The sequence below is a fragment of the Dysidea avara genome, chromosome 3 (assembly GCF_963678975.1).
Source record: "Dysidea avara chromosome 3, odDysAvar1.4, whole genome shotgun sequence".
Lineage (NCBI taxonomy): Eukaryota > Metazoa > Porifera > Demospongiae > Dictyoceratida > Dysideidae > Dysidea > Dysidea avara.
Window position 1 is genome coordinate 30033441 of NC_089274.1, and position 576716 is coordinate 30610156.

At 37.6% G+C, this 576716-nt stretch overlaps 21 protein-coding genes and 13 long non-coding RNA genes across 62 annotated transcripts; 17 read left to right on the forward strand and 17 right to left on the reverse strand.

Moving 5' to 3' along the window:
• Window positions 1-1052: 1052 nt before the first annotated feature.
• On the forward strand, window positions 1053-30853 carry LOC136250651 (exosome complex component RRP41-like). Its single transcript, XM_066042877.1, has 8 exons — window positions 1053-1186; window positions 7124-7160; window positions 7347-7486; window positions 11348-11454; window positions 16795-16910; window positions 17090-17206; window positions 17427-17512; window positions 30619-30853. The coding sequence occupies exons 2-8, from the start codon at window positions 7139-7141 to the stop codon at window positions 30754-30756; spliced, it is 726 nt and encodes a 241-aa protein (XP_065898949.1). The 5' UTR covers window positions 1053-1186; window positions 7124-7138; the 3' UTR covers window positions 30757-30853.
• On the forward strand, window positions 23464-28130 carry LOC136250653 (uncharacterized). 2 transcript variants are annotated; one of them, XR_010698615.1, is made up of 3 exons: window positions 23464-23934; window positions 23981-24073; window positions 24562-24687. It is a non-coding gene; the product is annotated as an uncharacterized lncRNA (long non-coding RNA). The 2 variants fall into 2 exon arrangements; XR_010698614.1 differs by lacking the exon at window positions 24562-24687 and adding an exon at window positions 27536-28130 and having other exon boundaries at window positions 23468-23934.
• A 2891-nt stretch (window positions 30854-33744) lies between the features above and the next one.
• On the reverse strand, window positions 33745-53835 carry LOC136250654 (uncharacterized). The gene is made up of 9 exons (XM_066042879.1): window positions 53677-53835; window positions 53428-53541; window positions 48695-48856; window positions 48479-48639; window positions 47692-47788; window positions 46088-46188; window positions 34144-34310; window positions 33953-34093; window positions 33745-33900 (listed from the first exon to the last, which is right to left on the reverse strand). Exons 1-9 carry the CDS (start codon window positions 53752-53754, stop codon window positions 33809-33811), a joined length of 1113 nt encoding a protein of 370 aa, XP_065898951.1. The 5' UTR covers window positions 53755-53835; the 3' UTR covers window positions 33745-33808.
• Window positions 38752-40681, forward strand: LOC136250655 (uncharacterized). Its single transcript, XM_066042880.1, has 8 exons — window positions 38752-39029; window positions 39080-39194; window positions 39240-39370; window positions 39436-39636; window positions 39696-39875; window positions 39933-40080; window positions 40129-40503; window positions 40565-40681. The coding sequence occupies exons 4-8, from the start codon at window positions 39494-39496 to the stop codon at window positions 40667-40669; spliced, it is 951 nt and encodes a 316-aa protein (XP_065898952.1). The 5' UTR covers window positions 38752-39029; window positions 39080-39194; window positions 39240-39370; window positions 39436-39493; the 3' UTR covers window positions 40670-40681.
• LOC136250656 (uncharacterized) lies at window positions 40721-43155 on the forward strand. Of its 2 annotated transcripts, XM_066042881.1 has the most exons (8): window positions 40721-40852; window positions 40905-41020; window positions 41065-41204; window positions 41261-41483; window positions 41719-41880; window positions 41935-42050; window positions 42100-42156; window positions 42208-43155. In XM_066042881.1, exons 1-6 carry the CDS (start codon window positions 40845-40847, stop codon window positions 42009-42011), a joined length of 726 nt encoding a protein of 241 aa, XP_065898953.1. In that variant the 5' UTR covers window positions 40721-40844; the 3' UTR covers window positions 42012-42050; window positions 42100-42156; window positions 42208-43155. The 2 variants fall into 2 exon arrangements, with proteins under 2 accessions (XP_065898953.1, XP_065898954.1); XM_066042882.1 differs by lacking the exons at window positions 41935-42050; window positions 42100-42156; window positions 42208-43155 and adding an exon at window positions 41634-41663 and having other exon boundaries at window positions 41261-41575; window positions 41719-41858.
• A 426-nt stretch (window positions 53836-54261) lies between the features above and the next one.
• Window positions 54262-56505, forward strand: LOC136250659 (WSCD family member CG9164-like). The gene is made up of 3 exons (XM_066042886.1): window positions 54262-54434; window positions 55375-56008; window positions 56058-56505. The coding sequence occupies exons 1-3, from the start codon at window positions 54402-54404 to the stop codon at window positions 56411-56413; spliced, it is 1023 nt and encodes a 340-aa protein (XP_065898958.1). The 5' UTR covers window positions 54262-54401; the 3' UTR covers window positions 56414-56505.
• LOC136250657 (histone PARylation factor 1-like) lies at window positions 56415-66318 on the reverse strand. 3 transcript variants are annotated; one of them, XM_066042885.1, is made up of 8 exons: window positions 66189-66318; window positions 65946-66055; window positions 63187-63253; window positions 62998-63126; window positions 59963-60143; window positions 59289-59387; window positions 58805-59031; window positions 56415-56808 (listed from the first exon to the last, which is right to left on the reverse strand). In XM_066042885.1, exons 2-8 carry the CDS (start codon window positions 66051-66053, stop codon window positions 56528-56530), a joined length of 1092 nt encoding a protein of 363 aa, XP_065898957.1. In that variant the 5' UTR covers window positions 66054-66055; window positions 66189-66318; the 3' UTR covers window positions 56415-56527. The 3 variants fall into 3 exon arrangements, with proteins under 3 accessions (XP_065898957.1, XP_065898955.1, XP_065898956.1); XM_066042883.1 differs by lacking the exon at window positions 66189-66318 and adding an exon at window positions 66111-66149; XM_066042884.1 differs by lacking the exon at window positions 66189-66318 and having other exon boundaries at window positions 65946-66105.
• Window positions 66204-78297, forward strand: LOC136250660 (5-demethoxyubiquinone hydroxylase, mitochondrial-like). Of its 2 annotated transcripts, XM_066042887.1 has the most exons (7): window positions 66204-66477; window positions 68922-69036; window positions 69496-69580; window positions 73607-73658; window positions 73760-73828; window positions 77432-77553; window positions 78089-78297. In XM_066042887.1, coding segments are annotated over exons 1-7 (648 nt in total). In that variant the 5' UTR covers window positions 66204-66273; the 3' UTR covers window positions 78090-78297. The 2 variants fall into 2 exon arrangements, with proteins under 2 accessions (XP_065898959.1, XP_065898960.1); XM_066042888.1 differs by lacking the exon at window positions 77432-77553 and having other exon boundaries at window positions 66205-66477.
• Window positions 78298-81478: 3181 nt separating this feature from the next.
• Window positions 81479-83871, forward strand: LOC136250661 (uncharacterized). The gene is made up of 3 exons (XR_010698617.1): window positions 81479-81618; window positions 83327-83442; window positions 83814-83871. It is a non-coding gene; the product is annotated as an uncharacterized lncRNA (long non-coding RNA).
• A 518-nt stretch (window positions 83872-84389) lies between these two features.
• On the reverse strand, window positions 84390-87157 carry LOC136251899 (uncharacterized). Its single transcript, XR_010699252.1, has 3 exons — window positions 86956-87157; window positions 84973-85041; window positions 84390-84584 (listed from the first exon to the last, which is right to left on the reverse strand). It is a non-coding gene; the product is annotated as an uncharacterized lncRNA (long non-coding RNA).
• A 494-nt stretch (window positions 87158-87651) lies between these two features.
• LOC136250662 (uncharacterized) lies at window positions 87652-114987 on the forward strand. The gene is made up of 7 exons (XM_066042889.1): window positions 87652-87776; window positions 96593-96741; window positions 107463-107555; window positions 107713-107782; window positions 107869-108004; window positions 110272-110338; window positions 114754-114987. The coding sequence occupies exons 2-7, from the start codon at window positions 96628-96630 to the stop codon at window positions 114784-114786; spliced, it is 513 nt and encodes a 170-aa protein (XP_065898961.1). The 5' UTR covers window positions 87652-87776; window positions 96593-96627; the 3' UTR covers window positions 114787-114987.
• Window positions 91867-92736, reverse strand: LOC136248456 (THAP domain-containing protein 2-like). The gene has a single exon (XM_066040237.1). The coding sequence runs from the start codon at window positions 92734-92736 to the stop codon at window positions 91867-91869; it is 870 nt and encodes a 289-aa protein (XP_065896309.1).
• Window positions 114988-118089: 3102 nt separating the features above from the next.
• LOC136250664 (PHD finger protein 10-like) lies at window positions 118090-128492 on the forward strand. Of its 6 annotated transcripts, XR_010698621.1 has the most exons (12): window positions 118090-118384; window positions 118793-118944; window positions 119703-119795; window positions 121028-121144; window positions 121267-121370; window positions 122580-122808; window positions 122860-122910; window positions 124297-124411; window positions 124965-125077; window positions 125124-125206; window positions 127446-127521; window positions 128355-128400. XR_010698621.1 is itself a non-coding variant. In XM_066042892.1 (11 exons), exons 1-11 carry the CDS (start codon window positions 118180-118182, stop codon window positions 128393-128395), a joined length of 1296 nt encoding a protein of 431 aa, XP_065898964.1. In that variant the 5' UTR covers window positions 118090-118179; the 3' UTR covers window positions 128396-128492. The 6 variants fall into 6 exon arrangements, 3 of the variants coding, with proteins under 3 accessions (XP_065898964.1, XP_065898965.1, XP_065898966.1); XR_010698622.1 differs by lacking the exon at window positions 127446-127521 and having other exon boundaries at window positions 125124-125232; window positions 128355-128457; XR_010698620.1 differs by lacking the exon at window positions 128355-128400 and having other exon boundaries at window positions 125124-125232; window positions 127446-127523.
• A 209-nt stretch (window positions 128493-128701) lies between these two features.
• LOC136250663 (adenylate cyclase type 8-like) lies at window positions 128702-164722 on the forward strand. Of its 3 annotated transcripts, XM_066042891.1 has the most exons (26): window positions 128702-129412; window positions 129833-129982; window positions 132540-132652; window positions 133530-133641; window positions 135058-135185; window positions 135557-135715; window positions 136647-136794; window positions 137143-137256; window positions 138313-138353; window positions 138418-138474; window positions 139470-139533; window positions 142685-142785; window positions 142835-142913; window positions 142964-143083; window positions 143619-143699; window positions 145354-145538; window positions 145600-145681; window positions 146912-146953; window positions 147405-147518; window positions 151268-151414; window positions 151494-151592; window positions 152490-152607; window positions 152837-152961; window positions 153110-153185; window positions 154718-154754; window positions 164472-164708. In XM_066042891.1, exons 1-26 carry the CDS (start codon window positions 128702-128704, stop codon window positions 164539-164541), a joined length of 3273 nt encoding a protein of 1090 aa, XP_065898963.1. In that variant the 3' UTR covers window positions 164542-164708. The 3 variants fall into 3 exon arrangements, 2 of the variants coding, with proteins under 2 accessions (XP_065898963.1, XP_065898962.1); XM_066042890.1 differs by lacking the exon at window positions 154718-154754 and having other exon boundaries at window positions 164472-164722; XR_010698618.1 differs by lacking the exons at window positions 153110-153185; window positions 154718-154754; window positions 164472-164708 and having other exon boundaries at window positions 152504-152607.
• Window positions 163100-164060, reverse strand: LOC136250668 (uncharacterized). Its single transcript, XR_010698627.1, has 3 exons — window positions 163849-164060; window positions 163604-163693; window positions 163100-163407 (listed from the first exon to the last, which is right to left on the reverse strand). It is a non-coding gene; the product is annotated as an uncharacterized lncRNA (long non-coding RNA).
• On the reverse strand, window positions 164380-166867 carry LOC136250666 (uncharacterized). Of its 3 annotated transcripts, XR_010698624.1 has the most exons (9): window positions 165760-166866; window positions 165570-165708; window positions 165413-165522; window positions 165132-165183; window positions 165000-165068; window positions 164910-164951; window positions 164723-164851; window positions 164629-164666; window positions 164380-164577 (listed from the first exon to the last, which is right to left on the reverse strand). It is a non-coding gene; the product is annotated as an uncharacterized lncRNA (long non-coding RNA). The 3 variants fall into 3 exon arrangements; XR_010698625.1 differs by having other exon boundaries at window positions 164910-164946; window positions 165570-166867; XR_010698623.1 differs by having other exon boundaries at window positions 165570-166866.
• Window positions 165801-169982, forward strand: LOC136250667 (uncharacterized). The gene is made up of 3 exons (XR_010698626.1): window positions 165801-165959; window positions 169358-169499; window positions 169799-169982. It is a non-coding gene; the product is annotated as an uncharacterized lncRNA (long non-coding RNA).
• Window positions 169983-175476: 5494 nt separating this feature from the next.
• On the reverse strand, window positions 175477-176329 carry LOC136248458 (uncharacterized). Its single transcript, XM_066040238.1, has 2 exons — window positions 175683-176329; window positions 175477-175483 (listed from the first exon to the last, which is right to left on the reverse strand). The coding sequence occupies exons 1-2, from the start codon at window positions 176327-176329 to the stop codon at window positions 175477-175479; spliced, it is 654 nt and encodes a 217-aa protein (XP_065896310.1).
• A 23406-nt stretch (window positions 176330-199735) lies between these two features.
• Window positions 199736-201134, reverse strand: LOC136250669 (uncharacterized). Of its 3 annotated transcripts, none has more exons than XR_010698630.1 (8): window positions 200890-201134; window positions 200611-200836; window positions 200461-200564; window positions 200315-200408; window positions 200202-200254; window positions 200003-200152; window positions 199910-199957; window positions 199736-199855 (listed from the first exon to the last, which is right to left on the reverse strand). It is a non-coding gene; the product is annotated as an uncharacterized lncRNA (long non-coding RNA). The 3 variants fall into 3 exon arrangements; XR_010698631.1 differs by having other exon boundaries at window positions 200461-200559; window positions 200609-200836; XR_010698628.1 differs by having other exon boundaries at window positions 200461-200836.
• LOC136250671 (uncharacterized) lies at window positions 200717-204684 on the forward strand. Its single transcript, XR_010698634.1, has 4 exons — window positions 200717-201241; window positions 201291-201403; window positions 204120-204159; window positions 204217-204684. It is a non-coding gene; the product is annotated as an uncharacterized lncRNA (long non-coding RNA).
• Window positions 204685-206764: 2080 nt separating this feature from the next.
• On the reverse strand, window positions 206765-208989 carry LOC136250670 (uncharacterized). Of its 2 annotated transcripts, none has more exons than XR_010698632.1 (9): window positions 208277-208986; window positions 207949-208025; window positions 207666-207895; window positions 207510-207621; window positions 207363-207457; window positions 207250-207302; window positions 207053-207200; window positions 206956-207003; window positions 206765-206889 (listed from the first exon to the last, which is right to left on the reverse strand). It is a non-coding gene; the product is annotated as an uncharacterized lncRNA (long non-coding RNA). The 2 variants fall into 2 exon arrangements; XR_010698633.1 differs by having other exon boundaries at window positions 206779-206901; window positions 208277-208989.
• A 5155-nt stretch (window positions 208990-214144) lies between these two features.
• On the forward strand, window positions 214145-287212 carry LOC136250672 (rap guanine nucleotide exchange factor 4-like). Of its 9 annotated transcripts, none has more exons than XR_010698635.1 (35): window positions 214145-214279; window positions 214328-214379; window positions 214763-214853; window positions 215144-215235; window positions 217913-217980; window positions 219891-219966; window positions 226426-226489; window positions 226751-226812; window positions 232410-232638; window positions 233797-234022; window positions 237890-237974; window positions 238131-238194; window positions 238286-238362; window positions 238410-238477; window positions 239920-240072; window positions 240127-240206; window positions 245068-245144; window positions 246623-246690; window positions 248683-248764; window positions 249133-249221; window positions 250022-250085; window positions 251230-251293; window positions 251991-252140; window positions 252985-253082; window positions 253165-253284; window positions 256836-256922; window positions 256981-257072; window positions 266330-266420; window positions 266468-266518; window positions 268994-269033; window positions 271216-271263; window positions 271737-271801; window positions 277793-277835; window positions 279079-279133; window positions 286900-286954. XR_010698635.1 is itself a non-coding variant. In XM_066042895.1 (35 exons), exons 1-35 carry the CDS (start codon window positions 214224-214226, stop codon window positions 287076-287078), a joined length of 3009 nt encoding a protein of 1002 aa, XP_065898967.1. In that variant the 5' UTR covers window positions 214145-214223; the 3' UTR covers window positions 287079-287212. The 9 variants fall into 9 exon arrangements, 8 of the variants coding, with proteins under 8 accessions (XP_065898967.1, XP_065898968.1, XP_065898969.1 ...); XM_066042895.1 differs by lacking the exon at window positions 277793-277835 and adding an exon at window positions 287009-287212; XM_066042897.1 differs by lacking the exon at window positions 277793-277835 and adding an exon at window positions 287009-287212 and having other exon boundaries at window positions 214191-214279; window positions 215155-215235.
• On the reverse strand, window positions 233104-246990 carry LOC136250675 (uncharacterized). 2 transcript variants are annotated; one of them, XR_010698638.1, is made up of 4 exons: window positions 246583-246990; window positions 239907-240052; window positions 237303-237391; window positions 233104-233283 (listed from the first exon to the last, which is right to left on the reverse strand). It is a non-coding gene; the product is annotated as an uncharacterized lncRNA (long non-coding RNA). The 2 variants fall into 2 exon arrangements; XR_010698637.1 differs by lacking the exon at window positions 246583-246990 and having other exon boundaries at window positions 239907-240367.
• On the reverse strand, window positions 241451-244790 carry LOC136250674 (uncharacterized). The gene has a single exon (XM_066042903.1). The coding sequence runs from the start codon at window positions 244124-244126 to the stop codon at window positions 242042-242044; it is 2085 nt and encodes a 694-aa protein (XP_065898975.1). The 5' UTR covers window positions 244127-244790; the 3' UTR covers window positions 241451-242041.
• A 6706-nt stretch (window positions 287213-293918) lies between the features above and the next one.
• Window positions 293919-313006, reverse strand: LOC136250677 (uncharacterized). Its single transcript, XM_066042904.1, has 3 exons — window positions 311031-313006; window positions 303009-303628; window positions 293919-294473 (listed from the first exon to the last, which is right to left on the reverse strand). The coding sequence occupies exons 1-3, from the start codon at window positions 312917-312919 to the stop codon at window positions 294067-294069; spliced, it is 2916 nt and encodes a 971-aa protein (XP_065898976.1). The 5' UTR covers window positions 312920-313006; the 3' UTR covers window positions 293919-294066.
• Window positions 312983-373871, forward strand: LOC136250678 (trinucleotide repeat-containing gene 18 protein-like). 2 transcript variants are annotated; one of them, XM_066042905.1, is made up of 7 exons: window positions 312983-313123; window positions 314301-315127; window positions 345242-345298; window positions 346943-346987; window positions 350065-350158; window positions 368209-368267; window positions 373385-373871. In XM_066042905.1, exons 2-7 carry the CDS (start codon window positions 314309-314311, stop codon window positions 373667-373669), a joined length of 1359 nt encoding a protein of 452 aa, XP_065898977.1. In that variant the 5' UTR covers window positions 312983-313123; window positions 314301-314308; the 3' UTR covers window positions 373670-373871. The 2 variants fall into 2 exon arrangements, with proteins under 2 accessions (XP_065898977.1, XP_065898978.1); XM_066042906.1 differs by lacking the exon at window positions 345242-345298.
• An 826-nt stretch (window positions 373872-374697) lies between these two features.
• LOC136250681 (ubiquitin-fold modifier-conjugating enzyme 1-like) lies at window positions 374698-436289 on the reverse strand. The gene is made up of 7 exons (XM_066042910.1): window positions 436193-436289; window positions 436016-436138; window positions 420709-420776; window positions 410704-410767; window positions 403640-403716; window positions 382504-382594; window positions 374698-374912 (listed from the first exon to the last, which is right to left on the reverse strand). Exons 2-7 carry the CDS (start codon window positions 436136-436138, stop codon window positions 374829-374831), a joined length of 507 nt encoding a protein of 168 aa, XP_065898982.1. The 5' UTR covers window positions 436193-436289; the 3' UTR covers window positions 374698-374828.
• Window positions 423277-430676, reverse strand: LOC136250679 (uncharacterized). Its single transcript, XM_066042908.1, has 4 exons — window positions 424727-430676; window positions 424609-424671; window positions 424506-424556; window positions 423277-424146 (listed from the first exon to the last, which is right to left on the reverse strand). Exons 1-4 carry the CDS (start codon window positions 424872-424874, stop codon window positions 424052-424054), a joined length of 357 nt encoding a protein of 118 aa, XP_065898980.1. The 5' UTR covers window positions 424875-430676; the 3' UTR covers window positions 423277-424051.
• A 60-nt stretch (window positions 436290-436349) lies between the features above and the next one.
• On the forward strand, window positions 436350-466877 carry LOC136250680 (protein disulfide-isomerase 2-like). The gene is made up of 11 exons (XM_066042909.1): window positions 436350-436601; window positions 436649-436846; window positions 445889-446160; window positions 446255-446359; window positions 453627-453752; window positions 455678-455755; window positions 455814-455939; window positions 456105-456225; window positions 457955-458133; window positions 466364-466529; window positions 466726-466877. Exons 1-11 carry the CDS (start codon window positions 436445-436447, stop codon window positions 466749-466751), a joined length of 1554 nt encoding a protein of 517 aa, XP_065898981.1. The 5' UTR covers window positions 436350-436444; the 3' UTR covers window positions 466752-466877.
• A 4413-nt stretch (window positions 466878-471290) lies between these two features.
• On the forward strand, window positions 471291-473022 carry LOC136250682 (uncharacterized). The gene is made up of 2 exons (XR_010698640.1): window positions 471291-471688; window positions 472676-473022. It is a non-coding gene; the product is annotated as an uncharacterized lncRNA (long non-coding RNA).
• A 4589-nt stretch (window positions 473023-477611) lies between these two features.
• On the reverse strand, window positions 477612-487831 carry LOC136248459 (uncharacterized). The gene is made up of 6 exons (XM_066040239.1): window positions 487795-487831; window positions 486881-487016; window positions 480041-480105; window positions 479498-479573; window positions 477816-477862; window positions 477612-477766 (listed from the first exon to the last, which is right to left on the reverse strand). Exons 1-5 carry the CDS (start codon window positions 487829-487831, stop codon window positions 477829-477831), a joined length of 348 nt encoding a protein of 115 aa, XP_065896311.1. The 3' UTR covers window positions 477612-477766; window positions 477816-477828.
• Window positions 487832-496134: 8303 nt separating this feature from the next.
• On the reverse strand, window positions 496135-496414 carry LOC136250683 (uncharacterized). The gene is made up of 2 exons (XR_010698641.1): window positions 496320-496414; window positions 496135-496262 (listed from the first exon to the last, which is right to left on the reverse strand). It is a non-coding gene; the product is annotated as an uncharacterized lncRNA (long non-coding RNA).
• Window positions 496415-506861: 10447 nt separating this feature from the next.
• Window positions 506862-528539, reverse strand: LOC136250685 (uncharacterized). Its single transcript, XR_010698642.1, has 3 exons — window positions 528384-528539; window positions 507218-507274; window positions 506862-507158 (listed from the first exon to the last, which is right to left on the reverse strand). It is a non-coding gene; the product is annotated as an uncharacterized lncRNA (long non-coding RNA).
• On the forward strand, window positions 528528-530113 carry LOC136250684 (G2/mitotic-specific cyclin-B-like). Of its 2 annotated transcripts, none has more exons than XM_066042911.1 (7): window positions 528528-528688; window positions 528741-528842; window positions 528896-529099; window positions 529151-529312; window positions 529359-529595; window positions 529646-529786; window positions 529840-530113. In XM_066042911.1, the coding sequence occupies exons 1-7, from the start codon at window positions 528659-528661 to the stop codon at window positions 530044-530046; spliced, it is 1083 nt and encodes a 360-aa protein (XP_065898983.1). In that variant the 5' UTR covers window positions 528528-528658; the 3' UTR covers window positions 530047-530113. The 2 variants fall into 2 exon arrangements, with proteins under 2 accessions (XP_065898983.1, XP_065898984.1); XM_066042912.1 differs by having other exon boundaries at window positions 528899-529099.
• Window positions 530114-576716: the final 46603 nt, after the last annotated feature.

The following is a 576716-nucleotide window of genomic DNA, read 5'->3' on the forward strand; positions in this document are numbered from 1 at the left end:
GATTTACTTCAAATTTAGTCAGATTTCAAGGGATTACAGCGTACACAAGGAAATTTTGACGTAAGAAAAATATAACGAATTCACATTTCAGCAGATTTGATGTGACGAAAATCAAGAAATTGTAGACAAAATCTGTACTTTTATTAAAGGAGCTTATAAACATTTGACGAATTTAAATTTGACGAATTAGGTCACATAAACTTAATTATTAATTTCTCATCCTCCTGCACTCAAAATACCAGTGCGGGAGGGTGGATTTTTATTTTATTTTTTACTAACTAGATAGCTGAATTAGCTAGCTAAAATGACTCAGAATGTAGTTTTCTTAGACCGGTCTAGCAAGGTACCAGCCAACTTTAAAAGGTGCTGGATGGCTGAACTAAGCAGTGTTGGGCAAGTTACTTTGTAAAAGTAACTAGTTACATATTACATATTACTTGCAACTGAACTATTTAGTTACAGTTACATATTACCCATAAAATAAAGTAACTGTAATAATATTACATATTATATTACTTTGTGTCCACAGCTTTAAGCTGTCACGTATGAAGCTACCACCTTATCACGTGACATGATTGCGTTGTTGGACAATATGCAAATTTTAGTTATAAGTAAGAAGCTGGTGAATAAGCTTCATTCAGTAGGCCTCGTTACTTCGTTGTGGCTAGCCGTTACTCAGAGGATAACTAACGAGATTAGTAACTTCGTTACTTGTAGTAATAATATTACGTAATATTAGACCCGTTACAGTAACTATATTACTTAGGTAACGCGTTACATTTGTAAGTAAAGTAGCTTGCGTTATATTACCTGTTTTTATAGCGTATTTCGTTATATTACTTTGTTACCACAAAAGTAATAATATTACGTAACGCGTTACTCCCAACACTGGAACTAAGCCACCAGTGGTGCAAAAAATCCTTGATGAGGTAAGGAAAACAGCGGTGCGAGCGGGGATGAGAAACCAATAATTAAGTTTATGCGGATTCGTCAAAAGAATTATGACGTCAAAATTTCCTTGCGCACGGTAGGCCAGGTCACTATAAGCGCCTGTTCTAGATATATTCTAATCGATAAGCGCCGTGGGAGCACGCGAAACTCGACGCGAGGCTAGGGTTCAAGCAGAAATACTGAGAACACCAAGGAGCTCGAGAATACATTCAGAGTGTTTTGCAATAATCTGAAAGTAAGTTGTAGGGAACTGTTAATCGAGGTGTGTACATCGAAACTTAGGCCATAGATTATATCTATGATTATATTACCGTACGCAAGGAAATTTTTACGTCAAAAAACTTTGACAAATTCAGACTTCAGCAGATTTGACGAATAAAATGTTGACGAAAATCAAGAAATTGTAGGCAAAACCTGTACTTTTTAAGGGCGCTTATAAACATTTGACGAATTTAAATTTGACGAATTAAACCAATTCGTCAAAATTTTTTGACGTAAAAATTTCCTTGCGTACGGTATGCTTTAATAGGCCACTCCAAATACCGACACTGCACTGACCGGACAGTTTTTGAAGCCAGTATTTCCCTGGCACAACCATAAGAAGCATGCTTAAGCTTATACAGTGGAACTCCTCTAAGACGGACACCATTGGGGAAATGAATTATGTCCTTTATATGGAGGTGATCCTAACCCATACCCTAACTCTAATCCTACTAACCCGGTTTCCTAACCTAACCTAATCCAACATGATTGTGTTTTATCGTTGATCTGAGGGGACCTTTTTCTAAATTTTAATGCACGAGACTAGACCAAGTGGTGGTCATGGTACCATGTGAACCAGTTTAATGTAAGTGATCATGATGTTATTGAGCATGGGTTAGCAATGTTGCTAAAAATAAAATTTTCGCGGATTTGCAAACACTTTCAAAATGTATTAGACTATATGGAGGTCTAAATATTTCGAGGGTAAAGTTTTCGCTGATAACACCCAAAACCACAAAATCAGCGAAAATTTCCCCCCTCGAAATATTTAGGCTATATGGTACTTTTTTGATTGTGGGTTTTTAATTTTCTGTCTCGTCTTGACCCACTGTAAGAGCTATTTTGTGGCCTTGACCGTTGACTTAGAGTTTGACCACGGTCGCATATCGACCTACAGCAAGAGCCTGAGTGACACCCCCTTGAAGCTGCTTGATTGTGCTGCTGACACGTGAGTTGACACTGAGCCTGTACAGAATGCAAGAACAACTGGAAAATAATGGAAGAATACAGAAGTTGGAGCTGACAGTAACCAGATGCAAGCGGTGGACGGGAAGCAGAGTGGAGTGGTCTTGTTTGCCATCCTATGGTTGTATAATGATTTGCTCTGTTGAATATTTCCCAAACCTTGGATAAAGTTGCAGCAAGACCAGAAGAGAGGTGGAATCTGCCAGCTGTTTTCTCGGAAGTTTCACCACAATACCATACATGGGGGATTGTAATAAAAACCAGCTTGTCAGCTAGCAAGTGATGTTGCAACTGGGTAGCACACATAAAATAACAGTAGCTTTTTTGTCTGCTTGACGACCAAAATTGGACCCATAATTTTTCATTCATTCCATATTTTAGCTATATATATAACATCAGTATCAAGTGTTCTATGAGGATATTTCGAACAGCTCTACAGGTTATATAGAGTGCTTATGTTCAATACGGTGATACCAAGCCCATCCACCACAGTTTTGGCCATCAGTTGTTAGCAGTTTACGCGGATTGGCTAATTTTATGAGCCCATTGTAATATGATACAGGTACTGTAAATTAAACATCCTAATGGTTTTTTTCTCTATGGCCACTCATAGTGACTCAGACTAGTTTCCCATCCTGATGTTTTCAATATTTGGTGCAGGCGGGAGGCTTTATTAGATGTGACTGCTTTATTAAAGTATGTTGATCTTGAGAGGATTTTAAGGTCATGAAACTGTAAGCTAACCCTAGCTAGGACCATTCATTCTAACAATGCAAAATGGAGCCACAGGAAGTGGTTTTGGAAAAAAATGACATGCAATATGGATGCCCAGGCGTGAAGCAGGCGGAGAGATGGGAAACTACAGTCCCGTTTGGAGTGGGCCTATACTAGAATGCATAATGGATTGGAAACACAATATATATTTATGGTTATGGGCTTGATACAGTCATGTAGATTATAGAAATGCAGAAATTCCAGTTGTTTGTAATGCTGATTGCAGGGTTTATGTTATAGTAAGACACTCCAAAGTAGCATCTTCAAAGTATCAAACGGTACAGTCGTACCGTTTAAGTAAGGATCCAGGTGAAATTTTTACGTGCCGCCTAAAATTCCGCCTTTAAAAATCATCCTAGAGACATTTTACGTGACGAAAATCACCTTTGCGGAATAGTACTAGTCCATATCATGAATCACGATAGTGGGTTCATAGTATGGATCGCCCATGTTTTTTGCAAAAATCCTAATAGAACGCACACCTAAAAACCACCTTGAAAAGCATCCTTCAATCCTAAACAACCCTCTGGTGGTTCTTTGCAATGAGTATAGGTCCACTAGTAAGTATCAAGTGAAAAGGAAACAGTACATGTATTTCATACAATACTGAAATTTGCCATTTTGTTCATATTATTATTATTATTCATAATATTATTCTTTCACAGGCATAGCGAAGTTTACAAGGAGAAACCTGGGATAAAAGGTAGTAAAGCTTGCTGAATGGATCATTGTGCGTGTCCATGACCTATTTTTGATTTCGTTTTCGGATGGAAACAGCCCTAACTGGGCCATTTCTTTTTGCCAAAATGCCATTACGCTCGAGAAGCCATACAGGACCGCACTCAAAGTTACGTTTTTTTAGTGTTGACGGTGTTACTATGCAGAATGCAAAATTGCACTGTCTTCTTCATAATCCATTACTGGATTAATAAAAGGTACACAAACTAGACGAATAAAAATTGGAAATTTTAAAATGGGAATAGGGATCGCTGAAAAAAGCCACAAAACAAGAAGGGATTGCTGGGGTGGTAATACAAACCACAAATCCCTATTTTGACTCTTTGTTGGTCGTAATGTATACCACAAATCCCCATTTTGACTCACTTCAAAATGACAGAGCATGTAACTAAAGATTTATGACAGAGAGTCAAAATAGGGATTTCTGGTTTGCATTACCACCCCAGCGATCCCTTCTTGTTTTGTGGCTTTTTCAGTGATCCCTATTCCCATTTTAAAATTTCCAATTTTTAATTCATCTTAATATATACAACAGCATACAGCAAAACACTTGCAGGTAGCCGTATAAATTTTTTTTTAAATCACCATAACTCGAATTTTAGCCTCACTGCCTCACTGCCGGACGGCTAGAGGCCAAACGAAGCAGCGCATAGTCACCATTTTACATCACAATAATAAACTCACCAGTGGGATGTGCCTTTTGGGGTTCCGATGAGTGTAGGTCCTCGGCGCCTTGTCTTTTCTTTTATCTTCAATCAGGCTGCTTGTCTTCTTCATCCACCGAAACCATATTGAGGTGTTAATTTTCTGTATCAGTGTTTTCTTTCAGCAACATATTTAGATGCCACAGAATTATTTCAGAACTGGATTTCAGAAGTGGCGCTACTATGAGAGGTACACTTGCTAGATATGGTACACTTGCTAGATATGGTACACTTGCTAGATATCTGCAACTTCACAATTGGGATCCGGTTCGTGATAGGTTTGTGACCACGCCCACAAAATAAATATATAGGTGAACTAATAGCAAAGAGTACTTAGACCCAACCTCTTAACAATCTAGCTAGCTATGTACTTAACAATAAACAAGATCGCCTCAGGTCTAGCTAGCTGCACACCCCTTGGCTGATTCAAGATATAGAGTCTAATACAACAGTCACTCTAATACAACAGTCATGTATGATAAAATTACATGGTTATGGTAGACATACACTGTAGTTATTTTTATAAGAAAAAGAAGCAAGCACAATATAAAATTAGTATTACTGTTCTAAAGGAGACAGGTACCCCCCAGCAACAGCAAGGTCAACGGCTGCATGGAGGCACACAGGCGCGCTTGGATCTAGAACGTGGTCCCCTGATACGCATCACTGAACAGTGCAGCAAGGAGAACTCCAAACTACAGCCCATAGCCACAGTATGGGGAACTCCACTTCTCACTGAGCAAATGGGCAAGGTGTTTATAAGTGATAGTAGCTATCTGCCTTTACCATACCTACAGATGTGGAAAATACAAGTGGACTTATACAAGTTACATTGTAGCTAGCTGTGCCACAACAAAAAAAACTAAACAAACTAGTATTTAAAAAATTGTTAATTTAAAAATGAAGTAGGGATCTATGCAAAAAAGTAGTGAAACAAGAGATGAATGATGGTGTTACAGCATAGCTCAGTGGGAAGTCCCTACTTTGGCATTGAACAAAGTAATAATAGCTAATGTGCCAAAGTAGGGACTTTCCCACTGAGCTATGCTGTAACACCATCATTCATCTCTTGTTTCACTACTTTTTTTTGCATAGATACCTACTTTATTAACAATTTTTAAAATATAAACATCTGAAGAGAAGGTGTTAGAATGATGCAATGAAAACCGAGGCGGATGTTTTAGAAAATGGTCTGCCAGCAGTGAAAAGGACATCGTAGCTATGCTTTGTGCCATTGCTAGTAACGGTGTCACGCACAAGGCTGCATGGGAAGGCTAACGTACTTTCCTCTCAAGGCTTAGTTGCTGAAACAGCACTTTTATTGGTGATACACACTGCTATCAACAAGAATTGCATCAGTTTGAGTAAGAGAAATCTGTGAAATTAGTGACAGTAGCTACTGTAAGGTTGTATCGTGATTGGTGTAGCTACCAGACACTTGACTAGATGTCGGAGTATCCTTGCAACTAGCCTCATGTAAACGAAATGAAAGTGGAGAAAGACAGCTAGCAAAATTACTGTATAATGGTGCTGGCTTGTCATGTTGCGGGGCAACTCAGCGCATTTTCTAGGAAAGTAAGACACCAATACCTGCCTTGGAACTCCACAGTGCATTTTCTAGGAAAGTAAGACACTAATACCTGCCTTGGAACTCCAGTTAACCCTCCAGCACTGGAAAAGGGTGGTGAAGAACATGCTGGTTTGGTTGTGCTATTGTTTTGTTGACAATATTTCAGCGGTTAACAATAAATTCTTGGTGTGGATTGAGGTGTGGTTAACTAATTAATTGATGTGGTTAGCCGCGAGTCTCTTAGTACTAAGAGTCTTGTGGAGGAGCCTCTATGTGAATAAGAAACTTCCATTTTAATTAAACTTCAAAGCATTGCTAACATACCATTTTCTAAGAATCGTTAACTTATTGATTCAGATATTTATTGATTTGTGAATTGGATTGAACTTATCAGGGACCCTATCAAGTTTGTCTGAGACTAATGCCAAAGCGAAGCCTATTACTGAACCTGATAGCGACATGATTGATATGATCACGTACCCCACACTAATTTTTTAAACACAAACTCACCTTCAGCTGTGTGAAACAACTAACCATCAGTCAAGCCCGTAGCCATAAAATAAATTGTGTTTCTGATTCATGATGTTTGTGCTTCCAATCCATTATGTACGTATCTATGGTCGCATTGTTCAACAATATGGCTGACAAAAATGGTTGTTAAGGAGATGAAAAAGCCATGTATATCTATGCAGCTAGTGAATGAATGCTTGAGTACATGCATTTAAATTGTTTTGACTTTAGAGAAGGTTGGTCTTGCTCCTCATGATAATTATAATAATCTCAAAAGATTCTGAAACTAATTCAACATTGATACTTCAGACCTATGCCAAGGCCTGATTTTGTATGTGCTTTGCAAACCTCTACACAAGCCTCCGAACACTAGTCTCGACACATAACCAGACCACTTTTTTTTTCTTTTGTGTGGGGGTACTGAGGAAAAAAGGATCTGGTATATTGTCACAGCCTTAAACTTAGACCTGTCAAAATGCATCACTCACTCACTCACTCACACACGCACGCACACACACACACACACACACACACACACACACACCACACACACACCACACACACACACACCACACACACCACACACACACACACACACCTTGTTGTTGTTTTCCGTGTATGTATTCACGATGTTTTCTTACTATGTTAGGGAAGGTGATATGTTATGGATTATCTTTCAGCTGAAGGTAATTTATATTAATTGTATGAAGAGTTTGTGGTACGAGCTCTCTTGAGCATGTAGTGTGTCATTGTGTATGTATATGTGCTAGCTTACACAGCAACAATTATGTATTTTAAAATTGTTGTTACATGCAGTATATTCAAATACCTCAGACCAGAAAAATACATTTAACTTGCTAATGTCTTTGTAGGATTACGACTTGATGGTCGCCGTCCACATGAACTACGTAGGATTGAGTGCTCAATGGGTCTGCTAACACAAGCAGACGGTTCTGCTTATCTGGAGCAAGGAAATACAAAAGTATTGGCCACAGTCTATGGTCCTCATGATGTGAGTTCATTCCTTGGGCTGTGTGTTTCTTAGGCAGATTATTACTCTGGGAATATTATTTTCTTTATAACTATTATTGTATCAGTGACTGTTAGTGCAGTATTAGAAGTACAGGTACTCTTACAGTAGGAGTACTGTAGGTGTGCAAGTATTCACTTGGCTGGTTGGGTGTAGGATGTAGAGACATGTGCATGACACACACAATTCTCCCCAAACTATTGCAGTTAGTGGACTGCAGGTGCATGCTCCACAACCAAGCAGCAAGGCACATGCCAGTAAAAGAGTCGGGAAAGAAGAAACAAACCTCAGACTACAAACCTCAGACTCCACTTCCTACAACCAACCAAGTGAACACACATGAGGTTTTATGTTAAACCAGCCAGTATGAGAGAAATATAGGCTAGGCAGGTATTATATGTTTTACTCTGAAATAGTACTACATTCTCTTAGCTGTACAGGTGCTTTAACAGCTGAAAACTACAGAGCAGGCCTTGAATACTACCATTAATTGCTTACCATATAGAGTAAAATGTCAGCAATGGAAAACATTACCAAAGTTGGTGAATTGTGCTACTATTCGCCAAAGTTTTACCACATGAGAAGAATCGTTGTGTGTTGTGTTCATCAGAATGGATGTACAGGTATCCTATTCCAGTTTCGTTGTCATCCACATTGTCATCTTCACGACTGACCCAGCTGATTCAAATGGTCCAGTCGGTCAGCAAAAGCTGCTGAACATATGGTTAATGCCAAACTGAGTTAGCTACAACAGTGAAGTGCCACACATGGTCATTCAACTTCTATCTCACAGGGTCAACAGCAATACAAGGTAGGAAATGAACTGCTTAACACAGAGTAATAGCTTCACTGAATTAGAAATGCACTCTGTATCATGACAAGTTCCTCTCTCAAAAGTAACCATAATATGCCTTAGAAAATGGTATGTTAGCAATGCTTTGAAGTTTGATTAAAATAGAAGTTTCTTATTCATGAAGAGACTCCACCACAAGTCTCTCGGTACTAAGAGACTCGCGGCTAACCACATTAGTAAATTAGTTGTCCACACCAAGAATTTATTGTTAGCTAACCGCTGAAATATTGTCAACAAAACAATAGCACAACTAAACCAGCATTTTCTTCACCACCCTTTTCCGGTGCCGGAGGGTTAACTGGAGTGCCAAGGCAGGTATTGATGTCTTACTTTCCTAGAAAATGGGCTGCGTTGCCATGCGACACGACAAGCCAGCGCCATTATACAGTAATTTTGCTAGCTGTCTTTCTCCACTTTGACTTCGTTTACACAAGGCACAGTGATGCCAATCTACTAATTCTCTCTCGTGGTATAGACTTGCCTTGAATAGTTGCAAGGATACTCCGGCGTCTAGTCAAGCATCTGGTAGCTACACCGTGCAATCATGATACAACCTTACAGTAGCTACTGTCGCTAATTTTTCACAGATTTTTCTTACTCAAACTGATGCAGTTCTTGTTGATAGCAGCGTGTATCACCAACAAAAGTGCCATTTCATCGACTAAGCCTTGAGCGAGAGGAAAATAAATTAGCCTTCCCATGCAGCCTTGTGCACGACACTGTCACTAGCAATGGCGCAAGGCATGGCTACGATGTCCTTTTCACTGCTGGCAGACCATTTTCTAAAACAGTAATACATCCACTTCGGTTTTCATTGCGTCATTCTAACACCTCCTCCTCAGACATTTATACTTTGAAGATGCTAGTTTGGAGCATGTTACTTTAACATAAATCCGACCGACTACTGTGCACAATTAAATTTACAGAGTTCAGATTCTCAGTATTACATTTCAGTTTTGCTAAAAAGTCACAACATTTGCTTTATTACTTTTAGTGATTAGCATAGTGGAGCATTTGCCAAAGCCAATGTTGGCTTTTTAATTTCACAAAGTTTTACACTACCAATGTTTTGCACTAAAAGAGTATCTATTTGATTTGAGAAAGGATGTGTGTCCGTTCACATACATACAAACTTATATATGTAAGTATGCTACACTTTGCTGAAACGGATTTATCAACCACTCTAATAGATTGAAGTTTTGTGTAAATGTGTGTTCATAGTGTAGTTTTTTGTAAACAAGTTGGATGTTATGCTACTGCTTAAAAACCAGGCGCCCATGCAGTTAATGCTACTGTATCCCATTCTGACTAAATAGGCAATTGATCAACCATGTATATAATTTAGCTTATATTCATGCTATTAATCCAGCTAGATAATTAGATTTGTAAATTATATTTCGTAATTCATTAATTTTGTAATTTGGTAATTATGTTGCTATGCACTGCTAAGGGAGCGTAACTCTAACAAATCACTTTAAACCACTATTATGCTCAGAAGTATCTTCTCAGCTGTTTTATAGTGTACCTTTTGTGTTTTCTCATGTAGATTGTTTTGAGGAAGCTTTGAGGCTGCCCTTCATTTTCGTTCACGTGCTAGTACGAGACATGCCCCCTTTCACTTCGAAGGGATTCATTATTTCTGTTAGTATGTGGAGCCAGATACATTGTTTTTTGGTTGTTTTATGCCCAAATAGCCCGTTGTGAATCATAATGTCTTCAGAAACTCACTTTACCCATTTTTGAAGCTGGCATGAATAAACCGCCTCATAGTGAAAGCTTACCTACTGGGAAGATTTATACTGGTTCTGTGCACCACATTATGAAGGCTGCTTTTGACACAAAACTGTTTGCTTGTGTGGGCAAAATGACACGAACTCTCCCTCTCACGCACTCACTCACACACACACACACACACACACACACACACACACACACACACACACACACACACACACACACACACACACACACACACACACACACACACACACACACACACACACACACACACATACACACACCCACCCACCCACACACGCACACAAACACACGCATACACACACACACACGCACACACACAAACACACGCATACACACACGCACACGCACAAACACACACATGCACACGCACACTTTTTCCAAAACAATTACAGTAACCAGGCGCACACCCCACATGCAGGGAAGGGTGGGGCGTGCACCTGGTTAAAAGAAAATGTGGCCATCCACAGTGATTGAACCACTTTGCTCTCAAGTCGCCAACTCTATAAATTGTACCCATAAATGTGGCCAGATTTGCAGAAAGGTACCTTTTTCACACACAAATTTTGACTCAATTTTTGAATTTTGAAGCTTCATAATTATTTATTGATCATGGCATATAATTGCCTGAAATTTTCTATGAGTGTAGATATAGTATCTGGCTGCATTTTGATACTAAGAACAAGTTAATAAGTATAAGGAGTCAAGTGTTGCATCATTTAGTTTGCTGGTGTCTTTTGTCACAACTTGTAATGAAAGTTACATTATAAGTTGAAATACTGTAAAGATAAAGTAGTTCATTCAGGGGTTAAGTACACTCCCCCTTCCCAGGTTAGCTATTTTTCCCTCTACAGTAGGTTTATGCCTTGACACATAGTTAAAGAGAAAATGTCACAGCAAAATTATGCTTTTCATGTTATGGAAATTTTTAGTGCAATTGTGATGGTGAGTGCAGTGATCGGTTGTTCTTACCCATGTATATTCCATGCACAGGTATCTAGTAATCACATGCAGTGCATATAAGAACTGATTTCTAAAGCACTGTCCATCTTCAGAATCACTGCTTTTCCATTCTATAGCCAGCTAAGATTTTATACAAATTTCAGAAGAATATAAAATTGTTGCAATTTTACTATTCTTGTGTAGTATTTTTTTTGGTGTACTGTATGTCTTGGCTTACTTTTGTACTGGTACATGTGTTCATGTGTGTAAATGATTTTTTTTTTTTGTAGGTCAGTCAGAAGTTTAAAGTGGTCCACAACAAATGTGTCATCAATTGCCAAGTTAGTGCAGCAACTTTTAGTTCAAATGAAAGGAAGGGAAGACCCAAGGGTGACAGGTATGTGATATGTTGACTATATAGCCCCTGTATAGAGCCATATGATTAAAATTATTGGCTTCACTAGTGTGATTAAAATGGAGTAGGATTCATTCATATAATTATCCACTGGAACCCTATTCATTTATGTAGTGTAAATTAGTTAACTATTCTGGTATAGCACAACTCTGATGCTCTATTAGAATATGTGGCTGTGACTGCTCTATTAGAGTATCTAAGTGAGCTATGCAATAGATGAAGGCCTGAAGGGTGTGTTTGCCATATCTTGTGTTCTACAGCAAAAACTTTGTTTGCAGCTATGGTAGATCATAGGGATGTGGTCACTGTGATAATATTATCTAATCCGAAACAGTCAAGCTGTAAAAAAACAGTGCGGCCCTCAAAAAGGCTATGGTGAAGAAAGATGTGAAATCCAAGGTGGCGGCCAAGAAATGGCTGTGATGGTAGGTTAATGATAAAAATTTTAACAACGACAATTGAGGTGAATTTTTGTGCCGCTTGGTCTTGGCAAAAAATTCACCTAAATTGCTGTTATTAAAATTTTTACCATTAACCTACCATCACAGCCATTTCTTGGCTGCCACCTTGGATTTCACATCTTTTTTCACCATAGCCTTTTTGAGGGCAGCACTGTTTTTTTACAGCTTGGCTGTTTTGGATTAGATTTCATTTCTTTTGGTATTTGTATACCACAAAGCCGGCCTATGGCCGGCTTTGGGACTTTTTTAACCTGTCTTTTTTTCTTTACCACAGGAAGAAGAAAAGATGAAGCAGATGTACTTTAAATATTTATCAGTAAATGTACAAATTACAGGGGGTGTATACGTATATATAATACATATATTTATTACAGAACTCTCCATGGTGGTTTCTTTGCAACTGAACACTTTACAAGGTGACTTCTTCTTGCTGCCCTCTCTACAGGGTGAATTGTTGGTAGCTGAACAATCTACAAGGTAACTTCTTCTAGCTGATCTCTCTACAGGGTGATTTGTTTGTAGCTGAACTATCTACAAGGTAACTTCTTCTAGCTGATCTCTCTACAGGGTGATTTGTTTGTAGCTGAACTCTCTACAGGCGATTTCTTTGCAGCTGAACTCTCTACATGATGGTTTCTTTGTAGCTGAATTCTCCACAAGGTAACTTCTTCTAGCTGATCTCTCTACAGGGAGATTTGTTTGTAGCTTAACTCTCTACAGGTGATTTGTTTGCAGCTGAACTCTCTACATGATGGTTCTTTGTAGCTGAACTCTCTACAAGGTAACTTCTTCTAGCTGATCTTTCTACAGGGAGATTTGTTTGCAGCTGAACTCTCTACATGATGGTTTCTTTGTAACTGAACTCTTTACAAAGTGACTTCTTCTAGCTGATCTTTCTAGAGGGTGATTTGTTTGTAGCTGAATTCTCTACAAGGAAACTTCTTTTAGCTTATCTCTCTACAGGGAGATTTGTTTGTAGCTGAACTCTCTACAGGTGATTTGTTTGCAGCTGAACTCTCTACATGATGGTTTCTTTGTAGCTGAACTCTCTACAAGGTAATTTCTTTTAGCTGATGTCTCTACAAGGTCACTAGTTTGTAGCTGAACTCTCTACATGATGATTTCTTTGTAACTGAACTCTCTACAAGGTGACTCCTTCTAGCTGATCTTTCTACAGGGTGATTTGTTTGTAGCTGAACCCTCTACAAGGAAACTTCTTCTAGCTGATCTCTCTACAGGGAGATTTGTTTGTAGCTGAACTCTATACAGGTGATTTGTTTGCAGCTGAACTCTCTACATGACAGTTTCTTTGTAGCTGAACTCTCTACAAGGTAACTTCTTCTATTGATCTCTCTACAGGGAGATTTGTTTGTAGCTGAACTCTCTCTGTAGGTGATTTGTTTGCAGCTGAACTCTCTACATGATGGTTTCTTTGTAACTGAACTCTCCACAAGGTAACTTCTTCTAGCTGATCTTTCTACAGGGTGATTTTTTTGTAGCTGAACTCTCTACAAGGAAACTTCTTCTAGCTGATCTCTCTACAGGGAGATTTGTTTGTAGCTGAACTCTCTACAGGTGATTTGTTTGCAGCTGAACTCTCTACATGATGGTTTCTTTGTAACTGAACTCTCTACAAGGTGACTTCTTCTAGCTGATCTTTCTACAGGGAGATTTGTTTGTAGCTGAACTCTCTACAGGTGATTTGTTTGCAGCTGAACTCTCTACATGTTGGTTTCTTTGTAGTAGAACTCTCTACAAGGTAACTGATGTCTCTACAAGGTCACTAGTTTGTTGCTGAACTCTCTATATGGTGGTTTCTTTGTAACCGAACTCTCTACAAGGTGACTTCTTCTAGCTGATCTTTCTAGAGGGTGATTTGTTTGTAGCTGAACTCTCTACAAGGAAACTTCTTCTAGCTGATCTCTCTACAGGGAGATTTGTTTGTAACTGAACTCTCTACAGGTGATTTGTTTGCAGCTAAACTCTCTACATGATGGTTTCTTTGAAGCTGAACTCTCCACAAGGTAACTTCTTCTAGCTGATCTCTCTACAGGGAGATTTGTTGTAGCTGAACTCTCTACAAGGAAACTTCTTCTAGCTGATCTCTCTACAGGGAGATTTGTTTGTAACTGAACTCTCTACAGGTGATTTGTTTGCAGCTGAACTCTCTACATGATGGTTTCTTTGAAGCTGAACTCTCCACAAGGTAACTTCTTCTAGCTGAACTCTCTACAGGTGATTTGTTTGCAGCTGAACTCTCTACATGATGGTTTCTTTGTAGCTGATCTCTCTACAAGGTAATTTATTTTAGCTGATGTCTCTACAAGGTCACTAGTTTGTAGCTGAACTCTCTACATGATGGTTTCTTTGTAACTGAACTCTCTACAAGGTGACTCCTTCTAGCTGATCTTTCTACAGGGTGATTTGTTTGTAGCTGAGCTCTCTACAAGGAAATTTCTTCTAGCTGATCTCTTTACAGGGAGATTTGTTTGTAGCTGAACTCTCTACAGGTGTTTTGTTTGTAGCTGAACTCTCTACATGATGGTTTCTTTGTAGCTGAACTCTCTACAAGGTAATTTATTTTAGCTGATGTCTCTACAAGGTCACTAGTTTGTAGCTGAACTCTCTACATGATGGTTTCTTTGTAACTGAACTCTCTACAAGGTGACTCCTTCTAGCTGATCTTTCTACAGGGTGATTTGTTTGTAGCTGAGCTCTCTACAAGGAAACTTCTTCTAGCTGATCTCTCTACAGGGAGATTTGTTTGTAGCTGAACTCTTTACAGGTGTTTTGTTTGCAGCTGAACTCTCTACATGATGGTTTCTTTGTAGCTGAACTCTCTACAAGGTAATTTCTTCTAGCTGATCTTTCTACTGGGTGATTTGTTTGTAGCTGAACTCTCTACAAGGGAACTTCGTCTAGCTGATCTCTCTATAGGGAGATTTGCTTGTAGCTGAACTCTCTACATGTGATTTGTTTGCAGCTGAACTCTCTACATGATAGTTTCTCTGTAGCTGAACTCTCTATAAGGTAACTTCTTTTAGCTGATGTCTCTACAAGGTCACTAGTTTGTAGCTGAACTTTCTACATGATGATTTCTTTGTAACTGAACTCTCTGCAAGGTGACTTCTTCTAGCTGATCTCTCTACAGGGTGATATGTTTGTAGCTGAACCCTCTACAAGGAAACTTCTTCTAGCTGATCTCTCTACAGGGAGATTTGTTTGTAGCTGAACTCTCTACAGGTGATTTGTTTGCAGCTAAACTCTCTACATGATGGTTTCTTTGTAGCTGAACTCTCTATAAGGTAACTTCTTCTATTGATCTCTCTACAGGGCGATTTGTTTGTAGTTGAACTCTCTACATGGTAGTTTCTTTGTAGCTGAACTCTACAAGGTGATTTCTTCTAGCTGAACTATCCCTTTCCATAGTTGCATGAACTCCCTATAAGGTAAATTTTTCTAGCTGATCTCTCTACAGGGTGAATTGTTTGTAGCTGATCTCTCTACAGGGTGACTTGTTTCTAGCTGATCTCTATACAGTTTACTTGTTTCTAGCTGATCTCTTGAATTATCTTCAGGCTGACTGCTCTATTAGGATGACTGCTCTATTAGAGTATCTCGATCTCGCACTTGCTGCACCAAGTTGGATTTCGTGTTATAACTCCGTGGCTTTAAGTCAGATTCTTCTACACCATTGAAGAACCTTTCTAAGATGATTACTCCTTCTATACAGCGATTTTCAAAGCATTCCCCCTAGCGGTTTATCTGGTAGGCGTGGCAAGTAGTCGTTTTCTATTAGCTAATCTTGATTGCATAATTGTTACACACTGTTGGTTTTTTCGTTGTATCTTCCTGGTTTTTAGCTCGATTTCTTTCAAACCACAAAAGGTTTGAGGTTCAATAGTTAACCTATTCACCCAGCTTCTTCCCATATGTGGTTTACCCTGTAGGCGTGACAACATATTGGTGTTATTTTTCTTGAATAGTCGATCATAACTCTTTTCCTGTTTATTGTATCCTAGCCAAAGTTGGTACAGATATGCGCCCCTTTTGTGTGCCAAATTTCAAGGCAATCGGATATTATAGCGTTCACGTTTTATAGCAGTTTTTGTAAGTGTGCGAAAAGAGGAAGAAAAATAAGAAGAAAAAAATGAAGAAACTAAGCCAATTTTTGAAGTTGCATATCTCGGGAACGCTTGAAGCGATTTCGCTCTAATTTGGAATGTGGAGTGCTGAAGGTGGAGGGAGTGTCCACAGCAAAAATCGTCTTGTTTCATCAAGGCAGCACAGAGCTACGGAGGTGCGAAAATTGCGTTTTCTTTCTTCCTGTCAATATACTCACGGGTGTTGCGCGCCGGCTTCTTGGGCCGCACGACACACTACCGTGTGTCTTGATAATCATTTTTAAGGACGTGGCAGTGGATTCTGATTGTTTAAGGGTGTGGTCAAAACATGATAGTTTTATAAGTGCAGCTACTGGTATCTACCCCCTTTTACAGTACCATACACTGTAAGTGTTTTTAATACTGGATTTGATTTTACAGGTGCAGATGCACAAAGACTCTTTCTTAAAATATTTCCATTATATTTCTATGATGGTTTATTACAGCAACATTCTGGAGGGTACCTTTCAATTAACCCTGCCAAACAGTACTATCATACTGTTTGATGCAGGAATGATGCTGTGCATTATATTCATGTATACTGTGTTTATCCCTTAAGCTAGAAGTGCTTCATTTCCAAAACACTTTCAAAATAATTTTAATCTTCTACCAAAGAGTCTTGTGTGCACAAAATGTTTGTATCACTATGAAGTACATATGGTATGCATCTTTAATACATTCCTATGTACATTGTATAGACGATCAACAGAATTTTCCAATGCTATAAAACAAACATTTGAAGCAGCAGTACTTGTAGAATTGTTTCCAAGATCACAGATTGATATTTATGTTCAGATACTTCAGTCTGATGGAGGTACAGATGTATAATATAGTTGAAGTACATGTATTTTAAATACATTTTTGATATGTATGTGTTTATTTGATTCTTTGTCATGTTGGCTACCTGAGCTTCCATCATTGAATAAAAGCACCATGGTATACTGTATGGACTGCTCTATAGTTAAAATTAACCATTAAGTTTCTCCCTTTTAGGATACAGGTCTACATGTATAAATGCAGCAACACTAGCATTCATCAATGCTGGGATACCAATGAAGGACTATGTGTGTGCATGCAGTGCTAGTTTTGTTGAGGAACAGTCTATTCTTGGTATGTGTAGTAGAGTGAAACCTATCTTTTCTGGTTGCAGTTGGCTATGCATGTATTAAATAGGTCAGCATTGTACACAAAATGACACCAAGGTTTTTACAAGTGGCTGTGTGGGCACAGGTGATCTCTAAGTTATTGTTATGTAGCTGGGACCTGAATAGGCAGGTTTCACTGAATGTATGAGTAAACACTGCATGTATACCTGATCATTTCCATTCAGATATTAACCAATCAGAAGAAAACTGTGGTGGTCCAGACCTTACAGTCGCTACATTGCCTAAATCAGGAAAGATAGTATTTTTACAGGTACAGGGATGTATGTACAACACATGCAATTGAATGTACTGTAGTGTACATTAATTTGGAAAGTGAACAAAGATTTTCTTGCTTGGACAACGATCACAGTAAATACGATTATCTGGTTTAAAACTATACAGATGATATTAGCATCATGGGGCAAGCCTATGTGCTTGAAGTGTCTTATTTATTTTTTAAATTTATTTATTTATTAAGTCTTTACAGCACAAGTACTGAAGGTCTGTAGGACACCTGGTCCTACAACAAATAAGCCACCCTGTAGAGAGTTCATGCAGCTACTAAAATTGAGAGAACAGCTAGAAACAAGTCACCCTGTAGATAGATCAGTTACCCTGTAGAGAAAGTTGTTACAAAAAGTATGTTTGAAAAAGTGGAGAAAGGATTATATAATAAATGCATACATAAATCCATGTGACTGATTTTGTTATGCATGCAGTGAATCAGAAGGCAGCTGACAGTCATTATTACCCTGTAGCACCGTTTTTGCTTAGCAATGAATATTGTTATATACAAGGGGGTGGCACTCCAATATATCTTGTACTCCGATCTAAAAAATAAGCATTGACCCTTGACTTTCATGGAGTGACTCCGAAAGTGTCAATCATGATATATACAACCCTGTACCATGAAGCCACCTAACTTTAAAGGCAAATTTAGGGTACATATCTTATAATCCCTGGCTGGCCTTTAACCATGGCTGGCTATGGTTACAATGTACCATAGCCTTGAGTACCGCCAATTTCTTTATATATAAAAAAGTCAAGCCAAAATTCATTGTGGGAATTTATTATTGGTCATGTGATGAAAACTATGCGTCTGATTTTGCATCCTGCACTCAGACTGAACCCTTATGAAAATTTTATTAAGCTGCACACATGCAAGTGCTGTTATTTTGTATGTATACTTGTGCTTGTGTGCGCATAGTAGTATTTGGTCCAATTGCACACATGCATTTCCATAACTGTTGCATGTAAATGCTTGCATGTGTGCAACTTGTGAGCAGTTTAGCAACTGAGCGACTGCATGCATGCAGCTTGCTAATGCTAGCTATTTATTAAATTTCTTTTAAATTTGTAATTCACATATACAAAAGAAAAAAAAATTGTTGGTGACAGCTTGTCAAATTGCTCTTCTCCCCAACTCAAAGACTGTTGTACCGTGGTTATTTTGGACTCTACTAACGGTACCTGCCAAGGTTATAACATTATATCGTCAGGACTGTTGTTTTTGTGCGTGTTTTTACCAGGACATAGAGCATTAATTAGAGTGATTAATGGCTGCTCTTAAGTTGAAATGCAACGTCTCCCCCAAATAAGGATAATAAAAAACACAAAGATGAGGATTGTGTCATTGTTGTAAGCCAGCTACTGATAACGTGATGGAGTGCGTTTGGTGTGAAGCTTGACTTCATGCGAGCTGCGTCAAGTTAAGCGAGGAACAACGTGTCTTAATTGGTAATGTTTCCTTTCTGTACCCCTTGTCTTCAAGCACTCCCTTTAGCTTTCCAGTCCTATGAAGGTTTTTACTTGTGGATTCAAGGATCTCAACTATTGAGAAATCTATCAGTAAGATGCAAACCTCTGCACTTCAGGGCCTGAAAGCTCAGTTAACAACTCTCCAGACGATTACCTCTAACCTCACAACAAAGGTCAAGTACCTGTGTACTCAGAACACTACTCTTCAGGATCAGATACAGGCAGCTTCATAACTAAGTCGACTTCATGTTCAAGTGGCTTTGAGGCAACTAAGTCTACATTTGATGTAGCTGATGAAATAGTTGATTGTGATCGATGTAAAAGAAACTAGTATTTTAAAAATTGTTAATTTAAAAATGAAGTAGGGATCTATGCAATAAAAAGTAGTGAAACAATAGACGAATGATGGTATTACAGCATAGCTCGGTGGGAAGTCCCTACTTTGGCAATGAACAAAATAACAATAGTTAATGTGCCAAAGTAGGGACTTTCCCACTGAGCTATGCTGTAACACCATCATTCATCTCTTGTTTCACTACTTTTTATTGCATAGATCCCTACTTCATTTTTAAATTAACAATTTTAAAATACTAGTTTGTTTAGTTTTTTGTTGTGGCACAGTTAGCTACAATATAACTTGTATTAGTCCACTTTTCCACATCTGTAGGTATGGGAAAGGCAGATACCATCACTTATAAACATCTTGCCCATTTGCTCAGTGAGAAGTGGAGTTCCCCCTATTCTGTGGTTATGGGCAGGCTTCGCTGTAGTTTGAGGTTCTCCTTGCTGCGCTCTTCAGTAATGAGTATCTGGGATCGCATTCTAGGTGCAAGTGTCCCTGTGTGCCTCCAGCTGTCAACCTTGCTGTTGCTGAGGGGTACCTGTCTTCTTTAGAACAATATTATACTAATATTATATTGTGCTTGCTTCTTTTTCTTATAATAATAATTATGTCTTCCAGAACAACGTAACTTGTAACTTCTATCATACATGACTGTTGTATTAGAGTGACTGTTGTATTATAGTATATCTCGAGTCAGCCAAGGGGTGTGCAGCTAACTAGACCAACAAGGAGTGAGGTGATCTTGTTTATTGTTAACTAAACAAATAGATTGTTAAGAGGTCGGGCCTTAATACTCTTTCGCGATTATCTTTATTTGGGGGAGCGTGGTCGCAATACTATCGCGAACGGGATCCCAATTGTGAAGTTGCAGATATCTAGCAAGTGAAACTCTTATAGTAGCGCCGGGACTGAAGCGCTTCTGAAATCCAGCTCTGAAATAATTCTGTAGCGTCTAAATATGCTGCTGAAAGAAAGCATTGATACGGAAAATTAACGCCTCTATATGGTTTCGTTGGATGAAGAAGAAGACAAGTAGCCTGATTGAAGATAAAAGAAAAGACAAGGCGCAGAGGGCCTATACTCGTCAGAACCCTAAAAGGCACATCCCACTGGTGAGTTTGTTATTTTGGCATAAAATGGTGGCCACGCACTGCTTCGTTTGGCCTCTAGCCTTGCGACTGTGGTGTGGCAGTGAGACTAAAATTTGAGTTTTGTTGATTTTTTAAAATTCTATATCCGGTCACCTGTTAGTGTTTTGTTATATTTAATGCCGTAGTATGTATTATATGGACTAGTACTATTCCGTAACAGTGATTTTCGTTGTGTAAAATGTCTCTAGGGTGATTTTTGGAGGTGTAATTTTGGGTGGCGTGAAAGTTTCACTGCAATCCCTACTTAAACGGTACAGTTGTTTGATGTTATTGTCTACAACCTTCCAGAGGAATCTAACCTAGCTGCAGATAAAGCCAAATTTATTGAAATATGTAAAGCAGTTAGGGATAATGACATCAGTATTGAGAAGTTATTCCGCCTTGGTTGGAAAATAAAAATAGACACCATCCCTTATTGGTCAGATTTGATTATGAGACTAAGCAAAGTATCCTGTCAGCTGCTCCACGTTTACGCTCAACTAATGAATTTAAGCAAGTGTACATTGTAACTGATATGACTAAGCTGGAAAGGGAAAGACACAAAAAGGTTGTTACAGAACTCAAAAGAAGATCAAGTGGTGAGATTAATCTTATTATACGTAATGGAAACATAGTGTCTTGTTGTCCTCGCACTGAGCCAAAACAAAACAGTACACACTTCAGCTCAAACACCCAAAACACCTATGGGTGGATCAAATCAAGTCTTCCTGACAACCTTTCCTGTGACATTGAGGGGCTTAATATACTATACACAAATATTGACCAATTTTTAAATAAAAGAGATGATCTGATATTATACTAATCACTGAAATTTTACCAAAACTTCACTGTAATACATTAACCTCTGCTCGATTTTCCCTCAATGGCTACTCTCCTATTTTTAATTTTGATCCAGATGCTACTCATTCATCTTCTGTTCGTGGTGTGGGTATTTATGTTTCTGAGAAGTTGTCCTTCAGTGAAGTCCATTTTGATAGTTTTAATATTGTTGAGAATACAGTATGTGGATTTAAGTAGCTCTTAGAGGTCACAACTCACTGCTGGTGGGCTGCATTTATCGCAGTCCATCATCTCTGACACACACCAAAGTACCATCAACTTATGTAACCTGTTGTTATCACTCCAAGGATACTCTCATGTTCTCATTTGGGATGAATTCAATTACCCCAATATCAACTGGTCATCATTATCATGTAGTACATCATACGTACTCATGAATGTTTTTAGATGCAATTCACAACAACATGTAACAGAACCAATTCACTATAGACCAAACACTAATGCTAATGTTTTAGACTTAGTTTTTACTAATGAGGAAGCTATGATAAATACCATAAATTATCTCCCTGTTATTGGTTGTAGTGATCATGTGTGTCTTCAATTCGAATTATTATGTTACTCTACTCATACTAAAGCAAGCTTATCTAGATGTAATTTACACCAAGCTGACTTTGATAAGATGAGAAATTTGATTGAAGAAGTCAACTGGAAAGACATTTTGTCACCCCACTCTGCTTGGAAATTATTTGCAAAAAAATTCTCAGATATTCTTGACGATTGTGTTCCTCAAGGTGTACCTAGAAGGAAATCGTGTATTTTTATGAACCAAAAGGCCCTTAATTTAAGATTAAGAAACAGGAAATGCAAAGTGTGGAATAAGTACATCCATAGGAATTCTCATGACGATTACTTACATACGTTACTCTCAAGTAAGAAATGAACTACGAAACTTGACAAGACGTTCACATTCTAATTATGAAAACAAGTTAGTCTCTTGAGCTAAAGAAAATCCTAGGCAGCTTTGGAAATATATTAACTCCCAACTAAAAGTATACCCATCAATTGACTCTCTTCATGCTCCTGACAATGCAATTTCACATTCAGATAGTGAGAAGTGTAACTTGCTAAACAATTATTTTGCTAGTTTTTTTACCAATGAAGATCTCCATGCCTTCATTCTACATGCCCCAGGTTGTAGATCCACTTAGTGACATAGAATTTACACCACAAGAAGTATATGTTAAGTTGTCTATGCTCAATCCAACTAAAGCATAAGGACCAGATGGTTGGCCAATATTGTCATTGAAGGAATGTGGACAACAGCTAAGCGTGCCACTATCAATTTTGTTTAACAAATCTTTCAACTCTTCTACTTAGTGGTGTGCCTCAAGGCTCTGTGCTCGGTCTCCTGTTGTTTAATATTTATGTCAACAACATACCCATCCAAGTCAACAGTTCTGTCTTACAATTTGCTGACGACTACAGGATGCTCATGATTTTCAGCAGTTACAAGATGACTTGTGGCTACTACAACATCTCTAAATGCTTCTTACTGCATCTTGGTCCACCACACAAGTATGGTGAGTACAATATTCAGGATACAATAATATCTTCTAGTGATACAATCAATGATCTTGGTGTACTCATTCATGACAACCTTAAATTTCATTCCCATGCCACATCTGCGATCTCCAAAGCTATTCACACACTAGCTACTGTATTATTCAGAAGACCTTTCATTTCACATGTTTGTTACTCTTTACAAGTCTTTGGTAAGACTAGTGATTGAGTATGGTAACACCATCTGGGGGGCACACTACTTTCTTGGCCAACCAAACATTGAAAAAATCCAGCGTAGAGCTACTAGGACACTTGCTGGCTTGCAAGACATTCCTTATACAGAACGTCTATGTATATTGGGCTTACCTTCATTGCAATATCGTCGACTAAGAAGTGATATGATATTATTATACCGTCTTGTTAACAATGATATTGGCATTAATTTTTCTGACTTCTTTACCATCTCCTCAGTCACTTCTACTAGAACAAACTATATAAACCCCATGCTACCACCAAGGCAAGATGTCACTTTTTTCAATAAGATCTGGCCATTTTATGTAGTTATGGCACAGTCTCTCAATGTATTTAAGAACCAGCTTGATGATTTCTTCTCTGATCAAATGACTCAAATTGATTTTTAATCATTTTGTGCTAACTTTAGTATCACAGGCTTTTGCCTTCTTTCCTTTTTACACACAATTATACAACCAAGTACTAAAGATAATACGAAATGTGGTTAAAATTACGTCATTAATAATGAAATAAATAAACAAACAATAAATAATGTTTAAGAAAACTACAAGGCCTAAGGCTTCGCACTCAGCGGGAATAGAATCCATGTTGTATGAAGAGACAATCGTATAATGGGCGGGTGTTTTCGTGGAGGTGATAGAAACGTACGACAATTCTATTTAACGCCGATCAAAACAGTTAGCACGTGATGCATGCCCACTATTATGGACCAGGCAGATTCTAGACAAGCGAGTTACTGTTCATTTGTGTTTGAAAGTGGGCAACAGCGACTATTTCGATTGGAAGACGAGTGGTTGCTACTCCTGCTTAATAAACAACATGATTGGAAGTTGCTACTAATCGCTGGAGGTTAGTTTGTGTTGGTTACAATGCTCTGATAGTCTTGTTTCTTTAGTCTCGAGTAATTAGGCTACCTTCACTCGTGTATGGGATGGGAGAAAGCCTCACCTGGCAGGCCATTGTGCGAAGAAGGTGCAGTTTCCAGCTGGTAAGTTTGTGTGATGATGCATAGCTCTCCATCTGAAGCCTCACATCTCCATGGTTGGATAATCACTGATTGTAATTGCATACTAATACATCCCTTATGTATATGTGCCAGTCAAATTCCTCTAGAATTGTATTACTGTGCATCTTTTCTACCTGCACACACTGTGTTGGCCATGCACTGTTTGTACATGCCCTATTTTTAGGTTGTCCCGTTGGTGATTGTACTTGGTTGTATTTGCCCTGGGCCTAGTTATACAACCAAGTACTAAGAATAATACGAAATGCGGTTAAAATTATGTAATAAATAATAATGAATAAATAAATAATGTTTGAGAAAACTACAAGGCCTAGAGACATGAACTAAGCGGGGATAGATTCGCCTGTGAATGAAGGCACAACCGTATAATAAGTATGCCTGTTTGTGCTGATGACTTGACCGTACGTGTAATTCTATATAATGCCCAGCACTACGCCCTTGCTTAATTACAGATTGCGCGAAGGAGAAGATTATTAAACATCCGTGTAGTGATAGCAGGAGAGCCAGAGGCCATTTTACACGTAAACAACAAGATTACAAGTAAGTTTAAATGTTTGTAACTGTGTATTTTGTATGCAGGATATGCGCTCCAGTGAACAACCCATGAACCAGCTGGAATACCAGCTGATTCGCTCATAAACAACCAGCTGATGCACTCACTCATGAACAACAAGGTAATGAGTAATGTAATACTTGTAGTTGTATTATACATCTTCATCCTTCATCTGGCTTGCTAGTAGCTGGAATTATTTTCCACCTGGCTAGTACTAGCTACTCTACTGTGCCGGAGTCAGTAATAAACAAGAAGATGTATTGCTGCATATACAACAATGTGTAACTATCTCCAGTATGTTGTGCATACATAATATTATAGACTGATCACTGTGCCAACTAGTGCCAATGCCACACTGCTGATATACTTGCACATCACCAGTGGCCTCCAGAGGCTATAGTTACAATAGAGTCTGTTGTGCCATATTGACTTGATTGGGATCATTTGCTAATTGTGCCATCACCATGTCCCTTGTTCTGCATAGCCTCACTTCACTGCTGAGTCATTTTCAGAGACAAGTCACACCTATAATATAACTACTTTCAACATAGCTAATTTAACTTGGTTTTTGTGTCAGTTGTGTTTTAGTATTGTGGTTTTCTGATGCCAGATAAACTCCTTTGACTGTGTATGTATGCATATGTACCATTTCCTGTGCATCTTTTCTACATGATCTACACACACTGTGTTGGCCATGCACTGTTTGTACATACCCCATTAGTAGGATGTCCCGTTGGTGATTTTACTTGGTTGTATTTGCCCCGGGCCTAGTAACTATACAACCAAGTACTAAGAATAATACGAAATGAGGTTAAAATTACATCATTAATAGTGAATGAATAAATAAATAATGTTTGAGAAAACTACGAGGCCTAGAGACATGAACTAAGCGGGAATAGATTCGCCTGTGAATGAAGGCACAACCGTATAATAAGTACGCCTGTTCGTGCTGACGACCTTACCGTATGTAATTCTATATAACGCCCAGCACCACACCCTTATTTAATTACAGATTGCGCGAAGGAGAAGATTAGTAAACGTCCGCGGAGTGACTACAGCAGAGCCAGAGGCCACCTTACACGTAAATAAAAACATTACAAATATGCATAATATTATAGACTGTGATCACTGTGCCAATGCCACACCGCTGATATACTGGCACATTACCAGTGGCCTCTAGATACAACAGAGTCTGTTGTGCCGTATTGGCTTGATTGGGATCAATTGCTAATTGTGCCTTCACCATGTCCCTTGTTCTGCATAGCCTCACTTCACTGCTGAGTCATCTTTGACAGAGACACATCACACCTACAATATATAGCTACTTTCAATATAGTTAACTTAGCTTGGGTTTTGTGTAGGTTGTGTTTTAGTATTGTGGTTTTCTGATGCCAGTTAAACTCCCTTGCCTGTGTATGTATGCATATGTATCATTTTCACCGGTACACACACACTGCTCTGAGTGCTGCCTATGGCACTGTTTATACTTGCCTAATGGGTAGGTTGCAGTGTTGGTGTATGTACTTGGTTGTATGTGACGCGGTCCTAGTAATTATACAACCAAGTACTAAGAATAATACGAAATGCGGTAAAATTACGTCATTAAATTAATAATGAATGAAATAAATAAATAATAATAAATAATGTTTGAGAAAACTACGAGGCCTAGAGACATGAACTAAGCGGGGATAGATTCGCCTGTGAATGAAGGCACAACCGTATAATAAGTACGCCTGTTCGTGCTGATGACTTTACCGTACGTGTAATTCTATATAACGCCCGGCACCACGCCCTTGTTTAATTACAGATTACTCGAAGGAGAAGATTAGTAAACATCCGAGATTACTGGTAAACAACAACATTACAAGTATGTTTAAATGTTTGTAACTGTGTATTTTGTGTGCAGGATATGCGCTCCAGGCGTCATGCAGTGAACAACCAGCTGATGACCAGTTGGGATACCAGCTGATACGTTCATAAACAACCAACTGGAACAACAAGGTAATGAGTAATGTAATACTTGTACTGGTAATTGTATTATACATCTTCATCCTTCATCTGGCTTGCTAGCGGCTGGAATTATTTTCCACTCGGCTCGGCTTAACTTCTACTCTACTGTGAGTCTGTAATAGCTCAAGAAGCCGATGCAGTGCTGCATATACAACAATGTGTAACTATCTCCTGTATGTTGTGCATGGCTGTATGCATAATATTATAGACTGTAATCACTGTGCCAATGCCACACCGCTGATATACTGGTACATCACCAGTGGCCTCTAGTTACAACAGAGTCTGTTGTGCCATATTGGCTTGATTGGGATCAATTGCTAATTGTGCGCCTTCATCATATCCCTTATTCTGCATAGCCTCACTTCACTGCTGAGTCATCTTCAGAGACACGTCACACCTACAATATATAGTTACTTTCAATATATCTAACTTAACTTGGTTTTTGTGTAGGTTGTGTTTTAGTATTGTGGTTTTCTGATGCCAGTTAAACTCCCTTGCCTGTGTACGTATGCATATGCATCATTTCCACCGGTACACACACACTGCTCTGAGTGCTGCCTATGGCACTGTTTATACTTGCCCAATGGGTAGGTTGCAACGTTGGTGTATGTACTTGGTTGTATGTGACGCAGTCCTAGTAATAATAATAATAATAATATATGCAATACAAAACTACAGTCAGTTACAACAAACTGTTTGTTTGGTCCCCACTGCGCACAGCAGTTTCATAGTGATGACCTCTTGTTGAGCTTTGTCCAAAAGCAAAATGTAGAAATTGATACAGGTCCAAATATGTATATACTTTCTTGCTTCTTGTTTTGTCTGTTTTCAGTCTTTTAGATTTACTCCCTTGCTTTTTACAGAGAGCAGAGAAGCCACAATGAACAGTAGCAGTAGTATTTTAGCAATGTTTCTCCACCTGTGATGCATGACTTTCAAGGAAACTTTCAAGGAGACTCAAGATGATTTTCAAGGAGACTCAAGATGACTTTCAAGGTGACTCAAGACGACTTTCAAGGAGACTCAAGACAACTTTCAAGGAGACTCAAGATGACTTTCAAGGAGACTCAAGACGACTTTCAAGACGACTTTCAAGACGACTTTCAAGGAGACTCAAGACGACTTTCAAGGAGACTCAAGACGCCAACCTCAGCTGTACTTGTAATGCCATGTACTGCTACAACAGGTTTTCTTGTAGAACACCACATCCCACTAATAAAGACTACTTTATACAGGTTGTCAATAGTAGCAAACAGTTTGGGCGCAATTGTTAAACAAATGTTTGTTTTCATCTGATTGGCTATTTTACTGTACAGTGGAACCTCGGGCGGTCTGGTACATACTACTGTCCGTATCTCAGAAATGTCCGTATCTAAGAATAGCATGCTATTATGCTAAAGTGACTAATTTAAAAACAAATATTGCTGTTATTGCTATCAGTTAGTGCTATGCAGTTTAGTGGGCAGAGGGGGGGGGGGGGGAGTCACTCCAGAGCATTCATGGTCACTTCCCTGGGCTGTAAAAATGCATTAACACCTAGCAACCAAGTGGTAGTTATTATTAGTAGAATATACAAGTCACTGAACAGGTAAACAGCCACCTTTAGGCTCCCTCCTTGTGCTTTTATCTAAACCAAACTTCATTATGGTCAATAAACTACAAGCCACATGACCAATTTGGGCTGTTCAGACAATGGAGGTGTCTGGATAATAGAGGTCCGGATAATAGAGGTCTGGATAATAGAGGTTCCACTGTATACTGCATGTATGCAGAAAGAGAGCAGACTGCATGTGTGTAATTTGCGAGCAAGCCAACCCCTTAATAAAGCAGATGATTGCAAAACAATAGCACAACTTTGCACATACATTTTGCATGCATACAGTTACATAGCAAAAAAAGTAGCAAGTTATTTTGCTATCATATTGCACGTATACAATTTGCTTTCATACAATAGCATATTCACGCTATCCTTTTACTCATATATTGCAAGTGTGCATTTTGTTCTCATGCAATATCAATGCATTGTGTTCTTTTGCTTGCATATTGCATGCGTGCAGTTTGCTTTCATGACAAAACACTTCCCTTATGAAAAGTTTGTGTGCAACTTGGTATGCAGTTTGCAATTACACGCATGCAGCGCTCTTATGATCACCCTTGCCATCCTATGAGTTGAGAAACATTGGTTTAAGGTGAAAACTAGTGTTATAGCATATTCACAAGTGGTTAGCCACATTTTTGAATACAGACCATGCCCACTTTTTGAGTAACACAAGATAAACACACTACAGCAAAGCTTGTATAATTAATTTTATTATTGACAGGCAGTGTTGGGAGTAACGCGTTACGTAATATTATTACTTTTGTGGCAACTAAGTAATATAACGAAATATGCTATAAAAACGGGTAATGTAACTCAAGTTACTTTACTTACAAATGTAACGCGTTACCTAAGTAATATACAGTAGTTACTGTAACGAGTATAATATTACATAATATTATTACTACAAGTAACGAAGTTACTAATCTCGTTAGTTATCCTCTCAGTAATGCCTAGCCACAACGAAGTAACGAAGCCTACTGATTGAAACTTATTCACCAGCTTCTTACTTAAAACCAAGATTTGCACATTGTCCAACAACACAATCATGTCACGTGATAAAGTGGTAGTTTCACACGTGACAGCTTAAGGCTGTGGGCACAAAGTAATATAATATGTAATATTATTATAGTTACTTTATTTTATGAGTAATATGTAACTGTAACTAAATAGTTCAGTTGCAAGTAATAATATGTAATATGTAACTAGTTACTTTTACAAAGTAACTTGCCCAACACTGTTGACAGGAGTAAGAATTGTGATATTGTATTTGTATCTTACATGTAATATCATAATAAAATGTTACAATTATTGAATGCATTTTTACACTGATAATTACAGTGAATGATATGGTTATAAACAGTCATAGCTATAGCTAATTCCGTCAATAATTTCAAGCTCACAATTAAGTCCCATTTAGTGATTGTGTAAGCAATATCCATTTTTCTTTTATTCTGCAATCTGGCAGCCTCGCTAAGGTTGGCTTGAGCCATTGCCCTTGCAATTGATGCATGTTCTGTCAAGTTACTGGCTGTCTACATGACCTCTAATGCCATTACTCACTTTTGCAAAATTGGTTGCCGCGTGATCCTTGAAGGTCAAAGCGCGAATATTGGTCATGCCTTCAATAAAGGCCGGTCTATAATGTCGCATCGAGCAGGGCTTACCATTAAACTTACGGCAAACTTTACATTTTAGCATGGTCACATGTTCCCGATCACCAGACGCTGTTTCAAACCGCAATCATTGTATCGTCTGAAGACTTTTTTTCATTTCAGACACCAACTTCTCCACCGTTTTCTACCACACGCTTCTTAGTGCTTCTGCAACCATTGCTAGCAGTATCTTCACTGGATCTCCTTTGTCTGGATAAATAGAAACTTATTCAGACATTCTGTGTATTGTCTGGATAATGTCCGGTTGTCGAACGTTATTTCGAGCACTGGCTGTAACACGGCTTTTATCTGATATGTATGCCTTCAGCCCTTGGCATACATATCAGGCAAAGCCTCATGCCCATGTTACGAGTATTACATAGAGTTATGCCAATATAGTGAAACCTCACTGCTAGGGCCAGTTTTGGGACCTAAAGGTACGATGGGGTGTCTTTGTAAATGATAATAATATTATCATGAAGCATATCATTTTTTTGGGACCTACATGTACTAAAGGTATTGGCTGCTCATTGCAAATGAATATTCCATGTACCTCATCATGACTGGTTCCCACCCTTCCACCTAGTGTGTGAGTTCTCATGATACAACTGCACTCATGCTTACATACAATTTCACTATAAATATCTTTTCTCTTTTATAATGCAAAGTTTACAAATTGCATGAAATTTTACAGATGGATTCACGACTTCATTCTGACAATTTAAAGCAAATAATTGATGAAACAGTGAAAGGGTGTCGTTCTATCCATGTCATTTTAGACCAGAAGATCAAAAAACATTTGGACCAAGTGGTATCATCGTTTATCACCTAACTGTCTCACTATATCTTATGTGCATACTGTACAGACATACTGATTGTATAAACGATTTCTTAAGTATTCACTGAAAAATATAATGTTAGATTCTTTATTTCATGAACCATGAATCAGTACTGGATCACAGCTGTGATCCCAGCATATAACATCATCTCTTGGCTACCTCTTGGAAATGGAGAAATAAAACCAGAGTTGCTGTAGTGTGAAATGGTATGATTAGCACACCATTTTCATGCAACGGTACGAATTGGTGAGGATTGTCAAGTGTTACTACCATTAAAGTTACATGAGGGTAACAGCATACTTTCAGTACTTTTGATACATGTACTAGATAATAGTAGTTGATAGCCTCATTGAAATATGTATATAGTTCATATTCCCTTTTCTGGGTATACCACTTTAAGCATGAGGTGTACTAACCCTGTGCAAGTGTTAATTGGTTGAAGGGTTGTGTAGAACGAGAAAGGTTGATGGCTTGTTTTGCTCTACTATTCATTGTTATCCTTACTACAGTCAGTAAGGTAACAACACTTCACTGTTCTGATCAACAACTACCAGCTAGTGGTGATGATGACCTCCAACAAGTCACTACCCTATAATATTGCCTGGTTGATAACTGTACCATCATGATGATTGATACTGGAGAGACTGTCTATACTACTGATAGTCTGACTGTTACTACTCCTACAGATGCCACACGTGATTGTTAAACCAGAAGACAAGCTACCTTGTTTCACACCTACTACTTCAGATCATGGTATCAACAGTAAATTCATAGGATCAATGGTGTTAGCTACACTGATAATGATAGTGAGTGGATGCAATGCAGTTGTTCATCTGGTATAATGCTGTACAGGTCTTCTGTAATCATATATAAAAGACACTAGTTATTCTTATCTGGTGATACCAGAGTCTGTGAAGCATTCACATCACATGTACAGTATAAACATGTAGTTTTGTCATACAGAACTGAATATTATTTTATTCAGTGTGATTGCTCTGTCATACAAGATGATTCCAAGTCTACAATGATTATAACAATATATTATTAATGTTATGGAATGTGTTCATGTGTCCTATTTATATTTAATGGCTTGAAATAATCTCAAATCAGGATTTCTGATCCATCAAAAATATCTTTGGGAAATGAATTCCATTATGTAGGGGAAAAGTAATCAGTTTTAGCAAAACAGCTTGGGATATTATAGGTCGAGTGCACTGTTATCTGGTGATTGGATGGTAAAGTATGATTTGAGCTGTATAGAGTTTGGTATTCCATCAGTGCAAGAGGCTTGTACTCATCAGTTTTCAATTTGACCTGTCATTTCATAATACCACACCTACTTCAAATTAGCAGTATAACAGTTTACAAGTCCTGTTTATAGGTTAGGCAACTCAAAGGCTGCTACACAAGTAGCTGTCAGACCTACAGTGCTGGACACTAGAATAACAATACAATACTATGGAAGAACTGTGTGACAAGGTTAGGTCAAACACATACTGAGTGGTCAAGTTATAGTTGGTTATATCGTAGTCATAAATTAATTGGATGTGTGTGAAAGCCTGTTTTGTCAAACTTTAAGTCACCTAGCTATTTAATAATTAGCATATTGTGTATGTTTTCATGCACTTTTTTAGCAGAGCTTTTTAGCGATCCCTATTTCTAAATTTTAAACTTTTTTGGGTAACACGTCACCGAGCTAAGAGTTCTTAATCAGTATTTGCTATGTGGCTCTTCAAAGGAACTTGCTTATAATAAAGACTTAAAGCTGTCTGTGGATCAAGTCACCTAGTGTAGGATTTTTGTCTGCATTAAATCTGCTTCAAAGGCTTCTAGCAAGTCCCTAGTGGGATAGTAATCAACATACACGTATGTGACTGGGTTTGCAAAAAGGGGTCTTCCACACACATCCAATTTACGAACTTGACAATCCATAACATCAGATTGGAAAAAGCTAATGACTTGAAATTTGGACAGCAGTAAGTACCAACATAGCTTGATGGATGGAGAAAATTTCAGCTTTATACATGTTACTTAAATACTAAGTTATGGTCTTCCATAGAAGTGGAAGACCCCTTATCCGGTCTCACATTAAGCAAATACAAGACTCCATACTCAATTGCCATGGAAACTCACAGTGGCAAACTGAATCTAGACATGCTAGCAGTTATACCTAGGCTGCACAGCATTGGCCACACAGCTATAGTCACACTTCCACTGAGACCATAGTCCGTCACCATACATACTATAGCATATTTATGCTGAGAGCTGACACCCCACCTGATGACGCTGTTAAAAGTAAGAAGAAACAGTGTGTGCAGAATAGCTATAACACAATGGCATGTCAAGAATGCTTTGATATTTGCAAAGTATGCAGGGTTTTTTTCTAGTAAGACACCTGTAAACAGGTGGAACCTAGTAAGACACCTAGCCACAAATTTCAACTAACAAATTGCATACTTTGTGGGTTCATAACAAAATTCCAGTCACCACAGGCCATTGTCTAAATTACTAAGACATGCATTGCTAGGATTCTTCAGTGGATAAACACCCCTCAGGAATGATGTAATAATCACCTCAGCTCCACCTAGGTGATTATTACATCATTCCTTCAGGTTGTTTATTCACTGAAGACTCCTAGCAATGCATGTCTTACCTATACTTGTCAAGCAAAACACTAACCTGTGTCCGCAAATCTCCTATCCCCATTGGAAACGGAAGGCTCTAAACTTCAGATCTTGATGCTCTACAATATTAATAATTAATATCTACATTATTTTTCCACAACTGATTTCTTCCATAATTTTTACAAAAATTTTGGTGATTGACTGTTCTATCAGAGTATTGAAAATTACACAGTGTACTCTCTCTGGATCTTCCCTTCAGGATTGAATGTACATATAGCAAGTTTTAATTCTATAAATTGTTGCATTGCATATACCAGAGGTACCTACTTTGGTGCTGTCAAACTCCTGCTGTAGGAATTCATTAAAATCTTTATCATTATTCTCAAGTTATACATACATGCATGATGCATACTACGCATATTTAAGGTTCTGAAAATACAGTTATCCTGTTAGTAACGGGAGTGCTTTTCAGTATTTCAGTAATTCTTCCATCGTACAAGCCAAAAATTCCACCTGTGTTTAGTAAATAGTGCAATTACAGAAACAAACACTAAGGACATTATACCTGTGTGTATGTGAAGTATTCTCTTCCCTTTAAATCTTGTTGGGTTCTTTTTGAGCTCCCCAAGTAGCCCCTGTACTCCCTTTAAAGTATATGTGGGATCAAGCACAATGCCAGTAGAAGATGCTATTTCTATTAGCTGCCCTGAGCACACATTTATCAGTGAAAAATTTAAAGACTGTAAAATACCATACTTAAGTCTTTATCAGTAGTAAGGCCATATCCTTGTCCTTTGTACCCATCCACAACATCCAATATGTCAGTTGACTTCACCTTGTCTCCCATTCCAATTGCTTCCAAAGTATCACCAACATGATCATAGAAGTAGTTAGCATTATCACAAACAGCCACTGCATGTATTCTGAAGAAGAGAAATGCTAAAACATAAGAGGGAGTTTCCAACAGATAAAATTTACACACACTCATATAACAAGAACAAGGGGAATTTGATTAGGGATCATAGTAGGGAAACAAGGGAGGTTGTCTACACTGGAAGACATAGGATATTTAATCCCTACTTCAGTCCATATACCCATACCTGACATAGGTATTAAATGTCCACTAGTATACTGTATGTATATCTTTGGGTGTAGGCGACCTCCCTTTGTTTCACTACTTGTTATTTCTATGACCCCCTAATCAAATTTAAAATTCCAAAATTTCCTTATTCTTGTTGGTTTACTTACTACTATAAACATATAGTGCAAAAAGAATGGTGTCAGACTTACTGTTTTTGTCTAAATGGGCACCCCAACGATCAATTACTAAAAAATGCCAAGTAGCCATTATACTTTGTTTTCAGTTATGTTCAACCCGTTACACAGAACACTATGAGAAGTACCTCTGCAATCAATCCAAGAAAACTCAAGTGAATCAATACCTTGAGCTGTAAGCAAAAAGAAATGGGACACAGAAGGACAAAGGTACAGGGGTGTAATCCATGATGGGCACATTATTATACTGTGGTATGCCAAAAGGTACTTGTCGGAGTGAAGAATAAAAAAATAATAAAAATTAAACCTGTAGCCTTAGAGCAACATTTGTCAGTCAGTCGGTCAGTAGAAATTTCCAATAATAAAAAAGTAGAGTAGCGACCTATTATGAGGCATAACAATAAATGCCAATAAACATGTTAATATACAAATTGAATTTACACCAAAGTACTTCTTTGCACTTGCTAAACCATTGAACACACTCTAATAGAGCAGTCCAAAAGTTTTATATTAGCATCTATCTCACCAGGGACCTGCACTGAAAGCCTATCAACTAGCTAGGCATATACACAGACTAATCAACACTGAAAATTACTTCCTTGAAACCATAAGCATTTTAAAACATTCAACTACATTGTATTAAAGATCCATTTGATACTCTAGTGCCTGTATAATAGTTTGAGAAGCTGCACCTACAGCCTCAAGATAATAAGTCGGGTATGTACAGTATGCAATACGCTTGTCAGGCTGGAGTGAGCAAACCACTATAAACAGTCATGGAGCTTCCTCACAGAGCATGCACATGCAGCCATTCCAGTGTGAGAACTGATAGTGACTGTATATACTGTATGCAGTTGCACCTGCAGTTTAAAGATAAGAAATCATACAGGTACTGTATATTATACTGTATGCATTAGTTAACTAAATACTTTTCTAAAGTTTTTCATCTTCAACATGGTTTAAACTTCAAACAATAACAGTACAGCATGTGATAGCCAAATGTAAAACCTACAAGGGATAAAAGTATTCCATACTGTTACACTGTATGAATGCATAAAGCTTTGTTAGAGTATTTAGCAGATGGATCTATATTTTCAGTCAACTTGCACATGCATACTGACACACTCATCTTTACCAGCATTTCTGTGGTCATGGTGACATAATTCATTGTAATTGCTAAGCAACTGCAGCTGTTGGCTATGTTTCGGGCTCGCACACTTACACACAATGTTCTCCCCTGATGTAACAAAAATGAAACAAATTTGAATGTGGTCAACGGTGCGCATGCTCGAATGTGAGAACCAGCAATTTGTTTTCATTTGCATATGTATCCTCATGCGATCCAATAGAAATTGATTTATACGTGAACAGATGATATTGTGTTATTAACTATTCGTCTTCTACATCATCCAAGAAGTCTAGTCACAAGGCCAAGCCTGATAGATACTGGCAATTACGACTTTGCCGTTTTGCGGCAGGAGAGAAGTTTGGCAGAGGCGAGAGACCTAAGAACTCAAAGTGACACAAAGCTGAGTCTTGTCTTGCCCATGGAGCTGTGACCAGAACAACGTGTACTTGCGGCTATCATTATTGTCAACTCGTGAGTAGAGACAGAGTGCAGCAGTTAATTAGCTTCATTGCATGCTAATTAGCCACAGTGCAATATTTGCAAATTTATTTTAATAAACACAATAAACAGGTTAATTAGCTGATTGAGTGTGACAATCAATTGTATTTCAGGAGCAATCTGCTACACCATCATCTTCCTCTCTTGTTGCAGAGGCCATTGGTCATGATGCGGGTCATGGTGGCCCTGTGACACAGGTAATCACTGATGAGTTGTGCTGCTGGCTCTTGTTGCTGTATAATTTGTTTCATAGGAATCGATCAAATTGCTTTGGCAAAGCCATGAAGCTTTGCAAGGTCAATTAGTGCAGCAGGTGTGTACACTGAGTAGAAAATAACATACACATTAAAAAACATCATTCTGTCAATGTAGCCGTCTATTAATCCTACTGTGCAGTTTGCTGCTCTTTCCCACACACCAGCTGTTTCTACTAACAGCAATATCATTGTGGTGAGTGTAAGGATATTTGTTCAAATTGTGTGCTATAAGCACTTATATTATGATTATTCCCTTGTAATTAATCACAATTATAAGTAACATAATTATAATATGCTGGTTATAAAATGTCACTTTTTGGCCTTATTCCTTTTAATTTAAAACACTTTATATAGCTTGTACTAAATCACTAAATGTTTATGTATAAAGACACAAAATATTAATGTTTAGGTGTGTTCTGGGCCATACAAGAAATCAAATAATGAACAAATGTCAACTGATCATAAGGTTAGCTGCCATTCACATGCCAAGGCTTATGTTCTGGCTATCTGACTAGAGTACCAGTCATTTGTATACTACTGTTGTAGCAGTCACCACGGTTGTCACAACAGTGACCACTGCTATCACGGCAACAACCACTATTGCTGTGACACCATTAGTGAGTAAATAAAAACCTATCTAGACATTGTTGTATGCAATATTATAATAGATTCAACCTAGCAGGCAACAGATGGCTGTTCCAGAGCTTAATGCTTCTGCACTTCCTGTAAGTACATGGTTGAATATGTAGTTGTGTTGCAATAGTCTCCTTCCTTGGAAATAAAGAAGATTTACAGGCCCAGCATGCCTGTACATCAGTCCTCTGTTGTTGGCTCCTCCTATGACATGTATGTCACTGCAGTCACACAGACTGGAACTGCTGCTCCACCTCAGTTGTCCACTATGTCTCACTTAGTGTTATCCTCATTGTCCTGTCCCTCTCTCACATCATTGTGTACAGGATCTACCATCTTACCTCTCATATGCCATCAGCAGCACTACAATCCAACACCATCTGGTAAACATTTGCAATAATTGTGCTGAAAGTGTTGGGTGATGCTTTTGTATAGGCTCCCTCGTCTATTTCTATTGCCACCACAGACCAGTCAGCTGCTTCAACAGCTCCCACTACAGCTGAGGTATGATAACAATTGTTGAAGCATGAAATAATGGATACTATCACAGGGAACTTCATTACTGGTGTCAACTTCACCTTCCACAGCTGTTGGAAATTATACACCAGCAACTGATAAGGTATTGAATAAATACATCCCACCTATTCCACATGGCTTACAGTACATTAAAATAGCTCTCCTTTTAAACTGTGACCGATCGAGGAACTTCCAGAGGATAGGTTGCCTTTAAAATGGAAGAATATGATGCTGAAGACAGAACAGCAGTGGATAGGGATGGAAGTATTCTGTGAAAAGTATAAGATCAGTGACACTGCTGCAATGAAGCTGTGGTGAGATCCACCAAAACCTAACATCACACAAAGCCAGCCAAACCCTGAGTTCTATGTCTTGCATAAGTGCCACGTAGAAAATGGAGTTTTGACTTCAAGTGCCCATGTTGCTATCAGTCCCTTGGGTAAGAAATACATTGTCCTTAACACTGTTCATGTAGGTTTATGTATGCAGCACAAAGGGTATTTACAAGAAAACTCTGAGGGAGGTGCTTGACTTTTTTGAGTCCTATTATTTAGCAACTGAAGGACTAAGTTGCAAGCATTGCAAAAAGGCACTTCAGTCTTGGGATTTGCAGTATGTCTTGCTAAAATTATTAAAATGACTGATGTTGGTACCCAATAATAAAAAAATTTTGAAACAGCTTCCGGAATCCTACAAGAAGCAGTTTCCTGCCATACTCACATACTGTGACAGAAGAGTGGTGTCTCTTTTAAGGGGTCATACACTTGGTAATAGCCCCACTGCACTTCACAATGCAGTACTGGAACTGCACACCGATGAGTGGTTGCATAAACAACTTCATTACCTTGAAGACTGTAGACGAGTACATAATGAAGTAAACATGCATTGCTAGTTTGTTTCCTCTTGCGATGTCATAGTGATGGAAAGACAAAGCTTTTGAAGCAATCAGCTCCTGAGTTTGAAGCAGTGGTTAAGATGCCCCAAGTACCATGTGATTGGTGTGTTCCTTAATTACGGCCATATAAAGATAGTACATAATCATGTGTACATTTAAACATCTGCTTTGGCATGCATGGCTGGATGATGTCTGTGTATGCCAGGGACATTCTCAGCAGGCTACCTCAGATTCTTGCCACCTGTACTGGAGTTTTTGGAAAGGTTTTAAAGATAGACTCCACTAAGAAGGTGTGTAAGAAGCTGCAGGGAATGGCTGCTGAGAGTGCTGCCTGGTGTACCAATGTTGGAAACGAGCGAGGGGAAGTGCTAATCTCTGTGCTAACAGAATCAGAAGGACTGGAAGGACTTCGTCCAATGGCAATTGGGATAATAGAGAGGTTGCATAGACAAATAAATTGCATATACCACTTACAGTTTTTTTGCTCAGATACAAGAGGGCCAAGCAATATCCCCCACTGGTAATGTACACAGACCGAGACTGCTGCTGTGTTGCTGGTAGGGCAAAGTGTGCACAACTGTTTAAGGAGTGGGATCATCTCCAAGTATGCAGTTATTGACATATGCATTACTGCTATTTTACCTCAAAGGTACGACTGGACATATGGCATTTCATGCGAAGGCTTGCTCGTGGCTGCACTTCCGAATCGCACCCTCTGTATGGAGAGTTTATGTCCCGATTGTCATGAGCTATTTTTGAATGGGATGAGACTGATTATTGGTGAGCATTTATAATAACACATACACTGTGTAGGAGTTATCTCTTGTATAATTGTGACATTGCAGTCGTCTGTGTGATGCTAAGAAAGGGTATCTGCAGGAAAAGGGAGTGAGCAACCCCTCCATGAATGCCATAGAAAAGGCCATTACTAAGGAGGAAAGGGCACAACATTGCCGAAGGGGAATAGAAGAGACCATAAAAGCCATTGAGGAGTTGGTGTTACAGTTCACCTCAGTCACAGATAACCTCACTGTTCCACTGCTCAGGTATATACAGTGACTTCTATTGTGTTCATCATTTCACTTACTTTTGCTTTTTCATGCAGTAAACTCATAGTAGACATTTCGAAAGTTGAAAAGAAGCATGTCGCATGCATCCAAGATCCAGATGGGCTGCCCTTGTATACTGTCACAGGTTATAGCACAAAGGGTGGGATGAAGTTGCCAGTCTTTCGTTGCTCACGAGGGACAACATCATTGGAATCATTTCACCTCCACCTGGCAAGGTATGTACACAAAATTTTGTACATGTACTGTACAGTAGCAGTTAGTTGCTCTATTAGATTTATCCCAGGCTCTTCAGCAAGTAATGTACACTTTCAAGCATTCTTTCTGGAGGGTTTGTCCAGATGGAACCAGGCAAGGGCACTGGCAGCAGTACAGCATCAAAACAATAGTTTACGAACATTTGACCTTGACTTAGCCTGCAAGGTTTGAACATTATTTTAGGGTATTGAATTACATCATTGTATACATTAGGTAAATAAACTACACCAGTCACATTTCCACACAATGTTGCTCCCACGTCATCATGCACCAACCAAACACAATGATATCGAGTTCTTTGGGGTGGCCTACTTAGTTAAGCAAACTGGCAGTGATCTCTTGCTTTCAGAGGAAACATTGTTCCCACAAAAGAAGAATCGTGCTGTTAGCAATGCTACTGAAGAAGAGAGTGATGGAAGTGACATTGAAGACAACGTCACTTCTGATGAAGGCTATGTAGATGGGAGTATGGAAGTCCCTGCTACTTCAGACGATCCACTGAAGTTTGATGAGGGAGCAGCCTGTTTGGAGGAAGAACATGAGGCAGAAGATGAGGAAGAAGAAGACAATGAGGAAGAATCTGAAGAGGTAAATCACATAAAGCTATATACTATCCATTTAATTACTGTAATACAGATGCTCTAATAAGGTCAATGAGGCCAGTACCTGCACTACCTCAGATGCCACTAATGACCCCAGAGGGATACCAGGTTGGGAGAAAGTTGCTCAATTATCCTGGCACTTCTTGAAATGACTGGGATTGCTGCACAAATGAGGTAGTTGAACAACTACAACGTTTGTATCATTCCCTCAATCCATATGACAAGAAAGCTACTGAAGCGTTGTTGAAGTCACAGCAGCATTTGAGGGGCAGATTTTGTAGCAGGAAACATGTTACTGAGAGCTCATGGCATATCACTGAACAGAAAATGAGGAGGTATACTGATTAAATTTTACTCAGCAGTGTTTATTTAAGTAAAATTTCATAGGGCATTACTTGCTGGAGTGTCTATCCCACTTCCACCTGCCAAGAGCAGAATTGTAGAGGCAATTTGCTGCTTGCTCAGTTTGAAGTACCAGTCTTCACAGATGACTTCTGGTGCAGGTATGTCATGTCAAAAAAGCTCTAGAGGGAGTCTGTTATGGCAGGTGGGAAGTTGAGAATCTACCAACACCAGTCCACACTAATCCTAAAGGAATACAGGTCCATCCGTGCTAGAGTTTATAACTCACCACAATTGCTAGAGGGAACAAACCTGGCTTTGTATCATGTCAACCAGAATGGCTTGGTAAATGAGTATTTTAGACAAGGAGAGGTATAACCAATGTTTTATGCGGTACACAGCAAAAGTGGTTAAAAGGTCAAACAAGGAAGAAGGAAATTGTCACTCTTATGCAGGGTCTGAAATTGACAGTGCCATCTCTGTGCTCTTCTAAAAATCTCCCTCCTGTTCAAGACCAACCATCCTCTTCTCCTCCTCCTCCAGAACCACACCATCAAATCACTGAGCCAGAGGATACCACAGGGCAGGCTAGGAAAAGAACCATTTCTAGCTCTGGCACACTAGGTAATTCTCAAGTCATGTATCGTAAGTTGAGCTATGAGGAAGCTGCCTCAATTTCTTCCTTTGCTAGTTCTTCTGACTCTGCTAATGATTTGGTGAGCCACTCCAAGTGGTTTAAGAGAATATATATAATATAATTGTACATTTCTATAGGGACTGCAAGAGGAAGTTGTGGAACATACTGTACGTGTTTTGTTGTGTAGTTTATTTGTGCACGCATTGTTATTTCCAATCTTAGGAACTGTGAGTCGTACGCAAGAGTGGCGCATACAAAGGAAGCAAAGACTGAAAGCTGCTGCTACTGCTGGATTGGATGTAGATAATCTTCCTCCACCACCAAGGAAAAGGCAAAAGCAGCACAAAACCCATAAGTGTAGCAAATTTCATAAAACTTTGAATGGTGAGTAGTGCTAAATGTACATTTTTGTTACACTGGTATGTTGATTATTATTAGCAAAGACTGGTCATAGTCAATTCCATGGTGCTTGGTACTGCCCTGCTGTGGACTCAGCTATACCAATAAATGAGTGAAAGGATAAGCAGAAGAAGCAGCATCAGCAAAAGCAACAGGTACGTACAATAAATACAGCAGTTACAACAACAACATCCTCAATTACAGCAGCGGCAGAAACAACTACAACAGCAGCAAAATCAATTACAGCAACCACAACAACAGGTATAAAGATAACAGCATTAACAATTACAACTAAAGTATCAACAATTTTAGCAGGTACATACAACAGCAGCAACAAAAACAACAGCAGCCACAGTTACAACTGCAGAAACAGCTGCCACAGCAGCAAAAACAATTACAGCAGTCCCAACAGCAGCAGAAGCAGCAACAGTTACAGTTACAGCAGATTCAGCAACAACTACAACAGAAGCAATTACAGCAACCTCAACAAAGACAACAGCTAAAGCACCAATTACAACAGCTACTACAACAACAACTACAGCAGCTGAAACATTATTACAGCAGCAGAAACAACCACAGCAGCAGCAGCAGCAACAACAACAAAAACAACAACAACAACAGCAGAAACAACAACAGTTGGTACAGCAACCTCAACAGCAACTGCATGCAGGCACAACAACAACAATCACAGCAACCACTACATCTACAACAGCAATTGAGGCAATTACAGCAGTCACAATTATTGCAACAGAAGCAGCCACAGCAGCAAAAACAATGGGAACAATTACCACAACTTCAACAAAACAGCACCAATTACAACAGCTGCAGAAACAGCAAAAACAATACCAATCTCAGCAGCCACAGCACTATGGCCAGCAGCAGCAGCAACAGTAGCACCAACAACAGCAGCATCAGCAACCACATCAACAGCAGCACCAGCTGTTGCAGCAACAACAACAACAATCTCAACAGCAGCAGCAGCACCAGCAACAACAACAATTACAACAACCTTGCAACAACAACAGGCTCAACAGCAGCTGCAGGGACCACAACCTCAACATCAACTGCAGCCACAAAGACAACAACAGCAACATTTTCAGTTGTTGCAGCTTGTGCAAGCTGTGCAAGCTGTGCAGCAACAACTACAGCAGAAAAAAACAGGCCTAGGAATACAACCAACACCATGCATACATGCAGTAAAAGTAAGGTATTGCTCACTTGATATAATTATATTTGACTAGCAAACATAAAGTTATTACATCAACACACATGTTTACTATAAAATGTGAACATGTGCGTCAGCACACATAATAGCCAGGGTCAGTATGTATTGCATATCAGATATATTACTATAGATAGTTATATATCTGATGTTTTATAGCTACTGTACATATAAAATACATACTGACTCTGGCTATTATGTGTGCTGATGTATTGATAAAGATATTGAATATGTACCATCAATGTTATGGGACTGTCTCACTTTCTCAGTGGAGCAAAGCCTTACCATGGATGGGATCTTGGTGGACTAACTAGTGTGGCTGAAACTAAAATCCTTATGATGATATGATGGCATGTAGCTGTACCATATAGTGCTTGCTGTGGCCTGAGTACATTGACCATCCTTGTAACTAGTTATGTGATCTGCAGCTGGTCTAATAAAAGTATGTGGTCTAAGCCTTTCCAAATGATCATGACATGGGTTAATGGTCACCTCACACCATATCTAGTGAATAGTGAATATATAGTAGCTTTATCAGTTTGAAATTAAATAATAATGCCAATAAAGACATGTTACATTACTTGGATATTGGTCTGGAAAAGGCTTTAACACTGTCCTGCTTGTTGGACCCTGTTGCATAATGGTCTCTGTTATTAATTTTACCTTGAATGGTGCAGTGGTTAACCAATATGCATAGGCTTCACTTATAATTGATGTACTTCAGTTATTAGTAATTCGGCATAATAATACAATGATGCACATTGTACAGAAAACATTGTTATTATATACAGTGATTAGGTATACACAACGTAGCTATTAGCCAGCATAGTAATAGATGACTATAGCTAGACTATATATGTGCGCGATTGTGGAAGCATCACAATTACTCCTAACCCCAGGTACGTTTTACTCTATGATGGGAAATCAAATATAACGTATGCTTCATTGGACTCATGGACACAAGTATAATAGCTATATATATCATTAAGTACGGTAGTACTTAATGGTAGGGATCGTCAAGGTTCACGATTTCCCGCCAAAAAATTACGCACCAAAAGCAGACTTGCAAAACTATCTCGGCGATTCAGCAGTATTGTATTACAAAAGTGAAGCACGATTTCGCCTTCAAAACGACACGAAATGCATCCTATGAGTTTCCACGAATTTTAAAAAAAATTCTATCTGATCGAATTTTCTAGTGACTGACTCCCTAACTGATGCCTTCAGCCAGGCCTAGTGGGAAGATGGCAACAGCTACAGTCCTACTTCTTGCATGAAAACGGCTCGCTTTGCCTATAGATTAAACCTTTCCTACACCGATAGAAATACAATCCTTGCGCTAGGGTCTTACCTTTCATCGTTCTTTAATGTCGCCATCGTCCTGGATTCACTACAGGTAGTGTTAATAACTCCACAAATGGCTTCAATGTACGGCGCTGTCCGCTTCAATAAGAGTGCTCGCTAAATAGAGTAATCATAATCTTCGCGGTAAAATATTCGAATACACACGGTTGAAAGTTCGAAGTTGATTTTGAGCAGGAAGAGCGAGCTGTTCACAATCGGGAAGCTTTGTACGTGTAAGTGAATATATTTAGCGACTTATATCTTTTGTTTCTGGCAAAGTTAACCGGCAAAATTAATATTGCTTGCGTTTGTAAACGTATTTCTTTGCTGTAAACAACGTATCTACCTCAAGTATTTGAGCGATATTAGAAATAATTCGTAGCAAAATAGCGTTAGCTAAGGGTATTGTGGTTATTATTGCTTTGTGTGTTTTCTCTGAGGCAATATTGGGTGCGGCAATGCCTTCGAAGGAAGCGGCGCGGAAGAGTAGAAAGAAGAAGAATAACAGGGCGTACTATGAAGCTCATACAGAGTCTATACTCTTAGAGAGAAAGAACAAGTACAGCAGTGAATGCCGATCACAGCGTCATGCTAATGAGTACTACAAAAATGTAACAGCGTCGCGTGAGAAATCAGCTGAAGCCACCAAAACATCATTTAACAAAGATTTGGCAAAGTCTCGCATTGAGTCAGCGGAAAGGCAAAGGGAATACTACCATCAAGACTTGGAAAAGTAACTTTAGTGTCCTGTGTAATAGAAACTGCATGCACATAAAAGATAAGATTCATGCAATGTTTGTAAAAAGTACACAAACAAGTGGAACAAAAAATTAGGAATTTTCAATATGAGTAGGGATCAAAGTAATAAAAAGTACTGAAACAAGAGAGATTATCTACCACCTGAAGTCATGCTAGTACACACGTAATCCCTACTTCAGTGCCATTATATCTTAAATCTTGGTAACTGAAGTAGCAATTACGTGTGTACTAGCATGACTTCAGGTGGTAGATAATCTCTCTTGTTTCAGTACTTTTTATTACTTTGATCCCTACTCATATTGAAAATTCCTAATTTTTTGTTCCATATATATACGAATATAACAAATTATCGATATCGATAATTTATCAATAGCTGAAGCTTATTATTACTGATTGTGGGATTGATCTTTCACTCCATTTTCCCCCCCGGTTTTCTCTCTTTTTTCCCCCGGTGGGGAGAAAACTTTTGATAGCTTTTTCTTTTAGCCACTACTATTCAAAACCTGACTAGTACAAGGTACGTAGGCAATGTGCAGTATTTGTTTAGGGTAAGGCCTACCAAATTCAATGGCTGGATTAAAAGCAAGCCTTCATGGCTAATATATCCAGGTATTGTGACCCTCATTAATACAGTAAGACCAGTACTTCATGATTGAGGCCATAATATTTCTTTTCACTACTAAGACCAGCACTTCATGATTGAGCTAGCCACAACATTTCTTTTCACTACTGAGGCTTTCACTACACAGGGTGGTCATCAAGTGCAATAATGTAGATTAACACATGATAAATGTATGATTTTAAAATAAACCAAAAGTAATAGAATGTGATGTTTCTGACACAATACAGTCACACACTATTACGTACTTTAACTTGGAACCAGTGAGATAATTAGCAATGCTCAGTCCTGAAGCTGTTCCCCCACTTCCAGTAGCAAACACAATATCATCATACTGCTCGGCTACTCCCTGTATATGAAAAGTACATAGTAACACATCATAGTAAATGGCAAGAAACTGCATTTTCTATTTCATGAAAATCGCACGAGACTTGCCAGAGGTATACCAATCTGTAAAATATTAAAAGTTGAATGTAGGATCATGTAACCAAACTTGTAAAGGGGATGGCTAAACCAATTTAACTTGAATAAAAAGATATTCCATTTTCTTCTGGGCTAAACTAAGCTACTGTATATTTTTCAGTTTACATTGAAGTACTGGCTTCCTGCCTACCAAACAAACCAACTGTTTATATGTTTATTGTAACTTAAGTAAACAGTTACGATTAAATCTTGTTCAAGTCATAAACAAGAAGTTATAGCACAACAGGGTGCGTACAAGGTAGTATGCTTGCCTATCCTCCGCCATGCACTTATAAATGGATAAGTGATACTTGAAGACAATGTCTGTGTCTGGAAGTGAGACTGTTGGTTGCTTTGTAAAAAAATATGTTAATCTTAAACAATAGACAAGGTTCCTAAGTCAATAAAGTAGGATTATTAATCACAATCTTTTGTGAACTGTACCAAACATTAGGTATGAAAAAATAAATGTTGCATGTGTATTTTAATATATGTATGCTAACTACTTAAGGCATCGTTGTCTAAATCGCATGATGCAGTACCTGGGACCTTCCTAAGCACCTCAGTTACATCAGAGTAGCTTACAATACTGTATATATCATACATTATATCTTCTTATACAGTACGAAAAAATAGCACTCTTTTCTCCATATGGTGTATGTTTTACAGTATGTTAGAGTTAAAGCACCGCCATGCGTGTGTATGGAAAATACAGTACGAGGGTGTGTGTCGAGAGGCTAATACAGCAAGAGGCTTCGCCTCGTGCTGTATTTGCCTTGAGACACCCCCCGAGTACTGTATGTTTCGTACACACAAGCAAGGTGGTGCTTTAAGTGTTATATTATACTTCCTGGTCACGTCTGGCTTGGAGCAATTTTCTCTAGTACTCAAACCGCTGCGATTTTCGGTGATAAGGATATCAGTAAGTGTTCATATAATCTATTTCTAGTTGTAGAACGAACTAATAGGATTAGTTTGGCTAGTTTTAGCGATTTACAATGTCACACACGTGATCAATCGTGCTGTCTTAGTGGAGTTGTGTTTAAAAGCTTCGTGATCAGACGATTAGTAAGTGTTTATACAATCTATTCCTAGTTGTAGAACGAACTTGTAGGATTAGTTTGGCTGGTTTTAGCAAATTACAGTGTGTTGTTTACATTACATTCCTTAAATAAATTATCTGCATAACTGTACTGTATTTGCCCAAGTGTACTGTATTTTCCCAAGTGTACCATATTTTCCCAAGTGTACCGTATTTGCCCAATTAGCTGCATAACTGTACTGTATGAGTATACAGTACAGTTATGCAGTTGATTAGTACTCTATGGACAATACAATACGTGGCATCGCCTTGATCCTCCCACGCAAAGTACAATATATATGTATTTACCTGATCTAGTAGTTCTCTGAATGCTTCAATATAACCCCACATTCCTGTCAGATTAGAGCCTCCTACAGGCATATTATATGGTTTCTGTCCACTTGATCTGATAACAAATAACCATTCTCAGATAAAATGCATTGGTGATTTTCATCAATTACACACACAAAACACTCACATATTATGTAAGTACAGCAATTAACAAATACCAGCAATCAATATTTTGGTAAAAGATACCACTGAAATTTGCAGCTGGGACGCAATTTAATAAGAAATTACTAACTAGAAAGAATTCATAGAATGTAACAATGGATACGGTGGTAGAATGTCGTGTAAGTCACGGTGAACGAATAAAGCTGGTGTGCCATATTGTGGTATAATCACATGGACAGGAAGAAAGAAAACTAATAGCCCACCAAGTAGGACAGATCACACATCAAATTCAGTCGACACCACTCCAACCATTTCCAATATATGGGTGGCCAAAGCTTTTTTCCATCATTTTTGAGAGCCATTATTCTTTTTGCATACCTTGCAAAACTTACAATATTTGAATGGTTTCAAATTAGTATTGATGTAAACCAGGTGCACCACTTTTCCACACTATATATTACTATTCAGCCATTTCTTTAATTTCACTACTTTATATCTGACACTTTGTTGAAGATGGCGGCACCACAGCTTGGCTGTCGAGGAATGGATTTGGGTACACATGAAATTACATACAAAACTAGCACATTTTGGCACTTTATATAGAAATGTCATGTAGTACATAACAACCACAACTGTATGTAACCTTAATTTATCAGCATAGGTAGACATTTTATCCTTTAAACCTGCTACATAGCCAAGTTCATTTGTTTTTCCTTCGTAAGACAATGGTGGCACTAGAAAAACATTAGCTCCTACCAATCTGTCCAATAGCAAGTTACCATTACACTGTGCTTTTGATGGGTCCTATGAAATAAAGGTCATGTAATACTATCTATACTTCAATTGCTTAATTATGTACCAGATTTCCTGGACACCGCAAAAACAGGTGGCTATCTAGGCCAATCTGTCTGCTAGCCACTGCCGCTGCTCTGCAAAAGTTGGACTGTAGACCTCCACATGTAACCACACAATTACATCCTGTCTGAACTGCTTCAGCCAAAAGAAACTCCAATTTGCGTACCTACATCCATCCATACATATGTGAAAATTAAAAAAAAAATGTAATGGAAATAATATATTATGGTCACAGCTGATACCAAAATTACATGTATTTAGAATATCAGCTTTGGATAAATATAGTATTGTCAGGAATTGTGTTTCAAGGATAATATGCAGCATACCCTTACCCGGAAAAATCTGTAACCATATTTGTCAAAAAAATAAAGCAAATCGCAAGTGTATTATGTGTAACACATGAAATTAGGTTGTGCATCCATATGGTGAATACACAGTGAAGTTGAATTAAAGTTGCCATGCCGATCACGTGATTAGGGGAATTAAAACTAGACTAAGGGCATGTAATGCAGCAAATACCTGTTGTCTTCTACTGTAATCCATCTGCAGCGCTAATGTGCAAACAAATAGCTTGCCTCTTGGGAGTTTACATGTTCTAGCATTATATAGTTCCTGTTCCCCTCACTCCTAACCTCCTAGTAGCTTCTTGTCAATTTTCTAAGTTACTGTACATTTGTTTCTTTTGCCTTTGGCTCTGTGTTCCTATCCCCTTCAGTTCTGTCCTGCTCTGTTCTTGCCCTTCTCCGGAGTTCTTATTCCTGGCGCTAAATATATCAGGTGGGTTCAGCAAGTTTGTGTTGCTTGGCATCTATGTTTTACAATGGATGTCACTCCAGAAACTCAGCTTTCCTTCATAGCACATTGTTTAGAATAGTTCAACACGTACATCACACGCATCTGACGTTATTACTATTGATATAGCAATAGGACTTCAAAGTAACTGTGTTTCCATAAATTAACATTATATTATGCTTCAAAATTTTGGTCTGTTTGCCTACTTACTGAATTATAACATTAGTTTTTAGCTATAGGCATGAATGGATACATTATTTGGGGGTAGAGGAAACCCCCATCTTACTACTACCAAAGGGTCTGCATTATGACGTAGTGTAGGGCTGCAATCACCATTCCATGTAATGTGAAGTAGCTGTGCTCAAAAGACCTGTTTACGAACTTGCAATAATGACAATGATTTTCATCACTGTACAGCAAGTATAACATGCTAGAAATTTCTATTAATAAACTCATCGGTGCCAGCTTGATGGTGATTAATGTGCAGCAAATCCTGGATCACTCGATGCTATGGTTTGGGAGTTAGCTGGACCTTGGACAGACAGAAAACTTTATATAGTAGGCAGCAATGATGTTTAACCAGGAAGACCCAAGGCTGTTCTGTAGCTGTGTACTGTATACAGCCGAGTAGGCTGGAGCAATTGGAGTAAAGTTACTTATTCAGTAGCGGTCATTTGAGCCTAGAACCTTACAAATGCCTAGCCACTGGCCTACTACTGCTTATATATAATTATATATATATATTAGCAAAAGTCAGCTCACTAATTTTGTCCAGTGTGCGGAAGTGCATGACAGTTCCTATTTGAGTTCCTTGTATTGAGCTCTAGTTCCTGTTAGTATGCTCAAGATTTAGTCCAAATTTAACTTCATAGCAACTAGATAGACTATATACATACAGGCTATAACTGCGGCAATGGACAAAGCAGAAGTTTCCAGAGGTCAAAGCACATTGATAAAAAGTACTGAAACAAGCTGGAGTAGTGCACGATATTACATCACAGTAAAACAATAAGAAGTGTTATATCCCTACTGTGCATTTCCATTATGGTATCTTGAGCACAGTAGGGATATAAACACTTCTTATTGTTTTACTGTGATTTAATATCGTACACTACTCCAGCTTGTTTCAGTGCTTTTTATCGAAGTGCTATGGCCCTTACTCTAGTTGAAAATTCCAAATTTTTCTGTGTACTTGTTTGTTAACTTTATTTTGTAAATAATTGTTATGACTGGTGAACACATGCATACCGCATCTGAAATGGTGCCGCGCACCCCAGCTATATCAATTATTGTCTGAAGTGAAGTATCCATTACGCTTCGTTGTCAGCTATGTTCAACCCATTACACAGCATTTCGGATCAAGAACTGTTCGAAAAACACCTCTGCAATCCATGCATACCAAAAGAAAGAAATGGTGCCACGTGTCCCAGTTATATCAATTATCTGAAAAGTGAAGTATCCATTATGCTTTGTTGCTGGCTATGTTCAATCCGTTACACAGCAGTACGAATCAAGAACTGTTCGAAAAGCACCTCTGCAATCAAAATAGCCACTACGAAAAATACAAGACGATTTCCATTATGAAGGGAAGCCATCACATGCTACCGCCTAATCGATACTTTTCGCTGTCAGCAAAGATGAATGGGACACAAAGGAGGACACTGGTAAGTCCATGAAGAATGCATTGTACGTACTGCAGTATGCCAAAAGGCACCTCTCGAGCCGAACAGTGAAAAAATTAAGCCCGTAGCCTTAGCTGTTATCGAGTTACACTTGTCTGAAGGAATCAGTCAGTTACTTAGTCAGTAGAAAATTCCGCATAATAAAAATTCCATAGCAACTTGTTGAAAGTGTTTCGGGCCGATCTGAAGGCATGTTTGTGCTTAGTTTTACCTAACCAATACTGCATGCCTCATCATCATCAGGGATAATTGAGGCTGGTTTTTCGGTGATGTTATTTTGTGGGCCACACCTACTCCTTTGTGGTCCCTACTATACGGTACTATCATACTGTATGATATATATATATATATATATATAATATCTGTACTGGTGTTTTTGTAATAACATTCATTGGTAAGCAATACCATTCGTGGTTGATATGACATCACAAACTAGTAGTTCCGCCACAGGGTGGTAAGTTAGTTATCATTGGGTGATGATTTATGGCACAGTAACAGAGACACTCTGTCTATAGTATGGTAGTTATCACCTAGTGCCGCACTTTGACACTCCTACACACTGGGATCTAAAATTCAATTATTCATATGGTAATACTGTTTAAGTATGGAAACCTAAAATGTCACCTTGAGACATCTTAAATCACCTTTACTGAATATTAGACTACAACAAGTTTGATACTGAAATTTGATTGGCTGAAAACGTGGTCTCTAAATCCCGTAGTGCCACGTTCTGAGGCGATACGAAACACAGCAATTATGCGCCTGTAACATTGACAACGTTGGGCATTTAAATGGCTAGTAACAGCCGTACTGGGTAGCAACAGCCATGCTGAATTAGAGGGAGGTGTAGAGAGATTGTTTTTAGTAATTGACGATGATACATTTCTTGTTTACAAGCAGTTGTCAACTCAAGGTACAATAACGAGTTGTAGTATAAATATAACGAGTTGTAGTATAAATAAGCTAGATGTCAAGAACCAATGGGTCTATGAATCCTGAGGGTCTTAGTAGCGCCCGAGTGTAGCGAGGGTGCTACTAAGGGCCTGAGGGTTTTCTAAATTCTGTAAAACCCTGGTTCTTGATGTTTAACTGTTATATATTAGCCGAATACAGCATTAAAAACAAGAAAATACTTCCACCCTTTCAATCCAAAGGGATACACCATGCCTATGAGGTCTGTAATGTTGTTTTTTAGTTGCTAAACACATCTCTCTATACATGTATTAATAACAGAAATAAGGCCACATAAACTTAATTATTAGTTTCTCATCCTCCTGTACTCAAAGTAGCAGTGCGGGAGGGTGGAATTTTATTTTATTTTTTACTGACCAAATAGCTGAATTAGCTAGCTAAAATGACTCAGAATGCAGTTTTCTTAAGACTGCTCTAGCAAGGTAGCAACTTTAGAAGGTGCTGGATAGCTGCACTCAGCCACCAGTGGTCTTACTGAGGTAAGAAAAATGGCTATGCAGGTGGGGATGAGAAACTAATAAATAAGTTTACTGTATATGTGACTGAATTTGACAAAACCCGGCTTCGACGCACAAAACTTCGTTAGGAGATATGGCGATTTTAAGTAATCATTGTGTAATAACTTCCCAGTGCCTACAGCTGTGCAAACAAAATTTGCACCAAGTATGCATCTATTTACTAGCTATCACTGAGTGGGTGTATACATTTCTGATACCCAAAATTAGCCCTGTTTTGGGCAGCTTTTCTCGAGTGGGTAATAATATCACAGGTGATAGTAATAGGGTGGAAGGGTGGGGGTGGATGGTGGTCTTAATATACGGGTATAAAATGGAGTAAGAAGACGATTGGAATCCAGAGGCCAAGTTTGGGCTCTCCATGGCCCTCAAATCACTCCAAATTGACCGAGAACACTATTGGTGAGCTCTCTGTGAAGTCCCAGCTCACTACACACCATTATCACAAAGCCATGGCCATTCAATGGCGCCAATCTCCCACTCGTGGCTTTGACAGGGTCGGAAGAAAGCTGCCACAGAAACCAGACTTGCCAGTCCTGAAGGAAGTACAGTGTGGAATGTGATAGTGTATTAGGCCAGCAATCCATTTCTGGTAAAAACGTAAGTTTGATTTTGTGTGTGTGGAAGCCTTGTTATGTGAAATCCGGTCACATATGGACTAATGAAATTTCAAGCAGTAGGGTGAATCGAAGTGATGCAGGCAGGGATGAAAAACAATCGAGTTTGCCTGGCCTAACAATACTAGTGCATTGTTTTATTAAAGTACATGTATAAACCTTATTTCCACTCAGAGTGCATCCAGTCAGGTCATCTCGTTTAATAGATACAGAAAAGCCATCAGGAACTCCATGCAATCTCCAAGGGTGAATGGGAGTTGGTCTAAGTGCGAGCTACAGAAATGAAAATGACACAATAACTGAATAACCTCGACAATAACCCGAACAATAACCCGAACAATAACCCGAACAATAACCCGGCGCTGTTTAATGCTCGTAAATACAATTCATGTTACTGCAAAATCCTACCTTAAGATAAGTGGATGGAACTTTGTTTAAACATGTAGTCCAATCAGGAGCAACGTATTTTTGCAGCAACGCTGACATTATTTAAGATAGGCACTGGCACCATAGATACTAGAATACATAAGGGCACGTGGGCACTGGTAGGACAATGAAAATAATCGAAACCCACAATTACAATAGTTAGGTAAGCTTAATATTTCAAGTACGCAATGCCTCGTGTTACTCACGTGGCCAGCCAAAATGGTAAGTCTTACTTTGTTGTTTTATGTGAAGAACTAACGGGTAACTGTGGTTTCGTCCTCGGGATGCGTTACTAGTTTACTAGTCTCGCGGCGCCCGACCCTAAAAAGTCGGGCGCCGCGACTTTTTAGGGTCGGGCGCCGCGAGACTACTAGTTTACTTACTATATAACGGAACTGTTCCGTTCCGTATAATAATGAACCCCATCAAAATGTGCGGAATTGGTGTTGTGTTATGGCCCTTATGGGGCTTCATAAAATATCCCATATATCCGCACAAACTGTGAACACATGATTATATTTGTGAGGGGGGCTCAGGTATGCGTATGGGCGCGTGATGGGTGGGTCCATAACAATATAGTATCCGTGTAATAACCGGAAGCTTCACCATGGCGGATTTAAGGGGACGAATGCAGGTGTCATACTAAAAGTCGCGCGGTTTAAGTAGCACTCGCAGCAGGAAGCAAGGTTCGGGATTTGTGATCTGATATGATTCTGTGTTCACTTCGAGTCATGGTGTCGGTAAGTTTTCTAAACGTTTGTATCTGCTTGCTGTGTGCTCGAGTAGTATGGCGAATGTCGTACCCAGTCCACAAGGTACCCTCTGGTCTGGCCGGTCTGTTGCGAGACTAGCCATGGGCAGGGTGCCCGGATGAATGTGTGACTATTAATACAGATCCGTTGTATCAGTCTTGACATATCTACACATTCTACTATCCATGTTCGTAGTATGCAGGCCAGCATTGAACAATTAAAATAGTACATTGTACAGTTCATCATTACTCTATAGCTGCTGTGTGTAACTGTTGGTGTAGATCTTGAAGAGTGCAGATTACGAGGTTTCAAGTTCATTTGTGCAAGTATCAATGAAAATTAATGTTGTCAAAGTAGTAAGTAACTCAGTCAACTATGGTGTAGTTCAACTGTCACACAGTAACAGAGTTTCTGCATCTGTACATGTGTTATACAACATGACAGCTGTGTGTAGGAACTGGGAACTAGGATGTAATAGATTCAAGGTGGTTTATTGTCTTCGTTACATACCTAGCCATCAGATACTCCATAGAACTCGCATCAAAATTCTCCATTCATAGATTTTAAGAAACTATAAATCTTTGGTGGTCTATTTCATTCACGATGGGATAGCTTGGTGGATAGTTTACAAGTAATGAAGTGATAATCTCTCTTCAGTGGTCTAAAATTTTTAAAAAAAACCTCTACTATGCAATAGTTGATTTAGTAGTGCTTTATTAATTAAACCTTGCCCTGAGTGGTGGATTTTCAGTATTTCATCATGCATCAAGTAACTATTATACTAAACTGCCATCACTAACCAAGTATGTATATTCTAATGATGCCATACTTGATTCCATAATGTGTTTTCGTCCTCCCACTTAGCAGTTCTATAGGCAGTGTATGTATACAGTCATGCTACACTTACTGTAGTTCTGTTCTTTTGTAGGCCAATGCAATCCAAAAGGCGGCCTACTTAATGGCTGCTTTGACTACTTTTTTTTTGGTTTACAAGTTTCTAAATGTTTCTAATATCTATATTTTTAATTCTGAATTGGACTTATTGAGGGAAGACCAATATATTAATGGTACTAGTTTTTTATTTGGACAACCTTCTGGAATGTCGTTTGTGAATTGTGTACCTGGAATTTTAACCAAATTGGCTGCTGGGAAATTTGGCCAGAGCTTATCACAATCAAAATGTAAACAATTAAAAGACATGCGATTTATTAATGATTCTGAAACAGTTGCACTGGTCAGCTTTCCAGGTTCTGGAAACACTTGGACCAGGCTGCTTTTAGAACAAGTAACTGGAATATTTACTGGATCGGTATACTGCGATCGTGAGCTAAAACAGGAAGAATTTCTTGGAGAGTCTGTGGCCAGTGGAAATGTGATAGTGGTCAAGACACACATACCAGGAAAGGGATATCCCACAATGCACCGCCGTGCCATCAATCCAACCAACTTAAAAGGGGCTATCTTCATCACAAGAAATCCATTAGACTGTCTAGTGTCCGAGTGGAATGGACAGAATTTACATAAACACAGGCATACTGCTGGTGTTGGAAAAGATTACTTTGGTGAGAGATGTACAATATTAGATAAATGTATATTATTGTATCCACATAGGTAATAATTATGATTGGAATCAGTTTGTTATAACTAGAATGGAAGTATTTTATGCACTGTATCATTATTGGTTGGTTGATGTTGACATCCCTGTGTTGGTTATCAAGTATGAAGATATGCTTGAGGATGTTTCAGGCAATCTGAGAAGGATGCTTGATTTTCTTAAGGTACGTTATTCAGAAGAGGAATTCTCTTGTGTGGAACATAACGAGATGAAAAAATTTTATCGTCACAAACACCATACTGACTCTGCTGACCTCTTCACAGAAATTCAGCGTCAGATTGTGCTAAACCGTTTACGATTAGTGGAGCCACTAATGAACATGTATAATGTAACTTATAAAGACCTTCTGTAATAAAGTACCGCATGCTTTTGTGTTGTGTTCATGATTGTGTGGAAATGTAATAAAAATTTACACTGTATATAACAAGCTCAAGTACCAATACACTGATCATACATACATTCAACATTAGTCCTTTTTTCTTTTAATCAAGTGCTGCTTGATTATTTTAGCAAACACAGGTCTGTTCAGTAGTTCATATGCAAGGGGTAATAAATTTACTATTATTTTGTGAAACTGGTCGCTGTGACAAAACAGGTCAATGCCAAGCTCTAGTCCCATCCCATAATCGCACTCATCATTTGCAAACTGAACAAAAGACAGCATTTCTTCCAGTGGTTCAGAAGCTGTAGCCTTTTCTTCCTTTGACTTTGAAGACACTATTTTATCCAACACAGCTTTTAGTTCACCTACAGTACATGTTTCAATATATGAAATAACAGAATTTCCTACTTGACTACTAGAATATAACTATTAAAATATTTCCTTAAATCCATCAGGAAACATGGACTGCATGCAGGCTTTGGGAAGAAAAAAAACCCAGACGTTAAGGTATATTGGGTACTTCAGTATAACTGTTGTACTGCAAAAAACATACCTATACTGTTATTCAATGGATTTGACACATTTGTGTAAAAGATAAAATTGCACACTACACTGTATACAGTAGGTAGAATCCCTAATCAAAAACACCCACATAGTGGGTAAAATAATTTCAATCAAATCAGAATCCAATCTGTATACTCGTAGGGTAGTTTGGGTGTAACTAATCACTGGCCTGGACTAACATATTTTTGGTTTTTACGCATTCTGAGGTTGGTTTTACGAGTCTTGCTAGCTAAGGGCCATCAGAAGACTTGCAGTTTGGTTCTAAAATGATGAGTGTGAGGAGTGGAGTAAGCAAAAACTGACTTCTCACTACTCATTTTTGCTACTTATGATACACTGTATACTTGAACTAAATAGCTCAGACCCCTGGGACACAACCTATCCTTCCTAAGACAATCTAATTGTAGCTAAATTTGTTCCTACATGAAATATACAAGTAGAGTTTTTCTGCTGCTATCATGATTAGTTCTTACATGACTGTGCTAGTTGATGTACTATAATATGTGACCAAATTTATTAGCATTGTACAAGCTTGCTACTATCTCCAAGACGTTATCGTTGGTTAACCATAACCCTGCAGCATACTGATAAGGAGTATAGGTATATGTACTGTAGAAGAACATAATAGAGGTGAAATCACTAGAAGTCAGTAGACTGCAAGTTTTCTGAAGGCCCTTGGCTAGCAGGACTCAATAAAACCAACCTCAGAATGTGTAAAAACCAAAAATAGGTCAGTCCAGTAGTCCAGTCCAGTGATTAGTTACACCCGGGTAGTTTCCCTAAAAATTTATCTTGAAGACTGACATGGTGAGAAAAGCATTGATACATGTATACTTGTTTACAGCATTACGGTGGAGTATAAACAGTGGACCCTATCTGGTAATTATAAATTCTAATTTATAAAACATCATGTGATGGAGAAAAGTGGATTGGCCATGTACAGTATGACTACAGTACATACTTTGAATTGGAGACAAGTATAAAATGTATAAAGTATATAATATTCAGGGGTTAATCTAGGGGGGGGGGGGTGGGGGGGGCACAGGCCCCCTCTGGGTTAGCTATTGCCCCCCCTAGGTTTATACCTATAGCCTTGAGAAATGGAAAGGTTTAATTGATCCCAAAGTTGTATAATCTAATGGTCAATATTCAATGGCATCACAGTAAAATTTCACCAAAATTGAGTATATTTACACCTAAATTTTCAAAATTTTCCTGGGGGAGCATGCCCCCAGACCCCCCTAGAATCCGAAGCGACTTACTTCGCCCCCTCTAGGTTTATATTCTGGGTTGAGCCCTGATATTCCAAGAAGAGTTGGATCTCCGTGGGTCCCGGGTCCTTGGTTCCCAAGTCAGCTGTTTATATACACCTGGAATTTTATGTAGCAGTAGTAATATTGTGTTTCTACCAATTTGTTAACTGCATGCTCATAAGGGGATAGGGGCTACAATCCTTTTTCTATTGCATAGACCAAGCAAAGTATAAAGTTTAATTTGTTTTCTTTTCCTCAATATTGATGTGATCAGCAGTCATGTAATGAAAATCACAACAATGGTGTATTAAGGAAAACCAAATTCTTTGAGCAGGAGGAATCTTTCATTTTAGATGATGGCCTATCTACAATTGTCAACACTGAAAAGTATGTACAAGTACTGTAATTGATCAATAGGGGTAGAGAGTAATGCTGATGATGAGAAACATGTATAGGAATCATTTGCTTGATACCAAACTGGACCCATGTACTGTATGACAGGAAATTTATGTCTTGCACACAACACGCACATCACAAAACATACCATTTGTCATTGGTAGTGGTCTATAGCCAACATCATTCTGATCAACAGGCACTACTATCCCAATCTTGTTGAAAGATTTTGCCACAACTTGTTTATTCCTTGTCTTGAAATTCTTTGATTCAACTAGGTTGTAACTAAGCTCCTTACATTTTGCTTGCAGTTTAGTGTTCAGTTCTTTGAGTTTAGAATTTGTGGACACTGTCTTCAACTTCTTTGAAATCTGAAGTCTGTATAGATGATTAAAAAGTTATATGTACTTATAGGCACTGTAGCTGTAGCACTTGATGTAGTGTATTGTGTGTGTGTGCGTGTGTATGTGTGTGTGTGTGTATTGTGTGTGTGTGTGTGTATTGTGTGTGTGTGTGTATTGTGCGTGCGTGTGCGTGTGTGTATTGTGCGTGCGTGCATGCGTGTGTGTGTGTGTAGACACTGTACATTGATGTCGTTCAATGTGTTGCTCTTATTGTACTATAAAATCACATACCCAACTGTTGCAAATATGTTATCTCCTTCTGCTTTGAGGACACATGATTCTTTGGAGTTATTAGAAACCAAAAATGTCGGTAAATCATCAGGATTATCCCTACAGACAGACACATATCATGACACTAATCATAGAGAAGAGGAGAATATCTAGCACAGAGCCACTGCAAATCAATCTGTTGGGATTCACTGTAATGGTGAAAGTACTTTTAAACCCATTAGTCCAGTGGAATCCTTTGAATGGTGAAAATGGAAACCCTTACAATACTTCAACAGAATCACTTGAAGCATGACTAGACACTTTTCTGTCCTCAATGAACTTTATCCACAATGACAATTACAAGCGCAGGTGCCTATGGAGAAATTGTTTTGGTCAATCATAGATCAGTTTACATAGAGGAGATATTGAGCTCTAAGAAACAGGTATGGTTACAACAACGAAACAAATGAATTATTGTATTGCATGTGCTGGATAATTTTCGAGACAATTAAGCTCATTTGCAATGGTTATAGTTATTTTATATCCATTTCTGTTGGCTACTGGTTGATACCTTGCTTCATAACCGAAACATGATTGATCAAAACAATTTATCCATACCCCAAATAACACAGCCATCTTGTGCTTGTGACGTCACCATAACATGCAAGATACAATGTCCAGTTATGTTAACTGACCTGTAATATGATATGTGATATCCATTTTTGGGAATGTTTTCAAGGACAGTGAGAACTTCTGGAGTGTCATAAAAGTATCGTGACTCTACCACACAATCTTCCCATGAAGCTGTGCTCAGGTAACCAGCAAGTACACAATAAGGTCCAACTAATTTAAGCCCAATAGTGTCCTTCAAGGCTTCTGCAATCAATAAGGCATGACACTCAATAGAAAGTACATGACTGTAATCAACAAAAAATTAAAGTGATTACACTGTATGTACAGTTGCATAGAATCATGTGACACACATTACCATTACAGAAGTTATACAACTCTGTTGAAGCTCCAGATGTACAAATTCCGTATATACTGCATTTATTACCTTAGTTCAAAAAACCAATGCAGCCAAACTCAATGCTTGAAAACAATGTTTAAGCCTTTATTTTCAAAATCAATTGTGACACCACTCAAGTGTTGATACTATTGAAGGTGCGACATTTAACCAAGGAAAATACGGTAGTAATAATGTAGTTTTCATAAGGCTTCAACAATGTTATGCAAGTAATCACTGTAGCAAGTCTTAAATATAATCATTACTGTGATTGACTGTTGAATTTTGGATGCGCAAGCAGTAGTAAATACAGGTAAGCTGCAATTGTGCAGAAGCCAATCTTCAATACTTGCCTTTTTTAAAAAGCTGTTTTAAATCTGAATTAACGCATGAACTAAAGACCTGATAAGAAAGTAGCTCCACACAATCGTAGATAATCAGTCTAACAGCAAATCCAGAGGAAATATTCGCTCTGAAACACTAAACTTAGAACTCACACTATACACATCCCAGAGACTTTCTGTTTGTTGTACAGGCTAGAGAACAAAATGCTTCACTGATTTCTGTTAGCACAAGGCGCTCTATGGCAATAGCTTGCTTGTTTCAGGCCTTGCAAATTTCATAATGAAGCTATACAAAATTGTTCCAAGCCACCTTTGTTTGCTGTCTACAGCACATTGAATGCAGTGGTGTACAGGCTATACACTCTACCTGTATATACGTAGTTCTGCCAAAAACTACAAATTTTAATACAAACCCAAAGGTCCTGAGTTCAATTCAATTCCATTTCCTACTCATGGGAACTGTTTTTCTTCTCACTGACACCTTTTTGTGACATAATTTTTTCACACAGTAGATAATCATGATACTGTACTTGCTCACCAGTTTTCAACAGGTCTTATTATCATACTGTATGTTGACTCACCATATCAAACGTAGCATTGAATTGACGGAGTGTTAACAAAAGTAATACTACATGATTGTTGTACATTGCTCATAAACCACATGGACAAGGTTATATCACCATTGCCCACATGGTATTATGTTTAGAAACTGAAGGAGCCTTGCCCAACCTGCATGATAGCTAGCGTAGGTACTGCTGTTGTTGCCCAAAATTTGTCAGTAACTATGGCTCTTATGATACACAGTGTTCATGCTGAAACCAAATACTGAATCATCTTCAAATGTTGCCAGTGTACTCTTACAACTGTGAGATGCTTACCAGCTGATCATGGCCATACAAGTTGTATTATAATCTGGACCACATATCCATGATACCAATGTATTATATTCACAAAACTATGTAAGTGGAGTCCTCCATGCAAAAACAGTTTGGCCATATAAGAAAAGGGCATGTACATGAAAGTAAAAGTAACTGACAACTGAAACAACTGATATCCGAAGCAGCCATGTTAACATCCCTAACATTTGACTATTGAAAAAGGCTGCTTAAGTATGGTACTGCTCAATTGCAACGTTGTCTCGCAAGAGTATGAGCAATTTAAAAAATCACTAATTAAAGGGCATGGCACCCATGAGTATATGGGTGGTATCGTATACTAGCTAATAAAGTTAAAAATAATTAATTAGGAATTCAGCAAGACATCGGTCACGTGAGAACACGAACACACACCCATGATGTAGACTACGAGCTCTTTTGGTTGCCAGTTACAGCAGCTTTATTCCATGGATATGCCCTATACACTGCATATAACCAAATTCTCATACCACAATAGAGGAGGTTGTCATCAAACATGTCAGGATCTCAAAGAAAAATTCAACCCATTCAACTGTTAACAAAATAGTCTAAACTATACAAGTACACCCCCTGTATAAGGAATAATTAGAAATTTTAGGGATCATACAGTACATACAGTGTAAATTAAAAGTAGTGAAATAACGTGGTTCATGAAGATATACTAGCGGACATTAAATCCTTACTTCTACTGTATCTAACCCCATGACTGAACTAGGGATTACAGTCAGTCTCCATCATGTGTAGCATTGTTTCATTAATTTTATTTCCCTAAAATTCCTAACTTTTGTTTACTATTTTGCAACATTTCATTTTCAGCTACAGTATTTGAATATTCAACCTGTTAGTCAGCATTACAAACAAAGATGAACTTCTGTGGTCACAAATGAAAACACAAACAATCTCTGTTAAAATGTAGGGAAGCCATTGCACAATGCTACCATGAATTGACACCTTGCACTGTCAGCAAATGGAACACAAAAGAGGACACAGGTACAGTAAGTCCATAAAGTATGCATTTACTATATGTACAGCAGTATGCCAAAAGGTACCTCTCGAGCAGAAGCAACGTCAACAGGCCAATTATGCTTGTCTGAAGGCATCAGTCAGTCAGACAGTCAGTAGAAAATTCCACTAAATAATTTTTCTTAGCAACCTATTGGAAGCGTTTTACATTTAGGTTGTACTGAAGACACTTTTGGGCTGGTTTTAGCTTTCTGGCCAAAAAAATCCCAAACTGTTAATATGATAGCATATCCTGTACCAGAGTCCTGTTTCTTTCACGTGCCACATTTGGTTACTAAGGCAATACTTCATTGGATTATGATGCATGACCAACCTCTGAGTTTCATACGACAGCATATACAGGTAGCTGTCAATTACAATGCAATGATCAGAACAAATAACAGGATCAATTGATGCTAAACAAAAATGCATAGTACACAATGACTGCCTACACATTAATGTACCTTCAGGAGCAACAGGATTCAAAACTTTACAGAAGTCCCAAAAATCATAAAAATCCTGAGGCATATCAACCAAAAATTTCTCTTTAATGCTACTTCGAGGGTCTGTAACCTTTCCACCATCACTGGTACCTATAAATGATCATACCACGGTGATGTACGTAGTACAACCAAAAGAAGTACACATTTCACCTTTTGGAATAAGTTTTGTTTGAGTCTCTGATGGATCAGTAGGTAGAGTGGACTGTTTAAGTTTCACCTGTAAGTAGATTTAGATCTTAGTACTAAAAGTATATTAAAATCAAATGTGAAGTAGGGTTCCAACAATAAAATTAATCGATTAATAGTAATGAATGAAGTAAGAGATGTGTATAATTTTTTTTAACCAGCCCTAATAGCACTCCCTTCCATCCACACGTCTCTATGGAAAACAAGCTAGAAGAAAAACATAAAAAGGGAAAAAGAAAGAATTTACCTACAGAAGACACCTAAAAGAATCTACAAAATCCCAGGAAATGTTAGTGAACTGGTAGATGCCCCTCTGCGATGGCGAGATCTATTGCCAGCGGCACACCACGACGCTTAGAGTGTGATCGAGAACCACGGATGCAGAAACGAAGCAAGGAGAACCCCAAACTGCAACGGAGCCAGCCCATCACCACTGAATATGGGGAACCCCACTTCTCACTAAGCAATTGAGCCAAATGTTTATACACTGTAGGTGGTAGTGGCTGCATTCCCCATTCCACCGGAGGAAGAAAAAACTAATCGGGTAAAGCTGCCATGCTCCTACTTCACGTATACGCTCTTCATAAGCATGACACTTCTCAGCCTCATGCCTACGAAAAGTGGCAGCCAAGGTGGTGGACCGATTGGAAGCTGCAAAAGGATTAAAAATGTGAACATCAAAAAAAGGTGCGATGATGTAAGCACTTCCAAAAACCAGATGCTCTGATATACACCCTGGCATTATCATCAAGCACAGCTGAACGGTGATGCATAACCTCACCAAACAGGGTAAGTGAGGCTCCACCTGGACATCATGGCACGCTTCCATCATCCAACTAGCAGTCAAATATCATACTTCATTATGCCGGATAATTGGAAAAGCACCATGTGGGCAGCTAAGGGTGTGAGAATCCTTACCACACGCAGAGTGCGATGGTAACAATGATGGTGTAAAGCCATAGCGCAAACTGACGGCATCAATGAATTCACCTTTATGAAGGGATACGTACATCCTGTACACCTGAAGATATACTAGTGGACATTAAATTCCTACTTCAGTCTATACCCATGACTGAATTAGGGGTTAAATGTCTACTACTGCAGTATCCTTTATACTTGTTTGTTTACTTTTAAAAACATTATTGTAACTGGTGAACCCACGCATATGTATTAGAATGGTACTAGCTGCAGGCTTATTGTTTCACCTGAACGTGTACCCTAAATATCAATTACTGAAATAGTGAAATGGCACTAGGAGCAGCAGTCAATCAGTCACAATGGAACATGCCATTAATGATCAGAGCACACAATAGCTACAATAATATAAGCCGTGGTTACGCTATAGAAAATTAAACCAGTGAAACCACGGAGTGTGATAGATGACTTTGATACACCTTGTGTTACAGGTTGTATATACAGTACAAGAGTGACAAGCTAATGGAGTACAACTACTACTACTACATCAAGAGTCAGTTTCTCATTGCATGTGATGTCACAACATCACGATTATTTATAGTACGTATCAACATCACGGTGTTCAGAGACAATCCCACAGTCGATATAATCTCCCAGCCCTAATTGAGGTACTTGCAAATAGAATTGGAATAGCATGTTGTGGTGATATTATAGTCAGTGTATGCTCCATTATAGTAATTTCTGTTTATTCACTGCATGCCTCTGCTGTGTTGTTTACCTATTGTACAACAAAGTGTGGTCATTTTCCCTTATACCCAGAAGGTAAACTGGACATTAATATCAGCAATATGTAACTCACGTTCTATGTGCGTTCTGTTAGAGTCTTGCACTCATGATCAAAGACCTTGTAATAGCGCACAGAATGTGTCCTGCTTGTAAAAAGTGTCTTCTGAAAGTTTGAGAAAAAATGCAAACTGGATGGTTTTTGCTCAGCGGTCACATATATAAGTGAACTCTTCCAAGGTCATTACTAAGCTAAATGCTGTCCTATTACATCACTGGTTAATTTTTAAATATACAGTAGATATTTCATCTCCATAGTAACTACAATCGGCACCACTTTTATCGATTATTATTCTGTAAGTTGGCCATATTATATTGTTGTGTAACTGTTATATTTCAAACCACTTACCAGGTTTATATATGTTAATGCTAACCTCATATGATGTCCATCCACTATGGTTTTGTCCATTTGTTGTGTGCAGAACACATGCAGTAGTTAGTCCCAACCCTTACAAATGTGCACAACAATATGGCTGACCAAAAATTGTTGTTAACTTATGGATATGCAAGTACAGTACAAGTGCAAATAATTATAATTATAGAGTTAATTAGGCTGTTATGAAGATGGAATACTCCATTGCTTTTTAGTAACTGGTGTATATGTTGTACCATTTTTAGTAGCTGTGCTCAGAGAGAGACATCTTATTTTGTTAAGACACAACATAAGTACAGGGTCTAGACTCCATGCACTGGATGAACAGTACAGGATCCCTGGCAAGACTTACACTATTAAAGTACTATACAATAATAATTATAGCATGAAGAAAGTTCAGTTTAGGCAAACCGATAGATCCCAGTCGGGAGAGGATCTAGAATTAAAAATCCTGTATGAGCAGAAGACAGCAATGCGAGCGGCCTGCTCCAAAAGGGATTGTATAGCTGTATAGTCTTCTTTGTCACTTAACAAGCATTGGCAAAACTTTACTATGTTGGATATTTCGCCAGTTATAACACAAAAAGCATACCTTACTCTCTTCGTCAGCTTTAGATGGATGATAGTAACTTTTCAGGTGGTCTGGGTTCTTTCTATAACATTCAGCTCCATACTTGCAAACTGGTCTCTTGGTGGCCATTACTAAATAACACAAATTTGATAAAACATACAAACTCGAGGCTTTATAGCATCTTACTAAGTAGTCTCGTGCCCAGACCCCACCCACTGCGTTTGAATAACGCAGTGGGTGGGGTCTGGGCACGAGACTACTTACTAAGCGCAAGTTTATTTCCGATGCACTCTATTTAGAATAAATAAACAGCGCATTATTTAGAATTATCTAGACGTTTGACTGATCAATGGCAGCAGCTTTCGCACAGAGACATCTGGCATCACGTAGTTGTCAGCTTTGGAGTTTGGCAAAGTTTTCGTCTCAGTCGAGGCCAGATGAAATGACAGATCGTATAATTAGGGTGGATCACGCGGGCGAATATGGTGCTGATAGAATATACGCTGGTCAATTAGCTGTGTTACAGAGCACCAGCATCGGCCCAACCATACACGTAAGTGTTATTTGTTGTCAGTTTTGTAATTTTTATTGTGTTCAGTTGATCTTGCTTGTATATTGCGTGTTTTAATAGCTAGCAAGGAAGAAAGGCTGTTCAACTTTACAACAACTTCTCATATTTTTAAACAGTATTCATGAACACTGTAAAATTCAAACAGATGTAATATACTTAGACTTTGCAAAAGCATTTGACAGAGTTCCCCACAATGAATTACTTTTAAAACTCTGGAAAATCGGTATCACTGGCAATCTTTGGTGGTGGTTTAGATCTTACCTCAACAACAGACAGCAATGCGTTCGCCTTAATGGTTCATATTCCACCTTCTTACCAGTCCTATCAGGTGTGCCTCAAGGGAGTATTCTAGGACCACTTTTATTTCTTATCTACATCAATGACTTATTTTTATCTGTCCGTTCCTCTAATGCTCTCTCCTTTGCAGATGACACAAAATGCTATAAACAAATTCTTGAACATCTAGACTCCATACAACTTCAACAAGACCTTGATTCAATGGCAAACTGGTCTAGAGATTGGAACCAATTTTTTAATACCGGCAAGTTTATACATCTATCATTTAATACAAAATTCCCCACATCCTACTTCATAGACGACACTATAATCAAAACTAGTAGTACTCACCGTGACCTCGGTGTCATTTTATCAACCGATTTATCTTGGAAAAATCATTATAACCATATATCAGCTAAAGCCTATAGAACCCTTGGACTACTGAGACGTACCTTCAGCCACTCAGTTGACATTCCAACCAAGAAAACTTTGTATTTAGCATTAGTTCGATCACAATTACTTTACTGTTCTCCTTTATGGCACCCCTACCTTATTTGCGACATCTCTGCTTTAGAAAGAATCCAACGCCGGGCAACCAAATTTATTCTAAATGACTATGTAACCGATTACAAAACACGTCTTATCAAACTTAACATACTACCACTGATGTACACCTATGATCTTTATGATATACTTTTCTTCGTAAAATCAATCCAGCATCCATGTAATCATTTCAATATCAGTAACTATGTCAACTTTTGCTGCAATCCTACCAGATCCTCCACCAGTAACAAGCTTCAACACAATTTTACATCATCCAACAAACAAAGTAACTTCTACTTTAACAGATTACCAAGAATCTACAACAGTCTACCAGTACTTGACTTAAATCAACCTTTTTCCACCATTAAATCACAGTTACTCAAGATCTTCTGGCAGCATTTTACAAACAATTTTAACTCTGACAATCCTCACAGTATGCACTTTGTTTGCCCTTGTAGTACCTGCTCCAAGTCTCCTCGCCCACCAAACTTCAGCAGTAATTAATTTTTTTTTTCTTCTCGCTCTCTCTTAAAATAAGTACTTAGCTATATAAGTAAGTTTATTATTAAATACACATGTAAGTTTTAAAATTATAGGATAGTTCAACTATATACCAAAATGTAAATGTATGTAATAACCTTAGCCAGCTAACTTAATTTCATTGTAATTTTATACATTCAATTGTAAATGTAAGTTGTACGTATACTTTTTCTGGCTGTGGGCACCAGTTGCCCACAGACCATTAATGCAGGCCTTGCCTGCATTAAAAAGCAGTTAAAAAAAAAAAAAAAAAAAATAGAACGGCTCTAGCCAATTGTGTGGAGCTAAAACAATAAGTCAAATGTGTACTAGAATGGCTATTACTAGGCCTTTGCTATGGTTGCATTAAGTACACTGCAACATGAACCATTAAAAAAATTATTTTGTTATGCATGAGCCTCAAAAGAGGGTGTTGTGTGTGCATGTATAAAGTGCATCTAAAATATCTACAGTCTAAGTTGCTGTCAGACCTTAAGCTTCAGTCAGTGCTGGTCACTGTAAAGCAATAACATTTAGTGAAAGATACTGAAATTCAGCTATAAAATTGAGATGAAAGGTATAAAAGCTGTATGTGGAACCAGGAACCAAGAAGCTACCTTTTATTGTGAAACTAAATAGAATACTATATATAACTATCAAGTAATGTGAAATTGACCGGTAATATATGCATTTGAACCATGTACACACACACACGCACACACAGACAACAAACACACATTGCTGCTGAATCAGCCTGCTAGCATTGTCAGTTCTTTGTATACATTGTTTAACAAGTATGCTTTTCCTGCCGTGTAGGGGAAATATTAGGAGTTACTCAATTACCCTTATTGACTAACCCATCTGTACCACATTAGGACATATACATGTCATAAATATGCACAAACAGATTGAATTAGCATATTTTGAACGCTATGTATACCCATGGAAAAATATCTTGCAGAAAAGGGACATTTTCAGTGCAAGATCCTTGCAATATATATATATTTTATGGGTATATTGTACAATTACACAACCTGGTGATGTAAATATACATGTGTTTTTTTTGCTTCTGGTTCCATGTTAAACAGCATATGTGGGACCAAGAAAGAGACCATTTAAAAGTGTTTTCAAAATTAATGGTAGACAGAAGAGTTCGTCCAACTGTGTTACTTCCCATCTGGAATGTTGCAGGTTATGCGCTAGGTATGTATTCTTAGCCATGTTTACCATAGATATGTATATGCGTACAACAAGCATATGTATGACTGAACATTGTTGCTATATGATTACAGTACTTATATTCGATTCACATGCAGCAACTGACAGCAGGCTTTACGATTACAATATTATAACATAAAATAGTAGTACAATGTACAGAAAGCATAGAAAGCTCTACTAGTCTAGCTACTATTCCTGCAATTAATAACTTTTATTATTGTGATTGTGCGTGTTGTGTGTGTGCGTGTGCGTGTGTGTGATGCAGAATTCATGTACATGTATATGTATACTGCTGAAGGAGACCATGCACAATTGGGTATATATAGCTCCTGTTGCCTATATTATCTAGCTTCTCCATGTATGTTAATAACCTTTGCTACACATATATACACACACACTGTAATCACTGAGAATAGCTTGCATAGTGATTCTTTTTCTGTGTAGGAGTTGGCTCTGCATTAATTGGGAAAGAAGCTGCAATGGCTTGTACTGTTGCTGTTGAATCAGTAATAGTGGAACATTATAACAAGTTAGCATTCATAAAAGTTTGGGTATCTAATTATAAATATAAGTAGATTTATATTCAATGCATATGGGAAAGGGGTCAACAAGTGCTGTGCTTTGTGTTAACTGACTTATTACCCCATGCCAGTACCTCATTTGTAAATCTCAGTGCATGATTTGAAGTTAACGTATAAGACTAAACCTCGAAACTAGCCATGTTAAATGCATAAGGAGAGGCAGACTGGATATTCGTAAGATAGAATGGCCATGATGTACTGTATATTTGTGCTACTGAAGCTGCTTGAATTATGTAGAGAACATCAATATCACTAAATCGGCTTTACGTGCTGTGATTCACACTGGGATCAAGACACACAGTAGTGTGTTGTACGGCCCAAGAAGCTGGCATGCACCACCCGTGAGTATATTGACAAGAAGAAAGAAAATGTGATTTTCACTCATATGTAGCTGATCTCTTATCTGATTGAAGCCAAATTTGCTACAGAAGTACCCTCATGGTAGGGGAGGTCTACATACCATATTTGAAGAAATCGCCCCACTGTTCCCAAGATATATATGAGTGGCCAAAGTTTCAGGGTTTATTTTACTTCTTTTCGCACACTTTGCAAATCTGCCATAAAATATAAATGTGTACTCTGATCAAGCTAAAATTTGGCACACTTAAAGGGCTCATTAGAGCGAACCTCGGTACCAAGTTTGGTGGGAATCCAATAAAAAATCACAGAGTTATGACCGATTATTCACCTAAAATAAAGTCGAACTTCTGTCATGCCCACAGGGTAAACCCCTTGAAGGAATGAGCTGAAAATTGCTATGTAGATGGAGTAAGGATCATAGGAGTGCCTTTTTTTCATTTGAAAGAAATCAAGTTAGAAACCATTGAGATATGACACAAAATCGAACTTGTGCATAAAAAAACTATTATTTTTCATGCCTACCAAGCAAACCACGAAAAAGAGTGACCTGAAAACCAGCGTGTAGATGGAACTATCACCATTAAGTCCTTGCAATAGTATAGAAGAATCGGAGTAAAAGCCACTGAGTTATAATACAAACTACGTATAACATGTGCACAATCAAGATACTCTAATAGTGCAGTCACTCTATTAGAGCATTCGAATTGTTATTAAGTTACTCTATTAGAGCGTCCAGCTTTGTAACAAGTCACTGTGTAGAGAGTTAAGCTATGCAACAAGTCACCCAGTAGAGAGTTCAGCTAAAACAAGTTACCCAATAGAGTATTCAGATACAAAAAGTCACAGATTGAAGTCACCTGTAGAGAGTTCAGCTACAAATGGGTCACCCTGTAGAGAATTCAGCTATAAATAGGTCACCCAGTAGAGAGTTCAACTAGATTATGTCACCCTGCAGAGAGCTCCCTACAAACAAATCAATCTGTGGATAATTCAGCTACAAACGTATAGAGATCAGCCATCACCTGCAGAATTCACTTACAAACAGGTCAACCTGTAGAGAATTCAGTTACAAACAAATCACCCTGTGGAGAGTTCTGCTTCAAATTAACCACCCTGTAGAGAATTCAGCAACAACAAAATCACTTTGTGCCACAAACAAATCACTATGTAGAGAGTTTAGCTACAACAAGTCACCCTGCAGAGAGTCAAGTTACAAACAAGTCATCTTCTAACTAGAGTTCAGCTCCAACAAATCACCCTATAGAGAATCTAACTACATTGGAAGTCACTCTGTAAGAGAGTTCAGCTACAACAAGTTACCTTGTAGTTGTAGGGATTTCTGCTATAAACCAGCCGACCTGCTTGTAGATGTAATAATACAGTATTCTTTTTTTTTTTAAATGCATCGTTATATATAAGCAGAATACTATTTAAGAATTCCTTTCTTGATGTCCTCCTTCTTTCTGCAGTAAAGAAAAAAAAGACAAATATAAGAAGCTCCAAAGCTGGCCACAGGCCTGCTTTGGAGAATACAAAAGTGATATCTACACACAAAAAAACCAAGCTGTGAAAAAAGTTGCGGCTCCCAAAAAGCCAGGGTGAAAAACGATGTGAAATTCAAGGTGGTGGCCAAGAAGTGGCTTGGTAGGTTAATGGAAAAAAATTTAATAACGACAATTCAGGTAAATTTTGGTGCTGTTTTTGTATAGATATTAGTAGTAACTTGTAGTGCTCCTTACTGTAAATTTCCAACATCAACTCCCAATTTTAAAATTTTATGTCCAGTGATAGAATGTGTTATTAACTTAAAATTTTAGGATATGTAATTATGCAAGTATAAGGAATTTTAAGTTCAATTAGGGATCATAGAAAAAAGTAGGGAAAAAGATAGACTGAATTAGTGATTAATTGTCCACTAGTATATCTGCAGGTGTGGGCAACCTCTCTTATTTCCCTACTTTTTTCCTATGTTCCCTAAAATGCCTAATTTTTTCTTTGCTTTTGACTGGTAAACCCATTCATACCACATCAAAAGAGAAAGAATGGCACCAGAGTTAATGTGTTTTGTCTGAATGCACACCCCAACTATCAATTCTGACTCAATACTGAAGTGGCCATTATGCTTCACTTTCAGCTATGTTCAGCCCGTTAAAACACAACGTTACAAACAAAGAACATTAGGAGAAGCACCTCTGTAATCAATCCAGTCACCATGAAAAATACGGACAATTTGCGAGTCCCAACTAGCAATTACTGACTCAAAAGTGTAGTGGCCATTACACTTCACTTTTAGCTGTGTTTAGCCTGTTACACAATGTCCTTGCTACAGGTATAGACAACCTCAGCTCTCTTGTTTCACTATTATTTAGCCATTCCCTTGTTTCACTAATGATTTTCTTTAATTCTTAATCCAACTTAAATTCCTGGTATAACTATTAAATACAAGTACACAAAAAAATTAGAATCTTCAACTAGAGTAGAGACCATAGCACATAGATAAAAAGTACTGAAACAAGTTGGAGTAGTGCATGATATTAAATCACAGTAAAACAATAAGAAGTGTTATATCCCTACTGTGCTCAAGATACCATAACGGAAATGCAAAGTAGGGATATAACACTTCTTATTGTTTTACTGTGATTTAATGTCATGGACTACTCCGGTACTTTTTATTGATGTGCTATGATCCCTACTCTAGTTGAACATTCCAAAGTATTTTGTGTACCTGTTTGTTAACTTTTTTTGCAAATAATTATTATGACTGGTGAACCCATGCATACTGCATCTGAAAATGGTGCCGCGCGCCCCAGCTAAATCAATTATCGTCTGAAAAGTGAAGTATCCATTACGCTTTATTGTCAGCTATGTTCAACCTGTTACACAGCATTTCGAATCAAAAACTGTTCGAAAAGTACCTCTGCAATCCTCGCATACTGAAAGAAAGAAATGGCGATGTGCATCCCAGTTATATCAATTATCATCTGAATAGTGAAGTATCCATTACGCTTCGTTGTTGGCTATGTTCAACCCGTTACACAGCAGTACGAATCCCAAACTGTTCGAAAAGCACCTCTGCAATCAAAACAGCCACTATGAAAAATATGGACGATTTTTCCATTGCGAAGGGAAGCCATCATGTGCTACCGCTAAATTGACACTTTTCGCTGTTAGCAAATATGAATAGGACACAAAGGAGGACACTGGTAAGTCCATGAAGAATGAATTGTGTGTACTGCGGTATGCCAAAAGGCACCTCTCGGGCTGAAGTGACGCCAAACAGTGAAAAAATCAAGCCCGTAGCCTTAGTCGTTATTGAGTTATGCTTGTCTGAAGGCATCAGTCGATTACTTACAGTAGTCAGTCACTCAGTCAGTAGAAAATTCCATTAAATAAATTATTTTTATTTCGTAGCAACTTGTTGACAGCGTTTCAGGTCGATCTGAAGGCTTGTTTGGGCTTAGTTTTACCTAACCAATACTGCCTCATCATCGTCAGGGAAAATTGAGGCTGGTTTTTGGGTGATGTTATTTTGTGGGCCACGCCTACTCCTTTGTGGTCCCTACTATACAGTACTATTGTACTGTATGATAAATGTTTTTTGCATATTTTTGTAGTCAACTTAGAGAATTACTTCATTGTCAACCTAAAGATTCAGAATTAATGGAAGTTAGTTACATTTGTCATTGTGGATGTGAAACACAATGCAGTCCCATTGCTTACTGTATGGAATTTAATCACATGGAATCTTGCGAATGTATATATTTTAGGTAATAAAGAAATGTCGAGATGATGAGGAAGAACATCATGACAAAGGCTTAGAGTATGATGCTGAGCAGGTACATGGTTGCAGTGATACTGTACACATATAACATCATACAGTATGGTGGTATCAAGAGTATCATGAACCACGATAGTGGGTTCATAATAGGGATCGCCCATGTTTTTTGCAAAAATCCTAATAGAACGCACACCTAAAAACCACCTTGAAAAACATCCTTCAACTCAAAACAACCCTCTGGTGGTTCTTTGCAATGAGTATAGGTCCACTAGTAAGTATCAAGTGAAAAGGAAACAGTATGTGTATTTCAGACAAAACTGAAATATGCCCGTTTGTTCATATTATTATTATTATTCATAATATTATTATTATTATTCTTATTCTTCTTCTTTCACAGGCATAGTGAAGTTTACAAGGAGAATCCTGGGATAAAAAGTAGCAAGGCTTGCTGAATGTATCATTGTGCGTGTGCATGACCTATTTTTGATTTCGTTTTCGGATGGAAACAGCCCAAAATGCCATTACGCTCGAGAAGCCATACACGATTGTGCTCAGAGTTAAGTTTTTTGATGTGCGCTACTTGTGGCTAATAGAATCTGTCTTTATTAAACTCAGTATAGGCCAGGAAGCTTAATCTGGGCTGATGACTTTGTTGCAAGGTGGTTTATTTCACTCCGTGATTATTGTACGTGGGCAGGTTATCCAGATTAAATACTCTAATAGAGCAGTCATGTAAATACTCTAATAATGCAGTCAAGTGTATAACAACAATCCTTGCACTGAATTTGACAGTTATTAAAGGCATCAGTAATGTAAATTGTAGCTCATATTGGGAGATTCTCAGTCTGTATGCACATTGCAATTTGATCAGTTTCATGTTTGTACTGAAACGTTGATGGCGTTACTATGCAGAATGCAAAATTACACTATTCACAACAGTCTTCATTATCAATCAAAGAAATCCATGTTAATTTGTACACATGATATTGTAGTCAATAGCATGAGAAGATATTGCTGAGGAGATGATATGTTCCAACAACTAGCAGCAAATACTAGTCAATGATATAGGTCTATAGTCGATGGATTAGTATGCTGGCCTTTCTTGTGTACTAGTGTTACATATGCCCTCTTCCAGTCTGAAGGGAGTTCACCCTGATGTATAATGCAGTCAAGTGCATGTATAACAACAATCCTTGCACTGAATTTGACAGCTATTAAAGGCACCAGTAATGTAAATTGTAGCTCATATTAGGAGACTCTCAGTCTGTATGCACATTGCAATTTGATCAGTTTCATGTGTGTACTGAAATGTTGATGGTGTTACTATGCAGAATGCAAAATTACACTATTCACCACAGTCTTCTTCATAATCCATTACTGGATTAATAAAAGTACACAAACTAGATGAATAAAAAATTGGAAATTTTAAAATGGGAATAGGGATCGCTGAAAAAAGCCACAAAACAAGAAGGGATCGCTGGGGTGGTAATGTAAACCACAAATCCCTATTTTGACTCACTTCAAAATGACAGAGCATGTAACTAAAGATTTATGACAGAGAGTCAAAATAGGGATTTGTGGTTTACATTACCACCCCAGCGATCCCTTCTTGTTTTGTGGCTTTTTTCAGTGATCCCTATTCCCATTTTAAATTTCCAATTTTTTATTCATCTTAAATACAGTACTCCCTTGATTATTCGACTCCCTTTGGACCAATGCATGTTCAGATAATCAAAAAGTTCAGATAGTCAAAACCAATTCATTTATACAATACACAGAGCTCTGTTCAAATACTTTAATAGAACATACATCTTAGACAAAATACTCTAATAGAGCAGTCCTATTGTTCAGATAACCAAGTGTTCAGATAATAGAGGTTTGGATATCAAGGGAGCACTGTAATAAACCAAGAGTATTGAACAGCATATTACCCTGTGATTAATGATTGCATAGAATAACAGATATTTCAGTTGTTTCTTTATCCAAAATGGCAATATGAAAAGCGTACATGGCAATGGGTCTTTGTTCACCAGTTTTTCTTGTTATTCAACCTTCTGGTGGTTCTTTGCAATGAGGATAGTAAGTATTAGGTAAAAAGAAACATTATAAGTATATTTGAGACAAAACTGAAATTTGCCATTTTGTTTATCATGAACCACGGACATCGCCTATGTTTTTTTGCCAACATCCTAATAGAAGACTCACCTAAAGACCACCTTAGAAAACTCCCCAACTACAAAAGAGGCCTTAGAATAAATTTGGAAGAGGTACTGTATCATACAGTACAGTGCACTGTATTTTAGGAATCATGGAGGTTTGGGTTTTACTGGCCAAAAAACCAGCTTCACAATACCATCCTGGCACCTTGGCAGAATTGGTTAGGTATAACTGAGCCCAAACTACCTTCAGTACAACCCTAGATTCTTCCAATAGATTGCTATAATTATTTTTTTTAAATCATTCAATGGGATTTTCTACTGACTGACTAACTAACTGCTTGCCTGCCTGGTGTCTCTTCATAATGATTAAGGATATGAGCTTGATTTTTTCAGTGTTCAATGTCGCTTCACCCCGACAGGTAGGGCTGCACCGATTCCACTTTTTACCAATACTTCAAATACCAAGTACTCAGCTGGGAAGTATCTGCAAGTACAAATATCGATACCAAGTACCTTAAAGTAGCTACTTCATAGTGCACACATTTATTATATAGTGCATTTCTTGGTATTCTTGTGCACGTTTTCAGTATGGTTCATGTTTATAATGAAGTAACCAATCAAGATTCACAAAGAAGGAAGTCACTGAAATGCAAACCAGTGGATATTCCAGTATTCTTCTGGAGAAGTGTAGATAATATCATAATGGTGCTTACAAAAACAAAATATTCTAATACTGAAACAGTCACTTTTACCTGATTGCTCTATAAGAGTTATTGACTGTTCTATTAGAGTATATCGATCCTTTTCTCAGTAAAGCGTTTTCACACATAGGTTTCAGCGTAGATCAGTAATTTTGCTGGTAGTTAGGTATTAGTGTTATAGCTACTTGATGTTTTTAGGCGTCCACTGTGCTAGTAAAATAAGCAAGTACAAATTAAACGAACGTTATTTTATTCTCGCACTTGATAAGAATTGGTATCTGCAATAATATCATGGTCGATTCCGATACTTCATGAAAACAGCAGTATTGGCCCGATTCCGATACCGATACTAGAATCGGTGCAGCCCTACTGACAGGTGCCTTTTGGCATACCGCAGTATGTGCAATGCACGCATCATGGACTGACCTTTCTGTTCTTTTTCTTTTGCTAACGGCACAAGTTGATTCTTGGTAGCTCTATAGCTTCTCTACATGTGAAAATGGGAATTGTCCGTATTTTCCATAATGACTGGACTGATTGTGGAAGCACTTCTCCTATTGTTCTTTGTTTGTAAAGCTGTGAAGCTGGCTGAACATAGCTGAAAAGTGAAGCATAATGGCCACTTCACTTGTCAGTAAATTGATAGTTGGGGTGTGCGTTAAGTCAAAAACAATACCTCTGGCACCATCCTGTGTTTTCATGTAGTATGCACAGTTTCATCAATCATAATAATATTACAAAAAGGTCAACAAACAAGTTGACTTGTTTGTTGACTTGAAATGTACCACTTTTTTTCTTCAGGCCTACAAGAAAATCTGGGCACTTTTGGGGCATATCCTTCCTTCCAATGTCTTTGATAAAGGAGTGGACTGCCATAATTTCAGCCAGTTGTGGTTATATCACTACAGCGTAGCTAGAAAATGGTATGCATAAAATCGTTTGGTCTTTGGAGAGGGGAGGTTCTATAAAATGGTTAGGGACCTCTGGAGAGGTTCTCTAAATGATTAGATTAGAGACCTCCTATATAGCAGATAGATATCCAGTTGAGGTAGTCACCACACATTAATGATGACATAGAGGAATAGCACATCAGTGAACTTTCTTTTAATGTGGAAAGTGATTGTTGCTTCAGCTTTACATATGTTTTACTCAACCCATAATCTATCTACTAGTATAAATACACCCCCAGCATTTCTAAGTCAGTTAGAGACCATCCACTCAGATCTTTGGGTTTTAAAATCACGAAGATCCTCGTGGTGGGTCTCTAACTATAACACAGTTGTAACAATGCGAGATTTTGCATTTATAGCCCAGCTATTGTTCCATTGTTTATTATAGCTGAAGGCATAGAATTTATCGCCACAAAATGGTAGCCAAAAATATGATTGTATCTGTATGCAACTGTATATACATGTATGGGTATTCATGTTAATTTGTGTTCATTTCTTTTGTGTGCAGACCCCAAACTACTGGTTGTTTACAAGTATCATCAAAGTTGGTTGTTATGGAGCAATTTGGCTATCTGAAAGAATTTAACTATATCATGCATACAAATAACTCTAGCTACCTTTTAATTATCCACATGTATTGATAATAGCAAGATCATAGTGGTATGCTGTCAGTCACTTTGTGTATAATTCTTGATAAATTAAAGTACACTAAATGTATCTCAGAAGAACATGCCAGTGACAAAATGTAATGGTGTACAATGGCGGATCCAGGATGGGGCATTTGGGGCAAATGCCCCCTCCCCTCATCTTGTGGAGGAGCCAGCCATACTTCTGAGTCTGATTAGAATACTAAACTTTATGTCAGGCCAAGATCAGTTTATAAAACTTGTGAGAATATGCACATTTTACTAGCATTTATTACAAATTCACCTGAAACCAAGTCAAACTAGCTGTGAAATCGAAAATCATCATCCAGCACCTTCGTGTGTACTAAGCGCCTCTAATAGTCTAAAATTAATTATCGTGTTGATGTTGGTTACATTCAGAGCCTTTTAAACAGCTTTTAAGACTTCACAACCATCTGCAAAGGCCAAAATGACAAAAATCAACAGACCTGGACACTGCTAAGAGGTGATTATTTGCTGTTTCAAAAATGCAGCAACTAACAAGGCTCTCCACAAATTAGCCTGTTTGTGCCCCTCCCCTTGCCAGCTCCTGGATCCGCCCCTGGTGTAATAGTTAGCTAAAACCCCAATAGACCATGCATCTTAACAGCAACCCGGTACATTATTATGTGCTTCTTTTAGCTATAGTGATGCTTACTTGATTATTAGCAAGCACTCTTCAAATAACTCATACCCCAATTGAAACTCCCTGTGTTCTGTGGTTATGGGCTGGCTCCATTATAGTTTGGCCAGGGTTCTCCTTGCTTTGGAGGGGAAGGTGCCCACTGGAGCTTGACAGCTGCTTGAGGCATACAGGGATGCCTGGATCAAGAACATGCACAATCCCCTGATGCACATTATTGAAGAACAATAGTTGCATGTGATTGTTTTTAGGGACTGGTTGGGGGGGGGGGGCAATGCTAATGGTTGAGGGAAATTTGTAACGCTGACTAGTCTTGCGTGGCCAGACCGCTTTTTTCTCTTAGTCATTGGGTAGGGAGAAAAAAGGGTCTGGAACAGTAGTACTAGTCTCGCGTGCCCAGACCCACTCTTCGCGGCGCTCATCGACACTCCGTAATTATAAGCGCCTAGCTGCGAGAGGGTCTGGTTCGAATAGCAAACAACTTATAATTATCAATCGATGAGCGCCGCGAAGAGTGGAAACACCTGGTTAACTTTCATCACGCCACGTCATATTGCGGACTGGTGGCTTACTGTCAACAGAGAAAGGAATTTGCGGGAATTTGCTAACAACCCGCAAAGTGACGTGGCGTGATGAAAGTTAACCAGGTTTCGTTATCACCCTGAAAAAGCTCAGGGTGTCAGAACAACTTTGCTATTCGAACTATACCAGATCCTCTCGCAGCTAGGCGCTTATAATTGTGTATGCTGGCGGTCCATGCGGTGTTTTTGTAGGTCTGTGTAGGCTCTGTAGGTTTAGCTGCTTTTTTTTCCTGCTTTTTGTCATTTATAAATTAAATTAGGTTTAACTTCTAGCTAGAGATCGGGGAGGATGGGAGTGCCATTAGGGCCGGAATAAAAAATAAATAAATTTTTTTTAAAAACTTATAATTATTAATCGATAAGTGCCGCGCGAAGAGTGGGTCTGGCCACGCGAGACTATAGTATGTTCACGTTGAGCTGAACCCTGAAAAACAGCTAAAAATTAAAAGTGGATTTTTTCTCAACAGAGTTAACATTTCTGCCAACCAGATGATTATTGGTAACAGTAAAGGTGTCAACAACAGACATGTACGGTTTGGCTCCATTACAAGTTCGGGAAAGGGCTAGGGACCCGCCGATTATGCTCATAATTTTACCTATTATGTAGTCTCGCGGCGCCCGACCCTAAAAAGAGGGTCTGGTGAAACTCTGTACAAAAAGTTTGAGCTCTGGAATGTTTATTGGATGACGTTCACGTGTTACGTAAGTGCAATATTTACGTCACCAACATCCAATCAACCAGATCCGCTTACAGCATCACCAAACTAATGGCGCTACTTTATTTGTTCAACACTGAAACAAACTCAACAGAATTGTATGGCCGTTTTCTCAACGATTTTAAGCGGCAAAGTCACCGGATGTAATTAACCGTAAGCCGCGAATCTTTTGAAATGTACGCATTACATAATCAATTTGAAATGGAGCGATCTGATTGGAGCTTCCAACATTCCGGCAGCGCCAAACTTTTTGTACACAGTTTCACCAGACCCTCTTTTTAGGGTCGGGCGCCGCGAGACTACCTATTATGCTATGCTGCACTGCTCAAAAATTCACCTATTATGCTTAAATTAATGCTCAATATTTACCTATTATGCTCGATTATGCTCAATGTCCATGCCTTAGTTCATATGCTTTGCTACTAGTTTAACACTGTATAGAAAGAAAAAAATGAGTGGCTGGAACACAAATAATAAATTCTTGCTGCATGCCTGCATGTAAGAGAAAAGATCGATATACTCTAATAGAACAGTCAGTTTGATGATTGTTCTATTAGAGTTACTGACTGCTCTATTGGAGTATATCGATCTTATTTTGCAATTGTCATTTTTCCAGCAAGAATTTACACTATCGTACAAATATTTAACCTATTATGCTGGCATTATGCTCAATGCTTTTAGGTACCTATTATGCTCAAAATTATGCCAGCATTATCGGCGGGTCCCTAGAAAGGGCTCTAATGGACACTGTACTTATATGGCTTCTCCATAGGAAATGTATTGTGAAAATTTTGATTGGCCGTAAATATTATGTCAAACATTTGAACAAGATTTTGAAATATTTTTAGCGGATCAAGCAGTACTACAAATGAGCCAAATTTCAAGATAGTGTGTAATTGCATCCATGAGTTATTAAATGTTTTTGAGGATTCAGCTCAACGTGAACATACTATACCAATCCGGCTATCGTTTTGTTCACCCATGTTGAGTCCATAAGCGCCTCAGGTGCTTTTATAAAAATAATCAGATATTAATGTGCGTCTATAAATAATAACTGCTTTAGACTCTATTTCACATTACACTCAGATTACTTACCTCATCCACGGCTGTTTCTGCTGTAGGCTTGGCAAAAGCGGCTGGTTTTCTTACGATAATACTAGCGCCATGGCAACTATACGTCCTTACGTGACAAAATAATCGCGCTCGTTAAATCACTACACGTGAACAACGCATAGCGATTGGACAAACCGGATTTTGAGCATGTGTTATATTGTGCGTGAAGGCGTGGAGTATATTAGAAAACAAGGTGGAGTATATGAGATTTATTACCCACCCAAAACAGCCTAAATAGAGTCTAAAGATCGATAATACGAGACACACAGACACAAGCTTGGACACAAAAGAGAAGATATATTCAACTTTCAGGATGTGAGGTACGTTATACAGTGAAACCCCTGTGTAATACACAGGGGTTTCACTGTATAACTAACCAAAAAATATGTAAATGGCAGCTCCCACAAGGAGTGACTATACTTCTGCAACTGGTTTAACTTGTTAGTATCCATGGTAACGAAGCTTTGGTGCGGTAAAGCAGTATCCAAAAGTTATTGTCTTAACCCTAATACAAAGTAGTCAGGATAAATTACCTGCAGCATTCTAACATTTGCGCTAGTCCTTTAAGGAGGTAAATAGTTGTTGGAAGTCTTCCAATTTCCCTAAGCAGTTTCTGTGGTGTGTGTGGCCACAGCACTTTTTTTTCTTTGTCATTGAGTTGGGTAGTATCTGGTACAGTTCAAACCTCATACACACTTGCATTCGTACACTACTCAGCTTATATTATTGTGTAATAGAAAGCAATATGATGAGCAGCAGTCACTGAGAGTAAGAATAATTTGTTGTTTTTTTCTCCCATGAAACAAGCATGAGTTATGTGCATTTGATTACGTTGCGGTATAACATAACTTTATCATTGCTGTTTCTAAGCTTCTTGCTTAATAGCATTGATGTATACAACTGTACCTTGATGAATGCCCCAGTTCATGGTGAATAGAATGACACAAGTCCCAACTCTATAGCCTATTGTACTCAAGACTTGTGATCGATTAAACAAAGTGCCTGTAAATTTCTGTACAAGTCGATTGTTTTGCCCTTCTTGATGTCTATTGCTACAACTCCGAAATTACTTACCGGATAATGCTGAAACTAACAGCCCATTGGTTTTCCAACTAAAAAAGTCAGAAATCCAAGAAAATGCAGACAAGTCAATTTTTTGCTCAGCGGGTCACTTATTGTCTACTATCCTCCAAGATTAAAATATGCTAGGAGCTGATTATAATAATTCCATTCCCTAATGTTTTTGCACTAACTTATGTAAACTATCTGTATGTTGTAATGCTATATATGGTAATGCTACATATGGTACTGTAGCACCATAAACAATTATTACTTTTGAAAGAAGTATTAAAGAAATGCTGGCTAAAAATGTGCTGGGTGTTACCTTAATTAAATACAGTTGGCATGCATTGAATGAACCTCACTAATAGGGCCATGTGGCTAGGGATATATTATGGCCTCAGCAATGGAGCAGTATGTCCCATACACATTAACGTATGCAAGGAAATTTTGATGTCAGAAAAATTTGATGAATCGACAAATTCATATGTTTATAAGCACCTTTAAAAGTACAGGTTTTGTCTACAATTTCTTGATTTTCGTCAATATTTTATTCGTCAAATCTGCTGAAGTGTGAATTCGTCAAATTTTTCTTACATCAAAATTTCCTTGCATACGGTAGCTATGTTCGGAGGTGGCCACTATATCAAAGTAGTCTTATTAAACACATGGCTTCTAAGTGAGGTGTTATGAAGTATAAGCAACTACAGTGGAACCTCTCTAAAAGGACCTCCGTATAAAGGGCACTGAACATTCAGTCTCTTGATAGTGTACAGTTGATAGTGTACAGTTTTAGAATGTCCCTTTACAAGCCTCTACCAATACAATCATACCCCTGAAAACACAACTCCCAATATAGTTTCCACACAGGGATTATTCACCACCAGATCCCCATAATAAAATGTGCCTATTGGAAGCTAAGCATTGTAGATATCTAGATACATAATATTATTTATTTCATCATTGCAGATGGATTTTGTACTTACAACCATAATACCATCTACTTGGAACCAGGGATGACGTCTTTCGTTTGTAATAATTACATACTGAAAACTTCCACAGATGTCCCTGCTCTGAGTCACCAGGTAGGGATGACTGTGCTAGCACAGTAGCCAAAGACTTTGCTTTGTGTGTGTGTGCGATATTTATGTGATATGATAGTGTACAGTACTGTAGTTGTGTCCACATTAGGTCTTATGTAACATGTGACCTGTACTGAACTCAAGACTATATTACTTAATCGTGTTGTAGTTATTAGGTTTTGTATGACATTATTAATGGTTACCACTTGTATATATAGTATCTATTAGTTAGTTGTCATGTGGTTGTGTTATCAGTTTTATTTGTTACTATTAAAAGTTATTATTGCATGTGATAAGTCAAGGGACTAGTTAACTAAGTACTAGAGGGTACATTACACGACCAATCCCCTAATTATATTCCAATATGTTTACAGATTTAGTTTACTACATCAAGTTGCTGGGTGTCAATAGCAGACACTACCATATGACACATACACAGACTATAACTACTGGACTTCAATGAGTCAACCTAATTTATGAACAGGTTACTGTGATCAAGTCTATAATTATGCAGAAGTTACAAATGAAGCAGCTCACACTTCATGTTATATAATAATGCTTACAATTCCCATTAAATATTTCTCTAGGTCTACACAGGAAGTGTCTTGATGATAACCACAAGGTCTTTACATAATATACCGCTTACAGGATATGCATGTTATCTACTGATAATCCAGCTTTCTTTGTACTGCAACTGGTCCTTTAGAGTTGTAGCTTTTTTGTTTTCCCTATAAAGTTTTTGAGCCCAGCTTCATGTACCACACACAGTACATGGTGTCCATTAGCAAGAACCTTCATACACTTGAAATCATCTTTAACACTTTGCAAGTAACTCAGTTTAGTTTAGTGCTTACTCCATACCCTATGGTCTATGATATAAGTTATGTCCATGTGTAGGTAACATCTTCTGTGTAAGCTGGACCAGAAAGGAATTAAGAACAACAATCGTGTAACCATCAAAATAATAATGTATCTCACAATAATTGTATAAAGAAATGATGTAACTAAAACAACTAAACTTCATCCCTCAGTAAAGTGTACCTAAATACAATTTCATAAATGTACTCTTGGGAGGAGGAGCCGTCTGTCTGCTAGCATCATTACTGCTCACGGCTGTGTCACTTCATCCAGTGGTCATGTATAGGCTATGGAGTAGAGTGTATAATAGAGTAGTGGTCACATGGCAGCATGTTTATAATAATGTGTGAATATCACATGTGCCTTGTGGCGCTTATGATCATGAGCTCCTGATACAGTGAAACCTGAACACATGCATAATCGACATTGTTTCCTAATAAGACTTTGTAAGTTGATGAGCTAACCATCCTGACGTTTTTTTAGCTTTAATTGATCTAGTGTGTGGTATTCATAAAATTAGGGTGAGAGATTTCACTCTGCAAGTTGCCCTTTGTAATGTTTTGGCGATAGTCAGACTTACTGAGTGTTACTAAACTGGGAATGGAGTGTAATATTGCCCACTCACTAACTATATTCACACCATTATAATGACCTGTACTATGACCCTGTACTTACCCTATCACTCACATCAACTTCACGATGAATCTGTGTAATTTACCAGAGTGAAGGTCAGCTAACATCATACTGCGAACAATATATGTACACATACAATAATGTAACTGCATCATAACTGGCAAAGCCGTTTTTCATTACCAGTGCATGCAAACACATGCTGTTACAAACAGCCATACTGTACAACCAAACACTCGAGACACAAAACAGACAATGTGTTTGAAACTGTCAATAGTAATCGACGGTAAAATCCTAATTTTGATGAAATAAAACAGAATACTATAAACTAATTTGCAGTATGTACGTGAAGACAGTTCCGTACAATGGTGACACCACTGAGGATAATACTCCTTATAGATCCACTAGGGAGAAGGAATTTCACTATTTTTACATCACTATTTTTACAAGTAACAATAATGATCAACATGTCATATTGAAGTACTCATGTCAAAGCACAATAAAATTTCACAAATCAAACTCCACAGCCTTCGTGATGTTATTGTTAGGTAACAAATGTATCACATGAGCTGGCTAACATGGATCTTGTGACCTTAATTTCAATACCAACATTCTAAACAATATCTGAGCACTTGCAGTATTTATTTCAGCATTAAAAATAATTTTCTTTTGGAACATGAGGTTCATGTTTGACGACCTGAATGAAGAACAAAAAGTGTATCGTTCAAGTTGAGTACGTAACTAATCAAATCATTATTTTCTTGTCTTCAGACTAGTTTGTTAATTTACTGAAATTAATTAAGGCTGGCAAAAGTAATTTCTGCCAGACCCTCAACACATTTACTTTCATACATACTGCACTGTATGTGGACTTAGTTCGTAGTCCCTTGTATGTTGTGCTGTAAAGCCTATAATAATAATAATAATGTTCTCAGCACATTAGAGGGTATACTGTATGTACGTATACATGCACACATGAACACCGCTGTTTACATTGCTGATCACCAAAAATTGAAACGATTAGGGCGTACGCTCCAAGCAAGAACAGGAAGTACAAGTACAATTTAAAGTACCACATATGCTTGTATGTACAAAAAATACAGCACTTGAGTGTGTCTCGAGGCAAATACAGCGCTCGATTATGCCTCATCTCTTGACATGTCCCCTTATGCTGTATTTTCCATACACACATGTAGCACTGCTTTAACTGTAACACCCACTCACGATATCCTCAAAGCATGCAGCATTTATAGCCCATGTGTTTAAACTCTATTGTAACAAAACTGCAACAACAAAAATACAACATTCAGCTAACCTGTCTATCACTAAAGAACTTATAACCAATTCAATAAATTCCAAATGCAACTTTTAGCATAGATTATAATTATGATATACATACTCCATGCTTTTAGTCACATTAATTTGTAAATACATATGCATGCTTGTAATTAGAAACACAAATGGCTGCTGTTCATCACATTGCTTTCTACTACACAATAATATAAGCTGAGTAGTGTACGAATACAAGAGTGCATGAGGTTTGAACTGTACCAGATACTACTCAACTTAATGACAAAGAGAAAAAGGCTTCACACACCACAGAGGCTGCTTAGGGCAATTGGAAGACTTCCAACTACCATTTATGGTTTAGCACCCTCCACAAAGACACACGCAAAAGTTAGAATACTGCAGGTAATTTATCCTCTAACTACTTTGTATCTCCAAATACTCATCTTGTGGCACGTCAATTGGAATCACCCAGAGTGCGGCGTATGTATATAGCTAGCATGATAACATTAAAGTGTGTACGTGTCATTGATGACCTTAAGAATCATTGCCTGCTCTATAGTGCCAAACTCATAGACATTACAACACTTCTTTTACCCAAACCTCTAAGTTGACCACACCTGTAAGCCAAGGCATATTGTGCAAGTTAAACTATGACTTTAATTCCTGTCACAGCATTCAAATAATGCACCCAGGGTAAAGTACCGTGCAGTACACGTTTCGTACAAAAAAGTAACATACGTCACATCCTGAGAGTTGAGTATATCTTCTCTCTTGTGTCCAAGCTTGTGCCTGTGTGTCTCGTAATATCGATCTTCATAGGCGCACTGTAATCTCTGATTAATTATTTTTATAAAAGCGCCTGAGGCGCTTATTGACTCAACATGGGTGAACAAAACGATAGCCTTCGAATCCCACACTCGTCTTGGCACTCCCCGGATAATTGGGGGGTGTTAACCAAAGAAATGTGATGTGTTTTCAACTAGTAGCCGCTTGCGTCAATCAATTACAAGCGCGTATTTATAAACCTATCAGCATCTAAAGCTGCCTTTGAGGCGATAATAGATTGTAGTTGGTTTATTGTTGTGCTGTAGCATTCTTGTTACAATGGAGTTTAAGCGCATGGGTTGCATATTATGATGTAGCCTCGTGACGTGTCTAGACGATTGTGGGATTCGAACTGTTCCAGACCCTTTTTTCTCCCTACCCAATGACAAAGAGAAAAAAAAGCGGTCTGCACGCGAGACTAAACGTTGACCACTTCAGTTCTTTTTATACTGGCTTTAAGTTTTTGTTTTTTCCCTACTTGGGGGCATTTTATTGCCTTTTCCGTGGTCGTGTGTGTCCGAGGACTCACTAGTTAGCTATTTATTTATTTTGTAACATAACTTATGAAAGTTGGAGCACCGCCTATGGCGGGCGGCGCCAGACTAATGCTTATTTTGTTCATGTGGTGTGGCACGTGATGATAGGAAAATTAAAGGTTTATGATTGTGGTGCGGCTGTACCGGCCGTTCTAGGACAGCTCGGACACAGGAACTTATTCGTTGTGACACAGAGTGGTACGCTAACTAACTGTACATGTTTATGTTGATGAAACTAGTTGTGTCCTCTCGGGCCAGACCGCCTTTTTTTTCTCCTTTTGTTAGCGATTCCGGGAGAATTTTAAAATTAATGGAAATAATTTTTATTTAGCATAGCCTTGTGTAGTACTCCTGAGGATCTCATAAACACTTAGTTTTTAAAAATACATGATAAGATGGTGGAGTTGTTCTATAAGGTAAGTGCGGCTAATTCCGGACACTTAGATCGTTCTCAACAATGGTACAATCCCTGGATCTATAATTTGGTGTGCTAATGCAGTGTCATATGGCCTATCTACAAACCAAAATTGAAGCGAATCCATTATTCCACCTTGAAGTTTGACAAGTATTTGTAACGCAATCACGGGTAGTTTTGTTCAAAAACTTTGAAAATGTTTATCTAACCGGGCAGCCCAAGCTCATATTTTTGATGTTCAAAGATTTATATGAAGGCCATACTCTCACCTAATTGCATACTAAAAATCACAAGAAACCATGCAGCACAGGCGGAGTGGCAGTCAATTTTTCAGCAGCTGCTCGGTTGAAATACAAAGAAAACATTTGCGAATTACGTAAACTTTTGAAATACGCACTGCTGCTTTCTCCCAAAGGGTATGAACTTTCTACTTGATTTATAAGCTGCAGATGAGTGGTACTTTAGTCTCCATACTTCAAAGAGGATTGGTATAACCTGTGGAAGGCGCTACTTGCTTGTTATTAGAAGTGTCCGGAATTAGCCGCATGTTGCATTTTTACACGCTATTAAATTTCGGCTCATAACTCCTCAGCAGTTGATTGTATCGAAACGAAATTTGTACTGCAGATGCACCATAAGATAGGCTTTAAAACGATTCCTAGAGTTTGTCTTAACTCGTTGTGAGTGCAGTGTTGCAGCGATTTTACTAAAGAGTGTCTGGAATTACCCTCATTTACCTTACCATATGCATATTTTGTACCGTACACGTATGGTATAGGCATATGCGTATGGTACGTACCATATGCAAATATGCCTTTTCTCAGTGTCTTCTAGCCTTACCATCACCTAGCTACAATGGGCTATCTTTACAAGCATTTCTAGCTGAGTAAACTTAGAACACAACATAATCTTCTTAGCTGTAACTATAAATTTATTCATCAGCACATACATGCATTTTATCCTTGCCATGTCCATGCATTTCCCACTATATAGTCCTATACTGATGTACCTAAATCTTATGTACATGATCTAACGTTGTCTGCAGAACTCCACATGAATGGTACTGTGTATGCTACTTTATAGCTATAGAGCTTATTCAGGGGGTGTGTCTGTAGAGGTTGAACGCGCAGTGCCTGACTCATTCTAAGTGCCACCAGCCATTTTGAGTGGGATAACGAATGAGTGTGTAAGAAGTCGATTATGGCTGAAAGCGTGACTAGTACCACAGCTCAGTATTCTAAATACTACGAAGAAATAGATAGAGATGCAAAGCCAAGATATGAAGAAAAGATTAGGATGATTGGACTCGTAGATCCTTATTGTCGCTTGGAAGGAAATGCTAACTGCTTTAATAGTAGCCGTTTCTCAACTGTTGAATGGTACGAATGGCCTGAAGTCACGTATGCAGACGTTTTCAACTATTTAATCAATACGACAAGCTACTGCACTTGCTAAAGGCGTACAGAAGTATGGAGGCATTTAATTTCCTCGTCAATGGATGGGTAACTAACATACTGGTTGTATCTTGCAATGCCAGTAGACCAAAGTTTTTCATATTGATGGCGCTGGTTGAGCATTCTCAGCATCTAACTGTTCCAGCAGTCAAGGTTTGGGTTGCTACCAAGAATGATGGTAAAGTTATGTGTGCACATTGCTCCTGTATGGCTGACTTGGGAGAAGCCTGTTCTCACATAGCTGCATTGTTGTTTGCAGCACAAACTAATACAGAGCTAAAGGGGCAGTTTGCATGCATATCACTTCCTTGTTCGTGGTTGCCATCATCCTTTCGTTCAGTACCATTTGCAGAAATTGCAAAAATTGATTTTTCATCTGCTTCACAGAAGCGCAAACGGTTGATGAAAAATGGTGAAGTTGATGGTTCTTCTGCTAGTGATGAGTTACAACAGCAAATGAAGAGGAGATCAATTGTGTCCAAGCCAAGTGAAGAAGATAAGCATGCTTTTATTGAGGAATTGTCACAATCTGGTGGTAGTCCTGTTATTTTGTCACTGATTGCTCACTATAATGAGGCATACGTATGAAGCAGGAAAGGTGATGAAGCAGGAAAGGTGATGAAGCCACTCACAGAACTCCACTCAGCTGAAACTATGAAGCTGTCATATCCAGAATTGCTTCAGAAGTGTGAGGAAGTTTTTGAAACAGTATCATTTTCATTTAGCCAGGCCCAGAAAGTGGAGGAGATGACCAGAACGCAGGCAGATTCATGACAATGGTATCATCAACGAGCGGGTCGTGTAACAGCTCTAAGTTGAGACAAGTCTTGCATACAGACAGCTCACAACCATCATTTTCTCTGATCACATCGATTTGTTATCCAGAAACTTACAAGGCAATGCCAGTGGCTTGTAAGTATGGTTGTGAGCACGAGAGTATAGCAAGGGAGAAATATGTTGAGTTGCTTGGCAAGAGCCACAATGACTTCTTTGTTATCAAGTCAGGCCTCATTTTACATCCATCATTCCCCTTTTTTGGTGCTACACCAGATGGGATAGTTAATTGCTCGTGCCATGGACCTGGTGTTTTAGAGATCAAATGCCCATTTCGTTGCAAAGAAGCTGAGGCAGCTACTCAAGCATCATTCTGTTTGGAAGAAGATAATGATAGTCTCCAGTTGAAGGAAGACCACACATATTATTACCAGGTTCAGTTCCAAATGAAAATATGTCAGGTAGATTATGCTGACTTTGTTGTGTGGAAGGAAAAAGATCTCTTTGTACAAAGGATTACAATAGAAAAAGAGTTTATTGATGATGCCATGAAAAGGGCAGAACCATTTGTGAAGCAGGGAATATTGCCAGAGCTTGTAGGAAAGTGGTTCACCAGGCAAAAAAACAAGCTTAAATGAAGAACAAATTGCCCAATAGCCTGATGTTTCAACTGAACAGGTGTGGTGCTACTGTAAGAAAGGTGAAGAGTATGGAGCCATGATAGGTTGTGACAACAAACACTGTCCCATAGAGTGGTTCCATTTCTCATGCATTCAAATGGACCCAAGTCGTGCACCTAAAGGAAAGTGGTATTGCCCGGAATGCAACACTTCTAAAAAAGGAAAGGGAAAAAAGGTTGTATACAAGGAAGTATCACATAGAACTGATTAATTATTAGAATAACTAACTGTATAAATTTGTAATTATTATTAGTTGCATGTATTAATCAAATGGTACAACTGAATCACAGCAGTTACACAAAGCACAACAAACAGTAACTATTTTGTCTATAAATGACACACCATCATCTTCACTACTAGCTACGATGCTTATTGGAAGAGTTGCATGTAAAATTGAAAATTTCTGTCTTATAACACCAATAACTCGTTCAACATGTATACGTACATGTGATAGTTGACGGGCCTTTTCTATCTCCACTTTGCTGAGCTGACTCTTGCCTTTTGTGAACGGTGGGATACAAACCTCTGCACAGTATAGTCCAGCGGAATCTTGAATAGTGAACCCTCTGTCTGCTAAGATTATGTCACCAGGCAAAAGTTTTTTAAGTAAACCACAGTTTTCTGTGAAGTGAACATCAGATACCCTTCCTCCCCATCCTTTGGAGATAAATGCTACAGATCCTTGGGGCCATTTAAAAACTTGACTGTATTGTGTTTCTTATAATTCGAGTACGTTTGTGCTCTAGCTAGTAAGGATGATGGTCGCTCAATAAACACCTCAAAACAATCAATGATTATAACACATTTTCTAAAATGCTTTCGAAAATCATTAGGCATAGTTTTCATGAGCTCTGGACGTTCTGGCCAATGAACCAGAAACGATGTTCTGGTGTACAGGATATCTACCCACTTATGAATATACCTTGAAACATTAGCTTGACTGATTCCAAACCTGTAAGCCAGAGCTACACCTGTAGGTCTCCAACATTTAACCGCAACTTAACTAGTGTTATCAGGTACTGCTGAAATAATGGACAATCTGCTGACTCAGGTGATTCCTTTGCAGCCAAGTTGTAAATGGCTTTCAACACTGCAAAATTCGGCAATCCAGTAAAGTATTTAACTTTTTTAGCATCATCTTTCATTGTTTCTTCACTTAATACTTGCTTTGACAGAGCAGCTACCTTCTCTTCAAGTTTCTTTTTCTCCTTGGTAACTTCTGACAATTGTTGTTCCAAACCAGTACATTTTGATACCAGCTCTTCATTAGTTTCCTTCAGCACTTCATTAGCTGCTTTCAACTCTTCCAATTGTCTGGCCATTTCAGCAGCATGCTGCTCCTCCAACTCCTTTGTTTGTCTCATCTGCTCAGTTCTTCTCTGCTCCATTTCAGCCTCGTATCTTTCTCTCTGTATTTCCTCTAAGCGCTTTCTTTCTGCTTCTTTCTCCCGTTTGTCTGGCTCTTGCATCCTTTCCCTCTCTCTACTTTCCTTAGCTAACTTTTGCCTGGATGCTTCCTCATTCCTTCTCTTCTTTGTCCCCTTTCGTCTATGGTAATCGGATGCTCTGCTTTTCATTTTCCATTTCATAGGGGTTGATACATGGTTGAAAATCGATGGGACGAAGTCTATATCAAGGGGATCATCGCTCTTTGTTCCACTGATAAAATGTCGACCGCATAGCCAAGTGTGCTCATTGGGCATCCAGTTCTTCCGGTTCACTGCAGCAATCCATCGCCTCCTTCGATGTGCATCTACAGGAAAACGGTGAAAACTAACACCACAGCCTTTAGTATAGGGTAAAGAACAATCAACAGCGCAACAACTCTTTGGCATTCTCGACAACCAATACACTCATCTGTTCCCACTCAAAATGGTGTCGACAAAATACGAGGCGCTTCGAGAGATAATTACCACGCCCCCTGAATAAGCTCTATATATATCTGAAGCATGCATGCAGATGGTCTTATATACACAATTATATAAGTGTGGATAACTGACAATTTACAGCACAACTGGGTAAATAAGCAAGGAGAGCAATTACAACGTGTATGGTATAGCTAGTAAGTTCTAACTGAATTATACATATGCTGCTTGTGCAAAGCTAACAACATAAGAAATGAACTTCGTAAGTGTCATCAGTTGTGCAACATGGCCCCTCACTGTCTTCGTATCTTTATCTACTATATACACTCCTCTTCTTTTGAGGATCCAATTTCTTGTTTACATACTTTTCTTGTTTATACATACTGTAAATAGTACCACCACTCACATTCATCACACTGGACCTACAGCACAAATTATTGTGGATGTTGTTAACTTGAGTACATTCAGATAAGAGTATAGCTAAACATATTGTCGTCCCATCCACAAGCATGACAGTAAGTGAGTGGCTACAATACATGCACTTAACAATTAAACAATACTATAGTTAATATACATTTGTTACTAAATTATTCATTAGAACTCATAAACTCACCATAAAATCTCTGCCATGTTATGTTTTCCTACTTCATCTCAGCTGAGTAGGCAATGCGCATGCCACCTCATTCAATAGCAAAGATTTAGCAAACTATACAGTTTAAAAAGAATTTATTGCACATGCAATTAATTACTATGTACATCAGTCTTAGAGTATAGCAAATGCTAAGCTACAGCCAGATTTACATTAATTTGCAAACTGGAACATTGCTTTTTCTACAGTTATATCTCTTTGCTACCTCCCTCAATGTTATTGTATCAGCATTAATTCTCCAGGTCTTCCTCTGTTTGAGCAATCATTACATTGTACTTCTCAAGCTCATCTGATTGAAATTGTCTGCTCAACACTCCTTTAGTGCCACCAGGCATAAATATCCATTTTTAAGTGGAAGTGTACTAACAAATTAAAGCTAAACAATAGATTATATAGCAACAATAGATTATATAGCAACAATAGAATAAAACATTTACTGAATGAAATAATATACATATAATACATATGCCTAAAAAAAATAACATGTCACTTATATCATGCGAGATCAGTATCATGCCATCAATATTCTTTTATTTCAAGGAATGAGAGAGAACCATCATTATTAAATGAGGAAACATGTAAATACATTACAGTGTGATGAGCCCTCAGTCTCATGCGACCACAGCCAGACCCCTAAAAGATATCTGTGTGGGCACGGCAAGGTCAAACAAACAAACAAACAAAATAACCCTAAACCTACATACAAAAATAGAAATTTGTTACATTATTACACATAAACTACACTGTCCACTCACTGCAATGCCTGGCCAAGAAAATTTTCTGTGAGCAGGATATGCACGCCTTAGCAGCATCGTCTAAAGTCTGTCGAATAGAAGACTTGGTGGTGGTTGAAGGGTGGATGGAATCAGCAAAATTCTTGAAATTCTAAATACAGCTGGGTTGATAGTGTCCTAGCACACTAATTTCAGCTGTTTTGTAATAGTTATCGATCCTCAAACGATCAAATTCTGCAAGTAGCTGTAAGTACTCTGTCTTATTTGCTTCCTAGATCTAGCTGCTTCAATGTGATGTTCAGAGTCCAAGGGACAAGTCAGTTCCAGTAAAGCTACAGAAGATGCTTCAGAATTGTAAACAACAATATCTGGTCTGTAAGAAGTGATCAACAGGTTTGATGGTGTATATACTGTAGTTGCTTGAGGACCTTCACTAGCTTGCAATCCTGGTAGGTCAGCATACACATGGATACATGAATAACTGACAGACGTGTCCACAAGTCTACAGGCAAGAAGATGAAGAACCTGGTCATGTCGATATGTGTAGCGCTGTTGAGTAAAGCAAAATACATCTCAGCTCTAGAGAATAGAATAGCTAATCAGATCAAAATATGCATGATTGCTCTATATATCATAGATAATATATACCTTACCATTAATAGAATATCTCGATCTTCACTGAACAGAAACCGCTAAGCGTTACTAGCCCTTTCCCCGCCCTCCCTCTTCCCCGAAAAGAAATGAAAGCAGAGCGCCATCCGGCATACCGTATAGCGAGTTATTTTCGAAACAGAAATTTTCGTACAAGAAGCAAAATATGAATTTCGAAAGATTTTAATTTTGAAGAGTGCATATTTCGAAGTCCGGATGGATTTCAAATAAACGGAAAATCGTGTCATAAATTATGAAGATACGTAAATGTTTGCCAAAAACTGACTTACTGATGGAATAATTCCCATTCCTGTGCACTGGAGAGAAGACTGAGGGAGTCTTGGGTGGAGTGAACTCACTGGCACGATCACGCTCGATCATAGCTAGCTCATAGTATCCTAATCACCACAGATTGTAGAGCAGACGGCATCAATTCCCATTCTGGATCACCTGTTTTCTGGTTATTGGTACAGTAATGATACAGTTTACCCATTATCATCAGCAATACTGAGCTAAAACTCGAGGAATACACGAATGAATCACCAAAAGTTATACGGTTGCTTTCACTTGTGGGAATTTATTTTCGAAAAACAACCGGACATGGGAATTTATTTTCGAAGAGAAGGGCCTCTTCGAAATATCCGAAAATAAAAACCTTTCGAAAATTGCCAGCTATACGGTAGTCAATAGGTACGGCAGTGCAAAAACTTTCTGTTTGATATTATATGCATACCAGGTTAGCTATACTCAGATGGTATGATTTTCCGTACCATACACGTATATGCATATGGTATGTACCATACGCGTATGGTATAATATACGCATATGGTATAGAACAGAGTTATAAGTAATTTTGTCCTTTAACATAGGCAAAATTTTCTCCGTATCTTTCCGTTGAAAAAGGTCCCAAAAATGGCACAATTGAACAAATGCTTATAACTGAGCTTTGCAATAACATTTTGAAATTCTGTTTTCTGTTATAAATACCTTAATACATGGACCACAGTGTAACCTTACTTGTAAGACCCTCTGAATAAAGGTCACCTCCATAGAAAGCCACTAAATAGTTGCATGCATTTAGCATCTTGCGGATGGCAAAACAACATACACATGGTGAAGTGCAACCACTCTATTCCAGTCATCTCCACTCAAAATACAATGTGCATGCAAAGCAAGGAGTTGTACTGTTGATTTATAGCTGCTTATATGATTATTTTGTCTCTTAATGTACAGCTCCTTGACAGCTACAAAAATGGTGCATCAGAGATGAGCCATTTGTGGTGCAAATTTGCTGACTTTTAGCATAGTAATATTGAAAACTACATGGACAAAAATGCTCACCTTGGTGTAACTAACATGTGCTGGGTCGTTTCTTGCAAAAAGAACATAACATTGTGGTGGCTATATTGCAAAATAATCTTATAATTGGCATAAAACTCCACACAAACATATTTGTAGCAGGAAACTAACTGCACTATCATATTCCTTGCCCCCAGAAACCCTAGAAATGATCCAATTGTTTGATCAATTGCTCGTATGGCAGTGAAATGATTGTGCCAACTCTCCAATGGAAGATTCACAGAGAAAATTTTATGCAAAATTTACAGAATTCCGGAATCGCTACTTTTGTGTGTGGGTGGGTAAAAAAGAGGTCTGACTAGAACTAAAGTGGTAGTAGGTTATTGGGTCCTCGCTTTGTAAAGCGTTTACAGCATACTCTAGACTCCTGATCTCTTGTATTAAATTGTCAAATTATGACGTTATCATAATCATCATTGTGTACAATCTCCAGGTCTTGGGTGGACATACTTCATCTTGAACTTGTAGATGGCTAGTAGAATGAATGATAATCCTTGGAATGAAGACAGTTCATTATCAGGAATCTCCCTGGGAAAACCACAAGATGTTTTGACAACACTGAGAAATTGTGGATTGAAAATTGTAAGTGACAATAAGAAATGTTGCATTGTATTTATGCAGCCTGGTACACTACGTATCAGTACGGTGAGGCCTCATTAATAGCTAGGGGTCCAAAATATGAGGTCTATGTAATGAATTTAATTGTTCTATGTATTGACTACTGTAAGTACATTTTAGCTAGCTGTGTTTGGGACCAAGAAGATGTGGCATCAGTGGCAACTACATGACAAGGTGGCTGCTACACTATATTACACATGCTGATGGAGCTTTTCTGTCTCCATAGTTAATAACAATTTCCTGTTGGCCACGTATTGTTGAATAATACTATTTAATAAACACCATGACGTTTATTACTTTACAGTAGTTCTTTCAAATTTGACCAGATGCTCGAAAACAATGTTGAAGCCCTTATTTTCAAAACTGATTGTTATATGTAATAATTTTAATATTTGTACATACAGTGCAGCAAGAGTAAATAGCAAGCATACTGTATGGGAATCGGGCTATCCATTGCACATTGTTTTACCAATGCTGCTGAAGTATCTACAACAATTTGGCGTGGTAAAGAGTTCCATAACCTTCACATTGATATCAGGAAGTACTTGTGGGTGAATCCGTATTGCAGGACATTTCAGCTAGTCAGAACATATGGTTAGATAATAGTTAGACACCAAGACCAAGAGAACTAAGTGATTTAGTAATCACAATGGTTTGATGCTATAGCGTTCCAGCGCAGCAATGGCACTACTAGCGTCCTGAGGGGTTACTTGCAGAACACAAAGAAGACGAGTGCTGCAGTATGAGTAATAAATGAAAATAATACTGCCTAGAATAATTAAAGAATAGCTAATCAGCAGTTCATGTTGGCAAAGTTACTGCTTAGGTAATGTATAAAACTGAGTTGTTCAACATAGTGATGCATACAATGCTGAGATATGAAAAAGGATCAAAGTACTGTAGTGAGTCTTTTGTACCATTATTAATAATTAGACTAGTAAAACCCATTTAAAGATTTACTTAAATTACTTAGTCATCTGTGTGCCCTCAAACAATTTTGTGCAATTATAATTCTTGGCACCTTTCCATGGCTTACTCCATCATTGTGCGCATCACAACAACTATTTGCTTAACAGCACTGCACTAACTTTCGTGGGCATGAATCGCTGAGTAGCTACTATTACTTATTCTTGGGAGTAACAGTGAAACTTTTTCTTTCATCTTCGCTTATTGATAATGCTGCAATACTTGCCTTCTCTGTGTTCTGCAAAATGGTTCTGGATAAATACAGTAGTAGACTAAACGCTTCTGACCCTAGGTTCACAGTGTTACCCTGGTTACCATGCCAAATAATTATTTTTTCTGGTGCCATTTTCCACTTCAGGACAAGAAGTTAAGAAAGTGTTCTATTCTTCTCGTTTGCTCCCATGCCGTGGACCAAGTAGTTGATGTGGGGGTGGGGGGGAGGGAGGGTAGTCTCACGGAGCCAGACCCTATTCTTAAGCGCCTACTCCGCAGCCAGACTCTATTTCTCCGCATGGCGCTTTTCAATTGGGTATTTATAAGCGCCTGCTCCGAAAGGTATAGCTACATAATACAGTACTACTACTTTCACCTTGCCTTACCAGCTACATCTGCCATTTTCTCTGCAAGCTTTCTGGAGGCGAGACTGCATATTCATGTGACACATCAGCTCACACCTCAGACATGATTACGCTCATTCCAAGCAAATTAAAAAAGTAATAGCTCTCTGGTTGTAGAGTTTGAATATGCTGAAACCTTACCTACTGTATAGCTGAGGACGAAGCCAACTGTGGTCATCCACACCTCTTCTATAAGTGGTTTAGGGCAATTAACGCTCACCTACCCAGAGGTGGTTTGCCAGCAGAACTTTTCTATTGTAGAGTCCCCAGACCCTTTTGGAGCAGGTGCTTATAATTTCCAATCAACAAGTACACAAAAAAAATTTTCAACTAGAGTAGGGACCATAGCACATCAATAAAACGAACTGAATCTAAACAATAGGAAGTGTTATGTCTTATTGATTTACTGTGATTTAATATCAAGGACTTTTTACTCCAGCTTGTTTCCGATGTGCTGTAGTCCCTACTCTAGTTGAAAATTCCAATTTTTTGTGTACTTGTTTGTTAACTTTTTAAACCAGGTACATGCCCACAGCTGGCCGAAGGTCAGCTGTGGGCGCATGCCTGGTTTTACTGAAATTGTTTTCGTAAAAACGTGTGTGTGTGTACCTATCTATGCTTGTCCGTACGCACCCACATGAGCAAAATTGTTATAGTAATGGCAAAAGCAGCTTTTACGTAAGAAGTAAAGCGAAATGAAGTCTGTATTAACTTACGCAAAGGTAAAGTTTGCTCTGAGGTGGTTTCTTTTCGGTGGTCTGAAATACGGGTGTAGCGACTCTCCTCAGACTTTGTGAATTACCTTCTCTTCAGGTTTTACAGGCGTTTAACAATTGGGAAACAACAGTGCAGGCCTCGTAGACTACCAGGAATAACCTATCCCTTCGGTTGGAAAGGGGGCGTACCCCTGACGTACATGTACGCGAATGAAAATGAAGAGCAGCTTTGAGGCTTTGTCGATAGAATTTGTGGGAAAAAACATGATAGTCAACTATAAAACAGTTTAGAAGATACTGTACTTCTGTGTTGTTAAAAGCGGTTTGTTTATGCATTATTGCACAACTTGATAAAATAATAATACACATTATAGTTGGTTAATTCCAGATGAGTTAGCTAGCTGCATGGCGCCTGGTTTTTAGAAGTAGCACAACATCAACTTGTTTTGTAAATAATACTTATCATGACTGGTGAACTCATGTATACCGCAAAAGAAATGGCACTGCATGCCTCAGCTATATCTGTTATTGTCTGAAAAGTGAAGTATCCATTACGCTTCGTTGTCAGCTATTTTCAACCCGTTACACAGCAGCAGTATGGATCAAGAACTGTTCGAATAGCACCTCTGCAATCTACTGTAAGTAGCCACTATAAAAAATACAGACGATTTCTGTTATGAAGGGAAGCCATCACGTGCTACTGCCAAATTGATACTTTTTGCTGTCAGCAAAGATGAATGGGACACAAAGGAGGACACTGGTAAGTCCATGAAGAATGCATTGTACGTCCAAAAGGCATCTCTCGGATCGAAGCGACGTCGAACGGCAAAAAATCAAGCCATAGCCTTGGCCGTTATTGAGTTACGCTTGTCTGAAGTCAGTAGAAAATTCCATTTAATAATTTAAAAGAAAAATTCCATAACAACTTGTTGAAAGCGTTTTGGGTTGATCTGAAGACTTGTTTGGGCTTAGTTTTACCTAACCAATACTGCATGCCTCATCATCATCAGGGATAATTGAAGCTGGTCTTTGGGTGATGGTTTTCATGGGTCACACCCACTCCTTTGTGGTCCCTACTATGCAGTACTATCATACTGTATGATACACTGTAAGTGCTATGTGGAGAAATAAGGTACAGTGTATGGCTACACAAGACTGGGGCTGACAAGAGTATAGAATCTCTGGAAGCAGGGGGTCAGGAGGGCACAGCCCCCAAAAGCTGCAGCCATTTAACCTTTTACAATGTCTCAAAGTTTACCTTACTGTATACAGTAGGTACAATTTGAAGCATTTCAACAACAGACCTTCAGTGCTGGTCACTGTAAAGCTTCAATAGCAATAACAATAACAACTAAAACACCAAAGTTTTAGTCAAAAGTATTTGAAACAGGCTATTTGCAGTTAATAAAAGCTCTTTTGGCTATGTTGATTACAGGGTTAATAAATATACAGCATTTATAAGCAATGCAAAATAGCCTTTAGACACTTGGGAACACTTGATGCAGTGGTACGATTCCCACTGTTGACAAAAAAAGATTTTCATTTTTAAAGCTGTACTGTATTAGTGAAGTGTTTTAACTGCTCTGTTAGGGTATTTGAGGGAGTATGTAAATCTTTTTCGTGGTTTTCAGCCCCAATTCAAGAAGAATTTCAGCGAGATATCATTCTGAGGGGGGTTTCAGCCCCCTAGACCCTCCACCACCTATGCCATGGACCCATGGCTATAGAGGTATTTTAAACCATTTATACAGGGGGTGTATGTACTTAGTCTGGATAAGTTAAATCGCTTAGGCACCGTTAGCCCTTTTTTCGAATAGCTACTGTACTCTTCAGCAAAGCTAACCCCTCAACATGTTTAGTAAAATAATAGCGTTATAACAGTTGTGAAGGTTTGGGCTTTTATGGCCAAAAATATCCCCCCAAAACCAGACTCACCATACCTTCATGGCGCCTTGGCAGTATTGGTGAGGTATAGGCAAGCCCAAAAGTGACCTACAGGGTGGCCAAAAGCATCTCTGATAAGTTGCTATGGAATTTATTTAATTTAACAGAATTTGCTGACTGACTGACTGCCTGCCTGCCTGATGCTTCAGACAAGTGTACCCTGTAACTCGACAACCAATAGACTTACTTACTGTAGACTCTCAAAAGTAGGACATGTTAAGCTGGCACACTGTATGTATGGTACGTATATCTGTCCCCTTCACAAAATACTGCTCCTTCACATCTTCGCTAGCTCCCAATGTGACTTTTTGCATACAAGACCTGTAATCTCTCCACTGTCAGCATTTTCAGAGTTACACTTAGTTTTCTATCCATCATTGCTTGAAGAGGGAGCAATGTGTACCACTTGGAAGTACTCATGTACTTTTAGGATTACCTTGCCAGATGCTGCTACAATTGTCTGATTAGCATCGATCCAATTAATGCTCCCCACCTACAGTATCTACTGTAAGTCATCTTGGTGTTTTATCCCACTAGGAACCTGCAAAGGAGGCTACTGAAAGCCTGTGTAGCAGGGAGAAACTTGATACTAAAACTCCGTGTGCAATTCAACCCGTCAATTGATATGTACCAAAGTTACGGTGAAACTAGTATACTAGACAGATGCTAAAAGCATTGTGGGGCGAGCCTGATCTATAGCTAAAAGACTTGTATAGCTAGCTATACACATTAGGGATGCAACAATACAGGTAAACACCCTAATTGTGTATTGTCCTTATTGCATTCCACACTGTGACCTTCTCGTAAAGTAACACTGAGAAACGAAGAATAATAAAGAAGAAATTGTGTAGTCTCTTAATACACAGTTCTTTGATAAACTTAATGTGTTACAAATTAAAGATACATGCATTTAACACCCATCAACAGTCCTATTTTACCCGGCAGCACCTTGCTTCCCTTTGTTCATCAGATTCTGTTCCACGTGTACGCCGATCTTGCTGTCTTCTGGTAAGCCTTTGGTGTTCATCCACGTTCTCGCGTCTAATTCTTTCATATTGTCTTCGCCTAGCCAACCTACAGTAGTATTTTCGAAAGGCACAGGTAGCAAGCTGCACTTAGTGCATGTACCGGCTATTTGCGTTTACAAACCTTGCTTGTCTTTCCTCCTCGGTTTCTCTCTCTCTTCTGAACCTATCGCGCTCCCTTCTTCTTCTGAGTCTTTCTTCTCTCTCTTCTGCACTTTCAACACTCGCCATGGTCACATCGCGCCACGTGCAATAAAAGTGACCACTGTAAATTTTTGGAAACTGAATGTGACGGTCCCGACTACCAACAGTGTGGGACTTTCCGTGTTCTTTGCGTAAACGTTTGGGAATGCGACGATCGTACGGTCCAATGGACTACTAACAGTGTGGGACTTTCCGTGTACTTTGCGTAAACGTTTGGGAACGCGACGATCGTACGGTCCAATGGACTACTAACAGTGTGGGACTTTCCGTGTTCTTTGCGTAAACGTTTGGGAACGCAAAAGTCGTACGACGGTCCAATGGACTACTAACAGTGTGGGACTTTCCGTGTTCTTTGCGTAAACGTTTGGGAACGCGACGATCGTACGGTCGAATCGAGTACTGCAATTGTGGGACTCGCTCAGGCTCGCCCCAATTACTGTATGTAGGCCCTGATATAGAGCTTACAGGTCCTTTACCATACTGTTTACTTAAGTAAGCATATATACAGTGTATATACCGTGCACAACAAACAACCAAAACGACTTGATAAGAGTGGAACTTCTATTGTATATACTGGACCCAGAACATTTTGCTGAGTTTACTTTTTTAGTGGTGTCCACTGTACAGTATAATATTTGTACAAGCGTGAGGAAAAATTAAGGATCAAAAAAGTAGGGACGGACCAAATTGAGGATTAGACGTTCACTAGTATATCTGCAGGTGTAAGCAACCTCTTTAGTTTTCCTTTTTTTTATGATACCTAATTGAACTCAAAATTCCTAATTTTTGTTTGTTTACTTTTAACACAATGTACAGTATGTCTGGTATGCCTTTGGCACTTATAAGGTCCTGGTTCAGCCCATTACACAGTGCTATAAATGAAGAAGCTCTAGTAGGAGAAACGTGTCTGCACTTTATCCAGTCATCACGAAAAAATATGGATGATTCGCATGCCCCAACTCTCAATTACTGATTCGAAAGTGAAGTGACCATTATGCTTTGCTTTCACCTATTTTCAGCCTGTCACACAGCATTACAAGCAGAAGCACTTCTGCAACGGAAAATACCTGTTTGCAAACACAGGGAAGCCATGCATTGCACTACCACAAATCAACACCTTGGGTTGTTGACAAAAAGAAATGGGACACAAAGGTACAAGTACCGTAAGTCCATAATGCATACATTGTATGTACTGCGGTATGGCAAAAGGCAAGTCTCGGGACGAAGCAATGTCGAACAGTGAAAAAAATCAAGCTCGTAGCCTTAGCCATTATTAAGTTTCGCTTTCCTGAAGGCATCAGGCGGGCAGTTAATCAGTAGAAAATTCCATTGAATAAAATCTTTTGGTGATTTCATAAAATCTATTAGAAGCATTTAGGGTTATACTGAAGGCACTTTTGGGCTTGATGCTTACCGATATTGCCAAGTTTGGATGATATTTTGGCCAGAAAAACTCAAACCTCCATGATCCCTAATATACAGTACTACCATACTGTGTGATGGAGCCAGATGTGTTGGGACCGCAATCATGTCTTTATGGTAGAGGTTTCTTCTATTGTGTCCTTAATTTGAAGTGTTTATTCAGAAACCTTCCACTAACTTGCAAAGTTTTTGTCATGCAATGCTTAATAGATAATATGGTAGGATAATCAAGGGAGGTTCCGTACAAAATGGCACTAAAAGGGGTTCATTTCCTACACTACTATAGGGGAGATTTAGCGCCACAAGCACTAAATCTTCCCTACAGTAATGTAGGAGATGAATTATGCTCAACATTAAATCTTCCCTACATTAGTGTAGGAACTATATTGTGCTCCAGGCACTAAATCTTCCCTACATTAGTGTAGGAGATGAATTGTGCTCAACACTAAATCTTCCCTACGTTAGTGTAGGAACTATATTGTGCTCCAGGCACTAAATCTTCCCTACATTAGTGTAGGAGCTATATTGTGCTCCAGGCACTAAATCTTCCATACATTAGTGTAGGAACTATATTGTGCTCAGGCACTAAATTCTATTGAAGTGATCATAGTGAATTGTTGCTGTTTTAGTTGCAATACTTCAACTGCTTGTACTTTATTTTCCATACAACCTCATAACAGCCTTCTACCTTTGATGCTAAGGCAGTAGTACCCTTTGATTCCTGGTATAACATATTGTAAACATGTGACTATGGGTTATAGTAGTTTACTTAGTTTTAAAAATGAGAGTTTAGTACTTCTTGTAAGTATGCATATTTATTACTATAGCAACTTCTTTGCATATAGGTCTGCTTCTTTCTTGGATACATAATTTAATGTTACATGGAATCCCATGGTTGATTCTTGCTATGCGTATATACATACAAATATAAATGAGTTGCACTTATGGACCTTATCCATGATGTCACAAGACACATAAAGGCCAACATAGTTGGGACAGCAGGATTACGGTTACATAGAAACCATTTAAATTAACTAATACAAATTAGCATTTCATGAAATACTAATTACATAATAATTGTAATTACTGCAAAATATGAAATGGTTACTAAGGAAACCTCAACTTGCAATATACTGTAGTTAAACCCACAAATGCATGAAGAGAAGTATAGCTTGGTTAACGTGTTTTCAAAGAAAACTATTCAGCCCTGGTTTTCATACACATACTAGCTGGACACGCCCTCAATTCCAACTCAAAGTGCTACGCTATTCCTAGTAACTCAGGAAGCTGGTAGTGTAGTTTTGTCATTTTTAAACACCCATAGAACCCACAACAAAACGTTCACAAAGTTTTAGAAAGCTGCCATGCCTAAACTGCCTTAGAGCAAGAGCAAAACTTACCTGACTATATAGGCGCTTAATACCATACACTGGGAAACTTTGACGAAGGGAAACTTTGACGAATCAAAGTGAATTCGTCAAAATTTATTTCGTCAACATAAAATAAGTGCCCAGGTTCTTATTGGTGATTTCAAACAATTCGTCAAAGTTTATTTCGCCAACTTTGCCTAAGAGCAGATTCATCAAATTTTACCCTCGTCAAAGTTTGCCGGTGTAGTTCTTATGCTGCCTCCATTTCTAACACATAGACTGCTTTTGACACAAAACCATTAGCTCACATGGGTGCAGACAGACACACATGTACACGCATGTATGTTTCTTTCTGGAAACAATTATAGTAAACCAGGCGTGCGCCCTTGACAGCCTGCAGTGCCAGGTGCACGCCTGCAAATTGCATGGGGAACAGTAGGGAAGAACAATCACACCTTGGGCCAAGATGGCAAGCTCTAACCAACAGATATGGTAATTATAACAAAAATCATAATCAGTCGAAAGGCACCTAGACATTTTTATTGCAATATGTATCTGCTGGTATAGGCTGTAGCTATAATTGTTTAAATAATTTCTTCCATACATGCATGCATAAAGTTATAGACTTGAGCAAAAAAAAAATCAAGCAAGTTATGAATATAAAGCGGTTGTATCCCAGTAACATATTTTAATTACCACCCAAGTCTGAGACTATGGGTGATAACCTACGATAATACCCTCAAATAAATTCAATTGAGTTATTGTACCAAAACCTTTAGGCAAAATAATCAATATAATCAATATTTTTGATTTAGTCTAGATGCGCCAGTTAGGAAAGAGAGATTTTAATTTCCAATGGTGATGGGGTATTCGAGACTTCTTGCTTTGTGATGGAAACGGGGAAAAACATTTAGTCTCAAAACATTGCATCAGGTGTTTTCGCATTTCTTTTTGATCATAACAAAGAGTGGCGGGGTCGTCTCCAAACATTAGTGATACGCAAAATGCAATTGCAAAGCAGCCACAGTCTTTGTTTCCCTTTTGAAGTTGAACTTGTGGAATTTTCACAATCCAGTTCCCATATAATGAATGCAGTTGTTCGGCAAGAGTTGAGTTGATGCTTTTAGGTTGAAGAGAATCGTACAAATAAACTACGTTATCTCTGATGTGCGATAATGCCCAATGCTCACAAAAGTGGTGAAAAAAGAAAGACTTCTCTTCTGCTTCTTTTATCAATTCTGGTCGTGCATTGTTTAATATTCGTATGCAGCATGAAGCTGCACGCTAGCAACTGACCAAGGTAGGAGACTGAGTAGCAATGCACTACCTGCTTTTATATGCAACGCTGGGCATACTTGTAAGACTAGCTTTAAAACCAGTACAACTGGATAGTCGACTGGTATTACCAATTGTAAAATACCAACACCTTTCAAGGAGTAAACAGGACACAGAGAAATATTTTTAGCTCTAAACAAGGTGGAGTGTTAATAATGAAGTATTATTTTATGAAGTATTATTTTATGCCTACAACAATGTAGGGAATAATTAGTGCTTCTTTGAACAATATTTTGTCTACTACATTGTAGGGAACATTTAGTGCACCTTAGCACTAAATCTTTCCTACATATAAGGGCAAGAAATAATATTTGAGTATAGTGCTTTATCCCACATGTATTATAGGGAAGATTTAGTGCTTAGTGGCACTAAATCTTACCCATATATATAGGAACAAAAGTGCATTTAGTGCCATTTTATCTGGACCCCAAAAAGAAGTTTACCAACTGATAAGATCGTATTTGTTGAGTTTATTACAGTTGTATAAACTATGTACATGTATTCTGCCATAGTGGATGGATGGTCAAACTAGTGTTATATATGCATATGGTATTGTTCTAATACACATACTGTATGTACAAATGTAAAAAAAATTGAGTGGGACTATTAGACCAAAAGTACGACATGGTCTCAATAGTGTGGTGGTCTTGTTATTGAAGTAGCTGTATATGTACAGTTCATTGAAGATTTTCTTTTTGTTTCCTCTCCTGTACATGTGGTATTGAACTAGTGACACAATGGTGCCATTGCCACTATAGTTTTTAATACTGTACGTAGCACATGTAATTTTGTGTGATTACATGTTCTATAGACAGTACAGTGAAACTGACCACCTATTAGATCAAAACTGTGGTGAGGTGCCTTATTAATGATGTCAGCAAGTATATAATAGCCATTTTTGAAGGTGGCTGCTACAGAATAATGAGGTGGTCTTATTAAAGAAGTTGCCACAAATTGAGGTTTATAGCAAATCAAAAACTTGCCAGCACTTACTGTAATTGGGACACAACTTTACCCCATCACAAGGATCCTTACTATTGGAGTCTACTGTGCAAATATTCATTTATACTTGTTGTTGTACAATAGAGTGGCCCTAAAGATGATGTGAAAGAATTACCTTCTGTAAAATTGATTTATTCTTTAGAAAAACTTCATAGTACTTATGAAGATCTAAACAAGGTTGGTACGTATTATAGTCTTACTGTACAGTGTATGTATAGTATTCTGAAAGAATGGCTAGTTATGTCTGTATTGTTTGTACATGTATGGTTGTAAATGTTTGTACAGAATAGTATTTTGTGTTTTCATTGTGTGACATGTCTCTGTGCTTATTTAGGCCACTTGTGAGCTTAACAGACATACGCTGCAAAGAAAATACGACACCTTCATTGATGTCAGTGTATTAGGTCAGTAACTGCATATACAACCCTTACTGTTAATAGTAATCAGCTACTCCCTTCAGTATCATGATACTACAAGCATTCCTTTACAGATGAACAGCTAAGGACATTGGAAAATTTGCTAGAGCATTTTGTGACATTGATAAAACAGAAAGATTTACTATTGCAAAGACTAAGAAATCCAATGAGTGGTAGTCCATACCTGTTAATTGAAGCTGCTTTCCAAAGGTACATACAGTAAAGCATTTGCGATTTTATTAATTATCTGATATTTGCTCAAAGCTGATAGCTGATCTGTTACAGCATTCCTCGTCGATATTGCTTTCTGCCCCAACTGATAAGTGCAGTGGCCATTATGTTTCGTCTCCGACCAATATGAATGAAGAGCAGTATGAAAAATGTCTCTGCAATCACTTCAGAAAATACGGATATTATTGTAGCTGCCACCTGACCACAGCCACACGGAAGCTGTATTGCGATACCGCAAATTGACACTTTGCGTTGGCAGTGAAAAGAACTGGGACAAAAAAGACAACGATAAGTCTGCAATGCGTGTATAACAGTATTGTACGTACTGCAGTTGACATCTTGGGATGAAGCGACATCAAACACAGTCAAAAAATCAAGCCTGTAGTCCAATGCATTGCCGAGTTATGCTTGTCTGAGGGCATCAGTTAGTTGCTTGCTTACAGGGTACTTGCTTGCTTCCTTCTTTCCTTCCTTCCTTCCTTCCTTCCTTCCTTCCTTCCTTCCTTCCTTCCTTCCTTCCTTCCTTCTTTCCTTCCTTCCTTCCTTCCTTCCTTCTTTCCTTCCTTCCTCACCTGCTTGCTTACTTGCTTGCTTACTTACTTGCTTGATTACTTGCTTACTTACTTACTTGCTTGATTACTTACTTACTTACTTACTTACTTACTTACTTACTTACTTACTTACTTACTTACTTACTTACTTACTTACTTACTTACTTACTTACTTACTTACTTACTTACTTACTTACTAGGGACCCGCCGATTATGCTGGCATAATTATGAGCATAATACAGGTGCTTGAAAGCATTGAGCATAATGCTAGCATAATAAGAAGAATATTTCAACCATACTACAAATCCTTGATGGTCAAACTACAGTACGTATCACAGAAAAAGATCGATATACTCTAATAATAGAACAGTCAATAACTCTAATAGAACAACCAGGCACCTGACTGTTGTATATCGATCTTTTCTGTCACATGCAGTTTTGAAGAGCAAAGATGTGCTTCAGTCACTTATTATGTGCCCATAACTGCAAATAACATGGGAAATGAGGCATAAAGCTTGAGCATAATTTGAGCACAATAGGTAAATATTTTGAACAGTGCAGCATAGCATAATAGGTAAAATTTTGAGCATAATAGGCGGGTGCCTATTACTTACTAACTTACTAACTTACTCACTTACTGTTCTTACTCACTCACTTTGTTGGTTACATATAGTTAGTTAAAATAGGGAATTTTTAAAATTCCATAGAAACTTGTTGGGCCGTTCTGAAGGTATTTTTGGGCTTCATTGTGTTTAACCAATACTGCCAAGCTGTTCTGAAGGAAAGCTGAAGCTGTTTTTTGAAGGCAAAGATAGCCCAAGACACCATGGTCCCTAATATACTACTGTATAGCTGGTAATTTTCAAAAGGGTTTTATTTTCGGATATTTCGAAGAGGCCCTTCTCTTCAAAAATAAATTCCCACATCCGGTTGTTTTCGAAAATAAATTCCCACAAGTGAAAGCAATCGTCCAACTTTTGACGATTCGTTTGTGTATTCCTCTAGTTTTAGCTCAGTATTGCTGATGATAATGGGTAAACTGTATCATTACTGTACCAATAACCAGAAAACAGGTGATCCAGAATGGGAATTGATGCCGTCTGCTCTAGAATCTATAGTAGGATAGCTAGCTATGATCGAGCGTGGTCGTGCCAGTGAATTCACTCCACCCGAGACTCCCTCAGTCTTCTCTCCAGTCTCCAGTGCACAGGAATGGGGATTATTCCATCAGTAAGTCAGTTTTCGGCAAACATTCACGCATCTTCATAATTTGTGACACAAATTTCCGTTTGTTTGAAATCCATCCAGACTTCAAAATATGCACTCTTCAAAATTAAAATCTTTTGAAATTCAGATTTTGCTTCTTGTGTGAAAATTTCTGTTTCGAAAATAACCCGCTATATGGTATACGGTAGCAGTACCACTGATATACATACTAGTATATTAATTTTAAAATGAAGTAGGGATCCAAGTGTTTTAAAGAGAGTAAAGCAAGAGATGAATGATGGAATTATGACATTCCATTAGTATATCCGAAGTGTAGGCAACCGCTCTTGTTCCACTACTCTCCCTTGTTTCACTACTATTTTTTATTCTTTGATCCCTAATTTTTCCTTCTACTTGTATATATTACTAGTGAGTATACAGTATGTATTATATATACAGTGTATAGTTGGTGTCTGTATCTTGTTATAGGAATTTATCAGTTGTACTATCATCGTCTGCTGATTTTGTAAACAACCTTTCCCACTATTTGGCATTGGTAAGTAGAAATAAGTTCAGTGTATACAGGGAGGACTGTAAGATCTTCACATGCTGCAAGTCGTATCATTCATACAGTATGGTAGTTACTGTACCTTTGTAGTAGGGATCATGAAGGTTTACCAAAAATGTTGTCCAAAACAAGTATTGGTTAGAACGCATGGTCAATCCCATAAATGTCTTCATAGTGACCCCAAACCCTTCAAACAAGTTTCTATAACTTGACTACGGATAAGGCTATGGTTTGATTTCTTCATGTCTCTTTGGCCGGAGACATGCCAACTGCAGCTATAATGCATGCATCATAGACTTACTGTAGTTACCTTTGTCCTCCTTTGTGTCTATTTCTTTCTTCGCTAGGACCACTACTGTGTAGGAGTTGATTAGCAGTAATATGCCAGTGCTTTAGTGATGCACCAATTAATCAGTAGACAATTGGAAATTGGTTTATCAGCCAGATTTCAGCAATATGTAGGTATTGGTAATTATTAGCCAATTATTTAGTCAATCTGACCCAATGTTATTGTTTCCATAACAATAAGACAAAACTAAAGTTTAAAAATGGCAATTTTGCACAATAGATGTGAAAACATGAACATCAGATCGTGGCCCTTATGTGAATTTCAATATTGGCTAATCGGATAATCAGCAAAATCTCTTATCAATGCATCACTACAGTACTTTAAATTTTGTTGTTTGATGTAATTGATTGCAGAGGCACTTATGCTGTTTTTCATTTGTAGTACTGTATAAAACAAAGCGAAATGGCCACTTTGTGTATCAGAAATTGATAGTTGGGGTGCCTGTTCAGTCATACGATAATATAGTGTGTAATCACACACATTTGAGTACAATTAGGGAATGATTATGCTGTATGAGTAATGGTCAAAATTGCATGAGGCAAAATTAGGGAATAATTGTACACCTGTACAAGTATCAATCAAAATTTCACAAGACAAAAGCTATGTGCAATTTTGACTGTTACTTGTACAATTATTCCCTAAGTGCACGAGAATATGTGTGATTGCCTACTAATCACACAGTGACCATCCTTCATGCTTTGTAGTGCACGTGTATCCTGCTATGTATGTTTGGTATATGACATTATATCAAGAGTACATAATAATAGAAGAGGGTACTCTTGATAATAATAGAAGAGTCCCTACTCTATTATTATGTACTCTTGATTGTATACAGTAGCATCTTTCAATTTAATATTTCTCAGTTATGTTGTTCCAATACTCACCTATACTGTGCAGTAGTTCCTTAACTAACAAACATTATGCATATACAGTACATGTACACATAACAATTGGTAGCAGTTTGATGTATTGTATGCATATATTTTTGCAATTGCTTTGAGAGTTTTGCACAGTAGTGCTTCATTTGAACTCTTAACAACTTTTCTCACAAATTTTTTTATATCTTGGTGACTGTTCTATTAGAGTATCTTAATATCGCTTGTTTTACATATCATAGCATGGATCTTTTGTGATTTGAAAGTACTGTACCAGGAGTATTAATGAAGGAGATACAGTATAAAGCAAAAGCCAAACATGTGTGCATGCCAATTTTTAAGTTGTTTCTTACCCTGCAGTGGTGGAAAAATCACACTTGCATTTTTGAAAGTTGCTTATAACTTTGTACCACTTCTACTAAAGTATGTTCACGTTGAGCTGAATCCTCAAAAACGTTTAATAACTCATGGATGCAATTACACATGATCTTGAAATTTGGTTCATTTGTAATACTGTTTCACCTGCTAAAAAATATTTCAAAATCTTTTTGTTCAAATGTTTGACATAATATTTACAGCCAATCAAAAATTTTGCAATACATTTTCTATTGGGAAGCCATATAAGTACAGTGTCCATTACAGCCTTTTCCCGAACTTGTAATGAAGCCAAACCGTATGTGTCTGTTGTTGACACCTTTGCTGTTGCCAATAATCATCTGGTTGGCTGAAACGTTAACTCTGTTGAGAAAGAATCCCCTTTTAATTTTTAGCTGTTTTTCAGGATTCAGCTCAACATGAACATACTATAATCTGTGTATGAATTGGATGATGAATGCACTATAGTACGCTCTTTATATTAACCCTTTGGCCCCTAACGCCACTATAGTTCTTAAAAACGAAAGTTATTTTACGAAAAATACGCGTTTTGACATACAAACTTGGGCCCTTGTTACTCCATACAGGGATCACCTATTCCTTTGTGGTTTGCATTAAACTACTCATGAAGAATAGATCTACAACATCATATAACTTTTACTAACCTTATTTATTCCGTTTCTCCTTTGTGTCTGGTAGTATAGTTGTAACTATTGTCTTAAAAATGGCTGAAATTTCTTTCAACGCAGATTCACCTTACATCATACTTGATTGTGCTACAATGCTCGGATAAAGCTAAGGATAATATCCGTTAACCGCAGAGTAGCGTGGTCCAAACCGTATATTCATAGGATATTTCGTTTACAAGATATATGCGTTTGAGCGCATGCGTGTAACAAGAGCCACTATAGTGGCTTTCATGTTTAACAGAACTTTTTTTTTTATTAACTTAGGGGCCAAAGAGATAATAATTATTAATTAATGTTTGTAAGTAGCGTGAAAAGAAAACTACTGTAATGGAAGAAGAGGAATAGAAAATAAGATGAAATTTGAAGGCACATATTGCAAAGATGGCTGAACTGATATAGCTCCAATTTGATATGGAAGATTTCCCACCCCAAATATTAAAGTATCTCAAGTCAGCCTACCAACTTGAAGGTGTGTGGTCACAAATACAGCTAGCGTAAAAGGGGTGTGGTCATCGTGGTCTTGATTGATAGATCGATAATATGTAGAATAAAGAATGGGTGTGATCTTCGGTGACCTATCGTGAAGATACAAGTAGCTATCTAGTACCGGTGGTACCTCCGTACAGTAGCGTAGTCTTAAGCACCTTAAATAATTTTATGGCGTCTATTATGCTACTTAAAGAAAGTGTTGATATGGAAAATTAACGTCTCGATGTGGTTTTGTTGGATGAAGAAGAAGACAAGCAGCCTGATTGAAGATAAAAGAAAAGTGCAGAGGGCACACACTCTTCGCAACCCAAAAAGGCAAGTGAGTTTGTTATTGTGGCATAAAATGGTGGCCGTGCACTGCTTCATTTGGCCTCTAGGCTTGCGAATGTGGTGAGTGAGTGAGTGAGTGAGTGGGTGGGTGGGTGGGTGGGTGGGTGAGTGAGGCAGACGAAATAGAGTTTTGACGATTTAAAAAAAATTATATCTGGCTGCCAGTAAGTGTTTTCTTGTTTTTAACGCTACATTTGATGTTAGATGGACTAATATTATTCCGTAAAAGTGATTTTCGTAACGTAAGACGTTTCTAAGCTGGTTTTTAAAAGGTGGCATTTTTGGTGGCGCATGTCATTTCTGGGGATCCCTACTTAAACAGTACTACTGTACTGTTTGATAGCATTGTTTGATTCATATAAAATGCACACTTGCCTGTTGTGCACTCAGATACATTGGCTTTCCTTGGCCGCACAGCATACTACCATAGGTAGGTCAAGTCACTAGCAAAGTCTATGACCAAGTCTGCGTGTGGGCCATGTGGTGCACCACTGGCTGTCCCCTGTATCTATGACCAAGTCCGTGTGTAGTTGGGTGATTGGGCCATCTTCCCAAGGTGTAATGGCACCAATTAGTGACTTCTTTGGCCACACAACACACACTACTGTTTGTCTTGATAGTTGATAATAAACTTGGTTGTCATAACACATCTGAGGAGTAAAGCAACTCATTAGAAATTGTTTTCCTGCAATTATACTGTAAATTTGAAGAGTACAAGGGGTACATACAGTTGTATGATTACAGAATTTGCTGGTATGGCACTTAAAGTTGAACAAGTGTAAGAAATTTTACATTTGAGTATACATTTGAGTATTGTAGGAATAATAGAAATAAAAAAAATAATAAAACAAGGGTGGTCATCTGCAGCCATACTAGCAGACATTCACTGTAAATCACATACAGTCTGTTATTAGTATATGACTGAAAGAAAACGATTAATAGTATAGCTGCATTCAATTCCCCAACTACACCTGTAGTTTCCTCTATATCCTAACAGCTTTCTTCTGTCCTGAAAGAGGTTATCTACACCTACTCATGGTCTGCTTGATATGTCCACCCTCAGCCATCAGGCCTGCAGCCCTCGTGCTTTGGGTGGACGTATCAGGCAGACCAGTCGTGCCCATGTTACAACTATATAACAGCCTTAAATGTTTTAGTTTTGTCATATTTCTAAAGATATGAGCTGTATTTCTCCATTTTCAGTATAGTACTTGTGGCCTTGAATTCTGTTGAGTCATTTTCACTTTTATATTATTTACATGTTGTTTACTGGTATTTATTTCTTTATTTTTGCAGATTAGAAATGGAGAATCTCGTTTGAAATATTAATGTCAGTGGCATTCCTTGGTGCACCTGTACATGTCTACTTGTGGAATCCTCTGTACATGATGAATCTATCAAGTCGTTCAGTTTTTCTTTTACAAATCAAATTGCACTTATGTATTTGCAAAGAATGTTGTGTTTATGCACAGTACCACTACTTATACATGTCATTGTTGTATATATATAAACTAGCATATATAGCCTAAATATTTTGAGGGGAAATATTGTTGGGGTTGAGCAGTCGTGGATTTGCTAACAAGCCCAAATGAAATGGTGGTCTAAAATTTTTATTGTTAACACCCAAAACCTGAAAGTTTTCCCTCAAAATATATAGGGTTATATAGTACCAAGTAATAAATGTGGACTCTTGACAGTACTGATAAGCTGTTTATTTATCTAAATTCTTTCTTTGTGTCGGTTACTTGACAGCCAGAGCATGTATCATGTATTGAGGTACTTTAGCAAATTCAGTGCTCATCGTGTGGCAACTCCTAAGATCGCTACTACAGTACATGCTTTTACGTGAGTCTTTAACCACACTAGTGCTACAGTGCTACATTCCTGTCAAAACCACAATCAGCTGTGTTGCATGTTAATTCCAAAAGTTATTAACCAACCTGAATTCAATCTCCACTTTTTCAACTCACTGAGCCCTCTTTGGGCACTGTTTTGCATAAGCAAACAATATGCATAGCTATATATATATATTATATAGTATATATAATTTTATGTTTTCACAAGTGTGTTGTTTAGGTAAACTTTGTGTTAATGCAATACGTCTGCATCAAGGTCTTCTGTATTAGTCTATTAGAACATAGACACTGGCAATATAGATGATGCTGCTGCCCAGCAGTGTATCCTATCCTCAGAGTGGATATCATGTAAAGAGTAGCTGGATCCAGTTACTTCATCTGTTTATCTTTTTCATACGTGACAACATATGGCCTTGCCATTTTTACACAGGCTTTTAGGTCATGCTTGCGGTCAGTTCATCATTTATGATGGCTGTTTTCTGTTTAGAGTAGTGAATATGATATTGGGTAGCTAACAACTCTCAGTTTGTGGTTTGTACTGTGATTTTAATGCTTGCATGCCGTAATATAAATTAGGCAGTTGCTATTCGCACAGTCACGTGTGAATAGAATAAAGCTATTCGCACGGTCACATGCAAATAGCACAGAGCTATTCATACATTACCGTGCCAGTATTTATTCTAGGATTTCTTATTTGGGGGGGGGGGGGGGGGGGGGGGGGTGACCAGGTGAAAACCTACATATAGTTGTCCAAGTTCACAATTATGTTAAAAAGTTGAAATAATAAGCTGTTTAGTCATTTAAGGCTGTGTCATCAGTGTTGATTTTGATTTTAGTGTGATTCTATGGTTGGTAGAGCTTGATGCATGGATGTAGTAGTGATGACATAATGATGTAATATTTTTATATGCTATGTATGCTATTAGTAGTCTGTTGAATAAAAAGTTTGTGTGAGATCATGTATTGACCATTATTGTATGATACCACCAATCACTAGCAAATTAAAAGATCTGTATGGGTGGATGTCTTCCAAGAAACTTAGGCTATATTTGAAATTGAATATTAGGGTATTTTTGTGATTATGATGGAAATTTTTTAAAAATCAGGCTTTCTGAGATTAATCAGTGGGTATATTTGCTGGCTGTGCATGCCAGGGGACACCCATTTTGACAGCTATTTAGAAAAAACTAAGAAACTTGGGCTCTCAGGTATTGAATAGCTATCACGTCAGTAGGAATTTTTGTTGGTTATATATGTACCCTAGGAGACTTTTAAAAATTAGATGATCTGATACTAAATCTGAGAGCATTTTAAGATTGTGTTTGCAATTTTTAACCTGGGAAAATATTAAAACACTCTGAGATTGAATCTGAGAGCATTTTGATAAGTTTTGGGTGTCATTTAAAAAATAAGCTTAACCTTAAGTGTCACTCACAATTTTAGGGGGTGAATCTGAAATTTTAGGGGGAGAAAGTTTCCCCCCTAACAGCCCTAGAATAAACACTACCGTGCGAATAGCCTTGCTCAGAGCTATTCACACGGTTACTAAGGGAAGACATGCAGATGCAGTTGGCATGTGTGTACACATAGATCCTTTACTATGGCATACATCTTCAGGGTGTGTACGTGCATGCGGGAAGTATGATGGATGCGTCACCAAATTTGGTCATGTGAGTCCAAGGACACACCATGCATGCACATCATTTCTCTGCTGTGGACTGCTAGCTGTGGGTTGTGTACTTACATATTATAGCTAACCATCGTAAAACATGCAAGCATGCAAATGTCTCTATGTTAGACACACCTATATAGCTACCAAACTGCATGGTAAAATGCATGAAGTTCATAATCAGTTAGTCAGAGTTTATAACCTGATATGGTAAAATTAATAAGTAGAGATTTAAAAAATAGCACACACTGTAAAGTAGCAGATTAATTAGATCAAAATAATCCAATAGGAGTCATGCAGTCTGAGTCAAAAACATCGCCAAATGCATCCTCACATCCCTTAGTTACAAAACCACATTTCTCCAACAGCATTCATTCTCTTGGCCTCTTCCAACGCAAGAGCGATGCCATTCTACAGTAAATAAAGAAATTTATCATTAGCATACAAGCATAGACAAGGTTGAATTTTACCTTAATTCCATCACATACATCACTTTCATTGTTTCTCCAGTAGAACAAGTAGAATCCCCTTGTTTAGTTATCGAACTGTGGCTAGGGGGTCTACAACTCTGAGGAATCATGACAATGGACAGAATTCGATTCTAAAATTGGAAAAATTTCTGTAATACGACAAGCAGGAGTCAGCACCAGGATTCACTGGGCATTAATTGTCAAATCAAGACAATTGAGCCTATAACACTGCTTGAAGTATCTTAGTTTACTACAGTGGTATATCCCCAGTATATGGAACAGTTAATTGTTTGTTATTTTAGTAGTTTTTCAGTAAACCCGCATCACTGATGTTTTACTGAGAGTTTAAAACTTAGTAAAATAATTATGTTCCATATACTTAAGTTTACTGACACTTTACTATCAGTATAACTACAGTAAGGCATCTTAACAAATTAGTAAACTAAGAACCTTCAAGCAGTGTAATGTGATAGAAAAAAATGACACACACCAGGGGCAGATCCATGCAGACTTTTGGAAAGGGATCAAAATGGCATGCTACACAAAGAAAGAAAAATCCCGCTCAAAGCCACGTGTAGTTTTCGGAGATAAATGAACGGTGTACCATCCGTAAAATAATAACATCACGTGACTGGCGTGCGAATAGCCACTCCGTATTGGCACATCAAAAATTAATTTTAAAATAGCGAGATACGGTTTACCAGACGCATAGACATAAACGTTTTCAATGACATTATACAGTAAGACACCACGAGGAGACGGAACAGAAGAAACGGAGGAAGAGGATTTGTCAGTATCTAACAGTTATTTTCCAGCTTCTAAGCTGTTCGAGTATTGTTGGCCATTGTCTGATCCTGAAGCAGAGTGTTTTATGCTGCAAGAACATGTTAGCGAGTTTCTAGAACTTCGAGCATTTCAAAGAAAATACCCAGGTTAATTTATTTTGTGTGCGTTTAAGTAGATTCTGCAAAACCTGGCTCATGTATATTTGTTACCTTGCACCTATGCTTACACTAAATCCTTTTACATATCAGTCCAGGTATCTAGTTTAGTTTTGAATGAACTAGTGTAAAAGCACTTACAGCAGTACCACCATATAATCTAAATATTTTGAGGAAATTTTTTGCAGATTTCGAGGTTTTGGAATATTTAGACCTTAACCTAAAGCAGTTTGACTGCTCAACCCTGAAAATTTTGTCCCTCAAAATATTTGGGCTATATAGGGTAACTACACTGTACTTCAAAATATTGGCTGCAGTGATGGCCAAATGATTAAGCTATTTGAGGTCCTCTTGCATTAGTTTAAATAAATGCTATAGCTATCTGCAATTGTTCTGCAGATATACAGCGGAGAACATTAGATTATGAAGAACGTAAATATCTTGTGGAAATGGGCTATGTTACTGAAACGCAGAGTAATCTTGGCTTGCTAGCTGTCAAGTCTGATGATGTTATGGCTGTAATGCAAGAAGAGTTTCCTGCAAAGTACAAAGTGAGCTTACAGAAGGAATGCACACTAATGACATCAAGGCTATGCTCACTTTGATGAAAGTGACTTGCTGTTTGAAGTAGGGCTGAGCGATACTGCCATTTTAGTATCACGATCGATACTGAAGCCACTATTCACGATACTGAATAGTTCACAATACTTATGAATAAGTCAATCATAGCTGCTGCTACATACTGTATTGCTCAGCATTCCTGCAGGAAGTCCTTATAGGTGATAGTAAACTAGCCACTATCATTCTTGTTTACAGTAACAATTATTGTAACACATGCTTTGAGGTTATGTTGTGGTGTTCACACCTCTCTGCAGGGAAAACCAGGTGGGTGGACTTTATCACTTACAAGGATTCTTAGCCTAGTACAGTATAACAAATGGATTTTTAATGACAGTAATGTACAGGCATGGTATCACGATAGTTAATAACAAAATATTGCGATATCGATACTTTCAAAATATCGCGATATATCGCTAAAACGGTAGTATCGCTCAGCCCTAGTTTGAAGTGAAACCACTTTCCCAGGATACATCTCAATGTATATATACTGGTGTAAATTCCTTTGATCTGAGGTGAAAGTGGTATTACATATGAAATTAAGTTTAAATGAGTTACACAGTACATGTATTACAGTATTAAAGAAATTTAAGCTATTTGATTTTTGTCAGGTCTGAACTATGCAGCTACCAACACAGCTGATCTGTAAAACATGTGTATGTACTATACCACACATACTGTATCTTGTTAGGAATACACTGAGCATCTTAATCAGAAGTACTTAGATGTTGCAGTACAGCAAAATTCTGAGCTATCCAAGCAGATATCTCTTTCCCAAGAGGAGGTAATGTGTGTTTTTTTTTTGTATATTTTGTACACCTGTAGTAGCACATATTGCTGTATTAAAGTTGGTAATTTTGACGTACAACTGTATGCTGTATAATCTGCCACAGTGATTTTTCGAGAAATCCAACCCAGAGGTGGCAATTCAAGGTATTCTACCATCAAAGGGGGGATCAGCTAGGTGGGGTCTGAGCATGATTCCCAGGGTTTTTTTTTAAATTGGCATCACAAGATAGAATCTGGAAGCAAGTTTCAATAAGGTTAACCCATGCATAAACATTTATACATAAACATTCATACATGGTTTCCCATGGGAGTCTGAGGGCATTCCCACATGAAGGAAAACAGGTAGTATGAGATTGAATTTGAAAGTAATTTCAACAAAACTAAATCGCTAAAGTTTTGATAGGAAAAGTAGACGAGCATGCACAACCATTTAAACATGCTTCACCAGGGTGGTGCATCAGTAGGGTGGGAAATCAATAAGAGCGGCAAAGAAAAACAATCTGATGGTAACTTCATCCAAAATACTGTATACGTACAAATTTTCAAGGCACATAATTTTCACAGATTAACAAAGATTTTCATGGTTTTGTTTTCTAGGATCACTCATTTCTTCTATTAAAAAGCATAGAGCTCCTATTAACCCTGATAATAGTTAATTTTCACAGATGAAAATTTTGCAGCAGCCAAGTAACTACAAAATCTGCAAAAATTGTGTCCCTCAAAATTTGTACGTATTCAGTACAAGTGTACTGAACTGCCAATACTGCAAACAAATACACTTCAGCAGGCTTTTATATAGTCGAGAGTCTAATTCACTTAGACACATGTGGATATAATCAAAAACTAATTACCTTCAATACTGTTATAGAATTCATCCTTCTGTTAGTGTTGTAAATTTTGTTCTATCTTGTGATAGTAGCAGGAAGTGAGACAGAAGGGCAGTTAATTCCAGCAAGAGGGAGCAAAATTCCCCTCCTTTCTCTCCCCCCCTTTCCTCCCCTAAAAACTGTGCCATAAAGTATGAATATAGTATTAAGTGTTAGTGTATGTTTTAATTCTTTACATATTTCTTATGAGTACATTTTGCTGTTTGTAATGTATGTATGTACGTACATTAAATTTGGTGTACTGTAATTTTTACCATATGTTAGTAAGTTATCGTTACAAGCTGTGCTTACATAGGACAATTTCATATTGCACATTTTCTCTTTGTATATATGACCACAGTTTTTAAAAGATACTGATTATAAAACTGCAGTTAGAAATGCTGTGCAGCAAGTATCTGAATACAATGGCAAATTACTAAACAACCGGTGGACTAATTACTATGACGGACAAACTAGGGTATGTACAGCAAGCATTGATTATAACGTTTGATCAGTGAGGTGTACACTACAGTACATACTACAATGTAGTGGAAGTTGTAAGCTGCACTGCACATGATGCTTTATTCTCTATTATAATAGATAATTCATCAACCAGTAAGAAATCCTGTTGATAAAGGTTGTAAGGTAAAGTGTCGATATCCTGTTGCTCTTATACCAGGACAGTACCAAGAAATGTATAGAAAGTGAGTTTCCACTTTGTTAACATTTTTCTAAGGCAAAAAATGAGTGCTTGGAATGAGCATGTATCATAAGAAATTTTGGTGAAAGAAAAATTTGATGAATTTGAGTTAAATTTTAATTTGTCAACATGCTGCATGTCCATAAATGCCCCTAAAAGTATGTGATTAGATTTAATATTTAATTCATCAATACTGATGAAGTGCAGATTCATCAAATTTTCCTTTCATCAAAATCTTTTGTTGTACGATAGTACAGATTATTAGCACTGGTACTTGCCCCGTGATGCAGAAGTTGCCCTAGTGAATATGTTATATACATTCAAGTAGGATGATAGATTGCAACTGGTGCCTATGAATGCCCACGTGCAGAACTTTATTTGCCTATAGTTTTTCATATACTTAACTAAGAAAAACAACTAAGCTTTAAACTTTCTAAATGTATAGAGTATCAGTCTGTTCATGATCAGATTTTTATCGTGTTCTGTAAGTTAGCACCTGGCTTGAAGAGCACTACAAACCCAATCATGACTGATGAAGAGACCTACTATAGTCTTGCTTAAGGATGGCTGATAATTCTGTACAAATGTAGTTGTCCGCAAATTGAGAGGTGAGTGTGTAATGGTTTAATGATGAAACTCTCCACCTTTTTCGTGTAAAGCAACATCTCTATCGCAAAATGAAACACACTAATTCTGATGCAAATACTCTGCCCTATGGACCAGCACAAAAGTCAAGTCATTGTGACCAATACAGGGGCATGGGGGACTGGTACCTTTATTAAAGGAATCAGGATTGACCATCAAGTGCAATTCCATCTACACCAATCAGCAGACATGAAGGCAACCTGTAGTTGCTGTATGTACATGCTGAAGAACCCAAGTTATCAACATACATGACTACCTGCACGAAGGAGTACTTATAAATATACAATGTTAGAAGGTCATTCATGATTACTTATATTGTTGATGATGAACTGTACCTGCTGCATGATGACTCTATGCAATACTTGGATGTGGGAACAAACTCCATACAAAGTTTTAACAATTCATTTTCATCCAAATATCATTATACAATCACATGCAAGGATTTTTTTTATATGCACTAAGTATGGTGCTGTGAACTAGCATGTGCAAGTATGCATTTTTGCATGTTTCAGTGCACATACTGTATCTCAAGTGTTTCACATACTGTTACATTGTGTTTGTACTGTAGGTATACTACAGCAGAGTTGAGATGCTTACCCATTAATACAGTACTGGATAAGCCACAAACTCAGTCAGCCAGTGTGATTATATCCTCTAACTCAGCACATTGTACTACTGCTACTACTACTACTACTACTACTATTGCTACCAATAGCAAAGCCACTACTGCTACTACCACTGTTGCAAGTCATAAGCTTGATATTAATCAGAGGTTAATAACTACAGATGCCACTAAGGTACAGTGTATGTACAATATTTTAGTGTGTTTTAATCTTTGTGTGTTGTAGAAGTTCAATGAATCTGATACCCCTGTTAGGAAGAGACCAGGTTTACCTAAAGTACAGTCTGTATATGTATGTATGTATGTACATGAAAACAAATACCTTATATTATGTACTGTTTGTATGTATGCATGAATGCATGTATGTGCTTGTCTTATTTAGCGGTGTTGGGGTTGTTGTGGTTCCGTGACCCCTCTCCGTGAGACCTGGACAGTCCTCCTGCGGATTACTAGCCCTGCCTCAGGAGGATTTGCCTCAATCACCTGAGTAGTGCTTAGGCATCCCAGTGCTGATTTTCTGGGTGACTAATTGTTTTGCATGGCTGCTGTAGGCTTTGGCTTTGCTTTGTTATGTTATGTTATGTATGTATGTATGTACCTGTATGTATGTATGTACCTGTATGTATGCATGTATGTATGTATGTATGTATGTATGTATGTATGTATGTATGTATGTATGTATGTATGTATGTATGTATGTATGTATGTATGTATGTATGTATGTATGTATGTATGTATGTATGTATGTATGTATGTATGTATGTACAGTAGAACCTCAGTTATCCAGACCCCACTTATCCAGATTCTCAGTTAACCGAACTACGGAAATGACTGCTCTATTAGAGTAGTGATTGTTCTATTAGGGTAGTTGATAATTTGTAAGGTTATTTATGCAGTTTCAGAGATATGGACTTTTCAGACCTATGGACCACCCCTGGTCCCAAGAGGTTCGGATAACTGAGTGTGTGTATGTATGTACGTATGTATTTATGTATGTACATGTGTATGTATGTATGCAACACTTTCACACCTTAGATCAAAGGAACCGCTTGGCTACATTTTGTGTGTAGCCCAGATACAAAATGTATATCTGGTCAGCAATTATATAGACATTAAGGTCACATGTGGGGATCGATTTAATGCTCACACTATTAGTATGCATTACCTGGATTTTGCCATGAAAAACACTCAGATGGAGAGAGTTTTGTTATCCTTGCTATCCTATAAATTGAGAAACATTGGGCTAAGGTGAGAACTAGTGCTGTAGCTTATTCACCAAGCGTTTCTGCACGTTTCTATTCTACAAGCAAGCTTACCTATCTAGGCCTTTAGTAAACTCTGCAATTATTCCATAAACGATTTGATAGCACTAAACAAAACATTAAACTCGCATAACCGAAATTCTCTGTGATATCTCTAGTTCATCATAACTGAACATAACCAGCTGCTGACCCATAATTGAAATTTTTAGACATGCATATATAATACTGTATATCCGGTGGTTACACTCATTTAACTGTAACATGGGGCATTTGGTTGCCCACAGGCCTGTGACCATTAGACTGTCGGGCGTACATATAGGCAAAGCCCTTATGCTGATGTCACAACTATTCCATGTATGTGTATATGCTTTGTAGTTTAAGTATGTATTTGTTTGTTTTAGACATTATCTTCAATAAAAAGGCTGCGTGCAACACTTTGTCATATTTGTTATAAAACATCTAATTTAAAAGGTCTTCCTGAAGCTTTATTGCACTGCTCTAAATGTGCCAATGGAGGTTTGTATGTACATATTTATGTACAGTACATGTGTGTATTACCCACGTGTACGTTGTATAAGTACTGTATAGCATTCAAGTTACAATTCAAAGCTTATCAGTTACAGTAGGCCACTTCAGCTAAATCTTTTTGTTTCTCAGGACCTAATGACCCTTTGTTTTTTGGTACAAAATATTCAGTCGTCACATTTTCAGTAGAGGTGTCCATCACAATGTGAAGATTTTACCATATAGCAGGCTATTGATGAGTGACACAGCAATATGGTTGACATGCAGATCATTTTTCAGGTATTTTTATTATTGGGGACCTATCAACCCGTACTTAGCTAAGTTTGGTCTAAGAAACCTAAGATTCAGTTAAAATTGTTACATAACTCAGTAATTTTAATATACTTACACTGGTTTACTATTTGACAGGTTGTATAGGTATCTTAGTAAGTATATTACACTAACAGTGCTTTTACACAAAACAATTATCTATACATGTATACCATGCAATATACAGGTGTATGTAGTTGTACAGTATTTTACTGTAGGTGTGTCTGTACTGTAGTGCATCCATCATGTCTGCAAATGAGTTTGAAGACGGCTAAGGCAGCTAAACATTACAACTGGCAGTGCTTGGAATGTAAAACATGCTCTATTTGTGAGGACCCTGGAGAAGAGGTCAGATTTAATTTAATTAAGGTTAACTAGTTGAATAAGGTTACAGCGACTATTCCAAATTGACTACTACTCAATGCTTGAAAACGATGTTTAAGCCCACATTGATTGTGACACCAGCTACTATTAAAGGTGTGGCATTTAACCAAGGAAATACGGTAATAGGCTATTTATATACAGTAGCAAATGTGTATAATACACTATATACAAGTGCGGAATCTACATTATATAAACAGAAAGCATTACTTGTTAATATGGTCATATTGTACAAGATCTGTGAAATATAGCTACTATTTTATGTAGACGAGTTGCATTAGCTTTTACAGTTACTGACAGTTTCATTTAGTGTTGCTTTGCCCACCCACTCGGTAAACCATAAATTACCCCTGCTGACAAGTGTTAACATCATAACATAACCTCAAAGCATGTGTAAACATGTGATTGTAATAACTGTTATTGTAAGACAGGATGTTGATGGTCACTTTGGTACCACCCTAAGGCTCAACAGGCATGTTTAGTACCATAATGTCTGCAAATTTACAATCAGACAATAACTGGTCAATATCCAATTATTCACCTTCCAATAACCGGTTTTAGTAAACTCTGCAGGTTCACAGCACTAGTTACATTGAATGGTTAGTTCCGTTATTGTCTGTATTTATCATACAATATGGTAGTACTGTACAGTAGGGATCATGGAAGTTTGGATTTCTTGCCCTTCAATATCACCAAAATACAGCCTTCACTTTTCCTTCAAAACAGCTTGGCGGTATTGATTAAACATAATCAAGCCTGAAAGTGCCTTCAGAGTGACCCAAAACCTAACTCTACTTAACTCTGACTAACTGTTTCCTTCAGCCAAGCTATTGCTAATACTATGGACTTGTGTTCAATGTCGCTTTGGCCTGAGATGAGCTGGGAGATAATTTAGATAAAAAGATTAGCTAGATATCTGTAAGATAATGAATTTGCTTATCAAGATAAAACAATATTGGTGGTTCCCTAGACTCTGGGCTTCAAACTGACATAATCCTCTTGGACCTATCCAAAGTGTTTGACAAAATCCGCTTATAGTAAATTTTCGTATCTATTGTAAATCAACCACAGTCAGATGAAAACTTGTGGAAAGGTGTCTAACTAGTTGGGGAAGTGCCGAAGTGATAAAAATTTTGACTTAACAAGTACTACGTGACTTTATGTCAACAAATATGTAAAACTGTGTTTACAAAACTGTCTTATGGTGTCACATCATTATTGAGACAATATCGACTATCGGGATAAAATGGTTGTCACTTATCGAGATATAGGTTTTACCATTATCGCACAGCCCTAGTGGAGTTATCTTTGTCCTCCGTTTTGTCCTATTTCTTTCTCGAAGGTGTTGATTTGTGGTAGAGTGCAAGCTGGCTTTTACAAGAATCTTCCATAATTTCCATAGTGAGTGGATTGATTTGTTCTTAGTTTGTAACACTGTACATATATGATGGATGAAAATGAAAATGAGGCAGAATAGCCATTCACTTTCCAGTAATTGATAATCGGAGTACATTTACAGTAATCACAGCAGTTTCCGTAGTGACTGGATTGATTGCAGAGGCGCTTCTTGCATTGCTCTTTGTTTGTAGTGCTGTATAACGGATGGAACAAAGCTGGAAACAAAGCAAAATGGCAACAACACTTTCCAGTAATTGATATAGTTGGGGCATGCATTCAGTCAGATCGGAGCCATTCTTTCACTATAACAAAAATAAGTTAACACACTAGTACAATTAGCAATTAAGAATGTAGTAGTAAGAGGTAGCAAAACAAGTTATATGTAGTAATGGTATTACAACATAGCTATGTAGGAAAATCCTACTTTGACATTGAGCAGATGGCGGTGCAACATGCCAATGTAGGGATTTTCCCACATATCTATGTTGTAATACATTTATCACTGGAACCCTAATTCATTCTTATATTAACAATTTTTTTAAATTGTACCAATGCATCAAGATGCTGTATATATGTACATGTAAATGAAATCCAACTGCTATCCTCCTTTCTATTATGAATGGCATGATTTACATAAACTTCAGTTCACGTACATACATATCGTATGGATGGTGGCATCATTGCTTGCTATATATAGTGAACATGCTTGTTTTACAACTGTAGTGCTTTAGAATAAAAACAAATATAACGTGCAAATGTAATTAACTCAAATGTTTGTAGTAATATTAAGTTGCGGAGGCTATATATCAAGGAAAATGTAACACAAAAATTGCTATGAATGATTAGAAACTATCCTGTTACTATCCAGATAGTAAATTATTATCCAGATAATGTGGTTATCTGTTTCAGCCTTAATACCTACAATGTACATGTGTAGGATAAGATGATGTGCTGTGATACATGTGATAGAGGTTATCATTCATTTTGTGTTGGCCTAAAAGAAATTCCTTCAGGTGAGATATTTTTACATTACAGCAGTTTGTTTGTCTAGTTATCTATCCTATCCTATCTATCTATCTATCTATCTATCTATCTATCTATCTATCTATCTATCTATCTATCTATCTATCTATCTATCTATCTATCTATCTATCTATCTATCTATCTATCTATCTATCTATCTATCTATCTATCATCTATCTGTCTACTTGTTACAGTATGTCAGCAGTAGTCAATTAACTAGGGGAGTATATAAATCATCCCATGATAATGTATAATTTGTTTGATTGCAATACAAAAGGTTATACAGAAATGAATGAATCTAATTATCTTCATGTACTTGTGGGAAGCAGGGCTCTGTGATATACCTATAATTAGTCATCCCGAGGTACTAATAGAGCCACTATACGTACAATATATGGAGACCTAAAACTGAAACTGTGATACTGAAATATTGAAAGTACTGAATATATAGTAGTAATATGATGTTGTGTCATTAAAATATTCGGCATGCTTACAGTATGTGCAAAAAAAAGTTTGCCTTTCCACTTACTACAGTAAATACCTCTTAGACCAATATTGTTTTTATTTATGGGCAGTACTTGTATTTAGTAATACCATACCAAGGTATTATTTTAACTATATACCAAATAAAGATTTTCAGCAATACTGCAGAGCCTGGCCCCTTGTGGGAAGTGCAACAGCAAGGTAGCTTCCATTTGTGGCATGGTAAGAAAAGTTTGTACTATTATCAATTCTAGGGCCATGTACATGACTTACTGCAATGTGTTACTTTTATTGAATGTGATTTTGTAGTATGCACTGTATGTCTTAATTCTTGTTTCAGGTCATTGGTTATGTTCACTGTGCACCTCAAGTGATAATTAAAGATTTACATATAACTTCAACTACATAGATATTATATAAGGGACAATGACATTTACAGTAATATACAATGTGACTTTGTATACTTTTACAAACTCATTCCTACTCACATTAAAATGTCTTTGAATACCCTGTGCTTACATTTTGTAGCATTTCACCATGCACTTATAACTACAGTTAAGCAACAGTATTTCTTTGTGATCATTTACCGAATTTTGGTATGTTGCACCATTCCTTGCTCAAGTATCCTAGACCTTGAGTATTTAAAGCCACTGTTTGTATCAAGTATACCATTTGAAGTGAAGTGGTATGATCAGGATGAAGTTCTTTAAGCCTAGATCATCTAGAGTGTCGCCGATGGCTGTGTCATCACCTTCTGTCACCATTTCTGAACAAAGTGATAGCAGATATAAGTCCAAGTTTAGTCTGTCAACCACATGGGTGAAAGTGAAGGAGTTATTTACTACCCTGGTCAATGATAAGCAACAAATATCAAGATCAGAGTTTGAAAGGGCGTTTCAAGATTGGATTGTTCCACAGATGCAAACAAAAAGCATATTTTTTCTTTTGCTCAGTGTCCTATGTGTTTCATTTGGCTTTTCAGTATTTGTCAGAGGGGATGATAAGATGTTTGATGACATAACTGAATTGAGCTTTTCGCTATCCCTGTCAGTGATGCCATATATCTTTTCTTGCAGTGGCTTTATTTTTCTTGTAATTCCATTTTTTCCTCAAGTTGTTGAACAACAGGAGCATTATGTGATAGCATTCCTATGGTTAATAGGAATGGTGTTTGTGCCTGCTGGAAGCATTCTAGTGAATGTCAGCGAGTATGGTGCTAGTAACATGGTTTCACTGCTGTTGTATGCGCATGTGCTGTCACTTACTCTTCTGTACTATCATCAAGGGATTGTTAAAACATTGTTAGCTTCAGGAGGTGCCTTCATTTTTGTTATCATCTGCAACTCATTCATTACTGTTGGCTTACAGTATCACCTATCTGAAACATTACAGTGGCAGGTACATGATACACATGTGTTGTATGTAAGAAGTAATAATACCCATATACATCTGTATGTAACTAGTGTGTGACACTTGATCATTCATTATATGCAAGTAACAGTCATTGCATGAAAAGTGCTAAACATAATGTACAGTATAGTGCAACGGGGGAATTTTGACAGTTCATCAATTTCATACTATCACCAGAATGGTAAGGCTTTATATGTGACCAAATTTTGGAGACTCACCCTTATTGTTGATACACATGTGTTGTATGTAAGAAGTAATAATACCCATATATATCTGTATGTAGCTAGTGTGTGACACTTGATCATTCATTATAATATGGCAAACTTGTTATAAACTAAACCTGCTACTAATACGCTGTCTTTACTTTTATTCTTCAACTAAATTATCATCAGCCATTTCTTTCTTTAGATACTCACAGATATTTTTATTCACTCATCATTCTCAGTTGTCAATTTGATTATTCACTTTTTGAAGAAGAGGCAACAAGCCCGGGCTAACAAAGAGTATGATGAAGCTACAGCAATACAAGATGATATTCAAAAACAAGTTAACAATCAGGTATGCATGTATTGTATTGTATTAACAGGGATTGTAGATGTGCTTGTCATGCCTTTTTCAACCAGGCACTAAAATTGACTTCCATATCTGTAAGTCTGTCCACACACCCACATAAGCAAACAAGCTTTAAGCTATAGAATATAATAATAATAAAACATTTGTTTAATGAACAACAGCTGTTTACAAACTGTGTTGAAAGTTAGCTTTCCTATAAGCAGATTTTGTCATGTTTGCTTAAAGGGAGTATGGCCCACAACTGAAACCACTTAAAAAGGGCTTGCATAATGACTAAATACCAGGCCTTGTAAGCTACCATGTATAGCATACCATGATAGACCAACTAAACAGCTATTAAGACACTGTACTACATTTGTGATTTAAAGTGGTTTGTTCAAGGTATACTTCCTTAGCAATACATATTTCATGAATTACAAAATACATTCAATTCAAGTTTAAGGTGCCCAGTTTTAGAAGCTGCTATGATATTGACGTACTAGGCCATAAAACTCTATCTTTGTATGCACATGAGTACAAGCTTACATTTAGTGACTTGTTTTTCTGTATGTCTAGTGTATATTCACATAACATTTTATCATGTACGTATGTAATAGTTGTAGCACGGGCATGAGGGCATACATAGCCCGAATGCCCTATGTTACAGCCAATATGTAACACTTATTAGGCTGATAGCCTGTACAGGCGATCAATCATCCAAGCCAATACGAGTGCAGCCACTGGATGTATTATATATGTATACCTAAAATTTTCGATTATGGGTCAGCAGCTGGTTACGTTTGGTTATGATAAACGGACATATCCAGAAATATCATGGAGAATTTTGGTTTTGCGAGTTTATTGTTTTTTATAAGTGCTATTGAATTGTTTATGGAAAAAGGACAGAGTTCACTAAAGGCCTAGACAGGTAAGCTTGCTTGTAGAGTGGTTACTCCGTGCAGAGTAGTAGCTTTGTGGTGGGGGCGTGTCCGTATTCGAAAATGTGCAAAAATGATCAATAAATAAGCAATAGTGCTAGTTTTCACCTTAGCCCAATGTTTTTCAACTCATAGGATGGTGAGGATAACAAAATGTTCTCCATCTGAGTAGTTTTCATGACAAAATCCAAGCCGTGCATCCTAATCACGTGAGTATTAATTGATCCCCACAATCGATTTTGGCCTCGATGTCTATATAATCACTGCCCAATTGTAGCCTGGGCAGCTCCTTTGATCTGAGGTGTGAAAGTGATACATTTTATAGTCATAACATGGGCATGAGTGGTCTGCCTGATATGTCCACCCTCGGGCCTGCAGCCCTCGTACTTTGGGTGGACATATTAGACAGACCATGAGTGGCTGTATTACAACTATTATGTAACACTTCTATTGCAGGCTAATAGCCTACCAGGTGATTAACCACTCATGCCAATATGAGTGTAACCACTGGATTCATAATACAGTATGATAGTACTGTATACAGCCCCTGTAGGTGTGAGAGTAGCCCTTGAAAAACATCACCCACAAACCAGCCTGATGACAACGAGGCAATATTGGTTAGGTAAAACTAAGCCAAAACAAGCCTCCAGATTGAACCAAAACACTTTCAACAAGTTGCTATGGATTTTTTTAAAATTATTAAATGGAATTTTCTGCTGACTGACTGAGTAACTGACTGAGTAACTGACTGATTTTGTCACTGTTCGACGTTTCTTCAGCCAGACACGTGCTTTTGACATACCACAGTACATACAATGCATTCTTCACAGATTTGCTAGTGTCCTCCTTTGCGTCCCATTATCTTTGCTGACAGCAAAAAGTGTTGATTTGGCGGTAGTGCATATGATGGCTTGAATGTCGTAGCAGAAATCGTTCATATTTTTCATGGTGGCTACTTTGATTGCAGAGGTGCTCTTCGAACAGTTCTTGATTCGTAGTGTTGTTTAACGGGTTGGACATAGCTGACAACAAAGTGTAATGGATACTTCATTTTTCAGATGATAATTAGTAGCTGGGGTGCGCGGCACCATTTCTTTCTTTTGATGCTGCATGCGTGGGTTCACCAGCCATAATAATTTTTAAAAAGGTAAACAAGCACACAAGAAGATTTACTAGAGTAGGGACCATAGCACATCGATAAAAAGTACTGAAACAAGCTGGAGTAGTGCACGATATTAAATCACAGTAAAACAATAAGAAGTGTTATATCCCTACTGTGCTCAAGATGCACAGTAGGGATATAACACTTTTTATTGTTTTATTGTGATTTAATATCGTGCACTACTCCAGCTTGTTTCAGTACTTTTTATCGATGTGCTATGGTCCCTACTCTAGTTGAAAATTCCAAATTTTTCTGTGTACTTGTAAAATAATACCGTAATCACAGGGTAATCACAGGGTTATAATATGGGATAATATCAGATATGTATAACCTAAAATCCTTTGATCTGCCCACGCAAAGTGCTACATACTGTTTTACTGCACATTTTATTTGTACGTGTGTGTGTGTGTGCTTGCTGAGAAAATGTATCGATTCATTTGTGTGTCACGTTTATATCATCTAGGATAGATTGCTAAACTCCATCTTACCCAGACAATATGCTGAGAAAATAAAGTACACTGAAATTACTGCTGGACAGTTCAGATCTCTTCACATGGAGCAATTTGAGGATGTTAGGTTTGTGGCATATCTGTATGTAAGGCATAGTAGACAAATTGCATAATAACCAGAGGAGGTACGACACACTTTAAGCGCTATCCATGTTAATTGCATGTTTCTACTTCTAAACTGATGCTTACTCTGGCTTTACGGGAGTATGGAGACCTTGAATACAATTTCCAGTGCTATCTCTTCCATTGTTTCCGTTTGTGTTCCATTTCGTACGGTGAGCTCTTCAATCACGTGATGACGTCTCCAATCGCCCTGTATATATATATATATATTAAAATCAAACCGGTGGGGTTCAGTGGGGTTCACTGCACCATTAAATTACGTATAAGAAAAGCTTTCAATTGGCACCAAGATTTCAATGAAACTGTTCTAAAGTTGATTTTTAATTGCTCTGCACAAATCTTATATGCGCTTACGTGAGTGTGTCGTACCTTCTCTGCATAATAACTATTAAGACATGAATAACAAGTGTTGACCCTAGACCAGAATTATGCATTGTTGTGATTGAGTAAAAAAGTTCACATAATTGTATAGGTCATGAGATTTGCAAATTACAATTTTAAGTTTGTGATATTCCTAAGTCTTATAAGTATATGTAAAGGTTACTCCTTCTGGGCAATCACATACATAATGTATAGGAAACCACAATCTTATCTCATGACCTATATATGCTATCTTTCAGATCATGAAGCAGTTACCTTAAACATTCACTCCTACAAAAGTGCAAAATTCAGGTTGCTATGGGCAATAGTTATTGTTTTCAGTACGTCTTATCATGCAATTCGTACAAGTGCATATATATATTAATTATAAGAGTACATGTACTGCTGTGCAATGCACGTGTGTACTCTTGTATACCTTATTTATTTATTTATTTATTTAGCATCCTCTTTGCTGACATAAAAGGGTTTACTGCTCTGTCATCAAATTGCACTGCACAAGAACTTGTTCACACTCTTGATGAATTGTTCTCACAGTTTGATAGAGTTGCAGAGGTGAGCATTACATTGGTGAATAAGTACTGTGGGGTACATGTATGCAGAATACAGTGTATGTGTAGTATTATACATTATGATAGATACAGGGGACACCAGGTGGAGCACCATATGGCCTACACACAGACTTGGGCATAAGCTTTGTTAGTGACTTGACCTAGCTAACCTACCAAAAGAAAGCTGTTAGGATAAGGGAGGAAACTGGCTGCTCCTAGTGGGCCCCTGATGCTAGCACCACCTGCAGGCACCACTTGCTTGTAGGTGGTCTCCTTTTGGGGCACTGATTGGGTTGTATTTTTAGCAATTTTGAAATACATCGCAATGTACGTACATGTACATTATGATACATTTCAATAAACATTGTTAATAAAAAAGTTAAGAGAAAAGTACAGGTTATGAGGTACATGTACATACAGGTACAGTATGTCCACCTGTGACTCCTGGATTAACAAGCCAATGTTATAATGGCTGGACAGTTTTGGCCTGTAATAGAAGTCGAGCAGAAATATTGCATTTTAGTACATCTATATTCAGAATTATGGTGGAATGTAAGAGTGTATTGATATTGGTTTAATTATTCCTAACCATTACAATTCCACTGTGAGGTCATGGATTATAGGTATTTCTTCCATCAAGTTCACTAATGATGATTGAGCTGCACCTGTAATTACATGAGTTTGGTAAATGTGATAGATTTTAAAACTAACTAGTGAACTTTTAGTTTGACAAATTATACATGTGCACTCTGAAAAGAAATTGCACACTGCAAACAGAAATGTACACATACACAGATACTGTATCTGTATGCTATAGGTAAATGTGTATGTAGGAGAAATGGCTATATAGATTTCAAGTAATCTTATATACTTGTCAATATATTTCTTTTTACCTTGCAACTGCTCTGCACTACCCTTTTTTTAAAGTGATGAAAAATGCATTGTAGAGACTAGTTACACAAGTCTCAGGGGCGGTGGAGCAGGCCAAAGAATGAAGGGGCCAGGCCAGCTGTAAGCTGAAGACCAAAAAAAAAGGTAACTATCTGTTGACAAAAATAGCTGCCCTCCACCAACTATATCTCCTTATTTATTACTACACATACATAGCTATGTAGCTAAGTACATCTCCACCGCTTATGACAAGTCTTATTATTCATTTAGATGCATTTTATTTTGTGAATAACAGGTATTGGAGTGAACTGCACAAAATGATGGTTGTTTTGCTACTATTCTAGAATTATATTATCTATTATTGACTTTTGGTGTGATTAATTCCTGCAATGTGGAGCATTAAATTCTAATCTGGCATTTCCAGCAGAAATCATCAAACAAAATTAAAATCACATATAGCCATTTTTACACACATGTACATAGCATGTTATGTTATGTGTTCTTTAGCTCTATATGAATTTTTTGTTAGTTGAATTCTTGTGTTCGGATCAAAATTCTTGGTGACTGTTACTTCTGTGTAAGTGGATTACCTGAAAAGAGAAGAGATCATGCTGTGTGCTGTATTGAAGTTGGCCTGGAGATGATGGGCATAATCAAGTAAGATCTATGTATACACACATTTATTAATTTGTACATCCAATGGGATTGCTGGCTGTGGTTGACAGAGATAAATAGTGTGAGCTCTGATTCCATACCAGTTATTAAAGCATTAGAAGTCAATATAGTTGAGTTTAGGTTGAATGCAGAATCTCAGCTACTGCATGTGCTGCTTGGCACATTGGATCATCTCATTTCTGAGTCTAGGAGTTTTTCTGTATTCAACACAAATTTTAGAGTCAATATTCTGACTCCGTCCATTTACAGGCATTAGCCTTGAATTAGTTAACAATTTAAATAGAAGGTGTTTGCATAAAGCTTCACATGAACACTGTACTTCACTGCCATGTAAAAAAATGTTTTATTTCTAGAGCTGTTTCAGCAATGGCAGGTGTGGATTTGAACATGAGAGTTGGAATACATTCTGGATCAGTATTGTGTGGTTTGGTGGGATTAAGCAAGTGGCAGTTTGATGTTTGGTCTAACGATGTTACCTTGGCTAACAACATGGAATCGGCTGGAGTACCAGGGCAAGTTGCTTTTTTGGGTAGATTGCTGTACTGGCATACATAACAAAACACAACACCAGAACATTGCATGGAAGTGACATATATCAAGTGTTACAGTTTTGTAAGGATCTTACACAACTCCAGTTCAAGTCCCAGTTCAAATCCTAGGGGATTTCTTCCTTCCTTTGTCCCATTTTCTGTTTCACCTTGTTGGTAGTTACTGTAGGTTAAGTCTCTAGCTCCTGTTTGTTAGGTTTCAGGGGGTAGGTAATCCAAGCTGCAGCACACTTTGCTGTCAAACCTTCAGTGCTGGCCACTGTAAGGCTCTAATAGCAATAACAACCAACAATCATGGTTCTATCCCAGAAAAAGTTCTTGGAAATCTTGCAAGATGTATTAATGTATTACTGTAATTTTTCTCATTCATTACATGCATGTATAGTACTGTACATTATCCAGGGTATTTAGAAACCTTCATTACAGCTCAAACGCAACATCGTCTCACGAGAGTGTGAATGATTGACAAACTCGCTAATTAAAGTATGTGGCACATGTTTTGCTTGCAAGTATTACGGGTAATTTGCGAGTTTTTTAATCGCTCGCACCTTTGTGAGACGACGTTGCATTTGAGCAGTACCATAGTATCTCAATTTTAACCAAAGTGTTTAAGGTATTGTTTAGAATATGACATAGATAATATAGAGTTCCTTCGAAGTCTTAGTATTAAACCATCACTTCAAATTCAAATTAAAAAAAAAAATACAGGCATGTCCTATATTCTTTGGTACTGTAGACCCCAGTTTGGGGCCTAAGTCTCAAATGTTGCAGGTAATGTGTAAAATTTGGTGTAATATCCAAGGAGGTTTACTGAAACCCCTAGAACCCTCTAGGCATGCAGTTACACTTGTGCTGTAGTGAGTTTTTAACACTATGTACGTATTTGTATATGTAGCCGTGTACATATTTCAAAAGCTACCATTAATTCCTTGAAACAACTCAATGTCATTGGTACTAAGTACTTGGTAGAAGATGGCTATGGAATGAAAAGAAGTGAATACCTAGCTGAAAGAGGCATAGACACCTATTTCATCACAAGGAATGTAAGCTACATAATTTTGTCAGGTACACTATATGTAATCAGTACATCCTAACTATTTTCTCTAAATGACTTAATTTCCATGAAAGGTTTCTTTGTTTGGTTATTTTAAAAAAGGAGTTAACAGTGTGTAATGGTTGGTGATGAAATATTTATTGGCATTGTGAGCACCCTTTTTCTCATTATAAAATTTAACTATATACATCAACTATTTTTGCTTAACACAGCATTGAATATAACACAATTTAAAACGAAGCATGGTAACCTGGGGGATTGATCCACTGTAAGACCAGAAACATCAAATTAAAGGGCTTATAGTTGATGTTGCTGTTTTACTGTTCTTGTACTGTAGGATTATGAAAGTGAAATATTTCAAAATATTGACGAAGATTCAGGGATTATTTCTCTTGGAAGACAAACTGCAGAAATAGACAAATCTAGACAAGACATTGAAGAAATGGACAAAGTTCGTGCAGCACGTACAGTGTGTACGTATATGTGTATCTACCACTTTAGCATGGATGTTCAAACTCACATGTTTCCTGGGAAATATCATGGAAACGTGGTTTGTTCATCGCTTTGATTCTCAACCAGTTCAAAGATACAATACACTTTGGCTCATTACATTAATCGACATGAAACATTTAATTGTGGGTTTGGGTTTACAGGTTTGGCTAGGCTCAATGTAGTTGCTGAATTTTGACTATTTGATACTATACATGATCAGTAAAATAATCATTTGGATGCAAATTTCTACCCACCATGTGTCAGCCATTGAACAGACCATGGAACATTTACATCTAGGACAACTACTTATTGTCCTAAGTACTTAACTTAATATATTGACTTACTTACTGTCTCTATAACTGATGAGTTAGTTGGCTTAATGTAGTACAAAATGGTAAAACTAAAACTCTAGATCCCACATGTACAATCCAATTTTTCTGGCGTTGTCTATAAAAAAGGCATAATGATGTACATCATGTATGAATAATGTTCTGAAGGCTATTATATTAGCTCACACTTTAAAAACCACCATTGATCATCAGATACTGATCTATAAATTAAACTCTGTAGTTCTTATGCTCTTTCACCTATCAGATGAATGTGCTTATATATATATGTACCACTTTCACACCTCAGATCAAAGGAAAGCCAGTGCACATATATCACATATTGCACTGGCTCAAAATGTTAACGAGATATACGCACTGCCTTAACGAGATATACGCACTGATTTTGCTTGCCAATTAGGTGAGTCTGCATGCTAAAGTAGAACATTTTAATTATACCACGGGCATTCATGCTTTGCCTGTATATATGCACTCATGCCCGTGGTTTAACTATTACATATATCACTTATATACACCCTTAGCCCTCAGGCCTATGGCCCTCGTGTTTCAGGTGTATATATCAGCAAAATCTCTTGCAGCCTTGGTATAATGTATACTCACGCTGCCCATGTAATTCAGCTATAGAAGTACATACAGTGTGTATTATATAAGTATTTATTTCTTTATAGGACCGTTTAAATTTGATTTCATCAGCTTCAAACAGAGAAGTGTATGTATAAATAACTATGATCATATCATACAGTTCATGTTGTTGTTGATCGTGATTTGTTTAGACTTGATAATGTTGTGAAAAGCATTGGACGGTTTGCTAATGTTTCAGAAGCAAACAGGTCAGTCTTTTGAGCAGTGAAAATGTACACTAAACCTAAATATGCACATGCACGTATACATTTATATACAAGTATACTGCATTTCTGTGCATACCGTTGTGGCATAATGTATTTTGATATTATTATGTCAGTTTCCAGTATGTAGATGTAGTAGAGGCAATTCTTTACATGTACATGTATATATATATGGACTCTTTCATGATAAGATGAAAATGCAAAAGGCCAATTTTATTTAAATGCCAAGACCAAATTTTTGGTCTGCCAGCCTGCCTGACCATAGTTACAAGGCTAGAGGCCAGCATACACCCACCATTTTCATGCCACAATAGCAAACTCATGTGTGACATGTTCCTTTTCTGTTCCAGCAAGTATCTACCTTCTGTATTATGCCTTTCCTTTTATCTTCTACATGGTTGTCTTCTTCACACAAGGAAACCATACTGAGGCATTAATTTTCTGCATCAACATTTTGCTACTGTAAGACAGTAGTTATGTGTGATTGCACTTATAAAACTACAACCATAAATGATCAGAACATACTGTCACCACATCCCTTAATGATCCTGCAACCAGCTGCAGTTTTACAACAAGACATGCCAACCATACTCCTTTTGTATTGTGTGGCTCACTTGAGATTAGTAACAGTTTGTGTGGGGGCAACAAGTAAATCGCTTCCACTTGAACCATCTGGCACGCAATGAAATAAATGGTGAGATCAAAATACTCTAATAAACCAGATCCAGATAGATATGTGCTGCGATATAAGAAAATAGTAAATATGAAGCTGGGTTCATTGATAAATACTAGAGTTATGAATACTAGCAACATAGCGTTCTTTGGCATTGAACAGACATATCCCAATGTAGGGATTTTCCTACATTGCTATGCATGCTATAATAGTTATAATCATTCATATATCTTGTATCACTACTTTTCATCACTGGAACTTCATTTTTAGATTAATAATTTTTATAGTGTATTTATATTTTCCTTAGGTTCATGAAGGAGAGCACCAGTAGACTGAGCATGCAATACAAAAACAAGCAAAATGAAGCGAAGGTTGGGTATTTTAGTTATTGTGGTGTATATTCAAATTGCTAATATAGTAGAGGTGTGCAATGACAAATTTAGACATACGTATCTCGATATTTCCTTTTGAACTTATCTCGATTATCTAACATATCTAGATAATTGAAACAAGTATTTTTTAGTTAACTATAAAATAATGTAACTAGTGAAGTGAGCAAATTACAATTTGGAGAGTCTAAAAATTAGTTTTAACACTGTGCCCAAATGGTGGGAGAGTTGGAGATGTCTACACCATCAGATATATTCTTTGGTGTACAAGTAATTTACGGAAGTTTATTATTATTATCTAGATGAATAAACCTATCATCCTTATCTCGATAAGTCTTATGATATCTCAATAATTGGATATATCTAGATAATTGCACACCTCTATAATATAGTAGAATGATGCTTTAGCACAAAATTCAATGGTACCAGAATATGTATGTTAGAGCATAGTGCCCTTTGTATCATGTATATACCAAAACAGCCAAGCTGTGAAAAAGTGCCCCCCTCCCCCCACCTCCCCAAAAAAATATTGGGTGAAAAGTTGTGAAACCAATTGTGACAGCCAAGAAATGGCTGTAATGATGTTGATGTCAATTACAACTTTAGTCGTTTTGGTATAGACATCACCTTTTTTATATGTGTAACATCCCAAAGCTGGTTTTGGGGCTTACTTTACCTATCTCGGTTTGTTTTCTACAGGAATAGCAGAATGGGACAGGGTAGAGAGCCAATTTTTTTTTGTATTTTAGTGATTATTTATAATTATGTATAGTGTACTTATGATATGAACATTCTATATATATATATATTTGGATGAGTCTTCTATTATAGAGTGACTGTTGTATTACAGTATCTCAATTATACCTTATTACACACATTAGGCTTTTGCATTATACAGTAGAACTGTAGCTCTTACTCTGTTAGTTGTGGCCACAAGTTGCTTACAATTTCAAGGTAATCACATATCATGTTTGCGTTTTACAAGTACACAAAATAATGGAATTTTCAACTAGAGTAGGGATCATAGCACATCAATTAAAAGTACTGAAACAAGCTGGAGTAGTGCACAATATTATATCACAGTAAAACAATAAAAAGTGTTATATACCGAAAGAAAGAAATGGTGCCACGTGCTCACTACGCTTCGTCGTCGGCTATGTTCAACCCGTTACACGAATCAAGAACTGTTTGAAAAGCACCTCTGCAATCAAAGTAGCCACTATGAAAAATGCGGATGATTTCTGTTACGAACAGAAGCCATCACGTGCTACCACCAAGTCAACACTTTTCGCTGTCAGCAAAGATGAATGGGATACAAAGGAGGACACTGGTAAGTCCGTGAATATGCATTGTACATACTGCAGTATGCCAAAGGCACCTCTAGGGCCGAAGTGACGTCAAACAGTGAAAAAATCATGCCCGTAGCCTTAGCCATTATCATTATTGAGTTACGCTTGTCTGAAGGCATCAGTCAGTCAGAGAAAATTCCATTAGATAATTTAAAAAATAAATCCCATAACAACTTGTTGAAAGGATTTCAGGTCGATCTGAAGGAAGACTTGTTTGGGTTTTAGTTTTGCCTAACCAATACTGCCTCATCGTTGTCAGGGAAGATTGAGGCTGGTTTTTGGGTGATGTTATTTCGTTTGCCACACCTACTTCTTTGTGGTCCCTACTATACACTATGATAGATGGAAGTGGGAAAAATAAGAATTAGAATTAAGGCAACTTTTGGTGATTTGTTTCTCTGAAATGCCTGAAGTAATTATGCTCAAATTTGGTGTGTGGACTACTGAAGGTGAAGGACATTTCCATAGCAAAAAAGCCAAAAATTGTCTTATTTCATAAAGGTAGTATAGAGCTATGTATACATAATTTTTTTTTAATTTTCTTACTGTTAATAGCACACTAGTGTGTAGTGTGTTGGCATCTTGAGCCACATGCACGCTAGAGAGTGTCTTGATGTATAATGTTGTTCTTACAGTAGCTGTATAGCTTGTATGTTTTATTTGGTAACTATGGTACATAATTATAATTAAACACACAAATTCACATCATACCTTTAACAAACACAGAAAATCAATATATTGCACTGCAAAGCTCATTGTCATACACACGTATGGTACATATAAATATGTGGTATTTAGAGTTGTGGTCTATATTATAAAAGGAAAATTGCTGTACATCTGTCTGCATTCCATTTGAGTTCACGAACTTTTCTCACCAGTTGCTGCATATAATGAGGTGGTTTTGTGCCAAATAAAGTACTCTTCATATCTCTTTTAAATGAAGCCTCTAAGTAATGGTTAGAAACCTACCACAAGGATTTTCATGATTTTAAAAGCATGAGGTGAAGCCTAGGTTTTTAAAGCCACGAATATCTGAGTGGGCGGTCTCTAACTGACTTAGACAATGGTGTAGGTGTATTTATACTAGTAGAAAAACCCTTTACTGTAAGGCAGGTACACTGTATCAGTGCTGTAGGGCAGGTACTACATACTGTACATTATATTTCTTTTTGTTGTCAATAAGCTAAATGTCATGCACAATCTGAAATGGTAGCTATAACCTGCATGACAGGTACTGCTAAGATTGCACCATCACCTGTGTGGTAATACAATACTACAGTTGTTTTAGATACAGTAAGCTTGCTACACAGCTCTGCTGTTAAACTTGCTTGCCTGCATCATTGTGCTTACATCATCTCAGTGTACTTGCAGGATGGAATAAAGCAGCCTCATGTTTAAAGTGACATCACTGTGTATGCTATAAATGGTGTTGACGTTTAATGTTTGGTTCCCATTGCATTAACTTAGTATATAACATACACAATACTGCAAGTCATGCACACTGCAATACTATTGTCATGGTAGTAAGTTATAATATAGGACAGGTACTACTAGCATCATGCACATTGTTTGCACCTGCAGGCTGCCGTGTGTTACAGGTGTACACATTACTACAGTAGCCTTAGCTACATGCGGTACTACTGGAGTACCTTAAAAGTGATGCATGCTGTGAATCATGAATGGTGCTGATGTTTAATGCCTATGACTTTTTAGTTAGTGTGGAAATGGTCCTGTATGTAGAGCAAGTACCCATGCTAGTGTTACAGATTACACAATCACTGTAGTACCAAGTTCAGATGTTTGGAGAGCTGAAGTATTATGTGATTGGATTACTGATATTGGTGATGATATTTTTTGCTTCTCAGTTGTTAATACTTCCAGCCAGGTAGTGTATGTATGTACTGCTATTTACATTCATTGAAATATTATTTTAGCGCATCACTTCTCTATTTAGTTTGTACTTCTACTACACTTTCAATAGCATTATTCATAGCAATGGGAAACAAAATTAAGGTATACATGTACAGTACTTGTAGTGATGTTGGCTATATGTAATATTGCAGGTTGAAGAGACATCATATTTGAATCGAGCAACAAAAATTCTTGAGACAAGGCAATCAATCCGTTACTTGTTTTATTTGATACTTTGGGATGTGGTGTTAGTTTCTACTATTTTATCATTGGTAAATCACAGTGACTTTATATGTACAGTGTATATAGCTACATATCACAGATTTATTATAAAGCCTGTCTCATAGTGTAATGAAATGAACTGGCCGGCTATTAACTCAATAAAACCAGTGAAATATTTTCAATATTAAATTGACCTTGGATATATATATCCTGTGGTAGCTAATCAACCTTTTATAGTCATGCCTATGCATACCTCAGTACAACTATTGTAGCTGTATAATGCAGCCAATTTGTTTTATATGATCAGGAAATATGGTATAGATATATAGAGTTGTATATCTATGCTTTCACATAACCCAACGTCAATAGCATAGTACTGTTCTAGAGATTGTTGTTGACTATTTATTATATGCAGCTGAAATACTCCTGTAATAGCTTGTACAGTTATTGATTTAGTATCTATATACATAAATTCCTGTTTTTAGTAGTTATTTTTTAAGTACGTAGGTATTATCAAGACCAATAAATACCAATTATTAACTTTTGGTATTACAAAATTTACCTGTGTAATCATCACATTCATAGCTGAACTGTGTTTCTGATGGTCTGGTTATGCTTGCAAATGAACCGCTTGATCCTGATCATGATGGATGTCACTATTCTCAGGTACTCAATTGATATAATTACAATGCAAATCAGTTGTGTTATCTGGTGCACACTAAATGCACTGCTATCTTTCTTCAGAATTACTACATGTGCACTGTACCTTGACAGGCTGTAGGTAAAACCACATTCCTGTAATGCTAAGTATCCTGTAGGAAATTAATCAGCCATCTACAAAATTTTTACTTTTGTAAATGTGTATCTACACAAAAACAGCCAAGCTGTGAAAAAGGGTACATCCTTAGGTGAAAAAAGTAAAATATGCATTTTGCAGTTCATAGCAATTTTTGCTTAGTGTGCAAAAAGAATATCTAGAACCCTGAAGGAAAATATTGAAACTGGCCGCCCATGTCATGAATGGCTGGAGCAAAATTGCTGTGTAGCGTACTCTACCTGATAGACAGGTATAATGCAAAAAAATGGTGTGCGTTGAAGAAGGGACCATGGAGCTTAACATATTATAGGCATGAAAATTGTGCTTCTTTCTTCCTGTCAATATACATATCTTGGCTGCACAACACACTACCACGGATCTTAATACAATCCTTGCTTAATATATTCAGCATGTGATGCACTCCTCCTCCTTCTTCGCTACCCCCTTCAAGTCATGTGACCTCCTTACATGGAAGGGACAGACAGCAGCTAAAGCAGACAGCCATGCCACCAGTACGCACCTGGTTATTGGCAATGGTCATGGCACAGCCACACGGAAACCAGAGGACCCATTGAACTCCAGCAGTGGCGTGCGCCCTGGCATTATGACAGTCCACCAAGCTGTGCTTGTCCTAAGTGCAGACTTCAGTTGTACCCAACCTTGCGATTGTCATCAGCTTAGCCGGCTAAAAAGCTGTTGCCCGTGGGTCACCTCAGGGAAGTGCTGATCAACATGGTGTTAAAAAACACTGACCCACACACAACACAACACACACACAAGCACACACACACACACACACGCAAGCACACACACGAACGTCCACACACATGCATACACGCACCTGCATGCACTTCTTTCTTCTTCCTTCTCTGCTACTCTGTCCGGTTTGTGTGGCCTCCCTAATTGAAAGGCACAGGTGGCATTAAAAGTGGACAGTCATGCCACCAGGTTTAGTGGCAATGGTCATGATGGTACAGCCACATGGACCCATTGAACCCCAGCAGCCGCGTATGCCCTGAATGTTCGCCAAGCTGTGCCTGTCCGCAGTGCAGACTTCAGTATCCCTGGGAGGCTTGCAAAACCTCCACAGGTGCACCAGGTTGGTGCATCTCAAGTGATACTAACAGCTGGGCTTGGCACACAGTAACCCAACTTTTTGATTGTTGTCAGCATAGCCGGCTAAAAGCCATTGCCTGTGGGTCAACTCTTAGAGGTGTTGACCGACATGGTGTTAAAATAACATCACCACCCCACACACGCACACACATACATGCATGCACACACGTACTAAACATACACAACACGCACAAACACACAGAGGTCTTTTAGAAAACTGTTTTAGGAACCAAGCACTTGCTTGGGTTTAATAAAAATTGAGGTACATTTTACTATACTTATAAGAATGCATTCATACAGAGTGTATGCAAAAATGAGGTGAACTATTATAGTAATACGTACATTACTATGTACTATTAGCCCTTTTACTCTCTCTTTTTTCACTAGTACATCAGTATTCAGATTTTGATAATGGGGATATATCTGAGTTCTCCAATGACTGATATGCCTCTTTCTGGACAACTGCTACATAATTTGGTCACTTTGGCTACTGTGTATTTCCATATTCCATTTGCTCACACTGATATAGTTGCTGCTTATTTTGTGAAAGCATGTAGTATATCATTAGCAATGTAAGGGATTAGATATATCTTGTTATAATTCTCTAAATATTGCTGTTGTGTGCTTATGTAGTGGCTGTTTTGTCCGAACAGTTGTGTTGCAGTTTGCAGTCTACTTGTCTTTGCTTATCCCAACCATTTTGCTCCTTAGACAGGTACAGTTATGTATGTATATATGTATGTATGCATGTATGTATGTTGTTGTATGTACATGTATGTACATACGTACATATACATACATACATACATACTTACATGTGTATGGATGTACTGTATGTATGTGTGTATGAATGTATGTATGTATGTAGGTATGTGTTAACAGAATACCGTATGAGCAGAAATTTTGGCGTGGGATTATAATTGGTGAATTGGCGGATGCTTACAAAATCGCCAAATTAAAATCTCGCTATTAGTGTTTCTAATATTTTAACCAATTGAACAGGTGCAAGATTAAGCAAGAAGCAAGGTGGTGTATCTAGATGTACTGGAGGTCAGCCTGCAGTTATAATCAAACAATTCTACGATTGTCTGTGTAAATATCACGGATTAAGGAGGTCCTATACTATTTCGCCGGAAGTATAGTGAAGCAAAGATACCGCTTGAGGAAGATACACCTCAAGAAACACGCAGCAGAGATCATAACTAGCTGCTTGGCATGGAGAATGTTCCCAATCATTTCTTTCCTTTTGCTACACTGCCAAGGAAATTCTCTGTCCTCTGTCTTACATGAAAGTCTCTCCAGTATATGGGCCAACGAAGCAAACGTACATACATCTTTGTAAAGAGAAGCCAGCTATACAATATGCTACCACGCAGGACTCCACTTTGTATTTCATCAAATTAAACTCTTGCCAAATACAAATTATTAAGCAAACACCAAATATTTTGCTCGCCAAATTTCTGCTCATACGGTATACAGCACAACACCGCTCAAACACAACATCATCTTGCGAGAGTGCAAGCAATTAAAAGCTTACTAATTAAAGAGCATGGTACCCATTTCACTTGCAAGTATTCATCCTGTTTTGTTACTTGTGAGCGAAATGGGTGCCTCACCACCAAGTTTTTTAATCACTCACAGTCTCGCGAGATGACGTCGCATAGTAATGGTACAATGTATAATGGGTAGCTATATGTAGGTACAATGTACAATGGGTACAATGTATAGGTACAATAGGTACAAAGTATAGGTACAATAGGTACAAATTGGATGTAGGTATATACATTTTACATACACGTATGTAAAATGGTTTAAAATGTTTTCAATGTATGTATGTATGTATGTTTATGTGTGTACATATGTTAGTGCACTACTACAGTGAGTAAGAGTGTGGTGTTCATTGTAATATTCTTATTAATTTAATCTCTCTGTGATGCATCTACAGTATCAGTTTTCAAGGAGACTAAATTTTCTCTTGCGTGAAGAGGTAAGGTTTCTGTTTGTGCTGGAATAAATGTATAGAAAGATACAGTACAGCTGTGGATGTGCCAGTATATATTACTTATTTATCATCTGGGCTCTCACTAATTATCTGTAATTGCACACACACACAACACACGTAACACACACACAACACACACATCCTCCTCCTCTCCTCTGTACCACTGCCTTAAAATGGTCATGTGACCCTTCTAATGAAAGGAACAAATCCAAAAAGGTTAAAAATGAAGATGTTGGGTAGGGTCTACATTTGTGCTCCTCTGATCTTGAACCATTTCCGACACTGACTGCATTGAACTGCTCCTTGCTGTTCATTGACAGTGATGTTACTGGAGGAACTGAATCATCTAATGTGCACCTATGCACTGCAAGGCCTCCATTACTCTTAAATCATTAAATGTGTAGTCATTATTATTTTATTTCTTTTATTATCTTAGATCAGTCAACAAAGGGCAGCAATTGAAGATATTCGGTTACATAATATTATTCTGTTAGCAAATATCCTCCCTGAACATGTGTCCGAGAAATTTTTGACTGAACCAGATTCAAAGGTATGCAACATGCTAGTCTTGTTTACTATACAGTGTAAGAACACCAGTGCTGGAACTTAATTACAAATAGTCACCAGTATCTGAGTTATACAGCCCCTCTACCACAGACAGTAATTAAGCCACCTGTTTAATCAGCAAATTGTTTCCTTATAATATTTATAACTAGATCAACATAGCTGCAATAGAAAGCTAATGTACCTAATGCATATCACAAATTGAAGGGATCAGTGGGAAAAGGGGACATGTGCCATTAAATTTAGATTTTCCATTTCTAAAAATTAGAAAAGCCATGTGAATAATATTTTCACCAAGTAAACAATATACAATTTAAAAGCTCAAGACAGTCTCAAATTAATTTTTAGCAAATATTACAATATTCAAATACATGTATGTCCCAAAATTCTATTTAATGCCCACTATGTGGTCACCTAAATTTTCAAATGGCACTTGTCCCCTTTTGCTGCTGGCCCCTGTGAGAAAGATACTATGCACTGTTACATCGTTGTCGAAAATGAATCTATAAAGTGTTAGTAAAAAGCAGTTTGCTTTAAAACTGATTTCCGTGTACACATAACAGTTTGCATCTGAAAAGTCCTATTTTATTTTTATTTTGCTCATAAGTAGTAGCTACACTGTGTAACTATAACATATTGTAGACCCTGTAGTCCAATTTACTTTGTGATTAAACACTCGATTTTTTGTGTAAATTCAGGTGTAAATGATTGAGATATGGTGCCACAAAGAATCTTGATTTAGGATGTATTTGGGAACATTTATTGACATACGTACTGTACATATAAGAACTTATTTTACCAATTGGGAAGTTATACAGTAGAGTTAAATTTCATAGTAAATTACATGTTGGCCTTGGTAGCATAGATATTAGAGTACAGGGATTAGAAACTAGCGCGCGCCCTGAAACACTCCGCTGTTGGTGAATTCTTGAGGCCAAAATGGTGTCTTCTGCTCTGGACTACTTTCTACGGGCGTGGAGTATTTCATGACAATCTCTTTATGTTTTACAAGTACTAGGCAAACTCCTATTGTAAGTCTTGTTGTGAGTTTTTGCCGCCATCAATCATTTTAATCTCAGTCGACACGATTTTTTTGTGTACCTGTTGTGTTCATGGTAAGTTCACTTTCGACTGGCAAACAATGCCACAGTAACCCTAAAGTAACATAGTTTTGCATGGTGTACTTCGTTTTATTATTCCGCTTGATTAATGCCCTTTGGCAGTCTCATCTCGGTTCTTTAAAATACTACTCCATGATTTATCAACTTCAACACAAGCGCTGTTATGCGAGGAACATCTTTCAGTGGTACTGTGCAAAACTTCAAAGTATTGCGAAGACTTCAGCACTATTTCCCCAGTGGAACTAGACTTCTGTTCTTCGTAACAGGTAGACAAAAAACGGAGGTACCCATTGATGATCAAAATCGTAAATGGCGATGAAAACCACCCAAGACGATTAAACAACAGAAGCCAGAAGCATTAAAAGTCTTGTATATCAACTAAAATACCACAAGGTGGTTGAAATCAACTGTAAGACGACTAAACCACAAACTGCCATCCTGTCCGCATGGATTTAATCAATACCGAGGAGTGCTTCAACCACAATCAATGGTAGATATACACGGCGCGCGCTCGGTTGCCTATCCCTGTACTCTAATATCTATGTTGGTAGTTACTGCACCTTAAGCATAGTCCACTATATTTGTCATTCACTCCAGTATAGAATACAGGATTCATCTGAAATAAGTGGTTGCTAGCAACTGCGCAAGCAGAAATTCTCTTCTTTAATAAGAGACTGAAAGGATTATAGTATTCAGTGCACTTAGATTAAAATAGCTGTACATGGGTAATTATGGCTAGCTATAGCTGAACTATCATCCCAAACACATGTTGACTCAGTATGAAAAGAGTGAACAGTAAAAACAAAGAAATTATCTTTATGCAGAAACTGATTAAATACTACCACTGGGTGCATAAGTTACTGTAGTGAGCATGCTATCAGGGTGACTGGTCCTTAGAGTTACACTATTTCTTGATCAGTATTATGTGACAGGATTTTCCACACTCATCCGATTTCTTTGACTATAACTGCTTGTAAAACTTAACCACCCAGTATGTTATTGACCTACAGTTTTCACATAAATAACAGGTCAAAATGTAAAAGTGATAGCATACTCCATACATTGAGTTATGGTCCTTTAAATCTGGATGTGTGTGGAAGCCTGGTTTTGTAAAATCTGGTCACATATGTAAAGGCTAAACTTTACCTAAAGTATTTCTATAACAGTGACTGAAATAATTGATGGCCTATATAATGTACTTAAACTATACCTACATGTACTCCTAGCTCCCTATACTACCCTGCAACCTACAATTATATCTATTATATTGACCAACTTCCTGCCCTACATGCAGAACTTTGGTTAGGTAAAATGCTAAGCTTGAAACTTGACTGTCTGTCTGACTGACTGACTGACTGATTGATTGACTTACTGATTGATTGACTGACTGACTGACTGACTGATTTACATGTATACTTACTTACATTGTACTTATACTTACAGGATTGGTACTTACTTACTTACTTACTTACTTACTTGCTTACTTACTTACTTACTTACTAAGGCCTTTGTACAAGCATAATTGATTTTTTTTACTAGTAGGGACATTGGTTCAGCCTGACAAATGCCTTTTGGTGTATCTGCAGTACATACAACACAAGCATCATTGACTTTCCTTTATCCTCCTTTGTGTCCCAGTTCTTTTCACTGACAATAAGGTGTAAATTTACATTGTGTGATATGGCTTCCCTGTGACATGGCCATCGTGCTTATTGTCCATATTTCCATAGTGGCCGGAATTAGGCACCGGCCTATTATGCCCAAACTTTTACCTATTATGCTTTTGAGCATTGCTCAAAAATTAAGCCTATTATGCTCAAAATTATGCTTTCAAAATCAAGATTATGTTCTAGAACTGACTGTTTTATTAGAGTATATCAGCCTTTCCTGACTGCTGTATTAGAGTAAGTGACTGCTCTATTAGAGTATCTCGATCTTATTTCTGCAAAGTGTGAATAACCAACAAAGAAACGGTTTAATAAGTTATATTACGTGTTTTTAAGTATGAAATGCATTAATAATACTATTGGCAGTGAATATTTGCTTTCTTTCAGGCAAGCGTATTGCGCGTTTTAATTAAATTGTCAAACATCGTCCCTATTATGCTGGCATTATGCTTGATGCTTTTGGTCACCTATTATGCTTTAAATTATGCTGGCATAATCGGCCGGTGCCTAGCCGGAATGATTGCAAAGACACTTCTCGTACTGTTCTTCATTTGTAACACGTGTGGAATATACCTGAAAATGAAGCATAATGGCCACTTTGCTTTTTCAATAATATATAGTTGGAGCATGTGTTCAGAGACAAAATTATTTTTATGGCATGCCTGGTGACATTCGTTCTTTTGATGCAGTATGTGTGGGTTCATTAGTCATAATTATGTTCTTTAAAAAGTAAATAAACAAGCAGAAGGAAAATTAGAAATTTGTTGGAATAGGGATAAAAGAAAAGTAGTAAACAAGGGAATAGCTCTAAAGTAGTAAAACAAGAGGTTGCCTATACCTGCATCCCTGTACTTCAGTCACATGTGTTGATGCTGCAGTATGATTATCTAAATGCTACTGTAAGTGTGATGCTGACACTAAAACCATGGCATTGTTGTTACTCTTAGAAACTCTACTTTCAACACCATGAACAAGCAGGGGTAATGTTTGCTTCTATTCAAAGATTTTCAGAGTTCTACAGTGAGATGGATGTTAACAAGCAAGGCCTGGAATGCATGAGATTACTCAATGAAATATTTTGTGATTTTGATGAAGTTAGTAAAGCATTTCGTATGCACTGTATCAGTGCTTAAGAATTGGCTCTTTTACATTTATTATTATATGTACTAATAGCTCTTACATGAAGAGAAGTTCTCATCATTGGAAAAAATTAAAACCATAGGTGGAAGTTATATGGTTGCTTCTGGTCTCCACACAAATGTTTCTGTGAAGGTTTGTTACTTTCATATCTTCTGCATAATGACACATGTATATTATAAATATGTACATACTTACAAACATACATGCACGTACATTTCTAACAAAAATACTGTTCACAAGTCTCACATGCTTGACGTGTTGTGTAGGGGAGTGGTTACTATTACACACTTCCATAAACAACATTAACTGGAATGCATTTAAAATTATTTACTTTATACAGATGTATTTTTCATGTAAAATTGCATGCTTATAGCTTATAGCTTTGTGTCATCCCTGTGAATTTATCAGAGGGAACATTTAAAAACTAACAGTGTTTCAGTGAAAGTAGAACTGTTATTGAAGCTTATGCTTTACCAATCCAACCATGTTACAGATACTTTTTCTCCTTCCATTGTAAGTCCTGTACAGTATATATATTTTGTCATCATGTGTGCAAATCAATCTGATTGGCTTTAATTGCCAACATCCAACAGTGGTTACAGAATACATGTAATGTAGTGACCAAGTCTTTACTTGCTGTCCCCACACAAATGTCTATTAATACTATATACACACTGTATTTTATAACTATATACTATTAGCATTAACATCATTGCAGCCATTTCTTGGCCACCGCTTTTGATTTCACAACTTTTCTTACCCAGACTTTTTAAGGCCACACCTTTTTTCACAGCTTGGCTGTTTTTGTGCAGATAACTATATACTGTATCAGCAATGCAAGTACGGTATGCTGTACACATTAATGAGCATTAAAATAATGTGAGTGGATGAATTCAAAAAATTGTTATGGTACAAATTGTATGTAAGTAAAAAAAAAACAGCTTTTTTGATACACTGTTAAACCATTTTGCTTGTTGTTTAGTAAACTTTTACACCTGTACATGTAGAACAAAGTATTTTATACCGTAGACATCACATTATAGCAACTGGAGACATCTTGAAGATCTAACTAACTTCTCACTTGCACTGAGAGAAAGATTGGATGATATCAATCTGCATTCCTACAATGATTTTGAATTGCGAGTTGGTAAGTACCATATATTTTATATCATAGTCACTATTTTGCTACTGACAACACATAAATTAAAATGCATGATGATATGTCATGTGGCCCAAGAAGCCAGTAAGACTAGAAAAAAATTGTTATTAACCATAATAAAATTTCAACATGCAATCTGTTGTACACAAATGAAGCTCTCAGGTTAATAAGAAATAACATTGTGTTCTATGTAAGTGTTTGAATTACAACTATATAGGTATCAGTCACGGCCCACTGGTAGCAGGTGTAATTGGGGCTACGAAGCCTTTCTATGATATTTGGGGGAACACTGTAAATGTTGCAAGCAGAATGGAGAGCACTGGAATGAACAGAAAAGTTCAGGTTAATTTATTTTTAAAACAAACTGACATACATTTTTCTTAGTCTTACATTTGAACATGCATGTAATATTGGTTATACATTTGCAAGTCACTTCTGCTGTATAATAATAATACCACACGACTCAGTAATTATTCAAGTTTTGATTTAGGTTACACAGGAAACACAGGCTGTACTTGCAGCAAGAGGGTTTGCATTCACATATAGAGGGCAAGTGGCAATTAAAGGTAAAGGACATGTGATCACATACTACCTTGCTGATTGATATCTCAGTGTAAATATTGATACTGCTGCTGCAAATATTTATGTGCTTATATTTATTACACAAATAATATAATTGTGAGCAATTCATTTATACATTAAATGCTACATGTGATTGTCATGAAGCTATGGTTATTATTGTTTGCAAAGTTGTTTGTTGTAGTTATAAGACTGCTAGCAATTAATCATACAGTATGGTAGTACTGTATATTAGGGACCATGTAGAACTGGGTTTTTGGGGTTGGTTTGAAGACATTTTGGGGCTTGGCTGTGCCTAACCAATACTACCTAGTGGAAGAGGCTGGTTTTAGGGTGATATTGTTGGCTGGAAACCCTTTCAAAAAGTTTCTATGGAATTTTAAATTTTTTTCAACAGAATTTTATTCTGACTACCTGATGCCTTCAGCCAAGTATAACTCTACAATGGATATGGCTACGGGCTTGATTTTTTCACTGTTTGACATCACTTCATCCCGAGATGTGTCTTTTCATCAACCGCAGTACATACAAACACACGCATCATGGACTTGCCTTTGTCCTCCTTGTGTTCCAGTTCTTTTTGCTGACAACACCAGCAAGGTGTCGATTCGCGATAGTGTGAAGCGGTTTCCCTGTGGCTGTGTTGGTATCTCGCCTCTATTTTCCGTAGCAACTAGACTGATTGCAGAGATGCTTCTCATACTGTTCTTCGTTTGTAATGCTGTGTAATGGACTGAAATAGGTGAAAGTGAAGCATAGTGGCCACTGTTCAATCTCGAGTAGTTGAAGCTTGTAAATTGTCCAAATTTTTCGTGATGACTGGATTGATTGCAGAGGTGTTTTTCCTCATTTATAGTGCTGTATAATAGGGTGAACATAGCTGATAGTGAAGCATAATGGCTACTTTACTTTCGAGTCAGTAATTGATACCTGAGGCATGCGTTATTGTATTATTGTATTGTATTACTGCTTTACAGTGACCAGCACTGAAGGTCTGCAGCAACATGTGCTGCAGCCTTAGGATTACCTAACCTACAAGGACTTAGACTTAGTGACTTAACTTACTGACTGAAAAGGTGTAACAGAAAAGGGGCAAACATTAACTCAGACAAAACATTAACTCTGGTGCCATTCCTTCTTTTGATGTGGTATGTGTGGGTTCACCAGTCACAATAATGTTACTAAAAAGTAAACAAACAAGTATAAGGAAAATAAGGAATTTTAAGTTTGATTAGGGATCATAGAAATAAAACGTAGGGTAACAAGGGAGATTGCTTACACCTGCAGATGTACTAGTGGACATTTAATTCCTAATTCAGCCATGGGTATAGGCTGAAGTAGGGATTAACAATGTCCACTAGTGTATCTACAGGTGTATAGGTGACCTCCCTTGTTTCCCTACTTTTTATTTCTATGATCCCCAATTGAACTTAAAATTCCTAGTTTTTCCTTATGCTTGTCTTATGTAGGCACTAGTGCTTAAAATTTGCTCTTTGTTGTAATTGGTTTGATATTATAGTTTTGGAATTTGAACTTGCTATTCCGATTTGGTTAAGGTATGTTAGCAAAATCTTTTGTTGCATACTGCATGCACATATGCATTGTCAAGCAGAAAGTAGATTATACTATATTTTACTATTTTTTCATTGTATGATAAATTTTGTTTGCAAAAATTATGAATTTATGTTTTCACACATGCATTGCAACTCAGAGTTTGTAATAATAATTATTAAGAACTCATGAACTCTTTGTGCGACTAAAAATTAATATTCATTTTATTCTCTTGTTCACCCTTTAATGTTAAAGCTAGCATCAAGAGTTAATTATTAACTCTTGCTAGCATGGTATTGTTAATCTCCAAAATATCAATCAGTAGTATGGAAAATATCATTGGCTTGCTACACTAGGTCATTATAATGAGGTGGTCTCAATAAAAACTGTGTGTGTGTATTAACAATATCCTATCAAGTATCATGGTATCTGTCTTTTCAGGAATCCACTTTTGTTTGCTGTGTTTATTAACGTTTTGCCATATTTCTTCAACAAATTCAACACTGCCATTTTAAACTTTGTCAGCTACCAAGATTATGGAACTCCCTACCTCTAACTGACTTGAATTTACCCTTTGTGATAATTTAAAATCAACTCACCCAGTTTCTATGGCAAAACTTTTTTATTAACATTTGGGACAGTACTCCTCTTGTGCAAACAACACACCCTTTTTGCTAATTAAGTAGTATCAAACGGTACGGTCGTACCGTTTAAGTAGGGATCGTAGTGAATGTTTCGCGCACTGCCCAAATTCCGCCTTTAAAAATCACCCTACAGACATTGTATGCAGCAAAAACCACCTTTACGGAATAGTAGTAGTCCATATAATACATAAAACAGCAATAAATACAACAAAACACTTACAGGTGGCCAGATATAAAATTTTTTAAAATTTCCAAAAACTTTAGGCCCCTATTTGGTGATTATTAGTTTCTCATCCAGCCTTTCTAATTATTATGATGCGGGCGGGAGGGTATTACCATTATGCCATTATTTTATAATATCAACACACTGATGTACAGACCTTGTCCAAATTGTCTTTCTTTCTTTCTTACTACAAACATTTCCTTCAGCAGCTGATTCTACTTTTCGTGATCGCTAACTGTTTTTCGACAGTCAACTGAAAGCCTGCTTTGATGAAGTCGATAGAACACGATTGCAACTGGCACTGCAGCAATTTGCTAAGGAAAACAACAGTTCTCCTGACGATATATAGCGCATTGTAGCGTTAATCATTAAAAAATTATAATAGTTGGTATCACGTGTTCTTCTAAGCATGCACAGAGTAAATAATGACTTACCATGCGGTAGCTTAAGAAGGATGCGGGCGGTGGATGAGAAACTAATAATCACCAAATATGGGCCTTAGTATCACTGCCCTATGTTAAATTATTATCACGAGTTCACTCACCCCTCTCCCCTCCTTTTCAAAAAAAAACAACATACAAAAGATCAAGATGTATACTCTAAAAGAGCAGTCAGTCAATTTCTCCACAGTAATTACAATTTGCATCTGTAGCATGGACATACAGTATGTACACTTAGCTATATAGCTTGCTAGGAATTTAAATGCATTTGGTCCTTCGCATGTCATTCTATATATACAACTGAATTCATGACTGTATGTCACTGCATGATCCCTACAGCTCTTGATCAATGTACACTACTTAGAAAGCATGATTTATTAGATACTTGTGCTTAAAAGTACCCTACATCAAAATTTTCAGTCGTGATATATATATATATAAGATACCTGTAGCTTCCGGTGTTCTGTGCTTCTGCTTTACATACGTAACTACCTACTATGTTGGTCATGGTGCATCCCTCTTGCCAAACCCTGGATCCACCCCTGCTAATGGTGCACATACATTTGGACCAAGATGCCTCTGTGATTTCTGTAATATGAGCACTTTGTTATGGTCCTAGGAATGGAGGGATTTTACCGTATACAAGCATTACTTGCACTTTAGTGTGTGAAATTAATTACGTTGTACTCATGACCACTTTGAAGATCAAACCATAAATTCATGCACATACGTACTCATGCAGGAGGTAAACATATTGACCACGTTTTCATGTGCATTTGCCTGTACTGATCTTGAAAGCGTGAATGCAAAATACTTTAATTTGAAAAGCTATTTTAGTTACAGTACTATAAATCACACATTGAGGTACAAGCAAGTGTTCATAATGTAATAACTCTTGGTACAAGTAATGCATCTACTGTATACAGTGTAACTCTTCTATTCCCTGGACCATTATAAAATGAGAAACCACAGACTTGTCTTGGATCCAAATGTACATACATTTATAAAGTGAGATCATGAAAACATATCAAGGTGTCTGGGTATCCTTTTTGAGGAGGTCTGTTGTACCCATGCAGCCATGTACGTAACTTGAATAGTGTGGAGTGAGGCTATGTATGTAAGTGCAGTAGCACTATGGCGGGATGTGACTTAAAATAATTCTGAAGAGATGGTACAACATTCACGTGTTTATGGATGCATGGTGATCTCATTTAAAGTCCACCTGTTTAATAAGGACCATTTTTTGGATTTCTAGAGTTGATGCTTTGGTGCTATACATTAATATCCAATTAGAAAAGTATAAATTAACTGCATCACATAAATGGTCTTTCAATACAGGTAGTCACTAATACAGGCTGCACTGTACCTAGACACCTCCACTCTGTAAGACAAACTTGGCATGGCCTTGGTGATTATTGAAGATGTACACTCCCATACAGCAATAATAGACTACAAAATTCCACTACATACCACAACATAATTCATTATATCTCTTGAGCCCATCGTAGTCCCACCACAAAAATTTTATCACACATAGACCATGACCCATTCAGTATTCACAAAAAAATTCAAAGAATTTCAAGCAGCAATTTTCAAAATATAAAGAATTAAAGTTTTCGATACAATACTTTTGAACCATAATTGAGTAGATATCCCATAATTTAGGGATCGCTGGAAAGGTCAATCAACAGTCTTCCATCAGAGAAAATTGTGTTTAAAAATATTTTCACCATGCGAAGTTACGGTCAATTTTGTAACTGGAGGTGGAAAAATTCTTCATGGAATATTCAAAATATTTGTGGTTATACATGTAGATCAGAAACTATGGGGTGTATGGAGCTAAAAATTTGCATGAGTGATAAACAACACAGATACTACAAACACACCAAGTTTTGTCAAAATCCTAGAGGTGACCCTAAGATTTGACATGGAATGACCCATATTATAGTAAAGTAACCTACTACTCAGTTTATTGATTGTAAGTACAATAAAATGTTGGTATTTTTGAAACAGATAGGAAGATATACAGTAAGAGAATACAGCATAGCATTGGTACCTGCCCTACATGCAGGACTGTCTTACATTGAACTAATTCAACAAAGGCCAAGCATTAAACACTAGCACTGCCCATGTAACTATGCAGCTTGTATGGTGATGTCACTATTAAAGAGCATGAGGTTTCCTTATGCCATCCTGCAAGTATGTTGAAATGATGTGACAACTTTAGACTAAAAAATTCTACAATGTTACATACATTGGCATGGGAACAAAGCATTAATATTAGTGCCCTATATTGCTATGTGTACACCCTGTAGCATGATATACTCTATTAAAGTACATGATCCTTATACCATGTTTTAAGTACGTATATATGAGCATGAAGAGTTTGTTACAAGCTAAGGGAATTGTACATGCCTAACCGAAGTTCTGCATGTAGGGCTGGAAGTTGGTCAATAAAATAGATATATTATATAGGCCATCAATTGTTTCAGTTATGCTATAGAAATACTTAAGGTAAAGTTTAGCCTTTTACATATGTGACCAGATTTGACAAAATCAGGGTTCCATAGATTTATGACTATAGGAGTATGCTATCACTTTCAAATTTTGACCTGTTATTATATAATGCAATGAAAGAATTATGTGAAAATTTTAGGTCAATGACATACTGGGTGGTGTGGTTAAAGTCAAAGAATCAGATGAGTGTGGAAAATCCGGTCACATAATACTGATAATGAAATAGTGTAACTGCATAAGGACCAATCACCCTGATAGCATGCATACTCACTGCAGCAACTTCTGCATCCAGTGGTAGTATTATATAAATCAGTTTCTACATAAAAATAATTTTGCCGTCAAAGCACTGTTCGCTCTTTACATACTGAGTGAACATGTGTTTGGGATGATAGTTTAGTTATAGCTAGCCTATAATTACCCATGCACAGCAATTTTAATCTAAGTACACTAAATGCTATAATCCTTTCAGTAAATTATAGAATTTCTGCTTGCTCAATTACTAGCAAACACTTATTTCAGATGAATCCAGATTCTTTGCATTCTATACTGGACAACCATATGGACCATGCTCTCTTACCTTCATAACTACACATTGTTGTACAATGCATACCACCATGATTCAGCTGTGACTATAGGTGCTTGACCACTTTTAAGCATTTTGCACATATATATGATTGTGTTTTTTAAACATCTCAATGACACTTAATTCTCTCTTGCTATTATTGAAAGAATGAGAAAAGAAACAGTGTGAATACGAGGAAAGAGTCTGCAATATTGAGCATGAAACCCTTAATTTACACTGCTTGCTGCCATTAGCATGAGACCTATCGCTATTACCAACAATTGGTCTAGCTAGCTGACAAACCAGACAATTTGTTGACTTTGCTACAGTCTGAGTTCTCTCTGTTGTGATCAAATAATGTGTGCATGCTTGCAAGAGGGCAAGAGTTTCATGTACTATTGGCCATAGCTTGCTGATCAGTGATATAATCATATCTGTTGTGTTTAGCAGTTAGAATATAAACGTAATCATGTTCTCGCATAAGTTAAGCACCAGTATATTATTGTATTATTATATTCAATTCAAAATTTATAACTATACAGTGTGCTTTTTATACTCAACCTTAAGGTCTTGCACGAGAAAGAAGAATCATCACTATTGAGGCATGAATATAGTATACATTTATAGGTAAATAATTAATGTGATGTGTCCTCGGACTCATGCAATCTTTTATGGCAAATGCCAAAAATGGGCATGGAAAGGATACCTGTGGTTACAGATGCAGTGGTCTCTGATTATGTAATAGCAAAGCTTTTGACTCAGTACCCCATTTTAGGCTCATTGAAATGTTGAAGGTGGCAGTCTTTTGTGATAAGGCTACTACTTTTTGTGCTATATTTAAATGATATTGCCGAAGTTATCCAGTCTGAACTGGGTATTTTTGCAGATGACACAGATATTTTCAATAATTAGAAGTATATGTGATGTGTCACACAAAACTCAAGAGAGACTTGAATATAACATGCAAGAGTGGAATGGAATTTGGTTACTGAACCTTAACATGGAGAAGCTAGTGCAAAGTGATGCATTTAGGTAAAACACCCAGGTGCAAATTATACAATGGAAACTTTGGGGTCTAGTGTGGAGCTAACAAATGCAGATTCTGAGAAAGATCTAGGCATATGGATTACACCTTGCACTGTGACAAAGCTGCAGCTGGATCCTGGGAATGCTTAAAAGAACATTTACAAAATTCTCTAAAGTTAGACCACATGTACAGCTATTATTAATATTGCATCCAGCAGATTCCAGCTTTGGTGTCCATTTCTAGCCCAGACATTGCATGACACTATAAGAAAATGTACAAAGGTTGGCCATGCACTAGACACTTGTGAATGAGCTAGTCAAAACTACCTACTATGCATGATGTTGACTGCATGGTCAAGGTATAGTCTTTGCATCATGCAAGAAGACACCACATGAAACTACTCAAAAACCATCACACCTATATGCATGTATATGCCAACTCACCACCAACAACTGGTAATTTCTTCGGTGCTCTTGTTACCATAATGTGTATGTGTACTTTTAGCTTTACTGACAGCATTCTAAAGGTATGTTTGAAACCCATAATTTGTGTTATGAATACGTTTGTATATCCCATCCAAAACAACTTATATCTGTAAAAAAGTGCGTGTCCAAGTAAAGCATGCAGAGTAAACTGCGACAAAGTAATGATATCATAGTGTGACCATGTGTGAGGTATGGAAATATTAATCAGACAATGCAATATTATTGTTAAAGTATTAATGAGAACTATGTGATGCTGCTAGTTTTTAAGTGTGTGAGTATCTTCATAAATGCCACTCAAATTTGATTCTCAATAAAGCAATAGATTCTTGATATATAGCAATAAATAGTTTGCCTTTCCTTTATTCATAGCATTACCTTATACAGGAAACGCGGCCAAGCTCAAACTATTTATTGACATCAGAGAATCTATTGCTTTATTGAGAATCAAATCTGAGTGGCATTTATGAAGATGCTTACACACTTTCTTCAACTTTTCAAACACACCTTAAGTAGCCAAAGTCTAGTAGCTAAAGTCTTTGAACAGGCTGTAGGACCAGGTGTCCTACAGACCTTCAGCACTTGTGCTGTAAAGCATTAATAAATTAATTTTTTTTAAAAACACTTAAAAGCTAGCAGCATCACATGCATAGTTCTTATTAATACTTCAACGATAATATTGTATCATCTGCATGATTAATATTTCCATACCTCACACATGGCTGCACTATTATATCACTGCTTTTTGTCGCAGTTAACTCTGCTTTACTTGGGCGTGCATTTTTTGGATGGAATTAAATTTACACATTACATGAAGTTGAAGCATGGATATTATTCATGGGGGTCTGAGTGGCTCAGTGCCTCAATTTCATAATTTAATCAAGTTTAGATGATCTTACTATGTTTTTGTAAATGTCGGAATTAAGTAGCTTTTAAAAGAAAATGTAAAGGTGACTGTTCTATTAGAGTGACTGTTCTATTAGAGTGGTTGATTGCTCTATTGGAATATCTCCATCTTGTATTTACTGAATAAGTTACCCGAGCATTTAACTTGAGATTTAGTTTAGCTTGATATATAGCTATTGCTACTTATTAGTAATATTTTAGTAAACTGCAGCTGATGGACTTTTCTACTGAAATTTTGGACCTTTTGCTGACATTGAGAACCTTTTTTACTTAAATTGTGGACCTTTTCTCTAAGAAGGCGGTTCTTCAGGACTCCCTGGCTACGGGTCTGACTGCAGATGCATTAAAGTAACTTTTTAGTTGCTAGATATATGAAGTGTCCGGAAATAGTGGTCGTTGGAGTAGGTGAACTTTAGCAAGCTGAATCTGCCAGTTGGTGTACATTTCAGACTCCAAATTTTTATCATGGTACTAACATAGACTAAAGTTATATAGTCTATACTAGAGTTTAGCGGCAATCGGTTCTTTTCTTGCGGAATTATGAGCTGTTGTCTGGATATAGATTTTTTTGTCCGGTAATTGATCGTTTTTCCGGACGGACATTTGGGCTTCGTATTCCTACCTGCTTCAACCGATTGGAGTGATTTTTGGTATGTAAAGTGCCAACGCATATGTCCTCCTATGCTGCAAATATCAGGGCTATGGAACCTTTTGTTTGGTTGCTACAGGTGTCCGGATATAAATTCGTCCGGGAATCGATTAATGACTCTACATAGCGAAGGCTAAAGAGAGGGAGGGAGAAAAACTTGCTATGAGTATAGAAAAGTTTAATAATTATTAATCATATAAGTTAATGCGAGTTGCACACAGTGGAAATAGGCTGTCTTGGCCACTTTCTTACAGAAAGTATCAGTGATATGAAAGCTAGCTATTATGAACAAACTATATTCACACTGCAAAAGACTGAGTACCTGATATGAAGCAGCAGCAGCCATTGCCATTTGCCCATAATATAATGCAGGGGCGGTATAGGAGCAGGCCAAGGAGTGAGGGGACCAGGCCAACTGTAAGTTGAAGACCAAAAAAAAAAAAAGGTCGCAGCCTGCTGACAATAGCTGTGTTCTATACCATATGCGTATTTTGTACCGTACGCGTATGGTACATATACCATACGCGTATGGTACATACCATACGCTTACGGTACGATTTTCCGTACCATACGCGTACGGTATAGACATACGCGTATGGTACGTACCATATGCGTATTATGCTTTTTCTCAGTATCTTCTAGCCTTGCCATCACCTAGCTACAATGGGCTATCTTTACAAGCATTTCTAGCTGAGCAAACTTAGAACACAACACAATAATCTGTTTACTACTGAGCTGTAACTATAAATTTATTCATCAGCACACACATGCATTTTATCCTTGCCATGCCCATGCAATACCCACTATATCTCACTTTGTCTGCAGAACTTTACATAAATGGTACTGTGCATGTATGCTACTTTATACTGTAGCTATCAGAAGCATGCAGATGGTCTTATAATATACTCAATTATAAGTGTGACAATTTACAACAGAATTGGGTAAATAAGCAAGGAGAGCAATTACAACATGCATGGTAGCTAGTAAGTTCTAACTGAATTATACATAATTATACTGCTTGTGCAAAGCTAATAACTGGAAAAATGAACTTCGTAAGTGTCATCATGCAGTTGTGCAACATGGCTCCTCACTGTATTTGCATTTTTATATACTATATGTACACTCTTCTTCTTTTGAGGATCCAATTTCTTGTTTACATACTTTTCTTGTTTATACATACTGTAAATAGTATATTCATCACACTGGACCTACAGCACAAATTAATGTGGATGTTGTTAACTCAAGGAGTATACATTCAGATAGGAGTAGCTAAACACATTGTCTTCCCATCCACAAGCATGACAGTAAGTAGCGAGTAGCTATACAACGCACTTAACAATAATAAAACATTGCTACTTAATATACATTCATTACTGAACTATACATTAGAACTCATAAACTCACCATAAAATCTCTGCCATGTTATGTTTTCCTACTTCATCTCAGCAGGCAATGCACATGCTTCATTCAATAGCAAAGATTCAGCAAACAGAACTACAATTAAAAAAAATTATTGCACAATTAATTACTATGCACATCAGTCTTAGAGTATAGCATGTCTACTATTGCTATAAGCTACAGCCATGCAGATTTACATTAATTTGCAAACTAAAAACATTACTTTCTCTACAGTTATATCTCTTTGCTACCTCCCTCAATGTTATTGTATCAGCATTCTCCAGGTCTTCCTCTGTTTGAGCAATCATTATACATTGTACTTCTCGAGCTCATCTGATTAAAATTGTCTGCTCAACTGTGACACACCTTTAGTGCCACCAGGCATAAATATCCATTTTTAAGTGGAAGCTAGTGTACTAACAAATTAAAGGTAAACAATAGATTATATGTAGCAACAATAGAATAAAATATTTAATGAAATAATACACAGTAAAAACAAAGTAGTGAACGTCACTACTAATTAGTAGTGAAACCTCTGCCACAATACTCACTATTTTTGTGTAGTGACGTTCACTACTTTTTTGTAGTGAACGTCACTACAAAAAAGTAGTGAACGTCACTACTAATTGTAGTGAACGTCACTACCAACTGTAGTGAACGTCACTACTAACTGTAGTGAACGTCACTACTTGCAGTGCCATTAGTAGTGAACTTCACTACTATTTTACAGTGAACGTCACTACTTATTTGCGGTGATTTCACTACATCGCATTTGCATCCAGTTTATGTATTCATGCACCATAGAATTCCATTAAAAACAATACTGCATACAAGTAAAAATACATGTATACAAAATGTCAGTTTTTTTGTATAGGTGCATACATGTTAGTCCAGAAATTTCTTGTGAGAAGATTCTGCAGCAGCAAAGATGCATCAGATACTGATACTGTGCAGTGTATATTGCAAGTTTTCTCATTGAACTGCAAGATATAACAATATAATACAAACTATGGTAGCTAAATAAATCTTACCAGCATAGCTACAATAGAGCAGATGTACATGATTTATGCTGTGATAAAATAATTGTTGATACGTAATATGAGATAAACATATATATGCACTTACCAACTATTGCACAACTGTGCGTAAGGGATGGGTTCATGGTATAACCATCTGATATGTTAGATCAGTTCCTATTAGTAACCACAGTATAGTGGTTGCAAATTGTTTCATTTGCTAGTCTTGCAGTATTCGCTATATCAAGAAACAAAGATCGTAAACAATCTCCAATGTAATAAGCCAAAGTATTTACCTGTTTAAAACTGCTACCAATGGAAAGTCAGTATTAACTAAACTGCCAAACAACATTTTAACTGCAGAATGGTTGTTTAAAGCTACAAACCTTAAACACTTGCAGACACACAGCAGTACCCCACAGGTATACACCACTGCAATGAATATCAATCGGCTACTGCATGGAGAGAGAACCATCATTATTATAAATGAGAAAACACAATAAGTAGAGTTAGCTTACAGTATGTGCGACCTCGGTCTCATGCAACCACAATCAGATCGTAGTAAAAGATCTGCGTGGGAACGGCAAGGTAAATACAAGAACAAAACTGACAAACATGCATACATACAGAAAACAAAAAAAAAAGTGATTAGCTAGTAGTGGTAAAACCGTGAAGCTCAGGTATGTCAGAAAGCTAAAATACGTCAGTGTACACTGTGACAATCCAGTTTGTAAGCAACCGCCAGTCACACCATAAGTGTCAGTACTCCATCACTCAATTCAGTTACTATGTGCTATACCTTATGGTATATTAAAATGAAAGCCCCAAACTTCATCACCTCTCTGCTCTGGTACTACAGTGCCGGCGCCGAGAAATTGGCGGGCAGCCAACTTTGCAGGCTGGGGTAGTCTACGTGTGCAAAAGTGTAAAACAAATAATTACAATTTAAGACTTACTTTTCTGAATTGTTAACCACTTGCTAAATGCAACAGCTACTAGGTACGCAGTGCGAAGCTGCTTAGCCTACTCAGTTGACTCGAGAGACCGGGCCACTCTGCGGCCACCTGACCGCACGTCACAATTACGAAACAGTCTCTAGTCAATAGAAAACAGAAGTAAAAGAACAATTATTAGTCTTCCACTTACACGACTTCTACAGCACGTAACTAAGTGAGCAACGATGTTACCAAGTAGATGACGTCATCAATTATATGTGGCATTATTTAGAGTTTCCTTGACATGATGCTACTCGAGGTGCTACTGCTTAGTGCTATGCACTCTGTATCTGAAGATCTATACTGTTTATCGTCTGTAATCAACCGTTCCTGATTAGTCTGTTTAAAATCGTAAGTAAACAAGCTGTAACTGTAAACACACATTTAAATTAATCGGCGTTAGCCAGCCCATAGATAGTATATTCTACGTACAATATACTGTCTATGGCCAACCTTTCATAATTACGAAGGTTTTAAGATGTTATTACCAGGGCTAATAGCACTTTACACTGACAAATTACCGGTGCTTTGATTGATTACCAGGGCTCTAACCCTGGTCATCGCCATCCCTGGTATGGCTGTAGACCCTTCGCAGGTGAGCTGCTGCCATAGCAGCATCCGCCATCTTGGAGTACAACCAGTTTTGCAAACCTGATAGCATTGCTTTTCATAAGAGTAAAACAATACCTAGGGCTGCTTCTCCTGCATTCCACAGCAAAGGTTGACCATGTAGGTTAAACGTACACTCTCCCCTATGCTATCAGCAGTGTTGGGACTCGGGAGTAACACGTTACATTAGTAACGCGTTATGTAATATTACTTTTGTGGTAACTAAGTAATATAACGAAATACGCTATAAAAACGAGTAATATAACTCAAGTTACTTTGCTTACAAATGTAACGCATTACCTATGTAATATAGTTACTGTAATATTACATAATACTATTACTACAAGTAACGAAGTTACTAATCTCGTTCATTGTCCTCTGAGTAATGCCTAGCCACAACGAAGTAACGAAGCCTACTGAATGAAGCTTATTCACCAGCTTCTTACTTAAAACCAAGATTTGCACGTTTTCCAACAACGCAATCATGTCACGTGATAAAGTGGTAATTTCACACGTGACAGCTTAAGGCTGTGGACACAAAGTAATATAATATGTAATATTATTATAGTTACTTTATTTTATGAGTAATATGTAACTGTAACTAAATAGTTCAGTTGCAAGTAATATGTAACTAGTTACTTTTACAACGTAACTTGCCCAACACTGGCTATCAGGGTTGCAAATCAGGTTGTACTCCAAAATGGTGAATGTTGCTATGGCAGCAGCTCACCTGCAAAGGGTCTATATGCTACTGACATTATTTATTGATGGCCCGGGGTCAATAGTCTCTCACTATTATTATTATTATATATATATACTTGCATGGCCAGACTACTGACCTGGAAAATGAATTTATGGCATTCTTTTCTTTTCTGAACCCAATGACACATTGCGACTGTGCCAAAGTTTGTGGATGTGCAGGCATTAATTAGGATACTAGCTGCCAGTCCACTGTGCGACCTGCAACTGTGGTCAATGTCAGCCAGACCTCAATTAATATTTATGGAAAGGTTTGTCCTCACTATTGACTGATTTCATGTACTATTTATTCATGTGCTATTTTGGACATTTTGGGACCCAGAATTTTTATCCATTTTTTGCAGGTTTTCCTCTTTCAGAGGTAAAAAATGTATTAACCATAACTGTTGAGACCAAAATTTTTGTTCTTCCCTTGTTATCTAAGAGTTCTTTAAAGGGTCAGAAATACTACTGAGATCATTTTGTGATAACTTTTTTTATGGAGCTCACTCCAAAGACATCCTAAAGAGCTCACTGGTCTTGTAATGCCATTCCCAGAATATGAAGCCTCGACTTTGCAAGTGCTGGAAGATTTTCATTTCTGGTCAAGTTATTTTAATTCAGTTACTGTATAATGTGCCGGTGCCCATCCTGGTCCGGTTACTCTAGTATTCAAATCAGTAGCATGTTACAGAAAACAGGCTGTGCCAATCAGATTATGTTGTTGGTATTCACAATTTTTTTTAAGTTACCATGCATTGATACTATAGAATTATCAAGAGTTAATAATAGCTCTTGGAATTTTGTAATATGTTTTGTGAAGATGTAATGGCTGCTTGTAGTCAACAATAGGGTGTTCTTTAAAAGAACAAAAGATGGAGGTAGAGGGCCATGTAGTTGGAGCTGATGTACTCGTGATGCCTAATCAATATAAAAACTATTTTTTTGGTTGTGCTTTTTGGTTGAGTTTGTTTAACCTATAACTATGCTTACTTCGTATGGTTGTTAAACATGCCATTCTTGCTGCCATTGTGATCTCATTGTTTAATTATCTTCCATAGTTGCAACTCTGTAATGCTATAGTGAGAGTGACCAGACCCTTCCTCTTTTTGTGAAGGAGTGGGTGCTGCCAGGGTAGTACTCTTTCTAGTAGGGTATGGGTGGAATCCTTACATTGTGCGGCCCCCAGAAGTAAATTCTGAAGTCATTCTGTTTAAACAATTACTATATTCTCCATATGCTGCTGATGGGACCAATGTAAAAGGGGAACCAAACATCTATTCATCGCTTGACTACGGAGACCAGCCATTGTTCTTGTAGTATTGGTATGCTCTATTAAAGTATCTTGCACCTTCATTGTTTACTGTGAGACTGTCAACCATAGTCATATCACTAGGGTGCTTTTCAAGAGAGAATTTATAGAGAGCCATTTGGAGCATTTTGGCTTCTTGGAATGGAACCAAAGCAATGGCGGATTTAGCATGGGGAATTTCCAGAATGAGGTTCCATGGAACCCTTTGAACTCCCTGGATCTGCCCCTGTTTTTATACTTGACCAGCCGTATTTCCAGTCTGTATTGTATCACTTCCAGTAAATGCAAGTGCTGAGCAAATATTTAACATTTCAATACTGCAAGAAACAGGATGATGCTAAACCTGTTATATGCCATCGGCTTTTATTCAATTCAATTCCATGATCGCTTCTGTATGATAGCGATAACCATTCACAAATAATTGAATTATGCATATAATATGTGATTGCCTGCTGCCATGAATACTCTCACCACCAACCCTACATGAAACACTGCCAAATGATAGTGTCACTGAGACATGTACCAGCTTTCTCAGAAGCTTTAAGGGTAAACTTGGAGGTATCAAGAGTTACTTAATACTGTAGCTAATGGATCTCTAGTAATCAGATATAGCAGAGTCAATTATCCACAGTTATAATAGTGAGCGAAAACCAGCTGTTTTTGTATGGTTCTATTTTGTAGTAAAAAAGTATTGAGTATAAAAATATGCATGCTGCATAAAAAATTATGCATGTTTTAGTTTTTATGTACTGAAACAAAGCACGAATCAATAAAACCTATATAAACCATCAGATTTGCCTTTTCATGGGAGTAAGACAATCTTTATTTCATGTATATACATCAGAAGCCATGTGAGTTATGGGTGATGCGGTAAAAATTAAGTTTACCATGGTCACTTCATTGTTGGAATGGTCTTCTTCTTTGTCCACTCCTTTTGTTACTATATATAACGGAGAAGCAATAAAATAGAATCCAAGGAATGGGCGAAAATAACCGGTCTTTGCTCAGCCAATCACATACGCAAAGTCACAAAATATGTGCAATTATTTCATTTTATCTTTTCAGTTTAAAGTATTGTTTTCTATTGCAGATCTGTAATGGCCACTGCGTGATGAAAGATAAAAAAGAAGTTGGAACTTGGAAAGAAGCTGGCAAAGGATGTGTCTTCAGGGTGGCTACGTTGCATTTAAAAACATAACCAGATACTCAGCATTATTATCTTAGATGTTAAGGTACTATGATTTTAGACTATATGTGGTTTATTTACGTAGTATATACTATGTAGCGTAAAATCCTGTATATTCCTTAAAATACATTAGTGTGAAGTTTACAGTTTTTTAAGTCAGGCTAGAAGGGGATTGTATGGTCGTGTGACATAATGAGCTAGTTTGAGTGGATTCTAGAAAGACTGTCTGAGTGAATTTCCTTAGCGAGTAATTTTTTCATCCCTAATAAATACAGAACAAGGCACATTTCACAAATGTCTATGTTTCCAGATACATGTACATGATATATTGTTTTTCATTTACAGACTCGTTCTGCCCACTGCTGGATGAAAGATGCAGAAGCTGGTTAAAGATGTGTTTTTGTTACGTATGTACATTATACGTATATTTCCATTGTTAAACTTAACAGTACGTATAGTTGATGTTATATAATATTTTACATTTACCATTTTGATTACACGAATGTGAAAGTTTAGTGGTTTCATAAATGCAGGTATTTATAGCATTTACATACTAAATTTTATGAGTACAGTTTGACATCAGATTTGCCTAGTTTCCCCATGTCCAGAAAAGTAGTCAAAACTTTTTTTACTTGGCTTACTACAGCCTAGTAGAATGTCTGCAAAGACTTCATTGACGTTCCTGCAGAAGTACATATTGAACCTAATCAATGAATGAAAGTCCTTTGTGAAGTAAATCCTAGCTCCTTAGCATTGACAGCAGCATCCCATACCATATCCCCTGCAAATTTCTAAAGGTTGTCATGTGATCTTTCATGTGCAAACTCATAGTATCTTCTTATAAGCATCCTTTTCACATCAATAAATGGCTTCAGGTGGGAATCTTAATCTTCAGATCAGAAATTTATCAAATGTACTGTATAGTCCCTACCAATAGAAAATCTGAGGCTACAATACATGACTGCTGTTTTCCAGTGTTATCACATACACACACACACACCCACACTCACATATGTACAATCGGATATTTTGTTTGGTTTTGCTACATTTAGCCTATACTACTGTGAATACACAGCAAGTTTACATAGTTGTGGTGAAATATGCAGATGATACTTCTAGTGGACACTTTGTGACCATACTGTTATAAAGAGGTTGTCATTTTTCAGAGGTAACATTTTATTTAAAGAAGTCTATCAACCTGCAATTTTGGTTTATAGTCTGTTATGATACCTCAGAAACTGTCCTTTATATACCAATGTTAAATGTTACTGACAGTAACAGTGTTCTTGACAGTAACAGTGTTCTTGACATGCTGTTATATTGATGTGTAGTAAAAATTTATAATGTAGTGAAGGTCACTACTTTTTGTAGTGACCGTCACTACATTATGATTTCACTACAATGTAGTGAATTAAAATGTAGTGAAGGTCACTACTTTTTGTAGTGAACGTCACTACAGTATGATTTCACTACAACGTAGTGAATTAAAATGTAGTGAACGTCACTACTTTTTGTAGTGAACGTCACTACATTATGATTTCACTACAACGTAGTGAATTAAAATGTAGTGAACGTCACTACATTGGTAGTGACCTTCACTACTTTGATAATTCACTATGTTGTAGTGAATCTAAAAGTAGTGAACGTCACTACATAAAGTAGTGACGTTCACTACTTTGTTTTTACTGTGTATATATATATATGCCTGAAAAAATTGGCTCCATTTGCCAATGGATGCAAATTATTTAATATGGTTGCTATGTTGTAACCAATCAGAATGTATAGTATATGGATAATTATATCAAAATCTTATGTTTATATTTAGCTACAATGCTACCTCTACTGGCTTAGCGTTTATATCACTATGCATTCCAGTTATATTCATTGAAAAATCGTGAATATCAATATGCTGACACAATTCTACAGCCTAAAAGAAATCAATGTCTTTTGTCCTAAATAATGCTTTAGAAGATCAAACTTCAAATTTCAGTTTCTGAGTAAGACAAGGAGCATACTGCTCTTGTTTTATGTTGAAGGGATAATTGCATGGGCACCTTTAAACCCAAACACATTTTTACAAAGTTCATATATACAAGTATAGAGAAACCCCTAGTAGAGTTTTGGGTAATATCGCTCTATATAGCTTTTAATTATTGTACTAATCTTTGACTATCTTAGACTTCAGGAGTATTTGTAAACACATAAATATTATGTGTGGGTATTGTTCTAATTGTAGGGAAGTGTAGGCAGATCATTTATAGGCAAAACAGACTACTGTATATAATATTATTAATCAATAACTGAAAGTACACAATAACAACTAACTCTTACAACTACAGTACACAATATTAATGTTACAGGTATGCATAAATTACATTATATTACATCATGTCACATCATTACATTACATCATTAACTCTATTATAGATATGAAGGAGGAGTAGCATTTGTAATAATGGCCTAGTTTTTGAATTTTCATTGTATCAACAATGGATCATGAATCCAATAAGAAGCAATATATGTGTAGCAATAGCAGCCACAATGTACTGTGTGGAAGAAGAAACAAAAATTAAAATTTACCATACGTTGTCAGTGTGTGCAGTTGCTATGCAACAGCTAGATAATTTGTGACCGGATTTGCAAAAAAGTACCTTTTTCACAGACAAAATTTGACCCATGCATATTTTGAAATTCGGGGTTTTGTAAGTTTTTGAACATATACCTTATAATTGCCTGCATGCAATTATCCATGAGTGTACAGTAGCTATACTAGTATCTATCTGCATTTTGATACTATATAAGAGCAAGTTTATCAGTGTAAGGAGTCAAGTGTTACACCATTTTATTTGCTGGTATGTAAAATGTGTGGAAAAGGTACCTTTTCACAAATCTGGTCATTTTAACTCAACTATTCTAAAGAACGTATACAGTATACCAGCTTGTGTACTTTCAAATCAATTACACTGTGGATAAATGAAGTCATTTATTGTAAAAATGCAAGATGGAAATCCATGACAAATAAGGCAGTAGACAGCAGGATGAGGCAATAAATCAATATGTACAAAAGTCAGAAGACATCAAGAAAATAATCCACAGGTGCTTATACATAAACCATCATAATTATATGGGTGATGGCTCTATTGCATGTATTTTGTGGAACTGTCAGATGCTTTGATGAAATGAAATGTTAAACAGACAACGAGATACATTGTTATAGCTAGATATACACCAATGACTACGTATAAATCAAGACATATTATATTTAATCCCCTTCCTCTGATTTATACTTTTCAGACTTATACTGCATGTATGCAGCTAGGTGTTATCATGTTTTTCGTAAAGCTTCCAACCCAGATGATTGACCTTTATTAGTTTTGACAATGTAGAATTTCATCAGATCCTACCAGATCAGCAGGACTTAACACAATTCAAGACTGGATCTGCCAACAGTGTGATGAATTCATGATTGTTTTTATCATATATTGTCCTAAATCAAGATGTCAGTTTCACCACTTGTATATATAGTCATGCGAGATATCATGTTATTCTTTTATTTTAAGGAATGCTTTATTTTAAATAGGTTTGCATCATGCAGTAAAGTAAATTATATCTTAATCGCAGTAAAGCTAAGTTGATCTTAGCTCTAGAGAATAGAATAACTATAATCAGATTAACTTACCCTGCCATTCACTAGAATTGACACATATAAATTCAGCTTCTTTCCTTCCACTGCTATATGGAACAACTTGCAACCAGAGACTTTTGAAGCTTCATCTATATCACCGTGTTTAACAACCTTCTTATAAATGAACTGTAAAATTGTAATTAGTTGGCTGTAGCTATATATTTTGATTTTTATATTGCATTTATACTCGCTGTGCGAGGTCTTGCAATTATATAATAATAGTGATTGCTCTATTAGAGTATCTCGATCTTCACTGAACAGAAAGACTAGTTCCTCCCCCCTCCCTCTTCCCCGAACAGAAATGAAAGCAGAGTGCCATCAGGCATAGTCAATAGGTACGGCAGTGCAAAAACCTTCTGCTTGATATTATACGCATACCAGGTTAGCTATACTCAGATGGTACGATTTTCCGTACCATACGCGTATGGTTGTACCGTACGCGTATACGCATATGGTATGTACCATACGCGTATGGTACAAAATACGCATATGGTATAGAACAGCTGCATGTTCTCCACCAATTATATCTTCTTATTTATAACTACACTACATACGTAGCTATATGAAGTAACTTGCTACACTCAGCTCTGCTTCTCTGAATACTGTGACTGCTCTATTAGAGTATCTTGATTCAGTTTTTTTTGCAAACAGTGTCCCATAAAATAGGGAAGGGGAGGTGGGGTGGGGCATGCACCCGTCTCCACCGCCTGGTTTACTGAAATTATTTTCGTAAAAGTGTGTGTGTGTACCTATCTACCTATGTTTGTCCGTACGCACCCACGTGAGCAAAATCGTTTAATAACGGTAAAAGCAGCTTTTACGTAAGAAGTAAAAGTGAAATGAAGTCTGTATTAAACTTTTGCACAGGTGAACTTTGCTCTGAGGTGGTTTCTTTTCGGCGGACTGAAATACGGGTGTGGTGACTTTCCTCAGACTACCTTCCCCTTGAGGTTTTCAGGCATTTAGCAACTGAAAAACAACGGTGCAGGCCTCGTACACTGCCAGGAATAGCCTATTGCTTCGAGTTGAAAGGGGGCGTATCCCTTACGTACGCGAACGAAAATGAAGAGTAGCTTTGAGGCTTTGTCGAGAGAATTTGTGGGAAAAAACACGTTAGTCACACTATAAAACAGTTTAGAAGATAGTTTTGTGCGTAATATGTTGGTAAAAGCATAGATAATAGAGTAAAGGGATAGGAAACGCAAGCGATTTCCGGTTTGATTTCCGTTACGCGTGACTTGAAAGGACAAGACAGTTTTGTGAGAATTAGTGTTCTAAGCAGCGTAAATAGTAATCCAACAGACTACAGTAAGTATTTAGGCCTATGTGAGAGATTTTGGCAAGAGAATTCAGACCGTAGATTTTGTAACAAAGCGTATCGCATTAACCTTGATTGTTACACGCTGTGAGTGTCACACTTTCGCTCATCGTACCTACATGCCTCGTCCATACCGCTTCTTTTATAGCCGGTTCCACTTTCGAATCTTGTGGTAAGCTAGGCGTGTCACCAACACAGTCTTTTAGCGTTGCGTTGTACTGCAAGGTGGTTAAAACTTTTGGTTAAAAATGGAAGATACTTAGTCGTTTCTTCAAGCAACAGTTCCTGTGTTGCTCCGATATTTCCTCTGGTTCCCTCTGTTAAATGGTAAGGAATAGGTTAATCACAGTTAAAAGGATAGAATATATTTACGAAGAAAGTAAAGTGGTTTAAAGTAATTTTTGGGCCGTTTTTTTCACTTTCAATCTCCTTTAATTTTGCGTATAACTTCCTTGAGGGTCGGTACCACCCTATTTCCCTCGATTACTTACTTGAGTTCACTGTAGCGAAGTTTCACAGTCGTTGGTTACAAAATTCTGTCGTTACAACAATTTGTTTCTCTTTGATACAAGCGCAGCAAGCGTAACGAGTATGTTCGTGACGTACTACACGGAATTCCAATAGAAATGTACGTATTTTGTGACGTCACGTTATTGCGTTTCCTATCCCTTTACTCTATTATCTATGGTAAAAGCGGTTTATTTAACAAACGCTTCCTTAGCAGTGCATAGCAACGTAATTGAACGAATTACGAATATTTCATGAATTACGAATATTTCATGAATTACGAAATACGAGAAATAGCTAATTATATTATTGCACAACCCAAACTACCCTATTGTAAAGTAGTAATACATAGTTGGTTAATTCATAGTAGTATATACTGTCTATAGTTATTCCAGATGAGTTAGCTAGCTGCATGGCGCCTGGTTTTTAGAAGTAGCACAACATCAACTTGTTTATTTTTATTATTTTTATTTAATCAGGGAAAATAGCATCAGCCAAAAGGCTGTTTTTCAGCTATGCCCTGAGAACACATACAATATGAGTAACTTACAGTACATACATACATACACAAAACGAAGTTACAACATGCAATACAATTTCTTAAATTCTGGCACAGTTTTAGCACCATAAAGTGTTGGTGGTAATCTGTTCCAGATGGCTGTGCCCCTGTAGGCCAATGACCGTTTGCCAAAATAGTTCGAACACTGGGAACATATAACCTGTGTACGTTTCTACCAGAGCGACCAGTGACATCTACAGCAAGCGAAAAAACTCCATGTAAATAAGGAGGAGAAATCCTGTTGACAATCTTGAAAACTTGAAGAGCAGTATGAAAAGTACGCCTTTCAGTTAGAGACGATCGCAAATTAAAGTTATCAGAAGATGGTAGTGATGATGTAAATTTAGAATGAAGTCTCTCTAAATGACGAGTACCAGCAGAATTTGATGGTGACCACACAGTATCACAGTAATCTAAAATGGGTAGAATATAAGCTCGATACAATAACTGCAGAACATTAGAGGAAGCCGGCTTGACTTGATTTACAGCAAAAAGTTTCCTTCTAACTCTACTAAGAACATAATCCACATGAGCTTGCCAAGTAAGATGTTGATCCAAATATACGCCCAGATACTTGGTAGAAGAAACTTGCCTTAAAATATCACCATCCAGCATTACTGTAAGATTCAAACCTCTAGTTCTCTGATGAGAACCAATAAGCATACACAATGATTTAGATACACTCAACCTCAATCTGTTAACAACCAGCCAAGTAAAAATATTTTCTACTTCAGCCTGAAGAGTTTTTTCAACAACAGAAAGGTCACTATGGCTGAAGTGTGTCATCTGCATGCATATTGATATCATAGCGCCTGGCAAATCATTAACATAAATAGAAAAAAAGCAAGGACCCCAGAATTGAACCTTGAGGAACTCCAACTTTGATAGGCCCACCAGATGACAAACAGCCTTGAAAAGTAACTTGCTGCATTCTATTATGTAGAAAACTCCTTAACCCTTTATTATCGAATGATCATGAGTGGGCACTATCACTAAAGCCATAACAAGCCAACTTCTGCAATAAAATAGAATGGTCCACACAATCAAATGCTTTAGCCAGATCCAGAAAAATGGCACCAACATATTCACCGTGATCAATAGCACTAGAGAAAGAGTTAGAAACGTGCAAGAGAACATCATGTGTTGAATGTCCAAAACGAAAATCAGATTGTCTTTGTGAAAACAAATCATGCTTGTTGAAATAAGCAATTATCTGATCAGAAACAACCCTTTCCAATATCTTAGAAAAGACTGGTAGCACAGAAATGGAGTGAAAGTTGGACAGCGAGGAACCAGTGTGAGATTTTGGAATTGGCATTAGATTTCCAGCAGTCTGGAAAGGTGGCTGACGCAATACTCCTGTTAATTAACTTGGCCAAAAGCATAGCCATACAGACAGGGGAGGCCTTAACAAACTTTGTCGGAATGCCATCAACCCCAACCGCCTTATGACCATCCAGACGAGAGATACACTCGACTACTTCCTGAACATCAACCTCAGACAATTTCAAAGGTGACACATCAGTGTTTCTGTTAATATATGAGGTGACAGAGATATCAGAAAATGGTAAATCACTAACAGTTTTCTGAGCAACAGAGAGAAAATGCTGATTAATAAATTATCTTCACTGGTTACATCTAAATTAGTCAGGTATTGACTTTTTTGATGAGAAGACAAATGGTTAAAATGCTTCCAAAACTTTGAAGAGTTATGCTTAATATCTGACGCCAAATTAGATATATATTGTCGCTTCACTGAGCGAGTCATGGTAGTTACTTTATTGCGACAACGTCTATAGCTAGACAAAACACTAGGATCGCCAGATTTTATTGCCTGACGATGCAACCAGTCCCTTTGTCGCCTTGCAGAAATTATCTCTCGAGAATGGTTCTAAGGAGCACTAGTGCGCTTCACTCTCAATCTACATAGTGGTACCAATGCATCTAGAAAGTATTTCAAAACAATAGTAAATGCTTCAGTACAAACATTAACATCATCAACATCAAAAACAACAGACCAGGAATCATCAAGTAAAATCTTATCAAGCAATTCATTGTCAAGTTTATGGTATTGCCTAAGAGAAATAATTTTATGATCAGTAGGCATGAGGCTATTATGCTCCAAAAATTGAGCATTATGCTTTTGAGCAGTACTCAAAAAATCACCTATTATGCTTTTGAGAATTGTCCATTATTCCCAAAATTATGCCACCATAATTGGCTAATAATGCCAGTTTATTGCTGTATCAGGCAATTTTCATTGATGTTTAAGCTTCAAATGGTCTTGAATTCTTTAGCTGGTTGCTGTATTAGAGTATTTCATATCAATGTGACTGCTTTATTAGAGTAAATAATATGTTCTATTAGAGTTTCTGACTGTTCTATTAGAGTATCTCGATCTTTTTAACGGAATTGTGGGTGGGGTCTATTCTACGGAACGGAACGGAACGGAACGGAATGATAGACTAAACTTCGCAACGGGCGAATTTTTTTTTGGGCACACTTTGGACTTAGAAAATTTTCACGAAATATTTTTTTCCGGATAATGTTGTGTACGTATCCTGGATACTGACATGTTGAAGCCGATTAGTAATAGCAGGGCCAACAACGTCGTGTTCTCCGCCAGGCTGGCAGCCGCTAGAAAAGAAGGGCGAGAAAATTGAGCCAGTTTAGAAGAACTCTTTCCTTCTGCCGTTTTTTCAGAAGGACTGTTCTTACCTTGTTTCTCGCACTGGCTGCCTTGCTGGCTGCCTCATCACTATGAACTGATTTGTCAGTGGGGTCTCGCATTACCTGGCAGCACAGAGCTATTCACAGGTTGGTGAAACTGATTTATGTGAGTATGAAGCAGCTTGTGTTTTATTCTTGACACCACTGTGTGTGTGTGTCTCGTTTTTGTGCTATGTATTAAACTGTTTGTACCTCCTGCAAGGAAGAACAACTTAAGCCGATTGCATTGAGGTTAAACAATAAATCAAATGTGTGTGTGTGTGTGTGTGTGTGTCACTATAGGTGTTATGAATTCTCTCATGGAAGAACGGCTCTGTCGAATGTGTTGAGTTAAATTTTTTTTTTAAATCTGACATTAGATAACTTGTTTGTTTTTATCTGTTGTACCAGTTATAACTGAACAAGGGATGGTCACTACCTATGTGTGGTTCTGTAAAACCATCTACGACTGTGCAGATGGTCCTACTGAGTATTGGAACTATAATATTATGTTGCTGAACGTCAGTTGTGGTTTTTGTCATCTTATTAGTATTACCAAATTCTACTTTCTCAGAAAGAAATATGAAAAATTATTTGCTATTCTATTGTAGTAACAATTAAGTGACTGATATTTGTAGTGACATTAAGTCCCAATAGAAAATAACATTTCGCTACTTATAGAGATGTTCCTTGCCCTATAGAGATGCTACTGTTATATACGTTAATTCACCTATCAATGTATTACCCTACTATCCTGCCCTTGGGCATATGTGGGGATTTCAAACAGCTGAATGTCAAATGACCCATAAAAGGGCAAACCTATTGTGTCAAATCCTCACTTATCCACACAGAGATATGACAAGTTACAAGAAAAAGTATACTTGTGTGCTTAATGAATGATTATCAAAATTAATGCCCTATAGTGCGGCAACAGTTTTGTGTCAATTCTCCCTGTAAATACATTGATAGGTGTATTATAGATATTTTAATTTCATCACCACTTTATTACGTATGTGGTAACGTGGTCATGATTTTGTGTGATGTTGTGTGTATTGGGTATGATGTTCTTATTTGTAGGTGGAAACTCAGATATTGCAAGCAACTGGCTAGGGAATTCAACGTCTACTGAGGTAACCTAACACACTACAGAATGCAAAGAAATGCTTATTGGATCGAAGTCATCTCATCTTTATGCAATCACTGTGAGAATAAGGACTCATTGTTCCAACTAGTCTCCATGCCAGACGGTTTGTGTGGGGGTGGCAAATAAGCTTCTAGTCACTGTTGCACACATTCTGTGACCACTGTGGAATGTTGGCAGAGCCAATCAGATTGCCTTGCGGGCTCTATAAAACAAACACCAATTATTCAAATTCTTACTGTAATAAAGGACTGAAGTTTAACAATGCCATAGGCTTAGGATATTTGTTCCCCTTGTACAGAGCTCTTATAATCATTGGATTTGTGAAGTAGTGGAATTGTCGAGGAAGACCTTCAGCAATGTTTCAAATACATCATGACATTACCAGTACAATTTTCGCCTCAGCTTGCTCAGACGTGACTGGCACGATTCATCCTTGCCATAAAATTTACCTCAGCTTGCTCAGACGTGACTGGCACAATTCATCCTTGCCACAAAACAATAGCGTGATGTAATCTAATTGCATGTCAGTTTATTCATGGAAAGTGTACAACAGTGATCAGACTGTTTATTTCTCGCCCCCACACAAACTGTCTGGCATGTGAGAATAGTTAGGTACCTATATACAAATGTTGTATTTTTGCTGCATATTCAAGTTTTTTGTTATTCAGACAAAATAATTGTTAAATCTGCAATAATGGGTAAATATGTGGGAGCTGATGAAAACAGAAAAGAAACTCACTGTAGTTTCTAATAACTATGTTACATACTGTGCAGGAATTGTGATCCACAGATGTGATTACTGTTAACCATTTAATTGAGTGACTGACAGTCTACTTGCTGGCTAATGTATGTAGTACATAGTTCTACGTATATGACTCAACCATACAGTTAATGTACATCTTTTTTATAAAGGACAAAAATTACCAATCTTTAAGAGGTTTCATTGTAGACAAATTTGTAAATTCTCAGTGCTATCTCTTATACAGGTTATTGTACAGGAACATTTCTAATATTATTGGTAATTAGAACTGCTCCTGTAAAGTATGAGTCAAGCATATGTTGAATGACCTAGTGTATGTATGGTATAATTATGTACATATATATAAACTTATCTATTGGAACCACTATGTAACGAACCACTACGTACGTATGTAACGAACAGTTTGAGACCAACTGATGAAATCTTACTGAGAGTTTGTCCTTTAAATTGTATTCTATAGGAACCACAGAAATTTTTCTTTATAGTGGAGGGTACTTTAAGAGAGGTTCTACAGTTAGATAATCCATCAATGCTTTTTAAATTCAGGAGTAAGAGTTACATGGTGCAAGTCAAGGTTGTTGACCAACAGGAAGAATTGTATGCAAAAGAAAATGAACAAGTGGCTACAGGTATCAAAACACACATATCCAATGATTGATAAGTGGGTGTGGTTCCATGGTAGTCTACAGGCTCCCATAAGCAGGCATAGCACTTTTCTTGATGCCATGCAGACTTGTTGCATACAACAACACAAACCCAATAAGTGGGCATAATACCATAGAGGATGTGGGTGTGGCTCCATATATCACTTAAGACACCAAAAACATTCTCAAATGGTGCATGAGTACGGCTCCACATTAAGTCCCTTGAAATGCAACCCAAATGACCTGACACTAACACACTAATAGACCTTCAGTGCTGGACACTGTAAAGTGTTAATAACAATAGCACTTCAAGTTCATACATGCATAAAGAAGGACAGTAGATGTACTCTATAAAATTGACAAGGATGCATTGATGTTTATTGCGGAAATTTCGAATGACATGTGCTCTTATATTATAGCACCTGAGAACTGATACCAGTAGTATATGGGAGTAAACTTCACAACTTCATTTTTTATCCCCTTAATTCTTTAGGCTATCATTAGTTGTACAAGAGATGATATGGTGACACAATTAGTACACACATAAAGCATCCACTATAGCTGTCACAACAATGGATTAAATATATCACACCTAATACTGTAGAAGTGAATACTTGATTATCTGACCTTCGACTATCACTTACTTACAGTAGATGTGTCTGTTCTATTAGAGTATTTCGTCTAAGGCGTTCATTCCATTAGAGTAACTCTGTATAAAAATAGGATTTGATTATCTGAACATGTCTTGGTACCTAGGGGTCAGGAAGCACTGTACAAGTAATTTCTTTACAGCTGTCAGCCATGCAGGCATTATTTAGACAGTAAAGGACAATAAGTTTTCAAGCACAACTACCTTATAAATCATGGAGTAATAAAAGTACTTCTGCAAATTTACCATTGGATAAAATAGCAAATAACTTGCACTAAATCTACTACACTAACACTAATGTAGCCTTCAGGTGTGAGGATACAGCTAGCATATTGAGGTGAGCATACACTCTATGTACAGCAAAATACAATTGGCTACACTCCAGCAAAAAGAATATACCATTTTCTTAAAGAGGGTGATATCAATAACATGTAGCCATCAACAAAAATTAGTTGTGTAAAGGTGCTTTACAATACACACACTGGTGCTATTGTAATATACACCTAAATGCAAAACTTCAATCATGTCTTCTTGTTGCTGTTACCCTTGAATGCTCACAGTCAAATTGTTCATCATTAAACATAGATCAGTCATCTCACAAGATCACCATAGTGCGGACTCATTGTTCCACACCTCATTTAGACGAGAAGTAAATCATACACAATAACAATGTGAATCCACCTACAAATTAAGAACATTACACTCAATCATAGACCATCACACAAAATCATCACCACATAATAAAGTAGTGAATCATTACCTAATATAATATACCTATAATGTACATAAAAACAGCAACATTTCTGTAGTACAAGGAACATCTGAGTGGCAAATTAGGGAAAAATATTACTTTATATTGTGAATTGTGATGCAATTCAGTCTTAAACTTGAAGTCACTTGATATTACAACAATAAAATAACAAACACATAATTATCATGCTTTTGTATGTCTTCCTTTAATACTTAATAAGGTAAAGACAGATGGCTGATCAATTCAAATCACATTTTTTAATTTTTATAGTAATCTCACTTAAAATTGTCAACCATTACAACATGTTTCGGTAGTGCATTCCAATGTTCAATTATTATTTTTTAGAAAATAATTATTTCTTCACAAATTTTCATGCACTGCATGCTTGTACAATTGAATGTCAATGGGAAATGGTGGATCTGGTAAGCTGTAAGGATTGGTGCATGCATGTTACCATTCAATTTTTGATATGTGCATGGCTCTCTAAATTTTCTGTATACTAAGGTGGGTGGTTGTAATCTTTCATAACGATGAAAGTCACTAACTAGTTTTGAAGCTCTGTGTTTAAGTGATTCAACTCTGTTAATGTCACCCTAATAATGAGGCCCATAGATTACAGCAGCATAGTCGTAGAACTGAAAGTTATCTCCAATACAACAAATATCATAGCGTCCAAGGACCAAAACATCTCTTTATTAAACCCATCAAAAGCACAACTGCTTGTTCACACATATATAATACTCCTGTAAAACTATCCACGACAGCGATCAACCAAGAGATCAACACTGTGATGTTAATTTCTACTGACTTAAAAGAGGCAATCAAGTGGCTTGTATTAGCAAAACAGTAAATTAAGCTTTGTCCCCTTTTCCTGAGATGAAATCAAGGTTGATCAAATATCTTGATCACAGTCACAGATGGTTTTACAGGACCATACATAGGTAGTGAGACTAGTGACCATCCCTTGTTCAGTTATAACTGGTAAAGCAGATAAGTTAACAAATGTCAGAATTTTTTAAAATTTAAACTCAACACATTCGGCAGAGCCGTTCTTCCATGAGAGAATTCGTAACACCTATAGTGACACACAAGCACACGCACGCACAGATTTGATTTATTGTTTAAACTCAATGCAATCGGCTTAAGCTGTTCTTCCTTGCAGGAGGTACAAACAGTTATGCACCTATCAATGTCAAGCCCCACCTACCCCAGGTCGGGCAGAGGTGGGGATTTGCAAATGCGAGAATGCAAAATCCCCAACCCTGGGGACAACTTAGAGTTACGAATCCCCTACTAATTATCCCGGGAATCACAACAGTATGGAAAAGTACGGATATTCGTGTTGCAAATGCCCCTACCCTGGGGACGAGCTTGGGTGACAAATCCCCACCTGCTTCCCGACCTGGGGTAGGTGGGGCGTGACATTGATAGGTACATTACATAGCACAAAAACGAGACACACACACACACATAGTGGTGTCACAAGAATAAAACACAAGCTGCTTCACACTCACATAATCAGTTTCACCAATACCTGTGAATAGCTCTGTGCTGCCAGATAATGCGAGACGCCACTGACAAATCAGTTCATAATGATGAGGCAGCCAGCAAGGCAGCCAGTGAGAGAAACAAGGTAGAACAGTCCTTCTGAAAAAATGGCAGGAGAAACTAAGAGTTCTTCAATTTTTTCGCCCTTCTTTTCTAGCGGCTGCCAGCCTGGCTGAGAGCACGACGTTGTTGGCACTACTAACTAGTCTTGAACATGTCAGTATCCAGGATACGTACACAACATTATCCGGAAAAAATATTTCGTGAAAATTTTCTAAGTCCAAAGTGTGCCCAAAAAAAAAATTCGCACGGAAAGGAATACTTTTTCAAATTGAAGCTTGCAGCTTACCATTGCTGTACAAGTTATCGGTGGCACCATAGATACAGTATACCAACAGGGATTGGAAACGGAAGTAACTCACGTGATATCTCTGTACAAACTCTCAATATGACGTAACAGACGTGAAATACCATCCGTGACTCGAGCGCGAGTGACCGTCACCATAGATACCAGTGCAGCGCGAATTCGTTAGAAGCCACTTTTGTGCACGTTGTAGAAGAATTACAGCCTAAGCGTTGCGACAATTGGACTAATTACTGTTCTACTCGAGGGCGAAATTACCTGCGCGTGTTCTAGTACACGAGTGATTTGAAACAATCATTGACGCTCACTTCTGTGGTAAGCTTAATGTAACCCAGCAGTGCTTCTAGCAGTTGTGTTATTTTGCAAGCCTACCAGTAAGAGCAGCTAGAAAAGTGTTATGTTTTCTGGTGTTTATGTTCTATACCATATGCGTATTTTATACCATACGTGTATGGTACATACCATATGCGTATACGCGTACGGTACAACCATACGGGTATGGTACGGAAAATCATACCATCTGAGTATACAGTAGCTAACCTGGTATGCGTATAATATCAAGCAGAGGGTTTTTGCACTGCCATACCTATTGACTACCCCGGATGGCACTCTGCTTTCTTTTATTTTAGGGGAAGAGGGAGGGGAGAGACGCTAGTCTCGCTTAGCGGTTTCTGTTCAGTGAAGATCGAGATACTCTAATAGAGCAATCATATTTAGCTATTCTATTCTCTAGAGCTGAGATGTATTTAGCTTTACTGCGATTAAGATATAATTTGCTTTACTGCATGATGCAAATTAACCACCTTGTTGATATCCCAGCAAATCCATTTCTGACACCCATATCCACTCATAGTACCAGAGGTCATAATATGAGATTTATGCAACCAATGACACAGATTGATTCTTATATGTACTCCTTTTTCCCTTCGGCAATCAAAATCTGGAATGATCTACCCCAAAATGTGATTGATTCCAATGATATTGATCAGTTCAAACAAAAACTAGCTATTATTTAATTTGTATACTTGCATGTATGTATGTTGTGACCTGTGCACTATACTCTAGTAGAGGTCTGCACAGTATTACCAATAATAATAATAAACCTATTTAAAATAAAGCATTCCTTAAAATAAAAGAATATTGATGGCATGATATATTGCATGACTATATATAAGTGATGAAACTGACATCTTGATTTAGGACAATATATGATAAAAACAATCATGAATTCATCACACTGTTGGCAGATCCAGTCTTGGATTGTGTTAAGTCCTGCTGATCTGGTAAGATCTGATGGAATTCTACATAGTCAAAATTAATAAAGGTCAATCGTCTGGGTTGGAAACTTTACGAAAAACATGATAACACCTAGCTACATACAGTATGTGTAAATGCTATTGATTTGAAAATACACAAGCTAGTATACTGTATGTTCTTTAGAATAGTTGAGTTAAAATGACCGGATTTGTGAAAAGGTACCTTTTCTACACATATTACATACCAGCAAACAAAATGGTGTAACACTTGACTCCTTACACTGATAAACGTGCTCTTAGTATCAAAATGCTGGTAGATACTAGTAGCTACTGTACACTCATGGATAATTGCAGGCAATTATAAGGTATATGTTCAAAAACTTATGAAACCCCGAAGTTCAAAATATGCATGGGTAAAATTTTGTGTGTGAAAAAGGTACATTTTTGCAAATATGGTCACAAATTATCTAGTTGTTGCATAGCAACTGCACACACTGACAACATATGGTAAATTTTAATTTTTGTTTCTTCCACACAGTACATTGTGGCTGCAATTGCTACACATATATTGCTTCCTATCAGATTTGTGGTCCATTGTTTAATTGATACAATGAAAATTCAAAAACTAGGCCATTATTACATAATGCTGTGCCTCCTTTATATCTGTAATAGAGTTAATGATGTAATGTAATTATGCATATAGCTATACCTGTAAGTTATTATTGTGTTCTTTCAGTTATTGATTAATAATATTATAATTATTTATACAGTGGCCTGTTTTGCCTATAAACGGTCTGCCCAAGAGCCTACACTTCCCTACAATTAGAACAATACCCACACACATGTGTTTACAAATACACCTAAAGATAGTCAAAGATTAGTACAATAATTAAAAGCTATAGAGCGATATTACCCAAAAACTCTACTAGGGGCTTCTCTATACTTGTATATATATGAACTTTGTAAAAATGTGTTAGGGTTTAAAGGTGCCCAATTATCCTTTCAACATAAAACAAGAGCAGTATACTCCTTGCCGTACTCAGAAACTGAAATTTGAAGTTTGATCTTCTAAAGCATTATTTAGGACAAAAGACATTGATTTCTGTGAGGCTGTAGAATTGTGCCAGCATATTGATATTCACGAATTTTCAATGAATATAACAGGAATGCATAGTGATATAAACACTAAGCCAGTAGAGGTATAGCATTGTAGCTAAATATAAACAAACGATTTTGATATAATTATCCATATAAATACGCATTAAAATACTGCATTCTGATTGGTTAAAACATAGCAACCATATTAAATAATTTGCATCCATTGGCAATTTTTTCAGGCATATATATGTATATTATTTCATAAAATATTTTATTTCATTGTTGCTACATATAATCTTGTTTACCTTTAATTTGTTAGTACACTTCCACTTAAAAATGGATATTTATGCCTGGTGCATGGTGCTAAAGGATGTTGAGCAGACAATTTCAATCAGATGAGCTCAAGAAGTACAATGTAATGATTGCTCAAACAGAGGAAGACCTCACTGTTAAAATGAAGAGTAACCACAACTCTCAAGGAGTTCCCAGAGTAGGGAGGATTTAACACTCCTGGAGAGTAACCATTACTCTAAAGGAGTAACTGGGGAGTAACACATGCTCTGAAGGTGGTGTCACTTACTCTTCAGAGTAATGGTTATTCTCTTCAGAGTGTTGGCTACTCTCCATGGGGTGTTAAATCCTCCCTACAATTGGAACTCTTCAGAGTGTTGGTTACTCTTTATTTTTAACAGTGCATGCTGGAGAATGCATGCTGATACAATAACATTGAGGGAGGTAGGAAAGAGATATATAACTGTAGAGTCAGTTTGCAAACCTACATGGCTGTAGCTTATAGCAATATTAGACATGCTATACTCTATAAGACTGATGTGCATGTTAATTAACTGTGCAATAAATTTTTTAAACTGTAGTTTGCTGAATCTTTGCTATTGAATGAGGCATGTGCATTGCCTACTGAGATGAAGTAGGAAACATAACATGGCAAAGATTTTATAGCGAGTTTATGAGTTCTAATGAATAATTCAGTAATGAATGTATATTATCTAGCATTGTTTATTTGTTAAGTGTGTATATACTCACTACTTACTGTCATGCTTGTGGATGGGAAGGCAATGCATGTTTAGCTACTCTTATCTGAATGTACTCTTTAAAGTTAACAACATCCACATTAATTTTTGCTTTAGGTCCAGTGTGATGAATGTGAGTGGTGGTACTATTTACAGTATGTATAAACAAGAAAAGTACGTAAACAAGAAATTGGATCCTCAAAAGAAGAGTGTACATAGTACAGTATATCAAAGCCATGTTGCACAACTGATGACACTTACGAAGTTCATTCAGTTTTCAAATTATTAGCTTTGCACAAGCAGTATATGTATAATTCAGTTAGAACTTACTAGCTACTATGCATGTTGTAATTGCTCTCCTTGCTTATTTACCCAATTGTGTTGTAAATTGTCAGATATCCACACTTATAATTGAGTATGAAACCATGCATCTGCATGCTTGTGATAGCTATAAAGTAGCATACATGCACAGTACCATTCATTTGAAGTTCTGCAGACAAAGTGAGATAATGTACATAGGAATTAGGTACATCAGTATAGGACTATATATAGTGGGAAATGCATGAGAATGACAAGGATAAAATGCATGTGTGTGCTGATGAATAAATCTATAGTTACAGCTCAGTGGTAGGCAGATTATTATGTTGTGTTCTAAGTTTACTCAGCTAGAAATGCTTGTAAAGACAGCCCATTGTAGCTAGGTGATTGCAAGGCTAGAAGACACTGAGAAAAGGCATAATACGCATACGGTACGTACCATACGCGTATGTCTATACCGTACGCGTATGGTACGGAAAATCGTACCATACGCGTACGGTACAAAATACGCATATGGTATAGAACATTTACATCGTCAGTACCGTGTAAATAGCTTATTGAAATTACTATTCGTGTTACCATACTGGACATTTTAATAATTTTACAATTTACACTTGTGTTATTTTGGAGGACACATCAGTAACTTTGTGTACCAATATACCATGTCGTTAGTTACTATAGTACATTAGGCCACACCAAGTCAAACCTTAGTTTCTGGTCACCCGCCCGCATGGAAAACTGGAACCCCAGTTTATGAGGACTATTATTAATATTACAAGCGCTTAAGTGTACGTGACCAAGGACAGTGATTTTTAAACACTGCAAAAGATCGAGATACTCTAATAGAGCAGTCAGGCATTCTAATAGAGCAGTCACACTACCCTTAACTCTAATACTAGAATAGACATATACTACTATAACGTTTTTGACTTGTCCTTGATTAGCTATATAGCTAGCTATTAGTAATGCTTCTGTTGCCAGTAAGTAACTTCAGTACAGTATGTATGTAGCATTGATCACTAGCCTAATGATCAGATATACCATAGCTTTAAACTTTCCTAACAATTCAGATGTAGTCCTCTAATGATTAGTCTAGTAACTCTTCTAGTGGATCTAAACTTGGACTTCCTTATCACTGATCACTGATATACTGACTAGAAATCCGGTAACATTTGGTGAGCTCAAACTTCAACTTTTCCATGGTTACATAATTGCAAGTATGGTCCTAAATTAGCAAATGCATGACATCCCTTAGTTAAAACATTAACTTAGCTTTCCCACACAATCACTGAAAAACACTAGCCTGGAGCACTCAACAACTCAACTCAAAACTTTGACAGCTACTGTACTCAAGGTTTACTGTATAGAAGGCTGGAAACGCATGCATATATAGTTGGCTAAGACTTCACATTTGAAAGAGTTTCTGATGATGTGTTAATATAGTTTTGGATTATTATTAGCTAGCTAATAAATAATAATTTCCTGACATAGCTAATGAAACATTTCATTTGTAAAGCAAAAGTAGCTACATGAGCAGACCTTTCCTTAGTGTTAGCTACACATTGTTGTGCTCAGCAGTGTAGCTAGCCATCAACAATTTTCCTGGTGCATTTTGCAGAAGCATAATTAACTACTTATGCTATAAGAATGTTGGTTAAGCTTGGTTGTAAACTCAATATAAAATGGGTAAATTTAGCAAAATTAATAACATTACAGTATTACTGGTGTATATGTAAGAGTCTATGATAGTCCTGAAGTCCTGATCATCCGCCCGCCCGCATCCTTTTGTTGGCTAGGGAGTGACCAGAAACTAAGGTATGACTTGGAGTGGCCTTAGTAGAGTGTAACGTGAACATTAGATTGTTCTGAAACCAATCCTACAGGAAATGGGAGGTACAAAGATGGAATCCATACCTATACACAATATTGCTGAATAACCACTGTTAGCACTGAAGAATCTGAGAGTTGTTTACCATAAGGACAAAGAAGAACAGTGCACCGATGTGAGAAGCACAGCTCAAGACCATCAGAAACAAGTTGACATCATATTGCTTGATTTTGCTAAAGCTTTTGACACAGTTCCACACCAGCGATTACTTACGAAATTACAATACTATATGGCATTAGGAACAATACATATAACTGGATCAAAACATGGTTAACTGATCGGACACAATGTGTACTTCTTAATGGCAAATCCTCAACCTCAGTAACAGTTACATCAGGGGTACCACAAGGAACAGTACTTGGTCCTCTGATGTTCTTGTTGTATATTAATGACATTACCAGAAGTATTTTATCCCCACTACGGCTGTTTGCTGACGACTGCTTGTTTTATAGAGTAATTGATTCCCCGAATGATGCTTCCATCCTTCAGCAAGATCTTGAGACCACAACTGGAATATGCTTCAGTAGTATGGGACCCTATTTATAACAGTGATATACATAAACTTGAAAATATTCAAAGAAGAGCAGCAAGGTGGGTATTTAAAGATTACAGTAGATCCAGTTCAGTTACTTCCATGCTCCAACATCTCTCCTGGCCTGAATTTAAAACTTGACGCAAGATATCCAGACTGCAGACATTTTACAAAGTATACTTCATAACCAAATTCCCTTATCTATTCCGTTCAATTATCTCCCAATGACCAGAGAAACCAGGCAATATCACCAGTACCATTTCATACTCCCTACAACATCTACTACAGCTTACCAAAAAGTTTTTTCTCCAGAACAGCTCAAGACTGGAACTCGTTGCCACAACTCCTAATTGATTTAAATGACTCTGACTCTTTCTCAGTTAACGTTTCTAATTATTGTAGTAATGTACATGTGTGATTTTTTTTTTTGAGCGCATCAGCAGTGCTGGCTGCTCAGTAATAATAAATAAATAAATAAAATAAATAGATTCACTACCAATATCTTCTGGTAAATGATACTTCTGTGTTAATTTATTGACAACATGGCTTCAAGTTCACTATCTGAACACTTGGATTGTTCTGCACATACATATACTGGAATATAATTGTTGCTGAATGCATGGGGGGGGCTAAAGCCCCCCCCTTGGTCTGCTGAGGGGGGCTTAGCCCCCCTCAGAATGATATCACACCGAAATTATCTTTCTTGGAGTGGGGCTGAAAACCGTGATAAAGATCGAGATACTCTAATAGAGCAGTCACTCTAATAAAGTAGTCAGTGTGTAGCGAGCTATGAAAGGATTTTTATGTAGTTTATCAGCTAGAAATGGTTAGCTGGTGAGGTGGAAAGCTCTTGTCAGTTGGTTGCGACCCGGTTTTTTTTTTTTTTGGTCTCACCTTACCAAACTATAGAAATAAGTCTGGGTCAGCCCAGCCCCCCCCCCCTCATATAAACTACTTCCTCCGCCGCTGGCTAAATGTGACTTGGTAACTGGTTATATTTGTTTGTTTGCTTTTCTTCCTTTACGTTTTGTTATCTTGTGTAGTGTTGCAAAATTAATGTTAGCTATTCAGTATTTGTTGTACTATTATAGCAATGAGCATGCACATTATCAGTTGGTCACTATAGCTTTAAATTGTGTTATATATAGCTGGTACCAGCTCTGTTGAATGTGTTGTGTAGACAAGCTGGCATGAAGGGTGCATGTGGGTTGTATGAAACCGGAGTCGTTATTATTTTATTATTATTAAAGCTTTACAGTGGCCAATTGAAGGTCTGACAGCAACATGTGCTGCAGCCTTTGGATTAACCGTGCTACCAGCTGGCTGTATGGGATTTCTAAACCCTTGCAAAAACGCTTCCAAATATCAGGCAACGTGTGGAGTCTTTTACGGTGGAATTCACACCAGAGTTTCTCTTTCTTTGTGGAGGTGGACTTGTAGTACTCCCTCAAATTTTCGAATATTTCCTTACTGAAGTGACATCACTAGCTCTTCGCTGAATTCGTCAAAAGCGTCTCCGTTCGTATATGGTAGGGTCCGCAACGTGAAATTTCGACTTCCGAGAAACAACTACCAAACCAACCAAAAATGCTAGACTAGGTACCACTTAGAAAATTCCAGATTGGCGTTATTTTTCATTAACGTCTTGTCGTGCAAATCGGCGAATATGCTTACAAATCACGAGATTTTTTGCTATATCTTCAAGGAAATGTCTTTTAAAGCTACAATACGCGCTTTCAACCTTTCTTATTAACTGTACTCTAAACTAAAACCATCAGTGGCTGCATTGTCTAGAGCAATTTCCAGGCGCAGCATCGCGAAAATGAAATTTCGGACTCGAAAAAAGTTTCGATGCCACTGGAGCACACAGTAGTGATGCCAAAGTAACCCTCCCAGGTAAAACTGATCTGGCATGGGTCCAACTACTACCACACGAAATACCATCGAATTCCAAAATTGTTTGCCATCTGGGTGAGCTCGACGGCTGTCAAAATTCGTCAAAAATGCCGATTTTATTCACTTACGGGAACTTTTGCTAGCCAGATGTGCTAGTTTATTTCTCAAAAACTTACTAGACCCATAACCAGTAGCTTTCATTCTTAGGGTTGGTCTGGCAGCTCTTCTAGCGACCTCAAAAACCACCAAATGCCGATATCCACGAATTTTGCCGATGTTGACCAATTTACAATGCGTTAAAGAAATCTTGCACACCAAACGTGATGCTTTGCCTCTCTAAAGTCATGCTGCATCCTTTTTTAGTTATATTCGTCCATAGGGTCGCACTGGCGACTCTCTAATCGAGGCCAAAATCCATCAAAATGCCCATCTCACCATTTGTCATCAGTGTTAGGAAGTTTTACATGTCAAACATGTTGGTTTACCTCTCTACATCCTTGCTGGACCATTCAATCACCTTCGTCTGTGTAGGTAGCTTTCTTCAGTCTCTTGAAAACGCCAATGTATGCCAATTGGGCGCAACCATCAACACCAGTTAATGCTTAGCTATTTTGTTTCATTGGTTCCACACAAAAATGACAGGAAAACCAGCAGAAATGTAATAGAGCGCAAATGGAGTTAGTTTAGCTCTAAATATTGTACTCTGCATGTTTATACAAATGATTACCGAAATGCAAATGACGATTATCAAAAACCACAATCGAAATTTCCATTCGTGTAGAGTTCCTAAGGTGGATATTTAGAACTAGACTAACTCCAGTTGGGTTATGTAATATTTCTGCTGGATTTTCGTGGAATCAATGAAACAAAATAAGCAGTAAGTGGTGTTGATGGTTGCGCCGCGGCCCAATTAGCGTGCTCTGGCATTTTCAAAAGACTGAACTGAGAAAGGTGCCTACACAGACGAAGGTGATTGAAACGTCTAGTAAAGATTTATAGAAGCAAACCAGCATGTTTGACTTGTAAAACTTCCTAAAACTGATGACAAATGGTGAGATGGGCATTTTGATGGATTTTGGCCTCGATAAGAGAGCCGCCATTGCCACCCTATGGATGAATATAACTAAACAAGGATACAGCATGACTTTAGAGAGGCAAAGCATCACGTTTGGGTGCAAAATTTCTTTAACGCATTGTAAATTGGTCGATATCGACAAAATTCGTGGATATCAGCATTTGGTGGTTTTTGAGGTCGCTTGAAGAGCTGCCAGACCAATCCTATGAATGAAAGCTCCGGGCTATGGGTTTAGCAAGCTTTTGAGAAGTAAACTAGCACATCTGGCTAGCAAAAGTTCCCGTCAGTGAATAAAATCGGCATTTTAGATGAATTTTTGACAGCCGTCGAGCTCAGCCAGATGGCAAACAATTTTGGAATTCGATGGTAATTCGTGTGAAAGTAGTTGGACCCATGCCAGACCAGTTTTACCTGGGAGGGTTACTTTGGCATTGCTACTGTGTGCTCCAGTGGCATCGAAACTTTTTTCGAGTCTGAAATTTCATTTTCGCGATGCTGCGGCTGGAAATTGCTCCAGACATTGCAGCCACTGATGATTTTAGAGTACAGTTAGCAAGAAAGGTTGAGAGCGCGTATTGTAGCTTTAAAAGACATTTCCTTGAAGATATAGCAAAAAATCTCGTAATTTGTAAGCATATTCGTCGATTTGCACGACAAGACGTTAATGAAAAATAACGCCAATCTGGAATTTTCTAAGTGATACCTAGCCTAGCATTTGTGGTTGGTTTGGTAGTTGATTTTAGGAGGTCGAAATTTCACGTTGCGGACCCTATATATGGTGCAAAATTACTTCAAAAACTTTCTACCACTCTCCATCCGGGAAGATCACAAAACTCACCTATAAAGCTACGGACAATTCCACTCGCCACTGATTACTACTGAGTTACGGATGAAAGTTTACGTCATGCGAGACACGGATATGTTTGTGCGCGAGTCTCCGTTTCCAATCCCTGTTGGTATACTGTATCTATGGTGGCACTTCCAGCAGGTACTTAAACGCACCCCAAGAAAGATAGAACGAATTTAAGGATCGGTTGTGGGTTCTTGTTGGTTGTCATTAGTAACGAAGTACTAATTGTGGGAATAGCTGACTCAATGTGTTCATCTTCGGATGTATCAAGTAGGGAACTTAATGTATCACTTGTTGTTGCTAGTATGTGAGTTGTTTTTGCTCACTTTGACTTTAGAATGTACAGTCTGGGGCCCACACTTTTTAATCGGCATAAATCAGTATGTAGCTACACTACAACAAACAAGTATGGTGACAAGCTCACAGTCTAAGCACAATCTAAAGGAATTTTGTTCAGTGTGTGAGGAGCAAACATTCAGATACCTCAAGGAGGCTCTATTGTGTGTACAATGATTCATTAACCGAGTAGTGGACTAATGCCAGATATCTCAGCCTGAGAAGTAAGTTAAATCCAGGATGGGGTCTATTTTACAGAATGGAATGCTTTCTGGATCAAAACTTGCAGGTTGGCTAGCCGCTATCATTGCTGAAATTGCTTTTTATCAGTAGAGCCTCCAGGAAAATGGAATAGGATAATAATAAAATAATAATAGCTGTCTCATGCAGTGATTGTTCTACTACCTGATATATCAAGCAGGTCTCTTCAATTCATTTAGTGCATGACCAAGGCAAGTTTTGTTACTACAATACAGTAGCCGATTGGATGTCAGTTGTTTCTGCTGATCTTGACAAGATAAATAGTTCAGAAGACCACTCAATTTCTTCAGTTTCAGAGTATAATATGCACAGAGAAATTAACTAGAAAGTTACTGGTGACAAGAAAAGGCTAGGTGATCATGACTTTATTCAGTCTAATGAACAGATCGAATAGTATATATGGTTGATTGAGTGAGGTATCACTTGCAGAATGTTCAGACGACCAGCGATGTGATGCATGGATTCATCAAATTTTTGTTGCGGTTGGAGACATTAATAAATATCCAAAAGCAAACTGACTGTATAATGTTAATTCACTTTCTTTATATTTTCTCAATTTTGAGCCTGTATACAAATAATAAAATTTTTCTTAGTCAATAGAAATCCTAAAATAAGATAAGAGAGAAAATACATCTTTGTTTACCTATACAGTAAAACTTCAAAGGAAAATGAAGAAAACATACAGACAAATCAATTAAATTAGTACAACTATAATAAGGTGAATTACAAATTTAAATACTTAATATGAATTAGAGCCTTTAGATAATTATTGTTTCAAAGCGAAGATGGAAAAATCAAAGACTGGTGAGATCTTGGTTAATTAACAACAGTGGTTGGAGTTTAAAAGGGTGGTAACTTCTTGTTCTTGAATATGTTGCAAAGTGGAGGTACAAATCAAAATCAATTTCATTATGAAAAATTTGTATACATAAATAATCTACAGTAGTATTACTGTATTCATTTGTCCTTCATTTAAACATGCTACAACAGTGTCAGTACATTGGCAGTCTACCTTGAAATCTCAACTCTAGAGTAGATCCAACATAGAGCAGCCCGCACTGTAACAAATACGTGATCCCACTGTAATTTCATGGACCAGCTGGATTGGGAATCACTTGAAAATAGACAAACAAATTTAACTTGTTGTGTTTGAAGTGAAACGTGTGACTAGGATTCTTAGGTGGTATGTAATTAATGTGAGTGTTCCATTTCAGGTCTGACTAGATACATTGAAATTACACACACATCTTGGTCCAAATCAAGTATGCCTCGTGGCTATGGCATGGTTTCACATGAGAAGGCTTATAATTGAGGTCTGGTTGATCTTGCAAGTTTTGGCATTTAGCCTGATTCAAGGCTAGCAGTCAGACACATCCTTGAATTTGTGCAACAGAAAAATCAGCTCATTATTGAACATGGCACTAATCCACTGCACCGGCTCTTAATAACTCCATGCATACACTTCAGTGATGTTTGCAGAATATAGCCTCCTTGTGGTCTGCCAAAATATGTGCTCCTCACACACCGCACAAAATTCTTCAAGTTCTAATTCAGCTGGCTCTTTCTGTTACCAGTGTCTTCCTGCTTGCTTTATTTGTACACTTGACTTATGACTTGAAAAGCTGGCCTAGACTGTTTTCTAAAGTCAAAATAAGCAAAACAGCTCACATAAAGTGCCCTTCTTGATATATCCGCAGATGAACCATGGATGAACATCACTGATACAGCTCATCCCACAATTTTTTTTTTTCCCCGGGCTGGATGGACTGCCCTTGCCTACCACCCCCAGCACAAAGAAAGCACGTGCTGGACAACTGAATAAAAAGGACCAGAATGCTAAAAGTTTAAAAGTCCCTGTGCTCATCAATGCGGCCCATCTCAGGAGAGGCATCAGAGGAGCGATGCGAGATGGACCTACTTCCACGTATCCACAATGTAGCTGACCGAAGTAGAGAAATAGACAATGTGCATCGGATAAAAGCCAGAGTCTGACTGTAACTAGTAGAGCCGCGGCGAGATAGATGGTCAGCCAAACGACGGTAGAAAACTATTGCCTCCCTTCCCATACCTCCAGTGGTTGCAAACACAAGGGGAGTGAAGGAGGCCTGCTCAACCTCTCTGACACGGTCACCATACTCACGTTTCTTCTGTGCCTCATGACGTCGATACAAAGAGGGGACACTGGTGTTGCAGTAGCTCGGTGCATTAGGATGAAACACCCTTACGTCAAAAAAGGCACTTTGCCGCTGCCCCCAGAATCCCCTAGCATATATGTCTACCCTAGCCTCATCCTGACGGTTGGCAGTCCTAGGTGCAATGATCTCCCCAGTAAGTGGCTGTAAAGGTGGCTCAAGGGCCACATCATGACATGTCTTGGAAAGCCACTCTGCAGTGATGTTTCGCAAAGCATTGTGGCGAACAAATGTGAGGCCTCCATGTCTGCAAATCATAGCATGATCCGCAGAAAATGGGACCCCACAAACACAGTGACTGGGTATGTTCAGGAGCTTCCAGCCGTATCCAAGATGCAAGGCATCCCAAAATTCTTGCTTCATCAGATGGAATCCCTGCTCTGCTAAAGGCAATGCTGTCAGCCAGGCAGAAGCACCCGGTTCACTGTTCAGGTCTAAAACTCTTTGGGATTGTGACGAAAGATTAGATTTGATCGTAGAAGCCCTCCCCCTCAAAGTAGAGCGACGATCCTGATGAATCTGAGCCTTGATAGAACTAACGTCGGGTAGAGGGGCTAGTAGATTCTGAGCAACAATCAAAGATCTCAGAGAGTGTGTGATTTTGATAGATGCAGTAAACTGAGAATCAGCAATGTCTACAGGATTGACAATACCCAAGCCACCTAGGCGGCAGGGTAGAGAGAGCACATCACGCTCTAAGGCAGAACAAGCACCATGGCCAGTGAGGGCAGGGATCAGCTTCAAATGGATGGCATCCTCTAGAGGCTGAAACAGGGGCCCGACATTGGGGATGGTCCTCATGATGTATACCCACCGGCCTATCATCCCATGAGTGAAAGCACAAACCACAATTAATACTTCGTTACTAATGACAACCAACAAGAACCCACAATCGATCCTTTAATTCTTTTTATCTTATGTTTAATCATAGATGTACTTAGTCTGGCGCCGCCCGCCCCTTCGCATAAAGTAAGGGTCTGGTGAAATACAGATACTAAATCATTTCTAGCGCCCAGATTCGGCGCTAGCCAATTAGTGCATGCCAATGACGTTCATACAGAAATCGCCTTGGCAACACAATGCTTTTATTCGAATTGAAGTGCAATCATCTGACGTAACAAGCATTACGTGCGCTGTCTAATTGAATTCCTTTTGAATGATTAGGTATTTGTATTTCTCCAGACCCTTACTTTTGCGAAGGGGCGGGCGGCGCCAGACTAAGATGTACTATGAATCACCCACTGGAGGTGCCACTGATAACTTGTAAGGGCAGTTTCAGCAATGGTAAGCTGCAAACTTCAATTTGAGAAAGCGTTCCGTTCCGTGGTTTAGTCCATCATTCCGTTCCGTTCCTTTCCTTAGAATAGACCCCACCGAATTGTGCGATCTGCAGATTTTCCTACTGTTAAAGCTTTTTAATCACCTCAAAATGCTAGCATAATTCCTGATTCACAAACATACCTATTATGCCCGAAATTATGCTGGCATAATTGCCGCATCCCTAATGATCACAACATTGAGAGATACCACGAGCACAGAAATGAGTGAGAATAAAATGATGATCGCTACTGCCACCATGGATACTAGACTTATAATACTGCCACAAGGAATAGCAGCAGTAGCCTGAAAATAAGATGGACTATTTGTAAGAATAAGATCCAGATGTGAACTACTGGTTGTAGCTGTTACCCTAGTAGGACTTTTAAATGAAACTGATTCATAAATGAACGTAAAAGCTTAGCCTGTGGAGAACTGGTCAATGTATAGGGTCAGAATTAAAATCACCCAAAATAACCAAATGTTGAGAAAGCTTTTTCACACTCCATAGTAAGATAGTCAAAAAAAAAAAGAGATAATCTGCATGAGGGTGATCTGTAAACACAACAGTATAGCACGTTTACTACCAGGATACAACTCTACCTAAAGTGATTCCACATTTCCATCAGAGAGATCAGAGCACAACCTATGAATTATGATGTAACTAATCATAGGCGGCGGAAAGGGGGGGCTAGGGGGCTGAAGCCCCCCCTTGGTCTGCTGAGGGGGGGCTTAGTCCCCCCTCAGAATGATATCACAGCGAAATTATCTTTCTTGGAGTGGGGCTGAAAACCGTGATAAAGATCGAGATACTCTAATAGAGCAGTCACTCTAATAAAGTAGTCAGTGTGTGACGAGCTATGTAAGGATTTTTATGTAGTTTATCAGCTAGAAATGGTAGCTGGTGAGGTGGAAAGCTCTTGTCAGTTGGTTGTGACCTTTTTTTTTGGTCTCACCTTACCAAACTATAGAAATAAGTCTGGGTCAGCCCAGCCCCCCCTCATATCAACTACTTGCTCCGCCTCTGTAAACTAATTGTACAAATTAATTATTTTTTGTATTTTCCTTGCCATGCCAGTCTGCTTTATAGCTTATAGGCCTTATATATGCAGTTGCATGCATGTGACCAAGGTGTTGTAATTGTTTTGTTTTTATCACTAGCTACATCAATATTGATGGTCTTAAAAAATGCAAACAGGGTTACAAAATGAAGTTTGGATCAACAATAGTAGGCACTAGGCTGCATGGTCTATCATTCCAATATTAAGACTTGCTTTGAAAGTAGAGATAGTTGGTGCTGAAACACTTCTGCTGGCAGCAAGTTCCTGTATTTATCACTCTCAGGGTGAAAATTCAACCTTAAGGCCACATAAACTTAATTATTAGTTTCTCATCCTGCCCGCATGGCCATTTTTCCTACCTTGCAGCTCAATAAGGATTTTTTACATCACTGCACTGTTAAAACAGTTGGTTGGAAGGTTATCCCAAAACAGGGATAAAGTGGCTGACACATATAGCATACCAAATCCAGGGATAACGGTTATCCCAACTTTCAATAGTATGACCTTTATCCCATATGGGTAGGATAAAGGTTATCCCCAATTGTTATTTAGTATTTAAATAATTATTAATGTATTTCAATTACAGAAATTAAATGCTGTTCAAATAGTCAACTCCAACTTCTGAAGTGCTCGTGAGATGTTAGGACCAACATGATCTGCAGCATTGGCAAGCAATATAGTTACAGTTCTTATTCAAGCATACACTATACCTTAATATTGTAAACAGCTAACAACACTTCATATACAGTCCACAGAACCTGCCAAAACGTTATACATAACAATCTGGTACACTCTATGCTTACAATTTGTCATCGATCTGCATTGCAGCAGGGAATTCCACCTGACAGTAGGGGCATTAACAGCAAGACAGATGCTACTATAATTTTCAGGTAACAGGAATAGCTGCCGGGCAATCAATATCCATCACAGTGTGTTATCAAAAGGCAACACCACTAGAATGTCAAGTTGTATTATTAGTATCACAATTGCTGTAATACTTACATTTTGTATACAACATGATGGAGATGGAATATCAGGAGCATACACACTATAACCTGTAATAATAACATGTGAGATGACGGCAATTCTTATTCAACTATCTACCACATCCATACCTTGGCTAATTGTCAAGACTCAGTGCAGAAAGCATGTTGGTGTTGCAACAAGCAGTCAACAAGCCAGTCATTAATCAATTACCAGACACAATACCTGCATGGTGTACCTGCATGTATGTAACTGATAATAGGAATGTGTAACTAACCTGCCGGGCTGTCTCCTAGGTTACTTGGCTGCCACTGTGCACATAGCAGAACATAAGCATGCACACTACACTCAGTGGGTAGGATTGGCATGATGTCAGCTGTTCTGTAAAGGGTACATAATGGCAGCTATCCACTGTAAACACTCACACTTTGTGTAACAGCTGGCAAACTGAAGTTAGATACGTAGCTTCGTCACCTGGCTGAGTTAGGCATTAAACTCGGCATTAAAGAGATTCAAATGTCTGAAATTTCACTATTCGATGTACCAGTCATTTTGAAGCAGCCACGAGACTGCAACTTTAGCACCGTCTTGCCAGTCCGTCAGCCAGTGGTTCCACAGCACTGTAGATAAACTGTTTGCTGCACTTTCCATATCTAAATTACAATTAACTGTACACCAAGCTGAATATTGCTAGTAGAAACGTCACCTTCGTATTCTTCAGTAGGTCAGCTGTTTCAGTCAGTTGCGAACGGCCTTCCTGTTTAACGCATTGCAAAACCCTCCCGCTTAGTCAAGCTGCCTGTTCTTGTAGACACAATAACTCACAAATTTTCAAATATCTTCTTTGCCAAAACCAGTTTATTTTATGAACAAACTGAACGAACTTTCAGAGGAATTTTCAGTAATGTTCGTTACCACGGTAACTTTCGTCGTTAAGTAACGTACGTAAACGCTACGACGTCACGGGGAGTGAGTATTAAATGGAAAAATGAGGTTATTTCCTCGGTTATTTCGTTGCATCAGTGGTTGCATGCTGCCAGCGGGAGACTCTAAGCAAAGTAAGGTTATAAATACTCTAGAGCATTATCTCATCCTGTACTTTTGTAGATCAGAATCATCGAAAATGTTCAGTTGAGTATACGGGTAGTCAAGCTACCGTTCCTTAACTTCTTCTCCTACTCCATTAGTAATCTACTGTGACTAATGCAGTAAAACTAAAAGTGAGACATAAATACTATATTAGTGTTTTGTGATCATGTACAGTCGATTTCGGATTACTTTCTGCATGCAATTGAACTATTTACAATGTGATTGTTCGAACATATGAACTAATTGTTTGCAACCTAGCTCCTTTACTTGTATAACTAAATACTAGTACTATAGTATGTTCACGTTGAGCTGAATCCTCAAAAACATTTAATAACTCATGGATGCAATTACACACGATCTTGAAATTTGGCTCATTTGTAGTACCATAGATTATAGAGAGAGGGGATAGAAAACTAATTTTTACGCGCGTACTCCTCACCTACAGTTCCATTTACACCTTTTTAAAACTCTCTTATAAACGCTTGTAGAGAAAAGTTGTTTTCTTCGGGGTTTACAGCAGCACAAGGCGACTTCATAACTTGAAGCAGAGTTGCCTAATCATTGTTGTCGAGGAGTAAGCCGTGCCACAAATTCGCACTTCAAAGGGCATGAATCGTTTTGAAGTTGAACATGTTTTGCCGCTTTCAATCATAACAACCAAAGGACTCTTTCGTCGAAGTTTTAATACATTTCGGGGTGTATGGCATTCATCAGTGAATGGTTACATCTGTCAAGAATTATCCAATTCCATTCCCGTCGCTGGTAAGGTGTACCACAAGCTCGTGGGCTGGTGTAGGTGAGGAGTGCGCACGGGAATAAAGCTCGACCAGTGGATGGAACGCCTAGATACACAAGTGAGCATTACCAGAGAGTACTATAAACCATTTCGTTCCACTAGATAGCGATAAAGAATCGCGTAGGGATGATTATTTTAATGAGTCACGTGATAGTTTTCTATCCCCTCTCTCGATAATCTATGGTAGTACTGCTTGACCCACTAAAAACATTTCAAAATCTTGTTGTTTGAATGTTTGACATAATATTTACGGCCAATCAAAATTTTCACAATACATTTCCTATGGGGAAGCCATATAAGTACAAGGTCTATTACAACCCTTTCCCGAACTTATAATGGAGGCAAACTGTATGTGTCTGTTGTTGACACCTTTGCTGTTACCAATAATCATCTGGTAGGCTGAAATGTTAACTCTGTTGAGAAAAAATCCACTTTTAATTTTTAGCTGTTTTTCAGGATTCAGCTCAACGTGAACATACTATAGCACAATAGATACTCACCCCTTTACTATCAAACAATGCCAGGAGTGTACATGTAAATCTGCAAGTAAACATTCACATTATCACGTTTGCAAGTCGTGTGTGAATTGTTCAAAAGCAATCTGAAATCAACTGTGCTAGTACTACCTGAGTGTGTACTGGAGTCAGTTCTGACAGTGTTGTCACAGTGTTGCTGCAATTTGTAACCACAAACAAAGTATTTACAATAGTTGCTTATTTTAAGTTCATCAATTCCAGAGGCGTATCCAGGATATTTCCAAAGTGGCTTCCAGATTTAGCTGTGAGGTACAGAGGTCTGGGGCTGTGTTCCCAGCCACTGACAGATTTAGAAAGTGCTCAAATTTACTAGATTTTTGATTTCATGAATAGTAACTATTTCAGTTTGTACTTGGTTCCTCATGATTTGTGGCTGGTCAGGTATATATTGTAGTGACCAAATACATTTCCAATTAAAATGATTTAGGTACTTTAAATTTCAACATTTTTAACACCCTTAAACTGTGTGCGTGCGTGCGTGCGTGCGTGCGTGCGTGCGTGCGTGCGTGCGTGCGTGTGTGGCTTACTACTGATAGGCTGGAGTGCTGCACCAGTATAATGCTAGCATATTAGGTGGATGTTATGAACACTACTTATACTCTCTAATAGAGCAGTCAGTGGAAACTGCAATCGAGCACTCCAATGCATTGTCCAATGCTCCTTAAATTGATACTCTCTAATAGAACAGTCACTTTGTAGTCAATTACTCTAATTGAGCATTCACTGATTAAAACTTTCAAAGATAATTGTAAGAAATGTTTTTGAGCACATTGGGAACACTGAAGAGCATAACAGGCAAAAAGTTCATGAAATTTTACCCAGCCCTCAATCCAGGTCAGTCCATAAAACGGGTCAGATCTGGATTACCTGCCCAGGTGACCCACTGAGCCCAGACAAAATGTGACGTAGATGACCTTGTTTCAACCATGTGTGTATGTGCTGTGCACGCGTGTGTGCATGTGTGTAGTATGTAGAACTGAGCCAATAATTTACAAAACATTTGTTGATTATGTGTCATACACTGTTCCTAATCAGGGACGAAACTAGCACTTTAGTGATGCTAGTATACCCAAAGTGTCCTAATTTTAGAGGTCTAAACAACTACAAATGAAACCATTAATGGTGTCAAGGCACATTTCCTGATTTCAAGTACTGTATCGTCAATTATAGCCCGGACACTTATTATGTTCAGGCAAGTGTTTACCCTAGCCACAAGACTGGTGACTATAATTGACAAGACCAAAAATCATATTCCTTGGAATCAACTTGAGATATTCTCTTCTTGATATATTCCACATAGATTTCAAGTTTAAAGGAATGCTGTAAAATGCACTGTTTTGTACTAGGAGTTCCTGTGAAACCGGGCATTTATTTCTGTTGTACGACTCTATACTGTATCTAGCAACTACTGTGTGTATGATATAATTATATGGGACTGGCCGTAGTGCACCATTAGGAAAAATATGAGTATTATTTTATCATTAAATTTCATGATTTACTTTCTTGTTTGTTTAGCGTCAAATTATGTTCAGCCAATGTAATAGCACTGAGAGAGGTATGTGGACTATTTTGTATATTTCTTGAATTAAAATGTATATTTTCTTATTCACAGGCATTCTGAGAAATTGAAATCAAGATATTGGGCCAGGGGCTGAGGGGTGCATAAGAACTGTGAAGGAAGAGAACATTTAAGTAATATCTAACTGTCACTAGATGATAATAATACTCCATAATGTGTCTGTGGTTGGACAAAAGTTGTAATAATGTATGTGCTTATCATCTGCAAGGCAGATGGATGTGTAGACTATAACTGACCGAACATGCATGTTGTATTACAGTACATTGTCAAGCAGCATCATATTATTTACATACACAAAGTGTGGAACTCTCAAGTTGTTCGTATATAGATCACCACTAGTTCCCTTTAGGAATTGTATTTACAAAAGGTATTGCTAGTATACTAAATAGCCCTTGGTCGTTGAAATACAAACTCAAATCAAGTACAAGTAACACAAACACTAGTTATGCTATAACATTGTGATCACAAGTAATGTTGTTCATTGAATTATGCAATAATATTTCAGTTGAGTTCCTTGCTTGTGAATAGTTTTCACAACTGCTTGACACGTAGCTGATGAGTTACAAACTTTGATCAGACTCTAGAGTCAGGAATGTTCAATCCAGTTGGTAGTAACAAGCTGCTCATTGGGATTCATGCCTCATTTATCCTGCAACAATTATAAACAGTTCACCCTGCAACACTACTAATAAGTACAAGTACACAAATATTGGCTTTCGCAGATAGTGAGGAAGATAATATAACATGATATGCCTTTAGTAATGTTTGACATTGTATTTTGTACAAGCAATGCTTCCTTTTTTATCATGTCACCTTGCAGGACGTACACAGTAATTTTGAAAAGAGTTTTCTCTACAGCTAAGTGACTGTTATATTAGAGTATTATAATTACCTGACTGCTTTATTAGAGTATCTCACCAAAACAATATTCTTCAGAACAAGCATTGCTACAAACACTATTTACAAGGCAAAGGCTCCTGTTTCATGAAAGATCCCATGATTTCTGTATATCTGCGGTTTGAATTTATGTAAAGGGGTTTCCTGAAACTTGCCCCTGCCTTGGAAGTACAAAACTCATGTAACCTAGTAGATATTTTCTGTTGCATACAAGATTGTGTGTAAGAAATTAAAAGTATGCACTAGTCACTCTGAACTGCTTAGCTTTATTTCACTTTTAAACCGGCGATCATACATGTATATGCAAGGGAGTATCATGCTGGTCTGTGTTGCACAGTAATGCACACTACATTTGAACCCTTCGTATGCCTTGAGATTTTGACTCATTGTTACTAGTAGCAATATTGTGTAGTCTCAAGTCTCGTCTTGATTGTATATTGACTTTGGTAGACCATGCAGCAAGTTAGTCTTGTGCCATCCACCCCTTCACAAAAGTAAGGGTCTGCAGCTGGTGAAATACAGATACTAAATAATCTCAAAAGGAATTCAATTAGACAGTGTATATAATTGCTAGTTATGTCAGATGATTACCCTTCAAAAGCATTGCGTTGCCAAGGTGATTTGTGTGTGAACGTGATTGGCACACACTACCAAATCTGAGTGGTAGAATCATTTAGTATCTGTATTTCACTTTTTGCAAAGGAGCAGGCGGTGCCAGACTAGTCCCTGTGGCACCTCCTTATGCAATGTGTATGTACATGCATGCAAAGTTTTAATAGTTGTCCCACTCACTTTACATTAATCTAAATATTACTCCATTTTATAGCTGCCACAAAATTCACAGATGCATATCGCCAGGAGTAATATAATGTACAATTGTAAAGGACCGGTTGTATCATATTTCTACTGCTCTTAATCCTCTTACATCTGTGCCCAGTGATCCGAGGCGATCCAAGGACAGCTGGGTACCCGGGCAGCTGACAAACCACTTAGGTGTCCCGTATTTGCTGGTGTTCCACCTTATCTCTCTGTACTTTCCAGATCATTAAGTAGATAAATCGTGACACTGGTCCGCCAAAGCACCCATCCGGCAGCATAGTAACGAATCATATAATAAGCGCCGCATAAAGATGACGCGCTGCGCTTTAGATTGAAATACGTAGTAAATGCACGGAAGAAAACGGAATAAGGACATCACGAAGGTATAAACGTTATACCTGTGACGTTTTATACCAACTTGTAGGGATAACCTTCATCCCATATGGTATAACCTTCATACCAAGTCTTTTTTATACCAACAAGGTAGGGATAACCGTCATACTCCTTGGTATAACCTTCAAACTTCATTTTTAACAGTGTGGTGGCTGAATGCAGCTACTCAGCACCTTCTAAAGTTAGTACCTTGCTAGAACAGTCTAAGAAAACTGCATTCTGAGTCATTTTAGCTAGCTAATTCAGCTATCTAGTAAGTTAGTAAAAAATAAAATAAAAATCTGCCCTCCTGCATTGCTACACTGTTAAAACAGTTGGTTAGAAGGTTATCCCAAAACAGGGATAAAGTGGCTGACACATATAGCATGCCAAATCTAAGGATAACAGTTATCCCAACTCTCAATAGTATAACCATTATCCCGTATAGGTAGGATGAAGGTTATCCCTATGTTAGTATAAAGGTTATCCCCAATTGTTATTTAGTATTTAAAATAATTATTAATGTATTTCAATTACAGAAATTAAATACTGCAAATGTTGTTCAAATAGTCAACTCCAACTTCTGAAGTGCTTGTGAGATGTTAGGACCAGCATGATCTGCAGCATGATCTGCAGCATTGACAAGCAATATAGTTACACTTCTTATTCAAGCATACACCATACCTTAATATTGTAAACAGCTAACAACACTTCATATGCAGTCCACAGAACCTGCCAAAACGTTATATTTACATAACAATCTGGTACACTCTATGCTTACAATTTGTTGTCAATCTGCACTGCAGCAGGGAATTCCACCTGACAGTAGTGGCGGTAACAGCAAGACAGATGCTACTATAATTTTCAAGTAACAGGAATAGCTGCCGGGCAATCAATATCCATCACAGTGTTATCAAAAGGCAACACCACTAGAATGTCAAGTCATATTATTAGTATCACAATTGTTGTAATACTTACATTTTGTATACAACATGATGGAGATGAAATATCAGGAGCATACACACTACAACCTGTAATAATAACATGTGAGATGATGGCAATTCTTATTCAACTATCTACCACGTCCATACCTTGGCTAATTGTCAAGACTCAGTGCAGAAAAGCATGTTGGTGTTACAACAAGCAGTCAACAAGCCAGTCATTAATCAATTACCAGACACAATACCTGCATGGTGTACCTGCATGTATGTAACTGATAATAGGAATGTGTAACTAACCTGCCAGGCTGTCTCCTAGGTTACTTGGCTGCCACCGTGCACATAGCAGAATTTAACCATATCAGCATGCACACTACACTCAGTGGGTAGGATTGGCATGATGTCAGCTGTTCTGTAAAGGGTACATAATGGCATGTATCCACTGTAAACACTCACACTTTGCTGTAACAGCTGGCAAACTGAAGTTAGATACGTAGCTTCGTCACCTGGCTGAGTTAGGCATTAAACTCGGCATTAAAGAGATTCAAATGTCTGAAATTTCACTATTCGATGTACCAGTCATTTTGAAGCAGCCATGAGACTGCAACTTTAGCACCGCCTTGCCAGTCCGTCAGCCAGTGGGTTCCACAGCACTGTAGATAAACTGTTTGCTGCACTTTCCATATCTAAATTACAAATTACTGTACACCAAGTTGAATATTGCTAGTAGAAACGTCACCTTCGTATTCTTCAGTAGGTCAGCTGTTTCAGTCAGTTGCGAACGGCTGTGTACAGTTGCGAATCAAATGTGCTGTTCTATATATTGTGCATATGTACATTAAGAGTTTACGTATACAACATGTGCATTGCATGTATCTTTGTATGTATGTTGCAATTTTAGATATTGGCACCCATTCGGTTGGGAATTTATTATATAGTTATACAACGGCCACGAGTGCTCTGCCTGATATAAACGCACGAGCCTGAGGGCCGCTAGGCCCGAAGGCAAGTGCGTTTATACAGGCAGAACACGAGTGCACGTTGTATAACTGTTATGTACCACTCACCTAATAGGTGGGGAGAGTCTCACAAGGCAGCTGTAGCATTTATAAAGGCCAGGTTTCTAACATCGATTGTGGGTAACCAAGCCAGACGTTGCGATGACGTTCTCCCTGCAGTACTGCAGCCACCTGAGATATTGAAAGCTAGTACGCTATGGGTTATATCACTAACCTGCATTCGCTGTTCGACTCTCATTATGTAGTGCTCAACATGCCAGCGTGATCACTCAATCGCCATATAGACTAAGCGCCAGACTAATCGCCATAGTGATTCCCTCGAGCGAAAAAAAGTAGCTAAATAGACGTTTTAAGTAAACAAAACCCAACTACTAAACGATACTAATCTAATTCTTACTATTCACACTGGATAAACTCGAATCTGGTAGCATGACAAAACTGGTTACCACAATCGAACGTAAAGGTTAGTATTATTTAGAATATATTTGTTTTATTGAGTCATTGTCGAAGTGGACTACAGTTTAATCTGGGATAAGATGGCACCAGACTAGTAAGGTGTATAAGTACGTTTATATATATGTAGACTAGAGTTGTGGCCACCCGTGTTGGCTTTTTCGATCGCCATTGGCTGCTTGTAAACATTATACGTATTGGTGACGTTATGGCCCACAATCGACCTTTACATGTCAGGCTATAAAAGAATTCGAGTGATCTGTGAAGTGTTCTTCCACCTATTAGGTGAGGTGTCGTAGTGGTCTTCGCCACCGGCACTTGTGCTATGCTGCATAAAACCGCAGCCAGTGCAATATCTGTATATGTGACTGAATTTGACAAAACAAGGCTTCGACGCACAAAGCTTTGTTAGGAGATATGGCGATTTTAAGGAATCATTGTGTAATAACTTCCCAGTGCCTACAGCTGTGCAAACAAAATTTGCACCAATTGTTCATCTGTTCACTAGCTATCACTGAGTGGGTGTATACATTTCTGATACCCAAAATTTGCCCTGTTTTGAGCAGCTTTTTTTCGAGCGGGTAATAATATCACAGATGGTAGTAATAGGGTGGGAGGGTGGGGGTGGACGGTAGTAATAGGGTGGGAGGGTGGGGGTGGACGGTGGTCTTAATTTACGGGTATAAAATGGAGTAAGAAGACGATTGGAATCCAGAGGCCAAGTTTGGGCTCTCCATGGCCCTCAAATTACTCCAAATTGACTGAGAACACTATTGGCGAGCTCTCTGTGAAGTCCCAGCTCACTACACACCATTATCACAAAGCTATGGCCATTTAATGGTGCCAATCTCGCACTCGTGGCTTTGACAGGGTCGGAAGAAAGCTGCTACAGAAACCAGACTTGTCAGTGCTGAAGGAAGTACAGTGTGAAATATGATAGTGTATTAGACCAGCAATCCATTTCTGGTAAAATCGTAAGTTTGATTTTGTGTGTGTGGAAGCCTGGTTTTGTGAAATCCGGTCACATATTGCACTGCGGTCGGTGCATTATAACTTATAATGCACTCGTTGTGGTCTAAAAAACCGCAACTAGTGCGTTATAAGTTATAATGCACTCGCTGCGGTCTGCAGCAATGCAATATACAAATTATGGCACTGGCGGTGCCTTTGAACTGCCCACGCAGAGTGGTACATACATTTATATACTTAGCTTTGCTCAACTACTCTAATGAAGCATACACTTTTTGACAAAATACCTAATTGAGCAGTCAATTTGGTGTTCGGATAATCGAGAGTTCGGATAATCGGTGTTCGGATAATCAAGGTTCCACTGTATTAGTGTTTTGTGATCATGTACAGTCGATTTCAGATTACTTTCTGCATGTAATTGAACAATTTGCAATGTGACTGTTCGAACATATGAACTAATTGTTTGCAACCTTGCTTCTTTACTTGCGTGTGTGCATGTGTGTAGTATGTAGAATTGAGCCAGTAATTTCCTAAACATTTGTTGAGTATGTGTCATACACTGTTCCTAATCAGGGACGAAACTAGCATGTTAGTGATGCTAGTATACCCAAAGTGTCCTAATTTGAGAGGTCTAAACAACTACAAATGAAACCATTAATGGTGTCAAGGTATATGTCCTGATTTCAAGTACTGTATTGTCAATTATGGCCTGGGCACTTATTACTTTCAGGAAAGTGTTTACCCTAGCCACAAGACTGGTGACTATAATTTACAAGACCAAAAATCATATTCCTTGGGATCAACTTGAGATATTGTCTTCTTGATATATTCCACATAGATTTCAAGTTTAAAATGCTTTTGCTTCACGTTTCTGTGCTAGGAGTTCCTGTGAAACCGGGCATTTATTTCTGTTGCACGGCTCTATACCGTATCTAGCAACTACAGTGTGTATGATATAATTATATGGGACTGGCCGTAGTGCACCATTAGGAGTATTATTTTATCATTAAATTTCATGATTTACCTTCTTGTTTGTTTGGTGTCAAATTATGTTCAGCCAATGTAATAGCACTGAGAGAGGTATGTGGACTATTTCGTATATTTCTTGAATTAAAATGTATATTTTCTTATTCACAGGCATTCTGAGAAACTGAAATCATAGCATAAAAGATATATTGGGCCAGGGGCTGAGGGAAGAACTGTGAAGGAAGAGAACATTTAAGTAATATCCAACTGTCACTAGATGATAATAATGCTCCATGATGTGTTTGTGGTTGGACAAAAGTTGTGATAATGTATGTGCTTATCATCTGCAAGGAACATGGATGTGTAGACTATAATTGACCAAACATGTTATATTACAGTACATTGTCAAGCAGCATCACGATGAATTATTTACATACACCACGTGGAACTCTCAAGTTGTTTGTAGGTAACCACTAGTTCCCTTTAGGAATTATATTTACGAAAGGTATTGCTAGTATACCAAATAGTCCTTGGTCATTGAAATAAAAAATTAAGTACAAGTAACACAAACACTAGTTATGCTATAACATTGTGATCACAAGTAATGCTGTTCATTGAATTATACAATAATATTTCAGTTGAGTTCCTTGCTTGTGAATAGTTTTCACAACTGCTTGATACGTAGTTACAAACTTTGATCAGACTCTAGAGTCAGCTATGTTCAATCCAGTTGGTAGTAACCAGCTGCTCATTGGGATTCATGCCTCATTTACCCTGTAACAATTATAAACAGTTCACTATTAATATGTACAAGTACACAAATATTGGCTTTCGCAGATAGTGAGGAAGATAATATAACAGATATGCCTTTAGTAATGTTTGACATTGTTTGCACTTTGTACAAGCAATGCTTCCCTTTTATCATGTCACCTTGCAGGACGTACACAGTAATTTTGAAAGGAGTTTTCTCTGCAGCTAAGTGACTGTTATATTAGAGTATTATAATTGCCTGACTGCTTTATTAGAGTATCTCACCAAATAATACTCTTCAGAACAAGCATTGCTATTGCATGACAAACACTATTTACAAGGTGAAGGCTCCTGTTTCATGAAAGATCCCATGATTTCTGTATACCTGTGGTTTGAATTTATGTAAAGGGGTTTCCTGAAACTTGCCCCTGCCTTGGAAGTACAAAACTCATGTAACCTAGTAGATATTTTCTGTTGCATACAAGATTGTGTGTAAGAAATTAAAAGTATGCACTAGTCACTCTGAACTGCTTAGCTTTATTTCACTTTTAAACCGATCATGCATGTATATACAAGGGAGTATCATGCTGGCCTGTGTTGCACACTACATTTGAACCCTTCATATATGCCTTGAGATTTTGACTCATTGTTACTAGTAGCAATATTGTGTAGTCTCAAGTCTCGTCTTGATTGTATATCGACTTTGGTAGACCGTGCAGCAAGTTAGTTTTATGCCATCCACCCCTTCACAAAAGTAAGGGTCTGCAGCTGGTGAAATACAGATACTAAATAATTTCAAAAGGAATTCAATTAGACAGTGTATGTAATTGCTAGTTATGTCAGATGATTACCCTTCAAAAGCATTGCATTGCCAAGGTGATTTGTGTGTAAACGTGATTGATACACACAACTAAATCTGAGTGGTAGAAATCATTAAGTATCTGTATTTCACTTTTTGCAAAGGAGCAGGCGGTGCCGACTAGTCCCTGTGGCACCTCCTTGTGCAATGTGTATGTACATGCATACAAAGCTTTAATAGTTGTCCCACTCACTTTTACATTAAGGCCCCTATTGGTGATTGTTAGTTTCTCATCCACTGCCCACATCCTTCTTAAGCTACCGCATGGTAAGCCATTATTTACTCTGTGAATGCTCAGAAGAACACGTGATACCAAACTGTTACAATATTTTGTTGATGAACGCTACCATGCGCTATATATCGCCAGAACTGTTGTTTTCCTTAGCAAATTGCTGTAGTGCCAGTTGCAATTGTGTTCTATCGACTTCATCAAAGCAGGCTTTCAGTTGACTGTCGAAAAACAGTCGGTGATCACGAAAATTAGAATCAGCTGGTGAAGGAAATGCTTGTAGTGACAATTTGGACAAGGTCTGTACATCAGTGTGTTAATATTATAAATAATGGCATAATGGTAATACCCTCCCTCCCGCCCGCATCATAATAATTAAAAAGGCTGGATGAGAAACTAATAATCACCAAATAGGGGCCTAATCAAAATATTACTCCTATTTTATAGCGGCTGCCACAAAATTTCACAGATGCATATCAACAGGAGTAATGTAATGTACAATTGTAAAGGACTGGTTGTATCATATTTCTATCGCTCTTAATCCTCTTACATCTGTTCCCAGTGATCCAAGGGCAGCTGGGTACCCGGACAGCTGACAAACCACTTAGGTGTTCGTATTTACTGGTGTTTCACCGTATCTCTCTGTGCTTGAATCCATTAAGTAGACACTGGTCCGCCAAAGCACCCATGTGGCAGCATAGTAACGAATCACTGATATAATCTATGGTTCAAGTGCCGCATAAAGATTACGCGCTGCGCTTTAGATTGAAATACGTAGTAAATGCACGGAAGAAAACGGAATAAGGACATCACGAAGGTATAAACGTTATACCTTTGAAGTTTTATACCAACAAGGTAGGGATAACCGTCATACTCCATGGTATAACCTTCAAACTTCATTTTTAACAGTGTATTTTGAGTACAGGAGGATGAGAAACTAGTAGTTTATGTGGCCTAAACAGTGCATGGGTGAATTGTATAGCTAATATGCTGTTGAGACCACTGACACCTGCCTAATGGAAAATATGCACTTGCTTATTTAGCCATGAGTAGCTAAGCACCAATAAGCAAGTGCATGCATGGCTCCAGTGGACAAGTGCAACAATTGCATGCATGAAGAATTAACACTGCGGTGACTATAAGCAAGCCTCTGTGCTGCATAACTAAATGACAAGCATGCAGCCCATAAAACAGCTGAAGTGGGAAAATATAACATAACGACATCAATATAAATATTTTCATCAATTCAGTGGTAATGTACTGCATAGGGCATAGCCAGACTTAAGGTGCATCTGAGAGCATGCCTCCCAGGAAATGTTTTGAAAATAGGTTGGAAACTTGTGGTATTTTAGTCAATGAAAATAGCACAATTTTTAGGCAGCAAATTCAAGCTCAAGACCAGCTATACGGATGACATCTGGAAAATATCTCTACTGCTACTGCAATTATACCGTCTAAATGTGTTGGAGTGTCACAGTGAATGTGGATGGGAAAGCCTGAGTGCTCTATCAGCAAGGGCAGTGGAGCAGGCCAAAGAGTCCAACTTACAGCTAGCTAGGCTGAAGTTGCAATTCTAAAGTGGAACCCCCCTTTTTAAAAGTCTGGATCCGCCCCTGGTCAATCACAGGTCACAGGGTGACTAATACGCGCCTAATACGCATGCACTAATCGTTACAGTGACCGGAAGAATACTGAAAGTACGTAACCTAGTAACAGAGAGTGCCGGTGGCGGTTACAGAGAGGGGTTACAGCATAGCTTCGGTGGCACCATGATGACTACTAGTGCACTAATGAGTACACAATGGATTAGTTGTCTCGATAAAAGGTTTTCAATGGTTAAGATTCAATTCGTTTATATCTTATTGTTGCGTAGACAAGAATACAGAACTGAGGAGGATGTGGATACTGTGTTTGTGATATTCAGGGTATGCTGTATTGGTGAATGGTAGCTAGCTAAATGTTTTATTTGTCTATTTACATTATACTCACTAACTTGTTCAGGTGGGTTCAAGCTTCTTTTTTCCATGTGTTTGGTGTAAAGGTTCTATGCTCAATACTTAGCTTCAGTTTAGCTACTCCTTGCTTCACAGACCTCTTTGCAGGTCCCTAGACTGATAGTTACTAATACTGTCAGAAGTCAGTTTATTACGCATTTCAGAGTATTAAAAACAAAGTGATTTGATTGTTTAGGTGTTAGATATGCATATGTCTGCTAGATCATAGTGCTAAAGTGCTGTATTGCTACATATTCAACTGCAGTGCTGTAGAAGAATTATCCTAGTTTCTAATACACTTGTTTTATACACAGGAGCTGAAAGTGTTTGAACGTTACCCATCACCTGTTTTAATGGACATATGTCGTTATGTAGAATATGAGAGCTTACCGAGCAAAGTTACATGTAAGCGTTATAGAGTGTTGTCACATGCTGTATACTGAAGCTTGTAGCTGCTTTTTGAAGTCTGATTACTGGTGGTGTCTTTAGTCACATTTGTTTAAGCTGCACCTCGCCAGTACTATAATTATTTAGTTTATTTCTACATGCCAACAATGTGCATGACTCATGTATGTATGTCAAACTTTGCATATAAATTGTGACTGTATTATTTGTTTGATAGTAATACTATGCAATGCATGCACAGCACACATATTGATATTTATGCTGTACTGCTGTATTTCCTAATTTTTAAGTGTTTCATCAGGGTGATGTTGGAACACACTGGTATGCGGTGATTTCTGGCTCTTTAGATGTTTGCTTGGTCGATTCTGATTGTCCTGAGAAGGTACACTGCACCTCCTAAAGAGACGTGTGTGTGTGCGTGCGTGTGTGTGTGTGTGTGTGTTCCAAGCAAGGCTGGTGGTCCAATTTCATGATGTATTTCATGTTAGTGGTGTGTGTGGGACTACTGCTCTAGAAGAAGGCTGCTCTTTTTTTCTCAAGAATATTTCAAGAAATGATTAAAATTGTGGGTTGTATCTCCGTTGTTACAAATGCTTTAATAGTGGATTTGACAATCAGCAGTACTTTCCACTATGGCTTTATGAGGTAATTCTCAATCAAAGTATGGTTCTTTTAAAAATGAATTGTATGGTTTCAAAAATTTAGGTTGGCTTAATTTGGCTAGTTATGACACTGACTTCATACCAACTCAGCCATCATGGGTGTAGTTGTGGTAGTCGAGAGCCACTGTTGTCTACTAATATTAAAATCTACCTTCTAATATGGTGTTGATGATGTCCAACAGTGGCTTGAGCCATTATGGTGTTGCAGATGTAGCTGGACATCAAGACAGAGTCTCAGGGTTTTCATATTTCCTAGGTTGGCACTTCGGTATGTCAAAAGAGACTGTCAGGCTTAAGCGATGTCAAACACTGAAAAATCATATAGTCGTTATCAATTCTACTTGTCTGAAGGCAATAGTAAGTAAGTCGGTCAGGCAGTAGAATATTCCTCTAGCTACTGTAAATAACCGTTTAATTTCATACCAACGTATTGGTCATACTGAAGACACTATTCGTCGTATTGGCATTAAATATTAATTCTTAGTATTTGCTTTGTGTGTGTGTGTGTGCATGTTTATTTTTGGCATTGTATCTATAGCTGTATTTGTGTTTTGTACTCTTCTTCACAGGGCTCCACTGAAAATCAGTATTTGGTTACTGAGTGGACCCTCTGTTTAAAAATTACAATTACGATTACACTTTTGGGCATGATACTGCCAAGGTGCCATGAAGGTATTATGAAGCTGGTTTCTAGCTTACTCTGGATTGTCTGGCAGAAGTAACTACAGTAAGCCTTCAGTTATCCGAACCTCGTTTATCTGAAGTTGGAATGACTGTTCTATTAGACTATTTTGAGTACAGGTGTGTGTTCTGTTAGAGTATTTCAACAGAGCTCTGCATATACCGTATAGAGGGAAACTTTGGTTGGGGAAAATTTTGGCGAATTTGGTGATTTGCTACAAATTTGCCAAAGTTTTAGTCCACCAATTACTCGTAGCGTCTCAGATTAGTATCTTTATAGCTAAACATTGAGCTTGAATTTGCCAAAGTTTATTTCGCCAAATGCAATTTACTTTGCTATTCGCCAAAGTTTACCCCTGCCAAAGTTTCCCTCTATACAGTAAATGCAGTCCAAACATTTCACTTACCTGAGACACATTGGGGTTTGGATAACTGAGGGTCTACCGTATCGCAACAGCAATTGTAGAAAGCTCATAGTTGCTTTAAACAAGAGGCAGTGAAGCACAAAACATAATTATGTAGGTACTAGTAGCTAAACAGAATCAAGTGTTCAGTTGCAGCTATAGCTACATGTATGCTTAAGGCTAACAAACTGTCTGATCTTTAAAATGTCAACGTTACTTTTAGCCACTACATCTTAGTTTCCACTCAAATATTACAGATAAGTGGAGCTAATTCATATGCTATCTAAATGCTTAGTAATATACTAGCTATGTAGCTACAAATTATAAATAGTAACACAGCTACTTCCTCCCAAAGTCTGCACTGGGAATCAAGTAGCACACTCCATTTAGTCTTACCTGAAGAATTTGCTTCCAGCAGACTGATTGTCACACGTGTTCAAATTACTCCTATTGGGTATTGGGACTACTGTACTATTGTATCTCTCCATTCATCAAACACAAACCCTCTGTCTCTTTCTAAACCTTCTTACAACAACACTAAGTGGAGGAGTGGACCACCAAACACAACATCTTAAGTATTACACCCCCTGTACTTGATGTATCTGAGACTTCTTCAACTGCACCCTAAAACATTCTAAATCTCTTCAGCTGTAGCAGAGTCATGTGTACGCATCCTATTAACATACTCTGGGAAAACCGGCTAGTAACATTAAGCGTGCCAGCAAAACCACCTATCCACTAGTTGGATGGCAACAGAAATTGAGGTTGACACTTCTGTGTTGTCTCTAATCACTGTGGAGGTGTATTAGGGAAGTATCATTAGTAATGATGGGGAGCTGTATGCCAAGTTATCCAGGTAATTAGTCAAAGCAACTAGGATAATATTATTTGGATTCCTCCATCAGTTCATCTTTGCCAAAAAGTCTATGTCATGGTGCTCATAGGTGTGTTTGTCTTTCTACTGCAGTGGTCATCTTGTTGTAGTGGAAGTTTTGTCTGTGAAGACAAGGAGACTGGAAGTGTTTCACATTTTATAATGGGGATTTTTTAGAGGTTTCTCAATTTCAATAGTAGTTGGATCACATTTCCTCTGAACAGTTGGCTGTAGAATTTGATTAGCCTAAATAGATGTTGTTTGGAGAACTTTTAAGTGTTATGTAGACGTATTTCATGGACCCAAGTTTCAGTGGAGAGATGTAGTTATTTGAGGGATGGTCATTACAGTAGGTGTGGCAAGGCTCCTTTGTCAATGTTTGTTTGTAACTGTTTGTATGCCAATCATTGTTCATATTTACATGTTATTATTACATAGAATATCAGTATTTGTTCAATTGGAGAAGGAGATACCTTTGGAGAAAGTATTATATTTGGAGGGAAGAGGTATTCAGTAATATGATATGTACAACTTGTAGTGTTGTACTAGTATAATTTTATAGAAAAGTATCACTGTTTTGCTACTAACATGCCTGAGCGAGCCCCACACTAGTGAGTAGATGGTACGTACGTCTTGTCTAATTCATGGACGATTACAATAAAACACGAGTAACCTACAAATGCTTCCATATAGGGCTGGTACGTGCATTCATAACACAAACAATAACTGGCGTGATGTACTGACACTCCATATAAGGCTGGTACGTACGTTCATAACATGAACAATAACTAGTGTGATTTACTGATGTTCTATTAAGTCTGGTATGTATGTTCGTAACACGAACAATAACCGACATGTTGTACTAATGCTCCATACAAGGTTGGTACATATGTATTATTTTTTCGTGCATCATCTAAATGGGCGACACATGATAGAGCTGAATCACTCCCTAGGCATCGCAAAGAGATTAACAGGTTACGAATGAAAAAGAAACATCAGAAAAAGAGGAATTGAGATGAAGGGCATGCAAGAAGAAGGGACAAACAGAAATGCCAGACCAAGCAGAATTTAGAAGAGTTATGAGATATCAGCACGACAAGCACAAGAGAGATCGCTTATCTACAGAACAACCGCATTTTACAACAACAAAGAACAGTTTACAATGCCAATCCCCAACTAGATACTCAGGGTACTCTAATAGATCGTGACAGCAGTTCCATCAACACTGCACAGTTTCCACAGTTTTATCAACCAACTCTCATTGCTAAAATGACAGAATTTCATGCACATATGGATTCGTTGCAATTATGTAAATGTAAAGTGCATCAGAAATAGCTAGCTACATATGCCCTTTATATCTACAGTAAATTATCTAGCAAATTAATTATCTAGTAAATTACTAGTAATTTATCTTTTTAAATTATCTAGTAAATTACTAGCAAATTATCTTTTTCAATTTTGCACAATCTTGTTCATTCTTCTTCACCTACAAAATACCAAACACAACATAGCATATAGCTAATCTTCGACCATGCACAAGTACAATCCTGTGGAACTCAACTCACTCAGGCTCACCCCTTGATGTTGTTAACATCTGTGTAGTGGTATGCTAAGGAAATTAAAACATAATTTACTATTGTTAAAATACTGTAGTTACTTGTAGTTACTAGTATATTTGAGTTTGCTAGTTTTAGTAAATAATGAATAAAAAAATGCCATAACTCTCAAGTGATGTTGCTCCTCTAATTTAACTACATGCAAAGTTCTTATGATGCCATAGACAACAGGACAGAGACTTCCAAGCTTTTGAATAGCTGCTGTGTGATATGTGTTGATTGGTGGCTAAATATACTGTTAAGCCTGCCACGAGAAGACATTATTGAAACTCTGTACAGTAATTGAGAGCCAACTTTGTTTACCCCTACCTCATCACGTGACCATGTTCACCACAAAATTATTTCCACAAGTACATAGCCTTTAGTATCATCTGGCAATTCATCAGCTTGTAGTGGAGTTTATATCCAGGCTGTGGCAGCTTGCCCACAAATCGTTAATGCAGACTTGCTGCATTAAAATGCCTTTATAATAAATAACCAAAAGGGTTGTGATTGAGTGGAAATTTCTATTTGTAGTCTTATCACTTACTATATCATCATAAAAAAACAGTATTGATGATTTTGGCTTGTCATAAGACATGGATATGCACAATTCCCAAAATTTATTCTTGTATAGATCATTAATATTTATCTTTTATCATTGCGTGATTAAGCAAAGCTTCTCTTTAAAAGATAGTAATATAGCACCTGAAAACGTAATAATGACATGGTGTACATTAACTTGTTTATACTATATTAGCTTTTGATTCCTAGTAGGAAGATACAAACAGTACATTTTCATTTTACACATACATACATAGGTCTGCATCAGTGATTACTCTTGAGCCATGTGAATTACTGTGTGTTGAAGCAAACTACATGAAACAATTGTATGAGGTAATTATTGTTTGTACATATGGATAACATGACCATAACTAAAAGCATTGTAATTTTGTTTCTATAAATCGTCCAAATACTGGAGCCTCAGTAATGAACACCAGTTATTCAAACTTCTCTGAAAATGATTTTTTCTAGTAGAGTGGTGAATGTTCTGTGTGATGGTCAGAAACTCTTTTATGGTAATTTTCATAACACAAGTACACAAAAAATTTTGGAATTTTCAACTAGAGTAGGAACCTGACCATAGCACATCAATAAAAAGTACTGAAGTAAGCTGGAGTAGTGCATGATATTAAATCACAGTAAAACAATAGAAGTGTTATATCCCTACTGTGCTCAAGATACCATAATGGAAATGCACAGTAGGGATATAACACTTCTTATTGTTTTACTGTGATTTAATATCATGCACTACTCCAGCTTGTTTCAGTACTTTTTATCGATGTGCTATGATCTCTACTCTACTTGAAAATTCTATTTTTTTGTGTACTTGTTTGTTAACTTTTTTGTAAAATAAAATTATTATGACTGGTGAACCCACATGTACCGCATCAACAGAAAAAAATGGTGCCATGTGCCCTAGCTATCAATTGTCGTCTGAAAAGTGAAGTATCCATTACACTTCGTTGTCAGCTATGCTCAACCTGTTACACAGCATTACGGATCAAGAACTGTTCGAAAAGCACCTCTCCAATCAAAGTAGCCACTATAAAAAGTGCAAATGGTTTCCATTACTAAGGGAAGCCATCACATGCTACCACTAAACTGACACCTTTTGTTGTCAGCCAAAACACAAAGGAGGACCATGAAGAATGCATTGTACGTACTGCAGTATGCCAAAAGGCACGTGTCTGGCTGAAGCGATGTTGAACAGTGAAAAAATCAATCCTGTAGCCTTAGCCGTTATTGAGTTACGCTTGTCTGAAGGCATCAGTCAGTCAGTTGAACATTCCGTTTAAAAGAAAAAAAATTCTGTAGCAATTAATTGAAAGCATTTTGGGTCGATCTGAAAGCTTGCTTGGGCTTAGTTTTACCTAACCAATACTGTCTCATTGTCATAAAGGAAAATTAAGGCTGGTTTTGGGTGTTGTTTTTTTGTGGGCCACGCCCAAACCTTTGTGGTCTCCACTATACAGTACTATCGTACCGTATGATTTCAAAGTTATAGACTTTTTACAGTAGTTGCACTAAATGGTCCTCGGGAGTGTGATTCCACTTTATACCTGTACAGTGGTTTTGCAAAAGTAGAAAGCAAAGGCATGCGTTGTTGCATTGTAATGACATAAAGAAAAATTATAGTCCACTTCAAGCAGTTGTTTACTGTTGACATCCTTAATACAGTGTATGCATGTGCTGTAAAACAACTTTCTTTGGTAAACTAATGTAAAACTATATGTCAATAAAATTCGATCTTTCTTGTGCACATAACTCTGAATATTCACACCAGATTTGGTAAGATAATTCACATCAAAGCATCCTTAATATAATCAAATTTTATGGCAATCAAGTTATGAATTTGCATTTTATGCTGGCTTTTTGTGCAGGGTGTGTATAATGACTCAGTTGATATTTATAATGTGTCTGGAAAGCATCGTTCTTTCTTTTGATGCGGTGTGCATTGGTTCACCTGCTTCACCAGTCATATCAGTGTATCAATGTTACAAAAGGGGAAAAGTTTTGCATTCGTGTAGGGATTATAGAAATAAAAAAGGAGTGAAACAAGGAAGGTCATCTACACTTGCAGCTGCATTGCTCTCTGTTTCTATGATCCAGCTGTACTCAAATGTAATGTAAAATTTCTCATACAGTACAGTAATACTGCATATTAAGGATCATAACTTTTCTGGCCAAAAAATCACCCCAAAGCCATGCAGCCTCACAATACCTTCATGGGGCCTTAACAGTATTGGTTTGGCATAGCCAAGCCCAAAAGTGCCTTCAGTACAAGCTGAAATGCTTCCGAAAAGTTGCTACAAAGGGGGGTTTTGGTTAGGATTTTTTTCACTGTCCGACATCACTTCAGCCCAACAGGTGCCTACTGCAGTACGTACATGCATCATGGACTTACCTTTGTCCTCCATTTGACAGCTCAAGGTATTGATTCGTAATAACACAATGGCTTCCCTACATTTGTAATAGGAATCATCCATATTTTCCATGGAGTCTGGATTGATTGCAGAGGCGCTTTTCTCCTACAGTACTGTTCTTCATTTGTAGCGCTGTGTACTGATAGCTGAAAGCAAATCATAATGACTACTTCACTTTCCAGTCAGTAATTGATACGTAGCTGGGGCACGCATTCAAACAAAAACATTAACTCAGATACCATTCTTTATTATGATGTAGTATGCGTGGATTCACCAGTCATAATAATTAATGTTATTAAAGAAGTAAACAAAGAAGTATAAGGAAAACATCTGCAGGTGTAGGCGATCTCCCTTGTTTCCCTATTTTTTCTATGTTTCCTAATAGAACTTAAAATTTCTAATTTTTCCTTATCATACAGTATGGTAGTACTGTATATTAAGGATCATGAAGGTTTGGGGTTTTCTGGCCAAATATATCACTCTGAAACCAGCCTCACAATATCTTCATGGCGCCTTGGCAGTATTGGTTAGGTATAACCAAGCTCAAAAGTGCCTTCAGTACGACCTGAAACACTTCCAAAAAGTTGCTACGAAATTTTTAAAAATATATTTAGTGGAATTTTCTGCTGACTGACTGACTGACTGATATCTTCAGACAAGCATAACTCAATAATGACTAAGGATTTAGATCGCTAAAGTGATCCTGTCTTAGTCATCTTTGAGACAAAATTTCCTGACATACTGTATTAAGCAGGTGGCTGCTTTAGGTGGGTCACTCTGTACACAAATGTCACATTTGAGTATTATAGTGGCCAGGTAACCTTGTGATCTGATTAGATGGGTTTGCATACAGGCAGAAAACAACCATTTACAGTACTTCAATCTCTTATTACTTTGAAGCTGCTCCATGTAGTGTTCTTGTTTGGCCAGATGCTCTCAATAGCACCTACATAATCAAAATTAATTGTAATTCTGGAGGATTCAACTGCCAGGAGTCTAGTTCTTTTGTAAACACAAGTCTAAAATTGTTATTAGTGTGACATTAAGAACCTGCACAAATAGGATTGTGTTTTTGTGTGGTGCCTTAGATACTGTGCTGTATTCTGTACTAACTTTTGCATACCGTATGCTGGTACCGTAACTATTCACCAACCAAATGTGTGCCTTGTTTAGCAGCCACACTGTTAATAACACCTATAATGACCACATCAAGTGTCCCAATTGGCTATGCTATGTTGTAGTTCTTAAACTTATCAGTAGGTTTATAACCATAGGTAGTCAAGATGAAATTCAAGCACATTTTACACTTTTTAACCACTTATTAGTGGATATAATGCTGCAGTTTAATGCTGCAGTTACTATGGAAGCTACATATGTAACAGCTAGAGAATTGTATAACTTCTTTATGGTGGAGTGCATGCATGTGTATATATATGTACATACAGTAGTGGTTTTCACCACCATGCAGTTACTTGATTACTGCATCAGTGCATTGTGTATAATGATTGAACTTTACTGCAAGAGAGTGCATTCCTTACTTCTTGTTGCTATGATTCCCATTATGATTCTAGGATTTTATACCTGTAATTATATGTAGAGCTTCTGCATTTACAGGTATCTCAATGTAACAATCAATATCAATGTTGTTATGCAAGGATATCATATTACCTTACTCAAATATGTGGTTTTTGTTGTCAAACAGTCAGTCACATGTAGTAGTTGTAACATGGGCGCGAGTGTGTATATTTCAGGCAAATCACTCGTGCCCATGTTACAACTAATATATTCCACTTGGGTGAATCACCTGCAAGTGTACATAGAAACTGCTGGAACGCTTTGCGAGTGTATTTATATGGGACCATGTGACTTTCGATTGTGGGTAACGTCGTAAGAGCAACGACAAGGCACTGCTAAGAGGCCGAACGTAAGTGTATCGTCACGAGCATGCAGATCGCTTCGATTGTGGGTACGCAATTAAACACAGGAAGCCCAAATACGAGCTGAACAGTTCATAATGAAGCTTAAGTGCACTATAAAGTAATTGCTATACTAGTCATGAATAAACTAAAGCAGTGAATATGTTTACAGCACTATAATGGCCTAGCCAATTAAGCGCCACGCCCAGTCATTACGCGTGTGTGACATCGCACCAGGTGTCAAAACGGCAATGTAAAGATGATTCAACTACACTAAAGTACTTACTTTACTAGCCATGAATAACTAAAGTATTGAATACTATTAACACTAATGGCCATATCAATTAAGCGTTACACCGTTACACGCACTGGTACAAGTTATATCACTCCTAGGAGGGATATAACTTGTATATACTACCTCCTATTCTCGTTACTGCATTCCTGAGCACTGCTAGCAGTGCTATTATACCACTTAAACCCCAGTGCGTGGGAGTATCAAAGCGCCGCGCTGGGTTATAACTACCATACAGCTAGACAGAGCGGCGTTGCTACTGTACGATATATTAGTTATCACCCAGTGATAACTAACTTATCACCCTGTTGCGGAGCCACTCAGTCTCTTTCGTGACATCATAATAACCGCGAATGGCATTGTTTACCAATGGAACAAAGAGCCAAATAAGGAAATATTGATACAAAACACACAAATACAGCGCTTAAAACTACCTAAATCTTACAAGAAAACTGCTTATCCTTTACACAATAACACTACAAGTTACCAATACGATAGTTTAACAAATGTCAAGAATAGTACGTGACGATTTTCGCTCCAGCAATCACTCCCAACGGTCACTATGGTGAAGAACTAACTTCCTCTAGCTTCATCGTTCTATCTTGGACTACAGTAGCCACTTGTTGGTCTTTATTTTTCTCTTGCACACCATGCGACAACACTATACCAATTTCTGACGAAGGCGAGTCGTACCTGGAACCGCTGCTTCATAACACTGCCCTTCGCTACAGTTTGTAGGCAGTATGTAAGGTCTCTCTTGTAGCTACGAAGTAGAATCTCCACACAATTCGGATGAAATCTTGAGCACAGTGACAGGAACTCAAACCGGAACTTAATTTATTATCCGTAAACTTCTGCGCACTCCCGCGCACTGGGATATAAAACAGTTATATCCCGTATACTCGGATGATATCATTGTTATTACACTCGTACCGGGATATAACTATAACTTATACACCTTCTCTTCCCTTTGAAGTGAGGTGTGAAAGTGGTATACAGTATATACATTTACGGTGTGCACATTTCCAGATTAATTGTATCCTCAAATGAAAATTTAGTCTCTTCTTTTAGTAATAGTGTCAATATAATTATCAAGCCATCAAATACATGGTCGTAGGTATACAGATCATTCTAAACACATGTAAATAGTTCACTGCTGGAAACTCATTAGCAAAGTTAATATGTAGCTAGCTAGGTGATACACTGATACACCACTACTACTGTATACATACAGTATACAATAATGAAACTACATGGGCATAGCTCTCACATACAATGTGTAGGTTGTGCCCATATGATTAGCAGATTAAATGTCAATACCCACATATATATTACCATACTGTACATATATTACCATATTTATGATATGCAAGTTTTGTGTGTTTTTGATCATTTGCGCGGTCGTATTTTGATGCTATGATGTTAAATCTAATAGATTGATGGGGGTTTCTATTTTGTGTGTAAAGAACTTTATAAATGTTTTGAAACCTTACAGTAGCTAGATAGCTTTAAATATGAGCCTACTTCTTTTGGTTTTCATTTCTATGAAAAGTCATGCGTGCTGTCAGTTCAGTATGAGTACGTATACAGCAACAGCTTGGTTATTGGCTAAAGGCAAGGTAAGTAATGTTCTATTAGTAAAATAGCAAAGTTTTGTATTATAATTGTGTATGGGTTGTATACAGTTTAATACTTTACATTATGTTACTTATGCATTCTAGCCAGCTAGGTGGTATGTTTAACTATGGAGGGATTGTTCTTTGTTATTTAACTTTGATAAATTTAGTTGAACCTACTGTATTTATAAAATGTCTGTAGGGACATTTATTCTTAAAAGTTCAGTATCTTACCATAATGCAGTACATTGAACCACTAAACACTATGAAAGCCACCAAGAATGGTAAAGAGCATCTAATTTATGAGGTGTTTATTACCATGTACTCACAACAGTTGTTGTAGCTACCTGTCCTGTTCATTATATCAGAATATGACTGGCTAGGTCTGTACAGATAATCTTATATTTTTAATGTAAATCACAACCAGGACATCAATTATGTAATTTTCATATTTGTTAACATTGCTATCCTGCATGTTCATATGACTATTATACGATAGTTATATATGAATGAATAATTACATCGTTTGCGTTCTAATATTGAAGAATCACAGTGATGCCTTGAAGGGGATAATCAGTGTTGGAGTTGCTACTGATATGACAGTATCTGGTAAGATACAATATACGTAATATCAAGAGTTAGCAACTCTTGGTAATATACAAATTGTTTTGGACAGTGTAGAGTCTGTCAACTTTGAAGATTTTATTGTTACAGCACTGTCAATTGTATGTGTTATTCTTTATTAGAGTTAACAATCTTACATGAAGTATTGTAGAGTGTAATTAACATTAGCATGTAAATCAAACATTGACAGATTCATGACTATCAGTGTAGCTATACTGTGTGTAGCTAATATGTTTATTTTCACAGATCAAGCAGATGACAGTAATCGAGTTGCTACCTCAAACCTGATTCCTTCTGTGAATTTTCAGGTACTTCTGTTTTACACATCTATGCATTTTTATCTACTCTTGTTACTGACTAAGTGCCATAACATTGCATGGTTGAGTGGTGAAAAAATTTATACGTGCTTCCTTTGTGACTATAGATATTTTGTCCTTTATGGTATCAGACTTATTTCATGGTTCACTGGTAAAGGGAATACTGTGTAGTTAAGGTATTCAGCTGTGCAAATAGCTTTATCCATCTGTAGCATGTTTATTTGAAACTGTAATATAGTATTTCAACCAGTGATACCTACACTTGTCATAAATTTGAAGTGTAGGTTAGAGACCCAGCAAGAGGATTTTCATGGATTTTAAAAACTGAGGCAAAGCCGAGGTTTTTAAATCATGAAGATCTGAAAGTGTGGTCTCTCTAACCAACTTAGAAAATGGGAGCATTTTTTATATGGGCATGTGTGGAGTCATTGTGAGATGACATTTTAAAATCATCACATGGTCTTACCAACATGAGTGCAGAAGACTGAACATGTTTCGTCAATGAGTTGAAGAGAAATCGAAGCTCACACTTATCGCTGCTTCCTGAAGACGGACGCTAGTCAAGATGATCATGTCGACAAGAAACTGATCAGTTACTGCCATTACATGTGCCGTGGCATCACAGCAGTGTGACACAGGTAACAGTTGGCTTGAGTGATTACAATGATGACAAGTTATCACAAGTTGTATTTCTGGCACAACAGCAGTATTGCCAGGCTCAGTTTAGCGTGCGGACCTTCCCACATTTACAAATAATGCAAAACAACTGTTCTACAAAGAAGTTTACCTATCTAGGTCTTCGGTAACGGTTTAAATTGAAAATGAAATGTGCTTAAAACACTCTAGAAAACAGATGGGTGCTAAACAGAATTCTCTGTGATGTTTTGGCTTGCACATTTGAAAAATATATTCATTAGTGAACTTAGTATAACATACAGATTTATTGTATTTCTTTCTCAGTGCACTGTCCACTACAATAATACAACCGTGTACACTTCAAATCTTCAAGTTGGCCTTGCAGTGTCCAAGACAGTATTTCTTGCAGTTACACTATACCAGTTCTCTGAATTCTGTTGAAGCTTCAGCAAGTGTCATCCATAATGGTGTCCATTTCCATCTCTGTCCTTCTGCCAACTCCAATCCGTAGGACTTGGAAGAGACGTCTTTGCTGCTATCAGTACTTGTCCCCAAATATGGCCTGGTTGGAATGATGCATATTTCACATGCTGAAATAGAGCTGCTGTTGAAGGAAGAAGATTTTCCAGCTTTCTATTCCCATAAGAAAAGAGTTGCTTCTTTGCAGTGTTTACAGTGATCAGTTATAAAGTACAGCTGTACAAAAAAATCTATATAATATTATTTCTTTATTATATCACCCTTGTAATTGCCTCTGGAGTCTGAGAAAGGTGACCAAACAGAGTTTTTAAGCTTGGTAAAGATCTCCAAACATCCCAAACAGTTTTCTTCCCTATTCCACAAAAAGATAAGACTGTATCACAGCCTCACCTGCAAATGTATGAGCTGAAATTTTGTTGTGACCAAACGCTAACCAGATTTCACATCCCTGGTAGTGGCAATGGCAAGTACAAGCACATGTGTGTCAGTTGCATGCACCATAATCTTCTCCAGATCATATTGTCGAGCATGAGCACAATGAAGTATAATGCAATGGTCAGCTTCTTATTACGTACAAGGCTGAAAACAGACTCATATAATGTGCTGGTCAATATAATACTTTCTCCTTTTGTGGTGATGAATACTTTGACCTCAGGTGTCACAACAGATTCAATGGCTGAAGCAAGAATCTGTAAAAGCTCAGTTTTGTTGGAATTAACTCTTCCAGTTCTGAGGGATATGTGTTTTCTCTCAAATACATGCAAATGATTTTCAGTACCACAGCACTCTCTTGTATGTGCATTTAAGCTGTCAGCAGTCTACGAGTCCCACACTATGTACATCTATTACTGAAAACATCTACTGCATTCTGCAAGGGTGTTTTGTTCATGATGACTGCACTTTGATTTGCAAGGTTTTCTTAGAGACGAAGTGTCCTTTAAGGAACCGATTCCAAACTGTAGGTATTCACATTCCAGCTGTGTGAGGTCCTTTACATGTACCATAGATAATATATTGAAGCATATACTGAAACATAATGAAAGTGATTCATGACAAATATACATACAAGTGCTTCCAGGTACATCGAGATGTTTGCATCTCATGATGTTTCCATCTCATTGCAATCACATGGATTGGAAGAAGAGGACCTCTAACTTCAGACCTCGTAAAAGAATTAATTATGGGTGACTACTTTACTTTCCATGTCTGCACACCACTCATCAAATGGCTTTGCTGTCATGTTATTGGTCTCTAAATTATCCTTGTATGTAGTGAATGCTTGACTTTGTAGATGGAATAAGACTGCTGCTGTTACTTGATGAGCCCACTGGGCTCTTGAAGTGAGTGAATTACTCTGAATGACATCAGCTCTCCCCTCTGTTGTAACATTTAGCAGAAGCCATATTGGCTGCCAACCACTTTCTTCCAACTAATCACCAAGGACATTTAATAGGGCATTTCTATGTGTAGTCCAACACATACTTCTATTCACCATATGTGTTTTGGCCTAGACCATATTGTATGTATTTGCTTAGCAATGGTATATAATGGTTGAGCAAGGGTCAAGACTGGGATTCACAAGCTCAGTAGCTTTCAAGATGACATCCATTCCATGCTTTACTATGGCTTTGGAGTGTGCGTTATCAAGAAACAAAGACATCAAAGTAGAAATTGCAGGTGAACGGCGAATGGCAAATTGAAGATGTGCAAAGTAAGCTGACCACGAGACATTATCATCTTGGTCAGCTGCTCTTTCTGCAACAACCAATCAACCTCTCTCAGCCAGGAAACTTTCAGATTTAACTTTCAGGGGTAGCATTTCCAGAGTTGTAATGTGTCAATATTAATAAATTTTTGCCTAAAATTGGTAAAATCTCCATTTTGAGCAGGAAGCTCAACCATACAATACCAGTTCTTATACTTTTTGCCAGAAGTGAACATGTTTTTCGCCTATCTACACTATATTAGTAGTAGTATGGCCAAACCAAAAAGCACCTTCAGTATGACCTGAAATGCTTTCAAAAAGTTGGTACGAAGTTAAGACTTGTTTAGTGGAATTTTCTACTGCCTGACTGACTGACTGACTGACTGATGCCTTCAGACTAGCGTATCTCAATAATGGCTATAGCAACAGACTTGATTTTTTCACTGTTCAACATTGCTTCCGCCTGACAGATGCCTTTTGAACATACTGCAGTACATATAATGCATACTTTATGGACTTTTGTGTCCCATTTATCTTTGCTAACAGTGCAAGGTGTCAATTCGTAATTGCACTCCATGATGCCAGTGGCTTCTCAATGTTTAACAGTAATCATTCATTCTCTGTTGCAACTTAATTGATTGCAAAAGTCCTTCTCCTAGTGTTCTTCATTTGTAACACTGTAACAAGCTGAACATAGCTGAAAACGAAGCGTAATGGCCACTCTGCTATTTCAATAATAACCAAAAGCTGTAGCTTGCATCCTAGCACATTGGCAGTATTGGTTAGGTATAACCAAGGCAGGCAGTTAGGAAGTTCCTGCCTGCCTGCCTTCAGGTAAGTGTAATTCAATAATGGTTAAGGCTATGAGCTTGATTTTTTCACTGTTTGATGTTGCTTCATCTGAAGACATGCCTTTAGCATACCACAGTACATACAATGCATGCATCATGGACTTATCTTTGTTCTCCCTCATCTTTTACTGACAGCCCAAGTTGTCAATTTGCGGTGGTGCGATGGCTTCCCTACATTTGTAAATGTGAATCATCTGTATTTTCATTGGTGACTGGATTGATTGCAGTGCACTTCTCCTACTGTCTTTGTTTGTAACACTGTGAAGCAGGCTAAAAGCGAAGCATAATGGCCACTTCACTTTTGAGTCATAAATTGATAGCTGGGGCACACGTTCAGAAGTAATTACAACTCTGGCACCATCCTTTCTATTGATGCAGTATGTATAGGTTCACCAGTCATAATAATGTTACAAAAAAGTAAACAAGGGCAAATTACACTGTAGGAATTTTAAATTAGATTAGGGAGCATAGAAAAAAGTAGGGAAACAAGGGAAGTCGCCTATACACCTGCAGATATACTAGTGGACATACAGTATAATCCCTAATTCAGTCATGGAAGTAGAAGCTTCATAGTTGACAGTACTAACCTCATACATGTCAGCCGCCTCATGCACACCAGCCCTTGACGACATTCATTATTCAAACATGTGCAGAACCCATACAATTGCCATAGTTATACTCTTAAAGCTTTTGCTGTGCATACACGATATTAGTAATGTCCAGACTCTAATACAGGCTTAATTTCTTGTACACTACTAACTTTGCTACTTCATCCAATTGCAGAGTCCATAGTCTTAAACATGAAACATTTAAATAAAAGTACAGGAATTTTCAACTAGAGTAGGGATCATAGCACTTTTATAAAAAAGTACTGAAACAAGCAGTAGTGCACGATATTAAATCACAGTAAAACTATAAGAAGTATTATATCCCTACTTCTTATTGTTTTACTGTGATTTAATAGCTTGATTCAGTACTTTTATCGATATGCTATGGTCCCTACTCTAGTTGAAAATTCCAATTTTTTGTGTACTTGTTTGTTAACTTTTTTTGTAAACAATTATTATGACTGGTGAACCCACACATACCACATCTGAAATAGTGCCGTGCACCCTAGCTATATCAATTATCATCTGAAAAGTAAAGTATTTGTTTTCAGCTACACTGTATGTTCAACCCGTTACACAGCATTTCGAATCAAGAACTGTTCGAAAAGCACCTCTGCAATCCACACATACCGAAAGAAACAAATGGTGCGGCGTGCCCATTATGCTTCCTTGTCGGCTATGTTCAACCCATTACACAGCAGTACAAATCAAAAACTGTTCGAAAAGCACCTCTGGAATCAAAGTAGCCGCAATAAAAAAATATGAACGATTTCTGTTACGAAGGGAAGCCATCATGTGCACCACCAAATCGACACTTTTTGCTGCCAGCAAAGATGAATGGGACACAAAGGAGGACACTGGTAAGTCCACGAAAAATACATTGTACGTACTGCGGTATGCCAAAAGGTACCTTTTGGGCGGAAGTGACGTCAAACAGTGAAAAAATCATGCCCATAGCCTCAGTGGTTGTCGAGTTACGCTTGTCTGAAGGAATCAGTTAGTTACTCAGTCAGTCAGTCAGTAGAAAAATTCTGTTAGATAATTTTTTTAAATACCATTGAAAGCATTTTGGGTTGATCAGAAGGCTTGTTTGGGCTTAGTTTTGTCTAACCAATACTGCCTCGTCGTCCTCAGGGAAAACTGAGGTTGGATTTTGGGTGATGTTATTTCGTGGGTCACGCCGATTCCTTTGTGGTCCCTACTATGCAGTACTATCGTACTGTATGATTCTTCACCTTGAAGATGTATACATGCGATTGTACGTATTTATTTTATTATGGTAACTATTATAGTGCTATTCATACATAGCCTGCAAAGAGTGGTTTATGGATGGTAGGCATGACTCTGTATCAGCTAATTTGTGAGCAGTTTCCTGATCTATTGAAGACATATCAAATCAATTTGTTTACCTACAAAAATTGCAGCAGTGGTGGAGATCTAGTGGATTGGGTAGTAGAAAATTCTGCTGCTCCTAGGACCAGAACTGAAGTAGTTCGAATGTGGCAAGCTTTACTTGAAGAAAGAGTTATACACCATGGTATACGTGTATATGTATTGAATATACTTGTATTATGCTGTAACAAATATGTTTCTCAAATATACAATATAAAATACTACTAGATTGTTCTAGAACATTCTACAGTATGTGTGTTCTATTCAAAAATATGTACGTCATTAGAGCATTACAAAGGTAATCAAATTAATTCTGTAATACAATACTACATGTATTACAACTCCTCTAGTATTTCATCGAAGGTACAGATTGGCGGGATAGTACACTACTATTAAGACGTACTCACGCCAATCGTCATCATCATAATCATCATAAGTGCTATGCTAATAAAACTTGTGACAACAGGTTGCAAATTGTATGCTAGCATAAAAAGTTTGTTTTGTAAAATTGAACCTGCAACTTTTCACATTTTGCATGAAAATATCGAGATACTCTCTAACAGAGCAGTCACTGCAAAACTTAATAGACTAATAGTATACATAACTTGTAAGGAATTTAGTTTTAAAGCATTATTGCAAATAAATACAGGCACTACATATATATTACAACTTTATATAACCATAAACATGCAAGCACAAAATTATATCAGTATAAATTGGCTTTATATCGGATCAGTAGGTAGCTATTTTTCTTTACTGGTAGAGCACTAGTTTGTCATATTCATTGCATCTGTAGATAAAAAGACCAATGATTTGTGTAAAAACAAACCTCAAAGCCAGTTTATGGTTGGCTTTGGGTATATACAGTATTTAAACTGCAAAAGAAGTGAAATCCACACAAAAACAGCCAAGCTGTATTAAAAGGGTGAAAAAGCCTGGGTGAAAAAAGTTGTGAAATCGAAGGTGGCGGCCATGAAATGGCTGCAATAATGTTGATCATAATTCTTTATATTAATGCACAAAGCCATTATTAAAATTTATTATCATCCATATCATTGCAGCCATTTCGTGGCCGCCAACCTTTGATTTCACAACTTTTTTCACCAAAGCTTTTTGAAGGCCCCACCCTTTTTATACAGCTTGACTGTTTTTGCATGGATATAATGTACATAAGTATATTAGCAAAATAGCAAACAGCCTGGGACATTACATTATTTTTTACACAAAAAGTGCATACTAGAAAGACCTTTTTCTGTGTCACGTTGGCTGTTGACAAATTATTGTGATTTATTACTTTTTGTAGTCTTCAATGTTCACTCTTTCAAGGATGACCCTAGTTTGATGTACAAATTCCACAATGGTCTGAAGCAGGAAAGTTCTGAGAGCAATTCCCCAGACAATGTAGTGGAACAACGTCAACACTATTCCACTTCCTCCAGCTTTGATACAGACACAATTTTGGAAGATAGTTTTGAAATGTGGGCTAGTTTGGCCCCAGAAGCATTAGTTTCAGCCTCCTTGACTAAAAGGTAAACTTCACTACATAGCAGTGTATCTAAGAAGCATAGACACTGTTCTTTATAATCTTTGATACATGCAACAATGGTAGCAATTTGGTAGTGCGTTCTTTATGGGTTAACTTCCATTATTAAAACTTGGACCCTATTATTAGCTCTAATAATAATGATTTTGTAATTGCTGGCCACTTTGATTTTGGTACCACCCTACATCTTTCGTGTTTTTTCCTTGATAATCTATACAGTTGGTTAACTCAACCATCTCAATCTAAGTGTGTACAGAGACGTAGTCAAAACCTGGGCATCAATAATTTAAACTAGTATATTAAAAATTATAAATTAAAAAAATGAAGTAGGAATCCAAGCAATAAGAAGTAGTGAAACAAGAGATGAACGATGGTAGCTATGCTGTAATAGCTACCATCGTTCATCTCTTGTTTCACTACTTTTTATTGCTTGCCAAAATGAAGATCTTGCTGATAGAACAACTTGGTTTTTATTTGAAGCCAATAGGTGATTTCATTACAAAGTTATGATCATTTTTACTAGCTGCAAAATTTGATAAATTTACCTACCCTCAAGGTGGGAATTACCTGTAGGAAGCTAATTATGCATCAAATTTTGCAGCTAATAAAAATACTCATAACTTAAGAATGAAATCACCTATTGACTTCAAATAAAAACCAAGTTGTTTCTATCAACAAGATCTTTTGTGTGGTACCATGTTTTAAGAAGTTAATTATTGCCTCAGGGAGTTAAAGAAAAAAATGATCAATTTTTTTGTACAAAAATGGCCACCAAAAGTCAAATCAGTGATGGCACTATATCTGAAAATACATGTATTGAGGACTACTATTTGTGTGGAAAGTTTCATGGCTTTATGAAAAAGTGCACAATTTTTTGGTTGTGCCGCTATACTATACCTCAAGTCAGCCTTCCAACTTGAAGGTGTGTGGTCACTGAAATACAGCTAGTGTAAAAGGGTGTATCATCATGGTTTCAATCGATAGATCGATAATGTGTAGAATAAAGAATGGGCATGATCTTGTGACCTGTATCGTGAAAGCTATCTAGTACTGGTACCTCTGTACAGTGGTGTAGTCTAAGCACCTTAAATAATCTTGTGGCATCAATTATGCTGCTTAAAGAAAGTGTTGATATGGAAAATTAACGCCTCGATGTGGTTTCGTTGGATGAAGAAGAACAAGTAGCTTGATTGAAAATAAAAAAAGACAAGGCGTAGAGGGCACACACTCGTCGGAACCCCAAAAGGCACATCCCACTGGTGAGTTTGTTATGGTGGCTGTGCACTGCTTCATTTGGCCTCTAGGCTTGCGACTGTGGTCAGTCAGGCAGTCAGGCAGTCAGTCTAAAATTCAAGTTTTGGCCATTTTTAAAAATTATATATCCAGCCACCTGTAAGTGTTTTGCTGTATTTAATGCTGTTTTACACTGTATGTATTATATGGACTAGTACTATTCCGTAAAGGTGATTTTCGTCTCGTAAGATATCTCTAGGATGCTTTTTAAAGGCAGAGTTTTGGGCAGCATGCGAAAACAGTACGACTGTACCGTTTGATATCAAGATTGAGATACTCTAATAGAACAGTCAGAAAAATATTTAGCAATAGTGCTACTCTTACAAACTGTTAAAATTAGTCTCACATTCAATTTTAGAGTGTATAATGTAGTGTTGCAAACCAGTATGGAAAAACCGGTTATTAACTGGTATTGTCTAGGTCAAGCCAATTATTAGCTAAGAAGCTTTTAAACTGGTTTTGCCCACCCACTTGGTAAACCATAAATTACTCCTGCTGACAAGCGTTAACATCATAACATAACCTCAAAACATGTGTAAATATGTGATTGTAATAACTGTTATTGTAAGGCAGGATGTTGATGGTCACTTTGGTACCACCCTAAGGCTTCCAACAGGCATGTTGAGTACCATTATGTCTGCTAATTTACAATCAGACAATAACCAGTCAATATCCAATTATTCACCTTCTGATAACCAGTTTTAGTAAACTTTGCAGGTTCACAGCACTTGTACACTGTATAACGTTTAAAAATTTTCCTACGTGGCTTACAAAGTTTGCAATAAAATTGAAGATTGAGTTACCCTAATAGAGCAGCCACCCTAATACCCTAATACAGCAACAAATAGGTATTAATAATTATACTGTTTAGAGGGTCTAATTTTCAAAGTTCCCTGGGGGAGCATTCCTAGACCCCTTAGATTGTCATACACTGTATTTTGTATGCTATAGTGTGCTTCACACACTAAGGAATGCTTTCCCTATACTACGTAGTTACTAGCTACAATGTCATGTACAGTAGCTAGGCCCTGGAATCACCAAAATTTTAGCTACGCCCTTGAGTGTGTGCTATATTAATTATGGTGAATGATAAGAAGTTCAATTCTGTGACGTATGGGCAGAAAGTATACAGTAAAGATGTTAAAAAAACTGAATTCAAGTACTTGTTTCATTAACTCTATTTTATGAAATGAGGCTTGCAGTGTATCATATTTAAAGTTGGACTGCACTGTATATACGTACATTACAGTACTTAACCTGTAAGCATATTAACTGTCAAAAATATGATAGATAATCATGCTTTTATTGTAGATGTACACCTGCATAACGTACATAAAAGTAATTATTTACATTTGTCTATGCATACAGTAGGGGTGTGCGATAATGAAAATTTTATTATAGCGATAATGTACCTCATTATCACAATACTTGACTACACATGTTAGATACTGTAAATGTTTCTAATAAACTATCACTGTGTCACTCATTACAGTGCTCAATATAATGCCTCTTACTTGATCTGTCAAAATGACAGACCAACATGCAACATGGTCAGCCACTGGTACATGATAGTAGCAGTTTACATACAGAGTGTATTTTTAAATGCTTATTTTGATAGGTCATAATGTCAAGCCATTTTAATTTGGTTGGTCATTATGACTTTTGGGTCAGAAAATGACAGGTGACAGGCTGTTATTTTGAGCTTTGCATACAGTTATGCTTGCGTTATAGCTATATTGGAAACCAGTATCATGACAAAAAATTTAAGTGTTCATTAGAATTGTACCTGGATTTGTAACATTTCCTCATTTCAGGTTGGCCACGTGTAGTTTACAGAAATTTCCTATTATCACGATAATGCAATAATGAAAATTTTTGCAATAACGATAATGACTTTTTACGGTTATCGCACAGCACTAGCATACAGTGGTGTCTAGTAAACATCTGTGTTTAGCAATGTTGTACCAGCTTACCAGCTTCTTGGCCAAATGATGTACCATTGTGTGTTGAAACTCTTGATGCTTATAGTTGTATATTCAATCAAGCAAATATGTTCATGTACCTGTAGTGAATTACAAGTATAGAGGTCATCAATTGACATCACACTAAATATTTTCCATGTAATTACAGGTTATCTTCATAAATGTGTGAGGCATGAGTGAGTTACAAGCTGAAGAATGTTGTTGAAAATAAGAAAGCTGTGGTACATTGGTTATGTTATTTGTTGCTTAGTAATATCGCTTCACAGCAGGGCTATTAAACTCCAGTTGCTCATTGGCTTGTACCACAGAATGAACCCAGTCCCATTGTTCAATTGGCAAGTAACTCACTCAGTGTAACGATTTCTCACAAGTCTTTCTTCAATTGTGCACAATTGCAAGTTTCATTTTCTCACATGGGTGCCACTGATTTTTTCCTCAAAAACATGGTGCCTAGTAACCGTTACTAACTTAAAATGATGTAAATAGATAACCTCTATATGTTTTCAGTACAGGAGCCTCAAATTGGTTATTGTGTCACAATGTAGATTTTGAAATTATAATAATGATTTATGTATTAGCCCTGATCAGCGTACAGAAGAAGACATTGATTTCATTTATGAAGAAATGGTCAACATAAAAGCTTTCTCCCACTTTTCTCAGACAGTGAGTACCGTGATCAGTAGTTCCCCATACTTAGGTCTATTGTGTAGTATATACTATAGCATTTGGTTATATTGGTTCTTAAAATTGGAAGTTAGATGTGGTATTTTTAAATGTTCAGATGATATTCAGTAGAACTAACTGTGTGTGTATACACAGGTGAAAAGCGAACTATCCAAATGTATTATTATTGATGAGTTCAAGGAACAAACTGGTCGAATGTGTAAGTAATCTGAGTATAGTGAAACCTAGGTCACTGTACAACATTCGCCTGTCTAAACAGTACCAACTACAACTCTTGTTTCATTATCTAGTGTTTCATCAGGGAGATGAAGGTACATCATGGTATATCATATATAAAGGATCCGTTAATGTGATTGTCCATGGAAAGGTACTTCATTTTCAAAGCAATTACAAAAATATATTTTGACACCATAGGGTATAGTATGTACACTACATGAAGGTGACGAGTTTGGAAAGCTTGCATTAGTAAATAATGCTCCAAGGTACACTGTATGTACGTACATTGTATGTTCATATAGGAAACAGGTTTAATTGTCCAATAATTCACTACTTCTTTGTAAACATATACTATTATTATTATCAAAGCTTTACAGTGACCAGCAATGAAGGTCTGGCAGCAATATTCTGCCTATAGAAGTAGTTACCTGTATTGTATAGGATGCCTGTAGTCACAAAGCATCATGCTTGAATATAGCAAAGAATTGTGAGGCTAAAATTCTGTACAACACAGATTCTCAATCAATTACCAATCATACTCTGTACTGTATCGTACAGTACTGTAGTATTGTATAGTAGGGATCATGGAGGTTTGGGCTTCCTTGCCAAAAACATCACCCAAAAAATCAGCCTCAACTTTCCTTTATGACAGTCATAGTCAAGCCAGTAAGGCCACTATTTTAATTACCTGTTTTTTTTTTCCACATTTCTAGGTTGCTACACTCATGTAGTAGGTAGCTACAGTACCTAGTGCAGTATCCAATAGATCCTTATCGGATTTAAATTTTTGTGTAGTCAACCCTTTGACATTTACATTTGTAGAAGAAGTTTAACTAAATTAACTTTCATGAATGAATAGCTATAGCTACATCTGAAGTGGTCAGTTGTTGCTTTCAGTGACCATATATACCAAGTTATATAAAGTTATATAAATAATTGCTTGTAATGCATAGCAAAAATAAGCTTAGCTAGCAATGTTGTGGCAAGTTCTAGAGATAATGGGATAATGGTAATGACACACCCGCCTGCACTCCATATGGATTTTCTGAGAAAATCACCAAAGAGTGGCTTAAATGTCTTTAGAGTGACCACATCAAATCCAATATTAAAAAATAAGAGAACACCTACAGAAGGTCGAATATTGAACTTTTAAAATGCATGTAATTGCCAAATTATTTTTGGTCTGCTTGCTAGCCTGACCACAGTCACAAGGCTAGAGGATAAATAAAGTAGTGTACAGCCACCATTTCACGTCACAATAATAATGCATGTGCCTTTTCTGGCTGCGACAAGTGTCTGCCTTCTGTACTTTGCCTTTCCTTTTATCTGGTTCTCTTCTTTATGAAATCTATACTGGAGAATATAGTTTTCTGCATTGACACTTTCCTTTGAGGAATGTACTTAGACAACACTGTATTTTCACACACCAGATGCACATGGTGCATGGCTTTAGAATATATACATCATTCTATGGCTTTGTTTATAATTTGTTTACTGCTCAGGTAGCAATATGCTTTGTATTATCATATGTATCACAGACTATGTCATGCATGGTTATTTACTATATCCACAAATAGGTACCAGTATTCAATTATTAACCAAACATACAATAAATAAGCAACAATTGTAGCATGCACACATGACTAAAAAGTGTCACTGGTATCTGACATAAAGATCTGTAATCAATGCACTTACTGATTTTATATAGAGCTGCATCCATTCAACTTCGGGAAGCCCACTGTAGTTTCCTCAGGGTGGACAAAGAAGATTTTAATCGTATTTTGAAATCAGTTGAAGCAAACACAGTTAGACTTCAAGAACATGGTCATGATGTTCTTGTGCTAGAAAAAATTAATGAAAAGTAATGTGTTGTCATTATTTTGGTTGTATTATATGCATTGGTGCTATATCCCAGGTATTCTGTAGTGCTTGGAACTCCTGACAAAGTCATTGATCATTTGATAGATAAAAAAGTGGATGAAAATGAAACTGAAGGTTGTTTACTATTGCAGTGCTCATCATTTTGTAACTAGTGTCTACAGATGTCCCACACACTATGCACATTGCCAACTGTACCACATATGTATACATTACTAAGAACATGATGTGCACAGGCATTCAATTCTCTATAGCCATTTGCAAGGTGTACTGTACAGTATCAATGAGCAATAATACAAAATTAAGTACCCAAAGATAAATTACTATACAAAAGGGTGCTTCAATGCTGATTCAAAATGTGTAGTTGTATGTTGCGCCTTTCTTGATATACAGTATGCTGTCTAACATATGTATTAATACAACAGCAGTGGCAGATTTGGGTGGGTGGTTTTGATAGAAACTCCTTTTAAATTTAGCAGCTAAACAAGTTGTGTATAAAAAATCTATGTACCACCATATTTCAGTACCAAGTGAAATTGCAATAATAGATACAGCAATACTTCACCCTGCGGATATTCTAACAGAGCAGACATGAGCAATGAAAGATACAGCATAGTCACAAGTTTTGGTTTTGGTCTATGGTTAGTTTGCTTATCACAGCTAATTTAAAGCATTGAAATTTACAGTTATTATTAACTGAAAGTAGCCAAAAATTCTATCTTAGAGCTAAAATCTCAATTTTCTGGTAGTATGTCTTCAGGCACCTTTTGATTCCCTGTCCATTACATTCATGTTATTTTCAAAAACCCATTTAAAAAATCTTAGATCCACCACCGAACAACAATAACACTATTAATAACACTATTAATTAGTGACTTTCATTGCGTTTGTATAAAACTACATATGTTTTACAGTATAGAGCCTTAAGGTGGCGGTCAAGTGTCCGCCCACTCAATTAATTAAATTTCAAATATCCTGTGATTTCCAAGTTATTATCGAATTTAGTTTCGCTACCTAAATAAGCACTAAGAAAATGGGCTGTTCTGCACTGTTGTTGTAGCACATCACAAACGGCGAAGGTTCAAGAACGATTTTATAGTAGGATGAATGGCGCAACTTTATTCCATCACGCCAACCATTACGGGGCCCGTATCCTAGTACTGACTTTCTTTTCATGGTGTGTATGTTTCTGCGTATTTAGAGTTTGATTGTGAATCAGCTAAAGGTGGAAGCGAAAGGAGAGCTCGGAAACTTGGACCGAAAAACACTGCACTCACAAGTTCGGATCACTACGACAATACGCGTGCACATTCACATACCTTCGATCTTCTACAATAAAACTTTATAAACCGATTCTGACAATTGCTTTGGCAACAAAGTTGATTGGAAAATCGAAGAAGTTTCAAGAATGCATTGCGCGGAATTACGTAGTATACTGCGTCACCAACACACGTTTCTATTAAATTCGCAACCTCGTGTTCAGTGATTAACGATGGTGTTTACGACTTGAAAACGGTGGACCATTTATGGTCTGATATACTTGACGAGCAACTCTTACCTTTGATCATGAGATAAAGCATGGTTAATGCCGGCTCTTCTATTTGTTGTCTCTGTCACTTTAGTTTTGGAAGCTGGACAATGTCGGTGTATTACAACTTCACTGTTATTATTACAGGCGATACACCACTGAAACGTGTTAGTTGTGTCTCGCTGCAACTGGAAGTATACATGCTAATTCTATCTAGGTCTTTAGCTAGCATTCATAAGAAAATTTGTCTGACAATGCATCTCATGTCAACACATCTGGAAATTCTTCTCAAGGTTTATGTGATGTTTGCCAATAAAACAGGTATGAGTTACAGTATGTATAAGTATGATTTTATACAGTAATAACATAATAAGTATTCGTCGTTAAGGTTGTGTACAAAAATATAATTTATGTATTATACTGTTCAAGGTGACTCAAGGCGCCGAATTGGTTGGCAACTACTAAACACTGGATCAGCTATCTCTGGAAGTAGATATTCTCTGTAGAAGGATCTTAGTTTGGGATACACCGTTGTCCAGAGTTTTTCATCGCGTTCAATTCGCTGTAAAGATGTTCCTTGTGGTGTCCAGATAAGAAAGTCACACCAGGGTAACTGTGTAATTTCTAATTGGCCTTGCACTTGGTAATAGTAGTTGTGTGTTTTCTTTAGCATGACTTGACCATCTGTTAAAGAACTACAAAACTGGTTAACTTCCTGGCATGCGACTTCAGGCGTCATTGTTCTCCCAGAATATGGACATTTTATTTCTAATAGACCAAATCGTCTTCCTTCAGCCTGGGTAGGATCTTCAACAACACCATCAGGAGAAGCAGCCAACCACGGATGCATTGTACTTATATGGATACCAGTTCTACTGACTTGGTATGATGGACCAAACTGCTTGGTCATGTGAGTCACATACCACTGCCTTGCGGTGTCTTCATGTGATCGTCCCCATTCTAGTGCTGGAATTGTACCTGGAGGTGGTTTGTACAAGATGGTTTCTACTAGTTTTTCAAAGTTTTTACGACGTTTTATTACAGTGCCAAATGCAGATGCAGTCAGGCGAGGTCTTCTGAGCTGCTGCCATAGACTGTTGAGGGATGGATCTTGGTCCACAGTTTCTCTCGTGAGTTCAGTAGCCTGTTCCACTGTGACTTGTAAAGATGTTAGGTATTCGTTGCAGATAAGCCGCAGCTCGTCTTGACTGGAGTTGGTTGGAGTGATTGCTTCTGGCCCATAATCTTTATCAGTAATAGCTGGTGTGAGATGGTATCGCTTTTCAATTCTGGCTTTCTTGTATGCATCTGAAGACTTTCTCTGGGTGTCACGCTCATGTTTACGTTTACGACGGTTTGAAAATGTCTCAGTGATAGTTGAGCAGGATCCAAACAGGCGCTTCCAAGTGGTCTCAATCCATCCTGGACCTAAAATCATGGACAATCCTGCTGTCATGCAACGATGCTGGAATGATCCTGACTGAATTCTGTTAACTTGCTTTCCACCATCCATCTTTGCTCTGATCGACATGTAGCATTCACTCAAGTTGGTTGTGCTGTTGCTGATGAGCTGAGCTGCTTTGTTTACCAGACGGTCACCAGCTCGATCTATCTCAAAGAGAAGGTTAGGTGGCAAGTCATGCAGATTAACACTGACTGGTGTTTCTTTTGCAGCTTCTGAACACCAAGATGGATCACAATCTTTGTGGTATCCTATATAGTGCTTTGGATCTGCTCGAAGATCATTTCGTAGCTTTGTGATGTTGTTGGTTTTAGAGTGGTTCCGAATAGCACACCTTGCACCATGTGTGATTTTCATAATGACAGATTTGGTTAGACGACCTCGTCCACGGAAAGATAGAAAGTCCTTTGCTAACTGCTCTAGTCGGCCCCAAAAACACTTAACAGCGTGATTTGCACACTCCACCTTCTCAACATCTCTGCCATATGACTTAACTGTTGTTTGTATGGTGTGAAGAACAGAACTGTCTCCATCTCCAATTACTTCTGTATATCGAAGACCGTGCATACTCTCAGATTGTCTAAATCCTGTGGCAATAATATCTGATTCCATAGATGTAGATGATCCCCACCAGTTTTTAAAGCATTTGTGATCAGGTGGTTTGGTATGTTTCTTGTGTGCTATAGAACATACTGCACAATACTTGTTTTTTACACCTATGTACAGAAGCTTTTTGGTAGCAGCACCAAATATAACTCCTACTCCAGAATTCGCATTGTAGGACTGCCCGTGGGACCTTTTGGACCATCCTCCATCAACTATTACAGTAATAGCTGGTATGTCATGATGGTATTGATTGTTTTGTATTGCTAATTCTCTCTCTTCTCTTCCAGCTTCCAACATGAGTTCATTCAAGTAGTCCTCAAAAGCTGATCCCAAGAGCCTCTCGATGTCGATGAATGTTGGCTTGGATATTGAAGGAACTCCAATGGTACACATAACCTCCTCAAGGTTACTATGACCACCACCTACTGACATCTGTCCCATCACAGCAGCTGCATTAGCTTCGTAAGTAGACCTGATAGTCCCTTCTGGTGTTTGTAACTCTACTTTGTTGCAGGTCTTGAACACAATTTCCTTATTACACTTGTTGCACCTGGCAAGCAATGTACTACCAAGTCCTCTCCTATATACTTCTCTGATGAGTTCGACTGGAGATTGACAGGAGAGGGTGTGTTGTGTGATGGTATGAATGGCATCATGTAACTTTTTCAGGTTGATAATTCTACTACCAGCCAGGTGTGATGTACTTGAAGTTGGTGGTTGACCTACAGGCACCTCTGAAATTGTGCTTTTGGTAATGTGTTCAGAGCTAGTTGGTGGATACTGGCTGTGTGAGCTGTGGTCTTCGGTAGGAGTGGCACTTGTTACTACAAGAATGAATATTTTGAAATATATTTAAAGTGTATGTAAGAAATTGAATTATAATTATTTTAAAATACATTCCTTATTTAAAAGAAATTCTAGCATGGCTGTATGATACACAACGGAAGAGTCTCACCTGGAGCTTCGCTTGTGCAACACTTCGTTTTGCTCCACCTCGCATTTATAGCGTTCCTGCTAGCTGTAATAACTCGTCGCTTTGTTCGCTTTTGCCTTCGAGACGTACTACCCATTATAGAAGTATTATTTAAATAAGTCGCCGTAACTAACTGTGTTTCTTAGCGCACAAGACAACCGCTTTTTCGTTCACTTACTTTTCAAACCGAGTTATTGAGTTACGTGCGAAGAATCGTTTCCATTCATTATTATATTGGAGGGCGTGCGCTTTACCTGAGGCACTTTAGCCGCTTGACCGCCACCTTAAAATAATCTTTGCAGTACAGTAGATTGAGCCTGGAGCTATGCATACTCAGACATCACTCTAAATTACATTTTTATTAACTACTGGTGTACCATTGTGAGTCTTTCCTTTTTGTCTATTGTAGATGAATTGGAGATGGACTTCTTCTTAACCTTACCATGCTTTATTTCAACTAGTGAAGTATGTACACTGTTATTGTCAAAATATCCTTTACTGTACAATTACATCAATTAGTTAGACATTATTATAGATGCATGCTAGTCCATTAGCAAATTAAAAAAATTGAATGTTGAAAATTTAAATGATCTGTGCTCACAATTAAGCTTCTAAGAAATATAGACTCACTTCCTTGTTGAAATAATTATTAATAATGAAGCATTAGTTTACCTCTAATCAGCTATGTTGGGAAACATAGATCTTATACTCACCAGGGTGGCAGAGTATATCACCTGCAGCTGCATGTTCACCTGATTATAGACATCAGACCTGTATTACTAATTTGTGTTTACATTAATAGTATATTTATATATCAAACGGTACAGTTGTACCGGAGAGATCCCCCCCAAATGACACGCGCCGCCTAAAATTCTGCCTTCAAAAATCATCTTACAGACATCTTTTGCAATGAAAATCACTTGTACAGAATAGTATTAGTCCATCTAACATCAAATATAGCATTAAAAACAAGAAAACACTAGTAGGCGGCTGGATATAGAAATTTTAAAAACCCGTTAAAACTTGGATTTTCCAGCCTGCCTGCCTGACCACAATTGCAAGCCTAGAGGCCAAACGAAGCAGTCCACAGCCACCATTTTACACTACAATAACAAACTCACCAGTGGGATGTGCCTTTTGGGGTTCTAACGAGTTTGTGCCCTCTGTGCCTTGTCTTTCCTATTATCTGCAATCAGGCTCATCGTCTTCTTCTTGGTGTAATGAAACCATATCAATGCATTAATTTTCTCTATCAACACTTTCATTGAGCAGCATATTTAGATGCCGCAAACTTATTTAAGCACTTACACACAATTGATACCTGTAACTTCATGGTAGGTTCATGCCACACCTATTTGATTAGTTAACGTGATCTTGTTTGATTAATAACGATCAAGCACCGAGACCACATCTCTTAACAATCTATTATGATGACCCACCCTTTTTTATTGGCCTAGGTGTATTCATAATGCTAGCACAGCAGAAATATGAAATAGTGGCACACCCCCTGGCTGACTTCAGATACTCTAATACAGCAGTCACCCTAATAGAACAGTCACATATATATATAGCTGTATGCTATAACAAAAACCAAACAAACTAGTATATTAATGAAGTATAGATACAAGCAATAAAAAGTAGTGAAACAAGAGATTAATGATAGTATTACAGCATAGTTTGGTGGAAAATCCCTACTTTGGTATCGAACAAAATGATTGTTATAATATGTCAATGTAGCCACTGAGCTATGCTGTAATACCATCATTCATCTCTTGTTTCACTACTTGGATCCCTACTTCATTTTTAAATTAATAATTTTTAATATACTAGTTCACTTATATTCACACGTAAATACACTGTATGTTTAGTTGTAAATTCATATACATACATAGTACAGTAGTTGTCCCTAATATATGTACTGTACTTTGCGTATGTGAAAAGTTTTCCTTAACTCTGTGAGTGGCAAATATCAAGGTAAAGATGTCATCAAAGAGAATACAACATTGGAGCAAAAGAGAACTAGAAAAGAAAGGTTAAACATACATGCATCAGGTCATACTGTAGGTACACGTGTAACCAGCTTATAGAACTGTGCAGTATATATTGCATTCACCAGCTAAGTCATAGTATCAAACGAGCACTATTAAATATTTAGGTCAAGTGGTCCCTAGTATACTCTACTACTTGTATTGTATAGTACATGCATACATTCGTACATGCATGTAAGCCATACATACATACATACATACATACATACATACATACATACATACATACATACATACATACATACATACATACATACATACATACATACATACATACATACATACATACATACATACATACATACATACATACATACATACATACATACATACATACATACTGTACATACATACATACATACATACATACATGCATACATACATACATACATACATGCATACATACATACATACATGCATACATACATACCTACATACGTACATACGTACATACATACATACATACATGTAATAGTTGTAACACGGGCATGAGGGCATTGCCTGATATATATGCCTGACTGCCCGAGGGCCGCAAGCCCGAAGGCAGAGGGCATACATATAAGGCAAAGCCCGAATGCCTCGTGTTACAGCTACTATGTAACACTTATTAGGCTGATAGCCTGTACAGGGCAATCAATCACCCAAGCCAATACAAGTGCAGCAACTGGATGTATTATATATGCATACCTAAAATTTTCGACTATGGGTCAGCAGCTAGTACATTCTGGTTATGTCCGGCTACGATGAGTGATATATCCTAAGAATATCACGGAAAGTTTCGGTTACGCGAGTTTAATCTTTTAATCAGTGTTATAGAATTGTTTATGGAAAAAGTATGGAGTTTACTAAAGGTCTACATAGGTAAGCTTGCTGGTAGAGTAGTTACTCCATGCAGAGAGGTAGCTTCGTGATTGGGGTGTGTCTGTATTCGAAAATGTGTGGAAACGATTGGTGAATAGGCTATAGCGCTAGTTCTCACTGTAGCCCAATGCTTTTCAACTCGTAGGATGGCGAGGATAACAAAACTCTCTCCATCTGAGTGGTTTTCATGGCAAAATCCAAGTTGTGCATCCTAATCACGTGAGTATTAATCGATCCCCACAATCGATTTCAGCGTCGACGTCTATATAATCACTGCCAGGTTGTAGCCCTGTCTACATTTTGTATGTAGACTGGCTAGCTGGGCTACGTAGAAATGTAGCCCGGGCGGCTCCTTTGATCTTAGGTGTGAAAGTGTTACATACACACACACACACACACACACACACACACACACACACACACACACACACACACACACACACACACACACACACACACACACACACACAACACACACAACACACACAACACACACAACACACACACACGCACAACACACACACACAACACACAGCACACACACACACACATCCATCAAAGCCTATGGCAGCCATACAAAGCACAGCTATTGCCGCCCAGTGAACCAGCACTGGGATGCCTGTGCACCACTCAGGTGCTTGAGCCTTGTGCAGGAAAATCCTCCTGGGGCAGAGCTAGTAACCTGCAGGAGGACTGTCCAGGTCTCATGGAGAGAGGTTGTGGAACCTGAAGTTCCACAACAACTCTAAATGAAACAAGGACAGTTGGACATTTGCTTCCCCAGTAAACAGTGATCCCCAGTTGACACCAGACCACCAGGTCCCCACCACACACACACACACACACACACACACACACACACACACACACACACACACACACACACACACACACACACACACACACACACACACACACACACACACACACACACACACACACACGGCACGGTGTACAGAGGTACAGACTGTAGCCACTTATTGAAGTTTTACTGTACATGCAGACATACACTGTATACCCACTCACACATTCCTGCTTGCATGCTTAACTGTATTGGTTGCGATTTGGTTTATAATGATCAATATAAATATTGCATATATTTATATGACCTTTAGGGTTGTGAAGGGTGTTCTCAAGTGGATTGAGATAGGAAGGAAAGAGCTAGTTGCAGAATCCATCTTTATGCGATTCATTAATGTCAGTTCAAACAGTGCTGTTGATGAAATTATATGTACATGTACACTGTATGCATAGTTCAAGGAAAAGGAAAATTTACAATTCCAAGAATTTATGCATTTTCCACTATTTCAAACGTACCTATTTTCTGAGAATGAGCAATATGAGATGATCATTACTAACTTTTCATTTGCTTGTTGCAAGAAAGTGCACTGTATCTCTGAGAATCTTTTGTATAAAGCTTCATGCAATTTGTACAAGGATTTTTTTGCACTATAGTAACATACAACAAGCTAACAACTGGTAATAAAATGTGTGTACTTACGTAGCTCTGAATAATACAGAAAACACATACATGGTGAGCAGACAGTGAGTATATTTATTTATAGGAACTGTGTTCATTTATGTCTGATGACAATTTTAACGAATTGCTCTCTACCATTCAAGAAAAAGTTATCAAGTATTCACCCAGTAGAAGGTGAGAATGTCAGCATACATAGTATGTGTGTTCAGGGGCGGTTCTTGAAGATTTGCTGACTGGTTTCCATTTCCAAATCAGAAAAGTGGCCCTCTTACTTAGCTACAGGAAGTTAAAAAAATTTGCTAACACGATAATTATTTTTAGAGGCGCCTATACCTAAAGATTTGGGTGATTTCATGATAAATCAAATGTATATTTATAAGTTTAATGGTTGTAAATTGTACAATAAGTGATTGATTTAGTCAGCTGAGATTAATTTTGGCTTCAGATTTCATCAACTGTTCTATTAGAGTGTTTCGTAAAAAAGCTAACTGGTTTCCGGAAACCCCATAGAACTGCACCTGTGTGTGTTGCATGCACGTACATACTACTGTAGTACATTAAAAGCTAACTATCTACTTACAGGTGTATTTGCTATCGTAGGCACTAGTAGGTACTGTATTACATGGCTGACTAAATTACACACAGGCACATGCACACACACAAAATCACATATATACATACATTGAATTTATAATGCACCCTGTATCATGAACCATGATACCGTATAGCCTAAATAATTTTGAGGGGGAAATTTTTCACTGATTTTGTGGTTTTGGGGGTTACAAGCAAAAATTTTATCCTTAAACTCTTTAGACCTCCATATAGTCTAATAATACATTTTGGGAGTGTTTGCAAGTCTGCAAAAAAAAAATTTTTTTTTTTTATCAACATTGCTCAATTTGTCCCTTGAAATATTTATGCTATACGGTAATTACAAATCCTAATAGAACAGCACAATGCATTCTGTCTTACAGGATATCAAGCCATATGAAGGCACTTAGCACCACAGCTCAAAGCTCAATTGTGAAGATCAATAAGGTAATCAGTTTGAATGATTATTACTGTGGATCGGGAAATATTTGACAAAAAACATGTTGTAGTTGCTTTGGTCAACTACATGGACAATTTTAACTCAGGAATGTTTTGTACTAATTAACAATAGCTTAATAACTCTAACACAGCTGAGCGGAGGAATGAGCATGCTGTTAGGTGCTTATAGAGTGGCTTACTGAGTGCTGCAAAGCCTTTCTAGTGCACTATGTTGAGGTTGAGCCTAGTTCTGTTCACTTTCACTGAATAACCGATGAAGATTTCCAAAACATCAATAACCGGTGATAAATATTAAATAACTGATACCAACTATTTCACTCAAATACACACTAGCTTTTGAGTGCTGAACATACTGTACTAGTCACTGTAAGTCGGCGACTGAGTCTTAGTATAATGCATTTTGTTATGTATTAATAGTCACCAACTTAGAATTTAATGTCAATCATACAAGCACACATGCTCCATAGTGTTATATAACTATGCCTAAATGGAATTTAATTGTACCAACATTATTGGTGACCAATAAACTGGTGATTAAAATTTTGTAGGTGCACAGCTCTAGTTGAGCCAGAGTTAGCTATCTCATTCATTAAACAGCACTCAAACACTAATACCTGTAGCTCGAAATGTTCTTGTAGATGTGCACACAAGCACCCTATTTTCATTCTGCCACCACAGGGTACAGTACTTGTAACGAAGTATATTGTGTATCTATCTTGGACACATCAGACTGTGAGGGTATATTTTGAACTTTGTTGGGAAATGGTATTCTAACTCAGAGAATAACATGCTGAGTTCAGATACAGGTGATAGATATGGTTACTGCAGCCGATATTAAAAAAATTAATGTGTGTATAAGCTGTCCACTAAAAAGACATCTATTTTATTTGTGCAACAAAATTATTAAATAAAAGCCGATTCACAGTAAAATTCTAGCTGTAACGCATATAGCATAATTATGTCAATAGTGTGGGCTTCCAATTACTTATGTACATATACCTGTCTAACAGTACAAACCTTTGAGCCTCACTGTATGTATAGATTTATAGTTGTGCTTCAAATTGCTAAATAGAAATGTTAGAAAACCTACTATAGTATGTAAGCTTTTTTTTTCTGCAACTTAAATGTTTAGAGTGTCCGAGGTTCTTCAGCAAGTATTACTGTTGGCCTCCCACCCTGTGAACATAGTGACCAAGGTTGGTGTTCTGTGCTAATTTATGCATCATACATGTCTAAGAACTTACCATGAAACACAAATAAATTGCTTGGTATACATTGTGTACAACCACACTTTTATCTACAGTATACTTTCATTACTGTACCTAAGGCTTTTAAACTACTTGTGACAAATTAACAATGGTGAAAATCAGTCATGTGAGTATCATCAAACTCTGCTTCACCAGCAACAAGTTTGCATAAGCTTTAATAATGTTACCAAATTACTCTAATCAATATTTGGAGCTCATTTATATATGATTGTTGGAAATCTTAAGCATTTACAATCCCTACTATTAACAAGAGTTTGCATTACTTAGAAATATTTTTAACTGTTGTTAATATTGAAAGCACTTTTACTGTATCTTTTATCTACAGTATACTTTCATTACTGTACCTAAGGCCTTTAAACTACTTGTGACAAATTAACAATGGTGAAAATCAGTCATGTGAGTATCATCAAACTCTGCTTCAACAATAACAAGTTTGCATAAGCTTTAATAATGTTACCAAATTACTCTAATCAATATTTGGAGCTCATTTATATATGATTGTTGGAAATCTTAAGCATTTACAATCCCTACTATTAACAAGAGTTGCATTACTTAGAAATATTTTTAACTGTTGTTAATATTGAAAGCACTTTTACTGTATATATGAGTCTGTATGTTTGATCAGTAACACTCAATGTGTACACCGCGGATCATCGATCCTGCCAGTTAGTAGTTACCAGGGCCGCTTGTGCCAAGGATGTACTATACCATGTGACTAAAGAGTTGGCATTGCCCTCAACTGATTACAAACTATATGAAGTAAAGTCATCTGGAGGTATTATGCATCTGTGTATACTATCATTGAGTGTATGTAGTTGTAATAACACTTTAGTACAGTCTGTATGTGACCTGTAAGTAATACTGTATGTCCAATAGAGTACTGTACCTGTTGGTTCATGTTCACCTGAGCCCTCGTTTTTTGTTAATAAGCTTCCCTAACATTTAGTAGTTCTGTGAAGCTCTTTAAACTTATATGGGCAAGAACAAGTGAGTATGAGGCTTTAAAAAATATCCCATACAGTACTATTTAATATAGACCATATAGATGGGTTGGCAAACATGTTTACAATATAAAACATGCTTGTTCCAGTACAAAACTATTGGGAATGAACACATAATTACCTTTTTGATATACTATTTGGCAGGGGCTCAAGTGAATGCAATCTGACTATAACAGCTAATAAGTAATCTACAAGTATTTGTCTGTTAGAAGTTTAAGTATATGTCAAGAATTATGTAGCTGCATAAATGTTAGTACCACTCCTTAAGTATCTTAGCTGCCTCTGAAATAAGAGACCCTGGATATAAAGGCTTGTCTGCACACCATTATCCAATGAAACATATACAGTGTAGTACCGCTCAAACATACAGTAGCAGCATCTCGTGAGAGTGTGAGTGATTAAAAAACTTGCTAATTAAAGGGTGTGGCACCTGTTTCGCTTGCAAATATTCATCCTGAACAGAGACGACGTTGCGTTTGAGCAGTACTGTATACCTTTTCATAGTCGTACTATATGTATGTATGTGTGTGTGTAGATGTGCATAATGTACTCTGATGTACTGTATATATATACAAATGAGACTTATATCAAGGCCAATTATTATATATTCCAAAACAGAATATTATCCATTCCACGAGGCAAATGTATCCCTAGATACATCACTCAGTGTTAATGGCAGAATATTTCTTCTTCCAAGTGATTATTCTGGACGTGTGGTATGTTTTTAATAGGATATTATATATAAATACGTACAGTAATATACTTATGAAGTATTTAGTTTAATTCCTTGTTATTTAGCAAATATTGAAAGAACAAGATAATTTGAGTATACCATTTCCATTTGATAAAGAAAACTCTAAAGATATTGCATGTCATTTGATGCTGCACAGCTATGAGCTCCTAAGGAATATTTCATTTGTAAGTACATGATACAGTGTGACTGTTATTATTACAAGTAGAAGGAAGGGATTAGATGTCCACTAGTATATCTGCAGGTATAGGCAACCTCCCTTGTTTCACAGCTTTTTAGCTGTTCCCTGCTTTTTTGTTCTTTGATCCCTAATCCAGCTTTAAATTCCTAATTTTTCCTTCTACTTGTTTGTTGACTTTTTTGATAACACAATTATGACTACTGAATCCACGTGTACCACATTAAAAGAAAGAATGGCACCAGGCATTCTATAAAATAATTTTGCATCTGAATGTGTGCCCCATTAATCAATTATGCACTGAAAAGTGAAGTGGCCATTAGCTATGTTCCGCTCATTACACAGCGTTACAAACGAAGAACAGTACAAGAAACTTCTCTGCAATGAATCCAGTCGCTATGGAAAATGCAGGCGAAAAGCATGACACAGCCAGAGGGAAGCTGTATCGCGCTTATCGTAAATTGAAACCTTGCATTGTCAGCGAAAAGAACTGGAACACAAAGGAGGACAAAGGTAAGTCCATGATACGTGCATTGTACGTACTGCAGTTGGCGAAAAGGCACGTCTCGGGACGAAGTGATGTCGACCATTGAAAAAATCAAGCCCAGGGCCTTATCAACTATATTTGGCTGAAGGCATCAGTTAGTTAGAATAAAATTCTGTTAAATAGAAAAAATTTTAAAAGTCCGTAGAAACTTGTTGGAAGGGTTTGGGGTCATTCTGAAGGCATTTTTGGGCTTGGCTATGTCTAACCAATACTGCCAAGCTGTTATGAAGGAAATTTGAGGCTGGTTTTAGGGTGATATTTTTGGGCAAGAATACAGTACAGTATTATTAGCAAATGATTACAGCTTGTTATCAAACTCGATCCTTTGCAAAGATTAATGGTTTACAATAAACCATACCGAGGCAGCCCATAAAGTGTATATTAGTCATGGACCAAATTGCAGTACTCAACCCAAAGGCGGATTCAGAAATTTTGGTGACAGGTTTCCAAATTTGCATGCACAGGGGGGTCTGGGGACATGCTCGCCCACAGGATTTTTGAAAATTATGCATGCTGGGTGTTCTGAGATGAATCTGGTAACAATTTTCACTAAAACAAAAATTGATTGCTTATTGCTTTTGCTGGCACAGTATTGGGTGCATTCTAAAGAGTTAAGAGGTGGAGCCACATCAAGTTAGAAATACATATAACGGACATGGATGTCATTCTGGAGCACGCCTCAAGAAAAGTGTAAGTCCTTGAAGGTAATCCTAAGGCTGCAGCACATGTTGCTGTCAGACCTTCAGTGCTGGTCACTGTAAAGCGTTAATAATAAAATGCAAAACCCTATTTATTTATTTATTATTGATTTACCACAAGGGAAGGAACAGCTAGTACAAAAGGCACGAGGCACTGTCCAATTACAAAATTCAACAACTCAAAACAAAAGCATGACACAGTACAAACAACCAAATCAAACACTTAAATACTAAAGTCTAAAATCAAACACTTAAAAATTACAACAAAAATGTTTATAAGCAGCATGACGAAATGCAGAACAATGGTTAATTCCCAGTGTGTTGAGGGGAACTTGGTTCCAACAAAAGAAACACCACAAAAAAAAAAAAAAAAACGTGGAGGGATAAGAGTAAGCCAATGGCTATGTGTTGATATATTGTTGTCAGTGTTGGGGCAGTTACTGTATAAAAGTAACTAGTTACATATTACATATTACTGGCAACAAAACTATTTAGTTACAGTTACTGTACACATTACCCAAAAAATAAAGTACTGTAACTATAATAATATTACATATTATATTACTTTGTGTCCACAGCCTTAAGCTGTCACATGTGAAACTACCACCTTATCACATGACATGATTGCGCAATGTGCAAATCTTGGTTATAAGTAAGAAGCTGGTGAATAAGCTTCATTCAGTAGGCTTCATTACTTCGTTGTAGCAAGGCATTACTCAGTGGATTACTAACGAGAGGAGACACTGTCAGGGGGGGCAAGAAGTTTTAGTGCACAACAGTATTTATTCCACTAAGAGGATAAGAATGGAATTCTAGTACACAAGTTATATTCATTTACATAACTTTATTCAACATATAGCTGGATGAATGATGGACATGCAGTTTTTAAGACTGTAGTTGGAATTTTTTTTTTTTAATTAGACCTGCTAGGTTTGAATTTGAGAGCATTTTTGAGCACTTAGCTAACAAAGTGTATACTTTTGCAATGCATACTGCTTTTGCAATGCATACAAAGATTGGTTAGTCTATCTGAGATAAACTTGTTTGATGGTAAAGTTTATACTAAATCAAAATAAGGAGTAGCTAGTTTTGTTATGATTTGTAAAAATTGTTAATTGATGACATTAGAATTGCAACTGTTCTATTAGAGTATTGACTGCTCTATTAGAATATCTCGATCTTTTGCACAAAAATTCAAATTTATTTACCTCACTTTCTTTACAGTGTACAGTTTAGCTATAACTGTAAAGTACAGTTATAACTGTTGTCTTCTATTTGCCCATTGGCTTTCTGTACTTCTGAATACAGTGTGAATGCATGATTGTAGTTTCTGGTATCAATGTATATAGTACTGTAGGTCCAAGGGGGGCAAGAGAAGGGCCGGGGGGGACAGCACCCCCTGGCTCCCCCTCAGATCCGTCTATGAATGAGATTAGTAACTTCGTTAATTGTAGTAATAATATAATGTAATATTAGACTCGTTACAGTAACTATATTACTTAAGTAACGCATTACATATGTAAGTAAAGTAACTTGAGTTATATTACCTGTTTTTATAGCGTATTTCGTTATATTACTTAGTTACCACAAAAGTAATACATGTAATTATTATGTAACGCATTACATAAGTAACGCGTTACCCCCAACACTGATTGTTGTACGTACAATAGTTCAGAAGCGGAATGGAACCAGTATGATGAATGTCCTGAAGGATACAAACTGACAAATAGTTACACTGAATACACTTTACCAGTTTCTGTAAACCTCAAAAACACCCCCTCCCCGAAACCATTAAGTGTAGAAATCTGAAAGTTATGAATTTTAGACTCTGTATGCAATCTGGCCACTGAACCATAATGTTCAAAATTTACATTGTGGTTACTTGAATTGATATGTACATACACAACTAAGTCATAGAACAACAAAGTGAGCATCTATCCAGAAGTGTGTATAGACGATGCAGTCACCTTCTTGTGTATGTACATACAGCTGTACATGCAATAGCACATAATGTACAATACTTGAATTTATCATACGTAACATGTTGATCTAAGCCCCTTTATGTAATCTTCACAAGTAAACTCTGCTTCCTAGATGTATAGTGACACACAGACCATGTTTAGAATTATATTCTATATGCTGTAACAGGCTTTGCTATTAATAGTATGCAATGTTTACAGTAGTAGCTTAACTTTCTGTAATGTTTATCTGTGATTAACTGTGTTTATTGCCTGTTATGTACTTTGAATACAGCTAGTAGTATTGGTACAGTAATTGGTGTTCTCCCATATGCAGAGAGAAGTAATCTACAGCACCTGTGGAAAGCATAAGTTTAGCAGGATCACTTCAAACATTGATCTAATTGTACGAAAATTTAATGAAGTAAGTGCTGCAAAACTAAACCTACAGTAGTATACTAAACTTGTTGGTGTTTTTGTAGATACAATTTTGGGTCATAAGTGAAGTGTGTGGATCACCAGATGTCACTGTACGAGCTAGAATTCTGTCAAAATTTATCAAAATTGCAGCATAGTAAGCTATATTTACAATGTGTACTGTAAGTACGTATATGATGCATTCTCGTGCTCAGAAAGTATACCTGTACTTTAACCTTTTGGCCCTGAATGCCACTATAGTGACTTTGTTCTTAAAAACAAAAACTTATTTTACACAAAATACATGTTTTGACATACAAAACTTGGGTTTCTGTTACTCCATGTAGGGATCACTTATTCCTCTGTGGTTTGCATTAAATTTCTCACAAAGGATAGATCTGCAACATCATATAACTTTTACTAACCTCTTTATTCCGTCTCTCCTTTGTGACAGGTAGTATCATAATCATTGTTGTCTTAGAAATAACCAAAAATTCTTTAAAATGCAGATTCTCTTGATTGTTCTGCTACAATGATCAGATAAAGCTTAGGATAATATCCGTTAACCACAGAGTAGCGTGGTCCAAACCGTATATTCATTCGTTTACAAGTTATATGTGTTTGAATGCATGCGTGTAACAAGAGCCACTATAGTGGTGTTCGAGTTTAATATTGGAACACTTTTAAAAAATAAACTTTGGGGGCAAAAGCACAAATTTTTGTGCAAGGGTGAAACCAGATCACCAACACTATCCTGGATTACCCACTGACCTGGATAGCAATCCAGGTCAGTAGTTGAAGCATGAAGCATGTGCTTTTAAGGTTGAAGCATGTGCTAAGATTTCATTTCGGGCACTAATAATTGGTTCTATGCAAGAGCAAAAGTTAAATGTGTAGATTAGGGCTATAACCAAAATAGTAAGCTTTATTTGTTCAAAAGTGAATGTAGATGACTTATATGTAGCACTTTTCTTGCTGTATTAATGCTTCTCCAATGAGTGATCATTTAAATGTGGGTCATTCCACATCAAATCACCGAGAAATTGTGGGGTCACCTCTTGGATTTCGGTGAAACTTGGTGTGTTTGTAGTACCTATGGTGCTCATCACTCATACCAATTTTTTAGCCTCATACACTACATAGTTTCTGATTTATGACCACAAATATTTTGAATATTTCATGAAAAATGGTCCGTCTTGAGTTACAAAATCAACCGTATCTCACCACTGTGTTAATATTTTAAAATAAAATTTTTAGCAATCAAAGACTGTTAATTAATCTTTCAAGTAATCCATAAATTATGGGATATCAATTTAGTTAAGGTTCAAAAAGGCTCCATTAAAAACTTTATTCCTTAATATTTCAAAAAGTGCTGCTTCAAATTCTTTGAATTTTTTAGTAAATAATAATTACGTTATGGTCTATTGTTGGTAAAATTTTTGTGGTGGGGCCACAATGGGTTCAAGAGATATAATTAAATATGTTATGGTATGTAGTGGAATTTTGTAGTCTATTATTGCTATATGGGAGTGTACACCTCTAATAACCACTCCTAATAAGGCCATGCCAACTTTGTCTTACACAATGAAGGTGTCCAAGTACAGTGCAACCCTGTATTAGTGACCATGTGTATTGAAAGACCACCTTTGTGCTGCAATTTATTTAGTTGTATAGTTTTCAAATGCAGCCAGCTTATATAGCTTGCAAAGGCAGTACAATGACCAGCTAATGACACCACGTCATTTGTTCAATTGAGCATGTAGCAACATATCTGCTGCTTATTTTGGGTATTGTAACAATGAAGATTAAAATGTTGAGACAATAGGGACGTTGCTTTGATCTCTCACGTACAATCCATGGTATGAGAAAACTGCACTCTTTTATGCCTATCTCAGATAGCAGAGTGGAATAAAATTTTACTCGTAATCTGATGTTTTTAGGAAGAGAGAGTTGCTCTAGCAAAGAATGAAGCTTCATCAGAATCGATTGCTGGATTTGTCACTTGTTTACATGAAGAGAATCGGTGGATAGCTTGTGTGCTTGAAGTTTGCAGTGACACTAAGGAAGTGAAGCTGACATTTCTGTATCCACACGGTCCATCAAACTCGTTCAAGTACCCAGAGCCCCAGAATATCCACACTACACCAATGGATGACATTCTAATTCTTGTAGACCCAAGGACAAGAAGTGGTTGTGTGTACTCTGACAAAAAAGAAATGACTTTTGCTACCAAACAGCATCACACTGTATCACCACAGTAACAAACTTGTATTACCGGCATGCCTTTGTCACAACCTGTTTATATGCATACATTTAACTTGCAGTTAAATCAAAGAGTCTTGTGTGTCTGCAAACCTAGAATGGGCTTCAAGGTGTGCAATACTACATGGGATATCTACAGCTGTACTATAATACCACAAACACCTCTAGCTACCTATCTCATAATCCCATAGAGACCCCATGCTGAAACTTTACAACTAATAGGTGAATGTCTGACAAGAACTTTTTTTTGTATTATGAACTCTTGTTGACAAGTATCCACAAAAAATTCTAATCAGCACTTTTTGGTAGAGCAAAAGTCAAAGATTAGGAGACATGGTTAATTATCAACTTCATCAAATTAAGCTGTTAAAAATACCAAACGAAAGCTTTTTCTTTAAGCTTTAAAGTGGTGCAATTCATTTTAAAAACACCCAAGTTATGATGCTTTGAATGATCACAAGTACAGCAAAAATAGAACACTTAATTAATAAGCCATTTCTGGGAAGCCATACAAGCAATGGTTGAAGGGACACATGACCACTTGGGCTACCCACACACCAATTTAGTCCAATTCTGAGGGGGTCATGGGGTGAACTGATATGGAATTACCCATACAGTAAATCCAACTAAATAAATTGTTGCACAAAGGTGGTCTTTCAATACACATGGTCACTAATACAGGGTTGCACTGTACTTGGACACCTTCATTGTGTAAGACAAAGTTGGCATGGCCTTATTAGGAGTGGTTATTAGAGGCATACACTCCCGTATAACAACAAAATTCCACTACATACCATAGCATATTTAATTATATCTCTTGAACCCATTGTGGTCCCACTACAAAAAATTTACCAACAATAGACCATAACGTAATTATTATTTACTAAAAATTCAAAGAATTTGAAGCAGCACTTTTTGAAATATTAAGGATTAAAGTTTTTAATGGAGTCTTTTTGAACCTTGATTAAATTGATATCCCATAATTTATAGATTACTTCAAAGATTAATTAACAGTCTTTAATTGCTGAAAATTTTATCGTAAAATATTAACACAGTGGTGAGCTACGGTTGAGTTTGTAACTCAAGACGGACCAATTTTTCATGAAATATTCAAAATATTTGTGGTCATAAATCAGAAACTATGTGGTGTATGATGCTAAAAATTGGTATGGGTGATAAGCACTATAGGTACTACAAACACACCAAGTTTCGTAAAAATCCAAGAGGGGACCTACAATTTCTTGGTGATTTGACATGGAATGACCCATGTAGTAATAATTGTATACTGATTATATAAAAATGGTTATCTGCTCTGTACTTTTGAGGTGTATGCTGTTCAAATGCTGAATACTCAGTCTCTAATAGAACAGTTACGTATGTAGCTTCTGCCACACTCTAATTCCTTTTATTTCATCTTCAAAATATACTTGCTAGCAATTATCTGTTTCTGAGGATTACACTTCAAAAAGCATAGATAAATAGTGATACAGAGTGTTGACTATATAAACAAGTGTAGGCAAGACTTAAAAATGATTGGAAAATAGTTGTATCATAGATACATGTATCTGCATGCATGTGGACTACTCACGTGATTACTTGTAGTACCTTCATTCCTCAGAAGGCTCTAAACTCAAGTATGAAGAAGCAGCAGCAGTAAGGAAAACAAATAAAACCATCAGTAGACTCAAGTAATAGCCCGGGCCTCTATTTGAGATCAGGCATTTTTTTCCAAGGGTTCTGGAATAATTAAGACACGCGTTTAATCGAATGCGGCTTTTATTCAGGGAAATACGGTATGTACATTTGGTTTTGTACATGTATGCTTGTGTTGCGATTACATTTCCATTCTAGAAAGACATCAACATATGGGTCATTCCATACCAAATCAACATGAAATTGACATATGACCTCTTTGGATTTCTTTGTAATTTGCTACACATAAAGGGTCTATTGAGAAACTAAGTCACACCAAATTTCAACCCATTCTACTAATTACCTTTGGAGATATGACCACTTAAAAGTTGATTGAAAAGCTTCTTGCAACACACAAGCTAACACAAAATTCCCCATAACTTGTGAATGATGCAACGTATAAAGTTGTGGTTTGTTTTATCAAATCCAGCATTAATTGCTCTTTCTGATGATATATAGGTTTTTATGATTGCATAAAGTACAGGGTCAAACCACAAAAAAGTGATATTTTTTTTGATCTCAATTTTCAAAGAAACGGTAGTTTTAATTAGCTTCATTCTGTGTACAAGTTGTGTATATGCACACCTATCATAGGTAAAAGTTTCAAGCTGGGACTGCAATTATAGTAGTAATGATGAGACCAAAATGGTTTTATAACGTGAACTGGTTGAGATCCATGTACTATTTCTTTTTTCCTGTCTGCATAGTGTTCTGTCTTAATTGTTCAACCTTAAAGCTACATGATTAGTCTAATCTTCCAAAACAATAATTTGTAATTTCAGCCTAAGTAGTTGTATTTACTCTATACAAATCACCAAAATTTTTACTTGTTGACTTGTTGTATTGTCTACAAATCTCTTGGAAGTTCTTTACAGTTAAAGAACTTCAATGGAAATCTAAAGGCTCTGTTAGACACCACTGTTACCATCTTTTACCATTGGATACATTGTCAGTTGCATATATAAACACAGAATAGTGTGTACTATCTGCCAGTTTTCGTTTAGTAGTGTGAACATATGGCACAAAAGCACTGGATAAATAGTTGTTGCAATCCTTTTAACAACCCAAGGCACAAGAAGACAAGTTTAAGGCCAGTTTTACCTTGGATGTGTGAGAAGATTGCTACTCTCACCCTTGATCAGAAGATATGTGATGGCTGTAGAAAGAAACTTTCAGAAATGGAGACAGTACAAGAAGAATCAAGTGATGAAGACACTTATGATTATCAGGATCTGGAGAGTGTTAACAAAGGTTTATCTATCATTGGAGAATCACCAGTCATAAAAAGTAGGCTACAAAGTACACGCTACCCTAAGGAAAAGCTAACTAAGATAAAAAGTGCTTTTGTGAAGTCCATGCATATGTCTGAGGATACTGATGATGAAAGTGATATGATCAAGCAGTTAAAAGTAAAGTTCCATGAAACCCAAGAGAAGAGTGTTAAGGTACAAATTTTAACAGTTCTTCCTATGAGTTGGAGCATCAAAAAGATTGAAAGTGAATTTAAGGCTTCCAATTACATGGTTCGAAAGGCTAAAGCCTTAGTTAAATCAGGAGGTATTTTGTCCACGCCAAACCCAAATCATGGTCATGGTTTGAGTAATGAGACAATTACAATGGTTCAAAACTACTATGAGTCTGATCATATTAGTCGAGTAATCCCTGGAAAGAAAGATTGTATTTCTGTTAAAGTTGATGACAGAAGAATTTTAGTTCAAAAGAGACTATTGTTAGGAAATCTGAAAGAAGTTTACCAACAATTCAAAGATCAATTTCCAGCTGAAAAGATAGGATTTTCTAGGTTTGCTGAACTTCGCCCAAAGCATTGTGTCTTGGCTGGAGTTAGTGGAACACATGCAGTATGTGTTTGCACTATCCACCAAAACACAAAATTGATGATGGTTGCTGGTAAACTGGCAGAGCTTACAGCTGGTAGGGAGTTGCATTTACAGCATTATTACCACTGTATTGCACTAGTCATATGTAATCCTCCACAGCCTGCTTGCTACTTAAGGATTTGTCAGTTTTGCCCAGGAATCTCACAGCTCAAAGATTACCTGAATGAAGTAATGGATGACAATTACATTGACAGTATCCAGTACAAACAATGGGTGTCTGTGGAGACAATTACTAAATCAACAATCAACAACTAGAGACAATCAACACTAGAGACAATTACTAAATCAGCAGATGATTTTGTAGATTCATTTTGTGATCAGATAAAACTTTTGATACCCCATTCATTCATTGCTAAGCAGCAATCTCTGTTTCAAACAAATGTTATGTCAAGCCTGCTTCCAGGACAGTTTATAGTAATTGGCGATTTCTCAGAGAATTATTCTTTTGTGTTACAAGATGCAGCCCAAGGATTCCATTGGAACAACTCACAGGCGACAATACATCCATTTGTTGCCTATTACAGAGAATCGGGAAAGCTAGAACATATCAGTTATGTTGTTATATCTGATTGCTTACATCATGACACAATTGCTGTGCATTTATTTCAAAGGAATCTTGTACAATTTTTTCAAGAAAAATTTCTAAGCGTAGATAAAATACTTTATTTTTCAGATGGATCTGCAGCTCAATACAAAAATCGCAAAAACTTTGTGAACCTTTGCCATCACAAGGAAGATTTTGGGATACAAGCTGAATGGCATTTCTATGCTACATCACACGGCAAGGGACCGTGTGATGGAATTGGTGGTACTGTAAAATGTCTCGCTGCTAAGGCGAGTCTGCAAAGAGCATATCATTCCCAAATTATGACTCCTCGTCAGCTATTTGACTGGGCAATTGAGAACATAGAAAGGATCCATTTTAAATACTGCACAATAGATGAGTACAGACGAGAAGAGATCATCCTAGAAGAAAGGCTAAAAATAAGTAGAACTATACCTGGTACACAGAAACTTCACTGCTTTATTCCTCTAAGCAGTGTTAAAATTTTAACAAAGATGTTTTCAAATTCAAGTGTTGCTAAAGAGGAAAGAGTTACTCGTTTAAATAAGACTGAAATTGCAATTGATGACATAAAAGGATTTGTCACAGCTGTGTACGAAGGTGAATGGTGGTTGGGTTGTGTTGTTCACATAAATCAAGATGACAAAATAGTTAGTATAAACAGTTTAATTCCTCATGGTCCATCACAATCATATAAGTATCCAGTAAAAGAAAGAATTATTACAGTGTCTACTGATGACGTCCTTACAATAGTTGATCCAAGAACCAGTTCTGGAAGAATTTACACTATTTCAAAAGAGGAAACTAAGACAGTATTACAGCAGTTAAAGTATAAGTTAAAAACTTCCAATTAATTGCGGTGTCTGTATAAGTTTGTAAATATATAAAGTAGCTAATTGACTTGATAAGAGATTTAGTTCACAAATGTATGTTCTGCTTATTGTCCCAACTTGGAACTTTTTCATGAGAAAGTTGTATATGTACACAGCTTGTGTACAAAGTATGAAGGTAATTAAAACTACCGTTTCTTTGAAAATTGACATCAAAGAAAAAAACACTTTTTTGTGGTTTGACCTTCTACTTTGTACAATTATAAAAAACTATATATCAGCAGAAAGAGAAATCAATATTGAATTTGATAAAGCAAACTGTGGCTTTACACATTGAACCATTCACAAGTTATGGGAATTTTTGTGTTAGCTTGTATGTTGCAAGAAGTTTTTCAATCAACTTTTAAGTGGTCATATCTCCAAAGGTAATTAGTAGAATGGGCCAAAATTTGGTGTGACTTAGTTTCTCAATAGACCCTTTATGTGTAGCAAATTACAAAGAAATCCGAAGAGGTCATGTCAATTTCATGTTGATTTGGTATGGAATGACCCATATGTGATGCAATGCACAGTCTGGGTCATACCTACAATTTGCCGGTTGACCTGGTTTCATGCCTTTTATGTACTGTTTTCATTGTTCAGATAGATTCAGCATCCTGCTGCTTGTAAACTACACATACATCTAATATTGTGAGGTACTCAAAGGAAACGTTTTCCACAGTACACTGTATAGAGGGAAACTTTGGCAAATAGCCAGCTAAATTTGGCAAAATAAACTTTGGTCAATTTGATCTCAAACTTTAGCTATGAAGATGCTAATCTCAGGCACTACAAGTAATTGGCAGGCTAAACTTTGACAAATTTGTAGCAAATCACCAAATTTTCAAAGTTTCCCTCTATATGGACAGTAAGTATGCAGCGTACGTGTACCTACTTGAAAATATTTCGCTTATTCGACTGGTAACCAGAGTAACGGCTAGAGCTACAGTAGATAAGTCATTTAGTCTATTATTTGTCTTATACTGTAGAACACGGAGAAGAAGAGTATTACAGTATTATCAAGTACTGCAGTGTGCCTTTCGTGTTATATTTATTTATCATGTACAAAATTGCTTGAAGGCGGGTGACTAAGTGAACATGTGTAAGTGACTAAGTGAGCATGCCAGGTGACTAAGTGATTTAGTAAACCTGTAAATGAGCCATACCATAGTCTAAACATATTTAGGAAACCCCTACACAGTGTTTGTTCTGCATTTCTCTTTCACCCCACACTCATGCTCTGGCTATAATGGTACGTACTTTAAACCATAATCTAAATAAGTTAGACACCGCGACCAACAGGAACTAAGTGATTTAGTAACCCCTCAGGCCCTTAGTAGCGCCCTCGCTGCACTCGGGATGCTACAGCCTTAGGCCATCGGGTTACTATATCACTTAGTTCCCTTGGTCTTGGTGTCTAACTATTATGTACTGTATTGCAAATGATAGTGGTGATGAAATGCTTTGTATAGAAATTTGACCATAAGTACTATTTAGCGTTTGTACACTAGTACTCAAACATTGTTCCTTGTTGACTCCATACCACTCTCAAGTACTCACACTGCACAGTACACCCCTGGTACACTGTGCATTGAAATGAGCAAATAGTTAACAAATACAGTACAAAGTTGCAGGGGTGTAGTCAGGAAATTTTAGAAGGGGGTTCAAATTTGGAAGTGGAATATCTGGGAATTTCCCAGCCCCTAGGGCATACACAAAGTCTGCCCTGAGGCAGTAACATTAGAATTAGCTGTGTGTGCATCTATATAGCTGAAACCTACACTGCTGTTTATGCAGCTTATCATGTCGTGAACACCATAATCCAACTGTATTATCAATGAAACAAGCTAATCTTTAATTCCGGATAACATACTGATTCCCAACTTTAATCTTCTAGCTGTATGTGCTGAAAATTTATTGCGATTTTTAATTTCAATTTCTTTGCCACTGAAAAGGGGGGGAGGGGTTTGCCCAAACCATTCAAATCCCCCTGCCTATGCCCCTGACTTAGTGCCTATCAAGGCAGACAACATGAACTTCTTTGTGAAATATTAAACCTGGGTGATCCCTACTATGCTAAGTACATACATGTATCACAGCCATACATGTATATTTGTTGTGTATGTAGCTGTAAGGACTTCAAAGATCTCAATTCATTTTTTGCCATTGTTTTTGGCATAATGAATGGAGCTGTTTACAGACTCAAAACCACATGGGAGGTACATTACATATTTTAATATATACGTATTCATCAAGTTTACTGCAGAAAGTTCCTACAAAACTAAGAAGAAAGTTTGAATCATTTGAAACATTAACAGTAAGAATTTGCAGTGTACCAGCATGTGTTAACTTACCATTACATGAATGGGGAGGAATAATAATGAGTGGATGCTTGAATATACCCTACAAAATGTTCAGTGTAACATTTACACAAATGATGTAACCATCTCAGCAAACAACCACTTATAATTTGCACACCTGAATTTTCTCAATATCACCTACAGTGTCGGTTATCTAAGTTTCAGTATATTATGGCGAGTAGTTTTGGAATTATACTGCTAGACAGTAGGAAGAGTAAAGAAATTATTTGTACAGCGGCTATACTGGAAATCAACTACAGGTGTGTAAATTCACAACTAGCCTTTTTTATTTTAAAAATTATTTAAATGGTGGGAAACTTAACTGTTGGCTGCTTGTACAGTGGATGGTCTGGAAGGATAAGCAACCATAACTTTGATTTGGATTGGTATACAGAGTTGGGATTTGGCCATGGCAAATTAATCAAGGTATAGTGTAGTCACTTTGCACTTACACATATGAAGGTATTTATATATACTGCCTTATGAACAAACACACATGATACGCATACCATTGGTGCTACTGAAATGAAACAAAGATATTTGAACTTGCCATGAGTAGGTGAATAAGATGGCATATAGGTTTAATCAATTTTGAAACTTGAGTACAATACAGTAGCTTGATTAAAACTTGTGCATTTTTTCTATGTAGCATGCAAGCATGTACTGCCGACCCTTTTACGCCACTCGCTTTGTGATTAATCACTGTAAAAGGTCTGGTCACAACGGCATACTAAACTTGTGTACACTGCCACCATAGTGGTATCAACAATCAAATCGCAGCATTATTAAATAACTGAATATTTCGTGTGTGATGAGTGAAACCATAGATACTATTGTCCAGAGGGTATCTATGGTAACTATGCATGGTCTTACTGGAAGAGGATAAATTACGCTGTTATAAACTGTATACAAAAGCTTGACTTACACAAGACTGAAACTTGAGTAGATGAATTTTGCTTACCTCACTGCCTTCTGACCTTGAAGCGACATTCAAAACCATAATTCTAGTGGTGTCAGCATCACCATAACAAAACCCACATGATTCACACGTTAATTAAATTCCAGTTACACAAGTCTAGTATGTGGTTGTGACCAGACCCTTTTACAGTGAGTGTCACCCAACTAATCAAAAAGCAAGCAGCGTAAAAGGGTCTGCAGCACTGGACTAGGCAGGTTTTTGCTGAGACTCTCACATTTGTATGAAGTACGTATGTACAGCTGTGTTTTATTGAAGATTCTGCTATACATATGTTTTGAAATCAGGTCACTACTGCCTGATAGCAAATCCAGACCCAGATTTGTGATCCGGATTAATTAAAACTGATGTGTGAGCCAAGAGATATATTTTGAGTACTCCACTAGATTAATTTAAGTAAACAGTTAGCTATACAATAATTAAACAGGTAAATTTTACAGGGTGTATAACTGACAATCAGTCAGTGGGTATGGTTCAAAGTAAGCCTACAGAGAGTAAAACATGTTTGCTATAAATGGGTGTGTCTTCGTACCTTAAACACAGCTTACTGATAAATTAGCATAGAGCTGGGAGATAATTAGATTTCTAAATCACTAATCATAAATAAGATAATGAATTTACTTATCAAGATAATAGTAAATCTACATAATCTATTTTAATTCAATCACAATCAGATGGAAAACTTGTGGGAGGTGTCAAACTAGTTGGGGAAGTGTCAAACTAGTTGGGGAAGTGATAAATTTTTTGACTTAGCAATAACTTTATGTCAACAAATATGTAAAACTGTGTTTATAAAATAATCCTGTGGTGCATTATCAAGATAATATCAAGATAAAATGGTTGTCACTTATTGAAGTTTTACCATTATCACACAGCCCTAGTTCCATGCCTACAGGCAATCATATATTCCAGATAAGTAGGAAAAACATGATAGTGTATTATTATAGTGATAGTCAGCCACAGAGAATCCATTTTGTACTACTACAAAGTGACACTCTTTGCACTGCCAGTGATAAGAAACAGGACACGAAGGAGTGTTCATGATGCGTACATTGTACGTAATGCAGTATGCACTTTTGTTGGACTAAAACAACGTCAAAAATCAAGCCCACTGCCTTAGTCGTTATTGAGTTACATTGGTCTGAAGGCATCAGTCAACAAGTCAATCAATTAGTCAGCTGAAAACCCCACTGAAATTATTATGCAAAATTCATACCAACCTATTGGAAGCATTTTGAGTTGCACTTTTGATTATACCTGACCAATACTGTCAAGGCACCGTGAAGGTTGGTTTCTGGTCAATTTTCTATGAGAAAGTATAGATCTCCATGATCCCTACTATCTATCATACTGTGTGCTATCTGAAGCTTACTGTATGATATGAGAAATTCAATAAAAATGTGCCTGCAGTGTACAAGTAACACTTGAAAGATTTCTTTGCTTCCTTTATTATTAGGATCCATCAAGAAACCACAGGGCTATCAGAATTTACCAAGGTACAGCTGTACTTGCTGTATGTACATGTATGTATGTATGTACATATATTTGTTGATGTATGTGTTGTAAGCATATATGTAATTATATCACTGTTCAACAGTGGCGGAATCTGGTAACAGATTCCACAGCTTGAAGATGAAAGAAAGAGATGTTTTTGCAGGCAGTTGAAAATTTTCAGAAATTTTTTTTTTACTGATACCCATTGTTTGATATATGGCTGGTATAAAGTTTTGAATATAAGGGAAATTAGTTGATGGACTTAGCTTCTTGTATTCCTTGTCGCAGAATTGGCCAGTTCAATTTGCTACACACTATATAGGAACCTTGAGATGATGTAAATGAAAAATCAGCAGTTAAAGGATGTATATACAGTACATGTATGCTGAACTGTAACAAATGATTTCACATAACCAGTCATCAGCATATATCCAAAGGTTTCTACTAGTATTTTTTTAAAATTGTTTATTTAAAAATGAATTAGGGATCTATGCAATAAAAAGAAACAAGAGATGAATGATGGTATTACTGCATAGCTCGGTGGGCAAGTCCCTACTTTGGCACTGAACATAATAATTGTTATAGCTAATGTGCCAAAGTAGAGACTTTCCCACCGAGCTATACCGTGATACCATCATTCATAATCATGTTTCACTACTTTTTATTGCATAGGTCTTTTAAAACACTAGTTTGTATAGTTTTTTTTTTGTTCTAGCACAGCTAGTTACAGTGTAACTTGTGACTGTTCTATTACAATATCTGTTGTATTAGAGTGACTGTTCTAGTATCTTGAGTCAGCCAAGGGGTGTGCAGCTAGCTAAGCCAATAAAGGGTGAGATCATCTTGTTTACTGTTAGAGGTGTGGTTTCCGCACTCTATCACTATTAGTCCACCTAGATCTTTATATGATGGGTGTGGTCGCAACCTATCACAAACGGGATCCCAATCGTGAAGTTGTAGATATCTAGCTAGTATACCTATTATGACTGAGGCGCTTCTGAAATCCAGCTCTGAAATAATTCTGTGGTGTCTAAATATGCTGCCAAAAGAAAGTGTTGATACGGAAAATTAACGCCTCATTATGGTTTTGATGCCTGAAGAAGACAACCAACCTGATTGGAAAAACAAAGCGCAGAGGGCCTACACTTGTTGGAACCCCAAAAGGCACATCCCACTGGTGAGTTTGTTGCTTTGTTTGGCCTCTAGCCTTGCAACTGTGGTCAGGTATGAGGCAGTGAGAATAAAATTTGAGTTTTAATGATTTTTTAAAATTCTATATCCGGCTACCTGTAAGTGTCTGTTATATTTAATGTGGACTAGTAATATTCCATAAAAGTGATTTTAGTTGTGTAAGATGTCTCTAGGATGATTTTAAAGGTGGAATTTTGGGCGGTGTATGAAGTTTTGCCTACTTAAACAGTACTACGGTACCATTTGATATCAGCAATTATAATGAACTGAGTGGCTATCCAAATGGCAAATGTATAGCCAAACAATGGCTAATAAGTATGCAAGTAAGCAAACAAGGTTAACATCACTATAAAAGTCCCCTTGTTTGATGAAACAAGGATCATGTGGCTTTGTATGTATAAAAAAGAATTTTTTTTTGTTCCTGTTGATTTACACACTGGTATGTTTTTGTTCCTGTTAATTAACACACTGGTGTGGCTTCTTGGCACACACACTACCAGGGGCAGTGGAGAAGGGGGGTAAGGGTGACAGGGGGGATGTAGTCCCTGTGGAAAAAATATGCCCTAAAATTATCTGTAGCCTGAAATTCGAGATACTCTAATAGAGCAGTCAAGATCGAGATACTCTAATAGAGCAATCACAATATTTTTAGAGGAGCAGTGTAGCATATAGTTATAGGAGGTATAGTCTAGTTGGTGGAGGGCAACTATTGCCAGCAGGTAGTGACCTTTTTTGGTCTTTTACTTATAACTAGGTCAAGGCATCACCAAGCTAGACTCCCCCCCCCCCCCCCAAATAAAGGTGTTTCCACTGCCTCTGCACACTACACTGTACCTTGTGATCTGATACTGGAAGAAACCTTTTCACATCATTTGTTGCAACTCTGCATGCAATATATGCACTTTTCATGCACAAGCCGTAAATAGCATAATATATATTTATGATATTCTATATAAACATACATGTATGTGCAAGTGTGCTGTGTTGTTGTAGGAAAGCTAGTGCCACCTGCAATTCCTTTTATGCCTCTTCTTTTGAAAGGTAATCAATGTACATCATGTGGTTTAAGTCTATAACATAAAGAAACTTGATTGCATGCATGCTAGCCTGTATGTCAAGACAGTTAGTTTGGAGTGCTTATTATTACTATTATTGAATTGTCAACAAAATGAAATAAATAAAGGTATATAAAGGATGTGTGTGTGTGTGTGTGTGTGTGTGTGTGTGTGTGTGTGTGGGGGGGGGGGGGGGGGGGTAAACATGGAATGAAGTGGTGTTCAATACATGTATTGGCAGCACAAATATACCAAGATATATGGGGCAGTATAGCTACGTAATTATAGGAACTTAATTGAATCTTGATAACTTTTATAAAAATTGAAATAAGTATCCTAATAGACTAGCCTAGTAGAACATTCACATAACAAAAAACTGTTTGTTGTGAATCATTGCATAGCTATTACTTATTTGCTTTCATCAAGTCATTCATTATTTGCTTGTTTTGCTTACTGTAGATGCTACTTTTATCTGTGAAGGAAATGAAACTCACATAGATGGTTTGGTTAATTTTGAAAAAATGGTAATGTTGATGTACTTTAAATAGCCTTTACTTCTAACCAACATTTAATCCCAAGTTTTAATGGAACAAATATTGCATTTGCTAAATGGACTAAGACACCCTATTATTAACATTCCATAAATTTTGTGGGGGGCATTTATTCTTGCTTATGGCCATTTTACGTGCAGTATATGTATAATTGTGTAAGAGAGTTGTGACCTTTAATTAAAGCTACTACCATAGGAGGCATGAAGCCCCCCCTCGCTCTGCTGAGGGGGGCTTAGCCCCTCCTCAGAATGATATCACACCAAAATTACCCTTCTTGGAGTGGGGCTGAAAACTGTGATAAAGATCGATGTACTCTAATAGAACACTCAAATACCTAATAGAGCACTCAAAACCTTCGTGTTCCTAAAAGTAGCTTTAAAAAAATGAAAAAAGTTGCCTACAGTGGGAATTGAACCAGGTACCTCTTACTTTAAGAGTTGGTGTCTTACCACTGTATCAACTATTTCCGGGGTGACTATGGGCTATTTTGTACTGCTTATAAATGCTATATGTTCATTAACCCTGTAGTCAACAGTTAAAAGCTTTGCCACAAAAGTTTTTAACTGGCAAATAGCCTGTTTTAAATATATAGTTTAAAATGTTGGTGTTTAAATGCTTTAAATTATACCTATAAATTATTTTTGGTGAGCTTTGAGACATTGTGAAAGCTAAAATGACTACAGCTTCTGGGGGGGGGGGGGGGGGGGGGAAGCACAGACCCCCTGCTGCCAGAAACCCTATACTCCGGCAGTCCCCGCTCATACCAACTACTTCCTCTGCCACTGGCTACTACTGTCAAATGAGCAAGGTTTTTTTTGTGATATTCATTCGCTAAAGTGAGTATGTTGCAATTATTTATAAAATGCATCGATAATATGTAGTGTATCGTGTCGTGCGGCCCAAGAAGCCGGCGCGCCACACCGTGAGTATATTTACAGAAAGAAAGTAAACGCGATTTTCACACCTTTGCAGCTCTGTGATTCCTTATCCGATAGAAACCAAAGTTGCTACAGAAGTGCCGGCTAGGTAGGGGAGTCCACATTCCAAATTTGAAGAAAATTGTTCTAGCCATTTCCGAGATACGAGCAGCAAAAGTTAAGGGTTTTTTTCTTCGTTTTTTTTCTCTTCTACTTCTTTTTGCACACTTTGCAAAATCTGCCATAAAACACGAATGCATGCTCTAATTTGGCTGAAATTTGGCACACTTAAAGGGCTCATTAAGGCGAATCTCAGTACCAAGTTTGGTAGGAATCTGATGAACATCCACAGAGTTATGACCGATTATTTGCGTAAAATAAGGTCGAAGGTCTGTCATGCCCACAGGGTAAACTGCTTGAAGGAATGAGCTGAAAATTGCTATGTATATGGAGTAACTATCGTAGGAGTGCCTTTTTGTGGTTTGAAAGGAATCCAGTTAAAGGCCATCGAGATATGACACAAAACCCAACCTGTGTCACAATTACGCGATCGATTTTTATATGAATAAAGAACTATTAGTTTTCACGCCTACCAGGCAAACCGCTTAGAGCAATGAGCTGAAAATCGGTGTGTAGCTGGAATAATTATCATAGAAAGTCCTTGCAGTAGTACAGAAGAATCGGATTACAAACCACTGAGTTATGATTCCAAAGCCAACTATGTGAGATCGAGATACTCTAATAGAACAGTCACCCTAATAGAGCATTCAGCTACGTTTATAACTTACTCCATTATAGAATTATATGACAGTGCAAGTTATTCTGTAGGGAGTTCAGCTACAAACAGTTAATCTTATAGACAATTCAGCTACAAGCAAGTCACCCTGTAGAGAGTTCAGCTACAAATATGTTGCTGTAGAGATTCAGAACGTTATAAGTCTCACTGAAGAGAATTCAGCTATAAACAAGTCACCTTGTAGAGAGTTCAGCTACAACAAGTCACTCTGTAGAGAATTCAGCTACAAACAAGTCACTGCGTAAAGGGTTCAGCTACAAAAACAGCTACCCAGTAGAGAATTCATCTAGATCAGCTACAAACAAGTTACTTTATGCAATGTTCAGCTACAAGTAAGTCACTCTGTAGAGAGTTCAGCTACAAACAAGTCACTCAGTACAAACAAGTCACCGTGTAGCTGGAGAGTTCAGCAACCAATCAAAAAAACCACTCTGTAAAGAATTCAGCTATACAAACATGTTATAACTCTATAGAGAGATCAGCTAGAAACAATTAGTCATCAAGTAGAGAGGTCAGCTACAAGACATCACCTTATAGAAAGTTTAGTTACAAAGAAACCACCATGTAGAGAGTTCAGCTGCAAACATATCACCCTGTGGAGAATGCAGCTATGAACAGATCACCCTGTAGAGGGTTCAGCTAGAAAAAGTCATCCTGTAGAGAGATCAGCTAGAAGGATCACCTTGTAGAGAGTTCAACTACAAACAAATCACCCTGCAGATAGTTCAGCTACAAACAAGTCACCCTATAGAGAGATCAGCTAGAAGAAGTTACCTTGTACAGAGCTCAGCTACAAAGAAACCATCATATAAAGAGTTCAGCTGCAAACAAATCACCCTGTAGAAAGTTCAGCTACGAACAGATCATCCTGTAGAGAGATCAGCTAGAAGAAATCACCTTGTAGAGAGAGCAGCTACAAAGAAACCATCCTGTAGAGAGTTCAATTACAAACAGATAACCCTATAGAGAGTTCAGCTAGAAATAAGTCACCGTGTAGAGAGATCAGCTAGAAACAAGTCATCCAGAGATCAGCTAGAAACAAGTCATCCAGAGATCAGCTAGAAACAAGTCATCCAGAGATCAGCTAGAAACAAGTCACCCTGTAGAGAGATCAGCTACAAAGAAACCATCCTATAGAGAGTTAAATTGCAAACGGAAAACCCTATAGAGACTAGAAACGAGTCACCGTGTAGAGAGATCAGCTAGAAACAAGTCATCCAGAGATCAGCTAGAAACAAGTCAACCTGTAGAGAGATCAGCTAGAAACAAGGCACCCTGTAGAGAGATCAGCTACAAAGAAACCATCCTGTAGAGAGTTCAATCGCAAACAGAAATCCCTATAGAGAGTTCAGCTAGAAACAAGTCACCATGTAGATAGATCAGCTAGAAATAAGTCATCCAGTGGTCAGCTAGAAACAAGACACCCTGTAGAGAGATCAGCTACAAAGAAACCATCCTGTAGAGAGTTCAATTACAAACAGATAACGCTATAGAGAGTTCAATTAGAAACAAGTCACCGTGTAGAGAGATCAGCTAGAAACAAGTCATCCAGCACAGTAAAAACAAACTAGTGAAGGTCACTACTAAATGTAGTAAACGTCACTACTAATGTCTGCCACAATACTCACTATTTTTGTGTAGTGACGTTCACTACTATGTAGTGAGGGTCACTACAAAAGAGTAGTGAAGGTCACTATAAAAGTAGTGAACGTCACTACACAAAAATAATGAGTATTGTGGCAGAAATTAGTAGTGAAATTCACTACAATTTTTTTACAGCGAGAGATCAGCTAGAAACAAGTCACCCTGTAGAGAGATCAGCTACAAACAAACCATCCTGTAGAGAATTCAGCTACAATCAAGTTACACTATAGAGAAATCAGCTAGAAACAAACCATCTTGTAGAGAGTTCAGTTGCAAACAAATCACCCTGTAGAGAATTCAGCCACCCTGTAGAGAGTTCAGCTTGAACAAGTCACCTTGTAGAGAGTTCAGCTACAAAGAAATCACAATGTAGAGAGTTCAGCTGCAAACAAATCACCCTGTAGAGAGTTCAGCTAGAAACAAATCATCCTGTAGAGAGTTCAGCTAGAAACAAATCGTCCTGAAAAGAGTTCAGCTAGAAACAATGAGAGTTTCAGCTACAGTTCAGTTATGTAAGAAGTCACTTTATTAACTACAGTATGTGACAATCATCTTTCAATATTTCATCAGACAAAACCTATACACACAATTACTTCCTTTCTTCCACAATTCCTTACAAGTTAAAAAGAAGCATCAAAGCCATATGGCCAGCTTTGTGGCTTGCAATGCAAAAAGAAGTGATATCTAAACCAAAACAGCCAAGCTGTAAAAAAAAGAGTGCGGCCCCCAAGGTGAAAAAAGATGTGAAATTCAAGGTGGCGGCCAAGAAATGGCTGTGATGGTAGGTTAATGACAAACATTTTAATTACGACAATTCAGGTGAATTTGGTGCCGAATCCTAGTGGAGGAGGCAACACAAATTCACCTGAATTGTTGTAATGAAAATTTTTTCCATTAACCTACCATCACAGCCATTTCTTGGCCGCTACCTTGGATTTCACATCTTTTTTCACCTTGGGGGCCGCACTTTTTTTTTTTACAGTTTGGCTGTTTTGGTTTAGATACACTGTAATTTAAACAATGCTTTAAAAAAATAAGTTTTACATTAAACATTATCATATGGCTGTAGATGTTTTGTAGTGCATCCAAAATCTTAAAGATACCTCTATAATACTTCACTTTAATTGTAGTAACATACTTGATACACTACTACATAGTTAGAGTCACACATGACAATACTGGCTACATGCCTATAAACAAATTCACACAAGTTCTAGTATGAAGATCCTATCATAATTTGAATAGGTATCTGTGAATTTGTGTGAACAGTTTCTGAAAGTTTCTCTGCAGAATTTAACTTTTATTGTACATGCATTATGGGTTGAAGGATAGTTTTGTGTGCATATTACCCTGTAAGTCAGAACCTGTAGTGTACATGTATATGTTACTGCATCACCCCTTTCAATTGATACAATTTGCTCCTGTGACACATTCAATTTTCATGATGACTTAGGCTCATCTCATACCCTGTTTCATCAAATGTGACTGTCTCTGAAAAAATACTAAAACAGCTGCCATGAAAAATCCCAGTATTGCTTGCCAGTGTTTGACACTATGATTACCAAAAGTTTTCACATGTTTACGTCATTTTCCAAAGCATCAAATGTACAAGTAGCCAACAGCTACTGTAAGTTTCTGCCATGTAGGTTATTTCTCAAGGTTGACTATACCAAGCAAGCTGCAATAGGAAGGGCAAATGGTTGTTCTTTGGAAGTTGACCATGTGGAAATGAATTAGGCCAACTTTTGGTGTTCATGACTCAAAACTGGCTATCACGAAAGGAAGTTTACAGTACAGGTCTTTATTTATCACCTAAAGCCATCCCCAGGTTAACCAGAACTCCATCTTCTGGCTTATCTTGATTATCATGTCTCTAGCCTCCACCCCACTACTTCCACTCTCCACCCTGATGTAATAGACTTATATATAACACTAAAAGCTAACTGTTTTTTTACTTTATATGCAGTCATGATGCAGTATATACACGGTGAGAATGTCTGAATATGTATATAGTATATATATTTATATATACAGGTACTAACACTGGTACCTGCCCTACAGTGCAGCACTATTTACATTGAGTCACTTTACACTAGGTTTAATCTTGTAGCTATCTAGTGACAAAAATTCCTACACAGCAATGGAAACCCAAGTATAAAACATCACTTGTTCATACTTTAAGCATATATACTGTAGATAATATAATTATGTTTCAAGGCACACATTCAGAAAAAAATGTAGCACCGATAAGGTTCATGTACAATAAGATACCAACCAAAATGGCTGATACCAATAATATTGAAGCCTGTATTATGTAGGCTGTAGTATATTGTGCATACATAGAGTGTTTACTATACAGGTACAAATGGTGCTGGTAGCACCTGTCCTATTGTGCACACTATATATGTAAAATAATTTAAAATGCTGACAATAAAAGACATGAATTTGTACATACTGTTGCAGCATTGGTACCTGCTTCACAGTGCAGCACTTTCCGTACTGTGTATGTTACGTGCTAAGGCCTATGTGCAGAACCATCTCCACATTAACTAAGCAATGAGAATCAATCATTAAACATCAGTACCATTCATGTAACTATATGTGTAGGTGATGTAACTTTAAAGAACGTGAGCTGTGTGTATACACAAAGGTGCGAACTATAAATGTAGTGTTAGTAGTAACTGTCATGCAGTCTATACTGTACATATAATGGTACCGTTTCAGATTCTATATGACATTTGACTTTCTCACTACAAAAAGGAAGAATTTGTACATAATGCAGCATGTTAGCATCAGTATACAGTGCCCTACAGCACTGGTACCTGTCCTATGGTTCAGGGGTGTTATGCATTCAAGTAAGGTGATAGATTGTTGTGACTGATACCAGTGGATTCCTTACACGCCATTAGTTACACTATTAAATTCTGTATACTTAAGAATATCTTATTCTTATTAAAGCTTTATGGTGGCCAGCACTGAAGGTCTGACAGCAACATGTGTTGCATCCTTTGGATTACCTAACCTAACAAACTGGAACCTGAGACTTTACAATTACTTAACCTAGCTAACAATAAGATCAAACAAAAAATGGGCCAAAACACTGAAGCAATTCATGTTAGCCTACATGTATATCTAAAACAATACTACCTTGTCATCACCTCAACACCTTCCTCAGTCAAGTATAAGCTGTATTGATTGCAAACAGTGTTGAAACAGGTAAGCATGCAGTTGCCCAGTGAGTGAATAATGGTATGGCATTAAAGAACACATACATGTAGCAGAAAAAAGGTGTAACCGAAAGTAGAATGTAACCAATAAGGTTGTTGAAGCAACAAAAAAAAGTTGTAACCAAAAAGGTTGGAAGCAAAAAAAAAAAGTTGTAACCAAAACGGTCAGGTAAAAAGAAAAAAGTGCCATCATGAGAATTCAATCTGGGGACTGAACACTCACAAGTTGATACTATATAAATTTGACCAAATGTGATATGTGATTTCCTTTAGCAGGCCAGCTTAAATTGAATGGAAAGCTGTTTACTTGCGGTTTGCATGCGGTTTACAGAAAGAATTCCAGCAAGATTTAGGTTACACCCTTGCATTCAATGCACTATAAACGACGAATGACAGTAGTTGGAAACTTCATTTAAAAGTGATACAATTCTTAAATGATGAGCACTTTGTTTGATGCTAAAACTGCACTGACTCGTGCATTGGTTGATGAGATAATCGTTGGACGCCATGAAATACATGACAGACAGATGGCTTTTCAGCTTTATATGTATAATATATATATATATATATATCTCCTGTACATGTACACTTATGCTACAACTGGTTACTTTCTTTAAAACAAAATTAATTTAATAAATAAATATATGATTGTTTTTTTTTATACAGAGAATGTTGTCGGCAAAAGCAAGAACACTCAAAGATCTCAGTTGTGGAGCATTAGGTGAGGCTTTACTTCGGATATCTGGCATGTAAATTTGCAGTATGGTATAGCGGCATATCCCTCAAAATTAGCCAAATTGTGCACTTTTTCATAAAAGCATGAAACTTTCCACATAAATAGTATTCCTCATGACATGCATTTTTTATATAGTGCCATTGCAGATTTGACCTTTGGTGACCTTTATGGCCATTTTTGCCCATAAATTTGATCATTTCTGTCTTTATCTCCCTGAGGCATTAATTGACATGCTAAAACATGATACCAAAGTAAAGGTCTTGTTGAATGAAACAACTTGGTTTTTATTTGAAGTTAATACTGTAGGTACTTCGGTTTTGGAGTTACGGTTGTTTGTATTATCTCTGAAATTCTCTGAGTTTACTTGCCCTTGGGGTGTAAATTACCCATGGGGAGGCAAATTATCTCAAAATTCATCGGTAATATAAATGATCATAACTTTGGAATGAAATCACCTATTAACTTCAAATAAAAACTAAGTTGTTCTGTTCGACAAGATCTTTATATTGGTACCATGTTTTAATGAGTTAATTAATGCCTCAGGGAGATAAATACAGAAATTATCAAATTTCTTGGCAAAAATGGCCATAAAGGTCACCAAACATCAAATCTGCAATGGCACTATATCAAAAAAATTAAGTCATGGGGAGTACTACTTATGTGGAAAGTTTCATGCTTTTATGAAAAAGTGCACGATTTTTGCGTTGTGCCACTATACTAATATATGCTCTTGAGCCCACAAAAGTTCCAGATTATAGGAATTATAAAGTACTAATATTAGTACCTGTCCTACATACACAGCTGTATTATGCACTTTCTCTTTTTGCATTGTCTATGGAATGTGGCCACTACAACTACACTGTATAATAACAATAATTGTGTGTAAATAATGTCCCATCCTTCCACTAATGCAGATCACCGTAACAGAACACTCCATACAGAACAGTCTGTGTGTATATGTCCAAATTACGTATCTACAGTAAGTCCATAATGACTTGCTGTTTGCAAGCAACTACAAACAAAAATTGTCATAGAAATATTTTACATGGCAAAAATGCCTCTACTGAAATGTCTTATTGCATCTAACATCAACTCTACCGTTATAAACAAGGGATTATTCACAGAAGCACTTAATATCATTAAATGTCTAAGGTAGCCTTAGTTGGAAAATGAGAACAGAAAGCAGAATTATATGACTGTTAACGTATGATACCATCTAAGCTCAAAGGGAAAAGTGTGCTTTATATTCCATACTATGCTAAAGTGTACTAGATTTTCCATCAAAGTTTCCTTTGTATGGCAATTAGAGCATACAGGCTGTACTTTGTGTGAATGTGACACAACCATAAACACAACCCATGGAGACACTGGAATGACACCACTAATATAGCTGTCAACAACATTACCATAGCAATTTACAACAAATTAATGGCTACCCACACAAATGTTTGTAAATTCATTACAATAATTGTACCGTTCAGTCTTAAAATTTTCACTAAGTTGTCTGTTATTATAAGTCCAGCAACTTCTAGGTTAGATTCAGTGGCTTCTTCCTATTGATGCCTTCAACTTTGTCACATTGATGGTTACACTTGCAAACAATGATTAGATAGCTGTACAACATCATTCTCCTTGTCCTCCTGTGCCACTATTAAGTGAATTCTCGATCTGACGGATCACAATTTGTGTGATAATAGCTCGTGGCTTGGCAAGGATGGCTAAAAATTAGCCTTCTGCAGCTAATCACAAGTAGGCACTAGTTTCTCAGTGCCATTGTGGCATTCCGGGTTGTGATAAACTGTAATACTTGATTGCAACTCCGGATTCATACATTAAACCAATTAAAACACCGCTTACGCTCGTGCACTACAGAAAATATAGCAATGACGCAAATTATTTGTCTCTTGACCACACCCTTGTGCTATATTTCCTTATTGCAGTAGCCACGGTGCTTTAAATAGCGTATAATAAAGCTGGTTGGTTTTAAACCAAAATTCCTCTTTGCAGGATCAATCTTGTACGGCAATCAAGCAACTCTAATAGAGCAGCCATTCTACACTAAAATATTAACGGTATAGACTAGACAACTCGTGAACTCTGAAATGCTGTGAAACTAAATGCACTCAACAAAGATGAAATATTCATGAAATAGTTTAATTCATTGACAGCGCCTGTACATATATGCTGTAGATATGAAAAGCCTATCCCTCTGCCTAAGGATAAGATAAAATGTGCAGCAGCATGCTTCTCAAACTGAAGTAATTCCAATGCAGATGGTTTCGTTTAGTTTGTAAGGACTTTTTAGTCCAATCCTTTTCCATTACTAACTTTTTTCAGAGTAAGCTCAGTGACAGTTACTACAGTTCTTGTCAGAAACTTTGTGAAATGATTCTTAGGCATTTATGCTTTGCGCTGAAAGGATGACACAGACTGGTGATGTAATTACTTACAATAAACCTGTGTTAACGGTCTCCATATTAAGCGGTCACCTTTGAATAACAGCCATTGTCGCGATCCCCTATTATTTTCCCATATAAATGTATGCATTGTGGTCTGTATTAAGCAGTCATCTGTTTAATGTGTATAGCAGCCAACCAAGAGTTAACCTATGAATCACTGTACAGTGTATACACAACTTCAACTCTTGTATAGCTGATTGTATAGCTGCTGCCTTATAATGAACTGTAAGTGGTAAGGTTAGTAGCTTAATTCAACCAATAATCCAATAGTCTGGGATTGGCATGCACCATTTCATTAATCACAATTATCACACTTTCTGCCTTTCAATGAACATTATACTGTAAATTATACAAATGCAAGTACACAAAAAAAATTTAGAATTTTCAACTAGAGTAGGGACCATAGCACATTGATACAGGTTTTTGCAATTGAATTTGGCGACTTTGCAATTGAATTCGTCCCGTTTGCAATTGATTTCGTCGCTTTTGCAATTGAATTCGTCCCGTTTGCAATTGAATTCGTCCCGTTTGCAATTGAATTCGTCGGTTTTGCAATTGAATTCGTCCCGTTTGCAATTGAATTCGTCGCTTTTGCAATTGAATTAGTCGCTTTTGCAGTTAAATTCGTCCGTAACAAGAATGGCAGCTGGAACAAACACGAAAACATGATGTAGCAGCTGCTACAAGAACTTGTTCAAGTACAACAGTATAGTAAACAACTCTTTATAAGGCAATAATTCTTCCTCTACAGCCTCTCCAGCAACATTCCAAACTCTACTACGCCATTCGCGATGGTGGGTGTGGTCACTCGCGAGCAAGCTAATTAACTTGTCAGACAGCCATCAGCTTCGCATACTACCAGCTTCGCATACTACCAGCTTCAATTACCTTCTAGTGTCTCAAGTGTAACTCTCCAAGGCATAAATAGTTCATCTCTTAATGAACGGGTTGGTTTCTTGGAGCCGTTTTGTTTATGACGAATTGTAATGCAAACGCGACAAATTCTATTGCAAAACAGACTAATTCAACTGCAAAACCGACGAATTCAATTGCAAAACCGACGAATTCAATTGCAAACGGGACGAATTCAATTGCAATACCGACGAATTCAATTGCAAACGGGACGAATTCAATTGCAAACGGGACGAATTCAATTGCAAAGGCGACGAATTCAACTGCAAAAACCTGTAAAAAGTATTGAAACAAGCTGGAGTAGTGTATGATATTAAATCACAGAAAAACAATAAGAAGTATATAAAAAGTACTGAAACAAGCTGGAGTAGTGCACATTATTATTAATTATTAGTACTTGGTTATATAATTATTATTAACGCTTTACAGTGACCAGCACTGAAGGTCTGACAGCAAATTGTGCTGCAGCCTTAAATCACAGTAAAACAATAAGAAGTATTGTGCTCAAGATACCATAATGGAAATGCACAGTAGGGATATAACACTTCTTATTGTTTTTCTGTGATTTAATATCGTGCACTACTACAGCTTGTTTCAGTATTTTTATCGATGTGCTATGGTCCCTACTCTACAGTAGTTGAAAATTCCAATTTTTTTGTGTACTTGTTTGTTAACTAATAAAGTTATGATGACTGGTGAACCCACGCATACGCATTGAAAGAAATGATGCTGCTCGGCCCAACTATCAATTATTGTCTGAAAAGTGAAGTATCCATCACACTTCATTGTCAGCTTTGTCCAACCCATTACACAGCATTACGAATCAAGAACTGTTAGAAAAGCACCTCTGCAATCAAAGTAGCCACTATGAAAACTACAACGATTTCCATTACGAAGGGAAGCCATCTTGTACTACTGCCAAATCAACACCTTTTGCTGTCAGCAAAGATGAAAAGGGACACTAAGGAGGACACTGGTAAGTCCATGAAGAATGCATTGTATCTACTGGTGTCCAGCTGAAGCAACGTCAAACAGTGAAAAATCAAGCCTGTAGCCTTAACCGTTGTTGAGTTACGCGTGTCTGAAGGCATCAGTTACTCAGTCAGTCAGTCAGTCACTAGAAAATTCTGTTTAATTTTTTTTTTAATTCCATAGCAACTTGTTGAAAGCATTTCAGGTTGATCTGAAGGCTTGTTTTGGCTTAGTTTTACCTTACCAATACTGCCTCATTGTCATCAGGGAAAGGTGAGGCTGGTTTTTGGGTGATGTTTCTTTATGTGCCACGCCGAAACCTTTGTGGTCCCTACTGTACAGTACTATCATACTCTACGATAAGGAAAAATTAGGAATTTTATGTTTGATTAGGAATCATAGTAGAGAAAAAATTAAATGTTCACTAGTATATCTGCAGGTGTGGGGAACCTCCCTTGTTTCCCTACTTTTTCTATGATCCCTAATTAAATTAAAATTCCTAATTTTCCCTTATACTTGTTGTTTACTTTTTTTGTAGCGTTATTATGACAGGTGAACCTACACATACAGCATCAAAAGAACGGATGGCGCCAGAATGAATGTTTTTTGTGTGAATGTGTGCCCTAGCTATCAATTACTGACTCGAAAGTGAAGTGGCCACTGGTCAGTATGCTTCGCCACTGGTCAGAATGAAGTAGGCCACTGGTCAGAGTGCTACAAATGAAGAACAGTAGGAGAAGCGCCTCTGCAATCAATCCAGTCACAACCAAAAATACAATCGATTTGCGTGCCCCAACTATCAATTACTGACTCGAAAAGTGAAATGGCCATTTTTTACCTATTTTCAGCCCGTTACACAGCATTACAAACAAAGAACAGTATCAGAAGCACCTCTGTAATCAATTTAGTCACCACGGAAAATACAGGCAATTCCCATTTACAAACGTAGGGAAGCCATGCATCGTGTTACTGCGAATTGACACCTTAGGCAGTCAGCAAAAAGAAATGAGTCACAAAGGTAAGTCAATGATGCGTGCATTGTACATACTGCGGTATCCCAAAAAGCACATCTTGGGATAAAGCGATGTCAAACAGTGAAAAAATCAAGCCCATATCCTTAGCCATTATCGAATTATGTTTGCCTGAAGGCAGGCAGGCAGGCAGGCAGGCAGGCAGGCAGGCAGGCAGGCAGACAGAAAATTCCATATTAAGATTTTGTAACAATCTACTGGAAGCTTATAGGGTCTTACTGAAGGCACTTTTGGGCTTGGTTATACCTAACCAATACTGCCAATGCGCCAAGATGGTATAGTGAAACTGGTTATTGGGTGATATTTTTTGCCAGAAAAACCTAAACCTCCATGATCCCAAAATACTGTACTACCATACTGTATGATAATCTATATAATGTATATATCTGGCTTCATTACAGATTCTGGCTTCTTTACTTACAGTAAAAGTATTCACTGCCCATCAGCAACATTCATAACAATACAGTTGGCCTTTTTTTTCTTCTCTATAACAACCACTTGTACATGTATATAAAGGTCAAAACTTTCTGGCACTCTATTTGTATGCAACAGTAGAAGCAAACTGTTAATCTATTGCAATATATGCTCTCTACCACCCACACAAAAGGAAATTATAAAGTACTATTATTCATTGGTACCTCCATATTACACACTTTCTCTTTTATTAACCACAAGTCCTATAGTAGAGGTCCTATCATACAAGTAACATAGTTATGATATTTTACTTGGAAGAGAACAAATTAGCTACTACAGAAGATATATTAGAAGTCAGTAAAAGTTCAAGTGGAATTGCTACTGTATAGCAAGTAAAGATTTGAGCAAAACTAGCTCAATACATATATGCATGTACACTTACTGGCACACAGGTTACAAACTGCATGTTCTGTAAGTATCCACTTATGCATGCCTTTATAAACAGTTATTATAGAGTGTGATTCAATGTGCAGACAAGCTCCCATCTCTTTCACTCTAATTGATTGTCACATCTCCTAATTTGATTTTAAATTCAGTTTTGCAGACATAGTATAGTGGTGTGGCCCCCAAAATTAGCCAAAATCGTGCACTTTTTCATAATACCATGAAACTTTCCACATATATGGTACCAGCATGATGGCTTCCCTGGTGGGAATTGTCCATATTTTCTAGATTGATTGAATAGGAGCATCTCGTACTGTTCTTCATTTGTAATGCTGTGTAACAGGTTGAACAAAGCTGAAAACAAAGTGTAACGGCCACTCAGCACTTTTCAGTCATTGATTGTTGGAGTGTGCATTCAGACAAAAATCCCTACATTGGCATGTTATAACATTACTTTGAATGCCAAAGTAGGAATTTATTTTCCACACCAAGCTAGGCTGTAGCGATCACTCATCTCTACTTTTTATCACTTGGATCCCTACTTCATTAACAACAGAGACAGTATACCAAGGTACTAGTTTGTTCAGTTTTCTGTTATAGCACACAGCTTGACAAGTGTGACTAGGGTGACTGCTGTATTAGAGTATCTCAAGTTAGCCTCTAATAATCTACCAAGATTATTAGAGGCTATTCCTTATTTTCACTGTGCTATTATTATAAATACACACAGTAACGGGTGTGGTACCCAGTAATTATGTTCAGGTAAATAGATTGGTAAGAGCTCAAACCTATCGTGAAGTTACAGCCTAAAATGCCACCTTTAAAAAAATCATCCTACACAACAAAAATCACCTTTACAGATTAATAAAATTAGGCCATTCAACATCTAATAAAACAAGAAAACACTTGCAGAAATTTCCCAAACTCAAATATTTGTCAGATTCTTGACTGCTGCGCTCTATTAGAATATTTTGTACAGTGTGACTGCATTTCAATTGTTTTCATGCAGCAATGATGCATAGAAGCATTTTCATGTAAAACCCATATTTTGAGACAACCATTTTCTGTTTCCCCATTCTTACCCTTGCACCTGTCAGCCTGCCTACTTGTAAGTCAGAGCCTTAAAGAATGTGTTGGACAACCTTGCAACAATTAAAACCCACTCAGATATTGAATATTGTATCATTTATTTTAAAGCTCCAATCATTGTGCACTGTTTGCAACTTGTCTTTACACAATTCTTTTCATTGTTGTGAGAAAACCATATTAATATTTATTATTTACGCTTCCTTTACACACCATAAAGTTATCTAAATCACCAGCTAAGTTATTGTGAATAGAAGTTGATAGCCGACAAGCCGAGAGTTTTTGTTTTTCTTTATTGTGCAATTCCCCTTTTATTACAATAATGTATACAATTCTTGTGAAGGGGTGACTGAGTATCATAGCAACACTTATGTAATGCTCTTTTAAAGCAACCATTAACATCTGACAATCATACAAAAAATTATTTTGGCAGATGCAGAGATAATTTCAACTACCGTACGGACACCAGAACTGAGACAAGCTGTTAGGTTAGTATATTATTATCCAAGTATTGCACACTGTTGTTGTTAATGGTTTTACAGGAATTTAAAAGTAATTGACAATCAAAGAACATTAAATCACATGTCAAACTCTATTGAAAAAAGATATTAATATAATGTATAATGCATACTGTAATTGTGTTTTATTGGATACAGTACTTTCTGTAATTAGCTAATTACATTTTATTTTGGCTGTGCTACCTAAAGCTGCTTACAAGAGTAATATTTGAGTTTCAATGAAGCAAACCAGGTAATTTGTAAAAAAAACAACACTATATTAGGGAAAAAAACCGGTATAAAATAGACATATTAAATTACAACATATTAATTATGCATATTAAATTGTGGACTAGTAGAGTTATGGTTGCTTAGATTTTAGTATATGTGATGTTAACTACATCATATATAAATTATTGTGGGAAACTGGTCTTATCATTCATGACAGTAAATTTGATTTTTCACCATAAACACAAAACTACATGAATACACTTTCAAATTTCACTATTAAAATCAGCCATTTTTGAGTGGTCTGCTTTTCCCAAGCCCAGAGGCAAGCCATATGAGCAGTTTGGGGAGTCAACCTGGTGATGACTTTATGTGGTTGTACAGCTCCATGAATAAAGCTTTACCTGTGCTATAAATTTTGTTTCATTTTGAGACCTGAATGGCCCATAATTTGGCTTAATTCGTCCCTACGCATTCCTCTTTCATTTTGCAAATTCCTATCTGACAACCACCTCTATTGGAGCTCGAATGATACTGTCAACCTCGAGGTAAAAACAATCAAAATGGAAAATTGTTGGCTACTTTACAGTAGATGCTCACAAGGTAATGAATGGGTGTATTGTAAAACATGTGAAAAATTTATACTTATGGACACCAGAACGGAGACAAGCTGTTAGGTTAGTATATTATTATCCAAGTATTGCACACTGTTGTTGTTAATGGTTTTACAGGAATTTAAAGGTAATTGACAATCAAAGAACATTAAATCACATGTCAAACTCTATTGAAAAAAGATATTAATATAACTTGAACCATTGGTGAGCTACAACACTATGAATACTTAAAACCGGCATTTCTCAATACTTTTAGATAATTTCGATACCCAGTCACATAATTATGTCACTATTGGTTGTGATAGTTGCTGTAGTAGATATAATTCATTAGTTATTGAGTTTAAGGATGCAGTGAAACCTGTGCTACAGTATTAAGGACACCGACCAAAAGTATCCTGATTATCAAGGTGTTCTGATTTTCCAGGTTGATTTACAGTGTACATGTTAAGGGATACTTTGGGACCATTACTGAGTATCCAGATTAAGCAGGTGTCCTCATTTTCAAGTGTCCTGATTAAAGGTTCCACTGCATTGTTTGTGATTAATTTTGATGGTGAGCTAGCTAACTAGAATACTTATACTGTGCATAGGAAAATATTTGTTGATACTGTACATTGAGCAGCATGTCAGTCCTTATTGTTCATAGGAGGAAAGATAAGCTGAATATTGGTAGAAAGTAAAAGCAAGACAAACTTAATGTGTGCAGGAATTCAATGTATAGTTCTGTATAGGTAGTCAACAGCAAACTTATCCGGTAGGTACAAGAATAGTTAATGCATAAGTGATCAATCTTTAATGGTACAGTTTGTGGTGTTCTCAAGACTGCTGCTTTTTTTTAAAAGTCCCCCTGTATGTTTCCACTTGGTAATGGTTAAGACAATGTTGCACAAATCTGTCATTACCCCATAGCCAGCCAACAGCTGAGTAACTCCACTATAATAGTCCAGTTTGCATGGGCTACACCATCACACATGAGAATCACTCCCACCCACTGTTAGTGACAGACTGGTGTGACTAGGCCCCAGTTGATTATACCAGGATAATTAAAATCTAATCCAAAACAGCCAAGCTGTAAAAATAGTGTGTGGCCCTCAAAAAGGCTATGGTGAAAAAAGATGTGAAATCCAAGGTGGCGGCTAAGAAATGGTTGTGATGTAGGTTAATGGTAAAAATTTTAATAACGACAATTCAGGTGAATTTTGGTGCCGCTTGGTCTTGGCACAAAATTCACCTGAATTGTCGTTATTAAAATTTTTACCATTAATCTACCATCACAGCTATTTCTTGGCCGCAACCTTGGATTTCACATCTTTTTTCATCATAGCCTTTTTGAGGACCGCACACTTTTTTACAGCTTGGCTGTTTTGGATTAGATTTCATTTCTTTTTGTATTTGTATACCCCAAAGCCGGCCTATGGCCAGGTTTGGGGCTTTTTAAACCTATCTTTTTTCTTTACCACAGGAAAAAAAGATGAAGCAGATGTTAAATACTTTAAATTTATCAGTAAATGTACAAGTTATATATATAATACATATATTAATAACAGAACTCTCTGCATGGTGGTTTCTTTGTAACTTAACACTCTACAAGGTGACTTCTTCTAGCTGATCTCTCTACAGGGTGAATTGTTTGCAGCAGAACTATCTACAAGGTAACTTCTTCTAGCTGATCTCTCTAAGGGTGATTTGTTTGTAGCTGAATTCTGTACAGGTGATTTGTTTGCAGCTGAGCTCTTTACAGAATGATTTCTTTGTAGCTGAACTCTCTACAAGGTAGTTTCTTTGTAGCTGAAATCTCTACTAGGTGAATTATTCTAGCTGATCTTTCTACAGAGTGATTTGTTTGTAGCTGAACTCTCTACAAGGAAACTTCTTCTAACTGATCTCTGTACAGGGTGAATTGTTTGTAGCTGAACTGTCTACAAGGTAACTTCTTCTAGCTGATCTCTATTTGTTTGTAGCTGAAATCTGTACAGGTGAGTTGTTTGCAGCTGAAGTCTTTACAGAATGGTTTCTTTGTAGCTGAACTCTCTACAAGGTAACTTCTTCTAGCTAATCTTTCTACTGGGTGATTTGCTTGTAGCTGAATTATTTTCTACAGGGAGACTTGTAGGGACCCACCGATTATGCTTATAATTTTACCTATTATGCTATGCTGCACTGCTCAAATATTTACCTATTATGCTTAAATTTATGTTCAATACTTACCTATTATGCTCAAATTATGCCCAATTATTTATCCATCAGTTTTCATGCTCTGCTAATAATTTCCAGTTTATGGATAAATAATAAGTGGCTGAAGCACAAACTTACTTGTCAAAATGCATATCACAGAAAATATCGATATACTCTAATAGAACAGTCAGCTATGTGATTGTTCTATTAGAGTTACTGACTGTTCTATTAGAGTATATCGATCTTTCCGTGATAGCTATTTTGATAAGCAAGAATTCATACTATTATACAAATATTCTACCTATTATGCTAGCATTATGCTCAATGCTTTCAGATACCTATTATCCTCATAATTATGCCAGCATAATCAGCGGGTCCCTAGAGACTTGTTTGCAGCTGAAGTCTTTACAGAATGGTTTCTTTGTAGCTGAACTCTCTACAAGGTAACTTCTTCTAGTTGATCTTTCTACTGGGCGATTTGTTTGTAACTGAACTTTCTACAGGCTGATTTGTTTGTAGCTGAACTCTCTACATGGTGGTTTCTTTGTTGCTTAACTCTGTGAATTCTCTAGCTGATTTCTCTACAGGGTAATTTGTTTGTATCTGAAGTCTGTACAAGGTGCTTTTTTTGTAGGTGATCTCACTGTAGGTTGATTTGTTTGTAGCTTAACTCACTAAAGGGTGATTTACTTGTAGCTGAACCCCTTACATTGTGTCTAGTTTCTAGCTACTAGATGAACTCTCTACATGGTGGTTTCTTTGTTGCTTAACTCTGTGAATTCTTTAGCTGATTTCTCTACAGGGTGATTTGTTTGTAGCCGATCTCTCTACAAGGTGATTTGTTTGTAGCTGATCTCTCTGCAGGTTGATTTGTTTGTAGCTGAACTCTCTAAAGGGTGATTTGTTTCTACCTGATCTCTCTACTGGTTGATTTGTTTGTAGTTGAACTCTCTATAAGGTGATTGTTTGTAGTTGAACTCTCTATAAGGTGATTTGTTTGTAGCTGATCTCTCTACAGGTTGATTTGTTTGTAGCTGAACTATCTACAGGGTGATTTGTTTGTAGCCGATCTCTCTACAGGGTAATTTGTTTGTAGCTGAATTCTCTATAAGGTGATTTGTTTGTAGCTGATCTCTCTGCAGGTTGATGTGTATTAGCTGAACTCTCTACAGGGTGATTTGCTTGTAGCTGAACTCCTAACATTGTGTCTAGTTTCTAGCTGATGTCTCTACAGGGTGATTTTTTTTGTAGCTGACCTCTCTTTAGGGTGATTTGTTTGTAGCTGATCTCTCTACAAGTTGATTTGTTTGTTGCTGATCGCTCTAAAGGTTGATTTGTTTATATCTGAACTCTCTGCAAAGTGTTTTGTTTGTAGCTGATCTCTCTACAGGGTAATTTGTTTGTAGCTGAACTCTCTCCACAGTGACTTGTGTGTAGCTGAATTCTCTAGAGAGTGACTTAATTGTAGGTGAACTCTCTACAGGGTGCATGACTTGTTTATAGCTGAACTCTCCTCAGTGTGACTTGTAACGTTTAGGGACCCGCCGATTATGCTGGCATAATTTTGAGCATAATAGGTACCTAAAAGCATTGAGCATAATGCCAGCATAATAGGTTAAATATTTGTACGATAGTATAAATTCTTGCTGGAAAAATGACAAATTGCAAAATAAGATCGATATACTCTAATAGAGCAGTCAGTAACTCTAATAGAACAATCATCAAACTGACTGTTCTATAGGAGTATATCGATCTTTTCTCTTACACGCAGCAAGAATTTATTATTTGTGTTTCAGCCACTCATTTTTTTTCTTTCTATACAGCGTTAAACTAGTAGCAAAGCATATGAACTAAGGCATGAACATTGAGCATTATAGGTAAATATTGAACATTAATTTAAGCATAATAGGTGAATTTTTGAGCAGTGCAGCATAGCATAATAGGTAAAATTATGAGCATAGTCGGCGGGTCCCTAGTAATGTTCTGAATCTCTACAGTGATATATTTGTAGCTTAACTCTCCACAGAGTGATTTGCTTCTTGCTGAACTGTAACTGTTTGCAGCTGAACTCCCTACAGAATTACTTGTAATGTAATGGAATTCTATAATGGAGTAAATAAATGAGCATAATGCTCTATTAGGGTGACTGTTCTATTAGAGTATTTCGATCTTGCATTTGCTACACCGAGTTGACTTTCAAATCATAACTCAGTGGTTTGTAATCCAATTCTTCTATACTACTGCAAGGACTTTCTATGAAGATTATTCCAGTTATTCACCGATTTTCAGCTCATTGCTCTATGCGGTTTGCCTAGTAGGCGTGAAAACTAATACTTTTTTATTCATAAAAATTGATCGCGTAATTGTGACACAGGTTGGGTTTTGTGTCATATCTCCGTGGTCTTTATCTCGATTCCTTTCAAACCACCAAAGGGCACTCCTACGATGGTTACTCCATCTACATAGCAATTTTCAACTCATTCCATGAAGCGATTTACCCTGTAGGCATGACAACAAATCGATCTTGTTTTACACGAATAATCGGTCATAACTCCTGAACCATTCATCGGATTTGCACCAAATTTGATGCTAGGATTCGCCTTTGGACTCCCTTTCTGTGTGCCAAATTTCAAGGCGATCAGAGTACGCGTTTGTGTTTTATAGCAATTTTTGCAAGTATGCGAAAACACGAAGAAGGAGAATAAGAAGGAAACAAAAACGAAGAAAAAAAATCGAAACTTTGGCAGCTCGTATCTTGGAAATGGCTGGAGCGATTTCCTTCAAATTTGGAATGTAGACTCCCCTGGCTAGCAGGCAACTCTGTAGCAAATTTGGTTCCAATCGGATAAGGGATCACCGAGATACAAAGGTGTAAAAATGACAGTTTTTTTCTTCCTGTCAATATACTCACGGTGTGGCGTGCCGGCTTATTGGGCCGCACGACACACTACCGTGTGTCTTGATATACAGTAAGTAATAGGTAACCTCCAGCAAATTTTTATATAGAAACAATTTATAACACGTGTAATGCACATGCTAATGAACAAAGATCAATATTATCACCAACCCCAACAACATGCCACACAACGAAGCCAACAATTTCTTCGCCAATTATTCAGAAATAAGACAGATATACTCTAATGAGCAGTCAGGAAATATTGAAATGCTTAAACAGAACAGCCAGCTTTTAGATAAACTGCTTTGTACACTGTACAGTGATAGAAGTGATCAATACGTATAGATACCTAATGAAATGAATACAGTGAACTGTTTTGACATGATGTCCTGACTACCCACTTAATTAAACTTATTTTTGAAAGCATGAGTATAATGGGCTATTTTTTGAGGACTGCTCAATAGTAAAATAGGTAAAGGCCACTGGAATAATGTTGTCACTGTCTTTCAGGATTAGATTAATCCCTGCTCACAGACAACCACAGCATGCTCCACTGGATACAACAATGAGATGCCATATTAATTTACACAATAACATGGTCCCACACTGTCAACTCTCAAACCCAACACCTGCATAACCAAAACTCTCTTTTACTGTTGTGTACCAATACTATGTAATCTAACACTAAAATGCACACACATGTGCAACGGCCCAGGGCCAGAACAAAATCTCCTAGCAACAAAGACCAACAAAACAAGTATACATAACGGTTGCATCAAATAACATTTCAATGCACTGACTGATCCCCTATAACATAGCTATGTCTGATTTTTCCAGACATGGAATATGGCTTGAAGATGATCCAAGGCGTTGTCACAAGGATTTCACATTTCACAGGTAATGAAAAATATTAGAGTCCATTATCCACCACAAAGCCACACACGAACTCTTGGATATATACCTGTATGTTTGCATGATGCATATGTTACTAAATTATACTTTGATACAACCTGAGTTACCTGACTCATGCATTTCTTAATGCTCAAATGAGTTACACACATATTGTACTATACAGTCTACATGAAAAAGAAATACAGGAAGATATAACAACTATATTAGACATACATACATACATACATACATACATGTACTTACACATAACTAAATGCCACCTCTTGATAGTGCAAAAATTAGTTTGAGTACCTATATACTCCATCTCCTTTAGTACCCATATATGTTGTCCAGCTTTGTTTTTCCATTGGTAAGAATACTGAGAAATCTATCAAATGACCTTGGTCTGTTGGCACCATTGTTTCAATAGTCTGGACATGTAAATCAAGTACTGAATGGCTAAGTGAATACATAAAGTAAGTTGGATCACTGGTATATTGAAAAGCATAAATGAGTTCCAGTTTTCCATCATGATTTAGATCAGTCACTACTGGTGTAAGTGGTGATACTGAAGCAGGTGACAAAACATAACTGCATCTCCAACCATGCTTTGAAATGTCATCATTTTTTGGCGGTCCCATTTGGGGAGGCGAATCTTCATGGCGTTTGATAGTACTGTGACTTGATACAATTCCATAACCTGGAACTAATAGTACCATTACATGTACGTAATGAATATCAGCATTATTAAGAGTAAATTATTTCCTCTTGCTATTATTAATGTAAACTACAGTACTGGCACTAGTACTGATATTGGTAGTACAGTAGTACCGTTTAAGTAGGGATCACACCTAAAATGATGTGAACCACCTACAGTAAAATGCTACCTTTAAAAATTATCCTACAGACATCTTATGTGATGAAGGTCACCTTTACGGAATAATATTGGTCCATCTAACATCAAATAAAGCATTAAAAACAAGAAAACACTTACAAACAACCGGATGTAGAATTCAATTTTAAAAATGCCAAATTTTTGTCTACCTACCTAGGTACCTGGCCACATTTGTAAGGCTGCAGGCCAAACAAAGCAGCATACGTCCACCATTTTGTGTCACAATAACAACTCACCAGTGGCATGTGCCTTTTGAAAAGTGTGTGCCCTTTGTGCCTTGTCTTTCCTTTTATTTTCTGGCTGTTGTCTTCTTAACCATATCGCGAGGCATTAATTTTCCGTATCAACACTTTCTTTGAGCAGCATATTTAAATACCACAAAAAAGCACTTATGTTATGCCACTGTAAAAAGTACTGGACAGCCGGTAGATACCTGTAAATTCACCTTGAGACCACGCCCATTAACAATCTTGGTTAACAACAATTTAGTACAGTTAACAAGAGATGAAGGATGGTGTTACAGCATACACGTAATTTGGTGGAAAAATCCCTACTTTGGCAAAGAACATGTTAGGGATATATATTATTACGATGCAACTGTCATGTGTATATATGCGCATGCGTACCAATTGTTGTGTGACAATTATTAGAATTATGAACATGTGAACGTGAAACATGCTGTCAGAAGTAAACTGTCTATTATTTGAGATGTCGAATTGTCAACTGCCTACCCCCGACACAATCAACTGCACTGGGAATGTTTCAGAGAATTGGAAGGCATTCAAAGAAGCCTATGAAACTTTAATTTGCCATTGCCTTGCAACTAGCCTGCGAAGATAAGTTGATACAAGCAGCAACATTAAAGATGGTGATGGGTAAAGAGTGCTGGTAAATACTTTCACACTTAGAGCTCATCAACGCTGACAAGGAGATTCCCAGCAAGATTTTCGAGAAGTTTGATTATTTTGCAACTAAACAGCACGATGAAATGCCAGAGAGTGACAAAGTGATTTACACTGTTGAGCATGTGGGAGCTGTTAAACATAATCGTAAAGGATAGTTCTTTGTACCATTGTGTTTCAACCATGAGCTAGAGAGCACCACTATAAATTGTCAGCTGGACACGGGAGCTACCTGTAATGTGATAAGCCTGGAAGATGTGCGCACGATCCTACCCCATCTCTGCAACCAGAAGCCACACAGCTAAGATGCTATGACAACTCAGTCATCAGCACCTTAGGCCAGTGTACACTACAGTGGAGTTATCACAACAAGACATACCAGCTGAGCTTTAAAGTTATCGAAGGAGACCAGAAGTCACTACTCTCACGTACCACATGTATGGCATTAGGCCTATAACAGTGCATACAGTACGTAACGTTAAAAGTACAAAAATTGTTGAACAGTACGATGTGTTTAAGGGCTTAGGGTGTTTGGGTGATGAGTACCACATTGAGGTAGATTAAGTCAGTAGTACCAATACAGCATGTGCCCCGAAGGGTACCAGTGGCAATGAAAGAACATTTAAAGCAAAAGCTATCAGAACTTCCTAAACAAGGCATTATTATGAAGATGGAGGAGCCCACTTCTTGGATCAGTAACATGGTGGCAATTATGAAGCCTGGTAAACTCAGACTCCCAGAGACTTGAACAAGGCGATAAAACGACCTAAATACCAAATACCAACACTAGAAGAGATTTGGCCAACAGTGTCAAAAGCAAGGATATTTTCAGTGCTAGATGCCAAGAATGGCTTCCATCAGGTGAAGTTGGATGATGCCAGTTCTTACTTGACCACTTTTTGGACTACATTTGGTCGCTGTTGGTATCTGCACATGCCATTTGGTATATCATCAGCTCCTGAAGAATTTCAAAGGAGAATGTACACAGTATTACAAGGACTTCACGGAGTGAAAGTTATTGCTGATGACATCTTAGTTTATGGCTGTGGGGATACTGACAAAGAGTGTCAGTATGATCAGGATGCCAACCTAGAACACACCTGCTTCAGCAAGCATGAGAGCAAAATCTCAAACTCAATAAGGAAAAGGTAAAATTTCGTCTCTCAGAAGTTTCTTATATAGGACACCGCTTGACAAAAGACGGCCTCAGTCCAGACCCAGCCAAGGTGAAAGCAATCATTGATATGCCCAGACCAGACAGCAGGAAGGCAGTGGAGTGCTTTTTAGGCTGCTTGCAGTATCCCGATTTCTACCTCAACTAGCAGAAATCGCAGCCCCACTGAGACTACTAACTGAACAGTCAGCTATATTTACCTGGCAAAGTCAACAAGAACAAACATTCCGAAGACTATGATCACCAAAGCACCAGTTGTAAAATTTTATGATGCGAATGAGGAAGCTACCATAGAATGCAATGCTTCAAAAAAGGGCCTGGGTGCTACACTTTTACAAAATGGACAGCCTGTTGCCTTTGTCTCACGCTCATTGACAAAAGCAGAACAAAACTATGCACAAATAGAGAAAGAGTGTCTTGCCAGCATGGGAACGCTTTAATCAGTGTATCCATGGCCAGGAACAGACAACAGTAAACACTGATCACAGACCATTAGTACCCATTTTCAGCAAACCGATTATAATGCACCAAAGCACCTGCAGCAGATGTTCCTAAAATTGCAGAAATACACACGGAAAGTGCAGTATTGCCCTGGAAAGAAAATGTACATTGCAGACATGCTGAGTTGGGTATATTTACATGAGCAGTCATCAGCTTATAAGACTGAGTACAAGATTTTTTTCAACAACACCAAGAATCCAAACTGCACAAAGAAATCGAAGAAATAGACCCGGCGAATCATGTATGACTCAGTGAGAATGGCCTAGCAAGCCTCAGAGAGGCAAATTTTTAGGACAACACACTCAGTGAACTTCCAGTCACCAAAGACCAGAAGCTTGTGTTAGACATGCAAGAGATGTTATATTTTGGCCTGGCATGGCAAATGAAATCCGGCATCTAGCCAGCCAATGCTCCATCCCCACTTGTAATGATTACACAGCCAAACAACAAAAAGAACCTCTACAGTCACCAGAAGTACCTACTAGACCATGGGCCAGACCTGTTTACATTTGCAGGAAAGTCATATCTCATCACTGTTAGCTATTACAGCGATTTTTGGGAATTGGATGTAGTAAGTGACACTTCTAGTGAGACCACACTAAAGCTCACTTTGCCCGTTATGGCATACCCGAAAAGGTGACAACAGAGCGCAACTGTATGAAGATTTTGCTAAGCAGTGGGAATTCAAGCATGTCACCAGTTCCCCATATCACAGCCAAAGCAATGGCAAAGCTGAGTCAGCAGTGAAGATTGCCAAAGCCGTGCTGAAGAAAGGAACTCATGACAATATGGACGCGAACCTGGCAATACTGTCATGACACCAACAGAAGGAGGACATTACAGCCCAGTGCAGAAGCTGCATTCACGAAGAACATGTACACAGCTACCAACATCTAGCAAACTGCTGAAACCAAAAGTGGCAAGTGGGGTAGTCCAGTGCCGAAGATGAAAAGCTAAACAACAATATGATAAAACAGCAAAGGAACTTCCAACCCTGGAAAATGGAGAAATAGTTCACATTCAGCCAGTTAAGCACAAGGATCAGTGGAAGAAGGCCACAGTGATAAAGAAAGTTGGTGTCCGATCATATATAGTCAAAGCTGCTAATGGGCAATTGTACAGAAGAAACCGAAAGCACCTACGCCAAACCATTGAAAGACCTATAGAAACTTCCATCACAGCAGAAGCGTGTGCCGAAGATGAAATGACAATACCAATTACAACTGAATTCCAACAAGCTAACGAGAATGAATGACCAGTAGATAATAACAAACAACTTGACAATCAACCGTGTCAAGCTCAGCACCCTGAACTTGTAGTCTCTAGAGCTGGCCAAGTTTCTAAACCACCATGCCGGCTTAGGGACTACATCAAGCATTCATCAACTTAGAGAAAAGTTTAACTATTTTTGCACTGATCTTGTGATTATATAGTGATCTTGATTTTTTACTGTAAAGGGAGATGATGTACATTTTTTAAAAAAAATGTTGTAAAGGAGGGATATGTTAGGGATATCTAATCAAAAACAACCAAGCTGTAAAAAAGGTGCGGCCCCCAAAAAGGCCATGGTGAAAAAAGATGTGAAATCCAAGGTGGCGGCCAAGAAATGGCTGTGATGGTAGGTTAATGGTAAAAATTTTAATAACAACAATTCAGGTGAATTTGGTGCCAAGACCAAGCGGCACAAAATTCACTTGAATTGTTATTAAAATTTTTACCATTAACCTACCATCACAGCCATTTCTTGGCCGCCACTTTGGATTTCACATCTTTTTTCACCATGGCCTTTTTTGGGGCCGCACCTTTTTTTTACAGCTTGGCTGTTTTTGATTAGATATCACTTCTTTTTGTATTTGTATACTGCAAAGCCAGCCTATGGCTGGCTTTGGGGCTTTTTTTAACCCATGTGTTTTTTTTACCACAGGAAGAAGAAAAGAACTTACAGAAGATTTTTAATACTTCAATTATTATTGATTTTATTAGTAATTATACAAATTATATACATATATTTATTACATGCCCATTATTCCCCACAGAATATTTTTTAGCAGCTGATCTCTCTACTTGGTGACTTAAAATATAGCTGAACTATATACAGGATGGTTTCTTTGTAGCTGAACTCTCTACAAGGTGACCTCTTCTAGCTGATCTCTCTACAGGGTGATTTGTTTCCAGCTGAACTCTCTACAGATGATTTGTTTGCAGCTAAACTCTATACATGGTGCTTTCTTTGTAGCTGAACTCTCTACATGATGGTTTCTTTGTAGCTGAACTCTCTACAAGGTAACTTCTTCTAGCTGATCCCTGTACAGGGCGATTTGTTTGTTGTTGAATTCTCTACACGGTAATTTGTTTGAAGCTGAACTCTCTACATGGCGGTTTCTTTGTAGCTGAACTCTCTACAAGGTGACTTTTTCTAGCTGAACTCTATACAGAGTGATTTGTTTGCAGCTGAACTCTCTACATGATGGTTTCTTTGTAGCTGAACTCTCTATAAGGTGACCTCTTCTAGCTGAACTCTTTACATTGTGTCTAGTTTCTAGCTGATCTCTCTACAGGGTGATTTGTTTGCAGCTGAAATCTCTACAGGGTGATTTGTGTGTAGTTGATCTCTCTGCAGGTTGATTTGTTTGTAACTGATCTCTCTACAGGGCAATTTGTTTGTAGCTGAACTCTCTATAAGGTGATTTGATCTCTCTGCAGGCTGATTTGTTTGTAGCCGAACTCTCTAAAGGGTGATTTGCTTGTAGCTGAACTCCTTACATTGTGTCTAGTTTCTAGCTGATCTCTCTACAGGGTGATTTGTTTGTAGCTGATCTCTCTGCACGTTGATTTGTTTGTAGCTGAAGTCTCTACAGGGTGATTTGTTTCTAGCTGATCTCTCTACAGGGTGATTTTTTGTAGCTGATCTCTCTGCAAGTTGATTTGTTTGTAGTCAATCTCTCTACAGGGTAATCTGTTTGTAGCTGAACTGTCTATAAGGTGATTTGTTTGTAGCTGATCTCTCTGCAGGTTGATTTGTTTTAGCTGAACTCTCTACAGGGTGATTTGTTTGTAGCTGATCTCTCTGCAGGTTGATTTGTTTGTAGCTGAAGTCTCTACAGGGTGAATTGTTTGTAGCTGAACTCTCTACAGGGTGATTTTTTTTGTAGCTGACCTCTCTTCAGGGTGATTTGTTTCTAGCTGATCGCTCTACAGGTTGATTTGTTTCTAGCTGAAATCTCAACAGGGTGTATTGCTTGTAGCTGAACTCCTTACATTGTTTCTAGTTTCTAGATGATCTCTCTACAAGGTGATTTGTTTGTAGTTGATCTCTCTGCACGTTGATTTGTTGTAGCTGAACTCTCTACAGGGTGATTTGTTTCTAGCTTATCTCTCTACAAGTTGATTTGTGTGTAGCTAATCTCTCTGCAAGTTGATTTGTTTGTAGTCGATCTCTCTACAGGGTAATTTGTTTGTAGCTGAACTGTCTATAAGGTGATTTGTTTGTAGCTGATCTCTCTGCAGGTTGATTTGTTTTAGCTGAACTCTCTACAGGGTGATTTGTTTCTAGCTTATCTCTCTACTGGTTGATTTGTGTATAACTGATCTCTCTACAAGCTGATTTGTTTGTAACTGATCTCTCTGCAGGTTGATTTGTTTCTAGCTGATCTCTCTACAAGTTGATTTGTTTGTTGCTGATCACTCTAAAGATTGATTTGTTTGTAGCTGAACTCTCTGCAAAGTGTTTTGTTTGTAGCTGATCTCTCTACAGGGTAATTTGTTTGTAGCTGAACTCTCTGCACATTGACTTGTGTGTAGCTGAATTCTCTAGAGAGTGATTTAATTGTAGGTGAACTCTCTACAGGGTGCATGACTTGTTTATAGCTGAACTCTCTTCAGTGTGACTTGTAATGTTCTGAATCTCTACAGGGATATAATTGTAGCTTAACTCTCCACAGGGTGACTTGCTTCTTGCTGAACTGTAACTGTTTGCAGCTGGACTCCCTACAGAATAACTTGTAATGCAATAGAATTCTATAATGGAGTAAATAAATTAGCTGAATGTTCTATTAGGGTGACTGTTCTATTAGAGTATCTCGATCTCGCATTTGCTACACCGAGTTGGCTTTCGAATCATAACTCAGTGGTTTGTAATCCAATTCTTCTATACTACTGCAAGGACTTTCTATGAAGATTATTCCAGCTATACACCGATTTTCAGCTCATTGCTCTTAGCGGTTTGCCTAGTAGGCATAAAACTAATACTTTTTTATTACTAAAAATCGATTGCGTAATTGTGACACAGGTTGGGTTTTGTGTCATATCTCCGTGGTCTTAATCTCGATTCCTTTCAAACCACCACAAGGCACTTCTACGATGGTTACTCCATCTACATAGCAATTTTCAACTCATTCCATGAAGCGGTTTACCCTGTAGGCGTGACAACAAATCGATCTTGTTTTACGCGAATAATTGGTCAGAACTCCTGAACCACTTATCGGATTTGCACCAAATTTGATGCTAGGATTCGCTTTTGGACTTGCTTTCTGTGTGCCAAATTTCAAAGCGATCGGAGCACGCGTTTGCGTTTTATAGCAATTTTTACAAGTGTGCGAAAAGACGAAGAAGAAAAAATGAAGAAAAAAAATGAAACTTTGGCCACTCATATCTCGGAAATGGCTTGAGTGATTTCCTTCAAATTTGGAATGTAGACTCCCCTAGCTGGCGGGCAACTCTGCAGCAAATTTGGTTTCAATCAGATAAGGTATCACCGAGATACAAAAGTGTGAAAATGACGTTTTCTTTCTTCCTGTCAATATACTCACGGTGTGGCGAGCCGGCTTCTTGGGCTGCACGACACACTATCGTGTGTCTTGATACAGTCATGTGTATATGCGCATGCGTACTAATCATTGTGTGACATTTATTAGAATCATGAACATGAGAACGTGAAACAGAACAAAAATAATTGGTATAACATGCCAATGTAGGAAAATCAGAGCTATGTTGTAAAACCAACTTGTTTCACTACTTTTTATCACTTGGATCCCTACTTTATTTCTAATTTAAAACAGTATAGTGTATATAGCATACAATTATTTAGAAAATGGTATGCATAAAATGGTTTGATCTTTGGTAGATAATGAGGTTTTTAGAAACTACCAAGACTTCTGGAGAGGTTCTCTAAAACAGTTAAAGACCTCAGAAAGGTTGTCTAGAGATCTCCTATATAGCATACAGTATCTCCAGTCAAGGGAGTCACCACATAGCACACCTCACTAATGATCACTGATGTACTGAGTGGCATTGCAGATCTTACTAATAATAACTTATCTCCTATGCCTCCCAAAATAATAAAGAAGTAATTTCGTGAACAATAACTATTGCCCCTAGCAATTATGTAGGTGTGAATACCTAAAGTAACAGCATACATAACAGTTAAGAGATATGACATCTAAGTTTGTGGTTACATTATGTAAGTGATTGCCCAGCTTGCTTATCCCCTTGTTTAAACACTATTCTAAGGATCCTACTAGCTTGCAAAAATTCTAACTTCACTTTCTACTTGTACATAATTTATTATAAATATATTAATAATAAATAACAAAAGTTTAACATGATTTGAATTTTGCAAATCAGCATCTAAGCAGTCTGGTGCCATGGAACCAATATTGAAAATTAATTGGCAAACAAAATTTAGCAAATTTCCTTCAGTTTGCCAAATTTTCGACTAAACTTTAGTTTGACTAAACATTAGACACTTATGCATATGACAATATGGCTCACTTAAAATTCCAGGATAAGAAGCAGCAATGGAATTATCTATGCCATTATCATTAATATATTTTGTTAGGAAGTACAAATATGTGTTCAATTTAAGCGGTAACATATTAGACTCAAAATGACAGCTTTCGATGAAACCTTTTGGGTCAGCAATAGGATCAGGAAAGGAGGAATTGGACAGATTCCAAAATGGTTCATCAACATTCTCTAGTTTAAAATCATCAAAATCATCAGTGTAGTTGGTATCTTCATCAAATAAACCAGCCTCTCCAATTTTAGTAAACATATCTGCCGGAACTGGATCATTTGTATTATCACTCTCTGGCACAATATTGTCGCCATGATTGCTGTTTGTTTGCCTTTTTTTAATACCATCTATACTTCCTGTATTAGTTGGATTGTAAGCAAAGAACAGTACTGCATCCTGAACATGATTTTCTGACACCAATGTCACTGCAGATTGCATTGTTGCATATGATGAATTCATTGCCCATAATGCCTCTCCATTTTCCCCATCTACTATTACCACATAGGAGTAATTATAATCAGTCCATTCTCCAACATTCACACGCAAAAACATATCTGGAGTGGTGTCATTGTTATAAAATAATGGAGCAGGTATGCTATTCATAAAGAAAAGAACAATGTGACTCTTAAAACAGTTAGTTGCACAAATATACAGTATGCCTACACAAGCTAAATGTACGTACTCAGGAGCTTATGAGCCACCAAAGGCAGCTAAGGAGCATGAAACTCAGTTTCATGACAACCCAAATTATGTCACTACGTTTGCTTTTTCATGTGCAAATGGCGCTCCAGCCGTACTAATTGAAGTAGAAGTAGAGACAAATTGACCACCATCAAAGAAGAGAAAGACCTCGAGGAAGACTCAGCCAACTTCACCATTGCTATGTGTCACAGGTCACATGCAATTTCGTATATGGCTTCAAATAACAAGATTTTACTTTCCTTATATGGAAACTAATTGGCAATTGATTTGGATTGTGATGGCACCTGGTAGGCAGTGTAAGTTTCATGCTCCTTTGCCACCTTTGGCGGCTCATAAGCTCCTGATATACTGAGACAGTAAACCCCTGATATAATATGTTTTTAAAAGTCTGAATACAAAATACATCGTACAGCTCAAAACTAAAAATACTTTACTTCTCAACCACTTTCCTTCAATATACAGACCTTCAGCACTTGTGCCGTAAAGCCTTAATAAATAAATATAAATTTACCTACACTGTAGTTAACAGATCAGGTAGTTGGAGGTGCATGGGGCTACATGCCATGAGATAGTGGCTACCATTGAGAGTCCCAGCTGCTGGCAAGTTACCTGCTCCAGACTGAAAGTGAATCCCTCATAGGCAATCAGGTGGGTGGGAAAGCACAGGATTTGACAGTATTGGGTGCACTAGAGCAGTGACAAACTGGCATTCTAGGATGGAGGGGTGCAGTATAATTGCTTGGTAATTGCTTGAAAATACTATAATACTGAGAGGCATAACCATTTCTCAGTTGCAGCATGTACTGTAACCTCGACTATAATTGATAGTAGAGTTGCAACAGCCTCTGTTAACTGAGAGATTTGCACACTCCAGCAAGGTCCTTGGCTTGGCCAAATTTCATCCAAAGTAGCCTACAAACATAGGGGGTAGAAGGGGGGGTGGGCTAGAACACTCAAAATCCTTGAACAGTGGGGATTGAACTACTGACCTCTTACTTTGAAATTTGGTGTCTTGTCTTAAAGCTGTTTTGTACTGCTTTAAATGCTGTATGTTTATTAGCCCTGTAGCCAACAACTAAAAATATTGTCAAAAGAGGTTTTTATTGACTGCAAAGAGAGGTGAGGGGGGGGGCTGCTTAAATACTTTTGACTATATTATTTTTAGTTAAAATGCTTCAAATTGAATCTATAAATTAATTCTGGTGAACTTTGAGATATCGTGAAAGCTAAAATGGCTAGGGGTTGTACCCCCCCAGACCACCTGCTGCCAGAGATTCTATACCCTGGTCAGCCCACTCTCACATGAACTACTTCCTCTGCCACCGCCTACAAGCACAACAGGTTGAATGGCTTGCCTGGCCACATTAATATTAGGCTAGACCACCTCATTCATTAATGTTGTCAGGTCCTGAAGGTGGCCCTATTAACAAGGTTTCATTGTATTAATATAGTAAAAATTAAGAAAAATTAGGAATTTTAAGTTCGATAAGGGAACATAGAGAAAAAGTATGGAAACAAGGGAGGTCGCCTACACCTGCAGATATGTAATAGTGGGCATTTATTGTCCCTACTTCACTCTATACACATGACTGAATTAGAGATAAATTTACATTACAGTAGTACTGTATTTTCTCTTGTAAAAGTCTGGGCGTTTATTTCTTATAATCCATTCGCGAACTAGCTGAAAATTCTTGTTGCTTCTTGCAGCAGCTGCTGTTGACACACTTTTGACAAGTCACGGATTTCAGTAAATGTTGCTCTACAAATTATGCTACTGTAATCTTACCCTGGATTGATTACAGAGGGGCTTCTCCTTTGTTTGTAGCACTGCTGGACATAGCTAAAAGTGAAGCGTACTGCCCATCACTTTCGAGTCAGTAATTGATACCTGGGGTACGTGTTCAGACGAAAATATTAACTCTGGTGTTCTCCTTTTTTTGATGGGGTATGCATGGGTTCACCAGTCATATATTGTTACTAAAAGTATGAGGAAAAATTAGGAAATTTGTGACCGGATTTGCGAAAAGGGGTCTTCCACACACATCCAATTTACGAACTTTGGTAATTCATATCTTCGGATTAGAAAAAGGTAGTGCTTTGAAATTTGGACAGTAGTGAGTAACAACATAGGTTAATGAATGGAGAAAGTTTCAGATTTGTATCTTTCTTGAACACAAAGTTATGGTCTTCCAAGTTCATAGAATTGGATGTGTGTGGAAGACCCCTTTTCGCAAATCCAGTCACATTTAGGGATCACAGAAAAGAATAAGGAAACAAGGGAGTTGCCTACACCTGCAGATATACCATATTTCCTCGTACAAAAGCTGCATTCAAATAAATGCCTAGTCCTAAATGAAGGCCAGGGGTGCAACCTTAATACAAAAATATGGACGATTCTCTCATGCCCCAAATATCTCTGAATGACTGACTTGGAAGTGGCTACTATGTGTCACATGTATGTTCAGCCCGTTTCACAACATTTTAATCAAAGAACAGTAGGAGAAGCACTTCTGCAGTCACCAAGGAAAATACGGACGATTCCCATTTACAAACGTTGGGAAGCCATTGTGCTACTGCGAATTGACACATTGGGCTGTCAGCAAAAAGAAATGGGAAACAAAGGAGGAGGTAAGTCCATGATCCAACCACGCTAAGTAGTGTGTTAGGGTCCTGCTGTAACTCAGAAGTCTAAATTTTACAGGTAGGGGGTTCCTGAGCCCCTTGGAATCCCCCTCTCTATGCCCCTGATTGTACTTCTTAAACTGCTCATACAGACAAGTATAACTTATATCCTCTACATTCTCTCAATTGCTCTCTCTCCCTCTGTTGTTGAAATGGGCCTGAACACAAAAAAACCTTGATCAGTGAGTTTTGTGCCCATCTGGGATAAATAGGTCTCCAGTATTGCTAATGGGAGTCATGTAGGGTTACCAGTCCTACTCATCTCCTTTTCTAAGATGGTCGGTTTTGCTACCAATATCAGCTTATCCTGACAGCTCAAATGGTCTAATGTTACATTGCCAATGAATGATTCTGCTTCAGATTTGATACCATCTCCAGCATGACTGCTGTCAACATCTCTTGCTTTGATGATTCGATGGCATCCATCAAGCCTTTGAACTGATCTGCTACCATCTTCTAAGCAACCAACTAGCCCGTTAAACACAAGACACAAGGCGATTTATTGCACTAGTTATAGATACACAGGTGTGGCTGAGATTGCTATATAAGACTCAAACTCACTGTTGATCAAGTTACGCAATAGATTAAGAGACATGGTTAAATGCCAAGTTTTGTTTTCTACAGCTGAATGCAGCTACTGTAGATAGTATGGTCACCCAGAATTGATCTTTAAGGGCATGGTGGTATGTTCTAGGGATGCAACAATACAGGTAAAGACCATATTGCGTATTGCCTTAAAACATATTGCAATATATTGCTGTATTGCAATATTTGGATTAGGGCCTTTGGTGATGTTAAAGTGCTATACTTGTGTAAATAACTCATGGATTTAAGCTTCATAAGATACAGCAGATAGCATTAGTGTCATGTGGTGTACACCCACCAGTCAAAAGCTGCTTATAATGGCCAACAGTTATTAAATAGGGGTAGGTAAAAACAGTGGACCCGGGGACCAAGGACCCGTGACCAGACTCTTCTTGGAATTTTATACACTTCACAATATTCTATATACTTGTACTAGGTACCTTTGCAAGCAGTTTTGCATGACAAATCCACTTTTTCCCCCGTCACGGTATCTCACACGATGTTTACAGAAATTATAAGCGCTTCTGAGAAAAAGTGTCTGAAGCTGTAGGCCACTCACCTGTTGCATAATGAGCATACTAATACAAGTATAAGAAATTCAATGCACAGTAGGGATATTCACTTCTTATTGTTTTACAGTATTTGGACATTACGTACTACTCCAATCCAGCTTGTTTCAGTACTTTTTATTGCAGCATTATACACTGTCCCTAATCTAATTTAAAATTCCAAATTTTTTCTTATACTTGTTTGTGAAGTTTTTTTGCAAGCTCATGACCACTACATATCTGCTGAGTTACTCACAGCACTATTATACTAGATTATGACTCATACAATAACAACTGATCAGTGGGCGTGGCTCTGCATAAGCCTGCAGACAATAATGGACGTGGATTCGTGTATACTTACTGACTGATGAATGGGCGTGGCTACCATGTCTACAGACAGTAATTTACGTAAGTACACGGGCGTGGATTCGTGCATACCTATGCCCTGATGAATGGACATGGCTACCATACCATGTCTACAGACTGTAATTTACATAAGTGGGCATGGCTCACGAAAGAAGCCGAGCTACGCGATGACGTGTAGTAACACGTCCACATTTAATTCAGCACGTGGGGTCAGACCGGAATAATCTGTAAAGTTAAACTATATTTATTGACTTACACATTACTATATAGTTCGCCGTGAGTTGCTCTCTCTGATCGATATCAACAGCGAGTCATGTACGCATGTGTTTTTGGTGCACGTGTATTCGAATAGTTTGATGCAATATACACTGGTATGGAAGCCGTACTGTAATCTATTAACACTCAGTGGTAGAACCTTGACTGATGGCCATGGTAAAGAAGGATAAAAGGTAAGACAATAGTGCAAGCATTGTATGCTTATCAATATACCAAAGGTTTTTTCTTAAGCGAACTAGAAACGTTCTGCGAAAAAATTAGGGCTGTAGCTGTAGCCACTTTTCCGCTACGCTTGACTGAAGGCATCAGGCAGGCAGGCAGACAGGCAGGCAGGCAGACAGGCAGGCAGACAGGCAGGCAGAAGAAAATTCTGTTGAATATTTTTTTTCTAAATTCTGTAGCAACTTGACGCAAACGTTTCGGGTCGATCTGAAGACACTTTTGGGCTTGGTTTTACCCAACCAATACTATCATGTCGTTGTGAGGAAAAATCGTGGCAGGTTTTTGGGTTATATTATGTCACGGATCGCCCCCACACCTTCAATGTCCCTAACATACAGTACTATCGTACTGTATACTACCTTTGCAAGCAGTTTTGCATGACAAATCCACTTTTTCCCCCGTCACAGTGTCTCACACAATGTTTACAGAAATTATAAGTGCTTCTGAAAAAAAGTGTCTGAAGCTGTAGGCCACTCGCCTGTTGCATAATGAGCATACTAATATATTATTTCAACTTGCTACTAAAGTTTAGAAACATTGTGCAAACAAATATTCACAGGAAATAGCAATTACTAGCTAAGCAAGTTTCAGCTCAACATTCAACCAGACTTCATACATCATGGTGCTTTTGCACAATGTTTCTAAATTTTAGTAGCGAGTCGACATAATAGACTAGTATGCTCATTGCGCAGCAGCCAGCAGGCAAGTGGCCTATAAATGCAGTCAGCTTCAGACACTTTTTCAGAGGCGCTTATAATTTTACACATTGTGTGAGATGCCGCGACAGGGAGAAACTGGATTGGCCATGCAAGACTACTTGCAGAGGTACCTGTACAAGTATAGAATATTGTGAAGTGTACAAAATTTCAAGAAGAGTTGGGTCCCCTGGTCACGGGTCCTTGGTCCCCAGGGTCCACTGTTTTTACCTATCCATTAAATAGGTATTACAATGTAGTACTACAACCAGCACTGTTTGTTTAGGATATGTGGCTTCTAAAATATCAACAATTACATTCTGGTGACTTTGATGCCTGCCCTCCAGGAGGGTGGCAGCTGAATAGGTTAATTATCCACAAGCCACAGCTCATTACAACCCACCAATATTATGCAATATATTGCAATCAACAATATATCGTTGCCCAGCTTCAGCTATGTACAGAGGTTCTAATAGTTATTGCATGTCAACAAATCTAAACAGAAGTCACATGCAGTAATAATGGCAAATATTCTGTTTCAGTACTGAGATATGACCTGTAGTGTGACGGGGTGTAGTTTGTGCCACGTGCCCTGTTTTCGCAGGCCTGGTCACAATTATAGTTTAAAGTTCAAAATGAACCAATTTGATTGGTTGAAATCTTGTGCATGTGATTTACTTGTTATTGCTGTCGTGCAAAAACTATAGAACCTTTGTATCAGCTATGGAATAGCAAGACAGTTAACTGTCACCACTTAAGTTAGCTGACTCCATGACTATAACTTGTAGGATACATGGTTACTACAACACTACATACACATGTGCTGTATGGTTTGTACTTCATGACAAGACAAATGGTAGTTGTACAATAGAGATTATGCCAAGAGAACACAATCCTAAGATAATTAACAGACAGTACCAAGTAGACAGCTTCACCTGCATATTTTACATTCAATGTATCAATAGCTACAACCAGTTTCCCAAACATGTGCCAAAATGAAAACAAAAATAAGTCCAGTAGTCCAGTCCACCAATCCAGTCCACTAGTTCAGTCCAGTGATTGCATACAACCTTATCTCACTGTTATAGGAACTATGAATCCACTGATACAAAACAAATGGAATGACTTACATTATAACTACAAATATGCATATCATTTTGCATGCCCAAGTGATAAATTACTGGAGTTCTGTATCTATAAACACTGCGCACCAAAACTACTGTATAGCAGTATATAAGGTTATGCTCAGTTTGCATTAATGATAGGGGCATCTCCAAACTGATTTTGACATGCTTAACATGACGTTAAGGGGGGAGGGGGGTTCAGCCCATGACGTTACTAAATTTTATTAAAGCAGTTATAGTGTAAACAGCTAGGAATAGAGAAAGTGATGTAATTAAGCAGCTATACTGTTTGTAGATTATGTTTTCAGGTAAAGAATACGTTTTGCACTTCTATTGCTAATGCATTGTATTCATAGTGTGACGTTAAGGAGTGGGGGGGGGGTCTGAAGTTAGCATCATTATGACATCAAGCGTACCAAAATCAGTTTGGAGATGCCCCCTTAGAATGTCTGAAAAACTTCACTAATGAAGCCACTAATGAAGCATGTTCTATTAAAGTATACGCGACTTCTCTATTAGAGTATATCAATCTTTTCAAGAGTACCTCTGTATATCTTTCCCTGATAGATGAATGCAAGCTTTATAAATTTTTGTGCTGTGCCATACACTATTACTCACTCATTTTGTCCTGCCACACTAAATGGTGTGTTTATAGGGTCCTACTGTAAACTCAGAAATCTAAATTTTACAGAGGGGTTCCTGAACCCCTTGGAACCTTACGCCCCTGCAATACATGCAACAAAGGTAGGTGACATGACTAGTAATTGTAGTTGCTGTTACTGTATCTAAACACTTACTTGTAAGATTCACTGTATGGAATATTTCTTTCCCATTTAATCTGGCCATTTTTACCATCTAGTAGTACCACATGGCTAGCAAAAGTCTGTAGTAGTATATCCTGTATTGTGTCTCCATTCATATCTATAATCACTGGTGGAACTATTAACCCTTTACTTTCTGATTTGTACAGTTCATAAAGACATAGTTGGTACTTGTTGGGAATGGGAGGATGATGGCCATATGAAGGGCAATTATGATCAGTAACCTGGTTACTAAAATCATAAATAGTATCATCATAGTTTGGTCGGTAATTATCTACGTGAAATAGAAAGTTATTCTGACAACCATCTGCTTCAATTGGTGCAATGGCGATATTAGATTTTAATAATTCTTCGATGCTGTCTACTGTAACAGCCCATAAAGAACCAGGAATTGTTTCTCCACCAGTCCCAAATAAGACTACATTACTTTTAAGGTCAACAAAGTTAAATTTAACTGGTGACATATAACTTTCATGCCCATCTGGGACAATTATTGGATTACATAGCTTCTTGCCAGTTTTACCAGATATCACTACTATCAATGCCGGTGAGCGATCTTTTTCATTGGGTTTATAAGTTTGGTCACCACCATGAATATTAATTATATCAGTTACACCATCACCATCAAAATCTTTAATAGGTAGCGGGTAATAAAAATTATATCCTGGGAAACATGTACTTTTGTCTACCTCCCATATAGTTTCACCAGTGGTCCTATCTATGGCTTCCCACTGAGCATAGCGTCCAACAATAAAACAGTCAATCTCCTTATCATTGTTAACATCTATGCTGCATTGTACACCAAATACAGGACGCGTCAAGTTACGTAGCCAAATGATTTCACCATCATTCCCACTGACAGCCAGTACAGTAGAACCGCATACATGCTGACCAGTATCTCTCAAACAAACTTCTTCATATGTTTTAGAAGAAGTACAATAGTAAATATCTAAAGAGGAGGTATAGTGTTCATATGTATATATAATGTCATCTATTCCATCATTATTGACATCAATCACAACTGGTGTAGCTTCTGATGAAACATCAAGCTCCATATTGTGCCAATTTATTGGAACAGGATCTTCAGGTAAGTTACTAGTAGCTGGTAATACACTGGTATACGCATGTAGACTATTCTCAGATGTTGACTGAATGGTTATATCACTAGAAGTAGCCACAATATCAACAGTGACACTTGACACTTTGGTGCTATGAATGTTCAATGATTGAGTGAAACCAATACTATTAGTAGGTGCTACTGCAACCATTGGTGTAATAGGTTTATCATCAAGATTTCCGGTTGAATGGTCCACTAATGTAGTTGGTATCACATTAGTTTCAAGTAAAGCAGTGGTAATTACTATTCCTTTGGTTACTGCACTCTTCGAAGAAGTGACTTCAGTACTAGCCTCATACTGTGCACTTGATATACTCATAGGTATACTGGACGTTTCATAGGTAGTAGTATAGGTCAACGGTAATCCTGGAGCTGGTGACTTTGTGCTCAACACGATAGAGAACGCTGAAGAAATTGCAACAGCGGAAGGGTGTGATACTGGAGCAGACTGTGTGTTGTTGCCTTTCATATTGTTGAAGGAAAACCCTGACGAAGTAAACAAGTAAACAACCAAGACGATAACTAACACAACAAAAATAGTGGAGACTGCAGATACGAAAATAGCAGGGAACGAACAAATTGGTTTACTGATTGCAGGCTTACGAAGCAATTCAACTTCAATTTCGTCATCGTCAGACTTAGATTTACCCAAATTTGACAAGGGTATACTTCTCTCATTGTGATAAAGCACTTCTTCGTCCTCATCGTCTCGCTGCGAAACTGGCTTGTACTTGAAAGGGTTGAGCATGATGACAAAGGTACGCGGCAACGCCTCCTAGAACACTGAGCAACAAAATTGGAACAAACTCCACCCACTGTATATTCTAATGTTTTAACGCAATGTGGCGGGTCTTAGCGCATGCAACTGCAATTTTCAACCACTAATTATTTTTTGCGGCGCGTCGTGGAAGGAAGTTTAGTACGTTTAGCAGTGAACCGACGGCTAAAAACAGTAAGTTTACCATTACTGTTAAGCGTAACACACTAATTGTACACATATATAGGTTATAGGGGTAATATTCTACTTCCGATCTCCCACGTGTACATAGCGCCATTTTGAAAATGGCTCTTGAAACTTTTTAAAAGTACCTATTGCTGTAGGAGCCATAGATGATGTCGTATTTACTTCAAATAAATAGTCGTGAACTAGCCTAGTTCTGTAAGGGTGACACTCCAATAATGCCTGTACTCCACAGGTCAAAATTGAAGTTTTAATATAAATATTAGGACAAGCAAATCCTATGCCAGTATTGAAAACTGCAAACAGTTTGTTGGATCCCAGTCAAGTACCACTATCAGAAGCAATACTTTTTTTCCATGGTGATCAGCTTGAGTACAGTATAAAATTCTGTATTAATAAAGTGCTTTGTGTAAAAATGTACTGCTGAGTGGTTACAGATTTCACCACTAACACTTCACTGGTATTTGACAGCTCCAATAAAATGGGTCTTAGGTTCTGCACAATTAAGCTTATAATGTGATAGATTACTTTTTGATTCCTACAATTATTTAGCTATTGAACTATAATTATAGCAGATATATCCTGTATGAATAGGGGGTAGATACTGTATATACAAGAATTTAATAAATATCTGTGTTCCTGTTTGAGTGTGTTATTATTGCACCTTTTAAAATCCTTTTTGCTTTCTGTATCAGTTATATCTTACATGTGTACCTAAAGCGTTGTGTGTTATCATTTGAACTTGCAACAAAGGAACTGTCAGTGAACTACACTGTACAGTGGAGTATCACAATTAGCTATTACAAGTATCGTTGTAGGTACCAAGAGTATAATTAATTGGCTCATCATACTGTATGTGAAAGGAATCATGTATAGCTACCGATTATGATGGCACAATGTTGCCACAAAAACATCAAATATATTGAAATTTCTCTGTGAAAGTGCTCTTCAGAAAAAATATATCAAATACTCTAATAGAATAGTCAATAACTCTGATAAGAGCTTGCCATAGCAGTTGTTGCGTGCCGAAGTACAGTGTATACTGTAGTAAACACAGAAAATTACTTGATTAGCTGCTATAATGTCTCTTGTTTTACTTTTTTAGATTATGGATCCATACAATGTACTTCATTGTGTAGGAATATTGTAATATGCATATTTGTTCTAGGTTGTCCAATGAATTCAGGCAAGAACGATGATGATGTGAAAGGAGAAAAAGAAGTTGAAACTCCATTAGCTACAGTTTTGCAGATGTCTCCTAGCAGAGAAAATTATGCACGGAGGACTGCTAGTTTAAATGCTGAGGCTGCTCTAAAGTGTCTTACTGAAGCATCACGAAAAATGCGTTCTTCTCCATCGTATGTAAGTAGGAAGAGAAATTCTCAAGCTGATAGTCCAAGTGCTAAAAGATCTAAGCCCGATGTAATCACTGCTATGCCATACTCTATGTCTTCGTTTGGTGAAAATTTACCTAATACTTCCATTAGTGATAGTGAACAGCAGTCTTTGAAGCCAATAGCTACACATAGTACAGGAGATGAAGAGATTGAAAACAAGTCAGTTGTTTCATTGCCCAGTTTATCACCAGATTTTTATGTAAGGCGAACTGCTAGCTTAAATGCTACAGCATGTATGTCTGCTTTACTGAGCCCAGCTAAGAAGCCAAAACTCAGGGGCGATAGTTCTAGTAATTCTGCAGCAGTCTCTGCTGTGGAAGATAATGTTAAAATTGAACCTGTCGCAGATGCAGTTACTAAGGTTATAGAAAATCAAGACAATGCAAGTGACTCAGATGTTTTGGAGATTGTTTCTGTTGGTGGAGTAGAAGATGAAGTGCAACCTACTTTGGTAGATCCTTTGCGAGAATGCTCCACTGAAGTGAAAAAATCTCTTGTTGTACCTGTTAGTGAAGAAGCTGTTAAGAGACTAGTAGAAGAGGGTGTAGAAGTGGTTGCCAAAACAGCTCAAAGAAAACCATCCAAATTTTCAAGAAGAGTAAGGACAAAATTTAGTGCAATGTATTTAGGTATATAGATGTATTTTATGGGTTGAAATCATGTTTAAAAGAAGGGTGTATCCATTCACTGGACTGGATTACTGGACTTAAGTTTTTATTTGTTTTCTCGCCATTTATAGCCAGACTTAACCACAAGAGGTGTTTTAGAAATTGACACTATTCACCATGAAACATAAAACATGTACATCGATGCACTAAGACCTTATACTGTAGTGCAGTTTGTTATCGAAAACAATTTGCCTACTACTAGCAATGATACAAGTACTGTGCCCTGTTAACACATCTGTCTGTCTTCCCTAGTAAATTAGTGCACAATATATTATATGTTTTACACCATACAATTACATAATGTAACATAGAAATTCTGTACATTCATTTTAGCTTTGCTGGCCTTTTGGTTTATGATGTTTGTAAATAGAAACGCGTGCACAGTGTTACATTTTAAAAAGAATTGCTTCCCAAATGTGCATACTTTTAAACAGAGAGGTAAGGTTACACAAAAATGCAGTAAGTGTAACAAGAGTTCAAACCAAAGTTATATACCATTAAATATATACCCTTTGTTCCATGTGTGGTATAGTACTCTATGTATGTAATCACGTGAAATTTTAGTGGCTGAATAAGGTGCTTGAGCAAATTTTATGCGAGTCCAGTAGTCCAATCCACTGAATGGATACACCCTAAAAAGAAGTACCGTATAGCCTAAATATTTTGAGGGGGGAAATTTTTGCTGATTTCGTGGTTTTGGGGTTTACCAATGAAAATTTTATCCTTGAAATATTTAGACCTCCATATAGTCTAATACATTTTGAGTGTTTGTAATCTGCAAAAAAAATTATTTTTAGCAACATTGCTCAACCTTGAAAAATTTGCCCCTCGAAATATTTAGGCTATGTGGTATGCAATGGTTAGATTTTTATGTGACGTTGAGAATCGTGTAATGGAAATTTATAGTCTGCAGTGGAGAATTGAATATAATGTGAGTAGAGAGAACGGTGTTCATATAGTTAATAAATTATGTAAAATCAAACACTTGCTGTGCAGACCAAATCAATTATGCAAGTGTTCTGGAAAGCAAAAAAAAACAACATCTAATTAATGTACATACAATTTACATACAGATCTCTGAATCTGTGCAATGGAACGAATGGCTCTATTAGAGCATACATTGTTTCTTATAGAGTGCAAAAACTATATCATTGTTGCATTAATATTTGGATAATTAAACCCTTCACTGTTTTATCTAGTGTTAGTAGCAAACTTACAAATAGTGGTTGTGGTACTGTACGTGTTTGACATGTATTTTTCTGAAGTTTTTCAGTTGCATATATATGTGTACAATATGTATCATATGGTACGGTAGTACTGATTGTAGTAAGTGGTATTCCTAAAAATGCTCCAATTGAAATTGTCATAGAAATATTTATATAACTAAAAATATGTATGGTACCAAATCTAGCATTTATTTACAAAAGGACCGATATTGATTTTTGTTGATGTGACAAGGCTAGAATGCATTAATTACATTACCACCCTTTTACACCATAGCAGCAAGCTCATGTGTGGCAAGTGTCTTCCCTCTCCACTTTGCCATTACCAATCTTGCCAGTTGTTATCTTCTTACAAGGAAACTAATATCAACACTTTACTTAGAAGCGCATATTTATTTGCCACATATTCTTTTGTCCTCTACTGTATATCCAATGAGAGGGAGTAAATAGCTGTACTGTTAACCTTTTAGGGACCAGTGTCATACATGTACGTCCAAATATGACCTTACGTGAAAGACCGTTATCGTACATGTATGCCCTGGTGTATACAAACTAAACAAAGGGCTGTAATTCTGTAGCGATTGAAGCTACAGGATTGGAACAAAGACCATTTTATTCGTCATTAGTAGGCGATTCTTTTGTTAATATATTTTGAAAAAATACGTTAGTGAAAAGTTGTAATCTATCTAAAATTATATTATGTTTACACAACAATAAAACTAACCTTGTAGAATTTGCTCCATAACTTCCACTCTGATTGTCTGATTTACTTAGAATAAAGCTTAGAGTGCTCTCTATTTAGAGAGGAATAAAATGATATAGAAAATCACGTGATGGCACACTTTAAATAGAACAAAAGACATTTAAAAGATTGTGTAACAAAAGATACATATTGTCAATGATGTTAAGAAGTGACATGTACATTGTTGCTTCAAAATGGTAAGTTGTACACACTTGTAAATTAGATAGTGCTGTTTGTTATTGATGGGCAGGTTTTCCCATATATAATGCATTAACCTTTACTACTTTTTGGAGTTCTGTTAGCGCTACAAACTTGCTAAGTAAAAGAATGCATAATTTCATAAAATTTATGGGCTTTCAGGATAGGAACTGCGTAAATTACTGTAGTCCTTAAGAGTTTGATTAGTTTACCCTAGACAATAGAGCATGGTAACTACAGTGTATACCTTCTTAATGGTCAAGCTGCACTTTATAACAGTTGGTTATAGTGCAGCGACTATGCCCCTGTATGACTTACTGCTCAAGTTTTACTGTGTAAAACTTGCTGTATAAAACTTGGCATGGTTACCACTCCCCTTGATATTTATGTAGATTGAGATACTCTAATTTAGCAGTCACCCTAATACAACAACCATGTACAACAGTCATATAGTATGGTAGTACTGTATAGTAGGGAACATGGAGGTTTGACTGTCTTACCTAAAAATTATCTCCGAACCCCAGCTTCAGTTTTCCTTCATAACAGCTTGGCAGTATTGGTTAGACATAATCAAACCTTAAAAGCGGCCCCAAATCCTTCTGACAAGTGTCTGTGGAACTTAAAAAATTTCCTCTTTAACTAAATATTCTGCTGTGACTACATGTAACTAACTATCCTTCCAACAAGTTTCTATTGACAGTTTTCTAGTAATTGACATAATTAACTGACTGATGCCTTTCAGCTAAGCATAACTTGACCATGGTAAAGGCCACAGTTTTGTATTGTTCAACATCACCTTCGGCCCAAAATGTGTCTTTTTGTCAAAAGAGTGCAGCCCTCCAAAAGGCTATGGTGAAAAAAGATGTTAAATCCAAGGTGGGGCCAAGAAATAGCTGTGATGGTAGGTTAATGGTAAAAATTTTAATAACGACAATTCATGTGCCGCTTGCACACACTTTTTACAGCTTGGCTATTTTGTATTAGATATCAATTCTTTTTGTATTTGTATTCCCCAAAGTCGGTTATATTCCCCCCCAAAGCCGGCCTATGGCTGACTTTGGGGCCTTTTAACCTATCTTTTTTTCTTTACCACAGGGAGAAAAAAAAAGATAAAAGCAGATTTTAATACTTTAACTATTTCTGATTTCATCAGTAAATTTACATATAATACATACATTAATTGCACGCCAATTATTCCCTACAGGATAACTTGTTTGCAGCTGATCTCTCTACTGGGTGACTTAAAATGTAGCTGAACTTTCTACAGAGTGATTTGCTTGTAGCTGAACTCTCCACAGGATTCTCTTTACAGGGTGACTTGTTTCTAGCTGAGCTCTCTACAGGGCTATCTGTTTGTAGTTGAGCTCTCTACAGGGTGATTTGTTTGTAGCCGAACTCTCTACAAGGTGATTTGTTTCTAGCCGATCTCTCTACAGGATGACTTGTTTCTAGCTGATCTCTCTACAGGGTGACTTGTTTCTAGCTGATCTCTCTATAGGGTGATTTGCTTGTAACTGCACTCTCTACATTGTGTCTAGTTTCTACTGTAGCTGATCTTTTTATAAGGTGACTTGTTTCTAGCTGATCTCTCTACAGGGTTACTGTAGTTTGTCTGGTTGATCTCTTTAAAGATTGATTTGTTTTTGTAGCTGAACTCTCTACAGGTCACTGGTTTCTAGCTGATCTCTCTACAGGGTGACCTGTTTTTACTGTAGCTGAAATATCTACAGGGTGATTTGTTTGTAGCTGAATTCTCTACAGGGTGACTTGTTTCTAACTGATCTGTACATAGGGTAACTTGTTTCTAGCTGAGCTTTCTACAGGGTGGGTTCTTTGTAGCTGAACTCTCTACAAGGTGACCCCATAGAGGGGTCACCTGATCTCTCTACAGGGTGACTTGTTTCTAGCTGATCTCTCTATAGGGTGATTAGCTTGTAGCTGCACTCTCTACATTGTGTCTAGTTTCTACTGTAGCTGATCTTTTTATAAGGTGACTTGTTTCTAGCTGATCTCTCTACAGGGTTACTGTAGTTTGTCTGGTTGATCTCTTTAAAGATTGATTTGTTTTTGTAGCTGAACTCTCTACAGGTCACTGGTTTCTAGCTGATCTCTCTACAGGGTGACCTGTTTGTACTGTAGCTGAAATATCTACAGGGTGATTTGTTTGCAGCTGAATTCTCTACAGGGTGACTTGTTTCTAACTAATCTGTACATAGGGTAACTTGTTTCTAGCTGAGCTTTCTACAGGGTGGGTTCTTTGTAGCTGAACTCTCTACAAGGTGACCCCATAGAGGGGTCACCTGATCTCTCTACAGGGTGACTTGTATCTAACTGAATTCTCTATAGGGTGATCTGTTTGTAGCTGAAATTTCTTTTGTTTGCAGCTGAATTCTCTACAAGGCGACTTGTCTCTCTATAGGGTAACTTGTTTGTGGCTAAACTCTCTACAGGGTGGATTCTTTGTAGCTGAACTCTCTACAAAGTAACTTAGCTGAACTCTCTATAAAGTAACTTCTTCTAGCTGATCTCTCTACAGGGTGACTTGTTTCTCTGTGATATCTCTACAGTGTGACTTGTTTCTAGCTGAACTCACTACAGAGTGATCTGTTCGTAGCTGAAATGTCTACAGGGTGATTTGTTTGTAGTTGAACTCTACAGGGTGATTTGTTTGTTGCTGACCTTTATGCAGGGTGAGTTGTTTCTATCTGATATCACTAGGGTGATTTGTTTGTAGCTGAACTCTTTGCAGGGTGACTTGTTTGTAGCTGATCTCTCTACAGGGTGAGTTTTTTTTTTGTTGAACTCTCTACTGGGTGATTTGCTTTTAGCTGATCTCTGTACAAGATGACTTGTTTCTAGCTGAGCTCTCTACAGGGTGACTTAATTGCTTGTAGCTGAACTCTGTACAAGGTGATTTGTTTGTGGCTGAACTCTCTACAGGGTGAATTGGTTCAAACTGATCTCCCTACAGGGTGACTTGTAATGGTCTGAATCGCTAGAATGATTTATTTGTAGCTGCATGGTGACTGTTCTATTAGCCAACTGAATGCACTATTAGGGTGACTGTTCTATTAGAGTATCTGGATCTATCTTTCACTACACGTAGTTTGCTTTCAAATCATAACTGAGTGGTTTGTAATCCAATTCTTCTGTACTACTGCAAGGACCTTCTATGATGATTATTCCCACATAGCCTATAATCCTTGCTATAGTCAAGAAGACAAGGCAGCTTAGTTTCTGACGATTTTAATTTGACATCATAAAAAGGTAGCATCTGCTATTTACATCCCAGTGAAGCCATACTTCAAAGAATTTAAAGCATCGTCAATAGATGACATATAAAAGCATACTGTATGTCACAGGAAAAGGTGGTACTTAGAAGAAAAAGTAAGCAATGGGAGGAATTGAACCCTGGATCTTTGGGTTGCGTGCTAACGCTATGGCTGTTTGTTCATGGCTTTGACAGGAATGTAGCACAAGTTTTCCTCTACACCAACATTTTCAATGCCCTGTAGAGAATGAACAAAAGCACATAGCAATTTGTAACAATAACAACAAAAAATACCGAGTCTAAAAACCATCATAGAATATCATACATGACAAAAGTCACCTTTTCGGAACAGCCTTAACATCAAATACAGCATTAAAAAAACAAGAAAAACGCTTACAGGTAACCGGATATAGAATTTTGAAGAAACATCAAAACCTGTATTTTGGTCTGCCCTACCTCACTGCTTTACTGACTGCCTGTCTGACTACAGTCGCAAGGCTAGAGGCCAAATAAAGCAGCACATGGCCACCATTTAACGCTACAACAATAAACTCATGCTAGTATGTGCCTTTTGTGATTTTGACAATTGTCTGCCTTCTGCGCTTTCACCATTCCTTTTATCTTCAATTTAATAGTCATCTTCATGCCAAGAACATCATGCTAAGAAACCATACCAAGGTGTTACTGTACATGTATTTTGCAGTCGAAACGCAACCGTAATAAATTACGTTTTAAAATGCCATTTTAGTTGCAAGCGCTTCAAGATGCAGCATGATAATTATTTCTGTGCTAGTATTTACCCCTTGTTTGCACCGCCATAGTTAATACACCATGCATTATATGGCTTTGCCATTTGTTAAGTACTTAGCCCCAACAAATAGCTATCTCACAATCCCTAACAGCTGCGTGCACAAAAGAGCAAGAAGGCGTCGAAGTAGCGTGAATGAACTTGGTGAGTCGTGGATAGGTTAACTTTACTTGCAGTACAATTTTGTTTGGGCCTAGGCTTGGCTAAATAAATAGCATGAAATAGTTGAGTAAGAGTAGAACTAAATAATGATGTAGCAAAATTTTTGTTCCAACGCATGCAAATTGCTGTGGTTTAGCTACAAACGCATCTAGTAAAAAAAAACTGAATATTACACACCAACAATATAATTATTTTGCATACAAGTCTTGTAACAAATATTTATATATACTATACAGCAAGATGATGATCATCTTCACTTGTCTGGTGACTCAAACCAGGACTGTGCCCTGTGTGGAGACAATGGAAGACAAAAAGTTAAAGTATGCCACTTGGGGAGAAATGGAGCGTACTTACTTAGAAAAACACTTGGGAGCGTCCCTTGATAACAGTGCACTTGTATGCATGAAGCACTTCCTTGAGGCCAAGAGACACTGCCAAAACAGTGAACACATTCCTTCTTGGAAGAGTAAAGCCAAGTTCGCTGATCTGAGTGGTCTCCCCCTTACTGAGCGATGTAGTAATCCTAAGTGTGAGAACACTTCACCTCAAAGATTAATCTGTTTACAACAAATGACAAACTGGCTGAAATATTCCAAACTGAACATACAGAGGAACCATTTGTCCTCTGTAGATAATGTTATAACAAGGCACATGCCACAATTTGTCCCCTTTCATGCAGCTCTTGTGGAGCTTATCCAAAAACTGGTGCCACTTTTAGTCGACACAGCCCAGATGCTGTCAAGATTTCACAGCACTTGTCAAACACTTCTGGTGAAACTGTTGCTATTACCCCTAAGTGACAACATATGCTTCGATTGCTACAAAACTCATTGCTCTATCATTGAGTCTTTCAAGTCCCAACATGGCAGTGACACAATGCTACAACACTCTATTCATGAATGGGTTAGCAAGAAAACTGATAACAGTACAAACAGGCTAACTAAAGCCATCCTCGACACTGTCATATATGTTGCCAACAATTTGCTTTTGGGGAAGCTGTATTGTTACCATGGGCTAGCAAAGCATTTCTGCATGCATATGATGCTGAATATACCAGTTGTATAACATCAACACCAAGGGTTTCCATGTATCAGGGGAAAGCTGCTTATCGTTTTCTGGAAAATGGCTATTACATCAATTGATACTGTATCTTAATTTCTATATGCTGTACAAATGCATGCATATGAAATTTGGTACTATCCTTTACTGTAGGGGTATTGATATTTTAGTAAGACTTTCATGGGCCTTGTCTGCCCAAAGTACTCTGGAAGAAACTGTGGTCCTTGCACACATTACACCTACCAAACAACAATCAGATAAAGTGACAGTATTGCATGATGCTGCTTACTTGGTGAACGATTTAATCCACGAAGAGATTGACAGACAATCTACTGTTAAAAGCAGTCCTATCTCATTTGACATTGACAGTGAGTTCATACAAATAAATCCTTTATTGCTAAAATTTATCAATTCAATAACAGCAACCGTCCGTGAGCGAAAGCCTCCTGTACTGGGAAAACCAATTGATTCCAATAAACACCTGAAGAAAGAACGAATATACAACATTTTGGGCCTTTTACAGTTCTGCACAAATCCCTACCGACCGCTACCAATTCATGATCTTATAGCAGATGTGGTCGAGATTTGTGGTGGGCCAAGACAACTGTTAAGAATATTTAACAGACTGGGGTGTACTAGTTCACCCGATACTCACGATCGGTTTATCACTCAGCATGCTAGTGACCAAAGAACCAAAGGTCTTTGGAATGAATTCCCAGTGGTATTCACAGATGCTTCCATAGACAACTTTGACATGCTGCTGCTGTCTATTGTGGCAATCAGCATCGGAGTTATCACGGCACAGGTCATCCAACCTAATCCTGAACTTGAAGTACGTTGTGATAATGAAATGTGTGTGTCCACCACTGTTCTTCCATTTATGTGTAGTGAACAGCAGGAAGTACCTAATCAACCACAGTCCTCTAATCCATCAGACAATTTTGCTGCTTTATCTAAATGTACACTTCAACAGATGCCAGGCAGTTCACCACACAAGGTTGCAAAGAGACTACGGACTATCCAAGTAAAAAACTTGTCTTGTTCACTTTCCAAGGACACTACCACCTACACCACACAGCTATACACACCCATCCACTAACCATGGAAAACTCTGAGGAGAGTATAGAAGAAGAAAGTGAAAACTTGTCAATTAACTTTAAACTTTTTTCCTACATTGTGTTAAAGTATGTGGCTCACCACTGTCAGGATTTTTGCTGTACTATTAGTGACTTGAGAAGCTTTATACATGGTGATGGAAACATGATAACACCACCATCACAGGTATATTACATGGAACTGATTAATGAGAATCCTGACAGTGATGAGACCATGTGCTTAGTGGCTGAAGATCTACTGCAGAAGTTTGACATCACAGAACAGGATGGATGGGTTGTGCTAATTGGGGATGGGAAAACTTACCAGCACTTAATGAATATCATGCAGTGGCTTTACAGAAATTGATTATTAAACCAGGCGCGCGCCCACGTTTACTGAAATTGTTTTCGTAAAAGTGTGTGTGTGTGTGTACCTATCTACATATCTACCTATCTACCTATTAGGGCTGGGGGATAGTATGTGCATATCGGAATATCGGGATAGTATCACTATCGGTATCGCCTATATCGCTTGAAAATTTACTATCGGACAGTAATTAACAAGTAAAATATGGAGAAATATCTGCAAAATACTTTAAAATAATAACTTTTTGGAACAAGAATCAGCCTAAAAGGCTGTTTAATATCTTATGCAAAATACATGCATGGGTCTATCGTGAACAGTCGTGAACAGTGTCTTGATATCGTTCGGACAGTGAAAAATTCACTATCGCTCAGCCCTACTACCTATGTTTGTCCGTACGCACCCACGTGAGCAAAATTGTTTAATAATGGTAAAAGCAGCTTTTACATTAGAAGTGAAATGAAGTCTGTATTAAACTTCTGCACAGGTGAACTTTGCTCTGAGGTGGTTTCTTTTTGGCGGACTGAAATACGGGTGTGGCGACTTTCCTCAGACTACCTTCCCCTTGAGGTTTTCAGGTGTTTAGCAACTGAAAAACAACGGTGCAGGCCTCGTACACTAGGAATAGCCTATCGCTTCGAGTTGAAAGGGGGCGTATCCCTTACGTATGCAAACAAAAATGAAGAGCAGCTTTGAGGCTTTGTTGAGAGAATTTGTGGGAAAAAACACGTTAGTCACACTATAAAACAGTTTAGAAGATACTTCTGTGCGTAATATGTTGGTAAAAGCGGTTTGTTTAACAAACACTTCCTTAGCAGTGCATAGCAACATAATTGAACGAATTACGAATATTTCATGAATTACGAAATGCGAGAATTAGCTAATAATGTTATTGCACAACCCAAAACTACCCTATTGTAAAGTAGTAATACATAGTTGGTTAATTCATAGTAGCATATACTACTGTCCTACCCTATTGTAAAGTAGTAATACATAGTTGGTTAATTCATAGTAGCATATACTACTGTCTATAGATGAGTTAGCTAGCTGCATGGCACCTGGTTTTTAGAAGTAGCACAACATTAACTTGTTTTTCTGGGAGATAGGCATACGCTAAAGAATTACCAGCCAGTCTTAACGAAGGTATATTACCATGCTGGCTTAAAGGGACTAGCTAAAAGCTGTGGATTTTGAAGCACAACCTTGAAATCCCTGGAGACTTACAGTAATTTTAAAAGAACACATTGCTTTCTTTTGCAGGTATGGAAAGCTATATACCGAGGAATGTTCCACACATATACAACAAACACCAACCCATCTTACCTTGTTGAGAATATGAAATGTATTTTAACAGCAGCGATTAATAACTGTAGGTCACCACACCAGTTGATGGTACGTATTGAAGCTCTTTTACAGGATAGTGCTTCCCTTACTGATTTTAAGGAATTTGTTAATCGAATTGCACAAAGAGATGCTATCTGGCGTCTCTGGGTAAATTTTGTGCTTACCAACTGTTATTGCTACATAACATTGTATTTAGCGATATGAAGTAGCAACTGGAACTTACGGGTGTCTAGTCTTAAGGTTACGTTATAGTCACGGGCAATCATTCAAATTTTTGAATGCCTATCGATTCTTTTTGAGAAGCCCATAAAACCAGTCTAGCTGCATGAGAAGTTTTAAATGAAAGTGAAGCCCTTCATATTTAATGTTTTTATGTAGCTACAGTGTAGTTTGAGGCAGGTGGAACACTACTCTGAATTTGTTGTAGTAACACAGGTAAGCCAGCCCTACATCGCTCGGCTCCAGCTGTCACTACTATGTTTTTCCGCTGCCAAATACAGCAAAAGCTGTAGGCTCTAGTGGCATTTCTGGGGCATAGTGATACCATATATTAAATTTATTAGGTTCTGTGGAAGTGTTTTTGACGTATTTCTTCCCAGTGACTCAGATACAAGCCTTCAAAGAGCTTATTTCACTCGAAAAAAACTACTAAAAGTTCAATAAAATGTCTATACAACCAGTAACTTAAAAATCGCTTCCACAGGACCTAGATATTTTAGTTGTTTAGTCACTTGTGTTGAAATTATAAGGATTCAGTAATCTGTTAGTCTGGTTTTTGGTGGCACATTTTTATAAAACATTGCTCTATTGTGGACCACACACCCAAGAACAGTCGTTGTTCTGTAGTAAAAACAAACAAGCACAATTAGTTGTATTGCTAACACAACACAGTTGTTGAAATTATTTATCCCTGCTTGGTTTAAAGCAGGTTTTGTAATTTGTTCCGCCCACGTATTTTAAACTATTCCGTAACCTTAAGCGAATGGCTCCTCTCTTCGCTGCATTTGACTGCGATACATATGAACAGATCATCCCCACAGACCTGGCAGATCTCAAGCAATACCCAGTGAATGTACTACAATGTCTAGAAGCAGGAGGGTTTACTGTGAGCATAACAGGAAGAAAGTTCCACTCTGTTGCCTTAGATGAAGCACACGAGATGTGTATTAATAAAGATATGAAATCTGCTGTAACCCACCCTTCTGATGAATATTTGCAAAAGATATCACTGTTCTTCAACTGCCGGATCAAAGCTTTTTTCTAGAAAGGTTCAAAGAGTCTACGAATCCAAACACCATTATTGATGATAAACCTTGGGCTAAACACTGTGAAGAGAACATTCAGAAAATGTATTGTCTAATTGAAAGTAGCAAGATGGTAAGCATGCACCAGGATAGCAGAGAACTTACTAATGTGTTCAACGGACAAGTAGCTACCCCAGAGCAAGCAGCTGATATGATGAGTTTTCGAGACATTGGATTGGAAGCCTACAAACATTACATCAACACTAGACTAATACAGAGTAACATGATGAATGCACCACTTCAGCTGCTAACTATGTCCTCCATGAAAACCAGAAAGAAGAGAATGACACCCAAAGAGTTAGAAGCTAAGCAGGTAATTAAATGTTTGAGACGTCGTCTACAGTGGTGTAATGATAACCAGATGTCGTTTGATTCTGGAGAGGAACAGTACTCCGTACTACCTCGAGCTTTAACAGATGAAGATGGCTGTCCACATAAATCGAATAAAAGTCATTGGACAGACAAATTACAGCAACGTTACCAGTCAGTAGAGCAAAGCATAATAGTAAGTTTGCTACCATGGGTGCCCCAAGTTGCAATCGTCGATGTTATGTTCATTATCAACACAAGGCCACTGAGAAGAACGACAACAATCTCTGAGTACAGTAAGCTACTGTTCAATCAATATATATTGGAACACTTTAAAAACATTTAATCCTAAGATATTTGAGCAAGCCAGGTGCTACAACCATAAACAAACATCAAAATTAACATAACCTCTTTTAGATTAACTCACCAATACCCTCTGGATGGCAGGATTTTTGGAATGCCCAATCTGTAAAAGGAAAATAGTTGAAGCAATTGGCCTATACTTTTTACAGAATGGTCATGTGCTACTACAAGGCCAACAACATTTAGTATTAGCTGGATATTTTACTACTGAATATACAGCCCCCCCTGTACATGGCCATTACGTGCAGGAGCTTTGCCAGAAATAGCTTGTCTGTACACATATAATGCTCATGAGGCAGACAACAGGATATGGCGGCATGCTATTCAGACTACTGCCAATAAGATACTTGTGTGTTCTCCAGACACTGATGTGTATAACATAGGTTTAAGTATGCCCAATAACAAGGACTACATTGTACAGCTAAATGTACATCATTCCGCAGATAAGAAATACCTTATACTAAAACATTTGATATTGGCATTTCAAGGAGACCCAGACCTACAGGTATACACACTCTATCATGGGACCACCTAAGGTCAATTGTGCAATCACTGTACATCAGTACAGGATGCGATTATATTTCTTATTTTAAAGCATTTGGCAAAGCTAAAATAATAAATATTTTCACTCAGTATGCTAGTTTTATTTCTGGAACAGATGCTGGAAGCTTGCACCAAACTGATTTTATCAATCAAGACAGTATCATTTGTGCACTTGATAGGCACATGCTATTTTGAAAAGCATATTGCAGCATTTATTGCAAACTGGTTATTCTATACCTCTCCATCTGTATAGCTCTATTGACAACAGTCTACCTGCACTAGAAAGGCACAAAGTTTGGCTGCAAAGAATTCGGCAAGCTGTTTGTAACAGAATATTAAGTGAAGAGGGGAGGGTTCCAACTAGTGTTGCACCGATATGCATTTTTTTACATTTGCCGATACCGATTATTTGCCTATTCCTGTAACCGATATGCTGATATTTACCGATATTCTTCAATTCTTCAGAACAGAGGTGGAGGAGCGGAAAATCACCTAAAGTTTATGTGTATAAACTGCATTTGTAATGATAATGTAATCAATGTAATTAATTGCGTGGGAGGCCGACTTTTACAATGTTTTATACAGTTTCGCTACTATCTCCTTTCATGGAAAAAGAAGCCAAGTAATTATAAAACAGCTAAGCCAGCTTATCAAACTGTTTTTAGTGGGACTACAGAACTTTGTAAAGAGTGATCAACTAATTGCGTGGGCGGCCGATAAATATACACAGCCTATTATAGCCTTGCAACCATACTTGTGCAAACAGACAAGCCAAAACAGTTACAGCAAACCACTTACTGCTACATTCACCACCTTCTTTACTTTCACCTGTTCATTGCTGTTGATTTAACAATTGATTGTGGGTTTCGGTTAATCGGCAAATTATTTCTGCTTCGTAGCCGATACCGATACTTGTAAAATTAGCTAATATCGGTTGTTACCGATAATTCAACCGATTATTGGTGCAACACTAGTTCCAACCTATACTTCCCTATGGCGACACTGCTGCGGTCATGTTGGATCCACCAGATGTGGCAAAGATCAACATACCCTGACATGTATTCTTCTTTACCAGCCCCTGAGCAAAGTGGGTGGATCAAAGATGCAGTATTGATTGGGAAGCTGCTGATGTGATCGAAAAAATTAAAGGAACTATCAAATTCTTGACAAAAGGCTGCAGCTGTAAGAAGGAGTGTGCTACCAACAATTGTGGCTGTAGAAAAAGATCCAACTGTTGTGGACCAGGTTGTGAATGCCAGGCATGTACTAACTTACCTGTCCAGCAACCACAGGAGCTAATAGCTCCCAGAGATTACATCAGCAGTAGTAGTAGTAGTGAAGATGACGATGCTGTGACAGAGAATGATCACAACTCTGATGAGGAAATAGAAACGGAAATAGTAACAGACGAGTTTTTATATGATACTCCAATCTAGTTTTGTTTTATATTACATAATATCTCATTTAGTGCTACTTTTTAATCACTTGTAACTACTTTATGTATGTTAAATGTAATATTAATACTGTCCTGAAATAAGGAAATAATATTATACAGTAGCAGCAATAATAAACTCTTCATAATACCTTAGGACAACACAAAATGATATTACTGCATGTCACGTTCTCAAAACCACTAGAGACAGTGAAAGACAGTATCTGGAATGTCACATTGCTAAGTGCTGCTTGCCTCAAAACTAACCAAAATCTTTTTACAATGCATGAAAAAGATTACTAGGTAAGGAAATTTAACACAGGATTTGCCTCGTATCAAGGAATCCAATAAACTTGACAGTGATTTTCATATGAGTCACACATCAGCACAACATGATGGCGTGATGGACAGAGATTGAAGTGATACACTGGTGAACAACCTGAGCAGTAGTAGCAGGTGTAAATAATTCATTTAAAATAATAGAGGAATGCACATATTCATGCAATATCTGTGTGCAGGGCCGTAAGGTATGGGCGGAAATACAGCTTTCAGTGAAGTACAAAATTATTTGAGACAAGCTGTAACTTTCACATTCACATTATAGATAGTTTACACAACAGAGAAACAATAGATACAATTAAACAGTTGTTCCAGATACCTCTGGTCTAAGATGAGACAATATTCCAAGACGATGCGTTTCTTTAATATGGGGAAGTGCTTCACCGGATGAAAGTGATGTTAACAATTAGGAGGAAAAGACACAGTAACGGTTGAATACACTTTAAGGTACGCTACGGTCAACTTTCTAACTGGCAGAGCACAATACACAACCAGTACTCTAATCTTAAATCCAGGTCGATAAATGCCATTTTCGTATGTACGCGTGCCGCAACCAAGAAACTAAATTGTTGCGGTTGCATTTTGACTGTTTGCATCAACACATTCTTTGAAGGAACGTTTTCTGAAGCCATGAAACTATTTGAGGTGCTTCACGGACTGTAGCATCCTTGGTAGTATCGGGTAGCAGCTAAACTGGTCTTATAATGGGCCACATCATGATTGTGTAGAAAATCTTCAATATTAAATTACCATGTTTAATTTTTGCCATACCCTAGCTGTTTGTACCTAATTAATTTTTAAAGTTTCTACAAGATTGTATTACACAGTACATGAATAGGATAAATACACTGTAATGCTGTATAGGCTTTGTTTTCATAACCATGTCAACTAAAAGTGTGGAGCAGACTTGGATGAAACATGATCATGAATTTCTACCCTTTCCTTGCACACAACAGTTTACTTATTTAATAAGGAGAGTCATTAGAATATTATTAACTTTATTTTCATGTACTATAAATTTTTGTGTTGAAGTATCAAGACACACGATAGTGTGTCGTGCGGCCCAAGAAGCCGGTGCGCCACACCATTGTTATATTAAGAGGAAGAAAATAAACGTCATTTTCGCACCTTTGTACCTTGGTGATCCCTTATCCTATTGGATCCAAATTTGCTAGAGTTACCCACCAGCAAGGGGAGTCTACATTCCAAATTTGAAGGAAATCGTTCCAGCTATTTCCGAGATACAAGCTGCCAAAGTTTTGATTTTTTTCTTCATTTTTTAAAATTTCTTTTTCGTGTTTTTGCACACTTGCAAAATTGCTATAAAATGCAAACACATACTCCGATCGCCTTGAAATTTGGCACACAGAAAGGGAATCCAAAGGCGAATCCTAGCATCAAATTTGGTGCAAATCCAATAAATGGTTCAGGATTTATGACCCATTATTTGCGTAAAACAAGATCGATATGTTGTCACGCCTACAGGGTAAACCGCTTCATGGAATGAGTTGAAAATTGCTATGTAGATGAAGTAGCCATCGTAGGAGTGTCTTTTGGTGGTTTTGAAAAGAATCGAGATAAAGACCATGGAGATATGACACAAAACCCAACCTATGTCACAATTACGCGATCGATTTTTATGAATAAAAAGTATTATTTTTTACGCATACTACGCAAACCGCTTAGAGCAATGAGCTGAAAAACGGTGTATAGCTGGAATAATCTTCATAGAAAATCCTTGCAGTAGTACAGAAGAATCGGATTACAAACCACTTGAGTTATGATTCGAAAGCCAACTCGGTGTAGCAAATGCGAGATCGAGATACTCTAATAGAACAGTCACCCTAATAGAACATTCAGCTAGTTTATTTACTCCATTATAGAATTCTTTTACATTGCAAGTTATTCTGTATGGAGTTCAGCTGCAAACAGTTAATCTTATAGACAGTTCAGCAAGAAGACCAAGTCACCTTATAGAGAGTTCAACTACAAATATGTCGCTGCATTGATTCAGAACATTACAAGTCACACTGAAGAGAGTTCAGCTACAAATATGTCGCTGCATTGATTCAGAACATTACAAGTCACACTGAAGAGAGTTCAGCTATAAACAAGTCATGCACCCTGTAGAGAGTTCGGCTACACTCTCTAGAGAATTGCTACAAACAAGTCACTGTGGAGAGAGTTCAGCTACAACGAAACTACCCTGTAGAGAGTTCATCTATACAAACAAGTTACCCTATAGAGATCAGCTGCAAACAAGTAACCCTGTAGAGAGTTCAGCTACAGACAAGTCACTTTATAGTTTATACAATGTTCAGCTACAAGTTAGTCACTCTGAAGAAAATTCAGCTACAAACAAGTCACTCTGTAGAGAAGTTTGCTACAAATAAGTCACCATGTAGAGTGTTCAGCAACCAAAAAACCACCCTGTAAAGAGTTCAGCTATACAAACAAGTTACTCTGTAGAGAGATCAGCTAGAAACAAGAGAGAGCTCAGCTAGAAGAAGTCACCCTGTAGAGATCTCAGCTGCAAAAAAAACCCTGTAGAGAGATCAACTACAAACAAATCACCCTGCAGAGTGTTCAGCTATAAACAAATCACCCTGTAGAAAGTTCAGGTACAAACAAATCACTCTATATAGAGTTCAGCTACAAAAAAAAATCACTCTGTAGAGAGTTCAGCTACAAAGAAACTATCCTGTAGAGAGTTCAGCTACAAACAATTACCCTACAGTGAGATCAGTTTGAAACAAGAGATTTCAGCTAGAAACAAATCACCCTGTAGAGAGTTCAGCTATGAACAGATCACCCTGTAGAGAGATCAGCTATACAAGTCACCCTGTAGAGAGATCAGCTAGAATAAGTCACTGTCTAGAGAGTTCAGCTAGAAGCAAGTCACCTTGTAAAGAGTTCAGCTACAAAGAAACCATCCTGTAGAGGGTTCAGCTACAAACAAATCACCGTGCATAGAGTTCAGCTGCAAATAAATTATCCTGTAGAGAGCTCACCTACAAACAAATCACCCTGTAGAGAGTTCAGCTAGATAAAAGTCACCCTACAGAGAGATCAGGTCACCCTATAGAGAGACCAGCTAGAAAAAGTCATGCACCTTGTAGAGAGTTCAGCTACAAAGAACCCACTCTGTAGAGAGTTCAGCTAGAAACAGGTCACCTTGTAGAGAGTTCAGTGACAAAGAAACCATCCTGTAGAGAGTTCAGCTACAAACAAATCACCCTGTAGAGAGTTCAGCTGCAAGCAAATCACCCTGTAGAGAGTTCAGCTACAAACAAATCAACCATCAGCTAGAGGAAGTCACCTTGTAGAGAGATCAGCTAGGATCAAGTCACCTTGTAGAGAATTCAGTGACAAAGAAACCATCCTGTAGAGAGATCAGCTAGAAACAAATCACCGTTTAGAGAGTTCAGCTACAAACAAATCACCTTGTAGTGAGTTCAGTTACAAACAAATCACCCTGTAGAGAGATCAGCTAGAAATTAGACACAATATAGGGAATTCAGTTACAAGCAAATCACCCTTTAGAAAGTTCAGCTACTAACAAATCACCCTGTAGAGGGATCAGCTACAAACAAATCACCTTGTAGTGAGTTAAGCTACAAATAAATTACCCTGTAGAGAGATCAGCTACAAACAAAACACCTTGTAGAGACTTCAGCTCCTGTAGAGGTTTCAGTTACAAACAAATCACCCACTGTAGAGAGATCAGCTACAACCAAATCACCCTGTAGAGGGATCAGCTACAAACAAATCACCCTGTAGAGACTTCAGCTACAAAAAAAATCACCTGTAGAGAGATCAGCTAGAAGCACATTACCCTGTAGAGAAATTAGCTACAAACAAATCACCTTGTAGAGAGTTCACTTACAAACAAATCTACCTGTAGAGATATCAGTTACAAACAAATCACTCCCTGTAGAGAGATCTGATCACCATGTAGAGAGTTCCGCTAAAACAAATCACCCTGTAGAAAGTTCAGGTATAAAAAAAATCATCCTGTAGATAGTTTTGATACAAATAAATCACCCTGTAGAAAATTCAGCAAGATAAAGTCACCCTGCAGAGAGATCAGGTCACCCTATAGAGAGATCAGCTGAAGAAGTCATGCACCTTGTACAGAGTTCAGCTACAAAGAACCCACTCTGTAGAGAGTTCAGCTAGAAACAAGTTAGTAACCGTATAGAGAGATCAGCTAGAAACCAGTCATCCTGTAGAGAATTCAGCTACAAACAAATCACCCTGTAGAGATTTCAGCTACAAACAGATCATCCTGTAAATAGTTCACCCATAGATACAAGTCACCCTGTAGTAGGAGAAGTCACCTTGTAGAGAGATCAGCTAGAAACAAGTCACCTTGTAGAGACCAGCTACGTACAAAGAAACCATCCTGTAGAGAGTTCAGCTACAAACATATCACTATGTAGAGAGTTCAACTACAAACTAATCACACTGTTAGAGAGATCAGCAGAAACAAATTGCCTTGTAAAGAGATCAGCTAGAAACAATTCACCCTCTAGAGAGAATCCTGTGTAGAGTTCAACTACAAGCAAATCACCCTGTAGAGAGTTCAGCTACATTTCAAGTCCCTTAGTAGAGAGATCAGCTTCGAAAAAGTAATCCAGTTGGGAATAATAGACATGCAATAAATATATGTATATAATTTGTAAAATTACTGATAAAATCAAAAGCAGTTGAAGTATTAAAAATCTACTTTGTCTTTTAATTCTTCCTGTGGTAAAGAAAAAGAATAAGTTAAAAAAGCCGGCCATAGGTATACAAATACAAAAAGAAGTGATATCTAATCAAAAACAGCCAAGCTGTAAAAAAAGGTCTGGCCCCTAAAAGGCCATGGTGAAAAAAGATGTGAAATCCAAGGTGGCGGCCAAGAAATGGCTGTGATGGTAAGTTATGGTAAAAAATTTTAATAACAACAATTCAGGTGAATTTGGTGCCGAAACACAAATTCACATGAATTGTCGTTATTAAAATTTTTACTATTAACCTACCATCACAGCCATTTCTTGGCCGCCACCTTGGATTTCACATCTTTTTTCACCATGGCCTTTTAGGGGCCGCACTTTTTTACCAGCTTGGCTGTTTTTGATTAGATATATATATATATACTTTCACACCTCAGATCAAAGGAGCCGCTCGGGCTACATACGAGATGTAGACCGGGCTACAACTGGGCAGTGATATCAGTGTGCGAAATAACTTTTCAGACATGTCCTTTCATACTGTCAGGGCATTGTGAAATTTGAGTGAACATCAAGCAATTTGACCGGACATTTTAACTTTTACTGTTTCTCCATTCCTGTGTATCTACAGTACCACTTGAATGTTTGTTTCAAACGTTGGGGCCACCGATGTACTGTAGAGCTGATTACTTATCAAACACTCACTGATACTGACTGATAGTACAGCAATTAAAGAGTAGCTACTGCTCACATGAAAGGGCTTCTATGGAATCAATTGGGCCTTTGTAGGAAAGGAAGTCATAAGGACTTCAGTCAAGACCTTCTGCTTGCTTTGGAATGATATAGCTATATGGTCAAACTTAGCTTATACTGCTATGGCTTAGAAAATGGTATGCATAAAACCCTTTGATCTTTGGGAGATAATGAAGCCTTGTTCATTCTAGCTTAAAAACTGGTTGTGTAGGTGTTCATGAATACCACAAGTAAAAGTACTAATGGTAATCAGGCTATAATACATTTTACTACTGCAGTACAGGTGACTGATACAAGTAGGCTGGCAGAACATAGTAAACTGTTAACCTCAGTTGGGCATACCCTTGTGGTCAGTACAAGCCAAAAACACATAATTTAATTACATGTCAATACCATCATGTCTGGCCTCTGTCCTAGCTCAATCCTAACTTTGAAAGGACAGTATTTCCGGGAAAATTCAATTATGGGCTGACACCTGGTGTAATTGACAGGAAATTGTCAGGTGACCAAACGTTATTTTGCGCTCTGTGTATAGATGTTGATGCCAAAATCGATTGTGGGGATCGATTAATACTCACATGATTAGGATGTACGGCTTGGATTTCACCATGAAAACCACTCAGACGGAGAGTGTTTTGTTATCCTTGTCATCCTACGAGTTGAAAAACGTTGGGATAAGGTCAAAACTAGCTACTGTAGCTTATTCACCGATCGTTTCCGCATGTTTTCGAATATGTACACACCCCCATCACGAAGCTACCACTATGCACGGAGTAACCACCTTACAAGCAAGCTTTCCCATGTAGGCCTTTAGTAAACTCCTTCATTATTCCATAAACGATTCAATAGCACTGATTAAAACATCAAACACGCATAGCCGAAACTCTCCGTGATACCTCTAGGATATGTCTGTTCATTGTAACCAAACATAACCAGAACGTACTAGCTGCTGGCCCATAATCGAAAATTTTACGTATGCATATATAACTAAATGAATAAAACATTGAAAATATCAAATGGGGAATAAGGATCGCTGAAAAAAAACAAGAAGGGATCGCTGAAAAAAAAAAACAAGAAGGGATTGCTCGGGTGGTAACGTAAACCACAAATCTCTATTTTGACTCTGTCACAGCAATATTTTGCTACTCATTAGTTAGCTAAGTCAAAATAGGGAGTCAAAATAGGGATTTGTGGTTTACATTACCACTCCAGTGATCCCTTCTTGTTTTGTGGCTTTTTTCAGTGATCCCTATTCCCCATTTGAAATTTTCATTTTTTATTCATCTAGTTAATGTACTTTTTTCTAAATCTAGTATGCATGGATTAAATTATTAGACATCTTGGTATAGCCAACAGAGATTTATCAGAGCAAAAGATTAACCATGCAGATTGACAAATTTTATTATTTTTGTAGCTAATTTGTGTTACATGTAATAGTTATACCATGGCTGCGAGGGATTTTGCTGATATATACACCCAAAGCCCGAGGGCTGCGGGTGTATATGTCAGCAAAATCCCAAGCAGCCATGGTACAAGTGATATATATATCACTTGGGGCGCACTCACCTAATAGGTGAAAGAACTAACGAGAACTCATCCCATTTCTTTTATACAGTAGCATCTGAAGATCGATTGTGGTTTTAATAGCGTGGGCTAATAGCCATCAAAATGTTGTCCATACGTTAAAACGTCATTAATATGTTACTATGCTCTGTTAGTTTTCAACACGCAATGTTAGAAAACTTGCGATTGTGGGATGGAGTTTATATTGTTATCATTTTTGTACTAAGTTAAGCCAACTAACTTCGCTATTGGGACAGTAAGTAAGTTATTATATTAAGTTAAGTACTTAGAACTGTAAGTTACTAACCTATTTCAACGTAGCAGTAGTAGCTTTGCTGTTCCATGGTCTGTTCAAAGGCTGATACGCGGTGGGTAGAAATACACCTCCACAATCGCCCAAACAGTTATTTTGTGCCTTCATTATCCTTTAGTAACAACCAACTACTCTATCTTAGCCTATGTACTAAGCTTAGCAACCTCTACAAAACCGAGTCCCACAATACAAAGCTCTATGTCGCTCAATATAACGAGTCAAAGCGCATCGATTCTTTGAACTGGCTGGGTATCAAAGTCATTGGCAAACCGCTTTCCCATGATATTGCCCAGGCAATATGCGAGTTAAACACCGAGCGGCGTCTTTGAACGCCCACGCTAAAGTGGTATATAGACCTATACATAGCTGAAGACAGCAGCCTGACTTGTAAAAGCACTAAGGCAGATACCACACATGCATGTCTATAGCTATGTATTGTCATGATACGTACATGCATGTGAAATTATAGTCTTGGCACTCTCAGTTGTCATCATTACACTGGCATCCTTAATACTAATAGTACAAGGGCCGAAGTTGTTTCCTTGATTCCCATTTCAAACATTTCCTAAACTGATGTGTCATTGTTATGGCTAAACCTTGAAGAAAGCACTAAAATAACCCACTAACACAGTTTGAAAGGTCATGTTCAAGATGGAAATAGCGATGGAAATTTTGTGGTTCTACAGGAAATGGAATCTAGGAATAACAACTAATGAAGACACACCAGATAGCTATGTATACTGAGCTAAGTAGCTAACTGTCAAGAGACATGGAATCCTGACAAGTAAAAGTTCAATAATCTAGGTAGTAAGTTGGCTATTAATGCATCAAATGCAAGGTGTGGTCACCAGCTGTAACTTACACAAACCACTGCAGACATGTGGCACTACATGTAATTAGTTCATAAACCACAATATTCCTTCGCGTAGGGGAAGGTGCTTGGCTCAGGCCTGCAGCAATAAGATCGAAGCTATTAGTGAACACTCTAGTGTTTGTAGCCAACTTCGTGCAATGCATAAGATCTAGTGAAGTTTACTCAAGTAATGTCACAGTAGCAAGGGGGTGACACACAGGCACTCACTGTGGGTAGATCTGCGACCGTGGTCAAAGTCTTAAAGTCAAAGGTCAAGGCCACCAAAATCGTGTCAATTCAACAGTCAAGGGTAAAAGCTTCCAACCCACAATCGAAAAGTGCTGAAATATTATCGCTAAGTCACCGGTCAAAGGTCGAAAAAGGCTCTTAGTCACAGGTCAAAAATGAAATTTCGGCCGGTCAATACTTTGACGGCGGTCGCAGATCTACCTACAGCGCGTACCTACATGACACCCCCTTGAGTAGCACGTCACAACGACCCACCCACATATGCAATCACGGTATGAAAACTATCTATATATGAATAAACCTTTTTGCACAGGAAAGGCTTCCTGAGTTGTATTATGCTTTAAAATAATGGATAACAAGCTGAATATGCAAGCGAGTCCATCTTCAAGACCATTTAAGCACGTCATTGTATGGCTTCTCGTATGGAATGGCAGCTGAACAAGAAGAAAAGTGCCTGGTTTGGACTGTTCCTGCTCGAAAACGAAGCCAAAAATACCTCACAGACACCCATACTAACTCATTCAACAAGCCTTGCTACTTTTTATCTCAGAATTGTCCTTGTATAATTCATTATGTCTGTGAATATTATGATGAAGAATAATAAAGATGAATAAAAAATTGGAAATTTTAAAATGGGAATAGGGATCGCTGAAAAAAGCCATGAAACAAGAAGGGATCGCTAGGGTGGTAATGTAAACCACAAATCCCTATTTTGACTCTCTGACATAAATCATTAGTTACATGCTCTGTCATTTTGAAGTGAGTCAAAATAGGGATTTGTGGTTTACATTACCACCCCAGCGATCCCTTCTTGTTTTGTGGCTTTTCTCAGTGATCCCTATTCCCATTTTAAAATTTCCAATTTTTTATTCATCTAGTTTGTGTACTTTTTATTAATCCAGTAATGGATTATGAAGAAGACTGTTGTGAATAGTGTAATTTTGCATTCTGCATAGTAACACCGTCAACATTTCAGTACACACATGAAACTGATCAAATTGCAATGTGCATACAGACTGAGAGTCTCCTAATATGAGCTACAATTTACATTACTGGTGCCTTTAATAGTTATCAAATTCAGTGCAAGGATTGTTGTTATACACTTGACTGCATTATACATCAGGGTGAACTCCCTTCAGACTGGAAGAGGGAATATGTAACACCAGTACACAAGAAAGGCCCGCATACTAATCCATTGAACTATATAGACCTATTTCATTGACTAGTATTTGCTGCAAGTTGTTGGAACACATCATTTCCTCAGCAATGTCTTCTGACTCTATTGACTACAATATCATGTGTACAAATTAACATGGATTTCTTTGATAGATAATGAAGACTGTGGTGAATAGTGTAATTTTGCATTCTGCATAGTAATGCCGTCAACGTTTCAGTAAAAACATGAAACTGATCAAATTGCAATGTGCATACAGACTGAGAGTCTCCCAATATGAGCTACAATTTACAATTCTGGTGCCTTTAATAGCTATCAAATTCAGTGTAAGGATTGTGTTATACACTTGACTGCATTATTACAGTATTTACATGACTGCTGTATTAGAGTATTTAATCTGGATAACCCGCCCATGTACAATAATCATGGAGCGAAAAAACCACCTTGCAACAAAGTAATCAGCCCAGATTAAGCTTCCTGGCCTATACTGAGTTTAATAAAGACAGATTCTATTAGCCACAAGCAGCGCACACCAAAAAACCAAACTTTGAATGTGATCTTGTATGGCTTCCTGAGCGTAATGGCATTTTGGCAAGAAAAAACAGCCCAGTTTGGACTGTTTCCATCCAAACACGAAATCAAAAATAGGTCATGGACATGCACAATGATCCATTCAGCAAGCCTTGCTACTTTTTATCCCAGGATTCTCCTTGTAAACTTCGCTATGCCTGTGAAAGAATAATAAGAATAATATTATGAATAATTATACAACCAAGTACTAAGAATAATACGAAACGCGGTTAAAATTATGTCATTAATAATGAATTAAATAAATAATAAATAATGTTTGAGAAAACTACAAGGCCTAAGGCTTCGCACTCACCGGGAATAGAATCCATGTTGTATGAAGAGATAATTGTATAATGGGTGAATGTTTCCATGGAGGTGATAGAAACGTACGACAATTCTATTTAATGCTGATCAAAACAGCACGTGATATACCCACTACCAATCGAGCAGATTCAAGTGGATATTTACAGGAGCGAATTGCTGTGTTTGAAAGTGTTGCCAGCTGGCACACTAAGTCTCAAGTTGCCATGCCAGCTGCCAGTGGATGCGCTCGTGTATCTATGGCTGCAGGACACCTGAATAGGTTTGACATGCCAGCTGCACAAGGACAGGTATGTTTGTTTGTATTGTAATGTACATATGTCTTGTATTTTATATTTTTTTCTGGCTTACTAGGCTCTGGTTGGTTTGGTTGTCTGTTTGTACTAATGTATTGTAAAGAGCGTGGTATGTTATAAATGTTTTCTTGTATTATTGTACATTTTTCTTTTACCTAGCTTACTAGGGTCTGGTTGGCTTGACTGTCTTCCTTTATCTGGTTCACCTGGCTTGTATACTCCTACAGTATTGTGCATCTCCTGTAGGTTCTGTATGCATATACTTTGTACACATCACTGTGCCATTACCACACCAATGATGTACTGGCACTTAGCTACTGGTGGCCTTTAGTTATGATGCCACTATTGTGTTGTATCTGTCACTACTGTGACATATTGAGTTGATTTGGGGATCTTGCCTTCACCACCTAATAGCCTCACCAGGGGGCTGTCACGTTGGTGTATGTACTTGGTTGTATGTGACGCGGTCCTAGTAATAATTATACAACCAAGTACTAAGAATAATACGAAACGCGGTTAAAATTACATCATAAATAAATAAATAATTAAATAATTAATAATTAATGTTTGAGAAAACTACGAGGCCTAGAGACATAAACTAACCGGGGATAGATTCGCCTGTGAATGAAGGCACAAACGTATAATCGTCGCTCCTGTTTGTGCTGATGACTTGACCATACGTGTAATTCTATATAACGCCCAGTACCACACCCTTACATATTGCGGAAGATTAGTGATGCTCGTGCAGGAGAGCCAGAAGCCACTTGTGTAAACAAGAAGATTACAAGTAAGTTTTTATGTTTGTAACATCTCAAGTCTCCATGCCAGCTGCCAGTGGATTCATTCACGTAAATAAACAATACAAGAAAACATTAAACTGACACTGATATGCCACGCTCTTTACAATAAGCTTACAGTTACATATAAAATACAAGTAAACAAGTTTGTCTTGTGCAGCTGGCATGGCAAACTTTCTTTGTGTTGGTGTCAGGCAATTCAATACGTGCTTAATCTTTTTTGCCTTCACCTGGCGTAGCTACTAGGCTCTAGTGGCTTGGCTGTCTTCCTTTATCTGGTTCATCTGGCTTGCATACGCCTACAGCATTGTGTAGCTATCTCCTGAAAGTTGTGTATGCATAACTATAGTGTGTCACCCATCACTGTGCCATTGCTACATCACTGATGAACCTTACCTTAGCTCTAGGTGATGTTGATATACATTGCTGTATATTGGCTAATAATTTTTATCTGCATGGTGATGTTGCCTATAATGTATTGCTGCATACAATACTGCAATAATGTATAGTTCTCTCCTGTATGTTTTGTATACATATACTTTGTACACATCACTGTGCCATTTATACCACACCAATGATGTACTGGCACTTAGCTACTGGTGGCCTTTAGTTACGATGCCACTATTTGTGTTATATCTGTCACTACTGTGACATATTGAGTTGATTTGGGGATAATGCATTCACCACCTAATAGCCTCACCGGGGGGCTGTCACGTTGGTGTATGTACTTGGTTGTATGTGACTCGGTCCTAGTAATAATAATAATAATAATAATAATATGAACAAACGGGCATATTTCAGTTTTGTCTGAAATACACATACTGTTTCCTTTTCACTTGATACTTACTAGTGGACCTATACCACCAGAGGGTTGTTTTGAGTTGAAGGATACTTTTCAAGGTGGTTTTTAGGTGTGTGTTATATTAGAGTTTTTGCAAAAAAAAACTTGGGCAATCCCTATTATGAACCCACTATCGTGGTTCATGATATGAATGAATATGAAAAAAATGGCAAATTTCTGAAATACACATACTGTTTCCTTTTCACTTGATACTTGCTAGTGGACCTATACTCTAAGGCTCAAATGATTATCCGAATATTCGGATTAATATTCGTTTGCTTTGTAGCCGAATAACAAAATCAACAAACGATTATTCGCACGTGATCATTTATATGGTGACATGTGATTAGCTGTCAGTAATTAACGAAGCGAAGGCGATACTAATGAAAGTAACAAAAAGGAAAGGACTATGCCGATAAAGCGAAGAGTAGTAGGCAACCACTAATTGGTGAAAATGTACTAATTCCACTGTGAATCACCGTAAGCACAAAACTTTGTACGGATTTGTGGCTTACTCCAGGTACTTCTACTTTGTTACAATCACTTTCTATCACAGTATCGCTGTGAAAATCCTTTCAGAAAGGCCCTTTCTTGGTAAAGTTATTCATACGAAGCCACAAAGCTGTTTGTGGTTATTTGTAGGCTTCTTGGCAGTTGCCACCTTAATTACTGAATTGCAATGAAACCTTACGCCGATTATTCGACTAATTTCATTAGAGCTGAGCGAATATTCGAATACGGTAAACCAGTATTCGTTTGAGCCTTACTATACTCCTTCCAAAGAACCACCAGAGGATTGTTTTGAGCTGGAAGGATGCTTTTCAAGGTGATTTTTAGGTGAGCTAGGATTTTTACAAAAACATGGGCGATTCCTATTATGAACCCACTATCGTGGTTCATGATACATCCAGTGGCTGCACTCATATTGGCTTGGGTGATTGATCGCCCTGTACAGGCTATCAGCCTGATAAGTGTTACTTATTAGCTTTAACACTGGGAATTCGGGCTTTGCCTGATATGTATGCTCTCATGCTCGTGTTACAACTAGCTATTTAAAAATTTCTAAATTTCAAAAGGAAGTAGGGTTGAAATACATGCTACAAAAAGTAAGAAAACAAGCTCAAAAATGTTACAGTTGAAATGATCCAGCAGTAAAAAGTAAGAAAACAAGATTAGACAACTACTTGCTAAAATAGGACACACTTTAATACCTGCTATTGGCTAGCATCTTGAAATGAGACCATCAAATTAGCCAAAAGTAGGGATTAAAGTGTGATAGCGAGTAGTCGTCTAATCCTGTTTCCTTACTTTTTATCATTTCAACTGTAACATTTTTGAGCTTGTTTTCTTACTTTTTGTAGCATGTATATCAACCCCTACTTCCTTTTGAAATTTTTAATTTTTTAAATAGCTAGTGTGTTTACTTATTTTTGTCTAGCTAGCTAGCTATATTGTACTGTTTTCCACATAGATAAATATTACTTGAAACAGCTCTTTTACCTTCGTACGCAATAAGCGCCTCTAAAAATAATTATCGTTTTGTCTTTTAGAGCTATTACAACAACTGTTGAAGGCTTCAGCTGCATTTCTAATGGCCTAAATGTTGATGAATTTACAGTAAAACATCGCTGGAGAGTCCACCATTATAAGGGTGGAACCCTCACTTTTAGAAGTCTGGATTCCGAGGTGGATCCGCCCCTCAAAGACATTATTAGCTAGTTACCTCACAAAAAAGCTAAACTGGTAATTAAGACTATATAAAATAACTACCCAGTGTTAATAAATGCTAGAGACGACTCCTTGGGTACTACACACCCGTTCACCCTCATCTTAAGCACACGTATTCACACTTCGTTAAAATCACGTGGCACATGCTGCAACTATTAAGCGCCTCAACTATTAATTATCCTTTGAGAAGAACACAAAGAAGTGAATGAATGAAGAAAGCAAACAGCATGGTGCAGTGGACAGAACGTAATCGGAACAACAGATTCATGAATCCCTGTCATTACCTTGGTTGTCTGAAATTTCTGGAGCCGTACACCTAGCGCAACCGGGTCTTACAGCAGGCAGGCAGGCAGGCAGGCAGGCAGGCAGATGAAATGTAGGTTAATTTTGAAGTTTTTAAAACTCACTGTACATGGAAACATTCGACTTCGCTTCGTTTACCCAAGGTACAGCATCATTATAACAATACTAATACATTCCAGGTAGTTTTTTCAGGTAAAACTTATTGTAAGGCCGTTTTTCAAGGTGCGAAAAATCCACGAAACTATATGAGTTCTTACCAACCCCTACTATACAGTACTATCGTACTGTATGATATAGAGAAAGAGCTGGATAGTACATACATATACACTGTATGTATGCTGTATGCGATGTATTTGATGTGTTTCAAGAAATTTCACAGTTCACAAGGGATCATGCTTGGTACTAGTCTGGCAGCACCCACCCCTTTGTAATATAGAGGAAGGGTCTAATGACCGTAGTATGGTACTTGTGCAACTACCAGTATAGCAGTAATTGCCAGGCATGGAGCAAAGTACATTTAAGTAAAGTACAAGTACTTTTGAGATTTATTTAGGTATAAGTACAAGTACAGTACATATGATTTTCAAGGTTATGTACTTAAAACACAATGCAAGAGTTAAAGCAAGGGAAAGCAACAGAGTTTTGTCACTGCATGACGAGCAGATCCCTCAAGTTATATGAAACAATATGCCTGTTTGTGCTACCGCCAAGGGTTTATTGAGTGCATGTTAGGCCCTTTGTAATACATTGGTGGTATGATTTATCACCTACATCATATGACTGATCACTGTTCAGTAATAAAATACTGTATTTGCCCAAGTGTGCTGTATTTGCCCAATTAGCTGTGCATAACTCTGTATTACTCATACAGTACAGTTATGCTTCTAATTAGTACTGTATGGACAATGAAGTATGCGGCATTGCTTTGATCCTCCCGCGCAAAGTACAATATCTCTATGTAAAGGGGCGGGTGCTATCAAATGAAGTTTTCATTAATGTAAAATTTTGTTTAGGAAAATAATGGATGGTCATGGATTGGCAAGCCTATTGAAACTGTTACTATTGATGAGGTAACTTAATAATGTGGTACGCTTTTACATGTATGTCGATTTCTTCATGTGATCTATATTAAAGAGTACCAAATTGTGAATTAGTTCATGATAAATGATTGCGTAAAGTAGCATGGATATTTCAGCAATTGTTGCCTTTTAATGGTTGCTGTATTCAGCTGCTAAATCAAGTAAAGGTCATTATTGTTTGTATAGAGGAAGAAAAGAGCATAAATTGTAAGCTGTGTACAATCTTTTAAATCAGTCAATTAAAGTGTAGAGCTGGGCGGTATTGAAAAATAGCAAACAGTATACATGTACCTTCTGCATTACATATGGTAACTAGCGGTAACTAGCTACAAGGATCAGTAGCTAACACTTGAATTGGATGATATTTCAACAAAGACCACTGTCCAAGGGAACATGCTCCAGCTTTTATTGGTTTTTTTTAAACACCAAAAATTACATAGCTAATTGTGATCAATAATATCTATACAGGGGAGAGAATAATTACCTCTGTCAGTTCACTGTTGAGTGTTGATAAAGTCAAGCATTTATTCTGAGAATAGACTGAGGTGTTGCTTGCCACAGTGTGTCTTGCACTCTCTAAGTTTCTGGCCTAGCCAATCTAATGCTATATAGAGTGCCATTATAGAATATTTGCTTATTTTGTGCTGAACCTTGCTTGTCTTTTGTTGTCTGTTTCTTGTGCCCTTCTTAGCCTGTCATGTTCTCTTCTCCTTAATCTCTCCTCTCTTTCCATATTTTTCTTCAAGAAATTTTCATACAAGTGATTCAACTACCAAATGTAGGGATTTCCAGTTTCTTCAGAATTTTTTGTACTTAAGAAGTACGTACCATACTCTACTGGCAATACTAAGGTTCCCAAATAACACGAAAAGTACTACTGTATAGTAAAAAAGTTTGGCAAAAACCCATTATTGCAAAATTGACAACAACAAAAAAGTTTGGCAGATGAAGACTCACCTGAAATTATTTTGCTACCACATACTGTACCGCTCGAATGCAACATCGCTACATGTGAATGTGAGTGATTAAATGACTCTCCAATTAAGGGGCGTGGCAACCACTTTGATTGCGAGTCTTTATACCTTGCATTGAGGGATGACGACTCACAATGGAAACGGCTGCCACACCCTTTAATCAGTCTTTTAATCACTTCAGCATGTCTTTTAATCACTTGTACTTGCGCGTAACGATATTGCATTCGAGTGGTATCTACCGTACAAGTGTAAGTATCGTTTGCTGGTTCTAGTAATGTCGTTTGGATTTTCATGAACTCTTGTGCGACAATTGAAGGGAACGCTGGGAATACCCACGATACCTATCATGATACTTCGATACTCATCCTTTCAACATGGCTAATCTGTCATGTGATTGCTAAAAATAATTGGTGGATAAAACTTTGACGATTGCAATGCTATTCGCCAAATTCATCAAAGTTTTTTACTATATAGTAAGAAGACCTTTTGCCACATATGTGTTTCAAATTACTGTACCATTTCACGTACATTAATAATTACTTAAACATCCTTGTTGCTGTACTTTACGTAATCATTTTTCACTTGCTGATGCACTGTTCAATACTCTTTGTTACTATAATTTACATTTACTCTTGATACTTCAGTTTGCATTTATTTTTAGAAATCAATAAGAAAGTATTACATTGGGATGAGAAGAAAAAGTGAAGTATGTTGCACTGTATTTTACTATTATTGTATTGTTAAATGTATGCATGGCTACTATAAGAAACACTTTTGGACAATAATTATAGATATGTGTAACAGTATGCTTGTGTTGCTACAAGAATGATTCTAACTACATAGGTGTAACTCTCAGTTCATCTAAACAGTGCTATTCTGTGCCATTTCAAGACTTGATAAATCTGGTTGTTTTAGAACATTGTTTTAGCACAGTATTAACACACATGTTTACTGACAAATGGCTGACGATGCATGTATATTGATGAAAACCTAGAGGATGATGAAAATGTTGAAATTGTAGAAGAGCATGCTAATGATGGGTATTTTCCACTAGAGAAAACAAAAAGCCCTGTGTGGAGACACTGGGTTTAAAACAAAAGACAGTCAATTCGTGGAAAAGGACAAGTGGAAAAGAATGACAGTGTATTATATGCTGTGTAAGAATCCTTCGTCCTACAAAGGGAACACAACGAATTTGATGGTTCATTTGCAGTATCACCACAAAGTGGAGTTTAAAGAAGTTAGAAAAAAGATAGGAGCACTGGAGAAAAGGCAAGTACAAGTTCTGGAATGCCTGGAGTGCCTTTACAACCTCTATTGAACATTCATTTGAGCTTGCCAGCCGTATTCCAAGAAATTCAGCTAAATAGAATACCCTGACAAATTCGATTTGCTACTGTATCATGAAAGACATGCTCTCAATTAATACAGTGAATGACAATGGATTTCAATACATGTTAAACAAGTTTGAAACTCCAAATGATAGGACTGCTTTTGCTAGGTATTTTATTCCGGTTATGTATGAATGTGAAAAGGCAAAGGTTAGTAGTGCACTATTATCAGACGTGCAGTAACTACTAATCTATACTAACTGCAGATATGTTAGCCTATGAATACAAGGATTGGGAGATGTGCTGCCACTTGCTGGAAAGTGCTGAAATAATAACTCCCAACTTATCAGCTCCAACTAGCTCCAAACTTAGCAGCGGGCTTGAAGGAGGATGCACTTGAGCGATGGAAGCTACCGTTAGGGAAGCTATATACTGCTGTTTCTGATATTGCCAGAAATATTTGTCTGAATTTGGATGTCGAGCATGTTGTTTTGCCCACACCATTCAGTTGGGTGTCCAGAAGGCAATGGATTTGTCAGAGATGTCAAAGGTATAGGTGGAGCCAAAAGGTTGGTGAGTCACTTTAACAAATGTTCTGGGTAGTAAGCAACAAGATCTGAAGCATGACAAGCAGCGCTTGATCCAGAGCATTCCAACGAGATGGAACTCTACCTATTATACATACGATAGAAAGAAAATTGAAACAGCAGCAGCCTCTTTTTTTGCAGCACTGATTGAAATCCACTAGTCTGATTTTTGATACCCAGTGATGCTGAAATTATGCAGTAATAGAAGCTTTTATCTCCGTCATGCAATCCATAGTTCTATGTAATTTGTGGGGAGAAATGGGTAACCCTCTCTGGGGTTCGGACACTGATGTACAAGCTTACTGTTAAACACCTTGTACAGTACAGACATCAACTGACAGCAGATCGACAAAACAAATGAAAAGGGTATTGTGGACTGATTTTCAAAGTAGATACACAGATTTATCTGTTGCAAAAATTTTACAGAATGCTTGCTTTTAGATCCAAGGTTTAAATATTTTAGCTTTTTGTCAGAAGAAACTAAACAGAGTGTTACGCTAGCGATCAAAGAGAAAGTGACAGTTTTTGCAAGCCTAGCTGCTACCGAGGAGAAAAACAAATGGAAGTGGATCCGAAACCTGCCCCCAAAAAGAAGAGTAAATTTATGTCATTGTTAGAGGATGTGTGGGAACCAGAAGTAAGAGAGAACGTGCCTAGAAGAAAGTAAAAAATACTTGTGCATTGACAGTGATCCAGAGCAAAAGCTGGTGGAAGCAATATTCAAGTCAATTTCCTGTCTTGTCAAAACTATCTAGGTATCCCAGCAACTTCAGTTTTAAGTGAAAGACTTTTTAGTGTTGCTGGCTAGTCATGTAATCAACTCCTGTTTACTTCCAGAGCATGCAAACATGCTGCTGTTTTTGGCCCAAAATCTGAAATAAGTTTCATTACTTTGTACTTACTATCAAGTCTCAAAATTCATTATGCATGATTAAAGCTTTTGTTGTACATTGTACATAGTACAGTTGTGTGTATGTGTATTGTGTATAATATATTTCAATATATACAAAGATTGCACCTTTGCTCAGTTTAGCTGCACCTGTGTAAAAACAGAAATTTTAACATGTGTACTGTACTGTGCATACAGTGTTGAGTGGTGTGATTATTGTACCCATTATTATGATAATCGTGATAATCAACTTTATTATCATAATATTGGTTTACCCATTATTGTACAGGCCTAGTTTTGGTGGTTAACAGTGAAATTTTTATCCTTGCAGCTCCATATACATTTTGGGATGGTTTGCTAGTCCACGAAAAAATTTTATTTAGTAGCATTGCTCAACTTTGCCCCTTAAATACTTTTATAGAACTTTGTGTGGGCGAGATCAAAGAAAAAGTCTACTTTAAAATTCGTAAAGTACACATTAGGGCAAACAGTGCTTTATTGCCCACAAAGAGTGCTTTATTAAAGCATAATTGCCCACGTACTCTTAGTGCAGGCTAATAGCCTTCAGCGCTTGCACCAGTATGATTAATCACCCAAGCCAGTGTAGGCTGATAGCCCTTGCCGCACTGAGTAGTCATGCACCCCAGCTATTATGATTTCTACCACTGGATTGCTTTTATAGACATATCTAAATACTTCGATGATGGGTGGGAGAAAGTAATATTGCTGTTACATTTATTAATGTAAACGGACAAGTCCTGAAGATAACATGAAAATACTTAACCATATGTGTCTCAAGGCAAATACAGCATGAGGCTTTGCTTCGTGCTGTATTAGCCTCTCGACATGCCCCCTCGTGCTGTATTTTCCGTACACACGTGCGGCAGTGCTTTAACTATAATGTATGGTATGTACAAAAAGTGTGTTTGGCTAGACTGAGACTTTTATTTCCTTTTAATGTTAATCATCACTATAGGCTCTCTTTGTCAGAGATAATGCAACATTCTGGTCAGGAGGACATGATAAATTACCTTATGTTGGGAAGATTCTTAGCTTTTGGCAGGAAACAAGTAAGTTAATTGCTATGCATTTTATGTGCATGGTGACCATGAAAATTGCAGATACTTACTTTACATATCCATTATCCGTATAATGCACTGTAATTTTCATATATTTTGTAGTTTCCCAATATACTTACTTGGTTAATTAAATTTGTTACTATGGAACGGAGATGTAAGCTGTTACTTTAAATCCCTAGCATTTGATAACTGCATGCCCTCTATTTATCACACACAGTACTACTGTACACGGTAATACTGTATAGTAGAGATTTTCCAAAATCAAGGGTATCCACCACATTGCTACTGCAAATATCTTATGTGACATAATGCACTTTTACGGAAGAGTCTTTGTGTATCTAATTTAACCTTATATACTATACCTATTGAAAAATTAAAATTTTAAGATAAGAAACAGAGATCAATCAAAAAAAACCATGAAACAAGAAGGGATCGAGTAGATTGACATTGGTCATGGTTATATCAGGTAAGACTCTGGTAAAGTTAAAAAGAGTTGAAATAGGGATTCGTAGGTTTACCACTATTGGTGTGTTGATCCACTCCAGCTTTATCCCTTCTGGTTTTTTAGTGATCCTTTATTTCCATTTATGGATTGCAACTGGCCTTGTGTAACAGACATTCAAAGATTAACCAGAGAATAGAGTTTGTGGGAGGCATTCCGGAACCAAAACAAATTATAAGTGGATTGATTACTGATACCCACAATACATTAGAAAAGTTGGACCAATATTTTCTTGAGGACCGGAAGGCAGAATGGTATTTTGCACCTCTTAACATACCTCTGTGCTTGTTTAAAAGTCACTGTAGAATTCTCCAACCACTGTTTGTCCGCTCATTACTTGAAGATAATCTGTATTTGTATGCATGCATACATGTGACTCAGGAATGCCTCCTGAAAAACCTCTATCAGATTTTTACTAGATGAATAAAAATGGAAAATTTTAAATGAGGAATAGTGATTGCTGAAAAAAGCCTTGAAACAAGATGGGATTGCTGGGGTGGTAGTGTAAACCACAAATCCCTATTTTGACTCTCTGTCATAGATTAATTTTACATGCTCCACTCATATTGATACTAGTCAAAATAGGGATTATTATCATCCCAGTGATCCCCGTCTTGTTTCATGGCTTTTTTTTCAGCAATCCCTATTCCCCATTTACTATTTTCAATTTTATATTCATCTACTTTATGTACTTTGTTAAAAATCCAGTAATGGATTTGTTTTATTGATAATGATGATTGTTGTAGATAGAGCTTTTAATTTCTGTTCAGTGCAAGCTTTGTTGTTATCAGACACATTTGACTGCATTATTAGAGTATTTATGTGACTATACTCTTGGCTGTGTACATAAATCTTAAGCAGCTGTTGTCATACATGAGAAGAACATATACTGTACATTGTAGTCTCAGGACTCGTAGTCATTGTCGTCACATTAGCATCCTCATGCAGTGCATGCTCATAAATACACACTAATACTGAGCTACTGTAGCTACCTGTCACAATACATGCCCTTTGACAAGCATATAATTAGAAGTTAAATAGTCAGTGGTTGTACATTATACAGGTGTATTTCAGCCAAGACCGTACACAATAAGAAGAATCACATACAGTTTTTTCCAGGGGTGCAATATTTTATGCTGGATGAACATATTATTATGATTGGCTCACCGGTGCACAGTAGTACAAACGATCTGTCAAAAGCTAATATATACGTACAGTAGTTTGTGCAGAGTTTGTTGTTCATGTTAGTATTGTATCCGTTGCATAGGTATATATACTAGCTATTTAAAAAATTAAAATTTTAAAAGGAAGTAGGATTGATTATACATGGCAGAGCTTATGATAACGTCCGGACACCGGACAAAATCCGGTCAAATTGCATAGATGTCTGACCATAATGCAATTTGTCCGGACACAGTGTCCCATCAAAGCATAAAGAAGGAGCCTAAGGGCTGAGCTGGCATGCTATCAACAATAACATTCACTTGGTTGCCAGGAGATAGTATACATTCTTACAACCCAAGGGAGTGACCATAAATGTACCATTGCCAACCCACTGGTGTACTTTAACCACATAACAGCTGCAGTAAGGCATGTGATGTCTTACCACTATAATGTTTATTTGCTATGCTACAGTAGACATGTTGGGCATTCATCTCATGTCCAGTCAATTTTGGCAATTGTCCGGCCGATTTTGGTTTGTCAGGACATTGTGGCAGGACAACAGAGAATTCTTATCATAAGCTCTGACATGGTGCTACAAAAAGTAAGGAATTGTTTCTCATTTCAGCTGTAACGTATTTGAGCTTGTTTCCTTACTTTTGTAGCATGTATAATCAATCCCTACTTCCTTTTAAAATTGAAAAATTTTTAAATGGCTAGTTTGTTTACTTTTTATGTCTAGCTAGCTATATTATACTCTTTGTTTTCCACATGGTATAAATGTCACTTGAAGCAACTATCTTTTACCTCCGTAAGCAATAAGCACCTCTAAAAATAATTATCATATTTGTCTTTAAAGTTATTATAGCAACCGTTAAATGCTTCAGCTGCATTTCTAATGTCCTAAATGTTGATGATTTAACAGTAAAACATCGCTGAAGAGTCCACCATTAAGAGTTGAACCCTCGCTTTTAGAAGTCTGGATCCCTAGGTGGATCCGCCCCTCAAAGGCATTATTAGCTAGCTACCTTTCAAAAAAAGCTAAACTAGTAAGACTATTAAACGACTACCCAGCGTTAATAAATGCTAGAGACAAATCCTTGGGTACTACACCAGTTCACCCTCGTGTTACGCACACACGTACTCACACTTCATTAAAATCACGTGTTTGGGTTGTGGCACGTGCTGCAACTGTTAAGCGCTGCAATTATTAATTATCCTTTGAGAAGAACAAAGAAACTAATGAACGATTAAAGTAAACAGCATGATGCAGTGGACAGAATGTAATCAGAACAACAGATTCGTGAATTCGCCGTCATTACCTTAGCTGTCTAAAATTTCTGGAGCTGTACACCTAGTCTTACAGCAGGCAGGCAAGCAGACGAAATCTAGGTGAATTTCAAAATTTTTAAAGTTCACTGTACATTGAAACATTCAACTTTTTGCTTAGCAGTACTAATGTATTCCAGGTGGTTTTTTCGGGTAAAGCTTATTGCAAGGCTGTTTTTTAAAGTGCAAAAAATTACGAAGCCACATGATTTCTTACCAATCCCTACTTAATAAGTACTAGCGTACTACAAACAATAAGTGGCATCCACAAATAAATTATTTCACACACCACACCATATATAGCTAGTCTGTACAGTAGCTAATCTTGAATACACATACATAATTCACAACAACAAAGTCAAATACTGTGTAGCTGCAATGTCAATCATGGAATGAAGCCATAATGTTGTTTACACAATGTGGTCAGATAATTATGGCACTCACAAATAGTTTTAATTTAATTAATACTATACTGACTCCACCCAAATTTAGACTTTACGTGGAAAGGAAATGGTTTATAGAAACTATATTCATAACAATGAATAATCTCTGGTATCAGCGCATCACTTCCATTACATTAGTTTCGCGTGGCCAAATCGCTTTTTCTCAGCATGGCACTTATCAATTAGAATTATAAGCACCTGCTCGAAAAAGGGTCTGGTTCAGAATCAATATGCCAACTCGGTTTTCACACCCCAAGCTAGAGCTCGGGGTGTTTAATCAACTTTTGTCATAAAACGTATACTTCCTTTTAAATGTCAAGCCTCGTGCACACTGGAAATGCCACAAACGATTGCTGGTAGCGGTGATGAGAGACACTGAGGTTGGTTTTCTAAGGCTGAAAAGGATTACTTGCTCAGTTTACCTTTAGCCTTTTCATTTTCACAAGGAATTGATCTGTGTCCATTTCAACCATAGAAAAACAGCCTTAGTGTCGCTCATCACCACTACTGGCAATCGTTCATGGCATTTCCACTGCATGTGTGGCTTGAAATATAAAAGGAAGTATATGTTTTATGACGAAAATTGAGTAAACACCCGAGCTCTGTGAAAATGAGTTGGAATATTAATTCTGGACCAGACCCCTTTTCAAGCAGGCGCTTATAATTCTAATTGATAAGCACCATGCTGAGAATAAGCAGCCTGGCCAATCGAAACTACCATTACATCTCTGTGAGAGAGTGCTTGTATGGTTGCTTGTAGTAAATTGCGAGGTAGCTTACAGGAAGAAGTATACTCACCATGCAGAGACCATAGATTATAGATCTATGCAGAGATGCTATGCACGATCTTAGAAGTTTAAGAAGTGCTGCTACAGCCTTGAATACTTACAACAAAGCCCGAAGAAGCTCACACAATAGAATCTTGTAATTTTATTGTTATACGGTTTCTTTTATATACGGAACTGCTGCTATATTGTAATGGCAAAGAGAACTTAGAAAATTTTCGAGGTGTAAGGTGACTCGTGATCTGTGGAATAAGGGCTTACTAATAGGCCATGGGACTCAGTAAGCATGGCTATATAGTTTTTAGCATAAAAAGTGGATAACTTTTGCTGTACATGAGTGAAACAAAATAATAATTATACAACCAAATACTAAGAAGGATAAGAATTGTGGTTAAAAGTATGTCATAAATAATGAATGAGTAAATTAATAAATGTGACCAGATTTTACAGAACCGAACCAAATCGCACATCAGGCAAAATCAAACTAACACCACCAGTGGATAGCTACACTATCGTACTACAAGTTTTGACCCTCAGCACTACTCAAACTACACGAGGCTGGTTTTCACACACGTCTTTTCTGGGTGGTGTGGAGTGCTCAAATGGCGGTTTCAGGCCTTGTGAAGGACCTGGCTTGGCAAGAGTCAGTGGTTTACTGGTGGACAGCCTTATAATGTTGGCCAGACATGTTCTCTGTTGATTTTGCTACATATCAGCCACTAAGGATCCAGCACAGCCCTGTAATCTCGTGTCTGGACTCCAATTGTGGTCTGCCTCCATTTTGAGGTCTATCTCTTGCCCTCCCCGCCACCCCCCAGCCTCCACCCCTTTGTGAGCACTCGTGATACTACTTCGCTCGTCCAACTGCTCAGATTTTCTATCTTATTTGGCAGGAAACTGTACAAGCAGCTACAAGTACTGGAAGTGGCTTGAAAGATAACAGATTGATGCATCTTTTGTGTAAATTTCATACGCGTGCTTGCCATCCTTGGAGAGTTATGCTGGCTTCAATTCTTTAAAACCGTTTATCTCGGAACTTCTAGTGTGCGATTTGGATCGTTTTTCCAAAATCCAGTCACAAATAATATTCTCGAAAACTACAAGGCCTACAGACATGTACTAATTAGGGATAGATTCACCGGAACAAAGGCACAAACATATAATAATGATGCCTGTTCATGCTGGCAAGTGAAATGATACAACGATTCTATTTGACACTGATTTAAACACCTTAGCACATGACCTGCATTCCATTGCAGGTATGTGTTCACTTGCTCATTGATCAGAGAGAGATGACGGTTGCTAGAAAGATAACGGGCTGGAAAGCAGATGTACAACGGGTTAGTGTTAAATAGTCAGGTTGCATGTGTTTTATTACAGCTGATGGTTTATAGGCGACATATTAATTACCGCTAATGGTGTGTTTATGCCTGTAGGAGAAATGGCGCTTGCAAGATAGCTAATGTAAGAAGGCCGAAGTAGGTCTCTTATTAAATACTGTACAATCGAGATATTCTAATAGAACAGTCACTTTAGGGCACACACTTTGGTTCATAATAAGGATTGCCCATGTTTTTTTGCAAAAACTCTAATATACTGCACACCTAAAACCACAGCATCCTCCAACTCAAAACAACCCATTGGTTGTTATATGTAATGAGTATTGGTCCACTAGTAAGTATAAAGTGAAAAGGAAACAGAATGTGTATGTGGGACGAAATTGAAATTTGCCGTTTTGTTCATCTTCATGTTATTATTCATATTACTAGGACCGGGTCCATACAACCAACAAATGGGACAAACTAACAACAGGGCAAGGCATATATCATGTAGCTAGCACACTGTGGTCAGGAGAATAAGCTTCTCCTAGTGGTGCAATATAAACACCAGCTATTATGCAATTGCATGAGACCAGCATGGTTTTCTAAGCTGGTAAATGTAGATGTGACTGCTGCAACAAAATTAAAATTTAGAAAGTGACTGCTATATTAGGGTAAGTGACTGCTCTATTAGAGTTTAGAGTACAACAAGTTTGATACTGAAATTTGATTGGCTGAAAACGTGGTCTCTAAATCTCGTAGAGCCACGGTCATGTCCAATAGAGACCACGCTCTGAGGCGATACGAAACACGATAATTACGCGCCTGTAACATTGGCAACGCATGGGCATTTAAATGGCTAGTAACAGCCGTACTGAATTAGACGGAGGTGTAATGGGCTTGTTTGTACTAATCAACACTACATTACTTGCTTACAAGCAGCTGTCGAGGCACAACAACAGCAACAATGAGTTGTAGTCCACTCGCTGAGTCCAGTACTTCGATACATAGCACGCGCCTGTAACATTGGCAACGCATGGGCGTTTAAACGGGTGGCAACAGCCACGCTGAGGTCCCGCCATGTCGGGAGGTGTATAGGGCTTGTTTCTAGTATCTAGCCATACATTTCCTATTTACAAGCAGCTGTCAACTCAAGGTACAATAACGAGTTGTAGTCTAAATAAGTTAGACGTCAAGAACCACTGGGTTCTACGGGATTTAGAAAACCCTCAGGCCCTTAGTAGCGCCCTCGCTGCGCTCAGGCGCTACAGCCCAGGGCCTTCGAGTTTTCTAAATCCCGTAGAACCCTGGTTCTTGACGTCTAACTATTATATATTCAATCTAAGCTCATCTGCAAGATGAACACATACAACTTAGTTACTGTAGTGATTTAATTTCTTGTAGTGTAGGGTGAGCTAACCAAAAACATGGCATCATGTGAGTACTATCGTGGTTCATGATACTTTATTTTGTTTCAGTATTGACACCCAGATTTGTAAATGTATCATACAGTACTATAGTACTGTATAGCAGGGACCACAAAGGAGTAGGTGTGGCCCATGAGAAAACATCACCCAAAAACCAGCCTCACTTTTCCCAGACGACGATGAGGCAGTATTGGTTAGGCAAAACTAAGCCCAAACAAGCCTTGAGATTGACCCGAAATGCTTTCAACAAGTTGCTACAGAATTTAAAAATATATACATTTAACGGAATTTTCTGGTAACTGACTGACTGATTGAGTAAGTAACTGACTGACTGATGCCTTCAGACAAGCGTAATTCGATATCGGCTAAAGCTACGGGCTTGATTTTCTCACTGTTCGACGTCGCTTCAGCCTGAGAGGTGACTTTTGGCATACCGCAGTACATACAATGCGTTTTTCATGGACTTACCAGTGTCTTTATTTACGTCCCATTCATCTTTGCTGACAGTGAAAAGTGTCGATGTGGTGGTAGCATGTTATGGCTTCCCTTTCATAACAGAAATCATCCATATTTTTTATAGTGGCTACTTTGATTGCAGAGGTGCTTTTAGAACAGTACTTGATTTGTCCTAGGGCTGGGATGAAGCTTCGAATGTTTCATGGGTTCGAAGATTATAAGTACACTTCGAATTTTAAAAATATCCTTCGAAGCTTCGTAATGCATTCATAGTCTAAGAAAGAATTGCAAATAAACATCATTGTCTTTATGGCAGCTGTTTATTGATCTTGCGCAATTGATGTTCGTCTCTTCACGAGTGCCACTCCCACTTTTAAGCCATCGCAGTTTAGCTTGCTACCATAGTTATAGCATTAAAACACCTTATAAAGTGATAGATATTGCAGGAAAATGTCTGTTTAGCCATTAGTTGGTGTTTACCTATGCATGATTGCAGTATAGCAGACACACCATCTGCAATCAATCACGTCATTCAGTACTGCTGCTATGCACTTTCCAAATGCTTACAATCTTATTAAATAGGATTAGAAAGATACAGTAAAGCTTAAGAAGGATGCTAGTAAATACAAGAAAACCTGTAACTTGAAAGCTAACACCAAGGCTTCGAATGTTCAAACATTTTATTAGCGAATGTTCAGACATTTTATTAGCGAATGTTCGAACATTTTATTAGCGAATGTTTGAAGGTAAAGTTCACTATTTGTCCCAGCCGTAATTTGTACTGCTGTGTAATGGGTTGAACATAGCTGACAACAAAGCATAATGGATACTTCACAATAATTGATGTAACTGGGGACCATTTGTTTCTTGTGATGCAGTATGTGTGGATTGCAGGGGTGCTTTTCAAACAGTTCTTGATTCGTAATGCTGTGTAACGAGTCTAACATAGCTTACAATGAAGTGTAATGGATACTTCACTTTTCAGGCAATAATTGATAAAGTTGGGGTGCACGGCGCCATTTCTTTCACAGTATGCATGGGCTCACCAGTCATAATAATATATTACAAAAAAAGTTAACAAACAAGTACACAAAAAAAATTTGGAATTTTCAACTAGAGTACGGACCATAGCACATCGATAAAAAGTACTGAAACACCAACTGTGAACTGATGCTGTGGTTGCGCCTGCACGTAACCTAATTACTAGCTGCCATATATTGTAATGTTGCTGTAGCCAAGCCAACTAGAGCCTAGCAAGCCAGGTAGAAATACAAAATAATACAAACAAACGTACCGCTATTAATCTTTTTCCTGGTCTTGTGCAGCTGGCATGGTGAACTTCTTTCATGTTGTTGTGTTGGGCGTGGCCGCCTTAATTACTTTCCTTTACAGGGAGAGCGCATCCACTGGCAGCTGGCACGATGACTTGAGACTTGGTGTGCCAGCTGGTAACAATTCCAAAAACAAATGATCAGCAGTTCGTTCATCTATATCGCTGTTTGAATTCGCCTGGTTGATTAACTGCATTGAAGTGGGCGTCACGTACTAGCTGTTTTGATCGGCATTTAATAGAATAGTCGTACGGTTTCTATCACCTCCATGAAAACACCCGTCCATTATATGATTGTCTCTTCATACAACATGGATTCTATTCCCGGTGAGTGCGAAGCCTTAGACCTTGTAGTTTTCTCAAACATTATTTATTAATTAGTATTTATTTATTTATTCATTATTAATGACATAATTTTAACCGCATGTCGTATTATCTTTAGTACTTGGTTGTATAATTATTTTTTTCTCACAGGGCTAGAGCAAAATGTGAGTACTTTGTGGGGATAGAAACTACATAACTTTCCTTCCTATGTCTTTCTTCATGTCCATGACCAATTTACGAATGGCTCAGGGCACGAAGTGCCTGCATGCTATTTGGAATTACATGAGGAAGGTGAAGTTGAAATATCAACATGTATTTGGCACAAATACAAGGATGTGACAGCCATTTTGAAGTCTATACACGTGACAAAATAATTAAAATGACGACAAATGACAGTCCCACTATAAAAGCGCCACGCGGTCAAGTTCCATTGGTTTCTTTGTAGTTCTTGATTTACAACTTTCACAATGCAGTGACCTACAACTCTTCAGCTGGAAATTGTGCAGGTGAGCCTAAAGAGAAACTGGAGAAAATATACCAATTAGTAATTAAAAAAACAGGGTGTGGTGGGAGGGACATGTTGATATTTCAACTTCACCTTCCTCATGTAATTCTAAATAGCATGCAGGCACTTCGTGCCCTGAGCCATTCGTAAATTACATTTCGGAAGGCTCCGTTTCATATCAACATGTATGGTTTGAAGCACCATGGGATGCCAAAACACTTGTTCCAAACTTAGTTTTGTCATCCCCATCCAAATTCCTATGATAAAACTTCTGGAAGGTGCCTTCTGAGGACCAGTCTGCAGCCTCCAGTATCTGCTTAGTTGTAACACCTGCTCCAGCTGCTTTAGAACAGGCAGCTCCTCGCACAGAGTGTGACTTGAAAATGCTGATATCTATCCCAGCATCCTTCATAGTCTCCTTAAGCCACCTGGCAATTGTAGAGGAGGTCACTGGGTTGTGCTTCCCAATCCAAGAGAGGAACAAACAAGCTTTTGGCTTAGATGATTGCAAATCTCTAAATTCCTTGGTACGCTGTTCATAAGCCCTTAGTGTCACTACTGGACATAATATAGGGTCATCCTTGAAGCACGGAAAGAAAAAATCTGGTATGTGCTTAGATGGCCTGTTCTGCTTTGCTAAATGAGTTGGTCGGAATGTCACCCCATCTGACTGATAAGACCTCCAGTGTATATTCAGGTTGGACAGGTCAGCTGATCGAGAAGGTCTAGTCAAGGCTAACAACATTACAGTCTTAAGTGTTAGTTGCCTAAGGGTCAGTCCCTCATTGTTACCCAAACTCTTGAGGTAGCTAATTACTGTACCTACATCCCAAAAGGATGAATATCTAGGCATGGGTGGTGTTCGATGAAAAGCACCCTTCAATAGTCTTGCAACTGCGGGATGAGTTCCAACACTGACTCCATCCACCACTTCATGTACTGAAGATATTGCTGAGCAGTAACAATTAAGGGATTGATATTGGTAGCCCTGAGAGGAAAGGTCAGCCAGGAAGTTTATGACATCTGCTATAGGTCCTGAAAGGGGATTTCTACCCCGCTGGTGACACCAGCCAGCCCATTTAGCAAAGGATGAGCTGTAGCTGGAGTTAGTCTTGTCTCTCCATGAGGCGAGCATAAGGCCTGAAGCCTCTGAAGAAAAACCCTGTGATGAGTAGGATTGCCTGAGATAGGCCACGCGATCAGTTGGGGCACTCCCTGTTTCATGAGAAAGTCCTGACCTACTGGTGTCACTACCAGATCTGACAGGGTCGGTAGAATCAGAGGGTAATCCTCCAGGACTTCTAGCACTATTGGAAACCAAGATTGGGTTTTCCACAATGGCGTTATTAACACCAATCGAGCTGATTGTATTTTCACCTTGGTGAGGCAACGATGGATCAGGCACCAAGGTGGGTTGGCATTGCCCCGCTGTTGAGACCAATCCTGCATAAAGGCATCTGTTGCTGCTGCTTCTGGGTCTGCTTTCCAGCTGTAATGAGACCAATCCTGCATAAAGGCATCTGTTGCTGCTGCTTCTGGGTCTGCTTTCCAGCTGTAAAACAGGGGAAGTTGCTTGGTCAGGTGAGAGGCGAATAAGTCCACCTCCAGGGGCCCCAGCTTCTCCCTTATTCTCTGAAACACGCTTGGGTTCAGCATCCAATCGCAACGGTCTCGAACTAACCGAGACTCCTGGTCCGCTATGGTATTGAGGTGACCCGGGAGGTGTTCTGCAGTGAGTGTGACGTTCCTGGACATGCACCATGTCCACACTGTGATCGCTAATTGGCACAAGAGGGCGGAGGTAGTGCCTACCTTCTGGTTGATATATGTTACTGCCGTTACATTGTCCAAACGGAGAAGAATTGTTGTATTCGTCCAATTCTTCCCGAATGCTTGGAGAGCCAGAAATGCTGCCAGTAGTTCCAAGTAATTGATGTGATGTTTCCTCTCCTCTGCTGACCAAACACCTCCTGTTCGAGTCTGACCATTCAGTACTGCACCCCGGCCAGCCCTTGCTGGATACATCGGACTCTATTGTCACAGACGGGACTGTTGGTGCAATGGGGTTTGACGTTTGACACGAACTTCCTGTCCAGGGATAGCCACCAGGACAGATCGGCTCTGCTTAATGGGTTCAGCTGTACTACAGTATCGAACTTCCCATTCACCCCTTTCTGTGTGTGATTCGTCGGGTGCACAGAATTCATCAGAGACTGTAGTGCTCTGTAATGAAGGGGAGCTAATGGCAATGCTCGCATGGTAGCAGTTGCTTTGCCTACAAATTGGGCTATCTCCTTCACTGACACTGCTGTCTGGGCCAACAGTCTGCGGGAATCCTGTTGGATTTTCCTCATTTTCTCCTCGGGAATTGATAGCAACATTGACTGGGAGAGTATTTCGAAACCCAGAAACTCTAGCTTCTGGGTTGGTTCTAAAATAGATTTCTTGTGATTGACAATCAGACCTAGACTCTCGAATAGTTGGCAGATGGATGGGATTATCTGCTCTAACTGGACTCTGTCTTGATGTAGAATTAACAGGTCGTCTAGGTATATTATTAGGCGACAGCCCACCTGCCTTAGGAAGCCCACTACTGGCTTCATTAATTTGGTGAAAACCCTCGGTGCGGATGACAGGCCGAATGGTAGACAGGTGAACTTGTACCATTTCTGCTCCCATTGGAAGGTGAGAAATGATTGATGGTCTGGGTGGATTGGGACCTGCAGGTATGCATCATTTAGGTCCATTTTGGCCATCCAGTCCCCTTGCTGGAGGAGGTCTGGAAGGAGGTGAAGGCCCTCCATCTTGAAGTGCTCCATCTTCACGAATTGGTTGAGGCCCTTCAGATTTATCACTGGCCTCTGACCTCCATCCTTCTTCTCCACCAGGAATATCTGGGACACATAATTGTCTGGTGATAGATGGGTCTCCACTATTGCTCCTTTGGCCAGTAACTCTGCAACCTCTGCTGTTACTAGGGTTGCATTCTCCTTTGTGGTATGTATTTGATGTGGCATGTGGGTCTGGCATGGTGCATTTACTAAGTCCAGTTGGTAACCAGCCACACAGTTTGTACTACCCACTGATCTTGTGTCAACACTTCCCAGTTTGGTAGGAAGTGTGATACTCGCCCAGCCAATTTTTGGCAGCTTATTAACAGGTTCATGTTGTTTATGAGAGCCTGTATGTGATGTGCTTGTGAACCCTGTAACTGAATATTGGTCACAGCATTTAATGAATGATTTTGCACATGAGATAAATCGTGCACATGACTTATTAATTGTCATTTCTTTGATGACTGTTTCTGGGCAGTTTTGCTGTTGCTGGGTTGCCATCCCCTCTGCTTGTAATGGCCGCTGTAGTGGGCGCCACCCCCACGACCTTTGTATCTTTGAGAGTGGCCCTTGTGAAAATCCGAGCGAGGCTTTTCTGTGCCCAGGGTCTTAGTTAAGGCTGCAGCTGCTTCCAGCCTCTCCCTTGCCAGTGTGCCAAGGTTCTCGCCAAACAGCATAGGAGCAACATCCTTGAAGTCTCCATCTCTCACCAGGTCCTTCAGACGAGGGTTCATCTGTGTGAGTAGAGCCTTCCTGCGAGCAACCGTGTTGTGAGCGTTGGCATTGCCCAACAACCGAAGGGATGTCTGAATGGGTCCGATCACTTCGGCTGGTAACTCCAGCTCCTCTGCTCTCTCCAGAACATACACTAGCGGGTTTACCGCGTCCAGCCAAAAGTTGTGAAGTCGACTCGCAGCTCTGTCCGTACGGCGAGCTGCTACAGGAATAGTACTGCTCACTACCGGATCCAGCTCTGGGCACTTCAGCCATCGGGAATCGGGTACTCCGTACTTCTCTGCCTGCGAGGTCCTGTCAGTGTTTTTCAGTTTGGAGTTGAATGATGTCTCAATAAACGCACCAGCCTCTTCAGACATTGGAACCATGCAGCTCCTTTGAACCCTCGTTCGAATCAGTAGCGGTGCGGCGAAGGTCGACAAACTCGTCTTCCTCATCGTCATCCTCATCTCCACTGGCCCCTTCAGATACAGTTTTTCGCCTCTTGTTAGGAGGGGGGCCAGAGCCGGATACTAGGTCGCTGTTTTGCGAACCGGCATGCGAGTTACTACCACCATGTGTGGTCTCGCTCTTGAGCGTCAGGATTTCAGCCTGCATGGCCTTGACGCTTTCGCATAAACCTGCGATGGTCTTCTTTGTCTCTTCGTCCATCGAACGTATCAGCATGTGTCGACTGTCACAGCCAAAAAAAATGCCAATGAAACTTGACCGCGTGGCGCTTTTATAGTGGGACTGTCATTTGTCGTCATTTTAATTATTTTGTCACGTGTATAGACTTCAAAATGGCTGTCACATCCTTGTATTTGTGCCAAATACATGTTGATATGAAACGGAGCCTTCCAAAATGTAATTTTTAAATGCATATTACAATGATAGCACCCATTCTCAAGCAATTTTGCTTCTGTAGGTTCACTTTGCGTTAATAAGTATCCAATCTATTTATGTTAACAGGTTCATTTGGAAACCTTGTATCATTACCTATATTTAACCACAGCATATTAAGCTCCTATCAGAGCAACAATGTTATTGTGTACCACTGTATACTTAACTTAATTGTGATCACATAGCTGCACAAATCAGAAGCCATACTATTGCTGACCACAACATGCTATACACTGCCTATAGTTGGATATGTCAAAGCTGTATAGTACAAAGTACATTCAATAGTATGGAAACATTAGCTGACTACTTAATAGCTACTGTACATGGTGACTAACTTGATATACATGTTTAGTACTGTGTAATATCAAGCACCACCAGCACCTCTAAAAAGCAAAGAAACACGGGTCAAACAAGCCAGCATATTAAACACACAGAGATCTCTATTTGGACTCAAATAAACATTTATACAGAAGCATTCTCAGTGCTTACTGATTATTTTCAATACTTATCTGCCCCTATCATGAACCACGATAGTGGGTTCATAATAGGGATCGCCCATGTTTTTTGCAAAAATCCTAATAGAACGCACACCTAAAAACCACCTTGAAAAGCATCCTTCAACTCAAAACAACCCTCTGGCGATGAGTATAAGTCCACTAGTAAGTATCAAGTGAAAAGGAAACAGTATGTGTATTTCAGACAACACTGAAATTTGCCAGTTTGTTCATATTATTCTTATTATATTCATAATATTATTATTCTTTCACAGGCATAGCGAAGTTTACAAGGAGAATCTTAGGATAAAAAGTAGCAAGGCTTGCTGAATGGATCATTGTGCGTGTCCATGACCTATTTTTGATTTCGTTTTCGGATGGAAACAGCCCAAACCGGGCTGTTTCTTCTTGCCATTACGCTCGAGAAGCCATACAAGATCACGCTCAGAGTTACGTTTTTGGTGTGCGCTACTTGTGTCTAATAGAATCTGTCTTTATTAAACTCAGTATAGGCCAGGAAGCTTAATCTGGGCTGATGACTTTGTTGCAAGGTGGTTTTTTCACTCTGATTATTGTACACTGTACGTGGGCGGGTTATCCAGATTAAAATATTCTAATAGAGCAGTCATGTAAATACTCTAATAATGCAGTCAAGTGTATAACAACAATCCTTGTACTGAATTTGACAGCTATTAAAGGCACCAGTAATGTAAATTGTAGCTCATATTAGGAGACTCTCAGTCTGTATGCTCATTGCAATTTGATCAGTTTCATGTGTGTACTGAAATGTTGATGGTGTTACTATGCAGAATGCAAAATTACACTATTCACAACAGTTTTCTTCATAATCCATTACTGGATTAATAAAAAGTACATAAACTAGATGAATAAAAAATTGCAAATTTTGAAATGGGAATAGAGATCGCTGAAAAAAGCCACAGAACAAGAATGGATCGCTGGGGTGGTATTGTAAACCACAAATCCCTATTTTGACTCTCTGTCATAAATTTTTAGTTACATGCTCTGTCATTTTGAAGTGAGTCAAAATAGGGATTTATGGTTTACATTACCACCCCAGCGATCCCTTCTTGTTTTGTGGCTTTTTTCAGCGATCCCTATTCCCATTTTAAAATTTCCAATTTTTTATTCATCTATAGTGTATATAAAACTACTCATTTTCCTTAGTCTTTAGCTATACCATATCCATTGAGTCTAAATAGAGATCTCTGTGTGTTTAACATGCTGGCTTGTTTGACCCTTGTTTATTTGCTTTTTTCAGCGATCTCTATTCCCATGTTTTAATTTTTGAAAATTTTAATGCTTTCCTTCAGCAGCATATTTAAATACTACAAACTTATTTAAGCACTTACATGTACACACTTGGGGACCATAGCACACCGATAAAAAGTACTAAAACAGGCTGGAGTACTGCATGATATTATATTACAGTAAAAGCATCTGTAGCTACTCACTCTGTCTCATCTTTGGCTCGGGCACTTTTTCCTTTTCTTATAACATGGCTTTGGAAACTGCAACATCAGTTTATTGTTGTCAATTTTCAACCTCTTCCTTCTACATCGTGAAGCTACCTTGCCTGGCCCATCCAGTTTCCTGGGATTGCCCTCACTCAGCAATCTATAAATACAAAGATGAATGACAACATGTACAGAATAACTAGCTTGCCAGATTAAGGCCTATCCTACATACAACAAACATGCTCAGAAATGCGATACACCTACACAATCCTCTACGTACCTTCTTTTCCCTGTTGTATGCCTCTGCACTGAATCATCCATGATGCTCGCCAAAGAAAAAGCAACAAACTATGGTGCTTGCCAAAGAAAAGCAATCGACAAAGATCAACTAATGATAAAGTGATCACGAGATCTTGTAATTTATGGCAGGCAGTGCCAAACTGTTATGGCCATAAGGCCACAAGGTCGCCTTTTGCAATAACTCATTTTATATCACAATGTATCACACACGTATCATGGTTATCATGGCATCACTATCTCCAACCTCATTGTTCAATTGTATCACAATAATAAACTGGAACAATATACAGAGTATCTATATAAATAAAGCTGTCTGTCCGTCTGCATTCTGTCTTTGTGATGCCACTAATTTGACAACCAAAGCACGTATTAACACGGGACTTTAACGAAATTAAGCACTCATCTCCAAGTTTGTTGTTACAAATTGCTATGTGCTTTCGTTTGTTTTCTACAGAGCATTAAAGATGTTGGTGTAGAGGAAAACTTGAGCTACATTCCTGTCAAAATCACAAGCAAACAGTCAAAGTGTTAGCACATAGAACTGTAAACCCAAAGGTCCAGGGTTGCCAATGACAACTTTTTTTCTTCTTAGTGCCACCTTTTGTGACACACTTTTCATATGTCAGCTACTGGCGATGCTTACTTGACAATCTGTACACGTATCGACACAATTCACACGTGAAATGAAACACTCACCATCTGGCTATGTCGCAAAGTTTATTGCAAGTTTCTACCTGCATTCCTTTGTCACGTTGAAGGCCATAATGTAGAGAAAACTTCAGCTGCATTCCATTGCTAACCACACTATTAACAGCTCAGCTGGTAAAGAACCTCCCTGAATTTGTTGCGGTTACTGCTGTGTAGGGTGAGGGTTTGAATCCTAAACTGTTTTATATACTTTTTTGGTGCATACTTTTTCTCGTATTAATTAAGTTCATAGCATCCTGGCATTGTTGGAAAAGTATATAGTAGTACATTTGATAGGTATAGGGCAGGCATGGGCAGGCCAATTGGGTGCATGTTCATTTGTCTGTGTGTTTGTCCCGTGTGTTCTATTAGAGTAAGTGCTTTCTCTTTGTAACTCTAATTCTTTGTGATGTTAGCCACTTGCCTAAATTATAAAAACAATTATCCAGGAAGTGCACCTGTGTGTTACATGTATGTTAATTTTGCTCCAACCTTTGCTTGCAGTATGGCTACAGTAAATAGCACTGCTTCAGACATTCTTTGTTGACCACGTCATTACAGTGCCTGCATGATAGGACAGCACCACATAATTTGCGTGTCTCTTGATATTATTGGTTTAGCTTACATGTAATTCTGCTGCTTGCATGTTCACATCTTTTAACTATTTGGCTTGCATGATGATTCATGCAGAAGATATCATCATGCATGCTACTTTAGGACATGATCTTTAATGCTTCATTCCCAATGCATTGATTCATGTTATTGTGGAATATGAAATGGTCCTGCACGTAGGGCAGGTACCAATGCTAGTATGCAATAACTGATATTCTAGGACAGGAAAAGTAGCCAATGGCATTAGTACTAAATACTGTGGCAATATCAATATTGTGATAATGTTGAAATTTGGAGAATACAAGTAGTATTTTGTGGTTTTTAAGATAATAAAGAGTTATGTTACCAAGTTAAATATAAATTTTAGTGACGAAAAAGTCTAAGATTTATTGTGCAAGTGTGGCATGCCTTTAACGCAAGTGCTTTGTTTTATTATTGTAGGTGAAATGATGTGTACTGTTTACTGGTATTATCAGCCTGATGATGAAAACCTTCTGGAAGTAAGTACATGCTTGTTGTTCTTTTGTTTTGTTTGGACAGTTCCTGGAATTTTGATAACTGCATTCCAATCCATTTTTGTACCTGGCTACATAGGATAGTATATATATGTGTTGGCTAAATTTATGCCTTAGTGTGAGTATGGGGGGAGGGGTCTGGGCCAGGGAAACTTTCCCCTCAGAAGGTAAATTTGAAGAGTAAATTACTACAGTAAAACCTCACTTAGTGGCCAGGTCCAGAAAGTAAGTCCAGGTATACCTTTGCTATTACATTGATTTAATTTTTAATTTTCATTAATAAGGCCAATAGCCATGTACTGCAGATCCAAACTGGTACAATATTAAATTTCAAGGGTGCCAGCTGAGCAGGCAGTCAGTCAAGGTACAGTATCTCTGCAGAAGTTGCTGCTTCTAAGTGCCTACCGTATATGTGACTCGCTGAGCGAAACACTGACTTGTTTGCATATACTATTTGTGAGATAAATGCCATTGAATGTGCATAAATAATCTACATACATTTTAGTGTTTTTAATTGCTTCAGTAAACAGCGAAGGAGGATATAAATTGATATATTATACAAGTACACAAAAAAAATTTGAACTAGAGTAGGGACCATAACACATCAAAAAGTACTGAAGCAAGCTGGAGTAGTGCACAATGTTAAATCACTTATAAGTGTTATATCCCTACTGTGCATTTCCATTGTGGTATCTTGAGCACAGTAGGGATACTGTATAACACTTCTTAATGTTTCACTGTGATTTAATATCGTGCACTTCTCCAGCTTTTTCAGTACTTTTTATCAATGTGTTGTGGTCCCTACTCTCGTTGAAAATTCCTTTTTTTGTGTGTACTTGTTTGTTAACTTTTTTGTAAAATAAAATTATTATGACTGGTGAACCCACTCCAACTGCATCAAAAGTGAGAAATGGCGCCACACATCCCAACTATCAATTATTGTCAGAAAAGTGAAGTATCCATTGTGCTTCGTTGTCAGCTATGTTCAACCCGTTACATAGCATTACGAATCAAGAACTGTTTGAAAAGTACCTCAGCAGTCAAAGTAGCCACTATGAAAAATAGACAATTTCCATTAGGAAGAGAAGCCATCACTTGCTACTGCCAAATCGACACTTTTCGCTGTCAGCAAAGATGAATGGGACACAAAGGAGGACACTGGTAAGTCCATTAAGAATGCATTGTATGTACTGCAGTATGCCAAAAGGCACCTCTTGGGCCAAACTAATGTCGAACAGTGAGAAAATCAAGCCCGTAGCCTTAACCATTATCGAGTTATGTTTGTCTGAAGGCATCAGTCAGTCAGTCAGTCAGTCAGTCAGTCAGTCAGTCAGTCAGTCAGTCAGTCAGTCAGTCAGTCAGTCAGTCAGTCAGAAAATTCTTTTAAATAATTTTTTTAAATTCCATAGCAACTTGTTGAAAACGTTTCAGGTCGATCTTGTTTGGGCTTGGTTCTACCTAATCAATACTGCTTCATCGTCATCAGAGAAAAGGGAAGCTGGTTTTTTGGGTGATGTTTTTCATGGCACCTTTTTGGTCCCTACTATTGTACTGTATGATACCAATGGATTTGTCTCTTCTTGTAGAGTAAGAATATCTTTGTTTCGTTTCTGTACCATGAAGCAAACATGAGTTGTGTGTTTGTTTACGTTGTGGTAACTTTGTCACTGTTTCTAAGCCTTCTTGTTTGATAGCATGGATATATTTAGCTCAAAGGATGAATGCCCCAGTTCATGGTTCCAATTCTATAGTCCGTTGCACTCGACACGTATGATTTATTAAACAAGTGCCTGTAATTTTTTTTCTGTATAGGCACTGTACAAATCAATGGTTCTGCTCTTGTTGTCTATTGCTATAACTTCAAAAGCTCTTACCAGATAAGGCTGAAATTTTAAGTCATTGGTTTTTCCCTCTATACAACAAAAAAGCCATGAATTGAAGTTCAACAACATGTAAACAAGTCAGGTTTTTGCTCAGCAGGTCACACATATCAGTATTTAAGCCGGGCTTATAATAAATAAATGCCAGGTCCTATGTATGGTACAGCAGGTTGTTATTTATTGTGAGGTGCAAACTTTTAATAATAGTCTCCAGCATAAATTTCTGTGATTGTGAAATCTACAAGACATGAACGATATTTTATGCATCTGTTTGGATACTATGGTAATACAGATAGTTTACATAAAAATCTGCTCACTCAAAAATATAAGAAAATTTAGTCAGCCAGCAGACACTTTTGCAAGTTAAGCTTTGATTCACAAATTTTGCAAATAAATTCGATCTTGTACACATACCCCCACTGTGTGGTAAATGAAGGCCAGGGATTGCTATGTTCTTGTGCAAGAGTGCTATGGATTATAGTAAGGTAGCTTAGTGTCGAATTTTGAAGAAATTATTATGAAGCGGAGTAAAGTACCAATTTTGTATTTGACCATTTTTAGGAAGGGTGCCATGCCCCCATTATTATCAATCACTGCTTGTAGCAAAAATCTAAATACTGTCAACCACTGTATATTGTATAAAAAGCTGTAGCTAATAATTTGTCTGTAAAGCCCTGTCTACAGGCAGTGAGATGGTTACAGACCTGTTATTCTAGGTCTGTAAATCTTGCTGCATTTCAAATCCCACAATGAAACATGGGTGAGGATATAAATACAAATGAAACCTTTATTATAATAAGATGGTGTAGTGTGATGTGTGTAGGCAGATAAATCCATTTAACCCTTTCTTACCGAAGTTATTTCGTAAAACCACAAAAAAAACCTCAGGAAATGATATTGTATGGCTTGTGTGATCTTTGCATGATACGTGAGGACCCCACCCATTACCCATTAATTAACATGGAACACTATATACCATATGAAAGCCCTCTTTCCCTTCTACCCAAACATCTAAAAACCTTACAGGAAAACACATAACTCACACGCTTTGAAGTGAAGAAAGGCACACTGTTATTCTTCACCATAGCAGCGAAAGATGGGCGCCGCCATCTTGTTATAACCCCAGGTTGCATCATACTGTATATTTTTAGAATCCTTATCACGTGAGGAACATTTTTATTCTTAGTAGAACACACCATGATGCTCAAAGCGAAAGTTATCGAAATTTAAACAAGTACAATTGTTTTTGATGGTGTTGATAGTTCCCCATAGTCATACTTATCGCTTCGTGTTAAACTTTATTAGAAACGCCTGGGCCTACTCAACAAATTGGTGGCTATTTCAACTTTGTAGCCCCTAGGATGAAGGAGTTATGGGTCCATTTATATATAGGGCACCTGTAACACGCGTTTTTTGGCAATATATTAGCCATTCGGTAATAAAGGGTTAGTGACATATTGTATTGGAACCATTTTTGCTATTGCATTCTTCACTTTACAATATTGACTTTGTCCTGATTGCAATTGATTTGGTTGTTTTTGTAGTAGAAATTGTCACTTTAAATAGATTTGTCACCTTGGCAATTGAATTCAACCTGCCTATGGTGCTATTGCATTTGCAAGAAATTGTCATGACTGATTGTTGGTTTATAGTAGTACTGAATACAACTAATTACTACAAGTTCTTGTTAGACAACAATCGTTTCAGCTGCTACACATAGTGTTCTTGGTTAGCCAGGTAGATACTCACTAATTAGTTGTGACAAAATTTCCTGCAAATGTGACTAATTCTAATGCAATAGTGCCTAAATGCATCAAATTCAATTGCAAAAGCACAAATTCTACTGCAAAAGCAACGAATTAGATAAACAAAATGGCAAATTTCAAATTTGTCTGACCATATTTCTTTTTACTTGATCCTGATACTAGTGAACCTATTCTACTTACAAAGAACCCCCAGAACATTGTTTGGAGTTGAACGATGCTCTCCTATGTGCGTGTGTGTGTGTTCCATTAGGATTTGATGGGTAATTCTTATTATGAACCCACTGTCATGGTTCATCATATTGTATAAGAATGATGCAGTAGTTTTCAATGGCATCCATTGTTAGGATTTTTAGGAAAGTGGTTGGTCCGTATGGGTGGAGTGGCAGAAGGTTATTATTATTATTTTGCTTGTTTTGTATTATTATGTTCTGGGATTGCCGGGTTAATTTGAGGGAGATATTTTGAATGGTAAAAAGTTTCTCAGTCAATTGGTGTATTCAGTCGGGGGTTGTTTATATTTTATTATATTCCTTTTCTCTAACAATGCTTTATAATACAAGTACACAAAATATATTATATAGAATTTTTAACTAGAGCACATTGATAAAAAGTAGAGCACATTGATAAGAAGTACTGAAACAAGCTGGAGTATTGCATGATATTAAATCACAGTAAAACAATAAGAAGTGTTATATCCGTACTGCATGTGCTCTTTTTGTGTACTTGTTGTTAACTTTTTTGGATATTAAAATTATCATGACTGGTGAACCCACACATACCACATCAAAAGAATAAAAATGGCGCCGCATGCCCCAACTACCAGTTATGTCTGAAAAGTGAAGTATCCATTATGCTTCATTGTCAGGTATGTTCAATCTGTTACACAGCATTACGAATTAAGAACTAAAGCACCTCTATAATCAAAGTAGCTACTATGAAAATACAGACAATTTCCATTACGAAGGGAAGTCATCACGTACTACTGCCAAATCGACACCTTTTGCTGTCAGCCAAGATAGTAAGTCCATGAAGAATGCATTGTACATGCTGCTGTATGCCAAAAGGTACCTCTCAGGCCAAAGCGACATCAAACAGCAAAAAAATAAAGCCCTTAGCCTTAGCTGTTATTGAGTTACACTTGTCTGAAGGCATCAGTCTGTAGAAAATTCTGTTTAATATTTTTTTTAAATTCCATAGCAACTTGCGTGTTGGGTTGATCTGAAAGCTTGTTTGGACTTAGTTTTACCTAACCAATACCTAACCAATACTCCCTAATCGTTGTCCGGGAAAATTGAGGCTGGTCGTTGTCCAGGAAAATTGAGGCTGGTTTTTGGGTGATGTTTTTTTGTGGGCCATGCCTAGACCTTTGTGGTCCCTACTATATACAGTCCCTACTATACAGTACTTTCTTACTGTATGATAATGCCAGTCAATTATTACACTGTATTTTGTGTAGGATGAACTTCTGGCATCTCAACATGTGGATCATAATCCTGTGGCTGCAATCATAGAGAAATGTTATGTTTTAGGTCTAAGTAAATATTGTAGGTATAAAACTATGTTAAAACGTGATAGTGAAGGTTTTGCTACAAGAGTTACAGCTGAAAGATTCGTTTCAAAAGCAAAGAAATCACTCTATCAAAAATTACAGATTCCTGACAACTTGACGGATCCAAATCTGGTATTCTTGTGCCAGAAATCATACAATTATAAAACTGGAAAAGTCAGTGGTAGAAAATAAACTTATTTTAAGCATGATGATACACTATTACTGGCATAGGTAGTTGTTTTGTTGTTTATTGCATATTTTTAGCTACATTCAAATTAGTTATTTTATACACACAAGCAGTTATGTAGTATTGTAATGTAATTTATTGCAAGTTATTTTTAGTAAATATATACTGTATATATTGATTTATTTATATACTTATGTATGCATTGTATGTATTTATACGTCTCCTGTGTATTGTAAATATGTGCGCACAGAAGTGATGTAATGTAGACTATACTATATCAAATAAAAATACCACATGGCTAGAGACAAACTACAATAAAAGTAATCTATGCTGCTTTTTTTTGTCTTTCAAAATGTTTTCACAAACAACTTGACCCCAAAATTTTGTCCATTAAAAAGTTCCAGCCTTTTGTGTTAGAGGCTTGCAGCAAATAAATCTGCACTCATACAGTACAGGGGCTGTAGGGAAACAGGAACAAATGTATTGTGTACATTAACAAATTAAATGCAACTGAACTGTATTTACACATCTATGCAAACTGCTTGCACTATGTTGAATAATGTGTGTATGCACTAAGCTTAAAAAATAGCAGTCTCCCACTAACTGATTTAACCATATCAAAACAAAGCACATTATGTACAATTTTTTTATAGAAACCTTATTAACAAATGATTCTTTTAAAAATTAACAGCTGGAAATAAAATGCATGTGTTGTTACAATTAACCACTTGCCCATTCTTTGTTATATTATATTAACCCTTGACTGGCCAAGCAACTTTTTTTTTAATTGGTAGAAGTAGCTTTTACTATGTTGATTGTCTGGGGGATGAAAACTGATGTGGTTTGAGAACACTCTGAACAGACAACTGGAAATCACTTTAAACCAGATAAAGCACTGACACTCATGCAATATGACAAAAACATTATTCTGGTGTGCTCTCCAGCCAAATACAGCACTTGGCTTTGTGTCATGCTGTATTAGTCTCTTGCCCATGCCCTGCTATTTTTTTCCTTATTGCACTCTGTAGGCAGATTTTTGGGGAATGATCTATTAAACATGTACAAGTAATGCAGTTTCGTTACGGATGCAGTTTCGTCACGGATGCATTTTATTATTGATACAATTGTAGAAAAAGTACATCCACCGAAATTGCTGTATGGTTGCTATTTTGATGTAGTCTGTTCTTTGTGCTTTACTAAACCTTTTCCCACTAGATCAGGTACTTCAACAGCCAACCATGGACCAAGCTACAGGTGTAAAACATACATACATATATATACATTATAACACTAGAAAACAATAGTACTATACAAAAAAGCAATTACAGGTTGTATTCTAGTGTAAATAGCACACTTTAGAAGTAATCAAAGTGTTCAGCAATGAATTGTTTAACCCTTAAACCTGCATAATCCAGAAAACTGGTTAATAAATACGCATGCCTTGCATAGAGCGCTGTAACTTTCGAAGCGTCCATTCTATGGCTATGCTATTTACATCATTCTACTTCTGATGGAACAAGGATTAAATGATACCTAGGGTTTTACCCTAACGCTTAATAGTGAGGCCAAAACTAGCCGTGAAAATAACTTATCGGTAAGGAAACATGCAAACACTTTTAAAATAGTCGATAACTCGATGGTAGTTGCTCCTATTACCTTGCAACAACTTCCATTTGACTTGTGAATATTTGTATCAGGCCATATATGACTCACGTGAGTAAACCCACAATCGAAAGTAAACACGTGGCAAGAATTTTGAAACACAGACGTCATTCGTCGATGTTCATCACTTCATAACAAGTAAGCCATTGTAGTTACAGTGTTCATTTAACTTTCTCCAAGTAGCCCAGTGGACACACTTGTAATCTATGTATGCTATAAGAATTAAGTTACACCACCTAATGTCGCCATGCATGTCCATGGATTTTGGAAAAACGATCCAAATTGCACATTAGAAGTTTCGAGATAAACGGTTTTAAAGAATTGAAGCCAGCATAACTCTCCAAGGATAGCAAGCACGCGTATGAAATTTACACAAAAGATGCATCAATCTGTTACCTTTCAAGCCACTTCCAGTACTTGTAGCTGCTTGTACAGTTTCCCAACAAATAAGATAGAAAATCTGAGCAGTTGGACGAGCGAAGTAGTATCACGAGTGCTCACAAAGGGGGGGGTGGCGGGGAGGGCAAAAGATAGGCCTCAAAATGGAGGCAGACCACGATTGGAGTCCAGACACGAGATTACAGGGCTGTGCTGGCTCCTTAGTGGCTGATATGTAGCAAAATCTACAGAGAACACGTCTGGCCAACATTATAAGGCTGTCTACCAGTAAACCACTGATTCTTGCCAAGCCAGGTCCTCCACAAGGCCTGAAACCGCCATTTGGGCACTCCACACCACCCAGAAAAGACGTTTACTAAAACCAGCCTCATGTAGTTTGAGTAGTGCTGAGGGTCAAAGCTTGTGGTACGATAGTGTAGCTATCCACTGGTGGTGTTAGTTTGATTTTGCCTGATGTGCGATTTGGTTCGGTTCTGTAAAATCTGGTCACATATTGTGTAAACACGCATTTCCAAAAAGTACTGTGCGGGTTTAAGGGTTAATAATTATATTGTTGGACCTCATGAGTACCTGTAATATGCATACTTTTTTACAATCAATACTGGTTGCAGTGCTAAATCTAATGGATTTAACCCTTAAACCTGCAGAGAATTTTCGGAAATGCGTGTTTACACAATATGGGCACACATGGCGACACTAGAGATGGGGTAAGTTAATTACAGCCTACAAACACACAGATTAAAAGTGTGTTCACTGGGCTATTTGGAGAAGGTTAAATTAACACTGTAACTACAGTGGCTTGCTTGTTATGAAGCGATGAACAGTGACGAGTGGCGTCTCCGTGTTTCAAAAATCTTGCCACGTGTTTAATTTTGATTGTGGGTTTACTCACGTGAGTCATATATGGCCTGATGGAGAATTTCATGACAAATTGAGTGGAAGTTGTTGCAAGGTGATAGGAGCAACTACCATCGAGTTATCGACCATTTTATAAAGGTATGTAGAGGGTTTGCGTGTTTCCTTACCGAAAAGTTATTTTCATGTTTTGGCCTCACCATTTAGCACTAGAGTAAAACAATAGGTATCATTTTAATCCTTGTTACATCACAAGTAGAATGACGTAAATTGCAAAGCTATAGGAGTGCGGCATGCATACTTATTATCCAGTTTTCTGGACTACGCGGGTTTAAGGGTTAAGAAATTAAACAAGACAACATGACATTATACCTTTTCACAGAGAATAATAATTAAGAACTGGAATTCTTTACCCTATGAAATAGTCACATCAAGCAGGTGGTAATAGACTATCATACACCTGTAGCTGTACAATTTTTATAATTATAACTTCATTTGTGTAAATCAGCATGCTGGTGCTGGGTTACATCTCTCCACTTTTAAACTCTAATACAGCAATCAGTTACTCCAACTAATATGTAGTGCTGAGCGATAGTGGAAAAATCACCATCATGATAGATATTGAAGTACTATTCATGATAAAAATTATGATAATATCACAATAATTACGATTTGAATGATCTTCAGTCAAGTTCCAAGTATTCAATGCATGCTAAGCATAATTACCACCATCATAGATTACTATTTGCTTGGTTTTCTTGTAAGTGCATCAATTAGATAATTAATTGTGTGGGCAGCCGATATTTCTACAATTTTTGTTATTATTATAAATTTTACCACGAGGGTTAAAGCCTTGCAGCCAAACTTTTCCATGATATTGTCCCCCACCTTTGCGCTGGGTTGTTGAGTACTGCATGGAGAGGGGGGCGTCTTCCTGGCTGTCTGCACTTCCGTTGGAGCAGTATGGTTTCGCCCTTCATAAAGGTGAATTCATTGATGCCGCCTGTTTACATTATGGCTTTACGCCATCATTGCATCGCACTGTGTGTGTGATAAGGATTTTACCTTGTCTCATACCCTTAGCTGCCCACATGGTGCCTTTCCAATTATCCGGCATAATGAAGTACGAGACTTGGCTGCTAGTTTGATGACGGACGTGTGCCATGATGTCCAGGTGGAGCCTCAACCACATGCCCTGTCTGGTGAGGTTATGCATCACCGTTCAGCTGTGTTTGATGATAATGCCAGAGTGGATATTAGAGCATCTGGTTTTTGGAGGTGCTTACATCATCTCACCTTTTTTGATGTTCGTGTTTTTAATTCTTTTGCAGCTTCCAATCGGTCTACCACCTTGGCTACCACTTTTCGTAGGCATGAGGCTGAGAAGCATCGTGCTTATGAGGAGCGTATACGCGAAGTAGAACATGGCAGCTTTACCCCATTAGTTTTTTCCTCCTCCGGTGGAATGGGGAAAGCAGCCACTACCACCTATAAGCATTTGGCTCAATTACCCAGTGAGAAGTGGAGTTCCCCTCCAAAGATGATAGCTTTGTTGCTGTATGCTCAATATGTGGCTTGTCCTTTAAGCTTTGAATGGCAGAATGCTTGCCTCTGCTCCTTGAAAGGACTTTGGTGTCATGAACATCACCAGTGGAAAGGCATGCAGACCATGTACCTGCAATGCATCCATGGATACCAATGGCTCTATGTCTGAGGTTTCATTGTTATCGGCAACCGTGTGAATTTTTCTTTTCTGATTGGGAATGATTGGCAGCTTGGCAGCTGTTGCAGGCTAATTTCTACTGTGGGTAAACTGTTGCAAAATGGTTTTATGTGTGGCAAATGGAGCACCTCTGTCTAGTGTTGTATCACCAATAATTTTTTAGTTGAATCACCGATATTAGCTAATTTCACAAGTATCGGTTATGAAGTGGAAATAATTTGCCAACTAACTGAAACCCACAAACAATCACTAATGATGGCAATGAACAGGTGAAAGTAAAGAAAGCGGTGAATTCAGCAGTAAATGGGTACAACATTTACTTGCTGTAGCTGGTATATTTAACTGTTCAGGCTTGTTTGTTTGCGAAAGTATGGCTGTAAGGCTTAGTGAACTGTGTATATTTATCGGCTGGCCACACAATTAGTCCATCTCTCTTCACAAAGGGGCAGAATCCCACTAAAAACACTGTTTGATAAACTGGCTTAGTAGTTTTATTTATTATTATTTTTATTAAGGCTTTACAGCACGAGTACTGAAGGTCTGTAGGACACCTGGTCCTACAGCCTGTTTAAAGTTGTTATATAAAGTGTTTTTGAAAAGGTGGAGAAAGGAGAAAAAATCCATGACTGGACCTGGACAGTTTTATAACTACTTGGCTTCTTTTTCTGTTGTTTTTTTTTAAAATTATTATTAAGGCTTTACTACACAAGTGCTGAAGGTCTGTAGGACACCTGGTCCTACAGCCTGTTTAATGTTGCTATATAAAACATGTTTGAAAAGGTGGAGCAAGGAGAAAAAAATCCATGACTGCATGGACCTGAGAACCTGCAGCCATCCAATTAATGTTCGAATGCTTACAAGAGTCTGCCAGGAGGGCAGGACATTTTCTGGTTGTTAATTTCAAGTATATGTATCGTTAGTGACAAAACTTTCGCAAACATTGTAAAATAAAAGTAAAGCAAAAAATCGGCTGTCCAAGCAATTAATTACACTGATTACTATCTATATGCTGGGCACTCTATTGGTCTACGTATATGACCACACTGGCCCTCTAATAACATGATTTTCATTCTTACTGTACTTTCCCTCATCTCTTTAATGTGTTGCTTTAAGGATTCTGTTTTCTGGGCTGCCTATGAAATATTAGGTGAGGTAAGCATCAACACTCTGTCTTGTTGTTGAAGGAACCACAACTTGTGTCTTTCTGTCATTCTTTCATGCAAGATATTCTTGCAAGGTTGACAATAATCTTTGAATGCCTTAAGGACGTTATCAAACTTCATGTTGTCACCAGCTGATGTCCACGGAAGCGTTTTTTTGGTGTGTCCTTCCTTTCCTGCTTGAGTAAGCAGACCTTATCAAACTTCATGTTATTGCCAGCTGATGCCCACGGAAGTGTTTTTTAAATGTTTCCTTTCCTGTATGAGTAAGCATGATGCCAATCATTACTTCATCAGATTTTTTACTTCATCAGATTTTTTACTGGATTCTGTCCCGGCAAGAAACCAGTGTAATGGCTCCATGAAACAATGCCACTTGTACGCTGCGTTTCCACTACTACAGTAGCAGACAAAAAAGTTCCTGTTCTGTTGGCGTTCCGTTTCCACTGCGTGCAATAGAAGGCTAAGAAAACGCTTACAGAACAGAATAAAAATGCTAGCAACAGTCTTACCGTTTTCGAAGTATTTGTGAAATTTTGCAAACAGTTGTACAAGCTATATTGCCAAGTTATTCAAGACGATGAATAATACTGTGCACCATTGGCCACCAAAATTGTTGCTACAATGCTCCGAGAGTCTGGGATGGAAGCTAGTTGGCAGTTTAACATTCGCATCAGTTTAAACAAGCCAATATAACACTAAACGGAATAAAAGAGCCTACAGAAGGTTAGTACAATTGTTAAACAATTAGTTTTATTGTTTTTTAATCACAGATTTGTTGCTATGAAGCCACCATGTGCCAGAAAGCAAAACCAGCCAGGATGCTGCTATCTCTACTAATGTCTCCTTTTCTAAAAGTTATTATATATTTCTATATACTTTCACTTTAGTCCATGGCACACTGTTAATTAAGTAACAAAATTTACTTTTGTTCAGATAAATAGGTAGTGGGCATTAATTAGGGAGAAAGTGTCATATTGCACATGATAGTATTTTTGGCAAAGTTCGCTTGAATACTTGTTGCTATACACAAATATGATTTAATAAACAATAGAACAGTTGGTTATAAGTCTTCTTCGCCATTTGTCACAGTCAGCTACTTTCCGTGAGCCTCGCCTCTTGTACAGTAAGCAGTGGTGTTCTACATAGAGAAAGACATGCAGTACACATACGTACATTAGTGTGTTAGCATTAGTTAGTATTCACTTACTTATTAGCAACTCTTCATTCACTCCATTTCCTCTGCAAATAAAACACACATTCTCAGCAATAATTAAAACGCTAGCAAAGCAGAAACGCTACAAAATGGAAACGTCTCACCAAAAACATAAAACGCAAACAGAATGGGAACCTTTTTGTCCGCTACTGTAAATGAAGCAGGATCTGGCGGTTTGCACAAACTCACTGCCATGTTCAGAAACAATCAGAAAACTTTATAAATCGTCAGGATAGTTCAGACTAGGTCAGTTCTCACAAGGGCAAGCACGACAAAAGTAATAGCACTTCTGACACCATGTGGTATTCATGAGACTAATTCATTATTATTACCCATTACAACATCATACATACAATACATGACATCATACATGCCTTTAGCTACATGTATAAGATTGAAATACTGATTAAATGTACACTAGTATAGCTTCAGGTGTAGGAATTGAACTTCTTTTTTTTTATTTCTATGACCATTGTTTACTTAAGCTTGTATGTGTAGATAAAATGAGAACTCTGTACAATTACTAACAAGTACACAGAAAAATTTGGAATTTTCAACTAGAGTAGGTAGGAACCATAGCACATCGATAAAAAGTACTGAAACAAGCTGGAGTAGTGCACGATATTAAATCACAGTAAAACAATAAGAAGTGTCATATCTCTACTGTGCATCGATGTGCTATGGTCCCTACTCTAGTTGAAAATTCCAAATTTTTCTGTATATTTGTTTGTTAACTTTTTTGTAAATAATTATTATGACTGGTGAACCAACGCAAAGCGCATCTGAATAGCACCGCGCACCCCAGCTATATCATTTATTGCCTGAAAAAGTGAAGTATCCATTATGCTTAATTGTCAGCTATGTTCAACTTGTTATACAGCATTTCGGATCAAGAACTGTTGGAAAAGCACCTCTGCAATCCATCCATACCGAAAGAAAGAAATGGTGCCATGCGCCCCAACTAATTATCGTCTGAAAAGTAAAGTATCCATTATGCTTTGTTGTCGGCTATGTTCAACCCGTTACACAGCAGTACAAATCAAAAACTGTTTGAAAAGCACATTTGCTATCAAAATAGCCACTATGAAAAATACAGACGATTTCCGTTAATACGAAGGGAAGCCATCACGTGCTACCGCCATATCAACACTTTTTGCTGTCAGCAAAGATGAATGGGACACAAAGGAGGACACTGGTAAGTCCATGAAGAATGCATTGTACATACTGTGGTGTGTCAAAAGGCACCTCTCGGGCCGAAGCAATGTCGAATAGTGAAAAAATCAAGCCCCGTAGCGTTAGCCATTATTGAGTTATGGTTGTCTGAAAGCATCAGTCAGTCAGTCAGTCAGTCAGTCAGTCAGTCAGTCAGTCAGTCAGTCAGTCAGTCAGTCAGTCAGTCAGTCAGTCAGTCAGTCAGTCAGTCAGGCAGGCAGGCAGGCAGTCAGTCAGTCAGTCAGTAAGTCACTAGAAAATTTCATTTAAAATTCTGTAGCAACTTGTTGAAAGCATTTCGGGTTGATCTGAAAGCTTCTTTGGGCTTAGCCAATACTGCTTCATTGTCGTCAAGGAAAATTGAGGCTGGTTTCTGGGTAATGTTATTTTGTGGGCCACGCCTACTCCTTTGTGGTCCACAATACTATCGTGCTGTATGATAAGCAAAGCAGCTGTATCATTTAGGTTTCAGTAGACACTACATTTAGCATTCCCTATTTAGATGTAGCATAGTATGTGCATTTTGCAAGTACAGTGTACATGGTAGAAGTTCGTCAATAGTAATTAACTACGACAGGAATACTGCATTAGAGTAACACACATTGAACATACCCCAAGTGCTAAGCAGTGAGCAATACCAAACTTTGGAACATTTCTGGCCCAGAGTGGCTTAAAATGGTCTGTTAAGCAAATTTTTCCTCCCCTATAAGATGAAAATACTGCATGCATACACTGTACGGGTATGCAAAATTATACAATCACACAAAGAATATAACTGACATTTGCCATTCATTTAAATTAGAGCTGAAATGAATAGCAATTTTTACTATTCAAATAGTTGTGAACAAAACGACCGAATATTCGACTATTCTTTAAGCTTATACTTTTATTGAATAAGTACTGAAACCTTTAGTTAGGGAGCAAGGTAGCTAAAGCCTAAGCACTATTTCTACAGTATCTTTTCTAAAATAGAATTTTTACAGCATAGACACATTACTTCATTCACAATCTTAGGTTTTAAGGTTGACTTTTCCTTCTGAATACAGTGTACAATATGCTAACGGTTATTTGATTAGTGTGTTAACGAATCAAATAGTGTCATACCAACTGAATAGTCAAATAACCGAATAATTGTTTTAGCACTAATTTATATCATGGCCACTCAGGATTTACCTGATATATATGCCCATGCCCTTGGGCCTCAATTAATAATATAGTACTATTGCAATACACAAATCTTGGTATCCAAAACAGATAAGCTTTAAAAAATTTAACCCCTCTAAAAAGCCATAATAAAAAAGCTGTCATTAACATAATTGCAGCCATTTCAAATTCTTGGCCACCACATTTGTTTTTATAGCAATTTCACCCGTGGAGGCTTCTTAATAGGGGTATTCTGCTTTGCATACAGTAGATATCATTTCTTTCTTGTATTTGCAAACCTCAAAGCCAACCCTCTAGAGCTTGCTTTAATTATTTTTTCTTTGCTACAAGATTCCAGTAACAGAAAGAATACTGTATTTACTTATGCATACTGTATGTGTCTGTAATTGCACAAATAATTTTTTTTTGTTATCTTTACGAACAATTTTACAACTGTGATTGTATAAACCAACTGTGAGTGTTCAAATTAAATGTTCTATTTGGGCTACTGCACAAATAGAGTATCTCAATCTCGTATTTTCTTAATTTTAAAACCTCTTCTACTATTAGTATGTATGTGTTGAGCTGGATCCTCAAAACAATCACACATGACCTTGAAATTTGGCTCATTTATAGCACTGCTTGAACTGCTAAAAATGTTTCACAAATTTTTGATCAAATGCCATCAAAATTTCCACCATATACTTCCTATGTGGAAACTATAAAACTGCAGTATCCATTACAATACTTTTCCAAAAATGGAGCCAAACCGCACATGTTTGTTGTTGACACTTTCACTGTCACCACTAATCTGGTTGGCTAAAATGTCAATTCTCTTTGAAAAAAAATCAACTTTTCATTTTTAGCTATTTTTCAGGATCCAGTTGTACATACATATACGTGATAAAATCTGCAATAACCCCATATGTTAGCACATTTTTGAATTCCATTTTATTACATTTTCTATATGTAGATAGCCAAAGGAATGGTCAACAAAAGTTTCAACTCTAGAAGCCTTGAACTTTCAAAGATACAGTGCTACAAAGTGGCAACAACAGGAAAATCAATTTATTCAATGACAATACGGAAAATTAAATACAGGCGTTTAATTAAACGGTCATAACTTATTAATGCACTTCTTTACTGAGATGAAATGTACACCATCAGATACTCCAAGAACAAACAAATCCATTACTGGGCAAGTTTTTCCTTCCAAGCCCTTTCTAGAACTGAAAAAAGCGAAAATGTGAGAGAAAAAAGGTAGTAAACCGCTTGTCAAACATGAAGCAGACTAACGCTCATATCAGCCGTCTCTTTGGGAGCACTGACATGAAACAAAGATTTCCTAATTCCTCTTGCATTGGGGATCACTATGGTACCACGGTATTTGCCATTACCACTTTCCTTAACTGTGAAACAAGCGCTCAAAAAATAATTATTTTAGATTTTGTATTTCAACCATTACATTCAGTGCATTCTACTGTAAATTTAGGCTTGTGCTAACATATGGGATTCTTACAGATCCAGTCTCACACACACACACACAAAAAAACAAACAAACAAACAAACAAACAATCACACACACAACACACACACACAACACACACACACACAACACACATATATATCAAGACACACAGAAGTGTGTCATGCGGCCCAAGAAGCTGGCGTGCAACACCCGTGAGCAAATTAACAGGAAGAACGAAAATGCAATTTTCGCACCTCCGTAGCTCTGTGCTGCCTTGATGAAACAAGACAATTTTTGCTGTGGACACGCCCGCCAACTTCAGTACTCCACATACCAAATTAGAGCGAAATAGCTTCAAGCGTTCCCGAGATATGCAACTTCAAAAATTGGCTTAGTTTCTTCATTTTTTTTCTTCTTATTTTTCTTCCTCTTTTTGCACACTTCCAAAAACTGCTATAAAACGCAAATGCAATATCCGATTGCCTTGAAATTTGGCACACAGAAGGGAGGTATAAAGACGCATGTCGGCACCAACTTTGGCTGAAATACAATAAACAGGCAAAGAGTTATTAGCGATTATTCATGAAAACTAACAGGGTGAATATGTTAACTATTGCCCCTCAAACCCTTTGTAGTTTGAAAGAAATCAAGCTAAAAACCAGGAAGATACAATGAAAAAACCAACAGTGTGTAACAATTATGCAATCGAGATTAGCTAATAAAAATAACGACTACTTACCAGGCCTACCAGAAAAACTGCTTGGGGTAATGCTTTGAAAATCGCTGTACAGATGGAGTAATCATCTTAGAAAGGCTCTTCAATGAAGTAGAAGAATCAGACTTAAAGCCACGGAGTTATAACACGAAATCCAACATGGTGTAGCAAGTGCGAGATCGAGATACTCTAATAGAGCAGTCATCCTAATAGAGCAATCACCCTGCAGAGAATTCAAAAGATCAGCTAGAAACAAGTAACCTGTATAGAGATCAGCTACAACCAAATCACCCTGTAGTGAGTTCACCTACAAACAATTCACCCTGTAGAGAGATCAGCTAGAATAAGTTACCTTGTAGAGATTTCAGCTTCACAAACAAATCACCCTGCTAGAAGAAGTTATCTTATAGAGAGTTCAGCTACAAAGAAACCACCATGTAGAGAGTTCTTTAATAAATATATGTATTATATATATCATTTGTACATTTAATGATAAAGTTAGAAATTTTTAAAGTGTTTAACATCAGCTTAATCTTCTTCTTTCTGTAATAAAGAAAAAAAAGATAGGTTAAAAAAGCCCCAAAGCCGGCCATAGGCTGGCTTCGGGGTATACAAATACAAAAAGAACTGAAATCTAATCCAAAACAGCCACGCTGTAAAAAAGAGTGTAGCCCTCAAAAAGGCTATAGTGAAAAAGATGTAAAATCCAAAGTGGCGGCCAAGAAATGGCTGTGATGGTAGGTTAATGGTAAAAATTTTAATAACAATTCAGGTGAATTTTGTGCCAAGAACAAGCAGCACCAAAATTCACGTCGTTATTAAATTTTTTACCATTAACCTACCATCACAGCCATTTCTTAGCCGCCACCTTGGATTTCACATCTTTTTTCACCATAGCCTTTTTGAGGGCCGCATTCTTTTTTACAGCTTGGCTGTTTTGGATTAGATATATAATATGAGGGATATTACTAATTTATATGCAAGACCCTGAGAGTGTGCAGCGCTTGAAGGAGAGTGCATATATTTAGTCATATCCCAAGTAATCGTGTTATAACTGGTATATTTTACACCCTAGTAGATGAAACGATTATAAATAGCCATTTATAGTGAAACAGTACCTATTGGAAAATCAAAATCAGTAGAAATAAGACATTGTAGGTTCTTTAACGATGCCACACCCTTCTACTCGCAATTACAAAGCTATCCATGAAGGAGACAAAGAGTTCATTTAAAATCCTTTTATTTAATCGTTGGTTGATTTAAGCGCTTGTTATTAGAGACTTGTTTACCGTTTAGATAAGCACTCGGCAGATTGTGTGAAGTTACACCATATGTGGTAAACATAGCCACAGACCATGGCATATCACATAATTAAAACAATTTGCTGTGGTATATATATACCACAGCGCAGTGCTATGATCTCAACCTATGGAGATCATGCGACACTTCAAACGTGCCGACAGGTGTATATTTTGGCATACAGCCCTAAAACCAGAGGTGAGCATCAAGACACACGATAGTGTGTCGTGCAGCCCAAGAAGCCGTCGTGCCACACCGTGAGTATATTAACAGGAAGAAATAAAATGCAATTTTCACACCTATGTAGTTCTGTGATCTCTTATCCGATTGGAACCAAATTTGCTACAGACGTGCCGGCCAGTAATGGGAGTCTACATACAAATTTGAAGAAAATCGCTACAGCCATTTCCGAGATAGGAGCGAACAAAATTTCATTTTAATTTCTTCGTTTTTTTCTTCTTCTACTTCTTCATTTCGTACACTTCGCAAAATCCACCATAAAACGCGAATGCGTGCTCCAATCGGGCTGAAATTTGGCACACTTGAAGGGCTCATTAGGCAGATCTCAGTACCAACTTTGGTAGGAATCTGATGGACATGCACGGAGTTATGATCGATTATTCGTGTAAAATAAGGTCAAAGGTCTGTCACGCCCACAGGGTAAACTCCTTGAAGGAATGAGTTGAAAATTGCTATGTAGATGGAGTAACCATTGTAGGAGTGTCTTTTTGTAGTTTGAAAAGAATCGAGATAAAGACCATGGAGATATAACACAAAACCCAACCTGTGTCACAATTATGCAATTGATTTTTATGAATAAAAAACTATTAGTTTTCACGCCTACCAGGCAATCGCTTAGAGCAATGAGCTGAAAATCGGTGTGTAGCTGGAATAATCATCATAGAAAGTCCTTGCAGTAGTACAGAAGAATCGGATTACAAACCACTGAGTCATGATTCGAAAGCCAACTACATGTTGCAAATGCGAGATCGAGATACTCTAATAGAACAGTCACCCTAATAGAGCATTCGGCTACGTTTATAACTTACTCCATTAAAGAATTATATTACATTGCAAGTTATTCTGTAGGGAATTCAGCTACAACCAGTTAATCTGATAGACAATTCAGCTACAGGCAAGTCACATTGTAGAAAGTTCACCTAGAAACAAATCACCCTGTAGAGAGATCAGTTATAGAAGAAGTCACCTTGTAGAGAGTTCAGTTACAAAGAAACTATGCACCATGTAGAGAGTTCAGTTACAAAGAAACTATGCACCATGTAGAGAGTTCAGCTGCAAACAAATCACCCTGTAGAGAGATCAGCTAGAAGAAGTCACCTTGTAGAGAGTTCAGCTACAAAGAAACCATCGTGTAGAGAGTTCAGCTGAAAAAAATCACCCTGGAGAGAGTTCAGCTACGAAAAGATCACCTTGTAGAGAGTTCAGCTAGAAGAATTCGCCCTATAGAGAGTTCAGCTGCAAATCAATCACCCTGTAGAGAATTCAGCTACAAACAAACCGCCCTGTAGAAAGATCAGCTAGAAGAAGTTACCTTGTAGAGAGTTCAGTTACAAATAAACCATCATGTAGAGAGTTCAGCTGCAAAGAAATCACCCTGTAGAGCATTTAAATCACCCTGCAGAGAGTTCGGCTGCAAACAGTTCACCCTGTAGAGAGATCAGCTAGAAGAAGTTACCTTGTAGAGCGTTCAGCTACAAAGAAACCATCATGTAGAGAGGTCAGCTGCAAACAAATCACTCTGTAGAGAGTTTATCTACAAAAGATCACCCTGTAGAGAGTTCAGCTACAAAGAAACCACCATGTAGAGAGTTCAGCTGCAAACAAATCATCCTGTAGAGAAATCAGCTACAAACAAATTGCTCTGTAGAAAGATCAGCTAGAAGAAGTTACCTTGTAGAGAGTTCAGCTACAAAGATACTATCATGTAAAGAGATCAGCTACAAACAATTCACCCTGTAGAGAGTTCAGCAAGAAGAAGTCACCCTGTAGAGAGTTCAGCTACAAAGAAACCACCATGTAGAGAGTTAAGCTGCAAACAAATCATCCTGTAGAGAAATCAGCTACAAACAAATTGCTCTGTAGAAAGATCAGCTAGAAGAAGTTACCTTGTAGAGAGTTCAGCTACAAAGATACTATCATGTAAAGAGATCAGCTACAAACAATTCACCCTGTAGAGAGTTCAGCTAGAAGAAGTCACCTTGTAGAGAGCTCAGCTACAAGAAATCACCATGTAGAGAGTTCAGCTGCAACCAAAGTAACTTGTGGAGTATTCAGCTACAAACAAATCGCCCTGTAGAAAGATCAGCTAGATGAAGTTACCTTTTAGAGAATTCAGCTACAAAGAAACCATCATGTAGAGAGTTCGGCTACAAACAAGTCACTCTGTATAGAGATCAGCTAGAAGAAGTTACCTTGTAGAGAGTTCAGCTACAAACTATTCACCCTGTACAGAGATCAGTTTGAAGAAGTTCTTTGTAGGGAGTTCAGCTACAAACAAATCACCCAGTAGAAAGATCAGCTAGAAGAAGTCACCTTGTAGAGGGTTCAGTTACAAAGAAACCACCATGTAGAGTGTTCAACTACAAACAAATCACCTGTAGAGAGTTCAGCTACAAACAAATCACCCTGTATAGAGAGATCAGCTAGAAGAAGTTACCTTGTAGAGAGTTCAGCTACAAACAATTCACCCTGTACAGAGATCAGATAGAATAAATTATATTGTGGAGAGTTCAGCTACAAAGAAACCATCATGTAGAGAGTTCAGCTGCAAACAAATCACCTGTAGAGAGTTCAGCTACAAACAAATCACCCTGTACAGAGATCAGCTAAAGAAGTTACCTTGTAGAGAGTTCAGCTGCAAAGAAACCATCATGTAGAGAGTTCAACTATAAACAAATCACCTTGTAGAAAGATCAGCTAGAAGAAGTCACCTTGTAGAGAGTTCAGTTACAAAGAAACCACTATGTAGAGAGTTCATCTACAAACTAGTGACCCTGTAGAGACATCAGCTAGAAGAAGAGAGTTCAGCTGCAAAGAAACCATCATGTAGAGAGTTCAGCTACAGTACAAACAAATCCTGTAGAAATATCAGCTAGAAGAAGCCACCTTGTAGAGAGTTCAGTTGCAAAGAAACCACCATGTAGAGAGTTCAGCTACAAACTAGTGACCCTGTAGAGACATCAGCTAGAAGAAGTTACTTAGTAGAGAGTTCAGCTACAAAGAAACCATCATGTAGAGAGTTCAATACAAACAAGTGACCCTGTAGAGACATCAGCTAGAAGAAGTTACCTTGTAGAGAGTTCAGCTGCGAAGAATCCATCATGTAGAGAGTTCAGCTACAAACAAATCACCCTGTAGAAATATCAGCTAGAAGAAGTCACTTTGTAGAGTGTTCAGTTATAAAGAAACCACTGTGTAGAGTGTTCTGTAATAAATATATGTATTATATACATATATAATTTGTACATTTACTGATAAAATCAAAAAACATTTAAAGTATTTAACATCTGCTTCATCTTTTCTTCTTCCTGTGGTAAAGAAAAGAAAATCCCCAAAGCCGGCCATGGCCAGCTTTGGGGTATACAAACACAAAAAGAAGTGAAACCTAATCAAAAACAGCTAAGCTGTAAAAAAGGTGCGGCCCCAAAAAGGCCATGGTGAAAAAAGATGTGAAATCCAAGGTGGTGGCCAAGAAATGGCTGTCATGGTAGGTTAATGGTAAAAATTTTAATAACGACAATTCAGGTGAATTTGGTGCCGCTTGGTCTTGGCACAAAATTCACCTGAATTGTCATTATTAAATTTTTTACCATTAACCTACCATGACAGCCATTTCTTGGCCGCCACCTTGGATTTCACATCTTTTATCACCATGGCCTTTTTGGGGCCACACCTTTTTTTACAGCTTAGCTGTTTTTGATTAGATATATACATACAGGTACACTTAGGAACTAGTGCTGCACCTATAATAGTCAGGTGGCTTAGTGAAATTACCGTTACCGAGTGGACAAAAGCACCAAATTTGGTGTGAGACTTCTTTAGGACCTATTAACCAATTTTAGCCTAGGAGCCCTCTCAGGATTTTAAGTACATGCCCCCAAATCAAAATGGCTGCTATTTACATTAAAAATTAATTTTTCAATGTCATAATAACTTTTAAGGACATTTTGCACTGTACCATTTGGTATAATAACATGTCATTTGAGTTCTTTAGTCAGTTACAGTATCTAAAGTGTTATTGCATTTACAGTTGCAAAGTGGTGAACAGGGTAGATTAGCTTTTCCACACTTGCATTTTGTACAGTCTCCCTTACAAGCACACTTGATTAATTCTCTGCATTCCTTGGATACTTCTGGAATTGTCATCCAAACTGGCTGCCATGACTGTGTTGGTAATGCCTTGGTCCAAGCAAAATCTTCTGGAGATGGTATCTCTGGCTGTGCGTCAGTGCTGGTCGTCCATACTCCAGCTTGGTACAAAGCCCGCTTTGTGTGCTGGAGAAGTGCATTCTGCGTAGGTGGTATTTTATCCATACTTCTGTTCTTGTGACAAAACAATTCCTTCCTTGCTTCATTCACTGAACTCAGCGGACTGGTTTTGTCATATAAGATGACTATCATCCGTTCGATTTTCTGGAAATGACCACAGTCTGTATTCAAATGCACGAATGGGTGGGTAGCCAGATACTGAAATGTTTCTGTAATCTCTTCATAGGCTTGCCATGCCTGCCATACTGACTTCTTGCCCTTCCCTCTGAAGGCAGATGTCGTGTCACAGCCAGTCAGTGTATGGAATACTGGTAGTGCACGTGATCTTGGCTCCCCAAGAGTGGCACATATTGCATTAACACTGTACAGCCTGAAATTCTTACCCATACCAAAGGCAATCCAGATATCAACTGGTGATTCCATTGTGGTGAGCTCAAAAAATATGCCGACGAGAATGACAACTACATCAGTGTCTACAGTGCGTACTTCAATTTTCTTCAATCCCTGTTCCAGTGCATGACGTACGTGCACAACAATTCTGGTGTCAGCTTCTTCATGGTTGCAATTTGGCATTGCATTGTTGCCGGGGCCTACAGACACCACAGAGTGACCCAGCGTTATGTAAACTACTTTGTTGGGTGGAAAGGAGAACTCAGAAACCTTGGATGTGAGATATGCAAACAGCTCCTTTTTGTTATTTGGGTCATGAAGAAAATTCATCCAATTGCCTGGGATTTTGGTTGGACCAGACACCTTCTCCGCACACCTCTACCTCTTTTCTCCCGTGTAGATTCCTTCAGGCTGTCTGGCAAGTATAAGTCCCATACAATATCTACTCTTGCACAACCTTGTAGCTGCTTATTTATGTATGGAACAAATACTTTGTCTGCATATTCATTGAAAGTACTCACAGCTTTAGTTGGCAGGAAGTGAACAATTACAGCACCATCAAGCACTATGCAATCATATGTTGATGGTGGATCAGGTGATTCACAATCAAGACATCCCAGAAGATCTGACTTTGAGCTAGGTAAGTTTAGCTTTCCGAAGTCTGAGAGGGAAGGTGGGAAAGATTGTATCTCATGCGCAAAGAATTTGGTCAGGTCTCCATCACGATTCTGCATGGAGATGTACAATTGTCCAAAGAGAGCTACATTGTTTTGAAGCACTTGGATCTTTTTCCCTTGCTTTGATGTTGTTTTTATTTGTGGTCTTTTGAAGAGAGCAAGAGAATATCTCTTGATAGGCTCGTGAATAGAGGTGGTGCAGTTTTCAAGGACGTTTGTTACAAAATCCTGATACTGCTTGATGCCTGTGTCTTCCAAATTATACAAAGCAAGTCTAACCGATTCATCCGCACAATTTCTACTGTCAAGTGTTACAAGCTCCTCACAATCATCAAGGAAAGGATTTCCCATTCTCTCCATTGTTTTAAACAGACTGTTAACCTGCTTCTGAAACGTCTTCTGTGCTGCACCACCCTGCTCATAATTCTGAAAATTCCTGGGATTGTCTGGGTTGGTTTCAGGTAAGTACTCTTCTTCGAATTGTCTCTGCAGCCTGGCTAGCTCTGGCCCTGATAACATCCAGCGTCTGAATGCAGTAGGGTTTTCTGTAAGTCCAACACAGCCACCAGAACCTTTCACATAGGCATTTTCTTGCTCATGGGCCTGATAAATGGCATTGCTGAAAACGTGTTGTTGGTCTTGGATAAAACCCAGTGTCCTTGGTTTTCGAACTCATCTCTAATACAACTAGGTAAAGCTTTCATGTCTCTGATGTGGACAGGCACCCATCTTGAGTAATTAGTGTGGTCCAAGGCAAAGAATAGTGGTGTAACTTTCTCTAGAACTACTACAAACAAAGGAAAATTCTTCTCTCTGTGAGCACGGACAAATATCAGAATAAGGGTTTCATACCGCAAGATAAGGTCCCAGTACATAAAGGTAGGGCTCTTCTGGCACATGCTATTCCTCCATACACCTTCTGATTCACTGCTCTGGGACTGGTGGAAAGCTTCCTTTTGTAGCTTCTGGAGAGTCAAGAGGGTGACTTGGTGGGCATGTCTAGTTCGAGTGAGGTGCGAAGCCTTCAGAAACGAGTCAGCTGTACCAGAAGTGGCAACCTCGGCTTCAGTTAAAGCTGTAGTCCAACCAGACGATTCCAAATTATCTCCCAGTGTATTCCAAAGGGTCATTTCTATATGCAAACCATCCATCATAACAACATGTACTGACTCACCATAAACATCTGGCCACTTCCACTGCACAAGCTTTGCCAAGGCAAAGAGAGGCTGGTCAAACGTGGTGACAGGAATCTGTCCTGGGTTGAGATATTTAATTGCTTGCCTATGTATGTCCATGCCATGCTTTATCATTGCAGGGGTAGCAGACTTCTCATAGAAAAGAGGCAATAGTGCACAAACAGCAGGAGGGTCTACTGCAAGAGGCTGCTGCAAAGCATGATATGCTGCCCATACCAAGGCATCTTCACTGGTTAGGTCATTCCTGTCCAATAATTCTAATGCATGCCCAGTCCACCTTTTCTCTTTGGATTTTGCTTCCTCCTGACGTACTTCAAGCAGTTCTATGCTGCTTGTTGATTGCTTTGGTACTTTGCTGCCAGAGCCACAGCTGGGACTATAGCATAGCTGTCAGGTAGTGAGAGCTTCTTGGGTCCTACTGGAGGTACTGTTACATTAATTGGAGGTCTGTATTCACCAGGAGCAACTTTTGTTGGGAGCTGGAAAAGACTTAGGCCAGTGCCATGAAAGGCATCCACAGCAGTAGTTGAGCTAGGGTTGTGGTCTAAATTGTCTAGAGCACCTACAGTGAAAACTCCCTTTCGAAGCAGAGCAGGTGCAACCACGCCATCTTCTTCAAATCGCTCACAGACTGAAGTAGCTAAAGAATCCTCAAGTTCTAAAACCCGGTCATATGAAATGCTAATACCCATTTGGTATAGCTGTTGGATGAGCTTTTTGCTCCTTGTCATCTGATGTATGTTAAGACCAATATATATGGGGAGAGGTGGCTCACGATTCAAAGTGTGTCTTGTTTTGACAGAAGAACTGGAAGGCCTTTTCTTTATGTGATAGAGAATGAGTTGGCTGATGGTGAGACAGGCTTGGGATTCATGTTCATCCTGATCTTTTAAATTAGGCCCATTGAATATGAGGGAAACCAGGGACTTGAGGCTTGATGGTACTGAACTCTCTTGGCAGCCTGGTGAAAAACTTCCAGAAAATTGAATGCATTTATGATTAAAGACATCATTTCGAATTATTGCTGCAGCTTTAGCCAGAATAACAGCATCTTCAGAAAAATCCCTTTTCTTTAGTGCTTCCTTTAGCATGTGGTGCAAGGCATGATTGAAAATTATAATGGTATTTCTTCCATCATACTGCTCTTGTGCATCTGGGAAGTGCTTTAGTAATAGGTCTTTTAACCTAGTCTTATTAATAGTCTTCAAGATACCTAACTCTGCAAGACGATTTACATAGAGGGAGTGAATCTCAGAGAGCTTGAAGAGTAAATCACCTGACTCTACAGCTTTCTCAATATAGCTTGTCAGCTCTACGAACACTCTAGACTCATTCATCTTCTCTTCATCCATTCTTCTCTTTTCTCCTTCTTGATTCAACCTCCTGACATTACTTCTGTAACGATTTCTCAGTGCTGTTAGACAATTCAAGTGGTACTTGGATTCTTTTGCAATGAGATCTCCTCCATCAATTCGAGTGAGAAGGCAGGTATCCTGTAATTCTGTGATCATGGTCCGGATGTTGGAGTCAGCATCAAATGTCAAAACCTGGTGGAGATCACCTTCTTCTTGTCCCTTTTCACAAAACAAACAGCTGTTAACTTCCATTGCCTGGCGTTTCCTTTGTGGTGTTCTCAAATCATCAGAACTTGTGATGCTGACGCTCCTTTTCTTGGCTTTGGCAAGCTTAGAATTGTTATATTTTAGATGGCATGGTTTGTGCCAAGAAGCATTGTGAGTTGCAAGATCACCAGCACTATAATCACATGGAAAAGATAATTTGGTTGGAAGAGCATTAATATCTTGAAACTGTTTAATATTGGTTAAAAATGATTCATAGGCATCTGTCATCTTTTCATAGCTTGTTCCAGGGGTTTGCATTGGACATCGCAATGGTTCACTTTTATCTTGCTGGCAAATAATGCACTTATTCCAATCTAGTTCCATGCTCTAGAAACACATAGTCTTACCACAATGTGACACAAGCTAACAACTCACCAAAGAACTCAAAAGATTCTATCAGTCTGTTAATCACAAAATGAAACACGTGGTATTTTACTTTCTTATTAGTGATCTGCAAGCATTATGTCATACAAAATTGTAGTTTAGCAGCTGTGTTGTGTATTTAATGCTTGTTTTGAACATACAATGTAAGAATTAGATGGCTTCTGTACAACAAAACATAATAGTTTAGTAATTGTAACATGATTTCTAAAAACACTAAATAGAGCATTTTAGCTGAACTTAAATTGTGTAAATAAAGTTCTACAATGAACCTTCGTGAGGGCTCCTAGGCTAAAATTGATTAATAGGTCCTAAGGAAGTCTCATACCAAATTTGGCGCTTTTGTCCACTCCGTAATGGTAAAGTCAAAATATGACGCTAAGCCACTTGACTATAACCAAATTAGCCGATTATTCCGATAACTGATATTAAGCAACATAAATTAGCTGATACAGATAACTGAACCAATATACACTAATAACACTAATATTCAACCTCATCATTATTTTTTAAACCAGGCACGCGCCCACAGCCAACCAAAGGCCGGCTGTGGTGCGCGCCTGGTTTACTGAAATTTTTTCATAAAAGTGTGTGTGTGCGTACATGTGTGTGTACCACCTACCTATCTATCTATCTACCTATGTTTGTCCGTACGCACCTAAGTGAGCAAAATCGTTAAATGGAAAAGCAGCTTTAATGTAAGACGTAAAAGTTAAATGAAGTCTGTATTAAACTTCCGTACAGGTAAACTTTGCTCTGAGGTGGTTTCTTTTCGGCAGTCTGAAACACAGGTGTGGCGACTCCTCCAACTTCGTGAATTACATTCCCTTTGGGTTTTAAAGGTGTTTAACAACTGAAAAACAACTGTGCAGGCCTCGTAGACAACCAGGAATAGCCTATCCCTTCGAGTTGGAAAGGGGTCGTATCCCCTACGTACGCAAACGAAAATGAAGAGCAGCTTTTAGGCTTTATCAAGAGAAATTGTGGAAAAAAACACAATAGTCAAACTATAAAACAGGTTAGAAGATACTTCTGTGCGTAATATGTTGATAAAAGAGGTTTGTTTAACAAGCGCTTCCTTAGCAGCGCATAGCAATGTAATTGAAGAATTACAAAAATTTCGTGAATTACGAAATACGAGAATTACAATACATTAATTATGTATTATTGCACAACCAAAAACCTATGTAATACATATAGTTGGTTAATATTAATAACTTCATTTCAGCTGAGTTAGCTAGCTGCATGGCGCCTGGTTTTTAGAAGTAGCACAACATCAACTTGTTAAATGACTCATATTAGTGACATAAGCATCATACACTATAGTAGGTACCACAAAGGAGTAGGCACAGTCCACGAAATAACATCACCCAAAAACCAGCTTCAATTTTCCCTGACGACGATGAGGCAGTATTGGTTAGGTAAAACTAAGCACAAACAAGCTTTCAGATCAACCCGAAATGCTTTCAACAAGTTGCTACGGAATTTTAAAAAACTTTATTTAACGAAATTTTCTACTAACTGACTGACTGATGCCTCCAGACAAACGTATCTCAATAATGGCTAAGGCTACGGGCTTGATTTTTTCACTGTTTGACGTCGCTTCGACCCGACAGGTGCCTTTTGGCATACCGCAGTACGTACAATGCATTCTTCATGGACTTACCAGTGTCCTCCTTTGTGTTCCATTCATCTTTGCTGACAGCGAAAAGTGTCGCTTTGGCGATAGCACGTGATGGCTTCCCTTCATAATGGAAATCATCTGCATTTGTCATAGTGGCTATTTTGATAGCAGAAGTGCTTTTCAAACAGTTCTTGATTCGTACTGCTGTGTAACGGGTTGAAAATAGCCGACAACAAAGAGTAATGAATACTTCACTTTTCAGACGATAATAGATATAACTGAGGCGCGTGGCTCCATTTCTTTCTTTCGGTATGTGTGGATTGCAGAGGTGCTTTTCAAACAGTTCTTGATTCGGAATGCTGCATAACGGGTTGAACATGGCTGACAACGAAGCGTAATGGATACTTCACTTTTCAGACGATAATTGGGGCGCGCGGTGCTATTTCAGATGCGGTATGCGTGGGTTTGCCAGTCGTAATAATTTATTTACAAAAAAAAGTTAACAAACAAGTACACAGAAAAATCTGGAATTTTCAACTAGAACCATAGCACATCGATAAAAAGTACTGAAACAAGCTGGAGTAGTGGACGCACAGTAAAACAATAAGTGTTATATCCCTACTGTGCTCAAGATACCATAATGGAAAAGTACAGTAGGGATATAACTCTTCTTATTGTTTTAATGTGATTTAATATCGTCCACTACTCCAGCTTGTTTCAGTACTTTTTATCGATGTGTTATGGTCCCTACTCTAGTTGAAAATTCCAAATTTTTCTGTGTACTGGTTGATACACAGCTCATTCTAGGCTAAAATGTACAGTTAGATGTATACCACAAGCAAAAGCTACTCATGTTGATAAGGTTTTAAGTACATTTTGCTACTGCTATACAGTTGAGACAAGTAGCTGGTACTAGTAGCTGGTACTACCTAAAACTTTGGGCATGGCTTGTAGTCACTGCTAAACTATAAACACATGACTTAATTAAAATGCCAAATAACTTCTGTCTAGCCTCCCCAACATTATTATACTACAAGGTGCAGTGGAGATTAACATTGGCTTTGATTTAATAAAAACTGATTAATCGGTTAGTACTCAATATCAGCCCAATACTGATTATTGAACCGATTATCCCTGATACTGATTATTGAATCGATTATCGGTGCAACACTAGCCCGGGGGAGTATTTTATAGTTGCAACATGGGCACTCATGATTTGCCTTATATACGTATGTCCAAAGCCCGAGGACTGCGGGCATACATATATACATATTAGGCAAATCATGAGTGCCCATGTTACAGTTAATATGTAGCACTTCTGTTTCAGGCTGATAGCCTTGATGCCAATACGAGTGCAACCACTGGATTCGTTCTATATGCATGCCTGAAAGATTCGGTTATGGATAGGCAGCAAGTAACGTTGTACACCTGTAGCTACGATTGCTATAATAAATGGACATGCCCTACGGATATCATGGAAAAGTCGAGTAGGACGAATTTCTGGGAATTAGTGTTTTAATACTTTCGCGTTGTTTAAAGACTAATCACAATGTATACTAAAGACCTAAAGGGGTAAGCTTTGTTATAGAGTGGTTAACTTGTGTCATCCGTAATGTGGGCATGTCCACATTCAAAATTGTGCCAAAACGCTTGTGAATGCATTGTATGACTAGTTCTCACCTTTAAGTAACATTTCCCAACTTGTAGAATGGCTAGGATACTGAAACTCCTTTATTCTAGTGCTTCTTGTGGCAACACTTCAATTTGTGGTAATCATCACATGAGCATTAATTTATTCCCACAATCGGTTTCGATCTGAGCTTGTATAAAACAAACAGAGGGCAGTTCCACTACCTCATCCACATCAAGGCCATGCATGCTTTGATAAAAGTCCCTTGCTTTTTTAGAAGTGCAACCACTTTCCCTGGATATATTTCAATGGACAGATGTCTCCCTGTAAAGAGGTACTGTATACATGGCAAATGTATCCTCTGAAATTCCTTTGATCTGAGGTGTGCAAGTGTTACATGTAATAGTTATATCATGTACTTGAGTGATCTGCCTGATATGTACACCCAAGCTTGAGGGCCGTCAGGTCTAAGAGTGTGGGTGTACATATCAGGCAAATCACGAGGGCATGTGATAAAACTGATATGTACCATGCCAATGCAGGCTAAGAGCCTGTGGGAAATTAATGACCTAAACCAATACGAGACTGACCACTGAAAGACCAACTTGTTGAAATTCGATTATGGGACAGCAGCAACTAACGTTGTGACTACATTTGCTAACGTGAATGGGTAAATCCTAACAGTATCACGGAAAAGTTCAATAAAGCAATTTTACAAGGAATTTGTTATTGTTATTAGCACTCTACAGTGACCAGCACTGAAGGTCTGACAGCAACATGTGTTGCAGCCTTTGGATTACCCTAACAGGTACTGGAGACTTTAAATGATTACTTAACCTACTGTAGCTAACAAACAGTAAGGTGAAACAGAAAAAGGCTGAAAAAGTCCCTCCTACCCCAGGATTCGAACTGAAGAACACCTACTGTTTAGTCAAGCACCACACCCAGTCTCCTCCAGGAGGGATGGATTTTCTTGCTTTAAACCTAAGTATTTAAAGCCACTGCATCATTTTACAGACTGTTTACTACCTTGACTAAACATCTATAGGGGTAAGCTTTGCTGAAGAAAGTTTATCTCGTATAACTTGAAAAGTGGGCATGTTCATATTCAAAAATACTTGTGAATATGCTATAGCACTAGTTCTCACCTTAAACCAACATTTCTCAACTCATAGGATGGCAAGGGTGACAAATCACTTCCATCTGAGTGCTGTAGGATGCAAAATCGAAAGCATGGTTTAAGGTGAGAACTAGTGCTATAGCATATTCACAAGTATTTCACTGTATTTTCGAATATTAACACGCCCACTTTTCAAGTTATACGAGATAAACTTTCTCGGATCACATGACCAATAATAAATTCCAGCAATCGATTTCAGCATTTTTATATAAATAATTTGGTGGCATTGCTCCCACATCATCAAGACCATGGCACATTTACATACATGTAATGTGCAGCCATAGTTTAACTTAAATGTACCATGGCCAGCCAGAGTTTATAAGATATGCTCCCTGAAATTTGCCTTTGAAGTTAGGTGGCTTCATGGTACGTATATGTGACCATCTCAGCGAAAACCCATCTAGCTCACACAAGCATGTGTTTTGAGAAAAAAGAACTTCATTTTTAAACTAACAAGTTTTTTAATACTAAAGTAGTTTTAGTTTTTTTGTTGTAGCATACAGGTACAGTAACTTACGACTGTTCTATTAGAACATCATACATGACTGTTGTATTAGAGTGACTGTTGTATTAAGACTATCTCGAGTTAGCCAAGGGGTGTACAGCTAGCTAGACCAATAAGGCATCTTGTTTACTGTTAAGTAAATAGCTAGATTGTTAAGTAGTGTGGCCTCCGCACTCTATCGCTATTAGTCCGGGCACATAGATCTTTATTTGATGGAAGTGGTTGTGAGTCCAACGCGAACGGGATCCCAATTGTGAAGTTGCAGATATCCAGCTAGCGCCTGGACTGAAGCGCTTCTAAAATCCAGCTCTGAAATAATTCTGTGGCGTCTAAATATGCTGCTGAAAGAAAATGTTGATATGGAAAATTAACGCCTCGATATGGTTTAGTTGGATGAAGAAGGCAAGCAGTCTGATTGAAGATAAAAGACATGGCGCAGAGGGCCTACACTCGGAACCCCAAAAGGCACATCCCACTGGTGAGTTTGTTATTGTGATGTAAAATGGTGGCTGTGCGCTGCTTTGTTTAGCCTCTAGCCTTACGACTATGGTCAGGTCAGGCAGTGAGACTAAATTTAAGTTTTGACGATTTTTAAAAAATTCTATATCCGGCCACCTGTAAGTGTTTTGTTATACGTAATGATGTATTACATACATGTATTATATGGACTAGTACTATTCAGTAAAGGTAATTTTTGTTGCATAAAATATCTCTAGGACGACTTTTAAAGGTGGGATTTCAGGCGGCGCACAAAATTTCAGGGCAATCCCTACTAAAACGGTACTACTGTACCGTTTGATACTAGTATATAGTTGCATGACCTCATCTCACTTGTTTCACCATTACTTTTTATTTTTATGATCCTTCCTCAAATATGATTATTCCATTACACTTGTAATGATGAACTAGTATTTAAAAAAACGTAAATTTAAAAGTGAAGTAGGGATCTATGCAACAATAAGTAGCGAAACAACAGATGAATGATGGTATTACAGCATAGCTTAGTGGGAAACTCCCTACTTTGGCATTGAGCAAAATAATTGATATAACCAATGTGCCAAAGTAGGGACTTTCCCACCAAGCTATGCTGTAATACCACCATTCATCTCTTGTTTCACTACTTTGTGTTGCATAGATCTCTAATTCACTTTTAAATTACAATTTAAAAAAAAAGTTTGTTTAGTTTTTTGTTGTAGCACAGCACGCTACAATGTAACTTGTAAATGTTCTATTAGAACAAGTACACGAAAAAATTTGGAATTTTCAACTAGAGTAGGGACCATAACACATCGATAAAAAGTACTGAAACAAGTTGGAGTAGTCCATGATATTAAATCACTGTAAAACAATAAGAAGTGTTACAGGGTGTATATCCCCACTGTGCTCAAGTAGGGACCATAGCACATCGATAAAAAGTACTGAAACAAGTTGGAGTAGTCCATGATATTAAATCACTGTAAAACAATAAGAAGTGTTATATCCCTACTGTGCTCAAGATACCATAACGGAAATGCACAGTAGGGATATAACACTTCTTATTGTTATACAGTTATTTAATATCATGGACTACTCCAACTTGTTTCAGTACTTTTTATCAATGTGCTATGGTCCCTACTCTAGTTGAAAATTCCAAATTTTTTCGTGTACTTGTTTGTTAACTTTTTTTGTAAATAATATTATTATGACTAGTGAACCCACGCATACTGCATCTGAAAAGGCACCGCGCCCCAGCTATATCAATTATCATCTGAAAAGTGAAGTATCCATTACGCTTCGTTGTCAGCTATGTTCAACCCGTTACACAGCATTTCGAATCAAGAACTGTTCAAAAAGCACCTCCACAATCTACGCATACCAAAAGAAAGAAATCGTGCCACGCCCCAATCATATTAATTATCGTCTTAAAAGTGAAGTATACATTACGCTTCGCTGTCAGCTATGTTCAACCCGTTACACAGCAGTATGAATCAAGAACTGTTTGAAAAGCACCTCTGCATATCAAAATAGCCTCGATGAAAAATACGGACGATTTTCGTTTCGAAGGGAAGCCATCACGTGCTCACGCCAAATCGACACCTTCCCCTGTCAGCAAAGATGAATGGGATACAAAGGAGAACACTGGTAAGTCCATGAAGAATGCATTGTACATACTGTGGTATGCCAAAAGGCACTTGTCGGGCTGAAGCGACGTCAAACAGTGAAAAAATCAAGCCCGTATCCTTAGCCGTTATCGAGTTACACTTGTCTGAAGGCATCAGTCAGTCAGTCAGCCAGTTACTCAGTCAGTAGAAAATTCTGTTGAAAAAAAATTTTTTTTAATTCCGTAGAAACCTGTTGAAAGCGTTTTGGGTCGATCTGAAAGCTTGTTTGGGCTTAGTTTTACCTCACCAATACTGCCTCATCGTCGTAAGGGAAAATAGGCTGATTTTTGGGTGATATTATTTCGTGGGCCACGCCTACTCCTTTGTGGTCCCTACTATACAGTTACTATCGTACTGTATGATATCATACATGACTGTTGTATTAGAGTGACTGTTGTGTTACAGTATATCTCAAGTCAGCCAAGAGGTGTGCAGCTAGCTAAGCCAATAAGGGGTGAGGTCATTTTCTTTACTGTTAAGAAAACAGCTAGATTGTTAAGAGGTGTGGTCTCCATACTCTTTCGCTATTAGTCTGCCTAGATCTTTAATTGAAGGGCGTGGTCACGAACCTATCACAAACGGGATCCCAATTGTGAACTTGCACATATCTAGTCTAATAGTAGCGCCAGTGCTGAAGCTCTTCTGAAATCCAGCTCTGAAATAATTCTGTGGAGTCTACATACATGTATGTAATGTGTTGATATGGAAAATTAACGCCTCAATAGCTAAAGAAGAAGACAAGCAGCTTGATTGAAGATAAAAGAAAAGACACGGTGCAGAGGGCCTACGCTCGTCGGAACTCCAAAAGGCACATCCCACTGGTGAGTTTGCCATTGTGGCATAAAATTGTGGCCGTGTGCTGCTTCGTTTGGCCTCTAGCCTTGCAACTGTGGTCAGTGAGTGAGGCAGTGAGACTAAAATTCAAGTTTTGGCGATTTATTAAATTCTATATCTGGTCACCTTTAAGTGTTTTGATATACACCCCCTGTATTTAATGCTGTTTTATGTATTATAAGGACTAGCATTATTCCGTAAAGGTGATTTTCGTCACTTAAAATGTCTGTAGGATGGCTTTTAAAGGCGGAATTTTTTTTGTGGGCGGTGCGCACAATTTTCAAGGTGATTCCTACTTAAACGGTACTACCGTACTGTTTGATAAAACCACATAAGTTCATTTTCATACACTTTACATGCACACTTACACATGTAATGTAACGGTATGTCTGATTGTTATTGCAAGTCTTACTGTACTCACAATAATAGTTTACCTATACATTTTAGCAGTCTTTCCATCTAGCTCTGGAATAGCTATTTCTGGAGCAGTCACTGGATATGTAACTGCTATCTGCAATAGTAAGTGGAAATTACAAACCATTATTATATGTTGTTACACGTACAGTGGTAAATTATAAAATCTATTAAACAAGGAGGTACAGTGTATACGTAGCAAAAAATTAAAATGTAGCCAGCTGAGAAAAATCTGTCATGCACATTTATCCACTCTTTTGCATGCTAAATTTTTGTATAGCACTAGCAGTAGTGTATTCTTACATGTAACTTGTGAACAAGAGACATAGTGCTGTCACAATATAGAAAAACCTTTATATCATATATCACCAAGGTTATGGTTTATGTACTGATATGAACATATACTGTATCCCAATATAGAATTAACTGTAACGTTTGCAACGCAAACATGTACATACACCTGTTAAATAATGTAAAGTGGATGTATACCATAAGTAAAGGCTACTGATACGGTTTAAGTATAGGTTATTGCTTTAGAGACCTGAGGAATGACACAATAATCACCGAGGGCAAAGTCCAAGGTGATATTGTGCCATTCCAAAGGTCTCTACAACAGTGAAGATACCGTGGATTTGTACAATAACTGAGGACTATGGCTCATGTGGCTCTGGTCACTGTAATGGCGGCTTCTTGATCAAATTAGTGCTAAAATAACTCACTGGTAGGCTTCCTAGACACAACGATCTTAGTGGTTTAAAAAAACCAACGCAAAGCCAAGGTTTTTAAAACACAAAGAACTGAGGGTGTTGTACTGGGAACATTTTATATATAGGTAGAGTCATTGTGGGATTAGATAGTATGATTGTCACACAATAGTGCAGAAGACTGACCATGGTGAGAAATTGCAGCTTGCACCTTATCACTGCTTCCTCAAGACAGACTTGAATCACAGTGGGAAAGCTAGCAGTGACAGTGAGTCAGTGACTCTTCGCACAGACTAACTTTGAACGTGATCTGGTATGGCTCCATGTGCATAATGGCATTTTAAGAAGCAACCCAAAACAATAATAGGTTATGGAGATACACACAATGATTCACTAGCAAGCCCTGTTAGCTTTTGTATCCATGATTCTCCTTGTAAATTTTGCTAAGCCTGTGAAACAAAATAATTAAACAGTACAGTAGTACTATTTAAGTAGGGATTGCCACCTAAAATAACTTGAGCTGCCTATTAAAAATCATTTTAGGGACATCTTAAATGATTAAAATCACCTTTATGGAATAATATTTGTCCATCTAATATCAAATACACCATAAAACAAGAAAAAATTTGCAGGTTGCTGGATATAAAATTTTAGAAACATCATTAAAACTCAACTTTTGGCCTGCCTGCCAATCTGATCACAGTCACAAGGCTGGAAGCCAAATGAAGCAGCACATGGCCACCAATTTATGCCACAATAACAAAATTACCAGTTGGCATGTGCCATTAGGGGTTCCGACGAGTGTGTACCCTCTCTGGGTCTTGTCTTTCCTTTACCTTAAATCATGGTGGTCGTCAACTTCTTTATGCATTGAAACCACCACATAAAGGCATTAAATTATAGGTCTACAGAAAATTGTCTTGAATGAATTAGTTTGTATCATGCAATGCGGTGGTGTATTTATGTGTGATGATATTTTAATGATGAAATAGGCCAGTATGCGCACAACAGTTTACTGAATTGTTGTAGAAGTTGCTGCATGATTCACATGCTGGTTGCACTTGTGATTTGTACTGTTGTCATTGCGATTAATGACTAATGAATGTTAAATGAAATGAACCCAACAATTGGCAACAAGGATATTGATGACTACATCTGTATATTGATGACAATATATTGACAAAGACATTAACAAGTATTTAACAAGTAGTAGTAGTCTATGGAGATGGCTAGCGGCAATATTGGCCAAGTGGAACTCTTCATAGTCGGCAAACACCATGACTCTTTACGTGGAATGAGTGCAAGAGTATTTAGTAGTGAACGGAATCAGTACTGAAGAAAAGGAACATGCTGTTCTTGTTACACTAATGGGATCAGAGACTCAGAGACTTACAAATTGTTAGCTAGTCTAGTGGCACCTGAAAAGCCATCGACAAAAAAGTTTGATGATATCATTGCTACTATGGAGAAGTACATGTACCTGAAACCCAAGCCTTTAGTTATCACTGAGAGGTTCAAGTTCCCACAAGCGAAGTCAGAAAGAAGGTGAAACAGTTGCCCAATATCTGGCTGAGCTGAAGCAACTGGCAGAACAATGTAGGTTTAGACTGTTTCTGGTAAGTTTTGTATATTTGTTGTAAAAACTTGTCATGTGATAGTTGTGTGATAGATACACCACTTTGCGAATCAGTGCAAGATGGAACCTGAGACAGCAGCTGAATAGGGGCTCGCAAGTGAGCTGCTGGATTTGAGTTGAATCCCTTACATGGTCCTTCGAGCGGGACTCAAACCAGCAACCCATGGATATACCTCGACTAGAAGAGAACCAAGGAAATGTTCAACAGACACTACAACTCAGGCCTATCTTAACCCAAAACAAGAATTCCTTAGTACCAGGTGAATGGTACCCCAAGAGGAAAGTGTTCAGAATTGTTAAGTACGGATTGTTGTCATTTTCTTTGTGTAGTTGGTGCTCTCCAATGGAGAGCAAAGAGTTAGTGGAAATCATGGTGAAGAGCACCACGGATACACTAAAATATACAGTAATCCAGTTGCATAATAATGTTTGTGTGAACTAGGTCTGTGGGTGTTAGTAGAAAGAAAAGGTTCAGGGTGGACATTGGAGTTCCGTCAAGTGCACGATTACTGAACTTTATGTATAGACTCCACTGAGAAGTCAGAAGCAATCATATCAAGTGCAAACTTGCACTTGAGGAGAAACTTGGAACCATGAAACTAACTGATGAGCAGATATTAGAGATAGTTCAAGATAGCAAGGTTGATGATGAAATCAAACAAGTGGACATTTTTAAGGAGAAGGCGCAAAAAGCTATAATCGATGCCGCCACTACAATTGAGAAAAAGGAGAACAGCCCTTGGTACCCCGGTTACACCGAGTGGTGAATGTTCAACGACTGTCACTAGTCTCCCAAGTGGTGATTCTTCAACGACTGTCACTAGTCTCCCAAGTGGTGATTCTTAGCAATTATCACTAACTGTAGTCTCTGACCCTCCAACCACACCCACAGTCACCAGTACAGTTGGAACTACACAGACAAGTGTAGCAGCAGAAACTTTAGCAATCTCCAGTACCCCATCCAGCACCTCCAGTTCTCTGGTAGTATCTACAGCACTACCTAGTGTTTCAGTGACATATACCCTGTAGTAGCATTGCTGGGTCTCTTCCCTTTGAGTTACCAATTGTTCCCTCTCATACAGCTGTTGGTGCATCTGTAGCCTTCTCGCCTAGAGTAATGACAACCCTTGCTCTGAGTACACGACCCCCTGTCAGTTTGTCAGGTACAGGTCTCACAATTCCTCTGCCAAAAGCAGTGGTCCTTCTCTAAATGACTGCCTGTATGCTGGACCAAAATTTGGCCAGAGTATTATGGACATACAGATTCCGCACACATCGTACTGCATTAGCAGATGATATAGAGAAGGCATTCTTAATGATATCTGTTTAAACATATGACAGAGATGTTCTTCGTTTCTTTTGGGTTGATGACATCAAGAATGAACTACCTCATAGCATTTAGGTTCACACGAGTAGATTTAGTGTTGCTGCAAGTCCTTTCAATCAAACATATGTGGAGAAGTAAGGAGATGTTGATCCTGAATATGTGAAGCTTTTCACTCAATCCAAATATATTGACGATGTTACTTATGTTGCTAGTGATGACAATGCCGCTTATGAGCTCTATGATAAGTCAAAGAAGGTGTTGGCTGAAGGAGGTTTGTTAGTAACTCTCAGAGCCTCCAAAGGCACATTGATCCAAGTGAAGCATACAGCGTGGCTGATGGAAGCTCACTAAATGAATGTTGTGTAGTCAAAGAGGATAAGTACATGTAAGACATACACTAGGGATGTTTTGGGAAGAATTTGATCACAAGGACTTTGCAACCTGGAAAACACAATTTGTTCTTTTTCTTGAAGGAGGAATACAGAGATGTAAAGGGAGACTAGGTAACGCCAATTGTGTAAGCAACCAAAAACTAGCAATGATAGATGCTCATGACAGGCAAGGCCATGATGGAGTAAAGGAGGCTTTGACACAGATAAGGGCTAAGTCTTGGATAATTCGAGGTACTGTAGACAATATGTGAGGTGCATACTGCATCAGTGTGTTATCTGTTGTAAGTTGGAGGGTCCATCATGTCCAATGCCCCCTTCTGCATCCTTATCGGAATTTAGGGTAAGAGAAGCCCATGCATTTACGTACACTGGAGTGGATTTCGCAGGGCCGTTATATGTCAAGAGTCACTGCTAGTGCCAAGATGTGGATTTGTTTGTACACATGTTGTGTCACTAGGGCTATCCATCTAGAACTTGTTCCTGATTTGACAGCACAACCTTCATTTGGAGCTTTAAACGGTTTACAGGCTTTACCAGTAAGCTCATCTCAGACAATGGAAAGACTTTCAAGGTTGCCACCAAGACTATTGAGAAGATATTGAAACAGGCAGAAGTGCAGTAGTTCACTGCAGAGAATGGTGTTTCAACTTGGAGAAGGCCACTTGGTAGGGAAGTGTGTTTGAACGAATGATAAAGTGTGTCAAGAGATGCCTCAGAAAGACAATTGGCAAAGCCAGGTTGACGTACAGGTACATGTATGAGGGGTTGATGACAGCCTTGACTGAAGTTAAAATGACACATTAACCTGAAGTATGATTTAGGTATGTAATTTGAGTACCCTTGTTGACCATTACAAGTACAGAAAAAATTTGAAATTTTCAACCAGAATAGGGACCATAGCACATCGACAAAAAGTACTGAAACAAGCTGGAGTAGTGCATGATATTAAATCATAGTAAAACATATAAGAAGCATTATCTGTGCTAGTATATAACACTTCTCATTGTTTTACTGTGATTTAATACAATGCACTACTCCGTACTACTTATCGATGTGCTATGGTTCTTACTCTAGTTGAAAATTACATGTACTTTTTTTTTTGTTAACTTTTTTTTTGTAAATAATAATTATTATGACTGGTGAACCCACACATACCGCATCAAAGGAAAGAAAGGGTGTCACGCTCCCCAGCTACTGTATATCGATATCCAGTATCCATTACACTTCGTTGTCAGCTATGTTCAACCTGTTACACAGTATTACGAATCAAGAACTGTTTGAAAAGCACCTTTGAAATCCACGCATACCACATCAAAAGAAAGAAATGGTGCCGTGCGCCCCAGTTATATCAATCACAGTAAGTGTCATGTTTACTATTGTACAAAGTGTTTTAGTTAGAAACTTACGAGGTCAACATAACTGGTTACCAGGCCACATAGTGGAACAGATTGGACCTGTTTCTCACAGAGTTCAGGTGGATGATTATTTACAGAGAAGACATACCGACCAACTGTTAGAGTCTAAGTCTTGTGAGTAAGGTTCTGGCAATGTTTCGTTTCTGAGCCAACATCAGCAACTAGACCACCTGAGATTCCTATTCCAAGGTCATTGAGTTCCAATTAGTACAGACAATTGCAAATCTTTGCCTCCAGTTGAACACTCAATCCATTGCTCTTCTCAACAGAGAAAAGCCCCTAATATTGTAGACTGATTGAACAGTCTACAATATTAGAGAGGGAGAGTCTAATAATGTAATTAGAGAGGGAGAGGGAGAGTCTAATAAGGAGAGTCTACATTTAGAGAGGGAGAGTCTAATAATGTAATAGGTCAGTATGCGCACGACAATTATTGAGTTGTTATAGAAGTGGTTGTAAGATTCATGTGCTGGTTGCAGTGTCTAATTAGTATTTACGTGTGTAGTCAAGTATTGTGATAATTATGACAATGAGGTATGTATCACAATAATAAAATTTTCATTATCGTACACCCCTAGAATTGACTTGTGCCCTTTGCATGGAGGTGTCCTAATTATTAAGTTTTTCGTAAAACCAATCAGTTTTTAATGCAAAAATAGTTTTGTTGGAAGAAAGCATACACTGTAGTATACAGTAACACGCATGTAGATAGAAGAAGCAATCATATTGTAATCAACAGTACAAGCTACAGTAGCGGTAAAAAAAGTTCCAGCTGCATTTGCATTTGCCTAGCGTTTCAAAAACGCAACACAAACACAACAAAATCGCTCCACTTAGAGAACGTAAATGAAACGCAAAAGTTAACGCACTAGCAAAAAGGAGTGTACAGTAGTACAAACCTCCGTCAAACTACACCACCACACTGTAGGCTAAGGCATTGATAATAACAGCCCTATCTATATGATTTAATTTACAAGTACACAGAAAAATTTGGAATTTTCAACTAGAGTAGGGACCATAGCACATCGATAAAAAGTACTGAAACAAGCTGGAGTAGTGCACGATATTAAATCACAGTAAAACAATAAGAAGTGTTATATCCCGACCGTGCATTTTTCATTATGGTACCTTGAGCTAGCCAGACTAATCCAACCAGTTCGTTCTATGACTAGAAATAGATTCCATTAATGCTTACTGATAGTCTGATCACGGAAAATTGAAGCAAAAACCCCACAGACAGCATGATGGATCACATACGTGACACTGACAAATTAAAAATAGCCAAACTAATCCTACCAGTTTGTTCTACGACTAGATTACACGACAACTTACTGATAGTCTGATCACTGAAAATTGAAGCGATTCGGGTACCCAAGAAAATCGCGCTAACCAGGAAGTACAATAAAATACTTAAAGCATTACTTATGATTGTGTGTATGAAATACAGCACTTGGGGGGGGGGTGTCTTGAGGCAAATACAGCACTTGGCTTCACCTCTTGTGCTATATTAGCCTCTCTACACACACCCTCATGCTGTATTTTCTGTACACACGTGTGGTGGTATAACATACATTACAGTACTGCACTACAATAATATGCAATGCACATACATCAAATTCCAGATCAAATTCATACTTCAGCATGTTGTGGATGTGCCAGCACTTTCCAAACCACCTGAAATATGAAACTAGTAATAAAAAAATTACAGTGCACATGTCTATCACAATACAGTATGGCAGTGTTGTACAGTAGGTACTCTTTTCAGTTTCCAGCCTAAAAATCTTTTTTTTAACTAGCATTTTTAGATATACGTAATGTAATACCCTCACCTATTCTTCATGATGGTGTTACAGTAGGTACAGGAGGTGTAGAGTGACATGAAACACTTTAAACAAGTTTCGATGAATAATTGGGTAACTAGCTGATTCCTTCAACTACGCATCACTTAATTAGGTGTAGATTATAGACTATCATAGCAGCTACAATACATGCATCACGGAGTTCCATCTTCTTTTACTTTCTAAAACCAGTCAAACCCACAATCACTTCCTCAAAAACGCGCTGTGCACAGGCTGTATAGCGTATGAATGGCTGCCAGTACCTCATACTGTTAAGTGTTTACTTTTGTAAAAAACCACAATAACCTACCACCTGCACTTAAGGGGGATAGATGGCTAGAAATGGTATCACTAAAAACAGTGAAACCCACAATTGCTTATTCAGAAAAGCACTGTGTACAGGCTGTATAGCACATGAACGACGTTTTGCATGTACTATACAGTAGTTCCTACCGTCAAAATGTACAGTAGATACCTGTAATCGTGTATAAAATAAATGTTCTATATCAATGTTCTATATCAATGTTCTATATCAGGTAGTTACAGAACTGCCAGGCTTATGTGCAGGATGTGCAGGATATGCAGGCTAATAGCCTTCTTTCAGTGAATGATCACCCAATTCTGGCCAATACAACCAATCAACTAAGTCTACTGCGCTGGCTCACCAGTCAACCCAATCAGTAAGAGTAAAACCACTGGATTTAATTTATAGATATATATATCTAATCCAAAACAGCCAAGCTGTAAAAAAAGTGTGCGGCCCTCAAAAAGGCTATGGTGAAAAAAGATGTGAAATCCAAGGTGGCGGCCAAGAAATGGCTGTGATGGTAGGTTAATGGTAAAAATTTTAATAACGACAATTCAGGTGAATTTTGTGCCAATTGACCAAGCGGCACCAAAATTCACCTGAATTGTTGTTATTAAAATTTTTACCATTAACCTACCATCACAGCCATTTCTTGGCTGCCACCTTGGATTTCACATCTTTTTTCACCATAGCCTTTTTGAGGGCCGCACACTTTTTTTACAGCTTGGCTGTTTTGGATTAGATTTCACTTCTTTTTGTATTTGTATACCCCAAAGCCGGCCTATGGCCTGCTTTGGGACTTTTTTAACCTATCTTCTTTTCTTTACTACAGGAAGAAGAAAAGATGAAGCAGATGTACCTTAAATATTTCTGATTTTATCAGTAAATGTACAAATTATATATATAATACATATATTTATTACAGAACTGTGCATGGTGGTTTCTGTGTAACTGAACACTCTTCAAGGCAACTTCTTCTAGCTGATCTCTCTACAGGGTGATTTGTTTGTAGCTAAACTATCAACAAGGTAACTTCTTCTAGCTGTTCTCTCTACAGGGTGATTTATTTGTAGCTGGATTCTGTACAGGTGGTTTTTTTGCTGCTGAGCTCTTTACAGAATGGTTTCTTTGTAGCTGAACACTCTACAAGGTAACTTCTTCTAACTGATCTCTCTACAGGGAGATTTGTTTGTAGCTGAACTCTCTACAGGTGATTTGTTTGCAGCTGAACTATCTAGATGATGGTTTCTTTGTAGCTGAACTCTCTACAAGGTAATTTCTTCTAGCTGAACTCTCTACATGGTGGTTTCTTTGTAGCTGAACTGTCTACAAGATAACTTCTTCTAACTGATCTTTCTACAGGGTAATTTGTTTGTGGCAGAATTTTCTACAGGGTGATTTCTTTGCAGCTGAACTCTCTACATGGTGGTTTCTTTTTACTGTAGCTGAACTCTCTACAAGGTAATTTCTTCTAGCTGATCTCTCTACAGGGTGATTTGTTTGTAGCTGAATTCTATACAGGTGATTTGTTTGCAGCTGAGCTCTTTACAGAATGGTTTCTTTGTAGCTGAACTCTCTACAAGGTAACTTCTTCTAACTTAACTCTCTACAGGGAGATTTGTTTGCAGCTGAACTCTCTTCATGATGGTTTCTTTGTAGCTGAACTCTCTACAAGGTGACTTCTTCTAGCTGATCTTTCTACAGGGTGATTTGTTTGTAGCTGAATTTTCTACAGGGTGATTTGTTTGCATCTGAACTCTCTATATGGTGGTTTCTTTGTATCTGAACTCTCTACAAGGTTACTTCTTCTAGCTGATCTCTATACAGGGTGATTTGTTTGTAGCTGAACTCTCTTCATGATGGTTTCTATGTAGCTGAACTCTCTACAAGGTAACTTCTTTTAACTGAACTCTCTACAGGGAGATTTGTTTGCAGCTGAACTCTCTTCATGATGGTTTCTTTGCAGCTGAATTCTCTACAAAGTAACTTCTTTTAACTGAACTCTCTACAGGGAGATTTGTTTGCAGCTGAACTCTCTTCATGATGGTTTCTTTGTAGCTGAACTCTCTACAAGGTAACTTCGTCTAACTGATCTCTCTACAGGGAGATTTGTTTGTAGCTGAACTCTCTACAGGTGATTTGTTTGCAGCTGAACTATCCAGATGATGGTTTCTTTGTAACTGAACTCTCTACAAGGTAATTTCTTCTAACTGAACTCTCTACATGGTGGTTTCTTTGTAGCTGAACTCTCTGCAAGATAACTTCTTCTAACTGATCTTTCTACAGGGCAATTTGTTTGTGGCAGAATTTTCTACAGGGTGATTTCTTTGCAGCTGAACTCTCTACATGGTGGTTTCTTTTTACTGTAGCTGAACTCTCTACAAGGTAATTTCTTCTAGCTGATCTCTCTACAGGGTGATTTGTTTGTAGCTGAATTCTATACAGGTGATTTGTTTGCAGCTGAGCTCTTTACAGAATGGTTTCTTTGTAGCTGAACTCTCTACAAGGTAACTTCTTCTAACTGAACTCTCTACAGGGAGATTTGTTTGCAGCTGAACTCTTTTCATGATGGTTTCTTCGTAGCTGAACTCTCTACAAGGTAACTTCTTCTAGCTGAACTCCCTACATGGTGGTTTCTTTGTAGCTGAACTCTCTACAAGGTGACTTCTTCTAGCTGATCTTTCTACAGGGTGATTTGTTTGTAGCTGAATTCTGTACAGGTGATTGTTTGCAGCTGAGCTCTTTACAAAATGGTTTCTTTGTAGCTGAACTCTCTACAAGGTAGCTTCTTTTAGCTGATGTCTCCACAAGGTCATTAGTTTGTAGCTGAACTTTCCACATGGTGGTTTACTGAACTCTCTACAAGGTAACTTCTTCTAGTTGATCTCTCTACAGGGAGATTGGTTTGTAGCTGAACTCTCTACAGGTGATTTGTTTGCAGCTGAACTCTCCACATGATGGTTTCTTTGTAGCTGAACTCTCTACAAGGTAACTTCTTCTAGCTGATCTCTCTACAGGGTGATTTGTTTGTAGCTGAGCTATCAACAAGGTAACTTCTTCTAGCTGATCTCTCTACAGGGTGATTTGTTTGTAGCTGAGCTATCAACAAGGTAACTTCTTCTAGCTGATTTCTCTACAGGGTGATTTGTTTGTAGCTAAATTCTGTATAGGTGATTTGTTTGCAGCTGAGCTCTTTACAGAATGGTTTCTATGTAGCTAAACTCTTTACAAGGTAACTTCTTCTAGCTGATGTCTCTACAGGGTCACTAGTTTGTAAATGAATTCTCTACATGGTGGTTTCTTTGTAACTGAACTCTCTACAAGGAAACTTCTCCTAGCTGATCTCTCTACAGGGCGATTTGTTTGTAGCTGAACTCTCTACATTATGGTTTCTTTGTAGCTGAACTCTACAAGGTGATTTCTTCTAGCTGAATTATCTCTTTCTATAGTTGCATGAATTCCCTACAAGGTAACTTTTTCTAGCTGATCTCTCTACAGGGTGAATTGTTTGTGGCTGATCTCTATACAGGTTACTTGTTTCTAACTGATCTCTTGAATTCTCTTCGGGTGAATGCTCTATTAGGATGACTGCTCTATTAGAGTATCTCGATCTCGCACTTGCTACACCAAGTTGGATTTCGTGTTATAACTCCGTGGCTTTAAGTCTGATTCTTCTACACCATTGAAGAGCCTTTCTAAGATGATAACTCCATCTGTACAGCGATTTTCAAAGCATTACGCCAAGCGGTTTACCTGGTAGGCGTGGCAAGCAATCGTTTTTTATTAGCTAATCTCGATTGCATAATTGTTACACACTGTTGGTTTTTTCGTTGTATCTTCCTGGTTTTTAGCTCGATTTCTTTCAAACCACAAAAGGTTTGAGGTTCAATAGTTAACCTATTCACCCACCGATTTTCAGCTTCTTCCCATACGCGATTTACCCTGTAGGCGTGACAACATATTGGTGTTATTTTTCGTGAATAATCGCTCATAACTCTTTGCCTGTTTATCATATTCCAGCCAAAGTTGGTACAGAGATGCGCCTTTATACCCCCCTTCTGTGTGCCAAATTTCAAAGCAATCGGATATGGCGTTCGCGTTTTATAGCAGTTTTTGTAAGTGTGCGAAAAGAGGAAGAAAAATAAGAAGAAAAAAAAAAACGAAGAAACTAAGCCAATTTTTGAAGTCGCATATCTCGGGAACGCTTGAAGCGATTTCGCTCAAATTTGGAATGTGGAGTGCTGAAGGTGGAGGGAGTGTCCACAGAAAAAATCGTCTTGTTTCATCAAGGCAGCACAGAGCTACGGAGGTGCGAAAATTGCGTTTTCTTTCTTCCTGTCAATATACTCACGGGTGTTACGCGCCGGCTTCTTGGGCCGCACGACACACTACCGTGTGTCTTGATAAAAATTTCAATGATGGTTGCTTATGGTCAGCAGCAGTGAACATTTTTACTACGTTATGTTCACACAAACGGATGACTCCTAGTCATACGACAGAAATATGCTCATTAAGTGCCTTAATCGAAAACTTTTTGTCATTGAGAAGACAGACTAGACTCATCCTCTCTCTCATCCTAGTCTAATGCAGGAACAGGTGCAGCACAGGTGCAATGCTTATTCTAACGATGATAAGACTACTCCATGAGTTTCTAATTGTTCATGTGCCTTGTACCTCAAGTTTATGGTTCTCTATCAAACGGTACAGTAGTGGTGGCCGGATACAGAATTTAAAAAATAGCTAAAACTCGAATTTTAGACTCAATGCCTCACTCACTGACCACAGTCACAAGGCTAGAGGCCAAACGAAGCAGCGCACGGCCACCATTTTACGCCACAATAACAGACTTACCAGTGGGATGTGCCTTTTGGGGTTCCGACGAGTGAAGGCCCTCTGCACCTTGTCTTTTCTTTTATCTTCAATCAGGCTGCTTGTCTTCTTCATCCAACAAAACCATATCAAGGTGTTAATTTTCCATATCAACACTTTCTTTCAGCTCATATTTAGATGGGTAGTGTAACAGACTATAATGTTAATGCATACTTGTATTACATCACAAACTGTATTACATCATTATTATCTGTAATTACATGTATGTACATCATACTAGTTAATGTAGTTATAAAGTCAATTTCCTTTTTGTATGATGAGAGAGTTGTAAGACTGTGTGCTTGAGTTGAGTTATGTATTATCAAGTGTGACTGTGTGATTATACTATTGGCTATAACTAGCAGCGACTACATTGATAGCAGAGGATTGGATGCAAGATAGTGAAGATACTGAACCGATGTCGAACATAGCTAAACACATTAGCATACCTAAAACATTCTCGTCCGGGGACACAGACAAATGGTTTAGCCGCTTTGAAATATGCAGCATGGCTAACGAGTGGAATGCGGCAACAAAAGCCGCGAAACTACCGACACTCCTGGAAGGAGAGGCCCTAGCAGTATGGCTTGAACTCAGCGATGAGGATAAGGCAGACTATACTAAAACAAAAAAGGCCATTACAAGCAAACTCCTCCTTCCAGCATTCTCAGCATTAGACAGATTTAACTGATGATCCATGCTACCCGGGGAAACCTTGAACCTCTATGTTCATGAACTCAAACATTTGTTACAGCAAGCTATGCCAGATTTACAAGCTGCTGCTAAAGAACAACAACTACTACATCAGTTTCTGACCGGATTGCCCGCTGCTGTTAGTGAAGGAGATGATATGTTCCAACAACTTGCAGTAAATACTAGTCAATGATATAGGTCTATAGTTTGATGGATTAGTACACGGGCCTTTCTTGTATACTGGTGTTACATACATGCCCTCTTCCAGTCTGAAGGGAGTTCACCCTGATGTATAATGCAGTCAAGCGTATAACAACTAACAACAATCCTTGTACTGAATTTGATAACTATTAAAGGCACCAGTAATGTAAATTGTAGCTCAAATTAGGAGACTCTCAGCACATTGCAATTTGATCAGTTTCATGTGTGTACTGAAATGTTGACAGTGTTACTATGCAGAATGCAAAATTACACTATTCACCACAGTCTTCTTCATAATCCATTACTAGATTAATAAAAGTACACAAACTAGATGAATAAAAAATTGAAAATTTTAAAATGGGAATAGGGATTGCTGAAAAAAGCCACAAAAAAAAGAAGGGATCGCTAGGGTGGTAATGTAAACCACAAATCCCTATTTTGACTCACTTCAAAATGACAGAGCATGTAGCTAACTAAAGATTTATGACAGAGAGTCAAAATAGGGATTTGAGGTTTACATTACCACCCCAGCGATCCCTTCTTGTTTTGCGGCTTTTTTCAGCGATCCCTATTCCCATTTTAAAATTTCCAATTTTTTATTCATCTTGTGATATTATCTTGCGACTCTCTTAGTCCTACAGAAAGTATAAAAAACAGGTGAAAGAATATTGTGATGAGCGGATCATGAGCCAGTAATGCCAACAGATACTGACACCCTTCTGTGGTCGTTACGTGTGTGCATGTGTCCACAACAAGTATACCATCGAAACAAATCCTAAATCCGATACATCTGTAACAAATATTGTAGAAACCGTTTACTACCAGAAAATGTAAATCTACTGGTATTCTTATCAGCTAATCTACTGTAAATAGCGATCAGCAAAATTTTACTTCATTTGTCAGCCAAATTGTTAGCAACCATTTGTAAATTTAGATAATTTCTGCTTTGTACATTTGTTACATTTTTTTATACAGGGTAACTTTAATACCGTAATAATATATAGTACTTTATACTGCATTGATTTTGAAAAATCTTAATACTGCCAATCACTAGAGTTGAGTAATTCTGAAATTTTTGCTACTTTCATGATTGCAAGATCCAGCTTATCGCGATTATGATATACATCATGATATTACAGTGTAATTTACATGCATTGTATGTACTTATGCTTATATTTCATAAAAAGATAAGCTTGTGTACAACATTTAGCAATTATACAGTAGTTCATATAATCAATGTATCAGCTTAGCTGGTATGAAATGAATCAACAAAATTATGTACATTTTCTGCCAGAAACACAAGTTTATTGACATTTTCAGGTAGCAAGGCAGATCTGTTTTGGTTTACAACATGGCCTGCTAGGCTAATGCCCTCTCAGCTGGTACTGAAGTTGCAGGAATAGCCAAATACTTTCTGGCAATATAGGATAGACACTGTATCTTGCGTAGTTAAACCAATGATTTAGCTTCTGGTTCTTCATCCACACATACAGATGGCATTAGGTGTCGCCTCATATGCAATTCTGTCAGGATAGCACAGAGTGACTGTTGTTGGGATATCAGATGTTTAATAAGTCAAATTCCATAGAGTAGTAACATCCTGAATCAAACGTGATTGTTCATGCTGAACGCAGTCTGTATTTTGCTTTAACAAGTACAATTTTGAAGAACAATTGAAGTGAGAAACTAAGCTTGAGCACAACTTCCACAGCAAGTTGCAAGGTATGACTAAAGCAAAGCATCAAGCTTCATTGTGACGCGAAGTCCAAAATACTGTATCAGTGGTAAGTGCATAATTACTTACTTCAGTCACTGCAAACTTGCTCCTTTTCTTTGTCATAAAGCCTGGGTATATAAGGCCAGTGTTTTAAGGTCCATAGGAGTATATCAAGGATCGAAGGCAACCAACATGGCTCAAAATTCAGCATCATTCGCAGTCTGATAAGGATGCATGTCTCTCGATATAAAATAAAGACTGTATCATTTAAACCTTAAATCTCGAGGGTAAGGCTACTTTTGAGCAAACACTACATCAATTATCGGTTGGTCACTACTTCTGTAGCATTAGTACCAGGGGGTTAATCTAGGGGAGGGGAGCACCCCTGGGTTAGCTATTGCCCCCTAGGTTTATATCTAAAGCCTTGAGAAATGGAAAGGCTGTATAATCGAATGGTCAATATTCAATAGCATCACAATAAAATTTCACCAAAATTGAGTAACTATATTTATACCAAAATTTTCAAAATTTTCCTGGAGGAGCATACACACCCCCAGCCCCCCCTTGAATCTGAAGCGGCTTGCTTTGCCCCCCCCCCCCCCCTCCCCCCCAGCTTAATATTCTGCCTGAGTACAGTACTGCTACTGTTACCCAATGACTCCTTCTCACTGGCTTGTATGACTTCTTTTGCTTCCAAAATGTTTCCACGTGACATTCTTCCAAGTGTTGCCAAAAATTTGTTGTATTCCCAAAGTAAGAATAGTCTCGTTTGCACAGTTTACAAAAAAAAAAAAAAAAACATTTTCGCTAAGGCTCTATCATTCTCCCATCTCTACTAGGGAAGCCAAAATGCTTCCACACAACACTGGTCAACTTCTCCAGTGGTAGCAAGGTTGCTAAATCTTCAGTACGTGCTGCCATTTTATACTACCAATACACATGCGTATGATGTCATGACATCGTGATTACTAAACAACATGGAAATCATGATTGTCAGTGGCAATTGTCATTAATTTCAAAATCAATACAATCGCTCAGCACTACCAATCACTACTCTAAAACTGTAGTAAAGAGAAATGAGCAAAGGTTTGAGCAAAATTAACGTAACACACATGTGCACACTTCAGCTAAGTGTTTCTATAACTTTGGGAAGCAGTTAACATCACTAGTTACAGAAAAGAAGGCACTTACTCTTATGAAACATGAGACAGATAAACATGATGCAATATTAATGAGCAAAGAAAAATCAAGTTAGAAAAAAGATGCATTGGTAACTGCCCCACATGCAGGATTATTTTAGATTCATATTAACCACAATCAATGTATTTACAGATCATATCCTAAACTGTAGCACGCATAGTCATGTTGCTTTTAAATTTTTATACCCTGTAGTTTTGGTCTTGTTAAAGTGCTTTTGGTCATAGAGACGCCTTAGCACACTAAGAGTTTGAGTTTGTTGACAAACAAAACAACCATCATGATTAATAAAGACCTTGTTACATGTCTTGATGCTGATGCAGGAGAGTACATTGTACTATTTAGTAAAACAGGTATCTAAATTTAATCAAAATTGTGAATATTAGTACAGTGTCTTGATTATAGGACACAAACTCATCTCAGGATGAAGTAACATCAAACAGTGAAAAATCAAGCCCATAGCAATACAGTATGCATTGTCGAGTTATGCTTGGCTGAAGGGAATAGTAAAATATGAATCTTATTCTGTTGGGGTCACTCTGAAGACATTTTTGGGCTTAACCAATACTGCAAAGCTGTTCTGAAGGAAACTGAGGCTGTTTTTTTGGAGGGTAAGAAAGTCCAAAACTCCATGATCCCTAATATACAGCACTACCACACTGTATGATATACAAATACATGGTAACTGGTATGCACACTAAAAATGAAAACCTTTTCTTTCGATCTCCCAAAAAGTGGGAGAAAAGTGCAGTTTGTACATAAAGTGTGTAGTACAGTGACATCAAACGCTAACCTAGTTCCATCCCTGTTTGATTCTAAACTGAACCAATCATTATCTGCTTCTTTGTTATTGCTCACATACTATGACACAAATAAGACCACACAGTTCAGTTAGTGATGTACCAATATTGATTTAAAATACAGTAACTACACCACACACTTAATTATGCATAAGTCTCATGAAAGCCCGGTGATGTCAAAGAAAATTTAATAAATATGTGCTCAGACTTATAACATACAAAAAAACAGAATACATAATAATAGAAACTTATCAGGTAATTCTTGCAGTTAGTACAAATTTTAGTCCATTAGTACATGTACATTATTGCTAGCTATGGTTGCCCAGGCATCACAGTGGTGGTACCCTGAATAATTTTTGCAGAGCTATTGCACAAGCTAGGACCAAGCACATACCATAGTAGCTACGACATTTGCCATTTTGGTATTGGCTGATTGATCTAATAGTTTACACTCTAGTATCCGGACTAGCCATTCTTCCACACTGGAGCACACACATACACAGGAAACATACTACAACATACACACATTGCATTAACTAAGTCCACAATGATTATTAAAAAATTTGTACAAAGTTTATATTTGGTGAGCTTGGCTAAAACTGTCGACTGCTGGACCTGCAACCAAGACATGTTGTACCTATACCGGTACCCCAGGAGGGTTATCCGTAGTGACATCCCTGTACAATATAGCAGTACCAATTAAGCAACAATTAACAACACGTCTCAGTATAAAAGCAATTAATCAACTAGCAGCTCATAACAGTGCCATGAACAGAGAGGCTATGAAGCTTCATTGCTTACATTATGAAAGATTGAAACCACTATTAATAATGAGGAAGTTATACAGTAGCTGAAAAAAAAGTTCCCAATCCATTTGCACGGAAACAAAACGTTTGCACGGAAACAAAACGTTTGCACGGAAACAAAACGTTTGCACAACGAGTGGAAAATGCAAACACTGTTGTTCCTTTTCAAAAGCATTTCGTTGTTTTAAAGGTATTGCCAGTATTAAGAACGACTACTTGTTACAGTTTGGGAGGCAACAGTCTCGCTAGTTCGCAGCTGGCAGGCATTCTTGGCATCAGTAAGCTTCATGGTCACTTTGAAGTACCTATTTAAACTATCAAACTAATGCAGAAGCTACTACAGGATGCTTAGAGAAGCTGTGTGGTAATCGAGTATTATGATGATTATTGTTAAGATTCATATTACAGGCACACAGTAGTTACACTACAAAAGAATTTTAAGAATAGCGCTAGCTAAGAATACCGTGTTTCTATAGCCCTTACTGTTCCTAACCCATGTGTGTCCATTTTAATTTACCCGGCCAGATTCCCACAGCTTACTTTAGCAGGAGTGGAGGCGGAGTACTGACATCCGAGATAGACGCCATGGAGGCAATAAAACTTTTATATTCTAGCTATAGCTAAAGCAATAATTGCTAACTGTTATACATTAACAAGCTACAATTCCTACAATATAAATTAGGGTTTCCACGACTTCTTCAAATAATTTGCTAACTGTTGCTATATGTTGGACTAACTCTCACTTGAATACAGTTGCAGTGGCAATAAATTCCATTGCCTTCTTGGGGTATAAATCGATCGAAAACTTGTGATGCATAATGCTTGGTTAACACTTACGCTTAGGTGGCTTGTGGTTATAATGTTTGGACTACACTACTTTAATGCAATTTACCTTTGTACAAGCAAGAAAGTAAGCAACACCAATCCATCGCAGCTATATATTATGGTCAGGCTAGCTAAGGTTTACCACAATTAGTTGTAGTAAGTAATTAAGGTACCTGGCACTAGTTGCCAGCTACCTTCAGATCTTGTAATTTTGTCCCATTGATTTGTCTAATGAGTCTGTACATGTGTTAATTGATCTGATTCACATGATATTTAGTTCAGGAGCCCCGTCTATGGCTTCTTGCAGTTGGTACATGATTCAGCATCACTGCATTGAAGTTTCGCACACCATATCCCAGTGGAATATCACTGATACCAGCAAGGTTGCCAGTGCTCACATTTGTATGATCGCTAAATTTTGTGAATGCATTGCTAACTTGTATTTGTTACGTGCGCTTGTTCTGAAAGGTGTTGAAGTAGAGAATGGATTATGTGGTGATCTACAGTATGCCCTATCAAGCAGTAAGTTGAATGTCCATAGATAATCTCTGGTTGCATACTATCTATGATAATAAATGCTTTACAGGTATATAGTGTTTGTTCACTGAAACAACCAAGATGCAAGACGAAGAAATAGGCTAGAATGCTTGTTCAAAATCCAGAGTAGAACTTAACATTTTGCTGATTCCTGTAATACTGTATTCTAACAAGTTCGCAACAACAAAGTGCTTCAATTTAAAATGGCTTAAGTGACTTCTTATTTATCATCAATTTTGTCAAAAGATTGGATTATACAAAAGGACAAGCCTGCAAATGTACTCTTATTTTGCTGACTTCTGTAGTACTGTATTCTAAAAAATTCGCACAACAGAGCGTTTCAATTAAAAATGGCTTAAGTGATTTTTTGTATCCCAACAATAAATAGGTGGAACAGTTTTTTTGTTAAAAATTACTGATTGAAAAATGCAGTACTGTACAGCTGTGCACATACACTATACAAACAAAAATCAAATGCATAATGTGTTATATTATAATCACAAATGTTTTATCGGCCGCTCTTTTGCAGAATCCTACAATAACTGACACATTTTGGAAATAGTGGACCTGCACTTGTCCCAGATGGCTTCAAACAATATTGGTGATGTGTCTGTTGGCACTTTAGTATGGATAACAGACTTAATGTATTGGAATTTCTCCTTATCTAGTGATCCAGTTTTGTTCTTACCTACTTCCCTCAGACTGCTCTAATGGAGTTCTTCTCGGCCGAATATGCTATGCACTAGCCAATCTTCATAATGTGGACAAGTTGTCTCCAGGGTAGTTCTTTATAACCTGTTAGACAGGTAACAGCTTTGGTGGTGTGCTGAAAGGTGGGTGGTGTGCTGAAAGGCGGATGCTGGGTTGGATGACTGGACAGGTGATTGGAATGATGAATGGCCTCCTGCAAATCCATAATGGTGAGTGCTAGATGATGGTGAATGAAGTGACACTTGGACTGCAGGCCCATAAACTTGAGAGCTTCAAGGCTCTGTTGATAATGATGGCAATAATGGTAAAGGCTTGAGCACGGTAGTGGTCTGATCAACTGTCTCTTTATCGGAAGATAGCTAGGAGGGAGAATTCAAAAAGTCCAGCTCCTCATCAGTTGCATCAAGCAATTCCAGCAGTGTTGGCGTTCTGGGCCTAGGTTCCTGCACAGGTGGAGTCAATTTTGTAACATTTGAGATGTCTGTGCAGTCAATAAACTGATCCACTGCTGCTGCCACTCCACCAGCTTTGACAACATCTTACTGTCTTCACCTATGTACGATATGTACAAATCTATGATAATACTATTATTTTATATCTTATTCCATGTGGAAAATATTGATCCCTATTATAATAACCCAAAAGTTCTTATTTACATGTATTCATGAAAATTACCATATTTGCATGCATTGTATATGGCCATACACTGGTTTCTTTTTGTAAAAGAATTTAACTGATGGCCAAGCCAATACACTGTATATCCTTTGAAAATTGTACAGTATGTGCCATCTTGACAAAGGAAGAATCTAGAAAGTCCAGTTCATGTTAACACGTCAGCTACTACAATTTTTATACCTTTACTATTATTCACTCTTGCTAATATGTATCAGTGTGTATTAATATTTGCATACTTCTCATTTCAGCAATAATGCCAACCTCTAACACACTTCCGGTTGCTGCATCTAGGTAAAGATAGATCACATCAATGAACAAGTCTCTCTAGTGACATTATACCTTTTTCCTTTTTGGAGTTAGTTAGTTGGCAATTAAGTTTTCTCTTGTGACTTGTTGATGCTCCTACCATTATATTATTGAAATATAATATGAGTATAATTTCACAAAGTGTACATACCATTGTTGTTTTTAGTCTGGGTTGTAGCTACAGTTCCAGCTGGCTGATTACTCGTTGCAGCTGTTTCATTACTCGTTACAGCTGGTTCGCTTGTTGCAGTGGCAGAAGTGGTTTGTTTTCTGCAGGATCTACAGTACAAAAACGGCATTCCAGTAGCCTTCCCACCTTTCCCCTTAAACAAAAACTATGATGTTGGCGCCATGAACCAGTTCTGTGCATCATATACTGTAGCTCATCCAGTACTTTGCTTTCCAGCCATATCTCCTTCCAACCCACCTTTTGGATTTACTGCCTTCGAACTAGGATTTATCACAAGCCATCACCGCATCGAAAGCTTCAAGCTAAGCAGTGGCAGCTCGCATTGTGGCAGTATTTACTTGTTAATACTCATACTTTTCAATGCTCTGCACACTCTTCACCAGGGATATTTAGTTAGTCGCGCATAGTGCACGAAGTGACACAAAGATTTTACCAGGGGGTCTGTACTGTACACCTCTACAGACAGGCTTGCACCTCAGTCTTCGTGAAAGAGCTTCGCAAGATAGCTTCGCGTGGTAGGTTTTTTCTCCACGATGGTTGGTATGGTTAGGTAAGTTTATATTGTGCAAAAGGTGTCGCCTGTCAGGGTATGATGCGAATGTTCGCGTCTATACCACGACTAGTTCGTTAAATTATTATGCAGGCTACTGTACATGCAGCGTATGAGCTGAGCTAACTCATGGATGGAATTATGCTAGCTCTTGCAATTTGGCTCATTTGTAGTAGTACTTAGCACTGAAACTGGATTGGGTCACCCGGGTAATATTTTGTATGGGTCATCCTTTGTACGGCTCATCCATGTCTGACCCGCTTTTAAAAATTATCCAGTGAAGAAAATAAATTAGTTGGATTGAATCACATGTGAAGCAAATAAATTAGTTGGATGGTACGGAAGTGTGTAAATTCATCATAGTCAAGTCCTGATGCAACCCAGCTTCTCTTCGTGAGCCACGCTCACTTATCGGACAACTGTCTGCAGCCATATGTGCAGCCACGCCCATTTATCTGTGATATTAAAGTCACAAAACCATGTTCGTAGCTACTGTAGTCTCACTTGGCCAGACTGCATTTTTCTCTTTGTCACTGGGTAGGGAGAAAAAAAGGGTCTGGTCCAGTTTGAATCCCACACTCGTGTTGACACTACCCGGATAATTGGGTAGCGTTAACCAAAGAAACGTGATACATTAAAACGTAAGTGGCTACTATTTAAAGATGCACACCTTTCTTTGGTTGACACTACCCCATTATCCTGGGTAGTGTCAAGACGAGTGTGGGATTCAAACTGGACCAGACCCTTTTTTCTCCCTACCCAGTGACAAAGAGAAAAAAATCTGCCTACCCATGCAAGACTAGTTCATAGCTGCCTACAAGCTTATGTGGTGCCACACCCACAAATCGAATGTGTTATACTGTTTGTAATTACGGTGTGTTAGGTATGCGCAAAGCCACACCCAAAAGTATCTTGCTTTCTGCAAACTTACAGTACTTGGAACCATGCCCACTGTCTAACATCGCTAATTGTGACCGGATTTGACAAAACCAGGCTTCCACACACATCCAATTCTTTGACTTTAATCACTTGTAACTTTACGATGCAGTATGCTAGTGACCTACAACTTTCACACAATGCATTCATTGCATTATATAATAACAGATCCACATTTGAAGCTGATAGCATACTCCTACATTGAGTTATGAACCTTTAAAGCCATAAATCTGGATGTGTGTGGAAGCCTGGTTTTGTCAAATCCGGTCACAATTATTAGACACCCTTGTACTTAACACGCATAGTCAGCACTCAAAACGTAGCTCCTAATTGGTGCACGCCTCACTTTTAATTAACGCTGGTCACATTGGGGTCAAATCTGGGTCATCCGGGTCTGACCCGGATTGCTAACCAGGTCAGCGGGTCAGCAGTAGTGCAACTTTAAGGCTAAAAAAGGCAACTGGATTTTTCTCAAAGGAAATAACATTTCAGCCAAACAAATGATTAGTGGTGACAGTAAAGGTGTCAAGGCAGACATGTGTAGTGTGGCTCCATTGCAAGTTCAGGAAAGGGCCATAACAGACTCTATTCTTTTATGATTTCCCTTTCTAGGAAATTTCTGGTGAAAATTTTGTAAATAATGTTTCAGATATTTGAATTGAAAGAATGTGTTTAGCAAGTCAAGCACTACCAGCATTGAGCATAAAACTTTACAAAATGCATGCACTGTATCCGCATAAGCCACCATAGTGGAATTGATTGATCGATAACTCATATACAGAAGGTCACATGGACTTGCAAATAAGATTTTCGGAATGCTGACATCACAAAGAATAAAAAGGTGTCCAAGTTTTACCGATTCTGATGCTCCTTCACCAATTACATATATGACAGTTTAAACACAGAGACGTAAATTTGAATAATGTTGTAAACTCTGTGCACTCAATCTAGTCGTGTGGAAAGTGTGTCCGTTAATCCTCAAGTTGATATAATTCACTGTGGTACTGTTCAAGCAGCGTCGCTTTCAGCAAGTCCCTCAAGATCGGTTACCTTGTTTTCATCTTCATGAGTGCCAAGTGAGCTGATGGTGATTCTTGCTGATTGAGGACAGAGATTTTCAACTGAAAGTACACGAAGAAAACCGTGAAATACTGTACAGTACGTGGAGAAACAGTACTAACTATATTATCATTATTGATATCCGTATGTCACTTCTGTTATAAAAACAGTTGTTAGTTAATTAAACAATACGCATTTTCCGTGCGTTTTTATTTTTGTGCACACACACGCATACTCAAGCATACAACGCACACACCTACTCAGCCTGTTTGTTAAAAGCCATAGGATCTAAAGAACTGGACAAGACAAGGCACTAATTTAGGTTGAACAATACTATCACTGGTTTCAAGTGAAATCATTATTTTGTGTAAATTCCTCTACTCCCATATAAAAAACATAAACACACTCCAACAACATTTCCAATTCAGTCACTGATTCATTTCCAATGACTGACAGTCATTTCTAATGACTGACGTTACTAAATAACTTACCAAAAGAGCATGGGACAAACATGTAACCAAATTTGCAAACTGAATCACATCAAACGCAGAGAACTATACACCCTATATATAAGCATGTGGTTTCACTATACATCAACAAAAGCATTACACAATAATGTATGTTTTGTTTGGCTTCAGTACTCAGTGGAGAAAATGATGCAGCATGGGAATTATACTGTAAATACTGTATCTATCAAAGTATTTAACTATATTTCAGGTACTCGATACTCTGGGATCGAGTGAGTAATGATTCATGAACCCAGAAGAAATTGCTTCAAGTAACCTACACACTATTGCTAACATTAGAAAGCTATCAATTAAACTCAGCCATTAGTTGCAAGGGGTAAAGGACCATAACTTCATAACCAAACACCGCTTCCTAATACTTTCAGGCTTGTAAAACTCACCTAGCACAATCCAATAGCTGGCTGTATGAATATGCATAGCGTAACTTCAATCACATGTTATCCATATTTGACTTGTACTGTATGACCACACCCATTTGTTACATCGCATTGACTTCGTACTATATGCCATCTTTTGTACTGTAGGATAGCTCTACATCATTTCTCCAGTCAAACATTTCTTCAATCTCCGTCTATGTTCAGAAAGGGTGGACAGTTTACAGAGTTTTACTAACTGCAAGGTACACATAGAAACTAAGTCAGAAAGAATCCATACCATAATAGAGTTTTAAATACTGTAGTTTCAACAGATTTCTTTCTACCAGTTAAAACCTTATGAGACCAACCAACAACACCTCATGTCTCCAAGAGTTATTAATAAGTACTATTGTAATAGCAATGCAAATATTCGCGTAGAATCGTCGCGTTGACATGACAATAACAGCTATTACTTTGCACCTTTGGAGCTGAATACTGGCTCAACAATACAGAATAGAGATTTTACCATTTAGAAACATTTTTTTTCTCCAGCTGAAGAGTTATTGAATCGTGCGTGTGGCATCTGCATTGCAAACACAGATACCAATTTACAGACCTACAACTTCATCCATAACTCGCACTAAACGCTGGCAAACAAAAACTGCCTCGATGAAAAGAAAGATCTACTAAGATATCCTTCGCAATTCATAACACCATTAAGCTGTGAGCATCTTGCCAAAAATACAACTGAAAAAAATGAAAAACCACCTAAGTACAGTTGTACGTACTGTACAAACCAAGTACAATATACTCACCCATACGGGAGAGCATAATAACAATCACCAATGATGTACAGTAATAATTAGGCCTGCGTGTATTATGGCACAATAATTTTTAGAATAACACCAATTTTGTGAGAATAATTCTGGAATAATAGGATGATTACAGGCATAATTTTAGAATTATCGGACGTTCACGGAAATACAGTATTCAGTGGAAGTAAGAGGTGTGTCTATTCTTGATTAGCTATAAGAAAGAGTTAAGTTACTAAGAATGATATATAGCTGGCATTATTGTACGAGTGCTGGCTGAAAAGCCACTAAAAGATCGATGTACTCTAATAGAACACTCAAATACTCTAATAGAGTAGTCAGATTGTTTCATGTTAACAACTCTGCAGCTAGCATCAGAGATGTAACTGCGCTATTCTGAAACTTGTGCATCTTATACCAGTATACATTCTTCAAGTTTTTGAACAAATTGATATCATTATTATCTACCTAACTTAAGCATGTAGCTATAGCCACAGCTTTAATATACCGTATAGCGGGTTATTTTCGGAACAGAAAATTTCGCACAAGAAGCAAAATCTGAATTTCGAAGGATTTTAATTTCGAAGAGTGCATATTTCAAAGTCCAGATGGATTTCAAATAAATGGAAAATTTATGTCACAAAATATGGAAGATGCGTGAATGTTTGCCAAAAACTGACTTACTGATGGAATAATCCTCATCCCCGTGCATGTACACTGGAGAGAAGACTGAGGGAGTCTCGAGTGGAGTAAATTCACTGGCTTGATCGAGCTTGATCATAGCTACTGCTATCTAGCTACCATAGATTCTAGAGCAGACGGCATCAATTCCCATTCTGGATCACCTGTTTTCTGGTTATTGGCACAGTAATGATACAATTTACCCATTATCATCAGTATATAATACTGAGCTAAAACTCGAGGAATACACAAGTGAATCGCCGAAAGTTGGATTGTTGCTTTCACTTGTGGGAATTTATTTTCGAAGAACAGCTGTACGTGGGAATTCATTTTCGAAGAGAATGGCCTCTTCGAAACATCCGAAAATAAAAACCTTTCGAAATTACCAGCTATACGGTATACACAATTATTGAAAACACTAACTATTACTGCAGATATTCCAAATCTGTTACAACTATTTATGACTAGAAAAATGCTTCATTTATGGCTATTAATTAATTCTGGCAAAACTACTGTACATGTACTTACCGTATTTCTATAATTATAAACCGTTAAAAATATTTTGTCGAAGGTAGCATCCGACGAAAATTAATTACGCGAAAAATTTTTCCCAACGTAATATTCGAGAAGTTGAATGAATTCGGTAAACTACTTTCTGGCCACCTGGATCGAGGCTTGGCCATTGGCGTGTCAAGCATATGTCTTTGCTGCAGTCTTTTAAAAACAAAGTTCTCCCTGATCCTAGGAGAGAGGGATTCGTCTCACTTCGTCTATTTCGCTGCACATTGGTAATGATGCCATTCCGTGATAGACAGCTACTACAGGACACATTAAATAAAGTATATATGTACAAATGTGCAAGTTGCATGGAATGAGCTTCTACCACTCCAGTCCATTGCTTGATTTGTGACGGACAACTTCTAAATCTGGGGCGCAGCCTCCATGGAACGGAGATACCACACTTCAGTTTCGCTGCTTGTCATTCTGGTTCTCAAAAAATGGCCGTATAGAATTAATAAAGTTACGTAATTCATTGCTAAAAATTTTTCGTCGCTTGAGGACACCGGTGAAAAATTTTTAACACGAAAATTTATCTCGTGAAAATTTCTCGCAGCTTATATTTATAGAAATACGGTATAACAGCATCTTTAAAACTAAGCTACTAGCCACAGAAATTAAATGAGCATTATGGAATAATAAGCTAGATACAAAAAAAAAGAATAGGAGAAATTTTTGGAAAATTCTGGTAAGAATAAAAGGTAAAATTTTGAGCATAATAGGCTCAGGCCTAGTAATAATACATAGGCAGAGCTGAGGTCATTATTACATCATTCTTAAGGGGTTTATCCATTGAAGAATCGTGTCTTAGTTAATCAGATAATTTTTCTTTTTAAATACCCGGGATATCCAGCACCCCTTGCCACCACCCCTAGCACTAGATGTAGAATTGCTAGACAAAATACTGAAATTCATTGGGAAAGGATCAAAGACAATGGCCCTTGTAACTGGAATTTTGTTAGTAACCCACAAAGCATATTATGTAATTTGTTTGTGGCTAGATGCAATTACCCAGTGAGACCTAAAAAACCTTGCATACTTAAGGCATGTCCACACGAATTCGAATTAGGAAATGGATGCAAAACGAATTCAGGCAATGCATATTGAATTCGAATTGAATGTGTCCACATGCATTATCATGTAATGCGCATTATTGAATTTACTAGTGTGATAAACAGATAATTAAACGGTTGAGAAAACACTCATTTGCGCCAACCAAGAGAACAGTGAGCTTAACGATAGACTGAAAGGAATAGCTCATAGTAACGCTTATACTTTTGTTTATACCGTACTGGAAGGATTTCTACGAATAAAGTACGAAAAACTGCTGATGGTGCGTGATGGGTATGGGACCGTTGTTCTTTCAAACTCTAAGGGCTAGATACGATGATGACACACTGCTTCGATACGTCCCTGTGCTTTTATCACACCGAGCGCTTCTGTATTTCTATCCCGTGTTGCTTACAAAGGTCATGCGCAAACGTGTCAAGCCCTCATGTGCTGCACTATTATGACGTAGCAAATCCCGATTCGTAGTCAATTTGTATTCAAACCACCTGTGGAGGTGGATTCGTGTAATCCACTTTCAATTCGAATCACCCTAATGCATATTCCGTGTGGACACGAATAATTCAAATCAATGCACATTCAATTCGCATTATTTTTGTCGTGTGGGCATGCCTTTAAATATCAAAGCATTCTCTGAATGCCCTATGTAATAGTTTTGGACACTCGCAATAGGTGTCTTCAAGAATTTAAAAACCTGAGGTGATGTCAATAATTACTGAGGCGCAGCCGAGGTAATTATTAGCGTGACTGATGGTTTATAAATCCTCAAAGATGCCTATTACGAGTGTCTAAGTGTTTTATACAATGGTGTAGAAGCAGTGAGTTAGTATAGAGTGTTCCCATCGTAAATACCAAGGGTATTTCAGCGAGCAAAAGATGTGAGGTCGCACAAGTAATGGAGCATGAATAAAGTTGTGAAGTATTTGAGGATGGCAGCGAATGTATGTGTAAATAGCCAGTGCCAGCATGCCTGTCTAGGTCTACAGAGCATGCTTTAATATGGAAAAGGCCACAAACTGAATTAATGGCTTTTTAACCAGCTACACTGTACCATGATGGTTTAATCTCCACTGAGCTAGCCACAAACAGCAGCGTACCTGAGTGCAATTCTTTCTTACAATCTGCTCACAATTGCATCATTTCCTTTGGTGTTTACTGATGTGCTATATACTAATTGTCCACAAGAGGCTAATTGCATTACTGTGGGCCATATTGTGGTTGTAAACAACTGTCAGATGTCTTACCAGTAAGAGCCCAGGTTTTTTTAAGAGACCTCCACACATTAAAGGAAACGCTGCATGCCATGTCTAAACACAGTAAAGAACATGATTACTGTAGTAAACCAGTGGCGGATTTAGGGGGGTTTCAAGGTTTCCATGGAAACCCCCTTAGGAAAATTATTATGCAACAGTTGAGTATTTTAATTAATTATTGCATGTGTGCCTATAATAAGCGATGTACATGCTCAGCACTCTGTAAATAGACTCCATAAATAGACTCCGTAAATATTTATTTTACAGATAATTTCACATTAAAATTGTTGCCAAATGCAGTCTCAGAGCATCTAAATTTCAACAATTTCCTTGGGGGGAGGGGGGGCATGCCCCCAGACCCCGCTATCAACATGCCAATTCAACAAAAAAAATCCCGACCCCTTTGGATTTTCATGAAATTTGGCATAGACATGGACTCTACTAAGAAACTTTCTCACACCAAAATTTGGCCCATTCTATTGATCTCCCTTTAAGATATGACCACTCCAAGTTTATTACAAAATACTACACCTTCTTAATAAAATGGCCATAACTTTGTCAGTGATTATCACAAAACCTTTCTGTTTAGATATTTGGAATGCTTATTAAATTCTCTTTCAAGTGATATATAATTCATTATAATTACTCAAAGGAATAGGTCAAACCACAAAAATGTGACTTTCCCTTTGATCTTACTTTTTTCAAAAAGGATATTTCAATTACTTTCATTTTTTGTTCAAATTCTAATACCCTTCTTTCACGACAGTAAGTGTGAAGTTGGGATGGCAAGTAGATCATGATTGTGGCTACATACATAATTTTACATGCTACCAGGAGTATAGGTACAGTATGAACGCTACTATAACAATACAAACTTTTAAATTAAATTATAGTATGGAATCTCATCAGAACGTGGCCAAGTTGCAATATACATACAGTTGGAGGCATAGTATAGAAGTATCATAAGGTGAATAAACAGAAGTATCAATACCCTCCATTTCTGAAGCCACATCAATATCCCCTATTGTTATGCATATCGATGCAGTTATGATAGCAACATGATTTTGGTGCAAACATCATCATGAGTCCATAATAGAGATTTTATGAACTCCTGATGCCATATAGTGGGAGGGTTTAGTAGCAAATTATCTTACGAAAGGTTTGACAAAATTGTGGAAACTTCACATTAACATTATGAAGTTGGAGGGTAAATCATTCCTAACTCACCAAATCTTCAGCTAAACTTTTCTGTTATTCTGTAGGACATGATTGTCAGTAGAAACTACATAATAACAGAAAAGTTTGGTGGAGGAAATATTTGTGGGAGAATTTGATGAATAAAGAATGATTTACCTTGGAACCTATCTAAGCCAGTCAAAACTTTGGGTCGGTCACCTTCAGGCAAGTGGCTGCTTTTGACAGGTGGAATAGTGTATAGGTATCTCATTTGGAGAATGTATAGTTGGCCCTTATACAGTGGCCTTTCTATACAGTCACTGTACCAAATCAAAACCCTCTCTTACAAAACTTACAGTATCATAAGATTGTTTGCTACTAAACCCTCCAACTATATGACATCAGGAGTTCATAAAATCTCTATTATGGACTCCTGATGGTGTTTGCACCAAAATCATGTCGTTATCATAACTGCATTGATATACATAGCAATAGGGGATATTGGTGTGGCTTCAGAAATGGAGGGTATTGATACTTCTGTTTATTCACCATATGATACTTTTATACTATGCCTCCAACTGTATGTGTATTGCAACTTGGCCACGTTCTGACGAGATTCCATACTATAATTTAATTTAAAAGTTTGTATTGTTATAGTAGAGTTCATACTTATATCCCCGGTAGCATGTAAAATTACGTATGTAGCCACAACTCATGATCTACTTGCCATCCCAATTTCACACTTACTGTCGTGAAAGAAGGGTATTAGAATTTGAACAAAAAATGAAAGTAATTGAAATATCCTTTTTTGAAAAAAGTAAGATCAAAGGAAAAAGGCACATTTTGGTGGTTTGACCTTTTCCTTTGAGTATTTATAATGAATTATATATCACTTGAAAGAGAATTTAATAAGCATTCCAAATATCTAAACAGAAAGGTTTTGTGACAATCACTGACAAAGTTATGACCATTTCATTAAACCAGTGTAGTACAGGGTGTATTTTGTAATAAACTTGGAGTGGTCATATCTTAAAGGGAGATCAATAGAATGGGCCAAATTTTGGTGCGATAAAGTTTCTTAGTAGAGTCCATATCTATGCCAAATTTCATGAAAATCCAAAGGGGTCGGGACTTTTTTGTTCATTTGGTATGGAATGACCCATGCATGCTTTAAACGCATGGTGAGTATGTTTCTTCGCACACTCACCCATGTCAGTGTATATGTCCACCTTCTAAACTGGAAACCCCCTTTAAAAATTCCTACACTGCAAACAACACGAGATTCAGTTTTGCCTATACCATCAATAGCCTTTTCACCCTACTCACAGTAAAGAACAAGAGTACTGTAGCAACAATATGAGATTCACAATAGAATGGTTAACTTTTCTCCACTCAGTCAACGACAATTAATAGTTGGTGCGGATGGTCTTATAGCACATAGTACTAGAGATGTGCAATATATCAAAAAATTATCAATATCACGATAATTTTTCAATATCTTTATCATATCGAATTCAATATTGCAAATGCTGATTTCAATATTTTATGATATAACGAGAAATTTTTGATAAAGTTATAGTATTTTGGTCTAGTGATTGCACAAATGAAGGTCACCAGCTTCCTAGGCTTGTTAGTAGTGCTATGTACTGGTTTAGTGAATCCATTGTATATTTATAAATATCAGCCGCCCACATAATTGATTCGCCTACACTATTTAATTAATCGAATCGATATCACGATATTTTACTAATTATCTATTGATATCGTATCGAAATCCTGATATTGTATCGAAATCCTGATATCGTATCGAAATCCTGATATCGCACACCCCTACATAGTACATGTACAGCAATGTAAATACAGTGATTTTATCGGCCAGGCAAACTTGAATACTTGTTTCTCATCCACAAAAATCCAATTTCCATGCTGGCGGGAGGTAATTTTTCATTACTAAAGAAAATACTCGAAACCAAGCTGTCTGTTACTAGTTATAAAGGTTAGCTAAAGCCTGTTAAAACTAGAACTTACATTTTACCACTGTTTCTGAGGTGCAAGTGACATTTGCTGTGCTGTGAAATGATAGCCATCCTTAATAGCACCAAAGTAAGTGTGCACGTGATTGATAACAGCAATGATGAAATTAGAGGAGGTGGGGATGCGAGTGGGGACGAGAAAGAATTAATCAAATTTGCCTGGCCTAAGGATAGTTTTAATGTTCATAAATCTTTACAGCATCCCTGAAATCCTATATAATACGATCCAGTTGTGTATTACCTTAATAAGAGATGTATACTCTTCTTTTAGCCTTGCTACCCACCGTTCCCCATCACGTGGTCCAGCTCGTGTAGTACACAGTGGAATAGCTGCGAGGGCTTGCTTGGTTGCTGCATCTACCATCTAAAATCAGATAATGTACGTAAAGTAAAGGTACATTTCACATTACTACTGTACTTTAGTTTCTTTTGGCTCTCTTACGCCCAGTCTCCCTGAGTCTTACGCGCAGTAGCTTGCATTAGGAGACTCATTAGGGCAGGCCCCGACCGGCTAGGTACGAGGTTTTGAAGTTCCCGCGAGTTTATCTACCAAATCACATGTCACCACGTTACGTTTCTTTGTCTTTGGTGCACCCATAAAGCGTGACTTTTTTTTGTCAAAGCTTCACAAAGAGTGTAACTTTGATTGGTATTTTCAGAAGTAACGAAGATGAAATTGACGACTTTAGTGGTGATCGGTGTTATTTTCTGCTTTGCGCTGTTTGCCAAAGCTGTTGACGTCGAAGAGGAAGAAGGGGTTCTGGTTTTAACGAAAGCAAATTTCCAATCGGTGATAGATGAAAACCAATACGTCTTAGTTGAGTTCTGTAAGTACCATGATTAATTTCGCTTAAGTACTTTTTTATGTTGGTAGATGCGCCTTGGTGTGGTCACTGCAAGGCACTGGCCCCTGAATATGCGAAAGCTGCTCAACAGTTAAAGGAACAGGGATCAGAAATAAAGCTTGCAAAAGTAGATGCCACAGTAGAATCTGAGCTGGGAACAAAGAATGATGTTAGGGGATATCCAACCTTGAAGTTCTTCAAGAATGGAAAGTCAACTGAATATGGAGGTATGTAGCAGTGTGATTCCTCTAGTTAACAGTGTAGGCTGTTGTATTTATTTTGATCAATTATTTTGTTGACCTCAACTAGTCTAGTGTGGGGGCAGAAAATATACTGACTGGTCACTGTTGCACACATTTCATGACCACTGCTGGAATCTTGGCAGAGCCAAATGAAACCGCTTCGCAGACTTTATGATGAAACAAACACAGATTACACTGTATTCAAATTCTTAATGTAATAAACAACTGAATTTAGATTACAAACTGTTTTTAGTTTAACAATGCCATGGGCTTAGGATCCTAGCACAGGTCTCGTAAAAGTGGGAGTGGTTCTATACGCATTTGTGTAAAATGACAGAATTGTTGAGGAAGGCCTTCAACAATGTTTCAAATACATCACCAAGACATTATCAGTACAATTTTCGCCTCAGTCTGCTCAGAGAGGTGACTGGCACAATTATTGCATCATCTCCTTGGTGCAAAACAATAGTGATGCACTGCATGTGTTCACAAAAAGTGTGCAACAGTTACCAGACGGGATAATTGCTGCCCCCACACGAACTGTCTGGCATGTGAGACTACAATGCGACTACCACATGTGTAAAAAACATTTCAAGTTGTGTACATATCTTGCTGCATAAAGAAAGGCTTGTGTGCAATTTATACTATTTGTTTGCATTGCAGACAAAGGAAAGAGCAAAGTCCATCTATGTAGTCTACACAAACCATGCTAAGCAAAGTTGATATAATTGAACCCATATAATTGCATTCTTGTAGCACCATTATGATTTGGGATCACAGAGGTTTGTACATTCTCACAAAAATATATTGACTAGAATCAGCCTTACATAGCGCCTTGGTGAAGCCCAAAAGTGCCTTTAGTACAACCCAAAACGTTTCAAAAAAGTTCTTACAAATTTTTAGGGTGCATGCCTGGTTTACTGTAATTGTTTTCGTAAAAAATGTGTGTACCTACCTACCTATGTTTGTTTGTCCATACGCATCCACGTGAGCTATGTTAAAAAATGGTAAAAAGCAGCCAGGATGTAATAATTGAAAGCTAAATTAAATCTGTATTAAGTTTCCACACACTTAAAACTTTGTTCTGAGTACTTTGCTCTGAGGTGGTTTCTTCTCGGCGATCTGAAAAACGGGTATGGCAACTCAGTCTTCATATACTTCTTGAACGGTCTTCCCTTTCGGTTTTATAGACGTTGAACAACATTAAAACAACGTTGAAGGCCTCTTAGGCTACTAGGGGTAGCGTATCTTCTACTTAAAGGGGGGAAGTTACCTGTACTTATGTGAACGAAAATGAAGGGCAGCCTGAAGGCTTTCTCTTTACAATTCACACGAGAAAACATGATAGACACACTGTAAAACAGTTGAGAAGATACTGTACTTCTGTGCGTAATGTACGGTTTAAAGTGGGTTATTATAGTTACACTTCCTTAGCAACATAATTACCAAATTAAAAATAATTCATGAATTATGAAATACGTTAAATTACAGCATTTACACATCTAATTATGTAGTGAAAATAACAATAGCATGAATATAAACCGGGATAGCATTAATTGCATGGGAACCTGGTTTTTAGAAGTAGTATAACATCAACTTGTTTAATTTGTGGATTTTCTACTGCCTACATGACTGTAGTAAATAACTTACTAATGCCTTGAGACAAATCCAATTCTATATTGGCTACTGGCACTGGTAAACATCATTTCAACCTGATAGGTGCCTTTGGTATACCGCAGTACAGTATGTACAATGTACAGATCATAGACTTACCTGTGAGCATATCCCAATACTCATTGGAGATGTTTATAAGTACAAGTACACACTAGAGTAGGGACCATAGCACATTGATAAAAAGCACTGAAACAAGCTGGAGTAGTGCACAATATTAAATCACAGTATAACAATAAGAGGCCTAGCTGTTATATTCCTACTGTGCTCAAGATACCATAATGGAAATGCACAGTAGGCTACCAGGGATTTTTCTAGAAAATAAATTCAGGGGGGGGCAATCCGAGTTTTTCAGAAATTGAGGGGAGGGGAGGGGGGGCAAAACTTAAATTAGGCTAAATTTGATTTATTGTAGCTAGCTAGCCATCGACTAAATTTTATGATTTCAAATCAATTGATCATTGTTTCATCATTGGGCTGGTTGAGGCAGAGTTCAGGGGGGGGGGGGGGCAAAATGTCCCCTTTGCCCCCCCCCTAAAAAAATCCCTGGACTAGGGATATAACTAGGGTTCCACCGATACAGAAAAATAACTACCGATCCGATACCGATACCTAGAAGCAAATTTTCACAGATACCGATACTGATAATTGCTATACAATTTACAATCATCTCAAGCTGGCTATGTGTGACTGTTCTAGTAGAATATATTATTGTGCAGTGACTGTTCTATTAGAGTATTTCGATCTTTTTCATGCAAACATAGTAAGTAGCAGTTGCTTGATGTTTAGCAAAGCAATTCCTGCACCTTTTATGCTAGAATAATACTCAACACTATTTCCAACTTGTTATACCTCACGTTTTGCTAGCATAGGATTTATGATGATAGTTATGGTTATGACGATTGGCGCGAGTGGCTATTAATCGGTATCGGAATACCTGAATAACCGATACCGATCAATACGAAAAGCCCAATATCGGCTCCGATACGATACCGATCCGATTATCGGTGGAACACTAGATATAACACTTCTTATTGTTTTACTGTGATTTCGTGCACTACTCCAGCTTGTTTCAGTGCTTTTTATCGATGTGCTATGGTCCCTACTCCAGTTGGAAATTCCTAATTTTTGTGAACTTGTTTGTTAGCCATTATCGAGTTACACTTATCTGAAGGCATCAGGCAGTCGGTCAGTCCGTAGAAATTCCATTTAATACATTTAAAAAAATTTGCCATATCAACTTAGTTGAAAGCATTTCAGGTCGATCTGAAGGCTTGTTTGGGCTTAGTCTTAACTAATACTGCTTTATTTTCTCAGGGAAAAGTGAGGCTTGTTTTTGGGTGATTTTTTCATGGGCCACGCCCACACTTTTGTGATCCCTACTATACAGTACTATCGTTCTGTGTGATTGTGTCAGTGTTGTAATATAATTGATATAATAGTTATTTTAATAATAATGACAAAACACTGTACGCTTTAGGTATACTCACTTCATTGCTAAAATGTCTACACACCGTTCCAGACTTACGGATTTAGTTATGGCCATTTAACTATGTGTTCACTGTGACAATTGAAGGCAAAGCCTCAAGGCGCTGACATCACATTATTACAAGGCTTTGTGGATTAAGACAAGTCTACTACCCTTGATCAAAGTAAAAGTCAGTGAAGTATTTGTGGCCAGCCCATGCCACTGCAGCTGTAATCCTACGATAGGTATTCAATCGGTTACAGCAGTAAACTACCTGCCAGTGTTTAATCACAAGGTAGATTTGATTGAAAACTTGTGGTCTCTGTAACCGATTGAACACCTATCGTAGGATTGCAGTTGAAGTGGCATGGGCTGGCTTTAATACATCACTGACTCTCAAAGGTACACCTGTATATAGTAGACCTGTATTAATCTACAAAGCCTTATATTAATGTGATGTTGGTGCCTCGAGGCTTTACCTTCAATTGTCACAGTGATCGTGTAGCTAAATGGCAGTAGCTACAGTATATCTGTAAATCTGGAACGGTATGTGGGCATTTTAGCGATGAAGCGAGTATACCTAAAGTGTGCAGTGTTTTTTGATCATTATTATTAAAATAATTATATATCAAGTATATTACAACACTGACACAATACTTATAAACATCTCCACTGAGTAGTGGGATATGCGATCCGTAATATGTCGATCCGTAATATGCCGATCTGTGATCCGTAATATGTCGATCTGTGATCCGACAAATACATCAACCCTATGTCCATGCCATTTCTTTTTGGTGACAGGACATAGGTATCAGTTCGCGGTAGAGCATTGCGTGGCTTCCCTGTAGCTAATTGTCACATTTGTGACTGTCTCAGCTAAAACCTGTCTAGTTTGCACAAGCACGCATTTTGAGAAAAACGAAAATTGGTGAAATTACACGTATTGCAAATAAAATTTTATACAAGAAGCCAGTACTCAGGAAAGGATGTCTTAAATTGATTAAATCTACACACCATCTTATTCGCCTACTCATGGGGAGTTCGACAATCTTTGTTTCGTTTCTGTAGCCCAATGGTTTGCGTGTCATGTACGTTTGTTTATGATGCTGTAGATGTAAACAAAATTGTCGTCGTTTTTTTTTCTTCAGTAAACCGCCTTCATACACCTATGCGCAAGTGACTGCAGGGCTAAAACTGTACCTTGGTCAATCTACCAATCAATGGTGAACATTGTAAGCCTAATATCAACTCTGTAGACTAATCCGAATGGAAGTTATTGTATGGCTACGAATGTAAGCCTGTAGTTTATTTTTATTATAGTCACTGTACAAATCGATTTCCTTGCTCTCCCTACTTTCTAGCGTTGTAATTCCAAAACTACTCAACATATTAGACTGAAACTTTGGCGAATCATTTGTTGGACAATGCAGATAATGCTGAGAAAATAAAAAGAAATTCGGATTGTTGTGTTAACTAGACGGGTTTTCACTGAGATGGTCACATTTATAGTGGGAATTGTGCATTTTTCTTTGTACAGTTGTACTTGTAATGGTTGTAACACGGGCATGGGGGCTTTGCCTGATATGTATACCCGACTGCCCGGGGGCCGCAGGCCCTGTAACACTTTGTATTGGTAGATCAAAGAAATAATCCCTTTGATTTGGGCATAATCCCTTTGATTTGATCAAAGAAATAATCCCTTTGATTTGAGAAATAATCCCTTTGATTTGTGTTGTTAAGTGTTTCTTTCTTTTAAAACTACTAAAATGTATATTTAGTAGTTATACAATGAGCACAAGTGCTCTGCCTGATATAAACGATCTGCTCAGCAAGGTACTCCCATTGTCACCTGCAGTAGTGACGATCTGCTCAGCAAGGTCCACATCAATTTGCTTCACTGTGTTGTAGCTGACAGATATTCCATGATGGTTTAGTGAAGTCACTAGCTGTTTTGACTGTGTTAGACTTTGCATTGCCATGACATGGAAAGGTGTTGGCTCTTTTCCATTAGTCAGAATGTGGTGCGTAATTTGAAAAACCAAGATCATTTTCAGCTGAGATGTTGTCTTTCCCTTGAATATACGAAGGCAAAACTCAGTACATTTTGATGGTGGGTTATTGATAACTCTTTCAATAGATAGTTCAAGATCTTGGGAGCTCTGGTATAGTCCAAAACTATACTCTTTCAGTTCTTGTACTGGTTCATTTGCAACCTGTTGAATAGGTGACGTTCTCAGGGGTTCTACCAAGGTTTCTGGAGAACTTTTTTTAGTACTAAGTACCATCTGCGACATTCATGTGTTATTTGGGTATGTAAAGCAGACAGTGTCACCATACATCTCAATAATTAACTTCTTTACAACTCTGTTTGAGAATGTTTCAGCTGAACCTTTATTTAGCTTGTCCCTAATCGAAGTAACTTAATAACGGCTAAGGTTTCAGGCTTGATTTTTTCAGTTTGACATCGCTTTAGCCGGACACGTCCCTTTTGGCATACCGTAGTACAATGCATTCTTCATGGACTTACCAGCGAAAGGTGTCCCATTCATCTTTGCTGACAGCGAAAGGTGTCGATTTGGCAGTAGCACGTGATGGCTTCCCTTTGTAATGGAAATTATCCATATTTTTCATTGTGGCAGTGTGCGAAATAACTTTAGGAATACCACCTGACATACTGTCAGGGCAAAAGGTAATTTGCATGGACAGTCATGCTTTTGGACGGACAGTGTTTCAGAAGTGTGAATGCATTGATCATCAACACATAGCTATTCAAGCACTACATAGACACCACTAATTTAGGTATTGTGTGTTATAGTGTATATGACGTATTTTACAAACTAATCAATGATAATAATAATACTGTTACATTTTTAATATCATTTATTAATTGATAATTGCACATGATAAAAGAGCGTTATATTTATAAGTACAAGAAGTGGACAAAAGTCAAGAAATTGGTAAGTAAGTGATCAGTTTGCAAGTTAAGTATACAGTAACTACATGAGTACAACTTCATCAGTACCTATTTCTAGTAGTTCATCACTCAGACTAGCATCAGAATCATCATTGCCAACAATGCTCATTTGCATCCACTGCTTCCACTCATCCATTGAAAATGGTTCACTTTCATCATCACCTGAGGCTGACTGATGTGCTGATGCATTGCTAGTGGAAACTCTTGATGTAGTGGTCACTGTTCTAGATTTCTCCTTATACCAGACGTTTAGGGAATCAGAGGCATCCCACTTCTCAACAGGTGGACCATCAACCTTGATTCGTACAAGTTGGTCAAGTCGGTCTTCAGATAGATGAGTACGGCGGTCATGTTTGATAATCTTCAACTGTGAGAAGATGCTTTTTAGGTGACCATTTGAAAGAGGAAGGCAAAACAGTAATTCAACAACGCCTAATACATTACACCAGCGTTTCGCATCAACAGAATTAAACAACTTCCACCAGATAACCTTGTAGTCATTTTGTACAAGGTTTAGGTATTGCTTGCTGTACTCATCCCATTCATCTTGAACAGTGGAAACATCGATGTCTGCCTTCTCTAAAGGCACAGTAAAGCGATCGCATATTCCCTCTAATGAATAATGCCCGAAAGAAGAAGTCCTTCGTTCCCAGCCTTGTGTAACAAGAGCCCTCATGGCATGTGTGTAAAGGACCAATTCTTCATCTTGAGCTTTCATCCTACTAACCAGACACTTACCTATATCATTGAGCCAGACTTTGTAATCTTTACTCAAAGATGAAAGTGCTTGTGGGTGCAAGTGCAAATCAGTATCCTGGTATGTGACAGTTGTACTGCTGCCACTGCAGGCTTCTTTTTGTTGAATTCGTCCTAGAACTTTCTTGACAGTTGGAAAGTCTTCGAAATTCTTCACTTTAAGTTCCTGTAGACTCTTCTTTGTTCTTAAGAACGCTTCAGTAGCCCTTGCATTGCACAGCTCCTCCTCTTGTAATATTTTGCTGAGTACTCCGATAGACTTTAAAACATCGTGAAACAATGCACAGGCTAACAAAATCTTTGACTTTCTCCATCGTAAAACGTAGCCCTTTAATTTCTCTCGATCAGCTGACTTGACTTTTCTGTCTTGTGACAACATCGTTAGGTGATTCGGGTAAGCTCCGTATCTGTCAATTAACCGTGCCAATGCAGCCACTTTGTGAGAAACAAACCTTGTTCCACATGCTCTGAGTGGCCTAGTACCTCCTTTCATAGGCATCTCTGTTTCTGTCAAGCACTCCTTCAGGTTGTCGACAATCTCCTTCAATTCATGGCACTTTTTAGGTGACTTGTCATAGACGTAGTAAATCTGCAACAACAGCTGATCAATTTCTTTGAAGTAAGTATCTTTCAAAGGATCTTTAATGGACAATTCCAGCCTGTGGGCAAAGTACCAGGAAACAACTAACCATGGGATGTCTTTCAGGAGGTAACTCTTAAGACCACTATCACTTCCTATGTTAGTATTGGTGCCATCACATCCTAGCCCTACCATCTTACTCCTCCATTCTACTCCCATGTATGTCAGAGATTTCTTCACACAGCCATACAAACCCTCTCCAGTCGCACGTGCAAGGTGACGTACTGCAAAAGACTTATCTCTAACATGCACTGTGACTTCCTCAGCACTGCTGTATGGATCAAAGAAAAGAGCTAAAAATAACTCTCTTCTTCCACATTGCTGCAATCAGTGCTACTATCCAACAGCAATGAGAAAAACTTAGTATTACTCATCTTCTCTTTCAGTTTCCCTTGTAGATCTGCAGCGATGGCTTCCACAAACGAGGCACAGCCATGATCATTACGGTAGCTAGCTCCAATCTCTACTCTTTGTTTCTCCTCAATATCACATAGAGGCTTCATGTTTTTAAAAAATAGGTTTTCTTTCGCTACCATATAAGCTAGTTCGAATTTTTGCTTCAACTTACACTTGGTGGCTTCATCCATCGATGGTTGCAACAATGCTTTAGCGATAGGCGCGTAATCAAAAACATTTGTTGAGTGCTGCTTCCAGTACAAGGACATTGCGCGCTTGTGCATCTCCGTGTCTGCGTGGTCCTTGAAGGCTGATGTTCTAGTGTTCTTGGAGCCATTAATAAACGCTGGGTTGTAATTTCGAAGTGAAACTAACCGTTCGTTAAACTGAATACAGACGGCACACTTCAGAGCTGACACGTGCTCGTGGTCGCCTTCGACAACATAGTACTTCAGCCAAACGGTCGTGTCCAAGTCTCGTCATTCTCAACAATCCATTTATCTACAGTTCTTCTTGTTAAAACTTTGTTTTGCTTGTCCTGACATAATTTCCTAACAAATGGGCGTGCAGCGCCATTTCTACTGGTATATGTGGGTTCACCAGTCATAATTTTATTTTACAAAAAAGTTAACAAACAAGTACACAAAAAAATGGAATTTTAGGAACCATAGCAGATCAATAAAAAGTACTGAAACAAGCTGGAGTAGTGCACAAAATTAAATCACAGTAAAACAATAAGAAGTGTTATATCCCTACTGTGCATTTCCATTGTGATTATCTTTGGGCACAGTAGGGATATACCACTTCTTATTGTTTTTGCTGTGATTTAATATTATGCACTACTCCAGCTTGTTTCAGTACTTTTTATTAATGTGCTATGGTTCCAACTCCAGTTGAAAATTCAATTTAAAAAAATTGCATACTTGTTTTATTTTTATTACCATTTACCACAAATACCAGTGATTAACCACACTAGAGATATCACATGCATCTATTCTATAATGACTTTATTTGAATTGTGTGATAGAATTGATAGGCACAAATTACTGTCCTACTTGACCCCATTTCTTGACACTGAGACAAACAGTGCAATATAAAATCACTTTTTATGTTACTTTTCAGGTGGTCGTCAAGCTGATGATATTGTCAGATGGTTGCTTAAGCGTACAGGTCCTTCTGCTACTGATCTTACAGAAGCTGATCAAGCGAAAACCTTTGCTGATAGCAATGAAGTAGTAGTTATTGGATTTTTTGAAGACAAGGAATCAACAGAAGCTAAAGCACTGTTAGCAGCTGCAGACAGTTATGATGACTTACCATTTGGTATTACATCATCAAAGGATGTTGCTGAAGCTTTAGAGGCACAAATGAACACTATTGTGGTGTTTAAAAAGGTGGGAATCATGTCACTAGTACTGTGTGTGCTTATGCTATTTGTAATATGCATAAACATTGACTTTTACAATTTTGCAACTTTTTTTTACATAGTTTGATGATGGAAAGGCAGTGTTAGACAAAGATATCACTGCTGAAGGTATTGGAGAATTTGTAGCAGGGGAACAGTTACCTCTTGTGGTTGAATTTAATGATGAGGTATGTCTGCTACAGTATGTAATTGTGTTATATATGCAACAATAGTAAATGTAGGCACACTGCAGGGGGGGAGGGTAGGACAAGACCTCGTGTACTACGAAGTGCTGACAAAATTATTTTTATTAAATGTAGTTGTACTACCTGTTGAAAGTAATATCATACAACAACGATTGTATTGTAATCATTGATGACCAATGTTACTGTTGATGTGAAAATCGTGACTGCCACACATTGCCATCATTGTAAGTCTAATTACTCCATAACGGCAGTATTTTCCAATCGAGAATCACACCATTGCAAACAACAAACTAAATAGAACTAAAATATGTATGGAGGAATGCGTAACTTTGTGTTATAAGGAAGGCAGTGGTCTTCTGTAAAACGAAGATGGATTATTGTTTGGCATTGACTTAATGGTAATTTCTTGCACAACAATAACATCATAACAGTTTTGTTCTACACAAAACAGTACTTGTGATATGAAGCGATGAACGGGCATGTCATCTCCACTGAACGTCTGCTTCGTTATTTCTTTATCACGAATTCATGAGGTAGTCATGTGATCTTTTGTATACAAATCAAATTACCATCACATGCTGAGTCTAGTGGTGTTTAGTTTGATGCACTAGGATGAAGTACCTTTGAGATATAGCCGATCAAAGTAGCAGGTGTTGAGTAATAGCGGACGATAATAGTAGAGCTACTTTTTCTTGGCGGCCTAGCAGCGGAGATTCTCTTAAAACAAAGTGATACTTGGTGTGGAATTTCATAGTGAGTATTGTGTTGTTAGCGAATTCTTTCTATTGTGTACTGATAAGTAGTTGTAATGGCTTATCCAGCCCATGTACTTGCATCCAATATATTGGACTTTGGTCTTCGAAGGGTTATTAACAGTCTTCATGCATTTCTCTAACCTACTAGAAATGGCATACTTCTACATACATGTAAACATGAATTCTTCCTTTTTAAACACAATAGCTTACAGATAGTAGAGTACAATATATTGCTCGGGTAGAATAGCCAATCAAAAGTGAATTTGATTGGCTATTTGCAATATTGTATAGCCAGATTGTACTGCCTTGTTCAAAACACACCCCACGGTGCAAGACACAAGCATTTTTTAGGGCAGTCTGGAGGCATGCCCCCAGAATTATATATATTTATATATACATATAAATGGAGCAGTCTGAGCTAAGACTAATTTATGCATTATTCCTATCATTTAAACATCTATGTTACATGTTTTATGTTATAAAGGCAAACAATTAAGATTTACAGTGATAAAAAAATTTGATAGGCACAAATGGCCTACCAATAGATGCATTGATCAGTCATTCATCAGAAAATAGCCAATGGCACCATCAACCATTTTATTATACTCTAGATAGCAAGTGTTTTATTGTTACGAATTTAGCGGTTACTCTGGACTGTTTTTATCACGTGACTTGTACATTACATCGTACACTAAATTTAACTTATATTACAAAAAATGTTCTAAATGTTTCCTATACTGCCAGGGGTTGATTACCCCAAGTAATCAAGTTACTATCACTACCATAAAGAATTCATTGTCCTATCGATCAGTCAATGTTCCATTGATACCTCAAGGGGAATGAGATGCTGTATAGGTCTGCGTAAACTTGAGGCTTTCTTCTCCTGATTCAAAACGAGAACCTTTGCTGCTCTGGTCTGTCCATCTCTTCCTGTGATCAGTTCCACCACTCTTGCCAGCTTCCACCAAATCCGGTGGGTGAGGTCATCCTTTAGAATAATTATGTCTCCTGGCTTAACAGTTGTCCGTCGTGACTGTCCATGACCTTCTCTGCTGGAATTACTATGTTCCCGTAGACCCAGCAGATATTCCCTTCGCCACTGTCGTGTGAAATCATTTAACAACTTAAACTGATGTTTCGCTCTTCTTGTAAGCGACTTGTTTGCATTTGCTATTTCAAATTGACGTTGACTGGGGCCCTTTATTATCTGTCGGCCATAGATTAAATGAGCTGGAGTCAACGTTTGTGACACTCCCTCTACATCATCATACAGGTGTACATATAAGTTAAAGGGCGATTGTTGATTGTTCCTTCAATTTCAACTACAATGGTCCATAACTCCTCAAATGTTAGTGTGGATCTGCCAATGGTCTTCTTCAAACATCTTTTCGTGATTCCTACCATCCTCTCCCAAAAACCACCCCACCATGGTGCCTTCTCCACTATGAATTTCTATTGAATCTGATTATTCACCATGTAGGTTTGTACTTCCTTACATCTAACAATCTTCTTAATTTCTCCAGAGGCAGACTTAAACGTTTTTGCATTATCTGAAAGAAATGTTGATGGTAACCCTCGTCTACTTGTGAATCGTCTAAAGGATTGAAGGAATGATACAGCAGAAAGATCTTCAGTTATCTCCAGATGGACAGCCCTGGTTGAAGCACACGTATATAAACACAAATATACCTTCCATTGCTGATTGTTAGATTGGACATATAGTGGTCCAGCAAAATCTACACCTGTGTGTATAAATGGCGGTCCATCACTTACTCTCTCTCCAGGAAGATCAGGTTGCACTGACGAGGTATAGGGTTTACCTTCGAACTTCAGACATAGAACACACCTTCTGATCACCTTTTTGACAGACTCACGTCCTCATATAATCCAGTATGTCTGACGTATTGCATTCAATGTTTCTCTTATCCCATTGTGATGAACGACCTTGTGATATTCTGAGATCAGTAAAGTTGTGTACTTGTGTTTTGCTGGCAACAAAATCGGATTGTTGGCTCCTTCAGAGAGTGATGATTCACCAAGCCTTCCCTTGCAATGGATTATTCCCTGAGTGTCTAGGTACAAGATGATTTGCTTCATTCTGACTTCCTTTATGCCTCTTGTTAATTCTTGCCACTCCTGAGGGAAGCACTGCTTTTGTACTGTTGTGGTCCACATCTGCTCTGCTTTAGAAATACCTTCAGCAGTCAAATTCTCTTCACTTCGTTGGCTTGATTTTACCCTGTCCACAATTCGTAAAACAAGTGCAGTAACACGTAATAACTTCAGTCTTGTACTGTACCGTTCTGGTGAAACAATCGCTTCTAAATCAATGTTGGGTGTTGCTACTTGTCTGGATGTGGTAACCAAGGAGTGAACTATTGTTTTCTTTACAAGTTCTGCATTAGCACTTTCCACATCAAAGCTGGTAGGCAGATCAGGCCAGTTCTCTGACCCCTGTTGAAGGAAGCTTGGTCCATTCCACCACGTTCTGTTATTCATTAAATCCATGGCCCCACCTGAGCGAGAGGGTAAGTCTGCCAGATTTTCCTTTCCTGGGCAGAATCTCCAAGATTCTTGATCTGTCAAATTTCTAATCTCATTAACTCTGCCTTGTATGTATTGTCTCCAGCAACGGTTATTCCTAATCCAACACAAGGCCGTGTATGAATCCACCCAACAATAAGAATTCATTTCACCCAGTGTCGGCTGAAGTACTGTCTTCACTGTACTTAGCAATCTTGCTAAAAGCGTAGCACCCATCGACTCTAACCGAGGGATACTCTGCTTTTTCATTGGGGCTACACGTGTCTTGGAGGCCACAAAACTAACTTCAACACTGTCTCCTTCATAGCATATTCTGAGATATACAACAGCAGCATATGCTTGTTCACAGGCGTCACTGAAACCATGTAATTCATAAGTAACATGCTGTTCACTGCGATTCACATAACATCTAGGGATCTTCACCTTTGCTAACAATTCAAACTCCTTTGGCAGCTGATTCCGTTTCCTTAAAGCTTCGCCATCCAATGATTGATCCCATTTTATCTTGCTAATACACACCTGCTGAAACAGTATCTTCGCTCCAATTGTAATGGGGCTGAGGAAACCCAACGGATCAAAAATCTTTGCTGACACCTTCAAAAGAGACCTCTTTGTTGGTGGCAATGAGTTAACAAATGAAATTAAATCAGCAAACTGGAAGACAAAACAATCTACTTCAGTGTCCCAACTGAGCCCTAAAATTCTTACAACACCATTGACATCTCCTTCATTCCCTTCTGCTTCATTAATCTGTTTCTGTAAAGACTGGTTGTTTGTTCTCCACTTTCTCAAATTAAACCCTCCCTTTGCCATAAGTTCCTTAGCCAATTGATAAAATTCAAAACCTTTTGTAGGGTCAGTGGTGCCTCCAGGTAAGTCATCAACATATAGGGAATCTAGTAAGAATTGTGCCACTTGAGAATAATCCTTCTGATGCAGTAGTAAGTAATGTTGGATGACCCCTCTCAATATGGCTGGGCTCGGTGTCAACCCAAACACAAGTCTACAAAACCTGTACTGTACCATTTTCATTGGCACTGAGTCTATATTCTCATACCAGATCAATCGCAGCATGTTTCGGTCCTCTGGTTTAATCAGTATCTGATGAAATGCTTTCTCGATATCGTCAGTAATGCCAATTTTATGCTCTCTAAACTTTAGAAAAACATTGAAAATGAGAGGTGTCAAATTAGGCCCCTTCTCAAGGCAATCATTTAGTGAAAACAATTTAAGATCAGTCTTGGCAGAACCATCAAACACAATTCTGAGCTTTGTTGTGTCTCTATCCTCTCGAATAACTCCATGGTGTGGAAGAAAATGACTGGGTGCTGCCTCTAGCTCAGCTAAGGGAACAGGCTCAATAATGCCACTGGCTAACTGTGTCTTAAATGTATCATCGTATTCGTTGAACATTGTCGGTTCCTTTTGTAAACGTACCTTTAACTGATTGAGACGTCTGACACAAAGTCCATAATTTGTGTAACTGGGTTTACTCCACTTCCAAGGTAGCCCCACCTTACAGTATATCGGCACTGAAGAAGATCAAAGGTGATTTGTGGTGGAAAACCTTCCATGCTTTCTTCAGGAGTTGGCTCATCAATGATGCCGAGTGACTCAATTCTCCCAAAAAACGTCGCAACTCGTTCTCCAACTTATCTTCATTGTCAGTTGTGCCTGGTACAGTACTTGGTCCTTGTAGTACTAGATTAGAATTTGTGACAACACTACCTACCCCAACATCTCTAATGGGCCCAGATGCAAGCCATCCAAATTTGCTACTAATGGCAACCAACCCATTCTCTTGCCTCTTCACCTCTCCCAAAACTAGTTCCCAGTAAAAATCTGACCCAATCAACACATCTACATTAGAATCACGATTACTCACAGTATCATTTGTTGTCAGACAGTCCGCCAGGTCTAAGCTCTGTAATGAGGGATACTGGTGAATGTTGACTGCTCTAGGAAGTGGTGAACATCTCGTGTGAAAGGCAAGAGCTGTCAATTGAATATCTTCGCTCTCTTTGGTTTGAAGCTTAATCGTCACAAGTCTGTCTTTTAAAACCATTATTACCAAACACATTCAAGTTCACTACTTTCTTCCTTTGTGGTTTTAAGCCAAGCCTTATCTTCAAGGAATTTGTTAAATAGGACCTTTGACTTCCGTTGTCAAATAAAACTCTCACTGGTACCATTTCTCCATTAGAAGCGTAGGCATAGGTTTGAGCTGTTTGAAGCAATACCACTCTTTTACTTCTCGTACTTGTTGTCAAGGAACTATCAGTAATGTTCACTTCTGGTTGCTGTGTTTCTGATGAATGTTGTGATACCTCACAAAGTGATTGGTGGTGTCGGTTATTGCACTTACGGCATTGCTTAGTACTACGACATTGTGCTGCACGGTGCCCTTTGGCTAGGCAAATAAAGCATCTTCCATCCTTTCTGATTAGGTCCCTACGCACTGACACATCTTTAACCTTTTCACATGAGGCTGAGTAATGATCTTCCCCACAATATACGCTTTTCCTTCTCTCAGGACCTTGGTCTCTCACAGTCAGTGATGAAGCTGTTCCCATATTTCCCGCACCACTCTTGTGTGTAATGTCTGTATACTTCCTTTCATTTACCTTCACAGCATCATTTATCTCCCTGGCTTCTACCTCTCCCTTTATGATGCGAAGCAAATCTTCAATCTTCCACACATCATTTGTTGTAATTCTAGCTATTTGTAGCCTTACTTCAACTGGTAGTTTAGCCATAATAACAGATATTAGGAAGCTGCCATATTGTTCTGCACCAACTCCTAGTGCTTCCAGACCTCGTACATTTACACACACCTTATCATAAATGGCACGGAGCTGTTGAGTCTTCTCTCCAGCACAAGCGGGTAGTTTTAACAGCTCGTCTATATGTGCGGCGATCACTTGGTGTGTATTACCGAAACGACTCTTCAACAGTTCAATTGCCGCCTGATAGTTGGCTTCAGTTAACGCTAGTCCTTCTATGCTTCGTGCTGCCGCGCCTTCCAGTAGTGCGTGTAGATAATTGAATTTATCGACCGCCGATAACGAAGGGTTATTGTGGACAGCACTCTCATATCTATCCCAGAACCCTCTAAACGTGACGATTTCACCATTGAACTTAGGTAGCGTTATCTTCGGCAGCTTAGGTTTCACAATATCTATTGATTCGTGGTCGCGCGCTTCCAATAGAGTCGCGGGTGCACCCGATTTATCGCGCTCTTTCGACTCGTAACGTGATTCAACACGTTTTTCATTTACACTTGAATTAGATTCAACACTTTTCTATCACCTCACCAGTTTTCTTCTCTCTACCTTTTCCTGAATTCAGATGGCCGTCTAGTTCAGAACGTATTTCCACGATTCTACACTTGATGTCATCCGCTTCTTCGATTTCTCTTTCGATGTCTTCAGTCGGGCAAATCGCTAACACTTCCTCGTCCAGAGTGTTCAATAGATCAAACTTCTCTTTTAGTATTTCGGATAACGCCTTCACCTTCACTAGGCGCTTCTCGTCCAAATCGGCATCACTCTCCAGGATGTGTTTCGCCTCCTTTAAATACTTTGTAACGACTCCTCTATGTCCGCTCCGGCGCTTCTTCACTCTTTCCAATGCTTTGCTCATCTCTATCCAGCCAGTTCTCAACAGGTTACTTCCACCAAGTTGGGTGCCATGTTACGAATTTAGCGGTTACTCTGGACTGTTTTTATCACGTGACTTGTACATTACATCATACACTAAATTTAACTTATATTACAAAAAATGTTCTAAATGTTTCCTACATTTATGTATAGGCCAAATTACCACATATATGCATTCTTAACTCACAATAGAAAACTCCACCTGTACTACTGTACAAACAGTCAAGCACGTATTGTGAATAAGTCATATGTGTATTACTGTAACTTTGTGCTTTTTGTGTATATGTGCAGACTGCACCAAAAATATTTGGTGGTAAGATTATGAGTCACTTGTTGATCTTTGTGGGAAAAACATCAGATAGTGCTGAAGAAGTCCTTACTAATGTTAAGGAATCTTCCAAGAAATTCAAAGGAAAGGTATGTGATTTGTTTTTGTTATGTGAACACTTGTTTACAGTACGATAGTACTGAAGGTCACTAAGATGTAGGCAACCTTCCTTGTTTTACTGCTTTTTATGATGCCTATAGTATGTTCACGTTGAGCTGAACCCTGAAAAAACAGCTAAAAATTAAAAGTGGATTTTTTCTCAACAGAGTTAACATTCTGCCAACCAGATGATTATTGGTAACAGCAAAGGTGTCAACAACAGACATGTACGGTTTGGCTCGATTACAAGTTCGGGAAAGGGCTCTAACGGACACTGTACTTATATGGTTTCTCCATAGGAAATGTATTCTGAAAATTTTGATTTGCCGTAAATATTATGTCAAACATTTGAACAACAAGATTTTGAAATATTTTTAGCGGATCAAGCAGTACTACAAATGAGCCAAATTTCAAGATCATGTGTAATTGCATCCATGAGTTATTAAATGTTTTTGAGGATTCAGCTCAACGTGATCATACTATAGTCACTAATTTTTCTTTGTACAGTACTTGTGGCGAAAGAGAAAATTATTGCTTGTTAATTGTACAAATTGTGACCCACTAAGTGAAAACCTGACTACAGTGTAGTTTGCATAATTCTGATTTTTGAAATTAAAAATTGTATTGAAATACATTAGGAAAAATAAGTGCTGTAAGTTACATGTACAATAGTACTGTATAGTAGGGACCACAAAGGTGTGGGCGTGGTCCATGAAAGAACATCACCCAAAACCAGCCTCACTTTTCCCTGACGACAATGAAGCAGTATTGGTTTGGTAAAACTAAGCCCAAACAAGCATTCAGATCAATCAGAAACACTTTCAACAAAGTTGCTATGGAAAATTATAGAACGGAATTTTCTACTGGCTGACTGAGTAACTGACTGACTGATGTTTCAGACAAGCGTAACTCGGTCACGGCTAAGGCTACGGGCTTGATTTTTTCACTGTTTGACGTCACTTCAGCTGGACACGTGCCTTTTGGCATACTGCAGTATGTACGTACAATGCATTCTTCATGGACTTCCTAGTATCCTCCTTTGTATTCAATTCATCTTTGCTGACTGTGAAAGATGTCAATTTGGCAGTAGCACGTGATGGCTTCCCTTTGTAACAGAAATCATCTGTACTTCTCATATTGGCTATTTTGATGCAGATATGCTTTTCGAACAGTTCTTGATTATTAATGCTGTGTAATGGGTTGAGCATAGCTGACAACGAAGCATAATGGATACTTCACTTTTCAGACAATAATTGATAACGCACCGTTTCTTTCTTTTGATGCGGTATTCGTGGGTTTACCAGTCATAATTTTATTTTACAAAGAAGTTAACAACAAGTAAACAAAAAAATTTGGAATTTTCAACTAGAATAGGGACCGTAGCACACCGATAAAAAAATGCACAGTAGGATATAACACTTCTTATTGTTTTACTGTGATTTGATGTCGTGCACTACTCCAGCTTGTTTCAGTACTTTTTATTGATGTGCTATGGTCCCTACTCTATAAAAAAATAGTGTGTACTATATATAGTCGCTGTACAAATGGCTGTCTATCGGTCCGCAAGCATTCACCAAATAATGTGAAACTTTAGCAGCCTATTGGTTTTTCCTTCTAGACAGCTAAGAATTTATAAAGTAAAATTTGAAGAAAATGCAAACTGGTTGGAGGGTCACAATTATCTTGCACGAGAATTACTTATCACTGTTGCGGAACAGGCTGTCAGTACCATAATTGAATGAATTTTACTTTGGTCATCTGATCATAATGTATATGCTAGGGTTGTGTATTATTCAGCATCAGAATCTGTAATATACCACCATCACCCCGAAAAAAATGTTTATTAAACATTTCTAGTGTATGCATCAATTGTGTACTAACTTTTGTTTCTTGTGTTTTTTAAATTAATTTGTAGATTCTCTTTGTCCTTGTTGATACTGATATTGGGGACAATTCAAGAATATCCGAGTTTTTCGGGCTTACTGAAAAAGATGTAAGAATGTATATATATGTATATACATGTTCAGATCATGTATTGTATTGCTCTGTAGTTTCCTTGTATACGGCTGATCAATGTTAAACAAGATGACATGAAGAAGTATAAGCCAGAGTTTACCGAATTAACCACTGAGAATGTTAACACTTTTCTGGATAGCTACTTAAGTGGTGACTTGAAGGTAATTACTTGTGGGTATCTGTGATTCATTTAAACAAATATTTGTAATTGGCAGATTACAACATATACTGTAAAGATTTTAAAAATAATGATACTGTTGCACTGTTATCTATTAATTAACTGCTTAATTCATGTACAGTTTATCTCTTGTGTTACCAACACATAGGCACATTTAATGTCAGAAGAAATACCTGATGATTGGGATCAAAAACCTGTAAAAGTTCTAGTAGGAAAGAATTTTGATGAAGTTGCAAAAGACAAGACCAAGAATGTGTTTGTAGAATTTTGTAAGTCCAAGTGTACAGGTAGTAATCGATTTTTTAAATAGGCATTCATTAATTGCTGCATTTACATATACTCGTTTACTGAGAAGTTGTATGCATTGCTCAGTACTTACAGTAAATTAGGGTGTCATTGGTAGTGAAACTAAATAGTAGTAATTTTTAGAGTGTAAAGTTTGACATTATTCCTCTTCAAAGTGCTTCCCACTCTATGATATAGTGTGGCTGTGTTTCTTGTAATAATTGGTCATGGTCCATTCAAAAGTAGGGTGAAGGTTAGTCAATTGTTCAACACCATAGCATTCATATATAGTTTATGTTCAAACTCTGCTCCTGACAGTTCAGTTTACTATATCATAAATGGGAGCTAATAAGGAGTTACATACTGGCTGGAAATGGCAAATTCTTGGTCAATCACTTAAATTCATATTTTTAACCCAGGTACATGCACATGGGTTACTGAATTGTTTTTTTGTAAAAACGTGTGTATGCATGTGTGTACCTATATACTGTATCTGTCTATCTACCTAAGTTTGTCCGTACACACCCATGTGACCAAATTCTAGTAGTAACAAGTTGATGTGCTACTTCTAAAAACCAGATGCCATGCAGCTAGCTAACTCATCTGGAATTAACCATAGACAGTATATGCTACAATGAATTAAGTATTACTATTTTATTGTTTTAACCAATAGGGTAATTTTGGGTTGTACAATAATATTAGTTAATTCTCGTATTTTGTAATTCATGAAAATTTTGTAATTCGTTCAATTACGTTGCTATGCACTGCTAAGGAATCGCTTGTTAAACAAACCGGTTTTTACCAACATATTACGCACAGAAGTATCTTATAAACTGTTTTATAGTTTGACTATCGTGTCTTTTCCCACAAATTCTCTCGACAAAGCCTCAAAGCTGCTCTTCATTTTGTTCGTGTAGGTAAGGGATACGCCCCCTTTCAACTCGAAACGATATGCTATTTCTGATAGTGTACAAGGCCTGCACCGTTATTTTTCAGTTGTTAAACACCTGAAAACCTCAAAGGGAAGGTGATTTACATAGTCTGAGGAAAGTCGCCACACCTGTACTGTATTTCAGTCCACCGAAAAGAAACCACCTCAGAGCAAAGTTTACCTGTGCAGAAGTTTAATACAGACTTCATTTCGCTTGTACTTCTTACGTAAAGGCTGCTTTTACCATTATTTAACGATTTTGCTCACGTGAGTGCGTACAGACAAACATAGGTAGATAGGTACACACACACACTTTTCTGAAAACAATTTCAGTAAGCCAGGCGCGCGCCCACAGCCAGCCTTTGGCAGGTTGTGGGCGTGCGCCTGGTTTAAAAAGCAATCAGCCTATGAGAATTAAACACTGAATGAAGCCCGTATAAACTTCAGCTTTGCACTGAGACGGTTTATTTTCACCAGTTTGAAATATGATTGTAGTGACTCTGTAGCTACCTTCCGATTGGGCTCTTCAGGAATATACTGAAAAACCATAGTTGGTCTCTCAGGCTTGCATGTCTCTTAGACTTGAAAGGAGCTAGCTATATAACCAAGAGTTCATAATTTATTTTATATCATGACTCTTGATATGGCACCTGGTTTTAGAAGTCCCACAAGATCAACTTGTTTGTAAGGATATACCTACTTCATAAGTATCTATAGATCCCTGTGACTACGTGTGGTATTTCGCATTTTGTAATCTTCACTATATACTACTTACACTGTAGATGCTCCATGGTGTGGTCACTGCAAACAGCTTGCTCCAATTTGGGACCAACTTGGAGAGAAGTTCAAAGATTCTGAAGATGTCATTATAGCTAAAATGGACTCTACTGCTAATGAAGTAGCAGATATTAGCGTCCAGGGATTTCCTACTCTGAAATTCTTTCCTAAAGATTCAGATGAGGTTCTGTTCAATAATGTATTATAATTATTTACTGCCAAGAGTTAGTAATAGTATGTACTTTTAGACCCTTTTGTGGTAGTGTCTAAGTTCTTAGAGGGTAGTGCTGAAAGCCGGAATGGAACAGAACCAATTGGGGCATGCGCTAAGTTGAAAAATCATTTTTCAACAGATTGTGCACCGTTTCAAACTGTCACATGGTAGCTATAATTGTGCTAGAGTTAGTTTTCTTCTACATACTGTATATGCATGCTAGAATTTGCTGCCCGAAGTATCTACAGTAGAGGACACAAAACAGTTTCCATTCCATTTCCGTTTTCCGTTGTAAAATAATGCATTCTGTTTTCATACCATTGGCATTTTAATATGCAATCAATTGTGTAATGCTTATTAAAACGCCAACGCGTAATTATACTTTTCGCTTTATAGTTGTACTAAGGCATCATTGCCTACAGCTATGTGGCAGAGCTATGCACAGATGTATCTCGTAGAACGTACACCCTGTAGCGGCTAGCCATTTCATTTGTTTTTCATGGAACGAGGCAGCCGTCTAGAACACACTACGCCAGTTACATTTCAGAAGCAGCTACTGTATATACAGTATTCATATACCAGCGTAACGAAAAGGTAATAAGCAAACTTCACGATACAAAATGAAGGTAAGAAGCAATTTAATGGGCAAAGGCGTGGTTCACTTCCATCAATTTCCGTATACGCTAATGTTGGATAAATAGTGGCGCTATAGTAGCCTGCCTGTCGTAGCCCGCTTTTTTTACTAAGATGGTGTACAACGATTACACGAAACAGAGGATAGTCTATTATTTGTACCAAGGTTTAATTGCCGACCATATTAATGATGAGGGAGGTTGTGTGACTCATCAGGATGTGGCTAAGTTTATCAAGCAGTTTTTTGCTACTGGAACTATTGCTAGAAGGCCAGGAAGTGGAAGAAAAACAAAGATAAGCAATGAAATTAAAGAGGTAGTAGAGTTGTCTAGCAGAATAGGTAGTGAAGAGATAGCTATACATTGTAGCTGTAGTGCTATTATTGTAGTGATGACGCTTACAACACCTTTGTATAAATGTACAAGTTGCACGTATGAACATGCAAGGCTGCATGCAGCAGCAACCGTGTGAGTTGGTGTTAATCAAGCTAAATAGGAGGAGATGGCTAGGCTTGGCCGAAGTCTTCCTATGCCGGTGTCTGCATGTACAAATCACAATGTCACTATACTAGTGGCCAGTGGCGTAGCCAGTCTTACATGATTAACCAGGGATTTGGCAGTTTGGCAGTCATACCCATGCAGAACTACTTTAAACTGGCATGTTGAGTTCCAATTGCCAGGACTTAGACTGGGATCTAGCCCTGGAAAGCCTAGGTGTAGCCTGCTAGCAGCAGTGTGTCATAAAGTGGAACACCATAGGTATAGTATAGTCAGCAAATTTAAGTCTGGTTAGCATGTGTTCATAAATACTTGCAACTGTCAATGTCACTAGCTGATCGGAGAATGTGCTAGAGTAAGAACACAGTAGCTAGTTACAGTGACATAAGCACAGTAACACACAATCCTCCCATATAAGACTGTCAGGCTTCACACCCTTAAGTTGTTTATGACATGGATACCATATGGGAGGGTTGTTGATGATATGTGGTTAGACCACAAAATATTTTTAAATGGTAGGGTTGTAATAAACACCCCACCCAACCTTTTCTGTGTGTGAAAAGCAGCCATAGTATCAGCGCTACCATTCTTCCCCCTATAATGGACAAACAAAGCACTCACTGTGATGGCTAGGAAGAGAATAAACGGATGCCTTGCATGCGCACTTGAACGGCTTCTCGTAGTGAACACAGGAAGCTTACTAGAGACCCTATTATGGCGATCTTGTAAGGTAAAAAGAGTGCTGCACAACTTCAATCTGCCATCTATTAACGTTATAAATACTATAGTCGAACAATACACATCCCTGAGCACACAAGATCCTGTAATTTTGTTCTTCTACGGCTTCTTCCATATACGGAACAGCAGGCAATGGTGAAGAAGAACTTAGAAATTTATCGAGGTGGAGGCCGGTTAGCGATCTGTGGAGTACGGATTAATTAATGGGTCATGGACACGCGGAAGGACTCAGTGAGTAAGGCTGTGTAGTTTTTATTGTGAAAAAATGGAAACCTTGGGCTGTACACGAGTGAAACAAAATAATTATACAACCAAGTACTAAGAATAATACGAAACGCGGTTAAAATTATGTCATAAATAAATAATTAATAATTAATGTTTGAGAAAACTACGAGGCCTAGAGACATGAATCAACCGGGGATAGATTCGCCTGTGAATGAAGGCACAAACGTATAATCGTCGCTCCTGTTCGTGCTGATGACCTGACCATACGCGTAATTCTATATAACGCTCAGTACCACACCCTTGCTTAATTATTTACAGATTGCGCGAAGAAGATTAGCTTTAGCGATGCCCATGCAGGAGAGCCAGAAGCCACCTGTGCAAACAAGAAGATTACAAGTAAGTTTTTATGTTTGTAACATCTCAAGTCTCCATGCCAGCTGCCAGTGGATTCATTCATGCAAATAAACAATACTACAAGAAAACATTAAAACATATGCCACGCTCTTTACAATACAGTTACATATAGAATACAAGTAAACAATTTTGTCTTGTGCAACTGGCATGGCGAACTTCCTTTGTGTTGGTGTCAGGCAATTCAATACGTGCTTAATCTTTTTTGCCTTCACCTGGCGTAGCTACTAGGCTCTGGCTGGCTTGGCTGTCTTCCTTTATCTGGTTCATCTGGCTTGCATACTCCTACAGCATTGTGTAGCTATCTCCTGAAAGTTGTGTATGCATAACTATAGTGTGTCACCCATCACTGTGCCATTGCTATATCACTGATGAACCTTACTTAGCTCTAGTTGATGTTGATATACAGTGCTGTATATTGCCTAATAATTTTATCTGGTGATGTTGCCTATAATGTATTGCTGCATACAATACTGCAATAATGTATAGTTCTCTCCTGTATGTTTTGTATACATATACTTTGTACACATCACTGTGCCATTACCACACCAATGATGTACTGGAACTTAGCTACTGGTGGCCTTTAGTTACAATGCCACTATTGTGTTATATCTGTCACTACTGTGACATGTTGAGATGATTTGGGGATCATATGAGCCTTCACCACTTAATAGCCTCACCGGGGGGCTGTCACGTTGGTGTATGTACTTGGTTGTATGTGACGCGGTCCTAGTAATAAGAATAATAATATTATGAATAATAATATGAACAATTCGCGTAAAATTTGCAATTTTTGAATGTTTCCAAATTTCGTCTAGACCATTTTTACTGCTATATCACAATTTTTCTGAGTTCAGTGTTTGATAATAAGCCTTCTGAGGGTTGTTTTATGCTTGAGTCTGCTTTCTAAGGCTGGTTTTAGGTGACTGCTCTATTAGGATTTTCAAAAATTTCACTGCGATCCCTATTATGAACCCACTATCGTGGTTCATGATACTAGATGAATTAAAAATTGGAAATTTTAAAATGGGAATAGGGATCACTGAAAAAAGCCACAAAACAAGAAGGGATCGCTGGGGTGGTAATGTAAACCACAAATCCCTATTTTGACTCTGTCATAAATCTTTAGTTACATGCTCTGTCATTTTGAAATGAGTCAAAATAGGGATTTGTGGTTTACATTACCACCCCAGCGATCCCTTCTTGTTTTGTGGCTTTTTTCAGTGATCCCTATTCCCATTTTAAAATTTCCAATTTTTAATTCATCTAGTTTGTGTACTTTTTAATTAATCCAGTAATGGATTATGAGATTTCTTCTATTGATAATAAAGACTGTTGTGAATAGTGTAATTTTGCATTCTGCATAGTAGCACTGTCAACATTTCAGTCCACACATGAAGCTGATCAAATTGCAATGTGCGTACAGACTGAGGGTCTCCTAATATGAGCTACAATTTACATTACTGGTGCCTTTAATAACTGTCAAATTCAGTGCAAGGATTGTAGTTATACACTTGACTGCATTATTAGAGTACTTAAGTGACTGCTCTATTAGAGTATTTAATCTAGATAACCCGCCCACGTACAATAATCACGGAGCGAAAAAAAATCACCTTGCAACAAAGTCATCAGCCCAGATTAAGCTTCCTGACCTATACTGAGTTTAATAAAGACTGATTCTATTAGCCACGCAAAAACTTAACTCTGAGCGTGATCTTGTATGGCTTCTCAAGCGTAATGGCGTTTTGGCAAGAAGAAACGGCCCGGTTTGAGCTGTTTCCATCTGAAAACGAAATCAAAAATAGGTCATGGACACACACAATGATCCATTCAGCAAGCCTTGCTACTTTTTATCCTAGGATTCTCCTTGTAAACTTCGCTATGCCTGTGAAAGAATAATAATAATATTATGAATAATAAGAATAATAATAATATGAACAAACGGGCATATTTCAGTTTTGTCTGAAATACACATACTGTTTCCTTTCCACTTGATACTTACTAGTGGACCAATACTCATTGCAAAGAACCACCAGAGGGTTGTTTTGAGTTGAAGGATGCTTTTCAAGGTGGTTTTTAGGTGTGCGTTCTATTAGGATTTTTGCAAAAAACATGGGCAATCCCTATTATGAACCCACTATCGTGGTTCATGATGAACAATTTGCGTAAAATTCACAATTTTTGAATGTTTCCAAATTTCATCTAGACCATTTTTACTGCTATATCACAATTTTTCTGAGTTCAGTGTTTGATAATAAGCCTTCTGAGGGTTGTTTTATGCTCGAGTCTGCTTTCTAAGGCTGGTTTTAGGTGACTGCTCTATTAGGATTTTCAAAAATTCCACTGCGATCCCTATTATGAACCCACTATCGTGGTTCATGATACACTCTTATAAATCTATGATGTCACAATTTATCACTTACAAGATTTGATTGTGGATTTGACTTTTCAGACAACTGGAAATACTGGAGATTTAGGTGAGTCTGCATGTGAGCTGGAGATTTGCCTAAAATGATGTGTGGCATACCTAATGCGTGTGACTTGGCAGATCTGACTTGATGAATTGTTAAGAACATAATATGCCGTGTGGCGTGCATTAAATAGAATCATCATTCAAATGATTTCTAGCATCCCTATAAGTAATAACTCCAGTTTTTGTGTGACAATTGGAAACGGTGCACAATCTTGCTATAATGGTTATTCTGCTTGGCGTACATCCGAATTGGTTCTGTCCGCGTTTGGCTTTTAGCACTACCCATCTAAGTTACTTAGCATTTACTTAGCCTGAAAATTAATTTTAAACCCTTGACCATAGATACAGGTGGAATGATGGGTTGTTTCTACTAATTAACACTACATTTCTCTGTTACAAGCAGAAGTACAACTACATAAAGGGTCTAAATAAGTTTAAAACTTCAGACCACAGGGGTCTACATAATTTATTGACCCTCAGGCCCTGGCCATTGTGTTACTACCGTAATTACATAGACCTCTGTGGTCTGTGCTGTATTTAAAAATTTCAAAAGTTATGATTTATGAAATGCAAGTACACTGTTTTTATCTACGTGTAGATTAGTTTACATAAAATGCAACTTTTAAAAAAAAAAACATATTTGTACACAATATTTTCATTTTTTCACTGAATTCATAAGCTATATAAAAAGCCACAGTCCTTAAAACATCTAGCCTGTTGCCTGAAACAAGTTTGCCGGTGGAGGCTCACCAAAATAATGAAATTTTAGTACAGATTTTTTCAATTGACTTCATCACGTTTGCAGTAGATTTAATCCCATTTGAATTAGTAGTTTTTTTGCAACTAAATTAGTCACTTTTGCAGTAGAATTCGTCAAGTTTGTACAAGAATTAGTCTGTAACAAGATTGGCAGCTGCAATAAATACAAAAATAACAACACTTTCACACCTCAGATCAAATGTAGCTGGGAAGTGATTATATAGAAGTTGAAGCCGAAATCGATTGTGGGGATTGATTAATACTTACGTGATTAGGATGCACGACTTGGATTTTGCCATGAAAATCACTCAGATGGAGATTGTTTTGTTACCCTCGCCATCCTACAAGTTGAAAATCATTGGGCTAAGGTAAGAACTAGTGCTATAGCTTATTCACTGATCGTTTCCACACGTTTTCTAATATGGACACGCCCCAATCACGAAGCTACCACTCTACACGGAGCAACCTATCTAGGCCTTTAGTGAACTCCGTACTTTGTCCATAAACGATTCATAGTACCGATTAAAACATTAAACTCACGTAACTGAAATTCTCCGTGATGTTTCTAGGATATGTCTGTTCATTGTAACCAAACATACTAGCTGCTGACCCATAATCGAAAATTTTAGGTATGCATATATAATATATCCAGTGGTGGTACTCATATTGGTTTGGGTGATTGATAGCCCTGTACAGGCTATCAGCCTGATAATTGTGACATATTATACTGCGTTTACACTTGGCACGGTTTTGCAAACCAGCTAGCGTGCTAGCCTGGAAAATGGCGTAAAGTAGGACTCTGTTAACGGGTGGGTAAGAAAAAGACAGTGGCAAATTAGCACGATTGTGCTCTAGGAATGGTTTATGGCTTATACCAGCAGTTAATATCCCTTATTACGATGTGATCGATACCCTAAGTTATCGTGTGCTCTTTCTGCTATGAAGTGTTGAATTATTCCATTTTGATATAGTGTTTCTTTTATCCATTTAAGCTTTATTTTGATACAATATCTAGTGGACAAATTGAATATAGAAAACCGAACCAAGTCATGCTGGCTCAGCAGTTTTACGTGGGCTGGCCCGGTTTAGTTCGGTGGTTGTTTATACTGTAGTGAAAATCGAGACGAGTCGTGCCGAACCGAGCCAGCGTGCGATATGAAGTAAGTATAAATGCAGTATTAGCTGTAACACAGGGTATTTGGGCTTTGCCTGATATATATGCCCTCTGCCCTCGGAAAGTCAGGCATACATGCGGCCCGAGGGCAGAGGGCATACACATCAGGCAAAGCCAACTATTACATGATGTTGTTGGAAGTACAACTGTTGTAAACAACTCTTTAAGGCAATAATTCTGCTGCAGCTAATTCAGTAGCATTTGCAAATGTACTTCACCATTGGAAACAGATGTGGTTAGTTGCAAACAAGCTAATTAACTTGAATGGCTTCACACAACCAGCTCCGGTTACCATGTAGTGTCTCAAGTGATCTCCATGGCAAAAATGATCCACCTTGTGATAAGCAGCTGGTTTATTTCAGTGAATGTAATTATGATGAATTCTTGTGTAAACGCAATGAATTCTAATGCAAAAGCAATAAATTCTCAATTGCAAACCGACTACTTGAATTGCAAATGGGACAAATTCTATAGCAAAAGCAACGTACTCTGCAAATGGGGCGAAATCAGTTGCAAAGGTGACGAATTCAATTGCAAAAACCTGTAATAACTACCCACCCTCACTACCAAGGTGATGGGAAACAAGAAATCTCTTATTAAGTCTATAACAAAAGTGATTTGTTCTCTGCATGCATGTGTAACTTTTTATTCATTCCACTTTTTTAAGCAACATAAAATTTTGCGAACATGGCATATTTTCACTCAGCCGAGCCAAATATATATTTACTGTTGTCTTGTATTTCACACTATTCTGAGCGAAAACCAGTCGCTTTCACATGTAGCTCTATTTTGCTATAAAAACATTAAAATACACATACTACTTACATAATTTTCCACACGTTTTAATTACTTCATGTCAGTATGAAAGCACAAAATAAACACCTGCAATTTATTGTCATATTGTTGCCGTAAAAATTGAATTTATTACTATTCCAACTGTCTAGTGCTATTAACTCAAAAAATATTCATCATAAAAGGCTGAAACTTTGGTTGTCCACTCCTTATAGACAACAGAGAAGCAATAAAATGGAATTCAAAGAATGACTGGTTTTTGCTCAGCTGGTCACATTTGTCATGTGTAAATCGTTTCTGGAGTGTGTGGGCTTTTTAGGCAGAAATGTCACTTTCTCCTGACAAAATATGTATTCTTAGCAACAGTTACTCTACCCTTATCTAATTGCATCATCACATGTGTCAACTGTTTTATTGGCTCTGTCAATGCCACCAGAGGTTACTAGACGGTTTATTTCACTCCCTAGCTTGACTAATTTATCTGATGGTGTCTTTTAGGTAATAGAATACAGAGGAGGTCGCACACTGAGTGATTTGGAAAAGTTTGTGAAGTCTGGTGGTACAGATCATGGTGTTGAAGGAGAAGAAGATGTTGATGATGAAATGTTAGATTCTCTGGAAGACAATGATGAAGATGACAGCATGGGTACAGAGGAAGTACCAGGTATACTTTTTTTTTATAATAGCACTTAGATAGCTTGGTTAGTTTTTTGTTTTTTTTGATTACATAGTACTCCATTCAATTACCCTAACATAGATTTACTGTAATAGAATGTACTCTACTATTAAGATACTTGTGTTATTCAGATATTTTAGGTGTTATATAAGAACTGTTCTGAGTTTCATTTTTTCATTCTCAGATGATGTCAAGAAAGATGAACTTTGATGATACACTCATTCTAGGACATACCTGTAGTTACTGAACTTCCAATTTTGTAGTTGAATTAGACTTCTATATTGAGATACTGCATTCTGTGTATGAATTTAATAAAATAAAGTTTCTCAAGTACAACATAGAAAGTAAAGATCATAAGTTATTAATCCTAAACTCTTAAAGGTGTTAAAGGGTACAAAGTGGAGCTTAGTTTAATTATTTTATATGTACATTATTTGTAACAGTAGCTAACTGTTCTAGTAATTAATTTCTACCCTTAATTACATGTTAAATACATTTACATATAACCATGGACAGGGTGTTTTTGGCCCCCTCCCTGGAAATTGCCCTTGTCCCTCCTCAAAGAGTTACACTGAACCACCAATGTATTGAATGAAGCTTGAGGAACTTACCAACCAAATACATTTCAGCAGGCTAGTCTATCCACTTACATATTATGTGGATGCAATGAAAACTAATTATCTTAATAGTTTTAATATATGTAACACTGTGTGGGGAGATCAAAGGAATTTTTGGGTATGCGTATCTGATATTGCCCTGTGGTTAGGGGCATTATTTTTCTAGCTCACAAGGTAACTGGTTTGTTTTATAAAAGCTCAGACTGAAATCAATTATGGGAATATATTAATGCTCACATGACTACTATCACGAGTTGGCAAGAAGTACTCGGATGGAGGCATTTCAGTATCCTTGTCATTCTACAAGTTGGGAAACATTACTTGAAGGTGATAACTAGTCTTATTGCATATACACAAGTGCTTCATCACGTGTTCAAATATGGACCATACCCACATTACAGATAACACGAGTTAACCATGCTACAACAAATCTTATCCCTGTAGGCCTTTAGTATATGTTGTAATTATTCTTTAAACAATTTAATGGCATTAAAACTTGTAAATTCCCCACAATTCACAAAAAGACAACTTTTTCATGATATCTTTAGTACTTGTCCGTTTATTATGCAAACGTAACTGCACTGTTACACGCTGCCTAGCCACAATTGAATCTCTCAGGCATGTATATAAAATGAATCCAGTGGTTTCACTCCCATTGGCATGGATGGTTAATCTAGGTCCAGTCATGGATTTTCTCTCCTTTCTCCACCTTTTCAAACATACTTTCTGTAACAACTTTCAAGAGGCTGTAGGACCAGGTGTCCTACAGACCTTCAGCACTTGTGCTGTAAAGCCTTAAAAAATAATCACCTGACATGCTATTAGCCTGTAATACTGTAGAAGTGTTACATCATAGTTGTAACACGGGCACTCTTAGTCTGCCTGATGTGCAGCCCTTGTGCTTTGGGTGTACGTATCAGGAAGACCACTCATGCCCATGTTACAACTATAAAAATATATGATGCTTGTACTTTACTACCTGCAACATGAACTTGACAAGATACTTAATGCAACCAGCTGGTCTTGATAAAGCATTGAGTGGCTTCCATACATCAAAACATAATACAGCATGTAAACAGCACATTGACCCTAAGTTATACATAGAAATCTAGAAAACATAGTTGTCTATAATGCACACTTATATTTGTCTCTACTAAAGCACTTATGCACCTCTTAAAATTTTTCTCAGAATTTCTTGCAATTCAGAGTATCCACCCACTTTGCATACTTATTGTGGGTTATATACTGCTAATTGATCTGTAACTTCTGGTCAATATATCGTCACTTGTGACAAAGGATTTTGGAATTAATGGGAATAAAGGTAGTTGATAGTAGAACGATAAATCCTACCAATTCTGGTTGGTAAGGTCCCAGGAAAGGTCAACAAACCACGCCTGATACTACAATGAAAGGGTGATTTATTCGCTGGAAAGATACCCAGGAGATTCACTAACCTTGAAGAGTTGGCTTGTGAGTTGTACAGCTGGTAAAGTCAAATAATAATTAGTTTAGCACAACCATACAACCCATGTAGGCAAAATGTAGTAGCTACAGTAGGTATACCTCCCTGTAACTTAATACCAACAACACTTCATTGTAAGAGAAGGAGAATGGAAATATAAGTTTACTGGTTTTACTTTTCAAGTTATTTTTACTGGGAAATGTTTACTCTCCCCTGATCTTTTGCTAATTTGGCCTCTAGTGTGTATGTAGCTATGATATTTTGTGTGTGAATGAACCAATGTCATGTACACGAGCAAGACATCGTGCAGCATCCTTGTTTTTTTGCCCCATGGAGAAGACAACTTTTTTGTTGATAAGCATAAGATAGGCACACCTGTAACTAACATAAGGGTAAGTGAAGCGCAGCACCTTAGACCACTCCAAATACATTGCCTGTTTCCTGTACACCACCTGCATTTGTTCAATGTCAGCACTCATTATTCTTGAATTTTTCATTAATATCATTGAGAGTGATTAATGTCAGCTCATGTGTTATTGTGTGTATAGAGTCAGCACAAATTTACATTTCAGTATGTGCCTTTTCATTGTTAAAATGCTGTATTTTGTTGCTGTTGTCACTTCTGCTGTTGTGGTATGCTGCTGTTAGTCAGTGGCATGATGAGGTTCAACGACAAGAAGTGCATGGCAGCAATATAGTAACAGAAAGCAGCAAACAGCAGCATACACACTTGTACATCAGCTGCAAAGCAAAACTATAAGTTGACAATACCAAATGAGGTAGTGACAATCAACCATAGTAAGATATGCTATCACTATATGAGTTCAAAATTTGTTCAGTCACTAAAATACATGTAGATAATTAAACTTCATGGTACATACTTGGTTTTATTACCATTGGACAATTTCAAATTGTTTGCTATTGTGCACTTGTGGACCATCAATTGTACCACTGTTGGCACAATTTTATGATCCAAGTGGTCAGTTCATACCCTGAATGTTTTCATTCAAGTGTTTTACAGCTTATGATGTGCATTAACTGATTCTCATGTGTTACATCTAATTGTAGCAAACCATAAAACAGGGATTCGAGATGGCCGTGTACTATGGATAATTCTCATTACGGGTATGACTTGCATTTGTTACAGGTCCACTACACAGTTCACAGTTTCATCCTCTGTTCACAAAATGTGACTGAATTTGCAAAAATGGGTTTTCCACACACATCCAATTCACCAACTTTGATGATTTATAACTTCAGTAGGGAAAAAGCTATTACCTTGAATTTTACTGACTAGTGAGACCTAGCATGGAGTATAATAGTTGATGAAAATTTCAGGCTTATATGTTTTATTTGTTATTTTTTTGAAAGCAGAGTTATGGCCCTCCAAGTTCATGGAATCGGATGTGTGTGGAAGACCCCTTTACACAAATCTGGTCACAAATATAACTTTCATTGTGGACTTACATTATTCAATGAACAGTAGGTATGGCCACACGTAAGTCTGGACCTGTAACGAGGATTGTCCATACCTAAAACTATAGGAATGATGTCACTGTTGTGAATCCCTGATTGTAGTTACATTTGCTTTCATGTCACCAATTGTCATTATGTGAATGCATTTACATAGTTACTAAAATAGTACAGAGAGTAATATTTTTAATACATGTATCCAAGTACATGTACTGTACATGTGACACTCTCGTGTGTTATTGTTTCATAAGTACACAACTGATTCACCTGTGTGTTGCCGCAGATTACAGTATGTATGTTAAGTTTGATGTGTACCGCATATGTGTCTGTAGTGTGTTTGGTATATATGTGTAGTTATTTTCTGGCCAGAAAAGCCCAAAACCATTATACTGTATGATATATTGCTGTACTATGTAAATATGCACACCAAAACCAGCCTCAGTTTCTTTCATGGCACCCTGGCAGTATCGGTTATGAACCCCAAAGGTCCTGTGAATTGAAATGCTTCATATGAAAATTTTAAAATTTATTCAGTGGAATATTCTACTGACAGGTTCACTGACTAACTGATTGACTGACAGATGAACGTAACTCAATAACAGCTGATGTTTTTCTCTGTTAGGTAGTGCTTCTACCTGACCTAGTGCCTTTTGGCATACCGCTGCGTCCATCATTGCGTCACTGACCACTGACAGTGCCAATTTGCAGAGTGTGTATATATGGTTTCCTCTCTGCTGAGTGTCACGAAAATAGTCTGTATTTCCGTGATATATGTAGCTTTATTTACTGCATGCAGACTCCTACTGTTCCTCCTCTACAATGCTGCATAGCGATTTGAACATGGCTGAAAACAAGTATAATGAGACTTCTCTACTCATGATAGTTGGGGTGCATGTTCAGACACTACATTGGTATGCCGGTGAGGCACCATTCTTCAGACAACCTCTCCTGTTTCACTACTTATTTATTCCCTTGTTTCATAACTTTTTTCGTTGATCCCTAACTGTACTTGCTCAAACAGAGAACACGTATTTTTGTCATAGGCAAAATAATTGTTCATAGTCCTGTTGTGGTCCATTGTGTACATACCAAAAACAAATAATGGAGAGCTCAGGTTCTCAAAAACGTGCGTGCCTGTGTATGTTGTGTGTGTGGTTGGCAGCTGGAGGTGGACATGGTACATCACAGCCTAGTGGTACAGTGGATCCTCGGTTATCCGAATCTCGGTTATCCGACACCTCGATTATCCGAATTCGAAAACTTGAATCCCACAATCGAAACTATTTTATATTTGAGTAATAAAATTTAATTAATGGCGGTGTTATGAGCGGAACTCAAGGTGGGAACATGAAGAAGACTGGACAAAAGAGAAAGAGAGTCGTTCTTTCAATCGAAAATAAGCTAAAAATACTTAAACTCATTGATTCCAATGTTTCTTACACTGTCATCTCGGAGCGCTTCGATATTGGACGAAGCACAGTGTGTGATATAAGCCGAAAGAGGGATGAATTACTACGATTTTCACAAAAGATGGTTGATATGGCTGCCAAGAAACGCTTATCATCTCTTAAACAGACATCTATAACATCATATATGTAAGGACTGTGCAGTATTGCATTGTTATATCATGTGTATATATACAGGTATGCATGTACAGTACTGTATAACATAGCATTATACAAAGTTCTTTGTACAGTAGATCAGATGATTATCTTGTATTGTATCTGTAAAAACACATTATGTACATATTTGCTGTACATACACTAAGATTCTTTGCTTATTCAGTTATCCAAACAAATTCAGTTATCCGAACACTTTTCCCAAAAGCTTGGAACAGAGGCGTTCGGATAACTGAGGATCCACCTGTATAGAGTTTGGAAATTGGTAGGCTCAAGATTTGATGCTCACTGATGCCCAGTTTCTGTTGTTGCTTCCTTGAGCTTCATTCAAGCTAACTGTAATTTGGTGGTAACAGTGCACCCATCATTGACATATTATATTAAATTGGGAAACAAATGCCAATTGCTCATATTGTGCGTGTGTGTGTGACTATGTGCGTGTGCGTGTGCGTGTGTGTGTGTGTGTGTGTAAATGTGGAGTGTACTGCATAGCGTAAAATATGAGAGGGGGCACTTGTATGTTAAAGCATTGACATTTATTCCCATGGATTGATTCCATGTTAGCAGAAAAGTTTGGTAAACAGAGTAGCATTGATGAAAAGTACAGTAGCGTTATTATAGGGAAACCAAAGTGGTGCCTTCAAGTATGAGAAAAATTCGTTAAAAATTGTTTTGGTAAGCAAAATAACTTGTGATTATCAGTCGATAACGTACTGTGGTCAGAATCACCCAATGCAGTTGTTCTTTTAGTAATAATAAGTCACCATGGTGATGTGTACATCATATCACCATAGTGATGAGTAGGCACCATGGTGACAGTTTTTATGCATTTGCACAACAATTTTACCCTTTTTTTCTAAGAGGATGGTTCCTTTTTGCACGTGTTTAAGTACATAATCTCATACAGCACCAATTTACATTCACTGCATACTGTAACTTGTTATTATACTTTTGTGTTCAAAGAATTAGGAGATGTGTGAACACCCATTCTTTTGACAATATTGTACTGTGCATACGTTCATGCATGTGTTCACTGAGACAAAATGATTTAACAAGACATCATCAAGTTTTTGAGGTTACTACTGTAGCTCATCACTAGTTTCGGAGGAATTCTAAAACTCACTGTTGCAGTACATTGTACTGCAAGCAGCTACAAGAATTTCAAGTCCAAACTGTGTGGAATATATTATACACTACTGTATAGTATTTTTACTATATACATCTATTTTTGCTAACAAATTTTATGTTATGAATACTGTGTCATTGTATTTAACCTCATTCCATGTGACTATTTACATTTACGCAAAGGAGATGTACATGATGAGAATATTATCTGAACCTACGTAAATCACATGGAAAATCATCATGTTAATAATTCCTTTTCAGAAAGGATGCATACTTACTGGAATTGCAACAGATTTCATTCATTTCAAGGTTTCAACTACCTCTCTCTAATTTGACATTCAATAGAAAACACAATTTTTCCTTTATATATAGCTGTACAAAAAGCTATAGCTACTGGCGTGCATGGAGTGGTCACTTATATATAATCTCTAGATCTATAACTTACTTAAGTTGCAGAAAGCTATAGGATTACACTTGAATGTTTGCAGGATCTGAGCTAGACATTATTTTTATCCTTGTTAATAATTTCATGTTTATGTCTATCTAAATCATACGAATTGTCGTTATTAAATTTTTTACCATTAACCTACCATCACAGACATTTCTTGGCCGCCACTTTGGATTTCACATCTTTTTTTCACCATGGCTTTTTAGGGGCCGAACCTCTTTTACAGCTTGGCTGTTTTTGATTAGATATCACTTCTTTTTGTATTTGTATACCCCACAGCGGCCATGGGCCAGCTTTGGGGCTTTTTTAACCTATACTTTTTCTTTACCACAGAAAGAATAAAAAGACAAAGTAGATTTTAATACTTCAACTGTTTTAGATTTTATCAGTAATTATACAAATTATATACATTTATTTATTACATGTCTATTATTCCTATTGGATAACTTGTTCGCAGCTGATCTCTCTACTAAGGGATTTGAAATGTAGTTGAACTCTCTACAGGGCGATTTGCTTGTAGCTGAACTCTACACAGGATTCTCTCTAGAGGGTGAATTGTTTCTAGCTGATCTCTATAGAGGGTGATTTGTTTGTAGCTGAACTCTCTACAGGGTGATTTGTTTCTGCTGATCTCTCTACAGTGTGATTTGTTTGACGTTGAACTCTCTACAGGGTGATTTGCTTGTAGCTGAACTCTCTACAGGGTGATTTGTTTGTAGCTGAACTCTCTACAGGATGATTTCTTTGTAGCTGGTCTCTACAAGGTGACTTATTTCTAACTGATCTCTCTACTGACAAGGCGACTTCTACTACAGGGTGATTTGTATCTATAGCTGAACTATTTACAGGATGATCTGTTTGTAGCTGAAATCTCTACAGAGTGATTTGTTTGTAGCCGAATTCTCTACAGGATGACTTGTTTCTAGTTGATCTCTCTATAGGATAACTTGTTTATAGCTGAACTCTCTATAGAGTGGGTTATTTGTAACTGAACTCTCTACAAGGTGATAGAGAGATCATCTTATAGATGATCTCTCTATGGGGTGACCTGATCTCTCTGCAGGGTGACTTTTACAGGTGTAAGTCATGTGGTGCTGGTAGTATACAGGATATATACTTCACCATTAATGCAATGAGTGGGTGGTACTAACACACGCCATGTACCCCTGTAACTGATTAGCCTGGCCCTTAATTTTAAGAGGATGCTTAAAAGTCCCAAATAAATTTGACTGCACCTCCAACTATCAGAGGATAAAAAAATGTTACAAAATTAAAGGTGGTGGCTGGGCAGATTCAACTCAAAATTGGAATATAAGGTGTCCTGCCCTGTGGGAGATTCTACCGCAAAACTGTTCAGGCACTTTCGAGTTATGGATGTGTAATAGTGGTGTTTTCTAGGTGACTTGTGTTTCGTGTCCACACTAGCTGTACTTAGCCGCATAACACACTGATTGAAGGTAAATAGTTAGGTTGCTTAAAGCCAAATTTAAAACTAATGTGGACACAAGTGACAAAATCACCAAGCATTCTCCACATATGTAGTATAACCTTAACTTAAATTTTTTGATAAGATCCATCTTATTCTAAAAAGGGCTTTTCCATAAAAGCATTTATAGTTAGGTAACCGAAGAATTTTTAAAATCTGTAAGCCATATAAGTGCTGGTTTTGCTCGATTTCATACAAGAAAACATTATGCAGGGTTGAACATCAAACCATAACCTGATAAACAGTAATAATATTACTCTCACAAGCTTTATTCAATGCAGAAAAGTAATGTTTTCATCCATACTATAGTTTACAGTGTATACAGCTTTTATGATCCACAACCTGAAAACAGTAATTTCTCTTCTCTATAGTTGCTCACTATGGAAATGAATATACACTGTAATAATTATTTGCAGTAATTAAGTAGTTTGTGATATATAAATGAAATATCTCTTACATAATTATATTCTAGTCATGCAGATGTCACAGGATGCATCTTACAGATTTCATTTTGTACTTGTTTGTGAAGTAGCCATAGCTTGATAACTTACCAGCTTATACTACACCAGCTCTTGTTATTTAGTATGAAAACATGTTTTATTGCTGCATGCACGACAATAGTGTTTATGCTGAAATCACTTGCATGACCACAACAGTAAGGTTCTTCATGCCATTAATCGAGCAGTACAGCTGTATACCATGTAAATTAAAATTCAGTCTCAAGCTGACTTAATGTATTTGTAGTAGTGGATATAATGTATAGGTTTTCACCAAGGGTTGTTAGAACAAAGTGTACAGTATGACCGTGGGGTGCAGTCACCATAGTTTCTTTCCATGAATTTCCAGACAGCTTTTATTAAGCAAAAATAGAGTATTAATGACTTTCTACATATGCTCTATTGCAGACATTTTGGAACCCAGAATATTTGGCCACTTTTAGCTACAATATAGAGGTTTTCCTCTTTCAGAGGTAAAAAATGTATTAACCATACCTGTCAAGACGACAAATTTTGTTCTTATTATGGAGGTGTTTTATACTGTGTCCTTAGTTCAGGAAATTTGTTAAGAGAGGTTCCACTGTACATAAATATACTTGCCTTGCTACCAGAGCCTGACTGGACAGGTACGGCATCTCCAAAAGTATGTATATATTAAATGCTATAGTTTTAAATATGCTTCACACATATGATGCAATCTGATGGAGTATTGCAATCTTAAATAATCAAATTGTAGCAGTGAAAATAACTTTTAGTATTGCATGTTTACATTCACCATTACTAGCAGCTAAAAATGATACACATAGATAGTTTTGGCATACTAGGCTAGGATTTAAAGAATACAGAATTGCATTTTTTTATTGATCAGGTAATCAAAAGTGTAGATTTCAACTATGATGTTTGGCACAATTGGGTAAGATGACTGAGCTGAAATCACATGCAAAGAAGAGTTAGACTAGCACAGTGGTCATGGTAATTTTATCACTGTGTAGCAGAACTTTATAGATGTTCACTGCTCTAATTTTTTAAATTCCAATATTTAATAAATCAGTCCTGCAAATATAATTAAGTTTGACCATGCAGCACTGATTAGTTTTCAGAAGAGCTTAGTTCAAAAGCTATTTTTATCTTTTTGTTAGGATACAATTGTTGTGTCATAAGCAAACATGTATCTCTACTAGCTTTTCCTATAAGCAAGTACACTGTACATGGATAAATTTTTGATGGGGTAAACGCTCCTAGACCTGGGCCCCTAGGCTGGAAATTGTACACTTCAGACCAAGCTAATCTCAAGATTCCATCAGTCAAAATATGTACATGCTTGAGGAGAGTGTATGTGGATTTCTCTGTGGGGCACAACACAGCCTAGGGATACTTGTGGTGGTCTGGTAGATTATTACATGTTATAAGTGATTGTGGTTCAAGTGAATGTAAAAAGCAGGGTAGGATGCCCTTTTCTTTGTGTTACAGCAGGAAATAGTACTGTGCGACTGTTCTAATAGAGTAATTGTGAACAAAACACAATACCATAGACATGTGTTGATAAATATTTAAATTTAATGAAATAATTTATAATTTAATAGCATATTTTATAATTGTGACCGGGCCTGCGAAAATAGGGCATGTGGGCACACAATTTTTGCCTACTTTTTCAAAGTTTCACCACTCATAACATTTTGCACCATTATGCTATGAAACTGAAATTTCCAGCTATTAATAAGCATGTAATTGGCATCATGATGCAAGTTACAGAATGGAAATATACTTTTCCAGTACTGAGATATGATCTGTAGAGTGACAGGGTGTAGTTTGTGCCCACATTCCCTGTTTTCGCAGGCCCGGTCACAATTTAATGTCACTTGAAATATTCTAGATTATTCTATAGTTTAAAATACTAAAATTGCAAAAAGGCATATTTCTGAGCTTTGAATGGCTTCCCAGCAGGCAGTGTTGGGCGTAACGTGTTGCATAAGTAATGTGTTACGTAATATTATTACTTTTGTGGTATCTAAGTAATATAACGAAATACGCTATAAAAACAGGTAATATAACTCAAGATATTTTACTTATCATTGTAACGCGTTACCTAAGTAATATAGTTACTGTAACGAGTCTAATATTACGTAGTATTATTACTACAAGTTACGAAGTTACTAATCTCATTAGTTATCCTCTGGGTAACGCCTAACCACAACGAAGTAACGAAGCCTACTGAATGAAGCTTTTTCACTAGCTTCTTACTTATAACCAAGATTTGCACATTGTCAAACAACACAATCATGTCACGTGATAAGGCGGTAGTTTCACATGTGACAGATTAGGGCCGCGGACACAAAGTAATACAATATGTAATATTATTATAGTTACTTTATTTTATGGGTAATATGTAACTGTAACTAAATAGTTCAGTTGCAAGTAATATGTAATATGTAACTAGTTACTTTTAAAAGTAACTTGCCCAACACTTGTCAATGAGTGTCCAGATTGATACTCCTCTCCTAGACACAAAAATGTTACAGTACATTGTGCAAGTAAATATCTACTTACCATTTACACTCTACTACACTTTCTCACATGATTCATCTAGTTTGTCACTATGAAAAGAGGGTAAACAAATCACTGTCAGGTTATATTACATGCCGAACATAAAAATACATGCAAGAAGGAACCATCCTCTTAGAATTAAGGGAAATAAAATTATTCTGCATGCACATGGAAGCTGTCACCATGATGCCTCATCACCATGGAAATTTGATGTACACATCACCATGGCAATGTGATGTACACATCACCGTGGCGATTTGATGTACACATCACCATGGTGACTTATTTACCCCGTTTGCTCTGATGATAATCCATCACACAATAATTACAAGTTACTTCTATATACCAAAAAGATATTATTTATTCATTGGCACTACTTGGATCTCATTATGTGATACTTGGCATTTATTTCCCTGTAGTAATGTTGGTTGTCAACAATACCACTTGGTAAGGTAGAACCTATTAAATGGACACTTTAATACAAAGTAATTGTCCTTTCTCCGAGATACAATTGTATTGGCAAAGGTCGATAGGGATCACAGAAACTATCCTATATAAGGAGGTTAAACGTGCCGTATCCTTTATAGGAGGGCCTTTTAAGAAAGATTCCACTGTATACCAAAGTTTCTGCCTAAAGTTGAACAAATCAAACATGGAACTTGGGTTTATGTCATTACTCTAACCAATAACTGCAAGTGCTTCTCTCTTTCACATTTTACACCTGTGTGTGTGTGTGTGTGTGTTTGTTGTGCATATTTGTGTGCTGAACACAACTTCAGTGGGTGGCATCAAGAGGTGTTCACTACATGCACTACACACAAACACACACTACACGCACACACCCACACTACACACGCACACACTACGCACACGCACCACACACACACACACACACCCACACTACACACTCACACACACTACACACACACACTACACACACACACACACTATACACACATACACTACACACGCATGCACACACACATACACTACACACGCACGCACGCACACACTACGTACACAAACTACACACACACAGATACTACACACACACACACTACACACACACATGCTACACACAGACAGACAGACATACACAGAAACAGACACACACACGCTACATACAGACACACACACACACACACACACACACACACACACACACACACACACACACACACACACACACACTACACATACATACAAGCGTAAACACACTCAAACACGTACACACACACACACACTACACAAACACACACACACACACACTGTGAAAAAGGTAGGATATAATATGGTATCTCCAGTGGCTGATTGAATACAAATAAGCCTTAATATAAACCCTGTATTATACTCATGTTATACTTTAGTATTATGCATGCTATACTATTACATATATGGTTTCATTTTATTTACCACATTACATGAAAAAGCTTATATCAAATATAATGCCCACATTAAACCATCACATATATGGTTTCAGTATGTTTAACACATTAACTAAACCCTTACATGTGATTGTTAGTATACTACAGGCTATATCAAGCTTTTTTGTATTCAATAAGCCAATGGAAATACCATCTTATATCCCTCTTTTTTCACAGTGACACACACTACACGCACGCACAAGCACTACACACCACACACACACACACACACACACAACACACACACACACACGCACTCACGCATGCACATGCTTCTTTTGTTTGGAGACCATCATCTCTCTTAAGTCCATCATCTCCACCCCAATCCTCCATGGAACTAGATAAATACCCAGCCAGGTGGGGGAAGCAAAACACAAGCCATTGAATTTATGCTAGGAGAGAACTCACCTAGCCAGTGATGCTGAACCACCTATTTTACAAGAATTTCATTATCTTTCCATATAGCAAAAGATGTCATTGATGGGTGGACTTCCATCACCATCATGTCCCAATTTACAGCTAGCTAGATTGGAGCATGTTTTTTGCTCAAGGAAACAATTAACAACAGCAACTGGGCATCAGTGAGAATAGAACCTGGAATGCTATGATTTCCAGACCTTCTACCACTTGGCTGTGTTTTCTTTTGGTCTTCACTTAAAGGGGACTACCAACCATTTTATTGCCTCCACTAAATTACCAAGTCTGGTCTGATTGCATACTTTGTGGGTGTAACATATGCTACACACACCAAACACACTACACTACAGACACATGTGTGACACACATAAAACTTAAAATACGTACCTATGTATGTACTGTGCACAAGGTCAGCACCACAATGGTCTAGCTCTACACATCTACTTGTCCACCTATGAAACAATATAACACACAAGTTATAAGATATCACACAAATGAGTGTCATATGTACAGTACATGTACTGGGATGGATATACAGTAACACATAATATACTCAATAGGCCAATCGTTATAAGTGCTTTTGCAAATTGGATATTTTTGGAAACAAGTAAGTACATACATTCCCATTACTTTACGTATAGACAATCTTCTTTGTAGGTCCAGGCTTTTGAGTGGGCACACTACAGTGCGTTTTTTTGTGAAAACTAAATTAAAGTCAGTCAGTTAGTAGCAAACCCAGTTAATTATTTGTAACCATAGAAACTTTCAGGTCACTCTAATTGCACATTTTTACTATACCACCTAATCAATGCTGCCAAAGTGTCATGAAGAAGTGAGACTGGCCAACAATTAATATTTTGGCAAAATAGCCTAATTAACGGTTCTTGCACTAACCTATGTGATGTTTACGCACTCCAGGTTACATCTCAAATCCTCTTAATTGTTACTTTTGTAATAATCAACAAAGTTATTAAAACTGCTAACTGCTTCAACAAAATATCATAGTGATATACAATGCAGATACGGACACAGATGACATGTGTATAACTGGGAGAATACTGGTATGAGGTATCTTAGGAAAGTCTTGCTGCGACTAAGGCAAGCACAGTGTTGGGCAAGTTACTTTGTAAAAGTAACCAGTTACATATTACATATTACTTGCAACTGATATATTTTTTTACAGTTACATATTACCCATAAAATAAAGTAACTAGAATAATATTACATACTATATTACTTTGTGTCCACAGCCTTAAGCTGTCACTTGTGAAACTACCACCTTATCAAGTGACATGATTTTGTTGTTGGGCAATGTGCAAATCTTGGTTATAAGTAAGAAGCTGGTGAATAAGCTTCATTCGGTAGGCTTTTTACTTCGTTGTGGCTAGGCGTTACTCAGTGGATCACTAACGAGATTAGTAACTTCGTTACTTATAGTAATAATATTACGTAATATTAGATTCGTTAAAGTAACTATATTACTTTGGTAATGCACTACATTTTTAAGTAAAGTAACTTGAGTTATATTACCTGTTTTTACAGCGTATTTCGTTATATTACTTAGTTACCACAAAAGTAATAATATTGTGTAACGTGTTACATAAGTAACGCGTTACTCCCAACACTGCTCATCGAAGGAACTTATGACAAAATAGTCCAGCGCCCAAGCCAAATATTCGTTAACTTTTTGATAAAAGCACCAATTTTTTTAGAGGTATATGGAGCGTGCACTAAGTGTTTTAAGAAGGGAAGGCACGTAAAGAGTCCTCAGGAACACCCCTTTTTGCACCCTGACAAGAAAACCATTTGTTACTATTAAAAATCAATCATGTTTCTATCAAGTTAACTGCTGGGCCTAGTATCATAGTAGTACAAAGCATACAGCTGGAACATAATAACCTATTAGTAATCTATACAAATAGTTTTCTCACCTAGGTAGTAAACAAAATCACTAAAATTTCTATTTGCAGGGATTCTGTTAAAGTTTTGGACCTTCAATGCTGACAATTGTGTAGTACTATGTATAAGGATCATGCTGATGTGTATCGTTTCTTTATTAAAGGGGCATAACAAAAGTTATTTAATGCTAAAGTCACAGGTGAATATCTCAACAGAAAACCATGAACCACAGCAGTTCAATTATCAAGCACAGAGCTTGAACAAAAGGTCCCTTGTCCTTATACTGGGTAGCATATGAAAGGTAATTAAATTTCTAGTTTAATGAAGGCAGTTGCAAGTTGTTTCAACATCTTGTTCACAAGTTACAGCGTGAACTAAGGTATTTATTAAGGTATTTATTAGTGTTGCGATAATGCTCAAAATAAGCATAAAGGAGCTGGGTTCCAATGAAGTGAGATTTTGAGCACTAAGAAATACCTTATGACACATCCTTGTGCTTTTCTTGCTTATACTATATTACACTGAATTGAAAGTACTGTAACTTGAAAACAAGATGTTGAAATAACTTGCAACTTCCATCATTAAACTAGAAATTTAATTACCTTTCATATGGTGCCCAGTATAAGGACAATGGACCTTTTGTTCAAGCTCTGTGCTTGATTATTGAACTGCTGTGGTTCATGGTTTTCTGTTGAGATATTTACCTGTGACTTTAGCATTAAATAACTTTTGTTATACCCCTTTAATAAAGAAACGATACACATCAGCATGATCCTTATACATAGTACTACACAATTGTCAGCATTGAAGGTCCAAAACTTTAACAGAATCCCTGCAAATGGAAATTTTAGTGATTTTGTTTAATGCCTAGGTGAGAAAACTATTTGTTTGTTTTTTTATAGATTACTAATAGGCTATTATGTTCCAGCTGTATGCTTTGTACTACTATGATACTAGGCCCAGCAGTTAACTTGATAGAAACATGATTTATTTTTAATAGTAATGAATGGTTTTCTTGTCAGGGTGCAAAAAGGGGTGTTCCTGAGGACTTTTAACGTGCCTCTCCTTCTTAAAACACTTAGTGCACGCTACATATAACCTCTAAAAAAATTGGTGCTTTTATCAAAAAGTGAACGATTATGTCAATTTTAAGGGCTTATGTACTGTACTAAATAATGTTTCTGTGTTCGTATGTATAAGGTAAGTGCACCTATTTCCAGACAGTTCCTAACTCCGGACACTTCCAATGTTTGGCATCATATCTACAAAACTATCTACAGCATTTACTTGAACTTTTAGCTGATTAATGCTTCATATACGATGATACTGTACTCCTAAATCAGCTTAAAAGTGCTGCTAGTTTTTCTATACGAGGTGATTATTTATTGCCGTGTGTGGCAAAATTATCAAAAATTCTTCAATAATCGCGGCTTATTCCCAAACTCAAAGAGCTATCTGGCTGATTTTCATACAGTGCAGAGGGACAGCTATGACTTACTACTGTGCCAAGTTTCTTTTGCAAACAATCAGCCAAACACTTGCTATGGACGATTTTGTAAGAGCCAGTTTCATTGAAGCTACATAAATATTTGCATAAATACACCTAGATTTGAAATATTAATAACTCGGCAACGAAAGGTAGACTACTATAACTAGTGTGCAATAGATGCATGTTTAACGTGGTGGTGTTTAAAATTCGAAATCAACTTCGTATGTGCTGTATCAGGCGTGATAAAAAGTGTCCGGAGTTAGGAGCATGCACAAAAATTTACACATAGTTGAATATTTGAGTGCAGCTCCTCGACGGATGGAGATATTTTGATGAAACTTGCAGGACTGATACACTATAGAATAGGCTTTATCACCATATTTTAAGGATTGAAAAATTTGTTTGCATGGCGAGATAGAGCAGCAAAAGCAATATCTGTCCGAAGTTAGGCGCACTTACCTTAATGTGTGTGTGTGTGACATGTATTTTACACTACTGTACAATGACTTAACCCTTTCCAGCCCGTCAGGGGCCTAAAAGACCCGCTTTTTACACACAATTACATTAACAAATGTAACTTCCGCACATTTCAAGGTACGGGGGTGGGATCATAGATAATACACGTATTTATAGTAGTTTCGCATTGCCACACCGCTTTTTTTCTCTTTGTCAATGGGTAGGGAGAAAAAAAGGGTCTGGAAAAGTTTGAATCCCACAATTGTCTTGACACGTCACGAGGCTACGTCATTAGTATGCAAACCATGCGCTGAAACTCCATTGTAAAAAGAATGCCACAGCACAACAATAAACAAAGATTTAACTTACTTAAAGAACTAACAATCGATTCAATCTATTATCATATCAAAGGCAGCTTTAGATGCTGATCGGTTTATAAATACACGCTTGCAATAGATTGACGCAAGCGGCTACTAGTTGAAAACACATCACATTGCTTTGGTTAACACCCCCCAATTATCTGGGGAGTGCCAAGACGAGTATGGAATTCGAAGTGTTCCAGAACCTTTTTTTCTCCCTACCCGATGACAAGGAAAAAAGCGGTCTGGCCACGCGAGACTATATCTATGGTGGGATAAAGTTTGAATTCTTTGATGGATGGGGAATCGGGGATATATAGGTTTAAGCATTTGGATGAAGGGGAAAAGGGTAAACAAACCGGTTTTCAACAAGGCGATTAAGTTTCAAACGCGTAACTCGTAATCGAATTTATAATGGCCATAACTTCCGTATACTTATGTGCAAGGACTTGGGACACTAGACTTACTCAATTTTAATAATACAGTTACAATACAAATAACTCTGCAACTAAACTACAAACACAATTAATTACAACAGGGATTTGGGGAAAGGAGTCCTCACACTGCAAAGCCCAGTACCGAAAAATCATACGGGCATTGTTCGTCCAAAAAGAAACTGAAAGTTGTTGTAACAAATGTTTATGAGCCTGTTTGGTTGATGCACCACTTCTGGCTGTGGTGCGTTCAGCGATGGTACGAAGGGTCTGAAGCGCAAATGGTAACCAAATACCAAAAGTTTCTACAAGTGGGACAGTCACACACTGCCTACTCTACAGCATATTGATGTCTCTGGTCCTTGGCTATCTCACCTACTGCAGCAGCTACCCCAGCACAAGAAGAAAAAGAAATGTGAGAAGGCTGGGTAGTGCTACGAACAGATACATCAAAATAAGCTGGATGACCATGCTGAAAGTCAGGATGGTACACATCACCTGGGCGAGAATTATCTTCATAAGAAACACGTTCCTTCAAAACTCCTGAGTGACTCTGGGACAAAGCATGACAAACAATGTCAACTAGAGCATCATGGTGACGATTTCTCATAGGACCATGAGAACATTCTAGAAGATGGTCAGCAAATTGGTCAATGGAAGTAAGACACACACATAATGGGGAAAGTGGAAATAGAGGGATTCCCAGCCACAAACGAAGGCCAACAACAAACTCAGGACCAGGAATAGCCAGAGCAAGGGAGACTTGAGGAATAGCTTTGAGCCATCCACTGCTAGTACCAGATGAGTGAGAGAGAGCAGTAAGTCGAACACGGTTTCGGATGTTGCAAGAAGCAAATAGTTCGTCATACTAATTTTGATCTAACAGAGCCTGTAAGTAATGCTGGGTAGCAGAGGGATTAAAGATATCAGATGTAAACCTTTCAAAGGTAGCAACAGCATGTTCTTCATTTGGAAACACTAGATCATGAAAGTCCTTTAATAGAAGATGAGCAGCCAGGAGACGAACACTATTACATGAACCCAAAAAGGCCGCAGCAGCAGAAGAAAAGGATGACCGCAAGCCCAGACCCCCAAGCGAAATGGTAAAGTGGCTTAGCACCAAGAATCATTAGGAAGACTACATTGTATTATGTGACTTAGGCAAGATTTAAGATTAGAATCTAACTGTTCTAGAAAGGAGTGCAATATACAGAATGGTACTGTGAGCAAAAGATGAATGATCTTGCAACTTCCAAGGCAGCTGCGTAGTAAATGAAGCTCGATTTGAGGGTCTTCTTATATTGCAATGCTGTCTTGAGCAGCTGTAACCTTGGCTAAACGAGAGAACAAGAATTGCTCGAAAAAGTTGTCAATTCCACAAATAGGAGATCCCAAAAGCTCCAGCTCGGTTGATACTGGTGGGAAATTCAGGGAAAGAGTCTCCAGAAGGCCAGAATAATTCGCACTTGGACAGATTTAAATGGATACCAAATTGGGGACCATGAATTGAGAAAGAATCTAAAAGCTTCAGTAAGGAAGATTTCGAACCATTAAATGTACCATCATCTAAATACCACAGATGTAATTTGACTAATCATGAAGCTTGAGAAAATCAATCAGCAACAGACTTACTCAATGGATTCGCCACATCACACTCGACAATATGGTGGTTAGTTTTTGTTGATAGGGTAAACACTTCAGGAGAAACAAACGCGTGAAGAGAAGGATGCTAAAAACTTACTGTAATGTGAAAAGAAGAGGGTCTAACACTACAAGGAGAGTTAAGGTCTTTCATTGGGGTTATTCGTTGAAGACCAGGCTAAGGTTAGTACAAGTTCGTTCAGTTTAGGCAGGTTATATAGAGCCGGTGCCGGTTGCACTGTTTTGCCGGCTATTTTGCCGGCAGTGGAGGGTATAATACTTAGAATGTTACGTGCATAAAAAAAAATTGTACAAAAAACCTAAGAAAGCGAAGAAAAAAAAGTTGTCTAAGCGGGGGTTCGAACCCGGGCATCCGTACTCATAAGCAATGTTTGTAACGATTATACCACCGGTGCTGCAGCTAGTCATATTATTTAGTTTCTACGTTATAAACATCCGACAGAAGTGACTTCTATGTGAAGAAGAAACCAAAGCTGAACCCTAGCCTACCCCTAACGCTAAGGAACTACTTTTCGAATCCCCTAAAGTTGAATGCTCGGGGCAACCTACTAGACGCGTGCCCTAAAGTTGAATGCTCCGGGCAACCTACTAGTGCCGGCACAATAGCCGTTAGTGTTTGCAAACCGGTACCCGCTAAATATACACTTCGTTCAGTTTAACAGCCATCACTATTCTCGCGTTAGTCTCATGCCCAGCCGGGCTCGCGCTAATGCGTAAACACTGTCTGGTGACAATGATCGAGTTTCTTGGGCCTTGAAGTGCGATCCACATAACCACATGCGGCTGTTACATCATAATTGGCAATATTACGCATAAAGGTGGACCGATACCGATACCAGTATCGGTATCGATGCCGATACCAGTGGTATCGGTATCGGATCGGTACTGATCGGTAATACAAGGTACAGATACCACAGTAGACACTCACCACTTTATTAAACCATCTCTAGCTAAGTTTCCAGTAGCTAATAACTTAGTTGAGCTAATCAGTAACTTAACAAAGTAGCAAAACGAAGCCTTTGTTACTCTTTTCCAAGTATTGCTGCAATTGCTCCGTGTGTATTCTAATATGTGAATCCTTTGTAATTAAATGGTAGTGCAGTTGTTCCCAAGAAATAAGTATGACTAATTGGCTTGCTTTTTCATGAAAAAGTTTGGTTGAAAAGCTATAACAAACATTGTACAATTATCGGCCGCCCACGCAATTAATTGCCTTATCAATAAGCTTACAAGAAAACTACCTCAAATCAAGAAATTAGTAATCCACAATGATGTTTATCATGTTTAGCTGTTATACAATGAATATTTTAAAACTTGATTGAACTGAGATCAATCAATTACTGTGATATTTTAATAGCTAGCTATGTATCACAACAATGAAATTTCTATAATAAACTTGTCTAGGCTTCAATGTATAGTATCGGTATCGGCATCGGTATCGGCAAATAATTTCAGTACAAATACTCGTATCGGAAATATCGGTAAAAAGTGGTATCGGTCCATCTCTAATTACGCATACTCTAGGCCGTCCTGCTTACTTTGACCTCTCTGTCAGGTGCACAACTCAGCCTTCCTTTATTTCCGCTGCTGCATCTAAGGCTGTGGTAGCTGCATCTAAGGCTGGGGTAGCTGCTGCTGCTGGTGAGGAGGCTAAGGATGACCATTATTTGAAAACTGTTAACAACCATGGTGGTGAATTTTTTCCCCTGCTTTGCAAGTCGTTTGGTGTTTGGACACCCTTTGCTTTATCAACCTTATCCACGATTGCTGACCGTACCACTGTTGAAGTGGTATTCCCAGACAGTTAGCAAAGAAACAATTGCTTTAGCACTTGTTAGTTACTCTCTGGCGATATAATGCCAAAATGATCCTGAGGCATTATGCCCAGAAGATGGCATAGACTTGCTGAACTAAGTTATTAATTAAGGTTGTTTTGTAGTTAAGGTAGCTAGTTTTGTAGTTAAAGTACTTAGGTTGGTAGTTAAGTACCAGAATGGAATAGATTAGATGATGAGATTATTGAGACTGACTGTGTTGAAGAATTTAAGCAAAAAATTGTATATAGTTAAGTAACTTATCGTAATTGTTTATATTTTTATGTACCACTGTGCGTGGGAAGTTCAAAGGCACCGCCAGTGCCATAATTTGTATATTGCACTGCTGCAGACCGCAGCGAGTGCATTATAACTTATAATGCACTGGTTGCGGTTTTGTAGACCACAACGAGTGCATTATAAGTTATAATGCACCGACCGCAGTGCAATATACAGATATTGTACTGGCTGAGGTTTTGTGCAGCATAGCACAAGTGCCGGTGGCGAAGACCACTACGATACCTCACCTAATAGGTGGAAAGACATTACTCAGATCACTCGAATTCTTTTATAGCCTGACATGTAAAGGTCGATTGTGGGCCATAACGTCACCAATACGTATAATGTTTACAAGCAGCCAATGGCGATCGAAAAAGCCAACGCAGGTGGCCACAACTCTAGTCTACATATATATAAACATACTTATACACCTTACTAGTCTGGTGCCATCTTAGCCCAGATTAAACTGTAGTCCACTTCGACAATGACTCAATAAAACAAATATATTCTAAATAATACTAACCTTTACGTTCGATTGTGGTAACCAGTTTTGTCATGCAACCAGATTCGAGTTTAGCCAGTGTGAATAGTAAGAATTAGACTAGTATCGTTTAGTAGTTAGGTTTTGTTTACTTAAACCGTCTATTTAGCTGATTTTTTCGCTCGAGAGAATCACTATGGCTATTAGTCTGGTGCTTAGTCTATATGGCACACTGGCATGCTGAGCACTACATGATAGAGTGGAACAGCGAGTGATATAATTATCCCATAGCGTACTAGCTTTCAATATCTCAGGTGGCTGCAGTACTGCAGGGAGAACGTCATCGCAACGTCAGGCTTGGTTACCCACAATCGATGTTAGAAACCTGGCCTTTATAAGTGTTACAGCTGTCTTGTGAGACTCTCCCCACCTATTAGGTGAATGGTACATAACAGTTATACAGCGTGCACTCGTGCTCTGCCTGTATAAACGCACTTCCCTTCGGGCCTGACGGCCCTCAGGCTCATGCGTTTATATCAGGCAGAGCACTCGTGGCCATTGTATAACTATATAATAGTTTATTATTGTAATTGTACATATGTATATAATTAAGTAACTTGTCGTAATTGTACATACTTATATAGTTAAGTAACTAATGGAAATTGTACACATGTAATTGCACATCAGCATTATACCCCTGGAGGGTCCTGCTGATTAACAATAAATAATAAAACAAGTTGATGTTGTGCTACTTCTAAAAACCAGGCGCCATGAAGCTAGCTAACTCATCTGGAATTAACTATAGACAGTATATGCTACTATGAAATGTATTACTACTTTACAATAGGGTAGTTTGGGTTGTGCAATAATATAATTAGCTATTTCTCGTATTTTGTAATTCATGAAATATTCGTAATTCGTTCAATTACGTTGCTATGCACTGCTTAGGAAGCGTTTGTTAAATAAACCGCTTTTACCAACATATTACGCACAAAACTATCTTCTAAACTGTTTTATAGTGTGACTAACGTGTTTTTCCCACAAATTCTCTCGACAAAGCCTCAAAGCTACTCTTCATTTTCGTTCGCATACGTAAGGGATACGCCACCTTTCAACTCGAAGCTATAGGCTATTCCTGGCAGTGTACGAGGCCTGCACCGTTGTTTTTCAGTTGCAAATGCCTGAAAACCTCAAGGGGAAGGTAGTCTGAGGAAAGTCACCACACCCGTATTTCAGTCCGCCGAAAAGAAATCACCTCAGAGCAAAGTTCACCTGTACAAAAGTTTAATACAGACTTCATTTCACTTTTACTTCTTACTGCTTTTACCGTTATTAAACGATTTTGCTCACGTGGGTGCGTACGGACAAACATAGGTAGATAGGTAGATAGATAGATAGGTACACACACACACTTTTACGGAAACAATTACAGTAAACTAGGCGCACGCCCACAGCCGGCCTTCGGAAGACTGTGGGCGTGCGCCTGGTTTAAAAATAATAAGCTATATTACGCATACTCAAAGTATCCGTGTAAGGCGGCCGTGTTTTGCTCCAAAAGAAATTGGCCAAGAAACTGTTTGTTTCATTTGAAATCCATCACGAAAATGATCGTCTGGGTGCCAAAAAGTGACAATAGAGTGAATTAGCCTGAAAGTAAGTGCTGGTTTTGAAGACGCGTGCGAACGCAAGCTGATTTGCTGTCAACACACGTTTTTCCTGTGTTTTCTGGAGTGATATTGTACGCTGGTAAGTTATATTTGTAATTGTACACCCGTTATTAGGTAGAGACGATGTTCCAGCTGTATTTATCACCCATTACAAGACACTGACTGTGCGTTATGAGGCGTTACGAGCAGGCTTGGCGATTCCACAAGCAACAGGAAGGTGCCCCAGTGTGTAAAAAACAAGAGTTTTCTTTTGTTCAGAACTTCATTTATAACTTGTTTGATAAAGTTGGCATTTGTGGTTTATTGAAATTTGTTATGATAACTGGTCTGCGTATATGGGGTGCCATTTGTCTCGAAAACCCAAAAATTGAGATCTAAACCAAATATCGTCGATATTTACTAAACATCGACGACATTTAGCTAAATATCGACGACATTTACTAAACATCGACGACATTTGCTAAACATCGACGACATTTGCTAAACATTGATGACATTTGCTAAACATCGACGACATTTGCTAAACATCGACGATATTTGCTAAACATCGATGACATTTACTAAACATCGACGACATTTACTAAACATTGATGACATTTGCTAAACATCGACGATATTCAGCAACTCAGCTGCTTTCGCGTTTTAATTTTCTGCGGATCCTTTACTATAATAATATTATAGGCGCGTACAATACTAATAATTTCTGATTAGCTGCTTGCGACTGTAGATGAATCATCTGTGGTACTACGCGACTCATTAGGCATTCGTACCTCCTATAATGCTGCGCATCTATTAAGGTCAATGTTGCTGTGTTGGCGACGAGTTGGACTGAGAGGAAGGAACTCATCTGTGAGGATACGAGGTATGGGGTTTAGTCTCGCGTGGCCAGACCCTTTCCGCGCAGCCGCTTATCGATTGGAAATTATAAGCGCCGCGCTACAAGGGCAGCGCTTATAATTTCCAATCGATAAGCGGCTGCGCAGAAAGGGTCTGGCCACGCGAGACTATATGGGGTTAGCCTCTAAAGCTATAAATGTGACAGCATGTACACTGCACATTTTTCGCTTTTTAATGTTCCAGTGACAGAACTCAGGCACACTCTCACGTGAACGAGGGTCTAGAGACTCTATAACATACACTGAGGATTTGTGCACAATGACAGCTACATACTTTAATTTGTGCATGCGTGGTGTATGTTGGGTTGCCTTGTGTGGCCAGACCAATTGGGTAGGGAGAAGAAGGGAACTAGTACAGTTCAAATCTTGGTTTATACTGGTCTTGACACTACCCATTTACATGTAGTGTTATTACGTGGCAATTTAAATTAGTTGTTTCATGGGCTTGACTGTCCCAGGTGAATAACCACCTAACATATTTTCAAAACCTAGCTCAAAAATGCACTATATGTATATGGCTGCAAATGAGTTGCTGTCTCATTGATACCATACCCCATTCTTGTATTTTGTTTTTACACTTTTATATGCCAACCTAGATTTGTTTCCTGTTAGTGCAGTGATGTACTATTATCATACTATAATAAATATTTGTGACAAAATCAGTCTTATATATACACAAGCCTATCTTCATATGGACATCAATACAGCATTTTAAAAATGTGTATGCATCACTTCGTATACTTTACCTACACTGCTGTACCATACGCAAGGAAATTTTGACACAAGAAAAATTTGATGAATTCACATTTCAGCAGATTTGGTGAATAAAATGTTGACAAAATTAAAAAATTGTAGACAAAACCTGTACTTTTAAAGACATTTGACGAACTTAAGTTTGATGAATTTAATTGATTCGTCAATTTTGTTAAATTTTTCTATTGTCAAAATTTCCTTGCGTACGGTATGCAAGGTGACTAATGTATTGTGAATGCTAGCTAGCTATTGGCCTTCTTATTCCAAAGATACCTATCTGTACGTGTCTTAATACGATACAACAGACAGTCATCTGCAAATTAGGCGACAAGTAGATTTAATACAGCTGAGAAAGTCATTTATAAAAACAAGAACAGTAAGGGGCCCAATACAGAGCACTGAGGTACTCCACCGGTAACATTGACAGCTTCTGAAATAGAACCATCACCAAAAACTTACTATTTATGGTTGGTTAAAAAAGACCAAATACAGTTAATTGTCTCTCTGGTAATTCCATATTACCTTAACTTTAACAGTAAGAGTTTATGGGAAACCTTGTAGAATGCCTTGCTGAAATCCAGCAGTATGCAATCAGTTTGTGCTGTCATTTAAACTGGATGCTAAGTCATGGACAGTTAATAGTAGTTGAAGATCAGCAGAACGTTTTTGGTGGAAGCCAAACTGACTGGTTGAGAGGATATTGTTACATTCTAAATGCCCCATCACATGCAATTAAATAATGTGCTTGAGAGCTGACAGTTTTATTAGAATATATTTTGTGACTGCTCTATTAGAGTATATCAAATCAGCTAAAAACTGTAAAAATAAGAGTACTGTACATTTGATATCAAATGCAGCATTATGCATAGTGTGTTCATGTTTTGCATTCACATTGCTTTAAAATCTTGTATTATATGCTGGCATAATACCTGATGCTTTTGCTAGCCTGTTAATATACAATCATGCCAACATAATTGGCACAAGCACATTAATTTTTAAAAGATATTAGCGTTTATAAAATACAAGTGCACCTGTAGCTTATAGCAGTACCTTCCTATTGTAGTTACTACACAGTAAAAAGAAAGTGTTCGAGCACCCCTACATCTATTCTTAGATGGCCTTTTGTAATAAAGCACATCTTATCTGTGCTTGGAAACTACTGAGTTACACATGTGTACAGTACTTATGTATTTTGTACTGATATTAAACATTAACATGTTTAATCTTTTATTAATTAAAATAGTATGAAGTATGCAACCATTGAAATCACTACAGCAGATCTTTGGTGACAATCAATTTCACCATTGCCAAAGTTTCTCAAGTAGTGGAACAAAGAATTAAGCATATTAGGTGCAGTGTCAGTGTAAGATTCTACTCCACTGTATTTGCTTCGTATGTAGGTCTACCTAGTATGCAGTTGCTCATCAACTCGCTATGGATGATCCACAATCAGAGCTCAGAAATGTACTGTTTTGGGTTTCTTTTGTAATTTGTCAGAATGTCCACATCAAGTTTGTGAGTGTATACCAGGAGACAACTAAAAAGGAAAGAAAACAAAAAAACATAATATAGTGAGGCTAGACTTTAGTGACATCACACAATGCACATGTGTGTTTTTCAGTTTGCTGTACAGATGTAAAAAAATGCACTATAGCTGTTTGAAATTACAGCTGTTGATTTACACACAATATGTCTCATGTTTGAAAATTGTTTACTCTTAAAACTGGGAAAAAACTGTGATGATTTATTGCCATTGACTTTGAAAATTGTAGCAGCCTGCTGCTGAGTACTGACAGGGTAGCAAAAGGTAGAAGCAGTACTTTCCAAGTATTAATTAAAAATTCTCATTCACTTTAAGCTTTTCACACTGATACAGTAGATAGGCGTTCGTTGACACAAACTGGAATCATTTTGCACTTTGTAATTCAACTGTACAGCCTCTGACTCACACATTGCTCTACAGGACTAAGGGACCTGTGAAATAACTTTGAAATCTCCCTTATCTGGACCTCTTTTATCCAGGCCCAGACAGTCCAAATTAGTCACAAGCATGTGGCCTGTAGTCTATTGACAATAGGATGTTTACATGTTAGGTGGCTTGTTGATTCTAACTACCACTTGGTTGCTAGATGATAAAAAAATTTACAACCCAGGGAAGTGACCACGAATGCTCTGTAGTGACTTCCCCTTCTGCCCACTAAAATGTATAGTAGCAATAGTAACATTGCAGAACAGTTAACTTTACCAGTTACGGATATTTCTGAGATAAGGACAGTATACCAGACTACCTGGATAAGAGAGGTTCCACTGTACCTGCTATAAAATAAATTACATGGATGACTCTAGCAAATAAAATTCTTCAATTATCCTTGTTGCCTCTCTATAATGTTGATGATTCTATCAGAGTAATTTAATATTGACTGCTCTACTAGAGTATCTTGATCTAAGTTACCAATATTAAAATTCCTTGAGGGTGAATTAAAAGCATGCAACCAATAATGCACAACTGACAATCAAGCTTAACAAGTTGCTCTACCTTTGAGTTGGGAGACCAGGCAGCAAATTTCTAGAACTACCCTTGTGTGTAGCTAGTTGACAAGTTGAAATGATCTCAGAATTTCATCTTTTCAGGCAAGTCCATATTATATTGTTTGGTTGGGAAATCTGACTAAATAAAAAGTACTGGTCTGGCAAGAGCACTCAAATTGTGGCCTGCTGAGATTCATATGAATATTACAACAAGCTATTTTACTAGTTTAATTTTGTGTACTGATCTGTTATGCACCTATCAATGTAATCCCCGACTACCACTAATACGGGCTGAGGTGGGGGAAGGTGGGGATTTGCTTCACTGAAAATTACAATTCCCCACCTACTGGGGAAGTACTGGCAATGCAAACCACGACCAAGTCTCGACTTGTAACCCCCGGGAATACTGGGGCTAGGAGGGGATTTGTACGGTTGTGTGGCGTTGGTCTAGTGATGAGTTAGTTCGAGTGGATTCTAGTACGAACGTAGTAGCTAGCACCCGAGACACTCCTTCCTAATTAACCTGAAAGCACACAGCTTTGCTGTCTGAGTGAATTTCTTTAGTGAAGATAGATCCCACTATGTCGGAGAAATGTAGCGATCAATTCCCCCACCATCCCCTACACTTAGCCCGTATCAGTGGTAGTCGGGAATTACATTGATAGGTGCATTACAGTCCTGTAAAGTATTAATAAACAACTAAATAAAACACTACTTGATTCATGCAACTAAATAATTATACTCAGCCGAATTACACTCTCAGTGACAGCGGACAGCATTATATTCAATAATGCTGTCACTGAGAGTATTGGCACCCAGGGATGAAAAGTGAAACACGTGCAGTTTACAAATTGTCACATTTACAACTGAAAAGGTAACTTCATACCTCACATCCTTAGTTACAGATGAGATCAGTTCCTCTCGTCGCCAATGACAGCAACATTGATCTTAATAAACGCGCAGCAATTATTTCCATTAAAGGTCATGGACTCATCCGAATGAAAACAAGCCTAATGAGTCACGCATAGCACCACAGATGGTTCATCTACAGTCACAAGCAGCTAATCAGCAATTAGTATTTACAAGCATAAGCCCCTATAATATTATTATACTGAAGGATTCGCAGAAAATTAAAATGCAAAAGCAGGTGAATTGTTAAATATCGTCGATGTTTAGCAAATGTCATCAATGTTTAGTAAATGTCGTCGATGTTTAGTAAATATCGTCGATGTTTAGTAAATGTCATTGATGTTTAGTAAATATCATCGATGTTTAGCAAAAGTCGTCGATATTTAGCAAATGTCGTCGATGTTTAGCTAAATGTCGTCGATATTTAGCAAATGTCGTCGATGTTTAGTAAATGTCATTGATGTTTAGTAAATATCATCGATGTTTAGCAAAAGTCGTCGATATTTAGCAAATGTCGTCGATGTTTAGCTAAATGTCGTCGATATTTAGCAAATGTCGTCGATGTTTAGTAAATATCGACGATATTTAGTTTAGATCTCAATTTTTGGGGTTTTGAGACAAATGGCACCCCATATGCGTACGCATGTTCTACACTGCATTGTAAAAAAAGTTACAAGGCCTAATGCCCAGAAGTCAAAGTTCGCTCGCCGGCACTCGCTCCTTGCTTTATAACTCAGGAAAGAAGAATTGCAAAGACAAATCCATGCTCTAAGTTTCCACAAGTTTATTGAAGAATCTTCACAGCGAATTTGATACCTGTGCTAGCAGCCAGTATCTCGGAATGAAAAAATGTATGGGTTAACTTACAGGGACTATAGCGAGTCAATGAAACAAGGTACAATCTTATACTTTGGTCTCTGTATAGTAGAAAGTTAGGTCAGTCTTCGAAGCGGTAGATTAGATTCCTGTAGTTTCTTCTTGCCTATATCAAAGGTAAAAACAGCATTTGTGTGTTTTCAAAAGGCGCTAGCACCCTTACGTGATTCTTCTTAATGGAAACGAAAAGGGAGAAAACAGTATTAGTTTTGATGGGAGACCACACAAGAACAGTGAAGTATTTCGTGTATGACCGTGAACAGCTGGCTAAAACAGACGTGGAAGCAGAAGTTCTGCTATTAATTGACGCTATCAACAAGCATTTTAATGATGTGATGTTAGGCTACGACTTTTTCATCCAAGTGAAGAGGGAGACTAAGGATTGGGGAAGCGTGTTTATTGATTGTGATGGTAGCGAAATAAACGACAAATCTGTGATAAGAATAGTCCGCAATGCCAAACCTGTGGCACTAGTAAGGTTTCACATATATGCTGATGTGTGTAGGTATGATAGCCTGTGCTATACATTAGGCAGCTAGAGCTATGAAAATGCATTTAAGGTTGTAAAATAAACTTACCTGACTGGGGACCAGTTTGGCAAGGGTTATGCAGCTGAGAGCTGTTTATGCATAAAGTTAGCTTTCATATTGGCAGACAGGTAGGACATGAACTATAGCTAATGCTTTGTTTTGGTTGAAATTGACATTAATAGACATTAATATTGAGCATGCTTTGCTGCTCACTGTTAATGTCTACCATCATGTGCTTTATAGCTAATGATGGCAGACATTAATAGTGAGCAGACACCAAAACAAAGCATTATAGCTATTGTTTTGTTTTGGATTAAATTGACATTAATAGACATTAATAGTGAGCAGGCTTTGCTGCTCACTATTAATGTCTGCTATCATGTGCTTAAGTGGGATATTGCTTTTCTGTATGTTGTCCTGTAACTGCTAGCATTGATCTGGCTTGTTCAGAAGAAAGGCATCTTATCTGTATTCCAGGAGAAAAATCACAAATGGGGTTGTTGTGTATTCTGGAAGTTTCATTGTTCAGTTTCCAAGAATTTCAGAACCGCCCACCCATGAACCACACCTACAAAGTCTTTGTGGACCACATGTAATAAGCTCATGACAAATACATTTTGTTTGTTGTAGTTCCCATGGCTTGTTTTTTGAGGTAACACATATAGCTGTGTACTACAGGATCTCCTGTATTATTTAACTCCAGTGTTTCAATTGCTGTACATGTTCTTGTTGGAACATTTGTAGACTGCTCCAGTGCAGGATCCATCCCTCATGCAACGAAGTGAACAGGGTTGTACACAGACTACTCAACAATGGTATCCACAGTTTGTAACTTTATGTTTTCTATTCATGTGTTGTAAAATGAATATAAGAATCTCATAGTGCTAAGTGAGAAGTTCATTAAAGAAAACTCTAAAATATATGGATGCCAGGGAAATAGAAGATTATCTAAATATGAAAATGAAATTAATCGCAGTAGTATGAATCTTTGTCTTGAAACTCCTAGCCTTTTATCAGATCTTAAAACTCTGCTGGAAAAATCTAAGCAAGTAATTGATGCTAATGGTATTGTGTACAAAAAAGGAAAATCTCGCTCACATAAATTAAATCCAAGTCCACATTCAGATGCCAAACGTATTAAACTTAACAAAGAGTTCCATCTGTCAAGAATTGAAGAAATCAATGAAAAAGTTAGACATAACAGACCAGATTGGATTCAGCTAACAACCTGCATCATTATAAGCAGTGTGATAAACTTACAAAACAAATATCTTCATTGAAATCAGAAAAACGAAAATTAGATCTTGAACTTAAATGTCTACATAAAAAGTAACAACAGTCTAAGTGGTATCATAGCCATAAGAAAAAAGTAAATTATCGTCATCTGGCTATGAACTAGTCTGGCGTAGCCGGCCCGCGCATGTAGTGCGAGGGTCTGGTGACAGCCGCATTCAGTACCTGTGCCAGCCTTATGAAAACTGGTGCATCCAATCAGATCGCTTAGTGACAAATTAACAACATTGCATGACGTTATTCCCGATTTGCCCACTGATTATGGCTAGCTTCTTATGCCTTTTCCACAACCAGCACAAATGTAAGGGTTTGTAGAGGAATTTAAGTGCAAGCACAGTAGCTGTCGCGCTCTGTTACAGGTAACTGTCCACGTGTTTCGCACGTATTTTCAAATTTAATTGCATTCCATCTGCACTGGTACTGAATGCAGCTGTCACCAGACCCTCGCGCTAAGCGCGCGGGCCGGCTACGCCCGACTAGCTATGAACGTAGTGTCTCCAACAGCCAAGTTTTAATAGAATGCTTCGAAGCTGAAAATCAGAGCTCAAAAACCATGCACCTAGATTCTGATTCTACTGCAACTTGTTCTGAAGGGGCACATGAAAACAGATTGGTGAGTTATAGTAAATTCTGATGAGGATATAGGTAATGGAAAGGAGCAAACAAAGAACACACCAGATAATATTGAATCCCCACAGAGTACAGATGATACGGAAAGCAGTCAGTATTTTTAGTATAGCCCCCCATCGTGATATGGGGAGGCTGTTAAATGAATTGTTTCTGTTACTTATCTGAAAAAAATGTCTTTCTACTTCCATACAGGAATTTAAAAATGTATATGTATCTGGAATATGTGGTTTTAGTTTTTCAACTATGTTTCTGCTTGTACTGCTAATTGTGTTCGGTTTCATATGACCCCTTGTAAGAAATGCTAACAGTGGCACAAATTGTACTTGATAATGGATTTTGTATGCTTTCAGAAGCATTTAAGACAGTATCTCCTGCAGTTAAATATACAGCTGAACATGCAAGACAAAAACTGCTCCAAATGCCACTGGTTTCCATTAATATAGGTGAGCAGAACTTGTTCTTCAGCAGTCCTCTCACAACAGCACTCCACTTGAAAAATCTGTTGTTAAATTGTTGCTTAGTATTGCAAAATCTGATAGTGAGCATAAATGTTTACAGTTTGCAATTTAACGGGCTTCTGGTATCAGTGCCACTCAAGCCAGTAAAAGATATAGATTTGAAAATATGTCAGAAATAGAAGAAGCAATAAAAAAAACATCCAAACCGTTCATGAAGCTATTACAGACTTAGCAAACATTGAAGAAAAGGCATTACTTCTTTCATGTGGAGTTGAAGTATCAAATTCTTCCTCATCTGAGTCGGAAACAAGTAGTGATGAACTGCAAACAGTTGAAGAGAATTTAGATATCTCAAAATCTATTGATGTGCCAAAATTATTGCAGTCCTGCCAATATAATTAGTTCGAAATAATACAAACAATAAAGAAATCCACGGGAAATGACATAAATTACTCATTATCAGAACCACTATATGAAGTTTATTCCAAAAAAAAATCACATTTCTGAAGATAACAATAAATTGTTAAGGCAGTCATTTTTTTGCATATTGCTCAACAGAAATAGATTTTCATGAGAGTGATCGTATTGCTAGATCTATTAATGGAGAAGTAATCTCAGAATCTAAAGCTGACAATGCAGAAGATATTGTAACTGTATCAAATCCTTTAAGTGTTGAAGGGAAGGTTTTAATCCAGAAAAAAAAGGGCAATTTAAAGGACCAAAAAACGAAAAATAGAAAAGGCTATAGCAGAGAAAAGATTATTGTGTCGACGTGAATCAAAAAAAGCCAGTAGGATATTAGAGCAATGTCCAGATATTGGAGATAAAATTGAATGTTTTGTTCAGCAGCACAATGTTGGTGTTGGAGACGCACTGGCGTACTCACTTTTGATGGCAATTTCAAACTTAAAGAAAAAGTGACATGAAAAAATTCGTCAGTATTTACAAAATGTTTATAAAAGAAGATTTTCATATGGAACAGTGATACAACTTTGTGTACCCAGAAATAAGAGAAAACGTTCAGCTACATGATACAAAGGAATAGCAAAGGTGACAAACAGGAGAACTAGAAAGGGATTTAATCTGAAGTTTAACCCTGATGAACATTGGAGCTGTGCATTTTAAAAAGGATTAAATGATTTACTATACACTGATGGAAGAAATATAGTGAATATTAATCGGGACGATGCAGAAGGATTTCGGTTAGACACTTTAACTACCTGTAAACAGTATTCCACATCAACTGGAAAATCAACCTATTCTTACTACTAGAACAGACTTCGTTAACAAGCACTCTTCCATGTTGCAGACTACATCATACAACTTTACGCGCACTTCTACAACTGATGAAATTTGTGTTTCTGGTAGTGGAAGCGGCCAAGCTTCACCAAAATAATCCTACTCAGCATATGGCAGATTTATGCATGTTGGAGTCTAAACCTGAACTGTTTTCGGCTTTTATCAATTCCTTGAGTGGTGCACACAAACAAATTGAATGTATAAGGGTTGATAGAGCAACAGATGAACCCCAAACCATGAAGAGGTCCAGTTCCTTTGGACACAGCACCATATTGCTAAAGAAAAAAATAGTTACTGTAGCGACATCTAGGAGTAGTGGATCATCCTTTTTTAACAGAGTGAAATTGCAAAATGGCTGTCTTAGTTTGGGTCACGCCAATACATCTATTCCTTCCACTATAGGTGGAAGCTGCATGGATGTGACTACAGGAGAAATTGATCCGGAAAATTTGAAAAGAAATTTGAATTTGGCTATTGATGCATATATTAATAGGGTGAATGGATGACCGTGTGGTGCAACTACTATACAATTGTACAAAGGTGAGTACAGTACTGAGTACACAGACCGGAAAAAATAATCATTTTACTGAAAGGCTGTAAAAAAGAAAAATTAGCTTTAAAAAACATACCCAGACATTTATAAAGAGTTTTAGACCATTTGGAATATTCGTAATAGCCATACAATTGGTCATTCACCATCACAATACATATTTATGTTAACATGTTGCTATAAGCCAGGGTGTATGCATCCAGTGTGCTAAAAAGCAGAGCCCACTAAGCCTGTGAATTGGTATGTAGGCGGACCACCAATTACAACACTTCCTTTTCCTGCCAAGGATGACGAGAGACCAGGGCATTACAAGACTTCATATATCAATGTTAATAATTCTGAATGTGTTAAATCGAAAATGCAGCCACCTTCTACGACAATCAAGAAAGAATTGTCTAAGTTGAATAACTACCCTCCTCAGATACATTTATACAACGACTGTCAAAGAAAGTCATGCTTACATTCGACAGTGTAATGTTTTGGTTAGACCATCTTCATACGGTGTTGTTAAATCACAAGCGAGGAGCTGCAAAGGAAGCTGTTACAAGGCGAGCTAAAAAATTGAATTCTGTAGCTGTTACCTTAACATTTGACCCATCATCACCAGTTTGTTCACCATCTGACCAGACTGACAATGAAAATATAGTTAATATCAACACATACTGTGGACAGTGTGAAAAGAAGTATGACGATGTTACAGAAGAAGAAGAGTTATGGGTTATGTGTGATATGTGTGATTCCTGGTATTGTGGAGATTGTGAAGGTGTTCTTGAACCTCCTAGTACTGATCTTTATATTTGTTTAAAATGTAGACAGTAAGTAATTGTTGTTTTGACTAATACATATTTCATGTATGTAAGTCTCTTGGCACTGACTCTCACAGTACAATACATACAGTCATTCTGAAGGAGCTATGTAGCAAGCTATAGTATCAGCTTATAATTATTATGCTCTAGTGATTTCCAGAAAGCACCAGTTATCAAGTGACATAGATCATGTACACAAGTTCTTGATGAATTAGATGCACGTAGCTATGACACCACTTCCACCAATTCTTGTTTAATAGAACAAACAGTTCAAGAGGTTTTATTACAATAAATATTGACTAAAATAAAACACATGAGTCCATTACATGGCTAAAATTTCCAGTGAAATGCCATAGCAAGGCATCAAACAATGATAGCATTATATAGCCAGCGTTATGTATTAATAAGTAATAAATACAAATCATAGTTGTGCTGTACTCTGTCCAATATTATCATAGTAGTGCATGTTATACTCATTTTTAATTAGGACAATCATTATTGTTATCATAATTGGGCGAGCCCCACACTAGCGAGAGAGCTGTCAGTCATTGTCCATTACACGGCAATATACGATTATTTAGTATTAGTATTTGTGTTACAGGTAAAGAAGGCTCAGGAGCTTGTAAAGCCTGATCTGTACATAAAGAATTTAACAAATTTGCAACTACATAGCAAAAACTTATATACAATAATAGTTAACTAATTAATAATCATACAATAAAGTAGACCAGCAGCACATGTTGCTGTCAGACCTTCAGTGCTGGTCACTGTAAAGTGCAAATAATAAATACTTTAGGTTTAAGGAAGAAAATCCATCCCTCCTGGAGGAAGACTGAGTGTGGCCCCGACTAGACATTGGGTGACCTGCAGTTCGAATCCTGGGGCTGGAGGGATTTTTTTCCTTACTTTGGCCCCTTTTCTGTTACACCTTATTCAGTCAGTAAGTTAAGTCACTAGGTCTAAGTCCTTGTAGGTTAGGTAATCCTAAGGCTGCAGCACATGTTGTTGTCAGACCTTCAGTGCTGGTCACTGTAAAGTGCTAATAATAATAATAAAATAAAATAATTTATTTTTTAAAATCATTAAGTGTGGGTGCATTAACTATGTGATTGGGTAAACTGTTCCAGTCATTGATGGCTCGTACAGTGAAAAAAGTAGATCTCACTCTTGATGCTGTTTGAGGTTTAAATAACTTGTAATTGTGACCCCTAGTTGTTGATGAAGGTACAGTAGTAAACAAATTTGATTTATCTAGACTGAAATGGCTGTGTAATAGCTGATAGAACATTATCATATCTCAGCGCAGTCTGCGGTATTTAAGTGATGACAAGTTTAGAGCAGTGAGGTGAATTTTATATGTGCAGTTTTGAAGTTCCTGGACCAATTTTGTGGCTCTTCTCTGTATCTTCTCTATTTGTTCTTGATCTAGAATGTATTGTGGTTTAAATACAAAAAACTGTCAGTATACGGCAACTTCACATACGAAAAACAAACCTTACAAGTTGTTTAGTGTCACATAAGAACGCGATAGTATAACAAGAAGTGTCTCATATTCAATGTCACGGAGGAAATTAATGTCGTAGATTACTAGACTTCCTTATTTGTACTTGTCATCGTCAATGCCACCATACGTACTAAGTACATAATGGATTGGAAACGCAATACATTTTATGGTTACGGGCTCGATACGGTCACATGATGACATTTACGGGGCACAGCAGCATTTTCAATAGGCACAATACATTTTTGGCGAATTCTCCCAGAGTTTTCTCGAAAACAGGTGGCTTGTTCAATTCTTTCATACTAGCACTCTCGATGGTATGAACTTTTCTTTAGTATAGCATGTATCGCTAGACTCGTTTTCACAAAGCCACTCGCAAAGCCAGGAAAAACCCCACAGCCACTACCGTCATATAGCCATTCTTTCGCTTCGTTTACGGAAAGTAACTGCTGTACAGTGCTAAAAATAATTATTTTGTATTCATTACAATGTGGCGAAACTGTTCAGCACTTCTAAAACTTCATATGTAATATGCCCTATGCACTAAAACCCCCACACTAGTTTTTGAACACAAATTTCGCGTTCCTTTCTGCACACCTTCGGTTGTACGAAATGACTAACCTTCAGTCACAAACAAATAAATAGCTGAATCCTTTAGCAATGATTTAACGCTTTGTAAAACCTGTAATAGTAGTCTCAGTGTTAAGACCAACTGCAGTTTGTACACTTGGTAACGTTGCCATAAATTACGTGACTGTATCGAGCCCGTAACCATAAAATGTATTTCGTTTCTAATCCGTTATGTATTTAGTATCTATGATGCCACGGACAAATTAACGGCATAGATTACTGGACTTCCTTATTTGTATTTGTCATCGTCAATGCCATGGGCGAATTAACGGCTCAGATTACTGGACTTCCTTAATTGTACTTGTCATCGTCAATGCCACGGTCAAGTTATACCACGTATTGCTACCAGTTTTCATAATGGAAGACACCAATCATGGCTGACAACGATGCAAGACAGCGTAGGAATGCTAGGAGAAGAGAATTGTATAGAATGCAGAGATATGCAGAAACACCTACGGAGACATGCTAAGAAGATGAGCAAACATTAGTTCTGATGAACGACGGCGAATAAACTGAGAGTACGCGCAAAGGAGAAGAGCAAACAATGCATGTGAACAGCGCCAACATACAGATCACGTGCCATTCATTCTTTCGGATTCCACTGCAAAAACAACTTGGATTTACACACCCCATTACATATTGAATACACGTGTAAAATAGGTCAAATTTGCAACATATGTGTTTTAGGCCTGAGCCTATTATGCTCAAATTTTACTTATTATTCGTTCCAGAAATTCCCAATAAATTCTCCTATTATTCTTTTTTTATTCTTGTATCCAGCCTATTATTCTCATTCAGTATAATCTGTGGCTAGTCACTTAGTTTTCAAGATGCTGCTATAAGTAGTTTTGTCCAATTATTAATAACCATATATGAAGCATTCCATCATTTTTCTATCCATAATAGTTACAGCAGACTTAGAATAGCTATCTACAGTAATAATTCAATTGCATTTAATTATTAGTGTATTATAATAATAATATGCTGTAACTACTATATAGCTACTAAGTTAGGTGGTAGATAATAATGCTCAAAGACTTGAAGAAGACACACTGACATAAGATGTACAAGTTTCATAAGTGTAGATAATCATGCAGTTAAATCCCTGATGCTGGCTGCAGATTGTTAACATGAAACGAACTGACTGCTCTATTAGAGTATTTGAGCGTTCTATTAGAGCATATCTATATTTTAGAGGCTTTTCAGCTACTTTCAGCCAGCACTCCTGTCAGCTTTATATCATTTGTAGTAGCTTGACTCTTTTTTCTAGGTAATCAAGAAGAGATACGCCCCTAATTCCACCAATTATTCCCGTGGTCGTCCGATTATTCTAAAATTATGCTTGTAACCATCCTATTATTCCAGAATTATTCTCATGAAATTTGTGACCTATTATTCTCACGATTATGCTGGCATAATTAGCGCAGGCCTAATGTGTTTGCAGAAATGTGTAGAATAGGTCAAATTTGTGACTATGCAAATCATGACCACATATGATGGAAATGGTGTTTCAACACATTTCCTCCAGTAGCACATATATGTTTGCAACTTCACTACATATGTGAACAGTGCACAAATGTCACAGCACTATTCATACACAAATACTGACGGTATTTATTCCGTCTATGTTTAGGTGTTGAACTAATAGTCCAAATATTCTACCTTGGCTCAAATAAAAACAGACCACAACCCCCAATAGTGAATAACATTAGTCATTTATAGATTTGAAGTTTGTTTTGTCTCGTTATAAGGAGTTTATAGTTGTTCGAATACTGAATAAAGACGAAGATAGAATATGTAGTATTGGAACACTATTTTCGCTGTGTGTATATCAAAAAAGTTGACTATATGTGCTTCACCTGTGATAGGGTAGCACATAAAAGGAAAATTCATATTTTTTGCTGTGTTAAGGTTCGAACATCCTGTTGATAACATCACAGAACAAGAGCACACAATATACGATTTTGAACAAGACTGACCAATTTAATAGTGAGGAAGAATTAGATGGTGAACAGGATAACTTAGATAGTGAAAAGGAAGGATTAAATGGTGAAGATGAAGAATTAGGTAGCGAAGAGGAAGAATTAGATGGTGAAGAGAACGATTTTTTGAGCGAAGAATTTCATATTGAACACACAGACATAACTATAGCAACAGTAAACTATTATGTTATTATCATTATAATATTGTATGTTACATATATATGTAGCAATCATGAGTGATTCACATTTAAGTGTCATCAAAATAATTATTACAACTTCTTGCAAAATTCTGTGTATGGTGGAAGGAAATCATAATATTGTATTAACTAAATCATTCCCTACATTAATGAATTAAACACAATTACTAGGTATATATACTTGCAAATTATATCACATAGTACTTTTCAGAAGCTCTTCTTAGTTCATATAAATCCAAGCTGCTATCATACTGCAACGTCCTAAATCATAATAGTTAGTACTCTGCACACACAGAACGCTCGCCCCTTGATGCTGATAGCATTTGTCTAGTATATAAAGTCTAGTCACTAGGTCAAAGTCCTTGCAATTAAGTTACTTAATCCTAAGGCTGTTGCACATGGTGGTCAGACGTTCAGTGCTGATCACTGTAAAGTGTTAATATATATATATATGTATTATATTATATATAATACTCTTTTTACTAATACTGCATAATGCACATGAGATCCCAGTACTGAGTTAGGACATGCATGCAAGAGTCCAGACCACTATAATTTTTAAAAAAATGTGTCTCCCATTCAGCATCAGATTAGAGAGGGCTGTATATAATTTCCCACTCTAGAGGAAATACCTCTTAAACACTTTCTATTACTTGTTAACAAATCATTGTTGGTTGGAAGTGTTACTAACACCCTCTCTTGACACCTAGAAATGTATTGCAATCCTGGTAGTGTGCATAGCATTCTGAAAGGGAAGGTAATGAATAGATGTTCTGATCATTAGTGTACACCTCTATCTAATTAGTCATATGGAATAACTGACGCAAACTTGAATTGATAATGTATATAAATTATGTAAGAAAAACATGATGTACAGTGGTATATAATACTTTATATATACCACACGTGCATGTACTGTATACACACACATATGTATGAGTACTGTATACACACACATATGCATGAAGGCATGCAAGCATGTATGTATGCATGCACATACTGTATTCATGAATGTATGTGCACACACATATATACACATGTGCACACACACATATATAGCTATAATATCGTCATCACTATAAGTTCCGTTGATGAGTCTTCAGATTGATGCTCCTCTCCTAATGGTCTAGACACAAAAATGTAATGACAAGTTACAGTACATTGTGAAAGTAAATAGCTGCTTACCATTTACACTACTACACATTATCAGTTGTTTTCTTACATGGATCATCTAGTCAGTCACTATGAAAAGAGGGTAAATAAATCACTGATAGGTTATATGTGATCATGTACTAAACATAAAAATACGTGCAATAAGGAATCATTCTTGAAAGGGGACAAAATTAATCTGCATGCACATGGAAGCTGTCACCATTGTGCTTACTCATCACCATGGTGATATGATGTACACATCACCATGGTGACATATTCATCACTAAAAGAACAGCTATGGACAATTTTCACAAGTCACTACCTGATTGCTCAAATGATAGACTGTGATAATAATTAAGTATAAGTTGCTTCTTGGGATATGCATGAAGGAACCACTTGGATCTCATCATGTGATACCTAGCATTTGTTTCCCTGTTATAAAGTCGGTTACCAAAGTTTCTTGCTAAAACTGAGCAATCAAACATGGATCCTGGGAATACAATTGTGATTGGATTGTCACACATATCCAATTCACCAATTTTGATGATTCAACGTCAGAATGGAAAAAGCTTTTGAATAGAAATTTGGTCAGTAGCGAATGCTACCACACCTTAACAGACAATGAAAATTTCAGATCTATGTGTTTCTTGAACACTAGTATTCCAGATTCATAAAATTGGAGTCCCTTTTGAAAAACAATCACATACGTATGTCATTTCCAGATTCATAAAATTGGAGTCCCTTTTGAAAAACAATCACATACGTATGTCATTGCTATAGCCATTTGACTACAACTGCCTCTCTCTTTCAAACTTCACAGATACACACTACACACATAAGATGCACACATGTACTACTCACATACACATGTACTACTCACATACACATGTACTACTCACATACACATGCACACACACTACATGCATGCACGGCTTACACGCATGCACGCACCAATGCAAGTACGCACATGCACACACACACTACACAAACGCACGCCACACATACACAAACTATATTCTGCACTACGCACACTTATATTATACACATTACACTAACATTATGCTATGCTGAAACGAATGCTTCACATGTTCACAGTAGCCATCACACACTAAACCACACATGCACGCACACACAGAGGCATTTGCTTCCCAATGTAGCATAAGATGTTGCTGATGGGTTGACTGATCTCACACCATCATATCAGAGCAAGGGGTATTTGGCAAGATGGCACGGTGCTCCATTGGCCCAGTGTGAACACAAAATTACCTACACATCCCATAGTTTCTGTTCAGATTTGTGGGTAATACACTTCAAACTTGAAGTAATTGGCCCAGTGGGGCACTGCTGGTATAACAGTAGTGGGTCACTTTGGCTCAGATCGAGCACTGTGTAACAACAAATAATAGCAAAACCAATATTTGGAGATTTGTTGTAAAATTGCAGTTGATGAAAATTTTATTTAGCAAAATGCTCTCACAGAAAAATTGATGGCACACCATTGCAGATGAGATTTTATGTGGTGCAAGCTGACAGAAGGACGAAGTGTGTTTATTGTGTGGACTCAGTCACTGCTTCAGTATGGCCAGGTTGCTTCCTTGATCAGGCTATCCCACTTTAAAGGTTCTACTGCAGCCTAGGGATGCCACGATAGTCATGACATACGACATGTCGTGACATAAAGCTTCATGATATGATATGACATAGGCTTCTTTATGTCGTGACATAAATATCTCCTAATAATGCACACTTTTCCATTCATTTTGATCAAATTTGATGCAATAAATATGAGAAAAATTGACAAATAAGTATGAGCAATGTTGGCTGTCGATGTCATAATTAATATTTCTGATGTTTAAATTGATATTTTTGCATGTTTAAGGTGGCGCTAAAGTAATAACGCGCATTCTTGACAACAATCTGCTGTGTCTCAACATGGTCTCAATTTAAGACATATTGAAAGCTAGTACTTAATTTTGCATACAAATAAACTATGCATACAGGAATCTATCATTCGTAGAGAGTATAAAGCGTAGAACTGCTCTCAAACCAAGAAATCGGTGGTACTTAGTGGACCACAGAAGACGCGTTATCTCTCAATAACCTCAAGTTTTAGCTCCAATACTTCACATGATGAAAGCATACTATTACAAGAATCATCCTACGTATCAATAAGTGGAAGCGATTTACAAGTCGAAATATATGGCGTTTAAAAGCAGATGATAGCCTTGTTTCACCGTTCGCACCAAGCGAAGAAGCCATAGAATGGACATATGATATACCGATACGTAGAATTATTCAGACACTATTGCTTACCATTCATACGAGGTTTCGTGGCTGTTCAACCCGTGTCTACAGAGAAAAGATAATGTTTGTAACAGGCTGTAAGGTGAGTCGAAACAAATAATAATTATTAGTAGCGCTTGTTTTCACGTTGTCAAGGTTGTCAATTTGTTGTAAAGGTGAGTTACATTCCACCTGAAATGTGTAACAGCAGCTGCTTGTTGTTTTTGCTAACAACTCACCTGTTATTCGTGGCTGTTTTTAAGCTTGGTAAGTTTATTATGGTTCTGCGCCGAATTAGCCCCCGCCTGATTTACCACAAATTACGTAGTATATGATATGTTACGTCATATGTATTTGCTATGGCTTCTTGTGCGCGTCATTGCTTTATCGCCACCTTAAATCAAAATAACTATACAGTTTCATAAATAACAGTTTCAGTTGCGAAACGTTAATTATGTCGTGACATATGATATGTCGTGACATAAACCTCTATGACATGTGACATAAAAAATTCTATGTCGTGACATCCCTACTGCAGCCTAGTTCTTTAGTGGGCCACGTCCACTTATCAGGATCATGTGTTTCTGTCTGTAGGCATACTTAGAGCCTCATCCATTTATCAATGGCTGTGCACTAATCCATGTCTGTTGCAAAGTTTACGTGGAGCCATTCCCACTAATCGAGTACAAGTTCTAGTCTAGTCTCATCTCAGCTTCTGTCATGAGCCACACCCATTTGCATGTGAGGAACCATGCTATTTAAATGCACCAGTAAGGTGTAGTTTCAGTAGTATCTATGAAGCACACTTGGTTTGTCAAAACTCACCTCAACAACCACTATCAAAAGCTTGGACACAAGGTATCAATATAATATTGATGAAATCTAAATTTGGCGGCTTGGTGACAAATTGCGAATTTGCCAATTTTAGTATATCGCCAAATTTTGTTGTTATATAAAAAACACTTATCAAATTTCCATGATGGTCTGGTTGCATTATATCAACACACTTTGTGGGTGTAATATATGCTACACACACCAAACACACTACACTACAGACACATGTGTGACACACATCACTTCAACTTAAAATATGTACCTATGTATGTACTGTGCAACACAATGGTCTAGCTCTACACATTCATTTTGTGATTGCTTTTTCCTGAGCATATCAGCTGTGCTGTCTGCTCAGTAACAATAATAATAATAATAATCTACTTGTCCACCTATGAAACAATATAACACACAAGTTATCAGATATCACACAAACGAGTGTCATATGTACAGTACATGTACTGGGATGGATAGATGTGGTTTATAGTTACACATAATATACTCAATAGGCCAATCGTTATAAGTGCATTTGCAAATTGGATATTTTTGGTGACAAGTAAGTACATACATTCTAATTACTTTACGTATAGACAATCTTCTTTGCAGGTCCAGACTTTTGAGTGGATACACTACAGTGCACCTTTTTGTGAATGTATTTCGACTGTTTACCTTTCACTACTGTATTGGGTGGTTCACTGCTAGCCAATCTATTTCGAACTTCATCAGTACAGTTGCTCAGACACATTGTTAGTAATTTCTATGGAGCTATTACTAAGGGCCATAACAAAATGTAATACTCTTGAGCATTAAATATAAGCCCACAACATATGAAGATTATGTGTGAACAGAGCCTGAAACTGTGGACTAACCAAGACAAGTCATACTTGTATTTGAGACATACAGTACATCATAAATCACAAAATATTATACTATCTTTGCTACAAGCAGATGTAATGAATAGCAAGATTTAAATTTGTTAATTCTTCCTTTACCAATGATCAGGGGCGGATCCAGAGTTTCGAAAGAGGGGGGGCACCTTTCTGAAAAACAGTTGAAGACCAAAAAAACTTGCTGAAAACCAGTTGAAGACCAAAAAAAAGAAAAAAAAAAGGTCACAGCAATAATAGCTAGTTATCCTTACCAACTATATCACGTCTGTTATGCAAAATAAAATTCTATTTGTAGCTTCATAGGTAAGCTACACTGCTTCATGAACATTGTGACTGCTTTATTAGAGTAATTGACTGCTCTATTAGAGTATCTCGATCTTGTATGCAATTTCTTGAAGGGGGGGGGGGGGGGGGGCATTTGCCCCAAATGCCCCATCCTGGATCCGCCACTGAATGATTAACTTTTTGTATAGTGTGCATAATAATCTGAACCCTCAGTATTGGCACATCGAGGTGTCCGCAAATCTATTGAAATTTTGTACAGCTTGTAGAGATGCTGTAAAACACTTAGTGAGGCAAAACAAACCATTAATATAATTATGGTACTTCAGCAAGAAATACAGCATAACATTACATCACATAGCCATTCATATGATAAAAGATAAAATTTCATAGATTTTCTGCTATAACGTTCTTAGCACTATTGCCATCATGACACCCACCTGAATGTAACAGGCTATACCAATTATAAGGGAAATTGGCAGATGACCTGCTTTCTCTACAAAGCACGACACTTATTGTTGGATGGCAAGGCTATGCAAGACTGTGCTTTATGTTGGTATCCTCATAACTGAACAAGTGTAAGAATAAATAGCAATGAAATAAGGGAGGTAACTATGCTTGCACCTATATGAGTGAATATTTAATTCTTACTTTGGTTGTATAATGAGTATAGCAATGAGTGAAGTAGGGATTATATGTCCACTAGATGTCTTCCCTTGTTTCACCGCTTTTCATTCAAACTTTCCTTAAATTTGTTTGTTTCTTTTTATGCAACATAATTTACATATATATGACTCATGAATTGGCGTCAACCATACATATTAAAGCCGATGTACAGTATTACAAACAAGAACAGTACGAGAAGCGCTCTGCAATCAATCCAGTCACTGCCGAAATTACAGAGAATCCTTGTGCCAACCAGCTGCACTGAAACCATAACATGTTACTGCAAATCAACACCTATAGGGTATATGGTAGTGGAGAAAGACAAAGGAGGACAAATGCAAGTCTAGCTGAGGTTGGAGAAAACACATGTCTCGGGCTGAAGCAACATTGAACAGTGAAGAAATCAAGCCATAACCTTATCCATAGTCAAGTTATGCTTGGCTGCAGGTATCAGGTACTCAGTAGAAAATTCAGCTAAATAGGAATGATTCCATAGAAACTTGTTGGAAAAGTTCTGAAGGCATTTTTTGGCTTGGTTATGCCAAACCAATATGGCTAAGCTGTTATGAAGGAAAAGTGAGGCTTGTTTTGTGTGTAATTTATAGGCAAGAAGCCCAAACCTCCATGATCCCTACACTATATGTGACCCGCTGAGCAAAAACCGGCCATTTTCACAAAATTCTATTTTGCTGTATTAAATACACTGGGTAAAAATACGCATGCTACAAGAAAATTTTATGCACATTTTGATCACATTCATACACACTGAAATTGAGCTCAAATCAACAAAACCTATACACCACTGGATTCGCCAGTTTATGGCGAGTAAGAAAATCTTAGTTTCATGTTTACACAGCAAAGGATACGTGAATTATGGGTGTTTATTTACAATGCAGTTAAAACAACACTGACCATCATTTCTTAGTTGGAATGGCCTTCTTCTTTGTCAACATGGAGGAGTACAGGGAAAGCACTATACCTTGATTGATTTGCCAGTTCATGGTGCACAGACTGAACCAAGTCCCATCTTCATAGCTTGTTTCAATTATGAGTTATGATCGATTATCTAAGCACCTGTAATTTATTTCCCATATTGTTGCTGTACAAATCAAGTTTATCACTGTTCCAACTGCCAAGCGCTATAACCCCAAGACCATTCACGACAAAAGGCCAAAACTTTGGCTGTCCACTTTTTTGTTACTATAGATTACAGAGATGCAATAAAACGGAATTTGAGGAATGTGCAAAAACGGCTGGTTTTTGCTCAGCCGGTCACATATAGTACTGTCATACTGAATGATAACATTAGCAGCCACTATAAAGAAGGTACAAATTGACCACTTTGATCAGAAAATAACAGTAGTTCAACAGTGCCTTAGATTTGTACCATACATACAGGTGTATGGTATACATGTTAATAGCTATTGTTGTAGTTAGAGGTATGGGTGAATATGGTGCCATGTCCCACAGGTTGAGCAATTGGTGCAGAAAAACATTGACATTGATGCCATATTAACAGTTCATATACAACATGAAATTGACATTGATATCAGCATGTACAGCCCTATACATATCATGATGTTTAGCTTATTTTCAGGTGACTTGAACATGGAGGTAATTTGCCCTATGAAAGTACCTTTAAACAAGCTGTCACTGAGTCTATAGGTATCTTTTAGGTTTCTGATAGCATAAACTGCTTGCACAGTTATAAAATTCGTCATAGTAGAAGAACAACGGATGGGGGTTCTAGTAAGTATGCTTGTTTACTGGTCAAAACAAAAATAGCTTATAGACGTAGATGGTATTTTAAGATTCTATACCTCATAGCCTACAGGTATAATCTAGTAATTGATCTTTATTTATACATTCCCCATCAAAAGCCACTTGTAGAGATATTGAGTGATAGCGTATAATACTATGGTTTATTGTCAGTACCACTAGTACCTTATTTGGCAACCGAGATATTAACAAAGCCACAATAATATATATTGAGGCCCATAGCTGAAACTGTGATGCTGAAAATATTGAATATAGGTATATCCTAGAGCCCTACTTGATCACACGTAATTATGATGTATATACACTGTATTATGTAGATTAATAATGTTTGGTTCACTTTAAAAACAGTGTTCAAACAGAGAGAACCCTCTCTTATATACTCTGTATATAGTTTTAAAACTTTGCAAGGGGAGGGGTGTTAACCATTTTGGATTAGGGTATCTCAGTGTATCAAGTTTATAGCCATACATTATTTAATGTTGCACTTCAAAGTCGTTCTCTTATGACGGGGCAAAACAAATAACTCACAAATGTCTTGCTCACATACATACAGTACTGCTCAAATGTAATGTCATCTTGCAAGAGTGCGAGCAATTAAAAACTTGCTAATTAAAAAGCATGGAACCTGTTTTGCTTATGAGTATTCATCCTGTTTTATTTGGGATGAACACTAGCAAGTGAAACGGGTGCCATTCCATTAATTAGCAACTTTTTTAATCGCTCGCACTCTTGCAAGACGACGATACGTTTGAGCAGTACTGTACACTAGTATACTTCACCCGAACCATAGCAAGTGGGAGGCACTCTAATCTTCTCTGTACTCTGATCTAGTCAAAAGTCAAGCAAGAAATTCTCAGTACCGTACAACAGGGAATTTTGATAAAAAAAATTTTAGAAAAATTGGTTGCATTCGTCAAATGTCAATAAGCACCTCAAACACTGTTTATATTTGTGATTTCTTACTTTTCATTTTGTCAAATTTGATTAACCGTCAAATTCTCCTTTTGTCAATATTTCCTGTTGTACGGTGGGTCAAAAGGCAAGCTTCATTTCTACCACTATTTGATGCTTTTAGAACTATGACATAACTAAAAATATACAAGAATTTGGTCAAGGGTCCATCATGGATTTTAGTGCATGTCAAGGATCAAGGATTATTTATTTAACTTGGACCATGGACGAAGATCAGAGTACAGGATATATTGGAGTGGCCTGCAATGCTCACATGCAAATTGTCACAGCCACATAATATACTACTGCAATGCTCACATGCAAATTGTCACAGCCACATAATATACTATCAAGAGTTCATAAGAGAGATAAACGTCATAATAATTGACAATTACATGAACAAATAATTACAAGAGGTCAGGAGTCCAGTCTCAGGGTTACTAAGTAATTACTAAAAAGCATGGAGCCCTGGCAAGACCAAAAAAATAAACTACATACTCTTGATACTATGTGGGAGAATGGAATACTTCAACAAAAGCATCACTTCTCCTGTGTTGCTGGTAAGTTTATACTGAGACTAGTCTACTTAATACTGTTTTACCATAGACATGGCCATGGGCAGGCCATATAGGTCACGTTTAGTATGCAAATAAACAGTAGTGTCGACAGTGCAATGCAAATCTACAGGCCCTCTTTGTATGACTCACCAACTCTTCAAGGGTAGTGAAACTCCTGGATGTGTTTTCAGCAAATAATCACCCTCTCGAGCTCATTGTTGGAGTCTATCGATCTTTCCTAGGACCTCGCCAACCCAGAATTCGTAGGATTTACACTGGTACTATCAAATCCCCCTACACCCGTTAATTCTAAAATCCTTTGTCACAAGTGACGGTATATTGATCACAAGTGACAGTCCTATTAGCAATATATAACCCACAATCAGTATGCGAAGCGGGTGGCTTAAAGAAAGTGTTGATATGGAAAATTAACGCCTCGGTATGGTTTCGTTGGATGAAGAAGAAAAGCAGCCTGATTGAAGATAAAAGAAAAGACAAGGCGCACACTCGTCGGAACCCCAAAAGACACATCCCACCGGTGAGTTTGTTGTTGTGGCGTAAAATGGTGACCATGCGCTGCTTCGTTTGGGCTCTAGGCTTGTGACTGTGGTCAGTGAGTGAGACGAAATTGAGTTTTGACGATTTAAAAAAAATTCTATATCCGGCCGCCAGTAAGTGCTTTCTTGTTTGTAATGCTACATTTGATGTTAGATGGACTAATATTATTCCGTAAAGGTGATTTTCGTCGCGTAAGAAGTTTCTAAGCTGATTTTTAAGGGCGGTAATTTTGGCAGCACGCGTCACTTTTGATGCACACCCTACTTAAACAGTACTGTTTGATATTCTCCGTACTGTACAGAGAATATAATATCTATGATGTTGAGGTACACAAGGAATACTGACATGATAGGTCAGTCAGCCTGAGCTGACAACCTTAATACACATCAGAAAGTGGCTACATTAGACGAGTGGACTATACATACAGCACCATGTCTATACCGCATATGTAATTCCAATTTGAGTTTGCAGGGTTGTGTTGTACTGTATATAAAGGGAGGGTTTTTAGTCACAACATGTGAATGTGTTTTAGGAAGGATGAATGAAAAGAGAGGTCACAGAAAGCTTTGTCTTTGTTGTAATAAGTATTATGAGAAGAAAAAGTATTTTCCGAAGACACTTCTTGTATCTATTCCTAGGAGGACTGTCTCAATTTTACCAGTATCTATACCTATTGACCTAGTTTCTTTTCATGAGTTGCTACCTCTTTCTGCATACACTGGATCTCCTGTTCCTTTTCTGGAAGCCTGCTGGACAGAACATTACAACTAAGAACATTAACAGATGGTATGTGTATGTGCATTATGGTGTAAGTGTTATTGTTCTTATACTAGGGTGGGAAGTATGCTGTACAAAAGAAACCTTGAGTTTTTTACCAGCTAATCACAGCAGAAACAGGCCCTGTCAATCTTGTTTAATAAAGAGTTACTTCTCATACCTATTCATCTTGAAACACATTGGTGCTTGGCCACTGTGGATTTCAAGTTACAACAGTTTGGTTACTATGACTCTATGAAAGGTATCAACAATATGTGCCTGCAGCAACTGAGAGAGTATATTGAATGCAAAGCCTTTGATTCAAATTCAAGTGTTTGTAACTTCTCAGAGTGGCCAAATATGTTTCACAATGATCTTCCACAGCAGTGTTACAACTCTAACTGTGGAGTATGTGTAGGTGAGGTGTTTGTCTGAGAGATCACCATTTTGTTTCTCTGAAACAGACATCCCTTTTGTCAGAAACATGTAACTTTAATTATGTAAGAAATTGTTTTAAAGTATGCATTGACTGTTTAACAACTAACTACCGTATGGAGGGAAACTTTGGTGCCGTTAAAATTTGGCGAATTTGGCAATTGACCATGAATTCGCCAAATTTTCCCCATCCAAATATTTTGGTGGCGAAGAAAATAACAAACCAAGCCTCGAACTAATCAATTTTCTACTCGACCAAGGGATAGTGGGCCAGACATTACGCTAGAGCCAAGCCTGCCTCGACTACCTCACTAGGTAGGTAGCTAGCTAGTTACTGTACACGTGGTATCCTCAAACTTCACCTCGAAACGGGCATGACAAGTATAGCGAGTCCTACCATGTTAAGTACGATATTCACTATTCCAGAGGGTGTAGATCTACTGTCTATATAGTATTATCTTTTTGTTGGTAGCTGACTCCAGGCGCCGAATCGCTGAGAGGCGTGGCACTCCAGTTCTCACTTCAGGCACAGCGATTAGTGATCTAATTAATTCAAAACGGCATGCGCTTTGCTAACAATTCGCCAAATTTTATTTCGCCAACAGTGATATTTTACTTGATTCGCCAAATTTTCCCTCCTCCAAAGTTTCCCTCCGTACGGTACATAGGTATCCTACTGACTACTACATTAGTTCCCTCATAAATCTCTCGGCACAAGCTCTTTGCATGTTGCATGCTTTTTTTTTGTTAATTTGTTTATGCCGTTCCATCCAGACTGCGGTACATGAAAACCCTCTCACAGTAAGAAATAATTCCACTATTTTTTTTAACAAAATCTCGTGAGTCTCTCTGCTATCTATTTCAAAATTTTCTGAGGCTATCAGCCAGTAAAACTGCACGTCATCATCACTTATTACACCTTTGATGATTTCTGCTTTAGATGGTGGGGAAGGCTTTTCGAGTGCCATTAAAGATGGCCTCAACTGATATTCTATTGCACAAAATAGCTGAAAGGTTGTTTCCTTTACATACCACAGGCCACCTCTATCTTGTTTCTTTGTCCACTCTTCATCTGTTTCACAAACTTCACTGTCTCTATTTGTCAACTCCATCAAACACAATACCAATTCTTCTTTAAGTTCATGGTTTTCTCTAATTGTCTGCGTAAATGATGACAAACGTAGCCTGCAATATACTAAATAACATTCTTTTTATTGCTTGTTAGCAAAGCTGTGATTTCTGGCTGTAAATACTGAATCTGAAAGTGACTTTTGATGAGTGCTTTGAAAATCCCATCCGTTAGGTGCTGGTACAAAACTGGATGAATAGGTGTACCAATGTTTGCAATAAAGTATGTCCATTGTTTTATAAAGCCCTTGAAAGTTCTTAGCACAAAATATTGCTTCCACATTTTCTCTTTATTGTAAGAAAATGACTTTTTGACAGACGACAAAATCACACTGTGTAGTTGCCCTGTCAGCTGCTTAACAAAAGCCTTCACAGTGCTTTTATTAGCATCCCTCAAACACCAATCTAATAAATTCATTGCAGATTCCCAGGTTTGAATTGTGACTGGTGTTTTAATTTCAAAAGACTTCTTTCAGCACCTCTTGCAGGTATTTCATCAGCATGTTGCCCTCCTCTGTGCCGCCTGATTGCTGAGGAGCTGTTCCTACACGTGTTAAACAATGAGTTAAATGATACACAATATAATATTTTCCATAAATAAACAGTGCGTTAAGTATTTAGCTACGAGGTTTAACTGAATCATCTGAAACCTCGCTCAAAGCAGCTGGTGTTTGGCCTCGTATCTCCCGAAATTCTGCCATCTTTACAACATATTCGGAGTAGAATACGTATTTCTGATTACTATAGCGCAGCACACAGTGAATGTGTAAATAGGTGTTGATAACCTTGGTTGCCAATCCCGGGTACGAAGAATATAATATCTATGATACCAAGAAGAAATACATAGCTTAGTGCCCTTTCTGAAAGGATTATCACAGCGATTTAGTGATAACACATGTGTGTTTTTATAAGCGATTTATCTGGTGCAACATGGTGCCACAATGGTGATGGATACCCATATTGTGCCTCAGACTGCTGTACACGCGACAAATTTCTTTAACGGGGTGGCAGCATAAGTTATTTCACTTCAAGAATAGCGAAATACAACAGACACGCATGTGCAATCACACTACACATTTCACACGAAATTGCAAGAAGTGTTAAATTCCCTGTAAAAGGGAGCACTTTGTATGGACATCTGTAACAGTATTGCTATGCAATTATAGGTTAGGCCAAAATGTCATCGACTACTTTGTTGAGGTGAAAGGATTTCTTGTGTTGCTGCCTTTTCTACAGATAGGCTAGTTGCTGCTGAATTCATGAAGGGCACAACAAATGCAAACACTTTTTTGATTTTGTTAGAGAGAGCGTTGTACCTAACATGACCCCATTTGATAGTTCAAGTCCATTGTTTATTATTTATGGACAGATGTTCTATTCACCACGTATAAGCAGTGGTAAGTTTGTCTCAATCTTCTAAGATTCTTGTTGTGTTTCTTCCTCCTTACAGTGCTGATTACAATCCAGTACAAGGAGCTTTCAGTTATGTGAAGTATCAAATAATACAGTAGTACTTTTAAGTAGGGATTGCCCCTAAAATGACGTGCGTCGCCTATAATGATGTACATCGCCTAACTTTAAAATCATCCTAGAGACATCTTATGTGAATAGTATTAGTCCATCTAACATCATTTACAGCATGAAAACACTTACAGGTGGCCAGATATAGCATTTAAAAAAATACTGAAACTCGAATTGCTTGCCTTCCTGACTACAGTCGCAAAGCTGTAGGACAAACAAAGCAGGACATGAATGCCATTTTACACCACAATATAGTGAGCTCACCAGTGGGATGTGCCTGACGATAATTGACATAACTGGGGTGCGTGGTGCCATTTCTTTCTTTTAATGCGTTATGCATGGATTGCAAATGTGCTTTTCGAACAGCTCTTGATTTGTAATGCTGTGTAACGGGTTGAACAAAGCTGACAATGAAGTATAATGGGATACTTCACTTTTCAGATGATAATTGATATACCATATAGAGGGAAACTTTGGCAAATTTTGTGATTTGCTACAAATTTGTCAACGTTTTAACCCACCAATTACTCGAGGCACCTCACATTAGAATCTTTATAGCTAAACACTGAGCTTGAATTTGCCAAAGTTTATTTAGCCAAATGCAGTTTAGCTTGTTATTCGCCAAAGTTTACCTGCCAAAGTTCCTCAATATGGTGCTGGGCGTGGCACTATTTCTTTCTTTTGGTATCATAATTATTATTTACAAAACAAATTTAACAAACAATTACACAAAAAAACTTGGAATTTTCAACTAGAGTAGGGGCCATAGCACATCGAAGTACTGAAATAAGCTGGGAGTAGTGCACGATATTAGATCACAGGAAAAACAATAAGAAGTGTTATATCCCTACTGTGTATTTACGTTATGGTATCTTGGGATATAAATAACACTTCTTATTGTTTTCCAGTGATTTAATATCGTGCACTACTTCAGCTTGTTTCAGCACTTTTTATCGATGTGCTATGTCCCTACTCTAGTTGAAAATTCCCAAAAAAATTTGTGTACAGTACTTGCACTGTAAAAAGTACTGGGTAGCAGAAACTTCACGATAGGTTTGAGACTCCACCCATTAGTAATGTTGGTAGGAAAGTAGCAACAACTCGTATGAGCTTTAGTTGACTGACTCACTACTTTTTATCATTTGGATCCTTACTTCATATTTAAAATCAATAATTTAATGTACTATTTATTTGAAGAGACTTGAGGGTCTATTGCAAACATTACCAGACAAACACTCGTAATAAAGTAAGCCCTACAGTATGCATTACTGTAGGTCTGACTTTATCTATGAATATGCTAAGTCAGCGATATAACTGATTTAGCATCTTTATGGATTAACCACTGTGGCTACTCATAGTGATGTTTACAGCACATTGTCATGTAACCTACATGATGTGGGGCTCAAATGAATAGCCGAATATTCGGATTAATATTCGTTTGCATTGCATCAGAATATATACACAGGTTCTAATAGTTCTTGTGTGTGAACAAAGTTAAAGCGGAAGTCACATACGGTTTGAAGTTCTAAAATGAACTGATTTGATTGGCCGAAATCTTGTGCACATGATTTCGCTTGTTGTTGCATAAAAACTACAGTATTAGAACCTGCGTACGTATTCACACTTACGAAATTGCAAGAAGTGTTAAATTCCCTGTATAAAGCACTAGAAGCAGTATCTATACTTCACGCAGAAAGTGATCGATATATGTATTGTGCCTGCTCTTCATGCAAGTGATGAGCACTATATTATATTTGTTGTACTTAAGGTTACGGGATACTGTAAACCCCACATGTACACTATCAATCATTTTTCATGATTAGGGGTTTGACTTTTCTTAATGCATTGTTATCAAATATTTATGCATTCTTAACTTCTCATTAATCGACATGAAATTCAAATGTTGTTATGGAAACATGAATCCCCATGCCAATTAGTGAAAACTATGAACCAAAAATCAGACCAATGAAGAGCCATGAGAACTTACTAACAATTCTAAGGTTTGAAGAACATCACTTGTGAGGGACTGACAAGAGGATTTGTAAATAATGCGTATAGTTGTTGAAACATGACTACAATATGGCCTAAAGCAAGACACTATGGTCACAAAATTTATTTTTATATTGATATCACAAGCACTAGAAACATTATTTCTAACAAAAGGCTCCGTCAGGACCTAGACAAGAAGCCAAACTAGTAGTCTGTTTATACAAAATGTTAACAACTAGTTTGACAGTCCTGATTTTTGGTTCAGGAAAATATCGCCATTAGTCAGCAAAAAAGTGCATTAGTCAGCAAAAAAGTGCTAAGTGTGTTGCATTTATGTTATCATGTATTGTTATGTGTGTTTTCTTGTACCTTGTACCTGTCCAGTCAGCACACTATGATTCTCCCAACAATTTAAGCCTGTTACCAGCTGATACACAACACAACAACACCAAGCAATTACGCAATAAAATTTATGTTTGACAGTCACTCAGTATCCCATAACCTTAATTAATCATACATATACTATACAATCTAGTATCCATGTCTGTAATCCATTTAGTTCACCAACTATAGCACTAATTGGTACAGCACATAGCATACTATACATGCATGCATCTGTACAACTATATTCGTAAAACAAATGAAGTGTACATATGTAAAATATGGAGTTAGTTTGTACATCCATATGATTTATCAGCATAATAAATAGTGAATTTGCATTAAAGGGCATTAAAGCGGTTCCGGATAAAATGTCACTAAATGGACTTTGCTGCCTACACTATGTAGGGGAGATTTAGTGTCACAAGGCATTAAATCTTTCCCACATATGTGTGAAACTGGGCATTAAGGTTAAATATTGTTGCTCCCCCCAGAGTATTTAATGCATGCAGGCACTAAATCTTCCCTACAGTACGATAGAACAGATTTAATGCTGGGCACACTAAATGTTAAGCAAAACTTATCTTTTGCAAATTATACATACCGTATTGCCTTGAATTACGGCCAATCTTGTATAAACAACTAGTCGCTGGGGGTATACAGCATCGTAACAAAAAAAAGCCGGGTCTCGAATAAACACCTGGTCTCAAATAAACGTCTAGTGCAGTCATTATTTTTAACAATTCTGGGCGGTGTTATAAACGATGAAGTGAAAAACGTTTATAGCTCCTTTCAAGCTTGAATCTGTGAAATATGCTGAGGGAAACATCAAGGAGAGTCCAGGAGAGTATAGCAGCAAGGTATGAAGTTGACTTGTGAATGCTGATCAGGTATATAAACACCTGTCTCGTATAGTCGCCAGTCTTGTTTAGTAACCAGTTGCTTGAAATAAATAAATGCCTGAGCCATAATTTGAGACAATACGGTACTCTATAGTAATTATAGTTCATTTACCTTGTAACAGTTCTGCATAGCATGCTATGGCAATGGATAAACAGCAGTCGAGAAAGCATTAAATAGGACAAGCACACAACCAATCACCCTAGAACGATCTACCTTTGCTAAACATACTTACCTACACTCCTTGGTACAAACCTGAATAATTTTGAAATTCATTATAAAGACAAAAACACAACCACTGGACTCACTTAACTCAATATTGTTCCTCTAATAAATTCAGTTGGATGCACATGACGCGAAGGCCAGTACATGTACCAACGTGACAGCCTACCCATAGGGCATGTACAAACAGTGCCATAGCCAGCACTCAGAGCAGAGTGCATGCTGGTGGAAATGATATGCATGCATACACAAGCAAGGAAATTTAACTGGCATCAGAAAATCACAATACTAAAATGCAGTATACACAAAAAGTGTATTTTCTGTCAGTTGAATGTAATGAATTAGACAGAAAACAAGCTCCCACATGAATACTATTGGTGGTCACGTGAGCCTCTCTCACGTGACGTAAAGGTTTATAAGGCTTAGTTAGGTGTGATTATTCATTCTAAGCCACGTGTTAAGGCTAGTGGGGTACCTACCCACCCTCCCTAGTGTGATGGTGTTAAAAATGCAAAGATTTTAATATATTTTCTTCCTTGACTATTTATAGAGTATAGATAGATTTGCTGATGATAATGGACAAGAGACATGCTGGCATTTTAAACTGATTTATTGGTGCATACACACTCATGAGAGTGGAGCAAATTTTGGCTGGTAGGCAAAAAAAGAAAGTGCCTGCCAGGTTTCTTCCTGCGGCTGTTTTGGACTGGGCAGTCTCAAATTTATTATTTCGCTCTTATCATTAGTTGTTGCTAAGCCCCCACACTCCAGTTGTACATTCCTAGGTAAATGTTGTATGCAGTAAGTGTGCAGTTAACAGTTTGAAAAACAGTAGCCCACGCTTAGTGGTGTACAACCCAGTGTTCGTGTGTTGTGGGTGGTAAGGGTAATAGTATGGTGAGGAAGCAAAACAAGTGAGCTCTCTGAAGGTGACTCAGTCAAGAATTGAGGCTACACATGACAAGGTGGTGAAGGCCAGCACAATCAACATATGATCCCAAATCAAGGCAATTTGCTGGTAGCTAAGTACTGGTACATCAGTGGTGTGGCAATACAATCAACATATGATCCCAAATCAAGGCAATTTGCTGGTAGCTAAGTACTGGTACATCAGTGGTGTGGCAACATCACATTGATGTGTACACACCATGTGCATGCACAACTAGAGATGGACCGATACCACTTTTTACCGATATTTCCGATACGAGTATTTGTACTGAAATTATTTGCCGATACCGATGCCGATACCGATACTATACATTGAAGCCTAGACAAGTTTATTATAGAAATTTCATTGTTGTGATACATAGCTAGCTATTAAAATATCACAGTAATTGATTGATCTCAAGTTTTAAAATATAAAATATTCATTGTATAACAGCTAAACATGATAAACATCATTGTGGATTACTAATTTCTTGATTTGAGGTAGTTTTCTTGTAAGCTTATTGATAAGGCAATTAATTGCGTGGGCGGCCGATAATTGTACAATGTTTGTTACAGCTTTTCAACCAAACTTTTTCATGAAAAAGCAAGCCAATTAGTCATAAACTTATTTCTTGGGGAACAACTGCACTACCATTTAATTACAAAGGATTCACGTGCTCTAATATATTAGAATACACACGGAGCAATTGCAGCAATACTTGGAAAAGAGTAACAAAGGCTTCGTTTTGCTACTTTGTTAAGTTACTGATTAGCTCAACTAAGTTATTAGCTACTGGAAACTTAGCTAGAGATGGTTTAATAAAGTGGTGAGTGTCTACTGTGGCATCTGTACCTTGTATTACCGATACCGATACCGATACCACTGGTATCGGCATCGATACCGATACTGGTATCGGTATCGGTCCACCTTTATGCACAACATACTGGAGATAACACAACTGGAGATAACACAACTGGAGATACACATAAAGCAGTAATTTATGCAGAAATGTGTTATGGCAACAGTGGTGGTAGAAAATCATTCTATTAGCAAGCCAGTTGAAGGATTCAGATGAAGCTATCATGCAGCAACTTGGAACTCACTGTGCCCAGCTACAAATAATCTGTAATATGAATCAATGATTCTTAATTAGCTACTTTGCAATGTAGTTGTTACACGTCTCTGAAGATGACTCATGATGAAGTGAGGCAATGCTCAACAAGGTGGTGAAGAGGAGCTGAAAGCACAACTGGAAATGATCCCAATCAAGTCAATATGGCAAAACATACTCTGTTGTATAACTAGAGGCCGCTGGTATCACTGTATGTGCAAGTAAATCAGTGGTGTGGCATTGGCACAGTGATTACAGGCATACACAACATACAGGAGATAGTAGCTTGTTGTTCACAACCCCATCAGCCGGTTACTCACGTCTGGAGTGTATATGCTCGATACAAATAAGCTACAAACAATACTAATATATCTATAATCTTGCTGTTTACGTGTAAAGTGGCTTCGGCTCTCCTACAACAATCTGTTGATGGTCTGGAATTCAGCATGGGTGTGCTTTGTAATGAGTATTATATAGAATTACATGTCCATTTAAGTCATCAGGCATAATCATTATACGTCTGTACTTTGTTCACATTAGTACATGTCTGTAGGCCTCATAGTTTTCGAGAACATTATTTAATTATGACATATACCACTTTAGCATAGGCGTTCAAAGGCACCACTCGGTGTTTAACTCGCATAATTCCCAGGCAATATCATAGGAAAAGCGGTTTGCCAACGATTTTGATACCCAGCCAGTTCAAAGAAACAATGCGCTTTGACGCGTTATATTGAGGAACATAGAGCTTTGTATTGTGGGACTAATTTTTGTAGTGATTGCTAAGCTGAGTATATTTGCTAAGATAGACTAGTTGGTTGTTACTAAAGGATAATGAAGGCACAAAATAATTGTTTGGGCGATCATGGATGCGTATTTCTACCCACCACGTATCAGCCTTTGAACAGACCACGGAGCAGCAAAGCTACTACTACTACTATTACGTTGAAATAGGTTAGTAACCTACAGTCCTAAGTACTTAACTTAATATAATAACTTACTTACTGTCCCAATAGCGAAGTAACTTAGTACAAAAATGATAACAATATAAACTCCTTCCCACAATAGCAAGTTTTCTAACATTGCGTGTTAAAGCATAGTAATGTATCAATGATGTTTTAACGTATGGATAGCGTTCTGATGGTTATTAGCCTACGTTATTAATTGAATTCGTCCCGTTTTGCAACTGAATTCGTCCCATTTTGCAACTGAATTTGTCCCTTTTGCAACTGCAGTGAAAGAATGGCAGCTGGAGAAAACACAAAAACATGGTGTAGCAGCTGCTACAAGAACTTGTTTAAGTACAACAGCAGTAAACAACTCTTTATAAGGCAATAATTCTTCCTCTACAGCCTATCCAGCAACATTCCAAACTTGCCATTCTATCAGCTTCACATACTACCAGCTCCAATTATCTTCTAGCTCCAATTACCTTCTAGCGTGTCTCAAGTGTAACTATCGATGGCGTAAATAATTCATCTCTTAATGAACGGTTGATTTCTTGGAGCCGTTTTGTTTATGATGAATTGTAATGCAAACGCGATGAATTCTATTGCAAAACCGACGAATTCAATTGCAAACGGGACAAATTCAATCACAAAGGCGACGAATTCAATTGCAAAAACCTGTAAAACCACAATCGATCTTCAAATGCTACTGTATAAAACAAACGGGATGAGTTCTCAGTAGTTCTTTCACCTATTAGGTGAGTACGCCCCAAGTTATATATATCACTAATACCACAGCTGCTTGGTATTTGCTGATAATATATACCCGCAGACCTCGGGCTTTGGGTGTATATATAAGAAAATCCCTCGTAGCCGTGGTATAACTATTAATTAAATTTATTTGCATTTCTTAGTACTTGGTTGTGTAATATTTACTCCATAATAGTGTCAAGCACTGAAGGTCTGACAGCAAGTTGTGCTGCAGCATTTCAGACCTTGACCTAGTAAGCACTTCAATTGCAATTTGCTGAACATTCTTACGAGCAAATCTCCATATCTTTTAATGGTCGACAAATGGCACTCTTGGAAACCCTGAGACACCTTGAATCCTCTGACTACAACTTCAAACAAGTATCTGTCTGGATACTCTAGTGCATACTCTATATCACATAAGTTTCCAACTGCTGTCTTGTATGACCTTGATTTGCAACACATTTAGGGTCAACAACATCTGTTTCCTTTAAGTGTTTGTAAATCCTATACATTGACACATCCAATCTCTCTATTTTAACAAAATTAATTAGAGAGACTGCCACACAATTCACGAACACATATCTTTACTGCAAGGTGTTGCTGGGCATGCACAGTTTGCTGACAGATACATAGATGCCATATAGCAGGTATTTATGTTCACATGACCTACACAGAAAATTTCATGGATATTAATTCTGCAATTGACTGTAGCTAGATAGTCTGGAGATACTTTCCCCTTCACATGAAGAATATTTGGTCATTCTATCATTGCTAACAATAAAATGTAATTTTAAAATGGTGTCACAACAATAACAGCGAGACTAGCATGCTCAACAAACATACAGCAGTTTCACCTTTTTATGCACTTAATAAACGTGTGGCAAAACCCCAATACCACAATACAAAATAGTTTCGTTTTGTGATCCTTTGCCACAATAGAATCATGGACAGCAACTTTACCACAGTAAAACAATCATTTATCATTGGGCATTAACATACTAAAAGGACGACAGTGTAGCTAGACGGCGACTTTCTATACCTCTTGCAAAATATCACAAATACATGGCTCTCAATACAATTTGTCTCGCAATTTGTTCACGTTATGTTCTTGGCAACTCCCAACCACATTTATCGAATTACGTTCTGTTAAATGCCCACCCTCATCTTTTTCTTAAGTCAATATCAGCTTATGCAAACACCATTCAGAGAATTTGCTGTACATATATTATTTACTGTAAACTCAATTCACTTCCTACCTTCATGTATAAATTTTATGCATATAAGTTCACATAGGCTATAAATAGTCACTGTCACACACACAAAAAAAATCGTACTTTTCTGAAAAAGTCATGTTTTCTGTTGAATTATAGGCTGAATCTACTTCTCTCACAGTGAAATCTACGCGTAAATTATTGTCAGCCATATTGACATACCTATTGCTATAGAAACTATTTTCAACCAATCACCATCGCGCAAACAGACGCTCTGTAAAATTTAAATATTTCCTTTTTAAAGCGCGTGGTCTCATAAAAGTAGTTTCTGCTGTTGATCTTATTATTCTGTGTGATTATTTGAAGTTGATCTAGAGTGATTTTTCAACCGCTAAAGAATGGCTACTCTTAGGGCTAGAAATTTACAAGTAAGACTATTGAGATGGTTGAAATTGAATACTTATGTTGTTGCATTCGTAGATGGAAGGTGAAACGAAGAAAGTCTTCAAGAAGCCAACTGCTCATCCTCGCCCAGCATTAGGAAACATCATCAACAAAGTTCGGGAGCCGCAGGCTGTAGAGGTAAGATTAATAACGACGCCTGTTCATTGCCGTACAGTGATGTTCTGTTCTAGAAGAAGAATCATTTGAAGATTGCAGAACCTCCAGCGGTTACCCACGATGTTCCAGACCCGATTACAGCGTCACCAGAAGCTATGGACATGGCAGAAGCTTTCTCAGAACTCAACATCGACGATATCGACAATAACGACTTCGACAACCCACAACTTTGCGCAGAATATGTCAAAGAAATCTACAAGTACATTAGGGAACAAGAGGTGATGTTTTTAAGATCAATCTCTGTAAACTAAATTGTTATTCATCCTTAGTTGAACTACCAAGTAGATCCAAACTACATGAAGAGACAACCTGAGATTAATGAAAAGATGAGAGCCATTTTGATTGATTGGCTCATCCAAGTTCACATCAGATTTGGTTTACTAGCAGAAACTCTCTACCTGACCGTGTCCATCATTGACAGATACTTATCAGTGTGTTACGTTCTGTGTGAGTTGAGGTTTCATCTTCCTTTTCCAGGTCCACGCAGTAAAGAAATGCGATCTACAGCTTGTTGGAGTTACAGCAATGCTCATAGCCAGCAAATATGAAGAGATGTATGCCCCAGAAGTTAGAGACTTTGTTTACATCACAGATAACACCTACTCAAGTGAAAGGATTAGGAAAATGGAAGTTGAGATGTTAAAGGAACTGAACTACATGTTTGGCAATCCACTATGCCTTCATTTTTTAAGAAGAAATTCCAAAGCTGGAGAGGTCAATTTGGTGATTCACATAAGAAAATACATTTTTTGTGTCTATTGTAGGTGACACCTGAAATTCACACGATGGCCAAGTTTCTCATGGAACTATGCCTAGTAGATTATTCAATGTTGAAATATCCACCATCAATGATAGCAGCAAGTGCTCTGTATCTGTCGATAAAGCTTTATGAGATCACGACATGGGTAAGCAGTGGTTAGGGCAGATAATTAATATAGTATTTTTCTTCAATTGGTAGACTCCTAACCTAAAGCACTACAGTACTTACAATGATACAGAACTGACAAGCTGCATAGAGAGAATGGCTGTGCTGGTGAGCAAGATGGAGGCATCAAAGCACAAAGCTGTTAAGGACAAGTACAGCTCAAGCAAGTTTTTGCGCATCTCAAAGGAGGCATCACTACGAGGAGATATTATTAAGAAGTTGGCAAGAGCAGAGAACTAACATTATAAACCACTAAATAAGTATCAATTTCTTTATTATCTACAAGATTTTAATTTGGCTGAATGTACTGGTTGCTATATAGTATGTGGCTCATATAATAGCCACCTTTGGGTAGTACCTGTAGGGTTTTACCTATGGTTATTAACCAGTCAATTAGGGTATCCTAGCTAGAGGTGTGGCTGTGATTACCCATGGAAGAGGTATCCATTCACTAGACTACCCTAGTTTTTGTTGTGCCTCTTAAAATAATTATCGTTTAGGCGTGGTTATGGGTTATGAGACTTTAACATGGGCGCGCCCCAACTCACGTGAGTTGTGTACCTCATGCTCAACCGTGTTTCTCCGCGTAACAAAACATACGAGTGACCTTTTGGTGATTATCAGTGATCAGGGATTACGATTTAACCATGGCCAGGATGGGTATCTAGATCACAAGATGGTATATATCTGTTTACCAGATAGCGCTGAGCTGGCTTGATAGTTTCAATATGGAAGGTACATAACTGGTTTATGTGAGGGTTTATGTCACTGGCACAGTACATGTGTGCACCAAGCAAGGGTCCGTCACGACCCTAGAATCCTGCACGAGATTCCGAATCCCATGAAATTTCAGGCAAGATTCCCCCAAGATTCCAGATTCCAAGCAAAATTCCAGTAGTCTCGTGCCCAGACCACTTTTTTTCTTTTTGTGTGGGGGCGAAGAAAAAAAGAGTCTGGTGGATCACCAATACGTTTTTTGTGCAGCCGGATCTACAACTTTTGGGGATCGTTGATTAGTGGTGATGAATAGCAAAGGCTTGTTAACGAAGCAACAATAGGAAATACAGCGTACGTACCCAAAGATGCAGCCTTGCCAAGCAAACGCGCGCCATATTCCTATTGTTGCTTTGTTAAAAGGCCTTTGCTATTCATCACCACAAATCAACCATCCCCAAAAGTTGTAGATCCGGCTACACAAAAAATGTATTGGAGATATCTTGTAACAAGCAAGTAACTATATAGATCTAATGTCGGCTTTACAAACTTTGTATAGGCCTACATGACGATCAATTCAATTCTAAACAGAATATTAAAATTCAATAATCATCAAGACACACGGTAGTATGTCGTGCGGCCCAAGAAGTCGGCGCGCCACACTGTGAGTATATTTACAGGAAGAAAGTAAACGTGATTTTCACACCTTTGTAGCTCCGTGATTCCTTATCCGATTGAAACCAAAGATGCTACAGAAGTGCCGGCTAGGTAGGGAAGTCAATGTGAAGAAAATCGCTCCAGCCATTTCCAAAATACAAGTGGCCAAACTTTGGGGTTTTTTTCTTCGTTTTTTTCTTCTTTTTGCACACTTTGCAAAATCCGCCGTAAAACACAAATGGGTGCTCCAATCGGGCTGAAATTTGGTATACGTAAAGGGCTCATTAAGGCGAATCTCAGTACCAAGTTTGGTAGGAATCCGATGAACATTCACAGAGTTATTACCAATTATTTGCGTAAAATAAGGTCGAAGGTCTGTCACTCCCACAGGGTAAACCGCTTGAAGGAATAAGCTGAAAATTGCTATGTAGATGGAGTAACTATCGTAGGAGTGCCTTTTTGTGGTTTGAAAGGAATCCAGTTAAGGGCCATCGAGATATGACACAAAATCCAACCTGTGTAACAATTACGCGATCGATTTTTATGAATAAAAAAACTATTAGTTTTCACGTCTACCAGGAAAACCGCTTAGAGTAATGAGCTGAAAATCGATGTGTAGCTGGAATAATTATAATAGAAAGTCCTTGCAGTAGTACAGAAGAATCGGATTACATACCACTGAGTTATGATTCCAAAGCCAACTACGTGTAGCATATGCGAGATCGAGATACTCTAATAGAACAGTCACCCTAATAGAGCATTCACCTACATTTATAACTTAGTCCAATATAGATTATTCTGTAGGGAGTTCAGCTACAACAGTTAATCTTATAGACAAATCACTACAAGCAAGTCACCCTGTAGAGAGTTCAGCTACAAATATGTCGCTGTAGAGATTCAGAACATTACAAGTCACACTGACGAGAATCCAGTTATAAACAAGCCATCCTGTACAGAATTCAGCTACAAACAAGTCACTGCGTAGAGGGTTCAGCTACAAAAAAAGCTAACCAGTAGAGAGTTCATCTAGATCAGCTAGCTACAAACAAGTTACTTTATACAATGTTCAGCTACAAGTAAGTCATTCTGTAGAGAGTTCAGCTACAACCAAGTCACTCTGTAGTCCTAACAAGTCACCGTGTAGCTGGAGAGTTCAGTAACCAATCAAAAAACCACTCTGTAAAGAGTTCAGCTATACAAACATGTTATAACTCTATAGAGAAAGTTATAACTCTATAGAGAGATCAGCTACAAGACATCACCTTATAGAGAGTTCAGTTACAAAGAAACCACCATGTAGAGAGTTCAGCTGCAAACAAATCACACTGTAGAGAGTTCAGCTATGAACAGATCACCCTATAGAGAGTTCAGTTAGTTAAAGTCATCCTTTAGAGAGATCAGCTAGAAGGATCACCTTGTAGAGAGTTCAACTGCAAATAAATCACCCTGCAGATAGTTCAGCTACAAACAAGTCACCCTGTAGAGAGATCAGCTACAAAAAGCCATCATATAAAGAGCTCAGATGCAAACAAATCACCCTGTAGAGAGTTCAGCTATGAACAGATCACCCTGTAGAGAGTTCAGCTAGAAAAGGTCATCCTGTAGAGAGATCAGCTACAAGGATCACCTTGTAGAGAGTTAAACTACAAATAAATCACCCTACAGATAGTTCAGCTACAAACAAGTCACCCTGTAGAGAGATTAGCTAGAAGAAGTTATCTTGTAGAGAGTTCAGCTACAAAAAACCATCATATAAAGAGCTCAGCTGCAAACAAATCACCCTGTAGAGAGTCCAGCTACGAACAGATCACTCTGTAGAGAGATCAGCTAGAAGAAATCACCTTGTAGAGAGTTCAGCTACAAAGAAACCACCATGTAGAGAGTTCAGCTGCAAAATAATCATCTGTAGTGAGTTCAACTCCAAACAAATCATCTGTAGACAGTTCAGCTGCAAACAAATCTGTAGAGAGTTCAGCCATAAACAAGTTCACCCTGTAGAGAGATCAGCTAGAAACAAGTCACCGTGTAGAGAGATCAGCTACAAAGAAACCATCCTGTAGAGAGTTCAATTACAAACAGATAACCCTATAGTGAGTTCAGCTAGAAACAAGTCACCGTGTAGAGATCAGCTAGAAACAAGTCACCGTGTAGAGATCAGCTAGAAACAAGTCACCGTGTAGAGAGGTCAACTACAAAGAAACCATCCTGTAGATAGTTCAATTACAAACAGATAACCCTATAGTGAGTTCAGCTAGAAACAAGTCACTGCGTGTAGAGAGATCAGCTAGAAACAAGTCACCCTGTAGAGAGATCAGCTATAAATAAACCATCCTGTAGAGAGTTCAGCTACAATCAAGTTACACTATAGAGAGATCAGCTAGAAACAAACCATCTTGTAGAGAGTTCAGTTGCAAAAAAAATTATCCTGTAGAGAATTCAGCCACCCTGTAGAGAGTTCAGCTAGAACAAGTTACCTTGTAGAGAGTTCAGCTACAAAGAAACCAGCATGTAGAGAGTTCGGCTACAAACAAATCATCTGTAGAGAGTTCAGTCAGAAACAAGTTCACCCTGTAGAGAGATCAGCTAGAAATAAGTCACCCTGTAGAGAGATCAGCTACAAAGAAACCATCCTGTAGAGAGTTCAATTACAAACAGATAACCCTATAGAGAGTTCAGATCAGCTAGAAACAAGTCACCGTAGAGAGATCAGCTAGAAACAAGTCATCCAGAGATCAGCTAGAAACAAGTCACCCTGTAGAGTGATCAGCTACAAAGAAACCATCCTGTAGAGAGTTCAATTACAAACAGATAACCCTATAGAGAGTTCAGATCAGCTAGAAACAAGTCACCGTAGAGAGATCAGCTAGAAATAAGTCATCCAGAGATCAGCTAGAAACAAGTCACCCTGTAGAGTGATCAGCTACAAAGAAACCATCCTGTAGAGAGTTCAATTACAAACAGATAACCTTATATAGAGAGTTCAGCTAGAAACAAGTCACCACGTAGAGAGATCAGCTAGAAGAAGTTACCTTGTAGAGAGTTCAGCTACAAAAAAAAATCGTCATACGGTGCGGGAAGTCATAAACCCCCGCGAATACATCTCGACTTCATTGATTAATAACTTTTTGATGCTGCACTTGAAATTTGGACTGCATAATCCCTGTATATTGATCATTTTTGGACATAAAAAGCTTTTATGTCTGTAATGATTGAAGACTATTGCTGGTAAATCAATAACAATGTCATGTTTTAACAATTTTTTTAATTTCTGATGTAAGAGTACTGAGATCTTGCTAGCTATTATGCTGGTCAATGGTATTGATACCCCCAACAAAATGGTAAGACAGAATTTTGATTTATGGTTGTTCTGGTGATTTATTCAAGTTTTTGGTAAAATCAAGTCGTTTTCTTCAAAATTAAATTTCTCACTAGTGGATACTTCAATAGCTCTACAAATTGGTATGCATGGAGATTAGATAATATATAAAAATTCCCTAAGACAGTTTTTTAATACTATTAAAAATGATGGATTTGGGTTGTTATGGATAACTGCGTGTAAATGACACAGCCCATCTTTATTATCTGCTTCTGTATTTTAGCACCTAAATGTTATCCCAATAAGGTTTGTGACATTTCTGATCTTTTAGGATGATTATCTGAAACTGTAGACTGTCACAGAGTGTTTAAGTTTCAACTCCCACAACACTTATATCCTTACACCTCAACACATGCAGCTACCCTATGATTAACTGGGTTGTGCCTCCACTGGGGGTTGGCTGTCATTATTAACAACTGATTACATTTCACACACAATCGACAAATCCTACCATACAATAAAAACTTGGAATAAAAAAATGGGGTGGGGGCTTGCAAATTCATAATAAACTAACAAAAAAATTCAGAGCAGTCCAGCCCAAAACTACTCTAGGAAAAATCTGGTGGCTTTTTTTTTTTTATTTTTAAACCACCAGGGAAAACCCCAAAAAGCACCACCCCAATGTATGCATAAAACACGTGACAATTTAAAAAAAAAAAAAAAAAAAAAACAAGTTATGTCCAATCACAATCAAGTCCATAATCTTTCCATCCAATTCATCATCATCTACCTAACAATCTGTTAAGGAAAATAAGGGAGGGAGGGGCCAACCTACTTATGTTGTACACGTGGCATAGATTGAATATAATGCACACTACACACACCTTGCGTCACGTGATGACATGACGCAATACCACACCCCATTCATGTGGGAGCTTATTTTCCTGCTCTTTCACTTTGTTCAGACGCTAGAAAATACACCTATGTGATGTTAAAATGTGTCATTGAAAGGCAGAAATTTAAGTGTAGGAAAAGTTGTTATTACTTTTTGGCCTTACACGGGCAGCCAAGTTAATTAACTTGGAAATCATATTTGCATCACTCAAAATATGTGCCTTCTTCGTCAGCAATCAGATCAAGAGATTAGAGGTAATTAGTTATACGCACTATCTACTGACAACATCAGAAATAGAGCTGGTAACGTCATTAACAGTAGCTAGCTATGTGTTGTTAACTGTTATCAGTAATTCTATTTGCTTTGCTTATTATTCCATGTTTTAATTGCTTCACTATCATTGAATCTTCTATTATACTACATGTTTAGCCCATAGTCCTAAAATATTACGTTTCAATCTTCTGTCAAGTGTATGCAAGGCACTAAATAGAATAGCATAATTATTCTATTTCAATTCATATGCAAAAACGAATCATAGCAAGTCTGTTTTGGACTTTTTAACACAATTACAATAGAATGGATTCATTTTCAATAAGGCTAGCTGCCTTCTGAAAATGTTCTAAGATACAAAAATGTTTGTTGCTGTGGTAACGATGATGTAATTTATGGTTGTGACCTGATGACCTTTTACTTCATGCCATCTTGTGCATTTTTAGGTGCTGAATTCAAATCTGTTTTTAGTTTCTTTGATTTGAGCAATTATTTGAAAGTTATGGATGAAAGTTTATACGGGGGTTTATGACTTCCTGCACTATATAAAGAGTTCAGCTGCAAACGAATCATCCTGTAGAGAGTCCAGCTACGAACAGATCACCCTGTAGAGAGATCAGCTAGAAGAAATCATCTTGTATAGAGTTCAGCTACAAAGAAACCACCATGTAGAGAGTTCAGCTGCAAACAAATCATCTGTAGAAAGTTCAGCCAGAAACAAGTTCACCCTGTAGAGAGATCAGCTAGAAACAAGTCACCCTGTAGAGAGATCAGCTATAAAGAAACCATCCTGTAGAGAGTTCAGCCACCCTGTAGAGAGTTCAGCTAGAACAAGTCACCTTGTAGAGAGTTCAGCTACAAAGAAACCAGCATGTAGAGAGTTCGGCTACAAAAAATCATCTGTAGAGAGTTCAGCCAGAAACAAGTTCACCCTGTAGAGAGATCAGCTAGAAATAAGTCACCCTGTAGAGAGATCAGCTACAAAGAAACCATCCTAGAGAGTTCAATTACAAACAGATAACCCTATAGAGAGTTCAGCTAGAAACAAGTCACCGTGTAGAAAGAAACAAGTCATCCAGAGATCAGCTAGAAATAAGTCACTCTGTAGAGAGATCAGCTACAAAGAAACCATCCTGTAGAGAGTTCAATTACAAACAGATAACTTTATAGAGAGAAACAAGTCACCATGTAGAGAGATCAGCTAGAAACAAGTCACCCTGTAGAGACATCAGCTACAAAGAAACCATCCTGTAGAGAGTTCAATTACAAACAGATGACCTTATAGAGAGTTCGGCTAGAAACAAGTCACCACGTAGCGAGATCAGCTAGAAACAAGTTACCCTGTAGAGAGATCAGCTAGAAACAAGTCACCCTGTGGAGAGATCAGCTACAAAGAAACCATCCTGTAGAGAGTTCAGCTACAATCAAGTTACACTATAGAGAGATTAGCTATAAACAAATCATCTTGCAGAGAGTTCAGTTACAAACAAATCACCCTGTAGAGAGTTCAGCTACCCTGTAGAGAATTCAGCTAGAACAAGTTCAGCTAGAACAAGTTACCTTGTAGAGAGTTCAGCTACAAAGAAACCACCAAGTAAAGAGCTCAGCTGCAAACAAATCACCCTGTAGAGAGTTCAGCTAGAAACAAATCATCCTGTAGAGAGTTCAACAAGAAATAAATCACCCTGAAAAGAGTTCAGCTACAAACAATGAGAGTTTCAGCTACGGTTCAGTTATGTAAGAAGTCACCTTATTAACTACAGTATGTGATAATCATCGTTCAATGTTAAATATACAAATATTATTTCATCAGACAAAAGGGTGGGGCCCACAAAAAGGGTGCGGTCCCTTTTTGGGGGCCGCACCCTTTTTTACAGCTTGGCTGTTTTGGTTTTGATATCACTTCTTTTTGTATTGCATACACTCCTTTCTTCCACAATTCCTGCAGTAAAGAAAAAAACAAGTTAAAAGGAAGCATCAAAGCCATATGGTCAGTTTTGTGGCTTGCAATACAAAAAGAAGTGATATCTAAACCAAAACAGCCAAGCTGTAAAAAAAAAGGTGCGGCCCCCAAAAAGGCCAAGGTGAAAAAGATGTGAAATCCAAGGTGGCGGCCAAGAAATGGCTGAGATTGTAGGTTAATGGCAAAAATTTTAATTACGACATATATCCTGGTAACTTTTCTTAGCAACTCGGGTGAAGAAACATCCTAGGCAAAATCATAATCACTACGAACAAAAAAGCCATCACAAAAAATGCTTAGTACAACTGCATGCATGGCCACTGAGCTGGCGAGGCTCTGAGTTAGCTATCGCGCTATTGCTCACTGCTTGCTAGCTACTGGTGTCTTTAGCTAATATAGACACAGCTACCTCGACAGCTACACAATCAACCACATCGCGGACCACGTTCTCACACATTCAATACTCTCTGAATCCGTAAAAAGTCAGCTCAAACACTTTGAAGTAACATCAAAGTGAGGTTCAAAGAACAACTCGGGCAGAACAGGCCCAGCGTGGCCCAAATGCAGAGTGGAGGCACGCGCTATTGAAGTATCCGGAAGTCTACTGAAATAAACGGACTTCTATCGAGCCAAAGATTCCTGATTCCATGTGGGATTCCCAGGGATTCCAAACGAGTTGTATGGGATTCCAGCTTGCCTCCCATTTTATAGAGTGTACAAAGATATTGAGGAGGGAAAGAAGAAGGAAAGGAACAAGGAAAGTCAAAAGCTTGTAAAACTCTTTACTTATACCAAGCGGAGTGACTGCCTGTGCTACTGAGAGGTTTGGGAGAGGAGAGGGCTGGTAGCTGTAATGACTATCTTGTGGCAGGTACTCCAACCTCTGACATAATATTAAGATTCCTTGCTTCCCTTGAAAACATTCAGTTTAATAGTGAGGGAGGTACTTGAATAAGGTAGTAGTAGATTCACTGCTAGTATTTGCCCAAATTCCATGCACTAAATAACATCAAAAAATCACATCAGAGTCTAGTCTACATCCTAATGACATGACCCACACAACTGAACTCTGTCAGTATTAATATTTAGGTTATGTGACTGTCAAATGCAATAATAAATCTGCATGTAGCTCTAAAATTACCATGTGGATGAGTAAAAGGAAACAAGGAATCTACAATAATATTGGTGGCCTAAAATAATGGTTATGGAAAGCTGAGTTTTATTGTTGCTGACTGCTCTATTAGAGTATATTGATGTTTAACACAACTAATAAATCTTAATTATAGTAACTAATGCAGAAGGGAAAGTGGCATGCAGGCGGGTAATGGGAAGCAAGTAATGGATAAGTATTGGCCATATTCTTGCACTTGTTTTTATATTTTTTAATGAATGTGCTTCAAATGCCATGCGCTTTCTGTTAAACACTTTAATCATTGCTTGTGACCACTGAAAAACGTTTACTGAGTAGCAGGTATTGTTGTATGTAATATAGTACAGTGGAACCTCAGTTATCTGGATTATAGGTTAACCAAATCACGGAAATGACTGCTCTATTAGAGAAGTGACTGTTCTATTAGGGTATTTGAAATACTAATATTTCTATTTTAAGGTTATTTATGCTTAAGTTTCAGAGATACGGACTTTTCAGACTTATGGACAATCCCTGGTCTCAAAGGTTTGGATAACTGAGGTTCCAATGTATTAGGGAAATGATCAGTTTTATGGTACCAGGCACTAGTTATCATTGTATGCTATAGATGATTATGGAAAGACTCTTTGATGTACAAGGCAGGGTGCTGGTGATCCAGGAGTACATCTTGAGCCATGCCGTCAGTTGACTGTGGTAGAAGAGAATGCCATTTACTATGCAGCAGGATATGTTGTCCATAAACTCATGAAGAAACACAGACGAGGCTCAAGTTGTCAATCCCCAGTTATTATAGGTGCTCTGTTAAATGTGGTTGGCCACAATACTATTGAAGATACACCACAGACTTCAGACTCATACTTAGACTATGTGAAGACTTGGACCATTGCTAATGATGATACGTACAGATTCTTTGTGGCCATGGAGATGATCGCCTACAAATTGCTGGAAGTAGGTGAAACAAAAGAGAAAGTGATGTGTGAAGTTACAGGAGATGAGAATGTGTTGTTTTTGTGGGAGCTAGCAACTGATTTGTCGGAAGACAATCTGTCAGTTACATTGTTACGAGAAACTGTACAGGAGGGTTCACTATTAAACGCTTTTCAGTTGCAAGTAAACTATTGGAACAGTACAAGTCTGCTACAAAAAAAAACAAAAAAACATTAAAGGGACAAAAGGTATACGTAAAGAATTACACTAGTAAAATTTAAACATGGAATTAAGTTTATTAAACAGGTACTACTGAATTTATTATTACATGTCACAGTAACGTAACATATACTATGATTATTGCATATAGTTCATACATGGTAGAGTCATAACAAGTATATAAATTCACTGTATTAGCTTTGCGTGTCTCCGCTTTGGCAATGGCCTGGATAGTGGAGACAATGAAACTGTACTCTTCCTCTTCTTAGCTATGTTGCTACTTCCACCATAAGCCAATGATTTTTGAACAAATATAGCCTGAGTGTTCTCTAAAAACTGATTCACAGAAGAGTTATTATTACGGCATCCTGTTGTCCAAAAAATCCTTCTAGGGAATCTTGGTTAAATCGTTCAGTCAAGATGTATTCTATCCCTTCGTGACTTAACAGAAATGGAACTAAATCATTCAGAAATGGAACTAAATCCTTTTTGTTTAATTCCCTTTTATTAACAGTTTCAGGACTTTTTGGTAGCACCTTTTTGTTTAATTATTATTTTTTACACACTCTGGACTTTTTGGTAGCACCTTTTTGTTTAATTACCTTATATTAACAGTTTCAGGACGTTTTGGTAGCACCTTTTTGTTTAATTACCTTTTATTAACAGTTTCAGGACCTTTTGGTATCACCTTTTTGTTTAATTACCTTTTATTAACAGTTTCAGGACTTTTTGGTAGCACCTTTTTGTTTAATTACTTTTATTAACAGTTTCAGGACCTTTTGGTAGCACCTTTTTGTTTAATTACCTGTTATTAACAGTTTCAGGACTTTTTGGTAGCACCTTTTTGTTTAATTACTTTTATTAACAGTTTCAGGACCTTTTGGTAGCACCTTTTTGTTTAATTACCTGTTATTAACAGTTTCAGGACTTTTTGGTAGCACCTTTTTGTTTAATTACCTTTTATTAACAGTTTCAACACTTTTTGATAGCAACTTTTGATTAATTATTTTTTACACACTGGTCTTTTTGGTAGCACCTGCTTTCTTAGTTATTATTTCTTTACAGAAATTGTAGATTAGAATGTGGTTTATAGCTATAATGAAAGAATCATACAGCAAGCTAGTGTTCTACTGTTCCATGGCACCATTGCTCATTTCCAATACACTACTTTAGTCCTTCGTGACTATCCTTGAATTGTTAATAGTCCATACAATTAGTTATAATTTGTTTAGCATCTAGAAGTGTTTGCAATAAATTGTCTTCGCATAGAGTAGTACCATGCAGAGTATACAGTAATAGCACAAGCATCAGCCTGTGATAAGTTCACTCACTCCGCAAAGGTATATATATTAATAACTGTTCTTAACTTGTTGATACTTCACACTAATAATTATTATTGTTTAGCATTAAACAAAAATCATTTATTTATCCCTTTAGTACAATACAAAATTAATGTCTGAGTCTTTAATATAACACACATGTACAGAGCACGTGGGATAGAAATATACTAATTGGTGTGCATTACAATTGTGGTCCTAATTGTTCAATGGTTACTGCATTGGGCTGCTCACCCGGAGGTCCATGGTACAGATCCAGTGTGGGGAACATTTAAAAAAATTTTTTTTTTAACTTCAATTTTATGTATTTAAATAGCACTTAAAATACCTCTCCATCAGTGCCTAGCTGATGGACCAGAGTGGTTGAAGGAGACCGCTTGGGAAACCCTGCGGGTGGTGCTGGCATCAGGGGTTCGATCCCCGGACCAGGAGCAGCCAGCTTCCTCCCTTATCCTAACAGCTTTCTTCTGGTAGGTTAGCTAGGCCAAGTCACTAGCAAAGCCGATGACCAAGTCCGCGTGTGGGCCATGTGGTGCTCCACTGGCTGTTCCCTGTATCTATGACCAAGTCCGTGTGTAGTTGGGGGGCAATCAGGATTGGGCCAACTTCCCAATGTGAAATGGCACCCACTAGTGACATTTTATTTTTTTTTTACATTTTCTGGACTTTTTGGTAGCACCTTTTTGTTTAATTACCTTTTATTAACAGTTTCAGGACCTTTTGGTAGCACCTTTTTGTTTAATTACCTGTTATTAACAGTTTCAGGACTTTTTGGTAGCACCTTTTTCTTTAATTACCTTTTATTAACAGTTTCAGCACTTTTTGATAGCAACTTTTGATTAATTATTTTTTACACACTCTGGTCTTTTTGATAGCACTTTTTTTTTTTATTACCTTATATTAACAGTTTCAGGACTTTTTGGTAGCACCTTTAGTTTAATTACCTTTTATTAACAGTTTCAGGACTTTTTGGTTGCACCTTTTGTTTAATTGCCTTTTATTAACAGTTTCAGGACTTTTTGGTAGCACCTTTTTGTTTAATTACCTTTTATTAACAGTTTCAGGACTTTTTGGTAGCACCTTTTGTTTAATTATTATTATTTTTTACTCTCTGGACGTTTTGGTAGCACCTTTTTGTTTAATTGCCTTTTATTAACAGTTTCAGGACCATTTGGTAACACCTTTTTGTTCAATTACCTGTTATTAATATTTTCAGGACTTTTTGGTAGCACCTTTTTGTTTAATTACCTTTTATTAACAGTTTCAGGACCTTTTGGTAGCACCTTTTTGTTTAATTACCTTTTATTAACAGTTTCAGGACCTTTTGGTAGCACCTTTTTGTTTAATTACCTGTTATTAACAGTTTCAGGAGTTTTTGGTAGCACCTTTTGTTTAATTATTATTATTTTTTACTCTCTGGACTTTTTGGTAGCACCTTTTTGTTTAATTACCTTTTATTAACAGTTTCAGGACCATTTGGTAGCACCTTTTTGTTCAATTACCTTTTGTTAACAGTTTCAGGACCTTTTGGTAGCACCTTTTTGTTTTATTACCTTATATTAACAGTTTCAGGACTTTTTGGTAGCACCTTTTTGTTTAATTACCTTTTATTAACAGTTTCAGCACTTTTTGATAGCAACTTTTGATTAATTATTTTTTTACACACTCTGGTCTTTTTGATAGCACTTTTTTGTTTTATTACCTTATATTAACAGTTTCAGGACTTTTTGGTAGCACCTTTTGTTTAATTACCTTTTATTAACAGTTTCAGGACATTTTGGTTGCACCTTTTGTTTAATTACCTTTTATTAACAGTTTCAGGACTTTTTGGTAGCACCTTTTTGTTTAATTGCCTTTTATTAACAGTTTCAGGACTTTTTGGTAGCACCTTTTTGTTTAATTACCTTTTATTAACAGTTTCAGGACTTTTTGGTAGCACCTTTTGTTTAATTATTATTATTTTTTACTCTCTGGACGTTGTGGTAGCACCTTTTTGTTTAATTACCTTTTATTAACAGTTTCAGGACCATTTGGTAGCACCTTTTTGTTCAATTACCTGTTATTAATATTTTCAGGACTTTTTGGTAGCACCTTTTTTTTAATTACCTTTTATTAACAGTTTCAGGACCTTTTGGTAGCACTTTTTGTTTAATTACCTGTTATTAACAGTTTCAGGACTTTTTGGTAGCACCTTTTGTTTAATTACCTTTTATTAACAGTTTCAGCACTTTTTGATAGCACCTTTTGATTTATTGTTTTTTACACACTGGACTTTTTGATAGCACCTTTTTGTTTGATTACCTTATATTAACAGTTTCAGGACTTTTTGGTAGCATCTTTTTGTTTAATTACCTTTTATTAACAGTTTCAGGACCATTTGGTAGCACCTGCTTTCTTAGTTATTATTTCTTTACAGAAATTGTAGATAAGAATGTGGTATATAGCTATAATGAAAGAATCATACAGCAAGCTAGTGTTCTACTGTTCCATGGCACCATTGCTCATTTCCAATACACTACTTTAGTCCTTCGTGACTATCCTTGAATTGTTAATAGTCCATACAATTAGTTATAATTTGTTCAGCATCTAGAAGTGTTTGCAATAAATTGTCTTCGCATAGAGTAGTACCATGCAGAGTATACAGTAATAGCACAAGCATCAGCCTGTGATAAGTACACTCACTCCACAAAGGTATATATATTAATAACTGTTCTTAACTTGTTGATACTTCACACTAATAATTATTATTGTTTAGCATTAAACAAAAATCATTTATTTATCCCTTTAGTACAATGCAAATTTAATGTCTGAGTCTTTAATATAACACACATGTACAGAGCACGTGGGATAGAAATATACTAATTGGTGTGCATTACAATTGTGGTCCTAATTGTTCAATGGTTACTGCATTGGGCTGCTCACCCGGAGGTCCATGGTACAGATCCAGTGTGGGGAACATTTAAAAAATTTTTTTTTTTAACTTCAATTTTATGTATTTAAATAGCACATAAAATACTACTCCATCAGTGCCTAGTTGATGGACCAGAGTGGTTGAAGGAGACCGCTTGGGAAACCCTGCGGGTGGTGCTGGCATCAGGGGCTCGATCCCCGGACTAGGAGCAGCCAGTTTCCTCCCTTATCCTAACAGCTTTCTTCTGGTAGGTTAGCTAGGCCAAGTCACTAGCAAAGCCGATGACCAAGTCCGCGTGTGGGCCATGTGGTGCTCCACTGGCTGTTCCCTGTATCTATGACCAAGTCCGTGTGTAGTTGGGGGGCAATCAGGATTGGGCCAACTTCCCAATGTGAAATGGCACCCACTAGTGACATTTTATTTTATTTTTACATTTTCTGGACTTTTTGGTAGCACCTTTTTGTTTAATTACCTTTTATTAACAGTTTCAGGACCTTTTGGTAGCACCTTTTTGTTTAATTACCTGTTATTAACAGTTTCAGGACTTTTTGGTAGCACCTTTTTCTTTAATTACCTTTTATTAACAGTTTCAGGACCATTTGGTAGCGCTAACCTTTTTGTTCAATTACCTGTTATTAATATTTTCAGGACTTTTTGGTAGCACCTTTTTGTTTAATTGCCTTTTATTAACAGTTTCAGGACCTTTTGGTAGCACCTTTTTGTTTAATTACCTTTTCTTAACAGTTTCAGGACCTTTTGGTAGCACCTTTTTGTTTAATTACCTTTTATTAACAGTTTCAGGACCATTTGGTTGCACCTGTTTGTTCAATTACTTGTTATTAATAGTTTCAGGACTTTTTGGTAGCACCTTTTTGTTTAATTACTTTTATTAACAGTTTCAGGACCTTTTGGTAGCACCTTTTTGTTTAATTACCTGTTATTAACAGTTTCAGGAGTTTTTGGTAGCACCTTTTGTTTAATTATTATTATTTTTTACTCTCTGGACTTTTTGGTAGCACCTTTTTGTTTAATTACCTTTTATTAACAGTTTCAGGACCATTTGGTAGCACCTTTTTGTTCAATTACCTTTTGTTAACAGTTTCAGGACCTTTTGGTAGCACCTTTTTGTTTTATTACCTTATATTAACAGTTTCAGGACTTTATGGTAGCACCTTTTGTTTAATTACCTTTGATTAACAGTTTCAGGACTTTTTGGTTGCACCTTTTTGTTTAATTGCCTTTTATTAACAGTTTCAGGACCTTTTGGTAGCACCCTTTTGTTTAATTACCTGTTATTAATAATTTCAGGACTTTTTGGTAGCACCTTTTTGTTTAATTAACTTTTATTAACAGTTTCAGGACTTTTTGGTAGCACCTGCTTTCTTAGTTATTATTTCTTTACAGAAATTGTAGATTAGAATGTGGTTTATAGCTATAATGAAAGAATCATACAGCAAGCTAGTGTTCTACTGTTCCATGGCACCATTGCTCATTTCCAATACACTACTTTAGTCCTTCGTGACTATCCTTGAATTGTTAATAGTCCATACAATTAGTTATAATTTGTTTAGCATCTAGAAGTGTTTGCAATAAATTGTCTTCGCATAGAGTAGTACCATGCAGAGTATACAGTAATAGCACAAGCATCAGCCTGTGATAAGTTCACTCACTCCGCAAAGGTATATATATTAATAACTGTTCTTAACTTGTTGATACTTCACACTAATAATTATTATTGTTTAGCATTAAACAAAAATCATTTATTTATCCCTTTAGTACAATACAAAATTAATGTCTGAGTCTTTAATATAACACACATGTACAGAGCACGTGGGATAGAAATATACTAATTGGTGTGCATTACAATTGTGGTCCTAATTGTTCAATGGTTACTGCATTGGGCTGCTCACCCGGAGGTCCATGGTACAGATCCAGTGTGGGGAACATTTAAAAATTTTTTTTTTTTTAACTTCAATTTTATGTATTTAAATAGCACTTAAAATACCTCTCCATCAGTGCCTAGCTGATGGACCAGAGTGGTTGAAGGAGACCGCTTGGGAAACCCTGCGGGTGGTGCTGGCATCAGGGGTTCGATCCCCGGACCAGGAGCAGCCAGCTTCCTCCCTTATCCTAACAGCTTTCTTCTGGTAGGTTAGCTAGGCCAAGTCACTAGCAAAGCCGATGACCAAGTCCGCGTGTGGGCCATGTGGTGCTCCACTGGCTGTTCCCTGTATCTATGACCAAGTCCGTGTGTAGTTGGGGGGCAATCAGGATTGGGCCAACTTCCCAATGTGAAATGGCACCCACTAGTGACATTTTATTTTTTTTTTACATTTTCTGGACTTTTTGGTAGCACCTTTTTGTTTAATTACCTTTTATTAACAGTTTCAGGACCTTTTGGTAGCACCTTTTTGTTTAATTACCTGTTATTAACAGTTTCAGGACTTTTTGGTAACACCTTTTTCTTTAATTACCTTTTATTAACAGTTTCAGCACTTTTTGATAGCAACTTTTGATTAATTATTTTTTACACACTCTGGTCTTTTTGATAGCACTTTTTTGTTTTATTACCTTATATTAACAGTTTCAGGACTTTTTGGTAGCACCTTTAGTTTAATTACCTTTTATTAACAGTTTCAGGACTTTTTGGTTGCACCTTTTGTTTAATTGCCTTTTATTAACAGTTTCAGGACTTTTTGGTAGCACCTTTTTGTTTAATTACCTTTTATTAACAGTTTCAGGACTTTTTGGTAGCACCTTTTGTTTAATTATTATGTTTTACTCTCTGGACGTTTTGGTAGCACCTTTTTGTTTAATTGCCTTTTATTAACAGTTTCAGGACCATTTGGTAACACCTTTTTGTTCAATTACCTGTTATTAATATTTTCAGGACTTTTTGGTAGCACCTTTTTGTTTAATTACCTTTTATTAACAGTTTCAGGACCTTTTGGTAGCACCTTTTTGTTTAATTACCTGTTATTAACAGTTTCAGGACTTTTTGGTAGCACCTTTTGTTTAATTACCTTTTATTAACAGTTTCAGCACTTTTTGATAGCACCTTTTGATTTATTATTTTTTACACACTGGACTTTTTGATAGCACCTTTTTGTTTAATTACCTTATATTAACAGTTTCAGGACTTTTTGGTAGCATCTTTTTGTTTAATTACCTTTTATTAACAGTTTCAGGACCATTTGGTAGCACCTGCTTTCTTAGTTATTATTTCTTTACAGAAATTGTAGATAAGAATGTGGTATATAGCTATAATGAAAGAATCATACAGCAAGCTAGTGTTCTACTGTTCCATGGCACCATTGCTCATTTCCAATACACTACTTTAGTCCTTCGTGACTATCCTTGAATTGTTAATAGTCCATACAATTAGTTATAATTTGTTCAGCATCTAGAAGTGTTTGCAATAAATTGTCTTCGCATAGAGTAGTACCATGCAGAGTATACAGTAATAGCACAAGCATCAGCCTGTGATAAGTACACTCACTCCACAAAGGTATATATATTAATAACTGTTCTTAACTTGTTGATACTTCACACTAATAATTATTATTGTTTAGCATTAAACAAAAATCATTTATTTATCCCTTTAGTACAATGCAAATTTAATGTCTGAGTCTTTAATATAACACACATGTACAGAGCACGTGGGATAGAAATATACTAATTGGTGTGCATTACAATTGTGGTCCTAATTGTTCAATGGTTACTGCATTGGGCTGCTCACCCGGAGGTCCATGGTACAGATCCAGTGTGGGGAACATTTAAAAAAATTTTTTTTTTAACTTCAATTTTATGTATTTAAATAGCACTTAAAATACCTCTACATCAGTGCCTAGCTGATGGACCAGAGTGGTTGAAGGAGACCGCTTGGGAAACCCTGCGGGTGGTGCTGGCATCAGGGGTTCGATCCCCGGACCAGGAGCAGCCAGCTTCCTCCCTTATCCTAACAGCTTTCTTCTGGTAGGTTAGCTAGGCCAAGTCACTAGCAAAGCCGATGACCAAGTCCGCGTGTGGGCCATGTGGTGCTCCACTGGCTGTTCCCTGTATCTATGACCAAGCCCGTGTGTAGTTGGGGGGCAATCAGGATTGGGCCAACTTCCCAATGTGAAATGGCACCCACTAGTGACATTTTATTTTTTTTTTACATTTTCTGGACTTTTTGGTAGCACCTTTTTGTTTAATTACCTTTTATTAACAGTTTCAGGACCATTTGGTAGCGCTAACCTTTTTGTTCAATTACCTGTTAATATTTTCAGGACTTTTTGGTAGCACCTTTTTGTTTAATTACCTTTTATTAACAGTTTCAGGACCTTTTGGTAGCACCTTTTTGTTTAATTACCTTTTATTAACAGTTTCAGGACCTTTTGGTAGCACCTTTTTGTTTAATTACCTGTTATTAACAGTTTCAGGAGTTTTTGGTAGCACCTTTTGTTTAATTATTATTATTTTTTACTCTCTGGACTTTTTGGTAGCACCTTTTTGTTTAATTACCTTTTATTAACAGTTTCAGGACCATTTGGTAGCACCTTTTTGTTCAATTACCTTTTGTTAACAGTTTCAGGACCTTTTGGTAGCACCTTTTTGTTTTATTACCTTATATTAACAGTTTCAGGACTTTATGGTAGCACCTTTTGTTTAATTACCTTTGATTAACAGTTTCAGGACTTTTTGGTTGCACCTTTTTGTTTAATTGCCTTTCATTAACAGTTTCAGGACCTTTTGGTAGCACCCTTTTGTTTAATTACCTGTTATTAATAATTTCAGGACTTTTTGGTAGCACCTTTTTGTTTAATTAACTTTTATTAACAGTTTCAGGACTTTTTGGTAGCACCTGCTTTCTTAGTTATTATTTCTTTACAGAAATTGTAGATTAGAATGTGGTTTATAGCTATAATGAAAGAATCATACAGCAAGCTAGTGTTCTACTGTTCCATGGCACCATTGCTCATTTCCAATACACTACTTTAGTCCTTCGTGACTATCCTTGAATTGTTAATAGTCCATACAATTAGTTATAATTTGTTTAGCATCTAGAAGTGTTTGCAATAAATTGTCTTCGCATAGAGTAGTACCATGCAGAGTATACAGTAATAGCACAAGCATCAGCCTGTGATAAGTTCACTCACTCCGCAAAGGTATATATATTAATAACTGTTCTTAACTTGTTGATACTTCACACTAATAATTATTATTGTTTAGCATTAAACAAAAATCATTTATTTATCCCTTTAGTACAATACAAAATTAATGTCTGAGTCTTTAATATAACACACATGTACAGAGCACGTGGGATAGAAATATACTAATTGGTGTGCATTACAATTGTGGTCCTAATTGTTCAATGGTTACTGCATTGGGCTGCTCACCCGGAGGTCCATGGTACAGATCCAGTGTGGGGAACATTTAAAAAAATTTTTTTTTTAACTTCAATTTTATGTATTTAAATAGCACTTAAAATACCTCTCCATCAGTGCCTAGCTGATGGACCAGAGTGGTTGAAGGAGACCGCTTGGGAAACCCTGCGGGTGGTGCTGGCATCAGGGGTTCGATCCCCGGACCAGGAGCAGCCAGCTTCCTCCCTTATCCTAACAGCTTTCTTCTGGTAGGTTAGCTAGGCCAAGTCACTAGCAAAGCCGATGACCAAGTCCGCGTGTGGGCCATGTGGTGCTCCACTGGCTGTTCCCTGCATCTATGACCAAGTCCGTGTGTAGTTGGGGGGCAATCAGGATTGGGCCAACTTCCCAATGTGAAATGGCACCCACTAGTGACATTTTAATTTTTTTTTACATTTTCTGGACTTTTTGGTAGCACCTTTTTGTTTAATTACCTTTTATTAACAGTTTCAGGACCTTTTGGTAGCACCTTTTTGTTTAATTACCTGTTATTAACAGTTTCAGGACTTTTTGGTAGCACCTTTTTCTTTAATTACCTTTTATTAACAGTTTCAGCACTTTTTGATAGCAACTTTTGATTAATTATTTTTTACACACTCTGGTCTTTTTGATAGCACTTTTTTTGTTTTATTACCTTATATTAACAGTTTCAGGACTTTTTGGTAGCACCTTTAGTTTAATTACCTTTTATTAACAGTTTCATTACTTTTTGGTTGCACCTTTTGTTTAATTGCCTTTTATTAACAGTTTCAGGACTTTTTGGTAGCACCTTTTTGTTTAATTACCTTTTATTAACAGTTTCAGGACTTTGTGGTAGCACCTTTTGTTTAATTATTATTATTTTTTACTCTCTGGACGTTTTGGTAGCACCTTTTTGTTTAATTGCCTTTTATTAACAGTTTCAGGACCATTTGGTAACACCTTTTTGTTCAATTACCTGTTATTAATATTTTCAGGACTTTTTGGTAGCACCTTTTTGTTTAATTACCTTTTATTAACAGTTTCAGGACCTTTTGGTAGCACCTTTTTGTTTAATTACCTTTTATTAACAGTTTCAGGACCTTTTGGTAGCACCTTTTTGTTTAATTACCTGTTATTAACAGTTTCAGGAGTTTTTGGTAGCACCTTTTGTTTAATTATTATTATTTTTTACTCTCTGGACTTTTTGGTAGCACCTTTTTGTTTAATTACCTTTTATTAACAGTTTCAGGACCATTTGGTAGCACCTTTTTGTTCAATTACCTTTTGTTAACAGTTTCAGGACCTTTTGGTAGCACCTTTTTGTTTTATTACCTTATATTAACAGTTTCAGGACTTTTTGGTAGCACCTTTTTGTTTAATTACCTTTTATTAACAGTTTCAGCACTTTTTGATAGCAACTTTTGATTAATTATTTTTTTACACACTCTGGTCTTTTTGATAGCACTTTTTTGTTTTATTACCTTATATTAACAGTTTCAGGACTTTTTGGTAGCACCTTTTGTTTAATTACCTTTTATTAACAGTTTCAGGACATTTTGGTTGCACCTTTTGTTTAATTACCTTTTATTAACAGTTTCAGGACTTTTTGGTTGCACCTTTTTGTTTAATTGCCTTTTATTAACAGTTTCAGGACTTTTTGGTAGCACCTTTTTGTTTAATTACCTTTTATTAACAGTTTCAGGACTTCTTGGTAGCACCTTTTGTTTAATTATTATTATTTTTTACTCTCTGGACGTTGTGGTAGCACCTTTTTGTTTAATTACCTTTTATTAACAGTTTCAGGACCATTTGGTAGCACCTTTTTGTTCAATTACCTGTTATTAATATTTTCAGGACTTTTTGGTAGCACCTTTTTTTTAATTACCTTTTATTAACAGTTTCAGGACCTTTTGGTAGCACTTTTTGTTTAATTACCTGTTATTAACAGTTTCAGGACTTTTTGGTAGCACCTTTTGTTTAATTACCTTTTATTAACAGTTTCAGCACTTTTTGATAGCACCTTTTGATTTATTGTTTTTTACACACTGGACTTTTTGATAGCACCTTTTTGTTTGATTACCTTATATTAACAGTTTCAGGACTTTTTGGTAGCATCTTTTTGTTTAATTACCTTTTATTAACAGTTTCAGGACCATTTGGTAGCACCTGCTTTCTTAGTTATTATTTCTTTACAGAAATTGTAGATAAGAATGTGGTATATAGCTATAATGAAAGAATCATACAGCAAGCTAGTGTTCTACTGTTCCATGGCACCATTGCTCATTTCCAATACACTACTTTAGTCCTTCGTGACTATCCTTGAATTGTTAATAGTCCATACAATTAGTTATAATTTGTTCAGCATCTAGAAGTGTTTGCAATAAATTGTCTTCGCATAGAGTAGTACCATGCAGAGTATACAGTAATAGCACAAGCATCAGCCTGTGATAAGTACACTCACTCCACAAAGGTATATATATTAATAACTGTTCTTAACTTGTTGATACTTCACACTAATAATTATTATTGTTTAGCATTAAACAAAAATCATTTATTTATCCCTTTAGTACAATGCAAATTTAATGTCTGAGTCTTTAATATAACACACATGTACAGAGCACGTGGGATAGAAATATACTAATTGGTGTGCATTACAATTGTGGTCCTAATTGTTCAATGGTTACTGCATTGGGCTGCTCACCCGGAGGTCCATGGTACAGATCCAGTGTGGGGAACATTTAAAAAAATTTTTTTTTTAACTTCAATTTTATGTATTTAAATAGCACTTAAAATACCTCTACATCAGTGCCTAGCTGATGGACCAGAGTGGTTGAAGGAGACCGCTTGGGAAACCCTGCGGGTGGTGCTGGCATCAGGGGTTCGATCCCCGGACCAGGAGCAGCCAGCTTCCTCCCTTATCCTAACAGCTTTCTTCTGGTAGGTTAGCTAGGCCAAGTCACTAGCAAAGCCGATGACCAAGTCCGCGTGTGGGCCATGTGGTGCTCCACTGGCTGTTCCCTGTATCTATGACCAAGCCCGTGTGTAGTTGGGGGGCAATCAGGATTGGGCCAACTTCCCAATGTGAAATGGCACCCACTAGTGACATTTTATTTTTTTTTTACATTTTCTGGACTTTTTGGTAGCACCTTTTTGTTTAATTACCTTTTATTAACAGTTTCAGGACCATTTGGTAGCGCTAACCTTTTTGTTCAATTACCTGTTAATATTTTCAGGACTTTTTGGTAGCACCTTTTTGTTTAATTACCTTTTATTAACAGTTTCAGGACCTTTTGGTAGCACCTTTTTGTTTAATTACCTTTTATTAACAGTTTCAGGACCTTTTGGTAGCACCTTTTTGTTTAATTACCTGTTATTAACAGTTTCAGGAGTTTTTGGTAGCACCTTTTGTTTAATTATTATTATTTTTTACTCTCTGGACTTTTTGGTAGCACCTTTTTGTTTAATTACCTTTTATTAACAGTTTCAGGACCATTTGGTAGCACCTTTTTGTTCAATTACCTTTTGTTAACAGTTTCAGGACCTTTTGGTAGCACCTTTTTGTTTTATTACCTTATATTAACAGTTTCAGGACTTTATGGTAGCACCTTTTGTTTAATTACCTTTGATTAACAGTTTCAGGACTTTTTGGTTGCACCTTTTTGTTTAATTGCCTTTCATTAACAGTTTCAGGACCTTTTGGTAGCACCCTTTTGTTTAATTACCTGTTATTAATAATTTCAGGACTTTTTGGTAGCACCTTTTTGTTTAATTAACTTTTATTAACAGTTTCAGGACTTTTTGGTAGCACCTGCTTTCTTAGTTATTATTTCTTTACAGAAATTGTAGATTAGAATGTGGTTTATAGCTATAATGAAAGAATCATACAGCAAGCTAGTGTTCTACTGTTCCATGGCACCATTGCTCATTTCCAATACACTACTTTAGTCCTTCGTGACTATCCTTGAATTGTTAATAGTCCATACAATTAGTTATAATTTGTTTAGCATCTAGAAGTGTTTGCAATAAATTGTCTTCGCATAGAGTAGTACCATGCAGAGTATACAGTAATAGCACAAGCATCAGCCTGTGATAAGTTCACTCACTCCGCAAAGGTATATATATTAATAACTGTTCTTAACTTGTTGATACTTCACACTAATAATTATTATTGTTTAGCATTAAACAAAAATCATTTATTTATCCCTTTAGTACAATACAAAATTAATGTCTGAGTCTTTAATATAACACACATGTACAGAGCACGTGGGATAGAAATATACTAATTGGTGTGCATTACAATTGTGGTCCTAATTGTTCAATGGTTACTGCATTGGGCTGCTCACCCGGAGGTCCATGGTACAGATCCAGTGTGGGGAACATTTAAAAAAATTTTTTTTTTAACTTCAATTTTATGTATTTAAATAGCACTTAAAATACCTCTCCATCAGTGCCTAGCTGATGGACCAGAGTGGTTGAAGGAGACCGCTTGGGAAACCCTGCGGGTGGTGCTGGCATCAGGGGCTCGATCCCCGGACCAGGAGCAGCCAGCTTCCTCCCTTATCCTAACAGCTTTCTTCTGGTAGGTTAGCTAGGCCAAGTCACTAGCAAAGCCGATGACCAAGTCCGCGTGTGGGCCATGTGGTGCTCCACTGGCTGTTCCCTGCATCTATGACCAAGTCCGTGTGTAGTTGGGGGGCAATCAGGATTGGGCCAACTTCCCAATGTGAAATGGCACCCACTAGTGACATTTTAATTTTTTTTTACATTTTCTGGACTTTTTGGTAGCACCTTTTTGTTTAATTACCTTTTATTAACAGTTTCAGGACCTTTTGGTAGCACCTTTTTGTTTAATTACCTGTTATTAACAGTTTCAGGACTTTTTGGTAGCACCTTTTTCTTTAATTACCTTTTATTAACAGTTTCAGCACTTTTTGATAGCAACTTTTGATTAATTATTTTTTACACACTCTGGTCTTTTTGATAGCACTTTTTTGTTTTATTACCTTATATTAACAGTTTCAGGACTTTTTGGTAGCACCTTTAGTTTAATTACCTTTTATTAACAGTTTCATTACTTTTTGGTTGCACCTTTTGTTTAATTGCCTTTTATTAACAGTTTCAGGACTTTTTGGTAGCACCTTTTTGTTTAATTACCTTTTATTAACAGTTTCAGGACTTTGTGGTAGCACCTTTTGTTTAATTATTATTATTTTTTACTCTCTGGACGTTTTGGTAGCACCTTTTTGTTTAATTGCCTTTTATTAACAGTTTCAGGACCATTTGGTAACACCTTTTTGTTCAATTACCTGTTATTAATATTTTCAGGACGTTTTGGTAGCACCTTTTTGTTTAATTACCTTTTATTAACAGTTTCAGGACCTTTTGGTAGCACCTTTTTGTTTAATTACCTTTTATTAACAGTTTCAGGACCTTTTGGTAGCACCTTTTTGTTTAATTACCTGTTATTAACAGTTTCAGGAGTTTTTGGTAGCACCTTTTGTTTAATTATTATTATTTTTTACTCTCTGGACTTTTTGGTAGCACCTTTTTGTTTAATTACCTTTTATTAACAGTTTCAGGACCATTTGGTAGCACCTTTTTGTTCAATTACCTTTTGTTAACAGTTTCAGGACCTTTTGGTAGCACCTTTTTGTTTTATTACCTTATATTAACAGTTTCAGGACTTTTTGGTAGCACCTTTTTGTTTAATTACCTTTTATTAACAGTTTCAGCACTTTTTGATAGCAACTTTTGATTAATTATTTTTTTACACACTCTGGTCTTTTTGATAGCACTTTTTTGTTTTATTACCTTATATTAACAGTTTCAGGACTTTTTGGTAGCACCTTTTGTTTAATTACCTTTTATTAACAGTTTCAGGACTTTTTGGTTGCACCTTTTGTTTAATTGCCTTTTATTAACAGTTTCAGGACTTTTTGGTAGCACCTTTTTGTTTAATTGCCTTTTATTAACAGTTTCAGGACTTTTTGGTAGCACCTTTTTGTTTAATTACCTTTTATTAACAGTTTCAGGACTTTTTGGTAGCACCTTTTGTTTAATTATTATTATTTTTTACTCTCTGGACGTTGTGGTAGCACCTTTTTGTTTAATTACCTTTTATTAACAGTTTCAGGACCATTTGGTAGCACCTTTTTGTTCAATTACCTGTTATTAATATTTTCAGGACTTTTTGGTAGCACCTTTTTGTTTAATTACCTGTTATTAACAGTTTCAGGACCTTTTGGTAGCACTTTTTGTTTAATTACCTGTTATTAACAGTTTCAGGACTTTTTGGTAGCACCTTTTGTTTAATTACCTTTTATTAACAGTTTCAGCACTTTTTGATAGCACCATTTGATTTATTATTTTTTACACACTGGACTTTTTGATAGCACCTTTTTGTTTGATTACCTTATATTAACAGTTTCAGGACTTTTTGGTAGCATCTTTTTGTTTAATTACCTTTTATTAACAGTTTCAGGACCATTTGGTAGCACCTGCTTTCTTAGTTATTATTTCTTTACAGAAATTGTAGATAAGAATGTGGTATATAGCTATAATGAAAGAATCATACAGCAAGCTAGTGTTCTACTGTTCCATGGCACCATTGCTCATTTCCAATACACTACTTTAGTCCTTCGTGACTATCCTTGAATTGTTAATAGTCCATACAATTAGTTATAATTTGTTCAGCATCTAGAAGTGTTTGCAATAAATTGTCTTCGCATAGAGTAGTACCATGCAGAGTATACAGTAATAGCACAAGCATCAGCCTGTGATAAGTACACTCACTCCACAAAGGTATATATATTAATAACTGTTCTTAACTTGTTGATACTTCACACTAATAATTATTATTGTTTAGCATTAAACAAAAATCATTTATTTATCCCTTTAGTACAATGCAAATTTAATGTCTGAGTCTTTAATATAACACACATGTACAGAGCACGTGGGATAGAAATATACTAATTGGTGTGCATTACAATTGTGGTCCTAATTGTTCAATGGTTACTGCATTGGGCTGCTCACCCGGAGGTCCATGGTACAGATCCAGTGTGGGGAACATTTAAAAAAAATTTTTTTTTAACTTCAATTTTATGTATTTAAATAGCACATAAAATACTACTCCATCAGTGCCTAGTTGATGGACCAGAGTGGTTGAAGGAGACCGCTTGGGAAACCCTGCGGGTGGTGCTGGCATCAGGGGTTCGATCCCCGGACTAGGAGCAGCCAGTTTCCTCCCTTATCCTAACAGCTTTCTTCTGGTAGGTTAGCTAGGCCAAGTCACTAGCAAAGCCGATGACCAAGTCCGCGTGTGGGCCATGTGGTGCTCCACTGGCTGTTCCCTGTATCTATGACCAAGTCCGTGTGTAGTTGGGGGGCAATCAGGATTGGGCCAACTTCCCAATGTGAAATGGCACCCACTAGTGACATTTTATTTTTTTTTACATTTTCTGGACTTTTTGGTAGCACCTTTTTGTTTAATTACCTTTTATTAACAGTTTCAGGACCATTTGGTAGCGCTAACCTTTTTGTTCAATTACCTGTTAATATTTTCAGGACTTTTTGGTAGCACCTTTTTGTTTAATTACCTTTTATTAACAGTTTCAGGACCTTTTGGTAGCACCTTTTTGTTTAATTACCTTTTATTAACAGTTTCAGGACCTTTTGGTAGCACCTTTTTGTTTAATTACCTGTTATTAACAGTTTCAGGAGTTTTTGGTAGCACCTTTTGTTTAATTATTATTATTTTTTACTCTCTGGACTTTTTGGTAGCACCTTTTTGTTTAATTACCTTTTATTAACAGTTTCAGGACCATTTGGTAGCACCTTTTTGTTCAATTACCTTTTGTTAACAGTTTCAGGACCTTTTGGTAGCACCTTTTTGTTTTATTACCTTATATTAACAGTTTCATGACTTTATGGTAGCACCTTTTGTTTAATTACCTTTGATTAACAGTTTCAGGACTTTTTGGTTGCACCTTTTTGTTTAATTGCCTTTCATTAACAGTTTCAGGACCTTTTGGTAGCACCCTTTTGTTTAATTACCTGTTATTAATAATTTCAGGACTTTTTGGTAGCACCTTTTTGTTTAATTAACTTTTATTAACAGTTTCAGGACTTTTTGGTAGCACCTGCTTTCTTAGTTATTATTTCTTTACAGAAATTGTAGATTAGAATGTGGTTTATAGCTATAATGAAAGAATCATACAGCAAGCTAGTGTTCTACTGTTCCATGGCACCATTGCTCATTTCCAATACACTACTTTAGTCCTTCGTGACTATCCTTGAATTGTTAATAGTCCATACAATTAGTTATAATTTGTTTAGCATCTAGAAGTGTTTGCAATAAATTGTCTTCGCATAGAGTAGTACCATGCAGAGTATACAGTAATAGCACAAGCATCAGCCTGTGATAAGTTCACTCACTCCGCAAAGGTATATATATTAATAACTGTTCTTAACTTGTTGATACTTCACACTAATAATTATTATTGTTTAGCATTAAACAAAAATCATTTATTTATCCCTTTAGTACAATACAAAATTAATGTCTGAGTCTTTAATATAACACACATGTACAGAGCACGTTGGATAGAAATATACTAATTGGTGTGCATTACAATTGTGGTCCTAATTGTTCAATGGTTACTGCATTGGGCTGCTCACCCGGAGGTCCATGGTACAGATCCAGTGTGGGGAACATTTAAAAAAATTTTTTTTTTAACTTCAATTTTATGTATTTAAATAGCACTTAAAATACCTCTCCATCAGTGCCTAGCTGATGGACCAGAGTGGTTGAAGGAGACCGCTTGGGAAACCCTGCGGGTGGTGCTGGCATCAGGGGTTCGATCCCCGGACCAGGAGCAGCCAGCTTCCTCCCTTATCCTAACAGCTTTCTTCTGGTAGGTTAGCTAGGCCAAGTCACTAGCAAAGCCGATGACCAAGTCCGCGTGTGGGCCATGTGGTGCTCCACTGGCTGTTCCCTGCATCTATGACCAAGTCCGTGTGTAGTTGGGGGGCAATCAGGATTGGGCCAACTTCCCAATGTGAAATGGCACCCACTAGTGACATTTTAATTTTCTTTTTACATTTTCTGGACTTTTTGGTAGCACCTTTTTGTTTAATTACCTTTTATTAACAGTTTCAGGACCTTTTGGTAGCACCTTTTTGTTTAATTACCTGTTATTAACAGTTTCAGGACTTTTTGGTAGCACCTTTTTCTTTAATTACCTTTTATTAACAGTTTCAGCACTTTTTGATAGCAACTTTTGATTAATTATTTTTTACACACTCTGGTCTTTTTGATAGCACTTTTTTGTTTTATTACCTTATATTAACAGTTTCAGGACTTTTTGGTAGCACCTTTAGTTTAATTACCTTTTATTAACAGTTTCATTACTTTTTGGTTGCACCTTTTGTTTAATTGCCTTTTATTAACAGTTTCAGGACTTTTTGGTAGCACCTTTTTGTTTAATTACCTTTTATTAACAGTTTCAGGACTTTGTGGTAGCACCTTTTGTTTAATTATTATTATTTTTTACTCTCTGGACGTTTTGGTAGCACCTTTTTGTTTAATTGCCTTTTATTAACAGTTTCAGGACCATTTGGTAACACCTTTTTGTTCTATTACCTGTTATTAATATTTTCAGGACATTTTGGTAGCACCTTTTTGTTTAATTACCTTTTATTAACAGTTTCAGGACCTTTTGGTAGCACCTTTTTGTTTAATGACCTTTTATTAACAGTTTCAGGACCTTTTGGTAGCACCTTTTTGTTTAATTACCTGTTATTAACAGTTTCAGGAGTTTTTGGTAGCACCTTTTGTTTAATTATTATTATTTTTTACTCTCTGGACTTTTTGGTAGCACCTTTTTGTTTAATTACCTTTTATTAACAGTTTCAGGACCATTTGGTAGCACCTTTTTGTTCAATTACCTTTTGTTAACAGTTTCAGGACCTTTTGGTAGCACCTTTTTGTTTTATTACCTTATATTAACAGTTTCAGGACTTTTTGGTAGCACCTTTTTGTTTAATTACCTTTTATTAACAGTTTCAGCACTTTTTGATAGCAACTTTTGATTAATTATTTTTTTACACACTCTGGTCTTTTTGATAGCACTTTTTTGTTTTATTACCTTATATTAACAGTTTCAGGACTTTTTGGTAGCACCTTTTGTTTAATTACCTTTTATTAACAGTTTCAGGACATTTTGGTTGCACCTTTTGTTTAATTACCTTTTATTAACAGTTTCAGGACTTTTTGGTTGCACCTTTTTGTTTAATTGCCTTTTATTAACAGTTTCAGGACTTTTTGGTAGCACCTTTTTGTTTAATTACCTTTTATTAACAGTTTCAGGACTTTTTGGTAGCACCTTTTGTTTAATTATTATTATTTTTTACTCTCTGGACGTTGTGGTAGCACCTTTTTGTTTAATTACCTTTTATTAACAGTTTCAGGACCATTTGGTAGCACCTTTTTGTTCAATTACCTGTTATTAATATTTTCAGGACTTTTTGGTAGCACCTTTTTTTTAATTACCTTTTATTAACAGTTTCAGGACCTTTTGGTAGCACTTTTTGTTTAATTACCTGTTATTAACAGTTTCAGGACTTTTTGGTAGCACCTTTTGTTTAATTACCTTTTATTAACAGTTTCAGCACTTTTTGATAGCACCTTTTGATTTATTGTTTTTTACACACTGGACTTTTTGATAGCACCTTTTTGTTTGATTACCTTATATTAACAGTTTCAGGACTTTTTGGTAGCATCTTTTTGTTTAATTACCTTTTATTAACAGTTTCAGGACCATTTGGTAGCACCTGCTTTCTTAGTTATTATTTCTTTACAGAAAGTGTAGATAAGAATGTGGTATATAGCTATAATGAAAGAATCATACAGCAAGCTAGTGTTCTACTGTTCCATGGCACCATTGCTCATTTCCAATACACTACTTTAGTCCTTCGTGACTATCCTTGAATTGTTAATAGTCCATACAATTAGTTATAATTTGTTCAGCATCTAGAAGTGTTTGCAATAAATTGTCTTCGCATAGAGTAGTACCATGCAGAGTATACAGTAATAGCACAAGCATCAGCCTGTGATAAGTACACTCACTCCACAAAGGTATATATATTAATAACTGTTCTTAACTTGTTGATACTTCACACTAATAATTATTATTGTTTAGCATTAAACAAAAATCATTTATTTATCCCTTTAGTACAATGCAAATTTAATGTCTGAGTCTTTAATATAACACACATGTACAGAGCACGTGGGATAGAAATATACTAATTGGTGTGCATTACAATTGTGGTCCTAATTGTTCAATGGTTACTGCATTGGGCTGCTCACCCGGAGGTCCATGGTACAGATCCAGTGTGGGGAACATTTAAAAAAATTTTTTTTTTAACTTCAATTTTATGTATTTAAATAGCACTTAAAATACCTCTACATCAGTGCCTAGCTGATGGACCAGAGTGGTTGAAGGAGACCGCTTGGGAAACCCTGCGGGTGGTGCTGGCATCAGGGGTTCGATCCCCGGACCAGGAGCAGCCAGCTTCCTCCCTTATCCTAACAGCTTTCTTCTGGTAGGTTAGCTAGGCCAAGTCACTAGCAAAGCCGATGACCAAGTCCGCGTGTGGGCCATGTGGTGCTCCACTGGCTGTTCCCTGTATCTATGACCAAGTCCGTGTGTAGTTGGGGGGCAATCAGGATTGGGCCAACTTCCCAATGTGAAATGGCACCCACTAGTGACATTTTATTTTTTTTTTACATTTTCTGGACTTTTTGGTAGCACCTTTTTGTTTAATTACCTTTTATTAACAGTTTCAGGACCTTTTGGTAGCACCTTTTTGTTTAATTACCTGTTATTAACAGTTTCAGCACTTTTTGATAGCAACTTTTGATTAATTATTTTTTACACACTCTGGTCTTTTTGATAGCACTTTTTTGTTTTATTACCTTATATTAACAGTTTCAGGACTTTTTGGTAGCACCTTTATTTTAATTACCTTTTATTAACAGTTTCAGGACTTTTTGGTTGCACCTTTTGTTTAATTGCCTTTTATTAACAGTTTCAGGACTTTTTGGTAGCACCTTTTTGTTTAATTACCTTTTATTAACAGTTTCAGGACTTTTTGGTAGCACCTTTTGTTTAATTATTATTATTTTTTACTCTCTGGACGTTTTGGTAGCACCTTTTTGTTTAATTGCCTTTTATTAACAGTTTCAGGACCATTTGGTAACACCTTTTTGTTCAATTACCTGTTATTAATATTTTCAGGACTTTTTGGTAGCACCTTTTTGTTTAATTACCTTTTATTAACAGTTTCAGGACCTTTTGGTAGCACCTTTTTGTTTAATTACCTGTTATTAACAGTTTCAGGAGTTTTTGGTAGCACCTTTTGTTTAATTATTATTATTTTTTACTCTCTGGACTTTTTGGTAGCACCTTTTTGTTTAATTACCTTTTATTAACAGTTTCAGGACCATTTGGTTGTACCTTTTTGTTCAATTACCTTTTGTTAACAGTTTCAGGACCTTTTGGTAGCACCTTTTTGTTTTATTACCTTATATTAACAGTTTCAGGACTTTATGGTAGCACCTTTTGTTTAATTACCTTTGATTAACAGTTTCAGGACTTTTTGGTTGCACCTTTTTGTTTAATTGCCTTTCATTAACAGTTTCAGGACCTTTTGGTAGCACCCTTTTGTTTAATTACCTGTTATTAATAATTTCAGGACTTTTTGGTAGCACCTTTTTGTTTAATTAACTTTTATTAACAGTTTCAGGACTTTTTGGTAGCACCTTTTGTTTCATTATTATTATTTTTTACACTCTGGACTTTTTGGTAGCACCTTTTTGTTTAATTACCTTTTATTAACAGTTTCAGGACCATTTGGTAGCGCTAACCTTTTTGTTCAATTACCTGTTATTAATATTTTCAGGACTTTTTGGTAGCACCTTTTTGTTTAATTGCCTTTTATTAAGTTTCAGGACCTTTTGGTAGCACCTTTTTGTTTTATTACCTTATATTAACAGTTTCAGGACTTTTTGGTAGCACCTTTTTGTTTAATTACCTTTTATTAACAGTTTCAGCACTTTTTGATAACAACTTTTGATTAATTATTTTTTACACACTCTGGTCTTTTTGATAGCACTTTTTAGTTTTATTACCTTATATTAACAGTTTCAGGACTTTTTGGTAGCACCTTTTGTTTAATTACCTTTTATTAACAGTTTCAGGACATTTTGGTTGCACCTTTTGTTTAATTACCTTTTATTAACAGTTTCAGGACTTTTTGGTTGCACCTTTTTGTTTAATTGCCTTTTATTAACAGTTTCAGGACTTTTTGATAGCACCTTTTTGTTTAATTACCTTTTATTAACAGTTTCAGGACTTTTTGGTAGCACCTTTTGTTTAATTATTATTATTTTTTACTCTCTGGACGTTGTGGTAGCACCTTTTTGTTTAATTACCTTTTATTAATATTTTCAGGACTTTTTGGTAGCACCTTTTTTTTAATTACCTTTTATTAACAGTTTCAGGACCTTTTGGTAGCACTTTTTGTTTAATTACCTGTTATTAACAGTTTCAGGACTTTTTGGTAGCACCTTTTGTTTAATTACCTTTTATTAACAGTTTCAGCACCTTTTGATTTATTATTTTTTACACACTGGACTTTTTGATAGCACCTTTTTGTTTGATTACCTTATATTAACAGTTTCAGGACTTTTTGGTAGCATCTTTTTGTTTAATTACCTTTTATTAACAGTTTCAGGACCATTTGGTAGCACCTGCTTTCTTAGTTATTATTTCTTTACAGAAATTGTAGATAAGAATGTGCTATATAGCTATAATGAAAGAATCATACAGCAAGCTAGTGTTCTACTGTTCCATGGCACCATTGCTCATTTCCAATACACTACTTTAGTCCTTCGTGACTATCCTTGAATTGTTAATAGTCCATACAATTAGTTATAATTTGTTCAGCATCTAGAAGTGTTTGCAATAAATGTGACTGGGCCTGCGAAAACAGGGCATGTGGGCACAAACTACATCCCATCACTCTTCAGGTGATATCTCAGTGCTGGAATAGTATTTTTTGCATTCTGTAACTTGCATCATGATGCCAATTAAATGCTGACTAAGAGCTGAAAATTGCAATACCATAGCATAATGGTACAAAATGTTACAAGCGATGAAAGTGTGAAAAAGTAGGCAAAAATCATGTGCCCACATGCCCTATTATCGCAGGCCCGGTCACAAATTGTCTTCGCATAGAGTAGTACCATGCAGAGTATACAGTAATAGCACAAGCATCAGCCTGTGATAAGTACACTCACTCCACAAAGGTATATATATTAATAACTGTTCTTAACTTGTTGATACTTCACACTAATAATTATTATTGTTTAGCATTAAACAAAAATCATTTATTTATCCCTTTAGTACAATGCAAATTTAATGTCTGAGTATTTAATATAACACACATGTACAGAGCACGTGGGATAGAAATATACTAATTGGTGTGCATTACAATTGTGGTCCTAATTGTTCAATGGTTACTGCATTGGGCTGCTCACCCGGAGGTCCATGGTACAGATCCAGTGTGGGGAACATTTAAAAAAAATTTTTTTTTAACTTCAATTTTATGTATTTAAATAGCACATAAAATACTACTCCATCAGTGCCTAGTTGATGGACCAGAGTGGTTGAAGGAGACCGCTTGGGAAACCCTGCGGGTGGTGCTGGCATCAGGGGTTCGATCCCCGGACCAGGAGCAGCCAGTTTCCTCCCTTATCCTAACAGCTTTCTTCTGGTAGGTTAGCTAGGCCAAGTCACTAGCAAAGCCGATGACCAAGTCCGCGTGTGGGCCATGTGGTGCTCCACTGGCTGTTCCCTGCATCTATGACCAAGTCCGTGTGTAGTTGGGGGGCAATCAGGATTGGGCCAACTTCCCAATGTGAAATGGCACCCACTAGTGACATTTTATTTTTTTTTTACATTTTCTGGACTTTTTGGTAGCACCTTTTTGTTTAATCACCTTTTATTAACAGTTTCAGGACCTTTTGGTAGCACCTTTTTGTTTAATTACCTTTTATTAACAGTTTCAGGACCATTTGGTAGCGCTAACCTTCTTGTTCAATCACCTGTTAATATTTTCAGGACATTTTGGTAGCACCTTTTTGTTTAATTACCTTTTATTAACAGTTTCAGGACCTTTTGGTAGCACCTTTTTGTTTAATTACCTTTTATTAACAGTTTCAGGACCTTTTGGTAGCACCTTTTTGTTTAATTACCTGTTATTAACAGTTTCAGGAGTTTTTGGTAGCACCTTTTGTTTAATTATTATTATTATTTACTCTCTGGACTTTTTGGTAGCACCTTTTTGTTTAATTACCTTTTATTAACAGTTTCAGGACCATTTGGTAGCACCTTTTTGTTCAATTACCTTTTGTTAACAGTTTCAGGACTTTTTGGTTGCACCTTTTTATTTAATTGCCTTTTATTAACAGTTTCAAGACCTTTTGGTAGCACCCTTTTGTTTAATTACCTGTTATTAATAATTTCAGGACTTTTTGGTAGCACCTTTTTGTTTAATTACCTTTTATTAACAGTTTCAGGACCTTTTGGTAGCACCTTTTTGTTTAATTACCTTTTATTAACAGTTTCAGGACCTTTTGGTAGCACCTTTTTGTTTAATTACCTGTTATTAACAGTTTCAGGAGTTTTTGGTAGCACCTTTTGTTTAATTACCTTTTATTAACAGTTTCAGGACCATTTGGTAGCACCTTTTTGTTCAATTACCTTTTGTTAACAGTTTCAGGACCTTTTGGTAGCACCTTTTTGTTTTATTACCTTATATTAACAGTTTCAGGACTTTATGGTAGCACCTTTTGTTTAATTACCTTTTATTAACAGTTTCAGGACCATTTGGTAGCACCTTTTTGTTCAATTACCTTTTGTTAACAGTTTCAGGACCTTTTGGTAGCACCTTTTTGTTTTATTACCTTATATTAACAGTTTCAGGACTTTATGGTAGCACCTTTTGTTTAATTACCTTTTATTAACAGTTTCAGGACCTTTTGGTAGCACCTTTTTGTTTAATTACCTTTTATTAACAGTTTCAGGACCTTTTGGTAGCACCTTTTTGTTTAATTACCTGTTATTAACAGTTTCAGGACCTTTTGGTAGCACCTTTTTGTGTTTAATTACCTTTTATTAACAGTTTCAGGACCATTTGGTTGCACATGTTTGTTCAATTACTTGTTATTAATAGTTTCAGGACTTTTTGGTAGCACCTTTTTGTTTAATTACTTTTATTAACAGTTTCAGCACCTTTTGGTAGCACCTTTTTGTTTAATTACCTGTTATTAACAGTTTCAGGACTTTTTGGTAGCACCTTTTGTTTAATTACCTTTTATTAACAGTTTCAGGACTTTTTGGTTGCACCTTTTTGTTTAATTGCCTTTTATTAACAGTTTCAGGACCTTTTGGTAGCACCCTTTTGTTTAATTACCTGTTATTAATAATTTCAGGACTTTTTGGTAGCACCTTTTTGTTTAATTAACTTTTATTAACAGTTTCAGGACTTTTTGGTAGCACCTGCTTTCTTAGTTATTATTTCTTTACAGAAATTGTAGATTAGAATGTGGTTTATAGCTATAATGAAAGAATCATACAGCAAGCTAGTGTTCTACTGTTCCATGGCACCATTGCTCATTTCCAATACACTACTTTAGTCCTTCGTGACTATCCTTGAATTGTTAATAGTCCATACAATTAGTTATAATTTGTTCAGCATCTAGAAGTGTTTGCAATAAATTGTCTTCGCATAGAGTAGTACCATGCAGAGTATACAGTAATAGCACAAGCATCAGCCTGTGATAAGTTCACTCACTCCGCAAAGGTATATATATTAATAACTGTTCTTAACTTGTTGATACTTCACACTAATAATTATTATTGTTTAGCATTAAACAAAAATCATTTATTTATCCCTTTAGTACAATGCAAAATTAATGTCTGAGTCTTTAATATAACACACATGTACAGAGCACGTGGGATAGAAATATACTAATTGGTGTGCATTACAATTGTGGTCCTAATTGTTCAATGGTTACTGCATTGGGCTGCTCACCCGGAGGTCCATGGTACAGATCCAGTGTGGGGAACATTTAAAAAAATTTTTTTTTTAACTTCAATTTTATGTATTTAAATAGCACTTAAAATACCTCTCCATCAGTGCCTAGCTGATGGACCAGAGTGGTTGAAGGAGACCGCTTGGGAAACCCTGCGGGTGGTGCTGGCATCAGGGGTTCGATCTCCGGACCAGGAGCAGCCAGCTTCCTCCCTTATCCTAACAGCTTTCTTCTGGTAGGTTAGCTAGGCCAAGTCACTAGCAAAGCCGATGACCAAGTCCGCGTGTGGGCCATGTGGTGCTCCACTGGCTGTTCCCTGTATCTATGACCAAGTCCGTGTGTAGTTGGGGGGCAATCAGGATTGGGCCAACTTCCCAATGTGAAAATGGCACCCACTAGTGACATTTTATTTTTTTTTTACATTTTCTGGACTTTTTGGTAGCACCTTTTTGTTTAATTACCTTTTATTAACAGTTTCAGGACCTTTTGGTAGCACCTTTTTGTTTAATTACCTGTTATTAACAGTTTCAGGACTTTTTGGTAGCACCATTTTCTTTAATTACCTTTTATTAACAGTTTCAGCACTTTTTGATAGCAACTTTTGATTAATTATTTTTTACACACTCTGGTCTTTTTGATAGCACTTTTTTGTTTTATTACCTTATATTAACAGTTTCAGGACTTTTTGGTAGCACCTTTAGTTTAATTACCTTTTATTAACAGTTTCAGGACTTTTTGGTTGCACCTTTTGTTTAATTGCCTTTTATTAACAGTTTCAGGACTTTTTGGTAGCACCTTTTTGTTTAATTACCTTTTATTAACAGTTTCAGGACTTTTTGGTAGCACCTTTTGTTTAATTATTATTATTTTTTACTCTCTGGACGTTTTGGTAGCACCTTTTTGTTTAATTGCCTTTTATTAACAGTTTCAGGACCATTTGATAACACCTTTTTGTTCAATTACCTGTTATTAATATTTTCAGGACTTTTTGGTAGCACCTTTTTGTTTAATTACCTTTTATTAACAGTTTCAGGACCTTTTGGTAGCACCTTTTTGTTTAATTACCTGTTATTAACAGTTTCAGGACTTTTTGGTAGCACCTTTTGTTTAATTACCTTTTATTAACAGTTTCAGCACTTTTTGATAGCACCTTTTGATTTATTATTTTTTACACACTGGACTTTTTGATAGCACCTTTTTGTTTCATTACCTTATATTAACAGTTTCAGGACTTTTTGATAGCATCTTTTTGTTTAATTACCTTTTATTAACAGTTTCAGGACCATTTGGTAGCACCTGCTTTCTTAGTTATTATTTCTTTACAGAAATTGTAGATAAGAATGTGGTATATAGCTATAATGAAAGAATCATACAGAAAGCTAGTGTTCTACTGTTCCATGGCACCATTGCTCATTTCCAATACACTACTTTAGTCCTTCGTGACTATCCTTGAATTGTTAATAGTCCATACAATTAGTTATAATTTGTTCAGCATCTAGAAGTGTTTGCAATAAATTGTCTTCGCATAGAGTAGTACCATGCAGAGTATACAGTAATAGCACAAGCATCAGCCTGTGATAAGTACACTCACTCCACAAAGGTATATATATTAATAACTGTTCTTAACTTTTTGATACTTCACACTAATAATTATTGTTTAGCATTAAACAAAAATCATTTATTTATCCCTTTAGTACAATGGAAAATTAATGTCTGAGTCTTTAATATAACACACATGTACAGAGCACGTGGGATAGAAATATACTAATTGGTGTGCATTACAATTGTGGTCCTAATTGTTCAATGGTTACTGCATTGGGCTGCTCACAGGGAGGTCCATGGTACAGATCCAGTGTGGGGAACATTTAAAAAAAATTTTTTTTTTAACTTCAATTTTATGTATTTAAATAGCACTTAAAATACCTCTCCATCAGTGCCTAGCTGATGGACCAGAGTGGTTGAAGGAGACCGCTTGGGAAACCCTGCGGGTGGTGCTGGCATCAGGGGTTCGATCCCCGGACTAGGAGCAGCCAGTTTCCTCCCTTATCCTAACAGCTTTCTTCTGGTAGGTTAGCTAGGCCAAGTCACTAGCAAAGCCGATGACCAAGTCCGCGTGTGGGCCATGTGGTGCTCCACTGGCTGTTCCCTGTATCTATGACCAAGTCCGTGTGTAGTTGGGGGGCAATCAGGATTGGGCCAACTTCCCAATGTGAAATGGCACCCACTAGTGACATTTTATTTTTTTTTTACATTTTCTGGACTTTTTGGTAGCACCTTTTTGTTTAATTACCTTTTATTAACAGTTTCAGGACCTTTTGGTAGCACCTTTTTGTTTAATTACCTGTTATTAACAGTTTCAGGACTTTTTGCTAGCACCTTTTGTATTATTATTATTTTTTACTCTCTGGACTTTTTGGTAGCACCTTTTTGTTTAATTACCTTTTATTAACAGTTTGAGGACCATTTGGTTGCGCTAACCTTTTTGTTCAATTACCTGTTATTAATATTTTCAGGACTTTTTGGTAGCACCTTTTTGTTTAATTACCTTTTATTAACAGTTTCAGGACCTTTTGGTAGCACCTTTTTGTTTAATTACCTTTTATTAACAGTTTCAGGACCTTTTGGTAGCACCTTTTTGTTTAATTACCTGTTATTAACAGTTTCAGGAGTTTTTGGTAGCACCTTTTGTTTAATTATTATTATTTTTTACTCTCTGGACTTTATGGTAGCGCCTTTTTGTTTAATTACCTTTTATTAACAGTTTCAGGACCATTTGGTAGCACCTTTTTGTTCAATTACCTTTTGTTAACAGTTTCAGGACCTTTTGGTAGCACCTTTTTGTTTTATTACCTTATATTAACAGTTTCAGGACTTTATGGTAGCACCTTTTGTTTAATTACCTTTGATTAACAGTTTCAGGACTTTTTGGTTGCACATTTTTGTTTAATTGCCTTTTATTAACAGTTTCAGGACCTTTTGGTAGCACCCTTTTGTTTAATTACCTGTTATTAATAATTTCAGGACTTTTTGGTAGCACCTTTTTGTTTAATTAACTTTTATTAACAGTTTCAGGACTTTTTGGTAGCACCTGCTTTCTTAGTTATTGTTTCTTTACAGAAATTGTAGATTAGAATGTGGTTTATAGCTATAATGAAAGAATCATACAGCAAGCTAGTGTTCTACTGTTCCATGGCACCATTGCTCATTTCCAATACACTACTTTAGTCCTTCGTGACTATCCTTGAATTGTTAATAGTCCATACAATTAGTTATAATTTGTTTAGCATCTAGAAGTGTTTGCAATAAATTGTCTTCGCATAGAGTAGTACCATGCAGAGTATACAGTAATAGCACAAGCATCAGCCTGTGATAAGTTCACTCACTCCGCAAAGGTATATATATTAATAACTGTTCTTAACTTTTTGATACTTCACACTAATAATTATTGTTTAGCATTAAACAAAAATCATTTATTTATCCCTTTAGTACAATGGAAAATTAATGTCTGAGTCTTTAATATAACACACATGTACAGAGCACGTGGGATAGAAATATACTAATTGGTGTGCATTACAATTGTGGTCCTAATTGTTCAATGGTTACTGCATTGGGCTGCTCACTGGGAGGTCCATGGTACAGATCCAGTGTGGGGAACATTTAAAAAAAATTTTTTTTTTAACTTCAATTTTATGTATTTAAATAGCACTTAAAATACCTCTCCATCAGTGCCTTGCTGATGGACCAGAGTGGTTGAAGGAGACCGCTTGGGAAACCCTGCGGGTGGTGCTGGCATCAGGGGTTCGATCCCCGGACCAGGAGCAGCCAGCTTCCTCCCTTATCCTAACAGCTTTCTTCTGGTAGGTTAGCTAGGCCAAGTCACTAGCAAAGCCGATGACCAAGTCCGCGTGTGGGCCATGTGGTGCTCCACTGGCTGTTCCCTGTATCTATGACCAAGCCCGTGTGTAGTTGGGGGGCAATCAGGATTGGGCCAACTTCCCAATGTGAAATGGCACCCACTAGTGACATTTTATTTTTTTTTACATTTTCTGGACTTTTTGGTAGCACCTTTTTGTTTAATTACCTTTTATTAACAGTTTCAGGACCTTTTGGTAGCACCTTTTTGTTTAATTACCTGTTATTAACAGTTTCAGGACTTTTTGGTAGCACCTTTTTCTTTAATTACCTTTTATTAACAGTTTCAGCACTTTTTGATAGCAACTTTTGATTAATTATTTTTTACACACTCTGGTCTTTTTGATAGCACTTTTTTGTTTTATTAACAGTTTCAGGACTTTTTGGTAGCACCTTTAGTTTAATTACCTTTTATTAACAGTTTCAGGACTTTTTGGTTGCACCTTTTGTTTAATTGCCTTTTATTAACAGTTTCAGGACTTTTTGGTAGCACCTTTTTGTTTAATTACCTTTTATTAACAGTTTCAGGACTTTTTGGTAGCACCTTTTTGTTTAATTACCTGTTATTAACAGTTTCAGGACTTTTTGGTAGCACCTTTTTGTTTAATTACCTGTTATTAACAGTTTCAGGACTTTTTGGTAACACCTTTTTGTTCAATTACCTGTTATTAATATTTTCAGGACTTTTTGGTAGCACCTTTTTGTTTAATTACCTTTTATTAACAGTTTCAGGACCTTTTGGTAGCACCTTTTTGTTTAATTACCTGTTATTAACAGTTTCAGGACTTTTTGGTAGCACCTTTTGTTTAATTACCTTTTATTAACAGTTTCAGGACTTTTTGGTAGCACCTGCTTTCTTAGTTATTATTTCTTTACAGAAATTGTAGATTAGAATGTGGTTTATAGCTATAATGAAAGAATCATACAGCAAGCTAGTGTTCTACTGTTCCATGGCACCATTGCTCATTTCCAATACACTACTTTAGTCCTTCGTGACTATCCTTGAATTGTTAATAGTCCATACAATTAGTTATAATTTGTTTAGCATCTAGAAGTGTTTGCAATAAATTGTCTTCGCATAGAGTAGTACCATGCAGAGTATACAGTAATAGCACAAGCATCAGCCTGTGATAAGTTCACTCACTCCGCAAAGGTATATATATTAATAACTGTTCTTAACTTGTTGATACTTCACACTAATAATTATTATTGTTTAGCATTAAACAAAAATCATTTATTTATCCCTTTAGTACAATGCAAAATTAATGTCTGAGTCTTTAATATAACACACATGTACAGAGCACGTGGGATAGAAATATACTAATTGGTGTGCATTACAATTGTGGTCCTAATTGTTCAATGGTTACTGCATTGGGCTGCTCACCCGGAGGTCCATGGTACAGATCCAGTGTGGGGAACATTTAAAAAAATTTTTCTTTTTAACTTCAATTTTATGTATTTAAATAGCACTTAAAATACCTCTCCATCAGTGCCTAGCTGATGGACCAGAGTGGTTGAAGGAGACCGCTTGGGAAACCCTGCGGGTGGTGCTGGCATCAGGGGTTCGATCCCCGGACCAGGAGCAGCCAGCTTCCTCCCTTATCCTAACAGCTTTCTTCTGGTAGGTTAGCTAGGCCAAGTCACTAGCAAAGCCGATGACCAAGTCCGCGTGTGGGCCATGTGGTGCTCCACTGGCTGTTCCCTGTATCTATGACCAAGTCCGTGTGTAGTTGGGGGCAATCAGGATTGGGCCAACTTCCCAATGTGAAATGGCACCCACTAGTGACATTTTATTTTTTTTTACATTTTCTGGACTTTTTGGTAGCACCTTTTTGTTTAATTACCTTTTATTAACAGTTTCAGGACCTTTTGGTAGCACCTTTTTGTTTAATTACCTGTTATTAACAGTTTCAGGACTTTTTGGTAGCACCTTTTTCTTTAATTCCCTTTTATTAACAGTTTCAGCACTTTTTGATAGCAACTTTTGATTAATTATTTTTTACACACTCTGGTCTTTTTGATAGCACTTTTTGTTTTATTACCTTATATTAACAGTTTCAGGACTTTTTGGTAGCACCTTTAGTTTAATTACCTTTTATTAACAGTTTCAGGACTTTTTGGTTGCACCTTTTGTTTAATTGCCTTTTATTAACAGTTTCAGGACTTTTTGGTAGCACCTTTTTGTTTAATTGCCTTTTATTAACAGTTTCAGGACTTTTTGGTAGCACCTTTTTGTTTAATTACCTTTTATTAACAGTTTCAGGACCATTTGGTAGCGCTAACCTTTTTGTTCAATTACCTGTTAATATTTTCAGGACTTTTTGGTAGCACCTTTTTGTTTAATTACCTTTTATTAACAGTTTCAGGACCTTTTGGTAGCACCTTTTTGTTTAATTACCTTTTATTAACAGTTTCAGGACCTTTTGGTAGCACCTTTTTGTTTAATTACCTGTTATTAACAGTTTCAGGAGTTTTTGGTAGCACCTTTTGTTTAATTATTATTATTTTTTACTCTCTGGACTTTTTGGTAGCACCTTTTTGTTTAATTACCTTTTATTAACAGTTTCAGGACCATTTGGTAGCACCTTTTTGTTCAATTACCTTTTGTTAACAGTTTCAGGACCTTTTGGTAGCACCTTTTTGTTTTATTACCTTATATTAACAGTTTCAGGACTTTATGGTAGCACCTTTTGTTTAATTACCTTTGATTAACAGTTTCAGGACCTTTTGGTAGCACCCTTTTGTTTAATTACCTGTTATTAATAATTTCAGGACTTTTTGGTAGCACCTTTTTGTTTAATTAACTTTTATTAACAGTTTCAGGACTTTTTGGTAGCACCTGCTTTCTTAGTTATTATTTCTTTACAGAAATTGTAGATTAGAATGTGGTTTATAGCTATAATGAAAGAATCATACAGCAAGCTAGTGTTCTACTGTTCCATGGCACCATTGCTCATTTCCAATACACTACTTTAGTCCTTCGTGACTATCCTTGAATTGTTAATAGTCCATACAATTAGTTATAATTTGTTTAGCATCTAGAAGTGTTTGCAATAAATTGTCTTCGCATAGAGTAGTACCATGCAGAGTATACAGTAATAGCACAAGCATCAGCCTGTGATAAGTTCACTCACTCCGCAAAGGTATATATATTAATAACTGTTCTTAACTTGTTGATACTTCACACTAATAATTATTATTGTTTAGCATTAAACAAAAATCATTTATTTATCCCTTTAGTACAATACAAAATTAATGTCTGAGTCTTTAATATAACACACATGTACAGAGCACGTGGGATAGAAATATACTAATTGGTGTGCATTACAATTGTGGTCCTAATTGTTCAATGGTTACTGCATTGGGCTGCTCACCCGGAGGTCCATGGTACAGATCCAGTGTGGGGAACATTTAAAAAAATTTTTTTTTTAACTTCAATTTTATGTATTTAAATAGCACTTAAAATACCTCTCCATCAGTGCCTAGCTGATGGACCAGAGTGGTTGAAGGAGACCGCTTGGGAAACCCTGCGGGTGGTGCTGGCATCAGGGGTTCGATCCCCGGACCAGGAGCAGCCAGCTTCCTCCCTTATCCTAACAGCTTTCTTCTGGTAGGTTAGCTAGGCCAAGTCACTAGCAAAGCCGATGACCAAGTCCGCGTGTGGGCCATGTGGTGCTCCACTGGCTGTTCCCTGCATCTATGACCAAGTCCGTGTGTAGTTGGGGGGCAATCAGGATTGGGCCAACTTCCCAATGTGAAATGGCACCCACTAGTGACATTTTAATTTTTTTTTACATTTTCTGGACTTTTTGGTAGCACCTTTTTGTTTAATTACCTTTTATTAACAGTTTCAGGACCTTTTGGTAGCACCTTTTTGTTTAATTACCTGTTATTAACAGTTTCAGGACTTTTTGGTAGCACCTTTTTCTTTAATTACCTTTTATTAACAGTTTCAGCACTTTTTGATAGCAACTTTTGATTAATTATTTTTTACACACTCTGGTCTTTTTGATAGCACTTTTTTGTTTTATTACCTTATATTAACAGTTTCAGGACTTTTTGGTAGCACCTTTAGTTTAATTACCTTTTATTAACAGTTTCAGGACTTTTTGGTTGCACCTTTTGTTTAATTGCCTTTTATTAACAGTTTCAGGACTTTTTGGTAGCACCTTTTTGTTTAATTGCCTTTTATTAACAGTTTCAGGACTTTTTGGTAGCACCTTTTTGTTTAATTACCTTTTATTAACAGTTTCAGGACTTTTTGGTAGCACCTTTTGTTTAATTATTATTATTTTTTACTCTCTGGACGTTGTGGTAGCACCTTTTTGTTTAATTACCTTTTATTAACAGTTTCAGGACCATTTGGTAGCACCTTTTTGTTCAATTACCTGTTATTAATATTTTCAGGACTTTTTGGTAGCACCTTTTTGTTTAATTACCTGTTATTAACAGTTTCAGGACCTTTTGGTAGCACTTTTTGTTTAATTACCTGTTATTAACAGTTTCAGGACTTTTTGGTAGCACCTTTTGTTTAATTACCTTTTATTAACAGTTTCAGCACTTTTTGATAGCACCATTTGATTTATTATTTTTTACACACTGGACTTTTTGATAGCACCTTTTTGTTTGATTACCTTATATTAACAGTTTCAGGACTTTTTGGTAGCATCTTTTTGTTTAATTACCTTTTATTAACAGTTTCAGGACCATTTGGTAGCACCTGCTTTCTTAGTTATTATTTCTTTACAGAAATTGTAGATAAGAATGTGGTATATAGCTATAATGAAAGAATCATACAGCAAGCTAGTGTTCTACTGTTCCATGGCACCATTGCTCATTTCCAATACACTACTTTAGTCCTTCGTGACTATCCTTGAATTGTTAATAGTCCATACAATTAGTTATAATTTGTTCAGCATCTAGAAGTGTTTGCAATAAATTGTCTTCGCATAGAGTAGTACCATGCAGAGTATACAGTAATAGCACAAGCATCAGCCTGTGATAAGTACACTCACTCCACAAAGGTATATATATTAATAACTGTTCTTAACTTGTTGATACTTCACACTAATAATTATTATTGTTTAGCATTAAACAAAAATCATTTATTTATCCCTTTAGTACAATGCAAATTTAATGTCTGAGTCTTTAATATAACACACATGTACAGAGCACGTGGGATAGAAATATACTAATTGGTGTGCATTACAATTGTGGTCCTAATTGTTCAATGGTTACTGCATTGGGCTGCTCACCCGGAGGTCCATGGTACAGATCCAGTGTGGGGAACATTTAAAAAAAATTTTTTTTTAACTTCAATTTTATGTATTTAAATAGCACATAAAATACTACTCCATCAGTGCCTAGTTGATGGACCAGAGTGGTTGAAGGAGACCGCTTGGGAAACCCTGCGGGTGGTGCTGGCATCAGGGGTTCGATCCCCGGACAAGGAGCAGCCAGTTTCCTCCCTTATCCTAACAGCTTTCTTCTGGTAGGTTAGCTAGGCCAAGTCACTAGCAAAGCCGATGACCAAGTCCGCGTGTGGGCCATGTGGTGCTCCACTGGCTGTTCCCTGTATCTATGACCAAGTCCGTGTGTAGTTGGGGGGCAATCAGGATTGGGCCAACTTCCCAATGTGAAATGGCACCCACTAGTGACATTTTATTTTTTTTTACATTTTCTGGACTTTTTGGTAGCACCTTTTTGTTTAATTACCTTTTATTAACAGTTTCAGGACCATTTGGTAGCGCTAACCTTTTTGTTCAATTACCTGTTAATATTTTCAGGACTTTTTGGTAGCACCTTTTTGTTTAATTACCTTTTATTAACAGTTTCAGGACCTTTTGGTAGCACCTTTTTGTTTAATTACCTTTTATTAACAGTTTCAGGACCTTTTGGTAGCACCTTTTTGTTTAATTACCTGTTATTAACAGTTTAAGGAGTTTTTGGTAGCACCTTTTGTTTAATTATTATTATTTTTTACTCTCTGGACTTTTTGGTAGCACCTTTTTGTTTAATTACCTTTTATTAACAGTTTCAGGACCATTTGGTAGCACCTTTTTGTTCAATTACCTTTTGTTAACAGTTTCAGGACCTTTTGGTAGCACCTTTTTGT

Bases quoted from the DNA above. Each gene is read 5' to 3' on its own strand.
- LOC136250651 (XM_066042877.1), top strand. From the start codon at position 7,139: ATGGATTATCTTTCAGCTGAAG. The intron at 11,455-16,794 runs GTATGTGATATG...TACATTGTATAG, and splicing joins GGAAGACCCAAGGGTGACAG to ACGATCAACAGAATTTTCCA. The intron at 17,513-30,618 runs GTACAGGGATGT...GAAATTTTACAG, and splicing joins GAAAGATAGTATTTTTACAG to ATGGATTCACGACTTCATTC.
- LOC136250655 (XM_066042880.1), top strand. From the start codon at position 39,494: ATGAATGCCATAGAAAAGGCCATTACTAAGGAGGAAAGGGCACAACAT. The intron at 40,081-40,128 runs GTTTGAACATTA...TGTATACATTAG, and splicing joins ACCTTGACTTAGCCTGCAAG to GTAAATAAACTACACCAGTC. The intron at 40,504-40,564 runs GTAAATCACATA...TGCTCTAATAAG, and splicing joins ATGAGGAAGAATCTGAAGAG to GTCAATGAGGCCAGTACCTG.
- LOC136250656 (XM_066042881.1), top strand. The intron at 41,021-41,064 runs GTATGTCATGTC...CTGTTATGGCAG, and splicing joins ACAGATGACTTCTGGTGCAG to GTGGGAAGTTGAGAATCTAC. The intron at 41,881-41,934 runs GTGAGTAGTGCT...GATTATTATTAG, and splicing joins ATTTCATAAAACTTTGAATG to CAAAGACTGGTCATAGTCAA.
- LOC136250654 (XM_066042879.1), bottom strand. From the start codon at position 53,754: ATGTCAGCGTTGCTGCAAAAATACGTTGCTCCTGATTGGACTACATGT. The intron at 53,542-53,676 runs GTAGGATTTTGC...TCATTTCTGTAG, and splicing joins TTCCATCCACTTATCTTAAG to CTCGCACTTAGACCAACTCC. The intron at 46,189-47,691 runs GTAAATACATAT...TTTCATATACAG, and splicing joins TCAGAGAACTACTAGATCAG to GGAGTAGCCGAGCAGTATGA.
- LOC136250659 (XM_066042886.1), top strand. From the start codon at position 54,402: ATGATTCTGTGTTCACTTCGAGTCATGGTGTCG. The intron at 54,435-55,374 runs GTAAGTTTTCTA...GTTCTTTTGTAG, and splicing joins CACTTCGAGTCATGGTGTCG to GCCAATGCAATCCAAAAGGC. The intron at 56,009-56,057 runs GTGAGAGATGTA...GTATCCACATAG, and splicing joins TGTTGGAAAAGATTACTTTG to GTAATAATTATGATTGGAAT.
- LOC136250657 (XM_066042885.1), bottom strand. From the start codon at position 66,053: ATGGCCACCAAGAGACCAGTTTGCAAGTATGGAGCTGAATGTTATAGA. The intron at 63,127-63,186 runs GTGAAATGTGTA...GATCATTTATAG, and splicing joins AACAAAACTTATTCCAAAAG to GTACCAGTGATGGTGGAAAG. The intron at 60,144-62,997 runs GTACATTAATGT...TATTGATTGCAG, and splicing joins GAATCCTGTTGCTCCTGAAG to AAGCCTTGAAGGACACTATT.
- LOC136250660 (XM_066042887.1), top strand. From the start codon at position 66,274: ATGGCAGCAGCTTTCGCACAGAGACATCTGGCATCACGTAGTTGTCAG. The intron at 69,581-73,606 runs GTTAGCATTCAT...ATATTTTTGTAG, and splicing joins ATAGTGGAACATTATAACAA to TCAACTTAGAGAATTACTTC. The intron at 73,659-73,759 runs GTTAGTTACATT...TATATATTTTAG, and splicing joins AAGATTCAGAATTAATGGAA to GTAATAAAGAAATGTCGAGA.
- LOC136248456 (XM_066040237.1), bottom strand. From the start codon at position 92,736: ATGCCAAAGAGTTGTTGCGCTGTTGATTGTTCTTTACCCTATACTAAA.
- LOC136250662 (XM_066042889.1), top strand. From the start codon at position 96,628: ATGGCTAGTAGAATGAATGATAATCCTTGGAATGAAGACAGTTCATTA. The intron at 107,783-107,868 runs GTCAGTAACTGC...ATTCCTTTACAG, and splicing joins CATTGATGTCAGTGTATTAG to ATGAACAGCTAAGGACATTG. The intron at 108,005-110,271 runs GTACATACAGTA...ATCTTGTTATAG, and splicing joins ATTGAAGCTGCTTTCCAAAG to GAATTTATCAGTTGTACTAT.
- LOC136250664 (XM_066042892.1), top strand. From the start codon at position 118,180: ATGACATTATACAGTAAGACACCACGAGGAGACGGAACAGAAGAAACG. The intron at 118,945-119,702 runs GTGAGCTTACAG...GTATCTTGTTAG, and splicing joins AGTTTCCTGCAAAGTACAAA to GAATACACTGAGCATCTTAA. The intron at 122,809-122,859 runs GTACAGTGTATG...TGTGTGTTGTAG, and splicing joins TAACTACAGATGCCACTAAG to AAGTTCAATGAATCTGATAC.
- LOC136250663 (XM_066042890.1), top strand. From the start codon at position 128,702: ATGATCAGGATGAAGTTCTTTAAGCCTAGATCATCTAGAGTGTCGCCG. The intron at 132,653-133,529 runs GTTTGTGGCATA...TTATTTATTTAG, and splicing joins GAGCAATTTGAGGATGTTAG to CATCCTCTTTGCTGACATAA. The intron at 137,257-138,312 runs GTTCGTGCAGCA...ATTTCTTTATAG, and splicing joins ACATTGAAGAAATGGACAAA to GACCGTTTAAATTTGATTTC.
- LOC136248458 (XM_066040238.1), bottom strand. From the start codon at position 176,329: ATGATATCAATATGCATGCAGATGACACACTTCAGCCATAGTGACCTT.
- LOC136250672 (XM_066042895.1), top strand. From the start codon at position 214,224: ATGATGACTACTAGTGCACTAATGAGTACACAATGGATTAGTTGTCTC. The intron at 238,363-238,409 runs GTACTTCATTTT...TTGACACCATAG, and splicing joins ATGTGATTGTCCATGGAAAG to GGTATAGTATGTACACTACA. The intron at 240,207-245,067 runs GTTGTTTACTAT...TGTCTATTGTAG, and splicing joins GGATGAAAATGAAACTGAAG to ATGAATTGGAGATGGACTTC.
- LOC136250674 (XM_066042903.1), bottom strand. From the start codon at position 244,126: ATGGGACAGATGTCAGTAGGTGGTGGTCATAGTAACCTTGAGGAGGTT.
- LOC136250677 (XM_066042904.1), bottom strand. From the start codon at position 312,919: ATGCTCAACCCTTTCAAGTACAAGCCAGTTTCGCAGCGAGACGATGAG. The intron at 303,629-311,030 runs GTAAGTGTTTAG...CTTTATGAATAG, and splicing joins CCATACAGTGAATCTTACAA to CATACCTGCTCCATTATTTT. The intron at 294,474-303,008 runs GTGAGCCATATT...TGGTACTATTAG, and splicing joins TTCTTATCCTGGAATTTTAA to TTCCAGGTTATGGAATTGTA.
- LOC136250678 (XM_066042905.1), top strand. From the start codon at position 314,309: ATGAATTCAGGCAAGAACGATGATGATGTGAAAGGAGAAAAAGAAGTT. The intron at 315,128-345,241 runs GTAAGGACAAAA...AATTTTGTTTAG, and splicing joins CATCCAAATTTTCAAGAAGA to GAAAATAATGGATGGTCATG. The intron at 346,988-350,064 runs GTATGTTGCACT...TCATCACTATAG, and splicing joins GGATGAGAAGAAAAAGTGAA to GCTCTCTTTGTCAGAGATAA.
- LOC136250679 (XM_066042908.1), bottom strand. From the start codon at position 424,874: ATGCCGTTTTTGTACTGTAGATCCTGCAGAAAACAAACCACTTCTGCC. The intron at 424,557-424,608 runs GTATAATGTCAC...ATCTTTACCTAG, and splicing joins TAACTCCAAAAAGGAAAAAG to ATGCAGCAACCGGAAGTGTG. The intron at 424,147-424,505 runs GTATGCAAATAT...TATCGTACATAG, and splicing joins CATTATTGCTGAAATGAGAA to GTGAAGACAGTAAGATGTTG.
- LOC136250681 (XM_066042910.1), bottom strand. From the start codon at position 436,138: ATGGTAGATGCAGCAACCAAGCAAGCCCTCGCAGCTATTCCACTGTGT. The intron at 420,777-436,015 runs GTAATACACAAC...TTTGTGTCATAG, and splicing joins AGTATACATCTCTTATTAAG to TATGTGAGCAATAACAAAGA. The intron at 382,595-403,639 runs GTAAACTATTAT...TTCATCTTATAG, and splicing joins AAGACTGCTAAAATGTATAG to GGGAGGAAAAATTTGCTTAA.
- LOC136250680 (XM_066042909.1), top strand. From the start codon at position 436,445: ATGAAATTGACGACTTTAGTGGTGATCGGTGTTATTTTCTGCTTTGCG. The intron at 455,940-456,104 runs GTAATTACTTGT...ACCAACACATAG, and splicing joins ACTTAAGTGGTGACTTGAAG to GCACATTTAATGTCAGAAGA. The intron at 466,530-466,725 runs GTATACTTTTTT...TTTCATTCTCAG, and splicing joins GGGTACAGAGGAAGTACCAG to ATGATGTCAAGAAAGATGAA.
- LOC136248459 (XM_066040239.1), bottom strand. From the start codon at position 487,831: ATGCCTCAGGATCATTTTGGCATTATATCGCCAGAGA. The intron at 487,017-487,794 runs GTAACTAACAAG...TTCACATATTAG, and splicing joins TGGCATTATATCGCCAGAGA to AATACACACGGAGCAATTGC. The intron at 477,863-479,497 runs GTGAGTGCGTGT...CTCTTTTCATAG, and splicing joins CAAAAGAAGCATGTGCATGC to TGACAAACTAGATGAATCAT.
- LOC136250684 (XM_066042911.1), top strand. From the start codon at position 528,659: ATGGCTACTCTTAGGGCTAGAAATTTACAA. The intron at 528,843-528,895 runs GTAAGATTAATA...GTTCTGTTCTAG, and splicing joins GGGAGCCGCAGGCTGTAGAG to AAGAAGAATCATTTGAAGAT. The intron at 529,787-529,839 runs GTAAGCAGTGGT...TTCAATTGGTAG, and splicing joins TTTATGAGATCACGACATGG to ACTCCTAACCTAAAGCACTA.